Genomic DNA, 448,694 nt, shown 5'->3' with positions numbered 1-448,694 from the left:
GTCACAGTGGAGCAGGGACTTGGACCCCAAAGTGGGTTACAGCTGGGTTTTTTATAGGCTGGTCTAGGGGATTTTCAAAAGGGGTGGAGGAATTTCTCAAGGTCTGTTTACATTTTGATATGGGGTTTTCAAGGGTATTGAGCTCTGTTCTCATTCTAATATGGGATTTTTCTACCACAGGTGTGGGCTCTGTTGTCTTTCTGATATGGGATTCTCTGCCGAGGGCAATTCTGAGCTCTGTTTTTCTTTCTTTCTTTCTTTCTTTCTTTCTTTCTTTCTTTCTTTCTTTCTTTCTTTCTTTCTTTCTTTCTTTCTTTCTTTCTTCTTTCTTTCTTTCTTTCTTTTTCTTTCTTTCTCTTTCTTCTTTCTTTCTTTTCTTTCTTTTTTTTTTTTTTTTATGATAGTCACACACACACACACACACACACACACACACACAGAGGCAGAGACACAGGCAGAGGGAGAAGCAGGCTCCATGCACCGGGAGCCCGATGTGGGATTCGATCCCGGGTCTCCAGGATCACGCCCTGGGCGCCAAACTGCTGCGCCACCCAGGGATCCCTCTGTTGTCTTTTTGATATGGGATTCCCTGTGAGGACATTGAGGACATTCTGCAGTTTTTTCCTATAAAGTTCAGCTCTTATTCACAGGGGCCTAAGATGGCTATACTTGTGCTAATGCTAAACTTGAGGTGGAATGGCCTTGATTTTTCTCGGCCTCCACACTATGTCTCTTAGTTGAGTTTCTTTCCTATAAATATAATAAGCAATGTAAGACATTAATATTTTTCCAGATATTTCTTACACTCTATAAGTATGAAGTTACCATTTCTATAAAAATCATATTCCACAGATCTTACATTTTTGCAGAATTGCACACAAGAGAATGTATCCCAGATATTTAAGTTTTGTATATTATCCAAGCAAAATTCTTTGTCACTATGTCTGGGGTGGAGTCAAATTGCAAGTCTTATCATACAAGCATATCTTAATGTCTCAAACAACCTCTAAACAGAGCCTGTCTACAATAACATAGGACATTTGTAAGACAGGAGAACATTTCATACCTGCACATCGGGACATTGATAATTTGGAGCTTACCACACTCATGCTGCTGGTACTCATTTACTAAACCTATTTAATTATTTGGCAATTAGTTATTAAACAATATATGTTTGCTGGGAACTGTATCTGATGCAGAGGATTAAACATAAGACATAGTTGCTGCTTGTAAAGATAATAAAGCAATCAAACAAAGGAGACCATCCACTAGAAACTCACTGAGTTAGCAAAGGGCAGAAATGAGGAGGAAGTAAAGTGTCAGGGAGCATGACAGGAACCCTGTAGGGAGGACAGTGAGGGAAAAAGAGACAAAGATACTAATGTGAGAAGCAAAAAGGTTTATGCAGCAGGGAAGCACAGTTGGCTCTTGTTTTGGAATACAGGGTGAGGCAGGAAGTCAAGAAGCAAGCTGCTGAATCACATAAGCTCATGTGCTATGTTAAGGAACTTGGACCTAATCCTGAAGGCAAGAGATAAGAACTTAAGACTTTAGGTAAAGGCTGACCCAATCACATGTGTATTTTTGGCAGATTGTTCTGGTGCTTGTTATAGAGGTGGATTTTAGGGATATAACACGAAAGCAAGAAGACCAGTTAGTATATTGTTGCTAAAACCTAGGTATGAGATGGCTTAGAACCTCACCAGCCTTGGCTGTTGTCAGCCTAGACACAAACCAAAGTTGTGTTACAGTGTGAGAGAATTTCAAATGGATGAAGAGATGGAAGAAATAAAAAATATTTACTAAGGAAGCTGTTGTTGTTCTCCCTGCCACCATATTCCTTTAAAAAAAATTGACAGTAATCTAGAAATCACTGAAAGGATCACGTAGTAAACCATAAAGTAATGTTGCCAGGTGTTTTTAAGTAAACTGTATAAAGGATGAAAATCCTACCAATTCACAATTCGGATGCAAAGGACCCTATAATACTTTACAAATTTCAAGCTAGTCACACCCCCTATGAAATATTAGAAGGTATTTCCCTATTGGAATGTATAACAGAGGACCACAGAGTTTGAAATGGAGTGATGGAGCACAAAAGTTTTTTTTTTTTTAAGATTTTATTTATTTATTCATGAGAGACACACAGAGAGAGGCAGAGACATAGGCAGAGCGAGAAGCAGACTCCCTACCTGGAGCCCAATGTGGGAATCGATCCCAGGACCCCAGGATCACGATCTGAGCCAAAGGCAAATGTTCAACCACTGAGCAACCCAGGCGTCCCAAGGAGCATAAAAGTTTAAGAGCAAATAGTAAGAAGACTGAATGGCTTAAGATATTTCTCTTTGCATTCTAGACTAGATTCAGGTCATATCTGGTGTGTCAAAATTAGATTACGTAACATCTAAATACACCATATTGTGTTTATTGTAAAAATAGTTTTAGTGATAGGAAATAAAATTTGAAGCAGACACTTGCAGAATGTCTAAGACACTTTTATGAAGCTCTAGGCTCTGAGAACAGAATCTGTCACTGGGCTAGGAAACACAACACTTGACGCTTTTTAATCCCTTTGTTGCCAGAAACCAGACTTTTGGGAGCATATACACAAACTTTCCAGCAGAGGGCAGCAAAACTTCACTATGCAGTTTTTAAAGACCCTAGCCAGTTTTTTATATTGCTTAACAATATTTTTAAATATTCAGCAGAAGGCTATGTGAATATGTTTTTTTTTTTTTTTAAGATTTTATTTATTGGGCAGCCCGGGTGGCTCAGCGGTTTACTGCCGCCTTCAGCCCAGGATGTGATCCTAGAGTCCTGGGATCGAGTCCCACATGGAGCTCCCTGCATGGAGCCTGTTTCTCCCTCTGCCTCTGTCTCTGCCTTTCTCTCTCTGTGTCTCTCATGAATAAATGAATCTTTAAAAAAAGATGTTATTTATTTATTCATGAGACACACACACACACACACACACAGGCAGAGACACAGGCAGAAGGAGAAGCAGGCTCCATGCAGGGAGCCCAAAGTGGGACTCCATCCCAGGTCCTCTTGTGATGGGCTTGCTCGTTTAACACAATGTCCTCAAGGTTCATCCACAGTGTGCCTGCGTCAGAATTTTCTTCCTTTTCAAGGCTGAATAATATTCCACTATATATTTATATGTCTATATCTATAATCTATCCATATCTGGTATATTTTAAAATACAAATTTTAGAAATGATTTTAGGCCCCCTGCTTCCAGTAAAACTGGGATAACTAAGATCAGACATAGCCCTTCCATCTAAGCAGCTAAGAAATTGGCCAAAATATATAAAACATTGGTATTCAGACATTAGACAATAGGAAGTATGGATTGTCTATAAGTATAATAAGTATAAGTATCTATAAGTATCTATAAGTATGAGAGAAGGGAAACAAAAAGATAGACTCCTACAGCCACCCCAGATTTTTGCCTAGAGGCCATTCCAAGCATGGATGCAGGGAAGGGAATGCAAACAGAGGCCAGAAGTCTCTGAGTTGAAAAGTTGGTGAGGCCAAGATGACTAGAGAGCTAGACAGAGTTCTAGAGAATAGGGAGCTGTGCAGAACGAGACCCAGAGTTCACTAGGACATCCCCTGACCATGCATATGTAGATGAACATTCATAAGATAGGGCAAAGAAAGACCGGGCAGTTGTAAATTAAGTAATACTTAGAGAATACTCAGTAATCTGTGGGAACTTCAATTAACCCGAACTCTCAGCTTAGTAGTAAGAATGAACAATTCCCAGAATAAAGGCATGTGTTGTAGCAAAAATTAAAATAGGTCTTAAAAGCATGAAATTGTTCAATAATTCACTTACCTGCCAGCCAGAACAGAGCCTAACATTCTATAAAGGAAAACAACAAAATTTAGACACTCATAATGAGTGTATCATAATGTATCAGATACATTATGAGATCTGATAACATATTATTAGATGTGCCAAGAATCAGGAAAATGTTGATTCATAACCAACGGGAAAAAAATCAGTCAGTAAAAACAGACGTAGAAATTATTGGGATGATGGAACTAACAAACAGATAAGAATATTAAAATAGCTATTATAACGATGTAAGTTTGTTTGTTTATTTATTTATTTATTTATTTATTTATTTATTTATTTATTTTTACCCCCCCAACAATGTAAGTATATTTAAATAAAAATATAAGCACAACAATAGCCAAACTGTGGAAGGAGCCTCGGTGTCCATCGAAAGATGAATGGATAAAGAAGATGTGGTTTATGTATACGATGGAATATTACTCAGCCATTAGAAATGACAAATACCCACCTTTTGCTTCAATGTGGATGGAACTGGAGGGTATTATGCTGAGTGAAATAAGTCAATCGGAGAAGGACAAACATTATATGGTCTCATTCATTTGGGGAATATAAATAATAGTAAAAGGGAATAGAAGGGAAGGGAGAAGAAATGGGTAGGAAATATCAGAAAGGGAGACAGAACATAAAGACTCCTAACTCTGGGAAACAAACTAGGGGTGGTGGAAGGGCAAGAGGGTGGGGGGTGGGGGTGAATGGGTGACGGGCACTGAGGGGGGCACTTGACGGGATGAGCACTGGGTGTTACTCTGTATGTTGGCAAATTGAGCACCAATAAAAAATAAATTTATTATTAAAATAAAAAAATATAAGCACAATGAGGAAAGAAATGGAAGATATAAAAAGACCAAATAGAATATGCTGAATTGAAAAATATAGTATCAGAAATTAAAGTTTCTTTAGATGGCACTAATAAGATTAGACACTGCTAAAAAATAAGCCAGTGAACTTGAAGACCTAGCAATAGAATCCATATAAAATAAAGCACAGATTTTTAAAAGATTGGAAAGTCGAATGAACAGAGCCTCACTGACCTATGGGAAAAAACATGGAGTTGTCTAATTAATATGTGTAATTGGGTCCCAAAAGGAGGGGAGTACAAAAAACTATTTGAATAAATAATGGACTGTAGTTTTCCAAATTTTGTGAAAATTATAAATTCAGAGATTCAAGAAACTCAATGAACTCCAAGAAAGTTAAACACATTCATAGATACAAACCATAACAAGTTGTCTCATAATCAAATTGTTGAACATCGATAATTAAGAGATGATCCTAGATGCAACAACAACAAAGAAACACCACCCTCAACCACCACCACATTCCATACAAATGAATAAGGTAAGAATTACCAGAAACTATCATCAGAAACTATGCAAAACAGAAAATAATGCCATTGCATCTTTAAAGTGATGAGAGAAAAAACATTGTCAGACTAGAATTCTATATCTAATGCAATATCCCTTAAAAATTACGGCATAACTTTTTCCAACAAAAACTGAAGGAATTTGTTACTAGTAGACCTCCAATAAAAGAGTTCTGTAGGCTGAAATAAAATGATAACAAAGGAAATCTTGATATATACAAAGGATGTAAAAGTAGTACAAATGGCAAATAAGTGGATAAATATAACATGATTTTTAAAAAGGTTTTTATTTATTTATTTGACAAAGAGAGTGCACGAGTGGGGGGAGGGGCAAAGGGAGAGGGAGAAGTAGGCTCCCCACCTGAGCAGGGAGCCCTGATGGAGGCTCAATTCCAGGACCCCAGGATCATGACCTGAGCAGAAAGCAGATGCTTAACTGAGCCACTCAGGTGCTCCAAATATAACATGATTTTTATCTAAGTGCTTTATTAAAGAAGATGAATACCTTTATTAAGAAAATATAATGACTGAATTGTAGGGCTTATTACAAAAGGAAACAAATTGTATAACATTAGCACAAAGAATGGAAAAGAGGAAATGGAAATATATTGGTATCAGTTTCTTAAATTATACATGAAATAGTTTAATATTACTTCATGGTAGAACTGTAATAAGAGTTAGAATAAGATTGTGATAACAACCACTATGAAAAAAAGAGTGAGACAGAGGCAGAGAGAGACAGAGAGAGAATAATAAATCAATAATGGAGATAAAATGAAATATTAAAAAACACTAATTCTAAAGGTAGGAAAAGGGAAAGAAGAACATGGAGCATAAACAAAACAAGTAGCAAGATGGTAAACCTATAATGAAGTATATTATTAATTACTTTAAGTACAAAGGGCATAAAGCCTCCAATTAAAAGACAGAGATTGTCAGGCAAGATTTTAAAAAATGTGAGACCTGTAATGCCTTTTGCAAGAAATCTATCTAAATGTAAAGACATACAAATCAAAAGCTATGATGACAAAAGATATATCATTTATGCACTAATCAGAAGAAAGCTAGAGTGGTTATATTAATATTAAAAAGAAAGTTTTAGAATGAGGAATATTACCAGAAATAGAGGACATTTCATAATGGTAAAGGGGTTAATTCATCTAGAAGATATGCCAATCCTAAATGTGTTTGTACACAATAACAAAGCTTCAAAATACATACGCAAAAACTTATAGAACTAAAGGAAAATAGACAAATCCAAAATTATATTCGGAAATATGAATACTTAAAAAATTAATTGATATAAAAAGTAGACAGGAAATCAACATTGATATAGAATACTTAATTAAACAGCACTATAAACCAACTTCATCTAATTGACATCCTACCTAACAATATCAGAGTTCACATTCATTTCAAACACACATGAAATATTCACCAAAATAGACCATATTCTGGGATATAAAACAAGTCTTAATAGATTTTCAAGGATTAAAAGGATACTCTAAGGGGTGCCTGACTGGCTCACTCAGTGGAGCATTCAACTCTTGATCTCAGGGTTGTGAATTTGAGCCCTGCACTGGGTGTGGAGGTTACTTAAAAATAAATTCTTTTAGAAAAAAAGGATACTCTAAGATCAAGTAGCATATATTTTAAGAATGCAAAGTTGGTTTAATATTAGAAATTAATAGGATTATACTATTAAAAAAGGGTAACCATATGATCACCTCAATAAATTAAATAACTTTAGATGAAATTCAACATCCATTTAAGCTATAAAAAACAAAGCAGGGACGCCTGGGTGCCTCAGCGGTTGAGTGTTTGCCTTCAGCCCAGGGCGTGATCCTGGAGACCCGGGATCGAGTCCCACATTGGACTACTTGCATGGAGCCTGCTTCTGCCTCTGCTGTGTCTTTACCTCTCTCTCTAAGTGTCTTTCATAAATGAATGGGTGAAGTGTTTAAAACAAACAAACAAACAAACAAACAAACAAAAAACAAAGCAAAATAATCTCTCAGTAAATTAGGAGTAGAGAGAACTTACCTTGATATATTCAAAGACATAAATGTATACAGAGAAAAAGCATGTCCATTGATTGAAAGGCAATATTATTAAAATGAAATTCTCTTCAAATTGATTTTTTTTAAAGATTTTATTTATTTATGAGGGACACACACACAGAGAGAGAGAGAGAGAGAGAGGCAGAGGGAGAAGCAGGCTCCATGCAGGGAGCCCGACGTGGGACTCAATCCAGGGACTCCAGGATCAGGCCCTTGGGCTGAAGTGAAGGTGGTGCTAAACCGCTGAGCCACCCGGGCTGTCCTTCAAATTGATTTTTATAATCAATATAATGCCAGTCAAAATCTCAGTAGGCTTTTTTGGTAAAAATTGATAAGCTTACTCTAAAATTTATTTGGAAAAAGAAACAGAGGACTTAAAAAAGCCAAAGTCATCATGAAAAATAAACAAGAAAAAAAAGTAATGTTTAGACTATCTAACTTTAAGAAGTGCTATAAAGCTACAAGAGTCAAGGCTATGTAGTATTGATGGAAGGATAGTCATCGGCAAAGCAAAAACTGGATAAAGACGTTCCAGAATATATAAAGAGCTCTCAGAACGCAATACTGAGAGCACAGCAACTCTACAAAAATAGGCAAAATATTTGGACACTTTACAAAAGTAGATATGAGGGTGACTGATAAAGTACATGAAAAGAATCTCAACATTTTTAGTAATCAGGGAAATACAATTAAAATCACTATCAGATATGGTTACATGCCCTCTAGTCCCATGAAAAAGAGATGGAGAAACAAACCAAACAATACCATGTGTTTTTGAAGACACAGAGTAACTGAGATTTACTCCTGGGAATATAAAATGATACAATCATATGAAAAATAGTTCAGAAGTTTCTCATTAAACTAAAATACACCTAATATATACCCCATCAGCTGCACTAATTTACCCAAGAGAAATGAAAATATAGGTCTACAGTAAGACTTGTATGTGAATGTTTACAGCAGTTTTAATTATAAATCCATCAACAGGTGAATGCATAAGCAAATTGTGGTATATTCACATCATAGAATATGATTCATTGATAAGAAGGAATGTACTATTGATCTATATGACAACCTGATTGAATTTTAAAACTGTTGTGATGAGGAAAAGCAGCCAAACACAAAAGAATATATACTATGTTGTTTCAGTTATATGAAACTCTAGAAAAATAAACCCTAATCTACAGTGACAGAAAAAAGAATAGTCAGCTGGAGCCAACAGCAGGATGGGAATAGGTGGAGGTGTTGACCTTGATAATATATGCCAATCTTACTCAGATTTTCCCAGTTTAACTTGTACTTATTTGGGTTGTGTGTAATGCCAATGTTAGGTTTTTTTTTTTTTTTTTTTAAGTCTTACATGTTCCTGGGGCTCTCTTTGTTTCTTTCTAGTTCATTTTCTCTCTATGGTTCAGGTCAATTCTATTGATCTGTCTTTGAATTTCTGATCCTTTTGTCTATAATCTCCACTTTACTATCAAGCCCAAAGGGCTTTTTGGTTTAATTTCTTTGGTTGTTTTCACATTCTAAAATTTCTTTTTTTTTTTTTCTAAAATTTCCACTTGATAACTGTTTCATGTAAGTTCTATTTCTTTCCTGAGATTTTCTATTTTTAAAATTTGTTTCAAGAGAATTTGCAGTTGATTTTTGAAGCATTATTGTGATGGCTGATTTAAAATCCTGGTCAAATATTGCCAGTATTTGATGTATTGATGTTAGCTTTAATTGATTGTCTTTCTCTTTCTCTCTCTTTCTTTCTTTTTCTTTTCTTCTTTCTTTCTTTCTTTTTCTTTTTTCTTTTTCTTTCTTTTTATCTTCTTTTCTTTCTCTTCCTTTTTCTTTAAGATTTTATTTATTCAAGAGAAGTGGGGGGAGAGAGAGAGAGAGCACAAGCTGGGGTGGGGGGGAGGGCAGAGGCAGAGGGAGAAGCAGACTTCCTGCTGAGCAAGGAGCTGAACACAATTGTTTTTTCTTATTCAAGTTGTAATCTTCCTGTTTTTTTAATTGCAAAAAAAGGTGGTAAATTAGTTTTAGGTGTACAATATAGTGATTCAACAATTCTATTGCATTCATCAAGATAGGTATACTCTTCATCCCCTTCACCTATTTCACACATTGTCCTGCCCACCTCCCCTCTGTAGTTAGTTATCTGTCTGTTCTCTATAGTTAAGTTTATTTTTCTGGTTTGTCTCTCTTTATTTCCCTTTGTTTCCTAAATTTTAGGTATGAGTGAAATCATACGGTATTTGTCTTTCTCTGACTTATTTCACTTAGCATTATACTCTCTAGCTCCAACCATGTTGTTGCAAATAGCAAGATTTCTTTCTTTTTTTTTTTTTTGCTAAATAATATTTCATGCCACGTCTTCTTTATCCATTCATTTATTGATGGACACTTACATAATTTGGCCATTATAAGTAATGTTGCAATAAACATAGGGGTGCTTATTTCCTTTCAAATTAGTGTTTTCATATTCTTTGGGTAACTTACCCAGTAGTGTGATTACTAAAAATAGAAGCATTATAGGGTGCTATTTTTACTTTTTTGAGGATCCTTCATACTGTTTTCCACAACTGGAAACTGGCTGCACCAGTTTGCATTCTTACCAACAGTGCACAAGGATTCCTTTTTCTCCATATCCTCATCAATATTTATTGTTTCTTATGTTGACTTTAGCCATTTTGAGGTGTGAAGTGATAACTTGTTTTGATTTACATTTTCATTTTCCTGATGATGAATGATGTTGAGCATCTTTTCATGTGTCTCTTGGCCATCTGTATGTCTTCTTTGGAGAAATGTCTGTTCATGTCTTCTGCTCATTTTTTAATTGGATTATTATTTTTTTGGTATTAAGTTATATACTTTTTAAATATATTTTGGATACTAACCTGTTATCGAATATGTCATTTGCAAATATCTTCTCCCATTCAGTAGGTTGTCTTTTACTTTTGTTGATAATTTCCTTTGCTGTGCAGAATTTTTAGTCCATTTTAAAATTCAATTGTTATTGAATTTTCATATTTATTTATATACATTGGATTCAAGTTCTCTATCAGAGATTTTGTTTGCAAACATTTTCTCCCATTCTACTGCTTGTATTTTCAGTCTTTTAACCATCTCTTGTGAAGAGAAGTTCAATGTCACTTTTTATGTCACTTTTAATGAAGTTCAATTTATCAGTTTTTTCTTTTGTGGATTTTGATTTTGAAGTTATATCTAACCCCAAATTTGCCTTACCTTTGTGTTTGTCTTATCCAAGGTCACAAAGATTTTCTCATAATTTCTTCTTAAGATTTTATAGTTTTTAGTTTTATAGTTTTAGTTTATGTCTATGATCCATTTGAGTTAATTTTTTAAAATAAGATGTGATATAAGTCTAAATTTCTAGGTCTTGCTGAATTTAGATATCCAGTTACTTTAGCATCATTTATTTAAAAAATATTCTTTTACACTGAAATGCCTTCACATTTTTTGCTGAAAATCAGTTGACCATATGTTTGGTTATACTTCTGGACTCTATTTGGGTCTATTGATTGTCTATATGTATACCAACTACACTGTTTTGGAATTTGTAGCTTTATATTAAGTTTCATACTTTTTTTAAGACTTTATTTTTTTTAAGTAATCTCTACACCCAATGTAGGGCATGAACCCACAACCCCAACACATGCTCCACTGACTGAGCCAGCCCAGTGCCCTATAAGTTTTGGATAAGTCTTCCAACTTTGTTAATCTTTACAGAGTTGTTTTGGCTATTATAGGTCTCATAGATTTTCATATGAATTTTAGAATTGACTTGTCAACTTCTACAAACCATCCCAATTAGATTCAGATTTGCATTGTGTTAAATCTATGAATTAATACTGGGGAGAGCTTAAAATATTGAGTTTTCCAAACCATGAAAGTTTGGAAAGTTGAGTTTTTTCATTCATTTAGGTATTCTTTAATTTTTGTCATCAATGTTTTAAATTTTCAATGTACAGGTTTTATAAATTTGTCTTGTGACACACTTATGCTTTTTTCATTAAAAAATTATCTTTGTTTAATGGTGAATAGTTTATATTGCTAATAGTTTATATTACTAATTTTTTTTTCCTGCAATGTATAATCTGCTATTAATCCCACCCAGTGTATTGTTCATCTCATCCATGGTAGCTTGCATCTCTAGAAGTTAAATTTGTGTCTTTTTTTTCTTTTTTTTTTTCCTTTTTTTTTTTTAATTAAGATTTTTATTTATTTATTCATGAGCGACACAGAGAGAGAGAGAGAAGAAGAGACACAGGCAGAGGGAGAAGCAGGCTCCAAGCAGGGAGCCTGATTTGGGACTCAGTTCTGGGTCTCCAGGATCACACCCTGGGCTGAAGGCGGCGCTAAACCGCTGAGTCACCCGGGCTGCCCCGGGTCTTTTTAAAACTATTTTTATTTCTCCACGTACCATTAAAATATGGAACACAGCTATAACTTTTCAAGCACTTTTCTTTTAATTCCAACATTGGTGTCAGTTCTGAGTTGGTTTCAATTGTTTTTTATATAGTTTTCTTCACTATGGGTTGTACTTTCCTGCATGCCTTATAGCCCTTGATTAGATGTCAGGCACTGTGAATTTTACCCTGTTAGATGCGGGATAATTTTGAAGTTCTATAAATAATTGAGTTTTATTCTGGGATGCAGTTAAGTTGCTTGGAAATGGTTTGATCCTTTTTAGCCTTTCTTATAAGACTTGTTAGGTGGAAACCAGAGTAGTGTTTACTATAGAGTTAATTATTCCCCACACCTGAAAGTAGGCCCTTCTGGGCACTTTACTCAATTGTGATATTCTTCTGGTGTGGTTTGTGGGAACAGGCACTATTCCCAGCACTGTGTGAGTTCCCTCTAATCCTTTTTGATAGGTTGTACCACCCTTGGGTAGTTTTTTCACATGTGTACACTGATCAGTACTCAGCTGAGCACCTGAGTGGGTCCCTCTGCAGACCACCACTGTTCTCTCATTAGGCATTGGTCCCTCTCTAAATCATAGCTGCCTTGGTCTCCCTTCACTTTCAGCTCCATCTATTCCACTCAGTGAGTTCACTGGGTTTCCACTCTCTGCACTGCTGCCTGAAAACTCTCTCAAGGCCAGAAGCTGGAGCAAATCATAGGCCTCACTCATTTGCTCCCCGTCTCTTAGGGCCATTGTTCTTCCATATCTGATGTCTAGTGTCTTCAAAACCACAGCTGCATGTATATTCTCTCTCTCTCTCTTTTTTCAGATGAAAAGGTAAAAGTAATACTTGTTACTCTATAATAGCTGGAAGTCATTAATTTAAGGAGATTTAAACAAGAAGAAGAGTATTTCTTATTTTGCCACATAGTTGCATTTTTAGGGCTCTACTTTCTATTGTGTGGATCCATATGTCCATCTAGTGTCATTTTTCTTCGATTGAAAGAAGATTCTTTAACACTTCTTGTAGTATAGGCCTGCTGGTTATGAACTCTTTTGACTTTGGTATGCCTGAAAAAGTCTATTTTGCCTTTGTTTTTGAAATATATTTTCATGTTTCTTCTCAGAAAACAATCCATCACAACAATAAGAAACAGAAACACAAAATCCATCTTTGATGATTCCACAAGATCTTTGTATCCTTGAACCACAACACATGAAAATAGAATGCAGATGGTGGAATAACAGTGATGATGAAGATGTAGCACATGTTAAATAATGTTTATTATGTCAGACACTAGTATCTGTCAGAGGCTTAGCAAGCTTTGCAGCAGATTCAAATTAGGTTAATTCAAGGAGGACTTCATAAAGGACTTATGCACTTGTGGGCAGGGTATAGAAACAATGCAGTCTCCTACGGCTAGTGACAGTAGGCTGGTACCATCCTAGGCTGGCAAGCTTAATGGGAACTCAGAGAGGACTCCTTGAGGGGAGTTGTGAATTCATGTCAAGAGATGCAGTCAGACCGAGGCATTCTTCAAGAGGGCTGGAGGAATAAATACTCTAACCTCACTTGCTGCCCTCTCTGATGTCATGCAAGGACTCCCCTCTGGTCAGAAGCTACAAGCAAGAGAGCCCATTGAAGTACATGCAAGTCCCACAGGCACAGTAAAGGAAGAATCAGGTTAGGGAGTGGCTTTGGAGAGGTAAATTAAGAGAGAGAACAAAATATAAGGAAATGAAAAGTAGGAATAAAGGGATAAGGATTTTGAAAACCAATCAAGAATAAGAGACCAAATCCACAAGGTTCAAAATCTCTTTCTGGGGTTGCTGAAAGAAAGAAAGAAAGAAAGAAAGAAAGAAAGAAAGAAAGAAAGGAAGAAAGAAAGAAAGAAAACAAAACAGAAAATTGTGGGAAAGAAAATACCAAAGAAAAAATACAAAAAAATACTCTGGATTTGCTGGATTGAGAAGACAACTTATCCCTCTTTCAATTATTCAGTACAATGAATGAAAAAGGCCAATGCCATACTTTTGAGAAATTTCATAATGCCGTATGTAAATTTAAAAGTATTAAATAACAACAATGAAAACTATTATCTCTTAGTTTTCAAAGTGATTTCATATTCACTATCTCACTTTTTTAAATGGTCTGAAGGTTTAAGGTGTCTCTTCACAGACACGGAAACAGATACAGTGAATACAACACTTGCAGGATGATATTCTTCAAACCTTTCACAGACGAGTAGCATAGCTCATTAACATTTAAGTGTGTCTGTGTGTGAACACATATGTGTCAATGGACCAGTCATTTTGAATGCCCATCCCGTTTCCTGAACTAGATGATCAGCTTTCAAAGTCATGAAGCATGGTTTCCAATTCCTCGCTATGCTCTCCAGGTCAGTTGAAGAAGTGCTTAGTCTGGGTGAATCTACACAACCGACTAATGTGCCTACCAAGCCTGGAGGAAGAAGGTGTGACACTATGAGCAGCGATTGTTTTGCAGCTTGTTTGCATGAAGGCATAGTAGGTGCAGTGAATATAGTCACCTTTTCTCATTGTGTGTTCCTATGAACAAGGTTTTAAATCTTCATGATCTTCAGATTCTTTCTGGTAGGTTTGGGCTTGAGTCACCCTCTTCAAATTCCCTTTCAATGCGATAATTCCAGCATTCTGTCAACAAACAAAGACAGTATGAGTTAAATGAACCAACTGCATCAGTGAGAAGGGGTGTCCAGTGTGGGTTCTCTGTAGCCAAGGGGAGTCAGGTGGGGAAATGGCTCAAATAAAACTGTGTGATCAAATCTCCCTAAGAGTTCTCAGGCTTTTGGAGAATTAGTAAAAGGTGGACACAGACAGAATGTAAATGGAAAGTTTAACAGCTTGCTTTCCAAGACAGTGGATTGCAGTTTCCTGTACTCACAGAAATTTTGTGAAAACAGCACTGTTGTAATGAAGAGCTTTACATTCTCAGCTGCTGAAGACTGTGCCAGGGATGGAAATGAAAGCAGTCACTGCTGGTGACCACAACCCAGAAGCTGAAACCACACTCTAATTTTGCACAAAATTGCTGGTTCTTACTCTTCTTTGCTTCTGACTTTTCATTTTGACTGCAAGGATTACATCGAGTTATGTGTAAAATAACATCTTGAGAATAAACTGAAGAAAACCATTTAGCCCTCAGTCATTTGTACTAACCCACAACATGCTAGTACACTACCAGACAGCCTCCAGTATCAAAGTCAGTATGATCATGGTAATCAGAGGTGGAAGGGACATCCAAAGAAGCACCAGAGAAAGACAAGGAGGATGGAAAGGAAGGAGGAGAAAGAAAAGGATGAGGAGTGAGTTTTCATTTGGAAAAGGAAAAATTGGACTTACATTTATGTGAATATATTGACTAATCTTAGAATTAACAGCAGGTTACAGAAAATGGTGGGAGTTTATTACAAAGATGAGACTATCTACTAGCCTTATTGAGCCACCCTGTTATTGAGAATTGGTGACCAATAGCTTAAAAGTTTTTAGCCTTTTCTTTTTTTTTTAAAGATTGATTTATTTATGATAGACACACAAACAGAGAGAGAGAGAGAGAGAGAGAGAGAGAGAGGCAGAGACATAGGCAGAGGGAGAAGCAGGCTCCACGCCGGGAGCCTGACGCGGGACTCGATCCTGGGACTCCAGGATCGCGCCCTGGGCCAAAGGCAGGCGCCAAACCGCTGAGCCACCCAGGGATCCCCTAATTTTTAGCCTTTTCATCTAAAGACTACTTTTTGGGGGCACCTGGGTGGCTTAGTTGGTTGTCTGACTCTTGCTTTTGGCTCAGGGTTGTGAAATGGAGACCGGTGTTGGGCTCCACACTCAATATGGAACCTGCTTAAGATTCTCTCTTTCTTTCTCCCCCACAACTCTAAACAAATAAATAAAATAAAAAAAATAAAGACTACTCTTTGGAGGAATAAAACTAACCATATTTATAAAAGATTTATTTATTTATTTTTCAGAGAGCTGGCATTAAAATGTTAATTCTCAAGCACACTCCTCTGCTGAGCATGGAGCCCTGTGTGGGGCTCAATCTCACAACTCTGAGATCACAACCTGAGCCAAAATCAAGAGACGGTTGCTTAAGTGACTGAGCCACCCAGGTGCCCCCAAATTAACCACTAAACTCAAGAAAAAGTGGCTTGAATTTCCAGTAAGAATTTTTTAAAAAATTTTTATTTATTCATGAGAAACACACAGAGAGAGTCAGAGACACAGGCAGAAGGAGAAGCAGCCTCCCTTCGGGGACCCCGATGTGGGACTCGATCCCAGGACCCTGGGGTCATGACTTGAGCTGAAGGCAGACGCTCAACCACTGCACTACCCAGGTGCCCCCTCCATTAAGAATTTCCAAGTAGAATTTGCTTTCTACTATTTGGTGTCAATTTTTTCAACAGTCGCCTATCCTAGCAGTGAGATTCAACACTCTTTTCCTATCACAATCATGACTTATCTCTTGACTTTACATGAGGTACAGATTCAAGATACAGAAGTGAAACATGAATAAATGAATAAGTAAATGAGTTGAGAATGCTTGAAAAAACAGATCTTAGAAACAGGACCTCTGCAAAAGTCTTGATAGATCAAATCAAAACATTTATTTCAACCTGCACCCCATTTTAAAGTTTGTATTTGGGCACAAGAAGCAAAAATTCCAGAAAGAACCTCCTAGGAAGATAGCTGAAATTTGACATTTCTAGTGCACATACTGTACACAGAGAGGATAACATTTTAATGTAATTTATTTGAAATGCTTCCAGAAAAGTTTAAGGCCATTATACAAAAACATTCATTTCATCAAAACATTCACTTTCTTCTCATAGGCCAGCACTTAACAGACCTCTTGTCTCAACATACTGGCCAAAGTGGCCAATGGCTCTTGCAGAAAATGATTTCCTCTTCCTCCACCATCAAACATCAGTTCTCAGCTTATGTCTGCTTTTATCTGCAGTTCATTCACTTGCTAAATCAATAACAATTTGAGAAACAAAGGAATTTTAAATAAACTCATAATAGAAAAAAATTCACCAAGTTTAAAATCTATAAATACAGAAATATGTTTTACAGGGTAAAATTGACCACAATATTTTTTTGTTTTTGAAAAATAAGTAATATTACCTTGTTTTCATATTGATACATCTTGTCACACAGCTTCTTTGAATGCACATGTTAGATGTACATAATAAAATGATAACATAGCATTTACTGCTTTCTGTAAACTCAAAAGACACAGAAGATTTAAAAAAATTTTTTTTGGCAATAATTTAGAATCATTACTACTAGTGCTGGTGTGGGAATAATTTTGCACAAGTCACCCTTGATATTTACACTCACAGGGAGCTTCTCTGTGTATTCAGTTAACTTTTTTTAAAGGTTGGCAGTCTACCCTGCATTGTAAATCAAGGCTAGACAAGGAGGTTACTAGTTTGGCTAACTGATTCTACTTAATCATAGAGTTAATTAAAATTGGCCTACAGAGAATGTAATTATGACTGATCATAGCACAGAGCCTGAGACGGCAAAGTGTTGACCCAAAAGCAGAGCAGGAAAACCCAAGACTCTGGCCTTTCCCAGAAGGGCACTGGCTCTTGCTTTTCTCTTAATGTTTCCTGCCTAAGGTCATGATGAAGCACTTCTTCCAAATTCTTCTCATATGTTTCGATAAACAGAGTCACTGACTCACCTACAGTCTCTTCCTCAATGCTCCAAAATATGAGTAGCCCTTGGCACATGAAACAAAGTGATGATAGGCCTTCTCATTATCCTGCCAGGTATCCCCCAGGCCTTTTGAGTTCTATTCTGGTATTTGAGGCTAGAAATGGCTCTCTAAAGCAAGCCAGCAACTGTGACAGAGACCTCTTAGTGCAACTGCATTTCATTCAAGATTCAGAGCTGACAGCTGCTTTTAGGCTAGTTCTCTTAAGGTCTATTCCAAGAGACTATTCCAAGTCCTAATAGATTATTTGCACTGAATGATATCAACATAGTGCTTCTTCCTTTGCAAAATTAAGCATCCAGAATCCCCAAGTATGTGTTCATGCTTTTGGGATGGATAACATTGAACCAGGTTCACTGTAAGGACTGATCTTTTCCCGTTTTCCTGCAAAGATCATCATGATACACAAGTGACTTCCTCATGCCCTGTAAATTCCATGCTTTCAGCTATCATGTCAAAGAGCTAGAAAAGCACTAGAGAAAACACAGGAGGACTCTTAAGCAATCTACATGAAACAGTAGTTTAGAGATTCTTTTCTATTGGTTTAAATCCAGCAGAACACATGAAAGTAACTTGTTCAAGTACCTCTCCAACCATCCAGACACTTGTGAAATGCAACACAAGGTGAGTTGCCATGGAACCCCAGCTTACACAGACAGATTGGCAGTTACAGTACTAGAGACAAGGATACAGATACAAGGGACTGGGTCAACAGGGTCACAAAAGTATTAAAAAGTGCTTCTCCAAACTGTTCCATGTGTGGAATGCAAATACTGTACAGGTAAGACACAGGGTTACTTCCAGGAAGTACACACGCCTCTGTCAGACATTGCTCTCAACGTGCCTGCTGTTCCCACAGGAAGAGTCTGTCTGTTCCATGCGCTCATAGTCGAGGCTGACCTCACTCGTGTCCATACTACAGTCTGACTCACTGTCTGATTGGTCCATCTGCTCAAGTTTTGTTTCTCCCTGTGGCTCCCTGCTCCCAGTGGCAGGATTTAGGAACGGTCCCTCGGAGTCCAGGTCCCCAGCCTGCCCGGCAGCACACAGAACTGTTTCTTTGGCTTGACGAATGCAGTTGAGCCACTGCTGTTTGTTGAAGGTGTCGTTGGCTTGTAGTGAGTGGGTCTGACTTTGGGATCCGTTTTTGAAACTTACTCTGAAGAAGTTTTTAACTAGAAGTGAAAAATACATATAAAAAAGGTCAATGGACAGGTCTTTCCCAGGTCAAAGGTGGCCTTAACTCCCCCTGTATCTAGGGCAGACATCATTCATTGATTGTGAAACATGTCCCACCGGTCCAGGACATGGCTCAGCTCTGCCCTGCAGCCACCATTGACTAAGTTTGATGCCAAGGTAGCTCTCAGTTGCCTGTGATGCTAGCAAATGGACCTCAGTTTAAACCCGGGTGCATATTAAAACCCCTTGTGAACTTGTTAAAAACATAGATGCCCAGACCCTACCCTTAGAGATTAGGATTCAATAGGTACAAGGTGGGTGGGCCTAATAATCTGGAATTTCAACCACTGCCCCAAGCTACAGCCTTTTCAATTTTCAGAAGCTCTATGGAATATCAAAATATGCCCATGATCCTCCACACAATGGTACCTGTATATCTAGTACCTGAATGGTTGAGAAGATAGGTAAAGACTCAGAGCAGTTACAGGTTCAGTTTCATTTTAAAATAAAAATGAAAAAAAAATAAAAATGCATTTTCATTATCTCCAGAGGAGTTGTGTGCATTTGAAAAACGGTAGTGTACAGTTTGGAAGACCTTTTATTTAGTTTAACTGGCACATAACAGGTCCCACATGCCATGTGCAAAGCTTGGTTCACAGAAGCACGTGTGCTCAGTCCCCTTGCACTATTCTGTAGCCAGCGGGCTGGGGAACTACCACTTCAGACAAATTCAGGCTCTGCCCTTTGCTCCTGGCAAGTGCCTTAACTTCTCCATGTCTCAGTGTCCTTCTTTGTAAAATGGGAGAAACAAAGAGAACCTATCTTTTAACATTATTATGAGGGCTAAATGTGATAATATACGTACTGATACAATACCAGGCACACAGTCAGTATTCAACCACCACCAGCACCACCACCACCAAGGTGGAGGAACTGATGAGTAGGTAAGAGGCAGTACATACTCATTATTTTGACAATATGATGCCAGTGTTAACCCAAGAGGCTTGAATGTCACTTTCTCAAGGAAGACTCCTCTGATCATTTCCCCCAAAGCAAACCTCCAACCGTTATCCTATCTACCTCATACTAGGTTTTAGTTCTCTTAATGGCATCTGAATATTTCTTCATCGTTTATCTCCTATCATAATGTAAGCTCTGTAGGGGCAAGGAATTTGACCTAGTTTACCAGTGTGTACTAGTTCCTGGAATGACACACAAGATACTCTGGAAACGCTGCCATCTTAGCTTCTCTTGGTCAATTTCTTTGTTTAAGTCTCAAGTTAGGGAAGCCCATTCAAGTAATTGCAGATGAATCCTCAGCCCAGATGACCATTCTCGAGCTTCTTCAGGGACCAGCCTGCTGGCTCAACAAGAGCCACCAGTAAGCAACTGGTATCGACATAGGGACTAACAGGTATCAAGCATGCTTTTATTCAATAGAAGGAGATAGAGAAAAGGAACCTAAGGAGCACCTGTTTTGTGCAGACAGGTTTACTTGCAGTATCTTAATCCTTAAAACAACTTTATAAAGTAGGAATGTATACATGCCCATTTTGCAGATGGGAAACTGAGGCTCACAGAGATTACACAAGGTTACACAGGCAGTGAGTAATGAGACAGCACTGGAATGTAGCGTGACTCTGAGGCCATGGCTCTTCTCTTTCCCCCAGCCACTCCCTCTGAACCACCACAACCAAAACCATTCAACTGATCAAAACTGACTGCCATCCATACTTCTCTCATTGTTGCTAAATGCCCCACGCAAGGAGCCGCCCAGCCTCACTTCTCCATCCTGCAGGTCTTCCAGTAGGAGGTCCTTTACAGGGATTGGCTGCCGGTACAACTGGTAGCAGAGCTGCTCATTGTGAGTGACAGCTCGAGTGATCACAAGCACTTCTTGGAACAGGAAAACATGCAGTTTCTAGAAGAGAAGAATCCACAGGATTTTCTTAAGCAACAGTCTAATAAGAAGTTGATCAGTGGACTTCTGTGGGTAAGAGTTCCCCAGGTACCAGGTTCACATTTTATTATAAACTTCAAGGCTCAAATCTACCTCCAGAACAGAAGTCAGGCATTTTGGGGATATTTCCAGATGCATTTAGTGCCTATCCTGGAGGAATGTCTCCCTAGGATCACCATGGAGAAGGCCTTTCTGCCTACAGACATCTGCAGCCAGGACTGCCAGCTCCAGGGACACCAATTCACATTGTATTTCACAACCTGTGCAGACACACATAGCCTCCAGCTTCCGTAAGAAAAAAGTGAGAAGGGGTAATAGAATAAAAGGAGCAATGAAGAAAAAAGAAGTTATTACCCCCACTCCCACCTGAGCTTTGGTTTATAGGACCCAATATAATCCTAAGAGATGATAATGAACAATAGTCTATAAAAGATGTGATGGGCATATCAAAGCCTAATATTAATCTTTGCTTCCCAAACCCATAAAAACACTTATTCCTTAAACCACAGAGCTGAGTATCAGCTCCATCCGGGCACTTCAACTTGGAACACTGCCCATTCCCGAGGGAACCAGAGCATGCTGCTTTAGCCACAAAGAAAGATGATCAAAGAACTGGTCCTTCTCAGTTATGTTCCTCAGAACCTCAGTTCTCTGAAGAGGTTGTTCTTAAAAGGCTGAATGACTGATGTGTGTGTTGTGGGTGAAAAGAAAATCTCAAAAATAAAGACTTGTCTCAAACCACATCATGAAAGCAATTTCGCTGGGTGGAGCTGGGGTAAATTGGCTCCATTCAATTCCAAGTGCTAGACTCTTCTCACAGTTTGGAAATGCTGACGAATTGAAATGAAAAGATCTACAACATTTGCAGCTGGTTCTGGTTTTCCAATGGAGATATTTGGGAACGTGAACCTGGGGGTCTCAAAAAGGTGGAGACTCAGATTAGAATCTTGATTTGGGGGCAGGGGAAGCACATTCAGCATTATCAGACAATTTTATATTTGGGAGAAAAGAAACTTGTGGATCCCTCCCACACCCACTCTGACGTGCGCACACACACACACACACACACACACACACACTTGTAGAAATTAAAGCTCAAATGTTGGGTGGTGGAAATATAAGTGATAATTTTGTACTGGGTGGAAGGAGGTTGAGGAGTGTGATTTTGTTTATCAAATGTGCATTTAAACAGAGTAAAGAAAAACTAAAAACAATAACAACAACAAAAAAGAACCAAGTTAAGGGCCTTTTTTTTGAGGAGGGGGATATAGAAAGAATGTTAAGACTTCTTTGGGGGATGGGGCAGGAAGGGGTTGGCCTTTGTTTTATATACTAAACTTTTTTTTTTTTTTTTTTTTTTTTTTACAGTTTCTACTTCAATCAATCCTCTAACCAAAATAGACAATTTGAACTCAGATTGTCTGGGAAACTTTTTTTTTTTAAAGGTTTTATTAATTTGTTCATGAGAGACACACAGAGAAAGGCAGAGACATAGGCAGAGGGAGAAGCAGGCTTCCTGCGGGGAGCCTAATGTGGGACTTGATCCCAGGACCCCAGAATCATGACCTGAGCCAAAGGCAGATAGATACTCAACCACTGAGCCATCCAGGTGTTTCTGGGAAACCTTTTTAAAATATCCCTTATGTATGAGTGTTCACTGAGAATTTCCATCCTTAGTCTCAGCTTCTTTTAGCTCTCAAGTTATCGAGCTTTCCTTTTGACACAGGACTTTGTTCATAATGGCTTCTATAATCTATTGGGAAAAGCAAATAACTAAAACAAACCTCCCACCTCAACTACTATCTTTGTTTTCAAAAATCTATCTGCCTGAAATATGAACTAGAGTTCATCTTTAAAGCCCTAGGTACATCCAGCCAGAGCCTCAGTCCTTTTCTGATGGACAGAAAGAGAATATATCATTCCATGCAGTGATATATTTCCCTATTTCCCACAGGGCTTCTGAGAAAGAATGTTTAAGAAGCCAGAGTATTAGACATTAGAAGTCCATCAGGGCTTTCTGAAAATCAGCAAGAAGCAGAATTCAGCTTTCTAGCAATCAGTAACTCTATAGTCAAACAGAAACACTTCTTCAAGCAGTGGCCTGTGACCAGTCTCATTACCTCTGTTGTACCATCAGCTGGTTGGATCCGCAGCAGCTCTGAGAATGGGTGCTATGACATACACTCAATGATTTCAAATAACATTTCGTAGCCTGCTCACGAATGCCACTCCAAAGTCCAGGTCAAAAGGTTGCCCCTTGAATCATCAAAGCTTTATTAAGAACTATTCAATCTAGTTTTGGCTTCTATTCTAAGGGTTAACTAGATACTGAAGATGAAATATAATAAAAGAAGAGATTCTCTTTTTAAATGGCTTTCCCAACATTGAATTTAAGTACATATTACATATAATAAAATCTGTTATACATATATTTTTATGTATATGTATAAATTATAATATACAATATATATATTAGCATTAATTTCTACTGGCTACACACAAAAATAGTCTGGTGAGTTAAAAGAATTTTGAACTCTCACAAAATTTAAATCCATCCTTTCTTTATACAAACATTCATTCATTCATTCCTTCACTCATTCACCTAACATTATTGAGTGCTTAGTCCATGCCAGGTCTCCATAATAAAGTGCTGGGGATTAACAAGACATGGTCTTTACCCTAAAAGATCATAGCATAATGGAAAATACTGACAGATATATGGTAGATAATTATAACCCATTGTAGTAGTGCTCCAGGGAGATCCATCCAAGTTACTACAACAGGAGAGAAGGAACAATTTTAATATCTACTCAGGAATAAAAAGCCAGGAAATTGGGTGGAGTTAAATATGCAGCCAATGGAGGGCAGGTTATTGTTTTAAAAAAAGTAAAAATGGCAGTGTGTGGATGGGTACCAGTCCATAAAAAAAGCAAAGAATTTCTCATAAACCTAAGAGTTTTAATTTAAGAGCTGTTTTTCTGAGATCATAATATACATTCTGCTAAAATCACCCCTTTTTTTCTGATATTAAAGCAGGAGGAGATGCTAACTGTTCTGTATTTGATATTGAAGGTCATGATCAAACAAAATACAAAGTTGGCAACCCTATGTTGGTTTCCAAAATTCTTCCTGAATATGTACTGGTTGTGAAATTTAAAATAAAAATAAATAAATAAATAAATAAATAAATAAATAAAATACTTTGTATAAAATATGTAAGTATATATTAATTATAAGTTAGAAACAGAATGCATATTATTTATATAAAAATTATAATACATAAATATACATACAATATATATCCAATTATAGGGGATCCTATGATACAAAAGACACCGGAAAGCAATTTTTGTATAAAGCATGTGACCCTGGGTAAGAAAGGCATAGGAGGCTGGGCATCAAATGGATTAAGCGTTGGGGGAGGTCTAGGAGGAAACCACTGGAAGAGAGTAGCTACTCACCACTCCTCGATTGTTCTTCAGTTCTCCATGACAACACAGCACTCTCGAATTGTCGATTAGAGAGTCTTTCTGGCCTTCTTCCAAGTAAAGCAGCCGTTCTTTATAATAGCGGCACTCAGATTCCCCCGTCTTGGTGTTGATTTCTGCCACTATTCCCTGAATGATGTTTATCTATGGAAACAAAGAAGAAAGTATGGGGAAAGTAAGCAAACCATCCACACCAACAAGTCCCAGGGGCTCAGCCTAGAAGGTCACCAAGATAGACTTGTATCTAATTCTGAGATTCTGTTATCTAACTAGCTGCTTTGGGAAAAGGCAAAAATAAATACAAGCTTTGAATATATCGTGTCCATCTATCCATATACACATAGATATACATATACATACATACATATTTATATACACATATAGATATTTGTGTTATATATAAAACTGATTTTTTTTTTTCTGAGAGGAAGAGATATAAGGTATAGCTTTTGATGTGCAGGACTCGTAACTACTGAGCTCTATGTTGCACATTTCTTCAAACATGTTTATAATGTTGAAAATATAGGCATATAAAAACTTTAGCCAAGGAGAGAAAACAAAGCAGGATGTAGTAGTCCCCAAAAGGGATTATCTTTGGGGTTTAAACCCAGTTGCAAGGTGTCTCTACATGTACTCAATCTAACCTACAAACCATATTTGCAAATTGGCTGTGAAGAAATGGTTTGGACACCTTTTTTGTGATAAAATATAAATGATTTATAAAGGACAGAAAACTATACATGGAAAGAAGAAACACTAGCTGTAATGATGGGAACCATTTTTCTATATACGTACACTCACGCATGCCTATAGCACATGTGAATAAGTTAGGGGTGAAGGGGTTTCACAGCAATGGTGGATAGACTATTGTTAATACAAAATGAAACAAAACAAAGCAATACAAGTACAGTACTCAGACACAATCAGTGAGCATTTATTCTGATGCGTTATTCTATCACATGTTCTATCACTTTTATGTCTAAAAGCTATAAAATACTAAAAAACAAAGGAACAAGAAATTAGTTGAGTAAAAACTCAATGACACCAACCAGAGGCAAAATGATGACTTCCTCTCCAGGGTCCTCTGTTCTCTAAGAGTGGAAAGATCAACAGTCCCATATATCTTGTGGTAATATATATTTTAAAGTTTTTATTTAAATTCCAGTTAGTTAACATAGGCTATAATAGTTTTTTTATGTGTACAAATGAAATGATTCAACACTTCCATACAACACCCAGTGCTCATCATAAGCACACTCCTTAATCCCCATTACCTCTTTTACCCATCCCCCACACCCCCTCTGATCATAATCAATCTGTTTTCTATAGTTAAGAGTTTATTTCTTGGTTTGCCTCTTCATTGCTTCCCCCCCCCACCACACACACTCTTTGCTTGTTTTGTTTCTTAGATTCCACATATGAGTGAAATCATTTGGTATTTGTCTATCTCTGACTTGTTTCACCTAGCATAATACTCTCTAGCTCTATCTATGTCCTTGCAAATGGCAAAATTTCATTCCTCATGGCAGAGTAATATTCCATTACCACACACACACACACACACAAACACACACACACTTCATATGTTCTTTATCCATTCATCAGTTGATGGACAATTGGGCTGTTTCCATAATTTGGCTATTGTAGCTAATGCTGCTGTAAACATCAGGGTGCATGTATCCCTTCAAATTAGCATTTTGGTATTCTTTTGGTAAATACCTAATAGTACAATTGTTGGATCATAAGGTAGTTCTATTTTTAACTTTTTGAGGAACCTCCATACTATTTTCCACAGTGGCTGCACCAGTTCGCATTTCCACCAACAGTGCACGAGGGTTGCTCTTTCTCCACATCCTCATCAACACCTATTGTTTCTTGTGTTGTTGATTTTAGCCACTCTGACAGGAGTGAGGTGGTATCTCATTGTTGTTTTGATTTGTGTTTTCCTGATGATCAGTGATATTGACCACCTTTTTTTGTGTCTATTGGCTGTCCGTATGTCTTCTCTATTCATGTCTTCTGCCCATTTTTAATTGGATTATTCATTTTGGGGCATTTTTGTAAGTTCTTTTTATATTGTGGATACTAACCTTTTTTCAGGTATGTCATTTGCAAATAGCTTCTCCTATTCTGTAGATTGCCTTTTAGTTTTGGTGATTGTTTCCTTCACTGTACATAAGCTTCTTATTTTGATGAAGTCCCAATAAACAATTTTTGCTTTTGCTTCCCTGGCCTCAGGAAACATATCTAAAAAGAAGCTGCCACAGCCATTGTCAAAGATTACTGCCTGTCTTCTCCTCTAGGACTTTGATAGTTCCCTGTTTCACATTTAGGTCTTTCATCCATTTTGAATTCATTTTATTTATTTATTTATTTATTTATTTATTTATTTATTTATTTATTTTATAATAAATTTATTTTTTATTGGTGTTCAATTTGCCAACATACAGAATAACACCCAGTGCTCATCATGTCAAGTGCCCCCCTCAGTGCCTGTCACCCATTCACCCCCACCCCCCGCCCTCCTCCCCTGAATTTATTTTTGTGTATGGTGTAAGAAAGTGGCTCAGTTTCATTCTTTTGTATGTTACTTTCCAGTTTTCCCAACATCATTTGTTGAAGAGACTCTCTTTTTCCCATTGGATATTCTGTTGAAGATTAATTGACCATCTAGTTGTGGGTTCATTTCTGGGTTTTCTGTTCTGTGCCAATGATTGATGGGTCTATTTTTGTGTCAGTACCATACTGTTTTGATCACTACAGTTTTGTAATATAATTTAAAGTCTGGAATTGTGATGCTTTCAGCTTTGCTTTTTTTTTTTTTTCAAGGTTCCTTTAGCTATTCGGGGTCTTTTGTAGTTGCATACAAGTTTTAGGATCGTTTGTTCTAGCTCCATGAAAAATGTTGGTATTTTGATAGGGATTGCATTAAATATATAGTCTGCTTTGGTATTATAGACAATTTAGCAATATTTGTTCTTCCAATGCATGAGCATGAAATGTCTTTCCATTTCTTTGTGTCATCTTCATTTTTTTTTATCAGTGTTGTATAGTTTTCAGAGACAGGTCTTTCAACTCTTTAGTTAGATTTATTCCTAGGTATCTTACTGTTTTTGGCACAACTGTAAATGGGATTGATTCCTTAATTTCTCTTTCTGCTGCTTCATAATTGGTGTGTAGACACGCAACCAATTTCTATATGTTTATTTTTTTATCTGGTGAGTTTACTGAATTCATTTATCTATTTTATTTAATTAATTAATTAATTAATTAATTTATTTCTGATAGTCACACACAGAGAGAGAGAGAGAGAGAGAGAGGCAGAGACATAGGCAGAGGGAGAAGCAGGCTCCATGTACCAGGAGCCTGACGTGGGATTCGATCCCGGGTCTCCAGGATCGTGCCCTGGGCCAAAGGCAGGTGCTAAACTGCTGGGTCACCCAGGGATCCCCAATTCTAGCAATTTTTTGATGGAGTCTTTTGGGTTTTCTATATAGAGTATCATGTCATATGCAAATAGTGAAAGTTCGACTTCTTCCTTGCCAGTTTGAATGCCTTTAATTTCTTTTTGTTGTCTGATTGCTGTTGCTAGGACTTCCAGTATCATGTTAAATAACAGTGGTGAAAGTAAACATCCCTGTCTTATTCCTGACTATACAGGAAAGGCTCTCATTTTTCCTCCATTGAGGATGATATTAGCTGTGGGTTTTTCATATACAGCGTTTATGATTTTTTTTTTTTGGCGTTTATGATTTCTGAGGTATGTTCCCTCTAAACCTATTTTGTTCAGGGTTTTACCATGAATGGATGTTGTACTTTGTCAAATGCTTTTTCTGCATCTATTGACTATACCCTATGAACAGATGCATAATCTATATATTTTTGTAGCTATTATGACTTTCAAAGCTCATGTGTTCTTTTTTCTATTTCCCAAAGTTTAGCGGTAGCATTACTTTGATAAAAACACATCCTTTTTCAAAGCACACAGGCTTTTTGTATCATAAAATAATGTCAATGTGACATTAAATATAAGTTCTATGAAATTAATCTGAGTTTTATTAACATAAAACAAATAATAAATAGAACTCTGGTACACAAACTTTCTCTTTGTTTTTTCCCCCCCTCTCTTGGTTTTCAGACATGACTGATTACTTATTGTTACCTTCAAAAAAAACCTCTCTCAATCTCTCTCTCTGTGTCTGTCATAAATAAATAAATAAAATCTTTAAAAAAAATTTTACAAAACATACCAAACTATGACTCATCCTTCAAATTAATTCAATTATTGCTCATTGAGCATCTGTTCAGTGTCAAATTAGGTGGTATCATTCAAAGAAATGAGACAGGGTCCCTGCCCTCAAGAAGCTTTAAAATATATGGGAGATATCTTATACACTCTTTTAGGTCTACCCTAATCTTTTACCTTACTACATTTTTTTTAAAGATTTCATTTATTCATGAAAGACACACACACACATACACACACACACAGAGAGAGAGAGAGAGAGAGAGAGGTAGAGACACAGGCTGAGGGAGAAGTAGGCTCCATGTGGGGAGCCCAACGAGGGACTGGATCCTGGGTCTCCAGAATCAGGCCCTGGGCTGAAGGTGGCGCTAAACCCCTGAGCCACCTGGGCTGCCCCTACATTTTTATTTTTTATTTTTATTTTTTTAAAGATTATTTATTTATTTATGATAGAGAGAGAGAGAGAGAGGCAGAGAGAGAGAGAGAGAGGCAGAGACACAGGAGGAGGGAGAAGCAGGCTCCATGCCGGGAGCCCGACGTGGGACTTGATCCCGGGACTCCAGGATCATGCCCTGGGCCAAAGGCAGGTACCAAACCGCTGAGCCACCAGGGATCCCTACATTTTTAATATATAGTAGAATCCATACTTTTCCCTTGCTTTTAAAGGTCTTAGCGTTAATTGCTGTGGCTCTTTTTAGAGTTTACTATTACTAGGTTTACCTGTAAGTATCCAGGACAACAGAAAAATGATGTACTATAGGGATAAAAATGTGTTCACTTTCTAAGTTAACTCAGGGACTGAACAGCTGGCATATCACATGAAGATTAATAAACTCAAATAACACAGTGGTTCCTTGGGTAGCTATGACTACTGTCTGATGCTACTTCTTTCTCTGATATTTGAAAAAAATAGAGACAAACAACAGAAGTGATCAGTGTTATTCCACATTCTTTGTGGACATTATAATAGCACTTCCGGGTCTGCTTTCATTTACTTATTTTTTTTTTAAGATTTTACTTATTTATTCATGAGAGACACAGAGAGAGAGGCAGAGACATAGGCAGAGGGAGAAGCAGGTTCCATGCAGGGAGCCCAATGTGGGACTCGATCCAGGGACTCCAGGAACATGCCCTGGGCAGAAGGCAGGAGCTCAACCACTGAGAAACCCAGGCATCCCTCTGCTTTCATTTATTAAAAATGTTGTTTTGTAGTTATAAACACCTCTACATCATAAGCATCTAATTTCTGCACTGGTTCTTTTTTTATTTATGAGATTTATTTATTCAAGAGAAAGAGAGAGAGAGAGTACAAGTGGGGGGAAGGGCAGAGGAAGAGAATCTCAAGCCGATTCCCTGTTGAGCACAGAGCCCACCCAGGGCTTGATCCCAAGACCAATGAGATCATGGTCATGGTCTGAGCTGAAACCAAGAGTGGGATGCTCAATCGACTGAACCACCCAGGTGCCCCCTGCACTGGTTCTTGAGAGGACTTTATTTTGCAGATTCACAGTGAGGAATAAAAGTGTAGATAGCAGATTGCCAATATCAAATAGTCATGGTGGTTACACATTTAAGTTCAACTTACTGTTGTATCTCTCATCAGGTTTCAAACTGAAGGGGAAGAACCGATAAAGCAAGATGACGACAAATATCTGGGAAGAGAATGGGGGTTAAGCCCACACATGCCATGATCATTACCCTCAAAGTGGAATCTGAAAGCCCTGTCTAGTTCCTTGGGTGGTAAGGTCGTCTACTCGTGGGCTTCTGACATGAACCAAGAATAGCAGCCAGCACTGCAGGAACAGCAGGACTGTTCTTCTCATTGATTTCAGTGATTTTTTTTTAAAGAGTTGGGGAACTGTGGTGGGCAGAGGGAAGAGATGGTCTGCAAGATCATTTGTAGCCTGAAACAATCTTTAGAATTTAAAATGTCAGAACAAACAGACTGCTGGAATATCTAAATATCGGAAGTTCTATTTAAAAATGTTCTCTTTTGCGGGAAAATGTCTATCAACCCTCCAAAACACTATTAAGAAATTCTAATAATGATGCGGTAGTTTATGCATTGCAGTAAAAGCGAGACTTTTTTTAGATCTAATTATAGGACTGGACACTTGATGTAGAAGCAATTTAGTTAGGTTCTCCAATTCTTCCCTTTTCATAGGTGGAAAATCTATTCAGGGAACTTGTAATTCAAGCTACATCAGTACTCTGGGTTTTATATTCATCAAGCATTCACAATGTACCCAAGAGTACAGGGCTAAATATTTCTGCTCATCTGGGTTAATGCCCAGATGATTTTGAAAAGAAGGGGAAAAAAAACCCCCACAAAAACCCAAAACAACATTGCTGTGCCTCTATTGTGTAAATGGGCATTTAGAAGACTTGCTTTGTAGACATTTTCAAACGCAGGTCTAACCATGCTTCACACACAAATCTGCCTGAATAACAGGTACAGATTCAACTTTTAAAAATGACATCACATCTTATGCACCAGGGAAACTGGTACATCCTTTCATATCACAAGCAATCTTATTCTTATGCATTTTTTAAATCCAAACTTTCGGTCACTGGGTGGTTTTAGAAATAAAGCATTATTCTTTCATGCTGCATATTAAAAAGAAGAAATCTTAACAGTAAAAGAGCAGGCTCACATGCTTCAAAAAAGTAATTATTTAGACTAGCTTGAGTCCCCTGTTGTTTTCATTCCCACAGACCACACACTTGCTGGGATGAAATATGGAGAGGAGGCAACTCTACGGCATGCTTCCCAATGTAAAAACAGACATAATGAAGTGGAATGGGCCTCATCCCTGGGGCCTGTGTCCCCTATCTGTGCTGGATTGGGGACCTGGTCTGTGTGTGTTTGCAATCAGTCAAGAGTACCTTTCTCCCATCTTTTCTATCCCTGCAAGGAGGCACCCAGCCCACCTCTGACCAGTGAGGCCTCTCTACAAAGCCTAGAGGCCAGACAGCTTTCTGTACTTCTACAGGCAACAGTGGCTCAAAGAAGCAGCCAGGCTTTCAGCTCCATGGGATAGGATCATAAAAAAGTGGAACAGGCACAGGTTTTGCAGCCCACACTGACAGATTTCAGATATCAACCTCATCATGTGCTGGCCCTAGAGCCAGGCAAGTTATTCAAGCCCTCCAAACCTCATCTGGAATATGGTCCTAACAAGCACAGCTATCTCACAGGTTATTATAAGGGTTAAATGAGATACATAACCTCTACAGTAATTATATAAAGCTAATTTACTAGGTATTCAAGAAATGTCAGCAGGTATTGCTAGAATTATTATTGTTTGTGATTGCTACTTATTATTAAACCTCTCTCTGGGGGGAGATAGGCAGTTTGCTGGCAGATTTCATGGCTGCAGATTTCATAGCTTCAGATTTTCAAGTCACCTATGCATATCCTCTTTCTGTTCCAGATACAGTCAGGGAATGGACTCTTTGAATTGGTCTCTAGGCCTCATCCCCATGGCCCCTCCCTCAGCAGGTTTCTATGACTGTATGTTGAGCATCCTCTCAACTTGCCTCTTTGTCTGTGGTCCCTTCCTCCTCTGTCCCCTGTCTTACAGACAAGGAGAGTAATGTGTCCAAGATTCCATAGCTTGTCAGTACTGGGGCTGGGATTTGAACTCTGAATCCCAGCTACTTAGAAAACAAAAAACAAACAAAACACAGCAAAGGAAAACTATCTCAAACTGATATTTAAAACCTTCTATAACCAGATCTGAACCCCCATCCTCTGCCTTCTTTCCTGCTGTTCGTCAGATTATCGGTTGTCAATCCCAGGCAGACAGATCCATGGTATTCCCCAGGCATCACCTGTCCTGTCATTCCTCCATAGCTTTGCTCAGGCCACTGGCTCCTCCTGGCCATCACCTCTTCTCTGTCCCACAGAGCACCCTAATCAGAACTAAGTTCCAAGGACAGAACACTCACTGTTCACAATATTCTCATAAGATGAATCAATTTTTCCTGGTCTTCTTTTGCTGCTAGGGAAGAATGAACCTCTCTCCATACTCAATAAACATTTTCTGGTGAGCAGGAAGTTTGACTAGGTTGGTTCCTCACTGCAGTCAGAGGAGAGCTGGATCTGAAATGGGTGTTGACTTTGCAGATGGGCTCAGGGGCTAAAGTAAGATGCAACTCCCATTTGCTAAACAGAGATATTCAATTTAAAATCTCCAGAGATTTTAACCCTCACAACCACTGTAACAAACAGATTATAGTTTATTATGAATTGTAATTACAGATTACAGAGTTACCTTTACAGAATCAAGAACTCTCAGAAATCAAAGGGACTTATTTGTTTGTTTATTTTTTTCCAAAGGGACCTTAGAGTGGATTTCATATAAACACTACATTATATAGGTTAGGAGACTGAGGCAGAGAGAGAAGTGACTTGTAAAATCAAAACATGACTGATAGTAACACCAAGCCTGGAAGCCAAGACCCCTGCATCCCATGTACCCAGAGACCCTTCATTCACCCATGCACCCTATCTGCTAGACGTAAGGGAGAAAACAAGGTAAAGACAGGAAGAAACAGATGAACTTACAGCTTCTTCCAGGTGCTGCTGATCTGGATTATCATTTGGTGTGTGCCTCAAGATTTCTCGAAGAAGCAAAGGGTATTTCACTAGACGGCTCCTTGGAATATCGAGAAAATTCCAGAGATCTAGCTTGCGGCTAAAGGGGGATTCTAAACATCGCTGTAGGAAATCCTGGACTCGGTGATCTTGTTTTTTGTGGTCCAGCAGAGCTTTGGCGGCTACTTGATTGCTGCAATAGCTGTCGTAGGAGCTGAGACAAGGCAGCTAAGAAAGGAACACCAAAACAGGGTTGGAGTGTAGAGCTAATTGTTCTGTGAAGCTACAAGCAAGTATCACTTGTGTGGACTGCACAAAACCTAATTGGTCTCCAGGCCTGGCCAACATTCCTTTATCTGTATGGCTGCAGGAGACAGACTAGTATAATCTTCAAACTAGCAAGCAATGAACAGTTTCTAGGCTTTGGCTTGCTTGCTCAAAGTTAATTTCTTAGTTGCACATTTACTTTCTTGATTAAGACCCTATCATAATTTGTTTGCATATTTCTGCCAATCTAAGCTAGAAACGAAAGAACCAAAATAACTGCATACGCATACAGCTCAAAATTTTCCTGAACTTCCAAAAGCATCTGGTGAGGGGAAAGCTTCCCATCTTTAAAAACAGCAAATGGGGTTTCTTTAAAACTTATTCATAAGAAACTCATCTGGAAGACTTAGGCATAAAAAGAAAGCAAGAAGTCAGACTCTATGGCCCAGCCCTTTGCATGGCCTGGTGCAAGCATCTCTGTTAGTTGAAGATTACCTGATTCCAAAAGGTGGAATCAGAACTCCAAGAAGTGTAAAGCAAAAGTATAATTAGTAAAAAATTAGATGCAGGAAGCATTTAGAAAAATCTTTTAAATTAGATTCTTGTCTATACCTCATTATTAGCATCACAATACCATGCAAAGAACATTTAAGCTTAAAGACTTTGGAACACTTCGACTCCCCTATCTTCCTTCTACCAAAATATTAATTTCTCTCACATGTCCCATCAGTCACATTGTGCGAACACAGAGTCAGAGAGCCAGTAAGAGGACTGGCATCTCTCTTTTCCACTCCTTCCTATTAGTGGCATCCAAGGCTCAGCATCCTAATGCATGGGTTGTCAGCTTCCGTAAAAAGTGCCAGAGGCAATAAAAAAAGCAGCCAATGGCCCTGCTGTGTTGGCTTCTTTCCTTTGGACTAAGAAGCCACATTTATCACAACACCTGCCCTGTGGAGGGATTTAGTGCAAGGCAGTGGCAAGAGGGTCTTTAATTTCTGCATCCTCAATACTTTGCACCGGGCCTACCGTTCACAGACATTCAAAGTTTATATTCTGAATTAACAAATAAATCAGTGTTTAATGATTTCCAGATTAGGAAATATTCGATAGTCTGGGAACATGGTTTAGAAGTAAGTTGTGGCAGCATCTGAACAATGTGTCAAAGTGTAAGTATTCTGGTGCTTCTTTTATACTTCTTACTGAAATTATTTTCTCAGCAACTAAAACCAAAAAGAGATACCAAGGAAGTAATGTTTAAGTTCACTGTATAGTTTAACATTCTTTGGAAAGGTTTACCTTCCTTACGTGTCATAAAAAACGACAAACCTTTATTTGTGTAAAAAGAGCTGCAGAAATTCTTTACTCAACCTTGTATTTGAAAGTAATGATAATTGCTACTTACACACACACACACACACACCCCAGATGTAGTATTGTGGCTTGTAATTTAGATTTTCAGAGTTAATTAAAAAGAGCTTCAGGCCCTCTTAATTTCATTTCCACTTCCTCGCCTTTTAAAAAGACCTGGAAATGCCTGATGTTTTCATTATGGAGAAACAAATCAGCAGTAACTATCGGATGTAAACTAGTGAGGAACTCTGACCACACTGCTGCTCCCTGTCCAATGGGCCATTACTCTCTGATCCTGCTGCCCCCACTGCCATGGCAACCCAATCCAGCTCTGGTCCTGTTCACACCTGACAGGGTGCTCATTTCCTGAGCATGACCTGAAAGCCTATCTGGTTCAACCCACTGGCTAGAAAAGGCCACACAAGTGATAACTTGATAGGGAATGAAGAATGTACACATCTCGGTTCCCAAATATGCACATTCAGTTACGTAAGATGTGAGCGGCGATAATACAGTGGTTAAGAGGGTGGACTCTGGAACCAGGGATAATCATGTTCAAAGCTTAAGCTGGACAGTTACTAGTCAGGTGACCCTCTGAGCCTCAGTTTTGCTACTTAAAAAATGTATATACTAATGTCTTACTATCTTTTAATGAGCTAAGGCAGATAAAAAGTACCAGGGCTTGGCTTCTGGTGAAGAATCAGTAAGTACTAGCTATTATTATTATTTATCCCTAGGATATTTTTATTGAAGAAATTGTGGTTTAGAGAAGCAAAACTACTTGCTCAGCTAGAAACAAAACCAGTCTGCCCCACGTTCTTCCTCCATCCTTCCCCCCAAAGCTCTGAACTACTCAACATCTCTTTAAATAGACTATCAAGAATTTATAAAGGAAACTCTTCACTTTCTTTAGAACTCCCTAACATTGTGAAAAGTGATAGAACAAATCTATTTTTTTTTGCTTCTATGTACCCTGCCTTTCTCTATAGAATTAAAATTTAATTAGAACCCAAATTAACATGAAAACCTGCTGCCTTGGAGAGCTCATAAATTATTTTATTACTGAAAAAACGTTAGCATGAAGATAAGTCGCTTGGGAAGGTGTTTCTGTACAACAGGGGAAGTGTATGGGATCAGCCTACCCATCTGGGAGACTGATCCTCAGTGACCAGGGAGGCTCCCTGAGAAAACCACCACTCTGCTTCAGGCCTTCAAAGTACAAGTAATTGATTCATTCAAAGGTCAAAAGGACTTGCCAGGCTTGTCCCACAAGGGAGGCTCACTTGTTTAAAAGGGTTTTCTTTATTTTTTTCTTCACCTTTTTTCCTTGGGAGGGGTTTGGGAGGGGTGAATAAATCAATTTTTCATGGGTCGAATGGGCTCTGACTTTTCTCATTCAAAGTCCCCTCAGATGTTTATTTTGTTCTGTTAAAAAGACCAGAACTCAAACAGATGTACCCCTTGGTTTACAGTTCCCACTCGCATGGACACATCTGCAGTTAAAAGTGGGAAAACATTTAACAGCTCGTCGAGCCTGATAAATAAGAGCCGTTTCTCATGAGGTCTGGTCACAATGGGCCAGTTGTTTAATTTTAGGCTGCTCTTCAAGCTGTAAGTCTCCATTTGATGTCTGAAGGGTTCAGATAGCAGTGGAAGTGGTCACATTTCCTTTGAGTACATACAGAAAAGGTCTGCAAAGCCACCCCCAGATCAAACCTATTTCCTAATAAGAGTGGCAAATATTTATTTCAGAAAAAAATTATTAACAAGGAAATGCCTACACTTTTGCTTCTGACAATTTGTATATGATGTCTAAGGAAACCATGTTGTTCTATATTGCCATCTCATCAAAAACAGAATAGGTATCGTGCTAATTCTAGAAAGCAGCCTCACTGGCCCTTCACTCACATCAGAGCAGCTCAAGACTCAGGAAGTTTAAGAAATACTGAGACAGAATCTCTCTTCTCATTATACCTTCTCTGTCTCCAGCTGGCTGGCTCTCTTTATAGAGAAATTTCTTTGAAGTCTAAAGAAGTTAAAACACCTACCACATCTTATAATAAAATGAAACTCAAAAATATAAGATGAATGATCTCTCCTAAAATATTAAGGCACATTTTCTAAATTATTCATCTTAGAACGTTGCTTGCCTTTCAGATGCCTTTGGGGTATTTTGGCCTCAGCGCTAAAAGAGACTTGTGAGCTAAAGCTATTTAAGTCAAGAAAACCTCAAACTTTCTTGATCAAGGCAGTAATTGAGAAGTAGAAGTTAGGATAAGAGATCAACATCAAAACGTCAGAACTGGAAGGCCTAGGAAGGTTAAAATATAAGTACAAATATAATTGGATAAAGAGAACTCACATGGTGATAGTAGGTTTTATAACCTTCACAATATTCCCCCAAACAGTGGGATGACTCTAATGCTTGCTGCTGGAGCACTTCCTGCCTATTTTTCTGGAAGACCGTGTGGATCAGAGAGATGAGAGATCTAATGCTGTGTGGAAGAAGTCATCAAAGTAATCTGCTTTTATTTCCTGCTTCATAACAAATAAAAACCACCTGGAGCTGGGGTGGTACACTCAAGGACTCAAAGGAAACAGAAATGTAGTAATAGGGAATGGTTGGGACTGTGGCAAAAATAGAAAGTGCAAGTCTGGTCTAAAGGACATTAAACAAATGAACAACCACATTAGGTACCCAACAAAACACAAATTTAGCTCCAAGACCATAAATTTAGAACCTTAATCTAAGGTCACAGCTGATTTCTTTGTTTAATTAGGAAAGGGAATTGGTTATTCGGGATGAAGGTCAGCATAATACCAAGCCTTCCTATGAAGTTATTCAGAATCAGATATATGTTAAACATTAACATTTAGTATTGCCTTGCATATGAAACTACATTTTACCATGAGAGTTTTTAAAGCCTGAATAAAAGCATCTTCTTTGGTGATGGATAAGAATATGTCTGTGAATATTAACTGGAATTGAAATGATAGTAATCACATTATCAGTAATTGGCCTAAACTGAATATTAACTAGTTTTACTTTATTTGATGTAAAATTAGTAACCATTTCATATGTGCCTTTACTTATTTTACTGCAACAAGGCCATGTTATCTTTAAATGCTGCAAATGTGTATTAAGAAAAAAAAATTGTTCCCATGCTTTGAAGAGATAAAACCTTAATATGATAAATTTTGCTAGGAATTTGATGTAAAACTATGATGTAAACCTACATCATTATGATGTAAAACTAACATTTGCTAATATAAAAAGTCTAGCTAAAATGAAACTATGTTATTGAAATTTATTTTCAATGAAGACTAGAGGACTTTTCTTACCCAGCCCACAAGGATGGGACCGACATGTTCAGTAGAGCCATCAGGCTTCCGAGCATCTCGAAGTTGACTAAGGAGCTCTGGTAAAAACAAAAAACAAAACAAAACAAAAAACAGAACAAACAGAATGCTTATTTTGTTAGGCATTCAAATATGAACAGGACTGGAAGTAGATTCTGGGTTAATCACATTATTACATAATCATGACTTGTTGTAAGACAACTCAATTAAGGCTACAAGTCATGACTCATTCTGGGAACAAAATTATACCTTCATGTAGAGGAATGAGAGAGTCCAGTGTTCCAAAAATTTGATTCAACTCTTGTTCCGTCATTATAGAGAGTTTCAGCATGGGGTCATGATAGGCCTGCGCAAGAAGGGCAAGAGATAGAAGCAAACATTTAAAATCAGAGGAAACAAGTTATTGTAAATGGCATCGGTGTGAGGCCCCACTTAATAACAAAATATTTGGCTTTCCCCAACGGCTTCTCCCAAAATGCTGTGGAGACAGCAGATGGGTGTGGACAGAACAGATGAGAATCCAGCACTGCCTCGAGCCCTTTGTGGTTGTTGATAAACCAAAGTAGATTTTTAAAAAGCTTTTTTCTTCTAGTATATCATACATTCAGGCAGGGCACAAATCCTAAGTAGAGAGCGGATATGATTTGTATAAGGTTTTAAAATTTAACATTATTGAAGATCTTGCAGCTTAAAAAATACCTAATTTATACAAAATTAGTTGCTACCAGGTTTTTTCAATTAGTCCATATTTAAACTAAGTAAAGGAAGAAAGAAAAAAGTGATGGCATCATTTACCACTGATCTGAAGCCAAGAGACCAAAATCTGTCAATCTTATCAACTCTTATTAATGATAATTAAACAAGAACACACAATTATACCCAGGTCACTGTAATAGAGTACAAACACTCAGAGGGCATAGCCCCTGACTCCAAGGAGACTTATAAAGCCAACTGGGAGATAAGAAGAACATGTGGATAATTAGATATATGTTTTTAAAAGTTCAAGATTAAAAACAGGAGAGATGGATGGGGAGGGGCTCAGTTAGTTAAGTGTCTGCTCTTGGCTCAGATCATGATCTCCAGGTCCTGGGATTGAGCCCTGCATCAGACTCCCTGCTCAGTGGGGAGTCTGCTTCTTCCTCTGCCTACAGCTCCCCCTGCTTGTGCTCTTTCTTTCTCTGTCAAATAAATAAATAAATAAATAAATAAATAAATAAATAAATAAATAAATAAATAAATAAATAAATAAAATCTTTCTTTAAAAAAAAAAAACACAAACAGGAGAGATATCACATAGCAGCAAAAATGGGTCAAATCATAACTGCTCAGAGGCTGAGAGAATTAAAGCTAGAGTAGTCCAGGAAGGTTTAAGATGAGCTGTCTGGTATGGAGAAGGAGGCAGTAAATACTGGTGAAAAATGAACTGAGATTTGAGCTGGTTCCTGAAGGATGTCTGGATATGGACAGTTGAAAGGAAACTAAGGGGTGGAACTACCACAAGCAAAAGGATGGCAGGAAAACATCCTTAAGGTGCTTTGCTCTGGGGAATGTTTTTTTTTTTTTGCTCTGGGGAATGTTGATACATGAAGGAGAAGCTGGATAGGTGACCAGCAAGATGTCTCACAGAGTTAAATGCTTTCTTTGTCGTCTCCTTCTCCAGCCCTGCCTAAAAACTCAGTTTCTTGGCTGTATGTCCAAGAGAAGTATATGGCCATCTCCCAGGAATGCTACAGACAAGACTTCATATGAGGAGGAATCTGGACTCAGGACTCTTAAAAGAAGGGAGGCATTTTCCCAACCCTGTGATTCTTTAAAGAGGGCTGGAAATGTCAGATGAAGGAATATGGATTTCAGCCTCCAGAGGGGGTTACTGGGATCCACAGGTTTTGAGGAAAGTTTGTTGCCCAGACAATACAGGCTACAAGCCATGGGTTTCCTCTCCCTTTCTGCACATAATGTGATTAAAACATAAGTTTCTATATAAAAGACTCTAATGCACATGATAGTATGCAATTGCCTCACTTAAGCACTTTCTCTACTTACAAGATTCAAATGACTTTATTTCTAAGACATAGTTCTAGTTTCCAACACCCACACACTCTTTCTCATGGGTAAGAAGGCTCCACATGAGAGACAATGAAATATATGGAAAGCTGGGCCTCTATGAACACTTCTTGATTAAACTTGAGTATTCTTTGAGGTACATTAGAGACGTGCACAGATACCAGGATCAGAGAACCTTCTTGTTTTGAGCCATTTTCCCCACTACTTGGTGTGTGCAGGTTCTTCTCAATTGTTGATGACCTTAGTCATAAAAAGGGTGCTCTTAAGGCACAATCCTAGAATTGTGAAATTACTCATAAGAAAAAAAAAAAAAGGAGGTGGCCCAAATGACACTGGATTCAAATTTACCTTTTTTGCCAATTTCAAGTCCTCTATCAAGTCTTCTTCTCCTTGGGAAAGCTCAAAGATTGCCTGCAAGCAAAGACAAAACACATTCACTGAACACTCCATTTATGAGACCAAATTCAGACAGCACTGGTTCTGTTGCCCAAAGCCCTGAATCTACCCGTTTCTTAAGTATTTTTAAAGGATTCTTTAAAAAGTTAAATTAACCTGCATCAAATACATCTAGTAGTTAAAAAATACAAAGGAAGAATTTTGCAAAACTTCTATATAACACACTCACCTGTTTGTGGGAGAAAGAGGTTCCACATATGTTTCCAACCCAGTAAGTGACCTTTCACATTACAGAACTTGGGTGCAGTCAAACAAGAGGGAACTATTTTAGGTAAAATAATGATAGCTGGATTCTGTGTCTCTCATGTGTGCAGCAACCATCATAAGTGATTTGGGGTCTGTTCTCGGTTATGGGCACGGCAGTATTATGAACTGGGTCATCACAATTTGTCTTTGCTCTACTCAACAGAAGGTGAATCGCAGAAAGCTTTATTCTTATCAGCCACTTGTCTTGAGGCTGGAATTGTAGGAAGAATCCAATATTTTATCACTCTAGATGTCTGGTGAAGTTAATTCATTCTAAATTACTTCTCAGCTCTACATGGTACAATAAATAAAATTAGAGGAGCCAGCTGTGTGCAAGAGTGTGTAAATGGACCGTTTCTAATTTGGCTCTATTAAGCCATCATCGTTTAAGAGCTATGATGTGCAGAATGCTCTTTCACTCATCTGGGAGTCTAAACTGTTGGCAAACATGAATTGTTAAAGGATTATATGTTCAGTCCTCTAACAGGAGTGATAGTTTGGGGACTACTACATTTCTTTCAGACTAAAGGCAAGAAGTGAGCTGGCCTAGAGAGCATCCTCCACCTCTGGGGGTGGGGTACAGTATAAGACACTGAGTTTGCTCTCAGGAATAACCAGGTGGAGGCAGTATACTATGCTGGAGGCCAGTGCATGGTGACCCTTCCCAAGGCCCAGGCAAGCCTCCACATCATGCCCTCTTGGTATGCTATTTTGTTGAATCTTTTATTTTGAAATAATTACAGACTCATAGGAGAAGTTGTAAACATAGTACAGCAAGGTCCTGTGTACCCATTACTCAGCTTTCCCCAGTGGTGGTGTTTTGAGAGTTATCAAAACCAGGAAATGGGGATCCCTGGGTGGCTCAGTGGTTTAGCGCTTGCCTTCGACCCAGCGTGTGATCCTGGAGTCCCGGGATCGAGTCCCACTTGGGCTCCCTACATGGAGCCTGCTTCTCCCTCTGCCTGTGTCTCTGCCTCTCTCTCTCTCTCTCTCTCTCTCTCTGTGTCTCATTAATAAATAAATAAAATCTTGGGATCTCTGGGTGGCGCAGCGGTTTAGCGCCTGCCTTTGGCCCAGGGCGCGATCCTGGAGACCCGGGATCGAATCCCATGTCGGGCTCCCGGTGCATGGAGCCTGCTTCTCCCTCTGCCTGTGTCTCTGCCTCTCTCTCTCTCTCTCTGTGACTATCATAAACAAATAAATTTAAAAAAAAAATAAAAAATAAAAAAATAAATAAAAAAAATAAATAAAATCTTTAAAAAATTATTTTAAAAAACCCCAGGAAATGGATTGGCACAATACAGTTAGCTAGACTTTACTTAGACCTTCCTCAGATTTCCTGTTTCACTAGAGCTCACTTACATAGGTGTGATGGTCTGACTGACCAAATGTGGTCCCCAGGAGAGGAAAACCATAGAACCCCATACTGGGAAACACCACAGTCAGTTGTCTGCTGTGGGACACACATAGTGTCACCATGAAGATCATGGGCTTTGGAGTAGGAGAGGACCTGGGTTCATATCCCAGCTCTGTAACTTTCTAGATGAGTGAACTTGTATTCACTGTATGGTAATAATCTCCTCATCTGCAGAATCAATCTCTCTTTCCTTCCTTCCTTCCTACTATCAGATTGTAAAAGTTTTTTAAAATTTATTTTTATTTATTTATGATAGAGAGAGAGAGAGAGAGAGGCAGAGACACAGGCAGAGGGAGAAGCAGGCTCCATGCCGGGAGCCCAACGTGGGACTCGATCCCGGGACTCCAGGATCGCGCCCTGGGCCAAAGGCAGGCGCGAAACCGCTGAGCCACCCAGGGATCCCCCAGATTGTAAAAGTTATGTATGCATACTGTCAACACTTGGGAAAACACAAAAAAAGTGTAAAGTGGAAAATTTTAATAGTACCCATAATACCCTCTTGTTACTGTTAAGGTTTTGCCATATTTCTTCACAGATTTTTTTTTTCAGTGCATGTATTATTTTAAAATGCTTTATTATTTCTTTTAAATAAGTAATAAATTAACATAGTTCAAAATTTATAGCGCACAAATAGGTACATGGTGAAAACTTCCCTTCTTGCCTCTATCCAGCCACCCAGGTCCCTCCCAGGAGGCAACAATGTTACCAGTTTCCTTGTCAGTCCTTCCAGAAATATTTTATGATTCTATAGGCAAAATAGGTGTCTATATACACATACATGCATTTTTCCTTGTTCTTTCACATAGATGGTAAAAGGACATAATATACTATTTTGTGCCTTGCCTTATCTACTTAGCCATATATGCATATTAGCACTTCTTGTGTTTTTACAGTTACACAGTATTTCATGTATATATGTATTCCATGTATACCTAACAGAGATTCATTATTTAGCCAATCCCTGGCAATAGATGTTCAGGCTCTTTCTAGCACTATTATAAACATAACTGTGATGAATAACCTTACATATATATCTCTTCATTGGTGTGTAAGTGTGTCTGGCAGATAGATTCCTAGAAAGAAATTGCTGAACTCAAACCTAGAAAGTTTTCAAGTATTCCTTTTGCCAATGTCAGGTTTTCCACACAAATAGATGTTCCAAGGCTTTCACTAGATGATGCACATTTGAAGTGCTTTGGCACAGATTGGCACATGACAAGCTTGACAAGCTTTCTTTCTTTTTTTTTTTTTTTTTGACAAGCTTTCTATAAAGGGTAATATTACCACAGTCATTTAGAGCTACTGATACAGAAAACTTACAGGTAATGAAATTAACTGCATTCCATAGATAAGTTCTCCACAAAACCGAATCAAAGTTTTATAAATTGAGTATTTTAAAACATTCTAGAAATTGCTATTAAAATATAACTCAAGTGATTATTTTTATGAGCTCTGGGATCCTAAATAGACGCTTCCTGATTCATTTTCTTTGTAAATTCAGATCTTCACATCAGTTTCTTTTTAAAGCAGGGGCCACCCACCCAGCTGGATGCTGGTTTCTCAGTTCCTTACAAGCTGTGACACCCCAGTTTGTCCTCCTACAAGTGCAACAAAGATTTGATTTGGAGCCTGTAGTGGAGACCCAGTTTGGCTCCTGTCTATAGTGTACTTCATTCCAGAGACAGGCCCAACTCCTAGGTCCACAGCCTACCTCCTGACGCTTGATTTCCTTGGATGGAAGCATCTGATTGACGCATACATCGAAAGTCTCACTCCACAGCTTGCTGTCTCTCCGCTTCGTGCTTGAGGGGGCAGCATTTCTGGACCAGGGTCGGGGGGCGAGGATGTCAGGACGGCTCTCGCTGCGGAAGCTAATGGAACGCTAAACAATGAGAAAAACAAACCATCACGGGGGCAGTGGCAGGACTTGGGTGGATCATTTGAGCAGCTTCCTGTCACTGACAGAACATAAATCAGATATTCACAAGAAAGAGAGGACAATGCCATAAGGCCTTTTGGGAAATAGGGCATTTTCTTGAGCCTACGTGCTAAGGGAAATTGAGCAAAGGGGGCTGCGTTCACACATATACTGGGAGTATCCATTCTGTGAGACCTGGACACAGCACAGAAACAAAGGCAGCTCTCAGAGAAGCCACATCCACTTTTTTCTAGTGGACACCTCCCTTCTTCAGAAGAACAATGGTTAACAGCAGTGGGTGTTTTACATCTGACCAGTACTCCTACTTTTGTCCTCAATCAAGGAACAGAAGCCCGCTACCCTTGGTTATCCCACTTGGTGCACAGTTTGGGTGGGATACCCCAGACAAGACCGGTCAGAGTAGTCCTCCACCCTGGTTCAAGGAGAGGCACCTGATTTTCTAAAATTTGCTAAGTGGTTCATGGGAGAAAGAGTGGAAGGGTCTTTATCCCTTTAGTATTGTGAACTTGAGAGATAAAATAAGCAGGAATTTCTTGTAGTAACTCTCTGGCCAGGCAGGTAAGTCTATTTGCTATTGAGGAAAAAAAAAAAGGACACACAATAAAGGATAGAGGGAAAAAGACCTATGGAGGGAGGGAGCAAGCTTTACCTACACTATTTAAACCCCTGGGACCCACTGTGCATGAAGCCAGGAAGAGCCCTTCTTAGATTAAGCGGCTAATGCATTCACGCTTCTCTTTACATTAATCTCAGTTGGGATTCTATCAATTTGAAAAAGATCAACTAATACGTATATTAAATACCACCTTGGCAGCAAATGATGCCTATCCCTGAGATATTTTCTTATTTTTCAAAGAAGCCCTGATAGTCTTTTGGGTGGTGTGACTACCCAAAGTCTACCCTTATGGCTATGTGAAACATGCTATCATGGCACCTTCTTATGACAAATACAAATGATCAAGAAGAAAGCTAAGTGCATCATCTTCAGCTTTCATCCTAGAAGATTTCAGCACTCTTACTGGGAACTTTGCCAAAGCAATAAGGTGTTGCTGTGCTCAAAACCACATTCTTGTTTAGCTAAAACTTCAGAAGTTTTAACTCCTCAGTTTGGCAGAGAAGACCTCTTGTAATCTGACCACAGTCTATAGACCTAGAATCACCTCCTGCCACTCACCCATGAGCCCTCTGTTCTCTGGTCCTTCTAGGCAATCTGCCATTTCCTAAATGCATCATGCTTTGCCATCCCTCTGTGCTTCCTTCAAGCAGTCTTCCTTTCCTGGGATGCTTTTCTTTCATTTATTAACTGGCTAACTCCTACGTGTCCTCAGGATATAACTCAAACTCCTCCTCTAAGAAGCCTTTACCACTTTCCTGGAGCAATTTGGATATATCTCTGATGTAGAAATGACCACATTTTATTACAATTATTGGTCACCTGCTCTGACCTATAAACTTCCTGAGGGAAGAACTGATGTTGCATGTGACATATGAGCTGTCATCACTAAGATATTTTAAGGCAGCTTCCAAATGTTTTGAGATTCAACAACAAAATTTAAGAAAGCAAAGAAAATTCTAAGAGAGCTATTCAACATAAAGGCATTATTAAATAAATTATAATTCATCTGCTTGATGGTATATTATGTAGCCAATTAGACAATTCTGAGACCATTTTAACAGCTAAAAGTCCATTTTATGTAAGTTAAAATCAGAACTAAAATTTGTACATGAATGCTGTTTAGCACATGAGTAAAGATATAAAAAGAACACCACAAAATTCTGTTTTTACCTGATGACATCATAAGTGATTTTTTATCTTAGTTTACAAATTTTTATAATTCAAGAAAAAAGTGAATAAATGAAAAATGTAAAAAGAAACTTCCAAAGGGCTTCAAGGTATTATTGCAACCTTTTAGAAGCAGGAAGTTAGCTGTTATGCAAGTAGCAACAAGAGTTCCTCAGGCTGGCACAGGCATCCATGAGCCCCTGGGCTCATTAGTGAGCTCATGATCATTGGACTAGCCCCTGATGTTGGTCAAGAAAGGACTTGCACCAAATACGCGGTTTACTAATGGTATCTTGCAAATCCTTGTGATCTCTTGAAAACAAGCCCTTATAAACAGTGACCAGACTAATGCTTGCAGATCCTCAGCACTCAGAATCAATTAGCCACAGGCACGGAAAGGTCAAAACAAGCAAAGTGAGTCATCAGGTTACTCACTGATCTCAGCTTTCGGTTCTGAATACAGCCAGGGCGAGAATTAAAGAGCAGAAAGAGAGGAAAACACAAAAACAAGATTCAAAGTGAAAGACATTTTCCACTTTCACTGGAGAGAATCAATTGCCCACCTTGTAACAGTTTCAACCCCTGACCAGCTTCAAATTCCCCCCCTTCCACAACCAGTTTGCAAGTAATTTATGCTAACTTTAAATTTTCATACGTTACAAAAGTATAAAAAACTCTCGTACATTACAAAAGTATATAAAATCAAGTACAAACCACCTCATTTTCCCAAGTCTACTTTCTAGAAGTGACTGCTAGTAAGTCTGTTTTAGATCTTCCCAAACCTTTTAAATGCATTTGCCAACAATCACTGAAAACAGAATGTTTTCTCTTCTTACTCAACAGTATGTCTCTCCCTATTAGCATATAAGACTCATTCTTCTAAAAATATAATAATTTATGGGGGTAAATTTCACATAACATAAATTAACCATTTTTGTGAACAATTCAGTGGCCTTTAGTACATTTACAGAACTACCAGCTCTGTGTAGTTCCAAAACATTTCCATCATCCCCAAATCACTCTTTCTCTTTAATGAGTGCGGAGTTAGGATCCCATGGTCCAGATGGACCACATGGATTTAATCAACCTCCCACTGATGGACATTAAAATCGTTTCCAGTGTCTGGCTATTTCAAAAAGTGCTTCAGTGAACATCCTTTATGTATTTGTGCTATTTTTATAAGGCAATTCCTTAAGTAAAATTCCTTGGTCTAAAAAATATCAACATTTTAGCATTTGACATGCATTGCCAAATTTGCCAAATTGACATCCAGACAGTCTGTTTCAAACTTTATCACCCCCCAGAAAGGTATATGAATTATCTTTTTCCATACTCTCATCAATAGCATATTATTATTAATCTAATAGGGAAAACAACTACAGCTTATCCTTAAACAACATGAGTTTGAACTTTGAGGGTCCATTCACATGCAGATTTTTTTCAACAAATATGGCAGAGGACTGTAAATGTATTTTCTCTTCCTTGTGATTTTAATAACATTTTCTTTTTGTCAGCTTACTTTATTGTAAGAATACAGTACATAATACTTATAAATACAAAATATGTGCCAATTGTGTTTATGTTATTGGTAAGGCTTCCGGTCAATAGCAGGCTATTAAGAAGTTAAGTAATGGGTGAGTCAAAAGTTACATATGGATTTTCAACTCACCGCAGAGTGGGGGGTGTTGGTGTCCCTAACCCTGCATTGTTCAAGGGTCAATTGTATACCTTAACTTCAGTTTCATGTTTTGAATGTAAGACTGGGCATATTTTTATGTATTTCTTGAAAAACTTCCCAGAGGGCTAGAGATATTCTTCTGTTGCAGTTTGGGGGGAGGGAGAGATGAGCTACACTAGGTGAGCTCTAATGTTAAGAATTCCTTGTTTTGTGTTTTCTTAGTGAGTGCTGAACTTGGGAACAAAGGGATAAGAGACTAGGCAAAGTTCACCACATATATCAGAGAGGTCCCTTTATGTGCCTGCCCACTTCTGATGAATTCTCTCACAATCACCCTCAAGGTGGGGGCTTATTCCCATTTTACTGATGAGGAAACTGAGGTTCAGAGAGGCTAAGGTACTTACTCAGGTAGGATTCAAAACCACATCTCTTTTGCTCCAAAACCTGAGCTCTTTCTATCATGAAGGCTGTATACCTACTACTTATATGCAAATCATGGATTGCAGGGTGGTTTCAGTGAGACAGGTACCAGGCTTCTAAGAGTTTAAATCTAGGTGATGGGCACTGAGGAGGGCACTTGACATGATGAGCAGTGAATGTTATACTATATGTTGGCAAATTGAACTTCAATTAAAAAAAAAATATATATATATATAAAATAAATCTAGGTAAGCAAAGGGAATAATGACTGAGTGGCTCTTTGACCGATCAAACTTCAGATTCATACCTTTAGTTAGGTAGATTAAAAGAAACATCTTGCGATTTTTAACTCCACTTATAAAGGGAAGGATGTTGAAAAGAATTCCAGAGAAGCAATAAAGAATGCCGATCAGGTGTGAGGTCAGCAGCTGGCCAGCCCTGGGGATGGTTCACAGCCAACCAGGCTCAAGCCATGGGCAGGTATTCAAGACTATACACCATGACCTATACCTCTACCAATCCTTAGTACAACTGGGCACAATTAGATGAGAGGATTGGACCTGGCACCCAAAGAAAAGGATGCCTCTTGAGGGAAGAGATCAGCCATGTCCCTTCCAGTGCCGATCCCCCTTCTCCTGCCTCATTTTTCTCTATTTTCACCATGTGCTGTGTGATTCATTTACTGGTTTCTGACATGTCTGTTTCCTCCCAACTGAAGGTAAGCTCCTTGAAGGCAAGGATATCTATCTGTTTTGTTCACTGATGGACTTATTAGCAACTGACACATAGGACCTCAACAATTTTGCTTAATGAACGAATGGCATGCTGGTATGTGCTGGGCATGTGGAGGGGAGCTTTAGAACCTTGTATAAACAAGAAGTAAGGATTGCTATCCCGTTTTACAGATGAGGAAACCAGAGGCTCAGAAAGGGTAATACTTTGCTAAAGGTTGTGTGGCTAATGATTGATGCTCCAGAATTTAAACCCAGGTCAATAATGAACTCAGAATGGCAATAAAGATCTGGTCTATTTGAGTCCACCCCCATCCCAACCAGGCCCCTGTTCACAATGTTAACCGATATCCTGCCCTGCTTCCCTGAGTGCAAGATTCCAAGTATGGTAGGGTACGTGTGCCAAATAAATGACTTTCAGGCTACTTCTCAGTCCATGACAGGGATTCCAAACCTTGCCACCAGTAATACTTTGGACCAGAAAATTCTTTGTTGTGAGGGGCTGTCCTGTATTTGGTAGGATGTTTAGCAGCATCCTATCACTAACCCTTAGATGCTAGTAGTGTCTCTATCCTAGTTGTGACAATCAACACACCTCCACAGCTGAATGCCCTTGGGGTGAGAAACACCAGTCCATGATGACTAGGAGAGACCCAACCTTGGGAGGTATGGCATAAAAACAGACACATGTACAGAGATCCCTCTGGGTGTGGGGAATGAAAAATGTTCCAGGACAAGCAAGAGTTTCCATGAGGGAATCCAGCTTAGCAAATGAGTCAAAAATCTAAAGCTCATAATTACTGGCAGCTAAAATAACAATAGTAATATCAGACACAGATAATGCAGATTTAGGAAATGGGTGCTCGTGTTTATGCCTGAGCAGGGTATGTGGAAAAGATGCTGCATGTGCAAAGGGGACTGTCTGTCAGGTGGGAAAAGAGGGACCCTTTACATGTGTCAGAGGAAATGTAAACCCAGCAGGTGAGGCATGATGGAACAGATTTAATTTGTTAATGCCGACTGTTCAGCAGGGTGCTCCCTTGCCCTTTTCCAAAAACAGAAGGTCTCTACAGCTAAAGATAACACGCTCCAATAAAGAGAATTTAAGCTAGGGAAATTCTCTAAACTTATCATTGCTATTTTGTAGCAGATGGTTTATTATTACATGGACTGGAGGCTAGGGTGGGACTGTCAGAGGGAAATGGGTTTCTATGTTGCTACCTACTACAACGGGTTAAACCAAAATGTACAGTAATTATGGCTAGGATTGGAAAATGTTCTTGAAGAGCATCTTGAAGGAGTCTCCTATGTAAGGCTTGATTAGAGCAATTAACTTAAACTGAGAAAGGACACTTCTCAGTTCTGTGGCTTTCATTACTTTTGACCCTCATGCTAGTCTTGGGAGAGGCAACTGGACAGGTTTTTGCATTTTTGCTCTTTTTAATAGATGAGAAATCTGAGCATCAGGAGATTTAGTGACTGGCCTAAGGTAAGTGTTGCAATAGGAACTGAGTCTAGTCTTTTCACTGTAAAACACGGATTTGGGTTAAGAATACAGGCTTTACAGCAATGTCCACAATAGCCAAACTGTGGCAGGAGCCTCGGCATCTATTGAAAGATGAATGGATAAGGAAGATGTGGTCTATGTAGACATAGAATATTATATATGTATACATGGAATATTACTCAGCCATTAGAAACAATGAATACCCAGCATTTGCTTCAACGTGGTGGGTTGAAGGGTATTATACCCTTCATAATACCCTGGAGGGTATTATGCTGAGTGAAGTAAGTCAATCGGAGAAGGACGAACATTATATGGTTTCATTCATTTGGGGAATATAAATAAAAAACAGTGAAAGGGATGATAGGTGAAAGGAGAGAAAGTGAGTGGGAAATATCAGTGAGGGCAACAGAACATAAGAGACTCCTAACTCTGGGAAATGAACAAGGGGTGGTGGAAAGAGAGGTGGGTGGGGGGATGGGGGACTGGGTGACAGGCACTGAGGGGGGCACTTGGGTGTTATACTATATGTTGGCAAATTGAACTTGAATAAAAAAACTACAAAAAGTAATAAAAAAAAAGAAGAATACAGGCTTTAGAGTAAAACAGACATGGCTTGAAGTCATCTCAGTCCTAAGGGACCTTGGGGAGGTTAATTTCTCTGGATTTCAGTTTTCTTATCTGTGTGGGTCTTTTTTAAAAAAGGACTTATGTATGTATGTATGTATGTATGTATGTATGTATGTATTTAGAGAGCACATGCACAGGAGCAGGGGGGAGGGGCAGAGACACAGGTCTTGATCTCAGGACCCCAATGATCATGATCCTAGCTGAAACCAAGAGTCAGACACTTAACCAACTAAGCCACCTGGGGACTCCCTTAGTTTCCTTATTTGTAAAAGGGCACAGTAATGAGTACCTCACAACATTGCAGTAAGGATTACATAAGACAAAATATGTCAAAGCCTTAGCCAGTGCCTGATATGTGGGCAAAAGGCAATGGATGTTACCTCTCACTGTTATAATTGGCTGCACTGCCACCATTAATGCTGGTTTATATGTTTTCATTCATTAGCTAACAGCAGACATATCTTTGAAAACTTGGACCAAATGGATCCTTGGAGATTTCCATTAGGATAACTGATAGGAGGAGAAACCCTTCAGCAGTGCTGTTATAGAGCAGATCTAGAAACAGCCTAAAGTGACCAATAGGGAATAGTTAAATAAATTACAGTGTAATCATAAAATGGAACATTATATATTTGCTAAAAACATTCTTTTAAGAAAAGCTTAATGATAATGGGAAAGTCTTCCATGTAGAGTTTAGGAAAGGAAGATCCCTATTTAAAATACATGTTAATAGATGTTACCCCCAGATGGTGGGCTATGAATGTTTTTATTTTCATTTCCATACTTCTCTACATGTATTTTCCATAAGAGATATTAACTAAGAAAAAAAGAAATCAGTAGACAAATGTGCAAGACCATGAACACAGAGTTTGAAGTGGTACTGTAAACATAAAATCCTATTTGGATTTGGTTCAGATTAATGTACATTGAAAACATGGTAAAAAGGCACCCGATCCAATCACAATAAAAAAAAAAATCAAACTCCATAGACCCAGGGCAAGGAGATGTCTTTCTGTAGCTGAGAGAGATTCTGAGTAGAATGAATGAAAAGCCAGAGAAAATATTTGGTTGAGGTGTAGGAAAAATATTGTACAATTTTCTTAGTGCAAACCAAAAATTAGGAACCTTCCAGAGGCTTGGGACAGCAGCCCACCCTCTTCATTTGGCACCATAAAACGGCTTTTGCACAATAATGTTAATGATACAATATTCTATTAGCTGAAATGGAAATGACGACTCTCTTTGCCACACAGGCAAACAAGGAGTAAAGAACAACAGTGAAGTGTGATGCTCCAGACCAAAAGTCTGGCCATCATTTATATATCCTAGCAAACTACAGGCTTTCTTTCAACCAGCTGACTTATTTGCAGAAGCTGACTCCATGAGAGGCACCGTGAAAACCCTGTAGGATCCCAGCTCCAGTATTTACTGGCTGCGTGACACAGGGCACATTTTTTAATCTTCAGGTTCCTCGCCTACAAAGTGGTGCTAAATCCTACCTTGGGTTGTTATGGAAAAGATGAAATGAAGCCACAAATGTAAAGTACTTCTCACAGAACTTGGCTCATTGTAAATGCTCAACTCCTGGAAGTTGTTATTATTAAATAAAAAAAGACAAGCTTTAAATTTTAATAGTCAACTATGATGGTGGTCTACCAGAGATAGTAAAGATCCACAGAAAGTAAGGGGTTCCTCTTGAGTGGAAAACAGGTCACTTCTTAGCTACATCCCTACCTTCCAGACGGCAAGGCACTATGATTTCTGGTTGCTTACACACACACACACACACACACACACACACACACCAAGCTTATTTCCATATCTGCCAGATAACTTACGATCAAAGACTTTTTGTCAATTATAGAAAGTGTATGACCTGGGAACAAGAGACTAAGCTTGAGATCCTTGGAGAAGAAAATCAGGTTTTGAGCACATGGGAATTAAGCACATGTGCTCGGGGACTCTTCTACTTATTTCTCAAATTAGAAAGCATCAGCCTTCTCGTGCTCCTTCCTCAAACCTGAAACACCCTCCCCTTCCCTTCTCCTTATCAGCTCTGAGCTGTTCCAGGCCCAACACAAATCCTTCTGCCCTTGCCAGGGAGCCTTCCTTTACCTGTCCCCCCAATTCCCACAACTCAGCCATTACTAGGCTCCCTCTCTCTAGTATATTTTATTATATAAAATTTTAAAATCGTATACATTTGGTGGTCAAGATAATACAATTATTTAAAAAGTCCAAGCATGGTAGGAATATATAATGTAAAAAATAAAAGTCAATAGATCCAGCCTGTTTATTCATTCTCTACTGATTTGTAATTCTTATGTAGTAGGAAATAAAAGGAGAACATTAGAAAGAAAACAAAAGAGGTATCAGTCTCTTATACTTGTATTCCCAAGAGATAACCACTATTAAGAATTTGATGATATTCCTAGTTTCCTATCCATATATTACAATGGGTACATATTATTAATTGGGATATAATGGTTTTAAATTTCCTTTTTTTTTTTTTTTTTAGTTGCTGACATATCTTAGACAAGTTTAACAAGTAGATTTTATCCTACTCAAGAGTAGGCCCTGTCTCCTTTTGCATACTGATTACTTCTCCCAATAGGTCTAGAGCAGAACAAATAACACAGTAGATATAATGAATAATAAATGGGGAACATTAATATATCCCGTTTTCTGCTGCATCTGGGTAAAATGAAATACTTTGTAGATCTAAGGGCCCAGGAATGGAGCAATGAGAGATTGTGGTTACCAGAAACCCTTCCTAAGCCACAATAATCCTCCCTGAGGGGATACAAGTGTGAGAGGGCTGATATTCTGTTGTGAAGTAACCCAGTTATTATACAACATTACTAGGTGGGCACCCAATACCTGTCCTGGAGAGCCCCTAGGAAGAGCAATGGCCAACTTTTCTAGTAATAAACACAATAATAACACTAATGGCCAATTTTTGAGCATATCCCAAGTCACATGTAGTACTAGGGATACAAAGAAAAGAAAGACTTTGTTCTTTGTGGAAAGTCAAGGGGCCCCCTGGAAGGGCCATCCTGTGAAGATGTCACAGCAGTGGGAAAAACTGTGGCAAAAGAGAGGGGAAAATGTGACTATGAGTCTAGAATTAGGATGTGTGAACACCAAGGAGCAATTTTGCCCAAGACAGGTACACACCAGGAAGAGAGGCCTGGCTCTAGAGACATCAGATGCCTTGAATTTACATCTCTTGATCAGAATTTCACTTCTGGGAATATCATCTAAGGAAAGGAAGGAATGTAAACACACATAAGATTTGTGATTAGGATGTTTAAAGCAGTGTCATCTATAATGGTAGAAAAATGGAGATAGATGTTCAACCAAAGAAGAGTGAATAATCAATACCTGGTATATCTTTTTGATGAAATATTATATGAATTCATTAAGGATTGGGTTTGTGAAAAATACTTTTTTTTGGTGAAAAATACTTAATCATATGAAAGTGTATTCTACTGTAAGGTTATTTGACACTGTTAAGACAAAAACATGTTAAAAGATAGCATATATATGTACTATATACATATGTATATATGATTATGATTTTGTTTAAAAAAACACACGCAGGTATATTGTAAAAGAAAAGATTGTCTGAGTGCACACCTAAATGTTAATATGAGATTTTCAGTGATGGGTAGAAGGGATTGCAAGTGACTTTTACTCCCTTTTCTATGTTTCTCTATATTTTTCAATCTTAAAAAGATGTTCTATAATCAAAAGAAAGCATAATTAGAAGGCACTTTAAAAAATAGGACAAATGTCTTAATACAGAGTTGTTTGACAATATAAAAAATATTCACAGCCTAAATATCCATTAATAGGAGACGGGTTATGCAAAATAAGTCACATCACCACATTGGAATAATATATATTTGGTCCATGAAGATCACATTTTCCAAGAATAACTTGAAAAAGTGATATCATACTTGTCTTAAGCCATAACAAAATCCTGATCCAGCTAACTGACAAAGAGAGGATACAAATAAAAGAGATGGAAGAAACCAGACAAAATGCAAATACAAAAAAAAAGAGAGAGAGAGAGAGAGAGAGAGAGAGAAAGACATAACTCGACAAAAAGCATTAAAAGAAATAAAGAGGGCTATTGAACCTTCATGAAAGGTACAATTCCCCCAAGAGGCTGTAACAATGACGAAGAGGAACCTTTACATACCTAACTGTGTAGCTTGGAAATATGTTAGGCCAAGACCAATAGAAACGCCAAGAGAAACTGACCATGCAGGGTCCCCATGGGAGATTTCAATCCAAGAGTGAACAGATTACACAAAGATAAGACTGGGTACACCGTAAGTAACCTCAAATGAGCCTCAGAGTATGTAAGTGTAGATATACTTAGAATAACACTGGAAGGAAGTTATTAAAATATTAACGGGTTGTTTTGCAGTGGAATCTTTTCTCTTTCTCCTTTTTTTGTATTTTTCCATAATGAACGCATGCTTTTATAATGGAAAAGAAATGAAGCTTGTGTTCAGAGAGGACACAGGGCTCCACCACAGTGCTGTGAACACAGCATTCCATAGCACGCCCTGGCCCCAGCTCAAATGCGTCTACCAGCTGTGCGGAGCCATGGTGGGAGAGGCAGGGCTCAGCGACACGCCCACGGCCAGCCCGCTGTCTTCACTGCCAGGAGGGGTGCACGCAGGCCCCTTTCAGAGCTGGGCTGCATTTTCCTCTCAGGCAGGCCAGTGAGGAGATTTTCAGGCCCACAGGGATGCAGACATCTGTGCTCCCGTCTATCAGCAGCACTAACTTCCTGGTCAGACACAGACACAAAGCCAGGCAGACGGCTGGCTGTTCCTCTCCAACTTCTACAAATGCTGTCTTTGTGCTGAAGCCTGAGCCCCCAGTCTATATGGGGCACAGGGGAGGCAAGAGACAAGTCCTGCAGTGTCTTGGGTGAAGGGTTGCCGCAAGGATCACTCACATTTGTGGCTGGGGTTTTAACCTCTTTGGAAAAGCTGCTAGCCCCAAGCTATTCTGATATCCTCTTGGCCTACCCTGTGGCCTCCTGAGGAGCCAGAGGAAGGACTGCTAAGTGCTCCATTATTGATTGTGTTTGGGTGTTTGGGCCTAACTCATCTCTTCTTCTATAATAAAAGGAATACAACCTCGACATAACTGGACGCTGAAAGGGATATATATGTCTCTGTGAGTCCAGGCAGCAGGGACATGGAATACTGTGGCAGGGAACCAAGCTGCTCAATTATAGCCTCGAGTTGTTTTTAGAAGTAGAAGAGGCATATATAATAAGCACCTATGAGTAAAGAACGCATGCCGAGAGGTTTGGGGCAGCCCCTTCCCTACTCTCTTTGTTCTTTGTTCTTCCCCTTTTATTTATTTTTTATTTAAATTTTTTTTTTTAAGATTTTACTTATTTATTCACGAGAGACACACAGAGGGAGGCAGAGACATAGGCAGAGGGAGAAGCAGGCTCCCCACGGGGAGCCTGATGTGGAACTCAATCCTGGGACCCCCGAAGATCACAACCTGAGCCAAAGGCAGATGCTCAACCACTGAGCCGAGCCACCCAGGTGCCCCTGTTCCTCCCCTTTTAGAACAGGCACCAAAATCACTGTACACAAAATGGAAGAGGATGTGAAGATGGCCCTCCAAGTATCTCTTTGGGGCCTCCTGCTTCCCCTCCTCCTCTCTGCTCCTCAGATCATATTAGCACTCTATCCTGTTCTAGCTGCAGGGGGAAGCAATAAAGTCATGGAGTAGTTACTGGGATGCAAGCTGGAAATCATTTTGCAAAACATGCATTGCATGCACCAAGGTGACCAACAGGGAGATATATTTGGGAGGCAAGAAAGCATTCTCTGGGTTTTGCTGATCATCCTGTAAACATGGCTGTCTAACTCTGCACAGGGTCATATTTCCATTCACTGACCCCCTCAAGGACACATTCTCAACATAAGGATGCTGCTCAAGTTCTCTCTGTGTCCATATGTATAACCATTATGAAGAGCCATTCTGCTTCTGCCGGGTTGTTTCTGTCCCATAAATGGAGCCTGGAATTAGCTATTTATCATGACATTTGAAGAAAGTAAATTAAAAAATTATTTTGCCAAAAAAAATCTTTGAGGTTTTAGAAACCAATTTCCACATGTCAGATCCCTCCCTCGGGTCTGGCTTTCTCAGCCTTATTATCCTTATTTGGCTTCAGTCTGTTGGATTTCAGACATAGCTTGATTTCTTTCTGTCCCAGTTCTCTAGGTCAATGCAAATTTTCAAGGTGATCAGATATTCCCTGCAGGCTTCCCTGTGTAGGATCTGTGTAGGGCAGAGATGAGAGAAGAGAAATAAAGGTTTCCTGGGAAGCCCAAGGAAAGGTTTTGAAGGTATGACAATGGAGGATCTTACAGCAACATACAGTCAGGTCTGTGCTGTGGTAGGAGGGATAGATTAAGTTGTCCCTAGACCTAGGGATAAACGTGGAGTCTACAGGCCAGGCAAAGTGATGACAGTGAGTTAAGGTGTTGAAAGGACAATTGGGAGAGGTGAGGACATCTGTAGGTGACAATTAGCTGGCTACCCAGGTCCAGCTCATTTTGCCATGTGGCAACACAAGCCCAGAACTGGCAAGCCTTTCAATTCTTTAAAAGAAGTCCGAATTCTAAATTCTTTTTTCTTTTTAAAATGACTCTATCTATCTATCATCTATCTATCTATCTATCTATCTATCTATCTATCTATCTATCTATTATCTATCATCTATCTATCTATCTATCTATCTATCTATTATCTATCATCTATCTATCTATCTATCTATTATCTATCATCTATCTATCTATCTATCTATCTATCTATCTATCTATCTATCACATATACAAGCAGAGGGAGAGAGAGAATCCCAAGTAAGCTCCATGTCCAGCACAGAGCCCGACAAGGGGCTCAACCCTGCAACCCTGAGATCATGACCTGAGCCGAAACTAATAGTTGGATGCTCAACTGACTGAGTCACTCAAGTGCCCCTGGAACTCCAAATTCTTATATGAGTTGTTTGGATTTTTATATGTTAGTTCAAAACACTACACATCCAAACAAAAGACAATTTAAGGGCTAAATGTGATCATGAATCTACCAGAAGGCAACTCTGTCTGGAATGTAAGCAACGTGAGGGCAGGATGTAGAGCCTTGCACTTGATGAGGGCCCACCTAATGCTTACAGAATGAGTAAGGGCCTTCCTAGGGAAGAGGTTCAACTATCCTAGGAGAGCCAATGGGAAGACATGGCTGGCAATATGGAGGTCTCATCGTCAAAGGAGGAAATAACTATAGAATGAACTCAAGCCTCAGCTACTAGGATGGAAAGGAAAGGGTGAAATGGCAGTAGACAGGCTAAAGAATTTTCAAAAAGCAGAACTCAGCTAAAGACCAGATGTGCAGGACAAGGGCGGTGATGAATCTTCCAGGGGAAGCCTGTGATGAACTTGGCCAGAGGGCTGAGGGACTGGTCACGAGGGAGAGAAGGTAAACACATTTTTCTTCACTAGCTTCAAAGCCCTTCATCCGGCTCCCCCAGACAACCTTATTTCTTTTTCTTCTCTATTCTCCCACAGAGGGGATCAGGGGATAAGCAAGGGCCCAGAGGCCCAAGCACTGACAGAAAAAGGGCCAAACCTATAGCTAATTCAGTGATGAGGTCTTTTTTCAGGAGAAACTGAGGAGAGCTAACAGAGCAATGGACAGGGCAGGGAATAAGCCCTGGAGAAGGAGAGCTCCATGGGGAAATGGAGAGAAGAGCCTGGGCTATGCAGAATCATGGCAATGTTGGCTGAATGGTGTGGAAGTGATGGCAGGAGGGGGTGAGGGAGATCTAAAATACTTCTCAAATCATAGATTTTCATAGCATAGAACATGCCTTGGGTTCTGGTCCACAATTTTCTTAGTAACTTGGAAAGCCACAATAAAAATACTGCTAAGTAAAAGTATGCAGGACAAATAAGAAATGGCAGACTCAAGACCACTTCCCATCTAAACAAGATAAGCCTTTTGATGGCATGGCTTTTGTTGGCTTCCATCTGCAAGAGGATTTTTTATGATTATTGAATTTGGTCCAAGGCCTTGGACAAATCTTAACTTTTACCTTAAAATATAAACTTTACTGGGAGTCTAAGAGCAACTACAGCCACTTGTTTACCAAAGAATTATTATAATAGCTAATATTTACTACTTAGCTAACTAATTAGTAAATTAGTGATTGCTAACAAAGGGCTTAGTATAGTTCTGTTAGCAATATAGCCCTTTAAATGAACTATCTTATAAATCTGTAGTATGATTCTATTCTAAAGAAGCTGGTGACATCACTCACAATTTACCCATTAGGAATAAAAGCAAGACATAGAGATGTTAAGTCACCTGCCCAAGGTAACCAAGTCTTTGACTGACAGAGCCAAGGTCAGAATTGAAGTAGTTCTACTGCAGGGCCTTTTTCTAAGTCAGGTCAGCAAACATTTTCTGTAAAGGGGCCGGATAGTAAATATTTTGGGTCTTGTGTGCAGTATGGTCTCTGCCACAACTCCTCCACTGTGCCCTTGCAGTGCAAAAGCAACCACATACAGTTCACAAATATTTAAGCATGATTTCTCCAACAAATTTTCACTTACGGACACTGAAATTTGAACTTCATGTAATTTTCAAGTGTCATGAAATATTGTTCTTTTGACTTTACCCCCAGTCATTTTAAAAGGAAAAACCATTTGCAGCTTGTGCGCCATAAGAAAACATAGGGCAGGATGAATTTTTCTCCCCATGCTGTAGTCTGCAGACCCTGGTCTAAACACTAGGTTCTCCTACCCTCCAGCTTATATCACATGCTGGTTTTCTTAGGAGGCCCGTGGTGTTTTAGGACAAAACCTGTGAGTGTACATATGAAAGGGGTACAGGATTCTGAGGAAAGAGCCAACAGAAATGATTCCTCCAGTCATCCCTCAAAGGACTCCATCTGACCCCAGTTTACAACTTAGAAACACATCTTTCTTCCTTTCAGGTCCCTCAATGCTCTCTTCTGCTGAAATAAGCATTGATTCAGATCTCAGCAGAGGTTCTAGGTAGAGCAGCAATGACCCCTCCTGCCTAACATGATTTCCTGCAAACATAAGCCCACCATGTCCTTCTTACCTGTAGGGTTTGGCTGAAGCGCTTTAACGGTGTGGCCTTCACGGGTGGAATGAGGTTTGCTAGTGATGTGACTCTGGAAAGGGGTTTGACCCGTTTATTACTAGGCTCCTATAAGGTTAAAGAAAAAAAAAAAGGAAGAAAAATGTCAAGGTTAATTACAGACAACATAACTCCGCCCTACAGTCCAGCCCCACTCCACAAGCTGCTGGCTGCACACTGATCTATGGAATGTGAACAGTGCCCCGTCTCACTCCGGCTGTGTGGAGATGACCTAGCTCAGGAGCAAGGGAAGGGGAAATGGCACAGGGTGTCAACAGAAGCAGCCTCTGATCAGACAGCAAATGGGTAGGGTCTGCTCCCTATGCTTCACCCCCAATATCTGCCAGCTTTTAATTCAGGAGCTTCCACTTAGAATCATTCTCTCCAATGCCTCCTGTAAAGAAAAGCTGCCTCAGATTTCCCATCCCATGACCTTGTCAGGGAGTTGTTTTTTGAAGCTTCTGGTTTCATCTTTTTAAAAACCTTTTCTCTACCTTGCCTGAAGCCACTCTCCAAATTTCTTTGATGCGATGGTTTTTCTAAAGCACGTGGAATGTTTGTTTTTTTAGTTCACTAAAAAAAAATTTTTTTAAGAAAATTCTTCTATTACTGGGCCATTTAAAACGCATCTTTGTATCTATAATATATTTGAAATACACCTATGAGTATTTATAAATAACAACCAGCAAGAGAGAAAGTACAGAGAGAAAATCCTACCACGGGCATCTGTTTTTGTAATTTATAGCTACAGGTTTTGAGAATCACTTACACGTAAAATATTTGTAAATCTGCAAGTTACCCCAAACCAAGTTGATGGTGAGAGGGAGCCTACCCATTCCGATGTCTTTGCAAATGAAAATTATATAAAAACAACAGGCTGTGGGAAAGAGGGACATGACAGACAAAACATTTTACAAAGACAAAGAGAACAGTTACCCTTGCCTTCCTAAGCTCCATCTGACCTGCAGTAGATGCTGGACAGCACATGAAGACACCAAATTTTGATGGGAAAAAGCCAAACTTGCCAGTTGCTGTGGTGAACCTCAACCATTTCCAGAGGAAGCCTCAAGATGCTCATCTTTCTTTTTCAGCCATTGCTTTCAAAGTTTTGAGGGTTAACCCAGAACTTCAGATTCTCCAGGACATCCCTGAAGGGTGTTTTGAACATAGTAGGTGCTTGGAAAATCTTGCCTGAATTTGGAATTCTGCTGAGAAACTCATGTCATTTTTTGTCCTTGCCAATCTCAGATATCAGAGCCCTCCTGGAAATAGACCCAATCTTTCTGGCATTTAAATAGAAAAATTAAAAGACTAAAGAAAAAAAAGTACAGAACAATTCCATAATGTTGCCAGGATTGACTTCATGATTTCTCGAAGCAGTGAAATACTTTTCCAAGACACAGAATGAATCCGGGCTGCCGGGGACCTCTCCAGCCTCTTGGCATGCTAAGCGGAACAGACAGTAGGAATCTCTCCGAACACTGAGAAGGCTCAGTTCCAAAATGGAAAGAATGAATCTATCAATATGAGAGACTTCATGTTACTATTATTGAGGTGCTGAAGAGAAAGATCCAATAGCTCTTCTGCCTCCAGGTGACTATGCCCTTCAGGATGCTCCCTGTCCAATGCCTGGCTCCTGAGCATCTGTGCCCAGAGAGGATTTTTTTTTTTCCAGAGGAGGATTTTTAAAATATTTTTTACGTCAGAGCTGCATCACCAGCATACTAAACACACACACACACACACACCCTCTTGAGCATCCACTGAATTTCTCTAAATAGCTCCTGCTTTGGGCTTGAAATGCCAGAGTTGTGATATCACCACCTTTGGTGGCACAAACTGCACTGCAGCAAATGAGGAAAGGAGGGATTTCATGGGGCAGCTGAACTTGGTCTCAGATAATCCTCAGGCACCTGAGAGCCTGGAGACTTCTGGATCTCTAGTTTTTTGGTTGTTTGTTTTTTGGATTTTTTTGTTTGTTTTCCTTCAGATCTCTGTTTTTTTTTTTAACAATTAAAGGTGCTGGATCACAGCTTCTGTATCAGAATGGTGAAGCTGAAGGGTAAATGCCAATAGGGGTCTCTTGCTTTAAAAAGAGGCAGGGAGCTTTGCACACTAGGCAGGATGGGGGACAATTCAGTTCTGTCCCACTTGCTGTGTCATCTTTTCTAAGGTTCTGCTGACTTTGCTGCCCATTTTATATGACCCAGTCAATGTGTGTTTCCTACACAGCTAAAAGATATATGTAAAATGCAGATGCCCCTCTGCAGGTTGTGTACAGTGGCACTACATGAAATTGTAATTAAAACTCCTTTCCTGGGATGCCTGGGTGGCTCACCAGTTGGGCACCTGCTTCAGCTCAGGTTGTGATCCCGGGATCCGGGGTCTTGTCTCACATCGGGCTCCCTGCGAGGAGCCTACTTCTCCCTCGGCCTGTGTCTCTGCTTCTCTCTCTCAGTCTGTGTCTCTCATGAATAAATAAATAAATCTTAAAAAAAAAAAAACTTTCTTAAGGCATTGCCCATTTAGAAGTAAACATCAGGCTGCTCTCTGGCAATCTGACATTCCCAAGTAATGAACAAGTGAGCCAGAACCACTGCTGCATGATTTAGTGCTGTGATCCAGCAAAGCAAGCAAGTGCAATTTCAAGACCACAACATTTACAGGTTCTTGGATCTATGAAGGAGGCTTTATGCCTGACCCACAAGAGCAGAGTGTGAATTATGCTGTTCACCTTGAGGGCTTCAGTGAGAATAGGAGATTAAAAAAATTCTTGGCCTAATTTGATTTTTCTTTTCCATTTACTCAGTATGTCTCCAGCTTCATTTTACTGCTATCTAAAAAGAGCCCTCAGGGAAAATGTTTCCAGATTCTAGTTAAATAGCTCTACAGAAAGCTAGCAAATGTAATTCCAAGGATGCTTTCGGGCTTTACAGAGAGAGGACAAAATACAACCTGCAGAGGCTTCCTAGTCCAATGACTCAGCTGCCAGTCCAAGCTGGATAAGGTCAATGGTAAACCCAGAAACAAGATATCCTGTTTCAAGCATAGATACCACCCCTACCATGCAATTTTAAGAGAGGGCAGGAGGGCATCTCACTAAAAAGGTTAAAAAACAGAAAAAAAATAAAGGCATTGAGTATTGTGTCTAGGTAGTATTGTCTGAATAAGAAAAGTTTGTTTCATCTTTTCTAGGACTTATAGGTTTTTTGGTTTTCTTGTCTTATTGCACTAGTTAGGACCACCTATATATTATTGATTATAAGCTGAGAGAGCAGGTACATTAGTGTAATTCTTGATTCTAAAGTGGTTATTATGAAGAATTCATCATTATGGACTGTGTTTGCTGAGACCATGGAAGAGATTACCCTTTATCAAGTAGAAAAAGTTCCACTCTATGCTGTTCGCTATGAATTTTTATAATGAATGAATATTGACTTTTATCAAATGTTTTCTCATTATCTTTTCAGAAGACCAGGAAAGGAGGAAAAAAAAAAAAGAAGGGAGAGGTGGCAGGAAGAGAAGGAGACAATGTAGAGGCATGGAGGTTACATATTTTCATAAATGAATTGGCACGGCAATTTAATACATCTCTTGCGCTTAAATAACAAATGAAAGGGAATAAAGCACTCTGCCATTTTATTCTTACTATGAGATTTTATTTTTTATTTTTCAATGATTTTATTTTTTGGGGGGGAGAAAAAGAGAGAGAGACAATATAAGCAGGGGAGAGAGAGTGAGAAAAAGGATATGTGTGGGGCAGAGAGAAAGGGAGAAACAGACTCCCCACCAAGCAGGGAGCCCGATGCAGGGCTTGAGCCCAGGACCCTGGGATCACAACCCAAGCCAAAGGCAGAGGCCTAACCAACTCAGCCACCCAGGTGCCCCTAATGTGAGAATTTATTAACAGATTTTAATACTCCTACCATAGGGGAAACAATGGTTTTCTTTCCCTCTCCTCATTCTTACCTCCCAACAGGTAAAAACAAAAGCAGATTATATGCATGTAAGAAATTGTCTATCATATCAATATGATCTAGCTTAAATGTGTATTCCTTCAAAAATGCTTTCATTCTAATAGACATGGCATATAGGCAATCATTACTCATTCTCCTTGCACTTCATTTTTCCAGCTAGAGTGGCACTGGGGAACAACAGGAGGGTCTTCCTCATAATGTTTGTAGCTACCATGAGACCACCTTCACTCAGCCACAAACCCAGCTCAAGAGGGACCAGAAATGCATTCATCAGTGCAGGACTGACCACTTTACTGCAAGCAATACTGCTCCTGGCTGTTATACACCCGGCCAGGAACAAGGGAGAGGTGAGAATCAACTGTGCTAGCAGATGCTGCTGCTCATGAGTTGATGGAGTCAGAAAAGTCTTTCAAATGTTTGAAGACACCAGGGCAGCCTTAGGCAGGGTTCCATCTCTGTAGCGGGAGGAGGTGTGCTGGAAACACGTAGTAGCCCTCTAAGAGGCTTTCATCATCCTCATGTTAAACAGAAATTACAATCTCAGAGTGGTTAGAAGCTCTCACATTATGAAATAATAATAATAATAATAATCATCTCATATTTAGTGCAGGGATTCCTCTCAATGCTTTATAGATATCTACTAATTTATTCCTCCTAAATATTCCTGCAAGGTAGATACTATTATGATCCATATTTTAAAGATGGAGATACTGAGGCAGAGGATGAGCAATGTGCTTAAAATCACTCAAAAAAGATGGCCAGGACTTAAACCTAGGCAGGCTGGCTCCAGAGCCCATGCCCTACAGCTTTGTGTAACGGGCCAGACGGGAAATGTTTTAGACTTTGTGGGCATCTGTAATGACTACTCATCTCTGCCATCGGCCTTAAACAGTATGTAAATAAATGAATGTGATTATGTTCCATTATAGACACTAAAATCTGAATTCCTTTTTTTTTTTTAAAGATTTTATTTATTTAGTCATGAGAGAGAGAGAGAGAGGCAGAGACACAGGCAGAGGGAGAAGCAGGCTCCATGATGCAGGGAGCCCGATGTAGGACTTGATCCCAGGACTCCAGGATCACATCCTAGGCCAAAGGCAGGCGCTAAACCGCTGAGCCACCCAGGGATCCCCTAAAATCTGAATTCTATAGAGTTTTTACACGTCACAAAATATTATTGTTTTGTTTTGTTCAACCATTAAAAATAGAAACGATTCTTTGCTTGAAGACCATAGGAAGTGGGCTATATTTGGCTCATGGGCCACAGTTTGTAGACCACTGCTCTACACTACTCCTGGCTTTTATAGGGATCATTTCCTGTGTCAGTGGTCCTCATCCTCAGCTTTCCTGCTGTGACATACCCAAAGACTCCCCCAGGTATGTCTTTCTGGAGCCAGGTATACAGGGTTCTCCCCTGATAAGCAAGGGGAGATATCTGACTTATCTTTATGTGAGTAAACCCTAACCTCCTACATTTTAGTGTCTTAACTTTCCAAACAATCAGCCCAAGCATGACACAAACTTTCCCTGACCATTGATGTATACAAATAAGGGACAAGTAAAATAATAGGATGCCTGGGATCTGCTTCATAGTTATATACAGGGAGAGGGAGTGAGATGTGTAGGAAACAAGGCTGATCACAGATTGGTAACTCTCAAAGTCCTGCCTGTGGTATACAGTCAAAAGACTATATAATACAAAGGTTTATTTTAATGGACAAAAAAACATTTTGCAAATATATCAGTGAGCACACAGATGCCATCCAAGATTTGTACTTCAGCTGTTAGTGAGAAAGGATACTGAAAGAGACAGATGACAGACATCTAGAACTGAACATAATTAGAAGAAACCTAGCAAAATGAAAAAAAAATCTCACTACTGAATTTCAGTAATTTTTCACTAACATAGACTAGAAGACAGAAGGGTCTATCTGGCTGGGAAATCAAAAGCTGAGAGAGCTACCTTGAAACATTCAAACTTAAAGATGCCTCTAACCCCATGGAGAGGCACCAATCAACTGCCATACTCCCTGAAGTCTGCTCTACTCTATGGACTGTTTTCTTATTTGCTCTCATGAAGAAACCCATCAACACGCTGCCAATTACTGGATTCCACAACATAAAATAATCTGGTGGAGTTCAACTCTGGGATGCAGAAACATACAGAGAAAATAGCCATTCAAGGTCAGACTGCCCTGTGAGGGAAGACCTCTGTTCTCTTGCATTTATTTTATGAGTGTGCTTTCCTTTCCCCAAGTCTGCCTCCTCAAATTCATGTTTTTCTCTCCATTCCTACACCACCACCATCTTCTCCTAAGAAGGCAAATCCCTCCCATCCTTGCCAGAGCCTCAATCCCACTCTGCCCCCTTCAGTCAAGTCAATGTAAAGCTCATGACTCCATGACTATCTTGACTTGACTTGACCACCCCCATCCTTGGGCCCAGAGGCTGGTTTACAGTGTCTTATGGTTTATGCCCAAGATTCTCACCCTCAAAACTTCTAGGTCACCACAAATATTATGGTGTTCTCACTTCTTTTGACACCTCCTATTGCCAAAGCCTTCCCACCCTTTCTGGGTTTCTTACTGACTTCTTGACCAGTTCTTTTATACTTGTCTGTGTTTCTTCCAAGCTATAGCTTTAATTCAAGTGGCTCCTCTCCTCCCCCTTTGGGGGAGCTGACAGCCTGCTTTGTATCTTGTTCCTCAAAGACAAGATATTCCTGCAGGTTCTCCTTCCTAGTTAATGTTTTACTAAATAAATGACTAAAAATGAGCCTCACTAAAAATATCTATCGTCTATCTATCTATCTATCTATCTATCTATCTATCTATCTATCATCTATCCCTGGCTCCCATACATTCTAGCTAGGTGATCTCAAGCAAGTTACTTACCCACAGTTTCTTCAACTGAAAAACAAGGAAGGAATTCTCTCATAATGCAGTAGTGGGAATTGTGGCTAACAGCTATCATTTAATTCTGTAAGGGTTTACAATCTGTGTCAGGTACTGGGCTGACTGCTTTGTATAGATTTGCTTATGACATCTTCCAATGAGAGATGAGATCCAATGAGAGAGCTAATATCATTATTCTCATTTTATAGATGAGTAAGCTGAGACTCAACGAGCATCAGTAGTGACACAGGTCACCTATCTCAGGTGGCAGAGGCGAGAAGGGGTTCAGATCCTGGAACACATACTTCAGCTACAGTATTCTATCCAAGATACAAAGATAATGACTACATAGCACAGTGCCTTGTGAAAAGCAAGCTTTCCATTAACAGAGCCTAAAATTGAACTTACAAATTGATATGTTTTTACTAGATTATTTCTCCTCCCCTTTGCCCCTAAGAACAGGTGAATTTACCTAATCAACTCAATGTGTGCATTCTCTTTTTATTTTTTTATTATTTTTTAAAGATTTCACCCATTATTTGACAGAGAGAGAGTGAGAGAGCGCATAAGTAGGCAGAGTGGCAGGCAGAAGGAGAGGGAGAAGCAGGCTCCCTGATGACTAGACAGCCCTGAAGCAGGGCTTGATTCCAGGACCCTGGGTTCATGACCTGAGCTGAAGACAGATGCTCAACCGACTGAGCCACCTTGGCGCCCTGTGCATTCTTTTTTTTTTTTTTAAAGAAATCGATCTTGAAATAATTTTAGGTTTATAGAAGCATTGCAAGAATAGTACATAATGTTCCCATGCACTCTGTACCTTCTCGATGTTAACATCTTACATAACCATGGTACATTTATCAAAATTACAGTACTAACATTGCTACAAGATTATTAATTAAACTATTAAAGGATTTACTAGGATTTCACCAATTTTCCCACTAATGTCCCTTTTCTGTTTCAGGATCCAATCCAGAACCTCACATTATATTTCACCATCACATCTCTGTAGTTTCCTACAATCTGTGAGTTTCCTGGTCTGGTCTGTCTTTCATAAAGTTGACACTTTTGAAGAGTACTGGTCAGTGATTTTGCTGAAGGTCTCTCTACTTAGATCTGAGGTTTTCTTATGATTAAATCAAGATTATGCATTTTTGTGGGCACTTGGGTGGCTCAGTCGGTTAAGTGTCAAACTCTTGTTTTTCGCTCAGGTCATAATCCTGGGGGTGGTGAGATAAAGAGCCGTGTGCTCAGTGGGGAATCTGTTTGAGTATACTCTCTCTCCCTCTGCCCTTCCCCCGACTCACACGTGCATGCTCTCTCAAAGTAAATAAATCTTTAAAAAAAAAAGATTTTTAAATCTTAAAAAAAAAGTATGCATTTTTGGCAAGAATACAACAGAAGTGTTTTGTCCTTTTCGGTACATCACATCAGAGTAATATTATCCTTACCACTTGGTTAAGGTAGTGTCATGGGTTGAACTGTATGTATACCCCTAAAAAGATACATTGAGGTTCTACCCCTAAACCTGTGAAAGTGACCTTATTTGAAAACAGGATCTTTGCAGATATAATCAAGTTAGGATGAGGTCATACTAGATTAAAGTGTGTCCTAAATCCAATCACTGGTGTTCTTATAGAAAGAAGATTTAAAGACACAAAGGGAGAAGGCAGTATAATGACAGAGCAACTGGAGTGATGTATCTATAAGCCAAAGAACACCAAGGATTGACAACAAATACCAGAAGCTAGGAAGAGCCAAGGAAGGATTCTCCTGCAGGTTTCTGAGGCCAATACTTTGATTTCAGACTTCTGGTCTCCAGAACGGTGAGAAATAATTTTCTGTTCTAAGCTACCCAGCTTGTGGTACTTTGTTATAGCTGTCCTAGTTAGCGAATATATATATAGTGAATAGTTATCTGTTGGAGTTCTCCTTACAAATTTACTACTCTCTCCATAATTAATACATATATTGGAAGAGATAAATTGTAACTATGTGCATCCTTTTAAATCTAACTCTGTGACTACCCAGCATTTGCAAAACTGCCTTCACTGAAGTGTACATTATCACCCTAGAGGGGATGCCTCCTGGCTGAACTGGGAGGTCAATCCAGGCAAAGTACCCAATAGAGTCAGAGCGGGTTGAAGTGGGCCAGGAGAGGGGCAGCTGATCAGCAGGCAGCGTACAACAGACCATAGGGGCACGTAGGACACGGAGGCAGTGATAAGGAAACCTTCATAGAGCTGTCTGAGCAAGAGGACCAGAGCTACAGGAACACAAAGGGAAGCTTCTCTGGAGCCTGCAAGTGGCTCTCCATCTTATATTTTTGTAAATAGAAAAAGACAATAATGAAATAATGGTCTCTAACTCTAAAATTTCCATGAAGGTTTTTTTTTTTTTTTTTTTTTCTGTTCTCTTTTCCCTGGCACAGAGCTAACTGACCTGGTGTCATCTGTTACCAGAAGTTGAAAGGCAGATAATGAGGCCCAAATTCCAACGGAAACCTGGCTTCATTGATTAGGCCAAATGCATTTCAGGATTATTGGTTTCTAACCCACAAGGTGAGCAAAAGGTCTTCAAACTCAGAACTATAATTTTCCTTTAGAGATGCTTATCAGTGCTTTCAACAAAAGGCAACAGACCCTGTGGACTTTGACAAACCACCAGGAACAGTTCCTGGAGGGATCCCTGATACCTTTGTCTTGGCTAATCTCAAAGATGGAGGCCACACCTTTGTGTTTATTCTCTCCAGCTGTGGGTCTGGTTGCCTTGCCCTATGCATCCAAGAGAGATTTGATTTCCTCTGTGATGAAATGGCTTAACTCTCCATATCAGATGCTATAAGAAAAACATCTCAATTTCTTAAAAAAAAAAAGCTGTGTAGTTTTTTGTTTATTATTTATTTTCGTATTTTTGCTTGCTAGTGGACAGCAAGGAGAGCCTGGATAAATAAAATTCATAGGCCACGCTGAGTTAGTTCAGTCTCATGACAAGCTGCGGGCAGGATATTGGACTGCTATGTTGAGAACCAAACAATTTCTCCAGCCTCCTCTCATGGAAATGCTAAACAGCAGATGATAGAGATGTCACAAGATGGTCTGGGTAGACCCACAAATTAAACCATCAGTTATCAGGGCCATAAAACTGAACATGTGAAGGTTAGAGAGGTTATATTTATTCCCTGAACATCAAGTCTTCTCAGCCCGCATCACTCAGCACCTGCGGCATCTAGCCAAAGTCTGCCTGTGAGGTGGCTGCTTTTGGGAAGCCTTGATTAAGGGGGAGACATCAGGGAGACATGTGACTGAGTGAAGACAATACTGGCACAAGCCTCTGAAACCTTGCTCAGTCCCTCCCCCAAACAGGGCCTCCCACAAAAAGTAAATAAAAAATGAGGCTCGAAAGAAATGACACTTTCGGACAACTTCTGTGGTCATCCCGGCTTCATTTCCTCCAGGCCTTCTCGTTTCCTTCAAGTCTAAAACACATGCTGGCAAAATGCTATAGCTCCCTAATGTTCGCACAAACTAAATGGCAGAATGAAGGGAAAGAGGGGTGTGGAATGAGGGAGATGGATTTCAGCCAATATACCCTGCAGAAGCAATTAATCTTACTACAAACTCTGAGAGGGCTAATGTTCAGGGCAAACCATTTTGTTTCTGAGGGCAGACGTCAAGCAACTTATTATCTTTATTTTCTGATTATCATTGAATTTGTGCCTCTACATTAGAAAAATAACCTGACCTACTTGTCTGCCATGGGGAAATTCATTTTTGCTGAATGACGGTGATGGGATGGAAAAAAAATGAACCTTGGGAAATAATTCAGTAAAATATGGAACTCTCTCAGAGCTGAAGCAGTCAGCAGCAGCCTAGGTTACGAACATAATCTCTTAGCAGTGCCAGTAAAATAAAACAGAACCACTGTTTCAGACACTGTATTTTTGGCAAATGTTTCACTTTTCAATTACTTTCAAAGTTATTCGTTTCAGTCAACATTATAAGGGTAAGTCAACATTTGTCCTGGCAGCAAGCCCAAATTTGTTATTTTATTAGTCTGCTACTGGTTAAATTGGCCCAAGATTAAACACATCTAATAAATAGCCCTAAAATATTGGAGTTTAGTAGAAGACCACATTCAAGTTCTCTTACACAGGATGTTACCATTAACCTTGGGCAGAGGAGAAATGTACACCCACACCCCAGTTAAGTTCCTTTCAGCAAACGCCAGCCCATTGCCTGCAACTCATTTTGGTCATGCCCAGACATGGCACTACAGACCTTCAGAGAAAGAGGAACCCAAATATTCAGCTCTCTCTGCGGTCCCTGGGTCCATGTCTGCCTTCCGAACATCAAGCAAACTCTTACTGTCTTGAGGCAGACAGGGCCAGATGCTCAGGCCTGAAGTACTTCAAGAGTCTGACCCCCTAAAAAAGTGTTGGGGCTGCCAGCAGAGTCATCCCTCTGTGGCCTTTAAGGAAAGGCCAGCTTTGGGCCCAAGAGATATTTTCTCACCATTAGATTCAGGTTGTGCATTTTTGGCAAGAATGTGCATTTTGTGCCCATCATGCTACACTCATCCGTAGGTCTAGAAAAATGGGGTCAAAGCACACACTGCTGGTTGCAGAATGCCAACAAGGCACCTGGAGGTGGCAGTGGTGGCCTAATCACAGGCACAGGGCCCAGAGGAAGGCCTCTGTGGTTCTGGGGTTTCACAGGCAGTTATTTCCTACTGACTTCTTAGAACTCCTTTGGTGGGATACAAATTCTGCATTTGTTTATCTCTATAAAAGGGAATCCCTGGCTTCCCCTTGGGCTGAGTTGAGGGGAAGAGGGAGAATGCCATTGGAGATCACACCATACTTCAGGTTTGGGAACTGCTGTGTACAGACTAAGGATATTTGCTGAGGCTTCCCCAGAGTTTAGGAAGAAGTGGAAAGTCTCTGCGGCAAGTGACAAAGTTCTTATCATGCTGGCCCAAAGAATGTGTTGATTCTTTGCAAAGGATCTAAGGATAAAATATGAGCCAAACTTCCTGGCCAGAGCACAATGCCCTATGACCTCGGACCAACAATGGAACCTCCATGGGCTTGGTCTCCTCCCCTGTGAAGTGGGGGTGACTCTCCTACCCCTTCACAAAGTTGTTGGGAAGATGACATGAGATCATGTGTGTGCAATGTGCTTGCTACAAGCCTGCCCCATAAGTAAATATCAGATTATTTCTCTTATTTCTGATGCCCAGGGAGAGGTGTGGTCTCTCCCCAAGGCTGCTCTCCTACCCTGGTCCACTTCCTGCAGCACTAGATTTTTGCCCTGGGCCTCTCTGGGATGAAGCTGGAACTCCATGTCACTTGCCACAACACAATCTCACCAATGACATGCTCCTGCTACTACATCTCAGGTTATGAGACCACATATTTTGATTCCACATTCCTGCCTTGCCTTTCTTCCTGCAGTTTTATCATCTGTTTAGTCAAGCTCTAGCTGGATAGAGAAACACTGGGCGTGGTTTGGCAGGATCTAAGGCTATGCCGGAGGAGAGGAAAATGAAATCTCAAGATAAGAACCTGAATTGGGGAAGGGAATCCAAGTGGGTCTTGAGGTCTTCATCAGAACCACCCTACCCAACCCAACATCACTAAATTATGGGCTAGAAGAGCTGGTCTCCAATCTTGTCAGATCCCAGTATGACCTGGGATTAGATACTGATAGGAACCGTGGGTGTTTAGCTCATGTCAGGTGAGCAAGGTGGAATCTCTCCCCCAAATAACAAGTTTCCCTGGGCTTCCAGAAAGGACCATACAGATACACTGGCATGTCCTTTCTGTTTTTCATCCACCTATTATCCTCTGAACCTCAGCATTATCTTCATTTCCCAGAAATGGAAAAAAAAAAAAAAAGCACAGAAATAAAAAAAGATGCTCAGATTTTAATCTCAATGTCCCAAAGGAAGGACAGACTGTTCCAGCTGAATTTGGGATGATCAAATATGTCTCAGGCAAGCAAAGGGACAGCGAGGTCTGCCATCTGACTGAAGACTAGGATGGGACCAGCAATCTCACATACACCTGCTGGGTAAAACCTACAGGGACAAATGACCAAGGGCATGGGGTCAACTGGATGAGAACATGGACCCCCTACTCTTGTGGTCCACTCAACTTCTGTTTTTGGCAAGAACAATATCTGAGTAGACAAGACTTGCAGAAATGTGGCCTCCAGAGAGAATCATAAAATACATTTGCCACACTCCCTGGTCCCCCCCAGCCGGCCCTTCTAGCACAATTTATCTCTTCAAATCATTGAGCCCACGTGCATCCTCAACAGCACATGCCTCCAGTTAGAACCAGGGAACACTGCACTTGCAGGTTTTAGAACAGTCTGCTCTCAACTGAGAACAGAATACACTGAAATCTGATTATTCAAAATGGAAAAAGCTACCAGTGGCACAGCCATAAGGGATTGACTGAATTGGGAATAAAATTTAAAAAATTTAAGCTTTCCTGTTTTCAGCTTTTAGCTGACATCTTACCACCCACTGAGCAATGGTATGTAGAAAAATAAGGTACAAAGTATGCTGTTCGGGAAGCTGAGAGGTAGGTAATCTATAATGGATTCATATGGCCTTTCTGTTGCTCCTACACACTCCAAATAAGCACATGATAACTTCAAAATGTTATCCCTTGGGAGATGTGTAAGTGTGTGTGTGTGTATGTGTGTGTGCATGCACACAGAACACAAGACTACCTTTACTTAAGACAGTTTTCATTCTGTAGCACATTCTTAATGACAGAAATGAAAAATGCCCACTAAGAATGGGTTTTTCCAAAGACTCCTAACAAACACTTGGTTCTCAGTGTTGTACATTTGCAACCTTGAAACATAGTGATTATGTATTATTTCTAACTCTGAGCAATTAATATACAACCAGATGTATTATTATCTACAGTGTATTAAAATTCAGAAGCCTGCAAATTTGGAGAAGAGTGTATCATACACGACAAAGGAGGCAGAAGCCTCAGGCAAATTGAACTCCAATAAAAAATATACATATTAAATAAAAAAAAAGTCACAAGAGAGAAAATGAATAAACAATGAAGTTGACTTAAAAGAAAAGAAGTAGACACAAACCTGTGATTTGACTGTTTGGTTTGTAAAAAAAATGTTGGTTTAGCCATTGGAGATTCAGTGGTAAGGGATGCCAGTAAGAGTTTCCAGAAAAGACAAAGGCAGTTTTGTGGTAAAAGAAAAATGTTATTTATTGTGGCAGAAAGGGGCAAATTCCCATGAGTCTTCCAGCTCAGGCCGTCCACAGATGGGAGGGTTCTTTTGGAAGACCACATGGGGTCTAATCTGGCAAGATTTCCCTGGAAAAGTTTCCTCCAGGGATGAAGGGAAAAGTCTCACTGGCCGGATGCTTGCACCTCCTGCCCCACCATTTAGAAGTGAGGCTCTGGGGCTGCTCCTGAATTTATAAAGCAGGGCTGTACAGAGTGTTAGGGGCCATGTAACCCTGCAAAGCCTCCAGAATGGTTATTAAATTACATACTGCTGGGTTCCTTACTTACAGATTCTGGCAATTTTCTAGAAATAGAGACGTCGTCCCACACCTAACCCAAGTGTGATTCATCTCTTCTATCAACTAGAGAAGGAAGTGCTAGACGATGGGGGACCCTTATGTGGGGACTCTAAGAGCCATGGAGTCACCCTGTGCCAGGTGTTGGCACACACACACTCATCTATACCATACAGCAACCCCATCACCTCATTTTATAAAAGAGAAAGCCGGTGTTCAGAGAAGTAAAGTGACTTGCCCCAAGTCATACCTAGTAGGAGCTGCAATTGAAATTCAAATCTACCTGACTTGAAAGCCCTCCCTGCCACCCCCCACACCAGCTTCCCTAGATACACAACTTCCTCTTACAACACAATAGCAACAATACTGACAATGACTTCATGCCAGGCTGTGCCAAAGTGCTCTCTATGCACGATTTCCTTGATTTCTCTTAAGTTAGTACTATTAATATACCCATTTCATAAAACTGATGGAACTGAGGCTCAGAGGGGTTAAGAACTTTTCCTAAGGTTACACAGCCAGTGGCAGAGCCAGGACTGAGCCCAAGGCTGTTCCTCAGCGAGACCTGTGATTTTAACCATAGCCCTGCTCATCTCCTAAACCCTGTGGGAAATAAAGATGGTAGAACAGGGCAATGCAGACTGAGGCAGGAAGTGGAAAATTTGAAGCTGTTTATTCCACATTCAAGCCCTGTCACTCTGGAGTCAGCAGCCTCCCTTGTCTTCCCCCTGCCCTGTACCCACCAGGATCTTCGAGAGCCCAGCCAGGTGCACAGGTGCTCTGCTTATGTGCCTCAGTGGACATAGCCCTTTGTTAGGGCAAACCTGGGGAATGGTGTGTGAACATCCAGCACCAGGGGGCTCATTGGATGACCACCTCCCAGTACTGTCCCCTCGAAGTCTGTCAAAATCCCCAGTGAGATTGCCTGCTTCCCCATCCCTCTTTCCACTGATTGACAATCACTGCCTGTTTGTTAGGGTTCTGAATGACTCAGTCAAACTAAAGTACAAGTTCCTTGAGGAGAGAAAGCATGCCTTTCCCTTTTAAATTCAGGAGAAATTGTTAGACTGTGGTCTCAATAAATATTTACTGACAATCACAGAGCAATTAAGGGTCATTTTTAGTTGTGTGGTTCTTCACCAAGTTGTGTCCATCACGCTATGGAACTTCCCCACATTTCTAACAAAGGATCTATTTATAATTAAAGCACGCTGCTAATGAATAGGGCAGGAAGAACTCGCAAAGCAACCTAATCCTCCTCACCTGCGCTGGGTCTGTCCCTGTGGTTGGAGCTTGGTTCCCAGATGACATGGATCAGATGGGAGCCAGCCTTGTGGATGGATGACATGCTCTTCATCTCCCATGACCAGGGTGCTTCTCTACCCTGAGCTCACACTCCTGCTTGAAAGTCATTCTGGGAACATCAGAAAATCATACTAGTTTTTTTTTTCATCCTGCCTGGCAGGAATGAACATGAATCTTGCCAGTGTGCTTCGGAACATCTTTTGTTTTTTAAAAAAAATAGTGGCCAGGGCCAACTCAAATCCCTGGGAAATCGGGTGGGTATTTCCTACAAGGGAAGGAGTGATCTCCCAGCAGACCCCTTGAGAGGATGATCAGCCACAGCTTCTACTCAACTGATGTACACTGTAAATAGATGCTGCTATTGTTGCTACTCATCTGTGGAATACTTGCTTTGTGGAAGCCTTCTGCATGCTCATTCATCTTTCCAGTTCCCTTGGAAACTCTTATTTACAGATAAGGAAACTGAGGCTTTAGAGGATGAGTCACTGTCCAAGGTCTCCTGGCTCACAAGTAGCCAATTTGGGATTCAGACAAGGCTCAGTCTATCCTTAAATCCAAATTCCTAACCACCACTCTGGGACTACCCCAAATTAAAATATAACCTTGCTCAATCCTGCTCTTGGGGTGAAGGGGAAATGGAAGAAGATGGGTTAAATGACTTCAGCTGGAACTTGGGAACTTGAAGCTTTGAAAAGAAAGAAAACGATTTTTGTTCTTAGAACAGAAATCCAATTAAAAAAAATTGCTGGTGATCCCTGGGTGGCTCAGCGGTTTAGCACCTGCCTTTGGTCCAGGGCGTGGTCCTGGAGTCCCAGGATTGAGTCCCGAATCAGGCTTCCGGCATGGAGCCTACTTCTCCCTCCGCCTGTGCCTCTGCCCAACCCCCCTCTCTGTGTCTATCATGAATAAATAAATAAAATCTTTAAAAAAAATTGCTAACATCTAGTCCAGGATAATTTTATATGACACACTAAAGTCCATCTTTATCTGTTAAAAAAATCTTGATATTTGAAATCTGGGTCCTATGTTCGAAGTCCAAATTTAAGATTTAGTCTGTATGCAGCTGTACCCAAACTTGGGAACCTATTGCTGCAGAGCTCTGGCCAGAGAAGAGCCCTCAGAATACACGCAATGTGCAGTTTCCAAACTCTCAGTACCATTGTGACAACTTTTTTTTTTGCCAATGTACATACCACCTGAACTATTACATAGTTAATATTTCCTTAAGTTACTCATCTTTTACTTAAGTAACCATATTATAAAAACAAACACTATCACTGCCTTGGCTCTAAGTAGAAAATAACTTGAAAAAATGAACCCTATTGTTAAATTCTTATTAGATACTCTTGCCTGCCTGAAGCTTCTAAGCCTGAGGCCTGAGTTGTGTTAAAAAGGGGAACCAGCAAGTGCTCGAAAGGTATTAAAGACACATTAACTCCAAACTAAGACTTTCTCCTCAGCATGATCAAAAGGATCAGGACAGGAAGAGAACTGAAAAGAGAAAGGGATTCAAAATTACTGTATGTGTCCTATCTCTGTATCCCCCTTGTCCCTGGTATCTGTTCGGGCTACCACAAATGGTATGAAACCCACCTTCTGGTAAAAAAGTGACTAAGCCAGTGTTCTCATTCCAGAATCAAAGACTCTGAGGTCCCCTGAGTCTACTTGTGTCCTGTCCCCAAGTAGTAGGGAGATTCTTTTAAGAATCAGCTTAGAAATCAATGCTGCTAAAGAAATTGAGATTTAAGCTTTTAAGAGTTCTCCAAAGCAAGTCCCCATTCCTTGCTGCTGAGTCAGAACATAGCTCACTCCCCTCGGCCCTTAGAGAGTGGACATAAAGCATTCAGAAACTAATAAGAGAAAACCAACCCTCTTCAAACACGCTCCCTTTCAAAGCTGTCCAACTTAAGTCACCAAACAGCTGAGCCAGAAGGTGACTTTTCACATGTCTGTGGTTGACACTTAAGTTACCATCAATTTTTTTCTTCTTGTAATAGTCTGTTTCCTTCTTCACAGTGGTTTCAGACCCCTTCTGCAAGACCACACCCAGAACATCCAATGTAACCACCAACCAGTAAGGAGAATAACTAAAGGTGTGTGAGAATAAACAAGACCCAAAAACCTAACAGGATACCGATAAGCCACCCCAACCTGTGCAAAGTCAAACATATGAATAGTCTTCACCAGTGACCTTTAATTATCTTCTCTATTTGCCTGGGGTTGTTCTTCACATGCCTGCATCACTTGGGGATTATGAAATGTTAGCATTTCAGTGTAAGATAACACTGGAGAGGGATGCTTGCACTGGCCTTGTGTTGGGGCCAGAGAGCACACAGACTTACTAATTGTCCCCCTCAGGTATCAGGCCTGTAGCTCTTTCTCTTTCCACTCACTGGCTGCTTCCCTTTTTTTCTGTGGCTTCTTCCTCCAGGAAGTCTCCAAAGTTCCAAATCTGACAATGGTGGCAACAGCTAAACATTTAACTTTACATATTTTTTTCAAGGTCCTGACATAGGCTCTCAGTTTTATTTTGCTCAGGTTGCCAATTTCTCATGGTATCTATGGAAACCATCCCTTAGAGGGGGAGGGAATGCTCTATTTCTCTTTACCATTTAATTATCACCTCTGCTGCAAACATTAGATCTGCAGGATCTGAGCTCAGGAAGACATCATTTTAAGGGATGTCATCTACATGTACAAAAGTTTCTGTCTATCCATTTTTTTGTGGGCTTCTTGTTTAACACCAATCATACATCAAATATAAAGTAAGCTTTGCACTTGAATCTGGAGTGCAGGCCATGGGATGGACCCACCAGTCCACTGGCTCCCAAGTGAGGTCTCTGCATGCAGTGTTCTAAATTTATTGGCATTCACTTTGAACACCAAAAATATAGCTCTGCTTACCACCAACCTGAGAGGTCAAGGCTGGGCAAGGAAGGCCCAACATTTTGGCCCTGCCTCCTAATGTCTCTGAATCTCTGTTTCTTCAGTTGACAAACAAAGAGGACAGTCCTTGCCTTGGTCAGCCTCCCTCAGCCTGTGCAAGGTTCAAAGGAGATCATATATATGAAAATAGCTGCCTGCTATTTGAACACAGGGCAGCATTGCTGTGAATTTAGTGAGCATAGTGACAGAAGGAGAGGGGCATGGGTAGAAATATCTCTTCCCTGACTTCTCTACATCCCATGTGCATACATATACATTTAAATGGGCTATATCATGTGTGTAATTATGCTCCACTTTTTTCCTTTTTAATTTTTTACAAAAACATTAAAGCATTTCTGTTGCCTAGCGTGCAATGCCTCAAATGATGCCACTGATGCCTGTGCCAGAGGCCGTGCTACACGGAGCCATTTCCTCATTATAGGTCAGAGGGATTGTTGGTTTTTCTGTTTTAAAAATAAGGAGGGATGCTAAACTGAAATCAGACAACTGGACTTCAAGCTTCAGCTCTGCTATGCCCAGTTGTGTGATCCTGTGAAAATTATTGAATATCTCTGATTCTCAGGATCCTAATCTTTAAAGTGGGGATAATTATACCCAAGTGAGGAAAAGAATATAAAAATGCTTTGGAACCTATAAAATGCACAAAAATACAGTATAATCATTACTGTAAATAATATCATTATGAACAACTTTGGACACATAGCATTCTTCCTCCTAAGAGCTAGAATACTGGGTCCAGAGATTTGAACCTTTTTTGTGTTTTAATATATACTGATGAATACCCTCATTCTCCACAGATGCATGTTATTTCCCTGCAACATCCCTAGGACTGGGTTCTATCATATCTTTAAAATATTTGTGATGTCAGGGGGGTGCCTGGGTGGCTCAGTCAGTTAAGTGTCTGCCTTTAGCTTAAGTCATGATCCCAGGATCCTGGAATCGAGTCCCTCATCCTCCTGTTTGTGCTCTCTCTTCCTATCTCTCTCTGTCTCAAATAAATAAAATCTTTAAAAAAATATTTGTGATGTCAATTAGGTATGAAACAGCACCTATTATACCTTTTTCATTTCTATAGCTTCTATTAGAGTGAACATTTAAACAATCTTTACTTTCACAGTTCCTTGTCTGTGAACTACCTATTAATGCCTCTTTGCCCATTTATCAATGGACATCTCGGAAGGTTCTTTTACATTTGTATAAATTACATGACAAAAATATTAATCTTCAGTCTGGCATCTCTATTTCAAAAATTCTCTTCAATGTATTAGTCTACCTCTTTTGTCTAAGGAAGCACATTAAACCCAACAAACACCTTGTTTGTTGATATAACATTATATACAGTGTCTCTGTGGGCTAATCAATGCTCAAGATGTCCAGGGACACTGAGGATGTCTGGTGCAAACAAGCAAGGAAGAGAAAGAGATTGGATAGTATGTTCCATTTGGAAAAGTTAGAGGAACCAGGACGTCTAGCCAAAAGAAACAAGCTCCTGGGGGAAGCATGTGTGTGTGTGTGTGTATACACATGTGTGCATGTGTGTGTGCAGAGTGGGAGTAGTTAGGGAAAAAGGGTTTTCAAATATTTAAGGAGATGCCTTAATGCCTCTTAAACACATGAGAAAATATTACTGTGTAATATTCAGTTGGAGAAAGCAATGTTACTATTAAGAGAGGATTTTTTTCATGATGCATACTGAACAAAGACCGAATGTACAGGCTCAGAAGGTAATGAGCTCTCTGTCTTTGGAGATGTTTAAGCAGAGATTGAAAGGATCCAACAGCAGATTAGCACTGGGCTCCATGTTCTCAACAGGCCTTTCCTACTCTAAGGTTCTCGAATGCAATGACCCTGGGTCATTTCCTGGAGGCTAGTTTTGTTTGTTTGTTTCATAAATCCCCGGAAAAAAAAAAAAAAAAGATTGTTTTGCTACTCCTTACCTCCTCATCTTAAGAGTCAGAAGAGGGGGGAAAATCCAGTGAATTTACCATTAAGATTTCTGGTTCTGCTCCAATCAATTGAAGTTTAGTAATAATCAGACCTGCCTTCTCACAAAAGAACACAATGGCTCAAACACAGAAGGTCCAGACACAAGTGTTTCTAGACTTAAGAAGAAACCACTCCTTTACCGGGCAGTGGGAGGTTCAGAAGCCTTTCTTGATTAACGTGTGACATAGCCTCTTCTAAGCTAATAACCGGTGTCAATTTATAAAAAATGGAAGGCATTAGAAACCCACTGGCCTTCATTCTTGACAGTCCATGAGTCGATATAAAAATAAATGGCAATGCAATCACAGCAATTTCCTCATTTTGTGTGTGACCTGTACACATTACCAACGCTGACAAACTATGGAAGGCAACTGCATGCATACATCATAAATGAAGTAGCCCTTCTAGAGTACACAGGCCATTAATAACAATTACATGTGCACAGGGCTTTGCAAAATTAGGATATGATCAGTAATTTATTTTCATTCAGTTGTTATAAAAACAGTGGCACCAGTCCAGGATTTTATAGGCAATTGCAGAGTGACTTGAGAAAATGACACAATTTGCAAGTATCCAGATGGAATCAGGGCCTTCCAGTTATTGGTTTAGGTGGAAGGCTGGTGGTTAATGTAGATAAGCAAAATGACTAATTGCAGAACTAACGGTGTCATCTCCACAGAGCTGAGCATGCGGAATTCTGCCAAAGATCAGCTTTTTGGTGTTGAGAAACACAGAACGGAAGTTGCCAAAACCTTCCCTCATGGAGGCTTACAATTCCTACTCCTTTGGGTTTGTAGCCATTCTGTGAAGTGGGCTCTCTGAGTAATGGCAGGGTCTCCCATCCAGAAACTCAGGAAAAAGTAGGCTTTTGACCGTGAAGCTATTTGCTCCAGCAAATCCTTCATGTGTTATGTGGTGAGGAGACCAGTGATTTAGTCATTTAGACTCAATGTGATGTGGTTGGGAAAGTACAGACTTCAGGGTCAGAGTAGGGTGTGAATCTTGGCTCCTCCACCTAGTAGCTCAACCATCCTAGAAAGGCTATTACCCAGCTCTGAGCCTCAGCTTCTTCTTCTATAAAAAGGAACATGTACACCAACCTCATAGGATTGTTGTGGAGATAAAAATTTGAGAAGCCATAGAAAGGCCCCTAATGCCCTGCTATGCATAAAAGAACACTCATAAAATTAGGATAGTGATCATTAATTAAAATTATTTGGGGAATCTTTTCAAGATGCACAAGTCTTGATGATGATGGTGCTATTTATTGAACACTTACTATGTGCCAAGCACTGGGACTAAGCATGAATCACCTCGTTGACCCTCACTATGATCCTAGGAGGTAGAACTCTCATCATCCCATTTTACCACTGAGGAAAACAAGGCTTAGAGAGGCAAAGTAGTTTGTCCAAGGTGACACCACTGAGCAGGTGGTGGAGATGGCATTAGGACTCAGTTCAGAGTTGATACCCTGAACATCCTTAAATGTACATGTGTAAAGTCAACATGTTTTACTTTAATAGGCCTATGTTCCTAGTTCAAGTACATTGTAATCTGGAGGCCCCTCAAGACCCCATTTGAACAGGTCTCAGAATTATGGGCTGGATGACCATAACTGGATCCTATCAGTAAGTGATGGCCTTTACCTGAGTAACTCTATGTTGCTTCCCTTCCAGCAAGACCCAAAGTCACATGATTCATGGAATCTACTTATTTGGTCACTTGAAGAAATATCAGGATTCTAACTGCAATAACTCCTCAGAGCTATTTCCATGCAGTTGGTAGTATATACTTTAGGTCAACACTATATGATATAGATTCCAAGAAATGTATAAATTACTGGAAACCATTTGACTTCTTTAGCTCTCCAGCTGGCATGCAAGGAGTACAACTCCAGGTGCATACAATTTTCAAGTCCACATGTGGACTTACTGGGGCATAAATTATGGCAGGGGCACAGGGTTCATCTTACCCTTTAGAGCTGAAGCTTTAAAAGTACTCCCCCAGTTACATAAAGTACTCATGATTATATATTTAAAAGAAAACATTTTAAAGCATTTTACATGTCTGTTAAGTTTTCATTCCACTCTCTTTTTCTTCATAGAGGTAAATACCCTTATGTGCCACAAAGTATGCCGGTATAAAATGTTGGACTAAATCCATCAGGAAACCTGGCACCGGATCTTGGTTCAGCTGCTGATTTTCTTCATGGCTTTCTGCAAGTCACCTCCCCTCAGTGTCTTTATTCATAAAGTAAGGAGAAAAATATGTGCTTTATGTTAACCCTATAAAACATAGCTAGGGTCTTAAGTGAGACACTAGATCTGGAACTTAGGGATAGAGCTCTGTCATTTCTAGGGACATGTCATTCCAAGAGCCACACAAGGTTACTGGTAGAGTCAAAATCAGATCATATACTTTTGAGAGACAAAGGCAATGATTACAAATACTGCAAACTAAATCTGGTCTAATCCTGACCAACATCTTAGATAATGAATCTTAAAACCCAAAGTGAGCTGTCTATCAAATTGTCAGATATATTCTTTTTTTTTGTCAGATATATTCTTAAAAAGAAAATAATGGAAACATCTCTTTATATTTTCATTAAAAATGAAATGGACCTCAAACTCTTAAAACCTTCTCACCAGGCTCCAGCATTCTTAGCCAACATAGGCATTCATTTGAGCTGTCTTTCTTTCTTTTTTAAAAAATAAGATTATTTATTGGGCAAGGCGAGGGCTAGAGAGAGAAAAATAATCCCAAGTGGACTCCATGCTGAGCATGGAGCTAGATGAGGGGCTCGATCTCACAACCCTCAGATCATGATCTGAGCTGAAATCAAGAGTCAGATGCGCAACTGACTGAGCCACCCAGTCGCCCCTGAGCTGCTTTTTTTAAAAGCAAAAAAATAGTGGAAATAGTGACTTTTGTCACTATGTGGAAATAGTGACTTTTAACTTATAATCATTGTAATTCATTAAAAACTAACAGCTTTCTTTCTAGTGACTTGATCAGGTGTTCAGAGCAATTAACATGCCTGGAAGGACCAGTACCTCCTGGCATGGGAATAAGTACCCAATAAATAAGAAGACAGATAAACTGAGCAAAGCTACATAAGTGATCAGAAGAAGCAAGCTTAACCATGCTCATGTGATACCATGTTTCTCTGTAAAAGTCAAGAGCAATGGACTAAAATGGACTCAGCTCCTTGAATTTCACAGTTAATGATTAGAGTTGGAAGGATCTAGCTGGTTTGTGATAGTAAACACTTGCAACCCAACTCATACATCCATGCCATAAGGAAATATCAGATTAGAAAGCAGTATTATATTAATATCATAATCCATGTAGAATACTTCCGGTGTTTAAAAGAAACATTTTAAAGAAAATAAATTTTAAAAATATAACACTTTTTTTCACTGGAAACTATCACTGAAATTAAGAAAATCACAAAACACTTAAATCTCAAGGAGAACTTTAGTTATAATTTGCATTTAAGAGAATGTTTATTGTTGCATATTTTAAACTCAAGTGTATGGTATCAAATGCACATTGCCACACACCAGCCCCTTCCCCACAAGTCTTTCCTTAAGTGGCTTTCCCCAGCATGCCGGCTGCAACCACAAGAACCATGCTAGAAGGCACTTGACTGTACATTGCTCCTCCCCATAGCAAATTCCGAAGGAACAGCCATTATTATGTCTAAAGGGCACAGGTGCTTTATAGAAACTGCGTTTGAAGGTCAAAAAGTACTTTGGATAAGCCAGTCTTTCTCTGTAGAACTACCTTGTTTTGGAAAAAAAATGATCAGTCTTAAAAAATTACTTTCATAGGAATTAATAGTCAATGCCTTATTTATAATCATGTTTTTCAAAAGGCCTACCAGGATATGTTGTTCTTTAAACATTTATAAATACTGATGACACCTGCTGGTAGAAAATATATTTTAGTTAATTGTTTATGGAGAAGTAAGGCCTACAAGGGTTGACTGTCTTTTGCACAGATAATGAAACCAGAAAACTACCCCCTAAATTCACTTCAGTTTCTTTTCCCAACTTTGCCTATTGTCATTATCAGGAAATGAAGCTAGGAGATGCACTGGACTGGACATCTCTGCCTCAAGATGTATAGAGCATACATGATACTTCTCTGATTTAAACTGCACACACATACACAAAACACTCAATGGGGATATTTACCATTTCCAAAACTGTTCCTCTCTCATCCTTACTCCCATACCAAGACATCCTTATAAAAGGAAAATAAGTCTCACTTTATAATTTTGATTTTGATCTGCCTGCCATGAAGAAAATTAATATTTGACATTTGGTGGTACATTTCTTTCATTACACTTGTGATATACAGATATATTTCTAAGTATAAGAATAAGAAAAGATCAAGCAGATGAGTTTTACCTAAGCTTTTAGCCAAACTACAGAAAACATAGGACTAAGGGATAGCAAGAAAGGACTAGTTAGAGTCCAGAGCTATTCTCACTATTCTTTCCTTTGATCCATTTCAAGTTAGTAATTCAACTTTGTTATGCTTTGCTTCTTTCCAAAAGGAGTTTCAGAGGATACTAGCTTCTTTGGTCCCACATGCATTAAATTATGAAGCTCCTACTGAAAAATCATTATATCCATTCCAAGCCTGAACAACCTATGCTGGTGCTATCTTGTCAAAACTTAAATAAGAGTCCAAACACCAAACACCATTAAATAAGAGTCCAAACACACTTCCACAGCTGCTGAGAACAAAAACTCTTTGTGAAATTATACAACTGAGCTGGAGTGTGGGGTGGGGGTGGGGGTGAGAAGTTAGTTGTGCTCAGCTTACAGAAAGCTGATTACAACTGAAGACTGTTTGGAGTCTTGTCAGCTTGGAGCAGCTCTTGTTAAAAGCAATGAATCTTTGATGCTGTCCTCCCGAACATACGTAATTCAGTGAGCCAAGTGCACACAGCTAAGTAGACCCAAGGGTGGTGGGTGGGTGGAACCCTCAAGACTGCTGCATCAAGGTCGGATGTACATCTGCCTCCAGACTTTCCCAGTCATGGTTGGACAGAGTGACAATTTCTCAGATACACCCATGAGCAGCAGGGATGATTTGGGTCCTTGGGTTTCACTATAGCTCGGCCACAGCAAAGCTGTGGTCTAGTGGAAGCAACTATAGTCCCTAAGGCCCTCAAAGACCGAGAAGGATGCTTTCTCACCCAGCTGAACCCAACCTTTAAGGCCAGTGAGCTCTTTGCTGGAGATGTAACACACAGAAGTAAAAGGCAAGACCAAACACAAGCCAGGAGGAGGAGGACTCCCTCACATTGCCCTCAAGGCACCAGAAAGCTCCCAGAAAGAGAAATGCTTCCAGTATTCCAAGACAGCTTCCCACTGCCCCCAAGGAGTTTAATTCATTTTCAGGATCCATGTGCAAGACACTCAGATTACTCATTTAGTCTCTAGACCCCCAGCTGAATGACTCCACTGGCCACAGATGACAAGCAGAGGTGTCAGGTCCTGTCCTGGCTGCCAAACAGCTACAAAGTCAAGCCTGACAGGTGGGATGGCCCCAAAGGCCTCCTCTTGCTCCCCAACCCAGGCAAGAGGAAACCCAAGCTTAAAAGGTAGCTCTTCAGTAGCTCTTCGCCGACTTCAGGGCCTAAGGATACAGTAAAAGAAGGTCTCGACAGAAGATTGACAGTCTGAGGAGAGCCCTGCAGGATGCAAGAGAGTCCAGGCCAAGTGGAAGAGGAGACTCATGATGATCCACAGAGGAGGGGCAGAAGAAAGGAGGTAGAGAGAAAGTGAGGCAAGGAGGGAGAAGAGTGTGTGTGAGAGAGAGAAATGGGGAGAGGGGGAGAGAGGATAAGAGGGAAGGGGAGAGGTAGAGGGAAAGAAGGGGAGGAGGAGAGAGAGCGAGCAAGGAGGAGGTGAACACACTGAACGAGAGATGCAAGCACGGAGAGACTGACAGAGCGAGGGAGCCGAGAGAGAGGTGGAGCGAGACGTAGGGTCAGACGGACGGACGGACGAACGGACCCTGAGAGGTCCCAGTGGAGGTCCTACCTCCAGGTCCTTCGCCGGACTGCTGGACGGGGGTACATCCAGGCTGCAGTTCGCCCTCTTGACCGTGAGGTAGAAGGGGTAATCCTTGGCCACCATGGTGGCTGCCGGGCCTGCTCTTTGGGATGTCACAGCTGACCCGAGGCGACCACAAAACTCCCAGGCGAAAGGGGGCCCCAGCTCCACGGTGCCGGGCGGCAGCGTCTGCTCGGAGACTGACAGCCGGCTTCTCGCCCGGCGGGACCGACTCGGCTCTGCGGCTGAAAGGGGGTGGAGCCTCGGCCGGGCCCGCCCACCTGGGGCGGGGCCAGGGGGAGCCGGGGGGGTGGGGGCGGAGCGCCGGCTCGGAGAGTGACAGCCGGCTTCTCGCCTGGCGGGACCGACTCGGCTCTCCGGCTGAAAAGGGGGTGGAGCCTCGGCCGGGCTCGCCCACCTGGGGCGGGACAGGTGGGGACGGAGCGCCGGCTCGAAGAGTGACAGCCGGCTTCTCGCCTGGCGGTACCGACTCGGCTCTCCGGCTGAAAGGGGGTGGAGCCTCAACCGGGCACGCCCACCTGGGGGCGGGGCCAGGGAGCCGGGGGGCGGAGCGCCGGCTCGGAGAGTGACAGCCGACTTCTTCCCTGGCAGGACCGACTCGGCTCTCCGGCTGAAACGGGGGGTGGAGCCTCGGCCGGGCCCGCCCACCTGGGGGCGGGGCCAGGGAGCCGAGGGTGGGTGGGCGGAGCGCCGGCTCGGAGACTGACAGCCGACTTCTTCCCTGGCAGGACCGACTCGGCTCTCCGGCTGAAAGGGGGTGGAGCCTCGGCTGGGCCCGCCCACCTGGGCGGGGCGGGGGCGGAGCGCCGGCTCGGCCGCCTCGACGCGGCCCCGGAGCGCCCAGGTACAGCCTCGCGGAAACCCCCTTAGCTCCCCAGGCGCGAGCCCGCGGTGGGATCCTTCTTCCCGCCGGCGGGAGGCGGGAGGCGGGAGGCGGGAGGCCGCCCACCCAGTGACTGCCTGGCTGGCACTCGGGGGCTGGAAGAGGCGGCGGGTAGAACCGAGGCTGGGGCGAAGCTGGGCGGCGGGTAGAGGAGGCCCGGTGGAGAAGCGAGCCTTTTAAAAGCCCACATTAAGGGGCGCCTGGGTGGCTCAGTGGGTTAAGTCTGCCTTCAGCCCAGGTCATGACCTCAGGGTCTTGGGATGGAGCTCCACGTGGGAGCTCAGCGGGAAGCCTGCTCCTCCCTCCCCTCCCTGCTCTTGCTCTCTCTGTCGCGATATCGGGTTCTCTCTCAAATAAATAAAATCTTTAAAAAAAAAAAAAAAGCCCACATTAAGAAGAGGCGGTATCCTGTCTTGCCTTATTTCCAGCCAACCTTCCTTCACACATTTGTTTTTTAAAGGAACGTCACTGGAGTACGATCTATAAAGAGTAAGCTGTGCCCATTTAAAGTATACAGCTAGTGGAGTGTTGACAAATGTAAACACTTACATAACCACTTTCATAATCAGGAAATATATTTCCACCACTTCCTGACACTTCCTTTGAGCTCCTTCCTCTGCACCCATTTATATATATGAGGAGGCTGCTTAGAGGTAGTCAGCCACTCAGAAGGGCAATCTGACAGGGTCTGTCAAGATGAAGCTGTGAGGGGGCCAGCCGGCTGTACCAAGCCTTACTGGAGAAATACATTATAAATGTCCGATAGGGAATTCTAAGATCATTTGCTGCATCCCTGTCTGGGACAGTAAAAAACAAACCAACCCCAAACTGGAAACAACTGTAATGTCTATCAACTGGGAGTGCTTAACTAAATTCTCCTTATAGAACTCTGCTCAAAAAGAAGGAATCTCTAGGCCTGTGGCATGGAAAGATCTCCAATGTATTAAGTTCAGTTAAAGAATAATTGCAGAGTAAGCACAGTATCATACCATTTGTGTTGAAAACACATCTGCATATACCATGTATTTTCTATAGCAACATGTAGGTAAATGGTTTCACTGGAAACCATCCAGAAGGATATACAGCAAATTTACGAGTCTCCTTGGGGCTAGTCTCCTTGGGGGAGGCAATCAGTGCGAGGGTGTACACCGGGGATTAAAGGATTAAACGTAGCAAAGGAGACTTTAACTTTATAGCTATTGTTCTTAAAATTTTTACAAAACATATTTGTATGTTACTGGGTAACTTAGAAGTTATTTTTTTTAAATATTAAAATGATCACTGTCTCAAAAGTTATTTTTGTGAACAGCACTGTTGAACTCCCCTGCCCTCCCCCATCAGTCATGACCACAGCAGGTGGTGGTATGGGGAGATGATGTCTTTTGTTTTGACTTCTTAGGTCTACAAGAGGTTATGGTAATGGAAATATCTAGACCCTGTTTCAGCATTCTCTGCTTCCAGCTAAGGCCAGAGTCCACAGTTTCTACTTTCCAGGCAGGAAACCTCATGATACATAGCTTATTCATCCCAGGTACCAAACCCACACTCTGGCACTAAATTCACCTATTTTCCTATCCAGCTAGTGTGGACAAACTGCCTTCAGAAAAGGTAGAGTCTATTGGCCAGTTTTGCTAGCCTTGTTTTTACCACACATGTAAAGGAGACTCTTGAATTAGTGAGATCCAGTTGAGACTGAAGAAAGCACCTGAGGTTTTTTCCCCCTCAAATATATATCCTGGGGCACATCTGGATGGCTCAGATGGTTAAGCATCTTTTTTTTAAGATATATTTTTAAATTTATTTATTCATGAGAGAGAGAGAGAGAGAGAGAGACAGGCAGAGGGAGAAGCAGGCTCCATGCAGGGAGCCTGATGTAGGACTCGACCCTGGGTCTCCAGGATCAGGGCCTGAGCCGAAGGTGGTGCTAAACCACTGAGCCACCCGGCCTGCCCAAGCATCTGACTCTTGATTTCAGCTCAGGTCATGATCTCAGGGTCCTGGGATTAAGCCCTGCATGGGACTCTATACTCCGTGGGGAGTCTGCTTGAGGATTCTCTCTCTCCTTTCCCTTTGCCCCTGCCCCCCCCCCAAATAAATAAATAAATCTTAAATATGTCGATGCCGATGAAGGTGGCGGACATCTTCAGCCCCTGGGGTGGGATGTCACAGACAGCTGTTTTCACGTTGTTGGGGATCCACTCGACGAAGTAGCTGCTGTTCTTGTTTTGGATGTTTAGCATCTGCTCGTCCACCTCCTTCATGGACATGCAGCCCCTGAATACTGCGGCCACGGTCAGGTAGCGGCCGTGGCAGGGGTCACAGGCAGCCATCATGTTCTTAACATCAGACATCTTTTGGGTGAGTTCAGGCACCGTCAGGGCCCGGGACCACTGGCTGCCTTGGCTGCTCAGTGGGGCGAAGCTGGGGAAGGGGACGATACTGACAGCCAGCTTGGCGCAGGTCAGCAATGAACTGGCCAGGAAAGCGCAGGCAGGTGGTGACCCTGCTCATGGTGGCTGATACCAGGTGGCTGAGGTCCCCATAGGTAGGTGTGGTCAGTTTTAGGGTTCTGAAGTAGATATCACAGAGAGCCTCATTATCAATGCAATAGGTTTCGTCTGTGTTTTCTACCAGCTGGTGGACCGAGAGGGCGGCGGTTATAGGGCTCCACCACCTTGTCCGACGCCATGGATGAGGGCACCACACTGAATGTGTTCATAATCCTGTCTGGGTACTCCTCCCGGATCTTGCTGATGAGGAGCGTCCCCATCCCAGACCCAGTACCCCCCCACCCAGGGAGTGGGTCAGCTGGAAGCCCTGCAGGCAGTCCATCCACTAAAGCAGTGGGAAGAAGGTGATTAAAGAGGAGATATGGGGTGAGAGAGATGCCCTTGGACCACTGATTTTTCCTATTTGTATTCCCAACCACAGCTTCATCTTTTTTTTTTTTTTTTTTTTTTAGCTTCATCTTTTTAACCCAAGCTGTGCTGAATGGGAGCTTACACAGATGCTCCTGTAAGCTTGACCAAGTTTGGTGGGGGATGTGAAGGGAACCTTATCTCCAAGGGCACCCAACTAAAGCAGCCCCTGATTAATTCTGCAGCCATGGGAGGACCAGGAGAGGCACTGACACACCTCACTCAGGGTTCCCCTGGCTGCTGAGGATATGAGCTGAAGCACCTAGAGCTGCTCCTTATTCCATTTCTCCTGCTCTTCTGGCACCCATGAGCCCACCGTCTCAACTAGATGACTGGCTAGCAGCAGCCCCTTTGGGGACAGGCTTTGATCCCTGGTGGAGTTCACTGGGCCTTATCCTTCCGTTGGGAAGTTTACTTCCAGCACTGGGTGAAGAAGAGTGATTCTAGCAAACTATGACTGGTCTTCTCACTGTGGGAACCTCAGGGCCAGGCAGAAAGTCTGACATATCATAAGCCCAGTGTGGTAATAAATAAACCCTTTGGAAAGGAGGACTTCAACCTCACATTTAGGTACAACTACTGTAGAGCAAAGAATAGTCACATTGGTTGATGAGAAAGCTGCTATACCTACTTTCTCTCATAACATTTTTTTTGCCCCTCCTCAAAAGACTTGGAACAATAAAAATCATTATTTTTATTTTCATTATTCATGGCCATTTAACATTGCAGCAAACTTCTGTTTTGTGCTCTACATGCTAGGCAGAGACAAGACAGAGAGAGATTGTTAGTGACGTGTAACCATTTAAACAGTGCTTTAAAAAAAAAAAAAAAAAAAAGCCTAAGCCCCAAGATGAGTGTGAAAGAAAAGATGAGAATCTGGAATTCCCTTGGGTACTCTGATGCTTCTAAAGCTTCTCATAGTATGAATGTCTCACCACTATAAATAGGGTTCCGGTGTTTAAAGACATATACTTTTGGTACAATAAGGCCTGTAAACTGAAGCTGGCAATTTGGGGTATACACATGCCATGTATGTGGTCCCTGAGACATTTAAAGGATTTTAAGAGTATTTTAACCCCATGCAATGTCCACCTTGTGCCCTGACTCCCTCCAGAACCTCCGCTCTGCGTGATGTGCTGCTCCAACATTAGCAGACTCAGGGTTTGGGTGTTCTGTCTGGATTCCAACCAGAGATGTCTGCGACCAAAGGATTGGTCAGGAAGCAGGCTGCTCTACAGGAGGGTTCCCAAGCCCACTCCTGAGGCTGGTGTCGCAATTGCGGGAAGCCAGTCCAACTCTGCAATGCTGCCCAGCTGAGTGGGTCCCAGGAGCCTGGCGTTTCCCATCCTGCCTGTGTGTGTGTGTTTATACTACACTTGATCTTAGCCAAAAGGCCGAGAAGCGATTGTGTGTGTGTTTATGAGCTTAGGAACAACACTGCCCTAACAGTCAGTTTCACTCAAAGCAATGGCACAAAGTGCCTTTCAGAACTTGCCTTCAGCACACTCCGTTATAATCCCATAAAACGCTTCATAGCCGGGCAGTGTTCCTTGCTAGCCAGAAGCCTGGAGACTGGAATAAAGAAGCCTGTTCTGCATTTCCAGGAATGGTGCCAAGAGCAGGGCCTGCATTCTTGCCTGGGTGGAGCAGGGCTCATTTGTGCTGCTGGCGGAGTAGTGGGCCTCCACTCATAAGCCCACCACTGGTTATAAGCTCCTTTCAGGAGAGCAGACAGCCAGACTTGGCTGGGAGACCATCAATCAACTCCTCAAATCCCACTGCTATGGCAGTGAGTAGAACAGGCCCAGCATGAGGCTAAAACTTCCGAAGTTAAAGTAGTTGTGGCCATCTTCTCAGCCAACAGGATGATGCCTTGTTCTATTACCATTATATTTAACATCAGAGTTAGTGTCTTTTTTTTTCTTAAAGGCTCATTCATTTGTTCATCTATCCATCCATCCAATATGAAAGTGTTTATTACAGAGAGGTGCTCAATTAGCTACATTTCTCCCCTTTCCTCTCTACCTATTCCTGAACCTCTATGCTGGGAAGGTGTGTAATACACATCTGCTCAAGGAATATGGTTGACTTTAAAACAAGCTTTCACCTGTAGCCTCGGCAGTGAGGTGTGCATTTGCATAAGGAGCTCAGGGACAATAGCCAATCCCCTGAAGCCCAGCCTTCGAAACACACATGTGCACCCCCATCTGCTCTCTTGGCATCTGGAGCTATCCTTCTACCTGCTAATCTCACACAGTCGTGTAGGTACATGTTGGACACACATGTGTACCAACACCTCTCCCCTCCCCTTCCATTTGGGCAAAATTCCCAGTTAATGACTGAGCTCCCTCTCCTCTCTGTCACTTCAGTCTTGATAGGAGAGGGAAGTCAAAAACCTGAAAAAGTTCTGGCAGTGAATTCTGAGAGATCAGGACTGTGGTTTCCTGCCAGACGGGTAAAATGGCACAAATGAAACACTGATAATATCTAAAATCATACCAGCATTATGACTCTCCCCTTGCCTCGGGTTATGTCCACTGGCTCCAGGCTAGATTTATGAAAATGTATCCCTGGATATTCTAAAGCTGGAAAACTTCATTCTTGCATTCACTTAAAGATCTCATTTTTTGAAACAAGTTTGAAAAACCAGTTAAGTGAGAGAATCTTTTTCTCCCAGGATTGAGCTAATCATATGGATTAGTAGCTATAATGCAAAAGTAATCAAGACTTTATGTTTAAAAAAATGAATATTTGTTTTGCCCTGATGTACCACAGACAGGTATACTCCCTAGTCTCTAGTTCATTACAGCAGTGATTCTCAACTGGGGGCAATTTTGTCCCCCCCCAAACCCCCCTCCCCCAGTGACATTTGGGAATTTCTGGATACATTTTTGATTGTTGCTGGGGGAGGATCCTAGTGGCAACTAATGGATAGAGGCCCAGGACAGCCCCCCCCCCACACACAAAGAATTAACAGGTTCAAAATGCCAATAACGCTGCTGTTGAGAAACCCTACATTAAATAGAATAGAACTGAAATATAGCATCAGAGTCAGGATAATTTCTTGGTTTTGACCTCAAGGATATTCTTGCTTCAGACCTTGACCATTGATTGATGTCAAATGTCAGTCTGGGCATAGTGGGGCAAAGAAAAAAAATGCTTCAGTGCCAAGTAGCTTCAGAATTATTGACATGCCTAGAATCTTTCCCTGTTGCCCAAACCTGATCCTTAACAGAATAATAGATTTCACAAAACACAAAAGGACAAGAGAACAAAAAGTACAGGAATAAAGGGTGGGGGACAGGAAACTTAAACTCTTCAGATATGAAAATGCACTTCAAAAGACCAGTGAAAATGAAAGTTTCAATGAAAGGTAATAATACTTTAAGAAGAAATTGGGAAGGAGGAAGAAATGCCTCAACGCTTGGCTTTCCCAGGAAAACCTTTATCAACAGAGTTAATTGTTTGAGGGTTGGAGGGCAGAAATTCAAACTCAGTGATGAAATAAAAACCCCAGAGGATTCGATTTACTGTCTTTTTGATGTATAATATTTCTGGCCACACAGTGGGTATGCTTGGAAACCTGTCTTCACTCAAGGTTTTGCAATAAGAATCCTGACTTTCTCCAATTTGAGCTGATTACTATCAGCAGGCTTGTTTTGCTTACAGAATATAAGCCAACCTTTAGAACACTTTCCATATACTACTACAAGGTCTTTGAACTTTATGGATAGTCTTCATCTGTTTGAGAGTATTTCATATCTCTTGACCAAGAATTCAGTAAATTTGTTACACTCCAAAAATATTTAATACCCTCAGACTATAGCTAATGTTATGTTACTGTTACGTAGATTTTCTATACTGACTATTGCATGGAGGGATTGAAATCTAAAATATGTAAATTCTAGCTTTGGATAGAAGCCTTTTCTCTTTCATCAACTACTAACTCAGCAATCAAAGTACCATATTTCATCAAGCCTAAGATGCCAAAGACTGTAATATGTGCTATTATTTTATGTATTACTAAGAAAGGAAAAAAATTTGCCAGTTAAATTATAGCATGTGATCAATTATAAGATACAACCCAATTCTAGAAAAATTAAAATGTGGAGGAAATGAGCGTTTCAATGATAGCAGTATTCATATCATCTGGCTGGGATTTGAAAACCTACATATTATAGTAACACGACTTCTGGGAATTTAGGGACAAGTCCAGAGACTACCTGTAATAAAATCAACTGAGAAGCTTATCAAATCCATACCCCTGGACCCCATTTTGTGTCTGCTGAATTGGAATCTTTGGCAGTGGACTCTAGGAATTTGAATTTTTGATAAACACCTTCAAAGAACATTTGTTTCAGTAGCATGGTGTTGTGAGAATTATCAGCCAGCCCAAAAATGAACCTGCCTGCCTCTCCCATTATAGGAATACTCTGAACCACAGATTCTCAGGCCAAAGGTGCCCAGAGGTAAATAACCCAATGGTTATAGCACCAAATCCAGGGTGAGCATGGAGAGCTGCTTATTTGCTTATCCAGTACTGAGGAACTATTATATGCTTGATAGCCAGCTCTGTACATATGGGTGCATCAGGGATACAATGAAAAATGTGCAAGTCCACAATCCAAGTAAACTACCAACTAAACCACCCACCAGAAGACATGTTCTGGCTCTTAGAACTTGATTTACAATCTGGTATCCAGAGTTTCAATTAAAAACACGCTTATCTGCATAGTCAGGGACATGACTGCATTTAAGTTTTTTTTTTTTTTTTTAAATTAGCTGTAATAGTAGAGAATGGGAGGAGGGCAGTTGGCTTGAGATGTTTACTTGAAAAGGATCTGGGGCTGGGGGTTGGGGGGTGAAGAGAGGGGAATGGTGTGTGCAGAGGTCCTTAATTAGAGTATGAGTTCAATGAGCAGAAGCAGACTTGGGGACTCCTGGCAAGTATGTGTCTCACTCACGTGGTGGGAGCAGAAGTAGGCTGGTGTGTGCTAGAGAGCAGCCCATTAGCTAAAAGTGTTCCTTGTGTTGTGGGTGTCTGACAATACTACAGAGGGGACAGAGGGTGTAAGTTCACTGGGTGCTTTGGTTAAGTGGGAAGTGAGTTCTGCTATGTTTGAATTTTTTCATCTTGCATCCAAAACCAAGCTCAGCAACTCAGGTCTCACATGCTTATTAGTATTCTGACTGAACCAAAAGCCTTGGCAACAGAAGGCTGAACAAAAGGACAGGCTTCTAGTTCACCAACTTTTATTGCTGCGTGATCGTTTAGTTCTTTGGCATGACAAGAACAATCACCAAATGGCTCCCTGGATAATTCCTCTCATCCAAGGCTGTCCTTGATCCCCAGGCAAGGGGAAACCTTGCTTTGTACCACCCCCAGAACTGAAGACTTCTCTTTCCCCAACACCCACCCAGCTTATAATGACTGATTCCAGGTGCCACCACCACCTGACAGGGAGTTATAAAGGTACAGGGACCATATTTATCTTGCTCACCACAGTGGCTCCAGCTCCTTCTATCATGCAGACACATGGTAGAAGGATAAATATCTGTTAAAATGAACACTGAATCAAAGTGGGGTTAATCAAAGAACATGTCATGAAAGAGGTGAATTCAGAAAAGAATTCTTGGAATAAGGAACTCACCTATTTAAAGTTTCTGTGATGGGACCAAGAAATCATATGCAGAATTCTACAGTGGGCTGTTAGAAATTTTTTTGAGAAGTAGATAGGGTAAACATGTTTCTTGAAGAATCCAAAATGCACCAAAACCACTTTGAGAGACAGTTCCTGCAGTGTAAGGCTATGAGGCTCTCTTGGATATTACTGACAGCTTTCAGTTCCCTCCAGCTTTTTACACAGACCTGGCAATTTACACTAATTCTGGAACCAGGTGGGCTTGCCAGGGACACTGAAACCAGTGGTGAAAGATATCAAACAGTCTGTTTTCAGAGATGCCATGTAACATCTCTTCTGTCCTTTTCTTTCACTCCAGAGGCACTTTCTTCCTTTTCCTTCTCTGGGTTTTTTTTTTTTTAAGATTTTATTTATTTATTCTTGAGAGACACACAGAGGGAGGCAGAGACAAAGGCAGAGGGAGAAGCAGGCGCCCTGTGGGGAGCCTGATGCAAGATTTGATGCCAGGACCCCAGGATTATGACTTGAGCCAAAGGCAAAGGCTCAATGACTGAATCACCCAGGTGGCTCTCTCTCTAGGTTTTTGATTTTAGGTTTAAACTCCCTATATATACTTTTTCTTTTCAACTTGCCATGCTCATAACCTAGTGTTATTTATATTGAAACTTTGTTCTCTTCAGTTGGGCTCTCATGAGGGGCTGACTTTTAAGGGGAGGGGAGGTGTTAGCCTGGTGTTTCTGCAAGATTAAACATGGGACTAATCTAAAGTTCTCAGGCTGATGTGAAATTATGGACTCATGGACTTTTTAAAATCCAAGGAAGCCGATGGGAGAAGGAAGTTTCTCTGCTGGCTGCTCCATCAAGAGGGGGTGTCGCTCTCTCCGTCTGGGCATCCTCACCTGGAGTCTTACAAGAGATGCTTTTAGAGCTCATTCTAGTTTAGACACAGTACACGGGAAACAAAATTCATCTGTCAGGAAGTGGGAGGAAAGAAGGGAGGAAGGTAAGAGAGAATTAAAATTGTAAAGCCAACATCACGTGGCTTCCTCCTTGAACTTTAATAACCCAACACTGTCTGCAGGCTCAGAGAAACCAAATGCAATGGGTAGGTAGAGGGATTACTCTGGTGCCAGGAAAATGCAATAAGACATAACTTTTACAAGGTAAGCAATGAATAAACGCCCTGCAGGAACAAAACAGCTTTTAACATCTCTGAAGTTGGCAGCCGGGTGCCTGAAACATTGGTCCAGTGCATCCAAAATGTACAACAGATAGGACCACCTTCTTTAAGATCAGGTCGTATTTCAGGGGAAACAATGACTGGATAGGCTGGGTTTCTATGATGGAGGGAAGGAGGGGAATTTGATAGTACTTTCTTTGCCACAGCAAGACCCATTTCAATGCATGTGAGAGATTTTCCACATGTTGGGTATATTTTCTACAATTTTTTAAAGGGAAAACTTTCTGCAGAGTACCTTGGCTTCTGAAAGAGGTATCTTTCTCTCTGGGTCAGGGAGGGATCTTATTCTGTCCCATGCTGTTATCGAGAAGATCTGAAAACTACAAATCTTCTTTTAGATTCCGCTGTTCTAAAATGCGGTTTTGGGGTGTCTTGTTACACTTTACCCCTAGAAGTGTTAAAGGAAGTGCCTGTCACCAACATTCAAAAATAAAAATGAAAATGATGCTTGGCCAGGCTCAAAAACCAAAGAGATCAGCATTTTGCTTCAGTTTCCTGTTCATAAAACTTTATAAAAACAACCCACCCATTAAAGAAAAAAGCCCACAACAATAGCTCATTATTCTTTTCCGAAACGCTTGCTTCATGCCACTCTGAAATTAGGTGCCATCACATTTCCTGAGTTATGGGCTCCAAACACCACATCCCTTTCCTCCCTTCCTTGCCCCCACCCCACCTGGCATCACTCCTAAATTTAGACACTTCAGTTTCTGAACTCAGCAGAGAGAGGCCAGTGCACTCCCTCCTACCTGTCCAGAAGAGGCCAAGCATTTGGACCAGCTGGAAGCAGGAGTAATGGAGCCTTCCAAATTAATTTCCATTCCCTAAGGAAACTTTTTTTTTTTCAAGATTTTATTTATTTATTCATGAGAGACAGAGAGAGAGGCAGAGACATAGGCAGAGGGGGAAGCAGGCTCCCTTCAGGGAGCCTGATCCAAAGGGATCCAAAGGGATCATGCCGTGAATCAAAGTCAGATGCTCAACCACTGAACCACCCAGCACCGCCCCCCAAAGAAACTTTTAATATGAAAGGTGCAAAGTTACAAAGTGAAGGAAAAAAAGATACCTATAGACTGTTCCAGTAAACTGAAAAATAATTACACATGCATTACCTTGTGTTGTTAATTTTCGAAGAACACAAGATTTCCCTTCTACCCTGGCTCTACAGTACAACTTTATGGAATATTAAACACTTCATCCTTCAGTTTCTGGTAGAACATGGGAAAATACAAGTTTTAGAAAAAGAAGCCTAGATGCAAGTACCAAGTTTTCCACTTGCTAACTATACGACTTTGGACAATTTATTTAACCATACCAAACCTCTGTGTAATCATCTGTAAAATGGGGCTATGAGAATTTCAAAACTTCAACGAGATAAAATATATGAATAGTTTGATGAGATAATACATACGTCAGCATTCTAGGCATAAGGTAAGCACATAATCCATATTGTTATTAACCTTTTGTACTCTCTTTTTCCCTCAGTGAATTAGAAGAGAAAGGATGGGGGGGTGGGCACCTGGGTGGCTCAGTCAGATGAGCATCTGCCTTCAGCTTAGGTCATGGTCTCAGGGTCCTGGGATCAAGCCCTGCATCAGGCTCCCTGCTCAGTAGGAAGTTTGCTTCTCCCCCTCCCTCTACCCATCCCCTTGCTTATGCTCTCTCTCAAATAAATAAAATCTTTTTTTTAAAAGGAAAAGATGGGATTTAGGGATCTTTCCTACCCTTATTGCTTCCAGAGGGGTTAATAATTCTTTAAATCCATGATTTCAAATATCGATTTAACCATTGCGCATATATAAAAGCAGTGGCACAGGGAAAAGTGAACTGATCTAAATCTGAAAATGTAGGGTCCAATCCTTGTGCTACCTCTAAATCTGTTGTGTGACCTCGGACAAGTCAACTAAACTCACTACAGCCCAGTTCTTGAACTATAAAATAAGGTGATTTAAACACAGAAGCTTACCTTCTGTCATTCTATAAAACAGCAAAGACTGAAGTGTCCATGAAGTACTGCCTTAGTTTTATGTTTATTTCAGGAAAAAAAATAAAACTGGTATCATCACCAACTGACGAAAGCATCCTTATCTAAAATCATCATGTTTGCTGTAGGCAGCCCACATTTTGGGTTAGTCAGTATGGTAATGTTTTATAAGGGCTCATCAGAAAATTCAGCTTAATGTCTTCATTTGCCAGGGAATGCAATGAGTATAAAGATTCCTTTAATATCAAATGGTCAAGAAAGCAAGATCTAAACAGAGGTAGGGCGAACTATAAGCAAAAACAAAAACAAAAACAAAACATTGAGAAGGAAATGCAGCTACATTATAAATGGGATGGAATAGGCCTGAAATATATCACTGTTACTTAAAAATAGGTACTGAGCCACATGGTGCCTATGTTATCTGTATGACAACATTTGGTTCCTACTGTGTCCTCTTCCTACAGGCCTGTTATGACTAGGAGAGCTGTCTGTTCCTTCAGTGACCAAGTCTTGCTGCCTCATGGATTTTCCCCAGTCATAACTTCCTTTCTGCCCTTTGGGTAGGCTGCTTATGTCCGAGTGGAAGGACTGCCACCAGTTCTGTTCTGGATGCAACACATAGATGGCTGTTGGCATGTGGTGCCAAGCAGCATCAGGGGCTTCAGGGATGAGGGCTCTGTGTGCCCAAGGCCAAGCTTCTGATGCAAAATATTGACACTGATGTCACACATTTATAAAAATCAAAACTAAAGTGAAAGATACACTGCTGCAGCTTCTAAACAGTGCCCTATAAATAAATGGAACTAGATTTACTGAACAAATTCTGAGCTTCATTATTCTTTGACATCTGTGTCTCCCACTTGACTGTAAGCTCCATAAGGGCAAAAATCATGACTTTTTTGTCCAGGGTTCTAGCCCCAGTGCTGAAAGATGCCTGGTAAGTGCCAGGAACTCAACAAATAATGACCTTAGCTAATGCTCACTGAGAGTTTGCTCTCTGCCAGGCACTGTGCTTTGTTGTTGTTGTTGTTGTTGTTGTTGTTTTCCAGGCACTTTACATGATGTATCTCAAGTGATCCTCACAACAATCCAATCAGGTGGGTCCTTCTATAAAGGGAGAAACTGAGGTACAGGGAATTCAACTTGCCCAAAGTCACAGAGCTGGTAGAGCTAGGGGGCACCTGGGTGGCTCTGTGGTTGAGTATCTGCCTTTGGCTCAGGTCACAATCTCAGGGTCCTGGGATCGAGTTCCACATCAAGCTCCCCATGGGGAGCCTGCACCTCCCTCTGCCTCTGTCTCTGCCTTTCTCTCTGTGTCTCTCATGAATAAATAGATTAAAATCTAAAAACAAACAAACAAACAAACAAACAAACAAAAAAACACCCAAAAACAAAAGGCAGAGCAGGGGGTTCAAATGCAAGTATTTTGCTTCCAGAACCTTTAGTTCCAATCATGAAATGGAACATTAATTATTTTTAGGCCATCCGTAACTTAGCAGGTGTCCTGATACCAGAGACTATGATGCTAAGGGTCAAGGATTCAAGCCTTTATGATATGATTGAAAGAACATCAAACAAGAGTCCTGACAGTTCAGATCTGAACCCTGGACTCCTACACCAACTTCGGTCAGGTCCTATGACTTCTTTGGTCACCAGTCTCTCCTGCTGGTCAAAAAAGGGTTGGATGGCCACTCAGGTTCCTGACAGTTGTAAATCCCAAGTGTTAGAGTCACCCCAGACATAATCTCACATCCAGACAACTGCAGGTCACACAAGTATATTCCTCCATCTTCTAGTCTTCAACAATCTTCAATAATCAGACAAGTTACTCACTCTCTGAGCCTCAGTGCTCTCATCTGCAATTAGGATATAATAGCACCAACTTCAAAGGGTGGAGGTGAAGATTAGAGAGAAGCCAGGTAAGAGGCTAACACATAGTAGTAATTTTATAAACAGTAGCTAAGTTTATTATGGTCCCAAGAGAGCTGGGAAGTAAGTCTGGAGGAGAAAAGAATCTCCTTAAAGCCCAGGAACCAACCAACTGATTGAAAAGACAGCTCTAAAACAAAGTTGTTTAAATAATTTCTAAAAGTAGAGTACATGTTTGCTACATACCCAGATCAAAAATCCCTTACTGGATTCTCTTTCCAAAAAATGGAATAACACAGATAGATGTGAATTAACTTCAGGTGGAACAAAAAGGAACCACTGTGATCTGGGGAGTTCGCATGTTAGTGCTGAAACACTAGAAAATTTGCTTTATGCCAATCCTGAGACAAGCATGTGACATGTAATATCTTACTTAGTCCTCACAACCTGCTGAAAAGGGTACTTTCTCTGTTTTATGATGGGGGTACAGAGGGTCAGAAAGGCTAAGTAACTTGCTCAAGGTCACACAACTACTAAATATTACCTCCAGAGCTTATTCTGCTCAAGACACTAATGGTCTTTTTTTTTTTTTTTTTTAAGATTTTATTTATTTATTTGAGATAGAGTGTGAGAGAGAGCATGAGCAGGGCAAGGGGCAGAGGGAGAGGGAACAGACTCCCCTCTGACCAGGCAGCCCAACTCAGGGATTGTTCTCAGGACCCTGGGATCATGATCTGAGCTGAAGGCAGATGCTTATCCAACCGAGTCACCCAGGTGCTCTGACACTAATGGTCTTAACCACGCAGCTGCACCCTTCCCCAAAGATGAAATGTCATTGGCCTTGGTATGTCCCAAAGAGCAGCAATTCTTGTCCACAACATGGGTGGGTGGCTTTAGAGGTAGCACATTTGTGTGGGCTCAAGCAGCCTGGGGTTTCAGTCCCTATTTACCCACAGACTCCCAGCAGAGCTATTATTTAATTTTCCTGGATCTTGTTCCCATCAAACTGAATGTACTAGATTGGGGTTTTCCAATCCAAGACTTGTGGAACATTAGCCACTTCAGTTTTATATGTGGAAGGTTAGGGACAAAAGAGCTAAGATGTGAGTGGTCTTCTGTCTGATTTCCTGGTTGGGGGAAGAAGTGGAACACATTGTTAGCAAACCCAGAACTGAGTGACTCCTCAATTCCTTTTAATCTTGAAGATAATGAAATTCTACTGAATGTTACGTGATAAGGAAAGAGAAAGGGGAAGAGAGGGACTTACAGGAATCATGGGGGGGTGGGATGGCAGGGGTTCATTTGAAACTGTGTTTGTGTAGCAGCCACAATGGACATATTTAGCTTGTAAACTTACTCAGGGTGCTTTGGGGTGGGGGCTGGTGGAGGTAATGGGGAGGGAAGCTATATCCGTCCTCTTGAAATGACCACTGTAGCACACATCTAGCACTCAGTAGATGCTGGTAGAATTGAATTCACAGGAAAACAGACTTGGACCAAATTGGTAGAGGTTGAGCTGCTGCAGACAAATGAATATGTCAAAAAATGCTAACAATTTCTTTCCGTTGTTCCCAGCCACCCACTCTATCATAGGCCATTTTCCATCTCAAGATGAATTCTTGTCCATGTGAACAAGCACACCTCTTCCTCCAAGATACCACAGGTAAGCCTTCCCTCTGCCTCTATCCTACGTGTTTGGAACCTGAACAAAGGTGAGCTGTCTGGGAGCTAAAGAATTCTTGTTTTCATTTGTACTCTTTCTTGCCCGGGGCAGTGACAAATATTGTTTCATAAGTTTCCAGTTTGGCTTTAGAGCTCAAAGGATAAAGCGCCTCAACAAGAAAGACAAGAGAGGAAAGAAGGTAAGAGAATTTAAAAATTTAAGATATACACACATATAAAATACATATATATTATATAATAAATCATATATATAATTCAACTAGTTGGATATATAAAAATATATAAATTTTATTCAAGTGGCAGAGTCTTTTTTTCCCAGGAAAGGTGACAGTCAAACCTGTTGGAGTCTCCCACTGGAGATACCAGAAGGACCAATAACCTCGAGGAGTTCCTTTTGTAGTTTTAATCTAAAAACAAGATTTCAGAGTAAGGTCTTCTGATTCCCAGCTGATGTTCCTTCCATGAAGTCAGGTCGCCTCATAAGCCATGTTCCTGTGGCACAAAAAAGGCTGGCACATACTAGCTGCTCTATAAATATTTGTTGAATAAAGAACAAAGGACAGAAAAAGTCTCAGAAGACAAGTAGGGAAGGCTGTCAACATGTGTGGATGGATTGGCCAACATTGGGAAAGTCTTGTGCGTCTTTTTTTTTTTCTTGTTTTTGTTTTTGTTTTGTTTTGTTTTGTTTTCTTGTGCGTCTTTGAACTTGAGTCCAGAATAGCCCCTCTCTTATCTTTCTCTGTCTTTCAAACATCACCAGTTGTGAAAATCCTGGACCAATGTTTTCTTCTCAGAAGCCTTCCCAGGTCAACCCAGTCCATAGGAGAGGGTTCCTTTCTTGGGTTTCTAACAACTGTTACTACTACCACTCAGTAACCATGTTCTGTCAGGTGGCAACTTCTGAAATTACTTAACAGACCACAGCCATGTACTGTTTCTGATTATCTTCCCACCTAGAGTGGAGGGTAGGGCCCATTCACACTTACCTCTGTATCTGTTTTTAGGACACTGGCACAAAGAAACAATGACTTCCAGAGCAATGACTGATTACACTGGAGTATTCTAAAGCTAATATAATCATCTATTCCTTTAATAAACTTCTTCCAACTAGTTGAATGGTCAACAGAATTCTTTGTGCAGTTCTCCCACTGCCAGGGGAGGCCAGTAAAAATTGCATAAGACTCTACTCAGGGAAAGACTGTAAGAGGGCATTGTCTCCTCAAAATACCACGTTAAAATTAAGGATGGTGCTTATCAAATCTCCAGATTCACCTACCAGTTTACTTAAAACAGGAGAGAAAGAAAAGTTAAGCTGCACCATGACAAAGCAATCACTGAAACAAGGATAGAAAACATTCCACAAGATCAATGACCTGGTTTCTCCAACAAATCAATAGCATGGGGGAAAAACACAGAGAGGGGGAAGTTTTACAGAGTAAGAGTCATAAAAAACAAGTGAACCATGTTGGGATCCTGATTCAAATGGGATCTCTTTGATCAAGAGTCTCAAATTTCATGCTCTATCCACTGAACCAGCCAGGCTCCTCCCCCCTCCCTTTTTTTTTTTTTTTCCAAATAGGATCTCTTTGTTTGTTTGTTTGTTTGTTTTTTAGGGGGGGGGGCTGTGTGCATCCAGGGGAGGGGGTATGGGCAGAAGAAGAGAAAATCTTAAGCAGACCCACCCCCAGCTTGGAGCCTTATGCAGGGCTCCATCTCACCATTCTGAGATCATGACCTGAGCCGAAATCAAGAGTTGGAGCCACTCAGGCACCCTGAATAGAAGCTCTCTGAGACAAATTAACAAGAATCCCCTTCATATCACCTAAGATGCAGTCCAAAGGCAAATCTGAATTGGGGAAATCTGACTTTGGACCAAATATTAGATGATATGAAGGAATTCTTGTTAGCCTTAAGTGTGGTAAGGCATGGGAGTTACATAAAAAAATAAAACGTCCTTATCAGGTAGAGATGTACATGGCAATTCTGACGACTGAAATGATAGGGTTCTGAAAACACAGTGTGGGGAAGACTGGGAAGAGGTTTACCATGGTGGATGCTGGATGCTGGGTGTGTAGAGGTGCTAATTATACTATTCTCTCTTCTTTATTCATGTGGGCAGATCACAAGGCATCATGTCTAACATACTAAATTGTCCAACTTAGCAAATGATCGTTTCCAGTGCTGGTGAGGGTATAGTGAAATGGTACACTCAGAATTGTTGATGACAGTGAAAACTATGATATGGAGAGATACATATATGCCGACGGCAATAGAAACATGCAAAAATGTCTCAGCCCAGTTTTGCTATGTCTGTGAACTTACCAAATGAAAATAATCCAAAAGAAAATATTTTCCATGCATTGTCATTTAATAGTGATGAAGTAGAAATAATAAGACTAGCTATTGAATATGGAAAATGCACTATGTGCCAGGAACTATACTAAATGCTTATATATATCAAACAACCCTTTGAGGAAAGTATTCTTATTCTCTTGGCAGGTCCCTAGGTTGGCACAGCTAACAAGTGGTGGAGTAGGAAATCGGGTCAGGTCCGTTTCCAGGCCCACATTTTCCAGTCTTGCACTAAGTTGCCCTGAAACCCAAATGCTGGATAACAGGGGATATTTAATTAAATTACAGGACATCCACTGTAAACATTAATAAGTATACTAATGAAGTCAAGCAACATGAAAAAACTGCTAAGTTAAAAAAAGCCATTTGAAAGCCATGCGTCGGAGCACCTATGCAGTATGTACACATGTGGAAAGGCTGGCAGGGAAAACACACACAATGAAAACCACGGTTGTATCAATTATGGGCCATGCAGTTATTTCTTTTTATAATGAAAAAATTGCGGGGGAGATCACTGAACTGAGTGCATCACAATTGCAGACAGAACCAGAGCATTTCGTAGTGGTGTTGCCATTAACATTGTAAACCATCAGTTTCTTCAAATCAGTTTTTTTCTTCTTCTTTGGAAGCCTACCAAAACTAAAGGAAAAAATATTGCTCTCCTTCCTCAAATATCTTTCCAATGACCTCTGCTAGGAATTCACCTACTTTGATCAGGAAGCAAGAATTATCCTGTAGTTTCCCCTTGCAGCAGATGCTGCTGAGTAAAATGTTACAGTATAAGATGAATGTCTTAAACATACCACAAGAGAAAAATAAAAGAAAAAAAGGAAGAAGACAGCTTAAATGAATCTGTAAAGGATTGTTTTATGATTGAGGTTCCCTCTGAGTCTTGTGAAAGCCTCTCACAAGTCGTTTGTTATTAGCATGACTGAGAAAAGCACCAGAAAGCAGGAGACGTGGTTCTCCTTATCACAGCCCAGTCCAGGCCCGTCCTAAGTGCATCTAAAGGAACGCTAATCGCCTCAAAATCCCATGCCACAGCTCAGCATCCTGGACTCACTCTCCTCCTCCCCCTCACCTTCCCTGGACAGACATATCTGACCAGCACCCAGGGACAAGTTCACTGTGAGAGTATGTATATGGAAAAGTTCTGGAACCTATAAAATGCTCTACAGATGGGAGATTATTCTGATTAAAAACCTGATACGTGTGCCCTTGTGTGTTTCTTCTGCCATAAATGAATTCCAGAGATGTTCCTTGGGGAGGAGAAAGAACAACTAACTAGTTCCCAGGTTATTTTAACTGCCAGAACTAGGGTTGCCATAAATAATCAACTTTTTATGACAAAGCTTCTGCAACTACCAGAGGGATCACTATAACCTGAAAAAGGCACTAATCTATGAGGCAAGCCACGTGACCATGTGTGCTTCTCCGTGGTATTCGTCAGTACCTGTCACCAAGATAACAGCTTGATCTTGAATGGAGGAGGTGAGCATATTTTAGAGAAAGGCCTGCAAGAGGTTCCCCTTTAAAGAGCTAAACAGAGAGAAAAGATTTCAGGGAAAGAATGAAAACAGAAGGAGCCAGACAGCCAGCTGGAAGAGAAGACTGAGCTAAAGCCACCGACCCCTTCAGGGAGTTAGTCCAACTTTTGTGGGAGATTATGGAAAAGCTACTGTTTCAAAGTCTCTGGACATCAGAGGAAAAAACACAAAGGAGAGTTTGCTGAACAGAGAGCTTTAAACAATTCAAGTTCAAACAAACAGAATTCCAGGAATTAGGAAGAGAGGAAATTGCAAGGTGCTTTGCAAACCATTGCAAAGAAAAGGATGTTTAACTATTAAATGTCAGTGATAAAAATGGAGACCTTATGGTGCTGGAGTTTATCTTCTGAGGGGGAAGGGTGAGGACAAAAAATAATAAGTTAATTGTAATTGTAATAATCAATGTTTAGTTGACTGGCACCTGGCCTTTTCTGAGCACTTCTTAGGGTCAGCACTGTGCTGAGCACCTTGTATACTTCATCTTCTTTAATCCCACGACAGCCCTGTGAGCTCAGACCTACTGATGACCCCTTCATAGATGAAGAACCTGAGGTTCAGACAGGCCCCACAACTTCTTTGAGGTCACAATGGCAGGACTGTGATTCAAACCTAGATTTGCTTAAAAGCTCAGCCTTGGAACCCTTTACACACAGGTATATAATTACCAGATCTCACAGATCGGACTATTTTTAAAGATCACTGACAATTATAAAATTCAGAGCTGATGGCTAACTTGGCCAACATCCTGGCTACTTGCCTTCCTTCCTAAAGATAAAATGAAAAGAATCGAATGCTATTTGGTCTGTTTCTGGAAAAGGTGGCAGGAAAGCGATTGGAGAAATCTGTTCTTATTAAGAACTAATGCTATACCAGGATTCTTAGAGTAGAACACTTTCATGGCATCACTGTTTAAATGTTCTTCTAACAACCCAAGGGTTCATCTGCAAAAGGGAATTTAGGAAACCGAGTGAGGTGACAAGGTCAGGATTACACAGCCAGCTAATTACTAATGCACTGTTAGGAACCCATATTCTGGAGTCTAGCTACCTGAGTCTGAATTCTGATTCTACTATTTATTTATTGCTCTGGGACACATGGTAAGGAGATCCTTCTGAGCCTTGGTTTCCTCACCTTTAAAATGGGGATAAAGACAGTCCATAGGGCTATTACAAAAACCAAATGAGATAACCCACGGAGGTGTAAGGTAACAGACAGCAAAGTAGCCAGATGGCTTCATTTACAAAGATCCTTGCATTTCATGCCATGTTTCTTCATAATCTATAGAATATTCAGGTGTGGAATGAGTAACTGTCATTTGCAAAAGCACAAAATTAAAATCTTATCCCACCAAGACTTTCCCCAGACCATAGTCAGTGGTAGAGAAAGGGAAACAATCTTTCCACATGTTCTCTTTTGCTAGATTTTGGTATTTATTTATTTATTTATTTTTTATTTATTTATGACAGATAGAGAGAGAGAGAGGCAGAGACACAGGAAGAGGGAGAAGCAGGCTCCATGCACCGGGAGCCCGATGTGGGATTCGATCCCGGGTCTCCAGGATCACGCCCTGGGCCAAAGGCAGGCGCCAAACCGCTGCGCCACCCAGGGATCCCCTAGATTTTGGTATTTAATAAATACTGATGACACAATGGTAGATTTTCCAACAAATTCCATTAGAATCTCAGAAACTCATCATCAGTAATAGGCAGCAATGTTTTCTGTTTGTTTAGTTGTATTTAGTCACACTGGTGAAAACTGACTAAAGTTATTGCTCTTGATTATCACAAGACAGCAACCCAGGAAACTTTCATTTTTATGGGTTTAACAGACTGCTCCAATCATGACTTTCACTGCTTTTATGTTGTTGGCACCTGGAGTCGACTCTTCAAGGGCTCTTAGGACAGGAAGCTGGTGGTGTGGAGCACTCTGGGGTTTGACTCGCTCAGCATTGGTTCCTCCCTCTTCTATTAATAGTTCTTCCATTTTTCTTGGGGGAAACTGCCCCCCTTCTCAGTGTTTGTGGTTTTAATGGGACAGAGCCCACTGTCAGTCCCCTTGGGAATACATGCAACTCAGGACTGGCCAATGAACAGCCCCCTATTTCTAGTCACAGTGATTGGTTCAGGAAAAGGCCTGAGAACCAGGCTTGGGATTTTTGCAGGAAGAACTGGGGCAAGAAAGCACCTGTAAAATAAGCTTAGAGATGTTGATGGCCATATTTCCACCAAGAGAGGAGAACATATCTGAGAATGGAGGCAACAACGGAGAAATACAAGGTGAGAGGTGAAGAGAGGGAGAGAGGAATTTCTGAAGGAAAATTCACATCTAGATCCAGCCATGCCTGAAGTCAGGAACTACTGGACTTTTCTGTTACATCAGCATAAAATCCCTTTCAGCTTAGGAATTTCAGTTGTGTTTCTGACACTTGTAACTGGAAGAGTTTTGATTCAAATACGTATAAAAAGGTCTTTAGCATATAAATGAGTATTTATCTTTTTACTCCTGTGTATTATTCAGGATTTGTATTACATATCTAAGTCTTGCTTCTTCCCTCAATGAGCCTGTAAGTTCCTTGAAGCCAGGAGACAAATGGAACAACCCACTGATAAAGTAAAACTTTTTGTCAACACCAAGCCTAGGATAGCTGAAGAATCATTTTATAGTAACATCAAAGAGAAAAGAGTATGAAAATATTAAGGATGTTTCACAGGTGAGCTTTTGGAAACTGATGACATAAGGAGTCAGAGGTCTCCTGAGTATCCAAAGTTACCTACAGAAGTTTCATTTGTCTGATTGTCCTCTCTTGAGCTTCCCACACCACCCTCACTTAGCCATCGTAATGTACAGGAAAACCCCCTACTGAAGCTTCAGGCTAGAGATCTGATTAGAATTGTGAACAACTTCCTACTTATCATTTGTGATGCCAATGAACCTACTTTTATTCTTAAAGGAAGATACACTACTCCAGATACTCTTCATACACAAACTTTTACCACATTTGGATAGGGTAATTTGTTTTCGAAGTGGTTTTTGAAGTTTTTTTTAACCTGTATCTCACATTTTATACCAGGATAAACTTCAAATTGATCAAAGATTTAAATGTAAATATGAAAACATGAAAGTGCTAGAGGATGGGCAAATTCCCTGATATAGAGAAGACGTTTCTATGACTCAAAGTCCAGAAGAAAATATAATAAAAACCCCTTCTACATAGTAAATAAAATGACAAGAACATCATAAGCAAGTCAAAAGGAAAACTGGGAAAATATATTTGCGACTCATATTAGAAACTTCTAATCTCCATGATATATAAAACTTCCTAGAAATCAAGAAGCAAAAGACCAACAACTATCTCTGTATGATTGTGTGATTGGTGTGAAAACAATCATGAGGAGCAAAGCCACTTATTATCCATGAGTGTTTTAAGGGCTAATAGAGTGAGTTAAGGACTTGGTTGCCCAGGTTCAAATCCCAGCTCTGTGAAATAAGTCAATCGGAGAAGGACAAACATTATATGGTCTCATTCATTTGGGGAATATAAAAAATAGTGAAAGGGAGTAAAAGGGAAAGGAGAAAATATGAGTGGGAAATATCAGAAAGGAAGACGGAACATGAGAGACTCCTAACTCTGGGAAATGAACTAGGGGTGGTAGAAAGGGAGGTGGGCAGGGGGTGGGGGTGACTGGGTGACGGGCACTGAGGGGGCACTTGATGGGATGAGTGCTGGGGGTTATTCTATATGTTGGCAAATTGAACACCAATAAAAAAATAAATTTTATATATATATATATATAAATCCCAGCTCTGCCACATTCTAATTTGTGACTTAGGTGAGCCATTTCACCTGTGTGAGCCTCATTTTTCTCATCTATAAAATGGGGATTATAATAGTATCCACCTTGCATTGCCATTCCAAGGATCAAACACATGTGAATGTGCTCAGTGACTATCACATAATAGGTGCTCAATAAATGTGTGCTGTTAGTTAATTCCAGTAGAGATTTAAAAATTAACAATATACAAGATAAATAAAACTAAGAATATAAGCTAACCTCAAGACCTTGCAGATATTCAGATGTAAGGCCCAGGTACAGTAACAAAACATCAACACAATATATAACTTAGTAAGATACTAGCTTACAAATACAGTTGTGTTCACAACAACTATGAATATATGTATTATGATTCCCCTTTACATATGAGGACACTGAGACTCAGAGTGTTTAAACGACTTGCTTCAGGTGGCAGCTACTACGTGATAAAACTAAGATTGAACTCCAGCTATGACTGGCTTTGAAAGCTGGGTGTTTGTTTTGCTATGCCATCCTGTCTCTCTGTAATTTGAAGCTAAGAAATAAGTCATCCAACAAAGTGGTCACAGGAAAAGATATCCAGAGCTCTTGAAGTTCTAAAAATCCCAGCCCTCAGGTAGAGGAATGGACTCTGGCCTAGAAGTAAAACTTGCCATCTGCTTCTGAGTGGAAGGGAGAAGGGTCTGGGTATTAGCAGATATTACCAAATGTTGCTACTAATTGTCCTTTTGATTACTCAGAAGTTAGAAAGGTTAAGAAATCCCTTCTGTGGTTGTAGGTGGAAGGGAACGAACATATATTGCTATCTCTTGGGAACAGACTTTCATATGGCACAACTTTTATATGGCACAATTTGTCTGGGCTCCAGATGAGTCTACAACAGGGAGCTTTTCTCACATCCCAGATGCTGGTCCCATTGTTCCAGCAGCCTGCCTGTCTCATGCATGACTGGGCGATGCATGACAATAAGGTCCCCATATCTGGTCCAGGTTGTTCAAAGCCCATAGCTGGAATACTCAGGAAGCTCTTGCTACCCCTGACGCCCTACAGCTGAAATGAGGGTCTGCCTAAGATAGAGAAATGAGATGTCCTTCCCCAGCCTCCTGTAAGAAGCAATGCCTTCTGGATGACAAGCCTGCCAACTCCCACACAGACGTGGCTTTTCAGAGCAGGCACAGAACTATGACACTCTTTTCTGTGGCAATCCCAGTACATTTTCTTGCCTTTTCATCTTTGGAATGCTGATTTAAAAGCCTGCAGCTAAAATGTTCTAACAAACAGTGGGGCTGTCTTGGCTCTCTGAAACTGCAGCATTTTAGAGGTCAAAGAGAGAGCCCTCCCATCAGCCCCAACAATCAATGGGTTACATAAAGAAGGATTTGTTTTTGACCCCTAAGGATGATATCCATAGAGTGTGAGAATTTTAGCAATATTCACTAAATCTACCAAATAAAGGACCATCTGCCAGCCTCCAAATAATAGGAACAGTGTGTAGGTTTACTATCTGCTAAGTAGCACATAATGATACTCTACAATGTCCCATAAGAAAGGTACTATGATCCTCCCATTTTACAGAGAAGATAACTCAAACACAGAGAGGATGTGTATTTGCCCACCATCACAGAGCTTATTAGTGGGCTGAACCCAAGTAGCACAGCTTGAGTCCATACTCTTAACCATAGTACTACTGTTCCTCAAGATGATAATGGGGGTCCTGATGGTGGAGGAGGAGGTGGTGGCGGTGCTAACGACAGTAATGATGATGACCCTATGTCCTTGGCCCCATGCTAAACATTTCCGGTACATTATCACATGAAGTCTGATCTTCCAGCAAGTTCCGTGAGTTTCACTGCATGCATCTACTTGTCTCCATCTTGCCTGCCATGCATGGTCCCAGCCCAAGCTGCCTTCATCGCTCACCTGGAACATGCAATAGCCTGCTAACTATTCTCCCTGTTCCAAACCTTGTCTACACAGTCTCACCACACTACAGCTGCCAGAAGGATCATTTGAATACTTTATATCACAGCACTCACCCTCCAGTGGTTTCCACTGAACTTAGGCTGAAATCCCAATTCTTTGCCACAACTGATGAGGCCCCACAGGATCTTGCCCTACTGACCTGTCAATCTCATTCTCCTGCTTCTTTCCTCACCCACAAGGCTGTTCTACAGCCTTCTTTCCTTCCTGACCACAGCAGCCTCATTGCCAGGCCAGGATGTTTGTACTGGCTATTTCCTCTGCCCCCAAATCTCTGCCGGACTGCCTCTTTTTTTTTTTTTGTCATTGAGGCATCAGCTCAAAAGACCCTTCCTTGGAGGGGGTTACTCTAAACTCTTAGCTATAATAGTTCCCTAATGCCGATCTCTCTCCCTATCCCCCTGCCCAAGCACCTCAAGACCAATTTACTGTTAATACACCATCGGGTTACAACTCTGTCCTTCATGTTTGCTGTTATATCACTAGCACCTCAAACAGTGCTTGGCACTGAATGGGGTCCAATAAATATTTACTGATGAAATAACTGAGTTATCTCACTCTTCTCAAGAACACTGGTTAAGAAATGAGGATTTGTAACCTTCAATAACATACCCAAGGTCGTAAGTCTAGTTAAGTAGCAGTTAATTCCAGAGTCCACACTCTTAACCCCCAGGCAATGTGATCCTGTCTTATCACCCCATTTCTCTGCATTTCAGTGCCACCCTCGCTTGAAGATAAGAAGATGGGAAGATCTTGTCTCTTAACTATTTTCTAAGAGTATTGGAGTTAAGAGCCCATGTTTCTAACCACTAGACCAGGAACTGGCAAACTTTCCTGTAAAGGGCAGATAATAATTATTTTTGGCTCTGTGGGCCATGAGGTCTCTGTTATAGCTACTCCATTCTGTTGATGCAGTACAAAAATATAGACAATAAGTAAATAAAAGTGTGGTTGTGTTTCAATAAAACTTTTATAAAAACAGTAGGTCAGGGGTGCCTGGGTGGCTCAGTTGGTTAAGCAAGTCATGATCTCAGTGTCGTGAGATTGAGACTTGCGTTGGGCTCTTGTGCAGCAGGGAGTCTGAAGATTCTCTCCCTCTGCCCCTCCCTCCATACTCGATCACCTATGTGCACTCACACATATAAGAGCGTTCTCTTTTTCTCTCAAATAAATAAATAAATCTTTAAAAATAGACAGTAGGTCAGATTTGGCTGTAGTTTGATGATACCTGCATTAGACTGCTCAGAAAGAAGCCTAAAGTTTTCAAATCATTCAGGTTTTTTTTTTTTTTTTCATTTTCAGTTATTATGAGACCTGGTAAATAGACATGAGTATCAATTCCCAGAACAGAGTATGTTTTTATGAAAGGTCAAGGTCTTCTCTGCAGCTCCATATTAACCAGTCATCATATTCATAGGAACAGAATGGACACTTTTCTGTTTTTTTTCTGGACTTGAACAATCTTTGGGTGAGTCTGATGGCAGGGCATTCTCTAACAGGAAAGAAGATTTTTGTTCAGGCTCAGGGAGGAGACGGGGAGTAAATATCTGCTGATGAATCACCAAAGAGTCAAGAACCTTGACATTTCTCCTAAATCAGGAGGTGTAACAATGCTTTTGGTCAAGAGGGGCCACTGAAGACTGTACGGAAAGAGTTTACCAACTAGAGGGCCAGGATCAGTGGGATCTTAGGAGGTAGGCAGAGGTCTGAGATGGCAAGACAGCTCTCCTCATGCTGAGCTCCCACCTTCTGGGTATTCTTCATCTGATATATATATATATATTAGAAATTTAAAAAATCATAGCAAATGCTGTGGGCAATATACAATAAATGCCAACATTCACCACCCAGCATTAAGAGCTCAATGTTTTGTTAAAGTTGCTTCCAGTACTTTCTTTTTATATGCAAAAGAAATAAAACATTAGTAATATATACATAACATCTCCTTTTCCCATCACCTGAGTCCTATATCCTACCTCTAGCCACCTCAGTGGCAACTACTATTATGGGTTAGGTGTGTTACCAGTCCACTTAACATTATAAAAATTTTTTTTAATTGAGATAAAGTTCATTATTTTAACACTTTTAAAATATACAACTCAATGGTGATTAATATATTTACAATATTATGCAGCCATCACCACTATCTAATTCCAGAACATTTCTATCACCCATCCCCCAATTAAGCCCCAAATCTCCTCTCCTCCCAGTCCCTGGCAACCACTAAGCCTCTGTCTTTATGGATTTGCCTGTGCTGGTCATTTCAAATAAATGAGATCATAGTATATATGATCTTCTGGATTTTGGACTTTCTCAGGTTTATCCATGTTGGAGCATGTATCAGGATTCACTCATTTTTCTGGCTGAATAATATTCCATTGTTCAGATATATAGCATTTTGTTTATCTATTCATCCATTGATGGAAATATAAGTTGTTTACAGTTTTTGGCTATTATGAATAATGTTGCTATGAACATTTGTGTGCAAGCATTCGAGTTCATGCTTTCAACTTTTTGGGGTATATGCCTAAGAGTGAAATTACTGAGTCATACAGTAACTCTCCATTTAACTATCTCTACTATCCACAGTGGCTGTACCATTTTACATTCCCACCAGCAGTGCATGAGGGGTCCGTTTTCCTACATCCTTCCCAACGCTTGAATTTTCAATTTTTTTCCTTTTTTATGATAGTCATCCTAGTAGGCACGAATAGTATATTATTGTGGTTTTGATTTGCATTTCCCTAATGACAATTCATACTGAGCATTTTTTCATGCACCTATTGGCTTTTGTATATTTCTTTGGAGACAATTTATTACTTTTTATCCATGTATTTATTCCAGGCACCCAAAATAAAGGGTAACATTACTTTGTGAGTATAAATCTAAATATTTTCTCTGCTTAGCATTGTTTTTGAGCTCCCTCCCATGTTGTTTTCTATAGATCTAGTTAAAAGCTTACCCGTATCTAGCATCCCTTACACTGTATTTTATCTGTTCTCTTATTTATGGATAGTTGGATTTTCTTCTTCTTCTTCTTCTTTTTTTTTTTTTGTTAGAAAAATCATTCCCTTTCCTTCCCTGACACACCTCCACTGCATTCCTGAGATTGGTTCTCTGAAGCTTAAACATGTATAAAGCAGGATCACAGGATATGCACATTTACAAACTTACCAGATGTTCAGATTCTTTTTAAACATACATTTGGAAATGCAAATCCAAGTTTGGATCACACTCCAGGAGACTCCTCAGCCTCCAGTGTAATTCCCACCAGCACATTTACCAACCTGGACAACTATTCAATTTTTCTGAATATTTAGAATTCTTAAGTGCCATCACAAGCATTCTGATCAGGAGGTAGTGTAATGATTCTTTTCCATCATACCTGTCAGACCAGTGGCTTCCAGGATTTGGTCCTGGGAGCAGCAGCATAAGCATCACCTGGGAACTTGTTAGGAAAGCAGATTGTTAGGCCTCCTCCCAGACCTGAGTCAGAAATTCTGCAATTCCTCAATGGGATGCTGATTGAAAAATGTGAGAACCACTGTATTAAGCTTTCCCATTTTACAAGTGAAAGTAGTAGAAAAAAGCCAATCACCTAATTGTGATGATAAAGTCAACAGTTGAAGAAAGGAGGGAGCAATCTATACTATAGAGTCTATAGACCATGGGGAAAAAGCAGGGGACAGTGGCACAGGATGAGGCTTTAGGACCAAAGAGAGGAGTGTTCAGGTCCTAGTCCTGCAGGATGGGAATCCCTGGCAAGACTCTGAACCTCCCTGGGTCTTACCTCACAGGGTTTGTGAAGATTAAAAGAGATGTTACACAAAAAGTCCTATGTTGTATAATTCCATTTATAGGATAATACCCAGGATAGGTAAACCTACAGAGAGAAAGTGGATCAGTGGTTGGTTACTATGTGCCAGGGAAGGGGGAGGGGGAGTAACTGCTTATCAGGTATAGCATTTCTCTTTAGAGTGATGAAAATGTTTTCGAACTAGATAGAAGCAATGGTTTCACTAATATTTTGAGTGTTTTAAACAACACAGAATTGTACACCTAATTAATTTATATTTTTAGAGTGTGCCCAGAAACTAGCTACACATCCAAACCACCTACAGAACTTATTATAAATGCAGATTCCCAGTCTCACTTATCATTACAGCAAAATCACTTTCCAGAGTTACAGAAGCCACATTTTAGTTGAGTTTTTTATAATTTTTAAAAGTAATCTCTACACCCAATGTAGGGCTTGAACTCATGACTTTGAGATCAAGAGTCACATGCTCTACCAACTGAGCCAGCCAGGTGCCCATGCATACTTTAAAATAGTTAATTTTATGTTATGTAAAGTTTACCTGAATTAAATAAAAAGAGAGATGTTACATGGGAAGATGTTCCACATAGCACTGGGTATGAAGTAGAAAGTAGCTACCATTATTCTAAAAAGTTGAGTTTATAGTAAGAAAAACTGGAAGCAGGCTATATGTCTAAGAATAGTGGATTAATTAAAGGTAGGTCCCAGTTGAACAATTTGATATGATGCAGATATTAAGAATAAATGCAGGTATGTATGAACAAGAACAATGTTCATATGTAAGAACAAGAAAGCCACAAAACACTATCTGCACATCACGCTCCCCTATTTGTGTGTACACATAATTATACATTTGTGAGAGCTGTATGGCAAAATATGAAGAGTAGCTCTGGGTGGTACAAATATGACAAAATAATCTTTCTCTAAGTTTGTCCTTATTTTATAATTTTCTACAACATCCATGCAATGCTACTATAATAAAGAAATAAAATTTGAAAAATAAGTGCCTTAGGGTGCTTTTCCCTTAAAGATTAACAGTAGTGAATCTTTAACTAAAAGTATTTTGAATATAAATTCCCTAAGTTATCTAGAGTTTTGTGTTTATGATTTTAATGTTAGGCTTTCTCAAAACAGATGCATGCCCATATTGCATTCATTTAAATGAAACACTTATAAGACATGCTACATATTAAATAAAAGCATTAATTCAGAGTAAAATGTTATTCATTGTTTAATTGCTATTTCCATTTCCAAAGGCCCAAGCCACATGGAAAGACCATATTGCTCCCTTGAAAGAACTATTGAGCTTTAGCAGAAAGGCTTAAACACACAACCCCTGTCCCCACTTTTTATACAGATGACTTGTAAAAGGTTCAGCACAGCCCAGGCTGGGTGGCTAAAATGGGTCCTGGTAGAGTGCCCTGTGGCTGAGTCATCCTCAGTTCACTCTTGACCTCTGGGAAAAAGAGAGTAAAGAAGCTTAATCATGCACCTCCACAAGGACTTCCTGTGCAAGAAAGATTTCTCATACAGGGAAGAAATGACTTAACTCTTGGTTTCTTCAGTTCCCCTAAAGAGAGAAAAATCACTTCTCTTAGAAAAACTACTGGTGTTTAGTGTGAGAGTTTCTGCAGCAAAAATTCCCTTTTGATACAGTTCAGCAAGAAAGGTATCACATTTATATCTGATTAGTGCAAGACATTTTATCACTTTTCCTTGCCTCTACCCTGCACCCCCATCTTATATTCCCCCATGCTTGAAAGTCAACTTCTCAGGACTGCATAAGGTTAGCAATTTTAGGAATAAATAGGTTGAAAACCACATGCTTGTTTTTGATCAATAGTTGATGAAAAGCTTCTCAAGAAATAAAGGCCATCTATTCCCTTTAAGGAAAGTAGCCTTCTTTAGGACAGGATTTTTAAAGAATTCCTTCATACTTTGTGCACAGAGATGTTCTACTAATTTCAATCTTACTACTTGGGGGCAGTGAGAGACGGACAGTTGACATCTTTAATTAAAAGAGAACTCTGAAACATTATAAATAATCCCACCATGGGATTACTCTAATGAACTGTGTCACATACTCATTCAGTGATTCATTCACTCATTCTCCAGAGTCCCTAAGTGGGCCCAACATAATCCTGTGCCTGGGGAGGCAAACAGGATTTCAACCCATTCCCTGCTCACCTGGATTTTTTTTTTTTTCTTGTTTTGTTCTATTCTGAATGATCCACACCAGTTCTGAAGAAACTTATGAAAGACAACCAGATGAGACAAAGACATTGTGTACAGGCCAACAATTAGTCTGCATTACAGAATTTTTATTTCCCATAAAAACTCTTTCCCTGATGGCCCATCCTCCAAATATTCAACATGAACTCATGCTTTCAGAGATACAGAATCTGCAGAAAGTATGTTTTTTTAAAGGTATTTTTAAAAATTTATTTATTCATGAGAGACACAGAGAGAGAAAGAGAGGCATAGACACAGACAGAGGGAGAAGCAGGCTCCATGCAGGGAGCCCGACGTGGGACTCGATCCCAGGTCCCCAGGATCACACCCTGGGCCGAAGGCGGTGCTAAACCTCTGAGCCATCCAGGTTTCCCAGAAAGTATGTTTTATTTGACAAATGACTTCCTAAAGAAAGGGAAGAGTCTGGATCAGAATCAGAAGGTTCAGAAAAATTATTTTGAATTTTTGAAAAAGACTGGCACTAAATTGTTGATTAAAAAGAAGAGTGATGACAATGGTGAAGGGGAGGGAGAGATACAGGCTTCCAGTTGTAGAATGATCAAGTCACAGGGATAAAGGTACATACAGTATAGGGAATATAGTCAGTGTTACTGTAATAGTGTTGTATGGTGACAGATGGTAGCTACACTTGAGGTGGGCATAGCATCATGTATATACTTGTTGAATTCCTCTTTTGTACACCTGAAACTAATGTGATGTGGTGTGTCAGTATATCAGTATATACTGTATATATCAGTAAAATAAATATTTAAAAATAAAAAAATTTAAAAATAAAAAATGAATGGTGATGCCCAGAGGAGAGTCTAATTAAGAGACTTTATTTAAGGGGTGACTGGGTGGCTCATTGGTTGAGCATCTCCCTTTGGCTCAAGTCATGATCCCAGAGCCCTAGGAAGGTCCTGGGAGGGTCCTAGGATTGAGCCCCACTTTGGGGTTCCCTGCTCAGTAGGAGTCTGCTACTCCCAGAGGGGAGTCTGCTTCTCCCTCTCTCCCTTTGCCCCTCCCCCTGCTTGTGTTTGCTTTCTCTCAAATAAATAAATGTCTTTTTAAAAAGAGAGACTATTTAAAAGGAAGGAGAAGAAACAAGCAAAGAATCCATTTTCTTACTCTGCTACTCTACTCAGAGAAGAGTACAGCTCCCTGAAGTCCTGGGTGATCAAACCCTTGCCTCCAGGTCCAGCATTAGCACCACACTCCCGCCACCTGAGTTAACTGGAATTGACTGCTCAATGGAACTAGTCTTCCACTTTTAATTGGCTAGAAAACTTGCCAAGAAGTTCTGCCTAACAGTCAACCAGGCAGAAAACATGAGGATGGTCCTATAATTACCAATGGGAATCGAAGAGGATGACTATTCATTAAAGAGGCTATGTCATGAAGCTGTTTGAAGCTGAAGGGCAAGGAAATGCTGTGTGGGAGCCTGTGGGAGCCTGCCCCTCGTAAACCCTGGGTTCCAAGGCCATCACCCCCAGCAGATAAGGTCACAACAAACTGCAACAGGTCTTGACAAACAGTTTCCTACTTGGAGTCAGTAAGTCACCAAAAAGGCTTAGCTTTTTGTCTGAATTCCCTTCAGTGTGAACACACTACCAGAATGGTCCAAGTGGGGGCTGTTTCCTTTGCTACTGTGCAAACAGCCACTTGAACAACTCTACTCTGGAACCTCAGGCTGTATCTTCCTTCAGCAGGTAGAAAAGCTCACATGTCTAACACTCTGATAAATGTGCAAATTGCTATCAAGATGCATGAAAGTGTATATTTTTGCCCCATAATCTCACTCCTGGGAGAACAGCCTTTTGAATGTGTGCAAAAGTATAGCTGCAAAGACTATCACAGGACTATATTTTTACAAATGGAAGAAACTTAGATATCATTGTATATGTGCTAAATATAGCCATAAAATGGAATATTATGTAGCCTTTCAAAATAATGATATGGAAAATAAACTTTTTTTTCAAGATTTTATTTATTTATTCATGAAAGATACACAGAGAGAGAGGCAGAGAAACAGGCAGAGGGAGAAGCAGACTCCATGCAGGGAGCCCGATGTGGGACTCGATTCTGGATCCATCCCCAGGATCATGTCCTGGGCTGAAGGCAGATGCTCAACCGCTGAGCTGAGCCACCCAGGCTGCCCCTGGAAAATAAACTTATCTATATTTTCCAATTTTTCTACAATAAACAAATATTGTTGTAAAGCATGTAAAAAAAACAATGGGTGAAAAATCTAAAATTTCACAGAAGTTGGGATGTCTGGGTGGCTCAGTGGTTGAGCATCTCCTTCAGCACAAGGTGTGATCCCGGAGTTCCGGGATCAAGACCCACATCAGGCTCCCTACGTGGACTCTGCTTCTCCCTCTGTCTATGTCTCTGCCTCTCTGTGTGTGTCTCTTGTGAATAAATAAGGAAAATCTTTAAAAAATATATAAAAACAAAATTTCACCTAGGTTAATGTTTACACAGTTAAAGTAATCATTTGAATACACCAGAAGAACATAATACTAGGGTGAGTTTTTTGGTAAAAATCTCTACATAAGACAGATATTAATTCCTATATTTTTAGCTATTAAAATCTGGATTCTAGGGGTGCCTGGGTGGTTCAGTGGTTGAGTGTCTGCCTTTGGCTCAGGTTGTGATCCCGGGGTCCTGGGATCAAGTCCTATATTGGGCTCTCCGCAGGGAGCCTGCTTCTCCCTCTGCCTATGTCTTTGCCTCTCTCTCTGTGTCTCTTGTGAATAAATAAAATATTAAAAAAAATAAAATCTGGATTTTATTACTTAAATTATCACTAACTTTTGCTTTGTTATTTATCAAAATACAGTCAAAAACTGGAAAATAAGATAATAAAAAGGCTTTTGAAAAAAATGTCATAAAATCCACCTCCTGATATAGCCCACAAACCTCATTTACAGGTAGTTTTCCTTCCATAATTCTAAGAAGCCCTACTGCATGGTTACGAAATCTAAATAGGTTAGCAACTGAAGTGTAGATGTGACAACGTCTGCCATGGACAAAAAAAAAAATGCTGATGGCAGAGAAGAATAACAGCTGGCAGCCTGGTAATGTGAGAAGGTCTAGAAAAACTGTGGCAAGCTGATCTGAGGACTCAAAAAAGTGCTGATTCCTGGGGCCAAACAACCCTAAAACATCAAGAGGCCAAGGCAATATAGCTTTGCTATATTTGCATAGTGACTGTTGCTCATCCCAAAGTGGCAAATGATAATTTGTATAATCTGTCTCAAAAGACAGGTGAACACAGTATGTATTATATAATGAGATAAATTTGTGTAGTGGCATATATACATTTAAAAAATAAGGTTTTATATATATTTATGTATTGGTGCATACATAGGTATATGTACCTGACTTAGCTTTTTTTTTTTTTTTAATCTTGTTTTTTAAAGGAGAATGTGTGGTGAAATCCAAATAGACTTGAGTTTCATAAGTAGTACTGTATCAATATGACTTTCCTTTTTTTTTTTTTTTTAAAGATTTTATACATTAATCATGAGAGACACAGAGAGAGGCAGAGACACAAGCAGAGGGAGAAGTAGGCTCCATGTAGGGAGCCCGACATGGGACTCGATCCTGGGACTCCGGGATCACGCCCTGAGCCAAAGGCAGATGCTCAACCACTGAACCACCCAGGTGTCCCTCAATATGACTTTCTTGATTTTGATAAATGTGGTTATGTAAAATATTAACATTAGAGGAAGCTGAGGGAAGGTTTTACAGGAACTCTGCCAAATTTGGCAATTTTTCTGTAAATCTAAAGTTATTCCAAGATGAAAGTTTACATAAAATATAGAGGAACGAAACAAAGATTAAGGGCTTGGTTATTTAAACACATTTTCTATCCCCTGCACCCTCTCCCAAAACCTCAAGGAGTCTGGTAACTAAGGTTTTACTGATTGGATCTGCTTGCATCAATGCATCATTGCAAGGACACTTTCACCCTAGATGGCTATCTTCCTTTAGAATCTGATAGCTCACAGCAAAATATCACGTTTACCCATTCACCACCCTGGAAAAGGAGTGATTTCCCATAACAGGGTATTAAGAGAGTGGGCCTGGTCCCCTGGTTTGCCAACTCTGGAAAGAAACTAGTAGAACACCACAGGATTCCAGTGTTCTCGGGACCGGAAGAGCTTCATCTGATAGGAAGTCCCGTGGAGATGACCTCAACCACCACATCCCAGGCATTATCTCATCTTGGCAGTGTGTAATCCTCTGCACATTCCCTCAAGTTGCTAAGAGGAAATGGGGAATGCTCCAGCAGCCCACCTTGTTGTTAGGTAAATATTTTTAGCACTCTGAAGCAAAGTGGTTACTTTTTAAGACCATCCCAGACATTCTGCAAAGGAGAGATGGAGACTTTCTCCACTATACTCTAATGAAAACCCCATGCTGTGCTTAGAGCCAGCCAACAATGGTCAGCACAGGAAAAAACACTCTGCTTCAGGGGGCCGTAAATATTTACCATGTCGGATGGTATATTTACTACTCCGTGATCATGCAAAACAAATGTTCTAGGATAAAGACATGGTCTGTGTTCCCACAGGCTCATAGTTTCAAAGCTGGAAAGGAGCAGAGGTGTCATCCAGTTTGCACATTTTAGAGACGAGAAGGTTGAATCTCCAAGTATGCTCCCATCAAATGTCTCCTTTTAAAGCATCTCTATTACAACACACGTCCCCTGACCCACAGTTCATTGTTTATACATTTGTCTTTCACATGAGATTAGAAGTGTGCATTTGCTGAGGGACTTAGTACAGCAAGCTTCATAAGCGTCAATAAAAGTCTGAGACACCAGGATGGAAGCTCAGCTCTGCCCTGACTCATGTTCCTGGGAATCTCTTTACTGGACCTAATTTTAAAACTGAGAAGACAAATCCTACTCTTGAAAGACTGAAACCACAGCCGGGAGTACATTGGAAATTCACTTGCTGATATATTATAAAATTAATACTATCTATTCAAAAATAACAAATTATTCTTTGGCTCATTTCATCAGGTAAAGACTAAAATGTCTTTTTTTTTAAGTTAAGAATTTCTAGGATGTTGCTTTGTTGAGTTTCATGGGTAGGAAGATTTACTGAGATAGAAAAGGTCTTCAAAAATAAGAGGAAAGATGAAAAGAGAAAAGTTTCTGATATTAACATAGACACAGTCACACAATGCCAAAGAAACCCTTAAGCCCCAGAATGTATCTATGTGATCTGAGGAATGCTTAAATTAGCATTCCAGGCTGCAGAATTGCTGAAAACCCTTTTCTTCACTTCCAATACGTGAGAACCTCCAGTTCCTCATCTGCACTAATCAAGTTCAGGGTTAAACAAAACGGCAAATTAAGATCCCTAGATACATCCACTTGGTATCTCAATTGCAAGACAGAGAAGGATAGACCTGGCTTGAGTCTTTGCCTATGGTAGCGATGGTAGGGAAAGCCCACCAGCTAATCAGAAGCTGTAAAGAAGTGACAAGGAAAACTTGGGAGTGTCCTAATGGGTGCGCCTCCCAAGCCAAATCACCTTTTCAGACGCAACACCCTCCTATTTGCTCTGTTATGTGAGGTCTTCCAAGACCTCCATCAAGGCACAACTTACCCAATTAGTGGCCATCAACTCTGCCTGGCTCCCACTCTCCCCATCAAGGCAGTCACTTAAAAGCTACTGAGCTGAGTTGAAACTTCACTTTTCTAAGTAAAAAGTTATCTAGCCAGCACTTGAGCCAGAGCAGATGTATGTGATACAAAATTTAAACATAAGCACCCACAATCTGATGAGATGTTTCTAAGGCTTTAGTTACATAGTTTCATACTAGAGACTTCACCCCCACAAAGACCATTTAATTAGAAAAATTCTTGGGTATGATTCTGTGCATTTCAGAATAAGTATGTAATCACTTTGGTTCTGTGTTTTGCCTTTTTCAGCCATCAGATTGATTTGAAATAGGTATTTCCATGCATTATAGCCAAAATGTTAATTTAAAAAGGATCAAAAGGGAACAGTTTAGGGGAACAGCCCACCCTCCATACATACACACATACAAATTTTCAAAACAAGAAATTAAGTACTGTACCATCACCAAAGAATGGCAGCATCTATTATAGACATTGTATTTAATCAAGATCTTGGCATTTGTTTATTATTTGCACAGATTTTTTTTTTGCTAATAAATTGTAGGCACTACACATGTTTTATAGAAGTTAGCTTAGATAATCCTTTACAATTACCCTACAAGGTAGGAACCACTAATAAGCCTACGTGGAGGTGAGGAAATTCAAGGCTAAGAAGGTTAAGTCCTCAGGTTAGTAAGTTAGTTGTGGAGGCAATATGGGAACCCAGCTCCTTCCCAAAGCTCATCCCACTTCTGACAATGCTTCCCTAAACATGGTCCATGTACCACCACTAGAATGTGAGATTTTTTTTTTTTTTTAAGTGGGGCTCTATACTGGGTGTGGAGCCCAGTGCAGGGCTTAAACTCACAACCCTGACTGAGATCAAGACCTGAGCTGAGACTGAGATGCTTAGATAACTGAACCATCCAGGCACGTGAGATTTTAAGATGCACATGGCTATATACATTTTTGGTTTAACAGTTATATATGTGTTTCTTTTAATGTGGATTAGAAAAAAATGATTCAGATGTAACTTGGATCTTTTTGCTGAGGACCTGGCTAATTTAGCATCAGTGACACACTTTGCAAGATCTAGAAAAACAGTCAAGAATTCTTATGCCATTTCTTCTAAGGAATTAAGTGATCTGGCCCACCAAAGGATGGAATCCATGCCAGTCTCATTAGGCTGGCACCCAGCTGACTTAATCAGCCTGGACATTAAGTGATTCCTCGCAAATGTCTAGAATGCAATCCTTTTTTTTTTTTAAGATTTCATTTATTCATGAGAGACACATTGAGAGAGAGAGAGAGAGAGAGAGAGAGAGGCACAGACACAGGCAGGGGGAGAAGCAGGCTCCATTCCATGCAGGGAGCTTGACGTGGGACTCGATCCAGAATCTCCAGGACCACACCCTGGGCTGAAGGCGGCGCTAAACCGCTGAGCCACCTGGGGCTGCCTGAATCCAATCCTTTCACCTTCAAAGAAGAGTTTCTTTTCTTACCCCTCTCTTCTCCATCCACTAACTCTCTTACCTCCCCCCAACCCCCAACACACATACTCATCTGGCTCTGGGAGATTACCCAACATAAGGTGAAGTGATTGAGAGCAGAGATATCTAGAAGGAAACAGACCTGCTCACTCATCCCTCTGTCCCCAGCATAGCTCATCAGAGAACTCTTCCTAGGGTGGCCACAGCTGACTCTTGAGCAAGCACCCGGTTTAGACAAAAGCCAGCCTTCAAATCTCCAGCTGACTGAGAAAACTCGGGGGGGGGGGGGGGGGGGAGGGGGGGGCAAATTCTTCTTGGTAACATAGTATTTTTAGTTTATCCTTTTTCTTTATTGTTGAAGTGACTTTATAACTTTTGGCTGTGGTCCTTTAAGAAACTGGCTGACTGTGTTTTGTATTTTTTTAAAATAATTTCTAATTGCACAAGTAACACAAATACTTTCTCCTTGTAAACACATAAAATGTTAAAAATTAAACGAAAATTAAACGAAAGCTGTCCCAGATGGCCACTGGAGCCAACACCAGACCCCATCCTCAGAGGTAATTATTTTAATGAGCTGAGGGTGTTATCCTTTCAGGTTGCTTTCAATACATTTATGTATCTTTGAAAATTAAATACTTGCTTTCTAATGGTTTTTACAAATGTTTTATTTTAATGAAACTGGTACAGACAATGCCCATTTTAAACCCATATCTCTGACCAAAAATTAAAAAAAAAAGCAGTGTTCTGTTGAATACTCTTCTGCATGAATAACTTTATTAACTGCTAATGAAAATTACAATTTTCTGACAAAATTTTTCCCAAAATATTTTCTCTTCAATGAAGCCATCTTTGGAGTTAGTCATTACTCTCATTATCTCTGTCATCTTGACTCCAGCCTGATACCTCTCTTCTTTTGGTCCAGGCCCTCAAATTTTCAAAGCAGCTTTAAGTTAAGGAAAGGTCATTTTTCCACAGTTGAGTTATCTGAAAAACTTCCATCTGTCACTGAAAGTCATAGTCCAGGAGTGAAGTAATCACATGCTAGAACTTTAGGGCTAACTGGAAAGTCATCATGAACACTCCCATTGGTGGATCTTACTTACCACAATCCTGAAAATGCATTGTCCTAGAAAAGGTGGCATCTCTGTGCATATGTATAATTTTAAAAAAGAAAAGGGCAATATGAAGAGGGCTGAGGCTTTTTTTTTTTTTTTTTTTTGAGAGAGAGTGGGTGGGGAGGGGCAGAAGGAGAGGGAGGAGAATCCCAAGCCAGCCCTACACCCGACATGGTGCTTGATCTCACAACACTAAGATCATGACCTGTGCTGAAATTAGGAGTTGGAGGCTCTTAAAAAAAAAAAAAAAAAAAAAAGTCATATGCTCAAACGACTGAACCACCCAGGTGCCCCAAGAAGGCTGAGGTTTAATCACCAAAAATCAGTACAATGAAAACAAATGATAATGGCTAATGGGTACTAGAATTCAAATTACCATTTGTCTTAAAGAGATGGGGTGCCAGTTTTCAATTCTAGTTTGGAACTGCTACATTACAAAAAAAACTATTTTATTTTTTTTAAGATGTATGTATGTATGTATGTATGTATGTATTTATTTATTTATTTAAAGAGGGGACAGATAGACACTGGGGCTGGTGGGGAGAAGGAGAGAGAGTATCCCAAAGAGGCTCTACACCTGACATGGGGGCTCAATCACACAATCCTGAAATCAGACTTGAGCCAAAACCAAGAGTGGATGCTCATCCAGCTGTGCCACGCAGGTGCCCCAACAACTATTTTTTAAAATAAAAAAGGATTGAGAGTAAAGAAAAAAAAAGAAAGAAAAAAAATATCTAAATCATTGAATGATCCCATTTGTTTCCAATAAACTTCAACCACCTCTTCTTCTTCCATTCCCAGTTCTTTTGGAGTGTGATTATCAGCAAGTCTCTGACCTTAAAAAGAAACTGGAGTGAATTCATTGAATGCAGTGTCTTTGACAGTATGACTTTCTTGAGATGTGTTGTCATTTTCACTTTGAAGCGAATCTCCCTGCTATTCTATTTAATGACTTTGAGTTTAACGTATTCTCCTTCCTTCTTATCCTCCAAGTCCTCAATTGAAGGTTTTTGCTTCGTGGTCAGACTTAGTGATGGTGGCTTCACCCATGGTCTCCACACAGCAGCAGCCTTGGGTAGGGAGAGCCTCGCTCTAGGGTTTACAAATCCGTCTCTCTTCCCCACCTAAATAATTGCTTTTTCTTTTCTTTCTAAATGATTGCTTTTTGTATGACTAAGGTTAGCACACAAATGGCATCATACTCAAATTTCTCCAACTTGCTTTTTTCTTTTTCATTTATTTATTATTTGTTTATTTAAAAGCAACTTACTTCTTAAAATCTAACACTATATCTTGACAATCTTTTCTATTTTAAGCTTACCTCACGTTTTCTCTTTCTTTTCTTTTCTTTTTTTAAATTGCTGTATTGTATTCCACAGTACGGATATATATTTTGAAAGGTGAAAATATCATGCAATTCAACCTGTGGCTTTTCTATAGCACTTTTTCTTAGCAATAACACTCCTTTCTGTCTTCTAAAAAACTGCCGCTGATTTCAGTAAAAATAATAAATGGGTCATGATCTGAGTGAGGGATTGACCTTAGTTTCATATATCCCGGTGCAATGACATGTTAACAGGCTATGGTGTCATGCAAAATCCCAATTCAGAGCTACATGGCCTTAGAACTATTTTTTTTTTAAGATTTTATTTATTTACCCATGAGAGACACACAAAGAGAGAAAGAGGCAGAGACACAGGCAGAGAGAGAAGCAGGCCCCACGCAGGGAGCCCGACGTGAGACTCGATCCCGGGTCTCCAGGATCATGCCCTGGACCAAAGGCGGTGCTAAACCGCTGAGCCACCTGGACTGCCCGGCCTTAGACCTATTAAATGACATTTCTGAATCCCAGACTCATCATCCACAAAATGAAGATATTACTATTTACCTTTCAATGTCACTGTCAAGACTGGTAAGAAAAGGAAAGGAAAAGAGCCAGCAGAGACACTGACACATGGTAAATACTTAGTTCATGACAATTATTTAGAGCTTCATGGCACAGTTTTGCTCAACAGTGCAGAACGCAAATCAATTTCTATTGTGTAAGATTTCCAGTTTATGTAAAAAATTATTAGTTCCCCTTGGAATTAATATGGACTATCCTAGGGGAAGTAGTATGGATACTGCACCCAATGGATTTATAGGTAGGGAAATTGAGATAGAGATATACTTAAGGTAGATCCATAATGGTGCCAGGCTTTTCTATGAGCCATAGAGCTCCTTCTTTTATGATTTATCATGAAGCTAATAAACAGAATGCTTGAAATTGTTACCTGAAACCTGCTAAGTATATTGTCTGGAATCTTGCTTGCCCTTGCTAATTGCCTTCAAAACACTATTATTCAAATTAATTGAGCTACACAAATTAAAGTTAAAAGCAACCAAAGGGAACAAAGTCAGGCAAGGAGGATAATATTTAATGAAACAAAACAAAACAAAAAAGATATAGGAAAAGAAAACCAATACAGATGAGTGCTGCCACTAGGATTCCAGCCAACAGATAATGAAACAGGTTTTGCCTCAATCTTGTAGCAGGGCTAAAATAATAAGCCTGAAGGATTCAGGACTCTGGATCAATTTTCCAGTACTACTGGAGTAAGAGGAAAACAGAGGGCAGCTTTCTGGCAACAGCAATATTTCCTGGGAGCTCTACAGGTTCTGGTCTCTTTACTCTCTTATCTGCTCTATCAAGTCACTGAACATGGCATATGGCAGAAAGCCTCTTCGGGTGGCCTCTGACTCCTGCTTTCTTGTGTTTGTGCCCTTGAGTGATCTTGAGTGTAGGCTGACCTGGTAATAATGTGCTTTTAGCCATAGAGAATATGGCAAAATGACAGGATGTGCATGATTGTATATATGTGATTACAATGGATTATAATACTCATATTTCAAGGCAACTCTCTCCTTGGCTGGCATTGAGGAGGCATGTGGGGAGGCCCATGTGGCAAGAATTGAGGGCAGCCTTCGCCAATAGCTGACCTGAAGCCTTTAGCCTTGTAACCACAAGGAACTGAATGCCGCCAACAACCATGTGAGTTTAGAAGCAGGTCTTCCCTAGTCAAACCTCGGGTGAGACCACAGCCCTGGCTGACACCTTGATTCCAGCCTTGTGAGACTTTGAATTAGAGGATCCAGCTTAGCCATGCTGAACTCCTGACCTACAAACAATGTGAGATAATAAATGTATGTTGTTATAAGGTGCTCAATTTGTGGTAATACCGTTACAGATAACTAATTCATCACATTTGCTTTCATTTATCCATCTGAACCAAGAAGAGAAATCCTAAAAGCCTGGTCTCATCAGTAATGAGAGAGTAAAAATCTATAGCAGTATTGGGTCTATTTGATGATATTTGAATTGAAATGAGCCTTATTCCAAAACTGGTGCTATATTTTGTGGGGATTTTTGTTCATCAATTTTTCATTTTTTGTTCACAGTGAAAGAGAACAACATACATTTTAACATATAATAGAGCAGAGGATTTCCCTGGGAGATTTCCCTGACTTCCTAATTGATATACCAGCTGCCAGTCCCCAGCTTCACAGATCTACTCTCTCTGTTCTTGACCTCGTGAGAAAACCATTCTGATCAGATCCTTCTTCCAAAACCATCTCTGCCTGGAGAAATTAAACCCAAACTCCTCAGCAAGGTTCCAAGGCCCAGTTTGTTGAGTGAATGAAGAAATTAAAAGGCATGTCATAGAAAGCATACCACAATGCACTGAAGTTAGGATTCCTCAATGGCAAAGACTGTATCTCACTCATTTTCACTTCCCAGGTGCCCAGCACAGGGCTTGCCATGGAGCAACTGCCCCTAAGTTGCCACTATGATGCTGAAACAAAAATGCTGCATCACACTACCCTGCTGTAAGGATCTCTGTGTCACCCTAATTAGTGGCCTTGCTTCTGGCACCTGGCACTAGGGACAAGGAGCCCAGGCTTTCCCAGGCCAATAATCTGTCCATTATATAATAACATTTAGCAGCTAACAATGTACACACCATCTGTTTAACAGACCAAAATTCCTGCTTGGGTCCCTAATTCCTTCTTCACTACAATCCAAGGAAGTTTTATTAATACCTTTCATTTGATATGTTTTACTCCACTTCATATCTCAAGGGAGCATAAGGACACCAGCACAACTGTGCAGAAACGGAGATCAGAAAATGGAGCTACAGGAAACAGGAGTTGAATGAAAAGACCAGGTAACCATCTCACAGCTTATGGAGGTGTGTGTTGAGACAGGCAGCCAGTTCAGCAATGGTTAACAAAAGTTAACAAGAGAGGGTGAAAATGTCTAGAGAATCTCCAGGCCCAGGTGTTGTTTATTCAAAAGGGACACAAATAGAAATTGTTGTGAATGGGCTCAATGTCTATGTATGCTGTTTGATTTGCTGTTTTTGTTGCTTTGAATGCTCTTCTGTACACCGGAAACTATATGGTGCTGTTTCAGAGTAGGGCTTGCTTGTGCACTAGCTTCACGACCTCTTCCCCATTCAGCCAAACCTCCCCTCATCCAGCCTTTCATCAAATATATTTTTAGTGAGCCCAGGGCCTTGTACTCCTTGCCCTCCCTGTCAAGGTTCCAAGAATCATTCATAAGGACGATTACTATTCAGAGCACTCTCTTCCAAAGGCACTTGCATTGTAACAAGGAAAATACTAATAATTATTACAGAAGTTACTTACAAATTATTTTCAAATACACCATCTTCTTTGATGCCTCGTGCTTAGCCCATGGTAGGCACTCATTTGTATTTATGGAATGGATGAGTTAAGAAACAGAGGCTCAGAGAGGTTAAATGACTTGCCTAAGGTCACACAGTGAATTAAAGCAGAACAGGGGAAGAGAACACAGGTTTTCTGCTTCCATATCCCAAGCTTCCACTTTTCCCACTAAGTCAAGCCAGAGACAGAAAAATTCACCAGAAGAAGTTCAATTTGGGGAGAAACTGGTCTTCCCAACTCCCCAGAGTTTATTTCACAAAAGCAGTTTCTTCTGTAATTCAACCCTACTTAAATTGAGGCATATTCTGAGAATCAAATTTGCAAACTCAAACCAGAATTTGTCCTCATTTTGTACCTTCAAGCAATTACTGGCCAACTGTACTTCCATGTAAGAGGCTTTCAAGATGTAAGCAGTGAGTCTGGGGTTCAGAAGGAGCCTTTTATCATCTCTCCTTTAGAAGATTCTCTGTTTCCCTAGGATAGCTTGAAAGTTGTGAACTCCCAATTTTTTTTAAAGTTGAAAAGTCTTTAAGAGCATGTACTTCTCATTTTACAAGCAGTAGTTGGCCCTACCAACTCAGTGCAGTGTGGGGGCGGGGTTGGAGTGGGAGAGAATGGCTCAGCCGCTACCCCCTTGGAGTTTATGAGGCACAGGAAGTGATCACAGAGACATCACAACCACAATAAGTACCAAGAAGGAGAAAAAAAAAGTTCATTGTAAAGCAGAGCAAGCCGAGAGCAGAGTAGGAAGTAGTTTTAAAGCAAAAACTGTTAATGTTATGATATTGAAACCGCCTTTGGGTTTTATTTATGGGTTAAATGATATGATATTTGGGATTTGCCCTAAGACATCTGAATGAATGAATGAATGAATGAATGGTGTGTGGATAGGGGACTAGGTAAAAGAAAACCGGTAAACCTGGATCCTGAAACCAGGATCTGGGGGTTTCACATTACACTGATCTCTCAAATGTTGTGAATGCTTGAGAATTTCTACAGTAAACAAAAATAAAATAGTTGGGGAGTCAATTCAAAGCTCTGTCATTTGCTAGCTTTGTGACTTTAGGCAGTTCACTTAACTCTTCAGAGCCTCAGTTTCCCCAAGTGTAAAATGGCTGTTATACCCCCTCTCTTAGATGGCTCTTTTTGAGACTTAAGTAATAATAAAATATATATAAAGGACCTGGTATTATTTCTGGAAAAATGTAGTAGCTCAACAAAAGGTAGTATATTATTGTTATCAGGTAATAAAAATTATTTGGAGGAGGGCAGGGAACATACCCCTACATATATACAATCTCTATTCACCTCTCTCGCTAAGACATCTTAATACATTTGACATGCATGTGGCTCTTTAAAAAGGCTGAACTGCATACTAATTATTATCAGTAGGTATCCAGTCTTTATTTAGTAAAACCACTAAAAGAATTGTATTTTTATCTTAATTGCAGTGAATCAAGCCTCATTCACCTCCCGCAGATGTGAGAGCCAGCCTTTTATGACGCTATTTCCTTCTGTACATTCATGGGGGCTTACAAAATAGCACCTAAGTATCTTGTACCTACAGCATCAGAAGGGTTTTTTTTTTTTTTTAACCAGGAACTTACATAATTCATCTTTACAAGTTTGCATGAGAAGCTAGAACTCTGGTTTATTTAAAATAAAAATAGCACACTCTTGAGGCTTTTCCATACATACATACAATGTGGCTAAGTGTTAGTGCCTGGATTCATCCTACCAATATGGAGTTATAGCCCTGATCAAGCGTCCTGCCTCTTTTGGTCTCACTTTTTTTTTTTTTTTTCATTTGTAAAATGGGGACAGTGATAGTAGCAACTTCTCAAGGTTGTTGAAAGGATTAAAGGAGAATATACATGTTAAGTCACACCATAAAAGTTTAATAAATGTTAGCTGGTTTTATTACTCATGTATCATGACCTCAACCAGAAAACTCTCACATTGATATCACTTCCCTCCCATGATGTCCATAGCCTGTTGTGCCTTAAAGATGATGTTTTATCAACTCTAGTAACCCAAAATAGATGGTCCCTCCCCACCTCTGGGTGAAACAACAAGAAACTTAATTACCAGACAAAGAAAACACACTTTGTTTTCTATTTCTAGATACCAATCTTAAAGTAGCACAAAGAGTGGAAGAGTGTGTCTGAAAACACATTTTCATCTAGGTTGGCTGTTTCTAGAATTCAGAGAACAATGCCTTCTAAAAATACTGAGCCTGCATCTTCTCCTGTTTCCCCCTTCAGAGGGCTGCTTTAACACTCTGACCTGGACCTGACAGCTGAAAGGGCCTTTTGGAAGCATGCCTTACAAAAGGCAGTCCCATGCCTTAGATTTACTGATTTGGGCTAAAGATCTAAAACAAAGTTGCTTTGCATATTTTCTGAGTTTTAAGCAGTGCTCCCTGCCCCCCCCCCCCCACAGTAACGCACTGCCAGACTCTTATCAACAATGTTTTTAAGCCCTATTTGTTTAATTGATGCTTTCCCACATCATCCATCATATGTAGGTACAAGGCACTGCAGCTTCTGGAATTTTTGAAAATACAGGCAGTCTGATGAAATAGGGGTGTTACCAACATTTCTTTGTAAACTTGGTTATTTGGAACTTGAAATGAGTTCCCCCCCCCCCCCCCCCCAAGGCAAAGGAAACAAAGCCTTCTGAGGCCTATGTAACTCATGGTACAGTCAAAAAATTATTTAAAAATCTAACTGTCACGTGTATTTACCTGACAATATAGTTGTCAGAGGGCTTACAACATACCTGCCTAGCAGTATGTGAGGCACTTGGGGAGAGGCTGATTAAACACACATTCAAGGCCCTCAGGGGCTTGAAAGTACAGGCCCCGTTTCTATTTACCAATCATTATATGGAGCTAACAGACACCACACAAATTAACCACCATACAAATATTAACTCATTTAATTCCTGTAACAACCTTATGAAGCAGATATTCTTAGCTCCATTTACAAATGGGGAAACTAAGGCACAAGAAGTCTTGTAACTTATTTTAAGGTCATGCTTTAGTAAGTGATGGCATGAAGACCAAAAGCCAGGTGGTCTGGTTCCCAGGTTCACCTACTTGCTTGCTCACCGTATTACCTTGCAGCGGCAGAAATGCCCTCAGATTCCACCTGAGAGCCTCAGCCATATGCTGGGAAGGGTGCTATTCAGCTGTATGCTGGGGAGGGTGCTATGTCCCCATATCCCCACTTCCTTCATGCCTGCTGGGTACCCCTCTCCTCCTCCCTCCTCCAACCATCTCTGCTTCAGTTACTGATACGAGGCTATGACTCTCCTATGGTCCCCCTCCCCTTGCCTGTCTCTGGGCACTGTGGATTCCACTTGAAAATACTGTTCTCTCCCGTCCTCCTCTGAGCCCCTATCACTCTTCACCTGGACTATTTCAAGAACCTTCTATAGGGTTTCCCTTAGTCTTCCTCCAATACTCTTCCCCCCGCTTTTTAAAAAAGTTTTTTTTTTTTTTTTTTTAATTAGAGAGAGAGCATACAAGAGGGATGAGGGGCAGAGGGAAAGGGAGAGAGAGAATCCGAAGCAGGCTCCACATTGAGGCTTAGTCTCAAGACCCTGAGATCATGACCTGAGCTGAAACCAAGTCTGAACCTTAACCAACTGAGCCACCCAGGTACCCCCAACCCTCTTTTCTTAAAAAACAAACAAAAACCTGTGTTACAGGGTTTTTTCTTTTAGTGTGTAAGTAACACATGATTTCTGCAGAGAAGGTATAGGATCCAGACAAGGAAAAAGAAAAAATTAAAATTACCCAAAGCTTATCCCCAGAGATAAATTTGTTTTCAAATGATTTTAGATTTTGTCTCTCTCTATATATATTATATAGATAGCAACATCAGTCTACCATTTATCTACAAAATCTGTTTCTTAACAATGATTCATATTGTTAGGCTAATTGGATCACAGCACACGTAGGTGGGGGGCACAGACCTTCAAAGGTTCCAAGTGGAGTCCAGCCTTGTCGACTTGGCCCCTATGCCTCCTGCCACCCACCCCTCACTCTGAGAGCATGTAGTCAGCCCTGAAGTCCTGGGAGTCTTCCTACACCATCTGACTTACTCTGCTCCCACCCAACATCTCCCAACCCTGGGCCTTCTGTTAGGGCTCCTCCTTGTGCAGGGAAAGCCCACACAAAGCAGAGGCATGGGTCATATGCAACAAAAATGCCCTAGTGTAGCAACAAGAAGCTTCCTCCTGGGCATCCCCCAGTGCCCATGAGCCCTGCATGTTCTAATCCTATTTGATTATTGATTGCTGTCTTCACGTATGGAGTGCTGTGTCTCACAGGAGGGAGAATCTGAGTAAGTGTTCTCCCCATTCTTCCTCTTACAGTTTCTTCGATTGAATCAGAGCCCAGAGATATCAGAGACCTGAAAGAATGGAACTGCTGGGCCCACCACACTGATCACCAGTGACCTGACCCCAGGAGGCAAAGCCTGGCAAGTCACTCGACCTCCTACATGCCAACATCACACACACACACACACACACACACACACCCAAGACCTAAATTGCCATTTTCCCGAATGCAGCTGCAGAAAGCTATAGGACTGGGCCCCTTTCTCCTTCTTCTGCAGATCAAAATCATGGTTAATTCTCTTTTGTTTCATGGGACTAAAGGAAAAGACTCTACACAACTGTCACAAACTGATTGACATGCTGTAAAAAACCTACTTGTGTAAATATGCCATTTTTAATGGTCAATCTGAAGAAGAAAATGTGAAGTAACCTGCTGGTAATCTCTCTAGCTTCAGGCTGGGCTGCCTGATTCATCAAATCTCAGCCTGACATATCTCCTTGATCGTCTCCACCACTGCCTTGAATCACTGGAATTATTACTTCCTGAAGAGGAAGGCTGGCTGCTCAATGGATGTGTAGATCCTGTATCATCTTTAAAAAATAGTGAAAGCCCAGGCTAAGAAAAGCCAAACTGCTTTAGTTGAGAGTCTCTCTTTAAAGTTCAAGGGATTTTGTGGTTAAGAATACACAGAAGTGGCAGATTTTTAAATGATTTTTAAATGTTGAATTTGACCCAAAGTTGGAAGTATGTACATGTGATAAACCTTGTTTCTTATTTCTTTTACTGCAGCACTTCTCTCCAGTCCCTGGGCACAGGGTGCAGAGGTAACAGAACAGGCCACATAGCATTATCAGAGGAAAATTCAGAGATGATGACAAGTCAGAAGTCTACCAATAAACAGGTTTCATGATTGTGAGGAAGAAGGATCATATCTTCCACCCTCAAAACTATAACTGAATTACCTTGTGATTCAAGATTTTCCTGCTACATTTTTATTTTAGACAGTTTTGTTAAGAACTGAAATGAATGAATGCTTTAAAATTACAGAGCCCCTTGCCAGTTGCTTTAGCATCCAGCTCTTGGTTTCAGCTCAGATCATGATCTCGGGGTCATGAGATTGAGCCCTGAGTTGGGCTCTGTCCTAAGTGCAGAGTCCTCCCTCACCCTCCTCACCCTGCCCCCACCACATGCTCTTACTTTCGCTCTAAAATCAATCAATCTATCTTTTAAAAAATAAATAACTAAAGCTACAGAGCTTTCACACACTGTGAATCCTCATTTTTCCTTTCTTGGCTGAGTACTTGGGAAGCACATACTTTGTTCCCAGAGTGGGAACTGACATAACAAGTGAAAACACAGGCTGCTATGGAAGCCTCCAGAAGAGCCACCTGACTGAGGGTCAGGGAGGGCTCAGGGGAAGTCATGAGAAAGCTGAGACCCAAAGGACAATCAGGCAAGGGTGAAGATGAAGGAAAGAAGACTCCGGCAGAAGCAGCAGGTGGAAAGGACTATATGGTCAGGGAAGTCTGGTCCATTTCAAGGGAGAAAAGAAATGATAAGAGACACAGGGAGCAGGCAGGGTGGGGACTTGCAAGTCACATTGAGAAGGAGGCTTTCTTCTTGGGCTTTCTCTAGAGAGAACAGGAAGAGGCAGCACAAAAGGTAAAGCAGCAGAGCAACAGCCCAATGAGTGTTTTAGGAAGGTCCCTCTGGCATTCTATAGGGAATAGACATGACAGGGAGGAAGGAGGCAGGTTGACCTGGTTGGCAGCAGGAATGCAGGCCAAAGAGGAAATGCCCTCAGCAAAGGAAGAGGCATTGGGGCTGGAGAAAACCAGAGGATTCCAGAGATACTTAGGAGATGGGCAAGTTGAGACTTGGTGATAGCTTCAGTGTGGGAAACGAGGAAAGGGAACCAGGCTATCATGCCACCCAGGTTTCTGGCTTTGCCAACCAAGAGGTACTATTTGGGGGGACACAAGTACCTGAGAGGCAGGGGGTATCGTGGGGTGGGGGGAGGCAGGAGCAATACCTTAAACATGTAGAGGATAAGTTCTGGGGGAGACATTCTGATGCAGTTGACCAGGAAGCCTCACTCAGGACCCCAACGGACATCTCCATTTAAGGGATGGCCACAGCAGGAAGAACCTGTGAAGGGATCCTGAGTGGCCAGCAAGGTGAGGGTGGAAACAGGAGAGTGTGGGTCATGGAGGCCACACAGAAGGGAGAAGTGCATCAGGAATGGTCAGTCATACCACGTGACAGAGGTCAGGATGGGAAACAAGCCATTAGATGTGGCCATGGCAAGACCTGGTTGGCCAATGCCACATGATGTCTGACTATGGGGTCAGACCAAGGCTCAGGGAGGAATCAAGACCCGTGTGAATCTAGGACCAAATGAAGCTGAAGAGAATGGAGGGGTGAGCTATGGGGTGAGGGGCAGGCTGTAGGGGGTACCTGCAGTCACCAAAGGGGTTTCACTGCAGTGAGAAAGACTTGAGAATGTCGAGCAAGATTACTGTTGCCATTTTTATGCAGAGGATAAAATGACTTTCCAAAAAAAGTGGAGGAACAGGAATTCAAACACGTGTTTTCTGCCTCTTTTCAAAACGTCTCATCCTGGTAGCAATACATGGACGTCTCATCCTGGTAGCAATACACAGATTTTAGTGATATGAAAACAAGTACTCTGGGCTGCCTGTCCCCTCGATGACTGCAGAACAGAACTAGAGTCTCTGAAGGGGAAATAGCTGTAATCCTGAACCATAGATCCCGCAAATTTGAGACATCCATGGCACAAGTGATGAATGATGGTCACCATCAGCAAAGGCATCCCAAATACTGAACCTTAATCCTAAAACACAAGGAAATTAACATCTAAAGCCACACCTCCAAAAAGACAAGTGTCATTTTTCAACTCTGGCTTTCAAAGGGCTTCTTTTCTCATTCCAGTTAGGTCCTATCACTTAGTTTGGAGGGGGAGGGGGTCAGAGGGCCTGCAAACCAGCAGGGGCCAATGCTGAAAAGGGAGATGTAGGGCTGGGGGGCTGACCAGGTGTTCATGGGAAATGCCTGCCAGCAGGGTGGGAGTGGAGTAGCTGGACCATCTGAATCCACAACCAGTCCATCCCAGGAAGTGTCATCGTTGAAAAGCACCAAGCTGCATGAAATACACATAATTCAGGGAGAAAAAAAAAGTATGGAGATAATAAAGAGGAAGAAAAAGAAAAAGAAAATGAATGCCCTATGTCTATATCTGTCTATATCTGTCTGACTCAACATTTTTAAAAATCTCAACTTCTTTCCTTAGCTCTTTGCCCAGAGCCTTCATATACCAGCATGGGACCAAAGGATTCTCAAGTTATTAAATCTAATACTGAGATTTCACTTGTCCATTTATTGCTGATAAACTCTGTCTTTTATTAATATTTTATTATACCAGCAATTCATAAATACACATCCTCCTTACAGATATGGTTTGAGTCCCTTCAGGCACTCTCCCCTGCACATCCATTCCTGAGGTGCTCCCTTCTCTGCTGAAGTATAGGTGGCTCTTCTTTCAGACTTTTCTCTGTGCATTTACACATATATATTATATAAACATAGATCCCCTCATTTACTTGTGTCTTGTGTTTTATAATTTTCCCAAGTGAACCAAATTCTATTCCACCTTGAAAGGTTCTTTCTTATTTTTAATTTTAATTTTTATTTATTTTTATTTTTTTGAGAGGTTCTTTTTTTAAAAAAATTCATAGAATTCATCACAATTGCAGTTGGCACTTCTGCTGTAATAAAACTGGAATTAAAAAAGAGAGAGAGAGAGGTTTTTAGAGCACAATTAGAGGCTTTGCTCTGCCTTCCAAGATCAATTGACTTGCTTCTTCATAATCTAAGTAAGATCTAAGCAATGTAATTTATTTGAAAATTTATATTAGAGCTTTTCCAAATCCCTGGCACACATTCTCCCTTAAAACTAACTATGGAGACCAAAGCCTGTTATATAAGCATCCATGTCTGTAGCCATGGGCCATAATTCTTCAGTGCCAGATCACATGACTGATAACAAGGCCAAGATAAAAGCAATAATTTAAATTTTTTTTTCTAGAAGAAAAATGACCAATGCATTTGAAAAAATAAAAAACAAAGAGATTCAAGCAATTCCCATAGAAACTCATTCTAAATAGTTATTTCTCAAAACTAAAACAAAAAGAAATCTGATTTTTTTAAAGATTTATTTATTCATTTGAGAGAGAGTGGGAGAGTGCATGCACAAACAGAGGGAGAGGCAGAAGGAGAGGGAGAGAGAACCCCAAGCAGATTCCCCTCCAAGCACAGAGCCCAATGTGGGGTTCAATCCCACAACCCTGAGACCACAACCCCAGCTGAAACTGAGAGTCAGACACTCAACCAACTGAGCCCCCCAGGTGCCCCAGAAATTTGATTTAAAAAAAAAAAGCTACACCTATAATGGACACTGTGGGCTGCCTTTCTAATATCTAGTCCCTCTTTCTCATCCTCATGGAACCCATTTTCTGCAAAAATTTACTGCATGCTCACTGCATAATCTGAGTCCAACTGCCTGGCATTCCTCTGGGAGCTGTTACTGGCACAGGGATGAGCGTATGACTTAATGTGCCAATTATACGAAAAGGAAGGACTTATTTTCAAGAAAAGAGAAGCACATTGCTTCCATAGCTACTGGCAGTCATCTTGTGACCATGAAAATCACCAGCCTGAAGCGAATGGAGAATCTGGGGAGATGGAAATGCCTGGTGTTTGCTTTGAGTTAAGTAACTGAGTCAGTCAACAGGGGTCCAGCCTACCTCTGTACTTGTTCTGAGCGACAGAGGATCCTTATTGTCCAAGGTTGTGTGAATCAGATTTTTGCTGCTTTTTCCAAACCGATACGCCACCAAAGAAGGCAGGAGGGAAAATTTGGTGCCCTTTTCTGACCTATAAATTACAGCTGACATGTTTCTTCTTTCTTTCGGTGTCACTGACATAACCTATTCACTATATCCACATGCATTTTTGTACCTGAATACATTTCCCTAGGTTCTGAAGCAACTATTTTAATGGTTTTAAGCCTAGTGATTGAATGAGTATGATGAACTGGCTGCCGTCGTGGAGAGTTCAAGAGAAGCAAAGTCAGCTTAGAGGATACTAGCACTTTGGTAGACACCAGCACCAAATCAGTATCCTCTGAGCTGGGGTCTCTATGTGTTTGTGGATTTACCTTCTGGTGCCTAGCTCTAACTGCCAAGAGGAGACACTGGGGGAGGGCAGGGCTTCCTCTAGATTGGATTATCAGGTACCACATGGCCTCTATAAGGACACAGAATAAAAGGCTGAGATCAGAGCAAGATGGGAACCAGATCTGGGGGAAGAAGAAAGACAGGAATGAACCTGGCATGTTTGAGGAACACCAGGATGTTCTGGTTTACTAGAAGGTGCCAAGAGAGGGAGATGGTGGAGGGAATGAGGTTGGCAGGTTGGCAGGAGCCTAGGCATATCAGGCCCTACAGGCCAAGGAATGGGCATCTGTATTTTATTCTAAGGCAGGGATTCTTCACTGTCTCTGTGCCAAGAACCTCATGGGCAGCTTGCTGAAGCCTACTGACCACTCCTTACAAAGTGTTTTTAAATGACAAAAAGCAAAACAAAACAAAATAGAAACAAACAAAAAATTAGGATTGTGAAGAGCACCTGGGTGGCTCAGTTGGTTAAATGTCGGACTCTTGATTTTAGCTCAGGTCGTGATCTCAGGGTCATGAGATTGAGCCCTGAGTCAGGCTCTGTGCTCAGCGTGGAGTCTACTTGTGCCCTTTTCCTTCCCCTCTGTTCCTCCTCCCAAGCTCTCTCTCTCTAAAATCAAGAAATGAAGTCTTAAAAAAAATTAGGACTTTGACGATCATAGTTGAGGATATGGGAGCGGGGGGATAATGGAAGTGGTTTATTTTGGCAGGGAGGAGTATTTTATCAATGACATTGTTTAGAGTTGCCAGTGTGTAGTGATAATAAAAGGAAGATAGACTTGAAGCCAACTTTTTATTGCTTTTAAATTCTTTGGCCAATGCATCACCTTATTGCCTGAAATAGGGCAACTGCTCCCTTCACTCTTCTATACCCTGCCTTGGTACACTTCTGATAAAGGAAACCATTATAGTAAGATAGTTAACATATTAGATAATTAATTTATCATATGTTAACAAATGATTTCTTTGTTCATGCTTTAATTAACAAGATCTGGTGGTGGGTCTAATCACTACTGTCATTTTCAGTAATATGGACATACAAGATATTTAGAGATATATGCAACCAGTGTAATGTAAAAAGAAAATATCAGGCCATTCTTTTGGTGACAAAGTCATAGGTATGGTTTGTTGCTCTCATTTGTAACAATGGGAAATGTACTTTTCAGTTGGAAGTTAGTGAAAATAAAGATGCAATTTTTTTTTCCAATCCAAATTTATAGACCCCCATGGAAATTGCTGAGAGGTTTGACCAAGGGTGTAACATGATCTGGTTTATGTTTTTTAAAAATCAGCCTAATAAAAAAAAAAAATCAGCCTAATAGATGTTGGAGGTAAGGCAAAAGAAAAAAAAATGCACTAAGGTTATTTCCTGTTGAGAAGCTGGCAATGGCCATCTATAAAGAGCAGCAACACCATGGCATTTCTTGCTGAGAAACTGCTAAAGAACAGATCTGTCTTTATGAGCACTCCCTGGGCTGGGGATGAAAAAGACCACACTGCAGCAATATAGCACCTCTGGCCCTCTGCAGCAGGGAGGAATGGAGGTCACAGCCGGGAAAGACCCCTGTGCTAATCAGTGAAGATCAGAGAAAAAAAAAAAAAAAAAAAAACACGTTTGCCTGTTTCCTGGAAGATGGGCCTGATAATAATAACCTGCCAGGCTGGTTCTGCAAACGAGAGGAACTGCCGGACACAGTGCAAGGCACCAGCGAGCTTTCAGTAAATTGTGGTCAGTGCTGTGGTGGGACTGGCCTCTTCTGGTGCCTTCTGCATGGGACCCTGATTGTGCACTTTGGAGGCAGGGTGGGGCATAGAGGAGTCTTAGGGGCCATCTCACTTTTGCAGAAGTCAAGGGATGGCCCCAGGTGATTATAAAGCCAGGGGCTGCAAGGGACCGGGGCACAATTTGGGCATCTAGGGTGGAACAAAACCAATGTGGCTCCTCAAATACCCAAAATTTAAAGCCTAGATTGTCCACATAAAAATATGCCAAAGGAGGGCAGCCCCGGTGGCACAGCGGTTTAGCACCGCCTGCGGCCCAGGGTGTGATCCTGGAGACCCCGGATCGAGTCCCATACCCCGGATCGAGTCCCATATCGGGCTCTCTGTATGGTGCCTGCTTCTCCCTCTGCCTGTGTCTCTGCTTCTCTCTCTCTGTGTCTCTATGAATAAATAAATAAAATCTTAAAAAAATATATGCCAAAGGAAACCCACCTTCTAGCAGGGAAAGCAAGGAGACCAAAAGAGGGTAAAGCAGAAGCTACCAGACCCAGGCCTTCCTCTTTGCGTTTGTAGGAGGGGCAATCGCAACCTGCTTCTGAAAGGGAGCCTGCGCCCCTAAGGCTGAGGGGCAGGAGGGTGGGGTTGATGAGGCCAAGACTTGCAGGGCCCTTAGAGGAGGGGCTGCTCAGAACCCCGCTGGGAGCCAAGAATAGAGTCCACCACCACCACATCCTGTGCTTGGGCCAGAAGTCCTGCCAGACAGCACTCCTTCTCACCCCAAAACTGGAGAATGTGTCTCATTCAATTCTTCCTCCTCTTTCACTTCTAAGGGTCACTCTACATTTTGGTTTCTTTGTTTGTTTCTTTTTTACTCTTTCTCTTCCAAATGCCTCCAAATCTAAAAAGCAGCAGCTCTACTTCCACTGGCTTACAACAGTTCTCAAGTGGCCCCCAAAACTCACACACAGCAACAGAGTACACTAAAAAAAAAAAAAAAAGGCCAAAGGCCTCTGGCCAATCTGATACAGAGTCAAAAACAGAGATTCTTATCCACAGCTTGAAATGGGGGAGCCAAAGAAAGTGTGACTCCCTGATCCTCCTTGGCCATCCACCTTTGGGGAATTTACAAGGAATAGCACAGAGGCAGAGATATAATGAGGGAGACTGGAACATGGAGTGGGGGCAGTTTGTCCTCCTTCAAGTGTGAGAGATGCAGCACCCTCCCCTCCCCCAGAGCGACCAAAGCACCACCCAAGAGCCGCTCTACTCCACAAATCCTCTGTGTCCACTTTGAACTCAGATCCGTGGAAGAGCTTTTGTCGAGCCAACATCAAACCACTTTTTAAGAGGGTGGGGAAATACTCATTCCCAAATCTTGGCTCTTGTTCCAATGGCTAATCAAAAAGCTTTTATGAGGATTATTTCACTGGGTGACATGGCACAAAGAAAGCAGCCCGCTTGCCGCCTGAAGGTCAACAGTGCTGCTTTGTTTGAGTTTGTGTCCTCTCCAGGGACAAGGCTGAGTCCTGCCACCCTCCGGGGATCTCTGTGGCAATGTGCATTCATTTAAAGAGTCACTCAGGATGAGGCTGCTGCGGGCAGCTGACCAAGACTGGCCAGCAAATTACACCTCCTGTCTTTCCTTTGGCCTTCTCATTAGATTTGTTTTTAGGTCCATGAAAATGTTATCAACACTCCTCCACTGGAAAATGTTTGTGGTTGCAGCTGAGCACGCCTGTTACAACTGCTGACGAAGGATTCCAAAATCATAGGACACAAGAGTCAAATGAACCCCCTTAGCAAAAACTCCTCTCGCTTTTTTCCACTCCATTTGGTTTGTGTTCACGGGGCTGCTTCATTAGAATGCCTGCTTTCACTCCTACTCATGTGAAAGGTTTTGTTTTATTTTTCTAATGAATCACATCTGGTGTGTTTCAAAAAGGCATCTGTTATGGACTGAATGTGTCCCCCTAAAATTCATATGTTGAACCCTTAACCCCTATTGTTACAGTCTTTGGAGGTGGGCCTTTGAGAGGCAATTAGGTTTAGATGAAGTCATGAGGATGGGGCCCCCACAATGAGATTAGTGTCCTTACAAGAGCTCCCATTGTCTTCCAGCCAACTGAAGACACAGAGAGAAGGTAAGATGGTGGTTGTCTGCAAGCCAGTTAGAGAACTCTCATGGGGATCCAAATCTTCTGCCATACTGATCTTGAGCTTCCCAACTATAAGAAATTTCTATAACCAAATTTCTGTTGGTTAAGCCACTCAGATTGAGATATTTTGTTACCTTAGCAGCCTGAGCTAAAACAGCATCCTAATTAAAGAACAGTCTTATGTTTACCATGATGAGAAACAGAAAAGTATGCATCATGTCCTTAACTGCTTATGTCTTCCTCCACCGTCCAAGGAGTGGAGAGGATTTGAAGTAAGGTGGTCACATGAGCAAACTTAAGATGCTGGTCTCCCATTATTAACTAATTTCTAATGTATTTACCTAATCATCTACATGAAAAACCCATGGTACCCAAAACATCAGGGATCTAGGGAATTTGGGCACTGGGAAGGATGTAATTTGACTGCTTTACTTTACAGATGTGTAAACTGGTACCCAGAGAGGTGAAGCAACAGGTACAAGGTCAGATAGCTACACAATGCCAGAAGTCAAAATAAAACCCTGGTCTTCTAATCCATGCTGAGAAACAAACACCTGTCCCAGATGAGGCAGTAAAGATACAAGGTTGTACATCTGTTCCTAAACCCATCTGCTCCTCAGCCAGCTAAGTCTTACATTGAACCTTGGCTTCCTCAGACATTTTCCATTCAGCAACCAGAAGAATCTTCTCAAAACACACACCACACCCTTGTTTAGACCTCCCCCTACCCCTACTAGTGACTACCTACTGTTCTTAGGATAACAATCTAAATCTTGAGCATGTTCTTTGAGCTTCTGCATGGTCTGGTTTCTGCCAATTGCTCTAATCTTACTGTCTACCACCTACCAGACACACTTGCTTTTAAAGCAGCATGTTCCATCCTACTACAGGACCCTTGCACGTGCTGTTCCCATGCTGCAACTCTTTCACTCTCCCCTTTAATCTAGTTAATAGTCTCCCTTCTTTCAGATCTTACTTCCTCAAAGATGCCTTCCTTGACCTTTCATGATTAGGTCAAGGTTCTTGATTAAATGTCCTCACAGCAGCATGCTCCTCTCACTTTCAAAGCTTTTATTTCTGTTACTCTATTCTTGCTACTGTAATTATTAATTAATGTCTGCCTCCTAGACTAGACTGTAAATTACCAGACATTTGCCTATGTTGTCACCATTTTATCCTCTATCAACACAGTGTGAGTGTAGAGATGCTCAGTCAATATGCATATGAATAAAAGAATTAATGAGAAAAGGAATGAAAAATACATATAAGGCCCTCGAGGATCTTAGAGTCTAGAAATGTCTTCTGACTCACTTGTACATTGGGAAGCTAGTCAATGATCAATGTTGCTTCACATAGATCTTTCTAGGAGAGAGAGAAATGACTTGATATCCTTCTCTCAGAAGCATGCTTTCTTCTTCAAGATCACATCACATAAAATATAGGAACATTTCAACATCTATCTACTGAGTCAAATGTCACTCTTCTACTAACATGAGACCTCCCATCAAATGGAAGTTCCTAAACTAAATAAAATTTCTGGTATCCCACTGGCAATTTTGTTCCTTACTGTGATTTTGTGAGACCCCATCAATCAAGGCCTTCGTTATATAACACACAGAGATAACCCTCCTTTCATACCATCACTGTTTTCAGACACATTCTTCACGACCATCGCCAGCAGTGGGCTCATTTCTCATTTCAGACACTCCTCCACTTTCCTGTGGGGACAGTGAGCACATTGCCTATTTCCCTCAATCTGACAACAATTTAAATTAAACCTCAGCCTCAATTTCTGGTTGTATTATGGAGGGAGGCCATCACCGAGGAACATAGAGAAACTTAAAGCAGTCATGTGTCAGAGAGTACAGGCAGTGTGGTGCTTTAGACACAAAAGCATAAGACAAGACCCTTTTCTATGTGAACGCAAAACAACATGAAATGTCGACTTTAAGCAAAGATGATTTATAATATTTTAAAGCCAGATATTTTCCAGCTGAATATAACATTCAAATCTGTGAAAACCAAACCGTGTTAAGATGTTTTCCCTCAGGAGCACCTGGGTGGCTCAGTGGTTGAGCGTCTGCTTTTGGCTCAGGTTGTGATCCCAGGGTCCTGGGATCAAGTCCTGCATGGTGCTCCCTACAGGGAGCCTGCTTCTGTCTCTGCCTCTCTCTGTGTGTCTCTCATGAATAAATAAATTAAATATTAAAAAAAAGATGTTTTCTCTCTTCTCTCTCCTCTATGGAATTTAATCAATTTCTGTAGCTTTGACATCTGGATAGGCGGCTGGTTAGGTGCCATCTGCAAGTATGGATATATTATTCAAAGGGCAGTCACCTCTATCAGCTATAGGTGGGTCATCTGTCATTTGGGTTATTTGCAAATAAAAACAAGCCTACTTTTCTTTTAAATTATTAGCATGATTAAACTGAGTAGATCATCATGTCCATTTTGGGGGGTCCATTCAGCACCTCTTATTTAGTTTCCCCCTGCCTTATAATCAATAAACGCCATTTTAAACCATGACCTTATTTACCCTCTCCAAATAAGATAAGCCAAAAACAAGGTAAAGAGAAGGTGGTGGATCGGCATGGCAGCTACCCCGCAGGACTTCCCATGGTGGGGCTCCTCCACTAACCCTGGAGAGTGAGTAGGGAGCAATTCTATTCAGGTCCAGCTGGAAAAGCCTGGTACACTTCTAGTTCCTACAAAATTGGGTCTCTCCAAAGTGGCTCCCTTATTTTCTCTACAGTACTGATAATGCTCAGGAATGCAAGGCACGCTCACATTTCAAGGCAATCGCCAGAATGCATTCCAGGCTGGAATATAAATCATGTACTGGTACTCCGCTGTTGTTAAATGTCCTAGAATGTACTCCTTCCTATTAATTTGGATCACTCAGAGATGAGCGTAGTGACAACGCCTTACAAGCTCCTCTCTTTCCATGGCCACCTGGTAGGCATGAGGAGCAGTGCTCTATGCTCAATAAATACCAGTCAAATGGGAAGAAAGAGAGACTTCAAAAGGGAAATGTTTTTCATTTTAACAGAAAATTTCCATTCTGCCCATTATCCTGAGAGAGATGTGTAAGCATAGGCATTAGCGATTCCACATCTGCAGAAATCATGTGTACATTCTATGTTGTTTATGTCTTCTTATCTTCAGGCGGATTTATTTTGTTAGCTCAGAAAACACTGGCACTATGTTCACTTATCTTGCTTTGTATACCACCAGAAGGCCTCTTCAGGTGGGTAGGCCTTGTTTTTTTCCTCTTGTTTTATCACTTTTCTTCAAAATGAGAGAATGCAAAAATGTGCACACAAAGTTAGACAGACATTCTTAAAATGTTGCCAAGATAAAACCAAGTCATGTTTACAGTAACCTTTCAAAGACAGCATGAAACATGAACACTGAAGTGGCCACTCATTCAGTTATCCAACAAATGTTAATTGGACACACTCTGTGCCAGACACCATTCCAGATGTTAGGAATATGGCAGAAAATGAAAAGAAAGTGATATTCCAGTGTGAAGATATTGATAACTGAAAAATATATAACAGGGCAATACTGTGAAGAAAAAAATAAAGTCAGGTAGGAAGAGTAGGGAGTGCTTGGGAGGGTGTGGTGGGGAATGGGGAATAGAGAAAGCCCATCTAAGGACACTGGAGCAGATACCTGAAGGAAGATGAAGGAGTATGTCACATGGGTATCAAAAAGAGCTTTACATAGAGAGAATTGGCTTTGTCAAGGCCCTGGAGTGTGAGTGTAGAAGAAAAAGAAGGGCAGGGTGTGAAAGTACAGGGAAGAGAGAGTGGTAGGTGATGAGGTGCAGAAGAAGCCTCATGACCTGATTGTGCTCGGCCTCAAAGGGCCACCAGGAAGATGTAGCAATGCCACTGAGTCAGGAGGGAGACATGAGTGAGATGGCATGTGATTTAAGCTTTAAAAAAGCTCTCTAGCTGCCACGTTGAGAGTAGACAACAGAGGGCCAAGGGCAGAAGCAAGGAGACCTGGTGGGAAACTTCTGAAATCATCCAGCTGCTACAGAGATGATAGGAGCCTGATAAAGGTGGTCCAGCTGGATGTGAGAATGGCGTGGTTCTAGGCCTACTGCAAGGCAGAGGTCAGGTGGCGTTCTTAGCCGGTTGCCCATCGTTCCTGACTGCTTAGATCTGAATCGAGCTTGGCAGAATGTGATTGACAACTGAGACATTTGTTAAATACTTCTATTTATTCTTATTTATAAATGATAATTCATTTAAAATCAAACTTGCTTTATATCATCTTTATATCTGCCTTTCTGGAATCACTTATCGTTAGAGAGAATTACCAAATTTACATTTGAAAAAAATCCATTCAACAAATCTTTCTGGGGGCTGGATACACACCAGCAATTTCCTGGGCACCAGGGTGACAGTTGTGCCTAAAATAGACAATATCTCTGTCTGTGTCCCATCCCATGCTCCTGGATCATTTTACAACATCAGTAGCAACAAAGTGCTTACTTGTGCCAAAGCCGCGCTACATTACCTTTCTGAATCCTTACAACAACTCAATTATCATCTGCATTTTCTAGCCAAGGAAACCATAATACAGAGAGGTTGAATATGCTGCCCAAGGTCACACAGCTAGGAAATGGTGAGGCCAGAATTTAAAACACCAGAACCAGAACTCTTAGCTTCTGCATCGTCCTGGATTTGAGGTACAATCCAGAACATTAGTCCCAAGAGACTTCTACTCTCACTCTTCTTGGTCATTTTGGGCAGGACACTTAACTTTTTTCAGCTTCCATTTTCATATCTACAATATGAAATGTATTCAACTAAATAATCTCTAAGGTCCTTTCCAGGTCTAAAACTTCTAGAGATATTGCCCTGAAACCCAGTGCTCTCAGAGCTAAATACCCTAACCATAAGAACACAGAGCAAAGCCCACCTACATATGATATAATTCTCAATGTCAGCTTTTGCATACAATAAAGTGAAGCAATCCCCAGATGAACCTTTGTGTTGACCAGCTAAAAGAAAGTAAGTCAATTTCAAGGATCCTCTGAGGGAGTAAAATGTTAGTAGCAGTGGAATCTATAGCAAAATTTCTTTCTTTCCAAAACTAACCAACAATCTGGAATTACTCCCTTACAAGAAGGAGGAAACCAGATATAGCTAAAATGTATCTTCCCTGTGCTTGGTTAACTTGTAACAAAATCAAGAGCAATCCCACTTGTCTGTTGACAAAAAGTCTTAAGTCTTACTTCCTACAGTGCCTGACACAGGGTAAAGTTCAAGAAATACCAGTTGATTGAATTAGTACATGAATGATTGAATGAATGCACTAAAGAATGAACAGATGCACTCACTAATTCTACAGTGATAAATATTTCCTCAATAGAATTTATGGAGATCTGGCCAGCAAATACATCACTTTCTTCTGCCAAATATAAGTGAAGAAAATAGTTTAGATATATTGATTCTAGTCTTTAGTAGAAGACTCCAATTTTGTAAACTGATATTTTGAGGCGTGTGGGGAGTAAAAGAAATCTCATATATAGAACTATAAGAGGAAAAAGTCAGTCTGCTCAGGAATAAAAAACATAATAAACACCATCAGTTCCCTGCAGGACTCTTAAGGAGTTAACCCCAAGGTGGCATTTTGATGACTGAAGATAAGCCCATGGTTCAGTTTCAAATGCTTCACCATCAATACTAACCATGACTGTTGTTTGCAAAGAAACCACCTGCTCATATGGGGTCAACTCACCCCATAAAATGATGTGTACACAGCAAGTTTAAACTGGACAGCAGGGTGGAGGAAAACACACAAACCATGAGCTTCCTCCTGGACCTTTCATTCTTCTAGTGTTTTTCAGAAATTACCCAGGAGCATAAGTATCAATCAGGTGATTGAAAGCTTATGTACAGTCAGCATCAAGAGAAAAAGTCAACATACCACCTTTTCTTCACAGAGAATGAGCATCAGACACAACTGAGAAAGTAAAAAGAAAGAAAAACAGCTTCTGGTATTAAAACCTGTAATATATAACCAGATGAAAGAGGAAGCTCGATACAATTATGTAAGTCATTTGGGGGAAAAACTCAATTAGCTGGGAACGGAAGCCCGGATAGAACCTCCTAACCAAGATAATTTACATAATTTTTAGGTGGACAGACCTAGGCTACATTTTAGAATAAAAATCATCAGCAAAAGTATTATGAGCAATTATTTTCTAGTGACTTTTTACTGCAAATAATCTCAAAATAGAGCTACTGGTAAACTTCAAAATTTTAAAGGCAGTTGAAATGCAAACTTTGTCAACATCACAAATTTACTCTTTGAATTCACAACTACAGTTTATTCTTTCTTTTCTTTCCTTTCTTTTTTCTTTTTCTTTCTCTTTCTTCCTTTTTCTTTCTTTTGTCTCCCCTCCTGCCCTCCCTCCCTCCCTTCCTCCCTCCTCCCTCCCTTCCTTCCATCCTTCCTTCCTTCTTCTTTCTAACCATGCGTGACTCAAGGAATATGCCTCCAGATATATACATTTAAAAGTTGTATATACTTTTGCTTAAATGATGCACACGATAGACACAAAATAACTTTCCTTTTCCACCAATTCTCAGAGCCTGTTCAGATCTGCATTTGATAACAGTATGGTTTTTATCTGTTTGCTTTTCTTTGGTGTCCATGAATTGAAGCAAAACAAACAAACAAAAAAACCCCACAGGAATTTGAACCACAAAAATAGTAATTTAATATTATTCAAACTAACATTAAAATAGCAAGTATCGGGCAGCCTGGGTGGCTCAGCAGTTTAGTGCCACTGTCAGCCCAGGACGTGATCCTGGAGACCCGGGATCGAGTCCCATGTCAGGCTCCCTGCATGGAGCCTACTTCTCCCTCTACCTGTGTCTCTGCCTCTTTCTCTCTCCTCTCTGTGTTTCTCATGAATGAGTAAATAAAATAAAATTAAAAAATAGCAAGTATCCACAGGTACTTTTTTGCATTTACCTTACTGCTTGCTCTGAAATATGAGATAGTCTTTGTAACTGGAAAATATTGGACATCAGAAGTGCCCCTCAATGGAGAATCATGTTAAAATCATGGAGAATCTTATTAAACTATGATCCATTTGTTTATGAAATAATGAGAAGCAGTTAAAAAAATAAGATATCGTTTACTAGGTGAATGAGTAACTGTGGTACATCTATACAATGAAATATGATTTCAGTGATAAAAAGCAGTGAGTTCTCAAGCCACAAAAAAAAAGACATGGAGGAAACTTAAATTCATATTACTAAGTGAAAGAAGCCAGGCTGAAAAGGCTACATACTGTATGACATTTTGGAAAAGGCAAAAACTATGGAGACAGTAAAAACATCAGTGGTTTCCAGGAGTTGGGGGATAGAGGGATGAATAGGCTGAGCAGAGAGGATTTTCAGGGCAGTGAAACCATTCTGCAAGGTGCTGTAATGGGGGATATTTGTCATTACACATTTGTCAAAACAACAGTGAGTGAAGTCTAATGAAACTATGGACTTTGGGTAAAAATCATGTGAAAATGTAGGTTCATTGATTATAACAAACATACCACTCTGGTGGAAGATGGTGACTGTGGGGAAGAGGGCTCTGTAAGTGAAGGGGCAAGGGTGTATGGAAACTCTCTGCACTCCGTGCCCAATTTTGCTGTGAATCTAAAACTGCTCTAAATAATAAAGACTATTTTAAAAAGAAAAAAAAAAAATTGCAGAGTAAAACAAAAAATGGCAACACTTATGCCTGTAAAAAGCCACCACAAGCTAATTTTTATATCTCTATATCTAACCAGGTCTAAACACTTGGAAGGTGACTAAATTGTTAACCAGGATTATACCTGAAGAGATACGTGGAATCAGGGCATCATCATGGGGCTGTTAGCTCTATTACTATTCGATTTTTTTTGAAGATTTTATTTATTTCGTGAGAGACACAGAGAGAGAGGCAAAGACACTGGCAGAGGGAGAAGCAGGCTCCATGCAGGGAGCCCGATGTGGTACTCGATCCTGGAACTCCAGGATCACACCCTGAGCTGAAGGCAGACACTCAACCACTGAGCCACCCAGGCGTCCCATCGATTTTTTTAAATTATGAAAATGTGTACAGTATTACTTGTGTATTAAGAATAAAACTGTTTTTCTCGGGATCCCTGGGTGGCGCAGCGGTTTGGCGCTTGCCTTTGGCCCAGGGCGCGATCCTGGAGACCCGGGATCGAATCCCACATCGGGCTCCCGGTGCATGGAGCCTGCTTCTCCCTCTGCCTATGTCTCTGCCTCTCTCTCTCACTGTGTGACTATCATAAATAAATAAATAAATAAATAAATAAAATAAAAAAAAACTGTTTTTCTCTTTAAAATATTCACTTCATATCTTATGCTAAAGAGGTCCAAAGTAAATGACAGATATCATGACATGCTATTCCTAAATACTTCAGAATTCATCTCTAACAAAAACATTTTTCCACCCTAAAACTATTTTTTTCTAGTAACAGAAGAAGCAGAAAAGATCTTCTACTAAAATATTGGGGTGACTCAATTAATCTATTTCTTTAAAAAAAAAGATGTATTTATTTATTTGAGAGAGAGAGTGTGTGCTGGTACACACAAGTACACCTGAGCACGGGTGAGGTGGGGGCAGAGGGAAAGAGTCTCAAGCAGACTCCCCACTGAGCATGAGCCCCAGAAGGAGCTTGATCTCATGACCCTGAAATCATGATCTGAATGGAAATCAAGAGTCCATCTGAGTGGAAATTAAGAGTTCAACATTCAACTGATTGAGCCACCAAGGCACCCCTCAATTAATCTATTTCAAAAAGCTAAGGTGATATCAAAGAAAAACCTAAATCCAAGTGTTAAGAATTGATCTAAGGGTTATTACAAGGTTTTCCTAGAAACATTATCATCATTATCCGAGCCCCTTACTTTTATACAACATTATACAACATTCTCTCCTTTAAAACACCAACAACCTCATGTACCAACAGGTCAAAATTAATTATATTTGTTGTATTTTTTATTTCAGTCATTTGAATTACAAAAGTAATACAATGTAAAAGACCTATCATAGCAGTGTCTTGAACCAAGAATATCTTGGTGTCTTAAGCAAGAATTCCTAATTTAGAATTCTCAGCCTCCCACCAAGAAGTGCATGGACAAAATTCAGAGCATCTGTGAATTGGGTGGAAAAAAAAATACATCTTTAGTTTCATTAACAACTGAAATCTAGCATTTCCTTCCAGTATAAATGAAGGCCACAGATCACAAAAGCATTAGCAGACCTGTGACTCTGTCACCATAGAAATCACTGTATTTTCATATCACAGAGTAATTGGTGCAGATATTTCAAAATGTCATTCACTTGTATCATCTTGTAGAAGGTGTATTAGTTATTAGACTTGTTGCTGGATCTTGTCACTTAAAGCATTAATTAAGAAGCACGTGTGTAACTTTTACCACAAATTTGTAAATTAAATATTTTGATAATTGCATTTCAATATAACTGGGTTTTGTTGTCATCTTATGTATTTAATTTTAGGCACATATAGATGGCCTTCTGGGGGGAAGCGGAAGTCATAGGTTTCAAAAGATGCCAAAGGTTAAGAACCGTGGAACTGAAGCTCCCCTTCACATAATTCCATCCCCCCTCCCAAAGCCAAAGCCACTGTCCACAATGCAGTACATGTTCCTCCATGTTTATTCCTTTACATAGACAAATATATAAAAACATATATAAAAACATCTAGGGAAATAATTTCTATTTTATGTGCTCTGTCATTGTGTTTTATACTTATTTATATAATATGTTTATAACTCTCTATAGAAATTGAATATTCATGCTATTTCCAGCTTTTGGCTATTATTTTAAAAATGCTGTAATAAAACTCCTTGTATATGTTTCTTCATATATTGGTATTTTTTAAAAAATTCACAATCAGTTCTATTTATGGATCACTTGTGACAACAACAAATACCCTTAAATTTAACCATAAAGTCAATTTTGTATTATGAAATCAACAGAAAATAGCTAGTATTTTTGTACTTACTATGGGCCAGATTCTAAGTGCTTTACATGAACTAATTCATTTTAATTCTTACAACTCTAAGATGGGGCACTGTCTAGATTTCAGTTTGTAGGTGAGGAAACTGAAGTACAGAGCAGTGTTCGGTCTCTAAGCTCCCAAAGCATGTGGTTCTAATGACAAATTCAAACAAACAGGTATTTTCAGAGCATGAGAAGTCTCATTTAACACGGGTGCCATCAATGTCACTTTGAAGGGAGTAGTAAATGATGACTGACCCTTTGTTACATCATTACCTTCTGAGAATGTGTCCTGAAGCTCCTTAGAATTTCATTGTCACTGTACATTTCAAGAGGTAGCTCAAAGAATAAAGATCACAGTGATTACTATAATCTACCACCTAATCAATTAGGCCAAAGGGTAGATGGAATGCATCTAGTGTCAATAATGAACAAATTTACCATTGGAGATGGTAGCACCACCTTGGACTCAACATAGGATCTCCACTATGTTAGGCCTAAGCAATTTCACAGGCAGCAACAGCAGATCATAAATCCAAAATAGAAACTATGCCAACAGGTTAGATATAAGCATACGTTAATGAAGACCCAATCTCAGTGCAGGCCTGGTCTCCTCAGCGATAAGAGCCTTATTAAACTCTCCCACATAATTCATCAAGGCCCCATGCAGGCCAGGTCAAGGCTAATCTCTCTCCCCAGTTAGCAAGTTCCAGAACAGACCAAGAGAATCCAAACTGCAGAAATGGTGTATCTTTTTTAATTATCTGGACTCTGCTGAGGAAAGATAAAATAATCCTTGCTGCTATTCCATGTCTGCCTTAACATATCCTAGCAATGAAATGTCACTTAGGTTAATCGAGACAAGAAAGCTCTGTCCCTCTTCTATACCCATTCTTATGCTTTGAGCATCCCTATAACAGGGTAAATAATCAGAAAGCACAGGTAACAAAAATGTCATAAACCTCAAAGGTGGTTTGCCAATAAGAGGAGCTAAATGTCCTATACATCATCTATTACTGGAAGCCATGGAGCCAAATGCTTTCATCTTTTTCCCAGCCTGGAGGCAGCATAGGGAAGCTATGGAACCCAACCATCCTGGCCTTGAATCTACAATAAGCTGGTATTTTGAGCAAATTGCTAAGACTTAGTTTCTTCATCTTCAAAAGGGCATGATAACACCTAGGGTGAAGGCAGTTGTGTCAACTAAATGGATCTTATTCTACTTCAATCATGGTTCAGACACCTGCTCCCATGGGAAAGCCCCTTCAGCAGGGAACGGACAGTCCACCATTAGCTCTACCTCTGTAGCCCCATCCCCACCAGTCACAAGAAGAGCCTCTGCCCTGCCAGGGGTGATGAGGGGCTCTTCCAAAACAGGCAGTATAAGGAAATGACCCATATAAAGTCACAGACTTAGCAAGGGACCAGCAATAGTTGAAAGAGAAATGGGCCAGAGCAACCTGAGAACAATCCCCACCCTGAGTTTCTGAACAAAACTCAACTGCTCTGAACTGCATTTCCATCTCTCACTTCCAGAAGGGGTACAGATCTGGTCACGAGTTTAGAAATATTTGTACTCTTTTAGCCAGGAATTTCTTATTTTATCCATTTTATCCTACTGATATAAGATGACACAGATATTCTTAAATGCTTGTCAGTGTTATTTTTAATAGTGAAAAATTATAGTTTATCTAAATATCCAGTGAAGGCTTGGTTAAAAAAAATGGTGCATCCATTTGACAAAGTATTGGATAGTTACCAAAAATAACACTTAAAGAATATTTTAGGATGTGGTGACATGAGGTCAATGTATAAATGAAAATTTTAGAAATAAATTAGTACGTGTTATAATCCCAATTTTTAAAAATTTGTGCTTATATAAATTTAAAATTACATGTTACTTATAGATACACAAGTGTAGCAAGTTTATAGACAGGCAAGGGCAACAATAACCATTAAACTAAGCAGATCAAGAGGTTCTGTTTTGCTGTTAAGGGCATGTTTCCCAGTTGCATTGCTAAGTATATTTTATATTATCCTTGATGCCATTTTGTATGTCTGCAATATTCATGATGAAAAATTTTAAAGTCACAAAAAAAAAGAAAAATTTTAAAGTGTGTGTACAATGCCAGGAAGGTAATACATCAAAATGTAGCCACTGCTTTGAGGTAGGATGATTAATGAATTCTCTTGTTCACAGTGTCCAGATTTTCTACAAAGAACATGTATTCCTTCTTATCTTTTACACTGTTTTTTTTTTTTTTTCAATCAGTGGAAACTATTTTTATGCCCACCTCAGAACTCATTTGTTTCTTAAGAAAGGATGCTTGGTGCTAAGCAGTGCTCTGCATCAGGGATACACCTGGCTCTTCCATTCTTCCACCACCTTGTTTCCTGGGAAACCACCAACACTGGCTCTTCACTCAGGCATGTCTCCCCGATTAGAAGTTAAACCAGAAAAGTGCTGTGGGGGAAGCAATGTCCCTGAAACCATCCCACTCGCATCCTCTGACGTGAGAAGAGATTTGTAGGCGGCTGCTAGGAGCATTCTCCACTCTGCAATTTGTTCTCAAAAGTATAGGTTGCCTTTTTTTTCCCCCTGGAATATTTTGTGTTCTATCCTGCCAGGAAGCTGGGGGCTCAGCCAGTGGCTTGGGTAAAGTGGTGGGAAAAATTAGAGAATGATTATAGCGTCAGCTAGCATGGACATTCCATCACCATTTATTTTTCACCAAGTGCTGGGGGTGGAGGGTGGGAGAATAATTCTTTGAAGATACGTCACCATGTCTTAAGACCCTTCCAATTTCCTTTTTAAAAAGGAACTCTTAACATGGGGTCTTGGCTGAGCTCCATGGGGCCCATGAAATCACACATCAATCTTGTAAAATCTTCTGGAGCCCAGATTCCCAAAAGAGTCCATGACCCCCCTAAACAATGGAAGATCCCTGTCTGTAACTTCTAATGTAAATGCACTTCTATTTGGTCACTAAGTCCAAATTCAGTAGGAGGATAGGAGGAAAACTCTCTTCCAGGCACCATCAGAATCGTCATCTGAGGCTTTAAACTAAAGCAAGATGTCAGTGGAATGTTTGGTGTTATCATCACTCACACACCCTGAGGGGCTCTATACATACTTTTTATCAAAGGGGGAAGATTTCATCTGTGTTAACATCTCCCAACTCTACATCACAGATATATTTCTTTAAAAGGGCTCTATATGCTAAATTCTACTAGGAGGGTTCACTGTTTTTTTGTTTTTGTTTTTGTTTTGTTTTTTAAACCAATCAAGCAATAAGTACGTACCAACAGCTCAATGTGCATGCAGCATTGGGCTGGAGCACAGTGGAAACTTGACCATGATCCCCAAAAGACCCCATCCCTTCATCTAGTAACTTCTTGTTGAAAGCACACATCTGATGAATATCTTTCCACTAATTAAATGGAATCAAAATTGAGAGTTACTAATACTACTTTCCCAAGCCCTCACATCCTCCTATATGAGTCATCTGTCAGAACCCACCTTCTTTTCAGATACTTTCCACGACATATAGAAACAGGCTCAAACAACTCTTCAATAATGCTGCTGGTTGGTTAAGGGACTGTGACTACTGGATATCACCATTTTAAAGCATCTTCAAGTTGCCTACAAATGCTATTTATTTATTAGAACAATTCATTTGCTGGAATCAGATGTTTATTGAGACATTGCTGCCTTCATGGCAAAACATCTTCTTATTAGTGGTTCCATCCACCACTTCATTCAATTCAATGTACCTCTGCTGAGTGCCAGTTAATTGCAAGGCACTAGAAGTCAGTACCACTTCTTCTGAGGCCTCAGCTGGATCTATCACATATCCTGTTATTTTCATGTGACTAGGATTGTCCATAAACCTGGAACACACCAGTTTTCACGTCTTCTAACAGTTTTTAGAAATCTAGGATTTTTCTAACTTTTACAATTATTATAAAACCACATGACAATATCTGGAGGAAACTCTGCTAAGGTCCTAGAATCTGTGTACCAAGATTCAGGAAAAATGCCAGACAAATTAGAAAGGAGTTTGGCCAACTGAATCCCTAAGTATAAATGTAGATTTCTCTGCTATACAAGTCTATTATGACAAAACATGATATGAGATGGTTAAAAAAGGGAGAAATATCTTTTGCAGCTGCATCAAGAGAAAAGAAGTCAGATGGTTGATCATATGAGACTTATGTGACCTTAAGAGAAGGTGAAGTTATTGATGATAATCAGCACAAAAAAACAAATTAAAACTCATAATTGTAAAGAATCACTTCATATGAGAGGGTTTTGGGATTTTTTATTTAAAAAAACTTCTAGAGACATGTTTTCCTGAAAAATAAATATAATGCAGTTGAAGAAATATGTATGATGAGATGTGATCTTAGAAGTGGCTTAAAGTCTTGCCTAAAATCACTACATCTTCCTGGGCTTCTGCTCTTCATTTTCAAAGTGGGAAGACAGAACTATATAATGGCTAACACCTCTTTCAATTCGGAAAATCAATGATCCTAATAATTACCACAAAATTTAAAACATTCAAATACGAAAAAAACATGTTATTGCTAAGGGAAGTTTCATTGACTTCACCTGTCAATAATAAAACATTCAATGAGTAAAGTAAAACCCAGTAGATCATCATCTTTTTGTCCTGTTACCATGGTATCCAAGTGAACTGGTCCAACTCCATCAATCTGATGGTCTAAAGACTGGAACAAACACCATATGGTGAAAAAAAAAAGATGGCAAAGTACATTCATTAAATGCCAGCTCAGGATCATTCCATCACGGCAATTTGCATCACACATAATTTTGCAATCACTGAAAATAACTGAAAGAGTATTGTTTATACTGGTCAATAAATGTTGTCATATGAGAACCCAATGATCCATGTTCAACAAACTTTCAAATTTTCACAATAGTTTTAGAAGACTTGATCTCAAACCTCTTTTTTTTTTTTTTTTTTTTTAACAAATGAGAAAACTGAGGCCCAGAGAGGAGAAGCAACTTGCCAAGGTTGAACTGTTAGTTACAGACAGAGCAGGACAATGACCCAGCTCTTAACTCTCAGCACAGAAGCCTTCTCATCTCACAACAATGGCTTCAGTGGTTTCTGTGGAGGAGAAAGATCAGGGCCTAATGCTGGATGGATCCACATGCACAATGACTGCACTCCAAGGAAGTATACATGATGAATGGACATTGGGAGCCCAAGAGAACCTGAATGTCCACTCCCCAGTTCTTCGGTAATGAGGCCCTTTAGAGGCCCAGGTGGGCCTCCCTATTGGGTCATTGGGGAGACAAGGAGACCATACAAAGAAAGCTGCTAAAATTCAGCACCCAGGACATAGCCCAAAAAATTCAAGAAAGCTCTTTACTTCTATCATCACCAGCACTCGACTACCATGTTGTTAAACCTCTTTTGTAAACTTCTGCTTTTAATTAGTAATACTCACACCTTGGATAAACCTCATTGGCTGTGATACTGCCACTGCGCAAAGCTATAAACTTCTGCTTTTTTATTTTTATTTATTTTTAATTAATTAATTAATTAATTAATTTATGATAGTCACACAGAGAGAGAGAGAGGCAGAGACACAGGCAGAGAGAGAAGCAGGCTCGGAGCCCGACGTGGGATTCGATCCCAGGTCTCCCGGATCGCGCCCTGGGCCAAAGGCAGGCGCCAAACTGCTGCGCCACCCAGGGATCCCTAAACTTCTGCTTTTAAAGAAAAATACAACAAGATTCATTTGGTGGGTGCCTAGTATTTACTAGGCAATGTGCTTAGAATTCTCACTTTCATTGTTTATTTGATCCTCACAACAGTCCTGTTAGATGAAATCTTTTCATCTCTATTTTTGAGATGAGAAAACAGAGATAGGGAAAGGTGTCACATTAATGGTAAGTATAGAATCTTGACTGAAATGAAGATCTGTTAAATCCAAAGTCACTCACTCTCCCAGCCTTTGGGCACCAGTTGCCTGAGTTGGGCCAACTCACTAACTTCCCTGAAAGGGGGACAGACATCTGACCATCTTCTGGAACCAACTTCTAAAACGGCATAGTGACATTTATGTTGATTCTACTCAGATGCTTTGATTTCATAATGCATTTTATGAGAGAAAAAACATGAGCTATAAACAACTTGGCTTGCAATCTGAAGTTGGCCACCTAGCTTTCTCCAGTCAAATTAAATGTTTAAGAGTTTTCTCCAGGTCACAACTTCCACTATCAGCAGCCAGAGGCCCACTTAAAGCACACAGCACGTTAACAGATTCAGAGACGAGAGGTATTCTCATGGCAGAGGCTGTAGGAAGCACCGTACTTACACTTATGTCGAGACTACAAAGGCTAACAGCATCCTCATCTTGGGTGCTCTGCTTGCGTTTTCGCTGCAAAACAAATGATAAAGTTCAAATGTAGACAAGGATTATGGCTTTGATTAAGAAAAGAAAAAAAAAAGCACCCAATTGAATGGTACCTGCAATCCTTATCATTCTATCATGTCCCCCCCAAATCTTTAACCAACCTATGTAAAAGAACAATTCCAAGAAAACCTAAGAAATCACAAGAAGCTCTTAAACTCTGGGGAAATTGGTTTACATTATTGTTCTTATTCCTGCTACTACAATTTGTTTCTTTTTGTATCTCCTCTTTTCCTAAACGTATCTATATATCAGGGCTTAGAAATTTAGATACAAAGTTCAGATTCTGATGAACTTGGGAAAAGAAACTAGATTGGAAAGAAAATCTAATTCACTTAAACACATTTCATTTTCAGAGCTCTTTGTACTTGGGTAATTTAAATTTGTTCTAAACCTCATGCAGGGTCTGTGATATAATCACAGAACCAGAATGCTGGAACAAACCTTAGACATCATCTCCAACCCTTCTGTTTTATAGCCAAAAACACCAAGAACAACTCTTACTTGAACTAAAGAAAACTATATTTGAAATGAACTTATGACCAAGGAAGTCTGCCAGGTTAAATGTGGAAAATATGTTTTCTTCTTTATAAAAAGAAAAAAAAAACTCCATTTACAAACCATAATAAAGCGCATCACCTCTCTTCTACATCCCAGCTCATCAACCAGGCAAGTAGTGCTTGAGTCCCTAATTTGTGACTTGCTAAGTCTTCCTGATCCTACTTGGCAGAAACCTACCAAAGGACCAAAATCACTGGCATGAAGTTTTCGTGGAGTCTTCATCTGGAGTCTTCAATACCTAAAGAAGCCCACTTCTTCCTCCCCCTCTATCATACCCTGAGCAGGAAAGACAGAGAGTGGAAACCAACCAGAGCCAGCCTTGTCTATCTTACTATAATTGTTCTATTATTCCTTGCTTCAATTCAAGGAAAATTTGTGAGCATCTACCATGAGCCAGGCCCTTCATTTGCTTCTGGGACTGCAAAGACCAGCAGTATCCAGTATCCATAGCTAAAGAACTCACATTCTTGTAGAGGAACAGACTCTGAAGAAATTAATTATAATGCAGTAAAATCCAAATATCCTAGGAAAGTCACATCACTTTGCTGAGTTACCCCTTCTCAACTCTTAAGGGGAGGGTGGTGACATTAGCTTCTGTTCTCAAAGAGAGAGGAGAAAATATGGTAATGCATTTTAGAACTTAGCAGAGTGCCTGGTACACAATGGGTACTCAAAACATGGGTTGGAAGACTCTGGAAGCACAGTGAGGAACAAGGAGTTTGACCTCAGTGGGGGTTGGGGAGGTCTTCTCAGAGGAGAAGACAATTGTTTTTGTTCTTTTAAGATTTTATTTATTTATTCATGAGAGACACACACAGAGAGACAGAGATATAAGTAGAAGGAGAAACAGGCTCCCTGCATGGAGCCTGATGCGAAACTCGATTCCGGGACTCCAGGATCATGACCTGAGCTGAAGGCAGATGCTCAACTACTGAGCCACCCAGGTGTCCCAGGACAAGACATTGGAATAGGCCAGAAGGCGAATAAGAATTTGCCAGATAGAGATATTGGGAAGGGACTAGGGCTTCTTGTTCCATAGCCAGCTACCTAGATCTTTAGAACTCCACAGGTGCATATGGTTCTATCCAGAGTAGTGGGATTCCAGATCCTCTATATTATTCCACTTGTGCAGTGGGATGATTTAGAGATGAACGCCAGGAATCAGGACACTGAATAGGCCATCTGGGATGGTGATCAAGAATCTGCATTAATGAACTCACCAAGTGATTTTTAGGGAGTCAAACATTCTATTATGAGGTTTTAGGGGAGAGCCTTGAGAAGATGCTGATAGTCACTTGCCATTTTTGAGGACATTTCATGTTTACATAGGAACCGGACCCTCACTGATTCATCATCTAGTTACAATTAAAAGCAGCACTATGGAGTCAGTGAAGCCAACTCACTGGTTAATATTTATAGGATGACTTTTTGAGGCAAGTAGGACAAGGGATAATTTCCATTCTAGGGTAAATAAACTGAAGTCAGAGGTGATTTGTTCAAAGTTACGTGGCTACAGTGTAACACTCTGAATCTAGAATTCTAATTCCTGGGGCAAAACTCTTCACACACATCACTTAAGGCATACTTGGCAAATAGGTTACAACTCATTTGCTATCTGGAATGTCTGGTAGCATCTGCTGGAGAGCTGTATTGAGAAGGACTACATAGCACAGAAAGTGAGAGAATGCTTCAATCAATCAGTAACATGTGCTGGGGTGTCAGAGAGGGGAACAGCTGCTGCCCTGGAGAGCCCCTGCCCCTCCTGATTCTGGCTCCTCTTTCCTTGAGAGTCTACAGTATTATACCTGGGATCTTGGGAAATGCCATGAGGTGCTGAGGCTCTGGGATGTTATCTGTAAAGTGGAAATAGTGGAAAGAATGCCTACTGGGTCAAGCTGTTGTAAGGATCATAGATGATATGTATATGGCAGCTGGAAGGAGGCCTGATATATAGTAGGTGCACAATAATGGGCAGCTGCTGTCATGTATTACCTAAACTGTAAGCCACACAGGTATATGCTGCTACCAAATACTGCCAAATTATAGAACTTTGTGGTGCTACAATTCCATTCCATTTTGTCAATGCAACACATTAATGGTAGCCTGTTACCCCAAGAAGCCACCCTGGTAAAGGAGAGGGGATAATAAGATTTTTTTTTCCTCATAGGCAGGCAGCCCTCTCCAGACCAACTTAACACATTACCCAGCACCAGAACCCAGTCTCCAGAGCACCCCTCACCCCAGACACTTCCACATGCCTCAAACGTCAAATCCAGAAGACAAATGTCCTCTAGCAGCCTTTTAATTAAGTTATGGCCAGTTAATCTGGAATAGAATGATCTCCTTAAGAAACCCACACATTTTATAAAATGAAAGCTGAATGGATTATCAAAGTGGATTTTCTTTTCAATTTCTGTTACACAGGGTGGTAACTGACCACTGCCAGCATCAGAGAAGGAGCCTGATGTTTAAATTCTGGGCCTGTCGATGAAGAAGAAGAAGAAGGATTGGAAGGACTGGAAGACATTGAAGGATTGGAAGAAGGAGATAAGGATGAAGGTGAAGAAGATGGAGATGATGATAAGAGGGAGGAAGGAGAGGAGGAGGATGATGGAGAAGATGACTAATGAAACACTGATTGATTCCAACCTTCCTTTTCTAATTTTCTCCAGTCCCTGAGAGCAACTTGCATCTCTTTTTTTCCCCTTCCTCTGGTGCTCATTCGCTCTGTTTTTTGAAATCTCTTTTCTCTCCCTTTATACCATGGTTCTCAAATTATTTTGGAGGAAATACCGTGAACATAATATGGTGAGAAAAGAATCTCTACCCCTTTCTGTTCCAAATTCATTTTTATCCCTTCCTGACTCAACAAAAACTATGGAGTCAACACCACCATGCTCTGTGGGAAAAAAGGAAAACCTTCTGCTCACTTAGCTCTGCTGGAAGCTGGAGGGTGCTAGGCTTCTGTGTAGTAGTGCATAGAATTCTAGCTTTTTTTCTCCTTTCTCTGTATATTGGGCTCAGAGATTGTACTGTGTCCCTATGTGAATATGGACAGTCAGCATTTACCAACATGTACATGTCTACTTTCTCTTGTGTAAAAGAAGAAAAAAAACTTTTTAAAATGGGGTGATAGAAGGTCAGCAAAGGGTGGGTTTGACATGTTTGGGGGGGGTTAAGTCGGCATTTTGACAACATGGCTTCTCCTTTAGCATGTTTAATTGTGATGTTTAATGGACATCCTTGCAGTTTAAGATGACACTTTTAAAATAAAACTCTTCTAATGATGACTTGAGCCCTGTCATTCGATGGGAGAATCAGCAGAACCTGTAGGATCTTATTTGGAATTAACATTCTCTATTGTAATTTTGTTCCTGTTTATTTTTTAATTTTATTTTTGCTTCACCAGAAAGGAAAGATGCTCAGTTTTAAATGTTGAAAGTGTACAAGTTGCTTCGTTACAATAAACTAAATGTGTACACAAAATTAATCAATTAATCAATTAATTAACTAATTCTGGGCCTGAGACAAAATTTCACAAACTGTCACTTAGTCATTTGTTCACTTGCTTTATGCTCACCAAGCACTTGTGATGTGCAGAGCCCTGCTGTCAGTCTGGGGAGACAGCAGTGAATGAGCCAGTCATGCTCCTTGCCCATTAATTGGGAGTTAAAACAAAATAATTACAGATTATGATCTCTGCTGTGAATGAGTCAGATGAAGTGCTGAGACAGAGACTAGCAAGGGAGATCTAGTTTAGAAAGATAATTTAATTTAATATTTTGTTTTCTGGTTTTTGGTTGACCTTCTCATCAGACATAAGCCCATGAAGACAGAACTTGGTCTGTCAAGGGTACATTCCAGAACCTGGTGCAGTATCTGGTACATGGCTAATACCCCCTACAATAGTATTTAATTGTTTTGTTGATGCCCTTGGTCCTGCTCCCTTTGACAAGCTTGTTGCTGCACCATTTACCCAACTCCAAGAAGGGCAGAGGTGGAGGCAGCAGAGGGAACCAAATGGGCACCCCTTCCACCAGACTGGCAAGTCCAATCAACTCACCTTATCCAGGAGCTTCTAAATTCTACCCAGGAATTCCTAAACTATTAGAGAGCTGAGCTCATGACAATGATCTAAAGAAAAGTTCATGGAAGAAATCACTAGTGGGAAATTAAATCCTGGAGACACAGACAAATGAACATCTCAAAGAGCAGAGGATATAGCAGGACACTGCAGTCATTTTGAACTTCACCAAAATGATTGATAATGATAATAATCAGCTTTAGCTTGTTATACACTCATGACATGCCAATCATAGAACTAAATCTTCATATGCATGATCTGATTTGATCCTCACGACCACCTCAAGAGGTGGGCAGAAACGGGTATTATCTCCATTTTGCAGAGGAGGAGATGGAGGCTCAGAAAGGGGCAGGGACTTGCCCAAAGCTCTATAATTAGCAAGCAGCAGAGCCTGTATTCATTGGGCTTCAAGCTACGTGTTTCCCTATTTCACTGTTCTGTCCCAGAGTCTGGAAGTGCATATCATACAGAGATGGCCTAAGAAAGCGTTGAACACAAGGAGTTTGGGAGGAAATACCTTTATAACTTATTCTACTAAAGAACTGGCCTTGGGGCATCTGGGTGGTTCAGTAGGTTAAGCATTCGGCTCTTGATTTTGGCTCAGGTCATGATGTCAGGGTTATGAGATTAAGCCCCACACTGGGCTCCGTGCTGGGCATGGAGTCTGCTTAAGATTTTCTTGCTCTACTTCTCCCCCTGCCCCCTCTTAAAAAAAAAAAAAAAAAAAAAAAAAGGTGGGATGCCTGGGTGGCTCAACAGTTGAGCATCTGCCTTTGGCCCAGGGGGTGATCCTGAAGTCCTGGGATCAAGTCCCACATCGGGCTCCCTGCATGGAGCCTGCTTCTTTGTTTGCCTGTGTCTCTGCCTCTGTCTCTCTGTGTCTCTCATGAATAAATAAATAAAATCTTTTTAAAAAAGGGGGGGGGATTAAAAAAAAAAAGAAAAAAGGAATTGGCCTTGAAGATAGTACATGTAGATAACATTTTAGGTCCTTTCTAGTTTTAAAAGCTATCATTGCTTGCTATCTGGTAGGCTACAGATGAGCCAAGTCACCATTTTATTTTCCCTGTGCATCAGAAACCACGGGCAGGTTTTGGGGGGAGGGGAGTTTTCTAGGCAGGAAGGACACTGTGTGAACTGTCTGCATTTACACACTTGGCCTCACATATTCTCATCAGCCAATTGGAGAAGCCATGGACCCACCCTGTTATTCTTGCTAAATTTACTGAAGCGAATGCACAGTTCACTTCCCTTTCAACCATGAAAACAAAGTGCCTTGGGTGCTATAGTCTATGCTGATTTGAGCACATGACTTTAAACCCCAATGCCCTGTGCAGTGGGTCAATGAATAGTTTCTGAATGAGTGACTAAAAGAAAGAATGAATAAAGGAGACCAATGTTTTTGAGGTGACACCCTTCCCTTCTGCTAACCACCTGGCTGCCAAAATTAAATCAAAACCTCAAAAGCAAAGATCACTGAAAGCTGACATTCTTCAACCTCAGATTTTCTTGGAGACTCAAAACCTGCAAGTTCAAGCTGCGACTCTTGCTTTGCAAATAGGAAAGTTTTTTTCCTTACCACCAAGGGGATTTATTTTCTTTAAAGTACATAGACATGCTAAAAGAAATCATGGCTGTTCAAACATTGGTCCAAGTGGGATACTGGTGACTTCCACTCCCCCTGTGAAAAGGAATGTCAGATCAGTTCAAGGGTGAGGCACACCCATGACCAGGGCATCTATCCAGGCACTGCCCTCAGCAATGGCATGGGGACTCAGTCTTTGTGCTTCAGGAACAAGGAATCCAAGTATGATAATACCTCAATTGAAAGGGAACAGTTGGGATGCCTGGGTGGCTCAGTGGTTGAGCGTCTGCCTTCAGTTAAGGGCATGATCCTGGAGTTCCAGGATGGAGTCCCACATCAGGCTCCCTGCATGGAGCCTGTTTCTCCCTCTGCCTGTGTCTCTGCCTCTCTCTCTCTCTCTCTCTCTCTCTCTCTGTGTGTGTGTGTGTGTCTCTCATGAATAAATAAATAAAATCTTAAAAAAAAAAAAGGGAACAGTTAACTGAAGCAAATTATAAGTGAACTTAATGGGTCCCTGAACCCTTTGTCTGAATACCTTGGTGCCTGTCTAGGGCAGGCAGGAAAGGCAGTTACGGAGGGGAATTTATGGGAACAGAGGGTCTGAATACACTATTTGATTCCTTACCCTGCAGGGCACATATTTGAGAAGGCACTTTCTAGAGGTGCTTGGGTGCTGGAAAAACTCTCTCATGGTTTTCAATTCAAGACATAAGCAGGAGGCCCTTTGTTAATTTGCAACACAGTAAAGCCTTTTGTATATTTGGATGTGAGGTCTGATGGAGATATGGGTATATCTGGACTGATTGAGTAGACTCTGTGACTCACTACTGCTAACACCATCCTGCTAACCTTAGATCTTCCTCTGTGGTCCTTCTGACCCACTTCCATGAAGCATCATTGTTCTTCAGGCCACTCAATGGCTATCTCCTTTAGGCTTGGCTACCTTCTGAGACCACTAAATCTCATCAGTAAATGGTCGATAAACAACTACTTTTTCTGTTGTTCTGGGTAAGGCTCTCTGTGGAGAGCACTGACCCTATCCTTAGCTGACCAATGTTCAGAAGAGCTGGTCCAAGGGGTGCCTGATGGCTCAGTTAAACATCTGACTCTTGATTTTGGCTCAGGTCACGATCTCAGGGATGTGGGACTGAGTCCTGCACAGGGCTCTGTGCTCAGTGGGGAATCTGCTTCTCTCCTCACACTGCCCCAGTGTGCATATACTCTCTCTCTTTCTAAAAATAAACAAATAAATCTTTAAAGAAGAAGAAGAAGAGGAAGAACTTGAAGAAGAGGAGATTTTAAGCCATAGAATCCAAGGAGAATCACCAAGTGCTTTCTAATACACAAGCGGAGGGAAGTGGATGCCAGAACTGGGCACCTGTTATGAGCTAAGCACTCTGCTCCCAGTTTAAAGGACTGTTCCATTTAGGCTTCTCTTTAACCCGGTTTATTTTTTTTTAAAGATTTTATTTATTTATTCATAAGAGAGACAGAGAGAGAGAGAGAGAGAGGGAGAGGCAGAGACACAGGCAGAGGAAGAAGCAGGCTCCATGCAAGGAGCCCAACGTGGGACTTGATCCCGAGACTCTAGGATCACGCCTGGGCCAAAGGCAGGCGCTAAACCTCTGAGCCACCCAGGGATCCTCCTCTTTAACCCAGTTTAAACAAGTATTACTGTGTTCGTTTTACAGTGAGGGACACTCAAGTTCACCCTAGGTCACAAAATTAGTAAATACTAGAGAGGGATTCTCCCTGGGCCAGCCTGAGTCCCAAACCACTGATCTTTCTGCCATGCAATGCTATTTCTCCTTTGTATATTGTTTAAAAGCATTATGTGCTTTATTAAAATTAATATATTAAAACTATAAAATAAATTTAAATGCTTATTTAAAACAATACATATTTTTAAAACAATATAGAAAGGCTCACAAGGCATTTACCTACATACCCGATGGACATTAAGAGCATAAATCAGACAGGTCTGAGTTCGAAATCCAGCCCCAACATTTGCTATTTTGTGTGATAGCTACTTCTCTATCTCTTCATTCACTCAACAGTAATTTACTGAGGACCTACTATGAGCCAGGAGGCTTCCAGATGTGAGGATCTGTAAATGTCTATACAACATTTCTATAAGCTTTGATTTCTCCATGACAGGGTTATTCAAGGATTAAAGGAAATGAAATATTTATAACAGGGCTAGACAAAAGGTAAAAGATTAAAACATGGTCATTATTCTTGCTACTGTGGCTCTCACCATAATTACTATTACTACCACTATCACTGCTGTTTTGCTGTTATTTTGAGGTACACAGGGTGGGCATCACAGATGGGGATCCTGCAGGATGGTGGGTGATCTAGCTGGGATGCGGCCTGACCCTCCTTGAATTGCCCACATCACACGAGGGTCTACATACACAGTCACGTTTGCAGCGTGTGGTTCCCGCTCCTCTGGCAGAGACAGGGCAAATGCAAGGCCTGATTTCTTTTTAAATGGATGAGATTGAATTGATTAGTGTTGGAACAGCCCTGTGATTTAATCACAGGGTTTTTCTATTTAATAACCAAGTGACCAGAACAGCAAAAACACCCTGATGGAGGGAGTGCAGCTCCCGACCTGACAGCAAATGTCCCCTGATTAGTTGTTTGTAATTATTAAATTCAAACCAGATCTCAAACCTTTTTGATTTATCTCTTTGCTGGCAAACAGCTTTGGTGGTTTCAGAGGCTTTAATGCCTCCCTTTCATCTGCGCCTTCTTGAGGGAGAGATTAGCAAAAGGATTTTGTGTTCTTGTACTTGCCCTTAGCTGGAGCTTGACTCACTGAACTCACGTTTGAATGGGGAATGGATCCACATTCTGTTTCTCTTCTCTCTGTGGCTAGAAGTATGAGCAAGACAGAGGGACCCCTCTTACATTTTTAATATGCTGCTGGGGGTTTCTTCCTCTTTATTTTTAAAACATCCTTTGCCAGCACTCAGGAACCCTGAGCCTTTTTTCTTGGACTCTTCCAAGTGCTTACGGGGTAGGAAACCTGGAAATCATGGTGCTCTCTGAGCTACTGGTCAATAAATCTTTACTACCATGAAATGTAATTTGGTGTTCAGATGCCATTAACTGTAGTTGGAAGATGTTAAGTGGGTGCTAAAATCAGACTTGGTGGCTTCACCAAGTAGTAGTTACCCTTTTTTCTTGTTGTAAAGCCTTAAGCACATCATTTCACCTCTCCATCCCTGAACTTCCTCATCTATAAAATGGGAACACAAAAGCTATTGGGAATTAACTAGATCAATGTGGGTTAAGTGCTTAGCACAATGCCTGGCACACAGGAACCCTCAAGTACTAGCTCAATAGTGACAGAAGCCACTGCAGCAATGACGGCAAGTGAGGGCAGGCGCCAGAGGGAAAACAAATCCCAGAGAAAATACTTGAAATGTATAAAAGTCTACCCGTTAACTTGATTTTGGCAAACTAGGAAAAGCCCCAATTATTGATTTTGGCCATGGAACACTTGGCCCTTAGCAGGTTTGGAAACAGAGATGAAGTTGCCTTGGCCAAAGAAAAGTCCTTCTCTCCCGTGGGAAGGAAAAACATGTTCACCCAGACGAACGAGAGAAGGGGAGAGCCAGTCAGTGCATAAGTGCCACCACCAGCCCTGCTAACCAACCGGCAACCAGATTCACCATCATTTCTCAAACACAGACCACTTTCCCCTCCAAAATGCGCAAGGCCAGGGCAGTAGGAAGGAAGACACGAAATTTGTCTACCCAAGGCAGAGACTGGGGAGTATATTTTTCAGAAAGATTATCCTAGAAAAACTTCCTTATGGGAAGAAGAGGTTGTTACAAAGATTTTCAACAATGGGATGTGACAAGAACCACAAAATTGAATTAACCAGAGTACTTTTTTCTTGGCCTTCTAATAATTACTATAATTATTTCATATTTTTTTCTACTGGATCTCAGGTGCACTGAATGGGACTAATCATAGTCCTTGGTCCATAACACATTCTGATCGCTGGTTCTTCCCTGGACCTCTTTTATGTGTTTATTCATTTATTTTTATTTTTAATAGCATAATGGACTCCCATTTATTAAAATTCTTTGCATATGGAATGGTTTGAAATCCTCATCAACAAAAATATTATTCATATACTTTAGGGAATATCCAAACAAGTGCTTAATATTTAGATAGTTACTTCATGTAACCAATTAACTTAGATAGTCCAACTATACAATTCAGAGTCAAATGTGTTTATGGTCCACAGTAATACTGGAAAGCTGATTTTACAAGGAGAGTCCTTAGTTCTTTACTCTGTTTATTTCCGTTCCTGCCTTTCCTATCTAGAAAGACCCCAAGTGCACTCTATGCATTCCCAAGTAGGTTTCCAAATGCTAACAGGCAGACATTTCACCATAGGGAGAGCAAGGCTTCCCTTCAGCCACTGGTCTCTGGAACATCTACTCTCCACAAAGCAGAGACGAAGAACACTGGAGAAATGGCCACACCCGCTAAGATGCTCTGTAAATCCTGACAACTCAGGACAGCCCTTTAAATAAAGAAAAGTTTCCTCAGCAGAACCATTAGGTACTGCCCATGGTTAGACTCAGATTAGAACCTCCCTCCTTCCTTTGCTGGGTTTATAATGACAAGTGTCTATTAAGATTTCACTGCATACAGGGTACTTTCCATATGTGACATCCAATCTTTACAGCACTACAAAGAAATGATTACACATGAGGAAGTCAAGGCTTAAAGAGTTTAAATGGCTCAGTAGGGCTGCTCTGTAAGTGCACAAAACTGAGATTTTTCTATCAGATCCCGCTAACTGTGTAGCCAGTACTGCCGGCCCATATCTCCAGGCAGTCACTATTCCTCTGCATCCCTGAGCTTTCTACAGGCCAGAAATGCCTGGGATTTAATGCCATCTGGAGCAGCCCTCAACCTGGGATGTAGTGGAGTTGATATGTAAATAGTCCAGCTTCCTAAAGTTTGGGGGGACAATACTGAGGTGTGGTCTCAGTCTTGATTGCATATTAGAACAACCTAGGGAGTTTAAAAGCTCTCGGTGCCTGGAATCCTAACATCCAGGGATCCTGAGCATCAGGAATTCCAAAAGCTCCCCAGGTAATTCTAATATGCAGCAAAATTTGAGAACCACTGTCCTATGTAGTGTCCCAGAAGCCCCCAGCAGGATTGAGCCTCAGCTGCCCACAGGGCTAACCTATTCATGATTACTTCCTGCATCAGCTTCCTTTCCTTCCCTGTCTCTTCCCTGCTCCCTCACAGTGCTTCTGGGAATCACTTCCCAAATAAACTACTTGCACTTGTATCCGGGTCTGTTTTTGTGGGACAGAGCAGAAGATAAGCTGAATTAGCCCTGTGCATCTAACACTGGAAGTGCACTAGGAGGTAGGTGAATCCACAGAATAAACACAGTCCATCAACTTGACTTTGCAGGAAGCCATGCCAGCCATTATTTATATATTTCAACAAGAACGGAATGTCAATTTACATGAGATTTTAAAGATAAGTCTGGGAAGAAATTTAAAATCAAGTGACCTTCACATTGATCTTCCCTTGTACAAGACACACAAAGGGCTGAGTCGGCTTCCCTCTTGATCAGAGGTTGGGAAGTGTCCAGAAGCCAGAGAGAGTCACAGCTCCTCCTTCTCCTGGCTACATGGTCCATTCACAGTTCTCCAGCAGAGAGGAGTCCTGGTAATACTCTATGGGGGGGGGGGGGAGTCATCCAATATTTGGTTACTTATTAGAGACCAAATGGCTTTAAGTATAAGCTCTCATGGCTAACAAGGACAGCACCATTTTCCCAGTGTTACTTTTTTTGTGTCTCTATTCACCAGGTGAAGTTCATTCTTGCATGGAGAGATTAAACTTGCAGATTTTTTGGGGGGGGGAGGGGTAGGGAGAAGGGCCACAGGAGAGGGAGAGAGAGAGAATCTTAAGCAGACTCCATGCCCAGCATGAAGCCAGATGCAGGGCTCGATCTCACAACACTGAGATCATGACCTGAGCCGAAATCAAGAGTCAGATGCTTAACCAACTGAGCCACCCAGGCACCTAGACCCACAGATTTTTAAATTAAAGTAAGAAACAACAACCCAAATAGGCATTTAATTACAGTCTAAGGATAGAAGCCTGGTTTGATTCTTTTGGTCTCCATGACTGGATGGAAACGGTACTGCTGGAGACTTGTAATCAGGAGCCTTAGAAGTGTGCAGGCAGGATGTCATCATCATTTAACCTGTCCTTTGTTACTGCATACAGAAGGATGAGGTTATATAAGTGAAGCGAACTTTCTGGAAGATGCTCTGATAATACTTATCAAAAGAAAAAACCCAAAACAAACCACCTATTAGGAAGAACCATGGGATAACCATGGATATACTTTTATCGAGATCCATGCACAAGGATATTTACTGTAGTGTTATTTATAATAGCAAGACACTGAAAAAAAATGTTCACCAAAAGAGATCAGTTAAATAAAACTAGCCCATCTGTATAAGAAGAAATACAATGGTATTAGAAAGAATAGTACAGAGTCACACAATATATGGAAGGACCTCCAAGATGTATTGAGTTATCAATATGATAATAGAATAATAAAAATAAATAGTATGCACAGCATTTTTCCTGCTGTGTCAAATTCTTAAAATTAAAAGAAAAAAACATACTTTCATGTACATACATACATCCTGATATATATATTAAATTTTTTTTCTGTAAGGAAGCACATGAAACTGGGGACAGACCTGAGCATATGTATACGTTATTTTATTAATGCCATCATAGCTTATCTGGGTACTGGGAAAACTGTCCTTTTGTTTGGTGATGGTTGTTTCTTCTTTCTGTATCTGTATTAAAGAAAGATGACATGCACTTGAAACTGTTGTGTTTAAAAAAAAAAAAAACAGATAAATGTAGGTAGATTGCAATCAGAAGCATCAGAATGAATTCATGGTTGTCCATACACACACATTTCTATTTTTTCCCTACTTCTATCTACTGTGGGGTATAAAAGCATTAACAACCTAGCAGCTATGAATACACTCAGCACCCAGATCTTGTTTTCTAAATACTACTCACCACTAAAAGGACCCAGGCAACCTGGAGAAAAGGCTGATTCCAGGTTAGGGCAGGGAAAATACAAGATGAACCCAGAACGTCTTTTTGTATCAGGAAGTAATGAAGTGCTCTAAGAATGACAGAGTCACCAGCTGAAGGGCTCTCACTAGCCACATTTGAGGCAATCTCAGCATCAAATGAATGATGATAGTAATGGACCATAACCCACTGAATAAAAAAGGAATGCAGGAGCCTATGCTGACATGAATAATTGAATGAATAAACAGTGGAGAAGGGAAATATCTTCTGTACAGTTAGAACACCAACTAAAAACAGAGACGGAATGATAGAGTTTAGCATCAATAAATGCTAAAACTAGTAGGTTAACACTTCATGACAAATAGGACTCTTTCATAGTTTTGATTTACTAGTTAAAAAGGGAAAAATCATGACTTCACAATGAAGTAATGTACAAGATGCCATTTCAACTAAGTAATCAAAGCTAATGTCACCAATATTGGGACAAACTGGTATCACAAATCCTCTGATGTGACACACTGAGAAAGATAACATATCACTCCTCTAAATGTTCCTGTAAAAAATGCACAGTTTTAAAAAAAAAGTATCCTCCTATAACTCTAGATATTTTTAAAGGCATAATCTGAATCTAAACATATGAACAAATATTTAATAAACCCACAGTGAGGGAAACCATATAACATAACTGACCTCTACTCTTTAAAACTCTCAAAATCAAGAAATACCAAGAAAGCCTAGGGAACTGTTCCAGATTAAAGGAGGCTAAAGAACACATAACAATAAATGCAATGCATGACCCTGAATTGGATTATGGACCAGAAAAAAACAATAGCTATAAAATATTGTGACTATTGGCAAATTTGAAAAATGAATGGATTAGTTAATATGTTCTATCAATATTAAATTTCCTGCCTTTGGTAATTATACTGTATGCTCTTGTTCTTACACTGAAGTATTTGGGGCTACAGGGACATAATGTCTGTAATTCAATCTCAAACACGGACAGAAATAATTTACATTTATATAGTATGTAAATGTATACTATATAGTCTCTGTATATGTATGTATATACATACATATGTACATACATGTACATGTATATACACACATACCCTCAAAACAATGTACTTGAATATGCCAACAATCTCTCTTAACATAGCTCTTCTGAATGCTGCCTCAGGAGGCAACTAGAGCCTCAGGAAAAGCCATAGACTGTCCATGTGCCAAAGACATCTCATCCAGACCAACTGGAGTTCATTAGCTGCAGTTTTCAGAGTAGTCTTGACTAACTTGAAAATGATGCTTTTGGCAAAAGTCTGCAAGAGAAGCCATCAGGACAATAATGTGAAAGCCAGTTACCATTTCTGATGGGCTGGCTATCTGGAAAGATGTCAGCTGTGATTAGAGGGACATTTTCCTTCTGCAGCTATCTTTGAAAGTGGAGGAGGGCCTCACCACAACCCCAAATTACAGGAGGTAGGCCAGGGGCCCCAAAAGGTGCCAGGACATGCAGGTATTCAGGACACCTCTCCTTTGTGGCACTATCAGGTCCTGTCGAGTTTTGAGTAAAAAGCAAAAGTTGTGGTGAGCCACTAATGAGCTGCAGGGAGTGGGGGAAATAATCTGTGCTAAATTTTCTAATCCTGAATTTTTGTTTCAAAGCCCAGCCCAATCACTTTTGTGGCACCACATTCGGGGCTCGATCTCACAACCCTGAGATCATAATCTGAGCAGAAACCAAGGGTCCGAGGCTTAACCAACTGAATCACTCAGGTGCCCCAAGGAGGAAGTTTCTAAAGTCCTCTAATCAATCATTAAGAGTTCAAGTTCTTTCCTCTCACATGTCCACCACACAGTAACTGATGCTTGTTCTAATGGGTCAGTGCCCATGCACCTGTGGTGCTCCCATATCTAACACCTGTTCTGATTGGTCAGGGCCCATGTATGTGATCATTTACATGGAATTGTGGCAATTCCCAGTTTACTTAAAAAGAAAATGGGGGTGAATAACTTTATTCTTCCTCTTTGTGTTATTTATAGCCATCAAAAAAGTCCTGAATTTCTCAAGACTTGTTACTTTCCTCTAAGCCCCTGTATAAAATCAGGTTGTGGCCTACCTCCCATCTCCACCCTTATCCTCTCTGCTCTGAGCTCTGGCCTCCTATAATCCCAGTTCATCTTCTTCCATACTTCCTTATGCCTGGAGTCTTCTCCCTTCCCCCCTTTCTCACAGTTAATTCATCTTTCAAATGCCAGCCCTGTCAAGGAAGTATTCCAAGATGGTTCCAAACCAGATCAGATCTCCTAGTTATATCCTCTCAGCATCATGTGTTTCTTCTTTGTTGTACTAACCCATCAAAATGTCGCCATTTACTTGTGTGATTCCCTGATTAATGTCTGTCTCCTCCCTCAGAGCTGAGTTCATTGAGTGCAGAAACCAGATCAAGTTTCACCCACTGTGGCACCTCTAGCACCTTCCACTGTGAGGGCACACAGCATTTAATGCTTTGCTGTCACCATCTTGAAATTCTTAGAAAATTTTTAACAAGGGCATTTTCATTCTGCTCTGGACCCCACAAATTATGTAGCCAGTCCTGAAAAAAGAAAGAATGTAGGGACTCTTCTGTGATTGACAGTCATTCTGATGCCACTTTCTGGTTCTGAGGCCACCATTCCTAAAAGCCCAAAGCAAGTTTCAGGCCAAGTGTGTATTCATTCAAATATCACACAGATATTGATTAGGCAACTCTATCTGCTCCACAGGGTGGAGCCCTTCTGAGTGCAGAGCCCTGTCCACGAAGCTGGCCCTACTCCTGCCTTCCCTTGGAGGTCCTGATCCCATTTCACTTACAGATGCATCTCTGACTCTTCTGATATATCCTGGGTATATGTCACCCTGGACCTCATCACTCTCTAAAATAGCCTAAGTTTAAGGGAACAGAACCTCCCTGGCATGGGCTCCAACCCTGAATAAATTATTTCCCCATTAGAACTGCATTTCTGCCTTCTTGGCCTGCCTTTTTTGGCTTAGGTCAAGACAGAAACTCTATCCGGCAGAAGCACCTGTTTGATCTCCCTAATTTTGAAATCTTGGTTCTCCTCAGGATATTGTAAAAGCTTGCTAGAAATGGCCCCCTGAAAACACTACCCTGCTGTGTTTCAGCCAGGCTTATCATCGATGCATTTACAAATGTTTACTTGAGGGGCCAGATACCCATACTCACTGGGTGTCTCCCACTGGCAAACAACCAATAAATGCCAAACAGTGAATTAAATTTACAGGCAAATTCAGGAACACCAAGTTTGTTAGCAAATTCTAATACCATATTGAAGGAGGGATAGCAAAAGTGGAGACCGATGTTACTCATCAGAACACAGTATCACCAATGTGTTAGGGAGAATGCCAGAGAGTTGAACATGAAGAATTTCAATGTATTTTTTAATTTAGAGAAAGAAGTGATATGTCGCTTTACACTATTTGGGTATATACCTTGCGGTAGTGCTTCCCAAAGGCTAGGTCTAGTACCTCAGTGGTTTGTAAGATCACCTTAGGGAGAATGCTTACCAGCTGTCTTAATTTGAGCTCCACTCAAAGCAGATCCTGGGGTAATGATTTAGGTGTAAGATTTTTACAGGAGGCAATCCCCAGAAAGAACTGTAGGGAGTGAGGAAGTGAGACAGGGAAAGGAGGGAAGCCATGAAAGGATGTGGAGCCAGCAAGTTATGGTTACAGCCATGGGCAGCCAGAGTTAAGTGACTGGGGACCCACTGACATACTGTGTAGTAGGTCATATCTCACAAGTTTCCACTAAGGGATGAAGTGGGGCAAGCATTCAATTCACTAACTCTTGACTCTCTTTGATGGTGAAGGGCTCCTCGGGATGTCAACCCCCTTGGCTGGAGATCCCCTCAAGTAGAAGGACTCAGAAAGTCATAGTGGGTAGAGGGGACTCTGTAGGTGATACAGGTGGGGAACTGGGAGTCTGCTTTACCCACACCAGATCACATAATAAGAAAGTCATGTTTTCAATTCCCTGTTGGTGTGAATCCATCAAGAAGAAAGGCTGAGCTTGAGCTACCTCACCTTCAATGCCCACCTAATGCTGCTTACCAACCTCAGTCTTTCTTTTCTGGGTGCAGAGGCTCAGGCAACAGCACCTAGCTGGAATTTAGTAACATTATTTTGTGCCTATTTATTTAATAGTTCCATTCTATTTACGGCAAGCATACTGGTTTTCCATTTGTCACAATAATATCAATTATTGATATTTCCATCAAAGGTAACTATAAGAGAAAAAAACTGTGTTGTTCTGTAGAAAGTTACTAAGTATTTTTCAATGTTAGGGGCTAAAGTAAAAGGTGATCCACAAATGAGGGAGGTTTAGGAATACCTTCTTTGTGGAAAATCCCTCTTGTAATTGTCACACAAAGTAACCATCCCTTGTGTTTGGCCCTGACAAGTACAGAAAAGCAACACTGTGATGCCCTGCCCCTGGGATGACTGCAAGGGGCCTCCTTTTTCGCCTGCCTTTGGAGAGGATCTGTAGCCTTCTGTCTGCCCAGTCATGGATTAAAAATGAAATTCGTATCTAATAGGTCTAACTTTAGCCACAGGAAATGGGAGTGCTTAGGACCCAAAGGGTTAGCCATACTTTGAGGATGGGCACATTATCTTTACTGAACCTTCTTCCTTCCCCTTTTTGAGAGGAGAGGGAGTGGAGGCTAAGGTTTGGGGAACAGACAGGAAGGGAGGCCTGCTGGATCTGTTTCCTGGTCTCCTTTGTGGGAGATATCTCCCCTCCCTGTTGTCAGTCCTAGCACTCAAATTTCTGCTACATTTCATTAGTACCAAGTAATGCCCACTTTCGAATGTATTATAAAAGATACTTTGATGATGGAAACCACCTGAATGAGGAATTTAAAAGCCTTCCATGTCTCAAGCATCTAGACACCTTCACTGCAGATATGAAATGCTTCTGTGAAAAATAAGAAAATTTAAACCTGGTGCCCCTATCTTCTCCGGTTTTATTACAACATACACAACTTAGGGATCCCTGGGTGGCTCAGCGGTTTAGCGCCGCCTTCAGTCCAGGGCATGATCCTGGAGTCCCGGGATTGAGTCCCACGTCAGGCTCCCCGAGTGGAGCCTGCCTCTCTCTCTGTGTCTCTCATGAATAAATAAATAAAATCTTAAAAAAAAAAAAAAAAGAAAAGAAATTCTGGGATTTAATGTCTTGAATGCAAAAAAAGCATTAAAAAGCCTGGAAAAACATCTAATCCTACTAAGTTCTAAGTAATGCAATTAAAATAAAATGCAGGGCAGCCTGGGTGGCTCAGCAGTTTAGCGCCGCCTTCAGCCCAGGGCCTGATCCTAGAGTCCCGGGATCAAGTCTCGTGTCTGGCTCCCTGCATGGAGCCTGCTTTTCCCTCTGCCTGTGTCTCTGCCTCTCTCTGTGTGTGTCTCTCATGAATAAATAAATAAATCTTAAAAAAAAAAGACATACACAATTTGCAGAAATCCGTTTTATAAATTTTTTATCAGAAGCTGCCAGATGACAACTAATGCTATCTTTCTCATAAAGATATTTGATACATATAGTAAAATAAAGCGAACGAGGAATAATTTGTAGCTAGTTGTTTTCTAGTTGTTAAGGTCATCCAACTAGCTCTGCGACCTCAGGCATTTCACTTTCCCTCCCTGGATCTCAGTTTCATTATCTGTGAAACAAGAGCTTTGGGCCAGGTGACCTCTAAAGTCTCCTTCTAACATTGGATGTATAACAACATGTGGCCAGGGAGAGGGCCGAGTGGGAAACATTTTCCAGACGTACATGGGAGACTCTCAATTTGCCTCAAAATCATGGATTACAATCCTATCTGCAAGCAATATTTTTGAAACATAAGGTCTGTGTGCAGACCCCAGCATAGCCTAGGGAATTGCAGAAAGAAGGTGACCCACAAATGGCTATCTAGTGAATGGACAGAGGTACCTTTCCTGGGCACATCTTGAGGACCCAAGGCTAATGCCAGCAGGACCAATGATCAGTGAAAGAGAACAGAAAATTCAAGAGATTAAAAGACAGGCAAAAAAAAGGGGGGAGGAGAGTGAGCAAGGGAGAGGACGGAAAAGGAAAAGACAAAGATACATACATAAATAGTCCATGCTGGCTATTTGCAGTTGTTATGTTCTATAAAGTCTCCTTGAATGGTGAGTAAGTGAACACAGGGCTAAGTTTCTGCAAGCCTCTGGTCACAATACTTTTGTCAACCAGCCAAGACATAATCTTGCTTTATGTATATTTCTAGTTAAAGACCCCTTCTTCAGGGGCACCTGATGGCTCAGTGGTTGAGCATCTGCCTTGGGCTCAGGTTGTGATCCTGGGGTCCTAGGATTGAGTCCCGCATCGGGCTCCCCACAGAGAGCCTGCTTCTCCCTCTGCCTATGTCTCTGCCTCTCTCTCTCTGTGTCTCTCATGAATAAATAAATAAAATCTTGAAAAAGTCACTCTTTTTAATATATATTGTGGATTCATTGAAGTTGAACTCACAGCCAACAGCACTATAACTTGTACCTGAAGTTATTTTTTTTTAAACTTTTTTTAATTTATTTATGATAGTCATACAGAGAGAGAGAGAGAGGCAGAGACACAACAGGCAGAGGGAGAAGCAGGCTCCATGCACCGGGAGCCCGATGTGGGATTCGATCCCGGGTCTCCAGGATCGCGCCCTGGGCCAAAGGCAGGCGCCAAACCGCTGCGCCACCCAGGGATCCCTGTACCTGAAGTTATAAACCTGACAGCATGTATGTTCTAAGGCACAGAACAGCCATCCTGCGCTTACACAGCACTTCACTGCTACACTCAGAAAAATAACGACATCAACAGTAGTACAAAAATGTGAAAAACATGGTACTAAATAGACCACGAAAAAGACACTTGTTTGTAGTAGCTGAGAAGGAACAAGGCAAAAGGTTGCCATGACTGACCCCAGGTGAGAACATGTGGGTCGAGTCATTCAAATTTTTTGCTACTCTATTCATGTCCCTGAATGACCGCAAAAGTGCTCTGGGTATTGGTTTGGAGGTTACAAGTACATTTTAGCAAGTGGGTAAATATGGAATTTGTGAATGGTGAGGACTGATAGCATATATGTATATTTATATGACTCTGGGTGTGTATATGTGGAAAGAGAGAGAGAAGTAAAAGAAAGAAAATGTATGAAATGAGGAAATGTATATATTACCCAAAAGAGCTTTAGCGGGGTCAGGCCCTGCAGAGAGTGAGAACATTGTGACCCATGTTGCTGTATCCCTCACCCCACACCCTTTTTAATCTGACAGACATAAAGATGCTTCAGGCACAGCTGGCTATATAATCTGCAGAAGTCAGAAAAAAATGAAAATGTAGGACTCTTTGAAATCCAAAAATTACTGAGTTTGAGGTCAGCTACAGCAGAGCATGAAACCACACATGTGGCCCTTCTGAGTGCAGGAAGGACCCTGTGCACCTGAATAGGTCACAGGCTAGAGAAGTAGGCCCTGGCTTCTGGACCACAGGGAGGCCTGAGTTGGGTGAGGACATGTGAGCGGTTGAAAGACGACGCTTCACCCCACACTCCACTTGCTTATACAAAACCTCAGGTCTTGGCTTAACGTCTCAGATTTGGGCTTTACCTCAAACACCAGGCCAGGCAGTGCAGAAAAGCTCAATTTCTCCTCCTTCAGGGCAGATCCACCTTGTTCCAAATTACAGCAAACAGCACAAGAGCAGGAGGGGTGGACTGGGTAATTTCTATCTAAAATAAAGGGGGGGTCCCTAATTGTTTATTCTTTCCTTATCCAGAAACCAGAGTACAAACCTGCCTCTGTGTTCACACATTCGCACACAGTAATGTGTTTCCTTGAAGGAAAGACTCTACTTGAATCATCTAAAAATCAGATTTGAGTAATTTATGCTCCTAGGTGAGGAAGCAAAGGACTCATGGTGGGCTTGGGGTTAAAATAAGAGGCCATTTCCCACCCATCAGATTGGCAAAATCAATAAATCTGACAGCATGAAGGGTTGGGGACTCACATAAGGATGGAGGGAGGCTCACAGACTGGATAACTTGACAGCTTCCAGGCAAGCTAAAGATGTGCATGTCTCACTGCCCAGCATTCCACTTGCAGGGACTCCAGAGTAACTCCTGCATGTGCTGGGCACTTGGCAACCCCGTGCATGGATGTGTATAACAGCACAGCAGCAGTATCTATTCGTACAGAAGTGGAGGACAGGACTTGAACCAACAGCCCTGTCAGTCAAAACCAATCCATCAAGCAAGCTCCCTCTTTCACACATACCTGCCCGGACCATTTCTTTGCTCCCAGATGTGAAACATTCATATCAGCTCTGGCACTGCTCACTCACGCCTCTTACCTGATTCACATTTGGATAGGATGTTTGTTTTCCTATGGTTTACTTTGATCCAACCAGTGTGGCTCTCAGAATTTTTGGTTTCAGGATGCCTCTGCACTTTTAAAAATTATTGAAGGCCCTGAGGAACTTTTGTTTATGAGAGTTATGTCTATCAATATTTACAGTACTAGAAAAAAAATTGAGACATTAAAAGAAACTATTCTTTTAAAATGTAGTGTATTACTTTTTACTCTAATTAATATATTTTAATGAATATTAGGATGGCTCAGTCAGTTAAGCATCCAAGTCTTGATCTCAGCTCAGGTCTTGATCTCAGAGTCATGAGTTCAAGCCCCACATTTGGTTCCACAATGGGTGTGGTGTCTACTCAAAAAAACAAACACATTTTAATGAAAATTGGCTATATCTTCAAAAACAAAACACAGTGAGAAAAGCAGCATTGCTTTATAATTTTACAGCTGTCTTTACTGTCTGGCTGCATAACAGAAGCTGATTCACATACCTGTTTCTGCAATCAAGCCACTGTGATTGTTATTTTGGTAGATACATATAAAGAAAATCTCTTTTGTAGTGATGTATTTCATTTCTAGGTCTTGGGGATAAGACTCATAGGGTTCCATGGATCACACTTTGGGAATCACTATTTCAAATCATTCTCCACTTTGCCAAAAGTTGTCTTTCGCACAAACTCAATTACATCATTTCCTGCTTTCTTCAAACTGTCAAAGGCTGCCTGTGGTCCAAACTCTGCTCACAAAATCCTTCCCATTTGGCCATTCCAATGCCTGTCCAGACTCTACTTTCACCCTGTTTCATTTACTGAGTACTCTGCCCACCATTAGGTACACACAGATGCTTGAACCTGTCCTGTTTGTTTGTGTCTCTGAGCCAAAGCCTTCCTCCTGCTATATGGACTCCTATGCATCTCTTAAAAGTCAATCCAAAGACAATCTCCCCTAGGAAGCCTTCTGTGATTCACCCTTCTCTTAGAGTTTCCTCTTCTTGTGTCTTATTTTTTGGCTAGGTAATTCAAGTACATGAGATTAAATTCCAAAAAGATATACTCTACCATGAAAAGTAGACCTCTCTCCCACCCCAGCTTCTCCCTCCTTCTCCCAGGAGGCAACACTGTGATAGGCACCTTCTGCCAGCTTCCAGAGCTGCTCTAGACATAAATAAGCAAATCATTTATTTTACCTAAATGGTAACATACTATATACAATGCTCTACGCTTGCTTCAGGCCATATCTTACACAGCCTTCCATGTCATCAAATAAACATTGGCCTTGTTTTTTCAACAGCTGCCAATTACATTTTTCAAATGTAACATAACTTATTTATCTAGTCCCCCACTGACATGGTATATGTGTGCTTTTTGATCTTTTGCTGCAGCAAATATTCTCCTACATAAACCAGTCCACACATATAATAGACACTGTAACATTAACGTCTAGAATACAGCTGCTGGACCCAAGGGCATATATACTAGAAATTTGATAAATATGGCCAAACTGTTCTCCATAAAAACTGTTCTAATTTACTCTCCCACTGGCCAGGCACGTAAGGTTCTGTTACCCTCACCAAACAGTGTTCTCCAATGTTTTAATCTCTGCCAATGCAGTAGATAAAAAATTCTACCTTAAGTTTAAGTTGATAGTTCTCTAACAAGGTCAAATCTTTAGAGCTGTACTGTCCATATATGATAGCCACTAGGTATATATGGCTGTTTAGGTTTAATTTTAATTCATTAACATTGGATAAAATTTAAAACTTCGCTCCTTAGCTGTACTAGCTACATTTGCAGCGCTTCATAGCCATCTGTGCCTAACAGTCTCGTAGGAGACACTGCAGATACCATCATCATAAAAAGTTCTACTGGACAATCTGCTCTAGATCCACAATGCCCAATGGCTCCCATGAGCCACATGTGGGTAGTGAGCACTTGGAATGTGTCCAGTCTGAACTAAGATGTGCTCTAAGTGGATAACACACACTGAATTTCAAAGACTCCATGTGAAAAAGAGAATGGAAAATGTCTTCTTAATTTTTATATGGGATAACATGTTAAAATGCTAATATTTGAATATACTGGGCTAGATAAATTATGACAATAAATTTCACCTCTTTCTTTTTCTCTCTTTCAATGTGACTATTAGGAAATTTTAAATTAAGCATGTGACTTAATGTTCTATTTCTCTGGGAGAACAATGCTCCAGAGGGCACAGTGCTCTGTTGAGACTTGGATTTTAGCATTTTTTTCTTTGTATTAAATGTAGTCATTATTGCTATAAAGAAAAACAGATTCATCAGACTCTTCTTCCTCCTCACCCTTCCCCACCCCATGCAGACAGGGTGGGCAACAAAGAAAGAAAGGGTACGATGGTCCCGATGACGAATGATCAGCCCTAAAACAAACCAGTGCACTTCCCACCTGGGCGGCCACAGGCAGGAACCAGTGGCATCGCTGACCCCGAGCAGGGACTGATTTCCTGGTGGATGTTAAAACAATACAACAGAGAACAAAGTGCCTTCAAACCTAAGAATAGAAGAATGGCTCCAATAAGATTTCCAGGACTCCATAGGAACACATTCCTCCCCTGTACCGACCCTAATCCACCTTCCACCCTTGATTTGGCCTGGCCCCTTGGCTTGACAAATGTCTCTGTCTTAGACTCAACCTTCTTGCATTCTCAGCAGTCTGTACACATAGTTCTGGGTGATGACTGAGCGATGGAGTGGGATGGGTAAACCAGAGAAAGAGATGACAAGGAGTCTGCCCTAAAGGGCTCATACCACAGTGACTCTACAGTGGAGACAATGGTATATATGTTTCTGTCATCCTTGTCTTTGACTTTGGATATGAAAGTCAAGAACACTCAAGTTTTGCAACATGATATATAGATCTGATAGATCAGAATGACACTGTTTTCTAATCAGGCACTGAGAGAAGGAGACCTCATTGTATTTGAGCATAAGTTACTTGCTTGGAGGAAAACATTAATTCATTATTATTACTACTACTATTATTAACTGTGTGCCTTTGGGCAAGTGAACTAACCTCTCTGGGTCTCAGTTTTATCATCTATAAAATAAAGGGATTGCCAAAGAAAAGGAAAACACTAATTCAAAAAGAGATATGCACGCCCATATTTATAGTAGCATTATTTACAATAGCTAAGCTATGGGAGCAGCTCAAGTATCCAGGAATAGATGAATGAATAAAGAAAGATGTGGTGTACACACACACACACACACACACACACTCTGGAATATTACTCAGCCAAAAAAAAAAAGAATGAAATCTTGCTAGTTGCAACAACCTGGATGGAGCTAGAGAGTATTATGCTAAGTGAAATAAACCAGACAGAGAAAAACAAATACCATATGACTTCACTTATATGCAGGATCTGAAAAACAAAATAAAACAAACAGCCTCTTAAATACAGAGAACAAACTGATGGTTGCCAGAGGTGGGGTGGTGGCGATAAGCAAAATAGGTGAAGGGGATTAAGAAGTACAAACTTCCAGCTCTACATTAAGATGAAAAGTACAGCCTAGGGAATATCAATAATAGTCAATAATCTTGTAACATGTTTGTATGTTGACAGATGGTGACTACGATTATCATGATGAGCACTGAGTAATGAATAGAATTGTCATATCAGTATGTTGTACACCTGAAACTAACATAATTGTAGGTCAACTATATTTCAGTAATAGATTTTTTTATTTTTAAAGATTTTATTTATTTATTCATGAGAGACAGAGAGAGGGGGGGGGGGCAGAGACACAGATAGAGGGAGAAGCAGGCTCCATGCAGGGAACCTGACCTGGGACTTGATCCTGGGACTCCAGGATCACACCCTGGGCCGAAGGCGGTGCTAAACCGCTGAGCCACCCGGGCTGCCCTCAGTAATAGATATTTAAATAAAATAAAGGGGTTGGATAATATAAGCTTTCCTATCTCATCCATTCCAAAAGTTTTATGATCCCATCCATATGCAAACAAGATATTACTAACCCTTTCATCTTCATTCTCTCACACACTTAAAAAAAAAAACACTCATTAGGCTGGCCATTGATAGGAGCCAGACCCTGAGCCTGACACTGGCATACAAATACAGAAAAATGTCTTTTCCCATGGATGACATTCTTAAGAGAGAGAAGGAAAGAGAGGGGGAAAGGGGCAGGAATGAATATCTGTGGCACAGTTCTTCACCTGGGGCCATGGGCCTGCACAGAAATTTTCACATCTCTGTGTGGTTTTCTGAAGAGAATATTAAAAAATGTATGGGACCTCTAAAAAGCAGAGGGCTAGGGACTTAGAGAAACTATGATAGGCCAGGTATCATGCTAAATTCCTAGTATGTGATGGGTGCTTAAAGAGTTAGCACCCAAGGGATGCCTGGGTGGCTCAGCGATTGAGCGCCTGATCCCAGAATCCAAAATCAAGTCCCACATCCGGCTCCTTGTGAGAAGCCTGCTCCTCTCTCTCTCTCTCTCTCTCTCTCTCTCTCTCTCTATCTCCCTCATGAATAAATAAATCTTAAAAGCGTTAGCACCCAAGGCAGTGTACAAAGTGTAATGGAATAAATGTATGAGGGATCTGAGGCAGAGCCTTTTTGGTGCAAAGGTTGCCTCTTTCCCCATATCAGGGAGGATCTCTTTGTGTATAGCTTCTCCCTGCTACTGCATCTTCACATCCCTCACATCAGAAGACTGTAAGCATTTAACAGGCCAAAATGGCATCTACTTGTTTGACCTGGGATGATTGCACCTGCCCAACCAGGGATTGGAGAATAAAAGGCGATAACCTACATGAAACACTCTTTGCTAGCCAGCACTCCAGGTACTACAGATACTCATTCATTAGGTATTTGTTTAGGACCTACACCATGCCAGACCTTGGGCTAGACGTCCTCATTATCTTCGTCATTTATTATGACTCTATTTATCTTCCCCCAACATGGCAGCATGCTCCACATAACTGTGGGCTGAATGAGTAAATAGTGAGGATCTCTGTAGTGGATTACGTTTGCTGGATCCTTCAGCAAACTTTTATGCTCTCTCCTGACATCCATGGTTTTGTACTGTCACTTGCTCTGGCTGATGATACGGGCGGAAAAGTCAGTGTATCAATTCTGAGCCTAGGCCTTAAGGGACATCCTATGTCTCTGCTTGCTCCTCTGGGACCTTCTGACCTCCACCAGGGAAGAACAAACATGCGTAGCTAATGAACCCAAATGGGACAGATCGCCCCCATCAGCCTGCACAGCTCTGAACATAAGAACACGTGCCTGTTGTTGTTTGCCACTGAGCTGAGGTGGTTGCTAGTCAGCAAAAGCTGAGATCTTGACCCACATCCAGAGATTTCAGGCAGAGATTTCTTGGCTTCTCTTACTTCTCATTAAGGAGAGATTGCAGCAGCTAGATTATTTCATGTCTCTCTCTACTCCATTTTCTCAGGGCTGGTAATGTCCCATTCAAAGAAGATAGAAAAGGCTACAGAGAGCCATCATTAGGGTATCTTGGCACCTGGCACAGAGACAGACACAAAGCTGGTTCTCAGGCACAGCCTGGTGAGTGAAAGGATGGGCTGACTGTTCATTTTGGTGGGATTAGCATTGTGAACACCAGTAGCAGGCAACTAGCTGGGTCTCAGATGCTCAGAGCCACTGGTGCTGTGGTTCCCCAAAGTGCAGGAATTGGCCTGGGGAGATACAATATCATTTCAGACCACATGCAGTAGACCTGGATGTATTTATTACAATGTATTTTGGGAAACATATTATAACATTTAATGACTGCAAAGGTATTCCCACTTAGCATGAGCCTGAATAAAAAATAATAAATAACTAGACAACTAAAAAATAACCAGTAAGTGAAAAATAACAATACAAATGGGATGTGGAAATGAGAAATATAACTGAAGTTTAGGAAACACGGGCCCAGCTCAAGTCTCATTTTTCTACAATCACAACCGTAATCATAGCTAGCATTTTTTTTTATTTTAGAGGGAGTGGTGCAGAAGAAGAGAGGGCCATAAGTAGACATTGTGCTGAGTGCAGAGCCAGACATGGAGCTCAATCTCATGACCCTGAGACCACGACCTGAGCCAAACCAAGAGTCAGATGCTTAGCCATCCAGGCCCAATCATAATTAGCATTTTTGAGCGCTGAAACAAGATGCACTGTTTTAAGGGTTTCACGGTATTATTTTATAAACTCCTAGTGGTAACTGAGGCAGATATTACTACGATCTCCATTTTGCAGGTGAGGTTAATGAGGCCCAGGGAGGTAAAGAATCTGCCCAAGGTCAAGTCACAATGAGGATTTAGACCCAGATAGTCAACCTCCAGGATCCAGGTTCTTAAGAGTGATATTTCCATTGGAGAATCTGGTACCCAGTGAGGTTCAGCATTGCCCACAGTTGACTGCAAAACCAAGACCTGAACCCAAACTCCTGACTCCCAGTCACCAACTATCCTATCTTATGGCAAGAGCACCTGGAGTTTCTGGCAAGGCCTGGGCGTGGTCTGCAAGAAACAAGGAAGAGAGGTGGTAAACGCTGTAAGTAAAACTTGGGAAGGAACAGATGGGGACATAAACAAGGCTGCCAATCAGAGGCAAACGCTCAACAGATGTGGAGAAGCTAGACTATGGACAAAATTATCCAGAAAAAGAGGGCTGACAGAGCAAGGATTGGCACACAGGGGTTGCTTCCTGAGCTCTTCCCAAGAGACTCGCCCACCCTGGTCAGCATCGGGAACTGGTTTCCCTAAGTGACATCCACATGGTCTATATTTAGGTCCTACAGTCACCCATTGTTTCTGTCTCGGTGGACACTGGGGGTCACCACCCTGACCTCGCCCTCTCCGAGTCATACCTCTGAGTGTTCTATCAAGAAAGGCCTTTATAGAATCTGGTTTGAATCAACTTCCCTTTTCGTGGCTACTACTTGGCATCCTGGCCAAGCTGTAAAAACATGGCTGGAATTGGGGCTTTAAAATAAAGTATTGACCTTCCGTGGAATATGCTTCCTTCCCTCAACAAAATCGAACCATGGTCATCTCTGTATATAAATATGCACTCAGGATTCATGTCTCTGGTGCCCACCAACATTCTACAGTCAATAAGACCTAGGACATGGATCACATTTGCTGAGTTCTGGCTCTGTGTGAGGCACTACTGTGGGTCATTTCATTTATTCCTTATGACAGTCCTATATAGTAGATGTTCTTTATTATCACCATTTTGCAGAGCAAAAGACAGACTAAGAGATATTTGGTAATATGCCTAGGATCACATGGCTAATAAGAGGCAAAGTTGGAACCTACATCTGAGTAGTCCTAAAACCCATGCCCTTAATCATTACACTCTACCATTTCTCCACTGATACAGAACTACCTTAGCCAAATCTCAGAAGATGGATTTATGAGATCTTTAAAGAGTTTGTATCCTCCTTTTCTCTACCATTTACCAATTGACCTCCCACACCCAGTCCCCATTCCTCCAGATCCTTTCCCTGAAAACTCTCAAACCGAGAAATAAATATTTAGTCAGTAATATTTTCAAGAGCAAAATAAAGGTCAACAGCCACCCAGCCAATTACATTGTGAGTTCCAGTTCCTTGGGAAATGTATGTTTAAGTGCACTCATTTAGCTTTGAAATAGGAAATATGTGAGACCTATTTTTGACTTTTTGTACAAGATATTTGCACACCTTAGATTTGTATCAGAACTAAAATGAGTTTAGAGAAACTTCCATTTGACAGGTAGGGAAGCTAAGTCCAGAGAAGGTAGTAATTTGTCTAGATGCCCCTTTGGTAGCTGCTAATTGGACCACAGCAAACATCCACCAAAACAGGCTGACTTGCCAAAGGATAGGAAAGCAAAGTGTTATTGAAGATGCTGCAGATGATGTAGAAAGGGTCCCATCATTGAAATCCTCATGCAGCACCTAATAGCTAAGAATGTCATTTCTGGATCCATTCTGCCTGAGTTTGAAGCCTGATCCACTGCTCCCCAGCTAGGTGACCTTGGGCAAATTATTTATCTTCTCAAAATCGGAGTTTTACCATCTAAAATTAGAGATACTAATAATAGTCAATTCTATAGTGTTGTAGGAATTTCATGAGCTAATGGGAGTAAAGTGCTTACTAATGTGAAAAGTACCTAACAGGGGGATCCCTGGGTGGCTCAGCGGTTTGGCACCTGCCTTTGGCCCGGGGCGCAATCCTGGAGTACTGGGATCGAGTCCTGCGTCGGGCTCCTGGCATGGAGCCTGCTTCTCCCTCTGCCTGTGTCTCTGCCTCTCTCTCTCTCTGTGTCTATCATGAATAAATAAATAAATAAATCTTAAAAAAGGTATCTAACAAATGTTGGCTAGTATTATATTATTTTTTATTTATGTTGCATTAACTATCACTAAATTGTAGTAAGTCATTTTAAATGTCAATTTCTGTATCTCAAAGGCTCAAAAATGATTCTTTATCAGGTGAGCAAACAGATGGATGAGTCAGATGGGAAAGGAGAAAGACCGTAAAACCACCCAAATCACACAAAAAGATTTAAAATGTATGTCTAGAATGGTCATGTATGAGAGTTGGAGTTAGCATTACAAAAACCAGCCTCAGAATTCCAGTGAGAGGAGTAGAAAAAGCAGTGGACACTTTCTTTGGAAAATAGTGGTGGTTTATCCAAAGCTTTAATACCCACCCACAAACAAAAAGGACAGAGGGAGTCACCTTCAGGCCTCCTAATCATTCTTCAGCCCATAGAAATGTAACATTTCCAGCCATTCTTTCAGACATAACCAAACTAAGCACCAACACTCTTAATGAAAACACCAGTGAGTCTGGATGTCCCCTAATATCTGACTTCATCTTCTCAATGATGAACACATTCACAAGATTCACGATGAGGAAACCTACAAAAAAGTTGTTCCAAGCAGAATGAATTTCCAGAATTGATTTCAGCCATCTTTCAACTCAAAGGAGAAGAAAAGATCTTGGAAATCTACTTTGTGACTTTGTAAACGCCCCCCGCCCCAAACAAAGAAACGCCAGACGGCAGATGCATCCTTTTTTCCCCTCTTTTTTTCCCCATTTAATTGAAAACAGATCTCTTATGAAAATTAAAACAGTAGCATCGTGGAACAAAGAGTGAAAGACACCCCCCTCACACACGCACACACACTCTCTCCTCCAATCACAGATGCTAAAGGAAGCACTGACAGCTAGACGCTCGCTTAACTCACCATCTCCAACCAAGCAACCATTGTGGTCTTAAACACAACCACACAGCTTTTTTTCTGATTCACGTGAAGCAGACAGAAGTCCTCCTCCATCATTCCAGGTGTTTGTAAAGCCCCTCCCTGCCCATTTGTCTTGGGAGGTGAAAGACAGCTTCGCCCTCCTGCACCCCAGCTCCTGGCACCGCCCAGCCAGGCATGGGTGGAAGCTGGGAGCCCATTCATCCCTGGCTCTGCCACAGGGAGCTTACCTGAGCCCTGACAAAGAAGCAGCACCAAACCATGGGGCGCTCTGGCCTCATCCACGCAGAGTCCCCCGCCCCTAATTGCGACGGAGCCCTGCAGACGGGATTCTCTGAGCTGAGCAGAGCATGGTTTCCCTGAAGGAACTCCTCCCCGCCACTTGGGCTGCATGACAGGAAGTGACAGGGGGCCATCAGTTATAAGTGTCAGAAGCTGAGACCACACCAGCCAAGAGCTCCCCACCTCCAGCGGTTTCCTCGCCGGCTGCTGCTTTTTCAGAGCACTGTGTCTTTGAGCATTTAAAAGCACACCAGAAATTCAGTGTCTGGCTGGCAATCCCCAGCTGGTAAGAAACAAACAATGCTCACTGGGTCCCCACCTAAAGCCATGCCCAGCACTCCAGCAGCTCTAAAGAGTTCTCTGCTAGGACATCAGGCCTGGCGTCTGGAGCTTTGTAGACCTAAACCCAAACATCAGCAGGAGACAGAGAGAGAAGGGACACTGGGAGAACTTTGTGTGTTCAGAGCAGAATCAATAGTCCACTTGAACTTAACCCAAGAGCCAGCTGCCCTGCCCGGGACACAGAGCTGTCACTGAATCCCAAATTCAACTCAATAAATGAGAGTGGTGGTAAACACCACACCCATCCGTTTCTTTTTTTCTTAGGCAAATCTTCTCTTCAGAGCCCCCTTCAAAATAGCTGCTTCTGGAAACCTCCCTCTCTGCTTTTTTTTTTTTTTTTAAATCTATCTATTCATGAGAGGGACAGAAAAAAAGGCAGAAACACAGCAGATGGAGAAGCAGACTCCCTGTAGGGAGCCTGATGCGGCATTCGATCCCAAGACCCCAGGATCATGACCTGAGCCAAAGTCAGATGTTCAACCACTGAGCCACCCAGGTGCCCTCCCTTTCAGCCTTTGACATGGATCACGGAAGGCCTTAAAGCTCTTCTCAGAGTGATTATGGAAATAACTCAGGGCTGGCATTTCTCATTTCACAAAATGGGATCTCACCAGAATGAACACCTTGCCCGGGTTGCCTGCCTTTTACAAAACCCAGATCCCTTGGGTGACACAGATTGTCTCACAGACACCTACCAGGTTTCAGGGAAAAGAACAAAACAAAACAAAACAAACAAACAAAAACATGCCCTGTTCAAACCCCTCCACAAATAATTCAACCCCCTCACCCTCCTTGCATGGTAACAGTGGATCTCAAATCCACGGAGACATAATTCCAGTGCAGCTTTCAATTATTATTATTATTATTATTTTAGTTTTCTAATGGAGTAGTATTTGATTTGCAACTTCTAGCTGCCAAGATTGAGGCAAAAGTCTCCCAAGGTTGTCTTAAAAATGCAGATTTTTAAGAACCTCTACTTGTCTGAGCCCTGAGTAAAGTGGGGGACCCAGCAAAGAAAGAACAAGCTTCCAGCTAAGACTGGGCTCTAGGGCATACAAGAAAGCAGGCTCTCCCCATTCTCTCCAGGCAGTGACCTGGCCTCTAACATATGGCCTCTGAAGAGCGCCCTGTACTCCACAGACATTACAGAAGGAGGCACCAGGCTCTGGGAGTACAAAGGTGAACCACTGGTGACCTGAGAACAAATTAAGTGCTGCCAGGATCTACAACAAAGTACTGAGGGGGCAAGAAATAACTGAGCCTGGCAAATGCATTATTTTTTATGGGAACAGAGTCTGGGAAGGCTTCTTAGAGCAAGAGACACATGGGTAGAACTCTGGGGGGTTTTCTAGGCAGGAGAATTGGCAAGGGCAGTAGCAAGGGAGTACAGGCCAACAGGACACTCTGGAAGAAAAGCAAATGCTTTGAAAGCACTGCTCCGACAGACAGACACGGGTCTTGCTTCAAAGAGCTTAAAGGGTCCTATCTGGAGAAAGAAGGAAGTGAAATCACCATGAAAAGGCTAAGCACTTTCAAGCAACCATCTGGGTCACCTCAAAGCCCACATGTGGTACCTACCAGGTCTGGTACTCAGGAAACACGCAGTGATGTTTGTCAAAAAACAGAGCTTACTAAAGGTGGGTTTCAGCTCATCTTTAGGATCCTCTATTTCCAAGAACCTGACTCCCCACAGAGCAAACCTGGGGTAGGTGGCAGCTGGTTGGGGAGAGATGGAAGGCATTCCTAAAAAAATGCCTCTCCCCCAGCCTCCTGCACAGAAAGGGGTCTGAATTCATAGAGGCCTATCAATAAACTGAGATTAGCCAGCCCTGGAGACTTTTCAGCTAGTGAAGAATGTCAATCTCCTGAGGACCAATGGAAGTTCCCATAAGCCCAGCCACTCGTCTCCTGGAGGGTTTTCAAACAAGCCACTGAATGGGCCCCAAGAGCCAAGGCTGGGATCACCCCCAAGGAGGGTCCAAAGGAAAATGTAAAATGATCAGGGCACTCTAGACTTTCTTTCTTTTCTGGGGGAGGGAGGGCATAGTCACATCAACTAATCCAAGAATGATTAAGCCTGACTTCTGGTTGCTGACACTGAACGAGAAAGAAGAACCGAAACCCGTGGGCTGCAGCACTTCGTGGAAGAGGTGAAACTTGACTGGGTCCCAGGGCAGGTAGCAGTGAAGGAGGGAGGTTGGGCAGGAGAACCAGCAGGTGGCCTGGCTGGAGAAAAGGAAGGGAAGAGCAGGGCATGGCCATCTCCGGCTATCCCTGCTTTGACCAGAAGCAAGAGCTCCAGTAATGAAATTGGCCCACGCAGAGGACATCTTGAAGGAACATTTCAATAATAAGAGGCTCCTGCCATGCAGAGTTCAAGTTTATTTTTAGCTTCATAATGGAACTTTATAAAGGAACTAGAATGTGGGTTTTCTCTACATAGCACCTAGGATACTACCAAGTATTCAAATATGGTTTTCTACTGATTTTTAAACTTTTAAAAGTAACATGGTGTCACTATAATACATTCAAAACATACAGAAATATATAGTGTAAAAAGTGAGTCTTCCCAAAGGCCCTGCTTTTTTCTCCATCCCAGTCCCTTTTGCCAGAGGCACCCATGTCAAAGCCAGCTGTAGATAAAAGGGTTATAAACCCAAATGTTTTCAGGGCCAGGAGTCAGGTACCTGAAGGAAAAGCCTGGGTGGGCTCTCAGGGGGGCCCTCAGTCAGTTCCAACTAACAGAGGTCCCAAGGGACTACTGGCCCAGGGTCACCAGACATTCCAGTTTCTCAAGAGAAGCTGGAAATTCCAGGTTATATATAAAATCTCACAACGTTTAAATGCTGGCAATGAATCCATCAGTTTAAAAAGTGCTATACAGGCCACGCAAAACACAGTTGCTGACTGGATTTGATCCAAGGGCCACCAGTTTGGCAAATCATCTAGACATTTCCTTCTGTCTAAACACACACAAGTTGCTATGTACAACATTTTATATTTTACTTACATTTTTCAAAAATGGAAGAGTAACATTATTCTACCACTTGCTTTTTTCACTTAACATTCAGAGCATCTTTCCACATCATACCCATATTAGACCTGTACTGCAGAGCATCCCACGGTATGGAAGTACCTGAATTCATTGCCCCCTGGTCTGTCAACTTTCTGCAGACATGAGAGATGCACATGAGATGTCATCTCTTAGTTACGTATTCTTAACTCTGCCAACATTGAGAACATAATTTATGATGAAAGTGAACCTGTGTGCAGATAATAAAACATCCTAAAGCCATAATTACTAAAACCATAAATGGTGATGGCAGATTTTTGATGTTTCAATAGGAGAAGTTGCCATGCAGTTTTGCATTTGACCTTCCTAGGCATCCTGAGATAAGTCTCACTGTTATCTCTACTGCACAGATTTTTTAAAACTGAGACTCAAACAGGTGGCAGGAGCCTGCCCAAGAGGCCTAGAGGTGGCAGGGTTGGGAGTGGAGCCTGGGTGGGCTGATTTCCAAGCTCCTACTACATGCATACAGACCCTAGAACAGATAGCCAGAAACCTGTCCCTGGATATTCTGGAATTTGACATATGGCAAATGCTGGACTGCAAACCATGAGGAGAGAAGGATTGCTAACAAGTGGGATAATTCATTTCTTGGAAAGAAAAGCCTCCTTTTAAAGCCCTACTTCACACTGTCCAAAATAAATTCTACATAGATCAGAGTGAAATGCTCAAAAAAAAAAAAAAAAAAAGAAAAAAAAACCAACTATGAAATTCTGGGGGCGTGGGTTCTCAGGGTATAATATTTTTCTCTAAGTGTGTAGAGCTGAATCATTATATATTTATAATGGGGAAATACCCCTAAGGCACCTATAATGCAAAAACTGGCCCCTGTTTTCCCACATCTGGTTAAATAACCATATTGCTGTCAAATTCTTATTATACACAAAAGAGACTAATATTAAAATGTAGACCTAGCTAAGTTACCACAACACGCTTCCTAATGACCCTAAAACTCAAAGGGATGTGTTTCCTTTGCTGTTATTGTATATATCTCATGGTATTTTATGTTGAGAAGTTTTAAATAGTTTTCTCACCAAAGTATCATAAGAAACATATTCATCAGGGTTGTGATAAGTTCATTTACATAAAACAAAATGGTGATATTTCAGTAGAATCACTTCATTAAAAGTTGGTGACTATCGGTGATTTTCTCCATTTGAATTTAATTCTGGTTCCGCATTCTCTTTCTGATTTGTACCTAAGAAGCCATAGATTTCACAAAAGCTCAACGTTGGCTGGGAATTTCAGGGTCTTTGACCATATTCCATTTGATGCCTGACTTACTTTCTTTCTTTCTTTCTTTCTTTCTTTCTTTCTTTCTTTCTTTCTTTCTTTCTTTCAGAGTGAGAGAAACAGCATACTGGGGGAGGGCAAAGGGAGAGGGAGAGAGAATCCTCAAGCAGACTCCCAGCTGAGCATGGAGACTGATGTGGGGTTCGATCCCACCACCCTAAGATCAAGACCTGAGCTGAAATCAAGAGTCACATGCTCAGCTGACTGAGCCACCCAGGTGACCACATGCATTTTAAAATTTTTTAAATTTTAAAATAATTCCACAAACTGAAGTGAAAACTAGATGGCGAAACAATCATGAAAACAGGAGGGCAGCAGGGACCAAATTAACATAGTATACTGCACATCGATTTAATCAAGGTTCCAATATCAGAAAATCGTTATTTCACAGATCTTACCATTTTGGGTGCTATTGCCAAATTCAAGTAAGACTAAGAAAAAACAAAAATTTATGTTGTGGCAGAGATGAGAGGTACAGTAACACTCGTTGGTGTTACTAGGTTGGCCGGAAGGCATAATGCATGGCAAGTCAGTGAGAAATAAAAAGAGCTTCTAAGGGATCCCTGGGTGGGGCAGCGGTTTAGCGCCTGCCTTTGGCCCGGGGCGCGATCCTGGAGACCCGGGATCGAATCCCACGTCAGGCTCCCGGTGCGTGGAGCCTGCTTCTCCCTCTGCCTATGTCTCTGCCTCTCTCTCTCTCTCTCTGTGTGACTATCATAAATAAATAAAAAACAAAAAAACTTAAAAAAAAAAAAAAAAAGAGCTTCTAAGTATTTCGAGCCTGGGAGTTACTTGTGGTCATCCACTCTTATCGAATGTCTTCATATCCACTCCTCAGTGCTGGAAGTGTGATTAATCCAAGCAAAACTTGAACAACTATGCTGCCCCCCTTCATTATGAATCACCAACAAATGGGGGAGGGGGCGCTCCAGACCTGTTCCAGGCCAGGGCTGCTTGGATGCGAGACGGTTTAACTCAAGAGACTTGGACCATTTGAAAATGTTGATTCTCTTCTGGAGCCCTGCTTAATATCCCAGCTCAACAAGATTACAAAATGATGAGAAGAATGTGGGAGCAAACCTGGCTGCCCAAGGTCAAGAATGAATAAATAGGAAAGTCTTCATCTATGGTTTCAACACAAGAACTAAAAATAAATGAGGCTTGAACATGGAAGTCTCAAAAGATTGCTAATCATGGCTAATCTCGAGTGCTTATCTTGCTGGTTTTGTTACGAGCAATAGCTTGAGCACTGTATTTTTTTTTCCTCTCTAAACAAATCTGAACTTTTATAATCAAATTCCTCACATTACTTTGGCAACCAACCCACAAACAGTTATTTTAAAAAGTGAATCAGAAATAAGGAAAGCTGCCTTCTGATGTGCGCTGTGAAGCAGCCAAGGGCCTGGTCCCTAGAGTTCCACCTCCTTTATGAACGCAAGCAAGGACAGCCTGAAGCATTTGCACAGGGAGCAGACTAGGGCGCTGGCAAATAAGCTCATTCGATCTATTACTCAGAAACAGGGACACCCTGAGTACAGCTCTTTCAAAGGACTGTCAAGACCTCTTTGTTACACTGTCAGTTAAAAGTGAAACTCTAGTGGGTTGCTGACCTCTGCCCAATTCTTAGGAAAAAGAAAGGTTTAAAAACTAATTAGCTGATATCTACCAGCGAAAGAGCTTCTTTACTTGGAAATGAGAATTACTATTTGGTGTTATATTGTCAAAACTGATTAAGCAGAAGAAAATCTGAATATGAAAGGGGGTGGTATTCCTAATACCTGAATACTTAGGAGGATTTTAAAAAGTAATTTGCTCAAGTATCTGAGTTAAAAATATATAACAAAAAGCAGAAATCATTTTTTAGAAAATAGTTTCTCGTCACTATTTTGAATCTAGATATCTCTTTAAGGATAATTTCTGGGAACAACTGGCTGGCTGGAATAAGGAACAGTAAATTGATATGGTAGCTCTGTGATCTCTGGCTCTGCATTTACTAGTTCAATGACCTGGTAACTCCCTCAACTTCCTTGACCCTTGGTTTCCTCATCTATAAAACAGGAATCATGATTCCATTATCCCTCACAGGGTTGTAGAGAGGTCTATAGAAATCTAACTGATACACGTGTTTAAAAGCAGAACAAAAATGATGGGGACATTGGGAGTCAGTATACTGTTCTTTCCATTTTTATATATGTTTAAAATTTTCCATAATAAAATATTTTTTAAAAGACCAAAAAATACAAACAAACCACAATAGAAATTTATTCTTTCTCAAGCAGAAAATTTTCTTCTTAACAAGTTGAAACGTTGGTACCAAATCTGAAATAGGGGGATTCCTGCATGGCTCAGCAGTTTAGCACCAGCCTCAGCCCAGGGTGTGGTCCTGGGGTCCTGGGATCGAGTCCCACATTGGGCTCCCTACATGGAGCCTGCTTCTCCCTCTGCCTGTATCGCTGCCTCTCTCTCTCTCATAAAAAAAATCTGAAATAATTTGATTTTTACCCTGATTTTAACAAGAGCTGTCAATTAGATATCTAATAAGAAAAAGACAATGGAAATTTGCAATTTCCTGTTTCTCTTCTTCCTTCCAATAGAGAAAACAAAATATGAAGGTGGTTAAAGCTTAAGTCCTATTTAGTTGTTGTTGTTGTTGTTGTTGTTGCTGTTTTTAAAGAGAGGTAGGGGGAAGGGAAGAGGGAAAGGGAGAGAGAATCCTAAAAGGCTTTACCCAGCACGGAGCCCAACACAGGACTCGGTCTCAGAACTCTGAGATCATGACTTGAGCCAAAATCAAGAGTCAGACACTTAACTGACTGAGCCATCCAGGTGCACACCCCACCCCCCCATCATTTACTTTTTTGCTGTTATAATGCTGACTTCCTTAAAATCCCTATGCCTATCTAAAAAGTTCAAGAGTTCTATGAAAACACCCCTCAAACAAAATAAAAGAAATTGGAAAAGCGTGTGTGCGTGCACCTGTGACTCAGAGCATTTGTTCTGCCTACACCACAGTGAAAGTGGTTTTTTTTGTTTTATTTTGATTGGTGTGTATCCATGTGTACTCAGAGTAAATACTGCCACTTTTTTCCCTTAAATCAGAATTAGAAAAGAATCACCCAAACACTGGAAACAAGCAAACCAAGTGGGGGGATACTCAGGCTTCCAGTTGCCACTCCAGGGAAGCGGGGTTTTGGTTGGAAGCTCAGGCCTTCTCCCAGTTAGTGCTCTGCCCTGGAAGCTGTCCCTTTAAGTCAGACTTCCTGGTAAGGCTCAGAGATTTCCGCATGCAGCTTCCTGGAGACGGGGTGTAAGATAAACAATAAACTCTGCAGCAAAATCTTGGACAATAAGCCCCACGTGGCAATAACAAGAAGCAATTATAAGCCCTGACAATGGCTAAGGCATTTCCAACAGGAATGCAAATCTGTGATAAACATGGGGGAAACATGCGACCCCACACACCTGCACGAACTAAACTAATTAAAAAAAATTGTTCCTAGTCTCGCAACAGACTGAGAAATAGTTGCTTCCAAATTTGGCACTATTTTTCTTAAATCATTGTCTAAGAGGAAGGCAGTGTAGTCTTTTTTAAAGTGCTACCACCTATTGGTCAAAACTGTTGAGGCCAAGGGGCTCCTTGAGTCACTTACTCCACGTGTGTCTGTGAGGGACATTTAGCCCTCTGAAGACTCTGCAGTTTAATTATCTTCCTAGGTTTGGGGAAGCCCCAACTCATGAACGCGAGCCCCACATTCTACCAAAAGAGATGAGGATGCCGCACACTTTCTTTCCCAGCCTCCCTTGCAGCCAGGGCATGAGAGCATGAGCTAGGCTCAGCCAATCAGATACACCCACCCCAGACTTGGCATCAAAAGCTGGAATGAAAACAGCAGGGACACTGCAGACTCAATTCTTGTGGGGGTGGCAGCAGCTCACAGAGGCAGCAGTGAGGGCAACTGAGCAGCCACATTAGTTGGCACAAACCATGCTATTGACACCTGCCCAGCAGTGGCAGCAATGATGTGCTTGTAGGAAATGTCTGGTGGTATAATTTGAGGTTGTTCCTGGTTCCCTAATCCTCCCGAAATTCTCTGAGCTTCCTATATCCTGTAATAAATTTATTTTCTGCTTAAATCAATCAGAACTGAGGTTTTGTTTTGTTTTTTAGATTTTATCTATTTATTCATGAGAGATACAGAGAGAGGGGCAGAGACATAGGCAGAGGGAGAAGCAGGCTCCCTGCAGGGAGTCCTATGTGGGACTCGATCCTGAGACCCCAGCATCACAATCTGAGCCAAAGGCAGATGCTCAATCACTGAGCCACCCAAGCATCCCAGAATTGGGTTTTATTGTGGGGGTTAGTTCATACACACAGAACATAGGATAGGCTAAAGCTGAAGTAGTCCAGACCCACAGAATGATTCTGAGCATAAGAATTGAATGGCTTCTTTCACATTTCAAATTCAACCCAAACAGTGTCCCTTGGCCCACAAGGCCCTGCATCAATTGGCCTCTGTCTCCCTCCTAATCCCTTATTTCATTCTACTCTCCTTCCGCCTCCCAAGCTCTAGTCACAATTTCTATTCCTCATTAAGCTCTTTCCTGCTCCAGGGCCTGTACACCTGCTTTCCAGAAAACTCTTTCCTCCATATCTTCACAGTACAGCAGCATCCTTCTCATAGTTTGGTCCCAGTTTACAGGAATCCTTCCCTGACTGAGCTGCCTAAAGGATCACATCCCCTGCCCCACCATCTTATCCTCTATCATGATACCCTGTTGATTCTCTTTTCAGCATATATCCCATGATTAATTTATTTATTAATAGCTTTAGCAACCACCATTGATTGGAGGCTTGCTATGCATTAGACATTAAACATTCAATTCTTTGACCACTCTATGAGATAGGTACTTTTATTATCCTTAGTTTATAAATGAGGGCACAGGCTCAGAGAGGTTAAAGAAGTTATCCAAGCTTGTCAGTGATGGAATAGGGATTTGAATCTAGGTCTGCAACATGGGCTCATTACCACAGTGCTCATTCAGGCATTTGTCTGACAATTGTCTCCATGAATACTAACCACAGTGTAGACTGGAGCAACAGGACAGATCCTGCCCCCATGGAGCCGATAGCCTGGTGTTTCAGCTCTATCACCTGGTATTCTCTCTATTATCCACAGACCCTGCTTAGGGAAGAAATGTATCCGGGCATGTGTAAAAAGGGAGCACGCATCCTTCGTTCAACAGAAAAGTGCCCTGTTCTGTGTTCCATGTGTTAGGCATACAAAAATACCACATGAGAACTCATGGGCGAAAGGGAACACAGACCTATAAACAATGTCTACTGCCCATCCTGTCATGTTCCATGGCCTTGGAATACCAGGAACACTGAAGAAGCAGTCAAGGACAATTCTCAAGTCCCTTCAGGAAAAGAGCCATTCGAACAGCTCATTAGGGATGTGTAGGGTTGTCAGGCTGAAAGGACAGGAGCCACAGTAAAGGAGAGAGGTGAAAAGATGCTCAAAGGCCCATGGGAGGGATGGAATGGTTAGACTAGGAAAAGAGAAGGTTGGAGCCAAGGTAGAAATTCCAACTCTGGGATCCCTGGGTGGCGCAGCGGTTTGGCGCCTGCCTTTGGCCCAGGGCGTGATCCTGGAGACCCGGGATCGAATCCCATGTCGGGCTCCAGGTGCATGGAGCCTGCTTCTCCCTCTGCCTGTGTCTGCCTCTCTCTCTCTCTCTGTGTGACTATCATAAATAAATAAAAAATAAAAAAAAAAGAAATTCCAACTCTTTCCTGTGGAAAATGGGGACCAAGAGCAAGATTTTCAGCAAGAACAGATACATAACCAAACATGAATTCTTTTTTGTCAAGAAGAGTGGCCATGACTATATAATACTGGTGCTATGTCTTAGTACCTTAGTTCCTATGTTAAAGTACACATACATAAATATATTAGCTAAAAGTCAGGAATTTAACAACAACAAAATTCCATTTCTATGCTTCCCAATTCCCTCTCCTTGCTGAATGAGAAGTGAGATAAATTTCCTCTCCCCAGAGGAGTTAAGCATAGCCATTCTCTCCCATAATGTGAAATTACACAGAGCTCTGGTGTCAGTAATTTATGGAGAAAAGAAGGAATTCCCCTGCTACTTGACTTTACAACTCCAATCACCTCTGCCCAAATTCCCCTGGTGTGATAACAGGAACCTCACCTCTGGGTTGTGTCATTATTAAGATGAAAGGCTGATTTTTATATATTTTTTAAGAATGTACAAGATTGAGGCACAAATGGCCTTCTGTGTTGAATGAGCACCTGGGGGGTATGAGAGGAGGCCCCAGAACCACTCTCTGAGGCCAAGTGAGGCCAAGCACACAGTGACAGGTCCTAGGAAATGATATGCCAAGTTTGCATCTAAGGAGGTCTGGGAACCCCAAGGCCAGCCCAGGTGGCAAGGGCATAGCATCTGGAAAGCAGTTTAGCTTGGGGTTAGGAATAGGAATCCTGAGCCAAACCACCTGAATTCAAATCCCAGCACTATGCTTACCATGTAACCTCTGGCAATCTACTTTCTCTGTACCTCCATTTTATCACCTGTTGAATGGGGACAGTAAGAGTAAGAGCCCACACAAGGCAATATTAATTTATATTTTAATATTATATAACATATTATACATAACATCATATAATAAAGTAATATAATAATATTACTATGATCTACTTAAACCCAATTTAAGAAATAATTTGCCAGGGTGCTGGGATAGCTCCATGAGTTAAGTATCTAACTCTTGGTTTCTACTCCGGTCATGATCTCAGGGTCGAGATAGTGAGTCCCACATAGGGACTCCATGCTCAGCAGGGAGTCTGCTCAAGGATTTTTCTCTCCCTCTTCCTCTGCCCCTCCCCCAACCACCACGCACGCGCTCTCTCTCAATCTCTAAAATAAATAAATAAATGTTTTTTAGAAAAAGAAAGAATCTGTCAACAAAAACAAGGGGTCTGAAAAAAAAAACGAGGGGTCTGAGAAGTGGAGCCCTGGAAGCAGACGCCTGGGCAGAACTCATGCAGTGATTTCTGAACACCTTGAGGCAGAATGACAGTGATGCTAATGTGGAATCACAGGCAATTTGCTGAGCCAGAGTCCAGGCTTTACCACATCTGGGCCACAGGCTTGGGAGAGTCACTTAGCCCTTAAAGCCTTCATTTCCTTATCTTTGCAAAGGGGAAAACAATAGTACCCCCTTCATACTTTGAACCAAGCACTGGTGCTCAACTTTATATGCATTCTTCATAGATAATCTCCCCAACAACACTGTGAATCACATACAATTATAATGTCCATTTAACAAACAACAAAACCCATGATGGCTCAGAGATGTCCATCAAATCACCAAAGGGCACACAGCTAGACTGATCTGCAGGAAGTTTGACCCGAGCCAGCGCTCTAAGCTACTGTCAATTTTGCAGACTTGGGAAGCATGAGAAGGATGCTATAGACCCTTTGCAGGAAGAGGGGGTAACCAACATGTGCATGAGAATTGCCCTTTAAGAAGGGTGTGTATTTTCCTGTCACAGATCCTTGCCCTTATGGTACCCGGTAAGCCATGAAACCCTCCCTTAGTCAGCACCTCTTATGTGCCAGGCACTGTGATGAGGGCCCATTACATCATCGCCATCTCATCACCAGGGCAACCTTCCGAGGCAAAGACTAGAAAGCACCGAAGCTCAAAGAGGTTGAGTTCCTGGCCCACAGGTCACAGAGTTTGTCAGTGGTGCACCCCAGCACACATCTGGGTCTGTCCCACACCCACTCAGACTAGGGGATGGGCCCTGAAAATACCCTTTAAATGCCCCTCAAGCGCCCCTCTCCCCCTCATTACCTCCCACTCTCAGAGCACAAAACTGCTTATTCTGTACCAGGATAATGACCACAGGGGCCGAGCAGGGCCATGGCACAAACTATAATTACTACAGACAACAATTTGCATTCCAAGTCTGAAATGTGCTCAGGGCCTGGCTTGAGCCCTGTAATCAGCTTAGCCTCTGCCCGAATCTCTTTCAATATGAAGACATAGTTAACACACTCAGCCACAGCGGGGTTTAGAAAATATGCCTCTGCCCTCAGCGAACTGCCACCTGAGGAAAAACCATGCCAAGAAATGGCCAGAATTGAGTGGGATTTAAACTCTGGAGGGGTCAAATTCCTCTGCTACAGAACACAGCAAACAGCAGCCAGGACAGTGGATGGGCAGGGCAAGACCAGTAAATAATTAAAGACGGGACATGCATTACATAGCACATGGGCCTCAGTAGCCAGAAGTGGAATGGACCCCTCTCCTCATTTATCACATATCATCGTCACACAGCAGGGTGTGGTGGCTCTGCTGCTGAGGACAACACAGGACACCTACTACCTTGGCAAAAGGCACATGATGAGAAAAAAAACATCGTCTGCATTAGAGAAAGAGTTCCAGGAATACCTTTCCATGGACAAAGAATGCTATGATTTGGGTATTCCCAGGCAGGGAGGGAGCAACTAGTGAGAGGAGTGGTGATACCAGAATCTTCAACCCTGCCTCTGGTGTCTTTTACTGTGTCTGAACCCCAGAAGGATTTGTACTAAGTGGCTAGAGCCCCAGGTTCTAGTTAACTGGAATCACCACGGCTCTACTTTCTTTTAGTAGAGAAAGAGGACAGACTGCATGTCAATTTCCATCAGCCTGAATCCTGAGCAGAGACTTTCACAAGAAACCTCCACCTGAGCTGATAGTATCTGCAAGCTGAATGGAGACTGCCCTAAGAACCAAAGTGTTACTCACACCTTCATGTGTCACACGTAAGCTGAGGATCTTGATAAAATGCAGATTCTGATTCAGGTCTGGGGTGGGGCCTGAGTCTGCATTTCAAATGAGCTCCCAGGTGCTATTGCTGCTAATACCCCAAGGACCACACTTCAAGGACTTTGCTAGGAGATGTGTGAGTAGCTGAAGTAGACTGAAAAAAATTTGTATTTCCTGTGTTTCTATAGTCACGGTACTGAGCGGTGACTTCATTCTAAAAGCAAATAAGTAAACTCAAGCACTAGATGTCTTTAAAGTTCTTGTTTTCCAAGTTATCTCATTGATGGTTAACAGGATGACTGTTCTTGAAGGAAAACTTTGTTTAGATACTATTACCTCAGGACAATCCAGCAGATCTTCCCTTGACTGAAGTTTCTGGAATAGCTGTGGATTCTCTGAGGTTTAAAAGACCTGAGGCATCAAAGGACAACATAACTGAACATTGTGCCTTTGCCATTCAGCAGCGTAGCCAGAGCTCTGCAGGTGCAATCATGATCTAGAAATTGAGCAACCTGCTAGCCCAGCCTATCACTTGTAGCTGGGGGCCTTTCAGGTACTTGAGCACTGTGTCATCATCAGTCACAGATTGCAGCTTCCCAACCAGACACTCATCTTAATAAAATCATTCAACTAATCTGATGCATTAAAAAAAAAAAAAAACTGACTGGAGCTGGCTGCCCTGTCCCGTTAGGCAAACAGTACACAATGAATTGCTGATAGCATCTCCTCATCATTGCCAACATAAACCCTGCCAGGCCAGCAGAAATAAGCCCAGTGACTGTAAGCAACAATAGTTGCATGAGTTTGTTTAAACAAACACAACTAACAACAGGTAAAATGCTTTTATCTCCTCCTGTTGCCAAGCCAGAGACTTTTCAGATTGAATTCTTGTAGAAATAAAACCAGTATCAAGGGTAAAAACAGAAGGCAGCTGAGAGGAGAATGCCAACTTCGTGTTTTTTCCAGAAACACACATGGAGGTATTAATTTTTGAAATAAGTAACTAAAATTCATAAAACCACATTAAATTGACTTACTTGCACTGTTTACTGCTGCACAATAGGGATTCTCTTTCCTGTTCTCATTTACTTGTCCACTTTTATGCACTTTTTGACATTGGCCCTTTGAGTTTGGTAGCAGAAAAATTTATTAATATATTAAGGAACTTTGATACCACTAAATAACATAAAATTACACATAAGAGATATAATAGGCAATATTAGACCAAAACCCTAAAATAGAAAAAAAAATGCAAGTGGACAAGGAAGGGAAATGAGCATTTATTAAAGCAGAGGGATGATGTTCAAGTAGGAGGCATGGTCAATGGAGAGAATTTGGTGAACCACGTCAGAATGACTCATGAAACAAGATGGAGAAGTCACTTCCTGAGCAACGGGTATCAGGACAAAAGGAAGAGCGAATTGAGGACGAGTATTTTAGTGGCACATATGCAGGGCCTCTTAGTCACTCTGGATAATGAGATGAGCACATTTTAAAAAGAAGGGAAAAAAGACATGATATCAAGACCGTAAGAATAGGCAGCAAGTTTTATTATGTTTCAGGAACAGCAAATCCTGGTCATTTGTACCAATAATGCAGACTTGAAAGGACTATTCCAGTCTAAATCTCAAGCTTTTTCCTTCCTTGAGAAGTTTTAGAATTTGGCGATAAAGATATTAATGCCCAGCAAAGGTTTGACCCAGGAAAAACATGTTTGATTTTAGTTACAGGAGTTGTAAAACAGGAAACATACCTTGAGGGTAAAGGGTATTTTTAAAAATCCAGTATCCTTTTGACCCCAAAAATTACTAAGGCAACTTCGCAATCTGCAGTCCTTTGAGCCTCAATCATAAATGAAACCAAAAGAAGGAATACGCAGGCTGCCATATTAAGCATTTTCCTCTAATTTTCCAAAAGTGACGTTTTAAAGTATTCTCCCAAGGTGTCATCCAGAACCCATCAAAATAAGGTATCTCAACTTAATAAGATGCAATTGAGTTACCTATTAATTCTTTGGAATATTAACTCTTTGGGAAATGATTTCTTTCTTGGCTGAGTACACAGCATTCACTCTTATTAAGGTGCTTTCCTCCTCTCTCAAATATCCAAGTAAGATTTATGGATTTGTTGTTGATGTTAGAAAAGGAAGACAAAATTCCTCCAAGTTCACCTTCATCCAATTCTCACATTTGAAACTCCTCCATAAACAGATGCCTTATTTTAAAATTCCATCTTAAGTAACCATGGGATTTAGGCCAATTCATTGAATTTCTGACTTAGATTTATTCCTGTTGCCTGTTGGGATGATTTTTATTCTTAAACATAAAAACTCAAAGTTCCACTTCAAAATTACAATTCAAATATCTGTCTTCTCACCTCAAATTTTCTTCTCAATTATGAAAATTATATATGCACACACCCTGTAGAAACTTGGAAAAGCCAAAACAAAACAAAGAAAAAATGTCACTTGACACTCATTTAGTCTGAGGAACTCATTATTAATATTTTGGCATGTTTAATTTTTTTTCCAGCAGGATCATTACTGTATATACAATTTTATTTCCTGCTTTTAAGAACACATACACATTTTCACTGAATAACACTCTTCCACAATATCCCCTTATGGTTGCATAACACATGCTCATATGGATACAACACAATTCACACCAACTGTCCCACATTATTGGACATTTAGACTTTTTCCACTTTTTTTCTACCATTATAATGAGTGCTGCACCAAACACTTTTGTGCATAAATCTTAACCCACACATCGGGTGACTTCTATAGGATGGATCCCTAGAAATGCAATTATTGGGCCAATGGCCTATATATGTTTATGGTTCTTGACACAAACAGCTTTCCAGAAAGATAATTAAGTAACAATGCCACTGAACACCTGTGATAGCATCCGTCCTACCGCATCCTCACTGGCATTCCAAATAATCACTTTTTAAAAAGGCTGATTAAATCTGTAGGTGAAAAGCCACACTTTGAAAAAATTTCGATCCTTAGACTGACCTCAGTCAATGATTTCAAATGTTCCCTTAATATCAAAATAATCTTCTCTTATCCTTCAAAAGAAGATGCTAATTTTTCCCATATATAAAAATGCAATTGAAACCACAAACATGAGAAAAATGTAGACATTTGTTGGATATTTTCATTGGGCAACTAAGGTGCTGTGGTTAAGAAGCCAAGAATAGCCAGTTCGATGTACCAGTCTGTGATAGTACAGAGAGACAGCTCATGCAGAGAGATGCTAGCAAAATAAATTCATAACTAACTCCAGGGTGCCTGGGTGGCTCAGTTAGTTAAGTGTCTCCCCTGGCCCAGATCATGATCCCAGAGTCCTGGGATCAAGCCCTGCGTTGGGCTCCCTGCTCAGGGGGGAACCTCTCCCTCTCTTTCCCATTCATGCATCATTCACTGTCTCTGTCTCTCTCAAATAAATAAATTAATTAAATCTTAAAAAAATTCAGAACTAAATCCACTGCCAAATGTCACAAGATATATAAGATTTGAATTACTATAAGTCAATCCCTATCAGAACAAATACATTAGAATGTTCCAGAATATATGCAGACTGCATTTGAAATTCATTCAATAGCTTTTTATGTTAGAAATTTTCTTTCCTCCCTCTAAATTGGTGCATATCCCCATATGCATAAAGTATGGCTTTTTTTTGTTCAATGGCACATGCAAAGAACAAATGGTCCACTCAGTCTCCCAGAACACAGGACCTAAAATGATCACTATATATCATGGAAAAATAGTAAATAAATGGAAAGTTTTTCGACCATCCTAGAAATGTTTTGGGGTATCTTCCCCACATTTTCTTTCTGGGGAATTGGCCCCATTTTCCCCACAGTTCCTGCTGAGTGAACATAAGATTAAAAAAAGTTGTAGTAGCAGAGGGGTGAAGTATTTATTGAGCACTTTCTGTGTCATAGACCCAGTGCTAAATATTTGATATGAATTACTTCATTTACTCCTTATCAGAACCCTATGAGCTAGATACATTTTCAAGTGAGAACTCTTGAATCTCAGGGAAGTTAGTCGCTTGCCTAAACTGGTAAACAGCAGATCCATTTGACCCTATCTTTCTAACTGCACGTGACTGGACCAAGGAAGAGGAAAGCCCTTCTAAGAACTGGCCAGCAGCCTGCCCACCTCTTGAGAGGCCCAGCCCAAGAAAGATAAGCTGATGTGATCAGAGTTTTCCTAGGGATTTGGAGATGGGTCACCTGAAGACTACCCAGTGAGCTTTAGGAGAGCGAGCTGTTGAAAGATCACATCAAGTTGAGTCAGACCAGCCCATAGTGCCACATGCACGGAGAAGACGTTTGGAGCAGGACCTATGCATCAAAAGGAGAAGGTAGAGAAAGGAAGAATGAAACTGACCAGAGAGAAAAAGCCTGGGTTCTTACAACTGTATATTCTCTCATTAAATAGCCCTTTTCTTGAGATAGTAGAACAAGTGCCTGTTTGGTTTTTTTGTTGTTTTGGTTTTGGGTTTTTGTTTTTTGGATTTTTTTGCTTTGCAAAGAGCTCTAAAATATCCACCAAGGATAAACTAATGGTCTACCAAAGAGGAGGTGGTAGAGGGGAATGAGTGGGTGAAACAGGTGAAGGGGATTAAGAGCACACTTATTGTGATGAGCCACTGAGTGATGTATAGAAGTGTTGAATCACTATATTACATACCTGAAACTAAATATAACACTGTATGTTAGCTATGCTGAAATTAAATTTTTTTAAAAATTAAGGAAAGGCGGACTGACAATAATTAATTATTAATTAATTAATTAATTAAAAATATCCATCAAGGAATCTACAGCAGAGTTGCTCCTCACTCAGAGACTGGACTACCATCAGCATCTACCCTGTCTAGCAAGTCAGCATAACAAACAACCTACTGCTGTGTGCCTCTTAACATGCCCCTGAATGCCACGTAGATGGCATCCCTTAGGATGTTTTCCTGCCCAAAAGAGTTTAACATGAAAGAAACCAAGTCTTTCAACTTATCACTTTATAAAAATGAAGGACAGAGGAATACATGAAATGATAGCATAAGGAAACAATCAGATAAATTCAAATGTGAAACACGTTCCATAAGCAACTGGGCTGGTCTTTTCAAAAAGTTAATGTCATTTTAAGCAGGAAGGATTGTGATGAGGGGAGTATTTGAGAATAAAAAAGACTTAAAAACAGGGATCCCTGGGTGGCGCAGCGGTTTGGCGCCTGCCTTTGGCCCAGGGCGCGATCCTGGAGACCCGGGATCGAGTCCCACATCGGGCTCCCGGTGCATGGAGCCTGCTTCTCCCTCTGCCTGTGTCTCTGCCTCTCTCTCTCTGTGACTATCATAAATAAATAAAAATTTAAAAAAAAAAAAAAAGACTTAAAAACAGAGTAACAAAATAAAACTGTGGTCTCGATTAGATTTAAAACCATCCAACCAGATGCCATGCAAGGCTTTTGGATGGTTTTGGGGGAAACCAACTATAAAAGATAATTGCAGAAACAGGAATATGGAATGAGTTTTAGCAAATGTTGGGGAATTATTAGTAGCTTTCTTGGGCTTGGTAATGTAGGAAAACCTTATTCTCAGGATATATATATCGAAGTATCGAAAAGTGAAGGATAATGTTATCTGCTATTGAAATGGTATAGTAAAAATATCCAAACTACATAAACAGCTGTAGATAGATGCATACATAGATCAAGACATAGATAGATACACAGAGTAAAATGTTAGTGATTGTTGATTCCAGAGGGTGGGTGTTCATTGCAGTTATATTTCAACTTTCCATATGTTTAAAATTTTTCATTATAAACAGTTGAAAAAATAACAGAGTAAAAATAGCAACCATGGAAACTCCTTAGAAAGGCACCAGGTAAAGTCTGACATCCCTTCTCTCCATAAACTGCTAGAAAAATATTATACATATATCTTCAGTTTAGCCCCTGATAACTCTTGCTTGTTTTTAGGGAGCATGTTATACAAAAAGCCCACATCAAGACCTAGAATTACCATCTCCTCACTGGGACTGACAAACAGAACAGCAAGTTCACCATCCCATCTAACACTGAGTTGTAAGTTCTCTCCCTACCCCCCTTTTCAATGAACAGGTCTGGTTGAACCTGCATTAATTAAATGCATTTACCTGATACCACTCCACTGCACTTTCCTCAAATCAGAGCTATGATTTTAAACAAATCCCTGTCTCTGTCCCTCAAGAAAGTAATCAGCCTCATTCCTCTTTTTTTCTAAATGGGAGGTTAGGTCAAATCAGCCCTGAGGATACAAAACACATTGTGTATTAGCAGCACTCTGCACAGAACATTTCCTCCTCCCAGAATGTGCATTAACCAGGTCAGGACGCTGGTGGTCCATGTTGCTGCTGCAGTGTCTAAGCCAGCTGGTTTTATTACCAGCACCTTGTGGAAGTCAGCAGCAATGGTCATGCACAAAAAGGCTGATCTAGGAGTTGTGTTTATTGAGATTTCCAGAGCTGAATGGCAGAAGGAGAGAACCTGGGTAAAGGATGACAAATATGGAGTGCCGAAGACCAAGTAAGGGAATTGTCATCATCAGGCTTATAAAGGGTAGCAAATCTAAAAATGGGCCTTATGTAATCAATTTGCAATAAGCAACTCTTTTAGAAAATATTTACTTCAGTTACTGAAGACGAGTGGGTTTATAAGATTTATTAATCTTCAAAACCAGAAATAGGGGCACCTCAGTGGTTCAATGCTTGAGCGTCTGCCTTTGACTTAGGGCATGATCCTGGGGTCCTGGGATCAAGTCTTACATCAGGCTCCCCATGGCGAGCCTGCTTCTCCCTCTGCCTATGTCTCTGCCTCTCTCTGTGTGTCTCTCATGAATTAATAAAACCAAAAAAAAAAAAAAAAGGAGAATTATGTTGGGTTATGTTAACTATAAATAAGTGGTTAGTAAGTAGAACATGTATAAGGTAAACAGAGATAGAAAAGGGTGTAGGGAACAAAAGAACCTAATATTGAAAAAGCAGCTGGTTACTAAGCGTTTGTGATGCATGGTGAGGAGGTTAGGTGAGACTGGCAAGATACTAAATATACAGAGGCATCAAATACATATGAGCACTTAACATACACAAGACTTTAATTTGGCTACCCCATTGGAGATATCCATTCTGGCTCCATGAGTTTTCTGCCCCCACCCCCCACCCCAAACAGAAACAAAATAGAACTTAGCCAGCTGTTCATCTGCCTAATTGGCAAACTTCAGTTGCTGGCCAGGGATACTTGTCTCTGAGTCTTTTGATAAAGAAATCTGTCTCGTGGACCCAGAACACCTTCAGTCTGTGGGCCTCTTGTGTGAACTTCAACTCTGCATCATCATCATCGACCACATCTTCCACAGGGAAGGCCAAGGCAGTAGAGAGAGAGAGAAAGGACCTATTAGCATCGTGGACCCCATGAGTCAGAGGGGATCTTTCCATCCTGTCTGCATCCTCTCTGCAGCTAGCTTTCACCCCCTGCTTCTCATTGTGTGTTTCAAGTGGTTTAACGGACAGTGTGATGTGAGCACTTAAAAAGGCTGGGGGGCGGGGAAGGGTATACAGATCACAGTGAACTAAACCCCAAGTCCAATCCATTAAATAGGCCATCAACTGTGAAGAGGAAGAGGTTGATGGGAGAGAAGAAAAGTCAGTGACAAGACCTTTACCAACCCCCATGCAAAAAGCTGTAATTCCCAATCCCAGCTTCTCACATGGGCAGGAAACATAAAATAAAACCTAATAGGGAGGGGAAAAGGAAAACTGAGGTGGAAGGTTCAGCTTCAGAGAAGGGATTTTCCAAATAGGTAGATCCCCTTGGTTCTGAACATTACCATCTCCTCCCACATCTGCAAATAGTATCAGGGCCTTCTGAAGGTGACAGGATCATTGCCCTGATACTGTTTGTGCAATAAAAGCTAAATTTGGTTAAAATGAAAAATTAAAAAAATAAAATGAAAAATAAAAAGCTCCATGGAAAGTCATAAATTTTGTAAACCACAAAGCAATATGAGACTGATGTGTAGGCTATTTTCTATTTAAAACCCAAGACTAAACTCCAATAGTTTCCAATATTATAGCAACAGCCTTAAGCCATTTCAGAATGTAATTTTCCAGGATCTGCTATTATTTCAACTATTTCAGAAGACAATTATGTTTTATGTCTTCTTCTTTATGTCTATTATTTTGTCTTATATTTATGTCTATTCTTGCTCCTAGGTCAGACTATTATTGTTGAAACAAAACAAAGCAACACAACTAAAAGGACTGCTGCTAACCAAACATGAAACAACTAAAAGGAAGGCTTCTAACCAAACATGAAAGAAGAGGAGTTAGTTTTGTCCGTCTGAGAAGCCAGACCTTGGGAATCAGGATGACTATGCTTTACTATGGGCGGAGAAGACTTTCATAGACAAGAATTGCTAGTATCTGCTTAGTGCCTCTCCCCTTCTTCTGGAAACTGCCTCCTTCTTCCTCCTAGTTAACATAGGAGCCAACATAGTGGTACAGCAGGACCCACTCCCTGGCCACTGCTGATTGGTCCAGGAGTATCCACCTGACCTAAGTTGGACCAATCAAAATCCCTCCCTAGTAATTTTGGTTCAGAGAGGGAAGAGGCTGCTCTCTGTGGATAGTTGTATTTCCATAGCACAGAGAAATGAAAGAAGTCAGTCTGTAGAGAAAATGCAGCAAATAACAAAAAGGAGTCCAAAACCCTCCTGGGCTCCTGGTGCCCAGTTCCAGTGGCTTCTAAGGCCCAACTTCATTCCATAAGATACTCCCCCAGACCTCTATAGTTTTAAAACCTCTCCTCATTTAAGCCAATTTGAGTTGTTTCTATCATCTGCAACTAAGATTTATTTTTTAAAAGATTTTATTTATTTATTCATGCAGAGACAGAGGCAGAGGGAGAAGCAGACTCCCTGTGGGGAGTCTCAATCCAGAACTCGATCCCAGAACCCTGGGATCACGACCTGCGTGGAAGGCAGACGCTCAACCACTGAGCCACCCAGGCAACCCTGCAACTAAGATTTCTTAACCCAGAAAACAAAGTTAAAATCATCTTTTACCCTGCATAATTCTGGAACACAAAAGGGAATAATTGAATAACTACATAAAATAAACAAAGGCATCTATAATTCTGCTACCAAAGTTCAGAATTTGCACGATTGTCATTAAAGCTACTATGTCCCCACAGACCTCACATGTGACCAAAAAAAGAAACTGCTTTTGAATCTAAAACTGAGCTTCAGTGTGCCTGACATATTGCTGGTGTCAGCAGACTGATGATGACAGGGGCTTACCCTCACAGGTGTCAGCAGCTGCTCAAGGGCTGGCTTCTCTATTGCCCGAAGGGAAATGAGGCAAGAGGGGAAAGCGGAAACCAGAGACAGTCAGTTCTTCCCTTTGAGGTGGCACCCCCACAGAAAAGGCATCTCTCAAACACACATATTTAGGAAAACAGTCATTTCAGGTGTAAGAGAATTCTAGTTACAAGGAGCTAATATTTTCTGCACACTTTACATGGAGGCATTATTCAGATCACTTTATATCCATTATAACCAAGTCTCAAGTTTTGAGAAATGGCATTACTGTCCTCATTCTGCTGATAAGGATCTGACACTTTGAAAGGTATCTTGTCTGAAGTTTACAGTTGGCATCGCGCCCTCAAAGTATGTGCCTTTTCATCACTTATACTTTTGTTATGACTGCCAAAGACTATCCACCAAACTCAGAGTTTGGGCTGCCTAGATGCAGCGAATAGTAAAACTCCCCATCCTGTAAGTGCACGAAGGCAGCCCCGAGACTGACTATCACTATGGGTGGGCAGGAGAGGGGGTGGGAGGAGGAAGGAGGCAAGGGGCAGGGGGAGGGAGGAGGAGGAAGAGACGGCGGGGGGGGGGGGGGGGCAAATGTCTTACAGCCCAGTTGGGTAGGTGCCTACCTCTTCTATGAGCCCAGATTTGATCAGCCCCCAGATGTTTTGCCAGAACACATGTTTAGTGACATACCCTGATACCGACTTTGTTTACTGGTCATACATATTTTCTCTTCTGTGCTGTTTTTTTTTTAAGATTTTATTTATTTATTCATGAGAGACACAGAAAGAGAGAGGTAGAAACACAGTCAGAGGGAGAAGCAGGCTCCATGCAGGGGATGTGGGATTCAATCTCAGGACCCCGGGATCACACCCTGAGCCAAAGGCAGATAGATGCTTAACTGCTGAGCCACCAGGCATCCCTGTGCTGTTTATTCACATCCTTCAACTATTTTCCTATCAGGTTTTCAAATTTGTGTTATTGATTTGCAAGAGTCCTTTGTATAATAAGGAGGTTAGTAATTTCATACTGAAGATAATTTCCCAAATGGTGCTGGCAAGGAACATGAGCTTTGGAATAAGATGAGCTCAGGTTAGAATGCCAGCTCCACCACTTACCTGCCATGTGACCCTGAGCAAGATGCTCCATTTTTAAACCTCTGTTCAGTAGGCAGGATTCTAGCCTGGACCCCAAAACCCCCAGCCTCTAGTGTACATTGTTGCCTAATCCCCTCCTCTGAGTGCTGGCAGAGTCTGAGAATGTAAGGAAGTATCACCCCCATGACTAGACTACTAATCATTGGCTTTCAGATCATCAAAAGGAAGATGATCTGCCTGGTGATCTAATCTGCTGAGACCTTAAAAGGAATTGGGCTCTTCCTCAAGTCAGAGAGATATGAAACATAAGAGATACTTGGTATGAGGCAGGTTCTCTATTGCTGGCTTATGATGGAAGATGCCACATGGCAAGGACCCAAGAGGGGCCTCTAGGAGTTAAGAGCCACCCCCAGTTGACAATCTGCAAAGAAATGGGTACTTCAGTCCTACCACCACAAGAAACTAGATTCCCCCCAATAACCTGAATAAGCTTGGAAGAGGACTCTGTGCCTCAGAGAAGACCCCCCCCCACCCCCGCCAACACCTTGATTTTAGTCTTGTGAGATCTGAGCAGAGAACCTGGCACACCATACCCAGGCTTCTGACCTACAGAACTGTGACCTAATGAATGGCTCGTGTTTCAGGCTGCTTAATTTGTAGTAATTTGTTATGCAGTGATAGAAAACTACCATACTCTACTTCCTCATCTATGAAATGAGGATGAGGCTCAAATAACACCTATCTGTTGGGATTGTTTTGGGAAGTAATATATGCATAAAGTACTCAACACAATGCCTGGTATAACCTAAATGAATGCTAGGGGCTAGTTACCTGGGATTAATGGAGCTGTTAAAATTGTATTCATCATTACAAATACAAAATAGGGTAACAAATTATTTTTTTAATAAATATAGTAGAGAAGATCAAACCTTTAAAAAAAAATGAAGTCCAAAGGAGTAGAAGGGAACTAAAAGGGATTCTGGGTGATGAAAAGTTTACCATAGATTACTCGCTTGTTCCTATCATTTACTCGCTTGTTCCTATCATTTTAAGAAAGATCTTGATGTCTAACTTCCTTTAAAGAAAAGTATGTCTTCAGGTTTGTTTTGTTTTGTCTTTAAGATTTTATTTATTTATTTATGAGAGACACAGAGAAATAGGCAGAGGGAGAAGCAGGCTCCCTGTGGTAAGCCTGATGTGGGACTCAATCCCCAGACCCAGGGATCGTGACCTGAGCCAAAGGCAGATGCTCAACCATTGAGCTACCCAGGACTTCCTGTCATCAGCTTTGTTTTAAAGAAGCAATATACTCTAATGGCCTGGGGACGGACAGTCCCAGGTTCAAATCCTGGCTCTGTCACCTACTATAGCTATGATTTTAGGCAAGCTAGCACATGTGGGGCTCAGTTTCCTCATCCTTGAAATGTACATAAATACATCTACTATGCAGGACTGCCATGGCCTTGCCTGGAGCTGACGTTTAGTAAGTGGAGGTAAATGTACAAAGTGAGGCTGCAAGAAAGAGACTATGGCACCTTTGTTGCAGGGTGGACACAGTGAGATCGCAATGAACACTGGCCTGGCTGTGTATGTTTTGAGTATCTTGAGAGATTATCGCTCTACTGAATTGTGAATTTTAGAAATTTCAGTCTGACCTTCAAGAAATGTTCAACTACGCTGAGGTTTGTGCGTTTCCTTCCAAACACAGGAGGACCTGGGATGCGTCAAGGTAACATGGAACAGGTGCACAACTCGCTGTCAGAAAGCCAGGTTTTAGTTCTGATCTCTTTACTTTGAGTGACCCTAGGAGCAGTCCCCATTAATACTTGTCTGTGTAGGAGCCAGACTCCCTTTTGGTAACAGTACCAAACTCCTCCTTAGAGCAGATGACCCTTCCCTACCTCAAGTGGCTCTAGTGGAGCTGCCTTATCTAGCTCCCTCAGAAGGAACATGTGGCCAAGGCCTGTCCAATCTTCTTGACTGCAGTGATTGGCCAAGGCATAGCTATGTGACCCAAGCCAGGATAATCAGAGTCCTACACTGGGATTTCACATGTGGAACCTGGGATCAAAAGTTTCTCTATTCTCTAGAAACAAGCAGCTATTTGTGGTCATCCTCTCCCTCCAAAATGGTTCACATGTGGTATGCAAGATAAGAACAATACCCCAACAATGACAAAGCTGAGAAGGAGTATCTGTTGTACCTGCAGCCTACACACCAGCTATATGAGCCAATCAATCTCCCTTTCCATGTGAGCTAGTTTTTTTTTTTAATTTTTATTTATTTATGATAGTCACACAGAGAGAGGCAGAGACACAGGCAGAGGGAGAAGCAGGCTTCATGCACCGGGAGCCTGACGTGGGATTCGATCCCGGGTCTCCAGGATCGCGCCCTGGGCCAAAGGCAGGCGCCAAACCGCTGCGCCACCCAGGGATCCCTATGTGAGCTAGTTTTGAGTTTCTATCACTTCCAATCAAAAGAGTCCTGACTAATAATACATTAGGCCTTGTTTTCCACATCTGAAAATTAAAAGGTAAGGGCCACAATGTCCAAAGTTTCTTCTAAAGCTTCAGAGTCTAGAAATTTCTTCCCAAATGGCCTAGGCAAGAATAAAGCCCAGGCACTGGAGAAAGAGACAAGCCAAGCACAGCCATGAAATCTGGTTGATACTTAATTGAAACCTCAGTTCTCACACCCAAACAATGCCTTGTATGGAGTAGTAAGTCTTGCTAAGTGTTTCCTAATTAACTAATAGCAATGGTAGTTGTGGTCCTGAGATTTCCACACTTCCACAAGGGTAAGTTTCCTCCCTGAGTGTGTGTGTGTGTGTGTGTGTGTGTGCAGCTAACGGGAGGAACTGTAGCAAATATTTGCACAAGGGAAGGGTGGAAATTCTGAGCTCAGCACTGCCCCAACCAGATGGGGACCAGATGCGCAGTGAACACCTGACGGAAGCACTTAGTAACAGCACCTCAGGGTCCCACCTTCTCATTCCTGTCATTCTATTCTGGTTTTACTCATGATGTGCCCACCATAACTGCCCCAACCAAAACTCCCTCTTGGCTCCTCTCCATGTGTGTAAGTGCAGCACCCATGAGTCTGGTGAAAGATGGGTACAACATCACCCTTTGTTCAGGAAGGTGGGAATGTCAGGAGGGTTAGTAACACCAAGGGCCTCCATCTGCTTAGACAAAGGTGGGAATCCAGAGACCCAAACTACACTTAATAAGGACAACTCCTAAAAGGGCTAAATCACTGGGTAGGTAGAAAGAGTGTCATTTAAGGGTCACCAGCTCTTCTTGAACCTCTCTACAGCCAAAAGCTTCAGCCCCCTAAAAAAAACAACAACCTACAAACCCTACTCCTAATGCCTTGAGGAATAATGCAAATCTGCAGTGAGTGTGTCCAGGGAAGGCAAGGAGAGGATTACAATACAACTCACTGAGAAAGACGTTCCTTAAAATTATTTTGAAACATCTTTTTCCAGGACTATGAAGACACCAACCACTGCCTTTCTTCCCTTTGCTCCAAGCTCCCTCCTGAGTCCTCATGTGTCTCCCTCTTGGTTTGTCATCTAGAGTGATATGGTTTCTTGTCCTCTTGCCTTTTACCATCATCCATCTTTCCCCACCACTTCTCCCCACCCCATCCCCAAAATCCACCTGTGCCCAGAATATAAGTGAACTGACACAGGATCTTTATTCTTTACAAAACAAAGAGGAATGGAATGACAAACGTTTATAATGGTTTCATACATATTTAAATATAGGAAATTTACTAGCGCACAGATTCTAAAACATTCCCATCTCAATAAAGAAGAAAATAAAGCATTCATAGAAAATGCGCCCTGCCCTAGGCTCAATCTAACAGGCCTGGGAGTCACAATTCACTAGGGAAAATGTATTAGCTAGATAATGCCTCAACTGTCTTCACCCTGACATTCTGGGTCCTTCTTGTTCTTCAGTTCCAATTACCATAGTGATGGTTACAAAGCATGGCCTGGCTGGGACTGAGGATGTCTCCACTCGGTAGGGTTCCCTCTTACTTAACTCTCTATGTCATGGAAGATGATGCTCCAATAGGAAGAGAGATCAATTTGGCCAATCTGGCAATTGATCAGGTCTCAGATCATCTCTCCCTGGTCTATCTTGATGTCAGTTTGTCTAATTTTATCAATAAGCCCCTGAGCCAGGAGAAATCAAAGCAAGGACAGGGGGCCAAAATAAATACCGTAGCTGATCTAACCACCTAGCAGACTCTACTCCAGCAATTTTAACTATTTGGAAAAATCTTCTGAGCTAGTTCTTCCGTGGTGATTCCCTAATTTCAAATGTTACCATGCAGGGATGAAGGGTCACTTAAACCAAGTGTATAGCTTTTTTTTTTTTTTTTTTAAGATTGTATTTATTTATTTCAGAGAGACAGAGACAGTGTCAGAGAGCACAAACAGGGAGGAGTAGGGAGAAGGCTCACCAACTGAGCCACCCAGGTGCCCCAAACCAAGTGTATATCTAACAAGTTCCTTTGAGCAGCAATTTCTATAAAACAGAGTTGTGCTAAAAAATTCACAAAACAGGGATGCCTGGGTGGCTCAGCGGTTGGGTGTATGCCTTTGGCTCAGGGCGTGATCCTGGAGTTCTAGGATCGAGTCCCACATCGGGCTCCCTGCATGGAGCCTGCTTCTCCCTCTGCCTCTGTCTCTACCTCTCTCTGTGTGTCTCTCATGAATAAATAAAATCTTAAAAAAAAAAAAAAAAGAATTCACAAAACATTTTTCAAGGGAAAACAGCTAAAGAGGTTGTATGGCCATAGGTAATCAATTGCCCCAGTTTGCCTGGAAACTTCTAGTGCTAAAACCAGAACAATCACTGACAAACTTGGGTGGTTGGTCACCCTAAATGTACCTCAGTAGTTGGCTAGTGACCACTGCTGAATCAGAGGGAAGGGTAGAGTATCCTGAAGGGAGGCCAGAGGCAGAAAATACATGTTTTCAAAAAAGACCAACTTGCTCATAGAAGGTTTAATTTCTCTACAGTTGAAAACTGACAATAAATGTCAGCCATTCCAAAGTGTGTACAAACTATATTGTCAACAACGATTTATGGGCAATGACTTTGGGAAATGCCATCGACTCCATTCACTCTCCCTAATGTAGTCTCCAAGCACTGCAACACATCAAAGGTTCTGAGAAGTCTCGCCGTGGTGAACATATTTAATGAGGTGCTCTCAGTGGGTCCCAAGTTTATTTGACCACACAAGGCTTTTCCCACCTAATGCTTATGATCATCCAACTGAACACGCCTGGCGGAATGGGGATCTTATCCACAAAACCATAAATAACTTAGGAGATGACTTACATTCAGTAAGTCTACTTAGGAGACCAACACCTTTCTCTTTGTACTCAGTGAAAACCATACTGTAAACTTAGTTAAAATAGAGCCATGATCCATATTTATTTTTAATCACACACTTGGAGAAAACAACTAAGAATCTAGGCAGGATATTAAAGGTGATTTCAACTAGTAAAAACAGTGCTGAGAAGACCAAAGATGTGAACTTGAAACACAATCTGAGGTGGACTTTGTGTTTGATGGATGTGAGAGATGTTTATTCATTCAACAAAGTAATGAAGCATGTATGTGCTACGCCCAGTGATACAGTGGATAAGAGAGAGTAACAAGAGAGTAACAAGATCTCTACACACCTGATGTGTGGAGCTTCTAATATCACCTTTCAGCAGGCACTAATAATGATCTTATCCTATCAATAAGAAGAAAGTGCAGGGGTCCATAGGAGATGCCTCAGCTTAGATAGCTCCCCACAGGAGGTGATGTCAAGGCTTAGACCCAAGGGATAAAGTGGGTGGGCCAGCTACAGTGTGTGTAGGAGTGCAGTGCTAGACAGTGGGAGCTGTGTTCTAGGCAGAAGGAATAGCTAACACGAAGGCTGTCAGGGGGCGGTGAAACAAGCTCTGAGTATTCTTTACACATGCAAGGGTCTTCTTCCTAAGGTCAGAGCTAGAATGCATTTTAGCAAATGGTAGGGCTTCCATACACTTTATTATCATTTTTTTTTTAAGATTTTATTTACTTATTCATGAGAGACACACAGAGAGAGCACGAGAGAGGCAGAGACACAGGCAGAGGGAGAAGCAGGCTCCATGCAGGGAGCCCGATGTGGGACTCGATCCTAGGCCTCCAGGATCAGGCCCCAGGTGGAAGGCAAGCACTAAACCGCTGAGCCACCCAGGGTTCCCACTTTATTATCATTATTATTATTAACATTATTATGTTAAGGAAGAGAACTTTGCATCAAGAGATGGTTAGAGCTGACTATACAATTTTAAAGGTCTACAGCTTTTGGTTTTATGATTGGGAGATTTTTCTGACTCCCCCTAAAAATCTGTTTGGAGCTTGCAGACTTCTCCTTCTGGAAAACCAAGCTCCCCATGAAGTTGTAAATCTACATTTTAACAGATTGTCCATTTCAGATTTTTCTTTTCTTCATTGTGCACTGGGTCCCTCCAGGTTCCCAGGAAAACAGGCACAATGCACCCCACCCCATCAACCGTGATGTGGCTTCTTTACCAGATACTTCCAGTAGCCCAAGACCTACAGGGCAAACACCAGTGGGTGCTTATTGGGACACATTTTGTAATTAAGCCACAACCGCTGATACAAACACGATTTCTCCAAGTGCTAAAACACAGCTCTTTTGGCAGAGACTGATTAATAAAGCCAACTCCTGGTAGCACCATTTCTGGAGAGGCCAGAATAGGGTGTAGAAGAGCAGGGACTGCTCCCAGGAAAACACTTACCCCTCTGAAATTCCAGGCTTTGGGGGAAGGGAACATGGGGAAGTTGGTTTGCCGCTGCCGCCTAGGCCTAGAAGAGGAGAAAAGACAAGACAACATGTTCGTTACTCACAGGTTCGACACTCAGAGGAAATCATCTATTTCAGATACAGTTTTACCAGAAAGAGAGATGCTTCGAGAAACGGTTCTGGCCAATGAGGCACTGGGCTTTCCTACAGCTCCGCAACCCTTAGCAGCCAAATGCACTCCGAACTCCTTCCCAGCACCTCAGGACCAAAGCTCCAGAGTCCCTTGGAAATAGTCAAGCCCCCACCCCTAAAAATTCAAATTGAATAGAAAATTCAACCTGGGTTGCAATAAAAAGAAATCAGACCAAGCTCCCGATCTTGATCTTTATTTCTCATACACAAACAATTCCCAAATGGATGCCATCAGGTGGTATTTACAGCTCTGGGCGAGCCTGGAACCCTACCTGGTGCAAGCCACACCTGAGCTGCAAACATTTAAAGGAGAATCCATATTTCTAACATGTAGCCATTGCCTAACCAGTTGGAACTGATTTTCTCTTCTATTAACCCCTCCATATGATTCAGTATCCTTACCTATGACAGAGGCAAGCTCTAGGGGTGGGCGCAGGATGTGGGTAAACAGTATGGGGAAGGAAAAAAAGCAGTAGTGTGGCTGGGGAGCTCCAGACACACCAGCAAAACCTTATTTCTGTCCCAAGGAGTAAATCCAATGTTATAGCTGCCAACATACCTACAGGGACACCTTTTACAATGCTTTTATGGGACAATAAATTACCCTTCCTAAAAATGTGTGTCTGTCAATATGGAAATTCAACTTTCATGTTTGCTCAAAGTACCACCTCACTTCAAAGCATCCCTGAGAAAGGTCCATCTTGGACTTTCTCTGAAGTTTTAGTCACTGATGTACCAAAAAGGCATTGTCAGTTTTTCCCATGATAGCCACACCTGTATTTTGACTTCCCTGCCATGATCAGTAGGGACACACGGCAGGAGTGACCACTGCACAGGCTCTGCCATATGTGAAACTTGAGTAAAAATCTTCATTGGCTCTACCACATGAAAGATAAATAAGCCAAATGCAAGGTGATAATAATAGCAGTCACTAACAGGTATTGTGTACTTAAAACTGCACATGCTAAGACTTCATGGGATTAATCTCATCGACTCTCACACTGAGAGCTAGGGTTTGTCACTGTACCCATTTAATAGATAAGAAAACGGAGGCCTAAGGATATTAAGTGCCAACTATCAGCACATAGGTGAAATCAGGATTCTGGTCTCAGTTGCCTGACCTCAGATCCCACAGTGTGTCACTAGCTGCGTGACCCTAACCATGAGGCTTCATCTCTTGGGCTTTCACACTGCCTATATTGCAAAACAGGAGAAACAACATCAAGTATGCAGTCAAGACAAGATGAGCGCTCCGAATCCAGGTCTATCACTGCTAAGTTCTCAAAGGAGTCAGCATGAGCTCCGTTCCCTCCTCCCAAATTCTGGCTCCAAAAATAGCCTTCGACCAGAGGCCCAGATCTGACATAGAAAAGCTGAGACAACTCACCCAAAACGATGGGAACTCCCACCTGCTGTGTCTTTCTATCCAGCCCCACTTGCCTCACTCTCCTCCTCACCCACACATACATCAATAAAAACCCAGGCTAATAACATCTCAAGGCAAACAGAACATGTGGGTGGTTATTTAGATTTAATACACTTCTCTATTAAGTAACATGTTGGTCTAAGTTCTTCTAAAAAAGCATTTCTCCCTTGGGATTAAAAAAAAAAAAACTAGAATTTAACAAAACATCTCCCTGGATACTGTTTCCTCCTCTCCCAGGTTATAATTGGGCTTTACTTTCCTAACTATTTGATGAGCTTCACTGATTCCAAAGCAACAACATATAACAAGCAGAACATTGTGAGTAAATGGACCCCTGTTTTACATGTCCACAGAAAATTATGATCACAACAATTAACAGTGATTAAATTACATGATGTGCCAGGCACTGTGCCCTAATAATGTAAGTCTCACAATATAATAGGTTATTATGTTACAGTATATTATTAGTACATGATATACAGGGAGTGTTATGATGGTGCTATAGAATGTTTTATATATATAAGTATTTTTGTACAAATATATAATACGTGATACATTATAAAGGATATATATATATTTAAAATACTTTTATTTATTTAAAGTAAGTTCTACACCCAATGTGGGGCTTGCCCTCAAGATCAAGAGTCTACACGCTCTACCAACTGAACCAGCCAAGTGCCTAGGCATTATATACTTTTAAATAAATAATACAGCATTGTATCATAACATACTTTCATATAAATTATGGTATAATGGGGGATATTATCATTACCCCATTTTACAGATGAGATAAACTAGGACTCAGAGAGGTTAAGCCATGTGCCGAAAGTCAAATAGCTGGTAGGCAGCCAAGTTGAGATTCATAACCAGATGTGCCTGCCTCCAGATTCAGAGGATGTAGCCCCTCTCATATAGAGAGAAGCCCCATCAAACAGGGCACAGCATGCTTTTGGAATAATGTGGCCAGAGGGTTCCTTGTGGGAGGGCACCAGTTTAGCAGGGTCTTACTCAAAAAGCCTCATAGGCAAAGAAACAGGATCAGAGCAAATCTGTCCATCCTAGGCAGTCTCAGGAAATTTGGATACACCATTTTTGGCTGGGGAAACTGCCAGGAAACCTACTAAGAGAAGGACTGTCTCTAACTGTAGGCTTCCCCCAACCCTTGTATTCCATCACCAGCCAGGCTTCCAGATCATTCACATTAGCTGGAATCCCTTCAACAATCTAATCTGGCATCCTAAGAGTATCCACCCTCCTTCCCCCCAGCCAAACACTAGCACCCAGATGGCTTTAAAGGACAGCTTTAGGGGGAGCACCTGGGTGGCTCAGTCAGTGAAGTGTCTGACTTGATTTCAGCTCAGGTCATAATCTCAGGGTCCTGGGATCTGGCCTGTGTTGGGCTCCCTACTCAGTGGGGAGTCTGCTTGTCTCCCCCTGCTCCTCCTCCTTCTCCCCCTCTCCCTTCCCCTGCTCACATCCATGCCAGCCGTGCACACATATGTGGTTAAGAAGCACAGCCTGTCCTACAGATGTCAGGAGGACAACGCTGACCAGTAACCATCCATCTCTGCAGAGGAACCGATGGGAAGCCAGGGGTGGGCATGCAGCAGGAGAGAAGCCACTGAGGCAGGAGGGAGAGCTTTTGCCTGGAAGGAGGTTATAACCGTCGGAAAGGTTGGGAAGAGAAGTTATAAACATTCCCCTCTCCAGGGAGCTTATGGTAGGCAGAGAAATGCCCACAGGAGAAGCAAAAAGTCAGGATTCAAGATGCATTTAGGGAATGATCTCAAATTCAGGTGTGTGTGTGTGTCTGTGTGGCTGGACTCAAACAGAATAAGCTCAGTAGCAATAGGGCTCAGGATTAGCAATCGAATGTATTTCCCACCACAGGAAAACAAATACAAACTTTTTCCCACCACCTTGGGAAGAGGATTAATGACCATTTCCAGAGCAGCTCCTGAGAGTATGGGTTTCAGAAGCTTCTGCTGCCCATGCACTATGTGATGCTAGCTCCAAGAGTGGCTCCCTCCCTTTCTTGCTGGGGGACTTCAACCAGGCTACCTATTCTCTACTCCCTCTGAGTCTCCATTTTCTCATCTATAAAATGGGGATAATGATCTTTTTTCACAAAATTGAAGCATTTAAGTGCTATATAAAATGGCAGAGAATCTGGTACTTGCTAGATGCTCAAGTTAGCTACTACAGTAGTCTCCCCTTATGCATGAAGGGTAGGTATCAGGGGCACGTGGCTGGCTGAGTTGGTGGGGCATGTGATTCTTGATCTTGTGGTTGTGAGTTCCTGCCCCACATCAGGTGTATAGCTTATTTTTAAAAAGGGTACGTTTCAAGACTCCCAGTGGATGCCTAAATCAATGGAAATGACCAAACCCTGTACATGCTATGTTTTCTCCTACACATACTACTTATAATTAAGTTTAATTTATGAATGAGGCATAAGGGCAATGACAACAATAACTCCTAATAGGATAGAATTATATAACAGGGGCACCTCAGTGGCTCAGTTGGTTGAGTGAGCCACTTTTGATTTCAGCTCAGGTCATGATCTTAGAGTCGTGGGATTGAGCCGTGTGATAGCCATACCCAGCATGGAGCCTACTTAAGATTCTCTCTCTCCCTTTCCCACTACCCCTCCCCCTCTCTAAAAAATAGGATTATAACACTATACGTAGTAATAAAAGTTATGTGAATGTGGCTTCTCTCTCTCAAATATCTTATTGTACTGTATTGCCCTTCTTGTGATGATGTGAGATGATAAAATGCCTATGAGATCAGATGAAGTGAGGTGAATGATGTGAGCATTGTGACATAATGGTAGGCTTCTACTGACCTTCTGACAACTCATCACAAGGAGGAGCATCTTGAAGCCTCCTTCTTTAACCAAGTAAAAAGGAATGTTACTTATCATTACCATTGGTAAGGCACATGTGAACAGCAGTGAAATTCACACTAATTCTTATACATTAGATAAAATAGAAGGAAAATAAAAACAAAGTCTTCAACCTGTCATATTTGTTAGACTACAACATGACTACAAATACGAACACAATGGAACCATGAAAAGTGATTCCCTCCATTCCTTGTCTAATTTCATGCCTCCCACCCTATTTCCCTTCCCAAAGAGTACCACCTTAGCCAGCATGTTGTTTATGTTTTAAATATTTCAATGTCTTAATTCTCAACTCAGAACATCATGCTAACAAAACTTTCCTTTTGGGACACCTGGGTGGCTCAGCAGTTGAGCACCTCCCTTCAGCCCAGGGCGTGATCCTGGAGTCCCAGGATCAAGTCCCACATCGGGCTCCCTGCATGGAGCCTGCTTTTCTCTCTGCCTATGTCTCTGCCTCTCTCTCTCTTTCTCTCTCTCTCTCTCTCTCTGTCTCTCATGAATAAATAAATAAAAATATTTTTTTAAAAACCAACTTTCCTTTTATTTCTTTTGTTTTATTTCTCTATATCCATGAAGACAATTGTAGCATTCCTAGGAAAGTCATAAAGCTACATTTTATAAAAGAAATTAGTGCAGAATATGGTACCACTTGTGCCAGTTTTTTTAAAAAGATTTATTCATTCATTTTGAGAGAGGCAGAAACAGTATGCAAGCAGGAGAAAAGGCAGAGAGAGAGGGGAAGCAGACAACCCTCTGAACACGGAGCCTGACTTGGGGCCCACTCCTGTGACCCTGGGATCACAATCTGAGCTGAAATCAAGAGGCAGACACTGAACCAACTAAACCACCCAAGCGCCCTTATGCCAGTTATTTTTATTCTGTTTGGACCAGTTAAGACAGTGACAGTCTCTTTCAGGTAAATGTCTTCTTAGGTCTGATAGTGGTACATAATTGAGGATGGACTGGCAGGTGGTTAGCCTGGTGAAGACCCCATATTTGTGGAGAAGCTCACTGTGAAGAGGTAGTTTGCCAATGGAAAGCTGATCATTTTGGCTTGTCTCTTAAACAAAAGCACAAAGGCACCACCCACTAACATGTTTCCATAGTTCATAGACCACACTCAGTTTCATTCCACTCATGCCATGGTTGCAACTCCAGCTCTTTTTTTACTGATAAATTGTGTGGGGAAAGGATCACAGAACCTCAGAAATAGTCAACTGATACAATCACTCAGCACTAGTTGGATCTTCTGCAACAGTCCCATTGAGAATGCACCCTGAAAGACAGCCATCACCCTTTGGAGAAGGGTTCTGTACCCAATCACAGGGGCTCACATATTAATTTATCTCCAATATTATAGAACAGCTCCTATGGGGCAGGCACAGTACTAGACATTAGTGAATGACACAAATCCAGTGTCTGCTTTCATGAAGCTTACAAAAGGACGAGAGAGACAGACAACATAGTAAGTCTTTAAAAAAAAAAAAAAAAAAAAAAAAAAAAAAGAGCTGTGTTAGGAGTGACAAAGGGGCTCAATCATTTGAGGAGCCAGGAGGTCCTCCCAGAGGAAATGAGCCCTCCCTATGACCTGACAGAGATGAGGACTCAGCCAGGTGATAAAACAGGGAGCAATGGGCCAGGCCACAGGAAAGCAAGCTAAAATGCAGGAGATAAAAAGCTGACCTTTGCAAAGATTACCAAAATAGGCAAAACTGGCAAAACTACTAAAATTAAAAGTCAAGAGTTAAGATGTAAAAGAGAGATGGCACATTTGAAAAACTGGAAGCTAAGTATGACAACCTAAATGTCGTCAATAAAGGATTCTTAAATAAAACTATATTCATTCCTTGCAATGTAAGACCATGTAGGATGATGTATTAATGAAAAACTCAAAAAAAAAAGAAAGAAAATCCAAGTTGCAGGAGATATGCATGATATATAATACTATTTAGAATCTCACAAAGTAACACTCTATTGTTTATAGCCACACATACACATAGTAAGACTACAGATAAAAAGGATTTATCAACTGGATAAGACTGGCTCCCTTTGGGGACTGAGAGGGAAAAGAGACTGGACTGGGACCCATTGAGGCTTCATCTCTACCTGTAATGTTCCATTTATTCACATAAAAGTTTTTTTTTTTTTTAGAGATTTTATTTATTTGAGAGAGAGAGAACATGAGCGGGGGTGGGAGGGCAGAGGGTAGAGAGGGGCAGAGGGACAAGCAGACTCCCCTCTGAGCAGGGAGCCGGATGCAGGGCTCCATCAATGACCTAAACCCTAAGCCAAAGGCAGAGGCTTAACCAACTGAGCCACTCAGGCACCCCTTACATAAAAATTCTGAAGCCAACAGGGCAAAATGATGTCTATTAAATGGTGGGTACAGAGATGAAAGTTACAACAGCCTATATTTTGCTATATGGGTAAAATAGTTTATAATTAATAATAATAATAAACGAATTAATTATGGCAAAGCTATATAAAACACAAAGGCATCCATTAAAGATAATGCCTTCACCAGCAAAGACTATAAAATACATAATGTAGGATAAGCAACAGGACAACACATAAACTCATTTGTGTTTACACACACACGTATAGAATCAGCTATGTGTATACCTCCTGAGGGCCCTGGAAGGGCACATGCCCAACTGTTGATGCTGATTATGTGTGTAGCCAGGGTAGGGGGCGGGAAGCATAGATGTGGACATCATCTTTTACATTATGTAGTTTTTTAGAAGATTTTATGTATTTATTCATTAGAGACACAGAGAGAGAGAGAGAGAGAGAGAGAGAGAGAGGCAGAGACACAGGCAGAGGGAGAAGCAGGCTCCATACAGGGAGCCTGATGCGGGACTCGATCCCGAGACTCTGGGATCGCTTAACCACTGAGCCATCCAGGCATCCCTACATTATGTATTTTTAAATCTTTACTATGGAAATGTATTATGTAATGAAAATCATAATAATTTTTACTGAAAGACCTTGACAGGTGGGGAAGGAGGCCAAGAGGATTAAGGTGAGGCTGAAGAGGCAGCCAGAACTGGACAGGGCAGAGCCTTAAAGGCTAGGATTGGGAGGTCAGCCGTGGGCTGAGGAGGCTCCACTAAGGCTATACAGTAGGAAACAACATGAGATTCGCCTTTAGAAAAATCCCTCTGGCCGGAGGGAAGAGAAGATAACAGAGGGGTCCAGAATGAAGGCAGAGACCAGCAGGGAGGCTAATGTAGGCATCCAGATCCACTGCAGCTTCTCTCATGGGGCACTTTTAAGATTCTAAAGGCACAGAAGTTGGAAGTGTACATTCAGACTTCTTTTTCCCATTTTTCCATCCCTCTGCCAGTTGTTTTTTTAGAACAGCACTGTCTAATAGAAATACCGTGCAAGCCACATACATAATTTTAAATTTTCCATTAGTCACATTAAAATGGTAAACAGAAACAGGTAAGTTTATTTTATAATAATATATTTAACCCAATATATCCAGATACTATTATCAGTTCAATGTGGAGTAGAAAAAAATATTAGAGATATTTCACATTTTTTCATATCTTCAAAAGCCAATGAATATGTTACTGGGGTGCCTAGGTGGCTCAGTCGGTTAAGCATCCAACTTAATTTCAGCTCAGGTCATGATCTAGGGGTCATGAGATGGAGCCCCACATTAGGCTCCACACTGGGGGTGAAGCCTTCTTAAGATTCCTTCTCTCCCTCTCCATCTGCCTCTCCCACCCTACTTGTGCTCTCATAAATAAATAAATAAATTTTTTTTTTTATTTTTTTATTTTTTTTTATTTTTTTTTTTTTATTTTTTTTTTTATTTTATTTTTTTTTTTTAAATAAATAAATTTTTAAAAATCCAATGAGTATTATACTCTTGTGTCAATTTCAAGTGCTCAGTAGCAGTACATGGCATGTGTCTATCATACTGGACAGCACAGTTGTAGAAAAACAACTCATTAGTTTCAAAGAGCCTCAGATTTTGAAAATTCATGGCTCTACATCTCATGGCTGTATGTTAGTGACCAACCACCAAAATCTCTAAATTGAGATCCTCTTGAAAAGTGAGACATTCTCTAAAATGATTTTAGTATCCATCTAAATTCAGAAAAAATAAGAAGAAAAAAATATTTACAAAGGCTCTAAGATGTGGTCTCTGGAAAAAATATAGGAAATTATTTTCAGGTCACAACTTTACTTGAATAGAGCAACAGATAAAATTTTTCCCAAATGGGGATTATCCCAAACACTGGGATGTCTATGATCTGGTCCTAAATAATACAGATACCAGATATATTCCAGAATGAACTAATCAAACTAATTCCAGAATGAACTAAAAAGAACAGATTTAAATGATTTTTTAACCCATAAAATGATTATATTTGTAGTTTGCCTTTTGTTTAGGTCACTTATTCATTTATATAAAGGGATGTTCTCTCTTTTTTTTTTTGTTATGGATATGTAAGGGCTCTTTATAGACTCAGGAGCGAGCATGTAGCAAAGTGTGGCACTACCTGGTGCTCTAGTAACCATATTAAAAGGTATATATTAAATTCCATCAACTGATGAATGAAAATTGATAAACAAAAGGATGGCATATGCCTACAATGGACGTCATTCAAAAGAATGAAATACTGGCACATGCTATGACATGGAGCACCTTGAAAACATTATGCAAAGTGAAAGAAGCCAGACACAAAAGGCCACATCTTGTATGATCCTATTTATATGAAATACCCAGAGGAGGCAAATCCATAAGGAGAGAAAGCAGACTAGTAGTGGTCAGGGGCGGATGGAAAGAGAGTGAGTGGGAAATGACTGTTTATTGGGTACATAATTTCCTTTTGCAGTGATGACAACATTGTGGAATTAGATAGTGGTGATGGATACACAACACTGTATATGCACTAAATGCCATCGAATTACTATATATTTAAAATGGTTAAAATGGTAAATATGTGTATTTTACCACAATTTTTTAATAGGGAGGGTATTCTTTGGGTAAATACCTAATAGTGCAATTTCTGGATTGTAGGGTAGTTTTATTTTTTACTTATTGAGGAACCTCCATGCTGTTTTCCACAGGGACTGTACCAGTTTACATTCCCACTAACAGTGCAAGAGGGTTCGCCTTTCTTTACATCCTTGCCAATACCTGTTGTTTCTTGTGTTGTTGATTTTAGCCATTCTGATAGGAGTGAAGTGGTATCTCATTATAGAATTGATTTGCATTTCCCTGATGATCAGTGATGTTGAGCATTTTTTCATGTCTCTACCCAAAGAATATAAAAAATAACTGGGCAGCCTGGGTGGCTCAGCGGTTTAGCGCCGCCTTCAGCCCAGGGTGTGATCCTGGGGACCCAGGATCGAGTCCCATGTCGGGCTCCCTCCATGGAGCCTGCTTCTCCCTTTTCCTGTGTCTCTGCCTCTCTCTCTGTGTGTCTCTCATGAATGAATGAATAAATAAAATCTTTAAAAAAAATACTATTTCAAAAGGATACATGCACTCTCATGTTTATAGCAGAATTATCTACAATGCCAAATTATGAAAACAGCCCAAGGGTCCATTGGCTGATGAATGGATAAAGAAGATGTGGTATATATACAGAATGGAATATTACTCAGCCATAAAAAAGAATGATTCCTGCCATTTGTAATGACATGCATGGAGTTAGAGAGTATCATGCTAAATGAAATAAGTCAGTCAGAGAAAGACAAATATCATACGATTTCATTCATATGTAGAATTTAAGAAACAAATGAGCAAAGGGAGAAGAAAGAGAGAGAGACAAACCAGGAAACAGACTCTTAACTATAGAGAACAAACTGATAGTTACCAATGGGTTGGGGGGTCAGGGGTGGTGGGGGAGGCAGGTGAAATAGATGATGAGGATTAAGGAATGCACTTGTCCTGATAAGCACTAGGTGACATATGGAAGTGCTGAATCCTTATATTGCTCACCTGAAACTACTAGTATTACATTGTATGTTAGCTAGCTGGAATTTAAATTAAAACCTTTTTAAAGGGGGGAGAGCCATGTTTCACTGCTTTAAAATTTTTTTAGTTTAAAAAATAGGGTAAAATAAAGATCGTTTTTCAGGCAAAATAAAAAATATATATCTAATGAAAAATCCTCATGAAATAATCATGCAAAATAAAATATCATTAACTATACCAGAAGCAGGATTTATGTAAATAAAAGCCAGGGAGAGTAAGCATTCTGTGCAGCTTGGGAACTGACAAAAATGGCTTAGATGTTAAGTTTTATCAGCACTTGTGAGAAATCTGCCCTACAAGTCCCCATTTCAGAGACACATATTTATGTGAATCCTTCAACAATGATAAAAATTCCCACACTCTGGCTTTCTCCACTTCCTCCCGTTCTCCACTCCTGGCCCTGGTTCTCTGTGTTCAGAGAGTCTGCAGCAATACCCATTCCATCCTTTGCTCCACCTCATGAGGCATTCTGCTGCATTTCTCTTTCACCCTTGAGCTTCCTGCAAAGCTTTTATCTTCAGAACAACTTTTCATGAGTTCAGTCTCCCAGAAAAAACAAAACAAAACACCTCTTAATGGTAAATTTTAATGTTTTGTAAGTGGTGCCATGAAGCAGCAGTTTGGTGCAGCAGTTAAAAGTGCATATGCTTGAGGGCACCTGGGTGGCCTCAGTCCGTTAAACATCTGACTCTTGATCTCAACTCAGGTCTTGATCTCAGGGTCATGAGTTCAAGCCTTGCATTGGCGGAGGAGGAGTGCTCCTGTCCATTTGTGTATTTCAAGTCCGGGGTGGGCCAGAGATTGCTTATTCACATTTCTATGTGTTGGGCAGCCACTGTAAACCTTTCTGCACAAACTACACCCACCAAACAGGAAAGCAACATACAAGGTGGTCAGAGCATGGATGCTGCAGTCCCCAAGACCCAGTTCAAGCCCAACTCTATCAGGTGATATTGGGCAACTTAGAGAACTTCCCTGAGTCTCAGTTTCCAACTTGAAACCAAATCCAAATCACAAACCAGTGAGTCCAGACCACACAAAGAGCCGCTACTCCTACTATCTGCCCCCTCCCCTACTCTGCTCTGTTTTTCTCCATAGAATTGATCACCTCCTATGTAAGCTCTGAGAGAACGGAACTGCATTTTACTCTGCAGCATCCCTTCTGCCCACAGTGATGCCTGGCACATAGTAGACACTCAGCAAATATTTGGAGCTAATGTTTATTAATGTTTATTAAGCTCTCAGTGTACACAAAGCACAGTACAGGAATTATTGTACTTAATCCTCAAACAACCCTATGATGTCTATCTCACCACATCCATCCATTTTCAAGTTGGAAACTGAGGCTTGGGGAAGTTTGAGGAGGAGAAACCAGATGGTAAGGGTCTTACAGACTACTGCGAGGTTTTGAATTTTAGTTTGAGCGAGATGGGAAGCCACAGAAAGATTTTGAGCAGAAAAGAGACAGGATCTATGTTTCAAAAGGCTGTTCTCAATGCTGTGTAGGGAGAACACTGGAGGGGGCAAGACAAGGAGCAGAGAGGTTGGTGAGGGAGTTCCTGCAGTAGCCCAGGTGATGGGCAGCAGAGCCGTGGACCAAGATGGCAGCGGTGGTGAGCAGTAGTGCAATTATATACATACTTGAAGATAAGGTAACAGGATTTGCCAGTGGGTGGGATATGGAGGCTGAAATTAAAACAAAGTCAAAGATGCTCTAAGAATTTTAACCTGAGCAACTGGGAGGACAGAGAAGACTTATGGGAGGGACAGACTAATGGACAAAAGCCAGAGCAGACAGATGATCTGAATTGGTATGGATCTTGAAATGGAGATTAGAGTGAGCAGCTGGATACAAGAAACTGAAGAGTATATCCAAGAGCATCAGCCTTTAGACCAAGGAGGAGCCACACTCTGGTGAGGGGAGAACCAAGGGAGAGGAACGTTCCAGAAGCCAAGTAAGAAAGTGTTTCAGGGAGGGAGTGCTCAACTACATCATTAAGTAGGGGATAGAGAAATACCTACTGAAATTCAGCAAAGCACGGGTCCCTGGTGACTTGACAGGATAAAGTGAATGGAGGTGGGAACAGAGCTGAGAGAGGCTTGGCTCAAAATAATCTAGAAGCATGTCTGTAGAAAATCTAGGTTGATAAGGATCTTAGGTATTGGCCAGTCCACTGAAGTCATTAAAATGTGAACTCCCTAAGGGTGAGCATTTCATATTTTTTTTAAAGATTTATTTATTTGAGAGAGAGAGAGCAAGTGAGCATGGGGGTGGAGGAGAGAGAGAGAGGGAGAGAGAATATCTCAAGCAGACTCCCTGCTGAGCACAGAGCCCAATGCAGGGTTTGATCCCATGACCCTGAGATCATGACCTGAGCTTAAATCAAGAATCAGACGCTTAATCAACTGAGCCACCCAGGAGCCTCCTTCATCGGTCTTTTTAATGTTTTATTCCCACCTCAGGACACCTGGCACATGATAGATGGTCAATAAATATTTGCAAGACTTTTTTGAACTTCCTTGATATCTCCAGCCAAACAGTACAGGTCAACAGGAACTTTGCATCTCTAACAGGATGGTATGGACAACAGTGAGGAAACTCATACACAAATTATCCCAAGATGGAATGTTTCATTCCCTTCCCTTGACTAAAGAAACTAGAATTAATACTACTTGGCATTTATTCATCACGGAAATAATGTGTTTTCCAGTTACTCCTCTCATTGGCATTCAGATCTATATCATCAGTGGATTGAATGGCTTCTCATAGGCAACACCAAATCTGAACTCAGCTAATTGTAAGCTGGTCTAATTAGCAGAAATTACAGAATATTTTTAAAAGGATGTTTTGTAATAGAGGTATTTTGGAAATCCAATTTAGGAAAATTATTGTTTCATATTCTCAAAGTGCTGACCTACAGATGATGTTTCTAAAACATTTAGGGGTCACTTTTAAAAGCAAGGGGATCATTCTCCCTGTCCCCACCTGCATCCATCTGAATTATGGCACATTTTCAATGGGAAAGGCTTCATTACATCCTAAGGAAATCCACATCCTGCATCTCCAGGTCACAGTCCGGCAGAGAGAGGCCTCACGTCCCTCCGGAAAGGATAATTAGTTTTCTACCCTTTAATCAAGGAGCAGCAGATTGTTGTTTTTCTAAAGTTTTGCCTGGGGAGAGCCTGTTCTTTCCAGAGTGTGTGTTTTTCTAACCAGGACTCCTTGTACGTACCCAGTCTCCCCATGAGCCAACACTGAGAGGCACTCCCCCCTTATCTGAAATGAAAAACTGAAGCTCTCCACTGATGACAGCCTCTGGCCCCTCAACTGCACAGATGTGGGATCAGGGCATGGTCATCGCAACTTACCAGTGCCAGTGACCTTTTATTTATATGGACCAAGAGAATCCTCAATCTCTCCATCATGGAGGTCATGTTTTTAAGAGTTTACTTAAAAAAAAAAAATGCTTATCATGTGCCATCAGATACTAAGTCCTTAATAAATATTAACTCATTTAACCCTCAAAGCAATTTTATAAGTAAATACTTTTATTATTCCCACTTTATAGATGAGGAAACTGAAGCCCAGAGAGGTCAAGTGACTTGTCCAAAATCATACAGCTAGTAGGTGGCAGAGCCAGGTTTTAATCCCAGATGGTCTGGCTCCAGAAAACAGAGAAACATGTTAAAACCATGGCATAAGCAGTGACAACAGAGAAAAGAAGTTGGAAAAGATGCTTACTGTGTGCTAGGCCAGAAGCCAATGTTACTGGTTGGTTTCTCTTTATATGAAGTGCCATTGGACTTTAAAAATAACAATAATAATAATAATCAGAGATTAGTATTATGTGTTGGTTTTTCTACATCGGCAATAAAAATCCATGCAGATTCATTGGTATATTTTTACTGTGTGCATGTTACTTTGATAAAATTGCAATTTTAGTTTAAAAATTTTAATGGCTGAGTTTCCTTAATGTTTTAAAGGGATCTGAATCAAATAAACAACTCTTAGAAAATGTTTTTAAAAAATCACCCTGAACTCTCTTTCCAATTTTTGTCTTAAAAAGAAAAGTAAGAAAAGTCTTTAGAATTGTTCTATCAAACTGTATACAAATCAGAAGCAAAAAGGAAGGAGATAAATTCATTTTTTTTCAAATCCTGAAAAGCTCTAAATCAAAAATTATATTTACAGACACCATACTTTCTTAGTTTCTATCCAATAGGTATGAGGGTTTTTTTGCCCAAGGTAGGGCAGAAGAAAGACTTCACACTTTATTCAATAATATATTGATCAAGGGCACCTGGGTGGTTTAGTCAGTTGAGCATCTGACTTCAACTCAGGTCATAGTCTCAGGGTCCTGAGACAGAGCCCCTAGTCAGGCTCCATGCTCAGTGGGAAGTCTCCTTCTCCCTCTCCCTCTCCCTCCTGCTCATGCTCTCTCTCTCTCTCAAATAAATAAATTAATAAATAATAACATATTGATCAGAAGCTAATAAATGAATCAGCATGTAGGTGACCTAACACCTTAAAAATGAAAATTGCAATCCTAAAAATTAGGATTCAGAAATGGGCATCTCTAACAAATGTTCTGTTGATTCTAACTCAGTTAAAAACACCAAAAATTCTTAAATTTTAGCCAGTATTGCTTTAAGCAGTTTATTGACTTTCTGATACAGGACCTACCACAGTCTCCAAGGTAATTAGAAGCTCTATAAATGCTGTTTTTTGGCAGTGCCTGGGGCCACACATAAAAGCATGTTTATTCCCAAACTCTCAGTGAAATATGGTGGTAGGGTGGGACCACGGCTGCATATATGGAGAAAAAGGAAAAGATAATGCCAAGGAGACCATTCAAACTGAGATTATTTCATCACTATGACAAACAGCAAGCCACCCCTAAAGTCCTGGATAAGAGAGAGTAATTCTGAGCAAGACAATTACTCAAAGTAAGAGAAATTCTGAGTAAGACAGGGTAATATCATTATTTCAACAACAATAATAATGCTATTAGTGCTGTGCTTATTATGTGGATTAGTTCATTTAGTTTTCCTAGGGGCCCTGAAAATAACGGCCATCAGAAGAAGGCTGCGGCCCTCTGAGGTTAGACTTGGAAGTGCTCCACGGCTACTAAAAGTCAGAGCCAGACAGCCTGTTCCAGGATGCCTGCTTTGGGCCCCTGAGTCCTGCTAGATTGTCTAAAGGGTTTTCTGGCCACCTAATCCATAAAGGCCACCAAACTAGAGAGAGAAAAATTAACTGTGTTGATCAGTTATGTGCGATTTATCAAATATTTCTATCAAATACAGTCCCATTGCACAGGACAGAGCAAGCCCCCAGCCATCCTCCAGGGCAGCTCCTCCTCCAGCTCACCAGCTGGGCTCCAGTGGGAGCAGAGCTGGTACTTGCATCAATGTTGCCATAGCTGCCACCATGGCAACTGCCCACTTTTGCCCCGGCAAAGATGCTCTCCTCACTCTTGGGAGCCCTGATGCAAGGATGCAGCCCCACAGAAACTCGTGTTTTTACCTGCTCCCAACTTGCTCATACTGAGAACCAACTGGGGGTTCCCCAGGCCCCTGTTTGCATTTGGACCAGACTACTAGGTATAAAGGCTGAGAGGGAGATGTGGGTTCAAGGAGAGGCTGTACAGAACTGAAGGGTGGGTAGTTAACTGCCTGAGGGGCCTCTACTCCTAGCAGGGCTGTCTGAGTTCTGACTCTGGCACTTGCTACCTGGGGATGCTAAGCAAATGGTTTGGCCTCTAGGAACCCACATTTTAGAATATGGAAAACAACAATAATGTTAGATTTTACATTTTATAGAACCATTTTGAGATATAAATAGAGCCAAGCATGTAAAGGACATACAGAGTAAATACTGGTTATTGTTGACTATTATCACCAATTCAATGGTGCTGATGCCAGCATAAGGCCAGGAGCCCTCATCCTCTTGATGCTGCCTTTATACCACAGCAGCCTGACGTTCAAAACAAGAAGTCCTTCTGTCCACAGCACAGGGGTACTGACAGGGCTGAACAGTAGACAGCACAGTCCACACACACCCTACTGTGCTCAGGGAGACACGAGAGTGGTCAGTGGGTACCCCAAATTCAGTACTCTTCCCTCTAGGCAATATGGCTTCTCTGAAAAGATTGATTCATCAAAATAAGCCAACTAAGTTTATTCAACAAAAATAGGAGTTTGGGGTGCCTGGATGGCTAGGTTGGTTAGGTGTCTGACTTGATTTTTGGCTTGGGTCATGATTTTGGGGTCGTGGGACCAGCTCTGCATTAGGCTCCACACTCGGGGGTGGGGGTCTGCTTGGGATTCTCTTCCCCCTATTCCCCTGCCTCTCCCCACCTCAAAAAAATAAATAAATAGGGGCACCTAGGTGGCTCAGTCAACTGAGCATCCAACTTTGGCTCAGGTCATGATCTCAGGGTCCTAGAATTGAGCCCTACATCAGACTCATGCTCAGCAGGGAATCTGCTTCTCCCTCTCCCTCTGCTCCTCCCCCTGCTTGTGCTCTCTCTGTCTCTCTCTCAAATAAATAAATAAAAATTTTAAAAAATAATAAATAAATATCTTTTAAAAATCCCAAAAAGCAAAACAACTTTTAAGATACTGAAGCCATGGATGAACCATCTTTAAGGCCAAATTATAGCATTCAAAATTTTCTAGAAAATTCTGAAAGAATAATGTCCACATTGTTGGCCATGGTGATTTCTCAGGGTTAGGATTGACTCAAGGAACCTTCACTTGCTATGTCACACATTCATACACTGAACTTTCATGATAGGCATATATTAATTTTGTAATAAAAAAAGAACAGCTTTTAAAAAAAGCTGAAATGCTTTCCAATAATACAGGTAGTTCACAAAAGAAGAAACCCAGTGAATAAACAAATGAAAAACGTTCACCTTCCTTAGTAACTAGCAAAATGGAAATTTAAATACGAGTACATCTGCCTTTCAAATTGATGATTTTTGTAGGATAATACTTCATGGTGGACCAGAATGTGGAGAAACAGACATTTTGCTTCACAATTGTGAATGTATGAACTGAGATAATGTTTCCACAGGGTAATTTGGCAGCATTTTCCAAGGACGTTAAAATGACCCAGAACTTCACCTTCATAATAATTAATTTGACAAAATAAACCACAAACAGGCTTAGTGGCGAGGATACAGCTTTGTGTTGTTTCAGAGGGAGGAACTATGTGCAGCTCAACTGACCAACAAAAGGGACTAGCTACTGGGGATCCCTGGGTGGCGCAGTGGTTTAGCGCCTGCCTTTGGCCCTGGGCGCGATCCTGGAGACCTGGGATTGAATCCCACGTTGGGCTCCCGGTGCATGGAGCCTGCTTCTCCCTGTCTGTGTCTCTGCCTCTCTCTCTCTCTCTCTCTCTCTCTCTCTCTCTCTGTGTGTGACTATCATAAATAAATAAAAAATAAAAATAAATTTTAAAAAAGGGACTAGCTACTGGAAAAGCACGTTTTGCAAAGTTCTCCATGTTCATTATGCAAAACACAGGCAAGAAGACTTGCTTATTCTACATTGTGAAACTACAGAACTTTCTGGATTTGATGCTTTTAATTGCCTGCTTCATCTCACACTCCCTCCATTCTGCAGCTAAGCAAACCAAGCCCCAGATCTAGGAGATAGTTTGCCCTCAAGTGGCTGGGACAGATTCACAGTCTCTTTGCCTTCCAGGTGGCAGATCTGTCAGCTTCAAAGCCAGACACAGGATCCGTGGTAGAGCCAACCTATGCCCTGGTCCCACAGAGGGCCTAGCTGGGGAGTAGAGAAATCTCTTCAAAGACCTCTTTCCCTAAGAAGCCACACCTTTTGAAGAGCTCTCAGCCCTATTCCAGCTACCAGGAGCAGCTCAAGACAAGAAACAGAGCTGGGGTCCATGAGCCAGGCCCTGTCACTAACCGTTAAACAGCCACCCTCCAGAGAAGCCCTGCTCCATGCCAGGTCACATGCAGTGCTTGACATCAGTCACTGCTTACCCCACAGCAACCCAAAGGCTCAGTGAGGTCAGCTTCCCTGTCTTAAACCACCCAGCTAAGCAGGATGTGAACTCCCTCCGTGTCCTTACTTCTTTATGGGTGCTGCCACTTTTTCATCCATAAAATATGAAGAATAGCAACCACTTCAGAGAGCTGGTTGTGAGGGTTAAATGAACCAATCTCTAGAAAGTGCTTGGAACATTTCCTGACCTATAGGAAGCTCTGTGTTGCTCTATTTTAGTGAGACTGTAAAGAGTAGTGGTTAGAACAAGGAGCTAGACTCAGCTGCTTGGGCTCAACCCCCACAGCCACCACTCACTGGCTGTGTGACTTTGGGCAAGTTACTTAATTCTTTGTCCTTCGGTTCCCTCCTCAGCAAAATGACAATGACAACAGTACCCACCTGAGCTAACACGAATGATTACATTATCTAGCTGAGCTTAGATCTGGCTGAGCTAATGTACTTAAGCAGAGTTTAGAATGTGTCTGTCACATAAGTGTCTGGGCCTATCATGTAATAAGCACCACAGGTGATAGCCATTATAAATATGCTACTGCTCCATCTCCTATGAGTCCATGGCTGCTTTGGTCTGACACCTCCACCACCACCATTAGTCATTATTCTGACTGACCCAAACCTGACACGTGTTCTCCTATTTAATCCTGACAACACTCTATTGAGTAGGTGCTATTACTGTTCCGCTTTACAGATGGGGAAACTGACTGCTCAGAGAGCTCAAGTAACTTGCTCCAACAATGGAAGCAACAACACTGCTGGGCTTTGAACCAAATTAGCTGGGCCCCAGGGCTCTTGCCCCCCACCTCCATCTCTGGCACTGCATGGCTCAGCCCAACACTCACATACCTAATACTTCCTTTGGAAGAGTGGTGCATGGCTTCTAGCTTTGACATGAATCATGGCGAAGTCCTCCACCATGTAGCATAGACACTGGCCCCATAGACATCTCATGAACAGAGATGGTAAATGACATTAGCATAGTCACCAAGGAGCAACCGCTGTGACCCCTCCCTATCTTCTTGGGGAAATACACTGGTATTTGTCTAACTGTAGAGATGAGACATAACCATTAAAATGGAATTCTGGACTGAAACATCTAATCGGTGTCTTGGACACTCACACTGACATCCACACAGCTGGTTTTCCCCACAGCTGTTGATAGTCATGTGTTGTTTAAACTATGGCCTTCTCACAGGTTCATGCTGGGAGGTGAAGCCAGGCTAAATCTTCCATACTGTGCCATTCTGGCCTTTGGGGCATGAAATTCATGGCAATGCGTTCATTTCCCACCACCAGACTAAAAGGTTTATGAAGCTTCCTTGCATATATATGGCCAAAGTTGTAGGTGGGTGCTACCAGGAGATGACACGGCTCAAGCAGAGGCAAGTCTTATGTCCCCCACAGCTTCCTCAGCAATTCATCAAAAGAGCTAGTTGTTGGAGGAAAAAAACACCCATGTGTTCCACCAGGATCCATAAGGCTGTATTGTTTCAAACCCAGTAATTTAATGAAATAGTGTCTGTTTTCCACTAATGTGCCTAAAACTCAAACATATTAAGAGCTGGAAGGATCCTCAGAGAACCAGCTAGTCTACCACTCTCATTTAGACAAAGAGCTGGCTCAAGGTCACACAGTCTGTGGGTGACATACTGGGGCCCTGGAAGACATCCTCATTTGCAGGCTCTCTTCCACCCTGGCAAGTGTTGCCAGGATGGACGTTGGTAGTTTCTTACTGTCCAGCATTTCATCTCCCTTCTTCTGCCAGTGGCACCCTGATCTTCTGTTGAGGGATCCCCTCCTAGGTTTCCAAGATGGGCATGTGACCTGGCCTGGAATAATGAGAAAGAAATCTGGGACTTTTGCTGGAGTTAAAGAAAAGAGATGCAGTCCTCTAGTGCAATATTTGAGCTGATGGGGTAGAAACTTGGAATTATGCAGGCATCTTGGTCAGAGAGCCCATCTGAGAAGGAAGCTAATTTGGAGAAAGTAGAGTGGGAGATGGAGAGAGATGGATTCCTGGTGACATAGTTTAGCCACCTGGATCTAGCCATGCCTGAAGACAGAACTATCACTGGATTTGCCAATTAAGTGAGTCCTTTTTTTTATTATTTAATTTAAGCAAGTGTGCACTGTACTTCTGCCATATGCAACCAAAAAACTACGTTTTTTTAAAGATTTTATTTATTTATTCATGAGACACACACACACACACACACACATAGACAGAGACACAGGCAGAGGGAGAAGCAGGCTCCATGCAGGGAACCCGACGTGGGACTCGACCCCAGGTCTCCAGGATCACGCCCTGGGCTGAAGGCGGCACTAAACCACTGAGCCACCCGGGCTGCCCAAAACTAAGTTTTTGTTTCCAAGTTTGTAAAAAGAAGTATATCACAAAATGGGAATGTTCCCTGGAGACCCTCCATAGTGCCTAACACAGTTCCTGACACAGTAAGTGAGCAATACATGTGTAATGGAGTGAAACCTTTCCTTTGGGTCTCTTCTCAGTAGGACTTTCCCAGACCACCTTATTGTTAACTTTAGACCTCCCCAGCCTTGCTCTTTCCTACCCCTACCTGTTTCTTATGGTGTTTATCACCATCAGACCTATCGTACTACTTATCATTTCTTGTTCATTTCCCCCACTTGAATCCCACAAGGGTGAGGATTTTTGCCCACTTTGTTCACTGCTGTATCCTGGGGGCTACAGTACAGTGCTTAACATCCATAGGTGCTCAGTATATATCTGGTGAATTAATGAATGAGGAATGAATGATTATACAGAGTACACAGAGGATGGTGCCCAGCACAAAACAGGCCCTCAGACCCCCACCTACTGCCTCAGTCAGCAGCCCCTGGGATCTCTTGGATATGGGTCTTCTTTCCTGTTCCCTGAGTGAAAGTTCCAACAGCCATCCCCACCTGTCCAGATAGCATGACTAAGAATGAAAGGGTAATTAGCCCTTTGGGTTATAGAGATGTTTCTTTCTTTTTTCTTGCTTATAAAAATGTTGTATATTCATTATAAAAGCACACAAAATAAAAATGTAACAAATAACCAATAAAAATCATAATTTAATCTTGAAGTTAAATTTTGGGTGCAAGTCAAAAATAGGTAGACTGCTAATATATTTTATATGACCAATAAGGTCATATAAAGGTAGCTTCCAACATTTAAAAAGCTGGAGGATTTCATTTGAAAATCAGATATCTAGCCGAATGTCACAGAGGGCCCATGTTCCCACATATGACAAGGGTCAGCTGGGCCTGAGTGGCAGATGCCCCTTGCAGGTAGGTGGGTCTGGGGTTTTGAGGTCTCTTCCTCTCCCTACTCTGAACCTTGCACTGCCCGGGCCACTGGTTTTAGGTACCTGTGTGGCCCCTATTTCATGCAGAGTTGGTCACCTCTGGCCTCAGGTACCTCCTTTCAGACTCTGCTGTGCTCATAAAGCTTTCTGAAAATCTCCCTCTGCCTCTCATAGTGGCCTGGGATGTCACAAATAAGCCCTTAATTTCCAGCATCAAAGAATGTTGCATTTGTGGCACTGGCCTTCTGCAGCTCAGAAAGCCAGGCCAGGTTCAACGTCTCCCTCTCAGACTGACAATCCCAGTTCAACAACTGACCTGTATACATGTGAACATAAAGCCTTTTGTGAACGCCATACAGAGGGGTCCCCCAGCCCGAGCATCAGCCGGATGCCTCTTCCATGGGGAAACTCTAAATCCATTGTTTTAACCAGGCCCCCAATGTGGAGAGGCTCCATTAATGCAGGACAGCCACAGAGACTGGGCCACCACCACATCAGTGGCCTGCAACCCCACATATATTGCCCATGGAACCTATGATCTGCTATCTTCCTCTGGGTTCTTTATGCTCTGGTTCCACTATATAACAATACCTCCCTCTGGACAGGGATCCCACCTGCCACATTGATCACTGTTTTCCTAGAGCCTAACACTGTTCCTCATAGAGGAAGCACTCATTCCAGGAGGGACAGTCAGACACATGACAGGTTAGATAGGTGGGTATGTTATAGGGCAGGGAGGGAGGAAATGAGCCCCTCAGCTGTGATTTCTAACGTGCCAATGTCATAAGCAAATGATTATATTAAAATAGTAAATCTAAAAATACAGTATAAAGTTACATAATGAATAAACTCACATGATAAAAAAAGATAAGGAAAGTACTATAATATCAATAGTAGCGTTACTTTTTTAACTTTATTTTTTTTTAAGATTTTATTTCTTTTAGAGAGAGAGCGCACGCATGTGCTGGCAGTGCAAGGGGGAGGGGCAGAGGGAGGGAATCTCCAGCAGACTCCACACGGAGCCGAGCCCCGCACAGGGCTGGACGCCAAGCCCCCAAGATCATGGTCTAAGCAGAAACCAAGAGTAGGACGCTCAACTGACTGAGCCTCCCAGGCGCCCCTAGAAATTTTCTTCAAATCCTTTTGTGTATCTTCAACTTTCTGTTTTATGAAGTTCATTCTTTTACTGCCAACATTGAACTACAATCAAGTGAATATTCTTCCCCTAGACTCTGACAGATTTCGCAACACCAAGGAGCCATAGAGGAAAGGATAATATTTTGGATTAGTTCGGCTCTTAGAGTGGAATTAAGAGGGTAAGAAAAGAAAACATGGGAAGTTAGTCTGACCTTCCACACGGAAACTGATCCTTCAAGACTCCTCAGCAGCCCTCATAGGAACCAGTTCCCCCTTCACCTGCTATCAGCAAGAGCAACATTAGTTCACCCTCCAGACTGCAGAAATCCAAAATGTTATGAGAAATATATTTCTTTTGGAGCAAAAGAAGGTAATTTTTTCAGCACTGGCCTATGAATGCTTCCAAAGAAAAACAAAGAAACATAAGGAAATCTTCTACTACAAATACCTGAATTTATTTTTTTTAAGATTTTATTTATTTATTCATGAGAGACACAGAGAGAGAGGCAGAGACACAGGCAGAGGAAGAAGCAGGCTCACTGTGGGGAGTCCCAGTGCAGAACTCGATCCCAGGACCCTGGGATCACAACCTAAGTGGAAGGCAGACACTCAACCACTGAGCCACCCAGGCATCCCCAAATACCTGAATTTAAATTCAAATACACATGAGCCTAGAAAAGCACCATGGCTCTGGTACCCCATCCTTAACTGTGGGGCAGCCAGGACAGCAGGTGTCTCATGGCAGAGCATCATCCTCTGATGGTGTGATGTAGTCACTGCTCCTAGGAGCCCTGGGCCAGATCTCTGCCACCTTGACTTGTCTGCAGGGGCATTCATTCCCCAGACGCACAGGATGGGCAGCAAGAGCTCAGGGCCAGCTACTTTGTAAAGGCAGACAAGGAAACAGATTGCTGCCAGGAGGAGTGTGCGCAGGGGAGGACACAGAGCTAAGAACAAGAGCTAACAACAACTTTTCTTCCTTCCTGGTCCCTCCTCTCGTTCATTTTACAAACTTATTTGAGTGTCCCTAGGTATCAGATACTGGTGACAGCTTGCTAGCAAGTAGGGGAGGAGTGCGGACCCTTAACAAATAACCAAGTGAAGGACCAAGATAATTCCAGGTGGTGATGTGGGCTAGCAAGTGGGAAAGGGGAGTTGTTTCTGGTTTCCCAAGGAGCCTCAGCCATTAAGTACTCTGCAGTTACAAATGCCCCCAGGCTCCTCTGGATGCAACTTAATAACAGATTGTATTTGGGCGCTGCAGTCTGTGAAGGATGCATGAATCATGAGCAGAGTGGATCAAGTGTAAGAGAAACACATACGCACAAACTGGGGGCATCATCCCACAAATCTAAAGCTCCTACAAGACAGGAAGTGCAGAGGGTGGACCTGGCCCATCAAGACCTCTCTGCAAGGCCTCTCCTCCTATGGAGCCTCAACCCTCAGGGGCACCTGGGTGGCTCAGTGGTTGAGCATCTGCCTTCAGCTCAGAGCATGATCCTGGGGTCCTGGGATTGAGTTCCTCATTGGGCTCCCTGCATGGAGCCTGCTTCTCCCTCTGCCTGTGTCTCTGCCTCTCTCTCTGTGTCTCTCATGAATAAATAAAATCTTGTTTTAAAAAAGGTCCTTCTAGCCTAATGCTGCTCTGGCCCCACAGCACCCTGACACTCCCTTCCATCCCATTCTTAGACTTACTTATTCCTGGTCTGTTTCCCAGAATTCTAGAAAGTGAGTTCTGTGGGGGCTGGAGACCAATCCATCCTCCTAAAGACTTGACCCTCAGCTCCCAGAGCAGCATTCAGTACCTGGAGGGGCTGAGACAGGAAGACAGAAGAGAAAGAAATCTCTCCACCATTTCCCAGGGTTCGGAGCCTCCATTTCCACATCTGTAAAACCAGGGCAGGACTAACCCACTACAGAGTGATGATACTATGTTCTGTACTCCTGCCTGGAAGCCTATATTTTGTTTAATATACTTTCACATACACATTCACTTTTTGATGTCCAGATGTGAATTTTGATGCTCATTGGTGTATGACCGTCACCACAATGAAAACGCAAAGCTCTTCCATCACCAGGAAAATGTCCCCTCATGCTGCTCCTTTGTAGCCATACCCTCCTTCCCACCCCAGCTCCTGGCAACCACTGATCTGTTTACTATTTCTATCATTTTGCCTTTTCCAAAATGTCATGTAAGCAGGATCATACAGCAAGTAGGCTGCTGTCTTTGTCACTTGGCACCATGCATTGAGATTCACCCATGGGGCTGTGTGTATCAGTGGTCTGCTCCTTTTCATTATCCTCTCTCTGAAGGAAATCTGTTCCTCAGGAAGAGGGTCACAGAGAATAACAGTGGACCCATCCCTTTCTACTTCCCCTGATAATAAAGCCACCAACTTTCTAGAACCCCTTGAAGCTTGGGAAGCAAAGGTCTGTAAGCTCAATTCTGAGATCTGTGAAAGCCCCTCCTCCCCACTTAGCCTCTCTCTGAGGTTGCTTATTTGCAAAATGGCCACCAATACCCAAGCTTCCTCTGGGCTGTTGACTCAGAAAGTGGAGGGCCATTTAGGAACCAGGAGGCAAGACTGGTTACAGGAGAGGTGGCTGTTTGGGGGTAGTAGTCAGGGTGGCGGCAGTCAGCTGGCCAAGCTCCGGGAGCGGTGAGTGGGTAAGAAAGAAGTGGAGGCAAAAGTGGCCCAGGGATGGTGAATTCTTACTCTGGGCTGGGTGATGTTTAGAACAGGTGTGCCATCATCTCATGTAATCCACCCAATGACATGGTGGGCAGATTCTGTTAACATCCCATCTCACAGACCAGGAAACCCGGGCACAAGGTAAGTGCACAGTGGGTAGCAGGTCAAGGAGCTGGGCTTGGGCTCCAAGGCTGGTTCTCCTGGCAACGAGGAAGCTTAACAAGAGCCAGGGAAGGGGCTTGTGGCACAGGAGGGAGGCAGAAGCTAAGAAGCCAGTGGAAAGAGAGCTGGAAGATGAAGGCATCCAGGGGACGTGGGTGGATGTTGCCCCAGGCATGCCCTTAGCTCTGAGTTGCTACCCTGAAGCTTTGTTCTGTTCTTTTTAGCAGCAGAACCATGTGTCAAACCTGATCATACTCAAACCTCGAGACATAAACCTGGTGGAAAAAGAGTTGCTCAAATTGAAGGGAAGGAGGAAATGGAGCCAGACCGGCAGACCTCCCCCTATCCTTAAAACCTCACTCCTGGTGACCTCTAAAGAAGGGATCTTCCAAGGAATGCAGGACCCCTTAGGGTCTCCACCCTCTGATGTATGCTCCTTGAGGGCTGGCTTTTTCCTTCCTTTTGCTTGCTTTCTTTCAGCTTTCAAGTTATCAAAAAACATATTCAAAACTAAAATTAGCCAGAGAGGCGTTGTATCTTGCATCTGCACCACATTGCCCAGCATATAATTAGGACTCAACAAATGGGTGATGGCACAGGCTCCAATTTGGATCTTCCCTCAGCAGCTAAATGACCCTCAGGAAGTGTCTGACCTCACAGAGCCTCAGAAACCCCAGAAGTTCCCTCGCCTCTTAATACTTTAAGAGGGTTCAATAAGCAGACACTCATGAGAGCGCTTAGCACAGTGCCCAGCAAATGGTAAGAACACAGAAAGTGTTACCTATCATTATTAATCCTGCATTCACAGGATTAAAACTACGTTGAAGGAAAACAAAGAATCCACTGGAAGGAATTAAAATGTCTCCATGGGGGCAGCTGGATGGCTCAGTGGTTGAGTGTCTGCTTTTGGCTCAGGGTGTGATCCTGAAGTCCCGGGATCGAGTCCCACATCGGGCTCCCTGCAAGAAGTCTGCTTCTCCTTCTGCCTATGTCTTTGCCTTTCTCTCTGTGTCTCTCATGAATAAATAAATAAAATCTTTAAAAAAAAAAAAAGTCCCTATGGGCAGCACGGTGCCTTGTTCCCTTCTAGGACTGGCCAGCGAGTGCTCTGGTTTTAATCATCTCTTTGATTTTTGCACCAATGGGAGGAAGGGCCTAGACTCCAGAGGTGTGAAGATCACAAGCCTGACATGCAGGGCTCATCTGGGGCCAAGTATTTATTAATTGGTGTTTATGTAACACTTTGTGCCCCTCTGGCCTGTTTCTGTCTGAACATGTGCTCTAAGAGCCCTGGAGAATGCATCTCCCTCTTCTGACTTTTGGATGATCAGACCAGAGCAGATGGTGCTATTAAAATAGCAGCACAGACATTGCAGCTCTAAAAGGAAAAGTCCACTCCTTAAGGACTCAAAGTTAAATTAGAAATAGCTGGAAGTGAATATTTTCCAAGACTGACTTTTCCAGGCAGGATTCCAGCCTCTACAAGAGAAATCTAAGGAGGACAGCACCGAATGTGAGTGAAGAGTGTCCTCTGCTGTCCAGCCTTAGAAATGCTTGGCTGCTCATCACTGCTCTGGGAGGGCTGTGCTTCCACTGCCTTGGGGCAAGCTTCAAATACCTTCTGTAACCATTTTTTGAAAAATTTGTTCTGAACCACAAACACAAAGGCTTTTTTTCCTAAAAGGAGAGGAGCTAAGAGAAAGGTCATAGAGCATTTCATTCCCTCCTCACTTATGTTTTTCTTGCTGAAGCACATGACTGTCACCTAAAAAAGTGGCCCTGTGAACACTTAGCTCTAGCTCCACATCAGAGAATCCATGCAATGGGGAACTTGCCCAAGTGTCTGCAGGTGGTTCATAGCACTGTCCCATTTCTATTCTAAGAGGCTATCCTCTTGACCAGACTCTAAACTTCAGACACTCACCCTGAGCTAAAGCTGCCTGTTTTCTCCCAGAAAACCCCTGCAGGTCTACATGATGGGACAGCAAGATCTTGGTGGCCAAGAAGACAGTCTGATCCTGGATCAAACCCAGCCAATTCTGATGGCCTACTCTGGAATCCTGGAAATTTGGCATGAGACACACCCCACCCCATCCCCCAGCCCCCAAACTCAAGAGCAGAACACAGCTTTCTGGCTTCCTGCCGGGCTGCTCTTGTCTGCTGCGGCCCTTTGCACCTTGGTCTCTAGCCCTAGTGCAGTCCCAGCCCTACTCCCAAGGAACAACTCTGACCTCCTGGGTGAGTTCTAACCCACTCAGCATGGTGCTCACTCTGACTTTATGCACCAGAGCCAACCTGGCTGAGCTGCAAGCCCAGCTCATCACTTCACAGCTGTGTATCTCCAATGGGCTTCCTTCTCTGTAACAATACTAGGAGCTGCCATTACTCAAGGTCCACTAACTGCCAGAAATTTGATATATTCTCCTTTCAAATTAATCCTACACAGTGAGGTGCCCTTCTTTCTGAATCAAAGGCAAGAACTCTTTTTTATTTTTTTTAAAGATTTTCTTTATTTTTTTATGAGATACACACACACATACACAGAAGCAGAGACACAGGCAGAGGGAGAAGCAGGTTCCATGCAGGGACCCCGACGTAGTACTCGATCCCAGGGCTCCAGGATCATGCCCCAGGCTGAAGGCGACACTAAACCGCTAAGCCACTGGGGCTGCCCAGCAACAACTCTTTAAAAGCTGAAGCTACCCAGCTTCTTGTCCACTGGCCAAGGAAGGACGTTGCCTTATCTGCCATCTTCTTTCCTTCATTATGCAAACCAGAGGGCAGAGAAGCAGGTATAGGGAGAGAAAAGGAAATACCAAGAGTGGGGGAAAAAGAGAAAAGTCTTCTGGAACAGAGGAAAAGGCTTAGGGTGCCTGTAACACAAGGTCAGCTAGAAACAGAATGGGATAAGGAGAGAGAGGAGTCCCTTAAAGGGCTGCTCTTAAGTATAAAATGGATCGCCCTTGGATCTTCTTTGAGAGATACAAGTAAACAGAATTATTTTGACTGTTGGCTAACAGACTTCAAACCTCTGCAGCAAAACCCAGTATCAGAGGCTTTGGTATTTGCTCAGATTGCATTCCAATATTATATATAAGGAAACTGAGGCTAGGGGAGGTCTTTAACCTGCCAAGGTCTACACAGCTCATGAACTGCAGATCCTGAATGCAAATCCAAGTGCACCAGACTCCACAGCTGTTTGTGTGACACTCTGGCCTTGGCTAGAAAGGAATAATAACACCACCTAACAGGCTAGGTGAAGGGTAAACTTGGGATAGCCTACGTGGACTGAGGCTTTCCTACAAGGAATCGCATATTGTAGATAATGCCAGAAGCACCAGTTCCTTTCCTTCCTTCCTTTGTCCTGATTTCCGAGTTCTCCTTGTTTTTTTTCTTTTTCTTTTAAGATTTTATCCATTCATTCATGAGAGACCCAAAAAGAGAGGCAGAAATATAGGCAGAGAGAGAAGCGGGTAGCCTGATGCGGGACTCGATCCCAGGACCCTGGAATCACCACCCGAGACAAAGGCAGATACTCAACCACTGAGCCATCCAGGCGTCCCGTGTCCTCCTTGGTTCTTAAGATCCTATTCTTACTGTTAGATTTCTGATATATCCTTTTCTATTGCCCCCAACCCTGTCTGGGTAACTGATGTACTACGCTAGCCTCCCCTAGGTCCACACACAGCTGGCACTCTGACCCCAAAGTCTCCTGTGGGAAGGTGGAGGTTCGACCTCTAATGGATACCACTCCCCATATTTAACACCAGGCCCCATGTGTGCCTGAGGAGCCAATCTCCCCATGTGTTCCTTCATTCAACAAATAGTCACTGGTTTCTCCTCGGTGTCAGACACTGTGCTGGCCATTCAAGTTATGCCATTTTAATAACTATCCAAAACTAGGAAATACAGCATGCCTTTTCAGAGTCATCCACAGCCTGAGCCTGCCTACACGAAAGGTAATTTTGTTTGACTTACTGTTCACTTTTGATAGGCCCAGACTGTAAAGTCAGGATGTTAACTTGTAAAAGACTTGTAAGTTGCAAATAATTTCTGTCGGGCATAAGAGATAATTCCAAAGATTACAGTATTATTTTCCTGTAGAACCTTAACTTGTTTTATATTTAAGTTTGCAAGCCTATCCCAATATTCTTTGCTCTACATTTTCCCATGTCTATACATACATATATACACATATGCACATATGTAGATATGTGTATATATACATATATTAGAATACACAGATGTCTATAAGAAAGATGCATACATATATCTTCCTGAATACTTCTTTTTTAAAAAAAAAGATTTTACTTTTAAGTAATCTGTACACCCAACATGGGGGTTGAATTCATAACCCTGAGATCAAGAGGTGCATACTCCACCCACTGAGCCAGTAAGACACCCCACTCCTTAATACTTCTTACAACCAGTCTTCTCTTCTTCATCCTTCTAGTTCTTCCATTTGTGAGTTAAACAGATATTTTACCCAGGCTAACTATACATTTGTACAATTATTAAGGTTTCCAGAAAAAAAGTAGACCTTTGTATGAGATCTGTGAGATCTGAAGAATGATGGAAAGCATCCCAGGCAGAGATGACAGCATGTGCAGAGGCCCTGTGGTAGGGAGTGTGGCAGATTGGAGAAACAGAAAGGTGTGTGGCCTTCAGCATCTGTGACTAGAACCTTTCACCCAACATCTGCTGTATCAACATCATGACATCGCTGTCAAGTCCCTCTCATCTGTCCCAGACACATGCAATGTCTGTGTTCTGGGAACACAGAATTGGCTTCCTACGGTGGGACAAGGAAAATTGTTCCCTGGATTATGTGGCTACACCTCCATGTCACCCTTCTCTAGTAATTGAAGAGAAGCCAGGTAAAAAAAAAAAAAAAACAATTGGAGAAATAACAGTTCTCAAGGGGGAGAAGACACCTCTGAGGGGATGACACCCCCAGATGCAAGCCTCATCATGCAGCAGAGGAGAATCATGACCTTGAGAATCAGCAGCTTAGTGCCAGGCCCTTTGTCAATCCCAATGCCTTCTGTGGCCTGGTCCACCTCCACCATCTGCTAGTTCACCAAGTCAGAGTAGCATAAACACATGCTCACAGAAGCCTATATGGTAATAGGATGGTAAACTCAGCACAGTCACCAAAAACATCAATCTACACTCAAGTCTGACATCAGCCTCCCAAGAACACGGGTTTTCTCTCTCACAGCACAAACATCACCAGCACTGGGGACAGAAGACCCTGGTTGGAGGCTGGTAATTAACTATGTGACCTTGGACAAGCTGCTTAAGAAGCCCGAGCCTCAGAGTCCCCCTCTGGATATGATAATATTCATATCTCATTAAAAGGCTAAATGATCATAGATTAAAGCTTAACATAAAATACAACATGCACATGTGTTATTTTCATAGCTATGATTATCAGATGCTATTTTTAAAAATACAAGGCTTTGTTGAATAAATGATACAACGAACGCTATGTGAAGCTTGGGCAAAATTTCTACATAAAAATGTAAAGCCAAAATGATCACCAGACAAAAACATAGCAAGAACACAAACTTTAGTCACGAAGGCTGGTAGGCACGCATTCTGGAGTGAAGTTGTATCAGGCACTGTGCTGGCCACTGACCTGCTTCCCTTCAGGCATTCAAATAATAACTTACAGAAAGATCCAGTTGATTCATCAGTATGCTTGTTTTTTCAAAAGAGCCTACTTTGTGGAGAATCTGAATATTTCTATAAAATTATTTGCCAAGAAGGGAGAAGAGCTCCCTCAGCCTCATTCATTTCACTACCCCCTCACAGAGGAGTTCACATGCTCCCAGTATTATGTACCTTACTTACTGAGCAAGGAGCCTGGTGCGGTGCTTGATCTCAGGACCCCGGGATCACAACCTGAGCTGAAGGCAGATGTCTACCTAACTGGGTCACCAGGTGCTCCTATTTATTTACTTTAGAGAGACCGGTGGGGAACACAAGCAGGGAAGGGGCAGAGAGAGAGAGAGAGAGAGAGAGAGAGAGAAAGAATCCCAAGCAGATTCTGTGAACACAGAGCCTGACATGGGGCTTGATCCCAGGACCCTGAGATCATGACCTGAGCCAACTGATGGGTAATCTTTTAATATTTTTCTTATTAGAACTGTAACAACACACAGTACATTCCACATTCTTCTGAATCCAAGATAATAAAAGAAAATGATATGATACATGTAGCAGGAAATATGACTGGTACTCACAGCATCAATTCTCAGCCCCGGGTTTATAATACCTCAGGATATGCACTGTGTCAAAGAGAAATGTAAAATGCTAAAAAATAAAAAAAATCGTCCAGACATAATTAATTCATTTTAACTTACTTAATACGCCTTGCTGATCCTTCAGGAACAGATTGGCCATCATAATATCAGACAGTGAGGATTTTTGAGGCATCTAGCACATAAGAGACATAATTATTTTTTGAATCAATGAATCCCAAAGTGATTGGACTTGAAAAGAGGCGTTCAAGAGTCTGTCACTAGAGGGCAAAAAAGAGTAAAATTTCTTAGCATATAATTTTTTGTTGTTTCAACCTGGTCTCAATTTGAGACTCCACTAGAGAAAAAAAAAAAAAAAATCACTTGCAGCTAAAATTGGACATTTTGAAGTTTTTCTGATTAAATTCTGATTAAACTTTCAGGACTGACCTAAGAGCTTTGAGGACCTGTTTAAAATGGAAATAGGTTACCAGGGCTGAATAACATATTACTACCGACTAACCATTAACTCCCACACATGATTAGAAGTAATTCATCAGCTGAGCTAGCCATGGGCAAGGCCCTGGGGCACCGGGCTCAGGCTGAGTTTTGGATGAGAGGAGAGAAGAATGGAGGTCTGGGACCTCTAGGAACAACTTTGTCTTCAACATGGTTCCTAACCCCCATTCTGTGATTCTAGGAATTGTAGCTCCCCGATTTTTTTTTAGCTCCCCGATTAAGGAAGAACATCATTAAGGACAATGCTCTTGATGAATAGCATCATCATCTTCGCCACACCCACTCTGGACCCCAGGGAGTTCAGAGACACCCCTCCCCCCACTACCACCATTTCTACATCCACTGTGCTTCAGACGCTTCCTCCCTGACCCAGTCCTCCTATCTCCACTCCCTCCTGCACATTTTTACCATTGAGGAAGCTGTTAAAACTCAAATACAGTCATTCCTCCCTCATCCCTGCATCCCATTTCAAATCTTCAAAAGGTTCCATATCTCTTAGAAAGTAAAATCTAAGATAAAAAGTATAGCTAAGTAGACTAACCACTACACTCACCATACCCAACCTATCCCTGGACCTGTTTCCTGGGATCCCCACTCCAGCATCCCCATACCACACATCCAGCCCTATAGAAGGATGCCTGCCTCCCTCTCCCACCCCTTCCCCCAACAACATCCAGGCCTACAGTGCTTGGTTCTCTCTAACCAGCGGAGCCTCAGAAGACCCAGCCCTCTGCCACCCTTTCTGAGAAGACTTTCTGATCCCCACGACCTCCCTAAGGATAGACCACTCTCCCTTCAGCCCCCAACTCTCAGTTCAGTCCACCCACATGCTCTGGAGGGGGGGGTCCTTCAGGGCAAGGTCCACGCTTGGTGATTTCTGTCCGGCCCATGGCCTAGAAGAGGCCTGGCCTCGGGGATGGGGCTGGAGGCACTGGCTTCTTGGAAACAGCTGCTATCACAGGGAGATAGCAGGAAAAGATGTCAAAAACAAACTCTGCCCCCTGACAGCTTAGCAGCAGGCCTGTCTGAGCAAGAAGGACTGGGCAAGAGTGGGGTCTGGCAGCCTTTCCATAAACAGGGCTGACTCCACATAGGGCCTACCCAGCCGGGGCAGGTTGTCACAGGAACTCAGAGGAGCTGTTTGCAGGGGCTTTTTGCACATCCACACATCATTTTGCCCTGTTCAACAGAGAGGGACAGCTTAGGAGTAAAATGAGCGACCTCAGCAAGAGATGGGGAATAAGGGATAAATGATCCTAGTATCCCCTCTGCATCCCTCACCCCACTGCCCTGACTTGTCATTCCTCCTGCAATTATAAGGAAACCCAAGGGGTTTTATATTTTCACTCATCCAAGGCCCCATGTTCCAATCTAGAATTCCTGGAGGATGCTTATAACTTGTAAAACTTTCATATTTCAAAAAGTCATACTCCTGGGCAGCCCGGGTGGTTCAGCAGTTTAGCACCGCCTTCTGCCCAGGGCGTGATCCTGGAGACCCGAGATCAAGTCCCATGTCAGGATGGAGTCCCACGTCGGGCTCCCTGCATGGAGCCTGTTTCTCCCTTTACCTGTGTCTCTGCCTTTCTCTCTCTCTCTCTCTCTGTGTGTGTCTCATGAATAAATAAAATCTTAAAAAAAAAAAAGTCATACTCCTGACAAACTTGCATACAGTTTTAAGCAATGTGGCACAAAGGCTCTTCTGGCCTCAATTTCCCCATTTGCAAAATGAGGAGGGCAAGACTTCACTACCTTTGATGTCCTGCGTCTATGGCGCATGGTGCAGTGTGGTTTCTAGGGCTCTCAAGTTATTTATGCAAACACCAAATCAGTAACATCACTAACTGCTCCTCGCTTTTCAGTGCCAAATTTTTACAGTCAGCCAAGGCTTCCTGCACACAGACAATTGAAAAACAACCTCCCCTTAATTCAACTCATAGAACCACACAAAAGAAAAGGGGCCAAGCGCTCTGGAAAAAAAAAAAAAAAAAAAAGCCCAAGCCAGTGCAATTCAAACAGAAGGAGGCCCTATACTCAATCATCTGGTAAGGCTGTTACTTGGTAACATTACTACTCAATATTTACAAATACTTACAATTATGAACACCCATTAAATGTGACCAGGGAGGTGGTTTAGCTCCTTCTCTCCTGGTCATCTTGGCTTTCTTCCTTTCCTTTCCTGCAGCCAAAAGCAACACTGGCTGGACTCTGGTTCACTTCCCTGCTTTCCTGGCTGGGGGGGCTCCCTGGAGCATCCTTCCTGGCCTTAGCAGTGGGGGGGGGTTGTGGGGGGAGTGGGGGGGGGAGTAGGGGGAGTGGGGGGTGGGGTAGGGAGCCACAGCCAAGCCCCCAGGCAAAGCCCTGCAGCTCAGGGACCTTATAGGCCTTCCTCAAGCTATCTTTCCCAAATACCAGCAAACCCGGGTAGCCAGTCCTGTGAGTTTTCTTGGTTTGGCTTTTAACTCACACTGTTTCGAGGAATGGCCAATTCAATCACAGCTTGCCTTCATCCTTTCCTTCTTGTTGTGGAATTAATCATTTTGGGATCCAGAGGAAGTTATGTCCATGTGTTTCTATCCATGAGCACACAGAGTCCTATCCTTCCTTAGCAGACACCATGAAACAGACCCACACACAGTGATGCATGGGTGAGGGGCTTCATGATGCTTATTGCACGTTCATATGGGGAGATTCTCATTGAGCTTTGATACTAGGAAATCATTAGGACTGACTTCTTGATTATTTACAACTGGTGCTTTACATTAGCTCAACCAACAGATTAAGTACAACAAGGATACTGAAGAGCTTTTTTTTTTTTAATCAAAAGTCTTTTATCAAAGACATTTAACTTATCACAAATCATCCTTGCCTACTCATCAAATCAATTGCTTTGAGAAATACTACTCAATTATACACTAATTCCAAAAACAAGCTCTATGGAATAGGAAGACATTTTCAGCTTATATTGCTCTTCCTCCATTTAATTAAAACAAAACAAGTTTTTACGGAAGGAAAGATAGCATACATGTAAACAACAATGAAGAGATCACTATGTGTGGTATATTTAGTCCACAGTAAGCAAGTCTGCTCTGCTCCATGAGCTTGAACCCCAATTCCGCCATACACTAGCTGTGTGGCACTGGGCAAATGGCTTATCCCTCTGAGTCTCTGCTTTCTTGTCCATAAAAGGAGGCTAATAAGTGGCATCTTTATCATAAGCTGGTCGTGAAGTGTCAAGGAAAAATACCTGCCAAACAATGCAGGGCCTGGCCTATGGTAAGGGCTTTAAAAATATTGGCTCTATGGGAGCACCTCATAAATAAATAAAATCTTTTTTAAAAAAGTTAGCTCTTGTGATTATGAATGTTTTTATTACCCATCTACAAAGAACTTCCCATATAACTGGCAATGATTTCTTGGTATATCAGATACACTGTTGCAAAGGTCAGTTTGAAGCAGATTTACAGTAAAGCCCAAAGTGGGGCCCCCTTTTTTTTTTTAAGATTCTATGTATTTATTCATGACAGACACAGAGAGGCAGAGACATAGGCAGAGGGAGAAGCAGGCTCCCTGTAGGGAGCCTGATGTAGGACTCGATCCCAGGACCCTGGGATTATGACCTAAGCCAAAAGCAACCGCTCATCCACTCAGTGACCCAGGAGCCCTCGGCCCTCTTTTTCTTAAAAGGGAATCCCCCCAATTATATATGTGGTAGGCCCCACAAAACCTGGATCCTTCCCTGGTCACACTCACTGTGCATCACTCCCTGGTAATACTCCTCCCCATGTTCTCCCTTCTGATTGTGATGCTGATCACTCCTGATTCACATTTTTTCCTTACTGGGTAACTATAAGCAAGTTATTTTCTACATAAATTTTATATAAGCGGAATCATACTATGTTATACTTAACCTTCTGCAATTGTCTATTTGATATTTTACATGTTCAAGATTTATCCATGTTGATACATGTATGTCATAACTGCTTTATAGTACCTGATTGTACGGCAATAATAGCATTTTATTTGTGCATTTTCCCACTAATGGATATTTATGGTGTTCAAAGTTTTTGCCACTACAATGTTGTGATAAACATACAACCATTCTTATTTGGATCTTGGAGACCTGCACCAGCCAGTTTCTCTAGGGAATCATGACAGATGCTGAGGCATCCCTTTGTCCTTACTAACAGAATCCAACATGTAGTTAAGCATTATCACCTTCCCAAACCTCCCTGCAACTAGGGAAGGACACTTGCCTCAGTTCTGGTCAAAGGTGTAGACAGAAAGCCACTGAGGATTCCCAGAGGCCTTGGCTTCCTTCCCTGCTTGAGTGCTGGCCCTCCCTTCTCCTGTCTCCCCAGCTGGAATACAGGCATGCAGGCAGGAGATCAGCAGCCATGGTGAGAACATAAGGACAAAAGCCCCACCAAGGGGATAGCAAAGTGAAAAAAGACTTGAATTATAGCCAATAAGATTATTTAGGTCCTAGATTAACCTCGTCCTACCCTCAGTACTACTTATATATCATTCTACAGAAGAATAGAAAATATTTCCTCACACAAGACATGTTAGTCTTATATCCTAAAACCTAAAGTGAGATTCTTGAATTAAATATATATATAGATGTGTGTACGTGTGTATTCTAATGAGCAGATTTTTCAGTCATAAGTGTCAATAATCAGAAAAACCAAAATGGAAAATGGAATGTGCAACCAAACACTTTCTGAGAGCTTACAAAGAATAAGAGAGTAACAATAATAACAGTAAGTACTCAAAATATATTTACTTTCATGCCAGGTGCTCTCTAAGCCCTTCACATCTATTACTTCAATTAAGTCTCAGAAGGGAAAGTATTATTATCAGATGAAGAGCCTGACGGGATGTTAAGTAACTTACCAGTATCACAGAGCTGGTGATGGGCAGAGTCAGGACTTGCAAGCCTAGCCCTATAAGGAATGTGTTGGCATGACAGGCTAAAAGTCCCCCAAAGATGCCCATGTCCTAATTCCCAGAACCTGTGAATATATTACCTTGCATGGCACAAGGAACTTTGCAGATGTGATGAAGTTAAGTATTCTAAGTGGGGAGAGTATCCTGGATTATCCAGATGGGCCTGATAGAATCATCAGGCTCCCCTAAGAGGGAGACTAGAGGGTCAGAGCTGTAGTGGGAGGCCTGAGGGAAGCAGAGGGTGGAGACACAAGGAAGGGGCTATAATCCAACGACTGCAGGCAACCTCTAAACACCAGAAAAGGCAAAGAAACAGATTCTGCCTCAGAGCCTCCAAAAGGATCTAGGCCAACCGACACCTTGAAATTAGCCCAGTGAGACTGATTTTAAACTTTGCATCTCCAGAACTGTAAACCAATAGATGTGTGTTGTTTGAAACCACTGTCTGAGGTCATGTGTCACAGCAGCCATAGGAAACAAACATGGTTGATAACTCTGACACACACACACACACACACACACACACACACACACACCCCACAGGCCTTATCCTCCAGAAATTCATTCATCCAGAGAGGGAGACAGACACACCACCACCTGCTCTTAAAAACTAAATGGAGTAAGAGCCACAGAACCCCGGCCACAAAGTGCTGTGGGAACCAGAAAAATGTGTTTGGTCCACACATGTGGGTCCCTGCCACCTACAACTGGTTACAAAACCTAGGGACATCATGACAGTCTGGAACTCCTTACTAACGGATTTGTCAGTGGACTTGTTTTCTCATGGATCCACCCTGATAATGTTTCCGCATTTGTAAGAGACAAAAACTTGGCAAGAGAAAGGCAACACCCTCCAAGCTTCCTTCCTGGAATCCTCCAGTCACTTGTCTGGATTTACCAGCTAGGTCTTCCTTCCATTCCCTGCAGCTGGGTTCCTGGTGCTGTCGGGCAGCCGATGCCTGACATTTCTTCTTTCTCTGGCCAAAGTCAGGCACAAAAACATACTACTCGAAAGAAAAAGCCAGGACCATCTTTGATCCACAGATCGTCTTTCAAGTACCTGTCTCCTGCGTGTACCAGCCCTTCCCAACACCTCACCTGGCCAGCCTGAGAAATGGAGGGTTCACCACACACCTAGGTAATGGTGCAGTCCATGCAGTCCCTGAGATAAATGGGGGCGCAAAGAAGGAATGGACCTCCCTCTTTATAAGATGTCTTTACAAATCCACAAACGGGAGGGACGTTGCTACATGACTCAGTCGGTTGAGCATCCAACTCTTGGTTTCAGTTCAGGTCAGGATCTTGGGGTCTTGTGATTGAGCCCTACATCCAGCTCCATGCTCAGAGGAGTCTGCTTGAGATTCTCTCTCTCTTTCTCCTTCGGCCCCTTCCCCCACTCACATGCACTCTCTTCTCTCTCAAATAAATCAATAAATAAATTATTAAAGATTTTATTTGTTTATTCATGAGAGACACAGAAAGGCAGAGACATAGGCAGAGGGAGAAGCAGGCCCCTCACAGGGAGCTCAGTGTGGGACTTGATCCCCAGACTGGGATCACACCCTGAGCCAAAGGCAGAGGCTCAACCACTGAGCCAACCAGGCATCCCTAAAATATTTTTTTAAATCCACAAAGGATGGGTGCCTGGGTGGCTCGGTTGGTTAAGCATCTGCCTTTGGCTCAGGTCATGATCCTAGGGTCCTGGGATTGAGCCACACGCCGGGCTCCCTGCTCAGCAGGAAGCCTGCTTCTCCCTCTCTCTCTGCTACTCCCCCTGCTTGTGCATGCTCTGTCAAATAAATAAATAAAATCTTTTTTAAAAAATCCATAAAGGAGCCCAGCCCTTCCTAAAATATAGACCATATAAAGCCAAAATTTTAAGTTACATACTGTTGGGCAAAAGAGACTCCAGTTTACTTAGAGTGCCTTCAGAATTTGGGAGATGGGACAATGCTGAAATAACTGAGAATAACAAGAGAAATTACAGTGAGTACCTGTTAAGCACTTTACCATGATTACTGTAACAATCCCATGTCTTAGGTACTAATTATCAACCCCATTTGACAGATGAGGAAACTGAGGCATGCCCACAGACAGTAAGCAGTAGAACAGAATGAGAGCCCAGGGAAGCAAACACTACCTTAAGCAAAGCGTCTCCTGTAACCCACCTGCCTCCTAAGTGCCACTGTCGTCACCTTCACACAGTCAAATGGGATGCCAAGAGCCAAAGGAGCATCCCCAATGAGAGCTGTGTTTACTGCCTAACAGAAAAGCCTCAGCATGAATCAGAGTCAGAGGGAAGCCGTCTAATCCATGCAGCAGCATTCCAATAGCTGGATAGTCTGCCTCTCTGATCCCATCAGCTCTAAGGGAACAATTGTCCAAGTCCAGCAGCTACGTATAAAGACGTGGAGCTGAAACTTGAGTTCTTAAAGGAATGAGGGCATCACCTCCACAAAGCTCTGCTCCCTAATATGTAAAAGGCCGAGAATAATGTGAGGAGTGTGCCCAGCACAGGGCCTGCTTCTTATACTGTAACTTGGCACAAAAAGAGAAGGCTTTTATAAAAATAACCCCCTGGACCTACTTGCCAAATATTTTCTAGTGTACACAATGCTTTACATATATCAGCTTGTTTGGGATTAATTCCTGGTTAGGACATCAGTGGCACACGTCAGGAGAGACACATGCACAGCATACAAACTTGAAGTGAATCATTAGCTTACCTGTAACACTGCACGCCGACAGAGCCCAAGACCCTGATAACTGTCAATAAAGTCATCCATAGCACCTGGTGCACAGCTGGTGCTTAATAAATGTTGAATGAATTCTGAATAAATAGGAACCACTTTTAATAGGATCTGCCACTTTCTTTGCTGCCTTGAGCCACACAAAGCAAGTGTATATATAGAAACCACCCCAGGCACATATTCAAGTAACGTGAGAGCAAATCACCCAGAAGCCCGGCTATGTCCACACCTGCTGGGGGAGCTCCCAGCTGTTGGTGTCAAGGACCAGTGTGAAGTACACGTGGAACAGCCACAGGGACAAGACAGATTTCCCTTGTTTTTAAACAAACCATCAAAGTGGCTAATGGCTTCCCACAAAGAAACCCCACACCTTGGGCCAAAAGACAAGGAACTCATTAGGCAGAGCTGCATCCTCCGGCCCCCATTGTCAACAGGCACCATCCAGGCCAGCAGAAAACAGCTCCCAGGATCCCACACGCTGACAGGCGGCATCCGGGGATGATCAGATTTCTATCAGTAACGACACATGGCATTTCTCGCTGGCTCCAGTTCAGGACCCCACTCCACCCCCAGCAGGCAGCTCTCAGCTTTTAATCTTCCTGAACAATCATGCCTTTAAGAAAATGGTCATGTACTAGTGGTTCACACCATATTGTCAACACAATCAAAAGTTCAGCCTATTGCCTCCTGGATGGTACCCTAGACGTGGTCACAACTTCTCACACTCCCCTACTCTCAAGGAGGTGCCCACAAATCCATCTCTTCCCCAGCCAACACACTAGCATCTACCCCAACCCATAAACACCATAAGAATCTTCCTTCTGACAAAGTACCACCCTCCCCCTGGCTGAGGGTTTCCCTCAGCTTCACAGCATCACCCTGCTTAGGATACTCCAAGTTCAAAACCACTGACCCAAATCCTGGTGATTCCATTTACACAAAGTCAGAAGTCAGGGTAGTAGGCCTCACCCCACCATGGAGGGGGCCATGGGCAACGTTTCTGGGACACTGATCTGAATACAAAGATGCATTCCATGTGTGAAAACCCAGAGAGCTGTATGGTTATTTGTAACCTCTTCTGCATGTATGTTATTCATCTACAAAAAGTTAATAAATAAACTGTTAATTCACATGAATTGTTTGTTCTGGAACTTGAGCGAATGGAGGTGGGGGGTCAGTTACGCCATACTTCAGCCACATAAATCACAGACTTTCTTTCTCAACAGCCTGAAAAACCAGTTGTTCCCGCTGTTGAGGACCACAGACACACTGGTTTCAGAAACACTTCCAACAGCCCTGAAGGAAAGGCGGTCACAAAGGAGCTGCAGTGGCACATGCCTCCTGCTGTGCCTGAGCTAGAACCAGTTTTGTTTATTCCAAGATCCGGCTTGGAAAGTGACCACTTGGTCTTCCAGAGGAAAACAGGCAGCCAGCATTGCCTGTAGAAACTCCTATTTTTAAAACAGCCTGGTCGGTCACAGGGGATGGATGCTTTGACTGTAACACACATTGTTTTTGAAAATGGAGGCCAGGCCTGCAGCGCCCACCCCACACCTCCCCTTACACCTCCTTGCTTAGCCTCTTCCTAGCTGGCCAGGGACGGGTGTGTTCCAGGAACGTTGCTGCTCATGAGTCATCCTCCCGGGGCCTGACAGCTGCTCCTGGATCCTGATCAATTTCCTTCAAGAGACTCGCTTTGGTGTTTGGGGTTCACGCTGCAGTAACTTGCAAAAATAAAACTCTCCTTTTTACAAGCAGACTGAATGGCACATGAGGACCAAGTCTCCAGCAATGCCCCACCCCACCCCATGCCCACCCCCACCCTCCTGTGTAACAGGAAACATTCGTTTCTGAGCCCCTTGGTCAGACAGTCATTTGGCCACAACCACCACCTAACAGATGCAAATTTCTCATCACCTTATCCCAGCAGGGCTGCTCTGCTGGGCAGCTGGGGTTTGATGCCACAATTCAGAGGGAGCATGGTGTTTTCTAGCCAAAGGACAATGCTGACTTGGCCTGACATCATGGCGATTATCCTAGACTGCTTTGTGCTAAGATCTCCAAAATATTCGAAACTGTAGATTCTTGGGCAGAAAATTCTGTGGAACCACACTGGATATACTTTCCTAAAACAGATCAAACTTCAGCAAAATTAAATCCATGCACTTTTCAGTATGATGAATCTGAGGGGGTGGCTCTGCCAAGAACAGCCCCTTCTGGATATGTGCAAACATCCCAGAGTCAACCGAGAATGGAGACCATGTTCATCCTTCCTGGGACCCCTTCCTCCTGCTGCCACTCTGCTAGCTCCAGCAGAGTTTGGATGACCCTGACACCTGCAATAAAACTCTATCCAACAGCCCTCTTGGAGGCCACACGCACTATCTGGGCAAAATTGGGAAGGGGATAAAAGGCCCCTGTGATAGGAGCCCCAGAGACTGGGTTCAGCTCTAGCTCTGGAATCATGAATAAGTCACGTTTCTCTGGACCTCAGTTTCCTCATCTGCAAACCCCACAGGCACAAACAGAGCATTTCTTAAGTCCCTTGCAAGCTTTTCAATTCCAGCCCACAGATGTATTTAAAGGGTTTTTTGTTTTGTTTTGTTGTTGTGTGTGTTTGCAGATTGGCTGCAAACATTTCAAACTCTGGAGTGCTTTTATGAGAGTTTGGAGATTTTACATTAAGATCCCAATTTCTGGGGCAGTCTGGATGGCTCAGCGGTTTAGCGCCCACCTTTGGCCCAGGGTGTGATCCTGGAGACCTGGGATAGAGCCCTGCATTGGGCTCCCTGCATGGAGCCTGTTTCTCCCTCTGCCTATGTCTCTGCCTCCCTCTCTCTCTCTCTCTCTCTCTGTCTCTCATGAATAAATAAATAATCTTTAAAAAAAAATCCCAATTTCTGGATTCCCTTGGGAAATCAGCAAATCTGGTCACAGTGGGCTTGCATTCCCAATAGGAGGCAGAAACTGGAAGGAGGAAAAATTTCCCAGGACAGGGAACAAACCACCCATGCTGCGACTATCATTGTCATCACTGGCGGCCCTGTGAACATTTAAGTTTGGGACTTCTGTTCATAAGTCTGGCTTATTTTCTTTCCCTTATTGCTTAACTTTCTCACTTTTCATTTCAGCTGGAAGACTCATGAACAAGTTCCAAAGTCAAAATATTTCACAAATAATCAGTATAGATAATCTGTTAAGTGGAAATCCACAAAGTTGGGGGCCTGCACACCAGCCTCCAGCAATTCTGATAATTGACCATCTAGGGACCCAGAGCTGGTTTAAAAGTCCTCCGGGGACCCTTTGACCTTTGTGGGTTGTCTCATCTCAGCCCCTACCCCTCATCCAGGTCCCTCAGCCCTGAGCCAGGGACACATGTCTGGGAGCTGGGACAGCGAAGTGAGAAGCAGGCAGGTTCCTGAGGAGGTCAAAACCACATCTGCATTTTGTCATCCTTCTGGACAGCCAGCATGTGCAGGGCTGCCTGTGGGCCTGCCAAGTTGCTGGGGGAGTTGAAACAGCAAGCGAGCCACGTTGCAGCAAAAGTGAGGGAGGGAGTGCATGGAGAAGAGCCTCGGCCAACTCAGTCGTGTCAGCATGATGCAAGGCAGGTAGGGAGGAGGACTCTGTGCCCCGTCTCTTCAAAGGACACACGTGAGCCAAGAGGTACAGGAATGGAAACTGTTCTCAAACCAGTTGCATCTCATCGCTAATGATAACAGTGTAATGACAGTGACACTAGCGGCAGCATGACAGCTAACACTTAGTGTGCCAGGTGCTGATGCTATTATCATACTGCTTTAGAGGAGAGGCATCTGAGGCCCGCCAAGGCCAGCGACTTGAATGAGATCACCAGGCAGCAAGTGGTGGCCGGAACGGGATCCTAGGCAGCTGCCTCCTTAGCCCCGGCTCTGCCCGGAGGGCTCTCTGCTGCCTCTTTCAGTGCAGGCACAGGCCACAGGGCCTTGCTGTTCAGGGTTCGGGGATACTGCTTCTTTCCCTATTGTCTTACATTAAAAATCACAATGGAGTTTATTTGTGCATACCCTCCCTGCTGCGTAATAACTATATATAGTGACATCTAAATCCACAGGTCACTGTGGAGAGCTATACGCTCAAGTGCATTAATTGAAGGCACTGTGCACACCGTCGGACTGCTGACTATGGTTATGTTACCTGTAAATTCCATAACTGGTCACAGCACATTCATAATCACTGTATTTTTTTACACTGATTTTAAAAAAAAAACATTATTTTGATGGTGTTATGGTACTTAAATGGTGTCCTTTAAATTATTTAATAACTTTTGGGTGTGGGGCAGGAAGAGAGGGATGGTGTCCAGAGACACCCCACACTTTACATCCTATCTTACCATCCCCCTATTTTCTCACCCTCCTTATATCCTTTTTGTTAAAATAAAGAAGCATTGTAGCTGTTAAAAACAAAACAAAACAACAACAAAACAAACAAAAAACAGGGATCCCTGGGTGGCGCAGCGGTTTGGCGCCTGCCTTTGGCCCAGGGCGCGATCCTGGAGACCCGGGATTGAATCCCACGTCGGGCTCCCGGTGCATGGAGCCTGCTTCTCCCTCTGCCTGTGTCTCTGCCCCACCCCCCTCTCTCTGTGTGACTGTCATAAAAAAATTAAAAAAAAAAACAACAGAATAAAAAACATGCACATTCTTCTTTATGTGTGGTTTGGAGGACTTTTAAAGATTAGTTTTGGCCATTTGCAACCTGTACCTTACTCACCAGCTTTCAGTGTGCAAACTACCCCACTTGTCTTCAGCCCCATTCACAGGAAAGTGTCTGCTCCCTCACAGTCCTGACTCCCAGGAACCCCCAGCCCTCCTGAGGAACAAAAGATCCCAGGATTTGTGAAAAGGCCTGAATAATGGGAAGGGTTCTGGTGAAGAAGAAACATGGGATGTTTTACAAGATCCATCTTACTCCAAGGAAGAGATGTTGGGCCCTCCTTCGCTATCTCTCCCTCTTAACTTACATACTCTCCATTAAACTTAGGAAGAACGAGATGAGAAGCGGCAAAATTTGAACAAGGAAATGAGCAAAAGAGGAGGGAGCTGACAGGTGATGCAGGATCTCCAGGAAGGTGACCAAAAGGAAGTTTCAAAGCAGGATTTAGCACCAGGGACAAGGTTTTTATCCCGATCCCTAGTCACAGGGTATATGGCTACATGCAGGTGCTATCATGAACCTGTAGGCTAGCAACGTGGAGAGTCGAGGAGGAAAAGTGAAATTGGGACCCGAGTGCTATATCTAACATAGAGAGGCGAGCAGCCTACTGAAGAAGCATGGGTACAGGTGAACAAGAAGCTGATAGGCATCAGGAGGTTAAAGTTAAATCCCCTGGAACTTACAGAGACATGCTGGTTCTGAGCACAAGCTCTCAAATAAGAATCTCACTCTTTTCTGCCCTAAAACAGAACTCCCTATAGAGGCCCCACCTGGACACACCAATGCCAGCAGTTCATAGTTGCTACTGGGGCATCCCAACCCCACCCACCCACTGGCAAGCAGTGGCTCCTCTGTTGCCCCTAGGTGACATTGGGCAATCAGCGGAAACATTTTTGGTTGTCACAAGTGGAGAGAAGGTGCGTTACTGGCATCTAGTGGGTAAAGCTAGAGACGCCACTGAATACCCTACAATGCACAAAGAGCCCCCACAACAAAGAATTACTGTTGTATCCAAAATGTCAGTGCTGTCAAGGCTGAGAAACCCAGATCCAAAACAAAGCAAAGGTGGTGGGTCAGGGTTAGACATCAAAAAGAAAGCTGTCTCAACACTATCATGAATTTACCTGCTGTGTGACCTTGGACTTTGGCCCCCTCGCCTGTAAAAGGATCCCCTGTACAGAGGCTGGTGTACAGGATGGGATGATCAGTCCCAAACCCTCAATGGGCTTTGCTGGAGCTTAATGAGACCTGGTTTGGGAAAGTGCTTTGTCGATCACAGGTCTTGCTTTGTCGATCACAGGTCTTGTTCCGTCATCATTCCCTGCAAGGCTTGCAGAGCCTCTGACTTGCACAGAGGCTAAAAGACATGGGGTGGAAAGAGAAGCAGATCTGGTTAGGTGGGAAGGGTGATGTCTCAGAGTGGCAAGCATAGACTGCCCTTGGGTCCTGTGGGACCCACTGAAGATGTGACTCCCTTGTGGAGTGATAGTGCATTCTAAGGGAACCTGGGGGCCTGGGACATCACTGCTCCCATCAAGCTATGCCAAGTAGGTGGGGTTGATGATGAGCTGGGGTCTACAGGGCAGGGCCTCCTCAAATGACCTCCTCCATGACCTGCCTCAAAAACCAGGAACTGCTACAATTCCTACAACAACACAACCACAACAGTAATAATAATAATGTCCAACATCTATTAAGTACTTAACCTGTGCCTGGCCAAGAATTAGGCCCTATTTGTGGGGGATCTTATTTAATCCTCACAACCACCATGGAAAGTGGGTAAGATAAATATCTCCATTTTACAGGAACTAAAGTGTTTTGCCCAAGGCTCCTCAGCTCAAACATAACTTCACACCTAGAACTCAGATGCCACAGTCCACAGCCTTAACCACAACATCACCCTCCCCTAAAACTGTACCACTTCCATCAACACCTGGACCTCCATATTCTAGAAGAAAGCCAGAAACCAAGCTGATAGTATAATTTCAATTGAAATAATTAGTGTGCATGCTGATGCATATGCAAAAAGGAAATTTCCTGCAATAGTCCCTGATTAATAGTATTTACCAATATGTGATAGAAGTACATGCGATTATTTCATTTCCTCTATATTTTTTAAACTTCTCAAAGTTTTTATAATCAACACAGTTAATAAAAACCTTACAAAAGTAAAAATTAACTGAATCTGCTTTTTCAACATCACTTTTTTAGCGAAATCTCTAATTTTGTCTAGACCAAAAGTTGACAAACTATGGTCTGTCCTCTTTTTGTAAATAAAATTTTATTGAAACACAGCCATACCCATTCATTCACATAAATGACTGTGCCTGCTTTTTGTGACACCTGTAGAGTTGAATAGCTGTGAGTAGACATAGGGACACTATATCCCCTTTCTAACCTGGCCTAAGATGGATCTCTTACTTTCCCACCTCAATTTCTCCTCACATTGTGTCTCTGCTTGTTTTGCTACAGCCCAAACTGGATATAGCAGGAAGCTAATGAACCTCAAGCCCCTCCTTAGAAAGGTATCCATACAGTCATATGCTTTTGTAAAATTTGGAAAAGGGTATTTTTGAAGACTCCCCAGTTATGTTTCAGACTCCTCAAACCCAGATCCACTCCTACCTAAAGCCCCAGACATTTCACCACCTTTATTCCATTTTTAAGACCACAATGTGTTCAATGGTGAGAAAGGTCTGTTCCTACCAATCCCCAAGCAGCTTTAGGCATGATGAGCTCCTTTCATTTCCAATCCCCAGATAGCTACAGACCAAAAGCAGCTATCCTTCAGTATACAGCTCCAGAGAACACAGGGAAAGGGACCCAACTGGGTCAGTCCTCAGGATCCACCAGGAAGTTCAGAGCAGGTCATCTAGAGAGAGGGACCCTGATGGCATCCACACCCATGACAGGAAAAGAGGAATATACCAGTTAACACACACTGTCTCTTAACCTTTCGTTACCTCCACTGAAATCCCACTAGCCAATTTAATTTATGTATTTCATGATACAGAGCCTCTATAATCATAGCATTTTCAAATGATAAGAGACAGATGGATGATGTAAAACTGCTTTCTAAAGGTTAAGCTGGTCACAAGAACAACAGAAAAAGGGATCAGATCACATAATGTGTGCACAAATATCTTACTGTTTATTTTAAAAACTTCTTCCAATTCAAATGTTATGGTGGGGTATTATAGCAATCCAGAACCTACAGAGCCCAGTTGTCCAATCAAATGCCCATCCATGCCTTAACCATCAGGGGACAGTGTCCTTCATTCTCTGGCTCTTGGTCCCTTCCTAGTCTATTCTTATCTCGTCTTTCTCCAATGTGGGGGAGGGGACGCAGCTGGCAGTTCTGATAAGCAGGTGTAATGAGAGTGAAAATGACCTTGCTCATCAGCTGGTGGGAACCCAGCAGACAAGGGAGTCACTGTATCACTGTCTACTAGACTCTAAAACAAGGCACAGTGAGGCCCTGAGGGAGGGAGAGAGGGAAGCTTTCTCTCTCTCTCTCTCACACACACACACACACAGAATGGTTGGGGGTGGGGGGCAGTCGACAAAAGGAAATCTGCATCGTTTCACCCAGGAGAGGAAAAGTTTCCACTGAACAGGAAAATTAAAATCTAACAATAAGGATGTGTTGAGGTATTTCCCAAACAGCGGAGGTAGACAAAAATAAACAAAGGAGACTGATCTTTAGGAAAATCAGAGGGAAAGTCTGCATTCTCTGCAGAGCTGGCAAAATGCAATTAGGAGAGAGTCAGCGGATGTGGGAGGAGAGGGATGTATATTCACCCAGCTGATTCCAGCATCCAGGCAGCCAGGGCCGTGTCAATGGCTGTTACTGTACCAGCCATTGGAACGGGTCCAACACACAGGACATACTCTGGAGGGGGGGGGCAGGGGAAGAATATCCCCTAACCCGGTTTCCAATTAAATGTGGGTTAACTGGCATGCTTGCAGCTCAAGGGGCTGATTCAGAGCTGAAAGGAGCATTTTTCAAAATATAAAAAGGCTGAGCCCGCCAAGCTAGCACCTTTTATTTTCTCCCATTCTTTCAGTTGCTCAGCCTGACCCATGGCTAACTGAGCTGACTCATTGGTCCACAGAGAAATGGACCCTCCCCAGCCCCATCAGCTCCGGACCCTCCCAGCACATGTGAACTCCATTCTGCTTTTCCCATGGAGTGGTCACGGCTGCCCAAGGATGAGTCACCCATGAAAGCCACACATTGTCCCCAACAGACAAAAAAACGCTCAACTCAGGAGAGTGGTCCATTCACTATTCTCCAAGAGCCAACCTCTTCCTGTAACTTCTAGAGGATGCTGCTGTCCTGGCGGTCCCTCTTCTCTTTCCCAAGTCTGTGGCTGACACGAACATGAGGGGAGTATTTGGAGTGATGTGCCAGCACAAAGAGGATACAAACTGAAAATGGAGGCCAACTTCCAGCAAGGTGTTTAAAGGCCAATGGAAAAGGTAGATCAATTTGTTGGTAGTGTATATAAGTCACATTCATTGCACATCAACTAAGGTACTGGGCTAAGGAAGTATGCTTCACCCATGAGCTCATTCAGTCCTCAGAGCTACCCTCTAAGGTAGGTCCTATCATTAGCCTCACTTTACATTCAAGGAAACTATAGCCCAGAGATGTTAAATAATTTAGCCAGGTTATACCATGCAACAGTCAGGATTTGAATCAAGGCAGTCCATCTTCAGAGCCTGTGTTCTTAAATATCATGCTATCATTACCAAACCAATTGAGAACTGCAAAATTAAAGTCATGCTAAAGTGTTCCTATTTGGGGGGAAGTTATGAGTTTGTCAGCTTACTTTTATATCACTTCTCACCCTCCCCCCACAAGAGAGGCTATAAACTGGCTTTTCTTTTTCTTTTTTTTAAAGATTTTATTTATTTATTCATGAGAGACATATAGAGAGAGGCAGAAACATAGGCACAGACAGGAGCCCGATGTGGGACTCGACCCCAGGACCCCAGGATCACGACGTGAGCTGAAGACAGATGCTCAACCACTGAGCCAACCCAGGTGCCCCTAAACTGGCTTTTCAAATATAAAAATCACATGTGCTGAGCACATGATACATGTCATTTCATTTAAACCTCAGGACCACCCCCTATAAGGTTGGTATTAATATGATCCTATCTATAGATGAAGACACTGAGGTTTAGGAAGAATAACAGCCTTGCCCAAGGTCATAAAACAGAACAGGGATTTGAGCTGAAGAATGCCAGTTACCAGACCTACATTCTTTCTAATATATATATTTAAATCAAAATAAAGGCTGAGCCTGCCAAGCTAACACCTTTTATTTTCTCCCATTCCATTTAATTTTGGAAAATGAATTTCATTCCATTTAATTGGAAACTGGGTATATATATATATATATATATATATATATATATACACACACACACACACACACACACACACACACACACACTGTCTTTCATAGAATTTCAAGATTTTCCAGGAAAAAAAATCAAAAGTATCATAAAATGAGAGTGAGACTACAGTGGGTGGCTGGCTTATAGCCGTGGATCATCTGTCTGACCTTGAACCTGCATTAGCCCATGACCTTTGGCAGATCCTACCTCTCTTGAAGGCTTCAGTTTCCTCATCTGTGAAGGGAGGAGCAAGAGCGCAAGGGGGCCCTTCAATACCATGATTGGATGATGTGCTTTTGTTTTTGGTTTTTTTTTTAAGATTTTTTTATTTTTTTTTTAATTTTTATTTATTTATGTTAGTGAGAGAGAGAGAGAGAGAGAGGCAGAGACACAGGCAGAGGGAGAAGCAGGCTCCATGCACCGGGAGCCCGACATGGGATTCGATCCCGGGTCTCCAGGATCACGCCCTGGGCCAAAGGCAGGCGCCAAACCGCTGCGCCACCCAGGGATCCCGGATGATGTGCTTTTGCAGCCTCCTAGAGCACCTGAGGGCTCTGTGTTTATCCTCTATGGATGGTAACTACCCTCCTCTCTCCTCACACAAGTCTTTCAGAATGGGTTCCTAACTTTGTCCCTGGACTCAGGTTGGTACACTCAGAAGAGAGTTCTTAGGGACAGCCTAAGGCCAGGCTGTGGTGAGGAAGTCACAGCTCTTGTGGGAGGAAGGAGTGGGGCAAAGCAGGGAGGCTAAGAAGAAGCTAGTAAACAGTGTTTGAACGAGTACTGTACCTTAATATGAAGGGTAGGAACATATGTAGAAACTCACTGAGCTTTTCCCTTAATCTGACACACCTCATACATCAAAGTTTAAAAGACACAAAGTATTTGAAGAGATGACAGATCAGACCAGGCAAGATTTTGCCAAATTAAAACTTTGTTAGTATACATGCTCCACATAAAATACTTAACATCCCACCAAAGGAAGACCCTTAAAAGTACCTACCCTTCTAAGTTTGTTATGGAAAGGGGACAATAATCACCATGATAAATAATTACATCTGGTGAGTGCATCAGCAGTGAGGGTGACCCATGGAAATCCTTCATTTAACAATCAAATCTCAAAGTGCCCAGCTAACACCTTAACTCTCTACTCCTACTTCCAAGTGGAACAAGAACAGCCTAGAATTTAGATAGGGACTTAGAATCCTGGTTCTATCACTGACTTGTTGGGCCCTAGGGTTGGGTCAGGAGTCACAGCCCCTTGCAACCTCCCCTTCTACGTATGAAAAAGGACAGTGAAGACCACAAAAGAAAGGGGATCACTGGCCCCAATGGCATGGACATCGAGTGTTTCTGCCACTGTGCATCAGATTGCCCATCTGTGGGTAATAGCATGTGGCCTTCCCACCCACCCCCCCATCTGAGTCCAAAGGTCCAGGTAAGGCTTATTTTATTCCCTCACCCTTGAAGTCCAGGAGACAGCATGTGTCCCAAGCAGAACAAATATGAGACTACTTGGGAAGTCTTGTTGGAACAAATGGGAATGATAAACTCCCAGTCCACAGCTGTGGAAGAATGTCAGCCAGGAGCTTCTGGGAGGTATCATGTAAAGGAAGCCTTCCTGGGAATGAAGCCAATACAGAAGAAAGTGGAGCCAACCGAAGGAAAGAGTGAGACCAAAACCTAATGACACTGAGCCCCTGGATCCAGCTATGCCTGAAGCTACCCACTTTTGGGCTGTCCATTTATATGAATCATATAGTCCCTTAATCCAGGCTGAACTGTGTTTCAGTCGCTTGCAACAACAACAAACCTGACTAATGGAAATGCTACATAGAATTGCAAGAACTCGGAGCTATAAGGAGCACTGGAGGCCATCCAACCAGCAGTGTTTTGCATATATCAGCATTCAGTAGCAAAATGTTGGTCTAATGAATTAATTTGTTCATCACCCTAGTTCTGACTTCTCAAACTGAAGTAAAGCTATCCTGTTGACATTATTCTAAACTGCAGGATAAACCAACTGCATCTTCATGGAGCAATAATTCAAATGATGGCAAGTAACTTGAAATACTTTTTTATTTGAAGAGATTCAGAGCACAGCCAAATGTGGCTCACTCCAGGAATACAAGGATAGGTCAATATTAGGGAATCTATCCATATAATTTACCTCATTAACAGGATCAAGAGGAACATCTTAGATGTCAATCTTGTTATATTTCAATATTTATTCCTGACTTTTTGAAAAAATTTCTTAACAAAATAGGAATAGAGAGAAACTTCCTTAAAAGATACACAGCTTAACCTAACAGCCAATACTCCCATTAATGTCAGTACAAGGTAAAAATGATCCGAGACATCACCATTGTTCAACATTATTGAGGAAGCATTTGCCATCCTAATTAGACCAATAAACAAACAAAGTTTTGCCAATTGTGAAGGGAGAAGAAGTAAAATCCCATTAACTTGCAGATAATGTGATTACGTGCCTAGAAAAATTCCTCCCCACAGAAAAATAAAATAAGCTCTAAGAAACTAAGAGAACCAGTAGGACAATTTTATAATATCAGTCAACATTAATAAAAGAAATTATTAATTAGTAGCTTTCTTATATACAAAAAACAAAATAGAACAAATAAACCAAAACACAGAAGTGATTTTTCTAAAACACATTCCTTCCTTGCACTCTTGTTTCTGCTTTCTGTTTAGTTTCCTGTCCTTACAAAACCTCAACTGAACTCCAAAACCCTCCAGGGCAGGGACCCTGTTAGACCCTGTTATCTGGCTCCCGCCTGCCCCAGGCACAGGTATATCCCGGAGCTCAGCACAGCGCCTGGCCACACAGCCGGCCTCCGTCAACACCCATCCTTGAGGGAGCCGCCGGCTGACTGCGCACAGCACACACAGCACCGCACACAGGCTGGGCAGAAGCCACGTTCAGCTATAGTCCCGGCCCCAGTCCCGGGGAGAGTCTCAACCGGAGTTCCCATCCTCTCCTCCCACCCAGAGAACAAAAGCCTCAAGACTCTCCTCATCCACACCCTAGCGGAACACCCCAGACAAAACCAGCACTTCTGTGGGCCCAGTGAGCACTTCAACCATTGGGGTTACACACCCCCACGCACAGTCTCCCCAGCTCTCCAAACCCAGTCCTCTACCCTTAGAGTTGAAAAGGTTGATTTACTTCCATGGGAAGTGCCAGGCTCTTGCCTGGAAGGAATTTTATATCTGATTCCCCTGGAGGGAGACTGCTGCACATGGTCTCTGCCCAGCAAGGGCTTAGCATCAGGACAGATGCTGCCTTTCACCCAAGACCCGTCCTTCCATAGAATGGGGGCTGGAGGAGCTTCCTCTGCCAGATGAGGAACCCTCAAAGGCTCTCTTCCTACCTACTGTGTTCCATGAATTGTGTTTCCCAGGACCACCTCAGAGTGTCGTGCCCATTTGAGTATCCTCCAGTTTGAGTGTTTTTAAACATTCCCCAAATTTGCACAGTGTGCCAGACCCGGCTAGAACCTTCCTTAAGCCCTTCTTGTCCTACTCCTTATACTCTCGTGCTATGACTTACACTCATGTCTCCTTCTATACTATAAGCAGATCCACATCTGACTGTACCCCCCAGGGCGCCTGATGGCATGCTGAGCACATGACAGGTACTCAGTAGACCTATTCCTGGGGCAGATGTAGCAGCACCCCCCAACCCCACACCATTCCACGGGGGACTCTGAGCTCCTATCTTCAGAGAGAAGGTAAGAGGAGGGGCCCAATCATATGAGAAGCAGGCGGGGTGGTGAAAAGGCTTTCTCCCCTGAGCCAGTCAAAGACAGGTTTAAGTCTGAGCCCTATAATTATCTGTGATATTAGGGTAGGTAATTAAACCTTTGTTTCCTCATCTGCAAAATAGAGGCAAACAACATGTCTTCTGCTCAGTCCCTGTGATGTCTGGAGCCAATGTATATAAAAAGCCCATTAGGAGGTGGCTAAAGAATTAGCAGATATTGTTATAATTTGCCATGTAGAGGATTAGCCAGCCCACTAGAGAACTGAAGGTCTTTTTCAGTGTCTGCATGGGAGATCTTCCAAGACCAGTCCTAATCACTGCCTTTGGCCAGTATAAGGACAGATAAGGATTTGGTTTGGTGGAAAAAACCCCATAACCAAACAGAATGTGAGGTTCAGGAGATTGAGTCTGTGTCTTTTCTGTTTTATTCCTTGTTAGAAAACCAAAGTCTAGCTCTTTGTTTCTCAAAATCCTGACTAATGTCAAATAATACTGTCTCCCTTAAGGGGTCTTCATGTGTCTCAAACAAGATCATGCAGACTCATTAAATTACTTTAACAATAACTTAGTCAGCTGTCTATGGGGTTAAGCCAATGAACATAATAAGGAGCCTACTCTGTTTCACATTTATTCAACAATCGTTTAGTGACTACTGTATCCCAGGCACTGCCCTGGGAATCAATGAGAAGACATACAGGCTCCATGCACCCTCACAGGGCTTACAGTTGCTTTAAACAATATATGGAAAATTTTAAAGGGCGCCTGGGTGGCTCAGATGGTTAGTCCGGCTTCGGCTCAGGTCCTGATCTCAGGACCTGCTCAGCAGAGTCTGCTTCTTCCTCTCCCTCTGCCCCTCCTCTCTGTTCATGTTCTCTCTTACTCTACCCTCTCTCAAATAAATAAAATCTTTAAAATATATATATATTTTAAAAAAAGAAAATTTTAGGTTTGAAAGGAAACTCACTCATCAACCAACTCCTTTCTTTTAAGCCAGTGAGGAATCTGAGAGAAGTAAAGAAATACACCCGAAGTCACACAGCCAGAAAGAAGGTAGTGTTTGCATGGGAGAGTTTCTGTCTGAATAAAATCTTTTATGAAGATACTGCTTATTCTCAACTCACTCACCAGCAGGCCTATAAATGTATTAGAAGACTCATTCCACCTTTTGCTTCCTATGAAAACAAAAAAACCAAAAAACACTAAACCATTCAAATCCAATATCTGTGTTTTGGGGGCACTTTGCCTTTCTGTCCTAGGAACATATATCACTGAAGTTCTGGGAGGAAACTTCAAGATTTCCCAGCCCAGAATATCTCCAGTATGACCACTGCAACAGCAAAAGTGGGAGGCCGCACACTCTACCCTCTCCTGAGAGGCCCCTCTGTGCACACTGACCTTTTACAGGCTCTGCTGGGTCAGGCCAGAAAGGCCACGTTTAACTGAGTTTAAGTCAGCAGTCCCCAAACACGTTAGGCAATAGGCCCCATTTTCCTGCAAAGCCTACTAATGTTTGGAAGAAACCATATTCTGATTAACAGACTGCAGGAAAAACTGAGGGGATCTCTAAGAAGACACCATGGAGAGTGAAGTGCCTTCCCCGAGGTCACAGGGCTGGTGAATCCAAGGGTGCAGGCGAGAGCCTCAGGTCAGGAGAGGTTATACTCTCATTCTTGTTGAGCTTCCAGCTTCTCAAGGTGAATTCCAGCTGAATCTCTGGAGGGTGGAGGACATGGGGTGGGCCCCACACGGCCCTGTGGGCAGTGAACAAAGAGCTAATAAAAATCAGTGACCGAAACAGCTCCAGCCTAAGGACAAGATGGAAACTGATAAGGGGATCAAGAGAACAAGGAACAACAAACAGCAGAACTAACCTGTATAGAGGTGAGGGCTCCCGAGCATGTGGGCTACACATCAGTTAGCCCTGAACATGAAACAGAACACGGTGCTGGGGGCAAATCTCAGTTTGGGATACAGCCCTTCATGTAGCCTTCTAAAAATCACTGTTTTCTAGCCAGTTCAGTCCACCGAAGCTGCTCACAGGCTGAGAGCCTACTGTGTGCTGGGCCCTGGGCCAGATGTAGGTGTTCCTGCACCAGGCAGAGCCAGCCTTCCAGGACAGCAAAGCCAAGCGGAGCTGGCACAAAGGAGGTGCTCAAGACATACTGAAATACATGAGTGAGCCGGAGAAGATCTTTATTTTCATAAAGAGACACACATTTACACAAGCTGAGAGTGAAAGGCCTTCATAATTTCTTATTTGAGTATTTTCCCAAAGTGCTTATGGCCACTAAGCAGTAAAAGGATACTGATCAACTGACTAAGTGACCGAATGAATGAATGAATGAATGAACGAACGAACTAACGAACTTAAACCTTTCCATTTCTTTGGCATGGGTTAAGTCCTAAGTACCCACCCATTTCACCACGAGTCTATTTACAGGAAGGATTTATAAGAAGTGCAAGGACTCTTCCCCTCAAAATTTCCCTCTTTGAACATCAGAAATTCCACTTGCCTAACTCCACTGCTGTACCGCTGAGGAAACTGAGGCCCAACAAAGCAATATCCATCCACAATCACTGGTGACAACAGAAAACTGAACTCCCCAGGGGCTTAATCTTCTACAAATCCTGTGTTCTTGTGAGTTGGCACCTGGAGCTAGAAGTGGTGAGTCATGGAGGCTTGGCCAATAAAGGCTGTAGGGAGCGGTCTCCTCAAGAAAGTCACTAGATTAAAAGACAAACACCACAAATCACTGGAGCAAAACCATGTTCCTGAAGAGGGAAGTGCAGTCTGTGGGCAAGGACTCCAGGAGCAGCTTTCATCGGGAAAGTGGCATTGGCCCCAGGAGAGTTGAGTTCCTTCTTTCCAGCGGCAGTCTCTGTCACAGCACCTCACCTCAGGGACCCAGGGCTCACCGCTCTACCCCCTATACTCATCAGTCCAGAAACACTGCTGAGCACCTGCTGTGTGCCACACACTGATTAGATGATAAGAAGCAAAACAGGTAAGATATGGCCCCATGGAAATCACAGTCCAAGAAGATAAACACATGCAAGATGAGAACTTATGTCAACTGATAATCGTTTCTAAAACACAAGTCTGGGGCGCCTGGGTGGCTCAGTCAGTGGGGCATCTGCCTTCAGTCCATTACTCCCCCTGCCCCTCCCCTTACTCATACTCTCTCTCTCTCAAATAAAAATCTTTAAAAAAATAAAAAATAGAGCACCTGGGTGGCTCAATTGGTTAAGCATCTGCCCTCGGCTCAGGTTATGATCCCAGGGTCCTGGGACTGAGCCCCTTGTAGGGCTTCCTGCTGAGCAGGAAGCCTGCTTCTCCCTCTTCTCTGCTGCTGCTCCCACCACTTGTGCCCACTCTCTCTGTCAAATAAATAAATAAATAATAAAAATAAAAACAAAAGTCTGGCCCTATCAGTCTCCTGATAAAAAATCTTCCTAGGTTCCTTACACTATGTAAGAATAAAAATAAATAAACAAAAAATGAAAACAGCCACCTTTATTGGGTGCTTACTATATGCCAGGTGCTTTACTGTGATTAACTTAGGACATGCCCAACAACTCTCTGCAGGAGATACTGTTATTATTCCCACTGACCAATGAAAAATTAGTTTTCCACCTAACCACTGCTCATAGTGTGTGCCTCCTGCCCCCACCCCTGACTCTGGATTCTCTAGGAACTCATCTTACCTGTTTTGTTTTGTTTTTGTTTTGTTTTTGTCTCTGCTGCACAGATAGTATTCAGTAAATGCCCACTGAATGAATAATCAATTGATTGATCAATAGGCACGTTTCCTTCAAGCACTATTGACTAGTAAGCTCAATTTCTGGAATAAGTCCTAGTCAGTGTTCTAATAAGGACACAAAAAGTAGTTGTGGTGTACAAAGAGCCAGAACCAGAGCCTGAGACCTGAGACCAAGTCTTGTCTTTATGTAAACTCAAACAATCACATCATCACCCGAGGCCTGACTGCTTAAAACTATAGGTTAAAAAGCAAGAAATTATAATAATGAGCCTAGGATCATCTGGGTCTAAATTTGCATGTCTCTGAAACGTCATGGGAGGAGGCCACAGAAGATCTCCAGAATTTCACCACTGTCTGCTTTAGAATGAGATCAAAACTTACAATTCTAGAGTAGGGTAACTGATTGGGTCTATGGAGCCGAGTGACACAGCCCCCTCCACAGCTCAGTGGGTGTACTTATCCTAATAAAGCAGACTTACTCCCATGACAAATATGTGCAACCTGGTGTTTAAAAAAAGAACCGAAAAAAATATTTTAAAAAAACAAGTCCAAGAGCACCTGGCTCAATCACAGGAGCAGAGGAGCAGTGTAACTCTTGATCTTGGGGTGATGAGTTTCAAGGCCCACACTGAGGGTAGAGATTAATTAAATAAATAAACTTAAAAAGAGAAGCTCAAATTTGAGTCCTCTGCTCCCTCATAACAGCAAATCAAGACTTTGTTACACTTTCAAACTTTCCCAGGAAGGTGACCTTTTTAGAAGTCAACCTGAAATTTTCTGATCAGCATTAGCATCTGCAAGATTAAAATCCTGCTATTCCTTCCCCAACCCAAAAAAGGTGTCTTGGCCTGAAACAATCTTTTCTTTTGCTTGCCCCACTTTCCTTCCTATAAAAACCTTCCATTCTGTACACCTTCTCAGAGCTCCTTTCTACTTGCCCAGTTCACAAATCGCTTAATAAAAGCCAATCTGATCTTCAAATTTACATGGTTGAATTTTGTTTTCTAACACTGGAAAACCCCTTTCCAGGGGAAGCACTTTGGACAAACTCAGGTAAAGCTGCCACCCCAACTGTACCCCAGAACAGAGTGGCTGATGATATATGCAGGAACCCATGTACACATGCCAGCTGGGCACAAAACCCAAAACCAAATTCTCAGCTCCCACCTCTCCTCTGGGAAGGCCATACATGCAGAATAACAACTGAGTGTGTGGCCAGGAAAACTGCAAACGTGGGTGTGATGGCCCCATAGCTATGTTCGTAAGGAGAACTCAATGTATGTCTGTCGCTGCAAGGGAGGGCAACACTAGGAGCTAGAGTTCTGTGGTGAGGTAAGGTTTTTGTTGTTTGGGTTGGTTTGGAGTGAATTTCTGTTCTGATGTTGCCTAATGGCCATAATGAGGATAATAACACAACCCCTATCATATAGGGCCATGTGAGAAGTAAATGAGATATGTCAGCCCAGTGATCGACACAGAGCCTGACACATAGCATCACATGGTTGCCACTGATGATGGTGGTGACAGTGGGTGGTGGACGAAACCACCCAAAATAGGAAAACCCAACCGAAGGCTCTTCAAAACCAGAAGTCAAGAAAGAGGTAATCCTATGATACAATCCTGTGATACTCTCCTGGAGAAGCATGCTTTTTAGGAAGGAAAATGAAGTGGTACCCACTCCCAAATAGAACCAGGACTGCTGTCCTGAGGAGAGATCTGAGAAGATGAACCTCCCCAGAGTAGAAAGAAGGAGAAGGAAATGACAACCATGGAGAGATCCCATTTTTCACCCAACAGATGGGCAAAAGTGGAAGAGCATGAGGAACTGAGGTGTAACAAGAGGGCAGGCAAATGGGAAATGTGGCGCCCTGTGGACAAGTGGTCTTTAGAGAATGATATGGCAATATTTAGTAAGATCTTAAATGTATATGCAGGATGGTGCAAAAATTCTACTCCTCAGTAACTTCCTAGAGGACTATCTGCCCGTGTGTGTGGGAGGCACTTACCAGAAAGTGCCTCCCAGCAGTGATATAAGGGGAAACAATGGGACCCACCTACCCACCACCCATAGGAACGTGGCTCAATAAACAGTGGGATTCTTATACTATGCATGCACAATTCATTTCATGGCAGATAAAAACAAGGAAAATGCTCATGTACTGTCTTGAAAACATTTTAAGACATATTACTGAATTTTTTTAAAGGTTACAAAATAGACCAATAAGCACAGTATGATTACATGCAGCAAGAGAACAGAAAGAAAGAAAAAAAAAGAAAGAATGGCTGTTTTCTATGTATATAAGCACATAGAAAAAGTTCTAGAAAGAAATGCACAAAAGTAGGTCACAGTAGTTACTTCTGGGAAAGGCAGGTGTGGAGTGGGGAGCCTAGGAACGAAATTGGGGAAGGGTGTATCACCTATTTTTAACTAGGAAAACTATGCATCCCTTGGGCATTAAAATAAAATCAAATGAATACATTTATTTTAAGAAGAAAAAAAGGAGGTGGAAGAAAGAGAAAGATGTGGCTGCCAAAAGCTAAGGGGCTGTCTCTGCCTCCTCTCATGGACTGGCCACCTACACATGGAGACATAACTCATCTGAGCAAGTGTCCATAGATTCTAGGAATGAGTGTCCATAGCTTTTAGAATCAAATATATAATTCTAGACCACATTAGTTCTATTTATACCAACTTTCCCTTCTAAGTCTTAGAAAAATTGCCTCATACTTAACAAAGGTATCCTCCTTTGGTATCAGAAATTGGAAATAGGAAAAGGAAATACATGAAATTCTGCTATCTCTAATTCTTGATGGCCTCCACTGACTTATACAGACAGGTGAAGTCCTACATTGCATTTAATTGTTGCATGTGATAAAAAAAAAATTGTTGCATGTGAGAATTTAAAAATTTTTAATCTTTAAAGATATGTTTACCTTTCCTTGTTTTCTTCCATCCCTCTGAAGACACACTGATTCATTACTGTGGAACTGTCTAGAGACACAGCATGGTTGGCCCAGGCCTTCTTTCTGAAAAAGCAAAACAACCAATGTGTATAACCTGGATGTATTTATATTATAAACACACAAAGAGTTGCATTAAATATATACAAGGGGAATACATCAAAGGCTATCCAGTGTCCATTAAGATCCTTTCTCCCTTTCTTCCATAGTTATTTGAGTTTTATCAGGGACTACATCTCCCCAGCATCCTTGCAGGTTGGTGTCACCAGCTATCTAAGTTCCCAATGGAATGAGAGAAAAAAGGTGCCACTTCCCCATCTAGGTCTCAAGATGTATGCACACCTCGTCCACCCTTCCTACTGACTCCCACTGGCTAGAACTCAACTTGGACTGTGCAGATGATGACCACACATTTGGAAATAATAGAGCAACAAGATAGAAGGCACCTGGGCCTGTGATTGACTCCATGGAGCATGACCACCCTCTCACCTTAGAACTACTATCTTAGGGATACCTGGGTGGCTTAGTGATTGAGTGTCTGCTCAGGGTGTGATCCCAGGATCCAGGATGGAGTCCCACATCAGGCTCCTTGCAGGGAGTCTGCTTCTCCCTCTGCTTGTCTCTCTGCCTCTCCCTATCTCTATCTCTCATGAATAAATAAATAAAATCTCAAAAAAAAAAAAAAGAACTACTACCTTAGAGATTTTATTTTTTAAGTCACAGTTTTATTGGATCCTATTTTTATGACTAGTTAACTCTCATAACAGTTGGCACTATCATTAAATATTCCCTTTGGGGCCCTTCTGAGGGTGGGTTTAGTTATTTGGATCGTACGATATGCTAGGTCTATGGAGACAGGTAAGGCCAAACTATTTTGGTCACAGCTTTGGTAAAACCACATGTAATTTAAGTAGTACCCAATCATTGTAGAGGGATGAAGATGTTAATGAACATGTAATGCCTTCAGTGTGAAGACTGTCATGAGCAGGGCACTGGGCAGAATTAGGAACACTGGGATCTACAAGTATGAGTTGTGAGCTTTGCTTCACAAAATGACTACTCAGAGTGGTAAGATATCCCAACGAACATGATACCCACATTTAAGGATTTGAGTCTGTGTGCTTGAAAGCAACAGAAACCAGGAGAGACATGGGGATGAGATAGAGAGAGACCTAGAGAGAGAACATTCTGATGGGTGGAGGATTCTTCTCACTTGCTCTTCTACCCTCTGAGCATCTGCCCCAAGTGAGTCTGAGCTAGGATGCCCAGCTGCCCTCCTCAGCTTCAGGTACTGTATTCCTCCTCACTCGGGGTGGGTTTAGCATTAAAGCAGAACCTCTTCCGACAGTATGGAACAAACCCAAACCAGCTGCTTCATTTGGTGTCAACCAAAGAAAGAAACCTACATCAGTTTCAACCTTGGAAGCATTGGCTTGGAAGCATCTCTCAAGACCATATTGAGAGATGATGTATTGGTCTTCAACCTGGCGTCTCCTATGCAAAAGGGGGGGTCAGGGTAATTTTGACACTTATGATCTTCCATGCTGATGCATCACCTGTTTTGACTGCTGAGCATCAAATCTGCTTGGCCCAATCTCCTGTCCATCCTTTTCCATCTGCCCACCATGAGTCTGTCCTTTTCTGGATCAAAGCACCATTAAGGGGGTACCTGGCTAGCTTATTTGGTAGAGTGTTCAACTCTTGATCTCAGGGCTGTAAGTTCGAGCCCCATTTTGGGTATAGAGATCACTTAAAAAACAAAGTCTCTTTTTTTTTAAAGGCACCATTAGGATAAATTCTCAGATCCAGGTGAGCAGGACCAGATACCTTGGACTCTTGCACCCCAAGGCATTGAAAAGAGTCAGTGTTGGGGAGAATCCCCAGCCACAGTCTCCAATGCTGCTCTTTTATTTAACTTGCAAAGAGAGCACATCATGAGATATTTTTAGCATCTGGATCCTTGTCTGGGACCACTGCTCTGGCTTCCATCAGGGCTAACTTCATCAGCTAAGGCATGTGTATTACAGCAGGGCCCAGAAAAAGGCAAGAGGGAAGATGTGGATCCTGGAATGAGGAGAGACGGAAGGGTAGTGAGACATGGACTTGGAGTCTCAGAGCCACCACATCCCCACCAGCCCCACTATGAAGGGAGACGGGAGAAAGTAAACAACCCACACCAGAGTCACTTCTGCAGCTGTGAACACCTCGGCCCACCTCGGCTCAGCCTGGAAGCCACATGAGCGCAATATATAAGCCCTTCCACAGCATAGTAACTGCTGCAAGAGGGTTCGACACTTACATCTCCAAACTATGCCAATTCTCCTCAAAGCCACATTTCCCGAGCAGCTGTGAGAGGTCAGGGCCTACCCTCTAAGAGAGCACCAGCTGGTCCTGGGTCAGGGTTTCAGGTTTTCCCTCCCGGTACTGGTGAAAGTATTCCATAGACAACCACTGATGAACCATCACCCTTCTGCCTGTGACAAGGGGCAAGGATTGAGGGCACCCAACTCTGCACCCCAGCACTGAGGGGGTGCCCAAGGGCAGCCACTGTCACAGATTATTTCATCCATTTCTCACATCAACCCTGGGAGGCAGATATGCTTTACTTTACAAATCAGGAAACTGGGCACGAGGAAGTTAAGATTTGGCCAAATACCATACAGACAATAAAATGGTAAAACCGAGACTCAAACCAAGCATTTGATCTGGGAGTCTGTGCCCCTAACCTGTACATTACAATGTGCATGGTAAGGCTCAGTAGGGGCTGAATGAGTGAACGAATGAATGAACAAATGACGAACAAATAGTTTCAAAAGTAGTTTCAGGAATGGGGGCTGTGAGGAGAGTGTCTCTGTAATGCCCTAGAAGGGTGGACTATGAGCCTGACCCCACCCACCCTGGATGCCAACCAAGTGGGTGATAGTCTCAGACCCCTCCCCCAAGAAAGCCACTCAGTCCCTTGAACACTCTGAACCCAGGGTTGCCAACTTCTATAAAAGGAATTTATGAGCTTAATACCGTTGTCCCTAATGACCACAGCTACCTCTGATTCAGCACCTGTGTGCAGGCAGTAAACTCAGGCCTCCAGCTCGGAGGCTTCTAATCCACCCACAGCCCACAGGGAAGGCAGGACCACATCCATTTTACAAATGGCAAATCCAGAGCTCCGAAGATTGTGAGTAGCCTAAAGTCACAGCGCTTACGTGAGGGCAGTTTTCAAACTCTGAGCAGCCAGCTGAACAGCACAGGCCTTCCTGCCACTGCCTGATACCCACCACTCACCCTGGTTAATCACAAAGTTGCCAAGATAAGTGGTGTTCTAACTCTGAAGCTGGAAAGTTCTGTTTTAATCTAAAGTTAGTCAGTATTTCCCATCCCAGTCACTTCCATGGAAGAGGAATTCCACTTCCCCCAGCTAGAAACTCTGGCACCACCACTTCCTCATTCCTCTCCTCAGCATTGACACCATTTGCTGAGCACCAACTTCCTGAAAGGCACAACTGTGTCCCTTGGACACCAAGCCCTGCTACTTCTTCTCCGAAAAATCTCTCTTCTCAGGAAGCACCGGGTATTAGTGAGAACGTAAGAAACCACAACTCTCACCCCTGCTGTTGGTGGGAGCACATATGGATCTAACCACCTTTGAGGACTACAGGAATACTTGCATTTGCCCCTACGTCTTTATGTGCACCAAGAGACATTTTCTAGAATGTTCTCAGTTGCACTATGCATAACAGCCCTCTATTAGTTTCCTATTGCTATTATAACAAATTACCACAAACATAGTGGCATAAGACAACACAAATTTATCATCTAATAGTTCAAGAGGTCAGAAATGGGTCTAAAATGGGTCAGCAGGGCTGCATTCCTCTGGAAGCTCTAGAAAGCAACCCATTCTCTTGCCCTTTCCAACTTCTGGAAACCACCTGCATTCCTCAGCTCATGGCCCCATCTTACATTTCAGAACCATGTAGCATCTTCAAATCCCTTCTCTCATCTCTGTTTCATGTCTCATTCTCTGCACCGGACCCTCCCAATGCCCTCTTTAAGGATCCTTGTTACAATTGGTCCCTTCCAGATAATTCAGGATCATCTCTCCATGTCATTATCCTTAACTAACATTGGCTAAGTCTCTTTGCTGTGTATGGTAACTTAGTTATGGATATTACTGGTCAATGGGACCTGTAACCAGGGATTAGGTCACGAACATCTTTCAAGGGGCCATTATCTGGCCTAACTCAAGCCCTAAACCAGAAGCGACCCCAATGCTCATCAGCAGTAGGATGAATGAAATAAATGGTGGTAATTCACAGCAATGAGAACAGATGAGCTACAGCTACTTGCAGCATTAAGGATGGCTCTTCACAAGATACCAACACAAGAGCATCTGCCATATGAGTCCATCTGCAGAAAGCCCAGAACCAGGTCCAACTACCCAAAGCTGTTTGCAGTTGGGACGGCAGTTGTAGCAGGGGAGCAGTGGCTGAAGAGGGCCTGAGGGAGCTTCTAGAGTGCTGGCTAAGGGTCTGTTTCTTAATATAGGTGCTGCTTACACGGGTGTGTTCAGTTTGTGACAATCTATCAAGCTACAGTTATGACCTGTGCCCACTTCTGCAGGTATGGTATGCTTTAATAAGAAGCTTTGGGAATTTTATGACAAGTAATTGTATCTATTTAAAGTTTCCCCCAACCCCAACCAAGTTCTCAGTAATCCTCTCAACAGATAAGGTTGCTGCAAGTTTGTTTTCTGTAAAACAATATAGCCACATGAAACCCCCCAACTTTGCATCCTATAATTCCAGGTCAATAGTCATGAAAATATAATAAGTGCATTTATAACTGAGGAGGAGGAGGAAGAGAAGCAGTAGCTTCTCTGACTCTCTCATCCCATTTCCACTCCATAGGCACATGTCATTTCACCTCTGGATGAAGCAGATCCGAGCTGGCCCCCTCAACACCGCCTACCCTGACAATGGCTGCCCACCCAACTGGCCTGGAATGTTTCCCTGTCACTTACCACATGGTCCTTCCCCTGTCCCTTCTCCACTCCTTCCACCCCTCTGACATGTCCTCAGGGAGCCCCATCTTCTCCCAGGAACTCCCCTGCCCCAGCTCCTGTAAGACTTGCAATACAAATCGCACCACTGGGACTTACTTGCTACTGTCACATACTGTTAGTAGTATCAAGTACCTTAGTCTAATCTCCTCCAAAAGACTGCAAACACAAGAACAGAAATCAGGTCTTAAACGTTCAATTCTTACTGATGTAAACTTCTTGTGCTAATTAAGAACTGCTACTGATATTAACAGCCTTTGATGAGCATCTACTTCACATCACATTCAGTACTCCCCATGCATTATTTCACTTCCTCTTCTCCCCCTGACCCCAGTGAAATGGGTGCTATTATGATCCCTCTTTTGAATAGGAGGAAACTGAGGCACAGAATGGCTAATTGACCTGCTGAGGGTCCCAAAGCTTATCACAGGAAGGATGGGATTTGAACCTATCCAATCTGATTTCAGAGTCCATGCTTTTTTTTTTTTTTTTTTTTTTTTTTTTGCTGCAAAAAGCTTTATTGTCTCCATTTGGTCCACGTTTTGGGAAAGGGCTCCAGAATGGTTAAAAAGCTGCCTAGTGGCTGCATGGGAAAAGGTTCAGGCACAAGCCCTGGCACCGGGGGGTTGCCAGAGGAGCCCCTCAAAGGCTGCTGGTCTCCAGGGGCTCCTAGTCGTGCTTGAGAGTGAGCCTTTCGAAAAGATACTCGCCCAGCCCAGCCTGGGGGGTGGCCAGCCTGCGGAGGTTAGTCAGGTGGTCGCCCATCTTCTTGATGAGTTTTACCTCCTCATCTAGGAAGTGGTTCTCCAGGAAGTCACAGAGATGGGGATCCGCGCGGGCAGAACCCAGGGCATGCAGATCCAGAAGGGCCTGGTTCAGGCTCTTCTCCAGAAGCAGGGCGGCTTCCATGGCGTCCAGGGTCTTCCCCCACTCATCTTGGGACGGTTTCTGCACATCCTGGAAGAGGGCGCGGCCGCCGCGCTGGTTTTGCATCTTCAAGAAACGCTCGGTGCCCTCGCGCTTCTCCTCAGCCAACTCGCGGAAGAAGTGGGCCACACCCTCCAGAGCCACATCGTCACGGTCGAAATAGAAGCCCAGAGAGAGGTAGGTGTAGGAGGCCCGCAGGTGCATGTTGACCAGGCGGTTGACGGCGGCCTCCACCTCGGTAGAATAATTCTGACGAATCTGGGAGCTCATGGTTGATCCTGGACAAGGAATTAAATTCAAACTTGGGTGTTCGCTGCCGGTGGCAGAAGATGGCCAGGAAGATGGCTCCGAAGGTTGCGACTGGAAAAAAGGTTGGAGGGTGGCCGTTGGCTGGTAGAAGGGGCGTCCCTGGGTCTGTTCCGTCCAAACACTGTTGAAGCAAGAGACAGATCCGCAGGACCGCCGAAAGCACCGCCAGAGTCCATGCTTTTGACTCAGATCCCACTCTGCTTCCCTAATGCCCTCCACCCAAAGCCAGAGTTAAGTATATTATTAGTATTTAATAAACACTGTGACATGCTTGATCACAATAGATATAAAATATTTTATGTGTTATCAAACCCCTCACCAGTTACAAATAACAAATCAAGACTCTTCACCAAATAAAATCTTTTTAGCCTCAGATCTCAAAAAGAGGACACACCCTCTGGAGAGGTCTGCAGAGGCTCTGCATATTCCTTGCTTTGCATCATGCTTGGCATTCAGGGGGCTTTATAAACATTTATCAGCCAAAGTTTGTCCTCCAGGCTTTTATCAGAATAGGGAGAGAGATGAATACATTTTTTTTTTTGTCTGCCAATCTCAGGGTCAAAGCCAACGTCAGAGTTGAAGGCTGATTGGACAACCCAGTCTATGACCACAAGGTCCCAAGCCACCTGCCCCAGATGACCTCACCTCCTCGATGGCCAAGAATTGTGACCCAGAGGCCTTGGCTAGTACCAAGGCCACCACCCCTGAGGGCTGCTGAAGCCAGTAAACTGAACCAGAGATAATGGCACCAGCAGCTCTGCTGTCCCCAGAATATCATGTGGTGGCTGGCTCAAGCCCCAGCACTCTCTCCCTTCAAGGCCCACCCACAGTCAGGTACCAAGCAGTGCCCTGACCAGCATGGACACAGTGGTGCATCGGTACCATCCACTCACCCTCATTCTCTCACAGATCAGCTCCAGTGTCTATGTGGATACAGAAGAAAGGGCCTGTGCCCAGGAGCATGCAGACTATTGAGAAGATGTTATTCTTAAATGGCATCCTTTGAGGAGGAACATGGGACTGACTGGAGGTTAAGGTGGGCTTCTGTTATATCTGTACCCCTAATGTTTTTACAAGAACAAAAAAAAGGGTTTAGGTATTCTGGGAATTATTAAAATGGTCTCAAAGTTTCTTTTAATAAAAAAAAAAACCCACATCATCACAGTACCACATGATAACACAGTAATCGAGAAATATATAATTACAAGGGGATCAAGTGCCTACATCAGCCTGAGGGGCGCATGGAAGGCTTCTCAGAGGAGGCACTGCCTGGGCTGAGTTTTGAAGGAGGACTAAGAGCTTGCCAGGCCAACAGTCCAGGGTTGCTCTGGGTGAAGGACACAGCATAATTAATGGCAAGGAGGAGACAGAGGTCACAAGAGAAGAGGATAGAAGGCAGTAGGAGAAGGGCTAGGACACCACAGCACCTCTTCTCAGTGGGTTATGCGCTAAAGTTAGGTGATGTAATCTATGCTGAGGGTTCAGCCAAGAAGAGGCACTCATGAGTGGTTGGCATTATCTACTGTTACTTGTATGTCTACTCCATCCTTCCTGGACACTAGATTCTGTGGCTGTCACAGGGAGTTGCTGGGGCAAGAATTTGGAAACGAGATCCCCAAAACCACCCTCTGAGAGATACTTTGTAAACTCAACCACTCATGTGCCCTCGGGCTTTCCTAGAGCCCCCTCATGCCCCACTAGAGCTCCCTCCACACTCTTCCCTCATCCAAATCCCACTCACGTGCGTGCACGTCTCTCCCCAACTGCACTGGGTTTCGTGACACCTCAACCATGAACACAGTGACAAGTACAATAGTTGTTGAACAAATGAACAAAGCCAGCTAACTGCACTTCTCCATGCTAATGAGAGATGATATGAACCTGATGCAGAATCCCAACATCACAGATGCCATCCTCACACAGATGAAGAAATAGTCATGGGGAGCTGGCCATCCCAGAATCACAGAAAAATGAGGTTCCAAGAGGCAAAAACCCCTTAGTACCCACCCAGGCCCTCAAGTCACTCTATTAAAGGAAGATGTATCCTGGAGACCTAACAACTCAGGTACCATATCCCTAGACATAAAGTCAAGATGCTCCAACGATAAAATGGGTGCAACAGGCTGATGTCATTTTCATATTTGCTCCAACTGGTATTTTGAACTCCACACTTGCCCTCTTGTCAGGCCACCTCAGGGTTAGGCAGGTAGCTCTCCACATGGCTTAGTTACGTGGAGAGGCAGAGCTGAGTATGCCATGGTGGCAGGTAACAGTTCCCATTCTCACTGCCTAGGTCAAGGCTGCAAGTGTGAGCCCAGCAAGCGTGTTTGGGGGGGCATGGACAGGAGATTAGGTGTCCTCAGGGCCTCATCACAAGTCTCCAGTCTCCCCAGTGCGAGGTCACATCCCAGTGCCCAGAACGAGAGTTCAGTGCAAATACCACTGGTGGCCAACTCCTGTCCAGGTTGACTGTCCTTAGGACAAAGGGTGTTCTGATTTCAACCAGGGATCTCCTCTCCTATATGATTCTTATGCTGGGGTGAGTTCTCATTCTATAAAATAGTTCCAGGGCAATAACAACAAAAAACGTTTTAAAAACCTCACTTCCTGCGAAACCTCTATCACTTGCCTGCCTCTCTCAAAGTCTCTCCAATAATGTCTTTAGCGGACACTTGGTACATTTTTATTGATGGACAGAGAGCATGCTTATCCATTCATAGAGCACCCAAAGGTAGAAGGGATAAGACACAGTGGTCAGAGCAGTCGGGGTCCCCTGTCTTCCCTGATGGAAGATGGACATTGTCCAAGCAGAGCCTGTCTGAAGGAGGGGACGGGCTGCCCAGGGCTCACCATGGCCCTCACTGTCCTCCTCCTCCTCCCCACAGGCAACAGTGACAGGAGCCTTCCTGTGTACCAGCCACCCCGTGGAGGGCTTCAAATGCTCGGATTCCATTTCACCCTCTCAGCAATGTTGTAAGGCAGGGGCTCTTATGTCCTTCCCACAGATGTGGAAACAGACATGCAGAGGGGCTTAACTGACTTGCCCAGGCTCCCAGAGCTAGTGAGTGGAAGGGAGAACCAGGGCACACACACACTGTCCCTCCTCCCCCAAATAAAGTCCAAAATGAGGATGACAGTCATATAAAATAGTCCCAGGAAGGGGTCTGTGGCAATTTTCCCAGTTGGGGGAGAAAGCTGGATTCCTTGGGCATGGGAAGATTTTCTGACCTGTTCCTTCGCCAACTAGGGCATTTGTTAAAATGAACTTCACAGAACTGACACACATGACACTCACTACCTCAGCTGGAGGACGGCAGTGGGGTTCACCCCGTCATTCATTACCCGCAAGGACAAATGCCTATAAGTAGAGCATGCCACTTGCCCAAAGAGTGCTTCAAAACACCTGCAAAAAAGGTGAGCTCTCTTAAAAGCTCAACTGGAAACAATGTTTCATGAAATTGTATGTAGCTAGCCACTTGGAGACAATTTAAGATTCACAGGAATCTATGCGGCTCTAATTTAGGGAGGAGATGACCAAGACCTATCTAGGACTGACTCTACCCCCGCATTAGGTCACAAAAGATCCCCATAAGACACACACTGGTAGCCACATTTTACAGAGCAGGAGCCAAACTCCAGCATAAGCAGCTTGGTCAAGCTCCAGCAGCCAGAACACAACAGCGAGGACTGCTGGGTCTGTCTGACTCCTGGGCCCAGGCCTTCAAACTTCCAACATCCCATAGGCTCTGGCACCTGAGTAAACACACAGCCCGACTCTCCTATAAAATAAAACACTCTGGCTAAATCTTAGCTCCATCTCTGTGCTCTGACCTCAAGTGTCAGCTAAGAAAGACCCTGCAAAGGGGAGGAGCAACTGCAGCCTTCTGACCCTGCAGCGCAAATTCTGAAGTTAGTGGGAAAATCCTGCAGCATCCAAAATTTCCCTGGAAAGCCCCTCAGGAAAGTGCCTATGGAAGAGGGGCTCCGCCTCCCTTGAGGAGCCCAGCACACACCAGAGCTAGAGTCAATGGCTGCGTGTTCAAATGCACTCCAGATAGTCTGTGGTCGGGACAGATTCATACATAGGGCTGCCCCACACTAGCTGGGGCACTCAGGATGTGAGCTTGGGGAACCCTCCAGAACATACACTCACTTCAGTGGAAAAGCAGGATCAAATATTTGTTTCTTTTTTCTAAGAGCTTCTAGTTTAGTTCACATAAGTTAAACACAAGAAAGATGTGATTGCATGATACCATAATTCTGCAATAACACGATCTTCCATTTACTACTAGAAAACTCTATTGCAAACTCTAAACACATTGACAACACAGACAACCAACTGAAGCCTTGGATTCTGAAGTTAAGACTACTGGGACTGTAATTTGACCTCTGCCACTTAGCAGCTACGAGATCCTGGAAAGGACTCCTGTGCCTCAGTTTCCCCAACTATATAACAGGAGATGTAATGGTATCTATCTCATGGGGCTTCTGTGGCAATTCAAGGAAACAGTGCAAATGAAGAGGCCAACACAGAGCTTCACAAAGGTTAGTGTGCCCTCCCTCTTCAAAAAAAACCAAAAGACAAGAAAGCAGAGGGGCTCACGGAGAGGTTAACAACTTCTCGGAGGTCCCATGGTGAGTACGCTCCAGAGTCCACGTCACAGCCAGCACTGTGGGTCTTGTGGGGCTGGGTGTACAAGAAGAGACCTGACTGGAATGAAGTGACCCAGGGCTGCTAGGTCTAAGAGCCCAGGGGACAGAACCTGAAGCTTTAGGAGCGAGAGTACTATGCAAACAGGAAGATAGAATGAAACTGGGGGAAAGTCCTTCCAGAGAATATAAAATATCTGGTGAGGAACCACCCAGAAGGCAAGATTATACAGGCACAGAGATCTCAGGAGGCAGTAAATTGCCACCTCAGTCACAGTCACAAAGAAGACAGTGGCTTGAGTGCCAGTCACCCTAGATGAGCCTTGGAGCAGTCCTCCTCCCCTGCCAGCCCAGACACGGTCAACCCACCCAGCACCCTCCTCCCTGACCCTCACAGTCTTGGCAAGATCCCCTCTAGGATTCCAGATCCCTACCCTTCCCCTCTGAGAGGCACACACCCACAACACACACAAGAGATGACAGCAAGAAATGAGCAATCTAGAGCTGGGCCAGCCAAGTCACATATCCAGTACTGTCCTGGCTCTGCCAGCTACTGAACATTCACTCACTGCTTAGGCCAAGAGTGAACTAGGGAGGCCCCTCTGACACCGTAATGGGGACTCTATCACATAGCAGCCTTGCACAGGTCAAGTAAGACTGCACCTTCCACAAAACCTACCTGGAGATATGCAAGCAGCAGGAAGAGAGGAGTGAGGGGGACCCTTCCATTTGGTGGTAATCATTTCCCTGTGGCCAGGGAGGAGTGGACAACAGAAAGGGGCAGATGCTTCTGGAGGCGAAGCCTGGCATTTGAGGCCTTTTCTCTGCTGGGATGAGAACAGCTGTTTCTCATCACTCCCCTCTCAAGGGGCTGGCAGGGAGCAGGAGACCACAACCCAAAGCAAATCTGAAGGCATAGAGCTCCCACGTTGTTGGGACATCAGCTGTAATAAAGACACTTGCCTTTGTGTAAGTTTTGGTAGCAGTGGAGGGACACTTGAGTTCAAAACAGCAGGACATTTTAATTCCTACTAATAGTAGGAGAAGTGCAGCTGCTGCCAGTACCCAGAAACTCCACCTGGTGACCTGGCACTAAGAAAATCAACCTCACCCAGCAGGGCAGGATGTGCCAGGGCATGTGGCTTGAGGACAGGGCCTTGCGTTTCCATGATAGAGTCAGAGGATGTCAGAGCCAGGAGGACCCACAAAACCCACAGGTGTCTTGACTCAGCAAAGCACAGAATTGCACATGCACAGAATCATGCTCGGCCCGAAGCTTAGGTCTTCTGAATCACTCACCAAGACTGTTTTGGCCTGGGAATCTGCACTTTAAAGACCACTCTCAGGTGATTCTGAGGCAGCCAGCCCAACACTGGGTTGCTCTGGGAACACAATCAGTCCATCCTGCTGGGTTTAACTATGGACATCAGGCCATATTGTTGATAGTTCATCCATTCATGTGTTTGTTGATTCTAGTAACATTTACCCAGGGTCACCCATAAGACATAGCTCTTGTCATTCAGGAGCAGCTGGGTTCACCTGGGGAACTTTTCAGAAATGCAGATGTCCAGGCTCTACCACCTGTGATTTAGATTCTGAGGGACTCAAAATTCAGTGGGAAAACCAGAGCAAGGCCTGACAAGGAGAAGGATCTGGAAATTAATGGCGAGGCAGGCAGTTCTGACCAAGGAGCTAGGCTGAGCGTGGCTTCATGGAAGATGAAGAAAGATCTTACCCAGCACCCACTACATGCCAGCCCTCGACTACTGTTAGCACTATGAATATTCACCACCACATTGCAAGACGGCTATCTTAACCCCCATCATACAGGTGACAGCGCAAGATTAAAGCAAGTGAAATGACCTGCCCAAGGTCCTGGCATCAGCAAGGCCAGGCTGGGATTTGAAATCCAACAGCCAGAGCACTTTTCACTACCATTCGGTCCTCCTCCTGAGTCCCAGGCTCAGGGAAGGCCACTTCTGTCCACCCATGCTGTGAGTCCAGGAACCAGAGAAGTGGCCTTGACCCTTCTCTCTTCTCACCCCTTATGTACAATGAGGCCTGGCTCTTTGCCCCTCTCTACCCTCTTCTCTTGAACTCAACCTCTCATCCCCCTAACCATCTCTATTATGAGCCGTGGTATTTAAAATACAAGCCCAGTTAGCCAGGTCAGTCCCTGGCTTAATCCTCTGCAAGGCCTCCTCAGAGGCCTGAAGATACAAGTCTTCCTCTTAGGTTTGCTGCAGGTCTTCCAGAATATCCCCTCCCTTCCCTCTCACTCCAGCTCCTTCAGCTCAGAGCCTTTAGCCGACCTCCAGGAATACCAGAACTCAGTTGGGTCCCCAGACTCTTCCAGAAGGCAAGGCCACAAAGCAGAAACAGCTCTGACCTGACCACAGCTGAGCCCCTGGGGACATAGCAGTGGTGTGTGTGGCAGGGGTGCGGGGTGGTCGTTGACTGGTCATGGGACTCTGCAACTGGTCTGAGGAGCAGGTATGGTGGTAGCAGAGAAGCCAGGCAATCAGCGACTGGTCACACGGGCCAGGGCCAGACTGGAAAGGAAAGGCTGTGAACACCACAGAATGGAGCTAGGGCATAAGCCTGGGGACAGCCCAAGAGGCTCTTGGAAGCAAGGGAGTGATATGACCAAATTCGACTGCACACGCTATTAGTAGAATTATCATTTTCTCTCAGCTCTTTGAAAGGCAATCTGCTGATAACCACCAAAATTTGAAATCTGCATGCCCACTGATCCAGTAATCAATTCCAAGTCAATCAAGGGTACTCACTGTAGCATCCTTCTATATTAGCAAAAAAGAAACTGTGACCTAACCAGCCAACTGAAGAATAAACTGTAGCAGGCAAGTCCATAATCTATCTCTTCCCTCCCTTGGAGTTGGATGTGTTTCAGAATTCATAAGGTTTGCATCTTAGAAAGATAATATGAAGTATGTACAGTGTGTTACGTAAAAAACCAGCAGGGTGAGATGCAGCCTTAGTCAAATATGTATATATTTCTGCAGCTGTGCGTGTGACTATTTCTTCTACATACTATAAATAGCCTCCTATTAATTCAGGTCAGCTTTGGTCATCAAATGAGTTTGCATCAAACTTTCTTAGAGGCATGTAGTTTTTTTTATGCTTATGCCGTCCCGATCAGCCAGCCCAGAGGCCTGGAAATGAAGCATGTCCCTCTCCTGTCAGAAAGACACCTGCAAGAGCATCTAAGCACAGAGCCAGAGACCCCCTAGAACACACACCATGCCCTGGGGCCCCGAGGTCCATTAAGCTCAGAGATCTGTCCTAGCACAGCCCCTGGGCTGCCCCAGGCAATCGACACAACAGGCTTTAATTTGTTGTTGAGGACCAACCCAGGGTGTGGGTGCTGAGTGATGTGCCCGGGCAGACAAAGGCAGGTTCCACTTCCTCGCTGGACCCTCTCCAACCTATCCTGTAACACCAGCCACCACCACTGTTTAATCCTCAGCTTCAGGGAAAGCTAACCTCTGGGCAGATTCCCTCCCTGTCCAGATTGAGACATTACAGGGAGTCTGAGGAGAGCACCGGAGAGATGCACACCACTCTCTTGAACAGCACCACAATTAGGAAAGGCCACCTTCCTTCTCAAGCACTGGGCTTTTGTGCCAGGTGAAGACCACGCCAGGGGCTGGTGGTGGTGTTGCTCCCACCACAGAGTGGGAGGGGATGGGCGAGGACGATTAGGAATCCCTGGGAGAAGCAGCATCACAGGGAACATGAAGGCCTCCCCTCCGGCCTACCCTGGTCTCAGACAGTGTTTTAGCTCCCTAGCCTTCTGCTGTGGACTCTAGAAAAAAGACTACCATGTACATTTTCCCCCACTGTATACATCAATAAAATAGTTTGCAAATAAATACATAAATGAAATAGTTTGCAACATACATAAACCACACAGATCTTAAGTGTACAACTCAATAACGTTTTTTGATATTTATAGTCCCATGTCGTCACCAACCAAATCAAAATACAAAACTCCCAGGCCCCTAGAAGGCTTTCTCGTGCCCCTCCTGGTGACTGCTCTACCCAAAGGCTTGCTTTCATTGCAGAGTATATTCCATTGCATGGATAGACAATTTGCTTACTGGTATGGCTGTTAATGCCCATATATCCAAATGCCTATTTGGATTATTCCCATGGTTTAGAAATTACGAATACAGCTGCTATGATCATTCGTGTACAAATCCTCAGGCACTCATATGAACTCATTTCTCTTGGGTATACACCTAGAACTGCTGCAGCACAGAGAGTCATATGTTGAGCTTTGGTAGACACTGCCAACATGATCTTCCAAAGTGGTGGTACTAATTCCTACCCCCACCAGCAGTGTATGAGGGGTCCAGCTGCTTCCTATCTTTAATAACACTTGTATTGGTGGTCTTTTTCATTTAGCCATTTTGTGTGGATGTACAGTGGTATCTCATTGTGGTTAAATTCTTCTGATGACTCCTGACACCTTTCCATAGGTTTATTGGTCATTTTGAATCCTTTTTGGTGACATGTTTGCTCAAGTCTTTTGTCTTTTTTATTTTAAAGATTTTATTTATTTATTCGTGAGAGACACAGAGAGGCAGAGAGAGAGGCAGAGGGAGAGAAGCAGAGGGAGAAGCAGGCTCCATGCAGGGAGCCCAACGTGGGACTCGATCCCAGGTCTCCAGAATCACGCCCTGGGCTGAAGGCGGCGCTAAACCGCTGAGCCACTCGGGCTGCCCCTTTTGTCTTTTTTATATTGGGTTATCTGTTTCTTATTGGTTGGCAGACGTTCTTTATATATTCTAGAGATTAATCTTTTGTTGGACATATGTATTTCAAATATCTTCTCCCAGACTGCAATTTGTTTCTTCACTCTCATAATAGTGTCTTTTGATAGAGTCCTTAATTTTAATGAAATCTACTTTACAAACTTGTTTCCTTTATGATAATGCTTTTTATGAACTTGTCTAAGAAATCTGTGCCTAGCCTAATTTTCATTCTTCTCTAGTATTTTCTAGAAGCCCCACTGATTTGCCTTCCACATTTAGGTCTTCAACTCACCTCCAGTTATTTTTATATATATGGTATGAGGTAGCGGTGGCTTGCATGTACTGTAAGTTCTGTCAACTGTGACCACAAACCAAACACAAGAAGGACCAATTGCTGTCATCACCAGAGGTATATGTGGTTTCTCTTTACTGGCCTTTACTGGATCCTGCAGAAGCATCTAATTCCTGCTCACCACTGTAGCCCAACAAAATTCAGATGTACACATCTCTATTGTTTGAGAGAACTTCTAAACATAAACCATATACAAACCACTGTCATCTCAGGGGAAGCTTCCACAAATTCCCACAGTCCATTTTGACAATTGTACATAGGCCAAAATCTTTTTAAGATACAAAATGTAAAATAATAATAATAATAAATAATTAATAATAAAATACAGAAACAGTTAAGTAGGAATATGCATAGAGACAATGTCAGATGGCACCTGGCTGTCGCATCTGCTGGGTACCCACTCTCTGCATCTACAAGGAAGTTAGAGAGGCCACAGGGTATGACCAGGCACAGCCCCTGTTATCACCATGCTCTCAGCCTAGGGAAGAGACCATGAAAACGGGGGAAGAGAAAGTAAACAGGGAGAAGCACTGAGGGAAGTTCCCCCTTGCAACATTTGAGCCAAGACCTACGTCTGCAAAGGAGCTGACCCTGAGAAGAGAAGGGATAAGAGCATTCTGGATGGGAGGAATGGCATACTCAAGGGCTGAGAAAGAACAGAGATTGGGATCTTGCTAAAGGCACGACAGGGAGTGGCAGAGTGTGTGGGTGAGGGTAAGACCAAGATTGGATTTTTTTCTAAGCAGAACTGGAATCCACTGGAGAATTCTACTACATCTCAGCCATCCTCTTGAACATGCACCACATGAGCTCTCTGAAAGGACGAAGGGCATTCAGTCAACTTTGAAATCCTTCTATCACACTGTGGTTGGGCCAGGCAAAGACCCATTCTCAGCCTTGAATGTGCTGGTATACACATGCCCGTGAGCATGCGTGCGCGCGCGCACACACACACACACACACACATACACCCTGCCCCCTTGGTGATACCTCAAGCTGAGGACTCTCAGTTCTTCCTCCAATCCTGGGTGGAATGATGCAGACCTTTACATCTCTGCTCATGATTTTGCAGCTCTTATACCAGCTGTAATTTTACTTGCATTCATGTGACAATTTGGTTAATATCTATTTCCTGAATCAGACTGTCTGTTGACTCCAGAAGGGCAGTCTGAGCCTGTCTTGGCCACCAAGACCTCCCCAGCACCTAGCACATGGCCTGGCCCAACATAAGAGCTCAATATTATATATTTTCACTTTTTAAAAGATGTTTTTTAATTTTTAAAAGATTTTATTTGAGAGAGAGAGTAAGCACAAGTGGGTGGAGGTGCAGAGGGAGAAGGAGACTCCCTACTGAGCAGGGAGCCCAATGTGGGGCTTGATCCTGGGACCCTGGGATCATGACTTGAGCTGAAGCCAGATGCTTAACCAACTGGGCCACCCAGGCATGCCTATTTTAACTTTTTTCTGAATGACACAGTTTAAATACACAGAAGTAGAAAGAAATGTGCCCATCATACATCTTCAATGATCAACTCATTCCTAATCTTCTTTCCTCTACACCTCTCCCAATGAAGTAAGCCCTAGCCATCATACCACTCAGTGCACGTGTGGACAAATGAATGAATGCTTCCTAGGCGAAGACCGAGGAGGGGCCGCCAAAATGAGTCAGTTTTGCCAGCAAATTCTCAACCCTGATAAAAATTTCAGGAGCCAAGATTGAAACTATTGACTAAAGTGAATTTCTTTTTGCTCATATTTATTGGTCTTTCACTTTTCAGGGCTGTCCATCACCACATGCATCAAAAAGTGACTGTAAAACAAGGAAGGTTACATATTTCCCATAATCTTTCACATAAAAATCTTAAAAGAGCAAATTTCTTTCCATAAAGCAAGGCATCATGTCTTTTACCCACAGAACAAACAACTCCTTGGAAATGAGTACTATGGTTTTCTCCCTCTTGGGGTAATCCATGTTATGCCTTTTTTATCTATCATAACATTTAGGGTAACTTGTTTCCAATGAGTCTGGTCTTTTTGAAGTGCCAATGCAGTTTTACAAACTCTGAACACAAATGTCAGGATTGTGATAGTCCCAGTCTAGCTCAGTGAGCAGCACTCAGTACTCAGGGAGTGATGTCATCCACTTTTCTAGGGCCCAAAAGTACCCATAAGAATGACCTGAAATGCTAGGATGCAATCATATTTAATGTCCTTTTTGTTGTAAAATATATTATCTGTATTCCCTAACTTCTTTCATAAGCACAAGGGAAAGTGATGAAAATTCTCTCTCTAAACCTATGACCTAGAGATAGCTCATACTTTGGAGTCTAACCTTTCGTGCACATGTATATGTATGCACAAGTGTGCATTTGTGTATACTGGCATGGATGCAAGTCCAGTCTCCCAAATCTCTGCCCTTTGCAGCCTGACAGGGGTAACCTTAGGCAAGCTGCTTCACCTCATTAGCCCATGGTCTCTTCTGTAAAGCCAACTAGCTGATGGGATGAGACAGAGACGCAAAGGAGACAAAGTGTGCAGGGCCCTGAGCTGCGAGAGTACACACCCAGGGCTCCATCCGTATAGCTGCTGTGATTTGTGTTTCCCAAAAGGAGTTGCAAAAGAGCGCTGGACAACTTCAGCTTCTGCTGGGGAGCCTTTGCCATGGTCTGCACAGGAAGTGGGCACACCTGCATCCACTCCCACAGAGGGGAGCCGAATCAGGGAGTTGGGGGGGTGGCTATACCTGGAGGAAGCTCAGGGCAGCGGTGGCCTCTGAGTCACAGCCCAGCCCCTCCCTGCCACATCCCTTTGTTCTCTGGGGATTGAGCTGTGACTCACAAGGGCTCCAGTCTGGCCTGGGCCCATGTGACCCAGGGACCTGACTGACCTGCCCACGGTCACGAGGAACACTCCATCTGCACATGCAGGCTGGGTGACCTGCTCCTGCCCTGCCAGGTTCTAGCCTGCTGCAGCAGATCTCAGAGGAACCCTTGGGGCTCTTGTGGGTACTTTACCCACCCCAAACACACACCATCTCTTTTTTTTTTTTTTTTTTTTTTTTTGTCTCTGCCTGGTTTGTCATTTTTTCTGTGTGCTCCATTTTGATTTAACTTTAACCTGTGAAGAAAAAGCCCAGGAGAGACTCACTGTGATACTCATACCCATTTCACATCCTCTAACTCCTCTGACAGTTTTTTGTTGTTATAGGAAAATATATGTAACATAAAATTTACCATTTTAACCATGTTTAAGTGTACAATTCGGTGGCATTAAGTGCATTCACAATATTGTACACCCATCACCACTGTCTGTCTCCAAAACTTTTTCATCTTCACAAACAGAAGCTCTGCACCCACTAAACAATAATTCCACATTCTCCCCTCCCCTGGCCCTGGTAACTTTTGGTCTATTTTCTGTTTCCAAGAATCTGTCATTCGAGAAATCTCGTGTAAGTGGAATCATACAGTATCTGCTCTTTTGTGTCTGGCTTATTTCACTCAGCACGTTTTCAGGATTCTTCCCTGTGGAAGCAGGTGTCTGAACATCCTCCCTTTCTATGGCTAGTAATGCTCCATTGTATGTAATTACCACATTTTGTCTACCCATTCCTCTGCCAACAGATACTTGGGTGGTTTCCACTTTTTAGCTACTGTGAATAACGCTGCTATGAATATGGGTGTGCAGGTATGTGTTTGAGTCCTTCTCTCCAAACCATTCCCTGAGATGATTTTCATCCTTATTTTACAGATAAGGAAACTGAGGTTACTCCTGTCAGATGGCAGGGCCAGCATCTGAACCCAGACAGATGACATTTTTACATTGTTTCTCCAGTCATGACAAAGACATGGAGCTGCTCTGCCCACATGCATTTTCTGCCCCAAGCAATGCCTTACTTAGGTCTGTAACATCTTTCCTTGTTCTGGCCTAAGATCAACTGAAAAAGGGAATGAGGGAGATGTTCCACTGGTTGGATTCGTCTAGACCCCCTCCTTGCAGTGAGAAATCCAACTCCATCTAGATTGGTGTAAAGGGGGGTTTTTTGGAAGGATACTGGAAGAGCTCAATCAAGTGACTTGATCCAGAGATGATGTACCCAACCAACCCTTTCCACATGATGTCACCACACCAACTCTGGGGCCCTGCCTTACTGCTCTGGACCCTGATGCATCTGAGTATCTTCTCTGTCACTTATGAGCAACTTAGGATGAGCTGGAGAAGCCCATGGCCTGGCCTGGCTGGTCCTATATGCAGCTCTAAACCGGTCACCACAGTCAGGGGGTGGAGACCATGATGGGCCCAGCCTGAGTACCCCCCAGGCTTGAGAGAATGGGGACTCCTTCCAGAGGAAAGGGAGGGAAGAGAGGAAAATGCCCAACACGATGCTCACTGTGGTGTAATCTACCATAGAGACAGATTGGAAGCTGCCCTATAGTACTGAACAAAACAAGGTTAAATAAATGAAGTTGCTACATCCACTTAGTGAAGCATTATGTAGCTATTTAACAAGTAATAGTCACGAAGATTATCTAGCAACTTAAAAAAAAGAAAAGAAGAAAAAGTTTGTACAGGAATGCCTGGTGGGAAAAGACAAGAGATACAGATATACACATACCTACCTATATGAACAGGTAAGAAAAAATACGGGCAAGAGTTGTATCATAATGGAAGAATCATAAATGACTTTGTATCTCTATTTCCCCAATCTTCAGTTTATTGATTCAACAAATACTTACTGAGTGTCTACTTGGTGCCAGGTGAGGTGCTAGGCATATGGCAGGAAAGAAAACAGAAGAGAAAACCCTGTGCTTATGGAATTTACATTCCACTGAGGAAATCAGACAAAAAACAAGATGAATAAGCAGAATATCCTCTATGCTGGATAGTAACAGGAGTTAGGAAACAAAAATAAACCAATGAAGGGAGAGAGGGATATTGGGGAGGGTGGTAGTAGTTTAGATACTGACAGTTAGGGAAGATGATATCTGAGTAAAGCCTGAAGGAAGTGAAGGGCCAAATTCTGTCAACATCAGGAAAAGAGAAATCCCAGGCAGAGGCAGCAGGAAGCACAAAGATCCCGGGGTGTCCAATTAGAGGAGAACATTGAGGCTAGTGTGACTCAGTTGGAGTTGGGGTAATGAGGGGAAGAGCAAACTAAGGAAGGAGTAATAGGAGAAACATGGCCAGATTGTGGGGGTCCTGTAGGCCACTGTGAGGACATTAGCTTCTGCTCTAAGATGGGACCCCTTTGAGGGTTTTGAGCAAAGGAATGGTAATCTACCCACCGCTTTAGGAGGATCCCTCTGTGAACTAAGAACAAGCTGGAAGGAGGTAAGGACAGAGGTTGGGAGACCAGCAAAGAGATCGCCACAGTCACTCAGGTGAGAGTGAACTGTAGCTTGGACAATGGGTAAACAGGGGCCACATTCTGGGTTTATTTTAAAAGTATGCACAGTGTGATTTTCTGATAAGAGTGAGGATAAAAGACACAAGAGTCAAAGATGACACCCCAGGCTTCAGGTCTGAACAATCAGAATGATGGAGTTGCTGTTAACTGGCAGGTGGTTAAAAGACCAAAGTAAGGTACCCTGGAAATCAGATAAAGATAGAGCTTTAAAGAAAATGGTGTCGGGATCCCTGGGTGGCGCACCGGTTTGGCGCCTGCCTTTGGCCCAGGGCGCGATCCTGGAGAGCCGGGATCGAATCCCACATCGGGCTCCCGGTGCATGGAGCCTGCTTCTCCTTCTGCCTGTGTCTCTGCCTCTCTCTCTCTCTCTCTCTCTCTGTGACTATCATAAATAAATAAAATTAAAAAAAAAAAAAGAAAATGGTGTCAAACACAATTGGTTGCCAGGTTGGGTGGGCGTGGGGCCAGATAATAAGCCATTGGGATGAGCAACATGGCAGAACTGGGCAAGAGACGTTCATGAGGGGAACCCAAACCTGGTGGGAATCATGGGTTCCCAGGAGGACAGGGCAGCAATATTATTCCACTAGCCAAAAGGTGGGAACAACCCAACAGCCTTCAACGGATGAATGGATAAACAAAATGTGGTATATACATACCATGGAACATGACTCAGCCTTAAAAAGAAAAGGAATAATGACACGTACGACAACATAAATGAACCTTGAAGACATACAGAGAGAAATAAGCCAGCCATATACACATAAAAGACAAATATTTCTGTTGATGCCACTTATATAAGGCACCTAAAGTCAATAAAGTCACAGAGAAAGAGGAGAGTGGTGGTTACCAGGGGCTGGGAGCGGGGGTGGGTGGAAATGGAGAATTGATGGGAACAGTTTCCATCAAGCAAGACAAAAAAGTTGTTGCATAACAATATGAATATGCTTAATGCTACTGAACTGGACACCTAAAAATGGTCAAGATGGTAAGTTTTATGTTATATGTATTTTATTACAATTTTTTTTAACAAGTGAGAGGGGAAGGGAAGCAAAGAAATAGAATCAGCAAGCCCAAACAATTCTTTCAAGAAGTTTTGCTCTAAACTGAAGAGAAATGGTGGCATAACTGGAGGAAGAAATAGAGTGAACAGAGGATTTTGGTTGTGGGGTTTCTTTTTTAAGTTGGGAGAAATAACAGTATGTTTGTTTGCTGATACGACTGATTCAGCAGGCAGTGTTCTCAAATGCTTAAATTACTTTCAAACCAAAAGCTATATTTTGGGGTGATGAAAATGTTTTGGAATTAGAGAACTGTAATGGCTGCACAACCTTACAAATATACTAAAAACTACTAAGTCACACACTTGAAAAGAATCAACTTTATGGAATGTGAATTATACCTTCATAAAAATAAGAGAAAATGAAAAAATAATGAATTTAATATTGTCTGGATACCACGTTCTCATAGACAGCAGTGAGTTCCCACCCAAACAGCCCCAGAGAGTTCCCGTGGCCAGCAATCCACAGGTCACTTGGTAGCTTGTGGTGCAGGAGAGGGGAGCAAAGTCTTCCAAGTTTAGGCTGAGATACAAATGCTACATCAGCACACACAGCCGGACAGAGAAATCCACTGAACCAACACCCGCTGGCTGCACATAAATGGCTCTATTTACTTAGAGCCATGAACTCTCAGGTCTCTGGTCTAAAAGAGAAATGTTAAGAAAAATCCATTCAACTCAAAGCAAGAAAATCTGCACCTGCCACCCCCTCCCATCTGCCACCCCATGCTGGGCTTCTCTAACTGCACGGGAACCAGGGACGGGCTTATTTGGCAATCATCATGGGAGAGGGAGTTGTTTCTGAAACACCCTTCTATTTGTAACAATATCACACTCAAGCTTCCCACTGCCTTTTTCCTTTCTTCTGAACAACTTCAAACAGTATCTTACTCTGTTATACTTCATTTTATGTGTCAACTTGTCTAGATCATAGTGCCCAGATATTTGATCAAATGTTATTCCAGAAGTTTTGTGAAGATTCAAGTTTGTTTGTTTTGTTTGTTTTAGATGACATTAACGTTTAAATCAGTAGACTCTGAGTAAAACAAATTGCTCTTCATAATTTGGGTGGGCTTGGTCTAATCAGTTGAAGGCCTTCGTAGAACAATGACTAACCTCCCCTAGCAAGAAGCAATTCTGTCAGCAGGCCGCCTTTGGACTTGAACTGCCTTTCCTGGGTCTCTAGCCTGCCAGCCTGCTCTGCAGATTGCAAACTTGCCAAGTCTCCACAATCACATAGAGGAATCGCCACTTCCTTAAAATAAATATGTATCTCCCTCTCCCTCTCTTGCTCTGTATATGTGATAATATATACATATACATATCATGAGCGAGAGGAAGAGCATACATGCTGTTGGATAATATATATATTCTATACCATAGATCATCATACATTATATACTTCATATATTATGTATGTACACATTATATATCACTATAAATTATATATTACAATATGTATTATATATTTTTATATATTAGACATCCTGTTGAATTTGTTGGTTTTGTTTCTCCGGAGATACTGGACTAATACACCTCCAAAACAACTTACTTTCCATCGGAAATTATTCCTTATTATCTATACTTGCATGAAATTGCAAGTCATCAGATGATTAAGGAGATAAAAAAAAAAAACCTACATGGGGTGCCTGGGTGGTATAGTTGGTTGAGTGTCTGACTCTTGGTTTCAGCTCAGGTCATGATCTCAGGTTTGTGGGAGCAAGCCCCACAGGCAGACTCTGTGCTCAGTGTGGAGTCAGCTTGGGACTCTCTCTCCTCTTCCTTGGAGATGTATATATATATACTCTTGGGTGGCTCAGCAGTTCAGCATCTGCTTTTAGTCAGGACGTGATCCCAGGATCGAGTCCCACATCGGGCTCCCTACATGGAGCTTGCTTTTCCCTCTGCCTGTGTCTCTGTCTCTGTCTCTCTGTGTGTGTGTGTGTGTGTGTGTGTGTGTGTGTGTCTCATGAATAAATAAATAAAATCTTTAAAAAAAGGAAATATACATATATATCTTACATATATTGACTAAATGAATAAATCCTTTTTAAAAATTAGAACCCCCCCAAAAAAATTAGAAACCCACAAAATACAGCAACCTAGGAAGAATAGTATCTATGTATTGATCAAAGCCATCATAATGGGGATGCCTGGGTGGCTCAGCGGTTAAAGCGTCTGCCTTCGGCTCAGGGTGTGATCCTGGGGTCCCACGATCGAATGTCACATCGGGCTTCCTGCATGGAGCCTGCTTCTCCCTCTACCTGGTCTCTGCCTCTCTCTCTATGTGTCTCTCATGAATAAATAAATAAAATTTACTTTAAAAACTATCATAATGGATGTACATGTTTTTAAATGCAACTTTAAGTTAAATAAGTGGTATTAATTTTATATCTATTTTGTATCTATCTTTTCAATATATAACAACTCATTAGGATATTAAGAGTCACCTGGTTGGCTTAGTTGGTAGAGTGTGTGACTCTAGATATCAAGAGTCTATTAAAGTAAACTCCACATCCAGTGTGGGGCTTGAACTCATGACCCTATTCACTCACAGTGTGACCCTGGGCAAGTTATCTCTCTATGCCTTTGTTTCTTCATCCATAAACGGGTATCATAATATCCCTTCCATGAGGTTTTTATGAGGATTAAATGAAATAGTACATGTAAAACACACAGCAAACCGTCTAGCACAGTGGTTTTCAAACAGTAGGTTTTGCCCTATGCATGAAATAACTCTAGTGGGTCTCACAGCCATCATTTTTTTGAAAAGTATAAATTTGTTAATTTTGAAAAGAATGATCAGAGGATGCGAAACATACATTAGGTAAGTACTGTCTCACCAAACTGTTGTTTCAGATACGCATATGCTGGCATGCACGTGTGTGCTCACACACACACACACACACCAGGTTGTAGTCTAGATTGATGTCTTACAACAGATCACAGTCAAACACAGGTAGGAAAGGCCAGACTCCACCACATAATAAGTGCTCAAAAGAATTTGGTAGCATCATCATTATTATCTCATTCAAAAAGATAATATAACTTTCTTTATTAGTGTAATAAAACAGAATTGCTCACCCCGGTATCAGTCCTGCCACTCATTTACTGCAGTGCTGTTTAAGAGTCACTCTAGCTCCTAAAGTCATTTGCCAATTCTCTCTCCTCAAAGGCCCCGGCGGTCATTTAAATATTTTCTGACTCACAATGCTGGCCAAAGATTAGTGAGGCTCTGCCCAGCCCAGGACGTATGAAATAGGAGTGATCTGTTGAGAAAACCACTTGAGTTTGCAAGACTGCATAGGGCTTTTGTAAAATTAAAGCCATGCTGGAGAGAAACAGTTCCCCACACCCCCACATCCCCCCTTTGAGAGATGTGTCATAGAAAGAGGTTACACAAGGGCAGCTAGGCTGCATCTTCTGAGACTGGAACTTCAGCTCTGTAACATGTTTCCTTATTCTGGACTTGGGTTATATCATTGTGTTTTTCCCCTAACTTTCCATGTGCACATGCATGCACACACTCCCCTCACTAAAGAATGGAAATAAAATCCTTATGAACTGCTTGATCTAACAGATTGGGTAAAGGGAACCTGCTAAACCAAAGGAACTTGGGTTTTGAAGATCTCAAAATAACTTGTGTTGCACAAAAATTTTTCCCCTCCAGAAACAAACTAGAAACTCTGCGCAAATTAACACTTTAATTGCTTTTTTTTGAGACAACGGTGATAAACAACTCCAATCTCTCATACACAGTAGCACCATTTTGTTTAAAATGGAGCCCCTCACCCCTGCTAAGAGCACGCTGAGGTAGAATGGATTTACATTTCCCAATGTAGTTCCTTGGGTTGTTCCCTCAGTTTGGAAAACCAGATTCCTATTGACACACACATAGGTGCTTCACTTGTTATTTCTTCTTCTGTAAGAAAATAGTTGTGACTTGTGACAAACCATGACATTTGGAATTCAGAAGTGCAGGTAGAGGTGTAAACTAATCTTCTAATATAGGATAGTATCCCTTTCTTATTTTTATCCCATTCTTCAAACCATGATGCCACTTTGATGGGAGGTGGTAAAAATTGCTTTAGCAGCAGAACCCTTTCCTTAAATGAAATCCTACCCATTTGCCCAATAGATGAAACAAGTTAAAAACGTGGCCTCACTCCAATACCTTCCACCACTCCCTGGTGCTTCCAGGGTTGGGGTGGGGGGCAGTTCTCACCATGATTCTCAAGTACGAAGGCAGGGGAGTATGGGAGGATCTTTAGAGATCTCCAACATGCCCTCAGATAAAGGAAAGCCAGGTCTGCCATATGCTCGCTCAGTCAGTGCCAGATGCACTCCCATTTCACACATTCAGGAGTTAAGTGTTTCATCCAAGGTCTCTAGACTTAGATCAGACACTACAATATACTTGTCACTTTCTTCAACAAGGAAAAGAGACACTGGTATCCCCAGGTTTTTGTCTTTGCAACCTGAAGGGTAGAACACTGAGTGTCAACCCATCAATGGACAAGTGATGCATTGCATCAGGATCTGTACTTAATGTCGTTAAGCTAGCAAAACTCCCCACCAACCTCCCAATTCAACACAGTCCCTATTAAAATCTCAGCTACCTTTTTTGTAAAAATTGACAAGCTGATCCCAAAATTCATATGGGATCCAGAATAGCCAAAACAATTATGAAAAGGGACAAAGTTAGAAGACTCACACTTCTCAAAAAAAAAAAAAAAAAAAGACTCACACTTCTCAATTTAAAAACTTATTACAAAGCTACAGTAATTAAGACAGTGGTATGGCATAAAGATAGACATATAGACCAATGCACTAGAATTAAGAGGGCAGAAATAAACATGCACATTTATGGCTAATTCATTTTCTAAAAGGTCATCAAGAGATTTCAACAGGAAGAATAGTTTTTTCAACAAATGGTGCTGGGGCGGTAGGATATCCACATGCAAAAGAAAGAAGTTGTACCTCTACCTTACATCACATAAAAAATTAACCACAAATGGATCAAAGGCCTAAATCTAAGGGCTAAAAACTATAAATGTCTTAGAAGAAAATTGGGGCATAAATATTCATGACCTTGATTAGGCAAACATTTCTTTTAAGTATGACACCAAAAGTACAGGCAATTTAAGAAAAATGAATAAACTGAACTGCATCACACTTAAAATTCTAGGCTTCAAAGAATACAACCAAAAAAATGAAAAGGCAACCCACAAATTAGGAGAAAATATTTGAAAATTATGTATCTGATAAAGGACTAACTTTAGAATATATTAAGAACCCTTACAAATCAATAATAAAGACAATCCAAGTTTTAAAAATTGGCAAAAGATTTGAAAAGACATTTCTCCAAAGAAAATATACAAATGGCCAATAAGCACATGAAAAGATATTCAAACAATACAATGCTAAAGAACAAAGTTGGAGGACTGCCACTACCAGACTTTAAGACTTATTATGAAACTATAATAATTAAGATAGTGTGATATTAGTAAATAATAGACAAACAAATCAATGGAAAAAAACAGAGAGCCCAGAAATGGACTCTCATATATACTGTCAACTGATCTCTGACAAAAGAGCAAAGGCAAAACAATGGAGCAAAGATAATCTCTTCAACAACTGGTGCTGGAAAAACTGAATATCCACATGCAAAACAATGAATCTAAACACAGACCTTACACCCTTCACAAAAATTAACTCAAAATGGATCAGAGACCTAAATGTAAATTGCAAAACTATAAAACTCCTAGAAGATAACATAGGGAAAAACCTAGATAATCTTAGGTATGGTGATGCCTTTTTAGCTATAATACCAAAAAAACACAATCCATGAAAAAAATAATTTATAAACTGGACTTGACTAAAATTTAAAAGTTCTGCTCTGCAATAGATAATTTCAAGAGAATTACAAGACAAACCACAGACTAGAAAAAAATATTTGCAGAAGACACGTTTGATAAAGAACTGTTATCCAAAACATACAAAGAGCTCTTAAAACTCAACAATAAGAAAACAAACAACTTGAATTGGAAGTGGGCCAAAGACCTTAACAGACACGCCACCAGAGAAGACAGATGACAAGGAAACATATGAAAAGATGCTCCACATCATATGTCATCAGGAAAATGCAAATTAAGGCAATAAGATACCACCCCACCCCTATTAGATCGGCCAAAATCCAAAACACTGACAATACCAAATGCTAGCAAAGGATGTAAAATAACAGAAATTCTCTCATTTGTTGCTGGTGGGAATGCAAAATAGTACAGCTACTTCGGAAGACAGTTTGGCGGGTTTCTTACAAAACCAAACATACTCTCACCACACAATCCATCAATCACACCCCTTGGTATTTACCCTGAGTTGCTGAAAATTTCTGTCCACACAAAATCCTTCACAAGGGTGTTTATAGCAGTTTTATTCATAATTGACAAAACTTAGAAGCAACCAAAATATTCTTTAGTAGGTGAATGGATAAACTGTGGTCCATGCAGACAATGAAATACTACTCAGCACTAAAAAGGAATGAGCTCTCAGGCTATGAAAAAATACAGAGGAACTTGAAATGTATGTCACTAAGTGAAAGAAACCAATTGCTACCTACTGTATGATCCCAACTCTATAACATTCCAGAAAAGGCAAAACCATGGAGATAGTAAAAAGATCAGTGGTTGCAGGGGGCAGAAGGATTCTTAGGACAGTGAAAATATTCTGTAGGATATTATAATTGTATGTATAATTATCATTATACATTTGTTCAAACCCACTGAAGGCACAACACCAAGAGTGAACCCTTAGGTAAAAAAATATGGACCTCAGACGAACACGTTGTGCCCGTGTAGGTTCATCTGGTCAGTGATGCTAATATTGGGGAAGGCTGTGCATGTGTGAGAACAGAAGTATAAAGGAAATCTCTGTACTTTCCTCTCAATTTTATTATTAAAAGGAAAACCAAAACTAAAACTGCACTTCAAAAAAATTTAAAAAAAAGATATTGAACACCACTAGCCATAGGGAAATGAAAATCAAAACCATGATGAGACAACACTTCACATGCACTAGGATGGCAATTTTTTTTTTAGATTTTTTAAATTTATTTATTCATGAGAGACAGAGAGAGACAGAGACACAGGCAGAGGAGAGAAGCAGGCTCCATGCAGGGAGCTTGATGCGGGATTCGATCCCAGGATCTGGGATCACGCCCTGAGCCTAAGGCAGACGCTCAACCGCTGAGCCATCCAGGCATCCCGGCAATTATTTTTTTTAAAAAGGATGTAGACTAAAAGTGTTGGTAAGGATGTGGAGTCATTGAAACTCTCAAACATGACTTGTGGGATTGCAAAGTGGTACTGCCACTTTGGAACACAGTGTGGTAGTTCTTCAAAATGTTAAACATAGAGTCACCATATGACCTGCAATATCACTGCAGGTATATACCTGAGAGAACTGAAAATACAGGTCCACACAAACCTGTACACCACTCCTCCCTTAGGGGAAGAGAGGGTGTAAAAAGAGGGGAGATGTATACAGAGAAAGCACTCTTGGAGGAAAAATTCATTGGAGAACAATGCGTATAAAATGAGCCCATAAGGGGTGGCTCAGTTGGTTGGGTGTCTGACTCTTGGTTTTGGTCCAGTCATGATCTCAGTCATGAGATCGAGCCATATATCAGGCTCCATACTCAGTGCAGAGTCTGTTGGAGAGTCTCTCCCTCTCCCTCTCCCTCCCCTCTGCTCACAAGTGTTCTCTCTCTCTCTCAAATAAATAAACAAAACCTTTTTAAATTTTTTTTAAAATGAGCTCATCACGTTGGTTTTTTAAAGATATCACAGGTACACACACCTGCACATGAAAACATAAGAGAAATATACAATCAGCTGATCATAAATGTTCTCTCTGGAAGCAAGCCAGGGATAAGGCAGGTGGAACTTCATTTTTTACTCCACAATTTCTGATTTGTTTGCATTCATGTACATGAAGAATATAGCCAGGGTTTCTTGTGCAAAGGAGCATTTCCTTTTCTAGTCAAAAGGGAAGGAAAGAGTGAAGAGCCCCTGGAAGTAGGCAGTGTGCGAGGTTCTACAAATTGACAAGAGTGAAAAGCATTCCAAGGAGTAGAACAGCAGGTGCAAAACTGTGAAGGGGAAAAGCCTCTGAGGTATTTGGAGGGCCACTGGGTTCAGCTCCGCTGGAGGGTCTAGCAGATGACCTAGGCCTGGGTGTGGAGAAGATGAACCAGAACAGTCCACTGAAGTAGCCACGTTCTGAGGGCCATGGGTACATGGAGGCCACCACTGTAGTGGAGGAGGCCTGGGAGACGATGGGACAGGAGGGTGGGCCATGGTGAGCAGAGAGTCTCATGCCATTTCACACCTAGCACATGTCTCACCATAAACTTACCCTTGACTCTACTAACCAGATTTGGCTCCTAATACAATAGTCTCCAAAAACCATAGCACCCACCCCTGGAGAAGCTTCCAAACCTGAATGAAGAACTCCCAGTGTGTTTGAGCAAACCTTTCTGAGCACAGCACAGTGACAGAGTGACCTGTGTCCATTTTAGGTCACCAGATAATGACCACAGCCAGCCCTACCTGCCCAGGAGCTGTTGATGGGGATACTCACTCTGCTCATCAATCTCCACAGCAAACTCATGAGGTACAGCCAAGCACCATCCCCATGTACAGATACGGAAACTGAGGTTAGGAGAGGTCAAGCACTTTGCTCAAGGTCACTCCACTAGTAACTTATGCTGGAGCTAGACTGGAACCCCAACCACCACTTCTAACACCTCCAGACACATCAGTTTGCCTTAAAGTCAGCTCGTGTACTGGGTGACCACCCCAGCTTCCAGGATAAGACTAAGCTCAGAATTGAAGATGAATTCAGAGCCTGGGGTTCTATCAGCAGGAGCAGCAAATCCCAACACACAGAGTTATCACATGCTGGCTGGAAATGGAGGTGGATTGTTGGGACAAATAACAGAGTTGAGCCATTAAATAACTAGCTTGTTCTTTAGCTAGATGAGCCAGGCAAGGTGCCAAGCTGCCTACTTGTCCTTCATCTCTGGCCGATGTCCCCAGCCTCTCTTTTCAGAGTATTCGGTTTTGACTTGGGCCACATGTCCAGCTCTGCCCTGACTTGAGGTTCCACCTTGGAAAAGTCAGGAGACACCTGGGGAAAGAAAGCTATGGTCTCTTCCAGCCTTGTCATTCCGTGGCCACCAGAGATCCTGGAGCATCCACTTGACACCTCAACAAATCCTCACCATGCCAGGGACTGAGAAGTTGGTGGGGGGCGCCTCTGCCCTCTCAGAGATGACATTCTGCAGGGGCTGTACACCAAAGCAAGGCCTGCCAGAGCTATTTAAAAGCACCCAATTCTCTTCACATCATTGAATCAATCCTCTGGAAAGATCCCCCTCACTTCCACCTCCCCCGATACAATTGAACAGAGTTCCAGAAAGACACAGTTGGCAAGTTATTCATCACATCCCACCTCACTTTTCTTGGTCAGGAAGATGGGGTTACTAAGAGGGTCTGTGTCAAAGGACAGTTCTAGATGATATATGAGGATGTCAGTGCAGAGCCCAGTAGCACAAGGCACAGCCATTCCGATCGACTGGCATTTACTGAGGACTTCTATGTCAGTTCCTTTTCCACACAATACTCCAAAATGTGGGCACACACACGTGTGCTTGCACACACACTGCTATAACCAGTGAGAATCTGGCATCAGGGCACCCCGGGGGCTCAGTGGTTAAGCATCTGCCTTTTTGGCTCAGGGGTCCTGGGGTCCTGGGATCGAGCTCCCCGCAGGGAGCCTACTCCTCCCTCTGCCTATGTCTCTGCCTCTGTGTCTCTCGCAAATAAATAAAATCTTTCAAAAAAAAAATCTGGCATCATTTGAGAGCTAGTAACTCTTTATCTGGACCTTTGCACATGCTGTTCCCTCTTCCTACCATCCCCCCAATAGAAGTCACTTGTAGCCACCCCTTTCTTTCCTTAGATGTCACTTTTTCCAAGAAGCCTCCCTGTCATGCCTCCTTTATGCTTTGTTAAAAAGCATCAAATAATCAACCAATAAACCACTCAATGGAGAGAACTGAAAGCATGCACCTCCTGGTTCATGATCCTATACATTTTCATCACTTCATTTTTTTCCATCAAAGCTTTGCTAAGAAACTACTTTCCCTCTAAGTGGTTCCCACCAGGTGATGAGGTGTTTGGAATCAAATGACATAAAAGAGGAGGAGGTCCATGGCCAGAGTGGTGAGGCGAAGCAAGTCTTACTATGTGTAAGGTTATACTTCCAGCAGTGCCCCCAAGGCTCATACTCACTGCCCAGCTGGCAGTTTCAGGAAACACTGAAACACTGAAACATCACTGCAGGTCCCTCTGGAAAGGAAGGCACAAACCTTCTGGTCAACCATGAGAGCACATGGAGCCGAGATCTTAGTCCAGGCACCTGCTAGGATCCGTGGAGGAGGTGAGGGAGGTTCCTCACTTCCCTTCCCCCTTCCCCAGTGAGACAGACTGTGTCCTGGGCTCTAGAGCTGGCTGGCCAAACCAAGAACTCAACCACCACCTTGGGGTCCACGTGCATGCAACTGTCTTCTCTTAGATATCCGCAATCCCTCATTCATCTAGGTTTCTGCTCTGGATCCCCTTACCCAGTTTCATCTCTTTCTTACGTTGACCACATTCCCTGATATCACATTATAGGTCTAGCTGTCGATTGTCCATCTCTGCCACTGGGATGTAAATACCACAAGGGAGGAACACTTCATGATGTGGTCTTCATGATGGTTCTGTGGCCAGTGTCAGACCCCTCCCTCCATAAATGATTCTTGAATAAGTTGAGTAAGTGAGTTAAGCAGCTAAGGCACGTGTAGAAATATGACTCCAAATAACTATAGTCTTCCTCAGTCTTTTTTTTTTAAAGAAAAAATGTACCCGTTTTCATAACTGAATAAATGATGTACACTAAAGTGAAGAAGAAAGCAAAGCTTACTTCCAAACCTCTCCACAACAGACCCTACTCCACCCACCACACTGGTGATCTCCCACACAGCAATGTGAATGGACTCAATTAATTAGAATCATATATAAAAGCATTTCATTTTCACTCAAGTTTCAACCTGTTCAACCTTTGCGAAGTGATATGATTCAGAAAATATTTGTACAAACCATTAAGATAATGTAACCAAAGATTAATTTTTTTATATATATCTAGGGTCAGGGCACCTGGCTAGCTGAGTTGTGAGTTGTGAGTTTAAGCCCCATGTTGGGTGTAGAGCTTACTGAAGAAGAAAAAAATGTTCTTCAGCCTCACCACACTTCACTCAGTGGATGCTCATTCATTCTGTCACGAAGGGACATTTATTGAGCATCTGCTGTATGCAGGGGGTCAGGGGTCAGAGTTCAGTGGTAAAGAGGGCAACACCCCTACCATCTTGAACTACATTCTCCTGGGTGGATGCAGTTAATAAACCCATAAATAGATACATGAGTATGACCATTTCAGGTAAGCTCCATGAATAAAATACAATGGGAGAATATAGCAGGTACTGATAGGGGGACAGAATGGTCAGGAGAATCTTCTCTACAGAGGAGACATCCAAGCTAAAGGGAAAGATAGAGCCAAGCCTGAGATGAAGTGGAAGAAAAGTGTGCTCAGCAGAAGGAAGAGCATGTGCAAAGACTCTGAGGAGTCTCCTGACAACCTGAGCTCAAATTTCCATGAACTGCATCCCATCCTAATGGCCCCACCACGGCCAACAGTTCCTACTTCGTCAGCTTGCCTTCTCCTTTCCCTGACTTCTTTATCAGATTTTCTCAAGTTAAGGCAGACTTGAATTTTCCACTGGGAGGTGTGCCCTGAGCAAGGGCACAAAGCAACATGTGTACACCTCCACCTCTGGGAGACAGAGGTAATGCTGACACCCTGATGCCGTAAGCACTTGGGCCTGCTCCTGTACAAAGGGTAAGAATTCCCCACCAGCAGGTCAGAGCCCCCTTTGGTGCAGGGGCGGAGGGGGGGGGCAGGCCCTTTGCAGACTATGATGAAAAGGGAACTCTGTGGAAAAATATGCACCTGTGCCCTGAGGATCTCATGTCAATTTTGGGAAATCCCTGGAGTGACAGGTTCAGAACTCCTGCCTGTGGTATTAACACCAAAAGAAAGAAGCTAAGCTGGTGCAGGCTTCACTGGTGGAGGGGACAGTCTCCTGGAGGTTAGTGAATGGAGGAGAACAGACAAGATTAAGTCCTTGGCCCCTCACTACACTCCCACACTCACAGAGATTAGATGATGTCAGCCTATTGGGGTGGGGGTGGAGCCCAAGATCTGAAGGAATTCAAGTGGAACCTCATCCATTCCCCCTCACAGAGGCAAATATCCAGGCCCACCCTAGAGCTTCCAGGGAAGGTTAGAGACCCCATTTCCCAGCAGCGTCCTTGACAAAGGTCATCTCTAATCTGACATTCTGAGACACGTTTTGCAAAAGGCTGCTCAACTATAGGAAACTAACTGCAAAGCCCAAGTGTTCCAGTGCTGAAGGGGACACCACTGTGTGAATAACTCTGGTTCTTAGCAAAAGATGGAGCAAGAACCTGCCCACTCCCCTCACCGGGGAGCTGGGCACATGGATGCCATGTTAGACAGATGACAGCCATAATAATAGCAAGAACAACTAACATAAGTAGAACTTACCCTATATCGGGCACAATTTTAAGAACTTTAACCTTACACAACCCTGAATTTGTACTTTTATCACCCCCCCTCTTACAAATGAGAAAACTGAGGCATAGATGGGTGAAGTAACTTGCCTGAGACCATACAGCTAAGACAAATTTTATAGAAAAGCCCCCTTCTTCCACACCCCAACCGAGAAAGAAGGCACATACACCCCGTGTTGCGCATGAAATGCTTTAAAATAAGTTCCTGCCGGTGGTGCATCCAGGACAACTACTATTTGGCAGCTCTCACATCTCTGCCCCGTGCTGGAAGCAAGCCTGGTTCCAGCATTAAACGGAGAAAGGCTCCTCTAGGAACAAGTCGCTCTGTCTCGGCGACATCCAAGTCCAGGATGAAGCTGCCAGTGCAAGCACAGCTCTTCGCTACGGCAGAGCCCAAAGCAGCCCGTTTCCACCCGGCTCGGCCCAAATTCCACATTCAGAAAATGCTCCCCGGTCTCCTGGCTATGAGGCCCCGAGATTCACCCTAAACCCCTGGGGTCCGCCTCCCGCGCCTCTCTCTCAGGATCCCTCTGGCCGCGTAATTTAAAAGATGCAGCCGCCAGCACGAGGGCCCCGGGCGGGCCCGCAACGCGCCCCAAGCCCGGTTCCCCGAAGCGGGGTGACCCGCAGCTCCGCGAGCCACGACGAGCAGCGCCCGACGCTGACCTGTGGGCGCCCCGCAAGGCTGGGGATGAGTCCGAGGGAGAGGACAGGTGGCGCCTCCCTCCCCGGAAGTGGCTCCGAGAACTTTCGCTTAAGAGCTCCGGGACCAAAGTCAGGGGCTCCGGCGCGAGCGGCGGTTCGGGTTCGGGTTCGGGTTCGGGGAGGCGGCGGCACCGCCCACCTGCGCCGCGCGGGCCCCAAGTGCGCTCCGAGCGCCGGGCGCGGGGGCGCAGCAGAGCCCGCTGCGGGCACCGGGACGGGCCACGGCGACCCGGAGGCGGGGGCGGGGGTCTCCGGGCGGGGGCTGAGGGCCAGGGGGAGGCCAGCCCCCCGAGAGCGGCCCCCAGCCGTCGGGCCGGCGCGCCGCGAGCTGGGGAGGGTCCGCTGGAGGGGCGGGGTCCCCGGCCGGCCCCCCTCACTCACCTCGGCGCGGCGCGGCTCGGCTCGGCCCGCGGGGCTGGAGGGCGCACGGCTGCGGCGGCCGCGGCGGCTGCGGGGGCGGCTCCCCGGGCGGGGCGGGGCCGGGCCGGCCGGGGGCGGGGGCGGGGGCGGGGAGGCCGGGCGGCCACGTGGGCGGGAGGCGGCCGCTGCTGCAGGGCGCTCCCCTCCGCGCCGCGCCGGGGTCCCTGGGAGGATGCGGGAGAGGACCCGGCCCGGGCCCCCCCGCTACCTCATCCCGACTCTGGAGGGCGAGTGTACCGGTCGGGGGGAGGGTGTGCAGCCCGGCCCCTGCGCTCCCCGCCCCCCCCCCCCCACCACCACCACCACGGGACGGGCTCGCGGACGAGGACCGGAGCAGGAAGGGCCTGGCCTCGCGGGGGCTGCCCTGGCCGGGGATGGCTGGAGCCTGGGCGTGGGGCCCCCACCCCCTGGGCCCCCCCCCCACCCCGCCCTAAGCCGACCTGCAGCGCGTCGGGTCGCGCCCGGACTGTGGGGGTGAAAGGGAGGACGAGACGCAAGCTGCGCCAGTCCCCGCGCCCCCAGAAAGTCCTCAAGAATCGCAGGTTTGGGGGATCCCTGGGTGGCTCCGCGGTTTAGCGCCTGACATTGGCCCAGGGTGTGGTCCTGGAGTCCCGGGATCGAGCCCCGCGTCGGGCTCCCTGAGGGAGCCTGCTTCTCCCTCTGCCTGAGTCTCTGCGCTCTCTCTCTCTCATGAATAAATAAATAAAATCTTTAAAAAAAAGAGAGAGAGAGAGAGAGAGAGAATCACAGGTTTGTGAGCCTACCCAGAGCCGCCTCCAGTGGCCTAGGTCATCGTGCGGAAATAAATTGGGGATCCAATTATTTCCCCCAATAAATTTGGGGATCCAAATACAACTATTTCCTATGTTCATTCATTCAACAGATAAACGCCTCTGGTCCTCGGGACCCCATACAATCAGAAATAAAGAATGCCCTACACTGTATGGCTCTTATGAAAATACAAACCGTGATGGTAAAAATCGGAAATTCACCAGCGGTTGCTTTCAGTGCTTTTTTTTTTTTTTTTTTAAGATTTTATTTATTTATTTTAGAGTGGGGGAGAAGCAGATTTCCCGCTGAGCAGGGAGCCCGACCCCAGGTTCCATCCCAGGACCCTGAGGTTGTGATCTGAGTCAAAAGGCAGATGCTTAACTGAATGAGCCACCCAGGTGCCCCTGGGTGGATCTATTTTAACATTATATTTAACAGCCTTGTGAGGTGTAGGAATTGTGCAGGCCTGCTTCCCAGATGAAGAAACTGAAGCCTGAAAGAGTGAAGCCAGCCCCAAGGTCAGAGGAAAGAGGAACAGCCCAAGAATCAAGGCTCCTGCCAGGCTGACCCTCCAGCAAGTGGCAAGAGCAGCCTGTGAGTAGAACTCCTCAGTCTCTAACCACCCCCTCATTCACAGCAAGAGGGGGCTGCTCAGGCCTCCTTGGGAGGCACCTGTCCTGACAGCAGCCTCTGAGAGGCAGACCTCCCAGCCTAGGCTCCCATGACCAGCAGGAGGTGTTCAGGACTGATCTGACATGGCTGAGACTCTTCCTTGGAATGCCTGTGTCTTGTTGCAGGCACAGACCTCCTGGTTCTGGGAGGCCTCTTCTTGGCCTGCATCCTGACTTTTCGGCCAGAAACTAAGCATCTTCAGCAAACCAACTTTCATTTCAACAGCTGCAACTTCATTCCACTACAACTTGAAGGGGACTCCTTGACCCCAAACCTAGTGCCTCGTGACCCACCCATTTCTTGTTCAAGGAACACATACTCTCGGCAGTACTCCATTTCCGACAGCAAAACCTATATATCCAGACCCCTAGTCCTAAGCCTTTTCCCCAAAACCTCTTTTGTTGTTCTCTCCCTTACCCTTACCTCCTCCACACTATAAAAGATCCCTATTACTACCAGCTATGTTTATTAAGGAATAATAAAGGACTTCCATTCCCCCACTGCCCCAGAGCTTAGCGGGAGCTTCAGACCCAAAGTCAATACCTGGTGTTCTACCCAGGCAGCCTTGTCAAGATAAAAGTTTTATTTCCATCAGATTCCATTTAATAATGATTTGAGCATCTGCTACATGCCACACACTGTGCTGGGCTCTGGGGAACAGTAGTGAATCTCGGTAAGACACACTGACCCTGACCCCATGGAGCTCACAGCTCAGACCCCTCACCGGGCAGTTAGGGAGTAGAGAGAGACACACCTGGGGAAGCACTGGCCCCACTTCAGGCCTAGAAAGACTTCCGGTGGGAAGTGGGCCTCTGCTGAGCCCTGACGAGGTGGGGTAACCAGGAAGGCAGTGGGAGAGAACAGGAAATACGGAAGCCTAGAAGTGGGAGAGCACAGGGCACAGTTCTGGGAGTCTGTGGAGAGGAACAGTTCCAGAAGAACACAGCTAGGGAGGCCTTGATGGCCAGGGTAAGACACAAGACCTTGACCGTTGAAAGGTTCAGGCAGAGGTGATGGGATCCCACCGCTGCTGTGACTGAGGTAGGAAAGTCTCTTATACACAGTAAAGACAATGTGCATTATTCTTATTACTAAAGGTAAACTTTTTGACTTCCTGTTTTATAATTCAGGGTTTGCAGAAATCAGAACAGATCTGCAAGTGGGATAGGAAGACTAAAACAAATCAGTTTAATCCCACAAGGGTTTATATGCACCAGCCATCCCCTCCCACCCAAGCCATTCTTGGCCCTGTGGAGGGAGCTGGGGAAAGAGGGAGCTTGGCTCTTGGCCTCATTATAGGAGTCTTTGGAGGGGGAACAGATATACCCAATGGGAGCCCTTTGGTGTGGTAGCGGAGTGGGGAAGGAATGGCAAGAAACGTGGGTTTCTATCGACCAAGTTTGGAAACTGGCAGAGGGGCCAGAAGATATTGATGATGCGCATTTTTCTCCTTGAAATAATTCAGGGGGGCCTGTTCTTGAGTTCGGCCTCATCTCCTCTAACTCTGTGAGACAGGCTGGAATGGGGCCAGAGCAGTCACCTCACTAATCAGTAACTGGGAATGCAGGGTGTCCGCAAGAGGTCCCCACCTGCTCACTGGAAGAGCAAATGATGTGGGAGGGCTGAGGATAGGCAACTGAGCACCGGCAGGAAAGTGGAGGGCCCAGGCCAGGCACTGGGCAGCACAGCTGGGGAAAGGACCTCGTGTGAAGGCACCACGGAGACAAGGGCAAGGATGAGACACCTCCTAGTGCCTACCCAGTATCATCAGCACTGTCAGGCATGATCATACATTTAAAACACTCTGACGATAGAATAGCGCTCATCACCAAATGATGTAGAGGGGCGCCGGCTGGCTCAGTCAGCAGAGCAAGTGACTCTGATCTCAGGGTGGTGAATTTGAGTCCCACACTGGGCATAGAGATTACTAAAAATAAATAAATATTTTTAAAACCGTAGAAAATACTGACAGGTTTTAAAAAGAGCATAACACTCATTCACAAGCATACCACCTAGCAGTAACCACTGTTGTTTGGTGTCCTTTCTTTTTCCCCTAACCTACCGTGAGTCTTTTTCCCTTTGTCATAAAACAATCTGCAACACAACTTTTAAGGGCCACTTGTATGAAGGCGCCTTCTTACAATCAGTCTGACTGGTACTTTGCTCCTCATTTCTCAGTATCCAGGACAAATAATGCTTGGCAATGAAAACCTGCACACAATAAACTTTGGCACACATTTCTGGTTATTTCCTAAAGATAAACCTGGAACAGGGGTTATGGGGAAAGGTGTTCAACTCTTCTGCCCGCAGCACCTTACAGGCATACAGATGCCTCCTCCCTTTTGGTGAGAGGGAGGGGGTGGAGCATCCAGGCAACAAGCAACACTAACCTGGCACAGCCCTCACCCAGGGGATTGGGGATGCCTGTAGGATTAAGGTGCTGGTCTTACTGTTTGAACCTAAGCAATGCTCTTCAAGTGACTAGCAAAAGGTGTCTTTGAAGACAGACCTTTTCTGTTTTCATAATCTGGGTTAGAGGAAAACCTAACCTTGCTCATGCAAGACCCCATGAGCAGTGGAATGCAAAGACAGAGGGGGGCTTTGGAGTAGGAAATGCCTGAGTTCAAATCTAACTGGGGCCCTGCCCTGATGTAGGATGTCACCTAAGCTCCAAAGACCCAGTGGGACGATGTGATGTGATCCAGCAACAGCATGGTGCTTGGCACAGTAGCAGGCACCCAACCCACAGGGGTGATTCTAAGATGAAGTTTACTACTCCCTGAAACCTTTTAAAATTTACTATTGGGAAGTGGGCTTACTTACTCCTGATGACATCAGAGACAAATATTAATGGTTCTGAGCACCTGCCATGTGCCAGGCACTAGGCTATGCCGTCCACCTGCTTTATCCTCATGATAACCCCATAAGATAGATGCATTTTTACCCCCACCCAACAGATGAGGAAATTGAAGACCAGGAAGATGAGATGCCTTGCCCCGGTGACTGCTGAGTAGTAGGGCTGGGGTCCCAAGCCAGGTTCAAGAAGTAGAATCTGAGCCCAGCCCAGAAGAGAGGTCTCTGTAAATGACACAGCGCCCCCTCAAGGAGCAGCCATTCTTGTGGGCAGGAGGGCCCATCACATAATCACACAAGCTGAGTTAAGTGCTGCTGAAGGCAGGTGTCAGGACCTAGACCAGAGTAGACAGTGTCAAGGAAGTTTTGACAGCAAAGGATGGGTGGAGACAGAGAGAGGGTGTTTTCAGGCAGAAAAAAAACAGCATATGCAAAGGCCCCAAGGCAGGAACACGTAAGTGAGGAATCTCAAAAAATTCTGGTATGGCCATAGAGAAAAAAAGGGACACACAGAGAAGAGATAAGCAAGGGGCCAGGTCAGAACATCAGGGTTTACTTCCAGGACCATTGGCAGTTTCAAGCAGGGAGTGACATCTAATCAAGTAGCTGTCTCTTGTGAGGCCATTGCCAGCTGCCCTTCTGAATTAAGACCTCCAAGAGATAGGAATTCACATTAGTGATCTAGCCCATCAACCACCCCAGCCAGGACTGAGGGAGACATTTAGGGGATACCTTTTCAGAGCCACACATCCCTTAACCTGCCCCAGGTGACCACATCTCCACAGGCAGAAGGGCTTACCGCACACGAGGCTCTGTACCCAAACTCCACCTGGCCTCACATTCAAGCCTCACATCAGCCCTGTGAGGTATTGACCAATGATCTCTTTTCCAGATGCAGGAACTAAATCCTAACCAGGTCAAGTCACCTGCCAGGGTCACACAGATCTAAGTTCAGGGTGCCTGAGACCAAAGCCCCATTTTAATCACAATGATAAAAAAAAAAAATACTCTTGCCAATAATAATACACAATTATACACATAGGTGCAGGGTCATTAAATATATCTGACTTCAGGTTCACAAACCAAAGACAGGACCTGCCTGTTTGCAATCTTTCTCCACTGCAAGTTCTCCGTGGCCTGGCCTTGCCCAGACTGGTGGGAAGCCTCAGTGGCTTGTCTGAAAGCTGACACCTGCCCACCACCTGGAATGTCTCTGACCCAGAGCGGGAATCACCAGGCAGGACCAACCATCCTGGAGGACTACTGTCTTCATCCCCTTCAACTGCTAAAATGCAGAGAATCCCCCTAACCTTTCTTTTTTTTTTTTTTTAATTTTTTTTTTTATTATTTATTTATGATAGGCACACAGAGAGAGAGAGAGGCAGAGACACAGGCAGAGGGAGAAGCAGGCTCCATGCACCGGGAGCCCGACGTGGGATTCGATCCTGGGTCTCCAGGATCGCGCCCTGGGCCAAAGGCAGGCGCTAAACCGCTGCGCCACCCAGGGATCCCCCCCTAACCTTTCATTAATGGTTTAGAGAAACAATCTCAGCTTTTGTTCACATCTCGAATAGGGTGTGTCCATCTGCCTGGCACGGGGTTTTTAAAGCAGCAAGTCCAGAAAAATGTGTCTCTATTGGGGTTGACAGATGACCAGGGAAAGAGGAGCCTGTTGAATGGAATATGAGCAGATCTCAGAGTTCACGGTCAGCTGGCACAGGCTACACATGTTCAATTATCAAGAACCTCAGCATTACTGCCTTAATTTAATTTTGCTAGGAGCACCTCCCCCTCCTGAATCCCCATCCCTTCCTTCCTGGACCAACACCAAAACAGCCAGGCATGGATCCATCCTCTTCTCTCAGGGGATAAGATGCTTAATCTCAGCACCTGACAAAGTCCCTAGGCTGAAGGTCCTATGAGCAGGGAACTGTCTCCTACCCATCTCCATCTGATCCCCACAGAACCCAAGGCTTGCTCTTCCACAAAATGATTAATAAGCCACTATTTACCAAGTGCCAGGCCCTTGCCAAGCATGGCCACCGGTGCTCTATAGACCCCCATCTTCTTTAATCCTCACAATAACCTCTGTGTAACGGGTATTAGTCCTGTCTTGGAGATGGAAAAACAGGCTCAGAGCAATTAGATGACTTGCCTACACTCTCATATATACAAAGAGGGTGGACTCAGGAGGGAAGGGATCATGTTTGCATCTTACCTATTACTGTATCCCCACAACAGACTCTCAGATGTTGTAAGAGGGTTATATCATCTATAAATGTGAAAGCTGGTGCAACATCACCCCCCACCAGCAGAAAGAGACCAGGGAGCCAAACTCCCTGATCTTGCATTACTTTCCCTTAATCCTAAAGATCCTATTCGAATTGTTTCATTGCAAAAGGTCTTACCTCACGTTTGTGTCCTTCCCTTCTTCCCTGCATCCTCTACCTCTTGGACCACTTCTGGTTTTGTTCCTGTGGACAGGGGAGGACAGGGTATGCTGGGGGTAGGGGTGGGAAACAGACATTTATTGAAGACCCACTTATACCCAGGACAGCAAAGATACTTTTTTATGTCTCCCTCCTCCATTGGCTTAGCTTATTGCCAGTAGTTTCTTACTCAACTAAACCAAATGAAATTCTTCTAATTAAAGCCTGCAAGAGAAGCTTGTCTTTGCTACCTTTAAAGTTTGCATTTCTAAAAGTAAAACCAGTGGCAAAGGCCCCACAGATGTTGGCAATTACAAGAACCCTGAACAGGAGCACCTGGCTCAGTTGGTAGAGCATTCAACTCTTGATCTTAGGGCCATGAGTTTGAGCCCCATGTTGGGTGTAGAGATTACTTTAAAAAAATACACACACACACACACACACACACACACACACACACACCAACCAAAAAACAACAACCAAAACCTAAGGGAAAAAAAAAAAAAGAAACCCTGAAGCCGCTGTAAAAACAGACTGTTATCTATGGCTGTGGTAAAAATTAGGGTTTCTCTCTGTTCAAAGAGGAATTTCCCCCCCACTAATTAGAATTCACTTACTTACTGCAGCATCTGCCTAATAAGGTTCTTCTAATCAAGACTCTTCAGATCCATTTGCTTAACCTGCTAACAAATTTACTTTCAGTATTTGGATTGATAAGGGAACCAAGCCACCATAACTTGCTACTCCAGGTCCTTTCTTCACCCTATAAACTATATTGAAAGACAGGGGAGCCTGTTGGCTAGGAGTGAAGATGCTTCAATCAAATATCTGAATATCTGTGCTGCCGATTCCTTGGTTGCACTCTTGGCAAAACTACCTGATTTCCAGGCCTCACAATCTCAAAAATAAGATGTATGTTGTTTGTTGTGTTTAGTATGCTGGGTTGTGGTGAGAAGAGACACAAAAAGCACTCATAGCAGGAACTAATATTCCATGATGGTGTCCTCACTTCCTTCCTGCCACCCAACAATGTTATAGGCGGGGAAGCAAACGAGGAAAACCCAATGCTTCGAACACTTCACTTCCACTATAGTTTTTCCAGGCAATGGCCAGGAGGTTTGTGTTCTATGTCCTTGCTCTGTCTTACTAACTCATTGCCCTCTCCTGGATCCCTGTCATTTTTGGAGCACTAACTATGTGCCATTAGGCACTTCCCATTCACCACCCTGCGAGGGAGGACCTTTGGCCAATTCTAGAGGTGAGAAACTGAGGCCCAGAAGTGCAGCCACAGGGTCACAGCAGCAGAAGCAGAGCAAAAACAGACTCCCATGTTGATAGGCACCAAAGAAGTTAACTCACAGAGCACTAGCACACAGGAGGTGAGAAAACGTGCAACAGCATGAAAGGACTCTTCTAACTGGATAGCCGGACATTCGTGGCTCCCACATTTCAGTGCTTCTTTTCAAAATTTTTTTTAAAGATTTTATTTACTTGACAGAGAGCAAGCAGGAGAAGGGGCAGAGGGAGAGGGAGAAGTAGACTCCCCACTGAGCAGGAAGCCCAACATGGGGCTCAATCCCAGGACCCCAAGATCACCACCTGAGCCAAAACCGAGTCAGATGCTCAACCAACTGAGCCACCTGGGCATTCCTCTTTTCAAATTTCTGAAAAGGTCTATTTGTTATGACAGACAAATTTCTCCTTGACATGAATATCCCTGCTCCTGACTCCACACAGGCAATACACTCCTGGCCGCCAGAAGGCAAAGTAAATGGTCAAGGCAGCAGATTTCATGTGCAAGACCTACTGGCCACCCTCTCCTCCTCACCCTGGATAATCTCTCTCCATTTCAGAGGCAGAGCCCTCAGAAAACCGTGCTAGGAACCCAGCTCCTCAGCAAACAGGAAAGATGTAGAACAATGAACCACTGCAATCTTAAAACATTTTATTCGGTGCAGAAATTCTAAGGTACAAAAACAACATTTTGCAATTGTCAGCTGTGACCTACTGCCACCTATTTACAGTTATGTACAAATCAAATAAGACACTGTTTTCAATGTAAAAATATAGCACACTGCTACAGTCTGTCAGTGCTCACTATTCCACCAAACCCCACCAATGACAATCTTAAAGAAGAAACAAAGACAATGACAACAACCACCATGTTCATGTTCCACAGGCTTTTCCCCCAGAACGTAGTAGAGGGAGCTTCTGTAGTAAAAAAAAAAAAGTGAAAATAGAAGTTACCTAATCTCTAAATGAACACATGTGGTTTTTACAAAAGTTTTTGCTCTGTCCAGACTCACCATGTTTTTTCTTGAGGAAAAAAATGAAACTTTTAAATAACAGTTACACATGAGTGTGACCCGATGGTAGTTTTTTCATCTAATGGATGGAGCAGGCAACTTTGTCTACATCGTGTACAAACAGGAGTATGGTTCTTTGAATCTTCTCGACTGAAATTTTACTTGACATAAACATCAGACACGATCATAATTGGTTTGCTCTTGTCAGACTTCTGACTGGAGAAAACACAGTGTTGAGTCCATTCAGAGCCATGACTCTAGCCAGAGTTGGAATCATGACTTCAGAACACAGGAAAGCTCCTGAAGAGTCTGTGGTCCCAGATGAATTTCAGGGAGAAACCAAAGAACAGGAGGGAAGACAATTGGCCAAAATTCCCCAGGAGGTCCTCCCTCACTCTCTTTGCAAATCAGCTCTTAGCAACTGCTCTGTATCTCACCAGGGGCTAAACTGAAGTCCAAACCATTTCATAATATTGTGAGTCATGAATTAAAGGTGATGTTTACAGATACGTAAAAATAGAATACAAAATTGTGAGGGAGGGGTAGCTGCCACTCAGATGGTAAGAGCTAGTCTTGAAGAGTATCTTGAAGAAGCTCAGGAATAAGCACCAAGTATCTGACCACAGGAGTGGGGGGAAAAACATAACAGGCTATTGCTGGGCAGGGGGATAGATGTAGCAACCAAATAATCCTCAGAATGAATATAGGCAATATACCACTTCTTAAAAGTGCCATTATAGTTTTAAATAGTAAGAGAAGCCGGGCACATGAGGATTTCCCTATAATCCCCATCCAGAGCTTGGCCTCCACAAGGCACCAATGTGAATAAGGCACCATGTTCTGTTTGCACAACCAAACGGAGCATGAAGCTGAGACACAGAAGAGCAGTGAAAATTATCAAGCCCTTGCAAAACAAGAGCTATGAAGAATGGTTTAAGTAGGTGGGATTATTTACCAGGGGGATGACTTCACTGTGGTTTCCAAATACACGGAAGGTAACCAGCTGTTCTTTTTCCACTACATGCAGAACAAAAGAAAGCTGGTTTGAATTTCTGTAAGACGTACAAAGAACTATCTGATCAGCAGGGTAGGTTACTGAATTTCCCTCACTGAAAATCCAGAATCCCATCCATAGCCATATGTCTGAAATAATTCAGGCTCAGCCCCGGCTGACACCAGAGCGGGGAAACATGCTAGATGATCCAAACTTTCTCCCAGCTCCAAAACTCTGAAATTGGAATCCAAGCTATTGGCTTACAGTCAGACTTCCTTTTGTTTATTTCCACCCTGAGCCTGGAAAGGAGGTGACATAGAAAGGATGACCCAACACCCCATGAGGACTCCTAACTGATCTCTCAGTATCAGGAAAAGCTTTTCTCCATATACTGTTTCACATCTCCAAAACAGAGTCAATTCACAGATCATTTAAAACAGAAGACAATGCAAATACCTGGCTCTAGTGGACACTTGGGATTCCTTGCCCCACTCCCCGCAATCCCTGCTTTTCTCATTAAGCCTTGGCCTAAATTCATAATTGCACATCATTTAAAGAATTATTAAGCCAAGAACTAAAGCTATAAATAGGTCCTTTAGATTGTGGAGTTTAAGTGAAAATTGTTCCAAGTGTTATGTTTTTAAAATTGGAGAACATAAATCTGATTTTGAAATTAGTAACTGGCTTGCCTTTCTCTTAAGGCACCATGAAATGTAAAGAAGCAATCAAAATATTTCAAATACATTCACAATTCTATCAGACTTCTTTGGGGGAGCAAGTTGGGGAAAAAGCAATCTAGCCATCAGCTGCATTTAGTGAGAGCATTTTCTGGTGATACCAGACATCTGTAATCACCATGAATGCTTTTCATTTCAAATCTTACAAGGCAGAGGTGACAAACTGGCAGCTAGGGGACAAATCAGGCCCGCTCATGTGTTCTGTTGAGCCTGAATTGAAAAAAAAATTATTTAGCTGCCAACACTCTAAAAAAATTATAATTTTTCACATAAAAACCCAGATTCTCGGGGTGCCTGGGTGGTTGGCTCAGTTGGGTTAAGCATCTGACTCTTGATATTAGGTCAGGTCTTGATCTTGAAACCATGAGTTCAAGCCCTGTATTGGACTCCACACTGGCATGGAGTCTACTTAAAAAAAAAAAAAAAAAAAAAAAGAATCCAGATTCTCAGCTTCTCTTGAAAAATGGGAAAATCAGTAAGTACCACATGGGCACAACTGACTGGAATAGCTGCCTTCCTAGAGGTGGGACAGGAAGCACTTCAGTTTGCCACAGTCCTCGCCATGCCCTATGGCCTCTCTGACACTGAGAAGGTAGGTCATTGCCATTTATCACCACACCTTATTTATCATTATTCCTGGCCTGCTGCACTGGCTACCCTTGAAGGCATAGCATCTGCTAAGTAAGAGCAGCAGTCTTCACAAACAATTTAAAACAGAAAAGGCTAATAACTTTCACATTGGTACTGTCTACCTCTTTCCAGTAAGAACACAAAGAATAATTCTCCCCTCTAAGAGAGCCAAATTAGTGCTGAGGCTACTGGGGACTACAGGGTTTTCTTTAAGAAGAGGGTGTATCATTTCTTCTCCAGGAATAAAATAGGGGTTTTTTTTTTTCCTTCTTTTTTTTCTTCTAAAAGATGCCTAAGTCTGAAGAAAGGAAAAGTTCCAAAAATCAAGTAACTCGACATTTTTGAAGGGACAGTCTTCCTGTTTATTTGTGCTTAAATCAGGGAACCTGAGATTAGGGGTTGGTTCAGAAAAAGAAAAAAAAAAGACATTTGCAGCTATGAAGTAGCAAGACTGAACTCTAACATACAACTTATGTACACTGAAATTACTATGCGTTGATTCCAATGATGTCATAGTTGCTAAAGACACTTTGTGAACTTGTGCTCTGGGACTGTCTTCAATTATTACTCATGTGTCAACCAAAACCTGTCTCATGATTTTAAGGCCCTGTCTCATTTTTTGGCTCAAAATGCTATTACCTGGCTGGGTCACCCAACCTGAATACCTGGGCCTGGACCTGAATGACTTCAGATTCTTTCTGAAGATCAATGTGCCTCAAAAGGCCCAGGATTTGGCCCTCTGGAGGACACTCTGCCCCTACTATGTGGCTGGGCCAGGTCTGTCCGGGTAAGTTCTGGTTGCTTGTAGCCAATTGCTGGGAGAAAAGCACACCTTTACCCAGGCTTCTGCCTCTCTGATCCCTCCCCACTCTGCAAAGCTATGTCAAATGCTAAGTCCTTTCTGTAGGGCACTGGTGAGTTAAGATGAACGACTAGCTCCCTACCTTCAACTACCTTCGAGATCTGCTTACCTGGCTCCTTGCATCTACCTCTGGTCTCCTGCGCAGAGGACACCAGCTAACTTAGCCACACAAGCCTCTTAGCTTTTCATTGAGGTCATCCCTATATTCTAATTCTTGTTTCTAAAATTTCTAAAAGCCTGCAATTTGGCAGAAGTTTTATCTGAATTCTGTCTTAGCATTTCAATTACCCAGGACAGTATCAAAGAATGCAGCTCTGCTTAAAACAGATGTTTTGCCTTAATCTACAAGGCAACTGTTCTCATTCCCAGCAAGAGATCGGAGGGTTTTAAAAAAAAAAAAAAAATGAAGCTAATAAAACAAAACCACAAAGTTGGAACATATCAACTTAGTCTGACTTAGGCTTTCGCACTATGGTTTTGCTACTTGGTATGTTAGAATTTAATTGTGTTGAACATAAGAAATTAGTACTTGAAAATAACCATCTAAACCCTAAATCCAAACTACAATTTTACCTGATTTTTGGTCTAGCATATTTTTCCCTTGCATTTTCATAAGAAGTTAAGTTCATTTAGCAAGCTCCCTGCCCACGATCATGGAGCTCAGCTGATGCTCCCTGCCCCACCCGGCACCCCTCCATGCTGTTCCTGGGGTCACTTTCTCAGAGATGCTTCATTTTATGTGCAAAGTTGAATATCCTAAAAGTAGCTCCTCATGGTTCCTTTGGAGCATGCATCATTTCTTGGCCTCAATCTTCCTGATAATGTTCCAAAGTGAATTTTCATGTTGGCAAGTTTGGACTGACCAATCTCCCTTGCAGAACTTATCCTGATGATGGATGGAATGGCAGGACAGTCACACATGGGCAGGAGCTCTGCACTTGTCCCAGATTCCACGGTGACATGGAACATCTCTTCTCCAACAAGATGCCTGGCTTTATGGGGGAGACGGTTCTGCAGCTCACTTGTCTCCCCTTCAGAGCAGCTGCAGGAAATTCGATGCCGGTAGAACAGACGAGCAGAGCACGTTTTCTCCCAAGGCCGTCAGCTGCCTTTACAGAACATGGAGTATGGCATTTGCATCAAAAATACACACAAACCTCTTCTTTCCAGCAAGGCTGCAAACCTTCCCTTCCCCACCTGCCAAGCATGTGCTTCGGTGGAAAAGTCATGCCCCATTCCAACTCCCACCCCTCCTTGAGAGGTTTCTCATCTCCCCTTCATATTGGTCCTATCTGCTAGAGGAGTGAAACCCAAGGTCCCCTGTGTGAATGCTGAGTAAAAGCAGAGTGCCAAAATCCAGCAACACCCATGAAAAACATGGAGAAAGATCCTCACAACCCCTCAAGGACATGGGAAGAAGGCTTTTCACAGGGAAGACCAAGGTATCATTACCTACATGCTAATAAACAAACAAGATTTGAACAACTATTTTTCCTTTGGAAACAAATTCTGTAGAATCATCATTCATAGAAACAGAACATTTACTTTTCCTTTTTTTAAAGCAAATATTTTCCTTCTAAGCTCTAGATAGCTATTTTTGGTAGGATAGAGCACAAGAGACAAATCTTTCATTGGGTAAGTACAACAGAAACACGAAGTGAAACATGATTCACAGGCTGGGTTGTTGGGAGGGAGTACCTTAAGATTCAAGAATTCAATGATTTCAGGTCTCATGTCTTCTTCAGACGGTATTAGAAGCGCACACTCATCTTTGTGACAGATCTCTCCTCACCATCTTAAAATGAGACTTCTCATTAGACAAAACCAGTTCAGCAGATTAAGTGGCTGCCACTTGTACACACTGCCATATTTCAATTGATTCTGATCCCTAATATTCTGGACACAGCTTTAGATCAGAAGCCAACTGAAGCATGAACTCCAGCTTCCAGTAATACAGCTCAGTTGGGTATTAGTCTTTTAAAAATAAACTTCCAGGCAGCAACATCTGAGATACTGCACAGTAAATGGAACCCAAGGAAACTTGGCATGCAGATCTGGGACCCCACATGATGCCTACTCAAACCAAGAGGTGGTCCTATGTCCTGAGTTATGGTGCTTTCTGTGCAATAACCAGCCCATGTCAGAAAAAACTGTCAGCATGGTAAGCCTGACCCTGCAGCCCCCACCTCAGCCAGCTATGGCACCACTAGTACATAGAGACTTATTTCATGAAAGGTGATAGTATAGTCAGTTACCTTCTCGACCTTCGACTCAGCTTTTTTTTTTTTTTAACATCTGTAGTACTGTAAATTCTATACCAAAACCAGACAAGAGCATCGTCTGTAACAACATGGATTCCAGATATACTGGCACTTGACTTCTGTGGCTATAATGGTACTAAAAGTGCTTCTTCCACAAAGCATTTCAAATCAAAGTAGCCAACAGCAAACAGGCAAAGTTTGCAGAGATAAATACAATCTGAATAATCAGTGCAGGTACAGTTGCTATTTCTCTGTGCATATATCCTCCTACCTCCCAGAATTGGCTCTAATCCAAGGTCTGACCTTATGGACATGCCTTTCAGAGATCCATACAGTTTTAGAAAGTTGGAGACTCTGCCAAGATATCAGGTATCTGATATGAGGGATGGGGCAAGGAGAGCAAGTACTGGCCCAAATTTCACTCCAAGTATCCTTGCAGGAGACCTCAGCTCCAAGTGGACTGCGCAACCAGAGAGAAGAGCTGGGGGACCAGAGAGAGGCGGCAGCTAAAGTGGCAATGCTTAGACTCTTCCATTTTGTTACAAAGGGGCGACCGCATGGAGTTCACCAGTGTAGCTGCAGCAACCAGGCTCTGCTTTGCACGCCCCAGATGTGAGAAGCTTGGAAGGGAAGGCAGGAGGATCCTCCTCACCTAAGGAAAGAAAACAGGGCAGAGCCACACGTCATTGTACTTCACTGGGGCGGGTGCTAAGGCCAGAATGTGGTTGAATCTGGCTTTACAAGTGAGGCAGGCCTACCAACCAACTCAAGACAGGGCACTGTCAACCTGTTGGCAGGTTCCCTTAGTTGAGGGCCAAGGGTTTGCATGCATGACTCCAGCTAGCCACAGACACTATAAGGAGAAGCCCCAGGTGGCATCCTGCTGGTGCTCCCTGGGGAGACAGAACTCTCCTTCAGAGCCCTCCCACTTGGCCCTGTGCTGAGCTTTGATGGAGCAAACACCGTGTCCACCAATCCCAAGATTATTAAAAGATGTGGCTTTTAAGTCACTGGCATAGGTGAGGGATGGTGAACACTACAAATCCCAGCAAAGATAAAGGTCCAGAGAACCCGCCTCCCCCCGCCAACCAATATCCTTGGGGCAAGCTGTGTCTTGGTAGCCAGAGGCCTGCAGAGTTCAGGAAGGTGATATAATGCACACACCGCATGTTTCATAACACCTCCTGCAGGGACTGGGCCGCTCACCATAACTGAGCCTCAGTATTCCAGCAGTTCACACATGGGAACATTCCCATTGCCTGGAATAAATCGAGACTATCAATGGAGTCTGTAACCTCCCATAAGGATTCAGTGCCAGTAAGTGTGCAGCAAAAGTAGAGAGACACTCTCATGGATTTGGGAACTAGAGACAAAGGCTGTGACCTGCATCAGGAACCCAACCCAAAGGCACTCTCGGCTCCCCCCGCACCTTACCCAGGCCAGAGGAGGACGACACGCTCTCTGTCAGCGAAGATGTCTCCGTGTGGTCTGCCGACAGTCCTTCCATTAAGGGCAGGGACAGCTCCGAGGAGGGCACGGACGAGTCGTAGATGCCCGAGTCCCGGGGCATGTCCGAGGGGCCGGAGGCTTTCACGGCGTGCAGCAGGGGCCGCAGGACCGAGCCCCCGCCGGGCCCAGGCCCCACCTCCGTGTCTTGGTCCAGGCCCAAGTGCGGGCCCTCGGAGGGCGAGTCGGCCCGCGCCCCAGGGGCCACAGCCTCAGCCTTGAGGCAGAAATCGCTGCTGTCGGGCCCTGGTTTGCACACGACGTCATTTAACACCAAGCCCGAGTCAAACTTCTCCAGCACCGGCTCTCGGGAGTGGAGGGGGGGAGGGCGGAGGGGAACGAACTGCTTCTCAAACCAGTCGGGCTCCTCATCGATGAACTGGTGCATGTTGCAAATGGCCACGTAAAGGGAGCGGCCCGACTTGCTCCGAAAGTAGTTCCTTCTGCTCACCTGCCCGGGGTGCGGCCCCGACTCTGGAAGGCCGTGGTCTCGGGAGTGCAGGTGGGAACAGAGCTGGGGAAGGTTGTCCATGAGCTTGTACTTGGTGCTCAGGTCCAGGACGCCGGGAACGTCTCCCTCGCAGGAGTAATCAAAGTAAACGGTGATGAACTTGCTGAGCTGGCCTGAGGAGCTCTGCTTGGCCTGGCGCAGCTTTTCTGCGATGGCCGACACAGCCACCAAGAAGAGCTCACCCTTTCCCGAGCCCCGGCCTCCGCCTCTGTGCTTGTAGCTCTTCTTGTCCACAAAATACTTCATGCCTTTGGAACACACCACGATGATGAACTGCGACTCGTGGATCTTCTGGATGACCCATTCTCTCTGCCCTTCTCTGCACAGACTGAAGTCCTCCCACAGGTCCAGAGCCACCTGGAAAGAGAACATGGACCTCACTCACCTATACAGCCTGGAGAGGAGACTCAGGTAACAAAAACAAGAGTGTTACAAGAGGGTCACATTATCCATCCTTTAAGTATTAGCGGCACAGCTGTGTGCAGGCTCCGGGGTGCCGGGGTCCCAGAAGAGCTAACGTTCTATGGGTGACAGTCATATGCCAGGACCCTGGCATTGTGCCCTTGCTTCTGACTGACACAGAGCCATTCCTGATCTCACCCCACCAGAGAGAAGATGGACGCACAGAGCTTCTAGCAACCTGCCAAAGTCACATATCACAAGTGAGGCCTTTGAGGGACTCTCTGCTAGTGACCACAGACAATGAGCACACTGGGGTCAGTCTGTGTGATGAGTGGAGCTGCCTGGTGATGGAAGGTGATGATGGATGAAACTGGGTGCAGGACCCCAAAGCAGGCAGGAAAGAGGCTCAGGTCTGCATGCCAGACTTGCCCACAAGGCTGGTGGACTCATATCCAGAGAGCATGTGGAACAAAGAGGACAGCCACTCTGGTTAACTCATTTGTGAGTGACGTGGCACCTCCCACCATGACTTCATAAGCAGTCTATGGGGCGTCATATCCATATAAGGTCTTCCATCCAAAATCCAAAAGAGATTCTGGGAGGGGGTGAGAGGGAGAGGCACCAAGAAAGGAGAGAAAACCAGGCATGCATGTGCCCCTCAGAGGGCTTCACCTTCTTAGACCATTTTCATCTGATTCTGCTAAAAATGTCTCTTGGCAGTTTTACCAGCCTCTTTCCTTCTGTAGTTCAGAAACTAATCCTCAGTGGCTATATGCCTGAATGAGAGCCACAGTCTCTAATGGGGAAGGGGGCTCTGAAATGACTTTGTCTTCTTCTTTGGCTCTAAGGAACACAGTTCAACATCCACTCACTTGCTGAAAATAATCCTGAATTGCTTTACATTCCCTTGCATTATACATTCTAAAAGCTAACTGGAAGTATATACCAAACATTTTTTAAATGTTCCCATCTTTGATGCAGCAATTCCATTTCCAGGCTTCTATCCCTGCAAAGTCATCAGAAATGAGGCAAAATTGAACTACTGGGATGTTTAGCAATTTGAAATAATTCAATTATAGAGAGTTGATATGATGGATCACGTGGCTGTTTAAAATTGCATGGTGCAGCCACTCTGGAAAACACTATGGAGATTCCTCAAAAAGTTAAAAATAAAACTACCCTACAATCTAGAAATTACACTAGATCTTTACCCTAAGAATATAAAAATACTAATTTGAAAGGATATATGCACCCTGATTTTTATAGCAGCATTATCAACAATGGCCAAATTAGGGGAAGAGCCCAAATGTTCATTGACTGATGCATGGATAAAGATGTAGTATGCATATAGATATAATGGAGTATTATTCAGCTACCAAAAATAATAAAATCTTGTCATTTGCAAGGACATGGATGGAACTAGAGAGTATTATGCTAAACAAAATAAGTCGAAAAAAGACAAACATGATATGATTTCATTTGTATGTGGAATTTAAGAAGCCAAAGAATCCTAAAGGGGAAAAAGAGAGCAGCAAACCAAGAAACAGACTCTTAACTACAGAGAACAAACTGAGGGTTAGTAGAAGGGAGAAGGTGGGAAGATAGGAGAAATGCGGAATGGGGATTCATTGTGATGAGCACTGGGTGATATATGGAAGTGCTGAATGTCGTATACCTGAAAATAATACTACACTGTATGTTAACTAATAGGAATTTAAATAAAAACTCTACAAAATAAAATACAATTGCAGTTTACATAAAACTTTCAGTAAGTTATTAAATGAAAAGACAGGAAAATTATTCTAATCTACCCTAAATGCAAAACTGTATGCATGAGTTCATCTGTGAAGAAAGAAATTGGAAGCAAACAGACCAGATATTAACTGTGTTCCTCTTTCTCTAGGTTGAGATTATAGGCCATTTTTTTTGGTCATCTTTGTTTCCAAATTTTCTACGACAAGTATTACACTCATAATTGGAAGACACTTCCCCCCTGAGGCTAGTTAGTTACAAAGCAGAGCCCATGGGTTGTCCCTGTCTGAAGACTGTGTTGCACCAGCTGGAGTTTGCAGTTTGGATCTGTGCATCTCCCTAGCTTCAGCTTGTAAATAGGTATTATTGACACTAGGGGGCAGCCTTGCCACATGGAGACACTAAGACACCCACCAGTGGGCAGTAATCAAAGCACAAATAACTTTAATTACACAGCTATTGTACAGTTCTTGCATTTGTAAGAAACAGAGTGTGCCTTCCATGACAGCTTCAAATTTCACTTCACCTGAAAATTAGCACTATCACATTATAGAAAAGCTACATATTAATAGCTTTAACTCAAGAGACAGTCAAGAAACCAGAGCTGACCATTTGAGTACTTGACACATTATTATTCTCCCTTCTCAGCAAAACTACTCCAAAGAATTGTCTAAGCCTGCTGTTTTATCTTCCATCCTCTCTTTGGCCGTTCAAGGCTCACCAGGTGTCTTGAATGACCCCCTCCCCCCTACTCCTGTTACATGTTCTCAGGGGATATGCCATTTCCTTCCAGGCAACTGCACGATCTTTTTTTTTTTTTTTTTTTAAGATTTTATTTATTTATTCATGAGAGACAGAGACACTGGCAGAGACACAGGCAGAGGGAGAAGCAGGCTCTATGCAGGGAGCCTGACGTGGGACTCGATCCCAGGTCTCCAGGATCATGCCCTGGGCTGAAAGCGGCACTAAACCACTAAGCCACCCAGGCTGCCCACGATCTCCTTGATGTTTATAAAACTTCCTACCACGTAGATGCCATTAAAGGCTTTTGAGCAGGAGTGTGTCAGGGTTAGGACTAAGTATTAGGAAACATTTAGTGCTATGGTAGTGATAGGTAGGGCAGACTGAGGGAGGAGTGTGAGGCTGACCCAAATTTGGAAGGAAGCAAGGTCCTAGGTGTCACCCAAAGAGGCCTGTAGGGAAGGAGATAGAAGGGAGAGCATGGGAGCACATGTCCTACCCAGCGGAAGAGAAGAGACTTCAGATTGCTCACCTCACAGCCGCAGAAGTCCTGCAGGAAGTAGGCAAAACACCGGACAACGTTCATGTGATTCTGGCCATCTTTACTGGAATAGCAGAGGAAGACCTTTGGCCGCGGCCGGAGCCTCTCTCTGGGGAGCGCCGTGGTGTACGAGGAAGACTCAGAACTCTCTTCATCTAAATGTGAATATATATTTTCTAAATTGGAAAAGAAGATAGGGTTGATGCCTACGAGCCAATGGTTTATCCTGTTCCCTAAGACTCGGGACCTAATGCCTCTTCAAGAAACAATAGTTGATATGCACACCTGAGATCCCAGTCCCCACCTCCCCAGCCCCTGGGTCACCACTGGAAATAGGAGAGCTGATTTCTCCAGGGGAGCAACAAGCGGCCAAAATTAGTTGTTCACCTGAAATTGAGTTTGAGTAAGCCAAGAAAACTGAAGGGACCACCCTGGTCAGCAGAGAGCACCCAGAAGCTGGTCTCACAACCAAGTATATCTACCAATTAAACACTAAAAGAGCTGACCTTCTTAAAAAAAGAAGGAAGGAAGGAGGGAGGGAGGGAGACAGGGAGGGAGGGAAGACAAACCCTGCTGAGCGATGACTTTAAAGTACACTTTAAAGTACGTAAGTCTTAAGAGTACATCTCAGCAAATTCTTATCTAAGTATATACCTATGTAACCACCACTCAGATCAAGATATAAAACATTTCCAAGCTCCCCAGAAAGTTCCCTCCCAACACCTGTCTTTTATAAGTAATGACGTCCTACCTCTACCCTTACTCATACTTTTAGACTTCATCTATATTCTTAAATTTACTATCCTGAGTCTGAGAATAGGATTATGGCTTCGTGTTCATGGCTCCTGAGGTTAAAAGCCAAGTATTTCAATGCTAGGAAACTAAAATGCCCATTTGGGGGGCGGGGGTGGTGGGGGAGCCAAAGGCTCCTGACTCCCTCTGTTGGCTGGTGTCCTGCCAACTTGGGAAGAACACACCACACAAAGAGATACCTTGTTGCTTCTTGCGGCACATCACAGTGAAGAGGGTGGCAAATGCTGAGATGACAACCAGTGGCACGGTGATGGCAACAGCCCTAATGGGCCCAGCCCACGGGGAATGTGCTGGGAAATTTCAAAGAGAAGGTTTGAAACTTAAGCAGCGCATGTTCAAAGAAATTCCTCCTTTTCTTTTTTCTTACTTAAGATTTTTTAATTTAAGTAATCTCTACACCAAATATGGGGCTTGAACTCACAACTCCAAGGTCAAGAGTCACATGCTCTACTGAGCCAGCCAGGCACTCCTCTTTTTCCTCTTTTTAAACATAAGCTGCCTAACAGGTGCTAGGACCCCTTGACCACATTTCTCTAGTATTGGTCTGGTGATTACAAATAATTCCTTTTAAAGGTTTGTAGAGTATAGGATCCCTGAGTGGCTCAGTGGTTTAGCCCAGGACATAATCCCTGGAGTCCCGGGATTGAGTCCCACATTGGGCTCCCTGCATGGAGCCTGCTTCTCCCTCTGCATCTCTCATGAAAAAATAAAATCTTAAAAAAAGGAGGGGGGGCGGTTGTAGAATACAATTCACAGTGACTACTTGTGAGAATTCAGCCTTAGGAAACCTCATTTCCCACCACTTTTCTTCCAAGGACCAGTGACTATTTAGTCCCAGCTACACACAGACACACACCAACCACAGTGGCCTCGGTCTCCCAGACATTGACATTAGGATGGAAGGAAAGTTAGCTTTGATGCGATACCTTTTTATTTTAAAGAGTAGGGGAGGGGGCAGTGGGAGTGGGAGGGAGAGAATCTCAAGCAGACTCCCCATGCTCAGCATGGAGCCCAACACAGGGCTTGATCTCACGAACCCCTGAGATCATGACTGGAGTTGAAATCAAAAGTTGTGGACACTCAACTGACTGAGCCACCCAGGCACCCCTGATGGAACACCTTTTAAAAAAAGAGGGGCTCAAATGATGTGTTTTGGTTTTACAAATTATGAAGTACAGAAAGTATCAAAGTGCATGGTCTGCTGTAGTCCAGAGCCAACATTTCACACAGGAAAAAAAAAACCATACCACCATACCTGGCTTTAAGGCATAATGCATCACTTTTCTAGTTGTATTAGTGTCATCCACCAGCTGCAAAACAAAGGATGCTGTATCATTTTTTTTAAGTGATAACATCTCAACCAATTTCATTCATTTTTCCATCTGTGGACAGTAGGGGGCAGAAGGAAGAACAGCTACTGCCTAGGATAATTTATGAGCCACGACTGGATATTAAATCAGATAAATCTCTGCTTTATGAACTCAAAACTCTCCACCTCATCACCCTGCATGAATCCATCATTGTTCATTCACTGATGAATTCAGCGACTGAGCTCCACATTCTAACAATCTTCAATTACAGTGGCATCCTACCACTAATTTTCCTGGGCTGCCATGAATGCTTTAAGAGGGTGTGTCACTTCAAAACCACATACCGCTACCAAGTCATACAACCAGTGTTTCTCCCAAAATGTTAAGACATGTTGATGGTCTCTGAATAGCAGAGCTATGGACAAATTTTTAATTTCCTTTTCTATTTTTCTTTTATTCCTGTTTTTGTAGTATGTTTGATACTGGAAAAGTAATCTAAAATTATATATTTTTATATATATATATATATATTTACACACACATACACACACACACACACACACACACACCATTTGCTTGCTTTTTTTTTAAGATTTTGTTTATTTATTCATGAGACACACAGAGAGAGGCAGAGACATAAGCAGAGGGAGAGGCAGGCTTCCTGCAGGGAGCCCAATGTGGGACTCGATCTGGGAACCCCAGGATCATGACCTGAGCCAAAGGCAGACATTCAACCACTGAGCAACCCAGGTGCCCCTGTCTTTTTTCAGTGGTATTTAGAACTTCATGTATATTTATACAGAAAAATGTCAGCAGAAAACTAGAGAAATAGAGGCAGATACAATTGATGTAACTTTTCCTTTCTGTTTTACTACTTAAAGTTTTTAAATCCAAGGTTTTAAGAACATATTTTTGTAGTCTAATGGTGTAGGGGCCCCAGTAGGTAGCACAATGGCCTATTGGTAAATATTTTGAAACTAAGCTACTGGGGAAACAAGCAGTACAACAAGCAGATCCTCCCTCTGTCCCCCTCAAAGCAGGAAATATATCTCCCATATGACAAATACCCTCACTGTATCGAGAAGTAAAAAGGACCTCCTTGGGGTCCCTGGGTGGCTCAGTCAGTTAAGCATCTGCCTTCAACTCAGGTCATGATCCCAAGGTCCTGGGATGGAGCCCCACATCTGGCTCCCTCCTCAGCAGGGAGTCTGCTTCTCCCTCTCCCTTTGCCCCTCCCTCCCAGCTCATGTGCTCCTTTCTCTCAAATAAACAAAATATTAAAAAAAAAAAAAAAAACAGATATCCTTATTGTTTGAGATAGGGACTTCAAGGTCGAGAAAGCTATAGAAACAAACCTTGTTACTTTTTATCTTATTATCCCAGCCTAAATCCCACTTGGTATTCCTTACTAATTAAAGTTCCCAAACATCCATTTTCTTTATCCTGTCAATTCCTCGCAAATTTATTATCTCTTTGTCCAAAAAGCATAAAAACTGTGCCTGCCTTTGTAATTTCTTTGGGTTTCAATTTCATTACTGGGCCTCTGTGAGTACTCAATAAGACTCTGGTTTTTTTCTCAAAATCCTTAATCTGCCTCATGTCAATTTAAGTCCTAAACCAGCTGGAAGAACCCATGGAGGAAAGAAGGAATTTCTTCCTCCCCTACAAAGGAATATGGTATAGAAATTCTTAAATCATGGTTATGTGGACTATATGGTTTCATAAAAATATTTGTATGAAATATTTGAAATACTGAGTGAGAAAAATCAAAGACTGATTACATATAAAGTTTTTAAAAAGCATATTAAGGACCATGTAAAAAGATAACTGTGCACACCCTCAATAGCTTGAAATTTTAGGGTTGTAAACAGTTGGAATTCTACATGAACTAGATTCATTCTGTAGAATTAATAATAGGGCTTTCTTGAGTTATGCACACCTCAATTATATAATCCCCAGGAGAAACATTTTGAAGGAGGCAGCTGGTTGTCTCTGTATTTTGCTCCTGCAAAGAAACAAAACAACACTTTTAAAACTCACTTCCTGGATAAGGGTCATCTGGACCTCTCTTTTCCCCCCAGAGCTGAAGGAGACCTGCCACCAGTCGTGACTATGTTCAGAATACATAAATTAGATCAGAAAGCAGCCGTGTTTATCTGCTACACATTATCTGAACTTTACTCTGATAAGAAGGCCCAGGAGAGCCCAGAGAACCCCATGAGAGTCTATACGTAGTGGTGCCCTCAGCAGGACTACTTCATTTGCAGACAAAGAAGCTAGTTAGACTACCCTTTACTTATGGAAAGGGTGAGGAAAGGAATTACCTGCCCATGTTTGTGCATATTTTATGTGCCATAATTTCAACTTGAGCAGAAGGTCAATGACAGAGGTGAGAGCCTGCAGGAAAGCAAAACTCAACAACACAGAAGCACGTCTAGGAAGGTGCTAAGTTCTGCTATCATGACCAAAAACCTCTCCTGGTGCTTGCTAGAGGCGATCTAGCAGTCCTGTGCACTTTCACAAAACATTTTCCCCTCTTGCTGACCTCCTTTAGCTTAAAAACTTGATGGCTGAGTTTCTACTTAACTTTGGCCTATGTGTATGATCGTAAGCCACTGACTGCTCCTAGATGTGTTTTTTCCACTGATTAGCTGCGTGGCCTTGAGGAAGCCAGGTGACATCATGGAGCCTCAGGTCACCCTATCTGTAAAGTGGGATGATGGCAGCAGCTTCTGTTGCACAGAGTTGTAAGGATTCAGTGAGCATAAAGCTTGGTGACTGGCACACAGCGAGCATCCAATTAATGTTTAAAATAGAGCAGAATGAACTAGAAATATTTAATTCTGTTATTTCCTTGATAATAACTTTCCCAGGCTTCATCACCACTGAAATAGCCGAGTGTAGATAACTGGAGAGCATGAAGGACGCCCCTGAGACATAACATTCTGGAATATCTACCAACTGCTGAACTAAAGCCTAATATTCACATTGAATCATCCAAATTCCAGGGGCCCAGGGGTCACATTAAACATGTAGTATTCCTTAATGTATGGAGAGCAGCTCACCTGTTTACAGGCCTTTCTCTTGAAAGGCCCTTCATGCTTGAGCTTATAATGAAGATAGAAGAAACGGAAGCCAAAGGTGTGTGGCGCGTGATCAAAAGACACCTGCATGTCCAAACCGTGCTGAGTGATGTTCAGGTTCCGAGGCTTCCAGACTGGTAGGAGGAAGGACCCAGAATGAGCACCCAGAGGCCACCCCGGCACCACTGTGCTGGCAAGACTTGAAAGACAAAAACAGCTGTACTTACATGGTTTACAGGCCAGGTTGTCCGGCTGTAACAATAGGTCGCAGGCTATTAAGAAAGATGCATATTTTTAGTTTTAATACAATTTGACATTTTCCTCATCCAATAATTCAATAAAATAGAAATATACGGTTCCGGATAGTGTTGGAAAAAGTATAAAATACATCAATTCAGCAATGATTTCCAGTACAGCAAAGTTATATCTTATGAAAATTTAAATTGTACAATGTAAAAATATTAATGCAGTTCATTTTATGCCAAATAAATGAAAAGAGTGTAAAGTCACCCAGACTTTTAAAGCTTGTCAAGCATTACATAGTTTTAGGGCCAGCAGCCAAGGCCAGCAGGACTATGTTCAGGCCACTGCCACATGGAGGTTCCGGTTTAACTGTAAACGGAAATAAAACCAGGCCCTGCTCCACTGTACAGGTGTTTAGGCACAAGAGACTTTGGAGTGATTCTGGAACTATCTTAGAGTTATTATAAACTTTGCTAGCATTCTACTTTAAAATCCTCTGAGGGAGTCAAAAAATGGCATCGAGACATCTACTAAGTAGTAGCACCAACACTGAACACTAGGCACCAAAGCCAACAGGGCTTTGAAGCAGGGCTTGAATGTGATTTAAAAAAAAACAAACAAACAAAAACATGACGAGAGAGGCCAAACAGCTAGTCCAATATGCCAATGCTGCTCACCCAGGGAGAACGTTCTGGCAAATGTTCCTACAACACCAAGGAAACCAAAGACAGCATCAAGATCATAGTGCACTGAAATGGTGATAAACGTATCTCCCACCTCTGCCTCACCCCCAAACAGACACATTGATTTTGATAGGAAAAAATTAATCTTAAATTACACTAGTTCTGGGATGCCTAGATAGCTCAGCAGTTGAGCATCTGCCTTTAGTTCAGGGCGTGATCCCGGAGTACTGGGATGGAGTCCCATATCAGTCTCCCTGCATGGAGCCTGCTTCTCCCTCTGCCTCTGTGTGTGTGTGTGTGTGTGTGTGTGTGTGTGTGTGTCATGAATAAATAAATAAAATTTTTAAAAATTACACTAGTTCTGACGAAGGTGAGCTTTTCATAAACATATTTGAATCCTCTCATTGGTTACGAGTAAGACATTGAGATGTCAAATGTACATAATCTTTGCCTTATGAAATAATGTTTTATTTAATAAAATGAGACTGTTATAACTTTGCTGCATTTCTTTTAATACAATTAAAAGAAAAAAAAAAAAAAAAAGAAAGAAAGAAAACAACCAGAGTATGAGTTCTAGAGTTGAGAACAAAAACATCATAGAGGAGGATGAGGCCAGCAATCAGACCACATAGAAGTGCTGGCAGTTTGGACTATCAGCTGAACATTGGGGGCCTGGAAAGCCAGACAGAAAGCCTGACCAGGAAGGCAAGAGGGAATGGCTGCAGGCTTCAGGCCTGGGCAACCAAATCTGAAAGCAGTGATTCAGGTTGTGGAAAGGCACACCGCATACAGAACAGATGGAGAAGGGAACCCAGCACAGTTGGCTGGGGAGTGTGGACTCCAGAGTCAGCCTTCTGGGTTCAAATCCCAGCTCCCACCAGGCTCTTTAACCTCTGGGTGTGTGATTCCACATCTAATAAGTAGATATGGGAGGATTAAATTCTTTGAAGGGTGGAGATGGGGGTAAACTGAGTCAGTATTTAGAAAGCATTTAGAACAGGGCCTGACACACAGATGTTAAACAAATTAACTTTCTAGAAAGAGGCAGTCTCGGGGTTACTGATTAGCTGTCTTAATGGAATCCTGAAAATGGGCATTCACAAAAGCCACCTTCCTGATGACAGGTTAAAAAAGATGGAATTATTTCATGCTGTACTCTTTGTGTCCAAAATCAACTTATACTTTATAGTCTTGCTTTTTCTTTTTTTCCAAGTAGTTTTTTTTTTATTTTGTTTTGTTTTGTGTGTGTTTTTTTCCCCCAAGTAGTTTTAATATATGGATATCTTGGAATGCCTGGGTGGCTCAGCGGTTGAGCATCTGCCTTCAGCTCGGGGCATGATTCTGGAGTTCTGGGATCAAGGCCCACATCAGGCTCCCTATGGGGAGCCTGCTTCTCTCTCTGCCTATGTCTCTGCCTTCTCTCTGTGTCTTTCATGAATAAATAAAATCTTTAAAAAATATATATATATGTATCTTACAGCAGCTGCGCGCCCCCCCTCCAAAAAAAAGTCAAACATCACATCTATTCTTGAATAAGTTGCCAATGGGTATCTCTAGCTGGGTGAACTCTGCCTAGGCCAAATCTTAATTCCAAGAATTGCTTTTCTGGATGCTTTTCTCCTCAACCATGCTGATTTCATACCAGTATTAGGTGGGCTCTTGAATATATTTCTTTGAAAAGTCCTTAGAATCAGGAGCAATCTCATCATGGGAAGCAGGCAAGCAGGGCATACTCACCACGGGTTCTGAAGAAGAAAGGGTGGTAATTGCTTTCATTTTTAATGGAAGGAAAGGGGACAATCTTCACAAAGTAATCCGTTTCAAATTTCATATTCAGGAAAGGTTGAGATTCCATTCCCTAAAAGGGAATAAAAACAGACATGATACCGTGAAGAAATTACCCACCCCTCCGCCTACACACAAGACCTTCAGACCTCCCTGACAGTCACCCAGACACTCTTCCAGACCTGGAGTCTACTTTCTGGACCACGTTCAACTGAAATAAAGATCAGCAATGTTGCCTGTCCTTTAGCAAGGCAGCCATGTCTGCTTAATACGGAACCTCAAAGCTTTTGGGGAAGAGCTCACACATTCTTAAGAGCACAAAGCCACCTTCCAGGACATGTAACCTGAGAGGTGTGTTTACCAGCAAGAGGTGCTGGAGGGTTTCTCTGGGTGTGGAGCAGGCTTAGGGTGTTGCCAAGCTATTTCTTGCCCACCTTGGCAGGAGGGGTGGACCCCACTGCCCCCCTTCTCTGGTTTCACAGGCATTCAATAGACCATTCAGACCCCCAGAACAGTGGCATGTCTTCAGGAGCACATTCTCTGCGTGTGACTTACAGTTCTTTTGAAGCTACTGTTGAGCTGCTTTGGGTCCTTTAGAATCAGTTGTTGGCACCGTCTTCCCTCCGACTTCAGCTCCTCCAGTATTACTCGAAATCCTTTTAGGAATTCGATGCCTAAGCAAAGCAGAATGCTTTTATTAAAAGCGGACCTAATTACCTTTGAACACACTTTCCTTCCTCCAAGATTACCGTCCTTTCCACCTACACAACAGACTTAAAGGAATTCTAACTTTGGCCAGAATTTCCAAGTTTTGCAGAAAGGAAAAAAACCACATACCCTGCATTCCTCTAGTACAGGCCAGGTGATTTCCTCTGTCCCATCACGACTAATTAATTACCTCTAATCCAGCCAGCCATTTCACAAATGCCCATTGCCTCTGTGACATTAGGGTTCAAATACTCAGGCTCAAGTCACAATTGATCCTAAATGTCTACAGTGTAATATATAATTTCTAGGTCATCAGACAGGGTGTATTTAGCTGATGATAATTCCCAATGCTGACGAGGGACTCCCCCCAAACCATGTTTCCGCTTTAAGTTTTCATCCTGTATTTGCTGGCATGGTTCACCGAGTAATGCACAAAATTCCTAACAAAGTGTGTGTCTGCACCCAAGGGGTTCCTAGGCTTGAGATTAAATAGTTTAGAATGTCTATGTGATTTACAAAGCAGTTCTTGCTCTAATCAGGCCTGAAAGGCAGACACCCAAGGGCTGCCCAGTGTGTGCTCTTCATACAGTCCTCAGAAGCCCTGAGACGCCCACAGCGCTGCTGAAAGGCACTGGCCCAGCCTCCTGCCACCTGAGGATTAAGCTCTGCTGATCACAAGAGCCAGTACCAGCGCTCTGCATCCCATGGAAACTGGAACGGTCCAACTGCAGCTGCAGATCCCCAAAGTCAGCCTCAATTGGCGCGATATCGATTTCGCATTCTTTCTGAACACTACAGGAGGAGACAATTTCAACCCCTTTCCCCACAGGGCAAACGTAATGACATAGGATGCAATTAACCAGGTGGGAAAATTATTGATGGCAAAGGACAGGGGAATCTTTTTTGAACAGGTTCTCCAATCCTATCATTATTTGATGAAGAACACGTATTTTATGGTGAGTAGGGCAAAGGAGTTACAATTAGAGCTTCAGATTTTCAGGGGTCATGGTATAGAATGCGCAGGTACCTACTCAGCCACATTACATCTTAAGTACAAAGCCTCCTGTGGGGGTGAGAGCCAGCTGACCCACAGCCTAAGATTCAGATATGCTAACAAGATCCAAGGTCTTAGACCAACAACCAGTTAGCAGATCTCACAGGAATTTGCCTTTTGAGATTAAAAAAAAAAAAAAAAAGAGTGAACAAATCCTCATTATTTATACGAAGATTTAATTCATGCCATGTCCCCAGAGCTCCTGTTTAACAAAAGCTGGGTGATTAATACGATTCAAGACTGTACATTTCACAATTTCATAAAAATTTATCAGCTGAGATGGGAGCAGGTGGTTCTAGTCCTTATTTGTAAAAGACCTGCCTGAAAAAAACAGGATGCCAAGCCTGGGGGGAGGGGAGGGTGGTGGGAAGAAGCAGCAAATGTAAATCTTCTATCATAGTAACACCTTTATCACAATACTCGGAATGCCTTATAGTTACATGTTTAGCAACTTTATGGAGCAGCTTCCAATGAAGGAACTTATTTGTTCCTTTCCATCATTTAAAACTCATGAGTCCTCCCAACATCCATGGGAGGAAGATATAATCCCCATTTTATAGATGAGAAAAAGGTATAGAGACACTGAACAATCCACCCAGGATTACACAGAAATTAAACAGCAGGTGTGGGATTCAAACCCAAGAGTGTCTGGCTCTAAGCTGGTGTTCTTAACCCATATGCTCTTCTGTCTTCCAAGGGTTTTCCCTGATAGAATCTCAAAGAATTTCATAGAAACAGAACCTGTCCACCCACAAATCACCTTGCAGGAAAAGCACTACATTCTGCCCTCACTGCTCCATCTGTTAGTTTTCCAACTACACGCTCACATCCCTTACTTTCATTCTAAAGGAGCCTGCAATTTGTCAGGCCAACCCCTCAACTGTATAGCCTTACATGGAATGACCACTTCCCGTTTATCCACAGAGAATGTTTTTATCTTTAAATGTTAAGATAATGTTATTTTTGGAAAACCCGTTGCTTTCAGACCCAGCAGTATTTACAAGGATAAGTGAGTCAGGCCCATGTGTCTGATCTATCCTCCCTCATTCTGCACTCACCTCTCCTGCAGTCTGATTTTTCTGAGATTTATCCTGTTCAGATTAAGAAATCCAGGCTTTTATTTTACTTTTCCCTTGGCTATTTTTTTTTTTTTAATTCTAAGATTCGATGGCAATGTCAAAGAGCAGGTTGAGGACCAGATTCTGATGATGGTACAGTAGCCACTAGTATGAGGGTTTTTTTCCACTTTTTTTTCTTAAAGGTTTTATTTTTAAATAATCTCTACATCCAATGTGGGGCTTGAATTTATAACCCCGAGATCAAGATTGACATGCTTTACCAACTGAGCTGGCCAGGTGCCCCAACAGCCACTGTGTTTTGAGAGCTCTTCCTAGGGGTAGCTGGCTGATCCAGTCGGTGGAGCATGCAACTCTTGATCTCAAGGTTGCGAGTTCAAGCCCCATGTTGGGTATACAGATTACTTAAATAAAAACTTAAAAAAAAAAAAAAAAGCTCTTTCTAGAAATATACTGCATGTGTGTGTCTGGAAATCTTACAATAAACCAAGAGGCAGTCATCTGCACGTTACAGACGGGGAAGCATTACAGATGTGGAAGCGGGGCTTGGCAAGGGTTAGAGGGCTCTTGTAAACACAGAATCTGGGTTCACACCCAGGCACATCTGAACAAATGGGCCCTGCCCACATCCCACATCCAACTATCCCATCCTATCTGATATATCAGCAACTCATTATTAAAGAGGATAAGCAGACTCTGCCCTAACCTGAATCTGGCCAAATAACATGGGTTTGTTTTTTTCTGTTTTTTTTTTTTCTTCTGTTTCTTCATTTTGGTTTTTCTCAGCCCACATAGTTTAAATAAATTCAGTTTGTTGCCAACATTTAAGAATTGATTTTATGGGTTTTTATGAAAACTGGAATATTCCTGAAAACTCACAACATATGCCAGTGCTGTGCCTGGATATCCATATGGGCACAGAGATGGCCAATGCTGGATACTGAGGCCATTACAGCCTCGGACAGGTCACCTGTTCCCCGACTACTGCTGAGACCCAGAGGTGAAGGCTTCAGTGTGATTTATCACCATACACCATTATTTTGCAAACCCACATCTCTCTCAGTAACAGCCAAAGGACTCAAAGATGAGCCATAGGCATAGTATCAAGTTCTGTGCATGCCCAGCAAGTATATGCAACAAAGCAAGAAGTGTATCTGGGCCCAAGCACACAGCACACCTACACTTATGTCAAGACCTGCCTGGCCCCTGGAGGTTGCCACAATGGGACCCCTGCATTCTTCACTACCCACCAAGGCCACATGGTGGACTCCATTTTGACCACTTACCGAGAGCCCCTGGGGACCAAAGAATGGTGACCGCCACTTGGTCGTGGCAAGCATACTGACTGATGGTGATGTTCTGGGCATCAGCAATCACATGCTTCCCCACTGGATTCAAGTAAGTGGTGCAGTCTAGAGAGTCAGGAGAACAAAGAACAGTTAGATTAAAACATTTACTTTTCCATGTCCAGGTTCATTCTTCTCAAATCACACAGGGCTGCTGTCTGGAGGTGGCCAAATCCATTCTGTCTCAAGACGTGTACTGCACAAGCCCAAATAGGACATCAAAGTTTGACTGTTTGGAAAACTAAGATACTGCAGAAGGATTTATTTATGGCACCAGTACCATTACCTGCCCTTCAAGTTAAATTCTAGGACAGCATGAGGAGGATCACATACAGTGTGACTGTATATACGGTTTGACTATGAATCTGGCATTAACTTTTTTACTATTATGATACTTTACCTAAATCAATAATTATTTACATCAATTCAACAGGTTTCAGCATTAGAGTGATTTGAAACAAATGGCTAAATAGTCTGGGGCTTGCTTTTAGAAGAAATTTGGAGGCAACGTGAACAGGGAAAGGAAGCAGTATGAGGATGGGATTCATGAAGGAGTAGCTCACAGCAAGACTATTAAACAATCCAATTAGTACCTGCAACAGTACTGACTTTGTGACAAGCAAAGTACCTTCAATGTTAACAAGCATCTCAAAGGTAAAACTTCTGTTCCCAAACACCATGTGTTAGCAAAGACACCCACAATGCCCACCAAATTCAAAGAGCTCCACACTGCTCATAAAATGAAGACCAATTCTCTGATATTGTCTGAGAACATAATTTACTGCCAGCTGTCAATGCAGCCATGACCATGTGAGCAGCTATGATACCTGGTATCTCTAAAGATACCTTCAAAGTCTACAGGATTCTAAATAGCTGTCAGAAGCTTCCAGCCATACTCAGAATGGAACTCCAGAGAATGGCTGTGAGCTCTTCTGGCCATTCATACAGGGAGAAACACCAGCTACCCCGGTAAAAACCAACTCAAAATTCTTACACTGCTTCATCTCCATTTCTTTCTCAATGGTTAAAATTGAAAACTCTCATTGGACTCTGCTGCAAAAAGTCCTCAGTTCCATCAACTATTCAAACTACTCATTATCCCTCTGAAGTCATGGTGTTTTTCTTTGAGGTGAAACGGGGATTTTCAGGCTCAATGAGTCTGCTGCACTCCCCCTGCCCCTGCTGTATGCCACACCTTTCCCAAATTTTTAAAAAAGATTTTATTTATTTGAGAGAGAGTGTGTGAGAGAGAGAGAGCATGGGAGGGGGGGGTGAAGGCAGAGAGAGAAGGAGAGGAAGCAGCAGGCTCTCCACTGAGCAGAGAACCTGACACGGGGCTCAATCCCAGGACCGGAGATCATGATCTAGGCTGAAGGCAGATGCTCAACCAAATAGGCCACCCAGATGCCCCCACATTTCCCACTTTTATGACTAAAAACATTCCTTGGATATTTGAAAATTATAAAAGAACATAAGAAAAGTGTAGAAGTCATCCATGCCCTCCCACCACACAAAGGTAACTACTATCAACTTCTAAGAAACATCCTTCCAAGTCTTTTAATATGCACATAATATTCCTCCTTTTTAAATTTCTTACTAAATTTCAACACACATATGCACTACAATGCACCCCCTCTCATTTTGCTAACTGCTAGCTCCTACATTGCTTTGGATCCTGCTCTCTTGCCTCACAGCACTAAGTGGACCCCTTTCTGTAAACTCCATCTGTTTAAAAAGCAGCCACCTCAACATTTCAATATTACTTCTTTTGAAAAGATGTTAATAATTAATAAAACCAAATTCTACTCTAATGAAAATTGACACTGAAAGCATTTAACATGTGTTCTCTGGGTGGAGAAGAGAATTTTAGGATAGAAAAAAAATTTTTTAAACGTGGTTTAACACCCATATTGTACAAATAAGGAAACGTTTTGCAGTTAAGGGACCAGCTGGGTGGCTTTGGATTCCACTGCTGACCAGACCAGGGTCAGGACAGAAAGCAGCCTTGGATGGATAGCCATCCCTATCCTCAGCACAGAGATTATTACTACAGTAAGTTCTGAATTGGAGTCAGCCTGCAAAAAAAAAAAAAATCCTGGCTGAAACTAGCTTCCCAATATTAAAAAAAAAAAAAAAAAAAAGACGAAATCCCATCACACTTGTCAAGTTCAAACTTTTTTTTTTTTTTTTTTTTAGATTTATTTATTTGTTTGAGAGAGAGCTCAAGCAGCAGGGAAGGACAGAGGAAGAGGGAGAAGCAGACTCCTCGCTAAGCAGGGAGTTCAACATGGGGCTTGATCTCAGGACCTTGAGATCATGACCTGAGCTAAAGTCAGATGCTTACCGGACTGGGCCAGCCAGGCTCCCCAAGTTCAAACATTTTCATTTATTGAAACCTCTGACTTAAACAGCTTTTAGGAAAAGATGCAAGAACAAGAGTAAATCATGTTGTTGTTTTTTTCCTTTGTTCATTCCTAACACCAAAATTAGCACTCTCCAGGTTTCTGTAAATATAATTATGCAAATATAAAGTCTAAGAATTAAGAAAATGTATTACAACCTACTCAGGCATTACCCCCTCAGAGCCTGAAGAAGAAATGAGAAATGTCACGTGAAAGGAGACATGGAGACCTGTGAAATTAGCTTTTGACTTAATGGCAAGACATTTTCTTTCTTCGTAACATCAAAGGAGTAGAAAAATAAGATTTTGTAGTTTCATGCTTTTGGTGAAAACTTGGTAATTGGTTCTTAGCTATTTCAAACAGAACTAGTAACCAGTCAACTGAGCAATAACAGAAACTTCCTTGTGGAAGAGAGAAAGAAATATCTTTTCAATGGAAAACAATGAATAAATTTTTTACACAAACCTGGATCCAATTATTAGCAACTCTAACATTTTGGATTCTGGTTACCAAAAAATTATGCCCAAATGACATTCTGCCAAAATGCAACCGAGCTTCAGATGTCTCGGGAGTCAATTCGAGTTGCGAATTAAATTCTAATTAAATGCTGAAGAATAAGAAAGAAAATGACTAAGAGGCAGGCATCAAGCACGTGGGCCAAATATTTAGTCCCATGAAGAAAACAATAAGATACTTCTAAGTTTTACAGGTACAGATTCTCTTTCACAAAACCCCATATTAAATTAGAGCTGCAAATACTTGTTTGCAGCTGACCAGAAAATTTTGAACTCTTGAATGTAATACAAGATCTGCCAGGACCAAGAGCATATATTAGAAATTAACTTTGTAGCTCAAAGAGAGATCTCTTACACATGTCTTCACTTAGCTGAATTAAGTATCATGGACTTGCAAATCTTTCATTAGCATTATAACATTTACCCAGAGCATAAACACACCACTAACATGAAATATCTGTTTCAAATAGAAGTCCTCATTGGTTAACTTAAAGTACTCACGTCAGCAACTGTGGACATAAATTGGACACACATATTTGTATCTTAAAATTGTTAGATTGTATACACAACCTCAAAAATCTTGCTTTAGCAGTGATCATTTCAGAAGCCTCATTGTGACCCACACCCATTACTTAACATGGATTCATAATCTTCTCCAAGAGATGAATCAAATGTCAGGAGTTACTAAACAGGAGTCAAGCTCCCTCTTGTTAACATTTTTACGTATAAATTATGGTTCATAAGGCTAAAATGCTCACAATTCTATATAATTACCTTCTTAAGCATGAAAACAGCTGCTGAGGGGGATTCTGTATGCTCAATCAGAAAAAAGCACCCCACCCTGCCCTTAGGAAACGATTCAGCCAGACAAAGCCACACATCCTCGAGAGAAAGGGCCAAGAAGATGCTGTATTCCAATTCCAGTTGGAATGACTGCTAATATTGGCAGATATCAATTACTGAGTGCACATCACAGGCCAACTAAGTTGAGCAGTTAAAAGCATTGCCTCATTTAAGCCTCAACATGATGCTGAGGAAGAAACTAATCTTTATTTTACAGGACATGAAAGCTGAGGCTTATAGAAGTCAAGTCTCCTGCCACAGCTCACAGTGGACAGGCAGGGCACTACAGTTGAAACCCAGGCCCAAGTCGGAGATGGCCAACTGGAGATCCCCTGGGCCAATCTGGGACACAGACACACATTCACTGGGCCCACTCTGTGCTTGTGAACATTTTTTTTAAATTTATTTATTTGGGCACCTGGGTGGCTCAGTGGTTGAGCATCTGCCTTTGGCTCAGGTCATGATCCTGAGGTCCTGGGATCAAGTCCCACATTGGGCTTCCCTCAGGGAAATAAAATATAATTTTATTTATAAATAAATAAAAATCTTTAAAAAGATTTTATTTATAAATAAAGTCTTTAAAAAAGATTTATTTTAAAATAAATTTATTTACTCATGAGACACAGAGAGAGAGGCAGAGACATAGGCAGAGAGAGAAGCAGGCTCCTCACAGGGAGCCTGATGTGGAACTTGATCCCCGGACTGGGATCATGCCCTGAGCTGAAGGCAGATGCTCAACCGCTGAGCCACCCAGGCATCTCGCTGAACATTTTAAGATAGATGCCAATATTAAAAAAAAACATTTAGTCAAAAAAAAAAAAAAGCCAATTTATCTTTCTTCCTTCAAAATCTCATCTGGCTACCTCAGGGGGAACTCCTCAAGGCTACAATGAGCTGGAATGGAGAAGCCATTGCTCCTTTCAGACCCAGTTTGCCACAGTCCTTACCAAGTGCTGTCCAGTTTGCCACAGTCCCCACCGCTTCCTAGCATCCCTGCACTTGAGGAGCTTCACTCATTTGTCCCTTGCTGCGCCCCCCTACAGGCATCTGCCTTTGTTCTTAAGGACATGGTAATGCCTTGAAGACCTGGGGCTAGGGGAGAGTCCTCCATACACAATTTCTCCCAACACTATAGAGGACTTGATCTGTTCAAGCTCCCACCTACTTGAGTGGCTTAATTAGACTGAGCCACTTTAGGTCTATTGACAAACCTGAGCAGGTTCAGAAAATTCTTCAACCCCAAGACCTGCAGTGTCCTTGATTAAACACAACTGTGTAAGATTTAGATCACAGAAAGGGCTCCATTCTTCAGCGGTGAAGCCAGTTACTTACTGTCATATCTGAAGGTGATGTTGTACAGTCCACTATTTCTGCTGGCCGGCCCCACTCCCTGTGGGAAAACAAGAGAACATGATGAGGAGAGAAGCCAATCTGCTTTTCCACCACAGATCCCCATAGAGTCCAAACACACACAAGATTGCAAAGACTCAAGGTCATGCCAGTTGCCGAGCAATATCTACCACTCTTCCCATCCACTCTGTGTCCCTTCTCTGCCACTGGCTGCCAACCTCCCTCCAGCCCGGGAGATTCCTAAGTACCAGGTCAAGAGCATCATGAGCACTCACTTCCCCTAAGACAATAGGAGCATGCTGTTCTGTGTTTGGGGGTTAAATAATAATTCATTAACAGTAAAATTGGGAGAGAGACCATGAGCTGCCAGCTGGAGCCCTTCCAGTTGGATCTGCTTTGAGCACTGATTGGTTGTAAAATTCGCCTACCAGACACTCTCGTCCAAAAGCTCTATTAAGCCACGACAGATAGGCAATTCCTCAAGTCTAAGGAAACAGGTTTCTCATTCCAAGACCGGGAATGAGTGTGGGAATAAGCCATTACTTTTAATGAGAAAATTCTTCACTACATCTATACCTATGCTTGGAATATATAGGGTGGGTCATAAAAGAAAAAGAAAAAAAGGCTTTAAAAGGGCTAACTCTAACTCTTGGTGATGTGGCCGTTAGCCATCTGCACTCTTAATAGCAGGGATAACAACCCTGCCAGACTCCCCACTTTAATTACAGCATCCACAGAGGGAGCACCGGAATCCTCCCATTGCCCCACCTTTTTCCAACCCACCACTTAGCCATCATGGGAAAGAGCAGCTACAGATCTGCCGACTCTGGTTTAACCGTTTCTGTAATAATCTGCAAATGTGCCATTCAGCATTAATTGCAGAATTCTCAAAAAAAAAAAAAAAAACAACAGTGAATTCTGAAATGCTAAATGATGGGAAAATATTCTAACCACACAGCTAAAGTTTCCATTCAACAAAGGGGATGCTGGGGATAACCATATGCTGGTAGCCTGGTATTTAATGGGCAATTGTCACACCGAGACACAATGTGCAGAACATTTCTGATGGAGCCCAGGGTCTCAGGCCACAACCCCATCACATTCATATGCTGGAGGCATGTTCACGCTTCTTATCCTGAAGCCAGGCATGCTCACTGAAACTGTATCCCTGAGCTCAGATAAACCTTAGGAAAGCACAGCTGTGCAGAAAGGGATGTGCATGCACATATGGGTGCATGTACACACTCATAACAGAATTCTAATTCAAGTGAGAAAAACAACAACAGGAATCTAAATCAACAGAGTATACTAGCCCATGATCTACTGGGGCTCCCCTTCTTCCTGATTCACGTTCCTTCTCCAGCTTTGCTGTTTCCATCCTCTCTTTCCCACATACATAAGAGTCTGGATTTTCTCCCCTGAGCTGAAATATTTTGGAAAGAGTTGTTTTCTTATTAAAATCCTAAATGCCTCTTTAATTCCTTATGGCCTCTAGTGTGCCACTAGAGGATGCCCAGCTTCCAGATGGCCAGAACCAGAGTAACACAACCAAGCAGGAAACAATGCAATCCCCACCACAACCCCTAGAAATGCCCCAAACACCCAAACCACACCCTAACTCCTATCTCCTCCCTTACAAAGCCCCAGAATATATAATCACTCACCATCTCTTAATGAGCCAGACGTTATGCTAGGTACATAGCCTAGCAAACAACCACAGTCCCTGTCCTCAGGAGCAAAGTAACTCATTCCTTCAAAGAGACTAATTGGGCACATGGATCATATGCAAAGGACACAGACCAATTTCTTTCTTTCTTTTTTTAAAGATTTTATTTATTTATTCATGAGAGACACAGAGAGAGAGGCAGAGACATAGACAGAGGGAGAAGTAGGCTCCTTGCAGGAAGCCTAATGCAGGACTCGATCCCCAGACCCAGGATCATGCCCTGAGCTGAAGGTAGACGCTCAACCACTGAACTGCTCAGATGTCCTGACATAGACCAATTTCAAATCACACCCTGACCCTCCAAGAACCCTCAGTGTGACATACAAAGTATATGCAGCTAGAAGTGAAGAGCTAGCATCAAATAAGCATATAGTGTATGAATGCCACAGGCAGCACCTCACAGAGGATGACTCAAGGGTGAGTGAGGACAGCATACACCAGAAGCTTGAAGGAAGAGAGAGGAAATGGGAGCATCATGGGAGGGAAACAAAAATGCAAGGGAGCCAAGGTAAGTACCTCAATCCTTCCATCCTCCTGCTGGTGACCATGGGCAAACCACTTTGCGCCATTGGGTCTGAGCTCCTCAACTATTTTCCTAAAAATATAATTCGCATGACTTTCCCCTGGGAAAGAGGTTTAAGAAGGACCACGTGAAGCCATGTAGAGGAAGTGCTTTTCAAAAAGAAATACATTTCATTGAATAGCATGTTCTCAGGTATGAAGGACTCTAATGACCAGTCAAGACCAGTCATCCTACCTTGTAGGACTGTCAGCTTTTCACTTTGTTCTTGTTCTCCCCATATTTCTATGACAGCATATTTTTCTTTTAAAGATTTTTAAGCAACCTCTACATCCCAGGTGGGGCTCGAACTTACAATCCCAAGATCAAGAGTCACATGCTCTACCGACTGAGCCAGCCAGGCACCCCTATTGCAGCATGTTTTTAACAGGTATTTATTGGGCACTTGCAATGAGTAACGTATTGTGGAAAGAAGCCCAACGTAGTGAGATGTGCTATATCCTGCAGGCAAGAACTTAATCCCTCCAAATAAGGAATGTGCTATATGCAGAGCTGTTCAGAAGGGGGCCCAGTGAGCTGGCCTCAAAGAACAGTGAGGTTTGAATACAGCATCGGTTTACTACTTACAGAGCATTCCACCTTGACCCAAGCCCTGCAGGTCTAGGCACTTGGCCATCAACCAGACCTGGGTCCTAATCTCAAGGGGCTTTGACCACCTAGGTGATCTCATAATGTCTAAATCTATCCTCATTCCTCTGTTTCAAGCCCACCATCAGCTCCCTGTCCTTGTAGAACATTCCTGATGTGGCTTCTGCCTATCTTCTCAGCCACTTCTCTCCCTACCAGCCAGACTCTTCTAGGTACTCCATTACAGCTCAGCAGGTGTTCTGGAAGTGCTCCCAGAATGCCCTTCCCATCAGCCAGGTCCTGTTCCCTTCATGGGTTTCCCACTTTAGTCTAGCTCCATCATACTGTGTTCCTGACACACAGATCTACCTGCATACTCATTTGATGGAAGTATCATGATCCACCCTCCACAACTTGATCGGCATGACACTTCTGCCAATGTACATGCGAAATGGTAATTCTGATTCCACAAAAAATCAAGGCTGGTCCTTGAGCTCAGAGGCAACAGAGTACAGAGCTCAGTTCTATGGCAAGGACCAGCTTCTGTTTCTACTAGAAGACCTTTCATCTTGGAAGTTGTCCAATGCATGTCTTCTCAGCACATGCATCAGACAGATGCTCCACCAGGCTATCTTCAGTTCACATCCAAATAATGTTCCTGCTGCTCCAGAGCCCTCAGAAACCACATGAGAAATGGCATGCACAGGCTAGCCACAAAGCACTACTGTTTTCTTTATACTCCATGGTACACAGAGTAATACCCCCATCCCCTCCCCAAAACACATCTACATCACAATTCCCAGAACCCAAGTTACTTTATATAGCAAAAAGGACTACATAGATGTGATTAAGTTTTAGGAACGTGAGAAGGGGAAATTATTCTGGATTATCCTGATGAGCCCAATGTAATCACAACGGTTCTTATAAATGGGATACCGGAAGATCAGAGAAGGAGATATGACCACAGAAGTATAAGGCAGAGACACTGACATGGATTTAAAGATGCTACACTACTGGCTTGACACTGACATGGATTTAAAGATGCTACACTACTGGCTTTGAAGATGGAGCTCTAGAAGGGGCCAATAAGCCGAGGAATGTAGGCAGCCTCTAGATGCTGGAAAAGACAAAAAGCCATTTCTCCCCTAGAGCCTCCAGAAGGAGCCAGCCCTGCCAACACCTTGATTTTAGCCCCATGTAAGACTCACTGTTGAAATTCTGACTTCAACAACTAAAAGATAATGAATTTGTGCTTCCAGGAAAGGGCATCTCCAGGTATGATCTGTTTCAGTATCCAGACCTGATGGTTTCAGCAGACAGATGGACAGGGCAAGGAGACAGAGGCACTAACCACGAGACTAAGGAATGGTCTTGGTGGGAACTGGGTGACCCAGTACCCTCCATCTCCGGTGAGTGCTCAGGTTGGATCAGATGGGGAGACTCTGAACACAAAGTGACCAGGGTAGCCTCCTATTCTCTCATCCTCCCCCACGCTTGCACCAGGATCCTGGGCCTGGCCCCTAGTCAGCCTTTGATAAGTAGTGGTTTTCTGCCTGAATAAATGAATTCATGATGAAGCCAAGTAATGCACACAGAGAACCCAAGAGAACCTAGCTTCATGTGACAGGGTGATTTATGGGCCTGGAATCAGAGCTCACACTAAAAGGACATGGGTAAGCAATTTACAAAGTTGGCCAATGGCTTTGGAAGCTGTTTTTCAGTAAACAATTCTAAGCTTTTAGCTACTATACCCATTTTGATATTCAATGAGCTTACAAGTAAGAGTACTTGTTTGTTGCCTGTTACTTAAAATCTATAAATGTCAATGTTGTGGCCTCAGGGTATCACATTCTTAGTTAATCAACCTCCCCCATTTGCTGCCACTTAGGGCAGCTTTTAATTTGTTCCAATGCTAACTGCAAAGCAAGACCCAGGTGCCTGGGGCTCTGCTATGAACACTCTACAGTGAGTGGACTGAAGGAGCAAATGGGAACATAATGGAGAAAACATCTTTTACTCAGGAAAGGGGGAGGGGAGGATAATCCATAAGTACTCTAAAGAAATAAAATTCAAAACCCATACCATGTTCCACCCAGGCAAAGAAGCAAAGGCCTGGACACAAAGCCAACCACAGGGAGGGATCCCACACAAAGCAGCCAATTCTGGCCACCAGCGGCCATCAGAGGGCCCATTTCCTGAGGGGCCTTTGGGGATTCTAAGGCCACCGAAGACACCAACTTCCCAGAGCAACGTTTCAAATCCAGCTCCAAACAGCTTAGCTGCCATTTTGAAAAAACACATTTTGAAAAGAACTGTGCTAATTATAGTACCTCCCTTTTTAGGGGAAGGCAGGCCAAACAGTAAGGCCTAAACAAGACTGCTTTCAAATCAGTTAGGGAAGGACCTCTCAGAAAACTGGTAAAAATTTTAGTGAACTGAGTTTGGGTGAAAATTTAAACAAGAGCATCCATCAGAGGGATGCCTGGGTGGCTCAGTGGTTGAGCGTCTGCCTTTGGCTCAGGTTGTGATCCCCGGATCCTGGGATTGATGTGTTCCTCATCAGGCTCCCCGCAGGGGGCCTGCCTCTCCCTCTGCCTATGTCTCTGCCTCTCTCTCAGTGTCTCTCATGAATAAATAAAATCTTAAAAAAAAAAAAAAAGCATCCATCAGAAAAAACTGAGAGAATGGTTTTTAAAGGTACATTGAGCAACTACTTAAAAAACTAAGACCAACTTATACTATTTTTCCTAACATTTCCTCCACTTTGGGTTTCCAGAGTGTCGATGATATTTAAAAGATAGCAGACAGCTCAGTGAGGCTTAAAATGCAAGACTGACATTTTTGCCTATCACTAGTGGACATGGTGAAGGCAAGAGGCAGAACAAGGGGTCAATTTAGTTTGCACAGGTTTGCTTCAGATGGTTTCATAAATGAAGTCAGATCCCACTTCAGTTCAAACCTTTAACAAAAAAAGGGGGGGGGGGCGGTGAGAGGGGGTGGAAGAAGTCAGCAAAAAGCAGAGAAGCCCCAGGTGATGTAAGCTGAGGAGAATGCAGGCAAACCCAAAACACAAGGAAAATAAATCACAAAGCCAGCTTGGGTCTGGATCTATTCAAGATATTCTTCTCCACATTCCCGGGAGCTGTTCTCTCTCACTTTCCAACTAGATGCAACCAACTTCAGAAACGTAGGGTGCCAGCTGTCTGATTTGGGGAGGTGAGGTCTTGGATGTCTAGTAGGGAACACACAAGCTCTGGGGGAGTGCCGGTGTGTTCCCACCAGCAATTACTGAGTCGGCCCAAAAAGACCCAGAGATCTTAAGCTAATTAGAGAGATTTGCTCGAGGAGGTAGGAAATCACTACTCCAAAGCACTGCCTGTGTACCAGACCAAAGCCGTAATCATGATTCATCTCTGACATGTTGCTAATCAGCACACACATGTTCCTAATTTCACGCTCCCCAAAGGAAAGCTGAAGGGACAATTGTTTCTGAGCTCTAACATGGAGCCAACCTATGCCAAGTTACCATGTGTTTTGCTTATCAAACTGAGAGCTCTAGTTTCCATCTCAGTTGCTTTTTACCCCTCCTCTACTCCCCCACTCTTATGCCCAAGGAAATCCATTCACTAAAGATAAAAGATGTGTTAGGGCATTTAAGGAGTTGTTTCTAAGATAGCAACTTTTAAAAAATTGAGATAGAATTGACATATAACATTGTATAAGTTTAAGGTATACAATGTATAGATTTGATAAAATTTATATATTGCAATAGCAACCTTTCTAACTGGCAGTAGCCTAAATGGAATTTGATATATTTTTAAGTGTCTTTTCCTGGCTCCAGACTTTAATTTTCTCATTGCTTTGCCACTAGAATATACACATGCAGTTAAAGCCTGGAGATACACACACACACACACACACACACACACACACACACTGACTTTTCTCCTGGGTTTAAAAACAAAACAAAACAAAGCGTTGCAGCCTTCTTGGTTTTCACAAAGCAAAAGGCCAAGTATTTTTTCCAATTAAGTCTGTTAAGGATCTGGGCTGTGTGTTCTCCCATGGCTGATACTCACAAATAGACAGGATTGTTCCATTTTTCCAATTCTCAAAACATTAAAAGCAAGCTATAAAACATGCCTCGGGATAGAGAGCCAGACCTTTTCCCTCAGCTGCACACACCACTCCCATCCACTCAAATGAAAACCGCATGGTAAAGAACTGGCATCTTTAAGGTAACAGTCAACCCATCTGCAGTTTCAAAAGCACAGAGAGACAACTTCGAAAAGACAGATCTAACTGCTTTTCTGTAAATACTGGGTACGAAAAGGAAGCAAGCAAGCAACCAACCACCCAAACACCCACCCAGCAAACCAGCTACCAGCTTGCTCTCACTTAGCTGTTATAGGTAGTTACAAAAACTCCACTCCAGAAGCTCAAGAAAGTATCTTCCTGCAAGGGCAAAACAGTGATTAGACAATAGAAGAAAACTTAACGCTGTACACATGATTGTTATGCCTAAGCTCAGAGGAAATGTTAGGATCAAAACAAAACTACTAATAAAAAGCCTTAGGACCACACAGAGAGCATGCACTGAATTGTGCCGTTTCAAATACTGTTTTCTGAGGCCCTGGGACGGAGTCTCGAAATACTGTATCACATCTGGAATTCTGCTTTTACAGCACAAATGCCTGCAGAAATGGGGGATTGTGACGTTGCCATGGGGACCCAGCCTCCTCCAGCCAGGCAGGTCCCCTGCGTGCCCCACACATGTGCTTCCTTCAAGGTGGATTTCACATATTTGGAAATTATGGAAGGCCGCCCTTTTAGGTTTTAGTGCTAATCGAAATATCATAGGCTATACTAGAAAGCAAGGCGACCCCTTCTGTCAGCCTATTATTTCTGTCCACATGGTGGTCTCAGAGAGGAAAACCTCCTTACAATAACAGTGGGAAGCAGCGAGTCAACATTAGACCCCTTTTCAAAAGCTATTTGTGGCTTTCCCCCTTCCTCTAGGAAGGAGACAGGCTTCAAGCATCCCTTTTAAACTCTGTTCTCTGGCTGCAAAAAAAATCCAAATGAGTCAACCTGTGCACACAGCTGCCTCCCATTGCTGGCCTATGCATAGGAGGGACCCAAGGCTCCAGCTCTGTCACTTGCCATTGCAGGAAGTAAGCCACTAATGCCATCCCGGCAGGGATACTGGCCAAGGCAGGAGGTCTTCATTTTTAATTGTTGTTAAGGGTTCAAGGTTTCTAGAACCCATAGGAGAATCCTGGGAGAAACATTCCTTACCCAATTTCCCCCAGAAACATTCTTACATTATCTGGGGGCATTCCTGAACTCCCAGAAGAAGCCAGGGCTTCAGGTCCCAGCTCCAAAGCCATGTGTAGACATGGAAGAATCTAGAGACCCCACTTTGAAATGAGGATTTACATCTGGGCTTCCCCACTTCCCTGAGATGCAGCTCCTCCAACCAACCCCTCCAGATGTAGATTCATACAGTCATGAAATGCAACCCCCCTTGGGCGCTGGCAGGTGTCCCCAACCACATCTCCATTCCTCTTTCTGCCACCATCCTATCTCCCTAGACCCCAGGTCAACAATGGTCAAGACCTTCATCTCTTTTTCCAAGAAACAATGGTCAAGACCTTCATCTCTTTTTCCCCCAGGAGCATCCTCCCGTCAGGGCTAACTAGAATGTCTCAAGCCAAAGCAATAGTGCCTCTCCCGATATGTATCTGTCTCTCTGCAACGTTTGGCCTTTCCCACATTTCCTGGGGGTAAGGGAGGGAATCAGCCAGCCCAGAGGGGAAGCCAGTCACCAGGCCCCGTGGGCAGATCAAGGGGGCTCATGGGAAACTGGTTCTCAGCCCTGCCCCATTTCAGTGTGACCTCCAGACTGAACCATTTCCATCTAGTCTCTTCGATACCACATCCCAAAATGTCCCCCTGAGATGCAGTCAGGATTTGTGAAATATATGTGTGTGTGTCTGTATGTGTGCTCACCCAGCCACACAGAAGAAAAAAAAGCACCAGGAAGTCAGCAGCTCGGCTCCAGGTGTTAACACTTAGCGCATCCTGCCCAGCCCCCTCCAGCTTGAGGCTGGCCGCCTGGGAGCCGGACACAGCAATTAGGCCCTTCCCAGGCTGGGCGCCTTTGTCCCCTTGCTAACATCATTAGTGTCTGACTTCCTGTGCACAACGGGGCCTCCCGGGGGGCAATCGCCGGCTGACCGGGGCAGGGCATTAGACTTCCTTTGTCAAAGACCCTCAAATGTTAACAAGCATGTGAACAAGCTTCTCCTCCCCCTTCCTCCCCCCCTGCCATCTCTCTCCCCCCCACCCCCTCCCCACCTCAGCCACTCCTCCAGCCCACCAAACACTCAAATCTCAACAGCCTTGGTTTTCCCCAACTGGTGGGAATCTTGAGAGCAGAGCAGTATCAGTCTCTGCATTGAGCGAGCAGAGCTTCCTTTATGCAGAAAAGGTTGACAAATGGGATTTCCTAGAACCAGTCCCCTACAAACATGCCATTCCCATTTACTGAGTGCCTGCCAGATTCCAGGTCTGCGTCACTTGTCTGGCATTAACTAGGGTTAACATGAACAAAGATGAAGGTGCTCAAACAACATGAGTCCTAGACTGTGCAACACCCAGTCCAGCACCCCTGTCAGTACAGGTGTCTCTCATTCATGTGTGCTCACCGGTTGAGGCACAAAATGGTCTCAAGATCCAAGGATGGATGTGCTGAAGGTTTGATTGATATTCCCAGGCTTTCAAACACTGATCACATCTGAAACTGGGGGAAGTGTGAATTGCTACACAGTTATAACACTACTGTCACCATCCCTCTCTCAGCAATACCACCAGGACCAACATCACTAAAATCCTCTCATTTCCTCCTCCATTTACCTCAACAGAGTCCCAGCTTATGTGGGGACACACAGGTGTTTGAGAATTTGGTGAGAGCTATAGCACATGTGCATACACACAAGCATGCACACAGAATTCCGGAAGCTTCTGGACCCATGCAATCCAGTCAGGGCCCCCACCAGCCTGCCTTATCCATAGCTCAACAGCTTAACACCAGGTCTGTAGGACACCTGGACTGGTTCAGTGATCCAAGAGAAACTTTAGTGATTAAAAGCAAAATTCAAATGGCAGAGGGAGGTGGCTGGTAGTAAGACCTCAGTTTTTGTTTTGTTTTAAAGATTTTATTTATTCATGAGAGATAGAGAGAAGCAGGCTCCATGCAGGAAGCCCGATGTGGGACTTGATCCTGGGACTCCAGGATCACACCGTGGGCCGAAGGCAGGTGCTAAACCACTGAGCCACCCAGGGATCCCCGTGGGCCGAAGGCAGGTGCTAAACCACTGAACCACCCAGGGATCCCCAAGACCTCAGTTTTGAATAGAACTCCACATAGATCCCTCAACTATAATCCTTTACAGGCAGTATTTGTTACAAGTCAGTAACTGAACACTGTTCAGGTGTTAGGACTCCTGAACTTTACAAAGTAGCAACATAAAAGACAGCTATTTCGGCTATTATGCATAGAAGCCTATTAAGTGGGACGGGCAGAGAATCTTAAGACCACAAGTGACAACAGTCAGGTCTGTAGTCAAGTCTGTTTCACTGAATTAAGTTAAAAAAATAAACAACGTGGCTATTTCTTTTTTACCATACTCATGGTATCCAGAAGATCAAGAGAACAGCTGATCGCCCCCCACCCCCACCCCCTGCTCAATTGCCTTTGCAGTCTACAGTGTTTGTGGTCAACACACAAAATTGAGTTGGGTTTTGGAAATGTTTTTAAATATTTTCCTGAGAGCTACAGTCGAGGATAATCTAAAACTCCTTTTTTAAAAATGAAGAATAATCTATGGCTTGACTTCTACTCTAGACATACCAAAATTCCTTCAAAGCTTCAAAAAGATGTTGGTAGGCAGAGAAAGAACATCAGGACTTCTGTGATGCCAAGTCCCCCCGTAAGATAGTTTTGATGAACTTTACAAGTTTCAAAAGAGTAAAGTATTTCACTATTGGTTCTGATTTTTACCTTTTGCCAAGCTAATTTCAAAATAGCAGGCAATCGGAAGAATATACTCAGACACTAATGGTCTTTGCAACTTAACGTCTCTCCACTTCTTGGATGGAAGCCAGCAGTCTGCCCTTAAAGTATAAGCAATAAATCTAGAAGACTCTCCTAATTTCCCAATGATACCACATGGAATTCCCATTAAAGCACACACATACACAATGACATACCAATTAAATCACTGGGTGATTTAGGCCAGGAAATAATTGTGTTTGCCAAGAAATATTCAGCTTTGTTTTAAATTCCTCGAGCAGCTAAAGTGTCATCCTGAGAAAAGAGGGCAAAGAATGATGTAAAAATGAAGAATCACCGTCTTGGTTGATTTTGGACTTAGATAAACTTTCCTGTGGCTGAAGGAGGCAGTACAGACTTCCCAGGAACGAAGGCCTCTCTAGTCTACCCCTCTGAGGACTCCTGGCACGAATTGGTATAGAGCGGGAAAGCAGATTCGTGTGAGACAAAGTAATGAACAACAGTTAGGAGCATACTTCCTCCCTGAAGTGGCCCCGGTAGTGGGTTCTGGCTCCCCTCCAATGGGACTGAGACAAGCAAAATGGCACACAGTACTTTCTTGGTCAGGGAATAGGAAGAAATCAATGCACTTCATTTCCTTCATCAGGTTCCCCATGGAGAGATGTTTACAAAATCAAAGCAAGATGGGGGAGATAAATTAGAAACTTGTAACATTTTGTCATGAGGTTGTGATGAAACAGACACACTGGGGAAAAAAACAAAGCAGTGACTAAGGATTTAAAAAATAAAATAAAAAAAGGAGACCAGAGTTTCTGGCTAATAGGACTTCAATCTAAAAAGGCACTGGGTCAAAACAAAGCCAAGCTTCAGGCGAGTAGCCCTGTTTTGTGGGGCACAAAGCCCACGAATTCACAGAGGAGTACCGAGGAGGAAAAGCCCCAGACCCACACGGCGGCCCAGGGGCGTGGTGAGCAAGAGGCTGGAGTGGGCACCTGCCGCATCTGCCACTACCCCTCATCTGCCTGGGAGGGTGAGAGATTCCCTGATTCTCAAATAGACAAAACCCAAAGAGTGGGTTTTCAGGTTTCTAGGAAAAAGTATAGGCTTTTAACAAGGGCTTTATTATTTTTGTAAATATAACAAATTCAAGGCAAAGGAAATTGAATTACAGAGAATATGAAAGTGCTCCCTAGTCAACATCAATAATACTATATACTTCAAGATTGCTAAGGGACTAGTTCTTAAATGTTCTCACCACAAAAAAGAAATAATAATTATGTGACTTGATAGAGGTGTTGGCTAAAGCTTCAGTGGTAATCATATTGATATCATTTAATGTAATCAAATCAACATACCATATATCCTAAACTTACGCCGTTATATGTTAATTATATCTCCACTGAAAACAAAAAGAAAACCCTCCCCAAATCCTCCCTTCCGATCATTTTGAAGACACTTTCGGACTGTCTCTATTGCATGCATCACATGGACTATGGCTTGACGTCAGTTAGATCCTATATACAGAACACTTGTTCTGATAAATCTTCACCAGCTAACAGGAATGCAGTGCCTTTTGGGAGAAGCATGTGGGTCCAATGGAAGAAATAACAAAAGATCCTAATGAGGTAAGAATTAGGACCACTGCGCAAATTCTTTCTAAAGGTCCTGCCAGCTCTAATTACCCATCATTCTCCACAAAGAGAAGGCATCTATTAAAAAGTAATAAGACAGGCCCCTTCACCTGTTCTACAGCTGGTTGTATACATAGAAAAGGCAACAGGACAAACACATCAAAAAGGCTTCCTGGTGCAACGCATACGTGTTGATATTTCAATAGGTTGCCTGCTGATATGGGTATTAAGAATGCCATTCTGTGCAATATCCAAATTACTACAACTTATCCTGAGGGTTTTTAAAAATTACAGGAATTTAGGGGATTTTATGATTATTGGCTAGTCTGATGTAAATGAGAGAACTGTGCAAAATGAAAAGGGAAACTCTGGCAAACCCAAGAAGAGGGCTGACAACATCCTCTGTACTACACAGTAATCACATTACAGACCTAAGAGCTCAACTCTTAAAAGTAAGGCAGCTGGAAGAACACCAGCATGGGGAGATTCTACAGAGCAAGCTGAGATGAAGCCCATTCATTTGCTAAAATTGTAAATTCTACTTTGTGATTAAAATCATAACACATGTGTAGCCTGGGTATCAAAGAATGATCTCTGCCTCAAAACTTTGCTCGATCTAAAAGCAGTATATAACTGTACCCCAGGGTTCTCTCTTCCTCATTTATTCATGAATAACCTTAGATAATACCCTAGAATTTATCAACAGATGTTTCTGAAGGCTAGAAATGTACTTTACACTGGGAAGGCCATTATGAGTGATTGAGAAGAAGTCCCCTCTTCAAGAGTTTACAATTTGTTTTGGAAAACAAAGCTAAAAGGCATAAAATTAGAGAGCAATGTTATACCTTATTGAATATGTGTTTGAGCTCCAAGTGTAAGAGAATTTCACAGAAGGGGGTGTTGAATGGAAGAAGGCTTCCCAGAGAAGTGCCTTCATAGAGTAGACAGGTCTCTAGCTGGACCCTAGGGCACTGGGAGCTTTGAAGTGGTGAATGGGGAGACCATTTCAAGCAAATGCAGGCACAACTGCACATGTAACCAACTACACCGCCCCCATGACAAGCATTCAGTAAATGGCCACTACACCTCAAGGTATATCTGAAACCTTCCTCATTAGCCAGAATGACCGCTCTAGCAGTACTGTAATAAGTGACCGATACCCTCAGGCTTCTATTGGAAACACCCCTAAGAGGATCTAGGGCTGAGTTTTGCATGTGGTCCATCCTGCAGCCAGGTGAGACCAGAACAACGTGGTCCTCACAGAAGTGAGCACATGTCTGATTTGGCAGACAGCAGTTCAGGGGAAGGGACTCTGATCCAAGCCAAGGTAGCAGTGGGCAAGGCTCCAGGTAGACAAGAAAGAGGCAATTAAACAACAGCTTAAAAGGATAAACCAAAAGGACTAGAGAATTGAATCAAAGAGATGAGCTAGACCCCAGGCCCTGCAGTCCAGAGGTGCCAGTCACAAAACAGAGAAGCCCAAAGTGAGGGGCTCATGACACACATCCTCTTATTTTCAGGATGGGCCTGATTCCCTGCCCCTAAAACAGATGGAAAGCATTCAGGAAGGAGCAAGGGGAGGCCTGGTCATCAACCACTTCCAGTTTTCTCCCCATCTTCTCTCCACAAAAAAAAAGTCACTAACTTTTGGTATTGGTGAGTGGAGGCCCAAGCTGGGAGTCCTCATCAGCACCCTTCTCATCTTCCCCAGTCCCTCCCACATCTCAACTCTGTCTACACCTGGGGTAAACCAATACCATGCTCCCAGGTAGAGTTCACTACATATGAGAGAAGACGACTCTGAAACAAAGGCCCTTTGTTAGCTTTTTCCAACTCTTGAACGAAATTTCTAAAAACCAGAATCGGTAAATACCATCTCAAAAAATCTGACATTGACACAAAGGGATAGATAGCGTCCTCTCCTCTGCTGTGAGGTTTCTAGAGTGGTCAAATTCACAGAATGAAAATAGAATGGGGGGTGGGGTGGACCTGGGGAGTTACTCTTTACCAGGCACAAAGTTGCAGATTAGGAAGATCAAAGTTCTAGGGATGAAGGGTAGTACTGGTTGCTCAATGATGTAAATGTACTTAATGACACTGAATTAATACTTAGAAATGGTTAAAATGGTAAGTTTTATCTTGTGTCTATTTTACCACATTTTTGAGCAGGATTTTGAGAAGGAAAGTAACAGTAATAAAATAGTGCTATAGCACGTTTGCAAGAACTAGGAAGGTGGCCAGTTGGAGCTGAGCTCAGTAGGCCCACAAGGCAGCCACTACAGGCATCCAGGTGTGAGGCGGTACAGCAGCAACAGCAGGGGGATGACAGAGCTGGGGTCTGAGGGGTATTTTTAAGAACAAATGGTGGGACGTTGGGACAAATGTGATATAGAGGTGAGGATGGAATATTCCAAGGTACCTTGAGGGCTCCTATTTTGGGAATTGGGAAGAATAGTGATTTTTGCAGTAATAAAGAGAACACTGAAAAAGAGGAGTCTTTCCTTTTTTAAGGAGGATGTGGAAAAAAAACTTAGTGGAGGCGAGGGGACTAGAAAGTCTCTTGTAATACCATATTTTTTGGAAATATAGGATTAGAAGAAAGTCATATATGAAGTCATATCACAGAACCTTAAGGACAGATGGGCTAATAGAAGGAATAAAGAAAAGCAAATGGTCGAGAATTGGGCTTTGCCCACAATTAGGGCATATGAGGAGGAAAAAAAGGTAGAACATGTGAAGTTGGCCAAGTAGAAGAGACCGAAAAAGCCAGCAGGCAGTGAAGAATGAAACAATTAAAATAAAAAATATGGGGCAGCCCAGGTGGCTCAGCTGTTTGGCGCTGCCTTCAGCCCAGGGCATGATCCTGGAGACCTCGGATCGAGTCCTACGTCGAGCTCCCTGCATAGAGCCTGCTGTTCCCTCTGCCTGTGTCTCTGCCTCTCTCTCTGTGTCTCTCAATAACATCTTTATAAAAATAAATAAAACAAAAATAGCAAATAGATTACATATAAAAAATGTCAAAATGTATATTTTCAACACAAAAACCACCGTGATGACACAAATTCCTAAGAAAATCATCATATTGGTGGATCATTTAGAATCACTCCTCCATATTAATTCCCAAGCCTTTTGTGGCTATTCAGACTCATCCTCTGCTTTCCTATAAAAGTAGAAAGCATATTCAAAGAACCATCTAAATAAAATATTTTCATATGTGTGAAAACCTAAGAAAACAAGTGATAGCACTGGAAAAAGGTACTGAAACACTGTTGGTCACGGTCAGGCTTATGCATGCAGGCAAAAGCCACTATGCAGGCAAAGCTATTTTCAGAGTCCAGATCCTGCCAGGACAAGCCTCCAATCTCTCATGTGAGGGAGAAGAACATAGTTCCCCAAGTCACTATATGCCTCCCAAGATCTGCTCAGTACAGTACTTGAGCCACAGTTGCATATATAAAACATTTTTGCAGTTTTTTAAACAATGCTATCTGAAAAAACAAAGAGGCAACCAATACGGAATTAATCACTAGTCCTAAATCAATCAGGTCTTTTTTTTTTTTTTTTTTTTTTTTTAAGATTATTTATCCATGACAAACACAGAGAGAGAGGCAGAGACATAGGCAGAGGGAGAAGCAGGCTCCCTGAGGAGATCCTGATGCGGCCCTAGATCCCAAGACACCCCAGGATCACGACCTGAGCCAAAGGCAGATACTCAACCACTGAGCCACCTGGGTGTCCCAGGTCATTTTTTTTTTTTTTTTAAACCAAACACTCCAACCAACTGGTTTAATAGCTAGCATTCCAAATCACTGACAATTTACCAGAACTCAAAGAGAAAAAGTTGAAAAGATAAGCTAGAACATTATCAGTATGATTCAAAGCTATCAGGTTAAATTTCAGTTCAGGCAAATCCTATTTGTCCACAGCTCATGAAAAAGGTGAATTTTTACACGAAGTCACAAACACTAATATTAGTTTGCAGACTACTCTGTTTTGGACACTATTCAACACTTGTGGCCATTTAACAGATGTACATCCAATAATACTGACAGGCTCTATAGATCAATTTTGGCTTCCAGTCCTAACAGTCTTCCTCCTTGAAAGTAAAGGAAAAAAGCCAAAGTGTGGTCGTCACTGATATTTGCTTTGTCTCTGAAAAGAGGATTCCACCTCTACAGCTTATTTCCAGATGTTCAGAACAGGTCTAGAGAAAATCATATTCTAAGAAGCAGTAACTATCACACTGGTTAAATGTTTATCACAAATGAACATTTATTGGGTAGAGCCATAACCCTCATAATTTAATCACACTACACTCCTATTTCTGAGGTACGATTTCATTTCATAAACACAATTTTTAAAGGCACACACACAAAAAATCCTGCAATCACCAGTTGGAGAAGAGCCATGTCATCTTACAAGTTCCCCAAAATGGCAAATGACTCTTTATCTTTTGTTTAAAAGTTCTACAAGAACCCCATGCCACCATCTCATAGACTAATATTAATGAAAAATTAGCCTCATTTTCTCAACAGCAATAAGCTTCTAGAAGATTTCCTTCTGTTAGAAGAAAACAAACATTATGTGAAAAAGGAAAAATGGATTCTATTGCAGACCTCTGGGCTCTCAGATCTAGATCATTATAATCTGTATCTATATAATGTTCACCATGAGGAAAAAAAAAAAATGTTCACCATGAGGGCAATGCATGGGTAGAGTGGGACAGATAGACCAGGGCTATGAACTTCCCTGTCCTCCAGCCCCAGCATGGTCACAGAAAGAAGAAAAAGTAATTTCAAAAGAAACACATGGATCCCCTACTCCTCCCTGCCCCACCCCCACCAAAAATAACCAACCATAAAGTTATAGCACCTCTCAAAGACTTCAAGAGAAGCATAAAGGGGAATGTGTTGCCCTAGCTAAGGACCCTCAAATCTGTGCAATTTCTTTATAGTTTTATTAAAATATGCAAGTACAGTACTTATAAACAAAGAAGTCATTTCAGTTTTTGCTTAGAAAAATGGGAGCCAATACATTCCTTCTGGGAATTCAGGGTAAGAGCTTTACAAAAAGTGTCCAGATGTGCTTAAAAAGTCAGTCTGTTCTTTCTTTTAAGGAAGAGTGAAGAGAGAAACAAAGGGTAGGAGGGACATTTTATTAAAAATTGCAAGGGTTGCGCAGCCCTGGTGGCTCAGTGGTTTAGCACCGCCTCAGTCCAGGGTGTGATCCTGGAGACCCGAGAGCAAGTCCCATGTCGGGCTCCCTGTATGGAGCCTACTTCTCCCTCTGCCTGTGTCTCTCATGAATAAATAAATAAAATCTTTTTTTAAAAAAACTGAAAGGGTTATTAGTTTTTCTTAGCTTGTATGCTAACCCGCCCTCCACTGACAACACAGGAGCATCTGAGGCAGGACCACTGAGGCCCCGCACAAAGTGGGGGTGGGGAGGAACTGGCGGGCAGCAGTGTGGGCTTCTGGATCTTCCCTAACCTCCAGAATGTCCAGAGTGGCAGATGGTTCTACTGCGTGGTGATCAAATGGAGGAGAGACTCTGAAAGCCAAAGATCCTCAAGTGACAATCAAGTACTTCTATATTAAAACATAAAACAATCACCCTTGGGACAAAACTTCACTCCCTTCCTCACCCCCCAAAAAAGGAAAAAAAACTTAACTGAAATGTTTTATCAACATCACATCCCAGTTTGAACCTGGAAGCTCTGCTGAGATGTGAAGTTTCCTCAGCCCAGTGGTCTGTTCCCAGAGTCCTTTGCAAGCCCAGCAAGATTCTAGGAGGTAGTCTGTTATGAGGTGCTCTCAGAGAGGCTGATGCTAGCTCTCGGTACTGGAGGCAAAGGAGTGTTTCAAAAAGCATAAATAAGGGAGACAGAGAGTCAGGCATATATTGTGAATAAAAAGATAATCCTAATAATAGTTTACATTATCATGAACCAAAGTTTATATGAGCAGCTAAGCCCCCTTTCAAAGCAGAGGGCAGCTGCTGGTACGGCGGGGGAAATGGTATGTCAGAAATGTGACCTACCTTCAAGTTTGTTTAACTCAGCTGTCAGCCACCGCTTCCTTCCGCCACCTTTCACCAGGATGGGGGCGGAGGCGGCACCCTTTTTGAAGTGTTTTGTTTGCAGAGGCATGGAACTGTCTCAGTACTGGAAGGACCTCATCCCCACTCTTCCTGGGCAGTCCTGACAAAGGCCAAGTCACCCTCATCAGTCCCCTGAGGGTGAAAATGATGACCCCATCAGAGAGGCAGCCCTGGGGGCACCCTCCTACTGCCCCCCATCCTCAGGAGTCCAAAGAACATGTTCCGGATGAAGAGTCTTAGTCCCTGGAGGCTGCCAGGAACCTTACGGGAAGGAGGCCAGGAGGCTCAAGGCTGTGCTTAGCCATGGACCTGCCAAGTCATGAAGACCCTCCAGGCATCACGCACTCCCCAAACTGCCACCCCCACATAAACCCCTTTTAGCCAAAAGCCTTAACTGTGTAAGCTGAATATCTGCACTCAGCAGAGTAATCCAGCCCTTATTCAGAGTACCTCAGATGGGTGGGGTGCAGGGCTAGGCTGTGGGGAGGGGACTGACAGTGACTGAGATGGGGGCCCAGGGCCCCACGAAGTGACATTCAGGCAGAAGTGACACACCTGTGTTACTTGTGTGAAGACTGGGTGAGGGGGCACCTTTTGGAAGTAGCCAGGGTCATATTTCCAAATTAGAACAGTGTGGCATCTCCAGCCACTTATTTGGAGTTAAATAGATCTGTATCTACAGAGGCAGGAGGTACATGAGAACTGGAGAAATGGTCCCTGGGGTCTCTCTCCTTTTCAATTTGGATATGAAGCCCATTTCAACGTGTGTTCACCCAGCCAAGGTCTTTCTGCAAAGGCTGAAGAAGCTCCAACCTGCCCAAGGCCAAACAAGAGGAAGAGCCCCAGCAAAGAGTCAACTCCGAGGATGCCACCTCTTCCCTCACCCCCTCTCAGCCTCACCTCAGCAGTGTGGCTCATGCCACAGAAGCACATGAATACTATACTAAGTGAATGACCAGATGGTGGCACTGGGGCAACCCTCAAATGATCTTGCAAACATAAAGGGATGGCCATCATGCCCATCATTCTTCTGGCAGAGCATCGCAAACCACAGACCACAGAAAAGGGACCACCATTTGTAGGGTATTGGCAAAGGCTCGAGGAAGGTATGTTCACAACCAAGCTTTCTTTAGGTGTGGTTACTTAGAGGTTCAAGCTGCATGTACCATGCACATCTCAGACCTTCCCAGATTAAGATACTGTCTGCTCCTGTTGCAGGTGGAATATCTGGCCTAAAACTACCAGTCCCTTCCCAGAACAACTTGTCATCACTCCTATCTAAGCTCAGAACGTCCCAAGGGTGTGACCCCTGAGATAAGACTCTTCATCCCATCAGCCTTCTCAGACCCTTCTGGTCTCTGAATGGGTGACCTCTCCCCAGCCTCATACTCATCTGGCCTGTTTCACAGACACTGCAGGTGACAGTCTTCCCGACAGTCAATCGGGCATTCCTGTCTCCTCTCCTGCACATCAGAGGACATCAGTGCAAGCCTTCACCTTATCTTCTTAATGCACATCTCTGCTTTTGGGCAGCTCGGGTGGCTCAGTGGTTTAGCGCCGCCTTCAGTCCAGGGGGTGATCCTGGAGACCTGGGATCGAGTCCTGAATCGGGCTCCCTGCATGGAACCTGCTTCTCCCTCTGCCTGTGTCTCTGTCTCTCTCTCTGTGTGTGTGTGTGTGTCTCTCATGAATAAATAAATAAAATCTTTTAAAAAAAAAAGAGAAAAAAAAAGCACATCTCTGCTTTTATCTTCTCTCTCTACCCACCCATATATTGCTAAGTCCAGATCCTCCGGTCTGTTGAGGGTAGCCCAGACTCACTTTTGTGGAGATAAAGAAGTTGCTTTTAGGAGCTCTTCCTGAAATGTTCTTAGGGTATCCAAGGGACCCTCATCTGGGACCCACTAAAGCAACACCACCTCAACCTGGGCAGGTGGCAATCACTCAGGAGGACAGCTCCTGGACTCCAAAGGAAACCAGGGGTGAGGAGCTAGGTTGTCTATGTGTCACAAATGCTAACCTCTTTAGTGTTCTTAATAAGACAGCCTGGTGCAAACGGGGGTACAAGGGAAACAACAACAACAAAGTTAATCTCTCAGCTCTGCAATTACTCACATGTAGATTATCTACCAAACAATTTCTTATCTCTGATCAATTTTTATCTGTGGCTGCCTTTCCCCTGCCCCCCCACCTCACCACCTAGTGCATACCGAATCCTCTCTTCCCCTGACAGGTGCTGACAGAGTGGTTCAGACCTCCAGGACTGTCAACACCCCAATGTAATTCAGAGCTCATGGGGAGTCTGAGGCAGTGCCTTTGTTTATGGATTCAGTGATTGATTAGGCCCTAAAAGCTCCTGGCCCAGAAGACTAAATGGATTGAAATCCATCATTAACAGTAGCGCAGTGTTAAAAAATAAGCGATACAAAGGGATCTCTGGCCATGTGAACAAACCGGACAAGTACACAGGAAATGCAGAGGACCAAAGCAGATGAATACCCCTGGGCACCTCTGATAAATCCCACAGGCAAACTGACAATGACCAGCAGAGGTGATGGGGCCCATTCTGTAAAAAAATAAAGTCATCTGTGTGTGAATTTTCTTTTTTTGGCTTGCCTCTCTTTTTTTTTTTAAGTTTTTATTTAAATTCCAGTAGTTGGGGCACCTGGGTATCTCAGTCAGTTAAGCATGTGCCTTGGGCTCAGGTCATGATCCCAGAGTCCACAGGGATTGGGCTCCCTGTTCAGCAGAGATTCTGCTTCTCCTTCTCTTTCTCCCCTTTATCAATCTTTAAAAAAAAGATTTTATTTATACCTTTATGTGAAAGAGAGTGAAAGAGCATGAGCATGGTGAGCAGCAAAGGGAGAGGGAGAAGCAAGCTCCCCACTGAGCAGAGAGCTCAACATGAGGCTGGATCCCAGGACCATGATCTGAGCTGAAGGCAGATGTTTAATCCACTGAGCCACCTAGGCGCCCCCATATTTTTTAAAAATAAATAAAATTTTGGTTAGTTAACACAGTTAATATTAGTTTCAGGTGTACAATATAGGGATTCAATACTTCATACAATGACTGGTGCTCATCACAATCAGTGCACTCCTATGTTGGAATATTTTAACAATTCAAAACCTATTTGGAGGACAAAGAGTTCATAGTATTAGAGAAAGATCTGCCAAAAATGGCCATAAGTTAGTATCTTTTCTCTAGAGAGATCAAAAATAGACACCCAGGTGTGCAAGAGGCAAGAGTCCAGGTGGAAACAAAAGTGACCAAACTCAGTAAGGAGATGGAATGGGTATGATAGAAAAATTACTCCCTCTGAGTTAAAAGTTCAAGTTATCTCAATAAAAGTAACTGTTAGGGTGCCTGGGTAGCTCAATGGTTGAGTGTCTGCCTTTGGCTCATGTCATGATCCCAGAGTCCCGGGATCAAGTCCTGCAGGGGAGCCTGCTTCTCCCTCTGCTATGTTTCTGCCTCTTTCTCTATGTCTCTCATGAATGAATAAATAAAATCTTTTAAAAAATAAAAATCATAAATAAAAATAATAAAAATAACTGTTAAATTCTTAAGAATTCTAGTCTGTCCTATTTTATAGATAAATAAACCGAGTGGGGTCACATGCCCTGTCCTAATCGCACTCAGCTGGCCTGGGATGCCTTCATCTGGCATGTCACACTGAGGTAAATGAGACAGTCTAACAGTGGCTTCACAAATCAGAATTTGTGAGAACTCCAATAAAACAGGATTAACTTATATTTATGAGGAAATGTGTGATCAATCCAAAATCGACCTTGGAAAATATATAAATGAAGAAAAGATTTACTAACCAAATTACTGATACATATAGAATTCCCACCATAATACTAAAATTCAACTATTTTCATAATATGCTATTAAGTCCAAAAGAGTCTATCAATATTCTTATTTTAAAGCCCTCATTCACTTAAACATCTTCCCTAATACTCTCTACTAAGCAACATCTCATCCATACCTCACTTTAAAACTATCAAACTAAAAAGCAGTAAAACTTACTCAGAAGGTAAATCATCAGGTAGAAATATTCATTCCTTCTCTAATAAATGCAGAATAAGACAAGTATAAGGTATAAACAAAATAATAAAGAATGAGAATTATAGGGACGCCTGGGTGGCTCAGTGGTTGAGCCTCTGCCTTTGGCTCAGGGTATGTTCCTGGAGTTCTGGGATCGGGTCCCACGTCAGGCTCCCTGAATGGAGCCTGCTTCTCCCTCTGCCTAAGTCTCTTCCTCTCTCCTTCTGTGTCTCTCATGAATAAATAAATATTTTTTAAAAAAAGAATTAGAATTATAAATGTCAATATTTTCTAGAATATGGGAAAATGAATATGGGAATATTATTATCTGATAATAGATTACCACCAATGACTAAGCACTTGCTATGTGGCCAGTTGCAGAGCAAAATATTTTAAAGACAGTATCTTATTTAAGTCTCAAAATAATCCTGGGGAATAATCTCTTACTAATCCATTTTACAGATGAAGAAATTTGCCCAAGGTCATAATAAAGAAGAGCAAATGGCAGAGCTGGGATTTGAAAACCAAATTTTCCCTCTTCCCAAAACACAATTCTTCATCATTATACAGGGCAAGCTGGCAAACAAACACACAGTAAGACCTACAAAAGTTTTGCCATGGTAATTCCATTTCGGAGAATATATGCCAAGTAAGCAAATCAAAATGGCCAAAGAGGCAGGCTGGAAACCAATCCACATGAAGATGTCCAAGCAGCTTTATAACAGCAATATGTTGGAAATAGCCCAAATGTTTCATCAGTGGGGCTTCAGGGCCAAGAACAGGGGTGCACACAACATGAAAATATTACATGGCCAGTAAGTGTCATGTCTGTGAACTATGTCAATGTATGGAAATATCTTTAGAAAACAAATTTAACTAATTCAAAGAGATATATGCACCCAATATTTATAGCAGCATTATCAACAATAACCAAATTATGGAAACAGCCCAAATGTCCATCGACTAAAGGATAAAGAATATGTGATATATCTACAGAATGGAATATTACTCAGCCATTAAAAAGAATGAAATCCTACCATTTGCAAAGATATGGATGGAGCTAGAGTATATTATACAAATGGAAATAAGTTAGTCAGAGAGAGACAAAATACCATATGATTTCATTCATGTGGAATTTAAGAAAACATACATAGTGTGGGGGAGGCAAGTCAAAAAACAGATTATTAACTACAGAGAACAAACATGGTTACCAGAAGGGAGGTGGGTAGGGGATGGGGGAAATAGGTGATGGGGAATAAGGAATGCACTTAGGATGAGCACAGGGTGATCACTAAATTTGACACCTGAAACTAAAAACAAAAAAAAGAAAATTAAACCAAAAAAATAACCATAAAAAATAAATCCAGTGATTCCAACCCCGTAGCAACATGCACCTGTGTGTTCAAGTGTGGAAGAACCACATTTAGGGGATCCTTGGGTGGCTCGGCGGTTTAGCATCTGCCTTCGGCCCAGGGTGTGGTCCTGGAGTCCCAGGATCGAGTCCCACCCACATCGGGCTCCCTGCATAGAGCCTGTTTCTCCCTCAGCCTGTGTCTCTGCCTCTCTCTCTCCCTGTGGCTCTCATGAATAAGTAAATAAAATGTTTAAAAATTAATTAATTAATTAATTATTTTTTTAAAAAAAGGAAGAACCACATTTAATGTTCATTTAGCACTCCCACCCCTTTCTTTTGCATTAGCTTTAAGTCACCAATTTGTAAAAGCAACACAAGGAAGCCCTGCTTTAAGATGTTATAATTCAGAATGTCCTTCTCTTCTGGATCCAAAGAAGTGAAGTTTTCATATAAAAATAAAGTAATAGCTCCACTAATTTCAAAGCCCCCCCCCCATTTTGGCACCTTTTTTATTGAAGTATAGTTGACACACTAGGCATTCCTATGTTTAAATCAGAGTAACAAAATCTCCTGAGTTACAAGCCCATATCTCATGAAATTTGTTAGCCATTTAGTAAATTTATTTAAGACCTAGTATGTCTACATATTGGAACATTCTTTCTGTCACCATTTGGTTTGCTCTACTACCACAAGGCCACTCTTCAGAATCTTACTCTTTTCTAACACGTTTGAAAACATTAACACTACTGAAGATAACATAAATCCAAAGGCCAAGGAGGAAGAAAGTTTAGGAGTGTCTGAACAGAAGTCAATATGAAGGTTTACGCCCCAGATGCAGTTTTTATGGGGTCTCCTTGCCTGAAAAGGAGCAAGGCATGCCCACAATGGTTCATCACACTTTCTCACGGTTGGCGGGGGGAGGGTGGAGAGGGGTGGGCAGCACACCCCCAACCAGGTCCTAGACATTCCCTGACCCTGTCTTGCATGTGGCTCCCTTGGGCCCTCCAACAGCTTCATATATAACTGAGAGGTATAGGGTTATTAGGGTAACAGAGACACAACTAAAGACTACCCAAATTAACTGCTGCATCATTTAAGATGAACAAGGTTGGGAAGTCCTGGGAGGAACTGGGCCAGTCAGTGCTATCTGATCCGCACTGGAGAAAGAAAAGCAGATTCCTCTGTTCGGCAAGAGTGTCCTCTGCCTGGGCAGATCCCACATCAGTCTTCATTCCAAGGTGCCTTTTTCTCTGTCCTTACCAACCTACACATCCTGTCTACATTCCTGTTTTGCCCTATACTTGGATTGACTTACTAAAGTCCATCAAGCATAAAGAACCACTGGGCCCCCTGTGCACCTGGCACAGACCCAAAGCCCCCCAATATGGTCATGTCTGCATCTAAGGATAAGCTGTCCAACATGGCAGCCTTCAGCCATGTGTAGTTACCTAAACATAAAGTAATTTGCGTAAAATTTAAAATTCAGTTCCTCGGTTACACTAGCCACATTTCTGCCGATACAGGGAAGAACACGTCTATCATCACAGAAAGTTCTACTAGACAGCACTGAGCTGAAAGGTTTCAGCCCACCTGCCTCTGCAGTTTCAGGTGACATTCTCTCACAGCTGGAAAACTCTTCCCAGCTGTCACCAGGAACCATCTGTCACCTCATCGGACACTGAAGTGACAGCTCAGTTTCACCTGGGCAGCATGTTTTTTTTTAAGACACGGTAAAATGGATACTTCCATTAATTTACACTTATATCAATGTCTACCCTTGTGTATCCACCATCACAATCAGCATACAAATCAGTTCCATCCCATCACCCTCCAAAATTTCCTTGTACAGCTCCTTTGTAACAAACCCTGCATATATCCCCCAAAACCATTGATCTGGAAGCTTTCTAAAACAAAACAAAACACAAAACAAAACCTCAGATTCCTGGCCTTCCCCTGGAAATCTCACTTAAGCAGGTCTGGGAGGAGGCCTGGAATCTCTCCCTCTACCCCCACCCCGCCATGTTCCTCAGGTGACTCTAGGGAACTTCTGGGGTAAATGCCGAATCCTAGTTTAATTTAATTATCTGCAAAGCGCTCCCCTGTATCTCTCTTCCCACCTCCATTAGCTGCTCTGCTGCACATGGCAGATTTCCATCCCAGGCTGGGGGATCGGAAGGCAGGGCAGGCTCGGCTGCCGGGGGGCACAGGCAGGGTAAGAACTCTGTGACTCTGGTTTCTGGCAGAGAGAGGCCTCTTTGCATCACGTGGCCTGCCATCCTAATCCCTTCCTGGCTCTTTGTGCCATGGAATCCTCATCTGGCAAAAAGGAACCACATCAGAAATAACTGCCTACCTCCGAGGCTCTCTGGGAAGCAATGATTTTTTTTTTTTTTTTAATATAAGCAACATGGTGCTTTCTTTTTTTTTTTTTTTTTTTAAGATTTTATTTATTTATTCATGAGAGACACAGAGAGAGAGAGATGCAGAGACATAGGCAGAAGGAGAAGCAGGCTCCATGGAGGGAGCCTGATGTGGGACTCGATCCTGGGACCCCGGGATCACACCCTGGGCCAAAGGCAGACGCTCAACCGCTGAGTCACCCAGGCTTCCCGCAATGATTTAGGTAATACAGAAGGCACTGAGCAGCCAGGACGAAAGGCACCCTGTCCTAGATACATCATCACCACACAGGGCCGCCTTCAGATTGGAATTCTCCTCACCCTGACTGTTTACCTGCCAGATGTGGGAAATCAGGACACAAAGTACAATAAAATTGCAACCAAAACAAAACAAAAAAAAAAAATCAAAAATTTTTTCCTCCTAAACGCATGATCCCAAGGGCAAGGTACCAAATTCCATTTTTAAAGGGGAATTCGGAAGAGTCAACAACATCTTAAAAAACCTCCTCTGCTCAGAAAGTAAACAATTTACAAAGAGGGTCAACACTTGAGTTTAGCCATTCTCTCCAGCTTCTTCAATTCTACTGAGGATTCCTGGAAAACACTTTGAAAAGTTTCAGATGATCAAAGGAAAAGTATGGCCAACACAAGAAATACTATCATTTAACATCACGTGTTTATTTAGCCCCACCAAACCAAAGAGAGAAGACTGTTTGAAAGGGAGAGAATGCCTGCTTAATCAACTAAAAATGCATTCATTACTATGCTATTCACCGTGGCTTTCCTGAAATCAGACACTTTTGCCCCTAGACCATAAGATTGAAGCGATTTGAAATGAAAATATTTCCTGTCCACTGCTTGCCAGTTTCTAGCCCCAGAGTGATATAACAGATGACATCCAGTACAATAAATGCTTTTATTAACCATAAATTTGAGACTGCTTTAGGGATTTGAAGTGTTGGGTTTCATGCTGAAAAAATGTAATGTTATCCACAGACCATCAGTGAGTAACAAAAACAGAGGCACAGGTTATGCTACTTTGATCAAATTATGGCAAAAAAAAAAAATCGTCTTTTGCATTTAAAATAGTAGTTGCATTCAGGGCATATCTTCAAGGAGCACCACAATAGTTTAATCATGTCTTGGAGAGTTTAATGGAAATTCATCCTGAATGCAGATTAATAGAACCAACAGCTTCTGTTAAACAGAAAGGAAGTTGCAAAGTGTTATGAGGCTAAGTGAGCTGAGAAATTCAAATGCTAAAATGGGACCTCTAAATCAAGGTCTGTCAACCTCAACACTATTGACACTTTGGGCCAGATAAGTCTTTATTGGGGAAGGCCGGCTCACGCATTTCAGGGTGTTTAGCAGCATCCCTGGCCCCTACCCACAAAAAGCCAGTAGCAAAACCCCTTCCCAGTTGTGACAATGAAAAATGTCTCCAGGGAACCCCCAAATCACCCCCAATTGAGAACTACTGCTCTGAATCGAATTCTAGGCCTGCTAAGCAAATGCTGCCTGATTTCTCTTTATCCAAAGACCACATCAGGGCCAAAGGAGTCTCGCGGCGGCCTCAGCACTCAGCTCCAGGGCCTCCCTCTGCACAGAAATGGTGAGCCCCAAGTGATTTCTGAAAACCAAAAGCACTCTGCACCCCCTCTCCCACCGAAACCGACAGCGGCACAGCCATGGAAACAAGAACTCTCTCCCCTGTGACCAGGGCAAAGGAGCCTAAGCAAAGGCAACCCCCTCCTGAGGCACAGGCTGGCCGGGCCTTTGTGTCCAGCACATTCCAGCACAGGGGCCGCTGCGGGGCTGGGCGGCACCGCATCCCTGCCAGCCTCCAGACTGCTGCTTTCTGGCCTTTCACGGTCAGGCCAAGGAGGGGACCTGGGACCCGGTGCCAGAAAAGAAAATGAAAAGCAAAGGTGCGCCTCTGCGGCCCATTCTCTGCGTGCTGAATGTCCCACTATTCCATCTCGGCATGACATTTCACGGCCAGCAGGGGAGGGGGCCGGCCGAGGGCGAACAAACGCCAACGCCAGCCGCACAGGCCCGCCCGCCCGGCCTCATGAATAAAAGAGGGAGGGTTCGTCTGGGCCGCCTTCCCGGACCCTGCAAGAATAACAACTGGACACTTTTTGACGTTTTAACTTACTTTGAAAAAATAACCAATATTAACTTTACACGTCTTTGACTTTACACGCCCTTACTCACCTCTGGGGTAAGGGCAAAGAAAAGAAAAGCCCCGTAATTAGACGGACGATAGCAATACAGGTTAAAGTAATGGAACTGTCTGCAGGGACTCTACTAAAATAATTTAGGCAACAGGCGATCACAGAACCAAAAGGCTGGAAACTGACTTCGAGGATATGTTTTGAGTGGAGTGGCCTTTACTGGAAATAAAGTTCAATGTTTTCTTAGCACAAAGGAAAGTCATGACTGAATTGTGGTGCGAGGATGCACTCAACCGTAAACCTGCCCCGGCCAAGCAGAGGTTGTAATAGGCACTTGTTCCTAGTCGCTGAGGGCGACACCTACAACTGTTTGCAACCAGCCCGTGTGAATAACAAAAGCCTTCAACATTCTGAGACACCACAGTCCTAATTTTGAGAGCACAATTCATTTCAAATCATTTTTAAGAGAGGAGATTATATTACAGGATAGCACATGACGCCCCGTGCTTTGGATTCCCAGTAAAAAGGTAGCCTTAATGTAAAGCATCGCTTTTTTAGAAAAGACAACCTAAGACTCAGCTGGATTAAACCACTGGCAAGGTCTCCATGTGCAACAATTTCAAAGAAAAACCAATTTTGCTCATCGCTGAAACTGCATCCATATTTGTTACCTACTGATAATCTAATACGCAACGGCACAATATCACCTTTTAAGGGATCTGGCCAAAATATTTAACTTGATCCTAGTCGTGAGGAAACACTCAGAAATCTAACTTGTGGCACCGTCTACACCACAAGTGACCCTGACTCTTCAAACATGTATGTTATAAAAGACCAAAGAAAAAGGGCACCCCGGGTGGCTCAGCGGTTTAGCGCTGCCTTCAGCCCAGGGCCTGGGCCTGGAGACCCAGGATCGAGTCCCACCTCGGGCTCCCCTCAGGGAGCCTACTTCTCCCTCTGCCTCTCTCTCTCTCTCATGAATAAATAAATAAAATCTTAAAACAAAACAAAACAAAACAAAGAAATGGGTGGAAGAGCTGTCCTCAAGTAGAGGAGATGGAAGAGACATGATGTCTCTGTACAAGTGATCTATGTAAGAGTAATCCTTGTCTGAATCCTAGAATGTGATTCAGAAAGAAATCACGAAGGACTGTGAGACAGCTGACATACGTGTGGCAAGCAACTGGTAACTCTAGGCAAAGGGTAAATAGGTGTTCATTTTACTGTTTTTTCAATTTTTCTATAGGCTTAAAAATTTTCAGAATCCAAAATATGGGAGAGAAAGTACAGTAAAGAGAAGCCCAGATAGCAGTAACCGGCGGCCGCCTGCTGGGCTTGGCAAGAGTGGGGAGGAGGGTGCTCCGTAGCAAAAATTTCATCTTCCTAATTAGTTTCAGAAAATATATGTCCAAAATATGAATAATGGTTTTTAAAGGAAAATTACATAGTCTTTATATAACATAGATCTAAGATAAAAAATAAAATTTAAAAAAACATAATAATAGGACTTATTCACTTAACTGGGCAAGGGGAGGTGGAGATGTACACACAGCAGACATTTAAGACATTCATGTTTCTGCTTTTAAAACAGTCATAGGTCCTTTAAAAGCCACTTTATGCCTTTCCCTAAAACTCTTCTCCTGCAATTTATCATTCTCTTTCTCCTCATGTCAAAAAGCCTACTAATTTAAAAACTTTTTAGAACAGCTCTTTAAAACCCCCCTTCCGCCCAAAGTCTCCCCCCATTATCCACCCTCATCTTTCTTTAATGAGATAAAAGCAATAATTACACTAGTCTTGACCAACTCAAAAACTATGCACTTAAAAAAAAAAAAGTGCGACCCTTTAAGTAAAAGGAAGAAAGCTCAGTAAATGGGAAATGTGCTCAAGTGAAAAGATGTGGGGGTAGAATTTCTGTCTCTTGAGGACTTCAAAACCCAGGGAGGAGAACAATGAGAGAGGCAGCATGTCCAGAGCAGCCTTATGAGGGATGGGGGGTGAATGTCACCTTGGGCGAGTCCAACACTGGGAACCCACGGCTCCACTGCCCTGAAGCAGCCTTTGGGCAGCACAACCAGATGTTACATTTTTCTCTGCTTAATTTTGGTAAAACTCCATGACCTCTTTCTCAAATTAAAAAGGCAATGCTATTTTTTTAAACCACAGGAGCTATCTTTAGTGAAGCCTTCTAAGGATTTCATTAATTCATAGCCAGCCAACCAGGACCTTTCCCACAGTCTCCCACAAAAAAGCCCGGGAAGTCACTGACTGCTTGGCTGGATCTGAATATGAGCAGAGGTAAGATCAGAAATATCTAGTTCCTCCCACAGGGAGGCAAGCCATGAAAATCAAAGCCAGGCAAAAACTCATTACCACAGCTGGCCAGCAAACCCACAGCCCTGGAAAGAAGGCAAAGAGCATCTTTGATTCTGGATGGACCGTCTAGTGACTTCAGAAAATAAAATGTGTTCACAACCAGAAGGGATGAAACAAAATGAGACCCGTACCTCTGTTAAAAAGACAAAGTTTTCATACCAGCTGGCAGCTGCTGCTAGGGAATGGGAATTATTTCATAAAGTCCAAAAACCAGGATGCTTGGTTAGCACTGGACAGTAACTTTTTTACATTTTTTTTATCCACAGTGCAAACTGTACAGCCCAAACATCCCCTCTTGAAGCAACACTTTACAAAGTATAGGGACAGAGTTCCCTGGATCTTGGAATTCTTCCTCCATGTCTATGTCTCTGGTATTGATCTCCATCCATTACCAGCCCAATCACCACCTCAGTCATCCCCTGGAACATCCTGCAGCCCAGCAGTGACCAAGGTGGACACTTGGTGCCAGTAATCTATGATGTGAATAGCTGGAGCATATTTTATGCTAACTCTGAGCACCTAATGCCACATGATGCACTAATGCTGTGAAAACATAAGAAAACCTAGAAGTTCAGAGGATATCTATAGGACTACTGCTCGTCTTCCATGTCACCTCAGCACCTCACCACCTGAGATCATCTGCATGTGCCACCATCATTCTCATCACCAACTATAATTTCCTGCAGAGCACTTGGTCATTCAAGGAACATGCAGGGAATAACCTACAATATGCCCGCTCCAGATTTCCTGATGTGGCAGAGAGCAAAACAGATACAGGCTCTGCTCTCATGCAGTTGACACAACAGTGGAGGAGACAGACAAGAAAACACCATGTGTGTCTCATGGTGAAAAGTTCTGTGGAGAAAAACAAAGTGAGGAAAAGAGGGCAGGTTGCTATTTCAAATAGGGTGGTCACATCACTATTCTGTTGTCCTTGTTATTTCCATGCTACAATCTAAGCTCCAGAAATCGGGCCCAGCACATAGAAAGCTCCGAACACTCAGTGAATGAAGAAATGGCCACTGAGGGTTACTCTTATTAAACCATTCATCCGCTGGAGAAACCTGTCAAGCCTCATGGTTCCTGACAGGTGCACACGGGCAAAACTCATGGCACCCTGTAATCCAGTCCCAACCTACATCCTCAGCCTTCCTGTCCTCACCCTGTCAAATGAACTACCCTCCCCCAACTTACCACGTCTTTCTTTCTGCCACACATTTCTTTCAAAGGATCCCCCACCTCCTGGTTTCATTTGCAGGGGGGTGGGGGGGGTGCCTTCTTTGGCCATCCATTCCCTTCTTCTAAGCCCCTCTGAACCATCCAAATTAAGTTTCTTCTTCATGAACAAGTCAAGTTTCTGCTGCTTCTTCAACGCATAACTGCAAAAGGCTGGATGCATTCTCACTAGATCTGGAGTCATGATGGGATGAGTCTGACGTTACTAAATGTAGGGTTTTCTGGCACAGGTGAAATTCACATGGGGAGACTGGGGAAGGGGGAGCAAGATGTGGAGAAGCCTCACAGACAAAGGTGAGCCTCCTCCAAAGCAGAGGAAACTAAGGCAGACAAAGAAGCCAAAATTACTGGGAACCACAGGGGACATGGGCTAATAAAAAGCCAGATTTCCAAAGATGTCAAACAGTGCCACAGCCACTGACACATCGTTACCCTGATTCTCACACTGGCAACTGCATAGGTGGACTGTTCTAGGATGAGGAGCAGCAGGAACTGTGGTTCATGTTTTCTGGAAGGAGTGGGGAGGTAGAGAGAGGACAGAGTTCCCTGTACCTTGGAATCCTTTCTGCATGTCCATGTCTCTGAGCCCCTATCCCTTTTTCTTACAGCCTCAGCTGGGTGGGGAGCCAGATGGTCCTACCATCTTTGTCTTTTCCCTGCAAAATCTAAGTAACTACAGAACCACACCAAGACTTGACACAGTGTAGCTGCTCAAAAAAAACATGTCTTACCTCTTCACTCCAGATTAGTCTTCTTGAACTTCAGATATTAAGCAGTTAAATAAATCCTAACCATGTGAGTGCCCATGCCCCACCCAGAGCCAATGTGCCCACTCCAGAGAAAGGCAGTGATAAACTGTCACTCAGCAGAGCCCACACTTGCTAGGGCTGACTGCTCATGCATTGGTCTGGATTACATTGCATTTTCCTCTGGTAAAAGCGGGGGGGGGGGGGGGGGGGGGTAATTTCAGGAGAGAAGAAACCAGAAATCACCTGGACAAAATAGAATCACGGAGAAAGGGTTTTTAAACCATATGGCCTATCTCAGGAAAATGCACTTCTTCATTCCAAGGAAACCCTCCCTCTATCCCCATCTCAGACCAGAAGTCTGGGGCCATAGCCAGCATTTTCTAAAGGGTTACCATTCAATGGGGGCTGGGTTGAAGGTAGTGGGGGGGGGGGGGGGTCATTCTACAAAACTGACAAAACAGAACACTTGGAAAAACTCCTAGTTTTTAAGGAAATAAAGTACTTTTCAAATCTAAAAAGGTTATATTTAAAGTCTAATCCCCTATGATTTCAGAAGGATTCATCTAAAGCATTCATTTAATGTGTAAAATCTAAATATCCATTGGAACACTTAATAAATGCTATCAATTTCCATTCCCTTTCAAAGTTGCTGCTTCAGTTTTATAGGATATTTCTGATACATTCAAGCAAACTTCCCTACAATGTAGTAATTTTAATGAAAAAGCCTCATGATTAATGTTCAGGTTTGGAATGGGGAACACACAATAAAATTATAATTTATTAAATTTCCAATAATACTTGCCATCTACTGCCCTTTCAACTCTTTAAGGTACCAGCCTTATGCAAATAGGACATTTTAGCACTAGAAACAAATGCTTCTTAAACGCGCAGTTTTTTTTAATGGAGGTAGTTTCCATTCATGCTATTAAATCAGACAATTTATAGGCCAACTTCCGTTTTAGAAGAGAATTACATGTGTGTTCACATCACATCTTTATTTTGTCATCCACTCAGTGATTTGTTGAGGACAGCTGGTACCTATTAAGTCCCCCCTTTAAATGTTGTAGCCTTAATTAGCTACATCCACCTTCCCCCAACATTTTCAAACAAGGAACCAAAGAAAAGGGAAGCCGTTTTTATCACAGATGCTTTGAACAATGGAGTTGTAAATGTTAAAATAATAGTCTCCATTAGAAACCAGGTAGTCATTCCTTTTTTAGGTCCCATCACAAAAACACGGTACAGACAGGGCTTAAATGTTTGGTGTTTGTTACTTAGGTAATTTTTAGTTTCACGCCTGGTGTTATTAAACTTTCCCAAGATACTGCTTGGGAAACAGTGAGGAACAGCCTCCCCAGAGATACTCTTGGCATTATTTAGGCTACAAACTCATTACTTGGGACTTCTGAGCTCATGAAACCAGCACCAGCAGAGAGTCTGCAAATAGAGCATAAGCATGGTATGGTTTTCTATGAACAGACACCATGCTCTTCCCAGATAATAAAGACTTTCCAACTTAACAGTGAGAAATCCACTTATTGTACGACTTTAACTTGCCACATGTAAATATAACACACTAATTTGGTTACAATGTAGATTTCCTGTCTTAAAAAAAAAAAAAGTACCCTATGATGCACTGGCGCTTCAAGTGTGAATTACATCAACAAGCGAAATTTTGAGGAAGATAAGGAGCCACCTCTAGGATTTCCCCTTAGATTTGGTTTCTTAGAGATTTGTCCCAGCTTTTAATCTGCAGTAAGACTGTTTCAATAGGATGTGCTCATTCCTGGGCTTGTGTCTTTTCAATCAGCCAGTGGCCCTGCCGGGTTTAGAGTGGCAGAGAGGAAGTGGCCTGTGGTTAAACAGAGGAAATTCCAAGGCATTTTAATAGAGCAAATAGTCTCTTTACTTCCCACAGGGAAGAGCTTCAAAGGCCCCGGGCCCTGGAGGAGACAATGTGTTGTGGGGCCATCAGTCACCTAATCGTGTGTCAGGACCATTCAGAATGTCCCAGCAGCCAAGACAAACACTGCCCAGGAGGACATTGCCTCCCACTGGACGAGCAAGTCAGGCTGCTGGGAGTTGGGGCCTCTGGCCCCAGCACAGACAGGCCCCCAGAGCTTGCTGAGGACAGGAGACCTCCAAATTTGGGGGAGATGTGAAACAGACAGGGTCTCCACTGCCAGGGTAAAATTCAGGAGAAAAGTCTCCTCCAAGGGTACTGCCCCTCACCCCAACCTGTCAAGCTTCTAGGGATACTGGAGCCCCCTCCCTCAGCCTATACTCTTACAAATGGGGGGGGGGGGTGCAAGCTTTCAGAAGCCTAAAAGCCCATCTATCAGAGGCAGACACAAGGGGCAATGAGAAACGAAAAGATACAATTAATTGCTGATGGGGTGGCCCCAGCAGCAGCAGACATCTGCTGGGCATGGTATGTGAAAAGCTCCGGGACCGATGAGGGGAAAAGAGGGTCTAAAAGCTTAAACACACACACACACATTTTAGGCCAAATGAAGCATGAAAAATAACTTAAAATGAAGACTTACAAAAGCATTAGCAGTTCTTTCCTTTGTAGGGACTCTGTAAGGTTTGAACTGCAGAGAATATGATTTGGATGCTACTCTCCTCTTTCCTGAGACTGTTTTCCAGACAAGCCCAGCTGTTCTGGGGAGGAACCCATGGAAGCGTCAGGGTCGCCTTCACTCCCGGCCTCCTCTTCAACCCCAGGCTAAAGGCATCCACCCAAACCAGGATGCCCTGCCCAGCTGGCTCTCCGGGATCCCCTCAGCCAGCCTGACCCCTTTCACTGGTCAGGGCTCTGACAAAGTCTCCACTTCCTCTGTAAGTCCAGGAAAATAATTTAAAGTCAAACTCTGATTTTAAATGTTTAGAATGTGGCTTCTCCCCACTTCTCTGGCCTGGGGAAGTCCTGTCTCCTAAAGCAATGGCTCTCATCATTGAGAGAGCATCAGAGGAATTTGTTAAAATGCCAATTCCTGAACCCCCATCGCACTCCCATTCTGGTCGCATTAGCCTTGAATCTGCATTTTAACAAGCTCCCAAGGCAATCCTGATACTGGAAGCCCTAGACTTTGAGAAATTGTGTTCAGCGGGAAAGGGGAAAGGGTCCACAGCCGGTACTTACTTGCCGGTCTCATTCACCCAGCTGTATCCCCTTGTTAATACAACTAGCACAATGCCCCAGGCACTGCAGGGGCTGGGGGGGTGGGGGAGGTTCGGTGGGATGGATGGGGGAGGGGAGAGAAGGGAGGGCTGTTCAAGAGCGATGGACCCTGGCCAAGAGGATTCCCAATTAACATGGTAAAACAGGCTGCAGGAAAGCATCGCAGTTCTTATAAAAATGTCTCTCTGAAAAATGTGTCAACCAGGGCTGAGTCATTTTTTAACCAAGAATTCTATAAGAGACACAAGAGCATGTATAACATGGAAGACATGGCCACAAGACAGGCAGACCAGATGCAGGCTAGGGAGCCATGAGCTGCAAGTGAATGAAAACGCATCCAATTCAGAATCAAATAAACATGCCTGGGCCCACAGCCAAGGAGAGTTCTTGGATTGGACTTTTATCAGGACCTAAATTCTAACCAGCTGGAACTTCTTCTTTTCCAAGTACCACCCTATTCCTTCCTACCTTTTGAGATGAAGTATTTGCCTTAAATGGGAAACTTGCACTTCATTGTAAAGACGATGCCAGCATTCTGGCTTCCTGAATTCCTGGAGGAGCAGGCTTTTTGCAGGGTAGACATTTGTTTCAGAGATAAAAGACTAAAGAAGATGTACCCCATTTAGATAGGAAGGCATTTTTGTTCCCTCTGCAGGAAACTGTCACTAAATAAAAACCTGTGGGAGCCGATGCCTAATTCTTTGTTCCATCGATGTTTTTCAAACAACTAGCAAGGCAAGAGGGGGGAAAAAAAAAAAAAAAAAAAACCTCAGCACAACTGATTGATATAAAGTTACCCAACAAAAAACCATTCCACCATCAAGAAGCAAAAGTTAAGACCCAGTGTGAGGACCGGTTTTAGAAATTGTTACTGCTAAAAAAACAAAAAAAAACAAAAAACAAAAAGAAATTGTTACTGCTTTGGGAAAATTGTATTTATTACTCCAAGAGCAACTTTACCTGGCAAGGGCCCTAAGAGATTTTTTTTTTAAGTAGTTGAGGAAGTGTGCCCACAACTCATTTCTAAAACACTGAGCTGTGTTCAAGATGGTATCAGCCCCTTAATTGCCCCACTAATAATAGGAAGGTTGTGAAATCTGACCACTTAAACCAGGCCAGCTCCTAAGAGAGCCTCCCCAAAGGGTGTGTTAGAAATGCTGCTGAAGGTTAGCTGGCTGCAGTCACCTTGCGAGTCCTGGGAAAATACACACTGCTGCAAGGGCAAGAGTTTCTGGAACAAACGCTCCCTGGAGATCAAGGGGGTCATTGGCTCAGTTCCTCTGCAGCACCCAGATCCCACACCCTGTTGTCCTCCTGTCAGGTTCCATGTGACCTTAGACCCACAGGAAGCTGTCTCCTGTTTGATTCACACATATTGACCCTTCTTTTTATGCCTGCATGGCCCCAACTAGACTGTAAGCAACCTTAGAACACAGACCAACATCTATGAGCTGAATACCCATCATCTGGTAGGGGACTCTGACATGAATCAAATGCCCAAATCATTGTACACCAGTGTTCACTGGCCAGTCCTCTGACAGAACTTTTGGAAGAACATATGTAGGGAGATGGGAGCAGGGAAGGCTTCCTGCAAGAAGTGCTGCTGGAGCAGAGAAGGGAGGCTGAGGTGTAAAGAGAAGGAATGAAGACAGAACAGCATGTGCAAAAGCCTGCTGTGTAGAGGACACTGGAACTCAGTGATCTCATCTCTCCACCCACTTCCTAAAAATCATCACTTAATACAGGATTTAGCAGGAAGGCTGCAGGGTCTAATTGGGCTCAGCCAAGAATTACAGGGTTCCAGGCTCAGAGGCCACCAAGACGAGGTTAAGTGCCTGGCTAAAGAAACCTGTCCTAGACACAGATGTGAACAAATATTGACAATGTAGTCTGGTGAGAACTAAGTGCAAGGACCTGGTTGAGAAGGCAAAGAGAATGACATTCAGGGAGGGCTTCCCGGAAGGTGGTATCACCCAAGCTGAGGCTTAGGACAAGCAGAAGGTGCTCACGGGGAGGAAAAGGCATCCTAGGAGCAGAGAAAACATGCCTCAACAGCACAAAGGGCCCAAAAGTTAGGGAGCAGGCTGGAAAGGTGGGTATGCAAAGCAGATGGGCAGGAGGGGTTGAGGAGAGCTGGTGGCTCCATCATATGCACTAAAAGGCAAGTCCAGGAAAGAAGGAGTCATGTATTGGGTTGAGAAGAATGTGGAATCTGGGAGGGGGCTTCCATACTCATTCAAGAAGGGATGAAAATGACCCAAGGAGAGAATTAGTGGGACCAAAGTAAAAGCTGTTTAGAAGGTCACCCCCAATTAAGAGTTGTGGTGGGAGAAAGGTCAGCCTGAGTGTGAGGCTCCTGGGGCAGAGGCCACCATTAATTTGGGGCAGGGGTGCAGTTAGAGGAAATGAACACATACTCATAGGCATAGGGAACAAAACCACCACCTTGGCTCCTTTGGGTCACTATTATACCCAAACCATTAAAACTTCACAAGCTTTGTACACAGATGCATGAAGCCACCTAGACAACTGCAGAAAAATAGCAATTTGGACTGACCCACCTATGCTGTCAGATGAAAACTCAGAATGAAATGCATGTAATGCTCTCACAGTTACTCAAAAGCTGAAATATCCATTTAGATCCAAAAAGTTTAGCAGGATTAATAAGTCAATATGAGATAGCCTTAAGGAAAACTTCTTGATCTAAAAATTGGGGAAAACTTGCTATCTTAAAAATTAATAGTTATTTTACTAAATAAGACAAAGTAAGAAAATATGATGTTTTACTCAAACAGGAAGGTTATATGCACTATGGGGTTGGTGGGAGGGTGTGTTATGGCTATCAAGTTTGAAGACATCCCAGCTGCCTGACTCATACCTGGTCTTCTGCACTGTGCTTCTCTGAATGTGGGACAAGGTAGCGGGAAGCACTAGCCTGAGACTCTAAGAAAGTACTAGGTCCTAGGCCTTGACTGCACTGAGGCCATGCAGAATATCCCAGGTGTGTCAGAGTTGTTCTAAGTAAATGACCCATCTCTCAGCGCAACAGTACTGGGATAATTAGGAAGTCCCCTTTTAATTCCCATTTTCCAGGTGAAGAAACCAGAGCCCAGAAGAGCCAAGGTCATGTCCGTGGCTGCCTGAGTGCAAAGCCCACATCCTCTCCACAAGTCTAAGGAGCTTGAGTAACCTGACGCCTGGCTGCCCTGAGTTGGGTAGGAGATGTGAGGCAGACAGATGTAGTGTGGGTTCCAAGCCCAGGAACCCTGGTGGGGACCGGTGGGGACCGGGGACAGCAGCATCCCCGCGCACATCGCTCCCTGCCCAACTCCCCACCACCCGGACAGCGTCGAAGTGCTCCGTTACAGCAAGAAAACTACATCTGCGCCTCTCCAGTCTCCTCGGGGGCACCTGACCGAGGCGACAAACTCATGCCTTCCTTTGGCCTAGAAAAATATCCGCAAGTCAAGCTGGGGCCGGGGAGAGGGGGTGTAGGTCATCCGTGAGACCATTCCCTAGACGAAGGGCTGAACGGGGAGCAAAGTTTTCCAGCAAGGCAGGAGTCGGAGGTGGGGTGAAAGTGGGGTAAGACGGCCCAGCCCAGAAGGAACAATGCGGCCACGAGAGGGGGCGCATCCCTCCCCAGCGCTCCAGGTCCCCTCTCTGGCAGTCCCGGGCCTCTACAGAGTTCTGGACCCGAGGTAGGGGAAGAACCCGCCCCCCACACACACTCCTGCTCCAAAGCGCCCCCAGGCCCGACAGTTCCGAGCATCCCAGCCCCGGGGTGAAGGAGGTACGCGTCCGGGAACAAAGGGTGGGGCGCCCTTCTCTCGCCCGCCCTCCGGGAGCCAGACCCCGGCCAGGGGCCGCGCCTCATTAACAACACAAAGCCGGGGGTCGGGCGGCCCCTTTCATCCCGGCGGGGGCGTCGGACGCGCGCCCCGGGAGGGAGGAAGAAGGGCGAGGGCAGCGGGGATCCCAGCCCCGCCGCTGACTCGGCGCAGGGCAGCACGTCGGCACCGGCTCGGGTGCCCGCGAGCACCTGTGCGCACCGCGCCCGCCACGCTTCGGGGGATGGCGAGAAGTTTCTCCTTACCCTCCAGCCGCAGGTGTCGGCGCCCCGCGCTCTGCTGGAGCCGCCCGCGGCCACGGCCAGCTGCGAACCGTTGAGGCAGGCGTTGACCGTGAAGAAGACGGAGCAGAGCTGCAGCCACGGGGCCATGGCCGTGCGCGCGCCCAGCCCTACCCTGACTCCGCACCCCGGCTGCCTGCCTCTGGCCAGCCCCAAGTGGGCGGTGGCGCCCGCGGCCGCCGCGGAGCTGGCCGCACCACGGAGCATGCGCCGCCGGCCCGCGCCCTGCCCCTTCTCCCCGGGCCCCGCCCCCAACCCGACTCCCGCGGCCTGGCCCCGCCCCGCCCTGCAGCCGCCCCCACCCCCATGGCCACACCCCGAGTTTCCGCTGAGAGGCCCCAGCCGCGGTTTTTGCCCCCCTCACCTGACATTTATCCAAGTGATGCCTGCTGCCCGCAAAAACTCGGGAAAACACAAAGAATATAATGATAATGGTTCTAATAATATTTTAATCAACATCTACTATTGGCCAGGCCTCTTCTTGAATCCTCCCAATTGCACAGGGAGGATGACCCTAACAGAAAAGTTAGGGTAATGTAGTGGTTAGTAAAATCCTCGCTGAGACCTCAAACAAATGACTTGCCCTCTCCACATTACTGTCCCTGCTCCCTGTAAACTGGAATAACAAACGTATGCAAGTTTGGGAAGGATTCTACTAGTTAGCACATAGCAAGTGCTCAATAAATGGTACATTTTTATCATTAACCAACTTCGCATAAGGTCACACAGCTGGTACCTACTGAAATTCAAATCCAGATCTGACAAAAACAATACTCTTAACCACTAACACTTGTCAACCTTACCATTGTGAAATGGGTAGGAAGCTGGGGCTCAGAAAGTGGAATAGCCAAGGTCATATGACTTTACCACGAGCCCCTTCCCACTTTGACTTGTATCTGTGCACCTGGTCCCACCACTTCACTGTCCTTGGCCCCACTCCTCATCTGTGCTACCACCTCCTCCCCCACAACAGCTGTATTTCCTCCTTCCTCTTTTGTCCTAATATATGATGCATTTCTCCACTTGAATCAAGAGTGATCTCCAGAAAGGTAAATCAAGTCACTGACTTCTGATTAAAAATCCTCTGCGGTGGCATTTATTCAATGGCCACTTATAATCAAATCCATCCCGGCCTCCCCTCCTCCCACATTACCTCTTCCCACTCTGCCTCCACTACCTGGCTCCAGCTGTGTGAAACTGCCCGCTCAACTGCATCTTGGTCTTCTTGTTTCCAACCTTGGAGATTCTCATCTCTGTCTGTCCAACAAGATGTCCTCTACATGACTATCTCCTTCTAGGGTCCAGAATCCCCTCCTTCTCCTTGCTGGTCAGGCCTAAGTGTGGTAACAGTTCAGTGGCTGCTAACACTGGGTTCTTATACTTTCCCTCATGACTCCACACACCCTGCCCTTACCTTGTTCTTAAACTCTCTGAGGAGGTGAAATGGACCCAGTTTTGCCTGCTGCTCCCATGGGGAATGAAGACTTCTCAGTAAAGCTAGCAGAAGTCCTGGGGACTGGTTCTGATGAGACCACTTTGGAACCAGGGAGCAGAGCCAGCTTCACTTGAATCTCAGAGGTTGGAGGTGGAAAACAATGGTTGTCCAAAGAAAAATGCAATGTTCCAGAGAAAGTGAGTATCGTTCCTGGGTTCACCAAACAACAGTGTCTACTACAAGACCCAGGTGCTGAGATGTCCTGTCCTTGTGCACCATGGGACAGAAATGTTTTGTTTTTCATCTTACTGCCAGGATACTCAGGAATTCAGCCAGACACAGTGAGGACAAGCAGCACAACTTCTTTGGTCACCCAGAAGAACCAGGATCAGAACCCAGAAGAACAGAAAGTTGGAACGGCCCTCTCTGAATAGACCTCTCATGTTGCCCCTCTGGGGGAGCTGTTTGTTCAATGTTTTGCTCCTTTCCAGGCCTCTACCAACCTCCCTGACACTCTTGGTCCTCTTCTCTATGTCATTCCCAACTCCCATAGCAGGAGATCTGAGGGGTTTGGACATGAATATCAGCGGTGCCAGGGGCTGAGACAAGGCCAGGACCACACGGTGTTGATGAAACACCATGTAAATCATGAGACTGCCTGCCCCTTAAGTTCCTTCATCTACATGACATTTCAGCCTAAATATGCTTTGCAATCTCTTAACCAATCATATGCTGAGGGACTTCTCTCATAATCAGTGATTTAAAAATATCCTCACACATTTATCTTGATGTATCCACTCAGCTATTTTCTTAAGATATATTCCTGGAATCAGAATTGCTGGCTTATACATATTTAAAATTGCCAAACTGCTCAATATCTACTGCAATCTTTAGATAGATAGATACATGATAGATAGATAGATGATAGATAGATAGATAGATAGATAGATAGATAGATAGATTTTTAAGTAGGCTCCACACCCAACAAGGAGGTTGAACTCACAACCCTGAGATCAAGAGTCACATACTCCACCAACTGAGCCAGCCAGGCACCCCTCTACTGCAATCTTAATTGGCTTTTCTGGTTAATACTGACATGAACGTGGCCCATGTTCCCATGTATTTAGTGGCTATTTGCCTTTCTTCTTTGTTCCAGTTCCAGGCGAGACTCGGAAAAGGAACAGTACTTAGGATATATGACCAAGGGAAAAACTTAAGTAGGACACTGGGGAGAGGATTTCTCCTTGGGTTTAACTCACATCACCATATGACTGAGGATCAGGGAAGACAGAGCAACACTCCTTTTCCCTTTCCAGTTTCCATACCCACCCACAGCTCACTGCCCAACCCGGCAACTGGCAGCCTCTGAAAACATGCTACAGAGTTCAGAGTGCTCCAACTTTTCTAAAGGAGTACACAGGACACAAGAAAGAAAAGGTCTGAAGACTGACATCTTCAGGACCAGAGACTGAGAGGCCTGCCTATGGCCTTAAGCATATGGTCATGGTGGTAGTGGTGGGGGGGTTTTATGGGTGGGGGAGAACCATATACATCAGGCCAAATTTGGTCAGGTAATAAATTGGCACTGGCAACATGAATTGACATTTGGCAACATTCCCCCCATTCTATTCTTCTCCATTGATTCTTTGTCTCTCATCCCCTCTTTTTATCCTGGACCCTTCAGAATATTTGTGAGGCTATAGGAAGTGAACCTCTGTATTGAGAGCTGAAATAAAATGAGGGGATCAGGCCCCCTTCCTCCAGACCACAGTTGAGCCCAGCTGTGTAGGAGACCAGAGGATGAGGCCGTCCTCAAATATAATACATGGGCTCACCTACCACAGCCAACCAAGATTGCCTGTGCCCCAGTCACAATTTCAGCCACCCCTCACCATCCCTGACTGATTTACTTCTCTGCCCCAAGTGCCTGGATCTCTTCCTGGCACACATCAGTGGGCAAGAAACTATTGCTGCCTCCATTCCTGTTTGGAATTAAGCTGGGGATTAAACAGATTAAATCACCTTTAAATAAGCTGTTCATAAAATGCAAATAACATTTCCCCAATTTACCTGGAATCTAACCAGATAAGTAAAGCCCCTCTCTTTTTTTTAATAAAAGCCCTTAACACAAGGACTCAATTTTGTTAGAAGTCAAATTATCCCCTGACACATAAGAAAGGATAAAGCAATGATGGAAATAATTTGTATCCTGAAATCATTTTTAGCAGAGAAGAACTGAAGACCATTTTAATAAGCAGTGATTAGAAGCAGTGGGCCAAAATTCTAATTTATTTTTGGTATTCTGCTCAAGTAGTATGCCTTATATACTAATCAAGGCATTAAAGATAAAGGGTGCCCAGCCCAGGCTCCCAGCAGGCTGAGGGTGCAAGTGTCCCAAAGCTTTCAGGGAGCAGCATGGTCCTGAGAGGCCCAGCCTCTAACAGAACATTCTAAGGCTGCCTGGATGCCACTCTGGCCACAGGCAGTCTTGGCTCCCACGAAGTAGATGTCCACTTCACAGTTGAAGGCGAGACTCAGGCCTAGGCTCATCTGACACCCCCCTATCCCCGCCCCTTCCCCCCAGCCTGCCGGACGCCCGGAACGGGGGGGGGGGGGGGGGCAGGGGTTACACCTGGAGAGGATGACTGAACCCCGCGCCCCGGAATCCGCGGATTCGCACCCCAAAGTGCTGAAATTCATGAGTGCCACCCCCCCCCCACCCCGACTTCCCATTTTTTTTTCTCCAGGAGGAAATGAAAACCCGGGCACCCAGGCTCCACGGTAACCGCTAAGGGGCGCGCGTGGTCCGGGGCGGAGATGCTCCAACAACCCCGGCCTGCACCGCCCCAGCGCGCATCATTCTGGGACAAACCCCCCAGCGCAGGTGCAAGTGCTCGCGGTTAACAGGGCCGGTGCTAAGTTTGGGGGTAAGTAGAGTTCAGGAGACGGTAATAAAAGAAAAAAAAGAAAGAAAGAAAAAAAGAAAAGAACTAGGTTAAATATGGGCTTTAAATAACAAATATGGGCTTTAGCAACCTTGTGGCTTTTTTTTTTTTTTTAAAGATTTTATTTATTTATTCAGGAGAGACACACACACACAGAGAGAGAGGCAGAGAGAGAAGCAGGCTCCATGCAGGGAGCCCAACCCGAGATTCGATCCAGGGAGCCCAGGGTCATGTCCTGGGCGGAAGACAGGCGCTAAACCGCCCAGCCACCTGGGCTGCCCAACCATGTGGCTTTGAGCAATTCACTTAGGCTCTCTGAATTTTTTTCAGTGGCCACACAGAAATGATGTGGATGCAGACTTCAGTGGGTTTTTGTGTATCTGAAAGAAGCAAATGGCTAAGAGGGTCCGTGAATGTTACTACTGCAAGCAGTAGACCAGGAGTTGATGCAGCCAGGCCCAGTGGGCAGCTGGAACCCAGACAGTAGCTAGGGGAGATGGGCACCTCTACCTCCTTCAGAAGCTAACATCCTGGTTTGGATCTGCACTAGACTGGAAGGCTAGGGACCATATCTTATGGAGTCCCATGGAGTCCTGTGAACAAGTACCTATAGAGTCCATGAGGCATTATGCCAGAAGCTGGGGACCAGAATGAAGTCAGATACTGTCCACAACAAGACACTATCCCACCTGTCATAGAACCAACAAGCAAACATTCCATGGGGGACACTGGCATTACTCAACTACATGACTGGGAATAATTATAAGTAGATGGACTGTCTCTAAGGAAGTGATAACTGAGCTGAGGTATGTGGGCAAAAGGGAGGGGAGCAAAGATAGGAAGTGTTCTAGTCAGAGGGAGCAGCATATGCAAAGGCCCTGGGTGATTGGAAACATGGTATCTTCAAGGAACCAAAAGAGGCCAGTGTGATTGGAGAGCAGTGATGTATGGAAGTATGGTACAAGATGAACTCAAGAGGTCTGCAAGGATAGGCAGGCAGGGCCTCGTACTCTGGTTTGAATCTAAGACTACCCAGCAGTTTCTGAGAGGTTTAAGAGCAATGGCAGGACTGTATTTCAAAAAGGTCCCTATATCCCAAGTCATGTGCACAGGGTACTACCTTGTGTGTAGTTGGCATTTGATACATACTTGTTGAATGAATGAATGAATGAATGAATGAATGAATAACTAGAATCATTGTTGAAATTCTGGGATTTGGGGATCCCCAGGTGGCTCAGCGGTTTAGTGCCTGCCTTCAGCCCAGGACAAGATCCTGGAGTCCCGGGATCGAGTCCCACATCAGGCTCCCTGTGTGAACCGTGCCTCTCTCTCTGTGTGTCTGTCATAAATAAAGAAATAAAATCTTAAAAAAAATTTAAAGAAATTCTGAGATTTAATGTCTTGAATGTAAAAAAAAACATTAAAAAGCCTGGAAAAACATCCAATCCTACTAAAGTTCTAAGTAATGCAATTAAAATAAAATGCATAAAAAAATAAATAAATAAAATAAAATGCATGAAGTTTTTTTTGTCATTTAAGGTTATTTCTACTGTACAACACTTTATTATTTTTAATAGACTATTTTTAGAACAATTTTAGATTTACAGAAAAATTGAGAAGATAATAGAGTGCCCATATACCCTGTCCCTAGTTTCCTTTATTATGAACATATTACATTAGTCTTATAGTACATTTGTTACAATAAATAAACCAATATTGATACATTATCATTATGAAAGTCCAAACTTAGATTTCTTTAGTTTTTACTCCATATCTTTCTTTTCTGTTCCACCATCCCATACAGAATACCACATAACATTTAGTTGCTGCGTCTTAGGGTCCTTTCAACTGACAGTTTCTTAGACTTCACTTGTATTTTATGATCTTGACAATTTTGAAGAGCATCGGTTAGGTACTTTGTAGAATGCCCCTCTATTGGGATTTGTCTGATGTTTTTCTCATGATCAGACTGGATATTATTATTTTCTTTACTTTAATCAAAGTTATATATACAAAGTTTTGAAAGTCTTATTAGTTCTAATGAATGTAAAATGAAAAAGCGGTCCCCTGACCTGTCCCTTGTCACTCTCACTCCCAAAGCACCCTATTTCAATCCTTTTTGCTATATTCTGGCATTTGCTGCCCTGTTTCGAAATCATACGCTAATCTTGCCTTTCTTTTTTCTTTTTTTTTTTTAGATTTAATTAATTTATTCATGAGAGACACAGAGAGAGAGGCAGAGTGAGCAGCAGAGAGATGATGTGGGGCCCAATCCCAGGACCCTGGAATCAAGCCCTGAGCCGAAGGCAGACGCTCAACCACTGAGCCACGCAGGTGCCCCTGATCTTGCCTTTCTCTTTTTTTTTTTTTAATTACTTTTTTTTTTTCAATTTATCTATGATAGTCATACAGAGAGAGAGAGAGAGAGAGAGGCAGAGACACAGGCAGAGGGAGAAGCAGGCTCCATGCACTGGGAGCCCGACGTGGGATTCAATCCCGGGTCTCCAGGATCGCGCCCTGGGCCAAAGGCAGGCGCCAAACCGCTGCGCCACCCAGGGATCCCTGATCTTGCCTTTCTTGACTGATTTAGACACTGGCTCCTCACTTCCTGCTCTTTACGACAAATGAGAATTGTGTTCTCTTTCATTTCCTTCTTCTATCTACCCACTAAGGTTTGTCCTGTATGTCTTCCTTTGCCCTTCCAGAACCATTCTAACGTGTACAGACCCCATCAATGGGCTTTCTTCCCCTCAGTCTTCAGGGTGGGTTGGGTCAATATGGGGCATAGGCAGGGATTTGAGGGGAGGGAGAGAGTAAAAGTATTTCTGCTCTCAGCCACCACCGTTAGGTTGCTGTGGGGGGCTGCATGTCTCGCCCTGCTGTCAGGCACTCTCTCCAGTTTCTGACAACTGCTGCCACCCCCTTGCCTCCTCTGGTCTGTGTGTTGGGGGATGGGGAAAAAGGGTGGATAATAGCTCCTCCATACTGGTACTGTACCTTCCTTTGTGGTTTCTTTTCACCCTGCCCACAAAGCCTCTCTGATGAAATTCTCCTCAAATTACCCCCCTTTGAGAGTTGTTTTATTTTGGAATCCTGATGAATAGCTTAAAATTTTGATTAAATCAATATTCATTAAAAAATCAATATTCATTGTTTATATTATTGTGATAATAATTATGAATTAGTCACCTTTTTTTTTTTTTAAAGATTTTATTTATTTATTTATTCATGAAAGACTGAGAGACAGAGAGAGCCAGAAACAAAGGCAGAGGGAGAAGCAGGCTCCATGCACTGGGAGCCCGATGTGGGATTCGATCCCGGGTCTCCAGGATCGCGCCATGGGCCAAAGGCAGGCGCCAAACCTCTGCGCCACCCAGGGATCCCTGAATTAGTCACCTTAAAGGCAAGCAGTGTTTTATGACTATAGCTCCTTTCTTGTTACAATGTTTTTTGGTTTGCCTGTATGTGTATGTGTAGTTAGTGTCTACCTTTTTAATATAACCCTTATTGGGACACCTAGGTGGCTCAGTGGTTGAGCATTTGCCTTTGGCTCAAGTCATGATCCTGGGGTCCTGGGATCCAGTCCTACATCAGGTCCCCATGGGGAGCCTCTCTCTGCCTATGTCTCTGCCTCTCTCTGTATGTCTCTCATGAAAAAATAAATTATATATATATATACACATATATATGAAAGAGATATATGTGTGTAGATAGATAGATAGATAGATATCCCTTGTTAACTTTCCCCATATAACTCTTAACATGGTCAGAGGCAGTAGTTTTTCTCTCAGGATTTTTTCAGGAAAATTCCCTCTGGAGTCCTCCTGCTCCTGCCCTGGTCAGGGTGAGATATTCTTCAGGTCTGCTGCCCAGCTGTCCTTCCCTTTCCTTCTCTCTGGTGTTAGAATTCTATTTTCTGTCTCTTTGGGGGCTTCTCACACATTTTGTTTTGTTTTGTTCTAAGATTTTATTTATTTAGACAGAGTGCATGTGCACGTGCATGAGCTGGGGAAGGGGCAGAGGGAAAAGGAGGGAGAGAATCTCAAGCAGGCTTCTAATGGAGCAGAGTCTGAGCTGGGGTTCAATCCTATGACCCTGAGATCCTGAGATCAGAACCTGAGCCTTAATCAAGAGCTGGATGCCTAACTGACTGAGCCACCTAGGTGCCCTGGGTTTCTCTCTCATTTTTTATTGAGGCAGTTCCTTCATTAGCTTCTTGAGAAAAGATCTGGAGGCAAATTTTGTAAGACCTTGCATGTCTAATAAAAAATATCTTCATTAAACATCACAGTTAATTGATAATTTGACTGGGGAATGAATTTTATGTTGAAAGTAATTTTCCATTAGAATGTTGAAGGCAGGGATCCCTGGGTGGCGCAGCGGTTTGGCGCCTGCCTTTGGCCCAGGGCGCGATCCTGGAGACCCAGGATCGAATCCCACGTTGGGCTCCCGGTGCATGGAGCCTGCTTCTCCTTCTGCCTATGTCTCTGCCTCTCTCTCTCTCTCTGTGTGTGACTATCATAAATAAATAAAAATTAAAAAAAAAAATAGAATGTTGAAGGCAGGGCAGCCTGGGTGGCTCAGCGGTTTAGTGCCACCTTCAGCCCAGAGCGTGATCCTGGAGACCCAGGATCAGGTCCCACGTCAGGCTCCCTGCATGGAGCCTGCTTCTCCCTCTGCCTGTGTCTCTGCCTCTCTCTCTCTCTCTCTGTGTCTCTCATGAATAAATAAATAAAATCTTATTTAAAAAAAAGAATGTTGAAGGCATTGCTCTTTTCTTTCAGCTCTGAGCTTGTGGTTTAGAAGGCTGATGGCATTTTTATTCCTGGTCCTTTGTCAGTCTCTCTCTCTCTCTCTCTCTCTCTCTCCTCCTTCTCTCTCTCTCTTTAAGTTTATAAGCTGGTCTTTTAATTTCTGTTGTCCTGAAAGTTCACGAGGATGAGTCTCTTCCTTCATCTTGGCCTTTCACTTCAGAGACACATGTTCTCAAGCTCTGGGAAATTCTTTTGAGTATTTCTTTGGTCTCTTCCTCTCATCTTTTTCCTTTGCTTACTCTTTATGAAAATCCTGAGTTGGATGATAGATATGCTAAATTTATCCTTCAATTTTCTTGTCATTATTGACTATGTTCCATCTCTATCACTTTGTCCCATGCTTTAGAGCATTGCTTCAACTAGATATTCAAAATCTAATGAGTTTTTATTTTGATTATTATATTTCTTAATATCCAAGTGATTGTCCCTTTTGCAGAACATCCTGTTCTTGCTTAGAGGAGGTAACTTCTTCTCTTATTTCTCTAAGGTATAGTTTTATTCAAGTTTTCTATTTTTTCCAAAGGCATTTTTGAGTTTGTGAACTTTTAAAATGGAATCAGCTTTTTAAGACTTCTCTAAAATTATTTCTTTTAAGATTTTATTTATTTATTTAAGAGACAGAAAGAGAGAGAGAGCATGAGTAGGGAAGGAGGGGCAGAAGGAGAGGGAGAAGCAGACTCCTTGCTGAGTGGGGAGCCCACCTTGGGGTTTGATCCCAGGATGCAGAGATCATGACCTGAGCTGAAGGCAGATATTTAACCAACTGAACCAGCCAGGTACCCCTAAAATTATTCTTAAGGAAATGGGCATGCTACCTCAGCAGGTTAGAGTTCAAACTGAGTAATCAAGTCCAGAAAGAAAGATTCCAGATAGGTCACATATGTCCAGAGGAAAGAGGCCCCACTGCGCCACTCATATGAGACAAGGTCAATAAACAACCTGGAGCAACCATGCAACTCAGCCATTTTATTTCTCAAATTATTGTGCCTATAACGTTTAGCTCTCCATTTACTTTCTACTATCAGGGTTGGGTTTTCTCTTAATTCTCTCCAGTATCGTGTTGAACCTAAATGATATGACTTTTGACATATACAAATGTATAATCATAATGACTAGCATTTTTAGATTCAACTGTTTATTTAGCAAGCATTTATTGAGTGCCTCCTGCATGCAATTCTGAGCAAGGCATTGGAATAGAACCTGCTCAATAGAACATGCTCATGCTCATGAGGTCCCTGCCCTCAGGGAACTAATTTTTTAGGGCAGTATCTCACACTTCACAGAGCCTGATGAGCCTTAGAGGCAGTCACAGAGAACTCCACTTAACAGGTAAAGGATCTGAGGCTCACAAAGTTTTTCTGGTTTGTCTGAATGACACATAGCTATTTGGATACTATGCTGCATCATGAACCCCACTCGTCCTCTTCTAACTCTGTTTCAGAGGCTGAGGCATAGGGACGGCTGGGTGGCTCAGCGGTTGAGCATCTGCCTTCGGCTCAGGGCATGATCCTAGGGTCCCAGGATCAAGTCCCACATTGGGCTTTCTGCATGGAGCCTCCTTCTCCCTCTGCCTATGTCTCTTCCTCTCTCTCTCTCTCATGAATAAACAAATAAAATCTTAAAAAAAAAAAAAAAGGCTGGGGCATAAAAAGAAGCTAGACATAATGAACCATGAAAAGGGGGTTCAGAGGGATAGGAAGAGAACCAAGAGGCAGTGAGTGGTCTTAGTCCAGCTTCTCCAGAGAAACAGAACCAATAGGATGTATAGAGATATGAGTAAGAGAAGATTGATTGTAGGAATTGGTTCATGCAGTCATGAAGGCTGAGAAGTCCCACAGTCAGCTGTCTGCCAGCTGGAGAATCAGGAAAGCTGATGGTATAATTCAGTCTAAGTCCAAAGGTAGAAATGAGGGCTGATGATGTAAGTCCTAAATTGAATCTGGAAATCTGAGACTGGGAGGGCCAGTGTCTGAGGGCAAGAGAAGATGGATGTCTCAGCTCAAGTAGAGAGAGAGAGAGAAAGAGAATTTGCGTTTCTTCTGCCTTTTTGTTCTATTGGGGCCTCAACCAGTTGAATAATGCCCACTTGACTGGGGAGGGCCATCTACTTTAGTCAATTCACCAATTAAAATGTTAATTTTTGGGATCCCTGGGTGGCGCAGTGGTTTAGCCCCTGCCTTTGGCCCAGGGCGCGATCTCGGAGACCCGGGAATCCCACGTCTGGCTCCCGGTGCATGGAGCCTGCTTCTCCCTCTGCCTGTGTCTCTGCCTCTCTCTCTCTCTCTCACTGTGTGCCTATCATAAATAAAATAAAATAAAAATTAAAAAATAAATAAATAAATAAAATGTTAATTTTTTCTGGAAACACCTCCACAGACACATTCAGAAATAATGTTTTACCAGCTATCTGAGCATCCCTTAACCCAGTTAAGTAGGCACATAAAACTAGCCATCACAGAAGCCAAGGGGAAAAGAGTTTTAAAGTATTTGAGCAGGCCCCAGCTGCCCCAATTTACATTTTAGCAGGAACTAGTTCAGGGCAAATGGCTGGGAACATATGCTGCCAATGCACTTGGGGGAAATGGGACAGAAGGGTAGGAAGAAACACACAATGCTTATTTTACAACTGCAGGGCCCATCCTCTCTACTCTGGAATTAATGCCAGTGGGAGAAGGTCCTTGCAGTTGAGTAATTTGCACACCTAGAAGCAGCAGGCAGCAACTCCATGTGTCGGAGCCATCTAGGGCATGCCCTCCCTGAAGAGACAGGGCCAACCAGTACCTCCAAGTTGTTAAAAAAAAGAAAAAGCACAGTATGCCCTGACTCTAGTCTCCCAACCTAAGGCCCTCAAACAGGAAATTCTAAAGCTAAATTTCAGTAGAGATGGAGCAAGGGAGTGACAGATTACAAAAACAGACACAGAGCAGCAAGGCATTGAGCCAAGTTCATGAGGAAGAGCAGTTAGCCTCACACCAGCAACAAAACTGTCCAGAGAACCCTGAGGGCCCTGCAAGCTCCCACCAGGCTAGGCCTCTTCCTCCACCCAGGGAGCAGCTCTGAGGATTCAGGTGAGGCAGCAGCTTTGTAGCCCTGCTCCAGAGGTGGGACTCCCTACAGGTTAGCATAGGCTGGGGGTGTGGGGTAGGGGTGGCCAGTGTCCAGGGACAAATGCACCCTCCCTTCTCCAGAGAGGTCAGATGATGACTTCCACTGCCTTCCCTGGTGCACATAAATATATATATTTAAACTGGAAACCTAAAATAAATTCTTCCATTGCTGCTGGCTGCCATTATGTAATGTCTCACAATGTTTCCCTGGGACTCTCCAGGCGGTCTCATTTATTGCCTTGGTTGTGCTTCCAGCTTTGTTCATGACTTCCAAACTGCTTTCCATAAAATTGAGCCATATGTACATTGGCTACTCTCAACATAGTTTGTACCTTTAAAAGTATGCATATATTGTTGCAAGACCAATTCTAAGAGTGGTGTGCAAGGCCATAGATTGAATTCTTTTCTTTATTTAAGTGGCAACATTTCAAGCTTGTTTTTAAAAAATGTTTTTGAAATATTTTTTAATTTACAGAAAAGTTTCAAAAATAGTTCAAACAGAACCTGTATACTCTCCACCCAACTTCCCCTAGCTTCTTATATAACCTCTTATATAACCACAGCCCAATTATAGAAACCAGAAACATCGATATAATACTACTGAGTAATCTACAGACTACCATTCTCCTACTAATAATGTCCCTTTTTTAAAAAATAAATTTTTAAATTTTAGAATTGTCTTAAATTCATAGAAACACTGAAAAGATAGTACTGAGTTCTCATGTACTCATACTGTTTCCCCTTCTAATAACATTTTATATTAGCATGGTATATTTGCCATGATAAGTGAATTGATATCAATTCATTATTATTAACTAAAGCCCATAACCTATTCAGATTTCTTTCTTTTTTCTGCAATGTCATTTTTCTGTTCCAGAATCCTATCCAAGATATCACATTCTATTTAGTTGTCATCCTCCTTAGGCCCCTCTGGGCTGGGACAGTTTCTCAGACTTGTCTTGTTTTTGATGACCTTGACAATTTTGAGTGCTGATCAGGTATTTTGTAGGCTGCTCCTCAATTGCAATCTGTCTGCTATTTTTCTCATGAATAGATTTGGATATGGGTTTTTGAGAGGAAGACCACAGAGTTGAAGTGTCATTCATGTCACGTGGTACCAACAGTCCACTAATGTCTTATTTCTGATCCAGGATCCACCCAGAATCCTGCAGTGCATTTAGGTGTCATGTCTCCTTAGTCTCTCTCTCTCTCTCTTTTTTTTTTAAGATTTTATTTATTTATACATGAGAGACAAAGAGAGAGAGGCAAAGACATAGGCAGAGGGAGAAGCAGCCTCCCCACAAGGAGCCTGATGTGGGACTCGATCCCGGATCCTGGGATCATGACCTGAGCCAAAGGCAGATGCTCAAACCACTGGGCCACCCAGGCATCCCATCTCCTTAGTCTCCAATCTCTGAAAGTTCCTTAGTCTTTCTTTTTTTTTTTTAAGATTTTATTTATTTATTCATGAGAGACACAGAGCGAGCGAGCGAGCGAGCAAGAGGCAGAGACACAGGCAGAGGGAGAAGCAGGCTCCATGCAGGGAGCCTGAGGTGGGACTCGATTCTGGATCTCCAGGATCACAACCTGGACTTGCAGGCGACGCTAAACCACTGAGCCACCCGGGCTGCCCTGAAAGTTCCTTAGTCTTTCGTGACCTTGACACATTTGAAGAAAGAGTATTCAGGAATATCCTTTAATTTGGATTTGTCTGATGTTTTTTCAAGAATGGATTCAAGTTACGAAATTTTGGTAAGAATGTCAGGGAAATGATATTGTGTATCATATCAGGTGGTACATGGTGTCACTATGGCTTATGTCTTATTTTACTTTTTTAGGTAAATTCTACACCCAACATAGAGCCTGAACTCAACACTCCAAGATTAAGAGTCATTAGTCTACTGACTGAGCCAACCAGGTGCCCCTCTTATTTTACTTGATCATTTGGTTAAGATGGCATCTGCCAGGTGTCTCCACTGTAAGGTTACTATATTCTCTTTGTAATTAACTTCTTGATGGTGATACTTTTATTTTTTTTTATTTTATTTATTTATTCATTCACAAAAGACACACACAGAGAGGCAGAGACACAGGGAGAGGGAGAAGCAGGCTCCATGAAGGGAACCTGATGTGGGACTCCATCCCGGGTCTCCAGGATCATGCCCTGGGCTAAAGGTGGCGCCAAACCTCTGAGCCACCTGGGCTGCCCGATGGTGATACTTTTCAGTGACACAAGTATCCTGCTACCCTCAAACTTTTACTAGCTAATTTTAGCATCCATGCTAATTAATTTAACATCTTGCATGTAACAATTATTAATGTGATGTTCTAATGCTGATTTTTCTATTTCCCTTATTCCTTTCACATTTGTTAATTGAAATTCTTCTGTAAGGAAAATTCTCCTGTCCCGTTTCCCCCATTAATTTATTTATTCATTTATTTAATTACACAAACGTGAGCTAATGAATACTTATTTTGTGGGTTCATCTTGTATTTTCCCTGTTCTACTACTAGCTAGACTCAATAATTTCTCCAAGAATTTCTGGTTCTTTTTATTGGAGAATCATCTCTTGAAACCAAGATCTCACACTGTATTCATTGCACTGGGGTGTCATTGCTTCTAGACACTCTCATCAAATATAGCTAGGGAAACATATCCATACACACACATATGCATATGCCTAAATTTGTTCTTTTATCCATATATACTCAGGGGTTCTCCTGGGCTCCTCTTAGGACTTGCATGCCTAATAGTAAAGGTCAATGGAAAACTAAAACAACCAAGAAAAGGAGGTACAATTAAGTACCTAGAGTCACTGAGAACTAAGGTTTGGGTCACCCCAGCCAGGTTAGATTTTGCCAGAGGGTAAAGGAAATAGTGAATGGGTAGTGAAGAGGAAAATCATAGCTACCAGTTATAGCCTTATGACCAATTATAGAAACTACATTGTATTTGCTTGTCACACATAGGTGTTTATTTGTATATGATAATCATTTTCTTCTGCTTTCTCCTTCTTCCCATTTTTGTTTTATATTCAAAATTGCTAAAGCTAACTTTGCAGTTTAGATTTTAGGTAACAGAATATTCAGTGGGACTATGACTAAATTTAAGGGTTAATTAACACAATCAGTGATGATTCAATAACTGTTGGATGGGACTGTTTCCTCATTTGGTGGAGAGCATGAAAATTTCTTCATTTTTTTAAAGATTTTATTTATTTATTCATGAGAGACACAGAGAGAGAGGCAGAGACACAGGCAGAGGGAGAAGTAGGCTGCATGCAGGGAGCCCGATGTGGGACTCGATTCCGGGACTACAGTATCAGGCCCTGGGCCGAAGGCAGGCGCCAAACCGCTGAGCCACCCAGGGATCCCCCAATTTCTTCATTTCTAAGATAAAAAGATCTATCTTGTTTGGTGGACTTTTAGAGAGGTTTTGTTGTATGAGAGTTCAAAAGTGTGTAAAAGGGAGCATATGAAAGGTGAGTAGGCAAAGGACTCTGCCAGTTAATAAAAATCCTTTATTTTCTGGTATGCAAAAAACGAAGCTGGTCCCCTTAAATATTTTCCTTTGTCAGCTGGCACCATGTTGAATTTTGTCAGTAGAGGGCGATGGAGAGACATTGCAGGAGAAAGGAAGACCTGGTCTGGTGTGCTCCTTCTGGTAGATTCTTGCAGTATAGGCTGCTCCTCCAGCATCTGCAATGTAGGCAGCTTCTCCAATGTCCAGCTCCTGTTGTGTAGACAGCTTCCCTAATACCAAATTGTAGCTGCTGGCTCCTGCAATATCCAGCATCCAGAAGCACCAGTGCGGAACAGCTTTCCCTAGCACTTTTCTGGGGCAGTTTCATAGAATAGGGCCTCCAGTGAGATACCTCCCCATGAACAGTTTTCCTGGAACCATAGTGAGCGGATTTCTGGCAAGTTCTGATGGTATGGCACTACAATGACTGCTCTGCTATTCAGTGAGCCGTGGCAGTGCCCTTCCCCAACTGGGTCTAGATCTCTGCCCTGGAGGATGGAGTCTTTTCCTTGCGTTGTCTCTCGTAGTCCTAGACAAGTGGCTGCTCCTTATATATGTTCTTCCTATATTCTTTAGAGTTCTCTTTACTTCTTACTACTCATTTCTCCAATCCCTTGTTATAGTTAATAATTCTTTTTATTAAACTTTCTCTGTTCAAAGTACTGTGATTTCTATCTCCTAATTGGACCCAGACTAGTCTGCACATAAAATGGTTTTGGAATTGCTAACTCATTCTCCTGTGAGACCCCACAGAGAGGAACAAATTTACTGACTAAACTATAATCTCTGTGTACAGTCCTTCCACCTTTACTCATGTAGTATCCAAAATATAATTTTTCAGTTGCTTAGGTTCAGTGTTTTCTTCCCTATCTCCTCCAGTGTAGTTATATTCTTTATTTGTAATACACTTAGATTCCTTATTGTTGGTGTTCCATGTTGGGTTCTCCTGTCATCCTGCTTGATTTGAATAATTTATTTATTTATTCTTGGAATATATAAACCATTACCCCTGTTCTAAGAGTCACAGCTACACAAAAGGACTTAGATATACTAGAGTGTTGGAGCCACTTCATTCCTACTACCTATTCCCATTCCTTCCTTCTTCATGTCCCATTTCTGTCCATCCACTTTCTATAAATAACTAATTTTTTTGGCTTCTGACTTAGCCTTTCTTTTGGTGGTTGATATATGGGGCCCCATAGATGAGTGTTAAATCTTCTTAGAAGGCAAAGACTCAGACTCATAGCGCTTCATCCCTGCTTTGTTTGGAGCCCAGACTGAACTCATTCCAAAACTTAATAAAAAGAAATATTTGCTGGAGTTGACCACTGAAAGTCATACTGAAGGGAAAACTAGTCCTTTCTATGAAAAAAAATAAACCGTGAATAATTTCTAATTTCTTCTGTATGGCTATTCCACTGAGTATTTAACCTCAGTGGAAAAAAACATATTTGCACATAGGTATATATGGACAAACTTATTTTCTGTCCTCTTGTTTTTAATGGTGAAAAGAAAAAAATAATCAGAAACAAATTTAATGTCTATCAATAGAGAAATAGCTAAAAACATATGCGGAATAGCCACCCTGGCACACTATATAATTCAGCAGGATTGTTTGTCTCAATAAGGTAGAGTTTGGAAGTATGTATATCAAACTGAAAAAGTGATTTCATTTGGCAGGAGCTGGAGGAGAGGAGACTGGAGATTTGGGGTGGGTGTGAGTTTCAAAAGGAATTTTTATCTGTAGTGTGTTATTTGTGTAATATTCTTTAAAATTAAAATGAACAAAAAAAAACCATTGTGTTAATTAAATCTCAAAATCCTCAGGAAGAGACTACAACCCAGTGGGGAAACGGGTGACACTCTCAAGCACTCTGTATCATCTGCCCTTCTTTTTTTTTTTTAGATTTTATTTATTTATTCATGAGACACACAGAGAGAGAGAGAGAGAGGCAGAGACACAGGCAGTGGGAGAAGGAGAAGCAGGCTCTATGCAGGGAGCCCAATGTGGGTCCCCATCCCGGGCCTCCAGGATCGCACCCTGGTCTGAAGGCAGCGCTAAACCACTGAACCACCCGGGCTGCCCTCATCTGCCCTTCTTAAAGAAAATTCTAGAAATAACAGTCTCCACCTCTCCATCTCCTATTAAATGTAAGAATCTGGGACGCCTGGGTGGCTCAGCAGTTGAGGATGAGCGTCTGCCTTCTGCTCAGGGTGTGATCCCAGCGCCTGGGATCCAGTCCCACATCAGGCTTCTTGTGGGGAGCCTGCTTCTCCCTCTGCCTATGTCTCTGCCTCTCTCTCTCAGTGCCTCTCATGAATAAATAAATAAAATCTTAAAAAAAAAATAAATGTAAGAATCTTTCCTAAAAGTTGTCTGCCACTAAGGCTTACTATCTGTTAATAAAAGCAAGTAATACGGGATGCCTGGGTGGCTCCCCAGCTGCGCACCTGCCTTCGGCTCAAGTCGTGATCCTGGGATCCAGGATCAAGTCCCATATTGGGCTCCCTGCGAGGAGCCTGCTTCTCCCTCTGCCTATGTCTCTTCCTCTCTCTCCCAGTCTGTGTCTCTCATGAATAAATAAATAAATCTTAAAAAAAAAAAATAAAAGCAAGTAATACAAGTAATACAGTAACTTAAAACCTAGATTTAGGGGGATCCCTGGGTGGCGCAGCGGTTTGGCGCCTGCCTTTGGCCCAGGGCGCGATCCTGGAGACCCGGGATCGAGTCCCACGTCGGGCTCCCGGTGCATGGAGCCTGCTTCTCCCTCTGCCTGTGTCTCTGCGCCTCTCTCTCTCTCTCTCTGTGGCTATCATAAATAAAAAAAAAAAAAAACAAAACCTAGATTTACAGTGAACACCATATATCCACCACCTGCACTCTACAGTTTATGTTTGACCAGTTCTGCTCCAACACATTAGATCACGGAATGTAAACCCCAATATATACTGTCTAATTTGATTTTTTTTCTTTACTGAGCTGTAGGATGGATATTCAACCCAAGAAAAGCAACTAATGGCTAAGGACAGAGTCCAGGTATCCCCAGGCCTTTGTTTTCTATTGAAACCATTTGACGACTGAGGTAGAAGAAAAACAACATTCCCACATCAAGGTTGTTAAATATATTGCCAAAGATAAAGAGTATATCAAGTACCTTCAAGTTTGTATTTAAATTATTTTCCTCTGAGGGAAAATAAAAAAATAAAACTAAAGTTTTAGCCTTTTACTTTAATAATAATTTTTTTAAAAGATGAAAATGATAATGAGGCAGAAAGCTAACTAAGCCACTAATCAAAGACAGAGACACAAATACAATTAGTGTTTTGAGCAAGTTGCTCCAAGGATTCTTGGCTTAATCCTGAGATATCCAGAGGCTTCGCTTGGGGAGCCCCATCCCCAGCAGGACACAAAAAGGCACTTCCTGCCACTGCTCTCTGTGTTTTGTGTAGTTTGAGTTAAGACCATGCAAAATAAACAACGTAATTTTGTCTAGGTGTCACATTCCCTTCTGGGAGGAAATTACTACCCTTGTTTTGTAGCTCCTCTGTTTGGAGTATATTTTCTGGTTTTAAACATAAAAAAAAAATTTTTTTTAATCCCCTAGGCCTTCTCCTGCTTTTTAGGAAAATGACTTGTGTTTTCTAACTTTATAGACTCAAAAGTTATGCCTTTTTTTTTTCTCTTTGAGGAAATTTACACAAACAGAAAAGAAATCTGGTTGAATGAGATCCAACTTCCCCTCACTGAATGCACATCATGTATGCACCTGGAATTGTATTATTTTTTTCTGGAATTGTATTTTATATGGTGAAAAAAAGCACATTATAAAGTAGCATGTGTAGTATGATAGTACTGGGGCAAAATGCATGGCACTCATGTACAGAATGTCTGGCAGGACAGTAACCTCTCACAGTGATGAGATTGCTGATGATTGATTTCTTCTTTTACTGTCCTATATTGTTTGCATTTTAAATATTGAGAATATATCACTTTCATAATAAAAATAACATTTTCATTTTGAAACAACAACAAAAGGTGGAGAGGGGATAAATTACCTAGAACAGAAGGAAATGCAAACAGGAACAATAAAATGCACCAGGACTGAGGTTAGCACTCCGAATCTTCACATCTTACATGCTGTCCAGATCCATTTTCATCCCCCTGCCATGCCATCATCCCTTCTGGCCTGCAGCACCCTAGATGTCTCTTGACTGGTCCTCCTGCCCACCTTCTTGCCTTTCAATCATCCATTCTGTACAAAACAGCTAGAGTGATTTTCTTAAAGTGACAATCTGATCTGTATTTCTACCACTTAAAACCTAGTCTCACTGAGATAAAAACCTAATCTCCTTGTCCCAACCTCAAAGTCCTCATGGTTATAGTCCTTGCTCCTTCATCTCCTGTCCCTTTGCCTTTGGTTCCTTTTGTTGATATTTCCTGGAGCACTCTTTCCTGCCTTAGGGCCTTTGCATTTGTTGTTCCTGTTGCTCAGAAAGCTCTTCCCTCAGCTCCTCATCAGCCCCTGCTCCTCAGAGTCTCCAGGGCCAGGAATCTGCATTTTAATTATGTACTTTATGGGAATCTCATTCAAACTCATGTTTAAGAGTCCCTATTTTAAAGCACTGGCTTTTGATGAGTATTCAAGGGGGCGTGGCAGAGAGTTCAAGAACAAACTTCTGATACCTGGAGTCATTCTCTCTCAGACCCCTGTGAGGCCTCACGGATCCTCTGGGCTAAGATGTTTTTCAAGAAGGACCTAGGTATGGGGCCACCTGAGTGGCTCATTTAATTGAGTGTCTTCTGGCTCAGGTTATGGTCTCAGGGTCATGAGATCAAGCCTCACATTGGGCTCCACACTCAGAAGAATGTCTGCTTGAGATTCTCTCCCTCTCCCTCTGCACCCTGCCCTCACATGCATGCGCACATGTTCTGTCTATATATATATAATAAATAAATAAATCTTTAAGAAAAGAAAAAGACCTAGGTGTGTCAGCTCACAGAAGGATGGGATGTTAGTGTCCTGAAGTTCCTCTACTAAAGGTAATGATGGCTAAAATTTCAGCTAGGGGTGAAATTTCTTTTAGGGGTGACTGTTATTCACCTATTGGTAAATTAAGCATAAAATACCTACAACAAGTTAGCCCTTCCTCTGAGGTGGAGTTTGGAGACTGATCCAGGAAGAGTTCTGAAGCAGTTATACTCAAGCTTCTGTCTTGGACATTTTCTACCTGAGAACTATTACAGTTTGGAGGGCTCTGTTGGACAAACAGATGATGGCAGGGGTGGGGGTAGGGTGCATGGAAGGTACTAGAAACATTAATGCATATGCTTAGGGCAAGCTCCTGTACCAGGCACAGGTATGTGGGGAAGGACACCACAGGAAGAAATACCCAGGTCTGCCCAGCCTGCCCACGAGGGCTTGTGGCCCTTCAGAGAAACTTGTCGTGGTGCAAAGTGGTTTGGGTAGTTTTGTTTTTTTACTGTTTTTGAGGAATTTACTTAGTCTCACATGATTGGGCATAAACAGAAGTCAGAACTTTACAAGGAGGCTATAGCAGGAAAAGCAATAGAGAGTCATTAATTTTTGTTGGCTTCTCCTAGGTTTCCTTTTAGAAACCCCTCCCTCACTCCCCGTGGTTCTAGACAGGCTGCCAGTCAAAGTCAAGGTGGGTGCATCTCTCTCACCCCAGGAATTGGACCAGTCACAGTCCCACCTGGGTCTTCTTGCCAGAATCTAGGGGACAGGCTTTCTTTCTGCAGGGCTTGCTAAACGGACCAAAGATAAGCCTTGTGCTGTCCAGTTCCATTGTGCCCACCCAGGAGAGAAAGCCTGAGTAACGAAGAGAAAGGGAGAGCCCCAGTGACAGCATTCAAGTCCCTAGATCCAGACAGTCCTGGAGCTAGACCCACTCCTAATCTTTCCACAATAGGTGCTAATAAATAAATCCCCTTCTTGTTCAATTCATTTGAGCTCAGTTTCTTGCAACAGAAAGAGGCCTGACTAATGTACAGGCCTAAGACTTTCTTCCATTATTATCCGAAGTCTCCAAATAAAAAATCTACTATTGGCAGAACATCATCTTCATAATGTAATAGCGAGGCCAGTCTCATAATGTAGATGGGCAGCGGTACAATCCTTCGGGGTGTGGGGCTTCTATAAATACTGGGCCAGGCACAGCCCTCCCATTCACGGTTCTCAGAAGCTGTTCTTGTGTGCAGGAATGTCACAGTCTCTTACCACCAAATGCTCTGCTCTCACGCACTGTGAATCCACACTGTTACTTCCAAGTCGAGTCCCACACCACAGTGTTGATTCCAGCCTTCCTCCTTTCCATATTTGTAACGCCCTTTCCCATCAGTGAGAAACTTGGCACCCATTATACTCAACATACTTACTGACTTGCTCAAACCTACAACACATAGAGAATAGTTTCAGAATTGCTCATCCATACCACTACAAAAGCAAGCCTACTAACCAGAGTTCGATATTTGTGGTTAGTTGCTAGTCATTAGTCTGAGGGGATATATTCAAAACACAGGGTGCAGAAGTTATCCCTTCCCTATTTCATTGTGTTTATGTTATTCATTTGAAATAACACGAAATTCATTGTTTCTGCTTCTATTTAAATTTAAGGGAGTTTTTTCTTCCATCCTTGTTGATACTAATCTTTGAGTATGTGAAACATGAATGCCGTTCTGAGAGCTAACTATGCATGATGTATACTCAGATGAGCGTAGCACCTGCTCCCACCTCTTCCTCCCTGTCCCTATGCTTCTGTCCCCTTCACCCACCCCTCTCTCCTAAAGGTAGCCAATCTCATTTCCTGGTTCATCCTTCCTGTGTTTCTCTTTTCAAAAACCAGTGGATACATCTAGGTTTTCTTATTTTTCCTTCTTTCCACACTATGGACACTCTATAGCACTATCCTTGTTCACTTAACAATATATACCCCAAACATCACTTATCAGTTCATACAGATGTTTAATCTTTTTTTTACATCAGTTTAGTATTCCACTGTGTATCTGTGCTTTGGTTTATGAAACCACTGTCCTGTGTATAAGCATTTAGGTTGTTTCCAACATTTTGCAATGACAAATAGTGCTTCACTGAATAATACATAAGGATTTTTGTGTTATTGAAAAAGATTTTTTTAAGAAAAATTTTTAAGTAAATTGTATGCCCAACATGGGGCTCAAATTCACAATCCCGAGGTCAAGAGTTGCATGCCTTACCCACTGAGTCAGGCAGGTGCCCCTGAAAAGGTTTCTTTATCTTTTATCTTTTAAAAATATGTGTAGATTCTTGTAAACACAATAAGGATATGGAACATTTCCATGACTCTCCAAGTTTACTCATATGGCCTCTTTTAAGTTACTTTCCTCACCCATCAACCCTAGTCACCACCAATCTGTCCTTCATTCCTGTAACTGTGACTTGTCCAGTGTCATATGTATGGAACCTTTTGAGACATTTATCATCCAGCATGATATCTTTAAGAGTCATTCATATTGTTCTGTGCACCAATAGTTTCTTTATACTTCCCAGCAGCAGCCTTCTATATGGATGCACCGCAGTTGGCTTATCTAGTCATCTAATTAAAGACATTTGGATTGTTTCCAGTTTTTGCTGACCATGAATAAAACTTCTGGAGCACCTGGGTGGCTCAGTGAGGTAAGCTCTGACTTCAGCTCAGGTCATGATCTTAGGGTTCTGGGATTGAGTCCAGCAGTGGGGATCCTGCTTCTCCCTCTCCCTCTGCCCTTCCCCTGATTGTGCACTCTTTTTGTCTCAAATAAACAAATAGAATCTTTTAAAAATTCTATAAATATCTGTGTACAGTTGTTATAGATAAATCCTAGAAGTGGGATTGCCAAGTTATTTGGTAAACATATGTTTAACTTTATAAAAAACTGAAGCCTTGAAACTCCTAGAAGAAAACGTAGGTGGTAAGTTCTTTGACATCAATCTTGGGGATGATTTTTTGGATTTGATATGAAAAAGGCAACAAAAGCAAAAATAAACAAGTGGGACTACATCATACCAAAAAGCTTCTACATAGCAAAAGAAACCATCAACAAAATGTAAAGGCATTTTATTAAATGAAAGAAAATATTTGCAGATCATATATTTGGAAAGGGTTAGTACCCAGAATATATAAAGAACTTATACAACTCAATAGCAAAAAACAATGATTTAAAAATGGGCAGACAGGGGATCCCTGGGTGGCGCAGCGGTTTAGCGCCTGCCTTTGGCCCAGGGCACGATCCTGGAGACCCAGGATCGAATCCCACGTCGGGCTCCCGGTGCATGGAGCCTGCTTCTCCCTCTACCTGTGTCTCTGCCTCTCTCTCTCTCTCTCTGTGTGACTATCATAAATAAATAAAAAATTTAAAAAAAAATAAAAAAAATAAAAATGGGCAAATTTGGCAGTGTGGCAGGATACAAAATCAATGCCCAGAAGTCAGTGGCATTTCTATACACTAACAATGAGACTGAAGAAAGAGAAATTAAGGAGTCAATCCCATTTACAATTGCACCCAAAAGCATAAGATACCTAGGAATAAACCTAACCAAAGAGGTAAAGGATCTATACCCTAAAAACTATAGAACACTTCTGAAAGAAATTGAGGAAGACACAAAGAGATGGAAAAATATTCCATGCTCATGGATTGGCAGAATTAATATTGTGAAAATGTCAATGTTACCCAGGGCAATTTACGCATTTAATGCAATCCCTATCAAAATACCATGGACTTTCTTCAGAGAGTTAGAACAAATTATTTTAAGATTTGTGTGGAATCAGAAAAGACCCCGAATAGCCAGGGGAATTTTAAAAAAGAAAACCATAGCTGGGGATCCCTGGGTGGCGCAGCGGTTTGGCGCCTGCCTTTAGCCCAGGGCGCCATCCTGGAGGCCCGGGATCGAATCCCACATCGGGCTCCCAGTGCATGGAGCCTGCTTCTCCCTCTGCCTGTGTCTCTGCCTCTCTCTCTCTCTCTCTGTGACTATCATAAATAAATAAACATTTTAAAAAAAGAAAAAAAAAAAGAAAACCATAGCTGGGGTCATCACAATGCCAGATTTCAGGTTGTACTACAAAGCTGTGGTCATCAAGACAGCGTGGTACTGGCACAAAAACAGACACATAGATCAATGGAACAGAATAGAGAATCCAGAAGTGGACCCTCAACTTTATGGTCAACTAATATTCGATAAAGGAGGAAAGACTACCAACTGGAAGAAAGACAGTCTCTTCAATAAATGGTGCTGGGAAAATTGGACATCCACATGCAGAAGAATGAAACTAGACCACTCTATTTCACCATACACAAAGATAAATTCAAAATGGTTGAAAGATCTAAATGTGAGACAAGATTCCATCAAAATCCTAGAGGAGAACACAGGCAACACCCTTTTTGAACTCGGCCACAGTAACTTCTTGCAAGATACATCCACGAAGGCAAAAGAAACAAAAGCAAAAATGAACTATTGGGACTTCATCAAGATAAGAAGCTTTTGCACAGCAAAGGATACAGTCAACAAAACTAAAAGACAACCTACAGAATGGGAGAAGATATTTGCAAATGGCGTATCAGATAAAGGGCTAGTTTCCAAGATCTATAAAGAACTTATTAAACTCAACACCAAAGAAACAAACAATCCAATCATGAAATGGGCAAAAGACATGAACAGAAATCTCACAGAGGAAGACATAGACATGGCCAACACGCACATGAGAAAATGCTCTGCATCACTTGCCATCAGGGAAATACAAATCAAAACCACAATGAGATACCACCTCACCCCAGTGAGAATGGGGAAAATTAACAAGGCAGGAAACCACAAATGTTGGAGAGGATGTGGAGAAAGGGGAGCCCTCCTGCACTGCTGGTGGGAATGTGAACTGGTGCAGCCACTCTGGAAAACTGTGTGGAGGTTCCTCAAAGAGTTAAACATAGATCTGCCCTATGACCCAGCAATTGCACTGCTGGAGATTTACCCCAAAGACACAGATGCAATGAAACGCCGGGACACCTGCACCCTGATGTTTCTAGCAGCAATGTCCACAATAGCCAAACTGTGGAAGGAGCCTCGGTGTCCATCGAAAGATGAATGGATAAAGAAGATGTGGTTTATGTATACAATGGAATATTACTCAGCCATTAGAAATGGCAAATTACCCACCATTTTCTTCAATGTGGATGGAACTGGAGGGTATTATGCTGAGTGAAATAAGTCAATCAGAGAAGGACAAACATTATATGTTCTCATTCATTTGGGGAATATAAATAATAGTGAAAGGGAATAGAAGGGAAGGGAGAAGAAATGGGTAGGAAATATCAGAAAGGGAGACAGAACATAAAGCCTCCTAACTCTGGGAAACGAACGAGGGGTGGTAGAAGGGGAGGAGGGCGGGGTGTGGGGGTGAATGGGTGACGAGCACTGAGGGGGGCACTTGATGGGATGAGCACTGGGTGTTATTCTGTATGTTGGCAGATGGAACACCAATAAAAAATAAATTTATTATTAAAAAGTAATAAAAATAAAAATAAAAATGGGCAGACAGGGCTGCCTGGCTGGCTGTCAGTGGAGCATCTGACTCCTGATCTGGGAGTTGTAAATTCAAGCCCCATGAGATTACTTAAAAAAATAAAATCTTAAAAAAAAAAAAAGGGCAGAGAAACTAGATATTTTTTCCAAAGAAAACATGCAGATGGCCAGCAGGTACATGATAAGGTGCTCCACATCACTAACCATCAGGAAAATGCAAATCAAAACCACAATTAGGTATCACCTCACACATGGTATAATGGCTATTATCAAAAAGACAAGAAATAACAAATGTTGACAAGGATGTGGATAAAAAGGAACCCTTGTGCACTGTTGGTGAGAATATGAATTGGTGCAGCCACTAGGGAAAACAGTATGGAGGTACCTCAAAAATTAAAAATAGAGCTACTCTATGATCTAGCAATTCTACTTCTGAGTATTTGATAAAAGGAAATAAAAACACTAACTCTAAAAGATATATGCACTCTTATTTTCATTGTAACATTATTTATAATAGCCAAAACATGGAAGTCACTTAAGTTTCTAATAATGGATAAATGGACAAAGAATATATGGAAAATATACATACAGTGGAATATCATTCACCCATAACAAAGATGAGGGAAAGGCAGCCCAGGTGGCTCAGAGGTTTAGCGCCACCTTCAGCCTAGGGTGTGATCCTGGAGACGAGGGATCGAGTCCCACATCAGGCTCCTTGCATGGAGCCTGCTTCTCCCTCTGCTGTGTCTCTGCCTCTCTCTCTGTCTTTCATGAATAAATAAATAAATCTTAAAAAAAAAAAAAAAAGATGGGGGAAATTTGCAACAACATAAAATGACCTTGAAGGCATTATGCTAAGTGAAATTAAGTCAGACACAGAAAGACAAATACCAAATGATCTCACTTATGTGTGGAATCTTAAAAAACAAAAAGCAACTGAACTCATAAATACAAAGAACATATTGGTGGTTGCCAGAGGCTGAGGGTAGGAAGTGAGCAAAATGGGTGACGATGGTAAAAAGGTACTAACTTACAGTTATAAAATAAATACATCCTGGGGATATAATGTGCAGCAGGGTGACTATCATTAATAAAACTTTATTGTGTATTTGAAAGCTGCTGAGAGTAAATATTAGAAGTTATCATCATGAGAAAAAATAATTTGTAGCCATATGTGGTGATGGATATTAACTAGACTTATTGTGGTCATCATCTCACAATATATACAAATATTGAATCATTATACTATTTACCTGAAACTAATATAATGTTATATGTCAATTATATCTCATTTTTTTAAAAAGGGGGGGAAAATTCTGTAAGATATTTCCAATATCTGAGTCCTTTGGGGGCTAGTATTTGTTGATTTTCTTTTCCCATAATAATGGGTCAGACTTTTGAGGTTCTTTATATGTCAAGTAATTTTGGACTGCATCCCAGCCATTTATATATTATGTGTGATACTCTGCGTTTTGTTTAATCCCTATGGTCAATTTTTTTTTTTTTTAAAGAAAGGGAGTAAGGGAGAGGCAAAGGAGAGGGAGAGAGAGAATCCTAAGCAGGCTCCATGGCCAGTATGGAGCCCTACACAGGGATCAATCCCACAACCCTGAGATCACTTGAGCTGACACTAAGAGTTGGATGCCCAACTGACTGAGCCACCCAGGCACCCCAAGGACAATTTATTTTTTAATCAGGCAATTGACTTGGTTAGGTATTTAGGTATAGACTGCAAGGTTTTTTTTTAATATTTTATTTATTTATTCATGAGAGACACAATGAGAGAGGGCGGGTGGCAAAGCCACAGGCAGAGGGAGAAGCAGGCTCCATGCAGGCTGAGGTGGGACTCGATCCCAGGGCCCCAGGATCATGCCCTGAGCCCAAGGCAGGTGCTCAACCACTGAGCCACCCAGGTGTCCCTAGACTGCAAGTTCTGATCTGCGTTCTGGGGGCTGTATTTCCAATATCAACTTAATTATCATTGTCCTTGCAGTGCTACTTAGATGTATCTTAACATGTGCACCACCCACAGGCCAGCTGATACTAGACAGTTGCCTATCCTGTTCAGTTCTCAAAGGCTTTGGTGTTAAGATCTTTGATGCGTGCGCAGCACAGGGGAAAGTCCAGGAGTTTATGACATTATGAGATTACCTTCTGAAGCTTTCTCTCTGATCTCCCCCACATCCTCCAGTTCATGGGAGCTCCTTGCTAGTCCCCTGCCAGCCAGGGCTTTAGTCTGGTCTTTGCTGTGCACTTCCTATGACTGTAACTGCTTCTGCAGCCAAGCAGTGAGAAGATAGGCAGATTAGAAAAAATAAATGGAGATTCCCTCTGTGCTCTTTGAATCATGCTTCCTCCAGTCAGAGTAAAGGTTTACCTTTGATCTGAGAGGGAAGACAGGATAGAGTGTGCTCACTTCATCTGAACTGGAAGTGGAAGGTTCTTGGTGTGATTTTAATTTGCATTTCTGTTATTACAAGTGAGTTCTTAAAAAATGTTTATTTACTTTTTAAATTTTAAATTCAATTTACCAACATACTATATAATACCCAGTGTTCATCACATGACGTGCCCTCCTTAAGGCCCATAAGTGAATTTTTAAAAAGACTTTATTTATTTATTTGATACAGAGAGAAAGCACAAGTAGGGGGAGTGACAGAAGGAGAGGGAGAAGCAGGCTGAGCAGGAAGCCTGATGAGGGGCTCAATTCTAAGACCCTGAGATCATGACCTGAGCCAAAGGCAGACGCTTAACTGGCTGCAGCACCTAGATGCTCATTATTATAAGTGAATTTAACATTTTTTTGTATCTTTAAGCTCTATATTAAAATATCTTTTGTTGGAGGTCAGAAGGAGGGGGAGAGAGAAACTATTAGGTAGGCTCCATGCATACTGCAGAGCCAACACAGAGGGTTGACCTCACAACCCTGAGATCATGACCTGGCCTGAAATCAAGTGTTGGATGCTTAACTGACTGAGCCACCCAAGCACCCCTTAAAATGTCTTTTTGATTAATTTATTGTTCATGAAATGCCTGGATGGCTCAGTGGTTGAGTGTCTGCCTTTGGCTCAGGTCGTGGTCCTGGGGTCCTGGGGTCCTGGGATCGGGTCCAGCATCAGGCTCCCTGTGGGAAGCCTGTTTCTGCCTCTGCCTATGTCTCTGCCTCTCTTTGTGTGTCTCTTATGAATAAATATATAAAATCTAAAAAAAAAATTTATTGTTCATATCTATTGCTCACTTTTCTACTGGATTCTGGGTCTTTTTAAATTTTTAAATATTTAAGGGATATTAGCCATATATGCTGGACATACTTTCTCATAGTTTTTCATCTTTTACTTTGCTTATTTTTTTAACCATGAAAAAAGTTTTGTTTTCTATAATTAGATTTATCAATCTTTTCCTTCATTAAATCTGGATCTTAGATCAGTTAGGAAACTTCTTTCCCTACATACAGATTATAAAGAAATTTACTGGTGTTTTCTTCTAATACTTATATGGTTTTACATTTAATATTTAACTCTCTAACTGCTTTTACATTTAATATTTAACTCTCTAACCCCTCAATACCTTGTGTAAGGCATTGAGACATAAATCTATTTTAAGTATTTTTTTCCAAATGCCTATCCAGTTTTCCCAGGACCATTTATTTGAAAGTCCAATTTTATACCCATGATTTTATTTATTAAATTTTTATTTCTCTCTCTCTCTCTTTTTTTTAAAGATTTTATTTATCTATCCATGAGAGATACAGAGAGAGAGGCAGAGACACAGGCAGAGGGAGAAGCAGGCTTCATGCAGGGAGGCCAACATGGGACTCGATCCCGGGACTCCAGGATCAGGCCCTGGGCCAAAGGCAGGTGCTAAACTGCTGAGCCACCCAGGGATCCCTAAATTTTTATTTCTTTGGGTGTATATCTGCATTTTCTATCCTGTTCTACAAATCTGTTTGTCTATTCATGTGCCAGTAGTATTCTTGTGGGGTTTTTAAAAAGATTTTATTAAAAACAAGTAAAATAAGATTTTATTAAAAAAAAAAGATTTTATTTTTAAGTAATCTCTACCCCCCAGTGTGGGGCTCGAACTTACAATACCAAGATCAAGAGTCCCACACTCCCCTAGCTGAGCCAGCCAGCCAGGTACCCATATACTTTTTATTTTTTATATTTTTTAATTTTTAAATTTTTAAAAAAGATTTTATTTATTTATTTATTTATTTTCGGAACCCAATGCTGGGCTTGACCTCACGACTGTAAGATCACAACCTAAGCCAAAACTGAGAGTTGGACATCTAAATGACTGAGCAACTCAGGCACCCAGCCCCATGTGTTCTTTTTATTTTTTTTAATTTTATTATTATTTTTAATATTTTATTTATTTATTCATGAGAGACACACAGAGAGAGAGAGAGAGGCAGAGACACAGGCAGAGGGAGAAGCAGGCTCCACGCAGGAAGCCCGATGTAGGACTCGATTCCAGGACTCCAGGATCACACCCTGGGCCAAAGGCAGGCACTAAACCGCTGAGCCACCCAGGGATCCCCCCATATGTTCTTTTTAAATTACAGTTTTTGTAGACTGTCTCAAGGTCTAGTTGGGCTGTTGTAGATTTTCTCTTATGGTGTTTTCCTTGCTATTGTTCATTTTTATTTTTCCATACATATTTTAGCATTAACTTCCTAGCTCCATATAGAGCCTTGTTGGTATTTTTGTGGCACATATAAGGATATGCTTACCTTGTTCCTTAACTTTGTGGAAAGTCTTAGTGTTTCCCAGTGAAATAAAATATGTTTAAAAAGTATCCATCAGTGGAGCTCCTGGTTGGCTCAGTTGATTAAGCCTCCACCACTTGCATTTGCCTCAGGTCATGATTTCAGGGTTGTGAGGTTGAGCCCCATGTGGCACTCGGTGCTGGGTATGGAGTCTGCTTAAGATTCTCTCTCTCTCTCTCTCTCCCTGCCCCCCCCCCCCCACTACTCATACTCTCTCTCTAAAAAAAAAAGTATCCATCAATTTTTATTTTCTTGAGTGTTTTTTTTTTTAATTGTTGTGAAATTTTGAATAGGGCTCTTTTAGGCTCTATGGAGATAATTGTATGATTTTCCTTCTAAGATCTATTAATATGGTATATTATTAGATTTCCTAAGATTGAACCAATTTTGTATTCCTGGAATAAATACTACTTGGTCATGGTGTATTATTTTCTTGAGGTAATGTTAGATACTATTTGCTAATGTTTTATTTAATATTTTTGTATTAATATTCATAAGCAATAATAGTTTTGCTTTTTTCTTTTCTTTTATTGTTTTTTAAGAATCAACTTTAGGGGCATCTGGATGGCTCAGTTGGTTAAGTAGTGGACTCCTGATTTCCGCTCAGGTCATGATCTCAGGGTCCTGGGATTGAGCCCCGCATCAGGCTCCTCACTCAGTGGGGAGTCTGCTTGAGGATTCTCTTTTTAAAAAGATTTATTTACTTGAAAGAGAGAGAGAGAGAGAGTGAGCACAGGGGGAGAGGAAGAAGCAGATCCCCGCTGAGCAGGGAGCCTGATGCCAGTTTCAATCCCAAGACCCTGAGATCATGACCTGATCCGAAGGCAGATGCTTAGCTAACTGAGCAACCCAGGTGCTCCAAGAAATAAATCTTTTTAAAAAATCAACTTCACTTGATTTAAGTACTACTGTTGTACTAGCTGTATTAAAATAACTGGGAGGGCAGCCCGGGTGGCTTTGTTTAGTGCCGTCTTCAGCTCGGGGCGTGATCCTGGAGTCCTGGGATCAAATCCCATGTCGGGCTCCCTGCATGGAGCCTGCTTCTCCCTCTGCCTGTGTCTCTGCCTCTCTCTCTCTCTGTCTCTCATGAATAAATAAATAAAATCTTAAAATAAAATAACTTGGAATTTTTCTTTCATTTGCTACATTTTACAATAATTTATGTAGCTTTGGAACTACCTGGTATTTGAAGGTTTAATATAATTCTTCTGTGTAACTATCTACAGCCAGTTCTCTTTTGTGGAATAATGTTCTACTTCTTCTACAGAAATTGGTGTACTTAAGATTTCTATCTTTAAGGAAATCAAATTTGTAAACTCTGTTGTTGTTGGTTTCAATTCGCCATTTTTAATAGGTTTTTAATGTATTTGCTTAAATAGTATTTGGTAAATAGTTTCTTACAGTTTTTAAATTTTCTTCTGTTTAAATTAGTATTACTATTTTCCCTTGCCATTTCTTATTTTGCTTATAAACAAATCAGGTTTTTGACTAATTCAAACATACTGTTTTTCTATTCTTTATCTACTGATTTCTGATTTTATCCAACCTTCATTGTTTCCATTTCTGTACTTTGTTGTTATTGTTTATTCTGTAATTATTTTCTGATTTCTTGAGTTTAGAATTTAATTTATTAGCACTCTTTCATTTTTATTGATTTATATGGTAAGGATATGGATTTTCCTCTCGTCACTCCTTTATATATATTTCATTGACCCTGATTCATAGTTTCATTATTATTCTCTAGAGATTCTGTAATTTTGGCTTGTTTTTCCCCTTTCCACCTAAGAGTTAATAGAAGGTTTAAAAATTTCCAGGTCAAAGATTCTCTTCATATTTAAACATTATAAAACTTACAGAAACATTGTGAGCATAGTCTAAAAAAGCCATTTTCCCTGAAGTAAGTTGCCAACTTGTAGCCCTAATCACCTCACTTAGTGTGTATTTCCTTCACACAGATATTTTTCCTGTATAACCACAATCCAGGCAAAGAAATAAGGAAGCTAACATAATTAATGTAGATGTTCTTGTTTTTCTTTTGTCATGCAGAATCCTTAAGTTTCTTCCTTCTGCTCCTTTTCTCCTTTTTTCTTTAAAGATTTTATTTTTATTTATTTGACAGAAAGAGAGAGAGTGTGCACAAGCAGCAGGGAGCTGCAGGCAGAGGGAGAGAGAGAAGCAGGCTCCTCACTGAGCAGGGAGGCTGATGTGGGTGGGACTCCATCCCAGGACCCTGGAGTCATGATCTGAGCTGAAGGCAGAGGCTTAATCCACTGAGCCACTCAGGTGCCTCCTTTCCCCCTTTTAACGTACAGTCTCGTCTCCTTCCCTTTTACCCTCTTCTCTTTCAAAAGCATTGCCTTTCCAAAGGCTCCTCACCCACACATTTTGGTCACTTCCCTGTAATCAATGCTTTGATGTACCAAGACGCTTTTGACACTTAGAAGTGGACTTTCCCTATCTAAAAAAATTTTAGATATAATTCACATACTATAAAATTCATTTTTTAAAATATACAATTCAGTGGTTTTTAGTATATTCATAAGGTGGTGCAACAAGTACTAAATCTAATTTCAGATCATTTTCTTTACCTCCCTGAAAATCTCATTCCCACTAGCATTGTCCAACTCTACTCCAAGCCCCTAGTAACCACTCATCTACTTTCTGTCTCCATGGTTTTGCCTATTGTGGACATTTCATATAATTGGAATCGTATAATATGAGGTCTTTGTATTTGGCTTCACTCACTTACCATGCTGTTTTCAAGGTCTATCCATATTGTAGAATGTATCAATACTTCATTCTTCTTTATGGCTGAATAATGGTTCATTATGTGGCTATACCACATTTTGTTTATCCATTCATTAGTTGATGATCATTTGGGTTGTTTCTACTTTTTAGCTATTATGTACAATTTTTTGTATGGACATATGTTTTCAGTTGAATATATACCCAGGAGTAGGATTTCTGACTCATATGGTAATTTTATGTTTAATTTTTTGAGGATCTGACAAATGATATCCAATATGGCTGTATCATTTTACATTTCCACTAGCACTGTGTAAGGGTTTCCATTTCTCTGCATCCTTGTCAATACTTGTTATTATCTATCTTTTTTAAAAATTATATCTATCCTAGTGGTTGTATGGTGGTATTTTATTGTGGTTTTGATTTGCATTTTCTGGACTTTATCTTTCTGGTAGTGATTTTAACCCAATCCGCCTACAGAGCCCCTACTCTTAACCATTATTGTACAACATATAGCATATAAAGAGTAAAAAGTAAAAATCCCCCTTGGCCCTCCTCTTAATACCATAGTAACCACTTGTTACAGCTTCAACAATTTATTATATATCCTCGTAGACCTTGTCCCTGCATTTAAGTACACTTATGGTCATTTTAGTTTACCTTTGTTTTTTACATAAATGATACCGTAAGATGCATATTCTGTAATTTTCTTCTTTTTTACTCAACATTCTATTATTTTTAAAAGTCTTTAAGCAAGTATTGTGTAAATAAGAATTACTGTAAGTGGAATAATGGCAACTTCTAGATGAATGCGTACATCTGGATTTCTTCTGAAAATTTCTGATTGCTATTTAGGGGTAATGGACTTAAATCTAGTGATTTTGTTAAATCTTAATTGTAAGGTTTAATATTTATATAAATAAGAATGTACATATTCTCTAGCCAAAATACCACTTATATTTAGAGAATGTTATTTTTTTTAAGATTTTATTTATTTATTCATGAGAGACACAGAGAGAGAGAGGCAGAGACACAGGCAGAGGGAGAAGCAGGCTCCACTCAGGGAGCCCAATGTGGGACTTGGTCCCGGGTCTCCAGGATCACGCTCTGGGCCAAAGGTAGGCATTAAACCGCTGAGCCACCCAGGCTGCCCTGTTTTTTCTTTTTTTTAAAAAAAAAGATTTTATGTATTTATTTGAGAGAGAGAGAGAGAGAGGCACAGGCACAGGCAGAGGGAGAAATAGGCTCCCCATAGGGAGCCTGATGCATGACTCAATCTCTGGACTGGGAATCATGCCCTGAGCCAAAGGCGTCTAGACACTCAACTGTTGAGCCCCCCAGGTGTCCCAAGAATATGTTATTTCTAAGAAATTCTTGGAACTTAAGAGATGTTGATGACTTTAGTTATCAAACACTCAGATCTCTTGCCTCCTCTACCTCCAAAAAAAGAAGAAAAGAAAGAAAGAAAACGTCAGTGTACTTTTTTAGATATTGCCATTAGAACTAGTAGCTATGTCTTCTGGAAGGTTTAGTGGGAAGAGGCAACTCTGGAATTGAGCAGAGCTTGGTCTGAATCATAGCTGAGTTACTCCCTAGCTGTGTGGCCCTGATCAAGTTCTTTAGTCTTTCTGTATCCCTCAATTTACTCATCTGTAAAATGGGGATAATAAATCATCATAATAAAAAATAAAAATACCTGAGATTAGGTTTTCTTATCTTTACAGTAGGTAGGAGATATCCAACTTGCAGAGCTGTTGTGAAAATTAAATGAGATAATTCATGTGAGGTGCCATATTGTTTAGCTCATGGTAGATACCTAATAAATCGTAATATTAATTATTGTTTTTACTAGTAATATAATCTTTTATCTTTATGACTTTGGTGAGGAGGCTCATTCAATTCATTCTATTCATTATGCAAAAGGATATTGATGGGCTGGAAAAATGTAATATATGTAAATCATAGAAATAACTATTAATATACATAGAAACATAATGGGTGATTCTAGGAGTGGGAAGTTGTTAGATAAAACAGCAGAAAAAAACATAAGGGAAAAGATTGAGATTTGTCTAAAAATACTTTATATATGAAAAATCATAAAATTGAAAGGTAAATATTAAGAAATTATGAGTGAAACTATGGTAATCAAATATTTGCCACATAAGGGACTGATACATATCAACAAGAAAAACTGTAAGTTTATATTGCTACAAAGGGGTTGGGTGGGTTTTTTTTTTTAAGATTTTATTTATTTATTTGAAAGAGAGAGTGTGTGTGAACAGGAGGAGGAGCAGAAGGAGAGGGAGAAGGAAAGGGAGATCTCTCCAGCAGACTCTGTGCTAAGCGCAGAGCGTGACACAGGGTTCAGTCCCATAACACCAAGATCATGACCTGAGCTGAAACCAAAAGGCAGATGCTTAACCCACTAACCCACCCAGGCGCCCCAATTGTGCTATTTTTATAACCCTTCAAACTCAGTGGTTAAAAAATTCTCTCACAGTCTGGGATTTGGAAGATTGTAGGCAGGTTTGTCTGGGCTTGGCTCCAAACTGCAGTTTGGGTTCAGGTCTGTTTCTCAGTTTGGAGCGTAGCCTAAAGGGGCAGTAGGTATTCAGGGTATGTTCTTCTGGCAATAGCAGAAGAGCAAGCAAGCAAGGGAAGGATATATTGTCTCTTAAGGTCTCCTCCTGGAACTGGTACAGCATCACTTCTGTCCACATTCTATTGGCTAAAGGAAATCACATGACCAAACCCAACATCAATGGAGTGGGCAGATATACTCTGCCCTCAATAATGGGTGGTACTGCAAAGCCACACTGCAAGGGAAATAAATGTATGATTGTAAACTATGGAGGGCATGAAAAATTTGGAACAGTAACTAAATGTACCACAGGCTGTTGAGAAAGAGATAGGTAAAGTAGGATTGACCAAATAAGATAGGGTTATTAATTAATATGCCAAAAGTTAAATCTCAAAAAATCAAGTTGAAATAATAAGAAATCAATTTTAATCTACAAAATTAGTCAAAGTATTTTAAAACATGATTTTACTAAATAAAAAAACAAAAACCAAAACAACATGATTTTACTCAGGATGAAGTAAAACAAGCAATGATTAAAAGATTTTCATTTTGGGGGTGCCTAGGTGGCTCAGTTAGTTAAGCGTCTGACTTCGGCTCAGGTCATGATCCCAGGGTCCTGGGATCCAGCCCCTCATGGTGTGGCTCCCTGCCCCACAGGGACCCTGCTTCTCTCTCATCTTCTGTCCCGCCTCCCTATACACACACGTGCTCTCTCTCTACATCAAATAAACAAATAAAATTCTTTTAAAAATAAAAGATTTTCAGTTTTGTAATAATAGCACAAAGAAGCAATGTCATCTTTAAAGTCACATAAAAGCTTTGTTATTTATTTTCCTGAGTCTGGTTTGAAATTCTTAGAGGTGGAGAGGGGTAGAAGGGGAGAGAGCCCAAACTGGACTCCATGCCCAGCGAGCTTTACATGAGACTCCATCTCATGAGCCTGGAATCATGACCCTGAGATCATGACCTGAATGGAAATCAAGAGTCCCGTTGGACCCACCCATGTGCCCTAATCGCTGGTTTGAAATTTTGAGATAATTCATCAAAAAAGTAAAAAGTAAAATTTTTCCTAGATTAGAATTTCTATGCCTGTTACTAACATACACATGCAAATAATTATTTTAGGTCTCATTTAATTTTTTAGAAATTCTCTGCCTTGTTAAAATAGTTCTAACGTTTTTCTCTAATGTGTACATCTCTTAGTGATAGTGATTTTCAAATGTTTTAAAGCTTTGGACACCTATTTGAAAGCCAGAACAAAGTGGGAAACCCGTGTAGCAATTAAAGAAGTGAAGATCATCAGAAAATTTTGTTAGCATGGTTATTGTTAGCATCTCGTAAGGATGATTATTACTTGCAGAATTATTATCTGCAGGGATTAACTTGCAAATTGCTGAGGAAAACTCTTCTCATGACAGCATCAGAAGTAACAGAAATAGAAGTATGTCAGTAAAGTCCCCAGCCTGAGCATGTAACTTGCGAGGCCAAACACAATCCAGTCCTTGCATATTTAGTAATTTTCAAATGTCTCAAAGCTTACAGGACTTTTAATTTGCTGTCCTCTCCTTTCCCCACATGGTTTCCAAAACCTGCCAAATTTCCCTCCTGTCTCTATATTATTCACTTTTCTTTCCATCTTCCCTGCTCCAACCCTCACCCAGGCCATCAACAACTTCAAAAACACATACTATAACTACAGGTAGGTTGATCCCCTCAATCCAGGCTTTTCTTCTACCCTGCATCCTGCTTCTGTTTTCCTAAACCGTGCTGCAACTCTAGTTTAGTAACCAAACATGGCTGGCTATTTCCTACCACATTGTTTTACTTCCTTGGCCTTTTTCAAAGGTTTTCCACAATCTCCATCCACCTCCAACAGGCAGGTCTGGCTACATAATTTGGGGGGCTCAGTGCAAATTAAAAATATGGGGCCACTTGGTCAAAAATTATGAAGAATTTCAAAATGCCAGTAGCATCCTGAACAACAGGCTCTGTGTAACTTCAGGGGATATGTGCCCACAAAGTTGGTCCTGCCAACAAGCACCCATCACTGTAGGGAGGCCACCATTCTTGCTTTCCCTTCTGAGTCTTCTCACATGTTGTTCCTCACCTGGAACACCTTCCTACCAACAGCCAGCTCCTGCCCACGTTAAACCTTAGTCTTTTCCTAGACCTATTCATATAGAGGCAACAAGTTGAGTTGGTTTTTACATATCTGTCTGATCCATCCTCTCCTACAGCTTACAGTCATCTAACCAAGTACACACACTAATTTAGACCCTGATTATATGCTTCCATGTGTAATTTTCTTACTGTTTAATTCGTTCATTCATCATCTATAATAGATCAACTATTTGCCAAAGACTTTGCTAGACATTGGGTATAAGTCCCAAAACAGCAGAAACCTTGTTTACTTTTTCACCACTTTATCCCCAGAGTATTATAGAGTGACTGGCTCATGGCAGACACTGAACAAATATTTGTTGAGTAACTGTTAAACAGTCTTTCCCCTCCATCATATGGTGAGCTCCTAGAGACCAAGAACTATTTTCATTTGCTCAATGACTGCTGATTGAGAACTCACTATATGCCACATGTTGATCCAGACATGACAACACTGTTCTAGGCAACTTTCTTTACTTCTTTTATTTTTTTTTATTTTTTTTATTTTTTTAAAGATTTTATTTATTTATTCATGATAGTCACAGAGAGAGAGAGAGAGAGAGGCAAAGACACAGGCAGAGGGAGAAGCAGGCTCCATGCACCGGGAGCCCGACGTGGGATTCGATCCCGGGCCTCCAGGATCGCGCCCTGGGCCAAAGGCAGGCGCCAAACCGCTGCGCCACCCAGGGATCCCCTCTTTACTTCTTTTATATTCCCCAGCACATTAATATAATAAAAGCAAACATTTCCTGAGTGTTTTTTTTTAAAGAAGTTTTTATCTTTTTTTTTTTAAGATTTTTATTTATTTATTCATGAGAGACACGAGAGAGAGAGAGAGAGAGAGAGAGAGAGAGAGGCAGAGACACAGGCAGAGGGAGAAGCAGGCTCCATGTGGGAGCTTGACGTGGGACTCCATCCAGGGTCTCCAGGATCAGGCCTTGGGCTGAAGGCGGCGCTAAACCGCTGAGCCACCCAGGCTGCCCCATTTCCTGAGTGTTTTATATGTGCCAGGCATTAGTCTAAGCCTTATCCGTGATCTCATTTAGATCCCCAAATGATTCTATGAAATAGGTCCTATTTTACCCCCATTTTATAGATGAGGAAACTAAGGCTCAAAAAGGTTGAATAACTGGCCCAGAGTCAAATACCTATTGGGGTTTGAATCCAGGTGACCAGACCTTAACCCGATCTCTTGACTACATTGCTAGGCTGCCTCCAGTTAATACTTTTGTTTTGTTTGTTTTTTGTTTTTTCTATATGTTATATTTTTTCCATTTTTAAAAAGATTTTATTTATTTATTCATTTGAGACACAGAGAGAGGCAGAGACATAGGCAGAGGGAGAAGCAGGCTCCCTGCAGGGATCTGGATGCGGGACTCGATCCCCAGACCTCAGGATCATACCCTGAGCCAAAGGCAGATGCTCAACCACTGAGCCACCCAGGTGCCCCTCCAGTGAATACTTTTGGATTAATGGACTTGACTGAACTAAAGACAGTGTTGGTGGCTCTACACACCACCAAATAGGGGTTATGCACTATAAAATCACTGTTTGGCAATTTATTGACTATCCCCAGATATAATAGGTGTGTGGTTCTTTACAGACTTACAATGAGGTAAATAGATAATGAACTGCGGTAACATTTACTTCACTGAAATCACCTAGTCATAAAATGCTAAATAAAGGAGATGCTCACTGGCCTGTCCAAAGATGCGCGGAAGAAAAGAAGAGACATGGAGTTCCTAAATGTTGGGAACTCTTTACTAAACAGAAGTTAAGCAATAAACCATTTAGGCTGGAGGTTCATTTGTTGGACTCAAGAATGCCTGTTGACACCAACAAGTTTCCCAAGGCATTAGCTGGGAAAAGGAAAAGGGTAGGAATAGGAAAAAAAGAGAGAGGAAGGTAGGAAGGAGTGAGTCTGATGGGATGTGGAGTGGTGGGAACCATCCACACCAAGAGATGCCTTGGCTGCCTGGATGATGTGGACCGCTGTCCCAGCAGGAGATAGAACATTTAAAAGGAGCTTTAAATTTAGTCGAAGGCACATGGAAGGGTTTCTAGCCCCATGGACTCAATGAAACAAAGATAGCCAAGTTGCCATTTCATACTTTGATTTGTATTTGACATCAAGTAAATGGACTAGCATCCAGCTCCCTGCATTTAGAAGTAAAAACAAGACCCGGGTTGATGTTGTGTGTTGGGTTTGGTAATGGGGGATTTATGCTAGTTGTGTGATGTGTGATAAGATGTAGGGAGTGAAAGCAGCTATTAACACTGATTAACTCAAAAGTTGACCACCAGCACACACAGCCATTGTTTCCACCAGCACTCTCTAGCCATGGGCTTTGTCTGGCTGGCTTCACAAGAGACAAATGCCATTACAGGAGACCAAATAACCTTATTCAGGCAGTCGTCAGATAATAGAGACGCTCTAGGTATTAGCTTGACTGCATTAGTTTGATTTGTTACTACTGTTCACCTTGTCCTGGGCATTAATGGAGACAAAGGCTTGGAATTACCAGGAGCAGAGATAAGCCGTGGATTAGAGCCTGTGTGTTTAGAGGGAAAGATAATTCTATCTTGGGTTTTCATTTCCATTTCCATCTTGCTTGATTTTTTCCCCAAAGTTAAAGTCTAGTTTTTTCCCGTAAATATCATTATACTCACTCCAAATTACTAGCAGTTGTAATTGCTAAAAAAATAAATAAATAAACTGACTTTATTATTTCCTTTAACAAGATTAATCTTAATCTTTTAATTTTTTGTAAATGATTTTGGGCAAAATACACTAATGATCTTATATATTACCCTGCTTCTTGAATATTCTTATATATTACAGACTCACTTTACAATATTTAATGATGTTATTGGTAGCTGAAAATATAAAAGAATGTGTATATTCCATTCATAGTCAGTTCTTGAATATTACAAATTCTAGTATTATTTAAATTTCTTCTGCCTTCTAAATGTTGTTATGGATGCATCATTTCTATTATAAATTATTTCAGTTATAAATATATAATTTCAGTTGTAAACACAACTTATTTTAGTTATAGATAAAATTGGATTTTAATCTCGTATAAATCAATTACATTAAATTGTCACTGGAAAATACTGAGATAATGATATTATAGAGTTACTATGCTTCTTTCCTCATCAGAGTTTTTATAGGTATGATTAGTTTTTATAACTAAAAAACAAACTTAAGTAGATAACTAGTTGTTGATCAGTGTTTGTAATGTTTTCATTCCCCCCCCCAAGTCTATCATTTTATACAGAATCCTCCCATTCTTCAGAAATTTAGAGGTTAGGTTTAATTCCAGATAAATTCTAGATAAACTGTGATAACTCTCTGAAAATCTAAATTTGTGAAAAGTACTACTCCAAAAATACTTAAATATTAATATTATAGAAGAGCTTATTATATATAGGACTTAAAATCCTATTCTAAACTAAGCAAAAGTTAGGAAGGAAATAGAGCTAGATGTCTGACGTGGCAAGATATCAGAAAGATGCACAGAATGTCAAGTGTGATGACATTAAAAAATAACAACATTTAAAAAAACAACATAAAAGCAACAAATACACATGTGTGTATATATGAATACATATGCACATGCTTTCATATACAATAAGATCCATAAAAATGAGTAATGATGGTTATCTGTGAAGGATGAGGCTTGAGGGAGATTTGCCTCTATTTCTATACTACTGAATTGTTTACAATATGTAAGTATGACCTTTGTAATAAAAAATAAAAGACTATTTGAAAAAGCCTACCCATCACCTGACACTTTTGCCTCCAACCAACTCCTGGTGGCTTCCAGTCCTCCAACTTAATATAACTTCACAGATATCTAATGAAGAGCAAAAAAAAAAAAAAAAAAAAAAAAAAAAAACAACAACAAACAAACAAAACAAACGAACAAAAAAACTGGTGGATCAATTCTTACTAATATATTTCATAAAGAGTGCTTCAAATTTTATATTAGTGAAAGCAACTCTTTATATTGGAAAAAATGGCCTACTCTAACCATAGACTTCCTTGGAAAATATTTAATGCCTCTGCTTTTCCAGTTCCTGCTCTGCTGTCTTTCTTTTCTCCCTCTCCACCTCAGCCATAGTGGAACAGAATACAACCAGTCTATTGCTGACCAGTTGTTGGGACACAGAGCTCTCCATCCCAAATGTGCTCTCCCTAAATGACTTTTAAAAACTCTAAAATCTGAGTCACACTGGTTTTCTTCAGTGATAATATAAAAACTCCCTTTCATTTTTCCCATATAATCAAATAAACAAAAATGTATATATAGAGATTCAATAATTCAACAAGAACCTTCTACTGTGGTCATCACTGGGAGAGAAAGGGACAGAGCAGCAGGAAAGATAAAGGGAAGAGAGAATTCAACTCAATGAACACAGATGAAATATAGTTTCCAGGAGACCAAGTCAAAGTCCTCAAGCAAACATTTCAAAAAGAAATGTTTCAAAAGGCCATTTTGGCCTTCCACTAATTAACTAGAAAACAAATACCCAGACTTCCAATAGTGGGACTTCCTTCTTGTATTGCATCTTACCTATTCCCATCTTTAATTGGTAGGTTCAATGGCAAATGTAAGGAAAATACATAGTTTTTGTCCCCAGAAAAGTGCCCTGATCACTTGATGGGACGAGCACTGGGTATACTATATGTTGGCAAATTGCATTTAAATTAAAAAATTAGGGCAGGGATCCCTGGGTGGCGCAGCGGTTTGGCGCCTGCCTTTGGCCCAGGGCGCGATCCTGGAGACCCGGGATCGAATCCCACGTCGGGCTCCCGGTGCATGGAGCCTGCTTCTCCCTCTGCCTGTGTCTCTGCCTCTCTCTCTCTCTGTGACTATCATAAAAAAATAAAAATAAAAAAAAAATTAAAAAAAAAAGAATGTTTTAAAAAAAAAAAAAAAATTAGGGCAGCCCAGGTGGCTCAGCGGTTTAGCGCCGCCTTCCGCTGGGTATGTGATCCTGGGGACCTGGGATCGAGTCCCACGTCAGGCTCCCCGTATGGGGCCTGCTTCTCCCTCTGCCTGTGTCTCTGCCTCTCTCTCTCTGTGTGTCTCTTATGAATAAATAAATAAAATCTTAAAAAAATAATTAATTAACAAATTAAAGAAAAAAAAAAAAGAAAACTGCCCCGATTATTTCCAGCAACTATGTCACAGCACATATGAAGGGTAGATCAGTTACCCTACATTACCCGTCAACGATTTACTTGTAATAAAGTAAGATGCAGTTGATAGGAAATCACTAAACTAGAAATAGATACAAGCCAGATGATCATTATTTATTTAATGAATGAAAAAGTAAAACACAACATTAAAAAACTAGGAAAATATTTTAAAATTTGCATTTATTTGCAGTTCAATTCTTTTTGCAATGTAATAGCAAGGGTAGGAATATGACAACTGATGCCTTTCTATCTCTACCTTGCTGTAATGATTTTGCTTTAAAAAAAAACAAAGCAACTTGAAATTGGCATGCTAGAAGGATTTGTATTGATATAAGGTGAGAAATTTTCACTGCTTTATGCCAGAAATCAAGATAGAAATAATAATCAGAAATAATAATCATGTTTCAAAATGCACTTGAGGAAAACTACTTGAAACAGATCATATCTTTGTGCCATTCTTCAGACTATTTTACTTGAATTTTTTTGTAAATGGAATCCAGCTTGTAGAATCACTTAGTCATGAGCTTGCTGATTCTAGCGAACTAATTTATTAGATTAAATTTGCTCACTTAAAAAATAGCTGGCTTTTTCTGAAAATGCTTATTAAAATATATAGGAAAGGCCTTTATTATAGCTAAAAGTGCCCAAGTATAATAGGTAACACGTTATAATAGCAAATATTTACAATATTTTAAGAAAAAAATGACAGCATTCAGTATAATGCAGAAAAGAAACATCACATTCTTAACGCCTGATATTTCCATTGATTCTTCAGGTTCTGCAATTCTAAGATAATCTCACACGTTTAGTTTTCTATCTCTTCCAGGAGATTTGAGTTGAAATTTTTTTTCGCCATTAGAAACTGTGATTCTCTATGGGACCTTTTCAGCTTTGCACGCCGATTTTGGAACCAGATCTAAAATTAAGGAACAATAAAATAGATCTCAGAAATATTAATGGAATATTCTCACCATTTCAACCATCACGAGCAACAACTAAATCTGAAAATTACCTGGATTCTGTCTTCCTCTAGATTCAATTTCCGAGCTAAGTCTTCTCTGATATCAATGCCGGGATAGCAGTTTACTCTAAAGACATTTTCCAACACTTCAATCTAAGAATAAGGAAATAATTATATAAAGTGTTGATATTTGGTATGTCATCATAAAATGGACTTTGATTTATATAGCAAAATAACTGCATTTAGATCTTGGGCAATCTCTGTATGACTTTGTTTTTGTTTTTGTTTTTTTGAATGACTATCCAGAAACTGTTAAAAAATAAAACAACTCCATACAGTCTATTGTTTCATTAACAAGGCTTCTTAACTGCGATCCCAAAGTGATTGGGCTTTTTTGCTCAACAGGGTGCTAGTTAAAGCCTTTGGTATTATCATTACTAGTTGAAAAACTTCCCACCTGGTTTTGAGTAAAAGCAGTTCTGGGTCTCCGGCCCCTATACCAGCTCAGTTCTCTTTTCAAAGACAGCCTTTCTGAGGCCGAAAAGTAATTTTCGTATTTCAAAAATTTCTCTTCTGGCATTGGGTGATCCACAGTACAAGGGAGTGAGATCCCATTAGGAAGGCTTGGGATATGAACGCAGAGGTTAACATCTTTCCCTAGAAACAGAAAAATAAACTCCATCTTAGATGTCTAATCCTGTATTCCACGAAGTTCTAGAAGAAGTAATATCAAGAATTTGTCTTTAATTTTCCTACTGGAATTCATCTGGGTTTCACAAGGGACCTGACCGCTCATCAACCAAAAACCAAAAAGCAAACAAAAATAAAGATCCTGCCTTGGTGCTAAAGAACATTTTGGTCTCTGAATGTCATTTATTTTTCAGTGGAAAAAAAAAAAAAAAGGAAATCTGATGTGTCAAATGAAAGGAACCTTTTGAAATAAATGCAGGTTGTTGGCAGGCATTTCCTGTGAATGAACTTTATACCTACTTGGATCTAAGGCTGATATTCTTTTTATTTCCTATAGAACTCAGCTGGAGGCATTATAAGTCCCAGATATTTCAGTTACGTAGTTTGATGAAATTGCAGTTTTTCTCTAAATGGTATGAAATAAAGGCCAAAATAAACACTGCAGACGAAAAGAACAAAGAGTTTTTAAAAAACCAAGTTGTGGCATACCTGAGGAGCCGCAGGTGTCTGCCCAGGGCCTGTGGGGTTTCATTGAAGGAATACAGTCTTTCTTCTGGTCCAATCCTAAAATGCTCTCAATCGAAAAGGAGCAGGATGAGGGTTTGCGTTCCCCAAGCTGAGCACCCTCCTGAAGACTGGGAGCCATCCTGGAGTGGGCTGCTCAGAACGACAGCTCTGGCCTCTCCCTGCCTCTTGGCTGGCTCTGCCCCATGTGTACAGGACTGGGATCTTCTGCAGTTCACCTTATGGCTCCGCAGACAAGGGGGCTGGATTTAGAACGTCACTAATTAAAATCCTGTCTTAGAAAGTTTTAGCATGTCAATGAACACTCGCCCAGCCAGCAGCTTGAGGAGTTAATTGTTTATTTGTTTGCAAGTAATTAGCAACTAATGGCTACACCAGGGGGGCCACCTACAGAGACAAAAATTGTTATCTCTCCTAAGCAGAACACAGACTTAACTTTCTCGGAAGAAGTGATGCACAAACTAGCACTCCTCTTTTATTTGAAATCATTAATGTATAAAATCATGCCTTTTATTCTGAAGTTTATACTTTCATGGACTCCAGTTACCTAAACATACAGGCAAGATAGGAGAGCAGTCAAGTAATAAATAATCTAATTTAAGTGAATTTTCTTCCAAGGAAATTGGAAAAAAATAATAATCTCTTAATGCTATTACGGTAATTCCGATGAAAATGCCTGTTTTTCATATGCATATGTAATAGTGAATGTTGTCAATGGAAACACAATAGTATTTGGAGTGCAGCATACTGGAAAAGGTTGGCAATGTTATTAACACTGAGTGTAATTGTCTTCCAAGTGCCTGGATTAATTCATAAGGAACAGTTGCACCAAGTATTTTAAATAATTAATAAGTTAATTCCATTCTTTCATCTTTTCTTTTAAATGAGAGAGAGACAAGTTTATAGGAAGATCATATGTCGCCACCACCAAGCAATTTAAAAACATGACTATTCAAACTAAAGGAAAGAATTTCTCTTCCACCACAGTGGTTGCAAAGTAAAGAACATGATTTAATGTATTTTTTAAAAGAATTTCCCTCTGCTGCTTTTTTGAGGGGCTGGTAAGTTTTCATGAAGACAATAAGATTTATGAAAATAACCAAGAACAGAATGTTTTAATTTCATCATTCTAAGAAAACTTGAAATTAAGAAAGATTGCTGTTAATTGGGAAAATTTTGATGTAGGCATTCCCTCAAAACGTACTTTTACTGCTCTTGTACTCTGTTGCTCCTCTTTTTCCAGCACCCTCTTGATAATAAATGTAGAAGCTCAACTTTATCCAGTATTTAAACAACTACCAGGTATTTCTTCAGGGAAGAGGGAAAGAAGTCTCCACTTCTAGAGGAAATGGCCTGTACAGGATGGAGCTCGAGTTCATCTGATTTTGTCCTATCATGATGTCACAAATATTAAGCTAAATTCCTCCTTAATCAAACTCTAGAATGAACAAAAGATTCACATACAAAACATCAACAGGCACACAGAAGGATGGATATATATAAATATAGATGTAAAGTCATTCTAAGAATGAACAAATATAATAATAGTAATACTTATAATAGTAAATATAGTAATGTTGCATAGTAATATAGTAATAGTAAATATTTATGCCTCATGGAGGTTTTGCCTCTAGTGTCTTGGAATGAATGTAGACTGTAAAAGGAGGGGATGACCTTACCCTGGGAAGACTTGGAGGAAGAGAGAGAATTCAAAACCTTCTCAGGGGCACCTGGGTGGCTGGGTCAGTTAAGTGTCTGCCTTTAGCTCAGGTCATGATCCCAGGGTCCTGGGATCGAGCCCCATGTCTGGCTCCCTGCTCAGCCAGGCGCCTGCTACTCCCTTTCCCTCTTCAGCTCCCCCTGCTTGTGCTCTCTCTTTCTCTCTCTCTGTCAAATAAATAATAACATAACATAAAAAAGACCTTCCCAGATTCCTTCTCTTTTGAGACATTCATTCACTCATTCATTCATTCATTCATTCATCCATTCATTCTACTATCGGTTGAGCATCTACACAGTACTAATAATAAAATAGGAATCTTCATGAAACTCACAATGGTATGGGGTAGAGTGGAGGTGGGAAGAAAAGAATAATTATAACAGTAATTATAAGTGAGTAAATTATCTCATATGTTAACTGATGATAAGAATGGAAAAAGGAAATAGATGAGCTAGTAAACCATCTCATTAGTGCAGGAGGTGGAGATCTTGAGATCCTTACTCCTACAGATTAGTGCCCTAGAGGCACAAGTTGCAATGATGCTATAATACAACTCTAGCCCCCAGTTTCTTCTTTATCACCAAGGACATTCCAATATCTTAATTCTGCTTGAGTTGACTTTATCTGGACTTACATAATACCATTTTATATATGGATGGTAGATGAAAATAAAAGGTAGGGAAGAATTTCTCTAAAAATGTTGGGAGACATTTTCTTGTACATTCAGTCAACAAAATTTTATAGAGCATTTAATATGTGTCAGACACCATTCTAGATGCTAGAGATTAATGAATGAGGTAATTTCAGAGAGTAATGAATTCACTGAGAGGAATAAACAAAATTTCAACCTCTTCCATTTATATTATATATCTGTTTATTATGTTTATTTTCTGTTGTCTGTTTCCCATCTCTAGGATTTTTGTCTGTTTTATTCACTCCTTAGCATCCAAAAACAGTGGTCGGCTCATACTGGATGAAAGAATCTCATTGTTTCTTTTTGCATTCCTTCAAGTAAAGTTGGGGATTTATTTCTTCATATGTTTATTGGCCAATATGTGTTCTATCTTTTGTGAAATGATGGTTTATGTCTGTCTTAGTCTGTTCAGGCTGCTTTAACAAAATACCACAGAATGAGTAGCTGATAAACAAGAGAAAGTTACTTCTCACAGTTCTAGAGGCAGGAAGTCTGAGATCAGGCCACTTGCATGGTTGGGTGAGGGCTCCCTTCCAGGTGGCAGATTTCTCCTTATCTTCACATGGCAGAAGGAGCCAGGGAACTCTTCAGGACCTCTTATAAGACTCTAATCCCATTCATGAAGGCTCTACCCTTATGACCTAATCACCTCTCAGAGGCCTTCACTTCCTAATACCATCATATAGGGTATTATTTGGATTGCAACATGAATTTTGGTGGGACACACACATTGAGACCATATCATGTCCTTAGCCCATTTTTTTTTTAAATTAGGGTATTTTGCTGTTGTTTCTTTTTTCGCTTTTTTCTTTAGAGAGTTCGTGCATGCATATGCAAATAGGGAGGAGGCAGAGGGAGAGAGAGAAACCATCTTTTTTTTTTTAAACATTTTATTTATTCATTCATGAGAGACACAGAGAGAGGCAGAGACACAGGCAGAGGGAGAAGCAGGCATTATACAGAGAGCCTGACGTGGGACTCGATGTAGGGTCCCCAGGATCACGCCCTGGGCTGCAGGCGGTACCAAACCGCTGCGCCACCAGGGCTGCCCGAGAGAAACCATCTTAAACAGGCTCCATGTCCAGTGTGAAGCCAGAGCCCTACACTGGGCTTAATCTCACAACTCTGAGGTTATGACTTGAGCCAAAATCAAGAGTCAGACATTTAACTGATTGAGTCACTCAGGCGCCCCTATTGTTGTTTCTTTATGGGTAGAGTTTTTCATATATTAAAGATTATATATATTCATATATAATATATTTCATATATTAAAGATTATAACTCTTTGGTATGTATGGTAAATATTTCCTCCATTTTGCCCTTGATGTTTTGACTTTATTGATGCTGTCTTTTCTCATATGAAGTTTCATAGTAAAATGCGTTGATAATACACTTTATGATTTCTGTCTTTAAAAGGGGCATTTCTGTCTTCATTTATGGTAATAATGAAGTAGCTTTTATGGTACCTACCCTTCCAAAGATACAAATTATAAACCCTGGAAAATATATTTTTAAAAAACTATCCAACAGTACTGGAAAGTGTCCCCAAACAG

At 42.3% G+C, this 448,694-nt stretch overlaps 4 protein-coding genes and 1 pseudogene across 10 annotated transcripts; all 5 read right to left on the bottom strand.

Annotated features, from left to right (window-relative positions):
- Positions 1-16,325: 16,325 nt before the first annotated feature.
- Positions 16,326-321,240, bottom strand: ARHGEF3 (Rho guanine nucleotide exchange factor 3). Of its 6 annotated transcripts, none has more exons than XM_025456268.3 (13): positions 321,157-321,240; positions 284,750-284,842; positions 223,843-223,909; positions 161,606-161,668; positions 59,962-60,069; positions 43,811-43,981; positions 40,329-40,391; positions 38,166-38,262; positions 37,899-37,975; positions 32,910-33,167; positions 24,067-24,237; positions 20,380-20,566; positions 16,326-18,641 (listed from the first exon to the last, which is right to left on the bottom strand). In XM_025456268.3, exons 2-13 carry the CDS (start codon positions 284,791-284,793, stop codon positions 18,289-18,291), a joined length of 1,659 nt encoding a protein of 552 aa, XP_025312053.1. In that variant the 5' UTR covers positions 284,794-284,842; positions 321,157-321,240; the 3' UTR covers positions 16,326-18,288. The 6 variants fall into 6 exon arrangements, with proteins under 6 accessions (XP_025312053.1, XP_025312052.1, XP_048953449.1 ...); XM_025456267.2 differs by having other exon boundaries at positions 284,750-284,844; positions 321,164-321,240; XM_049097492.1 differs by lacking the exons at positions 284,750-284,842; positions 321,157-321,240 and adding an exon at positions 256,077-256,149.
- Positions 89,719-90,502, bottom strand: LOC125753078 (tubulin beta chain-like; annotated as a pseudogene).
- LOC112665945 (ferritin light chain-like) lies at positions 290,495-291,258 on the bottom strand. The gene has a single exon (XM_035703422.2). It carries the CDS (start codon positions 291,027-291,029, stop codon positions 290,502-290,504), a length of 528 nt encoding a protein of 175 aa, XP_035559315.2. The 5' UTR covers positions 291,030-291,258; the 3' UTR covers positions 290,495-290,501.
- Positions 321,241-329,848: 8,608 nt separating the features above from the next.
- IL17RD (interleukin 17 receptor D) lies at positions 329,849-398,903 on the bottom strand. 2 transcript variants are annotated; one of them, XM_025456270.3, is made up of 13 exons: positions 398,676-398,903; positions 358,357-358,414; positions 353,205-353,330; positions 349,636-349,754; positions 349,033-349,153; positions 346,597-346,641; positions 346,352-346,503; positions 345,226-345,291; positions 343,232-343,286; positions 342,156-342,266; positions 341,155-341,339; positions 337,145-338,084; positions 329,849-336,362 (listed from the first exon to the last, which is right to left on the bottom strand). In XM_025456270.3, exons 1-13 carry the CDS (start codon positions 398,799-398,801, stop codon positions 336,250-336,252), a joined length of 2,217 nt encoding a protein of 738 aa, XP_025312055.1. In that variant the 5' UTR covers positions 398,802-398,903; the 3' UTR covers positions 329,849-336,249. The 2 variants fall into 2 exon arrangements, with proteins under 2 accessions (XP_025312055.1, XP_025312056.1); XM_025456271.3 differs by having other exon boundaries at positions 341,155-341,318.
- Positions 398,904-442,716: 43,813 nt separating this feature from the next.
- Positions 442,717-446,158, bottom strand: HESX1 (HESX homeobox 1). The gene is made up of 4 exons (XM_025456592.3): positions 444,692-446,158; positions 443,970-444,169; positions 443,564-443,665; positions 442,717-443,467 (listed from the first exon to the last, which is right to left on the bottom strand). Exons 1-4 carry the CDS (start codon positions 444,846-444,848, stop codon positions 443,357-443,359), a joined length of 570 nt encoding a protein of 189 aa, XP_025312377.1. The 5' UTR covers positions 444,849-446,158; the 3' UTR covers positions 442,717-443,356.
- Between the last annotated feature and the right edge of the window lie 2,536 nt (positions 446,159-448,694).

This window comes from Canis lupus, chromosome 20 (genome assembly GCF_003254725.2).
Source record: "Canis lupus dingo isolate Sandy chromosome 20, ASM325472v2, whole genome shotgun sequence".
In the NCBI taxonomy this organism is placed as follows: domain Eukaryota; kingdom Metazoa; phylum Chordata; class Mammalia; order Carnivora; family Canidae; genus Canis; species Canis lupus.
The sequence above is the reverse complement of the archived record's forward strand: the minus strand, read 5'-3'. Positions and strand labels throughout refer to the sequence as shown.

Excerpts from the sequence above, each read along its gene's own strand:
- ARHGEF3 (XM_025456268.3), bottom strand. The coding sequence starts at position 284,793 with ATGAATCAGTGTGTCTTCAGAGGGATGGAAGAAAACAAGGAAAG. Across the intron at positions 161,669-223,842 it reads AAGCCTGGAATTTCAGAGGG|CGAAAACGCAAGCAGAGCAC; the intron begins GTAAGTGTTTTC and ends TTTGTTTTGCAG. Across the intron at positions 37,976-38,165 it reads TCTCATTCCTCTACATGAAG|AGCTCCTTAGTCAACTTCGA; the intron begins GTATAATTTTGT and ends TGTTTTTACCAG.
- HESX1 (XM_025456592.3), bottom strand. The coding sequence starts at position 444,848 with ATGGCTCCCAGTCTTCAGGAGGGTGCTCAGCTTGGGGAACGCAAACCC. Across the intron at positions 444,170-444,691 it reads AGACACCTGCGGCTCCTCAG|GGAAAGATGTTAACCTCTGC; the intron begins GTATGCCACAAC and ends TTCTGTTTCTAG. Across the intron at positions 443,666-443,969 it reads CTGCTTTTACTCAAAACCAG|ATTGAAGTGTTGGAAAATGT; the intron begins GTGGGAAGTTTT and ends CCTTATTCTTAG.
- IL17RD (XM_025456270.3), bottom strand. The coding sequence starts at position 398,801 with ATGGCCCCGTGGCTGCAGCTCTGCTCCGTCTTCTTCACGGTCAACGCC. Across the intron at positions 358,415-398,675 it reads CCGACACCTGCGGCTGGAGG|GGAGTGGGGCCGGCCAGCAG; the intron begins GTAAGGAGAAAC and ends GTTTTCCCACAG. Across the intron at positions 338,085-341,154 it reads AGGACTTCTGCGGCTGTGAG|GTGGCTCTGGACCTGTGGGA; the intron begins GTGAGCAATCTG and ends TTCTCTTTCCAG.
- LOC112665945 (XM_035703422.2), bottom strand. The coding sequence starts at position 291,029 with ATGAGCTCCCAGATTCGTCAGAATTATTCTACCGAGGTGGAGGCCGCC.